Source organism: Molothrus aeneus, chromosome 1 (assembly GCF_037042795.1).
Source record: "Molothrus aeneus isolate 106 chromosome 1, BPBGC_Maene_1.0, whole genome shotgun sequence".
Taxonomy (NCBI): Eukaryota; Metazoa; Chordata; class Aves; order Passeriformes; family Icteridae; genus Molothrus; species Molothrus aeneus.
The window spans coordinates 54,475,706-55,052,421 of NC_089646.1; the positions used below are offsets into that span (position 1 = coordinate 54,475,706).

General features: G+C 38.1%; 2 protein-coding genes across 5 annotated transcripts; one reads left to right on the forward strand and one right to left on the reverse strand.

The window, feature by feature from the left end:
• Positions 1-389: 389 nt before the first annotated feature.
• Positions 390-312,239, reverse strand: POU6F2 (POU class 6 homeobox 2). Its single transcript, XM_066544767.1, has 10 exons — positions 312,135-312,239; positions 251,380-251,551; positions 177,863-177,954; positions 176,689-176,917; positions 97,095-97,399; positions 52,443-52,589; positions 24,619-24,825; positions 12,958-13,126; positions 4,445-4,613; positions 390-1,258 (listed from the first exon to the last, which is right to left on the reverse strand). Exons 1-10 carry the CDS (start codon positions 312,237-312,239, stop codon positions 754-756), a joined length of 2,100 nt encoding a protein of 699 aa, XP_066400864.1. The 3' UTR covers positions 390-753.
• Positions 312,240-358,493: 46,254 nt separating this feature from the next.
• VPS41 (VPS41 subunit of HOPS complex) lies at positions 358,494-472,301 on the forward strand. Of its 4 annotated transcripts, none has more exons than XM_066557338.1 (30): positions 358,494-358,543; positions 362,084-362,122; positions 380,896-380,940; positions 381,430-381,537; positions 384,601-384,678; positions 404,658-404,732; positions 410,304-410,366; positions 411,502-411,567; positions 420,663-420,782; positions 424,254-424,400; positions 425,607-425,673; positions 432,258-432,355; positions 434,729-434,858; positions 436,555-436,670; positions 438,080-438,136; positions 440,339-440,400; positions 441,286-441,367; positions 446,810-446,902; positions 447,408-447,535; positions 448,422-448,566; positions 449,849-449,890; positions 449,998-450,048; positions 451,209-451,346; positions 454,172-454,226; positions 455,253-455,393; positions 456,867-457,003; positions 463,431-463,530; positions 464,323-464,367; positions 465,814-465,893; positions 467,456-472,301. In XM_066557338.1, exons 1-30 carry the CDS (start codon positions 358,523-358,525, stop codon positions 467,534-467,536), a joined length of 2,610 nt encoding a protein of 869 aa, XP_066413435.1. In that variant the 5' UTR covers positions 358,494-358,522; the 3' UTR covers positions 467,537-472,301. The 4 variants fall into 4 exon arrangements, with proteins under 4 accessions (XP_066413435.1, XP_066413452.1, XP_066413443.1 ...); XM_066557346.1 differs by lacking the exon at positions 358,494-358,543 and adding an exon at positions 359,622-359,639; XM_066557355.1 differs by lacking the exon at positions 380,896-380,940.
• The last annotated feature ends 104,415 nt before the right edge of the window (positions 472,302-576,716 follow it).

Below are 576,716 nucleotides of genomic sequence, written 5' to 3' on the forward strand. Positions count from 1 at the left end.
ATAAAAAGTACTTATTTTTGGCACCCAAACATTAGGAGATTGCAAAACTGTTGACTAAAAGAAAAGAAAGTGAGGTGACTACTATGGAATGGCTTTGTACACACCTGCAGGGGGTACTAACAAGGATGAGAGAAATTAATCCTGTATTCCTCTTTGCAAAATACAAATGTAAAAATTTGTAACACAATTTTACGTTCATAAAAGAGTAGACTAACAATCTAGTTTGCAATGCCATGTTTCTGACTTTGGTTAATAGATTTCATAGTGAATTAGCACTTGATACCTGAAAGGTTACAATCACTCCTCCAGGTGGCAGGCTTGTATTCTCTTTTAAACAGATAATAGTTTTTTTTTTTTTTTTCTTTCCTTGTGTTTTTTTGGTTTTTTTTTGTTGCTGTTTGTTTTGTTTTTCCTTAAAATGTGTTAATATTTTCATAATATACAGAAAAAATTAAGTAGTTATTTGGTTTACTTTAAGTCCATTTAAAAAAACTGGCTTTTTCGGTTTTTTGGGGATCTAATTCTACCACATACACGCTAAGTGTTGTGTATTTTTTTTTTGTTTAAAGTTTTTTTTTTTAAATAGGAAAACCCACGGACATTTATAAACTGTTCTGTCCTTCTTGTAGTTTTCTCAGTCTTTTACTTACAAGGGTGATGAATAGGTATTTTCACAAAGTTGAAATGGACACATTTCACTTGGTGTGGTTTTTTTTTTTTTTTCTGTGTGATTTGGCTTTTTTTGTTTTGCTCTTAGGAGTTTTCTTCCAGAGAGTCTGTTAAAGGCTCCATAGGAACTGCTGTTGCAGGCTCGTGTTGTTTCAAACGTTTAATTGTGTTCTTCAGTGCTTGCCTCTTATTGCAGAACCAAACTCTAACTACTTCCCGGTCATAGTTCAGTTTCTCTGCAATCTCTGTCATTTCCTGCCCAGAGGGATGCGTGTTCTTCTCAAAGTGGGCATTCAAGATTTCAAGGGCTTGTGGCGTGAATGAGGTACGCCGCTTGCGCTTTTTGGATGGTTCGCTCCCAATAAACTCGGTAAGGTTCTGCATCCCTGCTCGATGGCGGGCCTCAGCCTCAGCCATCCACCGCTCAAGCACCGGCTTTATCTTCTGGGCACTTTTAGGGGTGATGTCCAGCTTTTCAAACCTGGCAGGATACAAAAGGCCAGGGTTCAGTTTGGCTGTCAGACTGCTAGCTATAGTGTTCTCTTGGGCTTCCTGTGGTAGGAAAAAGTGGCTTCTCAGGATGGTGTGTCTGAGGGAAAATTGAGAAAGAAGAGTCTTACACTGATGCTCTGCCAGGGTGGGACTTCCTGCCTGCCTGACTAATTGACTGGCAGAGGTAATTTACAGTAGATTATGAAAACTGTCAGATAGGTATATCTATACATAGATATAGATATATATATATATAGCTAGAGATTTAAGCTAACACAAAATGAGCACTACAACAAAATTCTAAGTACACTAAATAATACAGGTTAAGAATCACATTTTCATATTTCTGATAATCTTCAAAACCCTTGAGACTAAGTCTAATTACAGGAAATGATATCAAAGGCATTGCTTTTATCATCTTGTCTTTGTGCTTAATCCTTTTGTTATCTCTCCCATCCCACGTTATCCAAACACCACAGCTTTAATAAGAAAACCAATGGCAAATACTCATCTCTGAATATCAGGTTTCCTTTCCATTTTTCAGCAATTTTCACTGTTTGTAAGTTAATGCTATATCCCTTTTCTGGGTTGGAAAAAAAATTCCCATAGCCATGGTGGTGTTCAGCTGAAACAGCTGGACACTTTGCAATTATCTTGCTGTCCCCACAATGTGCAAAGACAGACTCATGTTTTCCAGATGAAATCCAGCATAACAGTCCACTAATATGCTGTGGCACCAAGCTGAGTTTATTGTGGGATTTCTGCAAACTGTACCAGAATGATATCATTTCCTGTAAAGGAGGTCTTCTATATATCATTTTGCCATCAAAAGTCTTTTGCCAAACCAGATTTTACAAGTATTATAAAACATCTGGAAAAGCAGCCACACAAAGCTTTAATCCTTCCAAAAACAAGCAGAAGAGCAGAGTTCATGTTTCAAGTCCTATAAGTATTTGTTTCTTTCATTTACGGAATTTATCCTCTTTTGCTATTAAAAAAGTCTTAACCCAATTTCTTTGGTGCCATCCATTTGTATTTTCCCACTTTGCTCTGTCCACTCTGCATGTTGAGGTATTTAATGCTGCAGAAAGGCAACAATTACTGGATGTCGCTGCTGTGCTCTCCAGCCCAGGTGCTTCAGCACCACCACCACCACTAACCACAGAGTGCTCTGGAGATTAGAGGAACTGAATCAATCCCTTTATGTCAAGAAATTTGATGGCTGGAGCTGGACATTTTTAGTGTCTCCATTCAGCACATGGAGGCAGCAAAAAATATTCCAGCATGAAACAAAGCACTTCTCACAAACAAAGAATAAGACAAAGAATAATTTCAGATAATGGTACTCCAAAGACTTTGTAACTGGTGCCTGACATCTTAATGTGATATTGACTGCAAGGTGTCATTCCTTGGTGTCTGGTGATATTTCAAGCTGAAGAATATATTTTAGAATGTATTGTCTTAAATTAAAGGAAATACTGCTATTTGCATGCAGAACATATCAAGGTGGTATATTGCTCTTATGACTTGCATAGGCCACCAGAAGATTCTACTTTTCTCTTCGAGCTGGTTATTCAAACTGGTTGCCTTATTGCCCCTTCCACTGACCTGGAGTTCATACTGAAACTCCTTTGTTACAACTGAAAAAAAATTGAAATCTACTATTTCTGAGGAATACATGGTGCTACTGAAGCAGGTTAACAAAAAATGCACAGTCATAGCATGTAATTACACCCCAAAATGGTGTCCATCTGAGGCGGGCAAAGGAAATTAAAAAATGTCTGTAACCTTGCAAGTATTTGGGACAAGCTCTTGCACCCAATCTCAAGTTCTGAGCAACTTGCTCCTCCAAGGAGCCCTCTGTAAAAGGTCTCACCATGCCCAGTGCTTTCTCAAAGTGTCGGATAGATGGAGAAAATGAGAAGACAGTAAACTAGGCAAAGGTAAAGGAAACAGCTATGTGTTCCTTCAAAGTATACCATGCTAAACAGCAACTTAAGACTACAAAAAAATTTCAATTGCTAAAAACTCCACCAATTTTAGGCATTCTTTACCAACTGACCAAAAAGAAATAAGAAACAAAACAAAACAAAATCAAAATTAATCCTTAGCAATAGGGAGCAATAGCATTCATATCACTGGCATTGTTTGTTAGCGTTGTTACTGCAGGACATGTTTGGTATAACGACATACAAGTCTTGAAACAAATTTCCCAGCAGTAGTATCCTTGTATAGACTGAATAAAGGTTATTTTCAACAGGGAGGTATCTTATAAGAAAAAACAGTAGGGGAGACCATAGAAGTGAGAGGATCCTATGGAGCTTTTTGTATTTAACAACAATCAATGGTTTTATGGAAAATCATTGAGCAAAATGTGAGCTGCAAGCACACTACCCCATACTGATGTCATTTATAACCTTAGTCTTTAACTGCAGGAAAAGTACACTTCCATTCTATGGGGAATACATTAAAAGTATAAAGAGCAGATAAAAAGACAGAGCATTTCATGGATCACCAAGAACAAAATCCACTTAAATGAGCTTAGAGTTGGTTTCTTGGCTTTCACTGATGGAGGACTATAAGGCATTGCCCAAGAGGAAAAAGCTGTTACCTAAGTGTGTTTGTTACCTCATGCATAAACATAGGATTACTGTAATAGACATACATGCATATAAGGTGTTTGCTTCTACTTTAACTCTGTCAAGACTGTATTATTATTTCTTATAATTAGGACAAATTTCTGCTTTGCATACATGGGTTTGTCTTAGTTTTTTTCGGTAAATATTTGGGTGGTAAAAGATGAATAGCTGCTGGTTTGCAAGATAGCAGGAAAGCTATTTTTTCCCCTTCTGTGTTGCCTCGGTAAATCATCATTAACATCCTCTATGTGAAGTGCTAACCACAGTAATACAGGTTTAACTTAGCAGGGATGCAGCCATGAAATATTTGTTCAGTAACCCTATCTGTAGAAAATGGCACAGTATGAAGAGGGTCAGCTGGTGCTTATTGAGCATCAGCAGGATCTCCAACTCATCTATGGAATTAAGTCTCTATTCCAGGAACATTGTTTCTCACTTGTTTAGAAAATGAGGGAAAAAAGTGACCAAAATCACTCTAAATAGACACAGTAAGAACAATTTATATGTCAGATAACAACATTTAAATATCAGGTTAAATAATACACTCTAACGTTATGAGACTCAAACACAAGCATGCTCCTCACAATAAGCTGGATCATTATTAAGGACAAAGAAAGAAGAGGAGCTATGATGTAACTTGTTACCTGCAGATGGCAGACTGGCTATAGGCTGGGCCTTCGGTGGCGCTCAGGGCTTGGCCAACTTGAGTCTGTGTCAGGCCAAGGGACAGGCGCCGGATTTTAAAAGCTTTGGCAAATTCTCGTATTTCTTCCAGATTTACCCCATCCACTTCTCCAGTGGCTGTCTGAGGATCTGTTGAGATATTTTTTAATCATGTCAGTTCTTTGCATCACATATCAGTGGGACAGGCTTACAGCCATTTTCATTGCCAAAACTTTCAAGTTCAATTTTTTTAATACTATCCCTTTCTCTTCCCCAAACAGAAGCAGACTTGCCTTGTCAGTGTGTTCAGATTGCTAAGATGCCGACTGGGCTGCAGTTGTCTGCAGGTGGAAGACTTCCAAAGATATGCCTTTGCTGAACTCCTGACAAAGGCCAGCTCACCTTTGAGGGAGAGTATGCCTGGATTCCTTGCTACCACTTATGCCTTGCAAAGTCTTCTCTGGACTGAGGAGTCATGTTCCCTGTTTTCCCTTTTTATCACATAGCTTGATGGCTGGTGTTAGTAAATTTAATTCCAGTCTGTGGGGAGGGCTATAAATACTATGAGCTTCTTGGATTTTTAACTTGAAATCAAGTCTTTGTAGTTTATCTAAAGTTAATGCCAAATAAGAAGATTCACAACTATTTCTTCCCTTTTACACAATACCCAACCTAAACCGCTGCATGAATGTCCAAAATAACCCAGCAAGTGAACAAGCCTAAAATAATTCTGCCTTGAAAACCTCCCTAATTTATTAATTGTCTTTTAAAATATGCCCTTCTAAGAAGCAGCCTTTCAAGCTTTTTTTTCTGCCTCCCATCAGGTTGATAATCAAGGTGCAGCAACACTGGTTTTGGATGGTAATGCTGCACAGTTTTTTCACTTTTACATTAGCCCCTCAGAAGATAATGCTTATGATGCTGTGAGAATAAATATGTCCTTCCTTTCTATAGCAGTTTACTGACACAGAAGCCTTTGTCCCTGAAAGGGCACATAATAAAGCATGTCTACCACAGAAAAGCTCCTTTGGAGCTGGATAACTCGGTCAATTTAGGACTTATCAAGGGAAATGACACAACAGCTGGAGAATGGAACTTCCACCCCCCACCCCCTCCCAAGCTACTGATCCCTGACTAAATGAAAGTGTTTGCCAAGTCAGAGACAGCATGGGACTGGGATGGTAGAAGATTTCAAAGTGTTGTGCAATCCTGCATGTAGTGAAGCCATTCTCCCAGTGAGACATCTCTATTGTTCTTCACCTCATTCCTCAGACTCCAAGGTGAAAAGTTTGCAGTACAATAACCCCTCAATTTCTGTAAATGCAAGCAGTTGTCCAAGGACAGTGCTAGACTACATTACCATTCTGAACCTTTTATGAGAATGGCTCCTGCTAGTATGGCTCTATCGAGGGCTTATCAGCATTGCAGTAGCAAAGCTTTTATTTTCAGGGGTTTATAAACCTGGTGTAAAATTTCCTAGTGATGGAAACATCCTATGAAAAAATCCTTTTGTCCAGTAATAGACAGAGGGAAAAGGGTTTTCTGGCATATAAATTTACTCTGTTGCTTGAGTGTAAGAAGCACAAATGGCAAAAATCTTTTTAAAATTCTATGCAACCAGGGACCACACGAACTATGCATACAGATAAACATGCACATAGGCCCAGCCTTGTTTCAACGATATTCCACACTCAGAATCATCTCTGCTCTTCTCACTGCTGTACTAGTGGTCACCTGCACACCCATGCACTCAGTCAGTACAAAGCTAGGGTGCATATTGTTTGATTTAGGAGTAAATGCTGTGACAGTGGCCACTGAAGTTTATAAAGTAATTGCATGGAATTTTTTTTATATATTATAAAGAAGCATGGAATTTTCCTGCTCACACCATATCGTCTACCTAGCATATCAGTTCTGAATTTCAGAGACACAGAATGGAGCTGCAAACTTATCTGACTTTAGGTCTCTATACTAAATATCATAAATGATACTGGCCTCAAAAACTACCCTGAGCAAAGTACACTAAAATGGTGACTTTCCTCACCTCTTTCCTTCTGTTAATTTAAGGCCTCTGACTAAGGCTGTTAGGAATGTAAAAAAGGACAATTCAGGTGTTGCCAGAGAACTTTCAAAGTAGCAAACTATGGCACCTGTAATCCTCCCCAACTCCTGCTAGAAATAAAAAGGGAAGTGAGAAAATGAATTGTAGCGAAATTATAGAGAAATTCTGCCAAGTTCTGCTGGATCTAGAATGATCTGGCATTGTTGCAACAGTGAGCATCATGGAAAGACTGTTCCTGCACTTGGATGAGGGTAATATTAGGCTGAGCTCTCCTTGAGATGAGAAAAAATCTGTGATGCCCTTCAGTAATATGGGAGTAGAATATAGTATACAGTGGAATATCTGTTGAGAAAAAGGCTTCATTCTTTCATAGCCTCTTTGGCAACAGGATAGTACTAACAGATGGACTGAAACACTGAAATGTTTTATCTTGAACTCTAGGGAAAATAGCATTTGTGTGAAATTGGAACCACTTCTACTTTGGGCGTGATTCAAAGCCCTTTGAAATCCATGGATCTTGTCTTCTGTCATCTCCCTAAAACACAAATAGTGCTAGGAAGATCATTTTATTGGCACCATCATTTGTCTGTTTTACACTATTGCATTTAACTGCCATCAATACAGTCTTAGACTGTGTGGTCTAAATATGCATATTCATAAACATATTCAAGGAGATTATGGACTTTGTTTTAACATGTTCTGAGCTTTCAAAACAGTTGAACATATAGCACCCTTCACATCTTAGGAAGAGTAGCTTATTGAAGAGAGTAAATAAACTGGCTCTTTTCCAATTATGTGGATATCCCAGGGAAGGCTGCCCAGTGACAACAGGTAAATAGAGAATGCCAAACCCATTGAGTGTTTGGGATCTACAGTAATGGATTTCAAGACTCCCATGTTTACATTATTGCCTGAGAAAACAGTGGCTGCCTATGAAACTACTGGGTGCTGGAGAAAGGTCACAGGGTTGTCTTGGACCATTTCAGAGGATATGGGTGCATATAACAAAAAGGAAGACAGCTAAAATTCCACCAGCCATCCTGGTGGATGGGGAAGACAGATGAGCAGTACAGAAGAAATTAAATTCACAGGCTCTCCTGCACAGAAATCTGTTTTTTCCTGCTGAAGGGAATACTTCTCCCACCTTTGAATTCTTTTGAAAATCCTGCATGAGTTTGTTCTTGAGTGAAAATATGCTGTGACTTTAATAGTTTGGGGAAAGAGCTGCTACAGAGAAATCAGTGCACCCTTAAGGAGAAACCAAATTTCTGTTGCACAGAGTTCTGCCATGGGAGGGATTACAGGGGGATGATTTCCCCAGTCAGAGAGGAGGAGAAATAGCTGGCTGAGGAGGTCCAATGGAAAGTAAATTGGATAAGAAAGGCAGGACAAAACATTGATAATGGAAAATGGAGTGGAGCTCAGGGGGAAAAAAAAGAATAATAATTTGTTTATGGGAGGCATTTTAATTTCACAGTAACAGATGACAGTAAAATGAATTTGGGAGGAAGAAAGGAACTTCATGGAAACACAAGTCTCAGACCACAAGGGGAAACCAGTGATTTCCACAAAGAGAACATATGGTGGAAAAGTTAAAGAAATGAGCAGAGGGATGCATTTCAGAAGAGGAAAATGAAATGGAAAAAAGGGAGGAATAAAGATGTAGAATTGAATGAAGAGAAAATAAAGAAGACAAAAGAGAATACAAATAGGATTAGACAACACAAAGAAATCATACAGAAGGGACAGAAAGAGTAGAGATGAATCTTGCAGTCCTTGCTTAGACAGAACTTATTTTAAAATATTTTTTTATTTGGAAATAACCGTTATGCTTTGTCTCCAAAATAATTATCACTTGTTGCCAGTTAAGGATGAAGGGGTGATGATGAGAGAAAAGGGAAAAGCTATGAAGAAGACAACAACATAAAGGGAAAAAAAGGGACAAGAAATAAAAAAAGAAAGAGAAATTAAAAACAAAAGGTAAGGACACTTCTTTGACATTAAGGAACCTTAAAGAAAAAAAAAAGCAAAATCATACAGAAAATATTACTAGAATGAAAAGTAAAAGTAATAAACCCAAGGAACATGGAACACTATAGTTAATAGAGTTCTTATGAATTTCTCCTTGTACTTCAATAATTTCTCTGATGTGAAGCAACATCTTGTGAAAGAGTTATTCTCTTTGCAGTCAGTGTGCAGAAGCTTGCTCCAAATAATTATTTGCTGAAGTTTGGATGCTCTATGCAATTTGATTCACTGAACAAGTGGCTAAATGTGACTAGTTTTACATGAACTTTGCTATATTTAGCAATTATTTCTGGAATACAGCAAATCTCTGCCAAGGTACTCAGCTCCAGGACCTCTGCCAGAGGTCTGGACTACAGTTTCGTAAGGAATTAGGAAAAGAGAGCAATATTCCTACCTCAGGAGGAATATAGAAATCAAAATCAGATTCAGGAGGCCACAAGTTGTTTCTTGCTGCCCTCATGAATAATGACTTCTCTCAGAAACACTGACCCATTGCCTGTCTCATCCCACTAAAAGACTTTAAATAGACTTTCAGACACTGCATTTCAATTGTAAGCCTTTCATACAAAGCTTTGCAGCCAGTGTGGGAGCTGGGAGTCTAAGAAGGCCACAGGCATGACAGAGAGGTGCTCCTGCCCTTCAGTAATCTGCATCTGGAAACTGAACAGATTCTGTAAAGAAGTGAAACAAGGATGACTTTCTATCTACATTCAGATGTACAGCCACAGTTTTATGTAAATGGCTTTTCAGTCACATGAAATAATTTTCAAACTCATGAAGGTCATTCAATACTATTTGTCCAAACAGTATCTATCACTGGTTTATCACTGCGAAAGAAAAGCTATAAAGGATCCCATCTGATTTTTCATGTTTCATTACACAGATGGTTTGATCTTTCCTTACTGAACTGACCATATTCTCCACTTTCTTGTAGGCTCTTTCCACATTATACTAGAAGAGAATAGGTAGCTCTCTTGTGCCCTGTAACACCATCCCTGATGTGGCAGCTCAAGCAGGCTTAGGCATGAAGTGCTAGCTCCAATTTGTGGTGGCTACATGCTCTCAGGAGTATGCTGAACAGCCTTTAGGGATAATTGAGATGACTGGTTTGCTTCTATCTGTGTAAGGTTACTATGTAAATGGCAGAAGTGAGTTGATCTGCCCCTTATGCTATTCATTCTTTTAGTCTTGAACAGCAGAGACTGAATGAAGCTGGAAGCAGAAACTCAAAACAGCTCCGCAAGTTTTTTATTTATGTTAATGTGGAATTTTTTTCAGGAGATCCCTATCAGTAACATTTTCTTTTGGAAAATTTGAGTTAACTTCCAAGTGCAACTCCTTCAACAATCAGTCTGATTGTATGAAAAGTTTCTTATGCCTGTAGCTCTTTTTGATAGACCACAGTAAAGACATAGAGACTGACTTGATGCTCTTCTTTGTGATCACTTTTCACTTTCTTCTGATGGCTGCTAGGGAGGGTGGAGTGGCATCAGCAGGATTTGGATGCAGAGGGGGAAAAAATTAACCTTTAGTCTAAAGAAAAAAATAAGGTAGAAGAAAAAAAATTGACTTGAAGATTATTGAAGAGCAGGGATTAGAATTTGGACTGGAGGGAGAAAGGGCCTGACTGTGCTGAGTACTACTCACTGTGATAGAGGAAAAGAGAAAAGGAAAAAGAGGTGGCACTAGTGATAAAACAATATAAAGGAGGACAGAAACCACCTAATAAAAAGGTTGGTAAAAGGGTACAGATACAGTCTGGAGACAGTGACTGAGTGGGAAATGAAAGGGAAGAGAAGTTGGGTAATGATGGACTGTGAGGAAAGGACTGCAGGGAGAAAACTAGAAGAACAATAGCATGGAGGCAAAGGGAGAGTAGGTTGTGTGGAGAACAGTGTAAAGAATTAATGAGACTAGAACAAGACAAGTAGTGGAAGGAATCAAGCCTGAGAGGATCAAGTAAAAGTTCTATGTTCATTAATGTATCTCCCAGTTGTGCCCAAATTGATATTCTTGTGCCTCATACTCTACTCTCAGCCAAATCCATAAGCACAGCATGCTTATTTCAGAGCTGAACCAACAAGATGATAACAGAACTATCAGCTTTTCCATTCATTCAACACATCTCCTATTTCCAACTATGAACATAAAGATTATGTCACCATATGACTGATTTATGTTACTATTCTGCTTTTGAAACAACCTTGAAATTTATCTATGCAAAAAATGAAGCTAAAAGAATATCCTTAGAGCTGCACAAATTAGCACTCAGAAGTTACAAAGTGCTGGAGTTACAGGAGCCCACAACACAATGTACCATAGTCTTTGAGCCCTGGATTATCAGTTCTTTTTCATGTGCCTCGTTCAGTGCACAGGATGAACTGTCCTTCATTACAGATGAACTGATTGATGTATTGCCTTTTTACTTGTTCAGTGTGTGGCCCCAGACCTCTATTAAAGCTCTTCACTAAAGACATCTCCTCTTGAGCTCTTCTGGTTTCTTTAAAATCTTAATTTATTTTCTTGTGTTTCTACAAGGTGAGGGTCTTCCCCTTCTCATTCACAGAGAAGTGGACAGATATTGAGAGAAGAAGCAGTTTTGGCTACCCAGACCAAGTCAAGTAGGAAATGATTTTTTAGACTGTCTGTAAATGGTTCTTGATACAGGATGAAAGTGCACTTAAAATTGCAACTATGAGTACCGAGTTCTTCTGTAAATTAAAGTCCGGAGTCTCAAGTTGGATATTGAGGGAGCACTTGTGAAAAATCTCTTTTAAGTGATTTTCCTGCCTTGCACTGGAATTACACAGCAGACAGAAGGCTTCAGCTCCTCAGTCCTCTATTGCCTCAGGCAAGACCATCCTTCACTCTTCTATAGCCTCCTACCTCAAATGTTATGCAAACTGAGGAACAGATTAGTGAATCAGGTAAACCCTGGGACAACAGCCCACCTGTTGTGTTAGTAATTCTGATACATCCCTAGGACAATTCCACTGGGAATGCACTGAAAGAAGGATGAGAAAAAAAAAAGATGGTTGCATGATTTTAATCACAACAATATATTGTTATAATTAAATACATATTCTAAGAGGAATTGCCTACAGTTGAACAAACAGCTGTTTTTCAAGTATTTTCTAACTTTGGATGGATTTATCCTGTAATCTTAAGAGGGCTTCTTCCATGTTGCATTTATTTTAAATAAGAATGTCCAAAAGAGGAGCTAGTCTAGACTAGCTATTGAAAAATAACTCTGCACCAGCTATTTTACTCAATTTGCCCACATGGACTAGAGGTAAATTCAATGTATTTGTAATGTAAAACCTCCTCTTTGTCTTCCTTCTACAAGCATGTCTATGTGAGAAAATTTACTAGTGACAATGCAATAGCATTATAATTATATCTGTATCTATATGCAGATATTTTCATTCCAGAACAAAAGTATTCCCACTGGGAGTTACATCAGCATAATTTTACCACTATAGCTCTACTAGTAATTTCCCCATGTAAATGATCTCTGAAATAATCCAACCATGCTTTTTTCACATCTTCCCTTGCATAACAGTTTCTCCAAGCCCTTCATAAGCTTGTGTCAGTCACATATTTTTCACTACCAATATGGCACAAGCTATAGTGTTTGATTACTTAGAATATGTACATGGAGTATCATAAAAAAAGGTCATACAATCAATTGGATTTTTGCAGAAACTGTTAGTGCTTCTTATGCATCCTGTCAACCTGTGGTTTTTGCTATGTAAAGACCAAGTTAATGCTGATAGGTAATAGCAAAGACTCTCAACAGTGCAATCTGGAAGAAAGTGCTGTTCAGGTCAGCTGTTCTAATTCTAACACTGGAACTCAGTTATTTCACTGCAGTGTGCTTCTCCCTTCTCCCCAGTGTGTTCCAGTTCATTCTTGTTTAAGTGTTGAGAGCTTTTTCTGGCAAGAAAATCTCTCACTCTGGATTTGTGCACTATTAGAGTTTGTAAAATGGTTTGCTGTATCAACCAAGCAAAGAAACAAGCAGCTTAACCAAAAGTAGGAGTACCTGTTTGCCAACCAAATTCTGAGAAATGTATTTCATTATATTGACTGATTCAAAAGCTTCTAACTTCCAAAAAATGTAAACTCTTTTCAGTTATAACAATTGTCCTCATGAGTCAATTAATGGCTACTACCATTTTTATGACCATTTTCAACACTGATTAAATTTCTCAAGGCATGTTTACCTTAAGCCCCATCCATGATAACACTTAGTAATTCTCACTGGTGAGAGTCGACTATTTTGCAATATACAATCTACTATATTAAAAAAAAACCAAAAGGAGGGAAAGCAGATTTGAAAACTCAGCAGTGAGGAGAACAAACAGAAGGGAGAATTCAGGAGAGCCAGGGAGCAATACTTACTGCTGACTAACTGGCCAACACTCAAAGCTGAAGAGGAGGAGGATGAGGAGGAAGAAGAGGAAGCCTGACGCACTGGGCTTTGAGACATAGATGCTTGACTGTGAGCCAAATGCAGGAGATTGGATTGTGAAGCTGCTTGTCCCACTTGCGTCTGGGAAGGCTGATGGAGCTACATGTTAAAATGTAAAAATAGGTATTTAGAAAGTGAAGCAATAATAGGAAACTTGCAATGCACCATCTCACCCATCTACTTCTGGGGAACAAATCACATAGGAGCATTAAACACCATGGGCTTTATTCATGTTGCAGGAGAAATCTGAGCTGCTTAGAATATTTTCTAATTAGAAGGTAAATAATTTTTTTGTAATGGGTGATAAGGGACCTATGACATTACATAAGGATTCTGATTTATTAAATACATATCCTTACCTGTTTTCTGACTCATGAAACCAAACTTTTATTCCCTACATGGATTCTTATAGAAATCAGGATTGTTTCACAGAGGTCCTTTCATATTGCAGGACCAGGGCCAAGAAGAATGGGAATGGGGAAGAGGATATAAACTGAGCAAAAATCCCTTTCCTACAGGAATCAGTGATTTGTTTTATGACATCATAGCTGCCAAACAAACAAAAATCATGGGAACAGATAAGTTGTCTTTGACTAAAACACACACAAAAATTTCTGAGCTCTATCCACATCAAGACTATATCCAGTATGACATATGTGAAAAGTCTAGTAAGTATGGTAGATGCAAATGATACATGAATTGACTTTCCAAATTTTTTAAACAAATATTACAAGACTGTAGTCTTTGTTTGTTTACTAGGGGAATACATCAATCCATTCTGCCTATAATATGTTTTCATGTGGCATTGAAATCTAGGAACATTCTCTGGTACTGATTTTCACATAAAACTCTCAGAAAATTTGAAGGGCAGTCTCTCTACAAAATAAAGGCACACAATGGACTTTACAGTTTTGAATTGAATTCTAGTAGTCCAGTACAATCTTTTCAGAGCATAAGAATACCGTAATACAGGTCTGATACACTCTAGTGACTGCTGCTTATTATACCTTTATTTTATGTTATTCTTGATATTGATCAAAAAAATCATAAAATTATTCTAAAAAGGCTTCACTTCACTGCAGCTGTTATCTGCATTTTCTACAAGGAAAAAGATAAAGGTCTATGTGGCCTTGCTTGAAGTCAGTAATTAAAATCTATTTCTTGAATGCTAAGGAGTATGAGGTTTTCTCTTTTGATATCTAACTGAAAAAATGACTTTAGAAAAGGAGTGACACTCACACATTAGTGACACTCAAATTATATGTATTATCCTCCCAGCACACATAGAAATGTCTGATGCTAAGTAGACAACAAATTGTATAAAACTGTAGATAAAGGTATCTGTTCACATTCAAGATGACACTTTCTGTGGAATATATATGAACTATTTTAATGACAATATTCCTGTTAGAGTCTGTTAAGAATGGAAAAACTTCAATCTCTTTTTCCACCTTCTACATGGAATAATATAACAGAAAATGAAGGAAGAAACTTTGATTTAACCTTTAATAAATATTAAAGTTATATAATTAGGTATAATTATTTTTTACTTATAATTTATATAATTAAGTCTAATTATTTATCTGGCCAGTTTTAGTGTATTCTGACTTCCTTGTGGATTAATAAAAAAGGCATTTTGTTATATGTAGGATTTTTTTTTTCTCAAGTACATTAACAAAATATAACTGGAACTTTAACAAGGGGATAACAGTTGAGAAGCTGATTAAAAGGCTTCCAGTTTTCAGACTCATGCAAGGAGTGAGCATCTTAAAAAAATTCTCTAACAGCTGGATTTTATCTACAGAGAACTCCCAACTCAGATAGTACTTTTATAATATCTTCTCTTAAGGAAACATACCACTCTAAGGGCTGGCCTCTTTTGAACACTGAAGAAGTGGACTGCCTGCCCATGCATTATATCCACATCATATCCTGACTGCAGCTCTTAGAAACAGGCAGGTGTTTGGTGTCTGGGTCTGTTGTCTGAGGGAATCTCTGTCAAAACCAAAGATTTCAGCGCAGGCAAGGGAAGATAAGTACTGTATTTAGATGAGTTAGATCCTTTACACTATGTGGAACAGTCTAAGAGATGTTAGTGCTTATCTGTGAGGATGCAAGAACAAATGCAGCAGCTACCTTTAAAGAGAAAGATCTGCAAAATTATAGGCCAGTCAACTAAATTTCAACCACAGTAAACTACTGAAGAAAATAATCAAACAATTTGTAAGCACTTGCAAGAAAACAAGGTAGCAACAGACAACTTGGATTGCAGAAACAAACTGTGTCAAACCAATCTGATCTCCCTCTAAGACAGGGTAATTGGCCTTGTGGACCAGGAAAAAGCAGTAGGTGGTTTGACTTTACAAGTGTCTTGATACTCCCTCATGTGACATTCTTTATAATCTAAGGAAGCATAGTTTAGGTGAAATTGCTGCAGAATGAATGCCAAAATATTTGGAAAGCAAAACTGAGGATGAAGTAAGTATCTGTGGAGAAAAAAATGGGCATGCATGGTGCTTCACAGAAGTCTGTCCTCATTCAACACTACTCAATATTTTCTTAATGACCTGGATGATGGAGCAGAGAACACCTTTACTAAATTTACATGTTGATGACATGCTGGGAGGAAATTTTGACAGGCTGGATTAAAGATTAGGAATCAAAATGTTTCTGTGCTTTGAACATACTGGCTGCAAACCTGTGGTGTTGCAAAAGTGAAGCAAAGGCAGCTCCCATACCAAGACATGTTAGTGGGAGTGATGTCTGCAGTGCATGTGAAATGCATCTTTTCTACTGAGCCCTGCAAAGACCTCTGCAGAGGAGGATGCCATGTCCACAGCTAGGTGCTAGACTGCATTAAAATCTAGACCAACTAGAGTTAAATAATTAGAATGGCTAAAGGCCTGGGAGTTAACTGAGGCTTATGAAGGCACCTGTAATGAACTGGTCATGTTTAATCTAAAGGAGGGAAGACCAAATGGGATATGATGCCTGTTTTGAATATAGGCATAGCTAATGAAAAGAGGACATAATTATTCTGTCTTTTATTCATTTTATAATGGGCCTAGTTATTTGGAAGGTTCAAATTAGATGTTGGGAAAAGCTATCTAACATGGTAGTGAAACACTGGCAGATTACTGGTGGAATCTGTGGGTTTCTATGAATGTAGTTAGGACCAAATTAACTAAAAACTGGAATAGTTACTCCAGGTTGGACTGGATAATCTCTTGAACCTTGATCTTCCACCCATAATTTTTTTTTATTCTACACCATTTCCCATCAGTATTTCTCAGGGAGAAAGCAAATCCAACAATTTCCAGCTATGTTACAACATAGTCACTGAACAGTTCAACTACTGAGCACTTCCACAGTGAATCTGAAGCTCTAGAATGAGAGGGCACTCTGCATTTTTCAGCTCTGCATGAAAGGCATGCACAAAGTCAGAGTCACTATGTAGTGTGTGCATAATATGATGGTTGAGTCTAGAAAGTGTTTAAGTCTCTGCACATGTTTTGTACTATGCATATATTTTTAAAGTAACTGGAATACTCAGAAGCTTGGCAACTTTCTTATTAAAGGTCCAGAAATATTTAAACAAATGTAAGAAATTCTCATAATTAGGTTGGGCATAAAGGAATATGGCTAGTGAAGTTTGGATTCATAGTTACCTTAAGTAAGGTAACAGCAATATATAAGGGATATTTAGAGGTTGGATTCTAACACACTGCTTGTGAGGGAGAAGTGAGCAATGGGGTCGAAGAGGCTGAAGAATCACCTTAAGACCTGACCAAAGACTGAGGGAGGATTCCATCTTTAACTCCCTACATTATTTCCAGCATACCCTCTGCTTTACAGTAGATTATGTTAAGCTGTAAATGTCCTGCTTAAAAAAGAGTGATTGTTATCTATGGCTTGAAATTGCATCAAAATACTCTCTATTTTCATCCAGTATAATTTCCACTCCAGAACTAGCCTTAAGAAGAGACAACGATTAGATTATGAATTAGATTCTAGATGACAGAATCAATTTGTACTTGCAATAGCTGACTTTTCTCAATTTTGGACACGTATGTATGATATGAATTATATTTATGACTGTTGTGCATTTTCCATCCAAAGACAGAAGGAGGCACAGAAATTACAGAAACACTTGCTGTAAGTGCCTTTCTTTGTAAGTGGATATAGGAGACTTGCCAGAATGATGACTGTATGGAACTGTGATCTGTATCTGGCAGGAATATGTGTAGGCACACTACACCTAGTGGGATGAAGTGAATATGAGAAGGGAAAAGTGCTTCATAATACTTTATAAGAATAAACTGAAAACTGCGAAGGGCCTTATTTGTATTTCTTTTATACAAGCTTTACATATTGCTTTCAACAGTGAAGTTAGTATTGACTGATAAATGCAGAGGTAAAGAATTAGTTAGGTCTGTAAGACTGAATTTTGTTCTTAAATTATCTAGGGTATCCCTATGCTTGGGATGGTTGACTGGAGTTCTGTGTTAAAGGGCTTATGAGATCAGGGATGTTGTTTTCTGCATCCAGAAAGCTGCATAAAAGTGATAGGGTAACAAGGTATTTAGCATAAAATAAGGAAAGATAAAGAAACTAAGTGGAAATCTAGAAAATTTTTGATGGAACATTGCCCTGTATCATAACAGAGTTGCTACTTGGTTTTATGGAGAGTCTGGACAAACAGCAAGGGTGAAATACGGACTTAATGGAAAGCAGAAGAAAATAATGAATTAAAATTTCAGTAAGGAAAGCTAGGGTCAGGCATCAAGAAGACATTTAGAGCACTAAGTAGAGGTGCCTAGATTGCCTAGGGAGCCTCCATCACTGAAGATTTTAAAGAACAAGCTAGACGAACATCTGTCAAGAATGATACAGGGACACCTGATCCTGCCTAGTGGGAGGAGACAAAGTACATGACCTCTTCAGGTCCTTTCCAGTGCTATTTTTCTATGATTCTTGAAAAGGGAATCTAAGAGATAAGGAAACACAACAAATTAGAGGAGACACAGGCGAAATAGACAACTATTAGAAGAAGGGCAGAAGAGATGAAACTAAAAGGAGTGGTACAAAGAGCAAGAAATGCATCTTAAGTAATCCCCTTTATGTTAATGATTTTCAATTTTTTCTGATGGGAAATATGGACATTAACTCTCAAAGACTAAAGTCCATGGAAGGTTTGAAAAATAAGTATCTTGATATAAAAAAGACATTCCAAAACACTTCAAAATTGCAGGATAATGCCTTATAGTAGTAGTAGTTTAAGTGTTTCGTGCTTCTATTTTCTTGTAAATGGAGTCCTCTGCCCTGTAAACATTTCCTAGAATACATTTGATTTTGAGAAAGAGTAATGGCATGCTGAGGACACTGCATGATTCAAGAGCACAATGGCAGATGAAGTCTGTTTTTAAACAGACTGCATGAGCAGGCATGGGCTTCAAAGATGTTTCCTTAAATCTTCTAGCAATTGGAAAGAACAAGTTAATACACATATCCCCATCCTTCATGCCAAATCCCTTTCACAGTCAGCTGTGCCAGAGTATGTTACAAATACTGTACCCCCTCATCCTAATTTAGGTTACTCAAATAAATTCAAGTAACTGCGTATATGAAACTGAATACGAAAGATACTTGATACCTAATAAGCATCCTCTCTCCCAGTATAGTACAATATAGTATAGTACATATAGCATAAAAGGTGTTTGTACATACTGCTTAGACTGACAAAATAGCTACATTTGGAAACTAATATAGAAAATATCCTTAGGTTCACACTGGCTGTGTACATACTCTGCCCAAAATGAAGACTGTTCTGGACATAACTGGGGGCAGGACTTTGACACCATCTGCTGAAGTTCTTTCAAAGCCTTTCTATTGAATCACAACTACTTTCAAAGCACACTGTAATTGAAAGTCTTTCAAATTGTTAAATGAGTTTGGGAATATAGCTGGACTTGTGTAAAAGATTTAATTTTATATGCAAATGAGGTGCATAAATAATTTTTTTACCCCTATCAGGAAGTAGATAATGTCAATATAACAACAATATTATTGACAATACACTAATCACTGATTATAAATTACTTATCACTTAATAATGTTAATTAATAATGTAAATATTACAATAGTATTATAATAACGGTTTTAAATGTGCAAGTGCATAATTCAAAGGTAACCCTCCTTTTCCTACAGTGAACAGCACTGCATGCTTTCTGTGCCTCAGTTGCTTAGAATGACAGCTAATGTAGTGACATCATACTATTCCCAATGGTTTGGTGCAGTTATATCAATGGTTTTTGAGATATCCTTCTCCTACAGGTGCTGATGCCACAAAGAAAACTGGTCAGGAAAAGATGGAAGCTACAAGTCAATGTCATGCTGTGGCATGGAAAGTCTGATGTAGTCCCTTGTAGTAGTAAGTAGTCTAGTAATCTTGACTTTCAAAATTCTAGCAATTTATCCATAGATGAAATAGAGTTATGCAATGATGATGGTAAAGGAAAAGAGAAAGAAGCGAGAAAAATTGTCACCCTCATCACTGAAAGTCATATAAGAAGCAAAAGAAAAACAAAATTGAATTGAGACAACACAGTTTAGTGACTATATTGAAACAGAGAAAAAAGAGTGCATTTCTCATAAAACAAGACAGCATCAAAGCTATAGGAGCATTGCAGAGAGGAAATGATTGAGAGCTGGTTAGATTTAAACAGGAGAGAATAACAAGGGATTGCATGGAGTTGTGATAACAGGATGATAGGGAGTTTGTGGCAGGTTGAGACTGCAGAAAGGGAACATCTAACGTGAAATTTGGCAAGCAGATGTACAAGAATCACCATAGACCCATCTGAGAGGCATCTATGTCTTTTCAACAGTTAATCTGGAGCATGATGGCCAATGACAACAAAGATGGGGAACTGAAAATGTAGGAAAATACTACCTACTAGCTCATTTTACTGTGTTAGAATTGGCAGAAGCCCAAAGCTGGTCGTGCTGTAAGACACGATGAAGTACGAAAAATTCTGTCAGGTATTGTGGATACAACAAGACTGAGGACAACTGGGACTACAGTCCTGATTTAATGAATCTAGTATGTAGAAAGAAAGAGTCAGGCAAAAGTGAGATGGGAACCCACTTTATGTGGTACACCAGAGAACAACAGAATGTCCAGAAGTTGCTTCTGTATGGGAAAGAAAATAGTTATGAAAACACCAATTATTAGGAAAGCTGTTTAGGAAATTCATAAACAAGAATGTGTTTGAACCCCAGTGATCATTAGCAGCTGGATTTTTCTCAGTCAATTTTCCTCACCGTAGAATTATTTGAAAATCTTCAAATAGCTACCCTAGCCCTCTCTCATGTCAATGGTAACAATGGATATCCTAAGATACCTATTAGAGATCCAACCTATCCAAAAACTTTTCTATTTTGGTATCTTGAGTTTTCCACTGGACATGCATATGTCTTCCTTGTCTATGTCTATGCAGGAAATCCAGTTAACTAGCTTACACCAGATACCTAACTCCTTATGGCTAAGTTAAGCAAGGTGCACACTTTCCTAAATTTTATAAGACGGCAGTTCATGGTTCAAGTTCAGCTGTGCTGGCGTAAAGGTTTTGTTGTTAGTGATATGAAAGAACACCTTGAAACAAATTTCTCAAATCTGATAACGAATGACAATGCAAACAAATTTTTACAACAAATTCATCTTTTCTCATAAACAATGCACCCTTAGCCATGCAACCTATATTTTGACAAAATTCCTCTTGAGGAGCATGGAGGACGTGCAGAAATTAAACTTATCAGATAGTCTTCTATTATGGGACATGAAAAGCTTATAAAGCAAGAAACATAAAATTAGAGAATTTTATTATTTCTTTTTCAAGAAAGAAGACTACAAGTAAAAAACAATGGATTTACACCAAATTTTTGAAATATTTTAGCAGCCAGCAAGGAAATATGGTGAATAATGGTAAAGTGGCATCTGCAGGAAGAACACATGAATTTCTTCAGTTAGTACAAAATACCATGAAAAACTTACAAATCCTGTTTGGAGCATGCCAGGAGAGCATTTTGACAGGTAGGGGATCAGTGCAAAGTGATTCACATCAAAAGGAACCATTTTAGTGATACACATGAAAATGATCAGGGAAGCAAAGATATATAATGATGGATACATCTGCTCATTAAGTAAAACTGTTCCATGAACAGAGATAGAAAAAAGCAGGAAGTTAGGCTGTACTGAGATAACGAAAGAAAATAATGCTGAAAATAATATCATGTTATGTAAAACAGGGATGCATCCTCCCTGTGACCATGGCATTCAGTTCTGATCAAAAAATCTTGAAGAGTGTGGAAATGGCTAAGCAAAAATTATTAAAGGCAAAAAAACCCTTGTTTATGAACAGAGATAAAAAGGATACTGAATAAAACAGGAGTGCAAACAACTTTAGAAAGCCTGCTTTAGAAAGCCATTGCAATTTCTAGGAGAATTCTTGGTGCTCCTTAGATTAGCAAAATGTTGGAAATAGTAAAATATCTGAAGTTTTACCTACTTGGTGTAATTTGAAGAGGAACGATACCTACTGTGGGTAGTTTAAAGAACATAAATCAAACCCATTTATTTATACTTAAATACAGGAAGAATAGGACTACATCAGACTTGCTAGTGTACATTGAAAAGCAACCTATTTACAGTGCAGAAAAAGAAGCACCACTTTACGCTGCATGTGAGTATTCTATGAACTCATTTCCATTAGGAGACATTCTGGTTTTAGTCTGTCAAGTCTGAAAAAGTTGTATGAATAAATAACACATATAGTCTACCTAAGTAAAGCTGACTAACAATATCTGAGGCATTTAAGTCTTCAGTCATCAGGGAAAAAGTAAGTACTAGCATGCATTACTTAGCAACTGGAACAGTTTACAAAGGCTCAATTATTGTGACTCAGCTAACAAGCTGCAGCTCAGTATCATTGCTCTTTTTCTCCTTCAGTATCTAAGATTCCAAGGAAGTGACAAGTTGAAAGCTAAACTAGGACTATCTGTAACTGGAACATTTTTACTACATTATTTATTTCCTGCATTTATTTCTTCAAGACATGCTAAAAACTTTCCCCAAACTTGTGTTGTAATCTTTCCCCCTGCTGAAGCTTCCTTCATCAAGTTAGAAGACACCAAATACTGTGTGACACCATTTTCAAAAATATTTTGAATTCCTGCTGAGCCCTCTGATTTGAAGCACTCACTGAGTTCTTTTGAAAATGTTATTTTAAACCTTATGACTTAATATGCTATCATTGGCCAAACACTACAGTTAATCTAAATCTCTGCACAGGCAAAAAAAAAACCCCAGGATCTCCTTAAACTTCGAGCAAATCAATTCACTTTCCAAATGATACAACAGTTTGTATAGTACCAGCTCAATTGTTTTTCGCTGTCCATCAGCATTATTTCTATGAGGAATCTAGCTCTCATGCACCTTTTGTGCTCCCATTGAAATTCATGACAAAATTTTCTCTGACTTCTTTCAGTAAAACCAGAAGAGCCAGTAGAGGGAGCACAAATACATTGAAATAATTTTCTGTAGTTCCTATAAAAACAATAACCTAAACCGATATATTTTTTCATATAGTATTTACACTACATTTTTTTCCCTCCCTGATCAAAAATACTGTCTTGATTAGACTTCAAGAAAAGCTGATTCAAGGTTAGGAGAATGTGTTGTTTGGTGGCCCTTCTTGCAACCCTGGCACCTCAGGACTCCATGTGAAAAAGAGGCAGGAGCTGAACCCTGTGAAAATAGTATTGGCAAAATGTTTTCTACCTCCATAGCACTGCTGGGCAGATCAGCTTAATGGGGATCATCTTTGGCTCTGGGACATAATCTGTTCTCTGCTGACTGATATTTTTGCCAGCTGATCCCTGCACATGAGCACACAGGTTGGGCAAACAAGTATAGTACAGTATGATGTGGCTAAACAGCGCTCTCTGCTTTGCACCCCTGCTCATTCAGGAAGCTTCAGCTTTCACAGTTCATTCCTTTATGTGAGCCCAGTCCCACGAGCTGTGCAGAAAATGTTACACCTCTGTATCCTCTCTGCCCACTGACACTACTGGCAGACATTGCCTGGAGAAAGTTGCTTTGCTGCAGAACTCAGAAGGCGAGTTGCCCTGCATGTGAAAATGTCTCAGGCAATAATACACGTCCTTTATCCTCCTATTTACACTTAAATTTCATAAGTTTCAAATGGGATCTCAGGATTGCTATGATTTTTGAGTGCTTCCCCCATAACAGAGGAAAAGATCTAATCCCTTCAGGGGACTGGCTCAAAAACACCCATCCCACGCATCTCCAGGAAACCAAATGTGAACTGCTGAGTTTCATATTTCATTGTCAGGCTTTCCTGTGGTGGAAAACATGGAGCCTGCCCTCAGATCCATTCAGCTTTGTTTGAAACCATGAATATGCAACCATTGCAAAAGCATTTGCCAGTAGTGCAAGTACACTCCCCTTAAAGAAAATAGAGTTATATAAATGATAAGTGCTTTGAAAAATGCCCATGCTACATACTACAGAGGATAGGATGGGGAAAAAGCAGGTAACCAATGGGATGTAAAATGTTTTCAGAACAAACAAAAAAGTGACGTTAGAGATCCATAGGTTCTCTACTTCTAAATTAAAAAAAAAAAAAAAAGAAAAGAATAAATCATCAGTTTGGAATTCAGGTGGCCTGGGATACTCAGCAGCATACAAGAAGCTGCTCCCTGTGCCTAGAGGTGTCAGCAGGAATGGCAAACAAGCACGACCAGCAGTAGGAATGCTAAACGGAATATTTAAGTGAGGGACATTTTTGTAAGTACCTCTTTGGTAATCACATTTGATGTGTTTTCTGTCCTCAATTTCCCCTCTTTCTGAGATAAAAGATAGGACTACAATTCCTTGCTCTACAGATGTAGGCAAAAAGAATGGATTTGACTCTAGAGTGCTATAAGAAGAGCTACAGAAGTGTTTTTGGACTTCAGTGTAGTCACTGGATCGATCCTTAAGTCTGCCAGCTACCTGCAACCTTACACTGAGTAATAATTTCTACAGAATACTTTCTGTCTATACAATTATACATAACTATATCTGATTTTCCAGTGAGGAAATCTAATAAGATTTTATATTTCCCCTTGTTTTCCCTGCATGTTCCAAATAACTTCAAGCCCCAATCTACTAGGTCACCACAAACTAAGGAGCTGAACTTTATAGGCCAGATGAGCCAGATGGATCTCCTCTGTCTCATATTCCTACTGCATTTTCATTGCAGAAAACATCTCAGTTGGTCCTATACTGACCTTGAAAAGAAAAAGAATAAATAGATAATTCTTGAATGTATAAATAAATTATATAATAGGACATTATTAATTACTACATATACAGTATGCAGTAATGCACTATGCAGGACAGAATTAATTTGTTTTATTAAAGATGTTAAAGAAGCGGGAGTTTTTAGAGAGGCCATGAGAGTGTCCATGAGGAGCAGAAAATTTCTGTGTGTCTGTTTTGATAATCATTCAGGCGACAGACAATTTACCTGCTGGCCTGGTTTGAGCGGCGATAGTGTTATTCCCTGGGTATTGATCACTGGGAGTATCTGGTTGCCGATGACAGTGGCGATGATCTGACCCTGGGCATTGGTCAATAACTGTGGAGTTATCGGTTGCACCTGAAGTCCCTGAGCTCCACCTGCCGCCTGGCTGGACGGGACTGGATTAGGCATCAGTGGGATTGTTCCAATAATCTGGAAGAAACAACACAGGGAGAATGTATGCATGCCACATGTACTTGCCACACGTAATTCCTTATATTCTTCATGTTGAATCAAACTTAGGTGATAAAAGCACAGAGACTAGTAAGACAGGCTGAGGGTGGGAAACAGTCATTCCTTCACTGGGGTGATGAAGACTTTCCAATTCATTTGTCACATCACATATCACCTATACATTTTACCACTGTCCACTGTCACCTGCAGCAAATAGGCTGTGGCTTAAGAGGGTATAAAACAAATTGTGGGCCACACTCTGGGCCTTGGATTATGGTTTCTTTCCACTATTAATTTTAACACAGAGTGAGATAAAAGTATCAGACTTTTTGTCTTGCTTTCTACGTCATCCATTTAATGGGTTACTAGTGGGGCTTATGTAATTCTACTTGACTTTCTAATACCTGGCACTCTAGATGACCACCTTTTACTCCCATGTGATCTCAGGAAGACACAAAGGGATACTGGTACCTTTCACGGCATGCCTTATTAAGATACGTTCATAAAAATGCAGCTGGTTTTGGATGACAGCTATGAAGTACAACACAACAGGAGGGCTGATGTTAGATAAAATATATTAGCTAACATTTCTGGGGCAAGTAGTTGCAGAAAGAGACACTTGTGACATCTCAGACTTGAGAATACAGTGATTTCCTAAAATGTGAATGTGCCTGTAAAACTAATATTAGGATGAGATGTCAAACAGATGTCGTAAGAAAGCTTGTCAGTCAATAAGCTGCTAGGCTGGAAAAAGTTATGCTGTTGCAAGATTCTTTTTACAGGTATTAGAGAATCTGAAATGAACTTCTGATGAAACTTGGGCCTAAACCCAAACTTTTTCTTTTTTTTCCAAACATCAACCTACGAAGCTGGAGTCATAGGATTGTTGCAACAGGAAAAATAAAAAAAAAGCATATCACATCTCTATTTCCTTCATCTTCTCCTCTCTCTTAATCATAGCCTTGCTGAAAACACCTACTCCATCCTAAGACTTCCAGTCTGCCCTTTACAGAAAACTGGCTTCTTCCTCTTTATCCTCAGCATTCACCACACTACATTGTCCATTTTGACTCCCACTAGTACAATTCCATTTTTTTCCTCAGTGGAGATAGAAATATTGTAGTTTTCCACAGTCTGTCTGCTGGTTCTCATTCCACTTGGGGGCTTAGTTATCTTTTTAGATCTCTTTGTTTCTGACAAATTTTATAGAAATTAATCAGCTGATTCACAAACCATTAAGTAGGTATGGAGAGCTGAATGGATGGAAAGAGAAAGAGATGTATACATAGCACTAGACACAGAGAAGCTTTCTCATGAAAATAGGCTGAAGTATTCCTAATGAAACTCAAAAGCAAGTTTATTCCCCAAACAAATATATAAAACAAAACATATAACATTCTTACTAATTTCAACAATTAATTTATATATTATATTAATGGAACCCATCCAATACAGTGTAAAATTAGGTCTAAAATAACTGTTTAGTGAAAACATCAGTTAGCTTTTTGGGCAGACCACTAAGTTGCTTTATGAGAGTGCAAAAGTAAACACCACTGAATCTCTTGCTGTGGATATAAAATGAATACAGGTGTAAAATGCCTGGTAAAGAGTAACAAAGATATGTGAAGACCTCTACCTACTGAAATCACCAGAGGTGACATACAACAACCCCAAAAAATCCATTCTTAAAAAAGCACCATGCAAAGATATCCAAGTAAGTCAGGCATAGCTGGAGGGACAGGTGGCTGTCATCACTCTCTCCCATTATTAGGCTAAGACATGACTCCACTGAGTGGAGTCATATCTTAGCCTAATGAGTGACTGTTCCTTCAGCAGTCACACCCAGTGATATGCCTCTAGGTAGGCTCAACCATGAAGTACCAGGTGACAACCTACACTGACACCTGGAGCAAGAAGAGTGCACTGTTGGCTATGGCAGCTCAGGAAACAAGCAGTAGTTGTTGTCAATTTACCAAACTTGCCCAGTTAGAAGGCCTTAGCATGGGAAGACCAGAAAACCATAAAGTAAAGCAGGGCAGCTCTCCTGTGGGAGAATCTGATAAAATGGCAAGCCCAGCTACTAAGCTGTATTGTAAGAGCTGCATATATCAAGACTGTTGAAAAGACTGTAAAGATACAATTTAAGTTCTTAATGCATTGCTAAAAGGTAGACAGATCAATAAAGATTATTACCCCCATTTTATGGAGCATGAAAGTGAAGCACGGTGAAGCATATTCAGAGTCAGCCTTCTAAGCTGAAATTTCCTGAGAGTTTCTCTTTTCAAATCACAATGCTTTTTTATTTTATTTTATTTTATTTTATTTTATTTTATTTTATTTTATTTTATTTTATTTTATTTTATTTTAATGTCCCTAGCTGAAAGGCAACTGCTTTCCTGTTCGTGTGAGAAGATGGTTATTTTCACTGAGGGGAGAGGCATTTATTTACATCATTATCAGATTTCAAATTGTTTTCTAAAATCAGACTTTCAGCATGAATGAAATACAGCTGCAGTGCAGTGCAACACATAAATATCTCCCCATTTTTGTGACCTAACATATTTATGAGTAACAAATATATTCTTTCACTTTTAATATAATCTCACCAAACACAAGAAATAATCCTTCTTAATTTTATCAGCAGAGACATATCAAAGGCCTTCCCTTCCTTTGCCATGTCTGTAAAGGACGCAACCTTGGACTGTCATTACTCCAATGTAACTTTAACTATCAAGGTCCTAATCCCAGCAAAGCAAAAAATGCTGTGTTGGTGTTATCAGTAATAGAAATGTTTGCATTCACATTTAAAATGCATTTCTTGGACTACAGTTGGACATTTCATAGAATGACAATGCTGAAGTGGACAGTTTGTAAGGTCAGAAGCAGAAGGCTATCTATATGTATTAATGTGTGTCACACACCATACTGTACATGGCGTGCTGTCCATGCACACAGACAGAAATGGAGCAGGAAAAACACAGATGGAAGAAGTGTTTCAGAAGGGCAAATGAGCAAATGTCCTCAGGGGTGTTACCATAGGACCCAAGGGTAAATCTTAATTGAAAACAGAAACTTACTGAGGTTTAAGAAGATTTTATTTCTTTTTTTACCAAAGTAAATTCTTGTCGGGTTAAGAAAAAGATATCCACTTGTCTCTACTTAAACAACAGGGCTACTCATTATTGCATGCAGCTTTGAGATGACTAAAACTGGATTCAGGTTTCCCCTTTCCAGTTTCCCCTTGTCCAAATACCCTCTCCTAAATATCCTAATTGCTCACTGATTCACACATAAGGAGTACTACAACTGTATCTCTTCCTTAAACCTTGTGTGACTGACGTGATGCTGAACCACATCCCTCTTCCCTCTAATTTTGGTATGAAATTTCACCCTGGGCCTTGCTAATCTGTCCTCTTAAATTATTGTACAAGTTGAAGACAATTTATGGTTTTGATACATTTGAATTTTGTCAAGAAATAAAGCAAGGCAATGCCACAGGCTTGAAGCACTGGCGTGCCACAGTACAGACTATTTAATTGCCAGTGATTTCCCTAGTCAGGAGGCATTGCTCCTTTCTAGGAAATGCTGCTACTTCAGATTATATTCAAAGATGGTTCAGGAATAACATGTGACAGGGACTGATCCCAAAAGATACTTACAGAGTCACACTGAATGGTTTGAGTTGGAAAGGGCCTCTTAAAGACCATCTAGTTTAATTCCCCAGCCATGGGCAGTGATGTATTTCACTAGACCACTTTGCTCTAAGCCCCATCCAACACTTCCACAGTGAGAACACATTCCACAATGCTATGTCTTCTCTGAGACAAAGCAGAATAGGCTTCTTATTCTGGCAATGCTTGGACTCAAATTCTTAAACAGTCCTGCTTGTCAAAGATGTTCTTGAAGAAAAAAAATCCCACATCCCTAAAAGTTCTCATGCTACAAAAGTATAATTTTATATGTTTTGAGAGTTTTTTTGCATGTCTTTTACAGTTCCTTTTATACATCATACAACTGAAAGCAAGCACTCTTCACAAAGGAGCTGCAAAACAGGTGTCATATGCAAAACAGCAATAAGACAGTTTTGAAAGCCCAAGGGTTAATTCAAGGGATCCCCTACCAATACTTCTCTAAGGGAGTTAGGCACAGTAATCTGCATAGCACTGCTAATTAAAATAAATTACACCAGGTTGTATCTTTATGAGGTACAGGTTCCTCATATAGGTACAAAATGCAGTGCAGGTACTGAGAAACTGTACTGAGATATTTAATGTGAATTCAGACTTCAACTTCTTTTATAGAGAAAGGGGCTTTGTTCTCCTTTACTAATCACAGAGACTGCAATTCTGGCCCTCTTCAAGCAACAGAGTGTTGCCAGAATCCTTGGTGGAGTCAGATTATCACTTCAAGTATTCAGTATGTTTCTTTCCTTTTTGTTCATGGATTAATAGATACATCAATTGTATCAAGCTGCTTAGACAAGAGTTTTTGTGGAAATTAATTTATTATTTTTCTGCTTCCCAATATTAGCTACACTTTAAAAGTCAGTTGTTTCTAATTTTAAAAGAAATCGGGGGTGATTTTTAACAGCATCTGAATATTTTCTACTGACTAATCTATTAGTGTGATTTTAGCACCCTAGGATTTCAAGAGATCTGACATTGGATCTCTCAGATCTTACAACTTACATTGTCAAGATGACTTCTGCAATAAAATTGTAGGTCTTGGCTTGCACATGAAATTAATTTGTCAGCCTGCACCTTCATACCAGGTGTGGGCCCGATGGTCTTTGCCTACATAGTCCGGCAAACAGCAATGAAAGAATAGCACACATTTAAAGTGAAGGTAAAATCCCAAGTAATGGAGCTGACCATGGAGGGGAAAAATCCCAAGTCCTCAGTATAGCAATAATTTCTCTGAATATCACCCCCCATGGCAGGGTAATGTCCTAACACTACTTAACTCAAGCCAACACAACCAAAGGAACACTACAAACTGTGGCCAAATGGTTCAATAACTGCCTTTGTTTCTGCTCTGAAGTGTAAGTAAAATCAAAGACCAACTTCACTAGTTTGTTTCTACTGTCAGCCAGGGCTTACATAAAGGAAATGGTGACATTTCACCTAAAAATGTCTTCAACTCTAAAAATGAAATATTAATTATTTTTAGTAGTATCATCAAAATAAACATCTCTTCAATTTGATCAATGTTACAACTCTTTAAATATTGAAAGTTAATGATTCAATTTTGAAAAACAGAAGAACAACATAAAAAGAAAACAGAAAAATGGGGAAAAGTGAAAGAAGCAACAGAAAAATTGTTCAGCAAAATGAGACAAACCACCATATACACATAGACACAAGGGTGTTGGTGGATGAGACTTGGCAATGTGTTCTTGCAGCCCTGAAGGCCAAGTGTATCCTGAGCTGTATTGGAAGATTTCAGGGTGAGTGTATGTCTCCCTCTACTCTGCCTTCACCAAGCCCACATGGAGTGCTGCCTCCAGCTCTGTAATCTTCAGCACAAGAAAGACAGGGACCTCACAGGTCCAGAGGAGGCCAAAAAGATGATCAGAGGGCTGGAGCATCTCTCCCATGAAGGCAGGCTGAAAGAGTTGGGGCTGTTCAGTCTGGAAAAGAGAATGCTCTGGGAAGAATTTACAGCAGCCTCCCAGTACATAAAGGGAGCCTAAACACTGGATAGGGACTGTTTTATAAGAGCATGTAGGACAAGAGATCCATGACCGGACAAGAAGTAATGGCTTCAAACTAGGGAGGGGAGGTTTAGATGAGATGTTAAGAAGAAATTTTGAGAGTGGTGAGAACAGGTCACCCAGGGGAGCTGTGGATGCCCCATCCCAGGAAGTGTTCAAGGCCAGGCTGGATGGGTCTCTGAGAAATCTGGTCTAGTGAGAGCAGTCTCTGCCATGGTAGGGGGTTGGAACTAGATGATCTTTAAGCTCTCCTCCAAGCTAGATCATTCTATGATTTTGTACAGTCTTGCAAACTTTATTCAGAAGCTGCATCTGTTCAGAGATATGTTGCATGGGCACTTTATTAGCATGAGTTATTTAAGGAGACAATCTAAGGAGAAAATGACTGAGGAAAAGATACACTGATGTGAATCTGCACAGGCTTCTTTAGCCTCTGTGCAGCTGCCCCTTTCTTAATCACATACATGTATATCTATATATATACAGTTTCCATATAAATTATAAACACATAGACACAGCTATTTAAAAAAATACATGTAACTTATTTTCTACCAATATCAATAACCCCAGCTATTTATATGCACTATACCACACACATGCAATCCACTTCCAGTATACACACTGAAAAACTGGAATCATGAATACAAGGAATACAATTTGCAGATTTCTTTTGAAAGTAATGCTAGTCTACCTCATTCTTTGGACTAATGACAATATGATTCTTGAACCTCATACTGGATGAAATTAAGGCTGCTTGTGTCTTTCAAATTAAAAGTAGTACTAATTAATGCAAAGCTTGCAAATTTTCTTTTCTGCATTGTATTTCCTAATGACAAGTCAAAAAGATGGCACAACAAATTGCTACTTTGGGAAAATGAATCAAATACTGATACTGGAAATAGGGACCTAGGAAACTGTACTCCCGTGTCACAATTTAAGGTAAGGAATTGTAATATGCAGGTTAAGTATTGTTCTTATATCATTCAACATATTGGATAGATTATTGCTTGTAAGCATCATAATGGAGCATTGAGTCCAACATTCTGCCTGATTTTCTCAGTGTTTGTTTTGTTTTAGAAAATAATGTTTGTATATTAACATCAATATACACAGGAATTTATTTGTTATCACTGTAGGAATTATGTGGTGAAATTTTTCTATTTTTCTCAAACAGATACAATTACATTCTTGTAGTAGGAGCGTATGTACTGTCATAAAAAAGAATGTCTATTTTATCAAACATTTTAAATAACACAACATTTTCTAATTAGAAAATTCTAAATATATGTAATTTCAATTTGAAGACTAAAAATTATGTTGAGTGTCTGCTGAATTGTTCCTCTTAAGCAATCTGTTTAGGATTTAACTTCCTTTTAAAAACAAGAATTAAATCAGGCATCACGAGCCTTAGAGGTCATAGTTCTCTGAGTTGAGCAAAGCAGCTGTTGATGTTAATTAGATTTGCAGGTCCTAAGTATTTCTGAAAACCAGCTAGTGAGATTCTTATGAAAATATTTATTATTTAAAATTATTTGATGGATGTCTAGTATAAAATATTTTAGAAATATTTTTGTTTGTTATGACAACAGATCCACGATATGTTATGACAGGACAGCCAATACTATCATATTTGTTATGGAAAAAACAAACAGAATTTCTAATAATATTTGATGATCACTAAAAGAATTTATAGCTAACTGTTTTTTAGCAATTTACTGCTTGCCTCCCAAGCTACAAACAGCTTTTCTGATTGCTGTGCAGATCCTTTTAGGGTGTTTACAAGCAAACACATTTCTGTATATGGGGTTTTGGGGTTTTTTTGGTAAATCCTTTTGATAATCAAAAGTAATAGTATTAATTTTCTCAGGAATTAAATATATAGCAACTGGGCCAGAAATGTGAATTTCTAGAATTAATTACAATGAAAACATTTTTGTAAATATTCATTCATCCCTACTTTCTTTTCATGCAAGCTGCAATTTTCATAGACGCCTACAAAATTATCACTGTTGTTTGGCTTCTCTGAAGACTTCAATATCAACTAAGTATCAAACATCTCAGAGACAAGAAATCCCTGCTCTGAAATAAAATTTCTCAACCTTTTCAAGCTTTATATTTGGGCTGCAGCTGCTAACCCAAACATCAATTTGTATCTTTAGACTACAAAGTGGATTTAGATTCCTTTGGAACAAAGATCGTCTCTTTTGAGCAATGACATTATTTCCTACTACGTCTCTCTCAGAGCATAAAGAGTGGACTTGCTTCCAGCCACATCAGAATCTAACAAACTGGACACACAGCACAAGAAAATGTAGGCATCCTTACACTTTGTACTATGTGCCATACTGAGCCATTCAAGGACAGCTCAGGAAACAAGTTCCCATTTCTCAGCATGCCTAACTAGGCCCAGCACAATGTGTGCCAATGTGATTAGCTTGCCTCCATGCTATGGTGACATTATCAGCTTGTTTGGAACTACCTTTGCTACCTGGTGCTGTGTTGCACTGTACTGGCCCACTACAGAGATGCTATCGAGAGGTGAGGAGCCAGAATGAGGCAGGGTTTAGTAATTGCTCTATGATCCTGTGGTTTTTAAATAAGAGCTACAATTGAGACACAGCCATGCACAGATATGAACAAGATAATATCTTCCACTGCTAAACAGTTCTCACTGAAATAGTGTGGGTTTAATTTTTCAAATTGTAATCTTACTCTCTTTTTTAAAGGGATGTGGCACACTACTGGCAATGCCTGTGGATGAGCAGGACTATTTCTGGTATTATACTTTTATTTCTTTCCCTTGATTGTTCCTTTAAACTTGTTTTTGCATAGACAATTAAGAAGATGGCACTGACTTCAGCAGGTGGTCACCACTGTCACCGGTTTATCTTGTGACACCATTCCCAAAAAGTTATTCCACTAGAAGTATTATGGTCTTGCAAATGCGTGCCAAATGTGGCTACCTCAAAGACTTTTTAATTTTCATTTATTTTTTTTCATTGTTTATGAATCTGTGATGAGAATGAAATTTTCTGAGGAAACAAAAGTAAATTTTGGGAACCTTACTTTGAAAACTTAATGGTATTTTATTCTGTCCTTGACTGTCTGTTTAGAATACCAATGGATGTTTTCGCAGGTACTCCATGAGAAACTGGATTGAAATCACTAACTATCAAATAATCTTCAGATGCAATCTTTAGGACCAGAGTTCTTTAATTAGACTATAGGTCAAAGAATTTCTAGGCCATCAATATATTCTCAAAGAAACATCTCATATCTTCTGACTATCAGATTACCTACACTATACAAAATATTTATCAGATCACAGATTTCTGCCTGTAATTCTTAAAGGTAAAATTAATTGTGCATGTTGATTCATTCAATCATCTCAGATTTAGCCAAAATTCCTTGCAAGAAGGTTAATATATATTGTAATCAATCAGTAGCAGTGATACTCAGCATTGTTGTTAGACAATCACATTTTTCCAAATACTACTACAAATCCTGAGCTTGCTGCACAGATGCCATGACTGTGGATGATATGGTAGCTGTCTCTCAATCCATAATTTCAACACAGCACCTGTACAAGATGACATCTGTCTAAATACAAAGTCATGCCCTACTTAGGTGATGTTTCTACAATTTTAGATCATCTAGACTTTAGCTAAATAAAATATAAACTGTTGGTCTTACTAATTAAGAGTTGTAACTTTTACTGTGATAGTGTATGAAAGCTCAGGGCAAGGCTGAGATGAGTAACTGTGAAGCAGTACACAAATGTATCACTGAAACACTTTCCAGTTTTGCAGGACATGCATTTCTTCCACAAGTGACTTTTCTGCCTACTGAGAGCAAGGCACAATGCTTAGCACAGCATGATTATGATGGAACAAAGCATCCTGGATTATCTCTCTACTATAGTGGATATCACTGTGGAAACCAATATTCCAACCTATGAAGTGGAATTTTGCGATAAAGTACCACAGTTTTGTGGGAGTTGAAGACAAGGAGAAAAAATTCATTTCACTGAAAGAAGGCTTAGATAGATTGCATGTAAATTCTTGAATGGAAAATGGTCATGACTCCAAGTTTCTAGATCTGAATGTCTAGGAATAAAAATCCTTCCCGAGATCAAATATAACTTCCTTTTGTCATGCATTCATCACAGAGTTGATTGCTCTTTTTAGTACCAATGAAAATTTGCCAACCAAATATAAGCCAGGCCTTAGTCCTTCTTACCTTGAAAAATTTGTTCCAGCCCCTGGTTCAGCACACTGCTCTGTCAATCAGTTTACCTTTGAAAAGTTTGTTAAATTCCAGGTCTCTGTTCATTCACGTGTAATATGTTAGTATAAATACTATTTACTTCCCTGCCAGTATTCCTACAAGTTTTAAGTAATTTTTGTAAGGCTACCTATGAGTTAGAAAGACAAGATATGAAAAAAGTAGGGTATTTTTATGTTGAAGATAAAAAGCCACTCATCTTGAAATGATTCTCAAAATTAGGGAAGACGTAGCAAGAGACTGTGTTTATGAATCTGTGAGGAGAACATGCAGCTTAATTACCAGTTTCATTCAAGCCTGGTCCATAGGTCTGCTTAAGGAAGAGTTAAATAACTATGATTTTCTTATTAAAAGAAGCAGTGGGCTGGAGGTAATCCCATCTTCAGCTCCTACACTGCTATTCTGTGGAAGCAACATGTTCCTGATACAGACAGACAAATTGAAATTTGTTTATGTATTTTTATATTAATTCAAACTACTTTGTATTTCCCTTCTGCCGTCAGCAGAGCCCATATTCCTGAGGCCTGTTCTGTGGAAGGCAGATCACAATTTTCTATTCTTGCACGTCCTCTCTGTTCTCTAAAAATATTTCCTTTTCAACCGTCATCTGCAGGGCACCAAAGGTGAGGGGCTTCTTTACTTTTTTGACTCTAGAGAAAGGGAATGGTAAGGATAGAAAATTAGTTATTTCCAGAATCCCTTCTCCATCTGTGTAGCTGTCACATGTCTTATATTTACATTTTCAGTTATTTTGGGCAGGCCATTGTTTCTTTTGGTATGTTAGAATAAGACTGTAGCACAGTGTTCCAGTATGATTATGTATTCCATTCATCATTATGGGGGTTCCGTAGACAAAAAAGTAACAACAATCCTATTTGTTGTCAAAGAATTAAATTGTTATATTACATAATAGTCTCACATTTCCTTAGTTAAGATGACTGAAGACTGTGATGCACTCTATCAAGACTTTCAAGTGGGATGCTACTGCTGTACTTTCTGATAATTTTTACTGGATTACAGGTTCCTGAGAGAAGAACAAAGGGGGTGCTACTTTAACTTCGTCAGTACTGAAATGCTCCCTTTACATAAGGAAAATACATTAATGCCATTTTAAACATGGTGTAAAATGTTGAAAATCATAGCCAAAAGCTGGGGAAAAATGCAGTGATAGTCTAGAACTGACTCTTATGTTTACAATTTATTTTAAATGTTTCCCTAGAGCTAGTGTTTCCCACATTACTCTTGCAGTTGTGGCTGCTGGGAAGTCAGTGGATCTCAATAACTTGCACTGAATAAAGAGATCCTTAGCAAGTTCAGAAGACATCATTCACAGTTACAGCTACAGCCCTACTGTAGGAACCAAAGCTGCTCCTCCATAGGATCATTCTGAGCAATTACTCAGCTTGGCTTTGACAATCAATGCTTAAAGTCACAGAATCATACTGGTTGGGAAAGACCTTTGAGATCATCAAATCCAGCCATAAACCTAACACTGCCAAGTCCGCCAGCCTAATTCAACCTCTCTCTTCTGGTATGTAATGCTTTAATGTGGAAAAGATTGAAATGAAACAAGAAGGTTCCTCATGGAGTGATGTACTATACTCAGTGCTTTAAAGAACCAGATAATCTAACCACTGATATGTTTAGCATATGAAAGTGTAAGGATCATCAGATGTTGCTTCCTTCATTCAGGCTTTACCTTAATTTAAGTAGTCTCCCTGTTAAAAATCCGAAGAGAAAGATATTAAATAGAATTAAAAGTGGTGGAATCTTCCAAGAGGAGAACAAAGTAGATGTGAACAAGAGAAAAAAGCAACAGCAAAATGAAACTTAGTTTTAAACATTGTCAAAATGCATACTGTAGTACATTTTTTAAAAAAAGCAACTCAGTTTCAGTAATGTGAAACCTCCAAAACAACTTCTTGTTTAATCTTGGAGCAATAGTGGAGAAGATTTCCTGACATATGGGAATTACAGCAGAAGAATGAAGAGATAAGTGAAGAGAAAATGCCATACTACAATTAATATATGGGATAGTTTAATTGCAGGTAATCACAGATTTTTAAATTTACAAGTCAAGAAATTGTGCTCATTTCTGAGACAGAATTGAGCATATTAACTGCCCTTGAAACAATATCAGCATTTGTGGGTCCCATCCAACTCAGCATATTCTCTGATTCCGTGATGATAGTTGAGTTGGTGCATCTACTAGCTTCCCTTATATCCCCCTCACTGCCATCACCTCACAAAAAATCCAATCCAATCCAATCCAATCCAAACCAAACCAAACCAAATCACAATAACAAAAAAATAAACAAAAAAACCCCAAAAAACCACCCCACACCAAAAAACCCAAACCCAACTAAACAAATCCCATCACCCCCCACCAAACAAAACAAAAAACCCAAACTCCAAATTCATTTCTCAGATTCAAAAGAAAGTTTATCCAGGCTGAATGTGCACACGATTTGTCAACCAGGCTGCTTCACTCAGAAATGAAAATGTAAAGATGTGTAAACAACAAATAACCTCAAAAAAGGAATTAGCATCTCAAAAAAAAAAGTTATCAAATATGCATTTGTTTATCACAGTCAAGTTTTATGATTCAAACCTCATTCATATATATTTTATGAAGAGAATATCCATTGTGGTGGCAAAATTAAATGCATTTTGAAACTTGTATGTGACATTTATCTATCTGCTCTATCAGAAAAAAGTTGTCATATTCATTCAGACATATATTACTTTTTCAATTTCCTGTCAGTAATGTTTTTTTAATGTTCTTTAGGGGTAGACCACAGGATTTCTTATTTCTCACAACAAAGACTTTAGCATTATGCTTTAGAATTATGTTGATGAGTTTATACCTAAAAAAGTTGCACCACCTTTTTTTTAAGAGATGAACAGTTCATTCTTATCCCTGATAACCATGGTTTTTGGGTTGTTTTTTGTTTGTTTTTTTTTGTTTTTTTGTTGTTTTTTTTTTTTGTTGTTGTTGTTGTTTGTTTGTTTTCAATTTTTTTTTTAAAGATATAGTCAGGTATCTTAAAAAAAAAGAGAGTGGTCTGGTCTTTTTTTCTTCTTTTAAAGAAGTTCATCATACAAAACACAAACTTACAGTGCAATTTTATGATGATTCAGGATTTACTGTGAGCCACAAGAGATAACAAAAAAAAAAAAAGCTCAAATATTGAAACTCCTTATCACATATCTTCCCTTCCAAGGAGATGATTTTGCTAGAAAGTTCATATAAACCCAGTGCTTTGAATAAAGTGTTCTGTAGCAGGCAAGACCTGGTCATAGAGAAGAAACAGAAACCAATTAAGAGGGTTAGTTGACAACATGCTACAGCTGTAATGCAAAACAGTGGCTGGAGAGGAGGACACTTCTTTCTCTGAGTTGCTAATAAAGTGGCACTGTAGCAAAAAACTTACATTGTATCCCATAGGCTCAGTGCAAGTCCTATGGAAGATGTTGAAGCGCAGTGGGTCAAGTCCTGAGTAGAAAGGACACTTGTTTCTTATGGGGTTTCTTTGGTAGTAAAGACCCCATCCATAATATAGAATAATGCATGCTCTTTGATAGTAACAAATCAGGAGAATTCCATGAAAACCATTTCAGTTGCATCTCTAAACAAATGGTACATTTGAATGCAAGTTAGAAGATATGCCCCCCTTCTAAGCACACATAATATCTAGGAGTAAAACCAAGTATTTTGGTAAAACTCGCAATAATTATGATGGTGTAGTTTAGATTACTTTAGGATAGAAATTCTTAGATGATAAGACTCTTTCACGGTATTTGTGATATCTAATGGCTGGAGCTGTGCTGGAAATACATTCATGATGATCTGTGGTCTGAAGATTTTGTGTATCCCTTTTCTGTACTAACCAAAACAGCAGGGTAAATGGCCAGAAAAATGTAAAAAGAAATCTGTCAAAAGGAGAGACATCTTCCCCGCTTCTAGAGATTCAAAGGGGTTTTTGTAAAAGTAGGAGAACCTCAGAGATGTAATGTCTTCATTTATGCACAACTGATTTTTAAAAAACATCATCCTGCACATGGAATACTTGATCTTACTTGAAAGAAAAGATACTCAACAGAAAGATCCTCCCCTTCACATTGCAAACCATCACTTAGTTGAAGTATCTGTAAAGTTAAGTATGCCTTAAATAATTCAGACATACCATTACCTTGGTCTCTATTTATCTGGGAAACACAAAGAAGCAGGCAAGCAAAACAGGAAAAAAAAAAAAAAGAATAATTCCCCCAGAGTAATTAAAAAAATAAGTTAGGTCAGCCAGTACTAAGTTCTGCATGTCCATCCTCAGCTGCTCCCAGGATCTGAGTTAAAACTACTGTGACTGCAATGGTGAGCTTAAAGATAACATTACCAAAAGGACTCAAGTATCATTAAAAGGAACTACTGTATGATATTGTAAGCATGGAATTGATATAATATTTGACACCTAGCATTAGAAATCTGGTTGTAGACTGTCATTCATGACTCTCTCTATTCAGTGTAGAGAGTGAAAAATCCCTGCAAAATAATTCATTGATGCTTAAAACACCTGCCTTAGATTGGTCCTATGTTTTATTTTTTGAGAGCATCTATTTGTTTCAATGATGACAGAAAACACTAAACAACTAGCTTAGATTGTTGACTAGCCTAAGTTGCCTTTCATGTGGTCAAAAATAGGGAAAAGGAATTCAAATCAGGAGTCTAAACAGAGTACTCTGCGAAGCATTCAATTCTAAAATTGACCTACAATCTCTAGGTTATTTGGAAAACAAGTTGTCTTTTTACAGATCCTCTCAATCTCAGCTGTAGATAAAAGGAGGGTAACATAATTTTTTAAAAATCCCTAAAATTAAAATGAAATCATTGACACTTTTTCTGGGAATAAGACTCAACTTTTCTTCATTTTTTTTCTTTGGTGAGCTACTATTAAAATAAAAGGCTTTAAGAAGACCTCACTGGTTGAAAAGATGTTCAACACATGCACAAAATGAAATCTGTTTGACCATCCTTGTCTATTACAAACATAAACACAGAGATAGAGATGATTCACTTAAATTCCTTCAACTTGACTGGTAATATCTTGATACATTTCACTGGGGAGGGTATAACTTATACCACTCTTAAAAAGTAAGTTTAAAAAAAAAGACACAGCAATGACTGTGGACTGAAGATTTATTAGAAAGATTCCCTAACCATCTCTTGGAAGTAAAATTTCCATTCTGTGCAAACTCAGTGAGAAATTGCTTTCTTGACATGGTACTCATTTATCTCCCCTCACTCTGTGTTCTTTGAGGTCTCCTTTTGCATCATTTGTTTGGTAGTATGAGGCCGATCTAAACATTTTTACATTTGTGCTCTTGCCAGAGACCACAGTGATTTACTGAATCAGGAACGCATCATTCATGTTTGTTCCCTCTTTTCACTGCATATGATTTTAAGGAGAAATAAAAGGCAAGGGTACAGCTTGCTGCATTAAGTGCTCCTTAGGAGTGGCCCTTATTGATGGATCAGGCTATGAGAATTTGAGCTTGACTTAGTACTATTTAACAGATACGTTTTTATTTGTATTCAGAAAAGAAGTCTTTTGTTGTAGCATATTTACTTGTGATATTTTTTTCTCATCATACAGGGTGTTTCTCATCATACATCATTGTTGGTTAAGGACTTCCATGTAAGCAGCGATCTAAGTGTCCATCATTGTATATACAGAAGCATGAACCTGTTTGAATACACAAACGCTTCTGTATATTACTAACAGTATTTTTAGGTCAGTAGTCTAATATTAATATTTTAAATAGTTACCCTGAGAAGTTGGCAAAAAGCTTGTCAAGATTTGTTTTATACTCATTTCCAAAACCTCCCTTATACTCTTACAAAAATGTAGTTTGTGATTGCAATTTCAGAACATATTCAATCAGCTCTTAGACTTCACAGATGAGCATCAGGGCTTCCTGTGTCTTTCTGTATCTGGTGAACTGAGAACTAGTAGGTCTCTTTGGACCCTTGTGAACAAAAAATTAAATTCAAAACTTATTCAAAATTATTTTTCTAAGCAATCATTAAATATTTAATCTTAGTCTCTAGGCAGATTTTTGTCTTGGCTGTTGTAGCAAAGATTCTCAGATGTGGTAGAGAAGAATGTGGTGCTTTTTTGCTAATATCAATTACATATTAATTTTATTCAAAGGTGATGACATTATGATTTATCTAACCTCTCTGTGCATTGGTTCTTAAACCTTCTGCTTTAGCTAAAGGAGTGTGTTTCAACAATGAACATAAACAACTACTGTTTTCAAATTCATGGATCTACTTGACATCAAAGATAGGTGACTGTCTCCTACAGGTGTCTGTACCTGAAAAATAGGTGCAACAGCTGGGACATTTTGGTGCATCAGAGAAATAAGACACATTCTCCTGGGTACAAACAGACCAACCAAGAGAGCAACATATAGATTTAAACATACGGAGTGCTGCACTGTAGTTGCTAATATCAATTTTAAGAGACTGTAAATACAAAACCCATACATCAGTATCTGAACAATTAAAATTAAGAGATATATAGTGCAGATCCCAGAAGGTGTAATTTAAATACCTAAAAATGGAAGCCACCTCCCAGCACTTTGGAGAGGTCTCTGGAGGCAATATTCATCAACATGATAAACGTCATGGAACATGCAGACCATGCCATCCTGTGGGGGTATGCTGGGAAATATTTTCCCTGCAATTCTATTAAAAAGCCTCCATTTTCTTGAACTCCTAATTCAGAGATCACTCTGATTTCTTGTGCAGAACTATCAATAGTACCTGTCTACATACTACCAGCCAGTAGTGAAAGGGTAGAATGTTAACATTCAGTATCTTTTAACTCTCACTTTGCAGTCATTCAAGAGTACTTACATTTTTTGTGGCAAATCAAACCCCTAGAAAAATACAGGCCTAGTTTTGCTCCTCATATATTAAAATGGGGGTTAAATTAATAGAATGCAAACAATTATGGCCTCTGTGTGTACAGTCATAATTACACACATCTAAAATTACACTTGAGACAGATCTCAGCTAAAAAAGAGCAGCACATTGTCTTCCATGCCAAGAGGAGAAGGTCTAGTTTATTTTCATTTGTCACCAGAATAAAGAGTCAAATGACTCCAAAGACAGAAGGATGTCTCAAGAGGTAATTAAAATATTTATAATCTCATTTCCCTATGGGAAATGTATCTTGTGTCTCTTCTGAGGAGATGAGCATAAATTTCCAGGTAAGCATACATATACGTGTTCACATAAGTGGGAAGCAATTCAGTTGAAAAGAATGTTGACATCTGCTCTATTTGAAATGTTTTAGGATTTTGTCAGAATATAGCAATAAGGCCGAGAAGAACATTTTTCTGGATCAGCCATGAGATACTTAGAGAAGTTTTGTGCTATGTCTGAAATGGGACTAAAGACCTATGTTTAACTAACTGAATCCCAGATAGTGAGACAACGAAATTGTCAGGAAAAGAAAATGGTAGAGGAAGTAGAACGTCACCAGACACCTGTTTACCTGTACTCTTTATGATTCCTTACGGTAGAAACCAGGAGAACAAAACCAGACAAATGAGAACAAATTAAGGCTAATAAGAAGAATTGAGAAGGAAATTTTAGCATGGCAAGTGGTGCTGCTTCCCCCTCAAAGCTAGTACACTGCATGAGTCCGATACTATGTTTTTTTTCTTTCAGTCTATTTGTGCTATCAAATAAGACATAGCTAAATGAACAGCCCTCAAAGAAGGGAGTGGATTAGGCCTCTGGAGATGATGACTAACAAGTTAAAATTAAACTTCTTTTCAGTTGGGCTGCAGTGACCTATTTATACAATTTCTTTCTTGCTAGCTAGCTAGCTTTTTTTAACATTGCAAGGTGTACCTGGCCTCTCTCATCTCTCTCTAAACTGTCTCCCTGATGTCCTGATCACTCTCTGATCTATCTCTCTATCTGCTGGGTGAATGCTAATATGACATATCCAACCTCTAAAACAAACCATTTATTTTGAAACTTGGCTATGTCAGAGCATTTGATGCGTCAAACATGAAAATGAATGTATATTTGGATATTGGGTACATCATGTCTTGATATTAAATTATCCCCTGAAAAGAGGATTGATTTTTAAACTGGCAGGATATATGTATTGCTTCCTTGAATCTCTAGCATGAAGCTAGATGTGGGGGGAGTCTAGCAAAGGTTCTCTATGAAGCAGAAAAAGAGTTGCTCAAGGGCTATGAGTGTTTTCTTTATATTAATAAATCCTTCTTTGCACTTAAGGAAAGAGATTCTGTCATTCTCGTCCATTATTATGTGACAATAATACATTAGTCTTCTATGAGAGATACTTATCCTAGAGATAATATTTAATTAATGTGCAAAGAAGGAAGTTTAAGTGAAAAATATACTTTTAAAGTCATATATATTTTAATACATTGGCATAGATATTTCAAAGTCTCTTTTTTTTTCCTTTTGATATCTGGGCCATTTGCATGTACACACACTGAAGCCTACCACTGTCAGCATCTGAAAAAAATGACAAACTGAGATATACTTTGGGAAAAATAGATCAATTTTTTTTCTGCTTGAACTTTCCCTGTAACTGTTCACAGATCAATCCATAGAAGATGGCATACACACAATTCTTTGCAATAATCTAGATGCAAATCAGGAGACAGAGAATACAGGACAATTCTTACAGGACAATTCCAGCTCATTGTGCTGTTTGGAAGCTTGTGGATCTGCATGCAGAAGTTTTGGGTCTCCATCTGGCTGATTATTACTATGAATGCTGCATGAATACATTTCAGTGGATGGACTCCTCATCCTTCCAGATTTCAAACAAATACTGATTGCGCAGCAAACATGGGAGTGCCAAATCTTTCCTCACCTCTATCTCTAAGACATACACATCCAACTGTCAAGACTGAAGCTCAATAAGAAAGACAATGGCCTTCATTTATGCATGAAGACTTGTAACTTTTAAGAAATTCCAAACCTCACCAAAAGAGCAGGAGTGCTCTATCAGTGAATCAAAGACCAAAAATGTTTAGCATTTTGCATTAATTGCACTTTTGACAGAGTGATCTGCCTTCTTCTTCCCTTTGCCCAAAAAAGCACTTTTGGTTTTGTTTATTCTGATTATCAGTGCCAATTCAGGAGATTGTAAAATTCTGACACAAGGATAAAGCATATACAATATACAGGATAAGTTAGATAAAATCTAAATAAGACTAAGCACCATGTTACACAAAGAACCATGATCTGAGTTTTTTCAGAAATAATGAGGCACATTTAGAAAGATAACTCAGACTCTCAGATTTGGTCCATTATTGCCTCTGCTCACCTACAGTCTCTCTATAATCCACCCTGCACAGCACTCCCTCATAAGAAGAAGTCTAGAATTAAGAATAGTCTTAGATTCCACTCTGATACAAGTCTCATACAGGAGGATTTCCATCATTGCTGTTCAGACAATGATGTGGCCTCAATTTTTTTTCTCAACTTTGTCAACTCCTGAGCTGATGCAATATTCCCAAGCACTTCCACTGTTTGGGAAACATCAGTAACATAGAAAGCCCTTTTCTTGGTACCACCTACATGAATCAGCTTTGTCCACTGCTTTGCTTACATCATGTTAAAGAGTTTTCAATATACTTAGCAAAACTCAAGTCTTTGCCTTGAAGTTCTTCTGTGGTCTGCTTCCCAGGAATCTAAATGGCTAGCTAAAGCTCGTGGATGAAATCCATAATTACCAAATTCAGTATTTCAGGATAACAAGAGTCAAACCTTCTCTGTGCACAGTAAAGTTTGCTCTAAGGGGAAGGTCAAAGACTTGGAATGGATTTCAACAGCAATTGAGAAATATTCCTGTGTTTATTGTCTTTGGCTTCACCACATTCTGCTTCAAAAGCTAATACATTTTTTGTTGTCTTCCTTGCTCTGATGCAAATATAAGCAATATGCATCTCTAAGAAATCCTTTCATAAAGATTTTAAAATCCAAACAAAACCAAAACTTTAAAAGTAAAACAAAAAAAAAATTCCTATCAAAGACAGACAAAGCCAAATGCCCTTACCAAACATGCAATGTGCTGTTCAACAAGTTTCTGCTGAGAGGAAGACCAATTTGTGACTATCACTAGTCATGTTTCTTAATGCTTTACTGGAAGGTGATAAGATATGATGATAAGGAGAGCGGTGTAAGAACCTCTGTAGAGCAGAAAGATTTCATTGACTGTGATGTATGTCACTGGTGATAAAAATAAAAATTTTTCATGCTTATAACCACCTCATGATGCTAAGATGAACAGATTATAGGAATGGTAGGTTCTTCTTTTTTATTGGTTTAGATTTCATGAAAATAGTATTAGGGTTGAACTAGTAGTAGGTTTGGTTTTCTCCTCCATGCAGAAGTAATTAAGAAGGCAATGACAAAAGGACAGTTATGTCCAGTACTTCTGACTTGAAATAATTAATGTAGAATAGTAACATTTTCAAAAGTGCCTAAATGCTACAGGCTTTTAAGGGTCTCTTCAAAGTGTATTTACTCCACATAATACAGTGTGTTAGCAAGACCCCAGAGCTAACAACTAATGAACTAGATCCTGTGTCACCTTGTTGAGAAGCAGAATTAATTAGTCCAGCCATAACAACATACTACTGAGACTTTTGGCTTCTTCAATCTGTGCTAGTACAGCACTGAGACATGCACATATAAATGAACTGTCTCTGGCAATTTGCTTGCAATGCTCTGTTACAGTGCATAGACATGCCTTCAAGCACTCAGTCTCATAACTCTGATTGAAGGAAACTCAGGCTTTTACAGGTATGAAAGTTGCTTTTGAAAATAAGACTTGGGCACCTCTGAAAAGATCTATGTCCAAGACACAGTACCTTAGGCAGAAATCCAGGCAAGAGGCTACAATCTCAAGCCTGAAATTAAGTAGCAAAAGTAAGATTTCTTGCAAGTTAGATAAAATAAATTTCAGTGGCTCTTCTGGATAGATGTGGATAATTTCCAAGCCTGATAGAAGTTTCATTAAACAATTATCCTTTCCATTTTTCAGTGATCACTGCCTAAAATAGATAAAAAAGGTTAGTCAGCTCTTGGTTGAAGTTAGACTCATTCTGCCTTAGTCTATTTCGGCTTCATGAAACTACCAATTTGCATGACCGGAGAGCTTGGTCCATGCATTTTTACATTTATGCCACTGTGGCTATAACTGATATTAGAGAAATAGTACAGCAAAATAAAGACACAGTCAGCAAAAATATATTAAAAGAATTATTTGTCTTTTGATTCATATTCACATGGGAGGTAATTAAACAAACACCCTCCTCCATGTCTAGCTGAGGGGAGGGAAACCAATGGAAAAAAAAATCTTCCCTTACAACTGACCTTTTCTCTTTTCACTTTTCTTCCTGCAAATGGCAAAACTTGCATGTATTCCTGCATGTATTCAGCACAGTGAAACTTTGAGGGGGAAAATTGAGTCAAACTCCACCCAGCAGAAATTCAATACATTAATACGAAGGTCTGTCAAAACAGATTCTCCTGGTAAAGGGTTTTCCAAAGAATGTTCTTAAATGCTAGTATTATCAGACTGTTACAATCCCTCCCTCTAGCATTGCCTTCAAAATATGTCTCTTTTAATGTCTCAGTCTTCTAATGAAATATCCTTAATATATGCCATTCTCAGATTTCTATAGGCCTTAGCCCTAGGAAGATATTGTTAGCAGTCACTACTTAAACAATTATTGTTAAGAATTTAGTGAACTTTCGGATGTTGTGAGGGCTAAAATATTAGTGGTTACCATGTATAAAGCTGCATAGCTGAAAAAGAAAGCGAGAACAAGAAAAAGAAAAGAAGGTTAACAGAAAAGGCTAATGGACATTGAACACCTGAAGAACAGTATGAATTGCACATGTTCAGGAAGACTCTAAAATTCTTACACATTACAGGACTTTGAGCCTCCTGAACTTCTGGAAGAATGAAAAAAACAGAAACAACAACAACAAAAAAACCCCAACAAACAATCAACATCCTCCTTTTAAGTATAGGAGGAGTTACAATTTGCTGTCCCAGTGGTGGTAGCTGCCAATTTTCTTGGCTAGTGTTGAAAAGAAAACTAGGTCACATAGCAGTCTCTACACATTTCTTGGAGATGACTGTTAATTGCTCTGAACTTTGAAATGTGGATATTGAAAAGTTCTTACACCTGTGGTTCTAGAGAACTGAAAGTCTTACAAGTGACTTTGTGTATACGTGTTCATTTGCTCATCATAGCATATTCTAACAGAAGGAAAACAGAGGAAAAATGGAGTTGAACAAGACCAACAGAACAAAAACTGCAAAAACCTCCCAAAAAAACCAAACAAAAAACCCCCCAACAGCAAGAAAAAACCCATCCAATGTATTAGATCCTTTGGTTTTATCTATGCACAAAATCATACTATTGTCACTTAATACATACTACAGGGATTCAACAGAAATTATTTAATTCCTTGTAAAGGTATACATTTCAGTATTGGAATATCTTATTGCTATTTAGATGAAACAAAATGTTAGTAAGTAAGTAAGTAAGTAAGTAACTAAGTAACTGACTGACTAACTAACTAACTAATTCCAGCTTTCCACTATTTTTTTCTCACATGTTTAACTAAACTGCATTAAAACTTGCATCAGATTTTAAAAGAGTATTTTCTCATGAAATGGGGATAGCCCCAACTGAACATCATCAGAATAGAAAGAAAATGCTACAAACACCTTTTTCCACAACATAATTTTATAATTACCTCACTCCCCAAAAGAAGGTAATGGCCTTGTCTATGGGAACAAAGAGGTTCTAGTACTGTGGCCTATTGAATATTTTCCAGATTGTGGCCTTGGCCACTTAAGCTAAGACAGGACAGCTGCTCTGCTTAGAATCATGAACTTAGTTTGCAAATAACTGTTATCACTTCAGAAAAAAAGTAGTTACAAAAAACAGTGAAAATAATAGTACCTACATGCAGACATGTAATAGTTGCGAAGACAGAAATTTCCTTTACCATAAAAGATACTTCAGCACTTTCCAAGCCAGTCCACAATGAGCACAGCGTTATTTTTTAAAATCTTATCCCTGTTGTTATTGCACATGACATATTACATTGTACTGTACAGTGTGTGGTGATGAGAAACTCCCTGCTTATTTAATTGTGATCCTTCAATGAATTTGAAAGGGAGCACTTTATTTCCATTTCTTTAATTTACTAGTTCTTTAGCTGATGATTTTATTAACTCTTGTATTTGAGAACTGATGCTTAACAAAAAAAGGGGAAGAAAAAAAGGCCCTTGGCAGTATTGTGAAGGCCTGGAACTGAATAATGCACTTTAATAATGAAGAATAGAGCTATGGCTTTTGCTGATGGCTGTGACCGGCTCTGTGACCTGATTATGTCGCAGAGTGTCAGCAGCTGAGACACTACAAAAGGGAGCGCATCCCATCAAATCTATCTCCATTGTAATCACTCGCACTGCTGAGAGCCTTGTTAGGAGCAGGGAATCCATCAGGCCTCATTAGCACCGTTTACCATCAAGAAGCTCAAAGAGCAAATGTGTACCCTCTCATCAGAATAATGAGAACCAAAGTACTCCTATTATCTAATTGGATCAACAATGCCTCTCTCTCTATTTATTTTCCTGAGCTACTTGTGGACTACAACACTCAAAAATTAGTTATTTTTTTTTTAAGTATGAGGGTGGACGTGTGCTAAAGATTTTTCTTATACAGAAGGTTTTCATATCTAAAGAGCAAGGCATGGCCCAATGAAGTGTGGGTTACTTCAGGGGCATTCTTAGATTATAATGAAACAATCCCAATTAATTCCCTGTTCAATTAAAGTGTGGACAATACAATTACAGCATATATACTTAGATTTTCCTTTTAATCTCCCAAGAAACAGACTATTGCCCTCTTTATCTACAAGGCAGTTCATCATGCCAACTCTCATCATGTTACTCTTTTATGGTAAAATGTTATCTTGCAACTGCTGAATTTAGTGGTATTTTTCTCCTGTTAGACAACTCCCATCTTTTCAAAAGAGAAACTAAACTTACTCAGTACCCACAGTTAAAAAGTATTTGATCCTACTGAAGTCAAGAGGCATATATGAATGCAACTGATGATAATTAAGAAACCATATTCATCAACATTGCTTTCATATTTCTGTGTCTCATTTCCTTACAAATATTATGACAACTGCCAAAGCACACATTTCACATACTTAATAAACATAGCAAAACCAACACAAAAGTCCCGATTTTTTATTTCATTTGCAAAACCAGCATAAAAAAGAGATATTTTGGGTTAAACCTCTGAAGAATCCAAGGGCAGCAATGGCACTTGGGTCCTACTGTAAGGCAGGCTGAAGCTGAATAGGTAGACAGTTTCTCTTTGAAATCTACTGACAGGGTGCAATCTGGCAAACCTGCTACCCTGGCCTTTAAATTTAAGATATGAAAACCCAGTGCTGCAAACTCTTCCTGGAAAGTGCTGAGGGCAAACAGAATGCAAGCAGTGTTACATGGGCCAATGGCTCTTCATAATATGCCTCTGAAAATGAAAATTTGATTTAGAGTCCTCTACATGTACTATATCAAATTAATCAGGTGATCTAATCATATTGTTTCAATGGATTAGATCTCTTGGTTTGGTCTTGGGAAACTCTGGTGTTACAGTTTATATTGCCATCCAAAGCAAAAGATGAAAAATAAATAAACATGCCATAACTTTGAATTCAATAATTAATTAAATAAAAATATTTAATATAAATTATTGTTAATATAAATGATTTTTTACTGTAATTGTAAGAACTACTAGACTATTGGGAATTAAGGCTATATGCCATTTAAAGGATCATTTCCCTTAAATTTGGCATAGGATCTTGGATTTGACCTAGAGCCTAATCTCTCCAGGGATTACTGATCACCATATATTTAGCTAGACAGATGGACATTTACAAGCCCTGAATTTCTGTAACAGAAACAGCGTGTAATTACAAAGATTGCACATATCAACATTCCAGTAACTCATTCAGCTTTTTATTTTCAGGAGTGAGTTTTCAGTATCATGCTTGTGATTCCTTGAAAGGGACAATTTTCAAAGGGCAGAATTCTTAAAGTGTGGTGCAAATCTGGTTCTTTAGTCACTCCAAGCAGATTATTCATCAGATTATTCAGAAATGGAGCGTTTCAAATTACTATTCCTTTATGCTCCCAATTTTGAAGAAACATCTTGTAGCCCTTGGTTAGGTGCTATAATTCTATTAATTTGAAGGGAATGTAATTTAATTTCTGGAATGTAGATTAATTATACTGAATAGTCCTGTTTTAAGGCAGCCTGAGAAGTGGTCTCTAAGTAATATGAGTTTATGCTGAATATTATAAAACTGCATGCTATATTACACACTTACTATCAATATTTATCTATATTGTGGGAAGGTCTGCAGTACTGATTATAAACTAAGGAACATTTGCAAAAACAAGTAATAAAGAGAAAACCTTTATTTAAAAGACCTAGGCAGATAGCTAGATGCTGCAATTTTATTCTGACAATTGGAAAGATTATTCCTTTCCTTTCTCTTTCTCTGCAACCTGTGGAATTATTGGACTTTACATTATGTCTGGAATAAACAGACTCAGCTTGAGTAAAACTTTCATTCAGTGATATCTTCTTAGTGTGGGGTTCTTTTAAGGATACAATGAATGGTCACACATAGATTATGTTTTCTGTGGAGAATGTGTAAAGGAAAAGCTATAAAGAAATTAGTCTACATTCATAACTTCAGCTCTTATGATGAACATCTTTGGTATCAAGTGCTTCATATGTAAGTGGTGACTGTGAACCATTTCTGGAGCACAGAGGAGATAGAAACAAGCAGGCTCTATGTTGGAGCTGATCTGACTATGAGTTATAGGTATTATAACCAACTTTTCTCCCAAACCAATACCCCATCCCTCCAGAAATCTTAATAGGCTTTTGAGAGCCTCCATTTAAAGCTGGCTGCATAAAATGATCCTTTGATGAAAAGGGATTGAAACAAGGGTTAAAGTAGACATTGAAAGGTTATTGTAGAGGGCACATTGTTCATACAATCCTCCTTTAATATGTGTGGTGTGCACCTGCGATAAGATGATTCATTAGATAAGGCCTCACTTTGACAAGCTCCATCGTTCAACCCTCGGGGTAGTGATGGAACAATTCTGCACCCACCCAGTAAATATAACAAGGTCAGCATTTTTTTTCCCTGGGACTTGGATGGTGCTAGTGAAGCTCAGGAAGCATCTTTGTTTATGTGTCCTGTTTAACAAAAAAACAGGGGAGGTCCTATAAAGTGTTGAATTTTATTTTTTGATGGGCCAAAATAAAAAACTCACTCTTGTTCCAATTAACTAGCAGAAAATTGCCAGGAGAAGAGCTGCCCTTTCTTTTTTATCCTCCTCACCAGTAAACAGTAAGAGTAGAAACTACATATTAGATTCACATATCATCCAAGCTGCATCATTTCAGTAAATGTTTTTCAGGGCCTAACATCCACAAAAACACTGTGGGTATCACTGTATGCCCAGTTTGTAGAATTTAGAATAATGACATTCAAATTACTCAGTTACCAGTTATATTGACAGATCCATTGCAGAGAAACAAGGCATTGTGTTAATTTTAGTCCTAATAAATGCAATAAAGAATGAAAGTGGTCGCAATCTGAAAGCCACTTAAATATGGTGTATCAAAGGAATTATTTTTATATATATGAATTCAGATGCATATGTTTCTCCATCATACTAAGAGTGAAACTGAAATAGTTTTAACAAATAAACAGCTCCATAACGTAGGTAATGCACAATCTCTCTCTTAGACACTCTTAAACAATATTCAAGTTCCTGTTTGGAAAATTTTCTTTAAACCAAAATAATCTCCCCTATTTGCATTTACAGGCTGGCATAGTAATTGCAAATTGCTTAACATAGTTAATAAATAAATGAGGAAGCCACGCAGATAACTCCATCCCTAATATTTCATTACAATTTATTTTCCTTTACTAGAAACAGTAAATGCCTTTTAAGAAATGACACCATACAAAAATGCCACAGAAATGCAAAAAAGTGAAGAACTGTACCACGTCAGTAAAGGTGTCTGTTATTAGGCATATGTAAGTGGAAGAAGGCAGATGGTATCTTTGTTAAAAATCACAGGGTTGCTGGACTTTTAAAATGGTGAAATAGTAGTGCATGGTATTGCACTACGATATTTTTAAAGGGATGATAAATAAAACAAACAAATAAAGGGCTGATAACTAAAACAAACCCTTAGCCTTTTCTAGCTTGAAAACACTCTTAAAGAGTTCCAAAATTCCCCCTATTTCTCAGACTTTCCATTTCTTACCTTGTCTCACAAATCAATATTTATTTATCTTCAACATGTGCACTTTTAAATTGCTGTCATACAGGCGGAACCGATTTTTGTCCCAAGATCAGCCTGCCATCAGAATTCACTGTTTGCTCCATCTTCTACTCACCTGTCCTTGTGCATTAGTGACGAGCTGGCCTGTGACCCCCTGAAGACTGGAGAGGGCGTTTCCAAAGGCCTGGGAGTTTGCTATTGAGCCCATGGCTGCTGCTGCTGCAGCTGCTGCTGCTTGACTTGCTAGTGGATTATTAACCAGCTGAAAAAAAAGAAATAAAACATATGATATTTTATTAAAATATAAAAATATTATAAAACCCATGATAAACATATAATACTAACTGGATAATATAAAAGTGATAGCACAATAACTTTTATGTTATTTTAATGTTTTTTACCCACTTAATTGTGTGCAAAAAATGTCTGCTTCAAGAGCTCAAGTTTGAGAGGTTCTTACTTCTGGGGCTTTGAAAATGAGTAGTTTTAAAAAAGGAAGAGGAAATTCCATGTTGATGTTGAAGAATAAAATTCCCTTTTTTAACCCTATATTCTCTCTCCTATTTTTTTAAATCAAGTTATGCTTGATGTGTGTCTTTAGGCTCAAGTTGCTAATGCCACAGGTGTAGCAGCTTAGTACTGCTGTAAAGAGCAATCAGTGAAAGACTAGCACTTGACTGGGAGTGGAATATTTACTTGGGGATATTCAGAACAGAAACTATTTTACTGATGTCCCTAAACCCAAGAAAAATCTGCAAATCCTTTTAAGTTTTATTATTAAATAATTGGTCTCAATATCTAGATAAATCACATTAGAAGACTCAACCTTGTAAGTGAGGTCAGTAGATATCAACTAAAAATTCAAAATTCATTTGCAAAATATGATACTAGAGCAACATGCTGCTTCTCAAATGTGAATGATTAGTTCCAGGACTCATACATTTTCAGGAAATAATTTGTATTGCCTGCTTTAGTCAATTCTACCTGAATGCACCATAGAAAGCATAGAGCATGGTCATGGCTTTCACCTTAAAGACTAGGGGAATCCCATGGAGGAGCAGTCCTATAAACTCCTGTGCTTATCAAGCATACAAAATATGTGCTCCTCTGTCAGAATCAAAAGTTGTCTTGGACATGGCTTTTCCACTGGATTATTGGGAAGTTTCTATTTTCTTATCCTTTTCTGAGAAAGGACAAACATTGAACGAAGCACACAGGGATGACAGTAAAAAAACCAAAAACATTGGGAATCATCATCACTTGGACAGCTGTCTTGAGAACAATCAAACTGAGTTTAAGAGGCTGAAAATACATTTTAGAGTGGCTTTGCCTCCTAAGAATCATTGCATTAAAGGAGAACTTGCAAAATATGCATTAGCAGGGTAGAGCAACCAGAAGTCTGAGGGACATAATAGTCTAGGGACATTTTTTCTTAGACTGAGATAAAAATGCTAGAGTTAACTCAGAAAAGCTTTATGTTTGAGCTGAAATTGGTAGGAGTTCTAAGTCCTAAGATGACCAGTAAATTATCTATCTTTTATAAATGGAGAGTCACAAGCAGTGGTAAGGGATATACTCCATAGACAGGCTCTGCTTCAAAATAGGTTATAAAAAATTAATCAGTGATTAGTAGATGTTTTAAGCATGTTACAGATATGAGTAGTGTGTATGTTATAGACGTTTAGAAGCCCATCAATAGAAAATGTCAGATATGGTTATAATCTATGCTTATAAGAAACCTACTTGTCTGTTGCACATTGCAAAATCTACAATTGATTGCTCATACATTAAAACATCTATTAATCATTCATTAGCCTCTCATGAAGTATTTATAAATGCAACCTTGATATAAAGTGTTGCTTAAAGGGGTGCCTTGGGCATATCCAATCCCTCTAGAAATTGTAAAGTAAATAACTAAATAAAGATTAGTAGCAATGCCAAACAGAAAAGATGACATTGTTTGGAGGAAATATTTTGATTTGGAAAAAATTGTTATATGAATCTCTAAAAGCAGTTCACAGCACCCCATGGCACGAAAATCAAGCAGGAATAAAGCACAAAAGGGGAAAACTGCAATGCGTGCTTGATTAGCAGTCCTGATGAGCTGAGCTGTGAAGAGAACTGGAACCAGTACAATGACCAAAGTGAAGCTCAGTCCCTGAATACAGACTGCAAGAAATTCCACTGACTGCACAAAGGTGTGAGTGCAAAGGTAGCTAATGCAGCCTTCAGTCATTTGGGTGGTGGTCCCTGAGCATGGCAGTGTAATGTCAGAGAACAATATAAGTAAACTGGTTGGTTCTCTGCTCAAAACAGTGCCATTTCTTTATTGTCCAAATCAGAAGTTAGCAAATGCTGCCTTTTTTTCACAGCACTGCGTTGGCAGTACTGGGACTTGAAGAAATTCTCTTATAGCTGTAAATACTTGGAGAAGAAAAGGGCAGCAGCAAGACCATAAGACTTTCAGAAAAGGCCTTCTACAATCTTATTAGCAACACACAAATTACTGAACCTCTGATCCTGGAGCATCTGACAGCAGGTATACATGATAACTTTTGACAGTTACTCAAAATCAGCTAATAAACTACATTAGCTGCTATATTCAGGGCTTCAGAGCATGTAAGAACAGCTGCTTGGGAAGCATGAATAAGCTTTGTGAATCTGGAAACTACAAAGGGTTAAAACCTTCTAAAAATCAGACTATCACCTGCTAGAATCTCTTTTCCATTTTTCTTGCGCCAGTTTTCAAAAAATGTACATTTTCAAATACAACAATAAAATTTAATTACAACAAACCCTGGAGACACTCAGGATTACTTTTAGTTGCATCACAGAGATAAGGTACTTATTAAAAATGATGGCAGAGGCTGTGATATGCATAGGTACCCTGAATAGTACCATGCTCCAGGAAAAAATACAGGGAACGGGCCAAATCGCAGGGTAAGAGACTTCAAAGTGCAGATGAAACCAGCCCTATCTATTCATAAGTCTGATTAAAAAGGAGGGGATGCATTTTTCTTTGAGTGTGTTGGGAAGCTGTTGACTTCAAGTTATGCTCTATTCAATTGACCCCTTTTATCTTGTGTGCAAACTGGGGATGAAGAAATACATCCTATTTCATTATGTCTGGACACCAAGATAACACATTGAATCTTTCTTTTATTCAAAAAATAAGATCTCTAACTTGAGAGGTTTATGCAATTTCTCAGTGAAGGCTGGATCCCTAAGAATGCATATTGGAAATACTGGAAATATATTGTGAAAAATCTCACAAAGGGCTCTTCCTATTTTGTTTCTGTATTTAAATAATGATTTAATTTGGAAGGCTGAGATATTTGGAGCTGTTGATTCCAGTGCCCAAATCTCTTCTCCAACTCAAACCACCAGCCACAACAGTAGATAATAGTAATCTTTGTTTAAAGTGACAGGCCAGCCCTCTTAATGACACTTCTGCTACTAACATGATTATATGAAGAAGCAAATTTTATAAGGAAGAATCTTCAATAATTGAGTCGATTTAGTACATTTTTCTGAATTTCCAAAGCTGAATTATTAAAGGTAAAGCACATGAAAATTCTCTACTTTAAGTCAGTAAATGCAGAAGACATTCCAGTGTGGCAAACAGAATTCACACAAATAAAACAAATCTGAGAAATTCTGGTGAATGAAAGAGGCACTAACAAGATCCTAAAACTGTGCCATGTAAAGTGAGTGTTTCTATGGTTAACACATAGTCTTCAAAAAAACCAATTTGAAGAAAAGTGTGTTAGAGTCAATGCTGCAAGCAGTTTTCTTGAGAGCCTCAAATACTTTTTTCTTTTGAAATAATACCATCTTCCTCTTTATTTTGAAAACTAACTTAGTATTTCATTGGAGTTGCTGTGAAAAACTGACCAAGCATTCATCTACTGTTGAATACAAAATCAGATTTGATAACCTACACAGTAGTTAGGCACTTTCCTTTGTAAAAGGCATGTCCCTCTGAACTTTCAGTCTCCTGGTCCGGGAATCAAAGAGCCAGTTTTAGTCATTACAATATAATTCAGTCAACAAATATAAAGAAAAAAGCAAAAAGTTTTACTAGTGAAAAGTCAAGACATTTCAGGATGCCAGAGCACCACATGAAAAAATGGGCAAGTAACCTGAAAGGTAAAGTCACTTTATGCCATGCCAGTATAAAGATCTTGTGTGTTTTCTAAAGCACTTGTGGAGGAGGCTGCTATCTGAATGCAGCAATGGAGAATTTGAAGGACATATTGCAGAGTAACTTCAGGCATAACTTCATTTTATAAAATAGTATTAGTGTTTTTCAGAAAGACTGTTAAAAATAACATTTCTGGATATCTCCTAGAGATGGAATTAGTGTAAAAAAGTATTATATTTGATTAGGGACCAACAGATCCTCAGTCTCTTATGTTCTCTGACAAACTCTTCTGTAGGGAGCATCACACTACTAGATTAGCTGCTGAGATTATTTGCTTAAACCAATGCTTTTCAAGGGAAAACAAATATAACAGTTGAGAAGAATTCAGCAATGGCTCTCAGTCAGAAACACATGACATTTTTCTTTTCTACCCATGAGTGAAAATTTTATTCACAGAAATGAATTTTTTTTATCAGCATAGCATGTGCTTTTGTAGGAATATTTAGACAAGAATCTATCTGAATTTTATTGTGTTTAGCTGATGAAAGAATTACAGGTTAAAATATAGTAGGATTTATTCCCATTTTTTCCTCAGTGGCTCATGAGACAAATCCAGGGCAGTAGCACTGGACCTTAAGGGAAAAGTCTAAGGAAAAGACTGTTTCATACTGAGCACAGGCTCCTGAGGATATTCTGATACCTTCTTTGTTACAGTGACTAGCATTATCATCTGTATTGGGTGTAGATGGAAAGGTTTTGGTAGTGGATCAGCTGCAGAGGAGGAGGAGGATAAAAAAACCAGAGTGAACAAAACAAAGGGAACAGCAAGGTCAGAGAAAGGAGAAAGAGCTGTCCCACAGCAGTGAAAGAGTCCCCACTGTAGCCCTTGGAGGACCCTGGAGTAGGCATATGGATATTTCCTGGGGAGAACTGTGATCCCTGGGGCACCCGTGAAGGAGCAGAGGGAAAATGTGAAGTGAAAGGAGCAAAAGAGGGGAACAATTAAGGACTGACTATAGCTCCCCATTGAGAGTGGGTAGAAAAGTCAGGAGTGAAAGAGTGGGGAGAAAAGTCGTTTTAATACTTGTCTTTGTTCCTCATTTAATTGGCACTATATTAAAGTTGATTATCCTCAAGTTGAATCTGTTTTGTCCTCAACACTGATTTGCAAGCAGTCCATCTTGACCCAGAAGCTTTCTCATCCTGCTTCCTCCCTCACTCCACTGAGGCAGTGAGTGAGTGGCTGGATGAGCATTGGTAACCCTCCACACCACTGCACAGCAGTAACTGGCAACCATATCTTGCAACAATACTCAAGTATTTTCAATACCTTGATGACATAGAAGCAGAGCATTTCAAGCTAGATACCCCTATGCTTGGTTTCTAAACACGAGTTAATTGAGACAGAAGTGCAATGAGCCCTGAAAGTCCCCATTAACTCTTTGGGCAAATTCTTTACCTAGTGTTAATGCATATATTCCTAATTGTTTTCAATATGTATATGTACCTGGTATCAGCTGATAACTCCCTGAACTTATATAAAATCTCATGGTCCTTGAAGGAATTTAAAAAAACACACTGGAAAGACTGCTTCAATTCAATCCTTGGAAAGCACCTAGATATGACAGCAATAGGTACAAAACAAATCGATCATAATAATCAACAAGATCATCACTTAGCATTTAAATAGAATTGTGGATGAGTGAGCTCTGTCAATTTAATTTATTTTTAGGATTTTAAGTAAAATTAAGTCAAATTTTGAAAAGTCTTGTGAACATGCAAATCCCAAGAAAGTCAAGAGAGAATACACAGGCAACATAAACCAAAAGATGTTAATTTCATCCAAACAGATGCCATGAGCAAACATTTTGGAAACTGTCTGGTTTTGTACTTATCAGTTGTATTTTTTTTTAATGTTGATCTTTCCCTCCCTCTGTCCCTCCCACCCTCCTTTTTTGTTTGCATAATAGGATAATTACAGCATTTAACTTTGGTAAATAAACATCAGGGTAAAATGTCTGATAAAATGGCTGTCATAGAGCCTAATCATGCATAACTATTTGAAAATACACCCAGCAGGCAAATCCCAAATTATGAAAAAAAAAATTAAATCTGTCAACATTTAGTTTTTGTACACTGTTGTGATATGATCAACCTCCAAAATGTACAATTTAGTTATACTACCCAGACCCATCCAACAATTTACTGCTTATTTCAAAACTGCAAAGATCTAAATTTGCAAATGGTTGTAGATAGTAAGAGTTCTAAATAGGCTGCTTAGCCAGACATTTTAGTATATGCACATGGATCAGAAATTTATGTACAGCATACAGTGTAGAGACAAGGATACTGAAACATCTGAAAGCACTGACTTGACAGAGACACTTAAAAATCTGGTTCTCACAGATACTTAGTCTGCTCATTATATGCATTTATTGTGGTTGAGCAATTTGCTGTCTAAATCTATGCTGAATTTTCTATCAGAAATAAGTACTGATAGTGGTATCGCTGATGTGACATGACTTGATTCAATGCAAAGCGACGCAACCTGAGGTGATTGGAAGTATGCAGTGCTCATGTGAGCCTTGATATGACATGGATAGAAGAGGATGAACAAGATTTCCTGAAATATCTTTGTAAAAAAGGTGCTGCTAGTCAAATTTGAACCAGTCTGAAAACTACAACAACAATTTGCAAAATTAAAAGGGTATATTTCTTATAGAGAAAGCAAATAAAGAGCAGACATCATTCCCAGGTCTCTCAGACCAAACTAATGGAGACATGAATAATGAAGAACACATCAGGCTAAGAGTGAGCAGACACCACCCTAGCCACTTTAGTTTCTTCTCTATTAGTCACAGATAAAAAAGAGAAGAGAGGAAACTAGAAGAAAGCAATCCTCATTGGGCCTAATCCTACAACATAAACTAAATTGAAGGTGTCAGCATGTCTGAGGCTGGGACTTATGGTTATAAAAAGAAAGAGTGAATATATTTAAATATATTCAATATCTTTCAATGCAAATAGCTACAAAATGCAGATGACTGACCGCTTTAACAGCAGGTCAGTACTTATGAACTGACCCTAGACTCCTGTCTTGTAGGTTCCTGACTGTCCACATTTATAACTTACAAGTTTGAAATGTTCCAGATCTATTTAAGATGGCACCCAGTGGACGAGACTTCAGTTAAACAAAGGCATCTTGGTTTTGTCTGATTTAATTGGTTTTACCTGATTTTTTCTGAGTTACTTTTGTGTTTACATAGTTTTTAAAATATCTGAAACTGTTTCTTTCATGCATGATGCATATGTACTCTAAACAAACAACATCTAAATTAAATTTGGCATCTCTAATAATCATAAACTGCATCTAATAATCATAAACTTTATTATAAAAGAGGAATGAGTACTGAAAAAGTTATCTGTATTCTCTAGTTTTCTGAAGTAGCTCCCATGTGTTGCAAGAATGAAAACAAAAAAGTACCCTCTAAACTTTTTGAAAGGGGCTGTAACATAGTTCATTTCACATTGATTAGTTTCTTGGTTCCTGTGTTTGTCTATTTTAGAATGATTTATCTGGCTTCTGAAAGATGCTTTCCCAACAAGAAAAATGGTTACTTCAGGGTTCCCTCACTGCTAAAAACCTGGACTCTTATCAAAAGGAAATTGCCATCTGTCTTTTCGGATAACAGCCCAGCACTTGGGTCTCCGTGATCTCTGTAGAAAGTGTGTCAACCGTGAGACACACCAAATTAATCTCCTTAATCTAAAGCATTTATTTGCCTTTAATTTGAATTTGTGAGTGGCATGTGCACATGTAAATATGACCATTTGCATATATAAATGTTAAAAATGCAATGTGAGGTCACACCATGTTAATATGACACTTCATGTTAAGTATTTGAGAAAATATTTCTGAAAGTCTTGCTCTACAATACAATATGCAGTCTTTGTATGTATGCCTGGAACTGTTTATTCAAATATTCATATTAAAAAACAAACTTCAAGGTACAGACCTTGTCTTTTGCCCTTTGAAGAATAAATCCTGCTTAATACTTAGGGACACATTGTTAACTGAGAATATATATACATAAAGCTTCTTTTAAAATTCTGCGTCAGCTGCTTTGTAAAGATCCTAATTTTTGAAGCTGGAAATACATCTGGATACTCTGGTTTATTTGTAATGTAATAGCATCACCAAACAGTTTTGTTTTCATATAAGCTAAGTGCTTACCTTGAATTTTTGTTGACTTGAATGTGAACAAGATCAGATCTAAAACTGTAACTATGTGGAATACTTTTCCTTTCACTACTTTCAGGTCCAAACTGGACCTTACTTGATGCACTGATATATATGATACAAAGTTGAAGGACAATACAAATGGCTCCTGAGTGCAGTAGGAAGATTGCTGTCAAAGATAAAAGTCAGTCCAAAATATGAATCTGGTTCTTAGTACAAGTATCTAGAAAGCTGGAAGGATTTAATTCTCTGTGTTTACAGCAGTTCACCCCAAAGTCAAAATGACATAAACACTGTAATTGATATAATGTGTTTGAGAAGTGCTCTCTCTGTTTTCCAGGTTTTGTGGAGAATATATGAGATACGCAATCTGTTGTGACTCTGATTTTTAATTAGACATTTGAGTTTTGCTGAAATTTCAGTATATAAAATGAGATTCGGAAATATGAATAAAGTTGAAGAAAATATTCAGTTTGAAAACCTTGATGTCAAACAACATTTCCAATTAAATAAGTATGAGATGTGAATGATAGCCACTGAAACAAGTAAGCTGAGTTAAAACCTACAAAAGGGAAGTAAGCATGCAGAAAAGGATGTTGAGGATCCCTCAGCAGAATACTGTTAGTATTTTCCCTGGGCACTCTTTTTTTACTTTAGTACAGTTCTGAATGCCCAGTGGTGGTGGACTGGACATGGACTGTTTGACTCTTTTCTGTTTGTCAATGGGAAGGTTACTGCTGCTACTCCTTTTCTAAAGATAGAGTAATAGACACCTCTGAGCCTCCTTGCATGAACACTATGTGAGCATATTGCATCTCAGATGGTAGCAACTGTCTGCCACATTCATATTTAGATAGCTTACTTTGAGGATAAACATAGTGGAAGACACTAGATAGCACAAGACTGACTACTGCAATTTAAAGCCCCTGTTTATAATACATATACTCAGTAATGTCTTTTTCACCAGCAGTCCTGCTCTGTAGATAAAGTTACATGAAAGTTGGTAATAGTTGTGTATTTAATTTGCCAAAAATTGTGCCCTCAATGCAGCTCCTATAGAAGGAGAAAGGCGGGAAGGGTTAATATGCAGCCACATATCTAACATATGTTACATTTGCAGCCATGTGTGTAACTTTTCAACAGAGAACATCCTCTCCTCCCAGGCCCTTCTGTCCGATTTGCTGTCATCAGGAAACCTGTGCCCAAAAATGAAATATAAGTCCTGCCCCAGAAGCAGCACATGCCTGCAGTGTGGGGCTCGGCTGTGCTCAGCATCAGCTGGGCAATTCCAAATTTAATTTTTTTAATGTTCTTATAAGAGATATAGAGAATATTTTAAATGTACCAACTGACTTTAAAGCTTTTTAAATTTGTTTGGTTGGCTTTTGGTTTTTGGTTTTTTTTCATTGTTTTCATAATCCATCCATGTCTCACCTTTCGTGTGACTCCTTCTGGGGTTTTTCCTTTTTGGAGAGGGTATACAATTTTTTTGCTGTGTTAGAACCCCTTTCTGCTTTCACCTATTTGACTCCTTTTCTCTGATCTCTTATCTCCAGTATCAGCTACTTTGCTCATGTCACTCTGAGTCTGGTCACAATAGTTTTTCCGCATGGGAGTTCACACTGAACCACAAAAAAAGCAGTAAATCTACTGTATCTGTAATGCTGCCATATTAATTCCTAATCAATTTCAAAGTCATATTTGAAACTCATATTTCACCTCAGCAAAATCAAAATAACTTCAAGTTGCCAACAGCAAATGAAACTTGAAAATAATTAAAAACATATGGGCTAGAAATGTATTTTTTCTGAGGTCTTTGCAATTGTCACAGTGCTAGGCACTATAATTTGATCGCAAGAGGGTACATGAAACTGAGATCCTCTTATAACAAAAGCATAGCTCCATATTGCTTGAGGTAACAGAAGAACTCAGATGAATGTGAGTGATGACTGCAAGTATAAACTGTATAATTTTTTTTCCTCCTAGGATCAGTTCCAAATTTCTTAAAATCTGCTGCTGAAAACGGCTTAGTTAGCCTGTATGTAATCCTAATGCAGTCCTGGGTAAAATTCGAGAGAGTTTGCGCTAGTGTCTTTTTGTGACTCATTTTTCTATTTCATAGATAAAGTTGTGGTGTGACCTTATACTCTATCTTATACATAAAATAACACACCAATAGTAATTTATGCCTATGGTGATATTGCTGTACTTTAAACAAAAGACATAAAAAAGTTTAGCTCCTATCATCCTCTCTTTTTTTTTTTTTGTTTTTTTTTGCATGGAGACAGAATGTCAAAAATAATGCCTATGTTATTACTCAATATCTGCTACTGGCTGGATTCATAGCCTGGAGAAAGTCTAATTACCATTTACAATAAATAATTTCCTCCATATTTTTTATCAATGGAAATCTACTCATAGGCGTTCAGCCAAAGAATTCTGCTATACAGGCAAAAATATGTACTATCTTTCAACAGCAGCTCAGCTTACAAGCTGAATGTCTGTAGCTTTTTCATTAAATTCATTATTGCCTTATTGTACCTAGACTCTTGTTCTTCCATAAGGCACTGTCAATAGATAGACAGATGAATTTCTTCATGTTCTAAGTATTTTCTACTTTTATCTGTTGACCAGATTCACAAAATATTTATGGGCCCTGTAGCAATTCTTGTGGTTTACAAAACAAGGGATTATTTTGGTGCTAAAAATAACATATGTTCTGAGTTATTGGTCTGATTCTGATTTCTCTCTGCCTGAATATAAATCTGATCTAAATTTAATGAGGTCAGCAGAGATGCAATTAGTTAAAACAGAAAAACTATTGTTGGAATCAGTCCCTTCAATATTTTATGGGATTCAAATCTGCAGTAAGGGGGAGGGGAAATGATTCTTTCACTTGAAATACTAGAGTTAGCTAATGACACTGATATGTTATTTAAATCAAATAGTCTCGCCAATGGTCTGGGTGGGGTTTTTTGTTTGTTTTTATTTTTGTGGTTTTTTGTTTGTTTGTTTGGGGGTTTTTATTGGTTTTTTTGGCGGGGGTTGTTTTGTTTTTTATTTTGCTTTGGTTTTTTTGTTTTTTGGATTTATGCCTCTATAATCTAGAGAAGCATTGAAGTCAGAAGTCAAAACATTGACACCTACAGCTGTGAAACTAATGGATTTTTCTGTTTGTGGACTGAAAAATTTCCCTGAAACACCCTATTCACTCCCTTAAAAAAAAACAAGCAAAAAACCCCAGTAACAAAACACAGTCCAGGCAGACCTGGAATGGGAAAAAATTGAAAATAAATAAATTTCAGGTCACTTGAAACATTCAGTTCAGACCAAAATGGTTTCTTGAAAGGAAATGTAAAATGGATCACCCTCACAGATGGGTGTTATATATAGAGAGTGGAAATATTTGACTTCAAAAAATCATTCTTATATGTCTTTTCTTGATCTCATTCATTTTGGGTTGGGAGGAAAATATACATCTACCTAACTATTTGCCAGAATATACCTTTGAAAATGGTGAAGTATGCAGACCTCTTTGCAGTCACTGGCAGTGGAGGGTACTATTGGCAATAGCGTCAGTAAAAGGGATAAGTCAAGGGTCAGAAATGTTTTTCCAGAAAACCTAGTCAGACAGTGCTGCTGTTCTAATGTACCTCCAACATGTCAGAAACTGTGATGAACTCAGCCTGAGTGTAATTAAGGCAGAACTCTTTCATTGTGCCTATCACATTCGTGGTACTTGTACAGGTAACAAAGCAAATTCTACCTCTAAGATATATGTGCTGTTTTCTTTCCAAACTTAAAGCTGAATACATTCCCTTGAAAAAGAAATCTCACAGAAGGCACTCACATATCAGAAACCATGTCAGGAGAAGAAAGATGGGGAGAAAAGGCTTGATCTAGTTTTAAGTATGTATTAACTGAAGAAAAAACAAGGGTGCAGTTATTCTGTGTTGAATTGTGTCCTCTTTCAACAATGGGAATTAGAAGGCAGGTAACAATCCTAGTTTCACCTCAGTGAGACAGACAAGGACTATGACCTGCAGAAGACCTGGTGATCATCAGCCAGCTGGAAGAGGCAAACAAGCTCAATAGTCTAAACTAAACCAGAAATTGCTACTTTTGCGTGGGTCAAGGAACCAGTTTTTCAGTTGTAGCAGCAAGAGAGCAACCTGAGTGTGCTAAAAGGGGGTTTCCTTTCTTTTTCCTGAAGACTACAAGACCGCTGAGCATTGCAGGTTGCTAAGACATCTGAATTAAGATCTTCACGGAGAGAGGGACAAAGGTCCATTTGCCATGTTCATCTATACTTAAGGTTTCCCTGGCATTTCCAGTTGTGAATCCCATACTAAGGAATATCAGAAGGCTAATTTTCCCCGCTGGTCTGACAAAGACCTTATTTAAAGCAGATTTACCTGATAGACAGCTAGCATACCAAAATATTTCCTTTGATTCCAAGAAAATGACATTCCTTATTTAAATCAATGCCCATGAAATCAGATCTCTCCCTCTCTCTTTGTTCCTAATATTCATCCAAAAATAACATTGCTCTTAAGAGCCATCAATGCAACAGGTGGAGTCCCACAGCAGTCAGTGTAATTGCACCAGTTTAGATAATGCACAATTTAGTGCATTGATGCTAGCATGTGAAAAATAAATCAGAAACTCTATGGATATTAAAAACAGTGTAAAAACAGGGTGTTTTATACAGTAATTATATGGTTATTTCTCAGTAATACAATCTACCAAGGGCAAAGATATCTTTTATTGCTGCCCCTAATGGTAATATTTCTCCCTGGCATTTGTAAAACCAACAATAGCTTTACATTGATTTTGCTTAAAAGGAAAGTTCAGGGTTAGAAAATAAGTATTTCATGTGGAAACAAGAAAAACTTTCCAAAGTATACGTGATGGAAATAGTAATAATTATATCTGAGAAGGAAGGAAGTCTTGTGATTAGGGTCACTGGGCAGAGATCTAAAAACCTCACCAGGGGTCCAATTCTTCCATATATTTCCATTCCTTTAATTTCCTGTCTGAAATATAAAATAAATAAAAAAATTCTCTTTCTTTCTCATTGTTTGCTTGTTTTCTCATTAGATAATACATCTGCAAGCCCATCAAGACTGAATTACATATGCACACACACCAAACAACAGCAAGATCAAAGATAAAACAGATTTTCTTATTTCAGGTTAAATCTGCATATGGAATAAATTTTTCTGTTTACTACACAGTATGCATTGCTTTCTGTATTTACCTGGTATTTTTAGCCACTACCATAATATATATCAAGGTAATATTAATGGAGGCCAAAAAAAAATTCCTCTGAGGTACAGAAATGGATGAACATCTAAGTCACTAGCAAAGCTGTCCAAAAAATGTAGGTTTTTAGCTAAGAATCAGGCAGGTGGTATAAATAACTACAAGAGGCTATTTCAAAATGAAGACTGACTTTACATAGGGAAATGATAAATGCAGGAGAGCATTCTACCTAAGTTTGAATTTGCTGCTCTTTATAAGTTAACTGGTTAAAGCTTGTTGTTTTACATTATCAGAGCATCCTGCATAAAATAAAGCCTTGTCTTAGCTCTGAAGTTGTGATCTGATGACATGTATTATTTAGAAAACTAATTTTATCATTAATGTTCTAGACACTTTTTGTAAGATAAACCAATTACACAGCTTAACACTGCAGTAGTGGGGAAATTCCCAATGCATCCTAGCATTCCTTCTGGTTTTCTATTGATTCACACTCTTGTAATAAATTTCACATATGATGCTTTGTTTTTATCCAGTCCTATTTTAAAATTAATGGCAATAACTCAAATAATGCTGACCTGAGCTCTAGACCTAACAGTCTATATCATTAAGCAGAAAAGATGACTCACTTGTATAAATTACCTTATCTGCAACTGTTAAACATAACAAAATCAGGGAAGAAAGCTGTATGTTGAACTATGAGAGCTGTACTACGGAGTGCTCCAGGCCCCCTGGTTATGATGAGCACTAACTGGCCCCAGTTGGTGGTTAGAGAGGAGGGGCCATGGATGCAAGGCCTCATCGACTCATCTGTTGCTGTTGTGACAAAGAAGGGATGATGATACGGTGGGCAGCACCATGGAGCTCTTGTCCTGCATCTCACCTGGGACACACATGGTTTTGCCTTCAGTAGGAGCTGCCTCCATGGCAGCCAGCTCCCTAAATCGCTGGCAGTGTTGTAGGGATGGTTCTTGCCCCAGGAGGGATGGCCCTAACTGGTCTAATTTGTTTCTTTGAGGTTTGGTTTTGGCAGGGTTTTCTGTGTGTCTTCTGAGCAGACACTACAATCTGCAATCCTACACCCCTTCAGGGTACTCTCCCTACCCAAGATCTAGTTTTGTTTCCTTGCCACAACTTGTTCTTTGCTCAGGAAAAGAAGCTAGAGAGTCAATAGAAACTATATACAACTGCATACTATCCCATAGTCTGAGCATCACAGAATGCCTTTGAATCTTCAAAATATATTGCTTAGTCAGGACCAAAACTGGAGGTGGTGCCTTACTCAGGAGAACTCAACAGATGGTACAAGGGCAATTCAAGTTAAGAATCTTCTCTCACAGCTGAGCTTAATGTCTACTGCTTACTATCTTACTATCTTACTGCTTAGTATGCTTTAAAAATGTCCTGCATTGGATGTGTAAAAACAAAGGTGGTGGGAAAAAAATGTGCATAATCAAATTATTCTTGGGCTACCCTTCACCTCAAAAAGGAGGTAAAAGTTTGGAAAAACCTGGCAGAGCTAGAGGCCTTGTCTTTGCTTACATCAATATAAGAAACATAAAAGTCAAACACTAATACTATAAATTTGGACCCTTAAAGTAAAAATAGATGGACAAATAATCACATTCCAGCATTACAGAACAAAAATGCAGTAATGAAAAGAAAGGAATGCCATGGCAATATAATACATTGAATGCCTGTATTTGCCAAATCTATATGAAAAACCTCCCTGAAGTCAAATTACAAAAGAAAACAGGCATAAAAGCAAATAATATAGAAGAAGAATATAAAAAAGAGACTGAAAAGCAATCACAGGTGAGTTGGTTGTCTTTACTATGCTTTTCAGAGACCTGGAAGTCTGTGACTCTGAGTGTTTGTATATGCTGTATACATAGAAATATATGCTGCATATGACAATTATGCAAGAGAAAATGCATGAAACACAAGATTGCTACATGAATTTTAATGAACAAATAGCATCCTACTACGGACTACCCACTAATTAAGGTGATAGGCTATATCAAAACCAAACCAGAAATATGCCATGTATATATTTTGGAATGTTCTCATTGCCCAAGCAGAACATTATTAAAAAATGTGTATAGAGGTTAATCTCTCCAAAGATAAAGAAAATTAAAGGTCTTTAATTTTATTTACGGAAGTAAAGCACTATTGAGGTAATAAAAGAAAAACCTAATCCTAATATATTAACACAAGATTTCTGAAACATAAAAATTGGAATCACAAGAATGACTATTGAAATAATTATATTAAATCAGACACATGACATAAAACTTATCATAAATCCACTAAATTCTAGATTAAGAATAGAAGAGAGAAGGCTATAGGTAAATCAAAACACTTATGTATTTCTGTCATCTTTTCTGCATCTCATGAAGCCTATACAGCAGTCCTGCTGTGCAGAAGATCTAGGAGAAGAGATGATAGGCATATATAAGTCACTGCATGAGAGATGAGACTTTAATCTGCTTGTGACGATCTTCAAAACATGCAGTCTTTTTGACTAGTGTTCTTTTTAGTTCACAAAGTAGTGTCACAACTACTGATACAACTTAGTTTAGGAGAATAAGACTTGCAGTAATGCTCCTCTCAAATATATTCTGACACAAAGCACTAAAAATAACCTGTGCCACAATACAGTTAGCCCATGCTGCAGCCACACTTTTGTCTTCCTGTCTGTTTGGGGAATACACAAATACCTACAATCTGACCCTGAAGTTACAAAGGCTTCATCATTTATACGGGAAATAGATGGTCTTGGGGGCAATCCAGATCTCACAAGAGAAGACCCTTTCCTGAGCTGTCTTCCAGTGAAGACTCTTTTTTCAGTGACCATGGGAGGCATCTAAACATACATCTAAGTGGCTTGGTTGGGTGGCACGTACCAAAGGCAGGTAACAAGGGCATGCAACTCGTATGAGGACACATTGCCAATGGAGTTCCTGCCAGACATCTGCTGGGAACTTAATACAGCAGTAAAGAGGCAGTCCAGGAAATTCTTAGAATGTATGGAGGACAACTTTTTGTCACAGCTGGTGGGTGAACCCACCAGGGGAGGGACTATGTTAGATCTGCTATTTGCAAATAGAGATGGGCTGGTGGGAGATGTGGTGGTTGGAGGTCGCTTGGGACAAAGTGATCACGAAATGATAGAGTTCTCAATATTTGGTGAAATCAGGAAGAGTACCAGTAAAACTCTTGCATTGGACTTCCGGAGGGCAGACTTTGGCCTGTTTAGGAGACTTATTCAGAGCGTCCCTTGGGAAGCAGTCCTAAAAAACAAAGGAGTTCAGGAAGGGTGGGCATACCTCAAAACAGAGATCTTGAGGGCACAGGAACAGACCATCCCTGTGTGCCGAAAGATCAGCCAACGGGGTAAACGTCCAGCCTGGTTGGGCAAGGAGGTTTTGGAGGAACTTAGGAATAAAAAGAGGATGTATCAGCATTGGAAGAAGGGACAGGTCTCTAAGGAAGTATTCAAGAAGGCTGCTAGAGCATGCAGAAAAAAAATTAGGAAGGCCAAAGCTCAGTTTGAACTTAGAATGGCAACTTCTGTAAAGGATAATAAAAAATGTTTTTACAAATACATTAATGGTAGAAGGAAAGGTATGACCAGCCCTTGTTCTTTATTGGACAAAGGAGGGAACTTAGTATCTGAAGATGAGGAAAAGGCAGAAGTGCTTAATGCCTATTTTGCCTCAGTTTTTAGTGGGAAGATGACTTGCCCTCAAGACACCTGCCCACCTGGGCTGGTTGATGGTGACAGGGAGCAGAATGGTCCCCCCTTTATCCAAGAGGGGGCAGTCATAGAACTACTGAAATGCTTGGATGTTCATAAATCTATGGGACCAGATGGGATCCACCCCAGGGTAATGAGAGAGCTGGCAAATGAGCTTGCAAAGCCACTCTCCATCATTTACCAGCAGTCCTGGCTCACTGGCGAGGTTCCGGATGACTGGAAGCTGGCCAATGTGATACCCATTCACAAAAAGGGTGCAAAGGAAGATCCTGGTAATTATAGGCCAGTCAGTCTGACCTCAGTACCTGGTAAAATAATGGAACAGTTTATATTAAGCGCCATCACGCAAAATTTACAGGATGGCCAGGGTATCAGACCCAGCCAGCATGGGTTTAGGAGGGGTAGGTCATGTTTAACCAACCTGGTCGCCTTTTATGACCTGGTAACCCGCCTAGTCGATGCAGGTAAGGCTGTAGATGTTGTTTACTTGGATTTCAGCAAGGCCTTTGACACTGTCTCCCACAGCATACTCCTAGACAAGCTGGCAGCCCATGGCTTGGACAGGAGCGCTCTGTGCTGGGTCAGGAACTGGCTGCATGGCTGGGCCCAGAGAGTGTTGGTGAATGGTGCTGCATCCAGCTGGCAGCCAGTCACCAGTGGTGTTCCTCAGGGTTCTGTGCTGGGGCCAGTTCTGTTTAATGTTTTTATTGATGACATGGATGAGGGTTTAGAGTCCTTTATTAGCAAATTTGCAGATGACACTAAGCTGGGAGCGTGTGTGGATCTGTTAGAGGGACGGAGGGCTTTGCAGAGGGACTTGGAACGGTTGGAGGGATGGGCAGAATCCAATGGGATGAAGTTCAATAAGTCCAAGTGCCGAGTCCTGCACTTTGGCCACAATAACCCCCTGCAACGATATAAGCTGGGGACAGTGTGGCTGGACAGTGCTCAGGAGGAAAGGGACCTGGGGGTGCTGGTTGACAGTCGGCTGAACATGAGCCAGCAGTGTGCCCAGGTGGCCAAGAAGGCCAATGGCATCCTGGCCAGTATCATGAACGGTGTGGCCAGCAGGAGCAGGGAGGTCATTCTTCCCCTGTACTCAGCACTGGTGAGGCCACACCTTGAGTATTGCGTCCAATTCTGGGCCCCTCACTTTAGGAGGGACGTTGAGATGCTTGAGCGTGTCCAAAGGAGAGCAACGAGGCTGGTGAGGGGCTTGGAACACAAGCCATATGAAGAGCGACTGAGGGAGCTGGGGTTGTTCAGCCTGGAGAAAAGGAGACTCAGGGGTGACCTTATCACCCTCTTCAACTTCCTGAAGGGTAGCTGTGGTGAGCTGGGGGTCGGTCTCTTTCTCCAGGCAACAACCGACAGAACAAGAGGACACAGTCTCAAGCTGCACCAAGGGAGATGCAAGCTAGAAATAAGGAGGAAGTATTTTACAGAAAGAGTAGTCAAATACTGGAATCATCTACCCAGGGAGGTCGTGGAGTCACCATCCCTCGAAGAGTTTAAAAAAAGACTGGATGTGGCACTTGGTGCCATGATCTAGTTGAGGTATTAGAACATGGGTTGGACTCGATGATCTTAAAGGTCTCTTCCAACCTAGAATTTCTGTGTGTGATTCTGTGTGTATGAGGACACATTGCCAATGGAGTTTTGCAGCTTTCCTAATTTTTGGACACTGCACATCAAATCCCACTGCCTGTCTTTGGGTATGTGTATGCATTACTTAGGAATTTAGATTTGAGTGGAGAGGTAAGAAACCTGCATTAAGGGCCTACCTCAGGATGCTAACTATATGGGACTGTACAGTCTAAGGCCCAAATGACACTTTTAAGTGAAGTGACATTAAGTCAAATGACAGCATAACTGTCTCTGCATCTAAAGGAAAATGATAGATTCAGGACCTTGCAGCTCTTATCTTTGGGAAACTGTGACAAGTCTCTGAGCATGTACACTGACTTCTTGTAATGAAAGCAAACTGCAAAGAGCCGCAATGTAGAAATGCTTGCCCCGCTACAAAAATGATTGCCTGTGCTAACATGGTATTCCCCTTCTCCCTAGTTTTAATTCACTCTAATTATCCTGAGTACAGCAATAAGGAACACAGACCTCTGCCCCAGCTTCAGTACTGCCACACAATTTTGTATCACACAGGGAAAGACCAAGAGCCAAGGTACAGAAAATGCGCTGTTCTGCTTAAATTATGCTTCCCTTTAACCACATGCTCACTTCTCATGAACAATAAAGGTGTTGTCCCAAAAGTAATACAATTTATAAGGAAAGTGTTAGTAATTTTAACAAAATTTTAACAGTTTTTAAAAAAAGAGTACACCAACCTCTAAAAAAATCATTAAAAATTGACCCTTAGGTTATTCCTTAGTCATTATTCTTCACTGAGCATCCCCAGTTGGTTGGGATCCTGTCTGTGAGTTTTGTCTGGGGTGAAGTTAATTTTCTTCACGCTAGATAGCGTGGGACTGTGTTTCGGATTTGTGCTGAAAACAGTGTTGATAACACAGGGATGTTTTAGTTTTTGCTGAGCAGTGCTTTCACATAGCCAAGGCATTTTGTGTGTCTCACACTGCCTCACCAGGGAGGAGACTGGGGGTGCATAAGAAGTTGGGGGCGCACGCAGCTGGGACTGCAGCTGACCAAAGGGATATCCCAGTGCCCTATGGCATCATGCTCAGCAATAAAAGTTGGAAGAAGGAGGAAGAGGGGATATTCAGAGTGATGACATTTGTCTTCCCAAGTCACTGTTACATGTGATGGACTCCTGCTTTCCAGGGGATGGCTGAGCACCTCCCTGTCCATGGGAAGCTGGAGAATAATTGTTTTTTCCTTTGCTTGTGCTTACAGCTTTTGCTTTACCTATTGAAGTGTCTTTATTTCAACCCACAAGCTTTTTCACCTGTACTCTTCATTCATTTCCCCCATTCCACTGCTGGGTTTGAGTGAAGGGTTGTGTGGGGCTGGGGTTAAATCACAACATCCTGTTTTCTGCAACTGTTTTACTTTGCAATAATACACTGCAAGGGAAGTCACAAAAAGTCTTGATGTGCACACCACCTAACTCACTTTGCTTTTGTGTTTAAGTTTTATGTATGAACAAAATAGTGAATATATATAACTATATATATATATAAACTTTTAAAGAAAGGTCAATAATCTGTGAGTTCATTAAATGCTCAAAAACAAACCAAAAATAATTCATATAAATCAGCTGATGGATATCAAATCACATTCTACTTCAGAGAGAATACAAAATAATCCTACAATCTTTTGAATGCTGCTTTAATGTGGACTGCTTTCAAGAACTTTAGAAACTACCATTTGAACCATAATAGCCTGTAGAACATTGTAAACAGCTTATTTTAGACAGAAATCACATCACCTCTAAAATAGGGTTCATGTACTACCCAGCAAACAAATAGGATGAACCAACTAAGTAACACAGTGGAAGTTTTTCCCTAAGGTTTCAGTTTTTCTTAGTGGATTAAGGCCAGAAACTCAATTTTTTCAACTAATATATTATCTATAAAGGGTGGTCTCTTGCTAGTTGGCTCATCATCGTGCCAAATCCTAGCACTTTAAAGTATATCTATTAGATAGCTAGAAATTATTGGCCAGAAAAGAAGAGAAAACAACAACCACCTGCAATTAATCAAAAAGGGGATTTTTTCCCCCATCATTACTTTCTTACCAAAAAAAAAAAAAAAATTCAAATACTCTATATTAGAAAAGGAATTTACTTTATTGTAGTGTTGTGAAAAATCCATTAATCAGACTGAAAGGTAAAGAAATTGCATTTTTACTTTTGTAGTGTTTTAATATCAGATTCTTCTATTAAGAAACATAGCTTAGGACACTATTTCTGAGAGATTGATCCTTCCTTAGGAAGTAAAAAAATCTTGGCCCTAGTTCTGTGCCTGTCAGGCTCTCTGAGTGACCCTGGACAAGCTAGTTAATCTCTTACTAACTCATTTCTCTATCTGTGAAGGGGAGATAATCGTAATTCCTTTGTCTTGCTTGTCTGCTAAGACAATGTGTTTGGGAATAGGAAATGTTACAGACTGTGCTCATACTTCATGCAGCCCAGTGGCCTTAGTCTGTCCTTCTAGATCCTTTCCTAACATGCACTCCTACTCTGCATGTTTTTATCAATTTCATCTTTGTTTTGCAGGAGCAGAGGGAGCTCTGAACTGCTCTAGAATGGTAAAAGTGAACGGCCAGTCTGACTGCTGACGACTGTGATTTGATTCTGAGACTCCAGTAAGGCACTGTGTCATGGAGGGTAGGCAAAATTACTGGGCTAAAATACAGACTAAGGTGTAAGAGAAGCCTGGATAAGGAAACATCCTTCACAAAGGTAGTTTTTAAAGCTGTGCTTTACTTAGTTTTTTTAAATCAGTATTACTTGAAAGCACAGTCAGCCAAGTTGGGGCAATAATTCATGCTTAATAGATTAATTTGGTATATTTTTATTTTCAGTGTTGTCTATTCTGGTAAAAAGGAACTATGCATATTTCAAAAAGATTAAATTAACAGCAGAATGGAAAAGGCAGCAAACAATAAAGCTCCCTTGACAGCTGGAAGAGGAATAAGTTCTGCTGGTTTCATTAGAGATTCAGAAATCTCCAAATGCCGCAACAAGTAGAGTGGGGGACTGAGAGTAAGTCTGGCTGTTGATGAACAGTGGCAAGTAATACTACCCCATGCTTTATACTTTACTCCTTTTCACCAAAGCTAAGGACCCTGTAAATCCCCATTTCAGCAGACCGGTATCCTGCTGTTTTCTGGAAAGACTTTCTCTCCTCTTGCTGCCCAGGCCCAGTGGCTTCATGGTCCTGGAAGGAATTCATGAAAAATTCCTGGAAGGAATTCATTAAGAGCTTCATGTCTCTCTGGAAGGAATTAATGAAGAAAAAGCAAAGAGAATTACTGGTATAGCAGCAGGGCCCAGTGTGAGAGTCCAGAGGGTGAAGGACTGGACCTCCATCCAGCTTGGGTGGATTTAAAGGAAATTGGGGTGGAGGAAAAGTACTAAGAATGGGGCACTCTTAACAAATAGGGGAGGGGTCGGGTTTAGCTCTATAAGGGCATTCTGCTTGCAAAAATATGGCAGGGGGAGGTGCAAGCTGGCACTTACATCTGTAGCACACAAGCCTGGGCACTTCTCTGTGGTACTTGCTTGTTCTGCTGCTGTGTCATTAATTCTGGGCAGCAGTAATAGGGAGAAAAAACCTTAAAAATTGTTATGAACATCATTTGCACTTATAAGATCACATGATAAAGGTTATGCTGAGGTTTGCTCTAGACATCTAGAGCAAAAGGAGCAAAGTCCTGGCTCTTCACAGTTAGTGGCAGCGCTCAAGAGCTTCCTGCAGGCTAGAACCAGGAATGAGCACTGTATTCAATATTTATATAATTATTTTATTTCTCCTATATTTAGATACTGGTTTTAGTGTCACTAACTGCTCCTGCAGCCAATTTCTAGAATTTGAATTAATTCCTAACAGCCACAGGGAGTGTGTGGACTCAGTCTGTGGGGCCCAGTGGGATGCAGGATACAATACTCCTCTTCATTTTGGCACCTGGTGAAATTCAGCTTCCACCACTTGCCAGTGGCAGACAGGACAACCACAGCCCCTTTTTGCCATTTATGCACTTGGGACCCCACATACACACTTCTCATTACAGCATCCCATCCATAAGTTTTTCCATTTGGAAGAAGATGGCCTCAAGTTGACTGTGACATTGATAATTAATGTACCCTAGTACTTGCAGGCAAATTCTCCACACATCTTAGATACTTTTTTCCCTTTCTTAGTAAGCCCACTGCCTTGAGACTGGCTGATCAGTTTTCACACATTTAGACTGTTACATACAGAAGTACCAATGCTCCTTCATAATACACAGGAGAGACATCAGGAGGTAGAAGAACTTTCATTCTTACTTGGGTGTGTTCACCCAGTGATTTGTCACTGCTACCTAGGAGAGAAAAACAAACACAAAACTGCCAAGTGTATAATCCAAGTCCCAAAGCGCTTGGTGTGGAGACAGTAATGCTGTTTTTAGAGTTGCAGTGTATCTTGTCTTGTGTGCCCAATTTAATACAAATATACACTTTCCTTCTCTGGTCAAATAAGAATTGTTTGAGGGAGTGCCTCTTTAAGTGAGGCCTGTCAGTGGCAGACACCTATTTACCAGTCATGGAAGCAGCTTTTGTATTTCCAGGGTCAAATCTTGCCTTAATCTTTGAAAGGCTTCTCAATGTCACCTAGCAGGGAAGGCTCTGAATATGATGCTGTGCCAAGAGCTCCACTGATGTTTCTCATGTGCAGAGTGTTTAAGGGAAACTCAAGGATGAAAACAAGTCGCAAAGTTCTAGTTGTGCTATGAAGACAAACTTCCCAAACTTCCCAGTCACTAAGATCAATCTCATTTATACCACTTCCATACTATGCATTGCACCTGACATTCTACTGAGTAGGACCTGATTTATCCCAGCACAATGTATTAGACTTAGTGCTTGATTCTGGACTAGACAAAAATGTCTAATGTTACCAGTAGAAAATGTAATGTTTGCAATCACTTTGAAATAAATACTGATGAGTACTGAACATATTTAATTAAAGTGCTGTCCTTTTCTCAGGCCTTTATAAAAGTTAGGTATAAATGGAAGTATGAATCAAATATCAGGACACTGCAAATAGTGAACAAAGCAGGGCATTGCTAATTATCACAAAAGGAAAGGAGTGTTTCAGACTATCAATCTATTTCCAGCAACTAATTTAAGCAAAGACATTATCTGAGCTCTGTTTTATCAAACACTGTTTGACACCTCTGGTTTTCTCTATCATAATACTCTATAACCTCATTGTTTATCTTATAGTGTTCTTAGGATATAAACTATTTGTCCAGTCTTATATGAAGTCTGAGAAAGAGGGTTTCCTGAAAAAAACTTAAATCCAAGTGTACAGACAGTCTTGACACTTTGCTCTTTCCTCCTCTGTGTTCTCCTTTCCTAGAAAGTAAGAGACAGCAGATCTGTCTTGATCCACTCTGATTTTGCTTTAGTTTATTTCTGTTCATTTTGGGAGCCACATGAATCCAATCTTTCTTATTCATGATAATCATGCACAGAGCCGAGGGGATACACAGAGAAAGCACCATGTGCTAAGAAATAGTCTGTTGAGACCTTAAAGAAATATCTGCCTTAAAAGATCAGAAGAGAAATGCAAGCATAAGTACCAAATAGTTTAATATAAAATTAGGAAAAAAAATCTAAATTAGGATTACTGCAATGCTCTGTATCAATACAAAGGAAATAGTCTTTGCAATTTCAAGGGTTTCCCTCCTTATTGATGTCATTCATAATCGATGAGCTGCAGATATATAGGTAGTTCTGAATGATGGAGCAGATCAGAAAAAAATCTCCTGTTAGCATGCCACTAATATTGATGGCTTAAAAAAATTCAACTGAAGGCTCTGCTGGCCCCAATAATTGCAGTCAATGAGATATTGCACTCATAGTGTTAGAACATGTTCATGGATGTGGGATCTCAGCACATTGTTCCCGATGTCCAGAGATGCCAGGAGAACCCTTGGGGGTCTCGGAAATCCTAGAATGGAGTGTTTGGTGGCTTGATTTTGATCCATCCACAGAAGTGACAGCAATTTGAGGACTTGAGAATCACTTTAGAGTGAAGGGTGTAAAAGGGACACATTTATAGGGTGAAATATAAACTTTAAGGTTTTTGGTACAGGGGGGTTATGGAGACAAGATGGAGGGATCAGGGCGTGTCTCGTCCTTCTTCTTTCTTCTTCTTGTCCTCCATCTCCTGTGGTGATGTTAGCACTTGGGGATTGGTTTATGGTGAAGGTGCACTTGCCAACATGGGTGAAAAGTATTGGAAAATAAAGGTAAATATCATGTACGTAGATTTTAGTATAAAAAGACATGACCGCCCCGTGGGTGGTCAGAGTGCCTGTGGCTGCCTTGCAGATCAGACCTCTGTTGGGCAGACAGAAAATTTTGTAGATAAGAAACAATAAACAATCTGAAGACCGAAAAGCTGAGGAGTCCAGACTCGTCCTTTGAAACGCGTGCCACCCAAGAACCACCCTACCCGTGTCAGGGCACAGACAGACAGCCGAACCCGACACATGGAATGTAATATTTCTTGACTTTGCTCCCCTTATTATGGGCTGTTAACAGGGAGTCAAAGCAATGTCCTAACATCATGGCCATAACACACAAATATTACCTAGGAACATGACACTCCAACCTAATGGAATATGTTTAACATTTCAGGCCTTTCAGATACAGTAAGTGTGGAAGAATACAGTCAAACTCTTGAAAGTTTACAGAGTATTATGCAATCTTATTCTTCTAGAAACACCGTGTAATCATTTATTCTTCCACAGTAAAAGGGGGTGAAAACCTGCCTCGTCCATGACATTTTGACATTTCCATAGCCTGTTGTAGCTATAATAAAGCCAGAATTAAGGTAAAACACTTGCAACTTATGAATTCCCTGAAACTACCACTCAGCTTTCATATGTGAATGATTTGCAGCCAGAGATTTGATTCAATTTGTCTTCTGCTTGAAATGCTCTCACTCTGCCCATTTCCAGGAATTCTAGATATTTTACTAGCATAGATACCAGTGGTGGAGAGGTCTACACTGTAATCAGGAGCAGGTGTAGTCCTATCCAAGCCCATCTAGTTCATGCCGATGCCACCATGAGGATACAGCATTATGGACTTCAATGTAAGCTGCGCCTGGGATCCTGCATGTTTACTTGAGTGGTTCATTTCTTTAAATGCCCTATCACAGTGCCTTCACTCTTCCTGCCTATGAATCTTGCTTCATGAATCTCTGCCTCGTTATATTGACACCTCTGCAGTTCTACTTCTGCATCTGCAGGGCAGACCTAGCCTGGACCACCATGCATTGCTAGAGGTCTCAGATTCTGCAGGGAAAAGAGGTTTATTCTGAAACACCTGGAGAGAACAAGGAAGCAACAAGCAACTCATATTTCTTGAAAATTGTGCTGCTGTTAAAAACTCTTCAGATATACTTACTTTGCACATAACTGCAGAATTTTCTTATCCCATACCCAAGAGATGATCAGCATTGTAGTGCTATAGTACCAGACTCACAATGAAAATACTCAGCAGATGTAGGTTCACTTTGAGAATTCCCTATCTACCTGGCTGGTAATGAACCTTAAATTTTCTTGAGATCATTGCTCATCACCTGAACAAGTAGTGAAGAGTAAATGAAAATAGCCATCCATTGAAAAAAGAAAATCATTTAATGTCTGAAACAAAATGCCATCACTGCTGTGATAACAGAAGGTTTAAAGTGCATTACTGTCACTTCTCTATACACTTGAGGGCTGGCTACTGGGTCAGATGGTGCAGCAGTCCATGTAATCTCCTGAATGGAAAAAAATTAGGCTCAAAGTGCCAAATAGATGCCCACAACATAATATCAGGTAAAACAAACACATACCTCCTATCCCCCCTCACCAAATGTTAGAGAAATAGAGAGAAATTCCAGTCATTTCTCATTACTGTGAAGGTCAGCCTAGCTGGGAAAATTGTTTCTGCTTTACAATTCCCCAAACTGTAGAAAGCAGTTAGAGTTCTGGACAAAAACTAATGTTGCATTCAAAGGGAAAAGAGGCTAATATGGCATTGCTGCAGTAATAAGAGAATTTTTTACTCTTTCCACTTCCCTGTGAACCTAATCAACTGTGACATGAGAAAATATACTGGGCTCACCCAGCCAGAATCTGACTGCCACCTGAAAATGTCCTCAATATTCCACTGTTTGGGAGTTTACAATGATCCTTCCGACATCAATTTTGTACATGTACATCAAAATGCCATTAGAAATGCTTACAAACACGTCCTGCTCACAGGCCTCCACTCAGACTCCAATCGAAGCCAGGCTGTAAAGACTCCCCAGTGGTTGAGTAAAGGTTTCTTTCGATTACCCATATGAAAGCATTTGGTTATGGAAAGGTATCTTTGGAGAGCCTTGGGGATCTAAAGATCTCTCCCTTGACCTCCCTTTTAAGCACACTTGAGTGTCATTAGAAGCAACATATATTAAAGGTAATTTAAAACCTGCCTTGAACATTTAATTAATATCTGTTGACTTACCATGTTTCCTCATTCTCCTTGAGGTTCAACAAATAAGCCACACCTTCCAAAGGTTGCAAGGATGTGGCAGGGAGTAGGAAGGTGTACTGAAAGGAGAGAGTGAGAACCCACGGTCTGTTTATACAGTCACACTCAGGGTATGGAAGTCACACATGGAAGGGTATGCTCCAGCCTTCATATACATGAAGTATTGCATGCAAACACCACATACATGATGCAGATGGAAATTAATATAGCTTTGATAAATGCTTGGCATATTAATGCATTATTTAGTGCCACTTTTATTATTTCTCACTGATGAAAAGGTGAATAAATCTAATGTAACTGAACAAAATATTATCACGGTCTTCTTTTGTTCTAATATTTACAGGAAATTTGACAAGTATTTGACATATAAATTGAGCATCTGACTGACTTTAATAACCATGTGATCAATAAGAAGTGATATTTTTACAGCCTAAGTTCAATTTTTAAAGGGCCAGGGGTCACAGAGCTTTATCCCAACAATAAGCTAAAACTTTATTTTCAGAACCTGTAATTCCTCTTATTTTAAGGTCTGTATTGACCCAATATCATTAAAAGTCAAATTTTGCTCATAAATTTTTAATCCTACTGGAGCTAACATTTTGTTATTTAGCGATTTATTTTAGCTGTACTTTCTGGAAGAACTTCAACATTTCCTTATATATGAATTAGTGTTGAGTGATAGAAAGTCACTTATTACTTGCATTGAAGATTATTTCTTTTGCTTGGGTGATACCATTTATTTTTCTAAAAATCTGATCAATCTGAATCATACATATGCTTCCTATGTACCTTATCTTTCTGAATCAATCATCTTTCCCCTTTAAAGTAGCTTAGGAAATATCTTTTCAGTTTTCATGATTATAGAATGAAAACCAGCCAGATACAGTCCAAACACCAGGCAGTCATCACAGGAAAAGTAGTGCTCATCTTATACTAAAGTGGCAACTCTCCCATCCAAAGAGCTGATAAAATATCCTGTAACCTATACAATCAGTCCCACTTCTCCCAATAGAGAACAAAGGCAAACCAGTCTTAGTTTTCATCTGGAGTATTTACACAGTTTCTAGAGCTTGCCTAGCACTTTGAGAAATTTTTCATTAAAATTTGCAGCAGACAATTCTCAACAGAAAAGATGTGCTTATACATAGTAAGTTACAGTCTTGTAACATTTCTCTGCCATTCATTAGAATTGTTTCCTTAGTAAAAGTTACCATGCACACTGGGACAAACAGGAGGATAAGTTCTCTTTCTGGCCTGATGAACAGTGAACTATTTATATTTCAAGATGGAAAAGTAAAAGCCCTCAAGCATGTATTTTTCTGCCAAATCAGGGCATTCAGAAGCATGTGGAGACCCTGGTTGAATCCTCATATCTGAATGAGGTGCGGTGAAAAGCTGGAACCTGAGGCTAAGATACTATTTTATGAGATGATTTAACTAGATGCCATGAATAGATTTGCTTTTCAGTGAATCTACAGTTCTGAACAAAAAATAATGAAAAGAGGTCTTGAGTTGTCCAGCTACTAAAAGAAGGCTAGGAATTTTGCAAAGGAACAAGTTATAGGAAAATTAGAGTGTTTATTTTCTTGATAATTATAAACCTCAGTTCTTTAGGTAAATTGCATTTCCTCAGTTCTGGACCATTTTTCTGGTATGACTGACTTTATTTCATAGTGAAAACCCATATCTGTCAGAAGTGGGAAGTGTACTGATCTTTTCTTTCTCCTCCTCAGGACACTATGCCATTTCTTGAAGTGCTGAAGCACCCCATGGAAATTTAAAAACAGCACCCTAATGGGAAGTTTATAATCTATACTTGCATTAATTTCCAATATTTTCTTACAAATGTTTTTTTTTTTTTTTCAAACAGGCTTTAAAATATGTGGTGGAAAAATTTATTGCACTATTATTCTTTCCATTGGAACTTTTCAGGTACTTTGATTGTGTTATTAACTGTCTCCTTCCATAAGTTCCCAAAGAAAGTGTTTTGGTAGGACTGAAATTTCCCAGTTTTAAGAGCTTCATTTTGAATCAAATTTCTCAAATCGCATGGGGTTCATGTGCATATGATAAAGTAAAATGAAAGTAAAATCTGTAAAAATCAGATTTAACAGTTTTATTTTATCCATGCAGTTTTCTCAGTTGCCCTGTTTTTATTGTTTTCTTTTTTCTGGTTTGAAGTCAAGTGTTTATAGATATGATGGAATATCCTTGGGTCTGATTTTTTGCCTAATCTTTGTAATAAGACTTACTCCTGTGACAAAATTGCAAAATCAAATTAAGCATGTCCAGAAAAACATCCAAAAATTTCAGTATCTGTTGCTCAGATGAGGAGTAGATTCTCTTTGAAAAGAAGGCAACTTTTTCGGACAGCCCTTGAAACCAGAGCAGCATCTGGTTGACCGTCAGACCTCCATGTGTGGCTATACCCTGGACTGTGATCTTACATTTTATGTCTTGGAGTAAAAGATATTGTTAGTCTACAGAATCAGATTAAGATTTTCAAAACCACACACTGAAGATGAGGCTTGCATGTCCTTATAGTTTCATGAAGGTAAGTGGAGATGATGTACACTAGTGTTGAGCATTTTTAAGCCCTGTTTAGGTTGATGGTTGTCAAGGAATATAAAACCAGAGAGCTGGGAGACATGCTACATTTCCCTAGGTGGTTTGAGGTTTCTTTGTAGGTTTTCCTTATATATGAATGCTATACGAGTCGTGGTTACAATGAAATAACTACTTAGTGCAAAATGGCAGTAATAACTTTTTCATAAGTAATAGCCACATCAAAGGCATTTCAAATATATATATGCTGACATTTCTAACCATTATCCTCATTTTTATTTTGTGAATTATTGCTCTTTCTGTATGGGACTGTTTTTTTTTTTCTGCTAACTTCATTCCCCTTTCAACCTGAAGAGCCCTCAGATAAATATCCCAGGAATATCCTCTCCATGTTCCAAGACACAAGGTAGTTTAATGATTTGTGAAAGTGTCTCTTTCAGCCTTCAAATAATTTACACCATTCTGTGTTTTCATCAGAAAACTGTGGTAAATGTCCCTTCTAGAAACAACAGGTAAACTGTTCTTGTAACTTACACTTTATACTATACTACATTTAAAAATAAACAAACAAAAAAGGAATTACCACCTGCTTGACAGGATCACTAATCTTTGGGAGACACAGATACCTCTGTAGAAGAAAAAAATCAGCCTCTTTTTGCTAACAGGCAAGCTAAAATTTACTACTATTGTTCAGTCATCTATGTATGAAAAACAAACAAACAAACAAATACCAAAAGGCAGATTTTTCACCTGCCCAGCTCTCTCAGGTATTTGGGCTGCTCTCATGACCCACAAGCAATGATACACACCAGGGTAAAGCAAACGTGCAATTGCCTTCAAAGTATTTTATTTTTCTTTTAGTTTGCTCACCTGGTATCTTGATGGAAACTTCCTATGGGTCAGACCTGGCTGCTAGACCATCAGTTGCGTAGCTTTGATCTAAATGTGCTTTACTGTCTCTGCTACTTTCCTCTTGTTGGACCACTGTTGACTGACTGTCTACACACAAAGTTTTGTACTTTTCCTACTATTTTCCTTAGTGTGGTTTTACCAACATAATCCTTTGTATCATTAAACTAATGTAAATATGAATTGCTTAGAGGGCTTACAAAGTACTTATTATAAAGTTCCTTAATGTCAATATATTAATATGCCTATCTGTGAAGTTATATATTTAAGAGATCAGTAATTCAGATAAACACAGGATATTGTATGAGCCAGGCTGGCTTGGGCTGATCTCAGTCTGAATTTTGGCATTTGCAAACTGTCAGTTTCCTGTGATAAAACCTATAGACACAAGCAAGGCCTTTCTAAGAAATGCAGAGGTTGAAATCTGTATCTTTTTTCTTTTGAAAGCTAAATAATAATTTCTACAGCTCATCTCAGTGGTAGTGACACAGCCCTTCTGAAAATTTGATCAATGCTTATTCAAGAGACTAGCATTAGACTTTTTCACAGTATTATTTAATTTTAACTTGTCTACACTCCTTTAGTCCAAAGGCAAATAGAATATAATTACACCAGGATACAAAAAATTAGATAAGGTTGTAGGCAGCCTTACATTCAAAAATCCCTTTTGTCACTTTCCCTCAATAACTCTGTCAGTGACATACTATTGTATGTCTCAGTCATAATTGAGATGAAGATAATTCCAAAAAGTAAATTCATGAGGAAACAACAGGAGGTACACATCAGTACAAAGGACGCAATGGCCCACAACGCATGTACTAAAGCAAAGGTATTCATTGGCTCGCTATCATAACCACTGGGTTTAGCCTCTTTTCACAGATTTCAAAGGATTTTTTAAATTAGCTTAAACTGTTGTATGATCAGACTTTATTAAGAGATGGTTTCTGCTGGAAATCAGCATGCTGAGTAGTGCCAACTTTGGGAACACTGTAATGAAAAGAAAATGAATGGAAATAGGAACACATTCGGTGTCCTAGCATTTCCTCATTCTTCTGAACCCCTGTTGTATCCAAACATTTTTATATCCACTTCTAAACAAGATTAAGGCTGCAAGGACATAACACAAAGGTGTATGATGAGCATATTTAACAAGTGCAATAGTTTACCACAAACTCAAAACACTGCCTCAAGATGATACAGATCTTTAATTAAATAAGTCCTCTACAACAAAATGGTGGTTATATTGGGTTAATTTATGTACATACAAAAGCCCTCCATAAATACTTTACTAAATATTTGTTTCAAGACATGGATTTAAGCTTCAGAAGCTTCCCTCTCTTTTTGAAAAATTAATGTGAACATTTTGGAAAAAAGAAAAAGAAAATAAAACACATCTAGACCACTCAAATTCTCACTATCCAGCCCCAAGAGCTGTCCTTACACATCTGTAGTTAACTGTGTAAGAACCTCTTAGCTGTTTTCCATTGCCTACACATTAGTGATGTTGCTACAGATTAAGACTGAGTTTTAAAGCTGTTTCTATCTCTAGTGAGTGCTTGTTATCAACATTTTAAAGAGAAGATGTGAACAAACCTTTGAAAAGTGACTGAATACTTCAATGTCAATATATTTTGCATGTAAAATATAAAAATCTCTGTGTGTTTCATTTGAAATCTGATAAATATTTATTATCAATGCTGTTTGCTTTTAATCTGTTCAGGATATCATTCCTCCAGCTCCTTAGTACTTAAACAAAATGGCATTTACATTACAATATTGCTTGCCAACAATCTCATTTTCTGGTTTAGTCAGCAGCCTTCATGCTTGATTAGTCTTTAATTATACAAATACCTACATATTAAAAAAGTTTTCTTTTTTCCATACTTTGAGCATGTAATTATTTTCTCTTGCATGCAATAACCTTTAATTTTAGGATTAAGCAACTGATTCTCTTTAGTATGGATGGATTTTTTCAAGTGTTAAAGCAAATTTGGGTATTGTATTACGAGTAGGAAAATTAACCTGAGGAAAACCTTTCATTAGTGCATTTGACAGCACACTGAGCAGCTGACAGAAACTTCAAAATATTCAATATACTTGAAAACAAAATGGATACCAATTCTATGTACTTTGAAGTGAACAGCAATGCTACTCTGAATTCACCACTCAGCAAGAGAGTGATGGGGGCTGTGCTATTCTTCCCTTGAATATGCCCTGCTTTTGCGGGATCAGTGTTCCAGCAGTACTTAGAAGCCCAATGCAAGATCAAGGCCTCATTGCATTATACCAAAAATTGTAAAGGCTTCCAGTATAAAGTGGTGATCAAACAATGGTGGGAGAATCAACAAAGGAACAAAAAAGCTAAGTGACATCCCAGACAGTGGCAGACCTGCGATTGCAGTTTCATGCCCCTGACTCCAACAACTATTTACTATATCACTTTGTTTCCTGATGCAAATTATTTGTCAAAAATTAATTCAGTAAGCAAAGGCATAATTTGATAATGAGATTAGAGCTAAATATGCAGATTTAATATGGCAGTAAAAGAATTCGCTCTTCTTTTCCTGCAGTTTTCACTCATGAGAGCATGGAATGCCATGTTTGGGTCTACAGGACTGACGTGTTATCTCTATACCTGCTTTTACATTTGAAGCGCCAGTGATTTCCCCCTAGACATAGTCTTTGAATGTCTATGGGGAAAACATCAAGGATTTTTAGAATGGCTTGGTTTTCTCAAGATCTGTTTATTTTTATATTTGTTTCACATGAACTGAAAATTCTGTCAAACACATTTTGATTGCATGGAGAACATGTTTCAGAGTCAGAAGACAGCTAAAAAAGCCCAAACAAGGCAGCTGCATTTCTATAGAGCTGGGGAGGGAGAAGAGTAGGAGACCTCCATAACAGCATGCTGAGCTTGCTCCTGTCTCATTTGAGTGCTGTGAGAAACCTTCTGCCTACTTCCCTCATAGCGGAGTTACGTCTTGTTATAAAGTAAAAAGTTGCAGACACAGAAGTAGGATGGAAAAAATGCACACAGCATCTTATTCCAGAATGGTGATCAGTGATAAAATTTCAGTCTTTTACAATACCAATACCAATGTTTTTTTTCCTCTCTCTTTCTCACTATAATAGGCCAGTAGGAATAAAGGCACTGTGAGTAACAAAGACTTTTTTTCCCTCCCTTCTCCTCCTCCCAGCATTTTCCTTTTCTTCCCTGATATCAGACCCAGTCCTTGAGGAATACACTGATGGAAACTGCACCTTCAGATGAATCCTGGGAATGAGACTGACTTCACCTTACTTGCCCCTTCATAGATAATGATCCCAGTACAGCCCTAGTCCTCATCATCTGCCCCATGGCCCATGGAGCACCCTCACAGGCAGCTCTACTTGTCACTCTGTGAGGTGTCCCCAAGTTCCTGGGAAAAGACCAAGAGGAGATCATCCCTCTACCATTTTCAGTCCTGTTCCAGCTGGAGCCACCAATCCACAAGGATACCCAAAGTGGGACAAGAGCATTAAGAGACAAAGACAGCACTCCAGCTGGATTTGGCTCTCTAGAAGGCTGAAAAGAGATTTATAGTGTTACTATGGTGAAAATCATGAGTGTATTAAAAACTAACAATTTTTATATCACTTACTATCACATTAATTCAGCTTCATCTTTTGATACCAATTTACTGGCCATCTCTAGTAAAGGGCACCCTTCTGTAATGTGACTATACCTATATTTTAGGGTTTTCTTTGTAGCATCAGTATTTTTGCTCAAAGACTAGGATCCTCCCAAATCTGAGTGCTTCCCCAATGCTTTTTACAATCAGTAAATATTTCTTAATAGTTATACAAAGACATTGCAGGGGTGATTGCTGCTTTAAAAAAATCTCAACTCCTTTAAGAACCAGAATGCACCATCGTGATTCCTTTAGTAAAAGGAGAATCCTAGCAATATATGAAGGGCTGTTTCCATATGTCAGTTTTTGTCTTCTGGAGCTGAGTTCAGCTTTGCCTTCCAGTCTCTTTCACAAACAAAACCTAACTTGGTTCTCCAACTGGAATCCCCACAGGATATTACGTCATGTCTAAGCTATCCAAAATAAGTCAAGTTCTGTCCTGTGGGAAATTATCTGAAATTATCCTAATTTATCATGCAATTTCTGATGCAAATGAAGAGGGAAAATTGAATATGGGAAAAAACCCTTGCATTTGAAAATGATTAAGTATTCTAGCAGATTTCAAATCATCACTATGAATTTAAATTATTTTCAACTTATTTTCCTAAGCCAATATTTTTTAGACTCTTCAGTATAATATTTTTTTATAAATCCATTAAGCTGATTTTAAACAATAGGTATACTTAGTTATTTCAAATTTACAAAGCCTAAAATAGAAAATTAAAAGGAAATTTTGGGCAAGGGAGAAACCAACTTTATAGAATTGCATCATTGTTGGAAAGAAAAAACACTTAAAATTTCATGAGTAGTCTAAGATATTACAGTATCATAACAAAAATGGTGTGTATTTCAGAGGTTAGACTTCTTTTTTTTCTTGAGACTCATAGTGCCCATCTATGCTTCCTTGCTCTCTTTCCTTTGCTTAATTTCCTTTCTCAGCTGGTGGCAAACTTCTTTATTTCTTGGCTTTGTCCCGGATCAGCAGCAAAAAAATACAGTGGTGCTACAAGAAAAGTTGTCCTAAAAATCTTTCAAACCTTGCTGGTGGAACAGCAGGAATTGTAGAAGGCATCTCTTCCATATGAAAATATTATGCTAGGGCCCCTTAAGACCCACAGCCCATCACCTATCAACATGGATTCAATTGGTAATTTGTATACGAAAAAGAAAAAATATAATACATAGTAGAATATGATTAGTACGAAGTTTAAAAATAAATTTTAGGATCATTGTATCTACAAATTATTAAGTCTCATTATTGATTTCCTACTTGCTAAGAAGGTGTGTTGGTTTTGCATGGCCCAGTTTTTGGTAGTGAGGGGCCATGGAGGTGGCTTCTGTGAGAAGATGCTGGAAGCTTCCACCATGTCCAGCAGAGCCAGTCCCTGGTGGCTCTGAGGATGGACATGCTGCTGGCCAAAGCTGGGCCAATGACAGATGATGGTAACGCCTCTGTGATAACACATTTAAAAAGAAAATCAAAACAAAGTGGGGGCAGATTTTTTCTAGCCAGAGAAGAGGAGGAGGTGAGGACGTGAGGGAAACAACATGGAGACACCAAGGTCAGTGGAGAAGGAGGGGCAGGAGGTGCTCCAAGCACCAGAGCTGAGATTCCTCTGCAGGCTGTGGTAAAGACCATGGTGAAGCAGCCGTGCCCCTGCAGCCCATGGGGGTCCATAGGGGGTGTAGAGATCCACCTGCACCCCATGGGGGAGGTGCTCACACTGGTGTGGATAGATGCCCTGAAGGAGGCTGTGATCCAGTGGGAGACCCAGTGGAGAGAGTTGGCCCCTGCATCCAGGCTGGAGCAGCCTGTCCTTGGAGGACTGCACCCCGTGGAAGAGTGACCCATACTGCACCAGTTTTGGGAGGACTGTTCCCTGTGGGAGGCACTCACGTTGCAGCAGTTTTGGAAGGACTGCTGCTCATGAGATTGGAACCACATTGGAGAAGAGAATGGAGAGCTGTCTCCTGTGGGAAGAGACCCCATGGCATAGCAGGGAAATTACGCCTTTCCGTGAGCAGCAGAACAAAACTTCAGGTGACAAACTAACCAAAACTATCACACCCTTGTCTCCCTGTGCTGTTGGTAGGAAGGAGGGAGAGGCTGTGGAAAAAGGTGTTTTTAAGGGCTTATTTTACTTTTCATTATCCATCTCTGACTTTGTTAGTAACAAATTCACTTTGTACTTCTAAGTTGAACCTGCTTTGCCCATGCAGTGTTTCCTCCCAGTCCTTATCTCATGAACCCTTTGTTGAACTTTTTTTTCTCTTCTGTCCATCTGTGGCAGGGTAGGGTGAATGAGTGGCTTTTGTGGGTGTCTGGAGTTTGGCCAGTGTCAAACCATGACAGAAGGACATGTACTGCTAAATGCCCATTTGTTTAAATTATCCTAATTTCCTCATGTCCTAACCCACAAGGATTTCTTAAAAAGACACATTTTCTGACTGTGGCTGAGGTGGTGACCTCTGACTTATTAGTTTTCCAGTTTTCACATAATTTTTAGTTACTTCAAACAAAAGTAGAAGGTTGGTGGAGAAGGGCAAAAAATGAAGGATTGGAAAGCTCATGTTTCCAGTCTAACCCCTTCGATAAAAGGATATTTTTTCTTTTGCCTAAATTGTTTCTAGTTGCACCTCTAAGGTCAGAATAAGCCAAGAGAATGAAAGGAACAAGCATCCTGATGGGCTGCCTGAAGCTGCCTGGTGTTATGGATCAGCATAAAACCAGCTCTCTTTCCTCTGCCTGGGCCGATGTAACTCACTGGAGTGGCAAATTACATCAGACCTACAGCTGTAACCCGACATTATGATTAATTTGATCAGTAATTTCTCCTGTTTTTCATTTTAATCGGTGTGACTATTCTGCTGTGGCAGGTCTTTCAGATCTAATTAAGATAAATTTCAGAGTAAAAGACTTGGCAGAATTTTCGAGTCAAATCCGAGCGTCAAGTGTGAAGACCTGCAGCACTAGTCAATCAATTTCCAGTAAAGACGGCAGACTGTAACTCAGCAATCAACCCATTAACACTTAAGCAAATTTCATAATCTCCAGGCTTGTGCTTAGTTACTCTCTCAAAACATTCTGGCTACCAATAAAAAGGGAAAAAGTATTACTCTTCTTAAACACCTGCAGCTGCTAAAACCACCAACAGTATCCAGAAGTGGACACTCGGATAGGTCTCAACAGTACTGCCAAAAAAAGGCTTAATATTAAAATTTAAAACACAGTCTAGAGTGGCTTTTTTTTCCTCCCTAGCAGTATGTAGGAGCTGAGCAACCTCTTTTAGGTGCTTTTTTGCACAATGAGCCTTAATAATATAACATCAGGGCTATACCACTTACAAAATATTACTCCTCAGATGCAGTAAGACCCAAGCCCACCAGGTTCTCAGTGTTCACTCAGTCCACTTGCTTCCAAGTAGAAAAATTACTTTCCTGCAAGACTAGAAACCTGTGATGACTTGCATTTTTTTAATACAAAGATGGGGATATGAAAAATAGGGGAAAATAAAGTAATGCTTTAGAACATTCTCTACTTTCTTTAAAAATTTTTGGAAATATGACTGAAAAAATAAAGAGAAATCAATGCTAACAGAACATATCAACTTGATTTATAAGAGTATCTGAGAGGCTGTGTCAACTTTTTCTGTCCTTAAGATCCCCAAGGGTCCTGCTCTCTACCTAGAAAGGCTTTGTAAATAGAAGACCTTATGGGATATGTATCCTTTCCCAAATTTGTTCTGTGAGGATGTTATTTATTTATTTTCCCATGTATTAAATACTTCAGTTGCTTTAGGGAGTTTATTAAATGCTCCCATTTCAGAAGCCAGAGCAAGTTGTTTGCTGGGCAAACAGCTCCACTCTCCTCTGCTTCAGAGAATTCTCTAGCAAATGGTTTCCATTATTAGCCTCAGCATCTGCCCTTTGGGTGCTAATAATGCCAGTTGTTTTGCTCAAAGATTAATTTCCTTGGCTTTGAATGTGAGTCAGACACCAGTCCTCCTTGTGTTTCTGAAATAGCAACAGCTGCAGAGTATATTTGGATGGACCAGCCAGCCAGTGCTCTATCTCAGAGAAAGTTTCCTCAGGAAATGAGAAGATGTGCTTATAAAGTCTGTTTGAGATTATTTAAACATCTCTGGTCTGTTTAAATGCAGTATTAAACAGCTTTACAGGGGGAACTCCCAATGCCTTAAAGACCCCAAAAAGCACTGAACTACTGGGAGAAGGAAGACTGTTGAGGAGAAAGAGATCTGGAATGAGTACAAGCCATCAAACAATCTAGCTATAGCAGGAAACCAGCTGGCATGTCTCTTTACTGTGCACTAGGTCCAGGGTAGAGCACAGTGCAGAGGCTCCTGAGTGTCCAGCCAGGATAAAGTGCCATGTTGTCATATCAGAGCAGCCCAGCTGGTGGAAGATGCAGAAAGGATGAGTATGGCCATGGAAGTACCACAAGAGGTAAGAGGAAAAGAAGGAAGGAGGCCCTGGTGGCACTGAAACTCAAGCCCAACAATTTCTCAAGAAAAGCTCAATTCCTTAACAGTAATGTTTGTGTGCACTGGCAAAAAGAGGAGCACCAAATCAAAAGGAGAGTGCCTGAATCACAGCAGCATTTGCAGGGGTAATAACTATGTGTGTGTGTGGTACCTGAGTACCATGACTTCCTCGCTAGTGGAAATTTTTACACAGATACTTGCTTGATCTGCCCATGAAATCACATTTATCAACCCACAAAAGTCTTTACAATACTATAGGATTACACAGAAATCCAAAACTGTCAGTAGAACAAAGTGTTCAAATCTTTCAGTTTGAAATGAACAGTGGATGAAATAAGCAAAGTATTTTCAACAGATCACCGAGCTTAACTCAATTTAGCTGAATGCAGGGGACTTTCCATGCCATCAGTTTAGAGCTGAGACCTAGGTCTTGTCAGTATCTCCTGGAGATCCACCCGTGATCAGCACTTCAACTGGCCCACTCTCATCAGATGATGGATTTGAACCTTCTCAAATAAATGTCTTCTTGTCTATGTCACATATCACCTTGTGATGTGGGTTATCTTACTCCCTATTGATACCAAAATTAGGGGATTTTGGGTGATGGATGTGAAGCACTGAATTTACTCACCATTTATAAAATACTTTTTTGTCAAATTGATTACTAAGCAACTTGGGAACAGATTCAATCAGTCATACATTGCACAGTATATTATGCAGAGGAAGTTTGACAATTTTAGCAAAACAAAGCAACCCACCAGACTCAGTGGGATTACTGGTGTCATAATCTCAATGAAATTTTCCTAATCTCAGGAGTCAAAAAATCTGAGAAAAATATAATAAGTCTTGGATGCAAACACAGTCATAAAGACAGACCATGAGCATAATCCTTGAAAAACTGGCCTTTATCAAGCTGACAGACTTGTTTGTGACTTCTGTATCTTAAAGATATGTATATATGTCAAAGTCTCGGAAAATATTGAGATTTCTTCAAAGCTGATTTTGCCTTAATGAGAAGCTAACCAGTGAATGAGGGTAGGTGGAAAGGGAAGGGGGAGTTTTTTTGTGTGACTATGGGAGCCTAAGACATCTGTGTATATATTCTCCCTCATTTGCAGCTGAGTATTTCAGCCTTTTGCTTTTCTTTGTTCCTTTGTTATAAAAGTGTTGAGTTTCCAAATACATTATTTAAGATTAGTATGAAAATTTAATCTGAAGGAGGTTCTGGTTTTGGGATCCTAAAGTTTGCTATTACTTGGAAGATTTTTGTGCTGTTGTCATCTCCTCACTTCCCTTCTTCCTTATTTTTATTGTTATTTTTTCTCACTCATCATCTTCCATCAGCTGCCGTTATTGTAGGTAGACTTCTGTGACAAAAGAGACTCTTCAGGAAAGAGTTCTGAAAATGGTCAGAATAATTTTACAGTAAGAAAATCTCTGGGGGATTTCCTGCTTGTCTGTTCCTATTCACACACAAACAGAACAGTAGAAATCATTGAGAATTCATCTATTCCTATAGTGCAGCACTCCCTTTGCAGGTCTGGCTATGTGTACATTCATCTTATCCATATCTCAAAAATATAGAGTGAGAGTCAGCACCAAAAGCTAACAATTTTTTTTGGAGCCACCTAAATATATTTTGCTGGTAGAAACTGCCTTATTCTGGTAGTCAGGCAGAATAATTAGTTACTTAGTACTAAGCTCATCTGATTTTATACTGCATATAATCAAGTTCTTATGACTCCAAAATTTTAATTGCATGGAAACTCTGTAAGATGTTCTGTCTTAACGTGATATCTATCCTTTGACGTTACAACATGCTGACCATCCAAGAACCCATATGTTTTTCATGTAATAACACTAAACATTCACAGGATAAGCATATTTGGAGAGGTATATTTTCCCAGAAGTAAAGGTTTTGAAGTCCTCAACTTACAATGTGAGATAGGTTGTCTTTTGCCTCTGGATTCTTTTGTCTCAATCAATTGACACAATGAAAATAAACATCAGACTGTAATTATCTTTATGAGGGATTTCACCATTTTTAGAAGGGAGGTATGAAAGTCTTATGTCAGCTGCCTAACCCACCACTTCCTGAAAGGGAGCTCAGCTTTTAAAAATTCTTCTCTGGTGGTTGTCTCTTGCAAATCAACAATCACCCTGGTTCTGCAGTGTTTGGCTTTTATCAGTGTAAATCTGGAGCATCTTCATAATTGTTAGCAAAAAATTAATATCCTGGAACCTAAAGGGAGATTTTACATCTTTCTACACAATCATTAAAAGACCCCATGAAAAGTAGTTTTGTAACTACAGTCCAGCCCACTGAATCCTTTAAAGAATAGTGATAAAATTATTACAGAATAATCTGACAAGAATAATTCTGAGACTTTTAGCTGGTATACACTGCGCTGGCATTATTAATTTCTGATCACCTAGCAAAGTACCTCACCCAAGTATACCTAAGCAAGTCACTTTCATTTAATTTACCTTCTGAAGGACATGACAGCATCTGTACATTTTGAGATGTAATTGCTGTTATCCTTCAGTTTTTTGAAACAAACACAATCATCCTGAATTACTGACTTTCCGTGACAATTTTTTGAGGTTGCATTTTTTTAAACTAATATCTTTCAGACAGGTCCTGAATAATGTAAGAGGATAAAGCCCACATGAAAAAAGTCAAGAATTCAGAAATGAAATTTTAGCTGTCAAACTTTAACTTAGTTGTTCTTTATTCCCTTAATATTCTTCAAACAAAATCCATCTCACTCTAGTTCATAAAGAACATTACCCTAGAGGACATACTACCTCTGACTTTTGTTTCAGGTTGATTTTTACATTGGAGCATTGAACATTAAAAAAATCCATATTTTAAGCAGTTATTATGTGGAACTGCTGCCAAATATGTGCTCCCTCCATTTGTTTGTTTTTTTTTAAACTGCCTATGTGAAGGAAAATAATTTCAGATCCAATCCTCAAGATGGATGTACAAAGGTAAGGCAGCCATTCTCTGCAGGATTTCGAATGGAAAGACAAATTTCATAGAGGAGATGTCACCACTGCTCTGATTTAGAAAAGTACCCAAACAACCATATACAAAGTAAAACATCAGTTCCTCTGGAAATATTTCTCAGGGTCACTTGTTTGCATATGAAAGCGTCTCAGAATGCCTGGTCATATGACAGAGCATGCTTCAAGTTTTAATTACTTCTAGGGAAGCTTAAGCTGTATTGAACTTGCTGTAGAAATGCTGTAGAGATGGCTAGAAAACCAAAGTAATGATCCTACACACATGGCTTAAGGTGAGGGCTAAAGTAGTGTGCTCAATTCTGGATTCTCTTGTGATTGTCAGTACACAACATATTTGTATCTGCAAACAAACTTTGGGATTTCATGGCTATTTAAATGGTGAGGATCAGAGAGGAAAGACCATTGGAACTACTTATCCAACAATTTATTAGCAAGTTTTTAATGCTGAGCCAGAACTAACACCTAATGACTTCTAATTCCTTCATTACTGTTCTGAAAGTGAACCAGACATGCAACTGGCTTGGCAGCACTGGCTGAGCTCACCCCAGGGGAAATGCCAGATCTCACACTGGTGTATTTAATTAAGTTTAATCCCAATTCATGAAACATTCAAGGGATAGTATTTGAACTAAAAACACCTCAGAGTACTTGGTTCCCTTCTTTCACTTCTGTTGTCTGCCACTTCCAAACTGCCCTCAGATATGTAGTTGTGAGCATGAGGATGCTAAAGAGAGAGATATGCCAAGGTATCTATGTGGAAGTATTGTCATTAGCATCTAACAGGAAAGCTTTTACTTACTTTTATTGTACTTCTGAAATTGAGAAGTGACCCAGGGAAGCTAACAGTTGAAAGCACCTGGAAGATCACAGATGGGACTGAAAATACTAACATTCATCTGAGATTTCCATTGAGATCAAAGGCTATATAAGCCTTAAGACCTCAGATTCAATACAGCCCTCTCGAGGTATGTTGTCTGAGATAATCCAGCTTCTTCCCAACTCTAATTTATGTGTGCGTTTGCTTTGTTTGTAGAACTTAATGACTTTTGAAACACAATATTTAGCAGGTAGTTTTAGCAAAATATCATGTGTACAGTTAGTGTGCATACATTACAGCTGTACCAAGGCAATAAAATGTAACAGAAGCTCCCCTGAAAATATCTGTGTCTCTGAATGTCAATAATCTGCATACAAAAAAGCCCCAAAGCACTCACTAACATGATAGATGGGGCATTAAGTGATGCATATGTAGTCCTTACGACAATACAGAGAAGAAGCTTTAGAAGCATTATTCTCTACTCTAAGAAAAAGTTCAGCAAGCAAGGACACATCTCTTGCAGACTTTTAAGTCTATTATCTAAACAATTTTAAAAAATCAGATTTGATGCAATTTAGTTCAAGCTCAGATTAATGCAGGTTTAACTGGCCACATGCAAGAAAAGCTTCTGGTAAACCACTTCCCTTAATTGTCTAAAAAAGGATTGCTTAATTATTAAGCTAATGCAATTTTATTTCTGCAGGAAATGGATCCAAATCCATCAGTGTGGATAAAATATTTTAAGTGGTTTCTCAAAATTTAAAGACTAAAGTTGATAGAGACTTATCTGGTTTCTAAGTGCAGTTTCACTGCCTAGTGAATAAGACTTCATTCACTTCACAGACTACCCTGGTGCTCAGAATCACACTACTTATGGGTACAGTCAAAGCTGCTCTTGCACAGTGTGAATGTAGCATGACACACGTAGTGCAAGAACACCCAGCTCTAAGAAAATGGGACCACTGGACCAGAGCTCTCCTGTTTCTGCCCAGAACTTCTAAGATGGGCAGAGCTGAGCATCAGTATGGATCAGTATGGATATGGTATCAGTATGGATATGGATATGGTAGGATCTGTTAAAAAATAACCATGTCATTGGAGTGAGTATCAATGAATGGCATTAACTGGCATCCTTAGCTTTGGAACCTATACTAAGAACCTAACAGAAGTATTTGATTATTAGCAGGATAAAAATTAGGACTGTGATTTCAAGAGGATGCATCCACCCCTTGCACTTGTCCATCTGCAGAAGCTGACACTCAGGATTATCTCTTAATGAACTGCTAATATTGTTACCCTCTTAAGCTATGCTAAAGGGTGACTGCTGGGCAAATGTCTTTTGTGAATGTCACATGATGAATCTGAGGAAAAAAATTAAAAAGTTTTCTATGGGTTTTTCGACAGGAGACTTTAAAAGCAAAAGACACTCTTCAGGAAGCAGCATCCTAGAACCATCATTAGGTATGTTTTTCTGGTTCATCAGGCATTTTAGCTGTTATAAGCTGAATGCCCATAAGGATTGAGTAATACAAAGTGGAATTTCTCAGCCTGTGTGGTCAGAAGGTGTAGCCTTTGCTTCATTTCCCTTTGCAGCGAGAGAGAATGCACATGCTGTTTTAAGACCTCTAGGGATTTGTATGTGGCATCCTACCTGCAATGGATTTGGTGAAGTAAGAGGAGATGGAAGGCCATGCCCTGGTGACTGGCTGGGTTTCTGAGGGGAGCTGGAGGACTGTGAGGCTGGAGGTGGCTGGCTCTGGCTCTGGGACTGTGTTTGGTTCTGCTGTGGTGGTGCTGATGGCTGTGGCTGTGATTGCTGGCTCTGCTGGGTTGGCTGTGGAGTCTGTGCCTGCTGAGCTTGCTGCTGCTGCTGGCTTTGCTGCTGCTGCTGCTGTTGATGCTGGAGCTGCTGAAGATGCTGAAGCTGTTGAAGCTGGGAGTTCAGGGATGAGGTAGCTGTGAATTGAAGAGAGGGAACGAAGTTATACAAGTTTCAGTAAATACCTACTGCTTTAAAATATTCTGGATAAAATTCTGGTTCTGTTACTTTGAGGGGCACATTGCTTAGAGGACAGCTGGCCCTAGACTTCAGGATGTGGGAAGAAATTATTCCCACCAATAATAATCTGTGGTTCTGCCTGTGTAATTCTGTGGTAAAGAGCCAGACTTCCCTGGGGGCAATGAAAGCAAACCTTTGAAAGAGATAGAGAACTGCCCACAGGATGGGCCTCAGAGCTGACCAAGAGAGGCTCAGATAAGCTTACCAGTGAAGCCAATGGGAATATTCTCTACCTATAGAAGAGAGGAACAGATTGTCACTGTACTTGTAAGTATAGCAAGAACTCATAACATGAACCAGTGCCGTTATGTAAAGGAGGAGAAAGCCATAGTCATAAAATAAAGGGTACTTTGCAAAGAACTTTGACATGTTATTATGCAGTAGGTATCAGGAAATAAAACATTCAGCTGCAAAATTTCTTGTGCGATGCCTAGGGAGCAAAAAATACATAATAAAATGTGTGTCTCTCTGAAATAAGAACTGTTTCTTATAATTCACATCTAAAAGCTATAAATTCCTTCTTGTAACTTGCACTGCTCACTTACTCCTGATAGTTAAGATCCGCTGTGTTTTGCTAGCATATGCTTCAAACGTGATGTTTGGAAGTGCATGGCTCACATCAACCTGCTAGCACAAAGGGCAAACTTTATTTCCCAGAGACACTTTCAAATTGACTAGGACATTCATTAAATTAAGGAAGACAGGAAGTGTGTCATAGGGATGTCACTAAGGAAGAACAGCTTTAAGCTGCAGCAAGAACATCACAGAAGACTGATGCTTTCTGGGATTATGCCCTGAATAAATCACCTCGGTCTCCAGACATAGAGATGTTAATCAACATCTTAAGGCATGAATTAGTTAGCTATAAGATCCCAAGAAAAACAGCTTGCAAGGTCATTATGATATTTTTTGCTCTGTATATTGCTTTGCCAGCACCACCCTGTATTCTAATTTCTATCCAGAGAAGCAAAAGTAAATTGGGAATGAATTAAATTTCTTATTTTTAAAATGGCCCTCAGATTTCACGGCCAGAAACTCTGTTGACCAAGTTATTTGTGGACTGGCAGATTAAGCCACACCATCTCCACTTTCTTTTCATGCCAAGATCCCTATTTCAGCTTTCTAGATGTCCATGGTCTGAGGCTGAACCTGAGGTCTTGGTGCAACTTATGAAATCAGTGAGCCATAAACTGGAATAAGAAAAAGAAAAAATAAAAAGGCAATGGAGAAGGATGAGGCAGAAAGGGTAAACCAGAAAAAGCTGTAAGAAGGAAAAGTATAAGACTAGATAGGAAGAGCTGTTGGCTCTCCACTCCCATACTCATAGCTGCTCTAAGTTTTCTTCATCCGATGCAGGAATCAAACTAGAAATATGCTTTAACAAGAATTATAGCCATGTGTATGTGACTTCAACAAAGAATTCTAATAATACAGAGGAGGACTGATAATACCAATATATTTCTATCAAGAAAATTATTCATAGAAGTTTTGTGTTTCAACACAAAGCAGAGTGACCATCAGATTGAAAACATGCATGTTATCTCATGCAAAAGAAATCACCCTGGAGAAGTAAGGGAATACTCCCATCAATTTCCCAATGAGAATTTGAACCTAAATGCCCCAAATCCAACAGGGTAGTGAGTGGAAATATAATCCAAGGTATGTGAGAACAAAGAAGGTGTGCATATAAGAAAGTAACTGTATAGATTATTTAATGATTCATAGCACGAATCATCTCAGATGGCAAGGAAAACCATTCACCAATTCTATCTGTAGAAGCAGAAAGACCCTTACCATTCCCACAAGGAAAAAAGTAATCTAGACCAGTTCTTTCTATTGTGCAGGCCATTCCTTCACCTATGATAGCTTAGTAGACTGGATGAACCACTGATAACCAGAACCAAGACTTCAAACTGACCCTTACGGCATCCACAGACTCCAACACAGAAATGAATTAAATGACATCCCACAGAAGCATAAATTCTAATCCACATGGCTCAGAAATGAGGGACTGTTTTATATTGTGTGTGCACAATTGGACAGGAGGAGACACAGCCTTCTCATCTTGGACTAGAAAATCTTTGCTTTCAGTAATGGTCAATACTTGAATATTGGTGAAAGCAGGAAGATCAGTATTCCACCATTCACTTTTGTACTGGAAATGGAAACATTCTTGCTGGGGTAGAAGATATTCCCTGAAGGATAATCTGATTAATTACTTCATGGAAAATTTTCCAAGTTTGTTGTCAGCAACTGCACAAAATTATTCAAACACGAAATTATTCAAATAACTTCTTGTGTTTTCATGTCATTCCTTTAAAAAGCCTCTCTGAAGTCCATCATCAAGCTGAGCTATAAATTGCATTGAAGTGGCTTAGAGAGGTATGATCATTCAATATGCTGTTGCTAAACCAACAAGGAATTGGAAGAAGGACTGTTAGATCAGAAAAGGTGTTCTGAAAGCCACACAGTAGATATACCATGAAGCTGGATTTAGGGCTCTGGATCATGCCTGTGTCTGGTGTTCATTCTGCCAGATTGCACTGCCTCTCACAATGTGTGTACTATCCACAGCTGGGGTTGTGTCATATTATTGTTTGCAATCAAATCCAATCCAACTCCCAGAGCTGGCTTGCATAGCTCATCCATTATAAATAGTATACCTGTCTAGCATTTGTCACTTTCTGCAGAGCTTGGAGCCTGATGGAATTTCAGGTGGTACAACAGTGCTATGTCTGCATGTATAAAAGATAACATGCACTGCCTACCTCACAGGAATCTTTTTTATGACTTACTGGCTAACAGCTGGGTAAAAATTTGACATATTTTAGTGAAAAGTGCTACTTTCACAATTGCATTCAAGAATTAAAAAGGCTCGCAAAGAATTGCAGAAAGTTCTTTTCACAGTTAAAAAGTTCAACATAAAGTACATCACTTTAAAAGAGACACACAACTAAAAATGTATGCAAGCAATAAAAAAACTATGAGGAAAATCCTCAAAAGCTGTGTGACATTTCAACTCTCCCTAAAAAAAATATGTGTTGGATATATACCAGGTATCCAAGATGATGGTAAATATAACTGATATCTATGAAGAAACAATGGAGCATGGGGTTTCAAAACGTCTGGTTCCACAAACTTCTTGCTTGCTGTGGTGTTGTGGCAGACTTTCCATGAGATCACCCCATAGTTTATGATCCTACTTTAAGCAGATTATACTTACTCATGGTATCAAAGCATTTGCATTAGAATAAGAGGCATGGAGTTAAGTGGTGGAAATCAATTTTCAAGAGGCAGTGAAACCAAACTTTCTGATCTCCTAGGTCATCTACTGCAATACTTGTCACAGATCTCAGGCTACTTTGTGAATTAGACAAAGTTACGACCTAAGGTATATACTCCTCCTTGACTTTCTTTGGGGATACCTCAGGCATAGTGTTGCCATGCATTTACAATATTTGCACAAAATGTGTCATTTCATATTCTATTCCTCTGCTGGTTACCTACACAGGAAACTAAAATGAAATGAAAATGCCCTTCTGCCAAATAGAGTGTTACAATGGGGAAAATTCACCTCTGAGGCAACCATGCTGAAAGAAGCAGTCTGATCCATGACAGGGGGATGAAGCTTTGTTGTAGTGGGCAAACTGAAGAGGCTCTGTCTTCATTTCCCAAGCCGGATTAATGGAAAATAGTAGCAATTGTCTCCTCTGGCTAACATATTGTGACATAAGTAGGGGAATATCCCTGGTTTTATTTTCGGCTAAAACATATATTTAAAGTTTAATCATGATTCTCCAAAAATCAAGGAACATAAGTGTGCTCATAAATGTTTATATAATGAAAACAATTTAAAATTAAGACTCTTTTTTACCTTTCCTCACAATATAAACTCAGATTCTTAAGACCTCTACAGCACTTGGCAGAAGATCAAATTAATATTCAGGGATTCGAATTATATCTAGAATCTGCTCTTGTGGATAACCTTCATATAAATTCTGATTTATTTTGTTAATGTTTTGTGCATGTTTGTTTCTGTGTAAGAGGAATGAGGGGTAGGAGGAATAAGAAACAATTTTAGCTTACAAACAGTTGTGCCACTCTAGCTTCTCTCCTCCTATTTATGTAATTCATAGTTGTTCTTCAGTGCCTTGATACAATGTACAATGGAGTAAAAAGAAGAAAATCATACATTAAACCTTTTCCTATTTGACTGAGCACAGAACTTGACTCCTGCCATTTCAAGGGCTTAATGCCTTTTTCCACTTCCCCTGTAATGGAGAATGGATTTGCATTGCCTTAAACTGAAAAGTGTAACTAACTTTAGCATCTGGACTTGCGTTTGAACTGACATGGCTCGCTTTTTTTTCCACCCTGTTGTTTCTCTTCTAATGAGGTTTATGCCTTTCTTTTCTTTGAAACAGATTTCTAAAGATTGAGTACACACAGTGAACAATCTAATGCAAGCCCGCATTTACATTCTCTCCCCCCTGGGTAATGAGGGGTAGGTTAGCCAAATACCCGTGTTTTTCAATATGCTTGGATTTTCTTTTTGAGAGTAAAATGTGAGTTCTTTTAAATATGTTAGCGTCCTCTTTGTGAAAAAAAAAAAAATCCCTGAAGGGTTGGACTTGTGGCTGAAGACATTAGTAATTGGATACAGAGCATATTCTTTCTAAATCATTGGCTCAAATTCAGCCTAGGTCAATATAGGGAGCAAAAGTCATCACGCTTTAATGGTGCTTTTGCATGTTTTCTAACATACAAAATGTTAGATGTATTCAATGTATAGAAGTCTTATTTATACACAGATATCCACAGAGAGCCTGCCTGCATTAGAAGAAATTTGTCACAGTCAAGGTAATAAATTGATGGTCTCACAACATCTAATGAGGAAGATCAAAAAGAGTTGAATGGCATCCATTGGCATCTCTATCTGCACTTTCAGCAGAGAATAGAAAGAGTACACGGATCAAGTCATCTCCTTGCTCCTAAAGGTGATCCCTCAAGGTTACAGCTGCAAAACACAGATGGGGTTATGGGAAGAAACTTGCCAGTAGTCCTCTGCACCAATTCTGCAGATAAACAGAGGACTTAACTTTCTAGTGTTGTTGTATCCAGCATTGTTCATGAGCACTAAATTCACTTTAAAGAATGTAGGCAATAAAAAGGAAGTATTAAGAACAAAACCATCATAATTTTTATGGTGCCTGTGGTATCTCTATGTTTTGATGAATGCTGGAGCTTCCCTGAAAAATGATCCACTGCATTAAATAAATCTGACTATTTTTTTCCTTACCAAACTTTAAAATGTACAATAATCCACTAAAATCTTGAGGGAAAAAAAAAAAAAGAAGAAGAAGAAAAATTTCTAAGGTGGAGAGCTTGACTAAGTATCAGGACAAGTATACTTGGAATAATTTCCATTTTAAGATAATCTAGGGGCCATTTTATGACAATATTCTGTGAGTAAAGTTCCCTGAGTGTATTGTAAAAATTGCATTAACCTATTTAAAATGCCCAAAGGCAAGAACAAGCTGGAGAAATTAGACTTTAATAAGCCATTTACTTTCTCAGTTCAAATGGGACCTTAGGTCTCATACTGTACAAACGGTTGAAATGTTAACTGGAGTTGGGGTATCATCAAGACACAGGAGATCAATCAGGATGGCTTATCTTGGGATCCTCATTCAAAGACAGGCAATTAAGCATAATATGACAACACTGTAATTGTTTGAATGCCAAAGTCTGTGTGTCAAACAAGTAATCTAGATATGCTAAATTCCTAAATTTTACCAGTCAATTTTTTTTTTTTTTGTGAAAACATGACTCACAGATCGGGGGTAGGATCTTCCAATTAAGTCCTTGTGCCAGATAAGAGCAGTTTTCTAATTACAGAGTGCAGGACCACTCCCAGACCGTCTAAGAACAGAATAGAAAAATCAATTAAAATGGCATGGTATTCCTACACAGTGGATTTCCAGACCATATTGAACCCATACCAATGTTTCTGTGGACCAGAATTTAAGATAACCCCCCAATTCATAGGAAAAAATCTTCAGGACTCCATAGCAAGAAACTAATTGACAGTGAAAAGATTATCATTTAAAGGCCAACGGAACCCAATGTAAGATTTCACAGCTGAATATGACAGGGAATGGATGAATGACACAAAGAAATTAACTCTGAAACAACAGACTGCTGACTCAGAGAACAATGACCATGATTTATAATGGACATAAGACAAAATCTGGGCATTCTCAGCATATACAAACTTTAGTGTGAGAAACTGCAGCTTTTTTTTTTCTCCTTTACTTTTCAGATGCTCTAACATTGATGGGAATCATAATTTCAATGGAACTTATGCAGACTAAGTGTTTGATGTACTCAAAGTAGCAATACTTGTAGAAAAAGCAGCGCAACAACATACAGCCTCAGAAGCCTTGGAAGAGGTTGTGCAGAATCCTGTCCTACAGTTCAGAGAGTCACAAGTCCCTACCCCACCAGGTATCCTGCCATTTCTCCTGACAGTGGGCCTATGTGAGGCTTTGGGGCAAAGTCTCATCAAGAGGAGCTTGTTGAACTCTTTGGTGGCTTCAGAGTGATTTTGCATTCTCTCAGGTAATAGATCTGCAATTGCATCCTCTATAATTGTTTATGGTAAATGGCTCTTTGGACAAAGAAATATTTCTCCAGTTGTAGCTTCAGCAATGGTTCTTTGAAGATCCGGAATTACAAGAAGTCTCCTCAAGGAGTCTTTGAAGTGAGTGATGTTTCCTTAAATAAAAATAACATTACTGTAAATGAAATGTACCAGGTATTTTGTACATGTGTGTGTTTGCAGGGGTTTTTTTAAATAATGTGATCAAATAACGAATCAAAATATTTGTGGTTTAAAAGGTTGGTCTGTATGCTGAGTTTGTGAAAGTGTCCTGGGAATGGCATAGGATAAATGTCACATTATCCCAGCCCCAACCTAGAGAAGCAATACAGGCTACAGTATACAGCAGGTGACTTGGTATGAGTGTTTGCTTTCACATCTCAGATGCTCATTGTAACCATGTTTCTAATTTTCACTTCCAGTCTTTTCTGAAAGAAAAAGGCTTGAAACTCTTTTCTTTTAAGAACTCTAAGAGCCAAGCACCTGTAAATTCTGTTTCTGTGTATGAATTCCAGCCAAAGGAGTTAGCTGAACAGCAGTGAGAAGAGGCTATGGAATGACTCAGAAAACAGCAACATATACACTATAAGGAGAAAGGGAAAAAATGCAGCACAACCCTCTTCTTTTCTTTACAATCAATAAAACCACAATAGCAAGTACAAGAACCAGGTGTAAAAATGGCAGTTCTACCTTGCTGCACACAAATTCTCTGCCAGAGCAGTGACTTGAGCTTCAACCTTTTTAACAGGCCCTGGTTTTCTCGATAAGGCCTTGAACATCTGCTTTTACCAAGACATGAAAAATTTAAAATAGCAGTAACAAGGTAAAAAAGGTGGGGGAGAACACAAAGCAAAAGAAAACACATGGCTGCAATGCTCCCTATCCCTGTGTAGGGACTGAACGCTACTCATCAACAGCTGGGACACAAATGCAGTACTATGTTGAATGTGGTATTCTTCACCAGGCATAGAAGAATAAAAATGGACTAAAAAGCTTTGTCTGTGTCACAAGGGGCATTGCTTTACTAGCTGTGGTCCAGAAACAATCTCAAGCAAAGTTGGTGAGGAGGTGTTGTGCTAGATGCTGTAAATCACTATGTGAGTAGCAGATAGAGGTGTTATTTGCTTATAAAAGGGATCCGTGTTTCTCTAGACTATGCAACTATTTCCACACCAGAAATTATGGAAGAGCTGGGAGGTGAACTTTAATTTGGTAATCTGTCATACCACAAGCTATTCTGGAATGTATGTACCACCAGCAAGGTACCTGATGTTTGCCTATTGTTGACTCTCAGTAGCTTTATTTTGCTGTCTTTAAGAATCGTCCATGATTTCCAGTATTCGCCATGCATAATTAAGAACATTGCATTTAGTTATGTATATTTCAAAACATATCATAGTATCTGTAGCTGTTTTCTTTTTGTGATATTTAAGCTGACTATAGGTCAATTTGAGGCAATCTGCTTATATCCCTTTTTCTAGTTTGTTTTACTTGCAGAGATATTCAAAAGAAAGATAAAGAATAGGGAAGCAATGGTTCTAGACTGTGCAGTATTTGTCACAGATGGACTGACTGCTCAGTTTTAGCTTGCAGTAAAATGAGAGTGGCTGCATATGAGATTTCTTTCCAGTCTCTACACTTATTCAGCCAATCATCTTGCTGCTTCAGATGCTACTCCTCGTTTGGCTGTGCTTGGCATCTATCACCTTTGTGCAGCAACAGTGAATTAGCTGCTCTTTGGGTGCTTATGTGCTCCCCGTCTACCGAATTTCCTGCTTACCGATGGAATAAACAACCTGGTTATTCACATACAGCTACATATTCTACTACTCATCAGTAAAGAATTTGGATGGGAGACTTGGGGAGAAGATTTCATAGTCAATCCTCATTCACAGGCCGTGAAGTCAGTCACACTTCTATTACGATGAGACCCATGCACAGCTGAAGAGAAGCACTGGGGAGTCCAGAAAAGCAGCTGCATTGCACTGCCCAGTCAACGCATTGTACACATCATGGCTTCCAAAAGCACATAGGAAACCCCATGCTGTTGAACACTGAAAAGTAGCAGTTAAGAGCAGTCCTTTAAACAAACTCCATCTAGATTTTACTTTGGCTCTTAAGTTGCTTCTTCAAAGTTAATTATTTTTAATTTGAAAGGAACATATAGACATTAATAAAAAGAACTTCCACTTAAATAACGTATTTATTTACATGGAATTGGAATCCCTAATTATAGAAGTAGAACAAAATCAAAAGGACATAAAGGAATCATTTTGGATTGGCAAAAAATATATTCAAAAATTATTCACTGTTTATGTGCATATATTCAGTCTGAACAGAATATTGGCACCCTTTTGATGCAGTAACTAATACTTTATCATCCTTATCAATGAAAATACTTGTTTTTCCAGACCAGCTAATGGAAGAAAAGCTGAATTTGGTTGCTAACCTGTGATTGTCTGAAAAAACTAACATGAAGCTAGTCTTTGCCTTCCTTAAGGCAACATTGTCCCAATTTTAGTATTCAGAATAATGAAATATTTAAACTAAGTGTTTGTGTCTCATCAGCTGTGTTAACTATATCAAATCTCAATGACACTACAAAACGTTACTAATGCATTAAGGCTGTTACACATATTAAATACACCTGCTATTAATAGCATCCTTTTAAGAATTATAGAAGAATCCTCCAGAATTTGCTCTAAAAATACAGAGAATTCATAAGAGAATGTATCCTAACAACCGTATTTTATTCACCCTATAAAAACATACTGACAGTGATGCATCTGGGTTGTGTGAAGTTTCCAAACAACTATAATTTTCTTTTAAAAATTCCTTCTGTTATATTTCACCTTTTCATAAAATAATGCAAAAACTACCTCAAACTGTAGATAATTAAGAAAATTTTTAGGATAATGAAAATACTGGTCATAATGTGATATTGATTGCTAATGTACAGCCATGATGTTTGGGGGTTGGAGGGCAAGAGGAGAAAATTTGCTGTTCACAAATTTCCTTTTTTTTGAAATTAGTGAATTCCTCATCCTCTTGCAAAAGCCCACTGACTAGTGTAGGTAGAAATACCACACTGTTAGTGTAGTAATTATCCCTGCTCTATTTACTGTACTAAAACACCACTCCAATGCCAATTAAATGGAGATGAGCTTTTTTCAAAAAAGTGTATTTTAATGAAAAGCCTGGACCATTCAACAGTACAAAACAAATAAATACATGTCAGTGCTGATACAAGATCTAGCTTTTTGCTTAAATTAACTTCTAATTTTAAAAGTTAGTGGAAAAAGCACTGAGCAAGTGGGATGAACTTTCTGTCATGGCAACCCTGTGAACAAAAGTTGGCACAGTTAGTGCACATGGAAATCTGAAAGCACTACTTTAGATTTGTTTTGCCAAGTTTTAACTAAGTAGATACAAAGACTGTTCCTTTCATTTTCAGTGCCAGGGATTTTGTCTTTACTCTGTTGACTTTAATAGCTCGCTCACAAGCTTGGAAATGAATGTTTCTTCCATCATCAATTTAAAACTTTTTCATTTGCCAACTATTAATGTTTATTCTACTGTGTGCTTTCAATGAAGATGAAATGAATATGGGTCTTTTTGATTTTCCACCCAGGTGCCAGGGAGCATGGGATAAACTATTTTTTCATCTCATACTTGAGGCAGAGCCAGGTCCAGCATAACATGACCACAACACTACCCATTTTTCTCCCCTCTCTCCCACAGTCTTCAAAAATATGGCCAGTTTTGGACTCATGTTTGTCTAGAATCTGCCTGGAAAGACCAGCTCTGCAGAGGTCCTCCAGCCTTCTATAGGCTATGGCAACTTCTATGGCCACCATCTCCAGTGGTTCCTCTCATGCAGAACCTTCTCTTTGTGCACATAAGGCCCCAACAGCTTCTCTTCTCTACCAGCTGTAGACACATTTACTTCTTTATAGCTTATGGAATTTTGATGGCACTCCAGCAATCCTCACCTTTGAACAGGAACTGAAGCAAATGCAAATCTGGCTAAACATTATTGTCAGAAAATAATATTATAAATGTGATTGTGATAAAAAGCTGTGCAAAAAATGTGCAAATTCCTGCCTTTATTTTTTCAGGAATGTATAGGCATGTTTTTTTGCCAATAGCAAAAAAATCAGTAAAACTTTTGAGAAATGAACCAGGAAATAGCTAAAAAGATAAGACCCATAAGTGAAGGCTAGTGTTCTCTAAGCAATCATCCAGTGCAAAAGATTTTATTAAGAGGTTTGCAGCATACACTGGTGACCGTTTTATGTATCTGGATTATGGATCACATGGATTTTCAACTCATAAAGAAGCTAATGCCAGGAAAGCATCTTGTGTTTTAAAGTTTTACACTGGAAAATTAAGAGTGGAAGCCAAGAACATAAGACCTCAGATATCTGTGAATCAACACTGGTCCACAGACCAGTACAGACAAAAGCAGAAGTAATTTCCTTTTTTTTTTAATGCAGCAGTATTCTTAAATGGATTAATTCTAGCACCTCTTAATCATATCTCACAGTGAAATGACATCTGACGTCGTGCAAAATAGCTTCAGCCAGGAACTTTGCTGGTTTAACTGATATCACAATGATTTTTGGACTTGATCACAATATATCTGCAAAATAGATAAGCTTTAGATGTCTGCATGATTCTGTCACTTTCTTCAGCTGCAACTGCGAGTGGCCTTTTTGCTGTGTACTGTCTAATGGGTGTCTTGCAGACCTGCATCTCACTTGACTGAGAGGACTCTGTGTTCCCCCTGTCAACAGCCCAGAGAAGACCACAGGGAAAATGTGCAAGGCACCACCTGCATCTTGTGCCAGCAGGGGTATGAATACAGAGCACATGCCACAGAGCAGATCTCTCCTGCTGAAATTCGGAAGAATGCCATTGGCTTATGTACGATCTGCAACTTTAATTTTCCCACAGAACACTTTAATCAGAAATCACTTTCATAATTTGTAAACACTGCCAAATGTTTGATTTCAGGCTGTTTAAGTGATCAAAACTTTGGGTAGAAAAATAAAATAAATAACAATCAAACCATCAAACAAAGAAAGCAGTTATAAATAATTAAATATGCTGTTCTGACACATACTATTCCCATCTGGATGTTGTGCTTCCATGATATAAAGCACAGCTTTCCTAATTAGGAAAAAAAAAATTAAAAAACATCCTGTATGACAGAACAAGTCAGATCAGAAACAGGGATTTAGGACTGACTGTCTTATACATAAAGATCAGCACCTGGGAATCCACTTCCTATTTCTGAACCTATCAGACCTGCACCACCTTGGGCACAGCAGTTAATCTCACTTCCTCACTTTCCTGTTCTATAAAAAAAGAGGGATAATAAACTTCACTGCCCTCACCACAGGAAGCTAAATTAGTGAAGTACAGCAATGTGCACCAAAATCCTCAAAAAGAAGGGGGTCAAGGATACACAAAATTTTATTTCCCTTGGAAAAGATTGTTGTAGAACTACTGCCTACATGGTGTTAATAAGAGAGAAATGATTTAAAAGCACCCATTATTTGTTCTTACTTTTTGGTAATGTCTGGGTAATGCTTTTACTTCCAGCAGCTCATAGAACTTTTTGAGATCTACAACAAACAGGATGTCTTTTAAGTTGAACTCTCAGCTTAGGCACATTTTAGGCACTTATCTCACACTGGATTGAAAGGATACCTCAGACTGAACACCACTCCCAGATTTTGTGGAATATTAATAGTTAAGATTTCATTACACACCTCTATGAGCACCTCTGTAATCAGAGACACACCAATGGAACTCTCTAAACTAAACTAGTTAAAGATAATGGCAAAAAAAATCCAAAAGAAATGTCACCAACAAGGCATCAAAAATAATAAAGTTATTCCTCCAGTGCAGAAAGCTAGGTCAGAAAAACAGGAGGATGACAAAAAGAAAAATAAAGAAAGGAAAACAAATTCAAGGGCAATAACTATAGGACCCCAGTGGGCTTGTTATATGAATAGTCTGCAGGCAAACACATCCTGCTGCTGTGATGCTTCATAAATTCTATCATCTTGTTAAGAAGCTGAAGACTACTGACCTCACTTCCTCTGCTAATAAGCCTGTGCTGCTTTGTGCCTAGACTTTTATGATGCTTATGAAATTTGAGCCATTGTGTGAGCCTCCTTCCTTCATACACCAATGATGCCTCCCAAATTACAGAAGGACAAATGGGAATTGGAGACTCCTCTCCCTCTTTTGTGCAACAGTCCCTTCTTTCCCTCTTCCTAAACACTTCTAACATATTTTTCAGGCTCTCAGGACCAGCAATGACTTGCTTGGTTTCCAAATGTAGTACAAGTAATCATAGTAATAAACTGAGAAATCTGAGTAGATTTTATGATGTTCACATATAGGTATGACATTTATACATGCCAGAAAGACCTTCATGCATTATAAAGCATGTGCAGGGAATATTCAGCCATTTTGTTTTAAGAGAACACATAGCAAGTGTCGAAAGGCCAAAGAGAGAGCAGCCACAAAGGTGTTTTGGAAATACTCTCTAAACACAAAGACTACATAGGCTATGTATGCAAAAGCTCTCCTTCTTGGAGCTCAAAATAGGAGAAAACAATTACTCTTCTTAGCGCTTACTTTTAAAGAGCAAAATATACAAAGGCAGCTGAGACAAAGTCCAGCCCGGCTGGCTACAGCCACGTGATCATGAAAAATCCAGTGAAAAGCAGGCCTGTGACTTGTCCTTTTCCATATTTTGCATACCTTTCTTCCCAGTCTAAAAAGGCACAAGACAAATCAAGGCAGTTCTTCTGTCTTTACACATGACAGGGCAAAAATGAATTCACACCATAAAAAAAAATTGGGATGCTTGTCTATCAGCTACCTAAAGCTTTGAGTATTCAGTAATGTAAGTATGTAACAAGGATGTGCCTTTAAAATTTTACAGTATGCAACTTAAAAAAAAAATTTAAAAAATCAATCATGATTTCCTTCTAGTATCTCCACAGAAATCACTGGCAGTGGGAAAAAACCCCAAACCCTCAGACGCCTTTGTTCCCACAGACATCCTCTTACCCTTAAAAGCTAAAAACCTCCAATGGTTACCTCTTGCAGCTGGTAGATTACATTAGAGATGTCCTTGCTGAGTAGCCTTACCTTTAGCATCTCAAAACAAAAATGCTGTAAATAAAAATATACAAATCAACACAGTTGATGAGAACAGCAAGACCAAACTCTTCTTCAGGTTTCACAGAGCAATGAGGACAGTGTAATAGAATTTGCATTTCTGAAACAATGAGGAAAATGCAGCCTTTACTTACACAGTTCTAAGAGCTCTATGTCTTTTGGATATGACTTTCTCTTTGCTTCAGTTGTGCCACTAATGCTGCTCTTTAACTTGCTTTGCAACCCTTAATAGATAACACAGCAGTCATCCACTGTCTAGACTTCCTGTCCTTTCCAATAAGGAAGGTATGCAAATTCTTAGTACAGTACACAGCAATAAAACTTCAAATAAAAGAGTCCAAACCAAATTAAACCAAAATAAAATACTGTAACAAGTCAAAAAATCCTAATTTCTTCCTGCTTTTTTCATAGCTCCTACATGGGATCAAATATCATCTTTACTGTGTCGTCACTCTTATTAAGCAAAACCAGCTTATATTTAACAATTTCATTATTTTCTTTTCCATAAGATGACATTAGGAGCCTGCTGAGTGCTCTCAGACAGACACAATCTGTTCTACATTGCACAGCTCAGTGACCAACTTGACTGATATTCCAGAATGGCCCTGTGGAGCATTAGGTACACTACCAGCTGTTCTTCATGTCTTTGTGCCAGGGACACTGCACAGAACACTTACAGGAGGAAGGTGCACAGGCCTGGAATATGGGAGGGAGGAAGGGAGGGAGGGAGGGAGGGAGGGAGGAAGGGAGGCAGGGAGGGAGGGAGGGAGGGAGGGAGGGAGGAAGGAAGGAAGGAAGGAAGGAAGGAAGGAAGGAAGGAAGGAAGGAAGGAAGGAAGGAAGGAAGGAAGGAAGGAAGGAAGGAAGGAAGGAAGGAAGGAAGGAAGGAAGGAAGGAAGGAAGGAAGGAAGGAAGGAAGGAAGGAAGGAAGGAAGGAAGGAAGGAAGGAAGGAAGGAAGGAAGGAAAGATCCAGAGTCAAATGTGAGTGGCACAGATATAATTCTTTATGAAGCAGCAGGTAAGATTGATTTGTCAAGGGTCAAAAGGCTAGGTCAAACTCTGCTCATTCGTCAGCTGAATGTCATTTTTGTTTTCCCTGTCACCAGATAGCTTTAAAAAAATTGCACCTCCTTCCTCATTATCTAGGACTTGGGTCCCTTCCTGCCATCCAGTATTAATGAAACAGTGCTTCAAACCTGGCCTTCATCTTTGAGGCTCTTCTTCATGTAATTCTTCCCTTTCTTAAGTACTACAGACTGAGGACAATTTTAAGAATTGCTTTCTCACACAGAGTAGTCGGAAAATTGCTGCTACAGTGAGAATGGTTTGAAAACATACATGCCGAATAAATGTCAGAATAAACGAAAGTGTAACTAAATCATAGCAGGTCCAAAGCCAACACAATGATGTAACTGAATCATGGTTAAATCTCTGCAACTCGTGGAATCCTTAAAAAACAAAATTATACAACATTTGAAAATAATTTATGAAACCCCCACCACCACAATTTTTGTTATAATTACTAGCTATACTCAACTGGAATAATGTTAATACTGAAATTATCCATCAATTTACTGTGAATATGATTTATATGTGCCTGATTCAGGTAAAAATATAGCAAATAATTCCCTAAAAATTAAACATCTAAATTAATTGAAGTTAAATTACACTTATGCTGTAAACTTTCAGCTGGCTTGAAATGGGATGCCACCCAAAGGATGCTTCATCAATAAAACCATTTTGTGTCAAAGGTAACTTTAGGTATCTTCTGAATTTAGATAAAGACAATACTCGTGTGTTTATTCAGTGCTTTTCACAAAGGGATCTCAGAGTCAATTACAAAAATAATTAAACCTCCTCCAAAGAAATATCTCTGTATTTATAGGAACAGAATCAAGAACCATTTGGTGACAGAATGAGAGGATTTACTAAATTAGTTTTCATTAAACACATTGCTGAGTAGATTGCTTTAAATATGTTAACTGATTGACACCTCCTTTATCTAGAAAAATGACCTTTTAAAACATTTATAATCACTCTTGAGCAAAAACATCCTGAAATTCTGTGCTAAATTGGCATAGAGCAACATTTCATACAAGCCTAATTTCCCTGCATAAGCAAATGAACGTCTATGAAACTATCTGCTCGAATGTCATCTCAGACAGGGAATTCAAAATGTTTCATGAAAAAGATCAGTTTTAACTGTGAAAAGCATTTAAAAATAAATGACAGTTCACAACAAAATAAAAGATTTCGAAATGCTTTGTGTACTCTCCATCTGCAACTTGAGAGAGCTTTTTCCAGGCCTGGCGGCTGAAAGAGCACACACTAATTTGCTTCCAGCCACAGACAGAGGATAATACCCATTTCAAGTGTACAGAATTCAACTTACAGAGTAGTGAATCACATAATTATTTAAAATAGCACAAGAGGTTTACAAGTTGAAAGTAATTAGTTAATCCAAACCCTGAGAGTGCCTGGCTCTCATGTGATAATCAAAAGCCAATGGTGATGTTTGAAACAGATCAATTTTAGGAACTTCTGGTATTTTTTACCCTGACTGGGTTTTCAGGGCATGCAAAATATGATGTGGTTTCAAAATGTAAGCCAAAATAACTCAGTTTTGATAAAACTAGAGGAAATTTCAACAAGATAAAAGACGGACAGTGAAGCAAAATAAAGAGAAAAAATATTCTTATACAAAACTAAGTTTTCCTTCAGGGTGTTTTTTCACTCCAAAGTTCCAGTAGCAACAGAATTTAACTTCTGAAGTTTGAGGTCAGATGAGAATGGCAATAATTAGAATTTGAACAGAAGGCTTGGCATTAAAATAATTTTGCTTAGAGCACCATGTTTGACGGTACATTGCTTGTCTAGCCATATTGCAACATGGACATTCTTCTGCATGCAAGCTGCAGTGTATCAGTTTAAAATATGGAGCACTCTACATCACTAATGTGGGAAGCAGAAGTAAAAGATTATTCCTAGTATGCAGATAAAAGTATTTGTAAAACAGAGTTGGGCTGTGTCTAGGAGAACCTGTGTTTATTATGCAAAGTGACTGATTATATTAAACCAGCTGGGTTTTGCATGGGTCCTTGTTCACTGAAATATTAATGGGTGACATTTAGCTAAACAGTACAACAGAACCCTGATAATGTGCTGAGAACTGTCACCATAAACACACTTTACTTCCTCCAATAAATACTAATTCATAGCAGGTTGTTACCAAACTGCCATGCTTTCAGCTGAGAAGTAACACACTTCTTTACTACCCACAGCTCTTAGAAATTACACAATTTCTTTTTTTTTTTATTTTTGGTACATCTAGCACAGAAACTAAGGAAGCAGTGAGTCTTTTATCTCTCAGGCAGGAGCAGAGAGCATGGTTAGATCCCTGTGGATATCACAGAGGCAGCTGCTCTCTTCAATAGTCTGGAAGAAATACAGATTGTCAAGCACCACTTCCAGGTGAGGTGAAACACAACGTTTCAGCTCCATCAGTGCATTGGTCCCCTCAATGAGCTGAGGAACATTTGTTAATTGCACAGAACACAATAACAAATGCTACATATTTTGTGAAGAAGACAAGATGCTATGTGAACCTTCACACCTACTGAAGTTCAGTTAGTTCACCTGTGGCACTCCCTTCTTTCTTCATACACTGAACCTGCTCCTTAGTTCCTTCCTTTCATTAAAAGTTACCTTTGTAATTTTTTTTTTCTTTTGTTTATGTCTTCCCTCCCTCTTTTTCCTTTTATTCTCTGGTTCCTCAGGGATCCCTGTGTGGATTTTCTGGCAACCATCAGTCAGCACCTTTACAACTGTGATTGCATGAAACTGAACTAAATGAAAAGCATCCTCTCAATTTTGGCAATGGCAGTTTGAAAGCTGTCCATTGAGTTGAATTTAAAATTAAAAAAACCCAAAACTATGCTCTTTTCTATGTTATTGAATGTTTCAGTTTCACAAGGAGACAAAGAACAAAATTTTATTCTCATCTGCTTGAGGACTCTTTCATGATTTTTGGTCTTTCAGTTGGTGTATAATTATATACTGAAGGAAAAAAGAGTAGTAAGCTGCTCTGTCCTTATATAGGATATTAGAAAAACTTTCTTCTCACTATTGCTTTAATCAGACACTAATGGCATTTCTACAACCTTCCTTGCCTGCCTGGTTCTTACATGTTATTTTTAATACTGATGCTCCTGTAACTGAAACCCATTTCTAAGCCAATTTTTCCTCACAGAAATTTGTCCTCTCACCTCCAATTTCTTTCTTTTGCTATTTTCTGCGGTATTATGACCATGATAATAGCTTTTCTATTGTGACATGAACAACACTTCTCTGACTGAATTAATTCTTCTGCTTAGCTCTGTGTCAATTCTACAGTTCGCAGACCCATGTAACACAAGATACCATCACTTCTCTCTGTCATCAGAGTCTTATGCCAAACCTGTTTCCTAAGTGGCTGGGTACCTTTCCCCCCCATCCCATGGCATATGCCATCCCACCACATCCCCAATCCTGCTTTATATTTCGCACATGATGTGGATTTCTGCTTTCATAATTTTTTGAGGTTTTGAACCTTAATATATTGACTGAACTGAACTGTATTCAATTGCTTAAGGTTGACATTTTCATAATGAAATTTACATTAACTTGCCAGTCCAGCAATCTTACAGCTCTCTCCAGTCATTACTTGGCCAAGATACTACCTGAATGTCCCCCTCTAATCTCCTATGATGAACTCCAGGTTTATGGCAAAACAGCATAAAATGACATATGTGTTCTGATCATGATGATTTATCTTTTTCAATACCTCCCTACCTTCCGTGGCTGTACTTTAGGAGTCCTCAAGACAATCCCAAAACTCTACACCATGAATTCTGCAAATAAATCCCAAAACTGGATTTTCTGAAGAATCAAGGAACCAAGAAGCATGGACTTTGCAAGACATAATGGAAGGGTCTAGAAGGCTATAATGAGAGCCATTAAAATAAACCTGTGCTGTGAGCAACAAGCAATATTGAGGTATTATTAGTTTGGCACCTATTCTGGTTTTGGGCAAATTTGGGAGGAAACCGCCAAAGGGATCCCTCTAGAAAGAAGATTCAAGTGGCCCCTCTTCCCTACTGGTTTGGGAAAAGATTTCCTTGAAGAAAAGTGGAAGAAAACCTGTTTATTTAACAAAGTATTTACAAGCATAAAGAATGAATAATATTAAATAATAAAACCTCTCACTGTTCTGAAGAGATGACAAATTCTGAAAGTCCTTGTCATGGGCTGTAGCTTGGCTTGCTCAGTCTCTTATCAGTCCCTCCTGCACTGGAAAATGCCATGTCCCAGGCCCCAGTGGGCCACAGGTGTGAGCTCCTGGTGTTTTTCTGGATTTTCAGTCCAGAGCAGGGAAGATCAATTCCAAGAAAAAAAAAAAAAAACTACAGTCCAGGGAACTTCTCTGCCTCAGCTAAAAATCCTAACTAAAAGCAATGGGGAGCTCTCTCCCGCTGTCTGTCCATGCTGCAGACAATGCAGCTCAGGAGCAGGATACAGGGGAGCAAGTGCAGTTTCTGATAACAAACTCTGTGCTTCTTCTCTCCCGCTTCGCTCTCAGAACAAGTCTTGAAGGTGCAGAACTAATTATCCAGCATAAATAGAACAGACAATTAGGGATACAAGCATCATAAACTCACCCTAGGATAGCATCAGAAGAGGTCAGAGCTAGGCAAACCCAATAAAATGAACCTTGATAGCAATATTGTCCCAGAAAATGAGGCTTTTAACAGATTAATTCTAAAATTTACTTCGGAAAAAACTCTGTACACATAACCAACAACTGATGAACTCAGACTTCTTCCACCTGCTTCAGAGCAAAACTCAGCCTATAATAATTAAAAGATCACAAGGGGTATTCCCACTACAACTTATTGCTACCTGTAAGATTTTTTTCTGTCATTACGCGACTCCTACTTATGTGTGAGAGAACAAGCAGAATGTGAGGAAGTGAACAACAGGGCAGAAGACTATGATTATTGCTTCATTGAATTCTAACATCATTTTTAGCACTGAATTGAAAGGTCTCTAAATACTCAAACCATGAGCCAGATGATGCAAATATCACTTGTGCGTAATTCTTATTCACTGTGGGAAATTTTCCTGAGTAAGGACTGTAAGAACTTATAAGGTTCCCCTGTTACAAGATTATTCTTTATGCCTCACAAGTATCATGAATAGTTGGGGCAGACAACTACATAAAAAAATCATTTAAAAAAAGATCATGGATAGATATGTTTTCTTAGAATTGGGATGTAGGGCTTTATAAGTACTTTAATCAGAAAGCTATGCATTGTACGAATTTGTTGCTTTCATTTTCACACTAAATGGAGAATTAATATGGCTACTTTCATTTGTCATAAATGCATATAAGCAGGGCTGAAAGACTAATATGCAGAGACCTGAAATAGATTTCTTCAACAGGAAACCTTTGCATTTTTGCAGTAGTAGCAATATTGCTATTTTAAGAAATGAGGATCAAATTAAATGTTTACTCCTGTGACAGTTTTGCCAAAAATGTCACTTAATTTATGATCAGTTCACAATTTTAACTGTCCTTTCGACAATGGGTGATATGTGCATTAAAGTAGTCATAATAACCTGTCAGTAAAAATATCCTTTAACCCATTCATAGGAAATAAATGCTTGCAAGTTCAGCAGCTCACTTATGTACTAGCAGAATAGTTTCTCCCATTAAGTGGTGTGGCCAACATCTCCAAAAAACAATTTCATTTTGACCTAATGCGCTAACTGAGATTTTTAAGAATTTTTTTTTTAATTTACAGAATTCCTTTTTGGAATTCACCAAATACCATTCTTAACATACAGTCATTGATTAGAAAATTGCTTGCTGTTGCCCTTAGATCTCTCTCCTAGAGAAAAAAGCAACTATTCATCTTTGACATAGGACTTACTATGAATTACCTAAACTCAGTAGTGCGCAGAAAGTGAGAGGCTTTCCAAATACTTTTGGGGACAGGATTCAACAACCTAAAGCCTGCCAGTCAGTGGATTGCCACTGTAGCTAAACTTCCTCAGGATTTGTACACCGTCATGTTCTCTTTCCCCCTTCAGATCTGCTCTCCCCCCTGCTGCAGTAAGCTACTGTTTGTAGGATCAGGCCCACCACACTGCTCTTGCTGTTTAATCTCAGCAAGCAGAATGGTTTTCAGGCCTGAGTCCTCTCGTGATGTCACCTAACAGAGTACTGAAATCTCAAATATTTTCCATCAGTCAGTCATTCCTACTGCTACTTGTCCCTCCTGGCAGGGTCACAGCACCAGCAAGGTCAGCAACAATCTTAAGTACAATGTTCACTCACTAAAACAGAGCCTTGCCCTCTTACTGGCTTAAGAAATACAGCAAGTGAGAGTGAAAGCATTCAGCTTTGAACACTTTGAACATTCTGCAGTGAGATGTCACTTGCTAAGACATTAGAAAAGAATACTTTTCTCACCAGATAATTAATGAGATTTTTGTTTACCTTTGAGAGGAAGAATTGCCTCAGTTTACCAAGACCATTACACAAAGTGGATTAAAACAATCACACAGCAGGTCTGCTGATGCCTTCTTTCAAAAGCAGTATTCATGGTCAAGGCAAGCCCAAAAAGGCGACCCCAGTATCCCTGCCTAACAAGCATCCTCTCTCATACTAGCAAATTAAAGATTACTTGCTTCCAATACAACAAAAATGAGGTGAACTTAATTTTGCCTAGGCACTGCCTCTGCAACAGTCAACAAGTATTTACACTGAGCATTTGGACGTTTATGGCTGAGCGCTTTCCTTTGTAAATGCCTTGTTTTAAAAATCCCAAACAAATCCATCTTGAAACTGATGGAGACCCATTGAAGACAGTTAGAAAACCAGCTAAATGTGCATGGACAGTTACATAAAGCCAAGGTCAGGTGAGGATATTTCTCTCTAACTTCAGATGGAAGTTTGTAATGTTGGGGAGAAAAAAGACTGTTCTTGATTCCAGCCCCATATTTAATGCTTCCAGAATTAAGACCTGTGTTTTCTCAGGACACTAGTTATTCAATCCACATTTCCAAGTACAAAGTTGGCTACTCTGTCTCTAATTTACTAAGATTATTGGTAAAGTTATTAAGCACATGTCCTGGATGTGAGAACATACAAACCCCCCACATCTCCACTGAGTTTAAATAGACTACTTCTAAATTATGGATGTTAGGCAACATTCTGGATGGATCCCTAAAGACTTCAATTATGAAGAAAAAAAATGCCCTTTCTACTGTAGCCAAACTTCATTCTCAACATGTTATATAAAAAGTCCTTTTCCTTTGGTTAAATGAACCTTCTTTTATTCCTACTCTTTTCCTGTACTGTGCTTTAGGTACATATTATTTAATTTACCTGGGGTGTTTTCTAAACATTTTCATGTTACATTTAATTTAGAATGCTTTATCCTTTGTAGATAGTTTAGGTTTTATATCTTATTATCTTGTATTTTACTACAACAAATTTTATCCTCTGGTGAAGTGCTCAGTTATAAGGTTCTGGGCAGGGATGGGGCAAGGAATAAGAAAAATAATCTCTTGCAACAATTACTTGCTTTGAGAGTACTCTGAATGCAAACCTCTGAAATATACCTGCTATTATAATTTTCACAATGATGTAAATATAAACTCATTAGCATATTCAGTAAGAATAAAGACACTTGATTAAACATTAGCAAAAAATAGCAAGTTTTAATGCAGCAGTTTACAAAAGTCTTAATATTGTTTAGGTTTGGTTTTTTCTTTTCAGAACTGACCTTATTCAATATAATACTTTTAATTAAGGGTGTTCTCCAACTAGATATTGTTGGTGGCACACAGATTTCTGTACAGTATGTACCTGTTGACCAGAATGATATCTATATATGCAAGACAGCTATCAGAACAATAATAGACAGGCCACAGCAAGAGACAGTGAAATAAAATGTTTTCATAATTAAAAAGAAGAATGATCAATGGTTTGTCTATGATCAGGACAAAGTGGAGTGTTAATTATTCTGGGAGGCTACAGAATACTTGGTTTTGATCAGTTTTCTAGCCTTCTAATGTTATAGTTTTCACTGTATTGTGTATCTCCTGTTATCCAAACCCTGAACTCATTTAGCCTGCTACTGCTACTCTAGACTGAATGGCAGGGATCAAACATTCATAAAACAATTGCTTTGTCTTGCTTTTTACTATTTTGTTCTTCTTGGTACAGCCACTGCTTTAAATGGAAAGCTGACTTATCTAAACTCAATGAAAAGAACTGCCCACTCCTGTGGCAGCTGGGGAGAGGCTTACAGCCTACAAAACAATTTAAAAAGATGTTGCAAATTATTGCAATGCAATTGATGCTTCTACTTAAACAGTAGCCTGGGGGCCATCTGCAGGATCTGATATTGCTCTCTGCATATTGGAGCAACAGACTTGTGTATCTCAGATGTTTGTTTTTGTCTTGCTTATGCTCTTTCTGATTACAGCACTTCCTGGTTAGTGTGATTTTTCCTTCCTCGTCTCTTCTCTACACCCTCAACTGTGCATCTGGCTTTGCTGTGAAACCTGTTCCTGACTCTGCCTCTGCAGCATTCCTCTGTTATTGAATGTTCTGGGTGGTTGTTGTACGTCAGAAACACAAAGAATTCACTAATAAAGATACATCTTGAAGTAAAGCCTGTCCACTTATGACGACAAGACATCCTTGAGCAACTCCACTATTTTTCTCCATTACATCAATTTACACAGCTTCATCCATTCGTACATTCTGTGTTTAGGGCCTTATCCGGCAGCCAGTTCTTGCATGAAAAATTTATCACTGAGATTACTGTCAGACATCATTTTCTGAAAGAGGTCAATGCTGGGGACTGGACATTACAGTAGATGGATTCCTGAACCAATGCAATATGGCAAGTTCTGTATCCTTACATTCAAAAAATTATTTGCTTTTCAGCTGGAATGGTGCTCTACTGCCATAGCAGTCTGCCCAACTGAACTGAACTTATGGAAGTTGCCTTTTTGCATGTGACTGAAATTACTTTAGTATACCACTTTACTTTACAACTTATATTACTTTAGTATACCTAACATTCTTTGGTGTGTTCTTAATGAGAATTATGGTAGGCCTGGTCCCTGCCTCATCAGTTCTTGGTTGCTGATATAAAAAGGGCAGCAAGGAAGCTGTCCCAGATGGGCATCTGTGACTTCTCCCTCTTTTGTCCCAAAATATACCCTTATGGTTCTGACAATTCAAACAATAGGAATTAGAATGATAATATGCAGGCATAGATATGGTACATTGACTTGGTCAGGTACAGGGCCATTAAAAGGCTTTATCACTCCTGTCTCTGGTACAGAACAACTTCAGGTTAAGGAGCAATCAGTTTAGTTACCCTTTTCCAGCTTAAAAGTAACAACAGTACATTTCTAGCATATTGGAGGATAGTTATATTCCAAGAAAAGCCCAGTAACCTGCAGTAGATACCTTCCTTCCAGTATTAACTGAAAATTATCCCATGGGAAAATTATTCCCCATGTGAATACTTCCCAGTGCAGTATTGTTCTCACTGAGAACACAGATATTATATTGAGGAATGGTTCTCAGCAAGAAAAGAGTTCAGTGATCATGCAACTGTGATAATTCAGTCACATATGGAGCTGCCCCTGTAGTATTCACTTTGCTGGCAGAATATTAAGAACTGTCGCTTTTCATATAATTTCATGGCTATGAAATAATTCCCTGTATATAGGAAAATATTCATGGCACCAGCTGAACACAAAGCAAATGATCCTAGCTCTTCAGTCCAGGTGGGTGCATTCCCTCTGACCTGTCTGTGCAGACTAACACAAATGATCCATCACACTGGGACACATTAGGTGCTTGGCAGGTTGAAGATGGCATGTTGTTTTGCATAGCACATTGGAATTGACCCTTCAAAGTCTGAAATGATTTGGTCTTTTGGTTACAACCCAACCTAGTAATGAAGTAATGACTTGCAGTAGCACTTGCTACATCAATCATATTTTTGTGTGGTAACAGATGCTGGATGCCTGATGGCTGCTATATTGTGGCTCAGACTTGTATTAAAGTAAAAAATCAGAGATCTTGATCTACTACACCGACTTGATATAGCTGCTAATTTTCTCTTTTTCCATGCAACCTTCTTTGTCTTTCCATCACTTTCTGTTTCCCTCCTAGCTCCCTCCTAGGCAGAAGTCAGAGATGTGGTTGGAGACCTATGTTAATTGTCCACTATGAGAATACTGCATTCTTGAATTTGTGGCACAGAAATATCACCTTAATCACTTGCTGCTTTCCATACATTCTTATTGTTTTTCTTTCTTCTCCTAATGGTTTTTTGGGCTTGTTTTATTTTTTGGGTTGTTTTTTTGTTTTGGTTTTGGTTTTGGTTTTTTGTTGTTGTTTGTTTGTTGTTGTTCTTGGGTTTTTTTCTCACCAAGCCCTGTCAGGTTATTTGCACTTGCTGTTATACCTTCAGCTATAGTCCCAAAGATCTTCCTACCCCACTGTCCCATTCAATCTGTTTCATCTTCCCTCCCATTTGGACTATATTTGCAACTAAAGGCTTACTGTCCACAGAACATGATTGATTCAGAGTCATAAACATGCATGATGTTTTGCAGAAAAATAAAATAGACAGATTTCTGCCATGAGGAATTTACTTTGTAAAAATTACTTCATTCTCTTTCCTAATTCTCCTCTTTTTCTGTCAAGAATGACAATATCACCTTAATCCCCTCCTCCTCAGGCCTCCAAGGTAATCTCTGATTGATATTTTGCTTGGCCAAGAAGACTTCGTTTATTATTAACCTTCATAATTTCCTTTTTTCCTCACTAGGTAAACCACCTTTCTCATCTCTGCCTTTCCAACTATTCATAGCTATTTGTAGCACTACTTTAGCCTCTTTCTTTTCCCTACATTGAAGAAGGATGCTGTAAAATCAGCAATTTTTACCCTCCCCTTGCATAAATAGTCTCACTTCACCTGTCTACTTCTACACCAAGCATGTCTCTCATTATTTTCCAAATCTCATTGTTCTTTGCTATAATATTAAAATTAATTTTCTCAAATATCCTCTATTCAACTCTTGCCATCTAAAAGTCTCTTTTTTTAGCCCTTTTCCCATCCTAGTTCTGGCTTCTCACCTTCTCGTAACCTACCCTGGCATTGGATCAGTTACCCAGTCATGTCCACTAAGCTTCCTGCTCTCAATCTGGAACTCCTAAATACTCCTCACTCAGATGGTCCATATCTCACTCAGGATCCTTTCTTTAATTCTCTGCAAAGTTCAACCACTTATTACAGCTGCCATATGAATTGTACTGTAGGCATTTGTGGGGTTTTTTCTGAGGCTGCTAAAGTTGCTATGGTTTCAAAACTGTTAGGATCCTTCTTGCTTTCAGTTTATGGAATCTCAATCCCTGCTCTTTGGTGCAGTGTAAAGGTTGCAGAGTGTTTTACATAACAATGCAGTGTAACAAAACTAACAATGACAAGCAAAAGGTAAGCAATGTACTTCGACTTGGGAAAAATTCACTGTGGAAGCTTAATATGTAAACAGCAGTAGTCTTCATTACAGCTGTGCTGTTATTAAAGAAACGCATAATTAAATCCATTGTCAAGGGATACTGGAACCTAAACCCCAGTCAGATATCAGGAAGGTCTGAATTACATCAGAGGATGCAACATAAATGGTAAAATGCTTCAGAAAGTTGTCCATTTCAGTGACAATTTCCTTGTACTTTTAATTTCTGTAAAATGTGGGTTATTTGCTCATTATAAAAGCCTTGGTAGGAGTCTATTAAAAACTAACCAGTCAGGGAAGAATGCTTTTGTCAGATGTATTTGCATTTAATATATGAAGTGGGGAAGGGGACAGATAAGAGAGGTGACAAATTATGAGATAAATTTTTATAGTTAGGTAATGAAAAAAAACCCAAACAACCCACAACAAAACAATCACAATCAATCAATCAGAGCTTCTAAACATTACTACAGTTCCTTAAAATTAAAAATATATTGTATATAAAAAGCAGTAACCCTAATTTGGACCTCCTAATAACTGGTGAAGATGAATTAACAACTGAACATCATGCTGGCAAGTGATGAGGAACCAGATATCATGACCAGATTAGGTTCACCAGGTTCCTGATGCTGTAAAAAGGGCTGAATTCTTACTAATATCTACATCTGAGAATTCAAAAGAGAAATTACAAAAGCTGAAATAAGAATAAACTCTGAATCTAGGAGAGAAAAATATGAGGAAAAAATATAAGGAGAACCATAATTTGTTAGCAAAAAGGTGTAATTAAGAATTTTTCTGTAAATAAGATGCTAAACAGACTTCAATCCCAGTAAAAGTAATGAAAAATATGGCAATGGATTATCTTAATTAAGAAACAGGAAAATAAATAGCACCAATCAATGTGGCTTTATGAAAAGGAGGCTTAAATGAACAAGTCTGACTACAGTCTTCAAGTCTGACTACAGTCTTCAAGAGAGCTACCAGTTTCTTGTACAAAGAAAATGTGATGACGTGAACTGCTCAGATTTCTTTTTAGAAAATCAGGCATATACCATAACAATATAGTATATGTCAAATGGCTTAAGAACTAGCTAACTGACAGTTTGACACTTGGCCATAATTCTCTGAAAGGAGTATTTTTAACAGTCTCTGCATGGATCAAAATAGACACAGAAGAATACGACCACTGCAATGCCCATTTTCTCTCATAATTCGTATTACTATCTAACAAGAAAATATATAAGCACACCACCATAATGGCAAATATTGGGCAGTAATAAAAGGTGGCCTGACCCACCAAATAAGCTGGCACAAAATGTACATTGATATACCAATGAACAAGCGACCTTATCTCCAAAAGAACAATTGCCTCTTGCAGGCCAAACCTGCTTATTTTGCTGCATCACAGAGCCTCCATAGTGTTCCTGATAGGTACAACTTTACAAAATGAAGGCCTTGTTATCCTTGTAAAATCATGACTCACTTCTGTTACTTTGGCTAAGTAAGTAGAAAAGGACTCTGGGAATGACTCTGCTGATTTAGAGGTAGGAAAACCAAGTTACATAATCATCGCATGTTCACATTGTGTTGTATGGTGGTTGGTTGAGTTATGTTTGTTGTATTTTAAAAGTATGAAACTGATGAAAGCCTAACTGCTTTAAAAGGCCTGGTTTTTGCAATAAAGGAGGTCTCTTTTGTGCCTGTCTGCAGAGTCTGCATTGCTCTGCTTCATAACCCCAGAGCACAGCTGTTTCTCAAAGTACTGCTGGAAGCAGAAACATCGTGCACAAGAGAAGAGTAACATTATTGTTGTATTGAAGTCACTGATGAGACAGGTACTAGAGCACTGTATTAAGTTCCAGTGACCAAAAAAAAGAAGTTTGTAAAAAGTCCTTGAAAATTTGAAGAAATGTGAGAAAGAACTTTTAAAATTGTTAGAGAAAGCACACTTTGACTTTAATTGAAACAAAACCAAGCAAACAGAGAGTGAGGTCATTGTACCTCACTAAAAAATTCCTTGAAGTAGGCATGAGAAGACAAATTCTATGAATATACAGACAGGAAATAAAGAAGATTGTAAGTAATAAAGGCCACTGCAACATCCCCCAAAATATCGCTGAAAAACAGTGGTTCAAGTGCATGATTTTACACCTGTCTGGAAGAAATACACCACCTTAACTCCAGAGTCCACTAGATAAGAAATATATTGGACAAAATGATACTTTGGACCAAAAAAAAAAGGCTCTACAGTTCAAGACAGCTGAAATTATAAAACAAACCAGAGCGTAAATATATTTTCTGGATAAGAAAGTATATGTTATACACACACAATGACAATGCATTACAAGCAACACTTTAGAGTAGAAAAAACTATCCCCAAACCCTAATGTTAGGGATTTTTCTCTTTGCTGCATAGGTTTTGTGGAAGAAGTTGAATACAAAGGGAAGAGTATTTATGTCAGTCTGTGAAAATCAGGGTGTTGAGGCTGTTTTGCAGTTCTCGTTGCTGAATCACTGTACTCATTTCATAGGAAAGAGGTTTTCCCAGTGATTTCAGACTAAGCATCATGATATCATATGCCTAATTTGCCATGCTTATAAAGTGCTTTGAAAATTGCTGAAACCTAGCACATCACTTCTTTCTCTCTGAACTCCTTCTGGAGTTTCAGTTATTGGATAGAGGCATTTATTGGATAGAGGAAGAAAGGACTGCTTGCATTGCTTATTCCTACTCTAAATGTTTCTTAACAGTTCAGGAGCTAGTTAGCACTTTCCCTTCTTAGTGAAGATATCTTTCTCTCTGTAGGCTCATGATAATTGTGCGTTCTTTAGTCTTCCTTGCTCTCCTGCTTGACAGCACCCCCATTACCCTCCTAATGTACTGTAAAGGTGAAAGCATTGCAGGATTTTATTGTTGGAGTTTTGTGGGGAAAAAACCCAAGAACAGAATAGTCACATTGTAGCAGTGTGGGTTTAGATGGTGGATGCTGCTACCTATAGCTAATCCCCAATAAGCATCTGCTGTGGAAAAGCTGCTTGGATAAACATTCAGACAAAGCAGTCAAGCCCACACACCACACTCACCACGGCTAGCTCAGTGAAGAGGGGCAGAAGGCCTTTTGTATGATTCTCTTCCAGCAAAGGTTTATCCTGGCATGCCAAAGGGAAATCGGGGACAAGGGATGAGACCATGTGGTCGGCACAAGGTTAAGGATGGGATGGCATGGGGGAGGTACAAAGGGCAGGGCAAAGGCCATTGGCCTACAGGGAAGACGGGGCTGGCTACCAGGGATACCACAACCAATGAGGAAACCAGGAAACGAGAAACCACTAGAATTTGGAAGATATGGAGAAGGGAACAGGAGTGGTTCATGGTGTTGTGTAAGTCTGGGGATGTCTTCTCCTTCAGCCTAGGTGGGGAAAACTCTATGGTAAATCTTTCCAAGGCAATGTCCTGGGGTTTTCCTTGAGGGGGAAGGATTCAGAGGATTCCACATCACAGACTATAAAAACAAGGAGCATGCTCTTTAAAGCTCTTTAAAAGAGAGAGAATAAATTTAATTCTATAGCAGGCAGTTACCTTTACTGTCTGCTTATGTGGTTCATAGGCTGGAGGCATGTCTCTATGCTGTCTGGTACAAATATGTGTGTATTTCTAAAAAAAAAGTGTCTTTCCAGTTGTACTTGTCTACTCAGCCTCTGCAGACAAACCTAAAAGAAATGTGCCTTGGGGCACATTCAGCAGAGGACAAGTTAGATGTCTGGGGGACTGGAGCATCTCTCTTACAAGGACAGGCTGAAGGAGCTGAACCTGCTCAGTCTTGAAAAGAGTCAGCTGAGAGGAGACCACATCAATGTCTATAAATATCTGAAAGGAGGGTGCCAAGAGGATGTTTCCAGACTCTTAGTGGTGCCAAGCAGCGGGACAAGAGGCAATAAGCAGAGAATGATGTACAGGGAGTTCCACCTGTACATCATTCAATACGAGGAAGAAGTTCTTCACTGTACAGGTGACTGAGTGCTAGACCAGATTGCCCAGAGAGTGTATGCAGTCTCCCTCACTGCAGATACTCAAGAACTGTCTGGATGCAATTCTGTGGAATATGCTCTGGGATGACCCTGCTTGAGCAGGCAGGCTGGACCAGATGACCAACTGTGGTGCTTTCCAAACTCACTCATTCTGTGATTCTGTGATTCCAGTGTCCTGACCAACCCTGGTGGCACTTTGGATTGGTCTGCCCCTCACAAAGAATGCTGTCTTTACAGTTCTACAAAGTTAAATGTTTGTTGTACCAGGTGTGGGGATAAAAAGTGAAAGGAGTCTGTCTCTGAGAAGATAGAAGTTTAGATCAATGCCCATACACAATTTTTCAGTTATGACTTGCATTTTTTTTGCAACTTCAGTACAGTGGGCCTTCCTGGCCTCATAACTGTATCAGGATAGCCTCGCATTAAACCAGTAGGTTTATTCTTATTTTGCTTATTACTTAATTCAGTAATCACACCTTCTTTGACACTATAAGATCAAATAAAATTGTGTTGAGAATAATAGTCATAGTAGTAGTAGTAGTAGTAACAGTAAGTGCAAAAAATCAGAGGCAACTTAGTGACATAGTCTTGGATGTTTATCCAAAATGCGAACCTATCATCCCAATGGTTTCTACATTAACATGCAGAGAAAAAGCTATGTAATAACTTTGATATCATCTTAGCTTGATATTAGCATTCATCTTATATTAAAAGAGCCTCAATTAAACAGAGACTTAAAAAAATAAAATTGGAATTTGCAGGAAAATTCAGCACTGTCACTTCTTACAGTAGTTGCATGCCACCTGAGAAATGCCAAGCTGACTCACTCCATTGTCTTGCTAGCAATTACTTAAAAATAACGTGTAGAAAATCTTTATTTGGTTCCTGAAGAGTTAATCAAACCTTAGCTGATGTGAGGGACTTCTTCCCTGCATGTCCTCAGAGACAGTTGTAATTAATTTGATCTTCTCCAGTCATTAACTCAGATTCATAGTGAGCTCTCCACACACTACTCTATTAATTCACTGGAGATCAGTTCTCAGGATTCATTTAGTTAAGCAGCACTGCTGGATTACATTTTAAAACCCTTTAAACTGGTTGTAATTGATGTCTGTTTATAGAAGCTTACTTTAATGGAGTCAACGTGAGATGAAAATCTACCATACTAGCCTAAGATAGTGCCTTGCTGTTTAAAGCACGTCTCCAGAGGCATCCAGTTAAATAAGAAACATTGCAAAATAAAATAAGTTCCTCATTAATCACCAAACCTAGTCTTGGCATTTTAAAAATAGTTTTTGGTCCTCCTGACTGCTGGTGCCCTGGAAACAAATCTAAAGTAGATTTCAATATGCAGTAACATACATATTTTTTAGGTATTAGGACTTGATCCTGAATTCAGTCAACAAAGCAGCTGTTGGCTTCAATATAAACTCAACAAGGGTGAATGTAAAGAGCAGTGTTTCTTCATTAAAATCTCAATGCAGACAGCACACTGGCTGTACTTCTCATAGTCAAGTTCAACATAGCTGCAAGAAGCTATTCCTAAAATACTGGAGCAGCTTGACATGGACTGCATTCTTCAACTGCTGTTCAGCAATTAAAGCATCAGTAAGATAATGGTGTTACTGATGCTTAAATAGCATGACTTTAATGTCTGTCTCCTGCATACAAACAGTTATAATAATGACATTTAAAACAAAATACAGAGTTTGGTCAAAAATATACAGCCTGGAGTCACCTTTGAAGCCATGTAAGAGGAAAGAGTGTCATTTATTATATTTCCAGCAAAGACTGGAAATTCAACCAATCCTCTGCAGGCCATTAACTTTATGCATTCTGCTTCCACACTTGGACTAGCTCATACCTGGTCATTTTGAAGCAAAGACAGAGGAGCTTGAGTCTATCCTATCTATGTGGCTGGACACAAACTGTGCAACATAAGACAAATCACCTCAGGTAATGTTTTCTGAAGTAGCTCATTGACCACAGAGTCCCTGTTTATGGGAAAATAATTTGAGTCTATACAGACTTGACTTTCTCTCTAAGCACTTGGAATTTTAGCTGAAATGAGGAGCAATTTTAGATGTTCACTTTCTCTGAACATGAAACCCAAGGTCTCTTAGTTTTCCATTCAAAAACCACAAGCATCACAAACTAATATTCATACAGAACATAAAATAGGGCTTTGTGTTGGTCTCTGTGACCACAGAAGAAAGATAAACCTATTATTAAGTTATCCACTATTACATCTAGTGTTATCTACTGTTCATTTGTAACTTCTTTACAGGCTGTTGTGAGGCTAAATTAATAGCTTTAAAAACTTGCAAGATCTTGGGTGAAAGATGTTATTTAAATGATAAATCAAACCACTGCATGCAACGGGAAAGAGATTCTTATCTTGCAGCACCTTTTTCTAGAATAATGTGTTTCAGACCTCCCTGTGTTGTGCACAAAGCACAAAGAAAAATGAGTTGTACTAGTTTACTTTAGAAACGGCAGTCTTAATATTTACAAGGCCAGATTCTCTTTTGTTTTATGGGCAGCAGTTGCTCTGCAGGTAAACAGTACAGGAAACAGCTCTCAAGATGATAAAATTTTCCAGGCTATTTTATCTGCTAAATATTGTGAGTATAGGGAAAAGATCGTGTATACCTTTTATACACAAATAGTAAAGGAGTGGAAAATACTGGATACAACTTTTTTTTTTTCCCTCAAGCCCCAATTGCAGCAACATATTTACTCAGCATTCCTTAGGTCCACTCAATCACTCATACTTAAAGTATGGCTTGAATGCATAGGGACAGCATGTACTTTCACCAGATGAGACAAATTGCAACAATCTTCTTTAATGTGATCTCATACTGCATGAGCTGAACAATACTAGAGGAAGCCAATGACAAACTCGACTGTTTGCTGCCAAATAAAAGTGAGGTGGAAATGGAGGTCGGTGATTTTCTTGGTGATGGTGTTCTTGTCAGGAGTGAAAAGGAACTGGGGTGCTGCTCACAGCAAATGCAGTGTGTAATTTTGTTAAGTATATGTTATTCACTGCAGCTTATCATGCACAAAAAAACCCTCCCAGAAAGCTGTTTGATTCTCCAAGACAGGAAAGAATCTACAAGAAAGACACAAGTTGCAAAATATAAGAAGGATGTCACTTGCACTTTCTTTATTTAACTTTTTTATTTTTGTAAGATATGCCACCATATCTAACATTTATATCAGGAATTTGATCACAATCAATATTTTTACATACTGACATGAAATGGAAATTCCTCAAAAGGTCAAAGAGGTGTCTGAGCAGTTAATTAACAATTATCATTAACAATTAATGATATTTTTTTCTGCATGTTGAATTTGGTGTATTTACTCACGGTGCTCTACTGGCAACACTGGAGATTACACAACTTCTGTCTTGTCCATTTGGGGCCTTACTACAACCAACAGGCTTCTCTTCCACTGGTGTGGAATTATTTTAAGGATGCAAGCATATTTTGAATATCAAAACTAATTTGCCTTCCAAAAAGACAGTTTTAGTGGCCCCAATTTCCATTAGGTCAGATGGTTGGTGCAGTTTCCCCATACTTGTTCCCTGTGCTCAGTTCCACTGTACTGTGAACAATATCTATGAGGTTCCCACTCTGCTCTACCATGGGACCAGGACAAGAAAAATCCAAGCCTCTGTGAGGAAAATCCAAGCCTCTGTGAGGAAAGAGCTTTCAAGGGCAGCAGATGGCACATGGACCTTAGACCATCTTGCAGGACCACTGGGGAAGCACTGATATCTTCTGTTTATTAAGCACTCCAAGAGCTCCACATTGACCTGGTAACTGGTTAGCTCCCAGGGTCACAAACATTTGCTGTCAGGCCACACCAAAGAACACTCTGAAACTGAAGTTCTTCAAGACCTCTCAGACCCTCAGTAAACAATATATTGCTGTTACTGTGCACATGCTCCCCTCAAAGGGCTCTTAATGGAAGCATTCCAGGTACACACATCCATGTTCAGGATCAAAAGTCTATTTCTCCACATAGAACAGTGCTACCCAAATGTGTACAGTTTGCACTGATACTGGAAATGTGTTCCTAACTTCCGAGAGCCTTGAATGTCTGGTCTGGCAGCATTAACACATTAGCTAAGTGAAATCCCTGCTTGTCATCCTCAGGACATTTGTAAGAATATAGATAAGCTTCTAACTTCAGTTCAGCTGAATTCATCTGTATTTATTTAGGGAGTCTTTTGGGATTAAATCCTATTGTATCACACTCCTGCTCTATTTCTGTTCCTATATTTGTGCTGAATATGCTAGTTTATTTCCAAATTTACTCACAGAGCTTATGTTCATGTGAAATAAGGTGACATTTTTGCATGATAGTGAATGCCACTGATTCCTAATAGAAAATGTACTGCTTCTTCACAATGTGACAGGTTTGTGATACAATGCAAGCTCCAGTTATAACTACAGAGAGGCCATCACATCACTGAAATAAGTGCAAAATATCTTTATTTTTATTTCAGAGAACAAGAGGAGTTATGGACTACGAGAAAGTTTCCCATTTCAGAAGATGTAGCACAGTGTTATACTGAAGTGAATATATCTCTTATTTTTCAAATGTGAAAAGCAGTGGCATTTACTACCCACAAGCCAGTGAGTAATAGCAAACAGCTCTGTCTTCATCAATCCATACTCTTCTCAACAATCCTGCTCAAAGCTGCTTGTGGGTGATCATCAGAGTTTGATAAAGTGATTACTAGATAATGGTATCAAGTGACTATGATGATTAAAAAAGTTACATGAGTCTTGAAGCACTTTATGCAAGGAATGAGTTTCTCCTTCAACACTATGAAAATATATAAAACAAATTGGGATTTGAACAGCATGTCAAGAAGAAATTAGGTCAAGAAGAAATAAGTTTGTATTTTCTGAATAGCTACAAATACTACATACTACTTTCCTGTCAATAATGATATTACTTTAAGTAGCAGAACTGTTTTTCAGTCCCTTTCTTTGGTATGTTGTTTCATGATGTGTGTGAAATCCATAGCAAGGTTGTTACACCTGTCACTGTGGCTTTTTGCACACCTGGGCTATTTTATGACAATAAAGATTTCTTTTTCTCTACCCAAAGTACAGACACACAAATAATTTAAAAAACAATTTAAAGCTATTCATGACTTTTACATCCAAAACGTCAAAAGCTGTTAAACATAATTTGAGCTCAGGGCCTCCTTGTAATCCTAAAGTTGAGATGAAACAATTAACAATCAGTCACAGTGCAGCTGATTCAGATTATGTGGGAATTCAGGGTGGCCTACAATACAAAAATACTTTCAGTGGCTGAAAGGACCACTAAATAAACTGATGGTGGTGTTTATTAAGTACAATTCATAAATGGAAGGGAAAATATTTACTATAGTACTAACATGATTTTCCTGAAGAGAAGAAGTACTTGGAACAGTCAGACAACAGACATCCTAGGTCATCAAGGAAATCATAAATATAATTATTTGATAGCTAGTCCCTCTTCAACTATCTCTTGATGCCATTCATGTGTAGGCTATTTAAGATCAAAGATTGGAAATCTTCTACCAGAAGACACTTGTTCTTGCCTTTTCCTCTCTGCTGAATTTAACAATTTGTGATTCTCTCATGCTTGCTTCAACTCCTTCACTTTCAGGTTCTGTATAACTGTGTCCTTGAGGCAATTCACGTCTTAATTCTTGTCACTCTGTGACACTTTATCTCCCTTTAATCTTCTGACTTCTGCTCCCTAACTTTCTACATCCTGTCCCCAACACGTCATCTGTTGTTCAAGCCTCAGTTACCTCATCTTCATCCCAGCCCATTCCTCAGATCCATGCTCTTGGACTCAAGCATCAACCTATTCCTGAAACAATAATGCATTATTTCTGAACAACAGTCAGTACCAACACCCAAGCTATTGCTCGTCTCTGCCTTCCACACAGTAAGTCCTACAGGGCATGGACTCCCTTTATATTTATGTCTTGTACAGCCCCAAGCACACTGTAAGCATTTAATGCATAAAATAAATAACAAGAGACATGCAGCTCTGCTGGAGACAGGAGGGAGCACTGAAGAAGCTAATCAAACTTGTACTGTGTGAGGTGGGGCTTCAACTTACAAAACACTCACAAAAAATAACTGGGGCAGGGAGGAGGAAATATACAGCTCTTAATATTGACCCAGCAAATATTCTGGCATGTCTTTAGTTGAAAGGCCTTAAATAACCCTTGTGAGCACAAAGACACTACCCATACCTACACAACAGGCATTCTGTTACTCATCTAACAACCCAATTTCCAGATGCATGAGATAACCCTTTAGATGTCAAAGTATTTTTTAAAGACTTCAGAGAAGTTTACCATTCAATGGTTATTGATCATTCAATGGTTAATTTCCATGGCCTTTAACTAAATGCATCTTTTCACCATGTAACCTCAGCTATGTGTCATTCAAAGCTATAGATGTGTCTGTTCGACTGATTTACTGTAAGCACAAAAGTTCTCCTCATTAGGCAATTGTAGGCTGTGGTAAATTTTCCCTTTTTAAAGCTAGGAACTATCAGACTTTTAAAGTTTCCAGATGTAAAACTAATTTTTTAGCTGTCCAACTATTTTTCAAGCACTTTCCTACATCTTTGCCAATGAAATAATTTCTGATGATATCTATCAGAAGTGTGAAACTGTTTTTGTCACGAACCTAGTAGTGCTACAAACAGTGATACAAATTCCTTTCTTCTGTCTGCACATAGAAATAATTCCACTCATCAATTTTAAGGCAGTAAAAATGGTTTACATTAATTTAGCAGTTCCAAATAAGCTTTTATACTTCATGTTTCACCATTCAGTATGACACATGCTTAGCCTTGATCTTGGGCAGTGTTAATCATTTAAACAATAATGTTGCACAATGCAAATTTAAATGCTACAACACAAATATAAACTGTAGTTTTGTTCTTAGGTGTTTTGTTGTGAGTTTTTTTTGGGGCGGGGGAAGGGATGTTGTTTGTTTGTGTGTTTGTTTTACTGATAGAGCACTAATATGCATTAGCAACTCCATTTTTGTGCAGACAGGGGAAGACAGTCTTTATTGTGCTGACCACAAGTCAACCAAGTACTGCCCAGCCATGTATGACCTGACTCAAGGAGGTGATGTAACACACAGAGTCTGCTCTCCACTAGGACATTACAGAGAATCAGTCACTGCATCTTTGTCATCTTACTAATGAAAATACACCTTTTCCAGCAAGACATCCAAACCACACCTATCCCATTGACATATTCTTTCTGCTGACTGAAGTTCATCAAAGTACCAGAGATTTATCTTCCACTAAAAAACTGCCGGTTCAAAAAAAAAATTAGTTCTCATGCTTCAGTTGTTTACAGTATTGATTTTCTATTATTTTATCCATGATAACATCTGATGGATAAATAGGACAATTTAGTCCTACAGTAAGAAGCCTCAGGCTCTGAAGTTTTCCCAAACACATCAATTATTGTGTCTTAAAATCAAAACAAATTTTAAAATTAAAAAAAAAAAAAAAAAAAAAACCCACTAAAAAAAAAACAACAAAAAAACCAAAGCAAAACCAAGCCCCAAGAAAATATTTCTGTTTATTCAGGTATGCATCTTTTTTCCACAAAGTTACCAGGAATGCAAGTAAGAGATGTGCTTTATTAATCAAAAAGTCCTTTCTTAGATCCATTTAGACACCTTTCCCATTTGAATGATGTGGTTCAACATTTTTTATTATTTATACATCATCACAGGTGAACCTGGTGGTTTACAGAGACCTAGAATGACAAGACCCTGCCCTGAGGTGCTTGGAGTCTAAATTAGATGTACACATATTTACATCACTATTGCTGATACAAAATTCCCTCTCTAAGCTGTGCACTGAACCTGGGCCCCTCTGGATGTTCATGTAAGGAATAAACCGTGTGTGGATGGGAGTCAGGAAAAAGGAGTTAGAGTCTTTATTTGATAAGAGCCTAAGTTTAATTGGATGGCATCAGACCTATTTAACATGCCATACAGTCTCCAACCATGGCTCTTGCCAGACTTTTGCAATGTTTAAGGGCACTGTTAGAGTGATCTTTCCCTCAGTGCATCATCCCAGGATTCAGAAATCAGCAGTCAAGGGACTTCCTCAGCCTGAGGTCACATGTAAACCATTGAATTTAACTATCATGAAATAACACTAAGCCAATCTTTAGATTAATTTATCTAGTCCTGTTTTGAACTAATTCATACTTTTTGCTTCCAAGCTCTATGAATTACGCACTATGAGAAAAAGTATCTTCTTTTCCTTGTTTTGAACGTATTCTCTAACAATTTCAAGGGGTAGTCCATGTCACTTGTTTTGTTGCTCTGTGCAATTCATGACTTACAAACTTCTACATCCTACTCTTTATTCTTTTAAAAGCAAAAGAGATTTATCTGTTATATTTACCCTTTTCTAAAGCCTGACATTCACTTGTAAACATTTTGGGCACACTTCCCTGGGTATTCCTAGTTCTATTACATCCTATGTCTGCATTAGTAACCAAAACTGGTGAAACTCAGCATGTGAGCAAAGCAGTATGTGAAAAGTAGCAACATGATGCTTTTTGCTTTTGTTCTCTCTATTTCTTTCTAATAATTGATATCATTTTAATGGCCAGCCCTAACAAACTGATTCTGATGTCCCATCTCACTGCAAAACACATCTTGGCCATAACAAATCTTCTCTTCTGCTTATTTAACTTTTCCATACCCTGGGATGTGGTGAGATGAAGGACTACTTGAGCAATTGAGGTAATTTTGGGTGTCTTTGCTACTACCTTAAAAGGCATCTCCAGAAATGTTATCCAAACATGACTATTCGTCAGTACAAATTGCTGTCTTAATCTGATGAACCGGATCTTTATTTTCACACACAAAAATTGGGGAATTCAGTAAATTTCTTCAAAGCTTACCTTTAATATATTAAGTTTTGTCATGCTTACTAAAGGTACCTTTTTTTTATCCTGAAAATACTTCACTGATAGCAATTAATTTGGAAAGTAAGAATTTTTCAAGATGGATAGCTATGCAAAAAACTTGGAGTCTTTAAGTTAAAAAGTATATCTATTTTACAATTACATCACTCTTCCTGAGAATATTCTCAATTTTCAAACTTGAATTGAAAAGAATAAAACACCTACCTTTTTGAGAACAAAGTTGTAAGAAATGTTTAGCCCACACACAGGCATTCAATTATTTTAATCTTCAGTCATAAGTCAATACTTGCAGCACTTAATCATTTTTGATTCCCTTCCTTGAACTGCCTTCAATTTATCAATGCCTTTTTAAATACAGATTTTGTAGGATGTAGCGGAGTAATTTTTTATGAAGAAATGAGTGGTCATTAGCAATGTGCTCAAGTGAAAATAAATGTTAATGATTAAACATAATTTTGGATAAAGAGTAACTGTTATTTCATGTTGATGAAAATTATCTTTTCCCCCTTCCTGAAAGAAAACCAAAAAAATCTTTCATTAAAATTGCGTTCACTGGAGTTCTTGAGGCACTAATATGCATGTGAGATTGGGCTTTTTTCCATGTATGTGACTGGATATTTTTTAATCAGATGACCATACCTCAGTTATGTTACAACTCTGCTGAAGAGTCAAAATCCCCAGTGTCAATAGGCTCTTGGATTGTGTACAATTTTCTTCGTTATTTACAGGCTGGCTGGTGATCAAATTAGGTACAAGAAATTAAAAGATTGGAAGCAAGAAAATTATTGTTGTGCATACTGGTCTATGCACATTAAGGCAGTCCTGTTCCATCCGTTCTCTGCTTAGGGATATCTTGTTATTTCAGTGTGAGAAGCCGTGACATTTTTCCTCTCCAAGAAGGCACATTGAACAAAGCTAACTCATGGAAACTGCTGTGAAGCAGCAGGTGGCTGGGGTAAGCAGAAGAAGCAGGAGATAAAAATCAGTATCAGCAATAAGTACAGACGTCTCTACACAGTTGCCCAGAGTGACACTGATGAAAACCAAGACTTAGTTAAGATGTGTGAAGGCAGCTCACTACCTTTGTCAAGGAGACATAAACTCATGGTGGCACAGAACCCTATACAACAACATCTAATTCCTTGAAAATCAGGATCCAGTGGTGAAATTAACCAAATCACATTACTGCTCATGGGGTGGTTATTCTTTTGGGCTTCTAGGCACTCAGAATCCTATATATGTAAATATATACATATTTTACTTGTATAGCTCTCCCTGCTGCTTAATTAAAATAGAAAAATAACCCATTAAAAGAAGTACCAGTGGTCCAGATTAGAGCATGGATTTTGGACCTGAAATCATACTTTCAAGGGGAGTATATGACCACATCTATGACCACAGATATTTTAGATGAACTTGCAAATTGAGGCATATCACAGACTGGTCACCTAAACTTGACACATTTGGAACCAGTGGCTTTCACTTCAGCATCTTTGTTTTCCTATATGCAAAGACCTCTGAGAGTTTTGGGAGGAAAATCTTTTGCATTAAAGGAGTGGGTATCTTTGTACTCTGTAAAAATATTTCTAAAATATATGTTGATACTTGAGGCCACATTCACCTATCTAAATCTCTGCACCTCAATTCATTTTAGACACCATTGGTAGGCAGTTGGAAATGACAGACATTTAATACAAATTACTGACATCTCAGTCAGCTTATGGCCTTGCTGTGGGTTCCTCTCCTTGTGTACTAACTCCAAATGGCACTGGCACTTAGATGAATTGTTCCCAAAGTACATGTCTCAGGTAAGTTAATTGGGAAGAACTGAGGTGTTTGTATCTTGTAAACTCACTTGGAAATTCCACCTCTCATTCAACAGACAATTCAAGGTTGTTACTCTTTTCAACCCAGGAACTGGCTGCAGTGATGCCAGCTTTGGGGTTATGAGCCTTTCTAGAAGAGCTGTCTCCAGGTTATCCTGAACCAAGGTTTTACTAGAGACTAAATGTGATCACCTCCAGGTTTAGGTCTGGCATTTCCCTGTCCTGAGAACTCCTAACAAATGAAAAAAGCACCTCAAGAATTCACTCTTGCACCTCAGTCAGGTATTCCCTCTCATGTGAGGTGAGAATATGAATTTTAAACCTGGCACAAGGGAAAGAGGTTCTGTCTGAGCATATAACTACTCACCCAGATATTGCTAAAGCCACTCATGCTTCTTGGAAAAGACTTATTTCTTTGAAGGTAGACTATGCTGATCTGAAATTGGACGTGTCTATATTGCTTCCTACAAAACTGCATATCCTTTCTGAGGGGCATAAATTTCTTTTTTATGACTGTGACGATGCAAAGCAATTTTAAATGCCCAGAGGAGAGGACTTGAAAAGACGAATGAAAAGAAATGGAATGATTCATTAGTTAGAAGAAGATTTGATGAGGAATTCTTTAATTCCATACTTTTAATTTAATTGCATCTCTCTCTATTACCTTTCATCCTTCTTTGCTTTCATGGAGCTTCATAAAAAATATAATTCCAAAGAGGTCCTTATCTTACAGCACCTAGTAATATAACACTGTTTATTCTGTTTGGACAGTACATTTGAGTTTTAAGGTTGGTGATTTATTAGACTTCTCAGGTACTAGCTATACCTGTATACCTGGAATGTCCTGATTCCTGTTTCAGTAAAATTATGCCTTTGACATAAATTCCTGACTATTTGTGAACTTTATAACATTTTCTGTGGCTAGGAGATGAGCGCTACGACCTCTCTGCTTATTTGCTCAGGTATTGGCTAAAATCTCTTCTCACTCACATTGCTCCAAGGCACAAGAGTGCTGCTGAAATCAATGGAGCTGTTGAGGATTTACACTCTTGAGCACAATCTTGCCTATATCTGTATATAGGTATTCTTGAGGATATCATTATGGTTTGGATCAAACTATGAAATTAATCATATATAAATTAATCTATAGATTTTTCTTTATACTAAATATCTGCATATGAGGCTTTCAGTTGTTACAAAGAACCAATTTATATGAGATGAGGTCCTACCCTCCAAATTACAAATCTGATTTAATTTCTCTTTGATTCAATAGGCTTTGATTAGGTCTTACTGCATTCCTCTAGCCTACGTTTTCTGAAACCTGTTCCCTCTACTTTTATTTCAAAAATTTGGTTGATTTCTGTGTTTGCCACCATTCTAAGGATCACCTTTAAACTAGCTACTCAAACAGAAGCAGCCAAATGCTAAAAGAAAATTTCTTAGCATTGGACAAAATAAATTAATGAATTAGGTATCCTAATTTCATGTTTAGAAACTGCAAACTATTGAGCAGAAGTAGAAGTTATTCACATGTTCAAACATTGCATAAATTATCCCAAAGTACTGTGCCATGTCTGCCACCACTTCTGGGAACAAGATAGGAAAGATCTTTCTTCTGAGAAATGCAGAGCAGAATAAAGGTATATAGGTGCATTTCGACCTGAACCACATTCTTAAAAGTGATTTTTTGCTGCTCCATGCTGTGTTTCTAAAACACATAACAGTCATGTCTTCTTTTCATTGCCACCCCTATACATTTTTCCTTCATTTCCTAAGGAGCTTTTCATCATACTCATACAGAGTATTTTCCTGACAAAATTTGTTATTGAAAATAATTTGATTTTTTTTTTCACACATCCTATCACTTTTATTTTCATAGAACCCATGCCACTTGCTGTTACTCCTCAGCAGGACAATTTCACACAGTATTTTTTTTTTCATTTTACAAGTTGTAAAGATTTAATTTCAAAGAATCATCTCCTTTTGAGGGCTGCAGTTTACTTCCACTACAAAATGAAAAGTTTATAAAAATTAATAATGCACAAAAACACATGGCATATATAAAGTTCCTGTCAATTAATTAGTAATTCATTTCATATCAGGTGGGAGAAAAAAAGAAACAGAGTTACAATACTTCAGCAATGACCCTTTGTTTCTGCAACAGTTCAACAATAGGCTTTGGTTTTTTTGACTATTCTAATGTCAATCACTGACATGTAATTCTCCATCCCTCATTACTATTTAACTGTATTTAGGTAATTCAGAAAACCATTGACTCGACAATTTTATCTTAGACCCTACAAATAGGTTTTCTCAGTATGACTCAATAGAAATGTCTGTCCTTAATATTAGGTAGTTATTGAAGTGTATGCATCATTAAGAGTGTATGAGGACAGAGAGACATAACTCTCTAAGTACAGGTATAGAAATAGATATAGCTATAAATATTTTTAAATCATGCAAATATTTTTATGAAATGAACCTAGCTCTTATATTTACCTACTTTAGCTAGTGATTAATGTTACAAATTTAAAAATGTATATGCGGTTGTTCACTATTTTACAATAGATGAATTATTACAAATGTCTGTAGTGAAGCCCATGTATGCAAGTGTCATGCTCATTGCCATTCTAGAAAAAATACCTCGTTTCAAAGAAAAAAAAATTGCTGGGATACTGTAATTCCTTTGATTAAAAAACAAACTAACTAAAAAAAACAAGAATCCAAACCAAAACACAACCCAGGACCAAAGTGTATCCCTCCCTCTTAAGATATGCGCAAATTGAAATAAAATTTCACAATTTGAGGGAAAGGTAGCACTTACACAGTCACTGTATTCAGATCAATACATTATTATACCCTCAAGAGAGGAGACAGGCAAATTTGGGTGAGGAAGAAGAAAACAAATCTAAAATACTCCCTTGACCAGGGAGGTCAGAGCTCTTTTATTCCCAGCAGAGCGTTTTTAAATGAAAAAATGTGAGTCTCTTCTCTTAATGCACTGAACACTAATCTGCCTGTACAACGGTGTAGCTCCTTCTATATAAACGTTCAACTTTTATTTGTGCCCTGCATAAATAGAAGCAGAAGCAGTGCTTCTAACATCTGTCATTGCTGGAATAATCATGCTGCTGTGCAATTATTATGTTGGGATCCTTTTACAAAATGAAAACCGCATTCATTCCCAATTATTCATTACAGTAAGGTCTGCCCTCCTCCTGTGATTGTTATTTAAGACAAAACAGCTCTCTTGTTGTCACTGACTAAAACTGGCTTATGAGTGAGCTTTTTGCTTACAGATATCTTTTCCACTGGGTCAGTCCAACTTAATTTTAAGCAGCTGCATTACATTATATTATAAATTAATCACATTAACTGCCTGCAGTTTAATGCACTTTAAGGAACAGTTAATGCACTGCTGCAGGTCTTAGTGACAAATTACTCCTTGTGCTATTTCAGACTCACACGGGTTAGGATTACTCCTCTCTCTCCTCCCATTGACATGATCCCATAACAGGATAAATGCATTTTACACTAAACATTTAAACAATAAATGGAGAGAGGGGGAGAGAGAGGGAGAGAAAGAGAAAGAGAAAGAGAAAGAGAAAGAGAAAGAGAAAGAGAAAGAGAAAGAGAAAGAGAAAGAGAAAGAGAAAGAGAAAGAGAAAGAGGGTCGGAATATTAATGAGAAGAGGAACTTCACAAGGACTGCAATGAGATGAAACAACATTGCTATTAAGGAATATTTTCACTCCTGCCTGTCTATCACTAGGCCAAATCTTTAGATAAGGCTTTTTCAGCATGATACAAGATGTTATCAAATGCTGTTGTACAATATTTAGTCTCAAGGGCTGACTTAAGAGAAATGGCATCAACTATAAAACAAAACAACACACCGCCACCAAAGAAAAGTGGAAAGCAAGTGCAGCAAAGGGTTCAAGTTTGATGCACAGTTATTATCACAGCTCTGCTTTCCCACAGAGCTGATTTTTATCTGTACTGGATATCACTGATAAGTATACTTTATGTCTATACATGTTTGTGAGAGCGTGTGCATTTCCTCCCTAAAAGAGGACCATGAAAGTGTAGGGGGGGTGAGAAAGGGGGAGAGAGGGTATAAAATTGAATGCAGGCTGCCAGGATGGAAATGATATTTGTTTTCTATCACACCAGAGATGCACCATTCCAGCTTTTGTCCTTCAAAGCTGTGAGAGACCACGCTTTAATGCCTGCAGGTTGACCGTGCATTGTTATTATACAGTCTTCATGTTCACATCATGTGTCATCTGACCAAAGGAGAGTCTACAAAGTGAAAGCCTCATGCAAAATTTATGCTTATATGGCTGTTTCAGTCAGTGGAAAAATCAATACTGCAGGCTTGATGCACAGAAATGACTGAGTGCTCTCTGACTGACACTAAAAGCACTGGGAGATTGAGGGGCTACATTTGCCGTTCAAGGAATTGAGTGTATAGAGCTCTTATAATAGTCTGCTCACCTTATATTAGCCTTTCCTTGGGATTATTTTTTGATAACAATTATGATTGGGGGGTTTAAGGCAATTACACTATTACAAAGAAAAAGCTGCTTTTTATGTCCTGTAAAGCTGTCATATATTTCACACAACAACTGCCTTCCAATTATTTTGTTACAATGCACTTTGGAAGCAAAATGTCCTAACTGATATATATTAGTCCTTTATGTTTTATAAATAAAAATCAAACTGTAATGTAATCCTTCAAAAGAAGCTTCACAGTTTCCCTGATGTTATTTTAAAAAGAGTAAAATGCAATGTGTGTTGTAAGTCTTAAAAAAGACATACACAGGAGCTGTTTTTTATATGGAAGCACAACAGGGATATTGCACAGATTGTGCAGACTGTTGTAGCTCAAAATGCTAATACTGCCTATTAAACATGGATGGATATGGCCTACAAAGATGGAGTATAACAAAAGAAAAGAAACAAAATCTATCCACTCAGATGTTTTTTAGAAAAGCATTTTCAAGATGTAGTTTAATGTTAGAGTGAACATCCTGCCATAATGACTCAAGGAATTAGACATAGAAGTGGATATCAGAAAATGAACAAAATTAATGTTTGAAATAAAAAAACCCCTCTGGTTATCTACTTAAATTACATATATTCTCTCTACCAAAATTACCTCTGGTCAGAGCAGGAATGTACAACAATTTTGTCTCTGTAAACACAAAGAAATATTTTATGAGATGGCATTACAAGCTGGTCAGCAATGTCTTCTAGTTTCATTATAAGTCATAAATAATGAGCAAAATTATTAATACAGACTATAAGACAGGATTAAGAAATACATTGCTAGTAGGTTTAGAAATCCCTGAATTCCATAGCAATAGTCATGATATTATTACAAAATGCACTTCTCTCCCATATTTAGCTTTTTGATATCTATTCACAGAATTGGGTAAAAAATATAGCCCTTTCTAACAATAAACAAATGAAAAATTAATGATAATAAAACACACCAGTTCTCTTGCAATGCACTAGTGTTTTTATGCTATAGACATACAGTTTATACTAACTAGATGAATTCTTGCAATTTAAAAATTACTACCTCTGCAGCTCCTGAAGCAGAGCTAATGCCACCTGCAAGCAGCTAAGTACAGACTATTTTCACCCCAAAAAATTTCACAAAGTTATGTCTAATAGCTAACTAGCACCATGTAACTGAGTATCCTGATTATCCCTCTCCTAAAGTAAAAATATCTGTTACTAGGGCTTGTGAATTTAAAATAAAATTTGTCATCAAATTTCTGTATTTTTGTACATGTATGTATTGCTGTTGCATCACCCTTTTGAATTCAGAAACCCTAAGAAATATTTGACATCCACAGAAGCTGGACTGGCACAGCTATAAACAGCTCTGAAACCCCATTCAGTATGTGTCATCCAGGCACCACTTCCTAGACATGAGAGCATCTGCTTTCAGTGACTTCATTAAAAATGCTGAAGTGACCAACTTCCACCTGATCAAGGTCCCCCACTCTGTTTTTTGTTCACATTAATCCTCAACCTGAAATGAGTAGAAAGTTTGTCTGTGGAATGACTGCACTGATTTGGGCCCTCCTGGAGCACAGAAGGGAAAGGCTAATCATGTAACTGCAACAAACCTACATGGGCAGTGGAAAGGAGAGTCAGTGAGCACATTTTGGTGAGATGATGAATTTTCCTCGTCTTGCTGTGAGAAGATGGAAGGAAGAAGGAAGGCTGATTCCAGGAGCAGATAGCTGACTGACACCTGGTAGGAATTAGTCAGTGTAGAGTCACATTGTTGCTCTATGGGAGACTGTCAAGCCTACAGCATCTCTGAACAAATGCTGAAACCAACTTCTTCCTGCTTATTTGAAAAAAACCCTACAGAGAGCAGACACTGACAATACGCCTTAGAGTATGGATGCTGTCATATAAGTCCCTAGCTTGCCCATTTTTTCTACCACCATGAGGAGAGGTTATGCACGCATCTAGCAGGACAGAGAAATATGTGGGGCAATGGATTTCTTCTACCTACAGAAGTTGTAACCAACAGCACAGAATAAGGCCTCAGAGTTTGAGGATATGAGGATATCTTCTGGTAAACTTAGGTTTCTCTGGTTTTGTGGTTTTTTGGTCTTATTTTTTTTTCCCTGGAATGAAACACCTTTCTGGGCAGATGATTTAAAAGAAGAAACAAAAAGAAGAGGAAAGATCACAGATAAAATGATAAAATATACTGTTTCTTTTGATGTCTCTTTTCACTTAGCCTAAATGATTAACAGTGTGGATAGGTAATCTTGTCTAGAAAGAAAACAGCACGACAACTATGAAAACAGCCATTTTAGTTCTGAGTGGAGGAAGGAGAGGACTGAGAAAGAAGGCTCACAGATGACTGTTGCTGGAAGGAATCAACACCCTCCTATTTACAAATTATTATATTCACCTTTATTAGTTTTCACGCCTCATCAGGCATGCAAAATTAAGGAACAAAATCTGTGTACAGAATATTCTCATAAGGTGAAGGTGTCCCACCATCAGACAGATGCTGAGATGAAAACCAACAGCTCTGTTTTCACCCTCTTTCCTACAGAAACTACTCCTCTGGCTGCAGTTTCTTCACTTGAAGATTCCTTATCAACTTACAAGATATGACTCAAGGAAGATGACAAAACCAAACTAGCAAAAAGTCCCCTTGAAGGGAGTCCAGACTTCTTGGTCCAACGTAACTGAGGAGAAGACATGGCTGGCTGTTTTTACAGTGTGGTTATTTCTTAATTTGTTCTGTATTGAAACCCATTCACTATCCCCAATAAAGAAATAGCTATGATTATCTCTGCTAAAACCCAGAAGTTCTCTCTCCTAGACTTTCTCTCCCCAAAACAAATGATCTTACAAAAATGCCACATTAAAAACATATTACAAGAAATGTTTTAGCATTTGAATACTGAAAAGTAACAGAAACTAGGTAAAGGCTACTTTTTAAGTACTAATGTGTTCAATGCATCACAAGATGCACAGATTTTTCTCCAAGCATCTTACAGTTTACTGAGAAAGTATCTCCTCATCCATAGACATGGAAAAAGTGCATATTAGTATCCACAAACATATTCCATTGTCCCCACATTTGTAATGTTTTACCAGCAAACTTTGGCCATGTAGATGGTAAACTGAGAACTTGGCTTATTACAAGTTGCTTTTCTTCCATTGTGAGCTACTCTCAGCTAGAACTGGGAGCTGCCTACGACAAGAACAATTGTTTTAATGCCCATTTGTGAAGGTTGCAGTGTGTGAGGTCTTTGATCAGAGCCCCCAAGTGCTATTGAGGTACAAATAAACCCTAGTGCTACCAGATCTACTCAAACAGCTAAACATTGCCTAATGTGAAAGGTACTATAAAAATGCAAAGAAAAAAACAAAACATATAAACTGTGAAAGTGCAGAACTGTAGCAGGAAGAGAACATATAGAAAGAAAACAATAAATTACATACATGGTGTATTTCATGTTAAATGAAAAACCTGAAAATTTTGGAAAATATTCAAATATATGCATACACATACACGGAATTTTAAGATAGCTGAGGCTAATATGCATATCTGCCACTATCAATAATCATTGCTAATATGTTCCTAGAATAGATATAAGTGAGTGACCTGAGAGTGAAGGCAAGAATAGTACATCCATGCATAAATGACTGCTAATTCAGAAGATGCTCTATAATTTTACAGAGGTATTTTCATTCTATATGAAAAAATTAACAAAAAGAAGGGTGAAGATATGAGAAAACTTATAGGGAATGAGCAGACCATTAATGACATGGAACAGAAACATTTGCAAAATATTGGTAGCAGTGCAAGCCTTCTCAGGAGACTGGACTGAGAAGTATATATCCTAGCAACTGAGCTCAGAAAGGACATGGAGCTTTACCAGGGTGTCTTAGGAAAGGGAGAAGGAAAATGACCAAAATAAGGAAGATGATGCAAAAGACTTTTACTAATGATAGAGAGCAACTATGGCAAGTTTTGGGTAAAGCTTGTATGTACAAGGGAAGAAATAGGGAAGTCAAAGAGAGGTTAAATAACAGACTAATGAAGGGGATGTTGTCAGAAGTGACAGACAGTAGTGAAAGCTGAGGCATCTCTGTGAAAAAAAAATGTCAGAAAGACAATCCAAAACAGATTTGGGTAAGTCAGGGGAGGATGGATAGACCCATAAGTCACCACTGTAGAGACTCTAAGTGAAACTATGTGTCCTAGGGTGAATTTTTGATGCTTCCATCCCCAGTCATCTGTTCTGTTCATGCTGGATAATAGGTTCTGCACCTTTAAGACTGGTTCCAAGAGTGAAGGGGGGGAGAAGAAGCTCAGAGTTTGTTATCAGAAGCTGCACTTGCTCTCCCACATTCCTTCCCATGGACTGTGCTATCTGCACACGGACAGCAGGAGAGCGTTCTCCTTTGCTTTTAGTTAGTTAGTTTTTTGGTTTTTTTTTTAGTTAACTGAGGTTCAGGTATTGTTCAGTCCAGGAACACCAGGATTATCATCCAGGGGCCCCCTTCACTGCACTGCAGTCATGACACTGGGCCCGAGCCCCAGAGAGACTAAGAGAAAGCCAAGGACACACTGACAGAAAAGTCTCTCTCTCTGATCCCCACAAGAACTTTCCGAATTTGCCGTCTCTTCAGAACAATAAGAGGTTTCATTATTTAATACTATTCATTTTTCATGTTTGTGAGTACTTTGCTTGTTAAATAAACAGTTTTTTTCCACTTGTCTCAAAGGAGATTTTTCTCCCAAACGGGCTGGGGGGGAGGCAACTTGAATTTGCTTTCTAGTGGAGACCACTTCAGAAGTTTCCTCCCAAAATTTGCCCTAAACCAGGACACTATGTCCAAGATATGTTGAAATCAGCATAGCTTTCAAATAAAAATAAACAAACAAACAAATAAATAAATTTAATAATTAGGGAGAATTTTGTGTCATCTGTATAAGAACAACAGTTTCATTACCTCAAAGAAGCACAGTTCTTGCATTGATATTTTCCCCAGAAAAAAAATGTAGTATATTTATTGTTTATAACATCAGGTTTGAAGGAAATTCAATGAGAAACATTTGAACAGGCTACGTCACTATAAGTACAAATATCTTTTGTACAGTTAAAAAGGGATGTGTGTGTGTGGGACTAATCATAGTTGTGAAAGAGGGCTCCTTTTGACTTTCTCACCTATTTAGCTGTTCCCTATGCTATAATTCTGTTTCTACTGAGTCAATGCAACCACCTTATTATTCTGCATGAGGTTAACCATGGGTTTACTTTGTCTTGCTCTCCTGCTTAGGAATTTAATTGAAAAAAAAGTTTACTTGATAATAGCTGCTGACAAAGTACTCAGCTAGAAAACATATCTTCCAACATGGTTCCCTCATGTAAATTTCTTGTGTGGAGTCCTATTAGACTCCCAGCCTTAATTATGCTGAGCAGTACCACACAAATATCAGGGGGATCATAATATACATTAATAAAACATTATACAATAAAAGTCCACATAGTAAACACAACGTATTCTAGAGCAGGAATACTCAACAGGTAATAGAGGCATAAAAAAGCCTCTCTCACCTCAATACCTGTGAACTAATATAATATAATACATTACAAGATTAACTGAAAAATGAGAAAAAACATACTGTTATAAAAACAAGGATCTTGCAGCTGGAGGACAATTTGAACTCCCCCCCTAATTTAAGGGCATCACCTTCTGAATGATGCACCCATGCATCTGAAATAATTGTTGAATATTCACAAAACCAATGGCATTTTTTTCTGTTAAATACATTATTCTGAAGCATAATACACATATTTACAGGGATGTATGTTTGTTGATCTAATCGATTGAGCATGAACAAGTGGAAACAAGTTTGAATGGCTGTACAATAAAATGCACTGATAATTACTGGAATCAAGAATTTAAAGAAGTCAACAGATGTGGAAAGTCATTATCCGTGTAACTTTCACTTCTTTTGTAGTTGGAAAAAGACAGTGACAGCCGAGATGAGTGACTGTGACACTACTGAAAAGCCATTTGCTTTTGAAAATCAATATAACTCAACAAATTTGAAAGTGTTTTCTCCCAGAGATAAGCTACAAATAAGAGGGCTAAAAACCCAAAGCTATAGGGCATTTTTTTTTCAGATTTGCATTCAGCGGTACAGTAATTTCTTAATTTAATCCTGAGCATTTCTTCAGAAGCATAATTCTAAGTACTACATTTCAGAGAGAAAATTACAGTGATTATTTTCTTTGCCTTCGCCTTTTCAACACTTTCTGGAGTATATAGGGCATTTCTGAGGTGATCAGAAGGATTTATGATTTGTTGGCAGTTGAGTACCACTGTGCTACTGCCCCTTTGAAAACCCTCCCATGTGGAAGGCTCTCCTATCCCATAATTGTCTAACCCAAATATGCTTGTGAGCAGAACAGGGGGATACTTCAAATCACTGCACCATTTTTAGCTCGTGCTTTTCATTTCAACAGTTCTGAATCTTAGTCTTCTCTCCCTTCTACTGTATTGTTGATGTACCACACTATCCCAAATACTTCTTTATGAGGAAGACCCCAGCTTCCTCTTCATATTCCACTTTCTTGACTCCTCTTTACACATAGTATTGCTGTGATGCACTCCAAGAGGAAGCTGACAAAATAGAACGGAGTTACAGCTTTTTCTCTTTCCGACCATCAGTTTCTTAATTGTTGCACCACTTGTCCCATTAACTAGATCCTCTCTGCCCACTGGAGATATCTTCATTGCCATTTGTTCATCACCTTTCATGTTCTGATAGCTCTTCTTTTAAAAACACTAATTTGCTTTATTTTTAGAAAAATAAAAATAAACATATTAGCCTTAACTTAATCTTCATCCTCACATGGCCCTATAACTACTGCTCCAGCTGTCTTCTTCAATTAATTAATGATTAAAAATGTACTCACAGCCTAAAATTGTTTACTAATTTCACCATATACCTTTACAACCCATCATTTGCACTCAACAGAACTTGTTCAGATTCAGTGCTCCATCCCACAGCACTTCACGTCTCAGTTTTCTAAACATGCTTCATTGACACGTCTTGCAGAAGATCCTTCTAATTCCTCTTCCAGCTTTCTGTAACAGTTTCTTCAGATCCCATTCCTGGCTCTCATAATATTTTATCTGATTAATCTCAAAGACATCAATTCTGTCTATATGCTGACAGCAAAAAAATCTGCATGTCAGTCAGTTTCTTTACCGAAACTCTTGTGCAAACTCTTATGCCAAGATCCTTTTTTTTTTTTTTTTTGTCACAAGAAAAGAACCTGCTCTCCTTTTACTCTTTTAGAGTTGTTGCTGATTCTCCAGGGCTATTTGAGATGTCTCTTCATGTCATTAAATCACTTATCCTCTTTTCATCACATCAAATAGAAGCTACTTTTTTCATTTTCAAGGATTTGTATTGCTCGCCTCTGCCCTTCTTCTTCTTCCATTATTTCTCATTTACTCTTCAAGGACAGACAGCACATATTAAGGCTACACTGACCACTACTGCTTTACTGATTTTTATATTCCATATCTGACCACATTAATCTGTGGTCTTCTACATTACAAGCAGCTTTGGGAGGACTTCTAGTTCTGTATTTTTTGTGGACAAATGGGATGGGCTGCCAAGAATGATGGGATTTCAGTTTGTTCATTAGGCACCTATAAAACAAATTATAAATGACCAAACAAATAAAAAGAAACATTTTTTTTGCAGAGACACTCCTATATAGGAAGTCTACCTTGACCAGAACAAGTTGAGGGCAGGCTCTGCCCCACTGCTTTGTGAAAACAGAATAATAGACAGATGTTGAAAACTCTTTAATGGCTTGATAATCTTAATAGCTACGTTTTAAGGCAGCTATTTAACAAGTAAATTTACCTTTTAAGTTTAATAGCTGCTTTCAAAAGTCAAAGTGAAACCTTTACCCTGAACCAAAACCTTAAGCAAAATTGCTATAAAGTCTGTTGAGCCATGTAAAGTTAATACTGTTGGTGCTTCATGTTTCTCTTTTTTTGTGTCCTCAGCTTCACAGAAAAGCACAAGCAAACACAACTGCCTGTAACCAAGGGTGGTTCTCCCCTCTGAATACTTCTGCTGGGACTGAAACCTATTGCTCTTCTTTTGCCAAGGAGCTCTGTGGTAAGAGTACAAAAGAGTTCTTTCTGTCTTCCTCCTCGTTCAGAACTGTCTCTGAACTTGAAGTACTTCAAATCTAGAGCACCAACACAAAATATTTGTTTCCAGAAACATAAATCAAGGATAGAGCAACAAAAATTAAGGTGGTGCTAAGGAATACATGACACAGAATGAGAGGTCCGTGTCTTCTTTAATGGATGTCTATTTTTTTTAAGAAACAACTGTTGACCCTGTGATCCCCATTCTTTCTCAGGATGTTTCATTTCTGTGAGTGTTTTTATACTCCTAGTGTGAAAGGGAGGAAAATATTGTGTGGAAAGGAAGGGGATCACTTCAGAGGAAAATGTTTGGGGGTAGACCTTGGGTTCCCTTGCTCCCTGACTTCTCAGCATCTTAATTTTCTCAGAAATGAAATACATATAACATTACGTAATAGTGATACTATTGATGTTAGTGCTTATTTAGATGGCAAGATACAAATCATAGCCACTATTTCTACACATTAAAGCCATGGTTGCCTGGTTTTTTTTTACTTTTTTTCTTCTTAATGTAGCTATGCACAGATTTTCTTCAACGACAATATTTAAATCTACAAACCTACCACAATAAAATCAACTGTTCTATTAACTAGGTTTGGCTATCTTGTGGGACAACAAATGAGAACATCACTGACTAAAGGATCTCACCAGTCTTTCCCCCATAAAACATATGAGTTTCTTCCTGTCTTCTATACTCATATTAAATACAATATGTTTTATCAGCAGCTTGAAAAAAGCAAAGTGAATGAGCATCTTTTACCACTTTAACAGCATATGAAAAAAGTTGGCAAGGTGAAGAAAGTGAGGTATGTTCAACATGAAAAGAAATTATTTCTATTCACTGTTGATCCATCACTGTGCCCAACTCATCTGTTTGGTATTGGAAAAGTCATGGCTGTTTCCATTTCAAATAATTCTAAAGCAGTACATATGTCCTTCACTGTAATTGGTTCCAGCATAACCTGAACATTTTTTATTAATCACTTTGCTTCCTGAAAACTAAATGTAGCAAATATTTGTCTTCTTACATTGACCTGAAGTACCTGGTCATGAAGAAACCCAAGGGAAATTTTTTAATTGTAAAGCTACCTGTTCTTGTGCAAAGCTCTTGTATAAAATGGATTCCATCTCCAAATTCCATAATTAAAACACTAGAGATGTACATCATAAAACTCTAGAGACGTACAACCAATATATAATGACCCCTTTATCCAGCATTTTTTTTCATCCATGAGCTGAAAGAACAAAATGTAATCATAGACAACAGCTAACATAATATATGCAACCTGCTTATAAAGATAAACATAAACTACTTTAAAAGTGTTGATTTCAACATTCCATTGAAGCTCAGCAAATCATCCAGTTCCCTACCAGAAACTTCAGGGTGTCTGCCCCTGCAGTATCCTGGCAACTGTAAATGGATCTACATTTACGATTCTAGAGAGCAATTTTCAAGTCCTAACTCTGAGTTTCAATCTCTTTATAACTGAGTTTTAAATGGAAAAAAATAGTGGTATGTTTTTAAATAAACTTTGCAAACTTCTTATAAACCAATCACAGCTATTAGTTTCAAATGTAGAGCTGGTGGGTTGTAGTGGAATTGTGACCTATTTGATCCTATGAAGAGATATAGATGTGAATGATAGTAAAAACCATCTTGACATGAAGTTTTATACCAGCTACATCATTTGTGTAGCACCAGTTCTACTCCCTTCCTTTTCCATCCATTGTTTACAGTATGTGCTGACTACAAGAGGAAATTACTTGATTTCAGATGTTTTAATTCTCTTCAACTAGGTGAATTATGACTGCAACACAACCACAGCTTTCCTATTCAGATCACTTACATATCAATATTTTGTATTTCATACACCATGACAATGAGTTCAAATGGGGACTCTGGTGGAAAACCTCTCAGCTGAAGGAAACCTGTTTTGGAGATTCCATTCTATCACCATACCTGGTGTATTTTCTAAAGATGATGTTCTCAAAAAGTACAAAAATCCCTAATCCTCTATGCAGATTTCTTCTCTATCCCCAATGAGATGGGATGACATCTAGTTTTCTTTTGCTTTTTCATTCTTCTCCACCTCCCTCCTCTGTTCTCCCCAGACAGATCTCTATCAGCTCTGATAACCCAGTCAAATTACAGATTATGTAGTTAAACTCTATTTAACTAATTCTTCTTCAGTTGTAGTTCAAAGCTAGAGCACAATGCCACTGTGAGCCATTAAACACTCCAACCCCTCCCCAGAAATGGATATACATGAGAAGTGGTTGAAGTAACTCTTCAAGGTATAGTTGTTAAAAGATGCAGGATAAAAGGTTCTATATCAATGTAAGGCATACTTTTTTGTACTCCAGTATTTTAGGGAAAGGTTGTAGTTAGTTTAAGCATGGCTTAACATAAAAAAGAGCTTTGAATTCAACATTTTACGTTCAACATCTTGACAAGATATAGATTATTTTATGTTGAAATAAAAAGCTGCTTGTAGTGAAATATTGTGATGATGGTCTGAAGAAGCTTTGAAATCAATAGATGACACATTACTGAAATTAGGGAGGCTTGACCTGCTCTTCTAGGAACAGCTAGTACATCAGATAGACTTAGTTTTATTTAACCTTAAATTTCTTTTAATTGTTTTCTTTCTGTTGATTTCTAAATTCCTTAAATGTTAGAGGATTTTATTGGTGTTGCTGTTCTGGCTGTTTTTTAAATCCAATTTTGTTTTATACAAGATATGATGAAAATCTAAACCAAAGAGAAATGTTAGAAGAGCAGAAGGTTCTTAGCATTGCTGGATCTTTCAAGCCTGTAATTTATTTACAATGTAATTCAATTATTAAAAATAGACATTAATTTTATATCTTTTAATTCTGCTGTACACAAAATCACAAAAGCCAGATATTTTCTATTAGCGTTTGATAGCATGTGGTTACTGAGGCCATAAAAAAAATAAAGGGCACTTACAGTCTTAGTATAAACTATGTTTAATTTTTATTAGGATGATACATTTATATATTATAAACTGATTATTTATTTGTAGATTTTTTTTCCTGCAAGTTTAGTAGTTTCCCTTGGTGCAGAATGCAGAATTGTATATGAGATATTTGAGTGTCTAAAACGATGTATGATAAATGAAGTAGCATGCTACTTATACGCTTATCATGTTCCTTGACTAGCAACAGGTTCAGCAAAGGGCACAGCCAGTAAATGAAATTTTCCACCAGGACAATATATCATCACAAGAAATATATGCGCTGGAAACTTACAAGCTTGCTCGAGATGCGGACAAGGTGTGAAATGGCAAAAAATGAAAAGCAGAAACAGCATATAGTAAATTTCAAATTCAGCTGTATTTCCATATGGGCTGAACATGGTGCTTTAACTGTTTGAAGTCATGTATTTTAGAAAATAAAAAACATACACATAAATTTAGCTCAGTTTTAATGTTAGGATAAATTTCCTTCATTAGATATCCTATACCTTCTTTTGAGAAAAGAAACTATGAAGAGAGGAATCTACTGAGAGTAGCTTTTTAATCCCCTTCAGAGTCAAAATATAAAACATCTTTAAATGCATATTTCTTCCTCAGAGTAACAGGCTGAAAATCTGCTCCAGGAAACATTTATCATAACCTTCAACACTCTGTGGAGAGCACTAATTAAAAATAATAATAACAAACCCAGGAAATAAAAGCAACAGTGTCTGTATATTTCCCAGTGGAATTTAGTTTGTTTACAAAAACATTTCATAAGAATTTCTGACATATAACCATTGAATCCCAAAAAACTATAAATACTCCTGTCTTCTTGCAAAAAGGTACACCAAATACAAAGGAGAAACTTCTTGGCACTCTGGTAGTAGGTGGAAACATAGCTAAAAATATATTGAAAGTGTCTGTTTTTATGGTTACCAGCTGTACAACCACACTGAGGAGAGATGAGCCTTGGAAAATGTGGTCAGGTTCTGCAATTCTATCTTAAAGAGGCTTCTGAAATGTCTTGAAATTTAGTTGCTGCACTTCAAGAAATCTAGCATAATGACATTGCTTGTGTCTATGTATTATGGTAGCGGCTGTATTTATATGCTGAAAAGATTTTGTAGACTGAGTTGCAGATCCCGCTCTTTATGCCCTTACCAGATAAAGTACACCTCTGGAGAGATTTGGCTGATTTAGGTTCACTCTGCACCATAATTTTAAAACCAGCAGAATATAGTTTGGGCCATAATGTCTTTCCATCGCACTTTTTTTTTATCCAGAAAAGTCTCTCTTATACCTTTCTCCATCTTGCTCCCAATTAGCAACCTTTCTCCAACACCCCACTGAAAACAATAGTAAAATACATTTATAGTTACACTCAAATATTTATTTCATAAATGTTGAATTCCTTGCCAGTGTATTTTGGGATGGATGTCTTGTTTTCATGAGCTGAACTATCACCATACTATTCCAAAGATGTTGGTGACTAAAAGTCACAATGAGAAACACAAAAAGGAGCGTTATTTCTTTAATAAACAAGAACCATCCCCTCTTCTGGACATAAATTAGCTGTGTTCACTCTCTCCGCTATACAGCCTTTCCTAGCAGCAGACTGATGCAATTTAACCAAGGATTTTAACTGGAGAACAAAACAGACTCTATGATACACCATGCCTCCAGAGACAATATGTCTCACATTCCCAGACTGGCTTCATTTTTCACTGCCTGTCTATGGCCTTCTGTTTTATCACTACAGTGGCAAAATTTTGACCAGACTGGTATCAAAGGAAATTCTATTCCATCCAATAGGCCCAGGACAGGTCTTCACATAATTTTTGCTTAATTCCAGCTTTTAATCATTTATGTTCTTTGGCTTTATGATTAATATTTTTGTGCCTCACTGCCTATCGTGCCTCACACCCTACTGGATTTAATGCTTCTCTGCTCATCTCAAATCAAGATTTATTTTTCCTTTTGTGATGTTCTCTAACCTTTTGTCTTTAGAATACTAACTCAGAATCAAGATTTTCCTGCTTAGACAGACTGCTGCTTTTTGAAGCACAGTGAATCAGTCTAAAAACACACGTAAAAAAGGCCATGAGAGCTATTTGTGGTTTAAATAGAATTCAATGAAGTATATGCTCTTTCTAGTACACAAGACTAGACTCTGTCTAGCCATAGACCTCTGGAAATTTAGCACCAAATTGCCAGTTTCAGCAACAGGAGTCTAAGGACTAACTCTCACAGTAAAATTAATTAGTTTTGCAACTCAGAGGAAAATGAGACCCTGCAAATGAGACTCGCTGCAAGGTTCCAGTTTGTATCCTTTGCTCTCTCTTACAGGTCTCATGATCTTTGCAATATCTGGAACAAAACACCTAATATGCATGGTTGATGTCAAATGGCAAGGGTTTATGCACTCTCTGGTTAACTTTGTCTCTAGGCATTGACTGTTGTCTTCCAGGGCCAGGCTCACTGTCATCACTGACATAAGGAGACCCCATGGGCTCTGTGACCATTTTCAGAGTGCTGATATTTCCTGCGCCAGCTGGTTTTGCCACTGTCCAAGCTCAAAAATTGAGGCACTGTAGTGCCTGAAAGCCACTCTACAGTCCTGAAAGCCAGGCCCTTGCATTTATTCAAAGAGTAGTTTCTTTACCATTATTTCTCTATTCATATCTTGCTGTATATAATATCTGCCTTTTTGGACAACTGGCATATTTTCAGTGCCATTTGTTTCTCCTTGCCTTGTTGGATGGATTTCAGCTTCTGTGAACATTATCTTCCATGCAGTTTCTTTTCCTTCCTCTTTTTCTCGTGATTGTTTTCTTGTTCCATAACATTCTGTTATTCTTTTGTTTAACTTACAAAATTAACATTAACATCCTTGAAATATTCTATATAAATATAGGAAAAAATAGATCTCATTCATTTTCTTTTGTTTTAAAGAGCATATGCAGACCAGCAGTTAGCCTAATATCATCTTTCTACTTGCTACCCTTGTCTGATGCTATTGCAAAATGCAACATGAACTGCTTAAAAAATTTCAATTTTTTTTTAACATAATGTGAGGTATCAAACCTTTTGGAAGAACTATAAGGACTGTTGAGGATAGTTGACAAACTTTATTTTATACCATTTGCTCTGCTACTTCAATACCTTTCTAACAAATTGGTCCTTCTGAAGCAAATAATATGCTTATCGCTATAAAACATAGTGTTCCATAAATTGTCATGTAGAGAAATAAAGGATCTTCATTAAGGGAGATAGAAACAATTTAACTTCTATATCTGGTTTCAAAAGCTTGGGGACACTTCCCTCTTAGTCTACTGTGGTCTCTACAGGAGCCACTTAGTACATATGTGGCTCCTAAAATTCATACTGCTTTCTTCCTTAAAAATGTCACCATTCTTACCTTACTTTGGCACTATGTACACTTGTTTTATGGGCATAATTGGTAAAAAGACCAAGCAAATAAAAAATGCCACATGCCTATGAGAAATAAGTGCTGAAAAAAAAGTTTACAAAACAATTTTCTGTTGCAGATTGTAGAAATTAATAAACTGCCCGTACAACTGCCATATTTAATCCTGCTTCTAAATGCTGTACAGATAGTAGGTTTGTATTCCAGGTTCTATGTTCAAAGCAACACTGAAGTGCCAACATTTCCAATTTTTTGAAACTTTCATAGATTTCTCTATAAGCAGTTCTCCTTTCTACAGAACAAAAGATGGGTAGGATCTTTGTCAACTAACAGCTTTATTACTCAGGATAGGACAACTCACACTGACCTTAAGGAGCTTTCTTGTCTGTGTGGAGAGCCATGGGAAAACTTCAGAAGCAGCAAATGCAGTTAAGAAAAGATCTATTTTTATGATGTCTTCTAACTCCCTGAAGATATTATGATGAATCATCAACTAATAGTGTACTACTGTAAGTAACCTGGACTTATGATATTGTAGTATTACATAGTTGTTTCTTTGTTTAAACCAAAATAGGCTCTAACATGGGGCAGCACTCAATCTCTTTTATCATTCCATCTGGTCAAAGACCATGGACTAATTTCCAAAAGTATATTAATAACCCTTTCATTCACAGACTGCAAGACCAAGAGAAATACAGCTCTCCTTACATTTCCCCTTGTGCTTGATGAACATAATCTTGATTTTACTGGAATTCTTCTCTTGCCATTGTGACATCAGTCAACTATTGATTTTAACAATACAAAATTATTCCTAAAATTCATCCTTAGAAGACAGCTAGATTATATGTTCCAAATTTATGGATATTATAGGACTCATATAGTTGGGGGGTAGGAGGGATGAAGAGAGAGAGAAAGAGGACAAAATAGTAAAAGGATTTAGACCCATTTGCCTTTGTAAAATAAGCTTCCCAGTCTTTAAAAGCCTGCAGAAATTAAATTTTGCAAAATAAAGATTTGGTATCATTTTGAATTAGTTTCAGGAGAAATAGAGTTCACATAACTAGGGTCAAGAGGAAAGACAACAGAAAAAATTGGGGTTTGTGGATCATTTAAACACAGCCTCAAAAGTAAAACCTTCCGATGGCAAGTGCTATGGATCTGAGGTTACATGAACTTAATACTAACTTTATAAATCAGGAACTTTATAATGAAATGGATCTCTTCATTAGACAATCTCCAACTACTTTGTGGTCTGTGGAGATGCTATCTGATCATTCAGAGATGTACTTGTGGTTTGTAAAAATGGGGACCCTAAAGACCATCAGAGTCAGTTTCTCCCTTGGGGCCTTTTTAATCTGCTGACACTGAGTGAAAATCTACCAGCAATAGAGTCCCAAAAGCAGCAATCATTAACTCATTCAAAGTCACAGTCATAAGGATCTGGGGTTAGCAACTATTAATTAGTGTAATTATTCCCAGGATGACAATTACCAGCTGCAGAATCCATTTAACATCTATTTCTCAGAACTTGTCATTTTGCAATGCTAATGTTTCTAATAGGTTCATTTGCCACCATTAACTGATTACATTCACTATGGTATATTGTTTCAGATGGACAGGATGGAAAGCCAATACCTAATATTGACCTCTACAGTATCATGTGATTAGAAAGGCTGTTCCTACCATGATTAGCCACATCATTCTCTTGAAAATCATATACACTATTTGTGAAGGATTTGTGATATTTCTCCTCTTTCGAACATGCTTATAAAATAAATTCCCTAGAGAAAGAACATGGTATGTTTCAAACTATACTCTTCCATAATGCACTTGTTCGAGCTACAACCCTGCATATATTAGTTGTACAATCTGATTTTAATTCTATTTCAGCTAACAGTAATATGGATTTGGTATAATTTCAAACCTGATTCTCCAATTGTGATTAGAAAAAATAACAATGAGAAGAGGGACAAGTTTACAGCCTGTGTTTGCTCAAGAGTCTCCAAACTCTACATGATGCTGAGCCATATTGAAAACCTGTGCAGCACAAAGAAACTAGAACACTTAGCATGCATTCAAATGACCTATGTTCCTTTCTTAAAGGAACGGAGAGAAAGAAGTGGCATAAAAATATATGAAAAGGAAGATTATATGTCCTCAACAGACAAGACTTTGATAGGATGAATTAAACAAATTATTTGGTTTAATAACAGAATGAATTAAGCCTTTGATGGGAAGAATTTTCTCTAGATTTTAAAAATTTGAGAATTTTGACAAAGACATTAATAAATCTTACTAATTCCAAAGAATATTAATCTTCTGCCAAGTTAGAGTCCTGTATTTCAAACTGTGATAAACTAGATGTTGCCATACGTGGAGTCTACAGAAGAAAGAAGATTATCAGGTAGAAGGTAGTATAAGAGTTCCTATTTCCATTACCAGTGAAGTCTGGATTGTTGAAATATGAGAAAGATTTTCTAGTACAAAAGCAGGAGAAGAATGCAGCAAATATGGCATCGTGTTATTCTGACATGTCTCTCTGTCTTCATACTCCAAGAAACTGACAGCAAGAGCAATCAAGGATGTCATACAGTGAATATCCGAGTTCAAAATGAACAGGGAACAGAAGTAGGGCAATATGTTTTCTGGAAAAGCTTTAATTCCTTACTCTTGCTATGCTGATGAGTCATAGATTGAAAGAGAATGTATTTTTAAATCTGTGTTAATAGCCTGTGTTTAAGAATGATAAAGTGCAATTTTAGCATATGTTTTAAAGGGTCTCCTGGATAGTGCCTCAACTATGCAGGAGTAAGTGGACGCAGCCGTGTTGATTTTTAATGTGCTGCTAGATTGTTTTTGTGCGCATTTGATGTTCTTCTTTAATAGCCTCAAGTAAAAGGCTGAATGAATTCAACAACAGTAGCTGGAAAAAGTGCAATGAGTCATATTACAGGAAAATGGAGAAAAGGATACAGGACTCTCCACTGAACACAATCCTATATTGTAGGCAATCTGTGATAACACCCTTTTCATTTCAGTTCAGTCCCATAAAATTACCACTAACATTACAACTCATGCAGAACACAGATAAATGTAAAAATGTCACAGAATTCTTCCAGATGGGACTTTTAGTTCCACTAGATCACCATCTACTTTTTTTACTTGTCTAATATTTCATTACAACCTTCCATAAGTTAATTTTCTTTCCACTGACCATGTAAATCACAAATCAATTTTCATTTAAAATGCCTGACTACAGATTGCTCCTGAAAGCTCAACGTATATGCTTCAGTGATCTCTCCAACATTCTTAATGCACATTAGAAAAATGTTGTGGTTTTTTAAAAATCTTTTAAAAGGAATTAATTTTACATTAAAGTCTGGCATGAAACTCAGGTAGTGGTATTCCTCCCTTCCCTCTCCTCCCCTTCACCTCTAAAATGCAGGTATATTTTTGAAATTTACCTGTATGTAGAGAAAAAAGTCTTTCATGACAATGACATTTGATCTTAAAACAAAAACTCAGACAAAACCATAAACTGCTCTAGTTTTGCAGAAAGCTGAGATGATTACTTAATCTCAAACCATTACTGTGATTGTGTACTTCTCCAGGGGAAAGAAGAGAGAAAAGGAAGAAACCATTCACAGTTCAGACATTGGCTGTGTTTTATTTCAACCATTCTTTTTTCTCTTTTTTTTTCTCCTTGTTTGAGTTAAAATATGCAAATGAATATTGTTAATTTTACTTATGGAAGCAGCCACCCTAAAGCCAGTGGGATATACCTGTGAGACAACCAGGATTCAGCCTTTAAAACAATCTATAAGAAATGTTTTATTGGAACACCCAGAAAATATCCTATAACAGTATTCTCTTTAAATACTCTTTTCTTAGACTAATTTAAAATTACGGATTTATAAATATACATTTGCAGGACTTTGGAAATATGCATTTTACTGGACTTTGGAAGCGTGGTTTCTGTGGCTAGTTTCGCTATTGTTCTGCTGACAAACATAGGACAGTCCACTTCATTACTCTGTGCCTTAGTTCCTCCATTTGCAAACAGAGGATCAGAGGATCATTAAAATTACTTTTTTTTTCATATTAAACAGGACCACTTCAATGAGCTGGCCCATTCATTGAATTTGCTTACTATTAAGAAACAGGAGTGATCTAGTAACCACTTAACCCTTTTTTACAGATAGACTATATTTCCTCTCTAGGAACAAAGCATGAATATTTCCACACTGTTTAATCTCAGGTTGTTTACACTTGTTCTTGGTACTTGATCAACCTGCTGTGGTGGGAGAAGGAAGCTCTTGGAACACAAAGGAATTATAACCCTTTCTAATGGCATGACCCCAGAAGTTTAATGAATTGAGTAAGAGCAAGAGAACAGAGAAATGTGGGTCCTCCAAGTTTCTTTCCCAATCTGAACCCACAGGCAAGCCTTCCATTCACTCTAGTTTCTTCTGCTTGCCTAGAAGATCCATATTTACCACATCTCTCTTCACCTTTGGGATTGTCCTTCCATTTCAGAAGTTCACTTCTTTGCCATTTTGAACCACTCTATCACAGCTCTTTGCCAGACAGTGTGGCTTTGAATACGAAGTTCTTGAAGCACTCTGACACTGGGATTCTAGCTTGGGGGTGATGGAAAGGGTGTCAGTTTAAATAAAGCTGAGTGCTCATGACAATTGAAAGTTCTGTGTTAAGTGGGGCTTTCTCATAATGGAGTATGTCAGTGCTGACCACTCAGATGGGGGAAGGGAAAGGCTCTTGAGCAGTCTCTGTAAATAGGGTCCTGTCAAACCATTTGCGGGTTATAGTCAGCCAAACCTTGAGGGTTTGCACATAGGGTTTTTTAAAACCTAAACCCCCAAATGTCAACAGGGCCTGAAGCATCACATCTAAAATGAATCTGCCTCACTAAAACTGAGAGTTGAAGGCTCCTGGATTTGGCTCTGTGCTGGGATATCGCAATTACCACTTAGAGCTGACCACTTACTTGTAATAATGATGTGGAATCACTTCAGAAGAAGAGATGTGTGGAAAAATGTTTACTTCCTGGTTAGCAAAACCCCATCATCTAAGAAGGAAACTATTCACAATGCTGAAGTCTGCAAAATCCTATTTATTAAACGTCACTGGAATCTTTAAGGAGTAGGGATTACTATGAAGACAATCTGTCTGGTCTTAACTTTCAAAGCTAACTACTTATCTTCAACTAAATAAATAAGCAATTGTTTGGGTTATCTGACCAATCAGTAAAAGGTCCACAAAAACATGTGGGAAATGCTTGCATGTTGTTCAAGTGGCCATCTTACTTTTTTTTTTCTCTTTTCCATTTGCCTGTCTAGGTAAGGACCAGAAGGCTGTGCTTTTTGGGTTTTTACTCAGTTGTGTCTTTTTTTGTAATTTTCACTCCTATTTCTTTCAGTGGCATTTTGTTCTATCAACAATAAATTGACAAATGCTTCTAATAGTCAAGATGTGAACAGCCAAAGAGGAATCCCAATTACGGTGGCCAGGAAACATGCAGGCACTTGAGCATCTTTCTGTACAGAAAGATGTAGTAGAGGTAGATCTTCTACCTCTATACACTATGCTGTGAAATTCTTCTCAGGAAGAATTTGTACTCCCCAGCCTACTGGACAGAGGTTCCTGGACGAAGGAGCTAGTTGGAGCCTAAAAGGAATGGTAGAAGTATAAATATGTAGTACAGCTCATTGGTACAAGCTGGGACAATGAAAAAAAAGGGAAGTTCCGGGAAGGGGAAGGGGAGGGGGAAGGGGAGGGGGAAGGGAAGGGAAGGGAAGGGAAGGGAAGGGAAGGGAAGGGAAGGGAAGGGAAGGGAAGGGAAGGGAAGGGAAGGGAAGGGAAGGGAAGGGAAGGGAAGGGAAGGGAAGGGAAGGGAAGGGAAGGGAAGGGAAGGGAAGGGAAGGGAAGGGAAGGGAAGGGAAGGGAAGGGAAGGGACTTTTCATGAATATTATGCACTCTCCCAACAGTCTTTTTGCCCATCCATGTCTTTTTGTAGTCATGTAGTACTTCTGGATGAGGAGACTAACATCTGTACAGAAAACATGACACTTGGAAAGCCTATGCTTTCATTGTTCCCATTTCAATGCCTATCAATAGATTTATGCACACACAAACATGCAGGCATTCCACATTCAGCATTCTGTCTTCAATTACTGAAGAGAACAGTATAGCTGCTGCTGGCTAAAATCAGACCTACCAAGCTAATCTTAACTGCAGGTTCTGATGGCAGAGATCTAGTCATTACATAAGCCACACAGCCCTGCAACTTGGGCACTCAGTGCTCTAAGAGAAGCCTCTACCTAAATTATATTGCTCTGAATCATAAGCAATGAGGTTTTGTTTTCATTGCATGTACAATTGTCACAAATTGCTTCTTCCCGAAGCATGAACGTTAGCAAGTAATTTCCTGCAGTATGAGAAGATGACTAGATGGAAGCTAGTGGCTGTGAGTCCCTCTCACTCTCTCTACTTGCAATTCAGGATTTCTTCTTTGGACAGTATTTACTCTGCTTTGCACTGAATGCATGGGTCTTGAAGCTGTCCAAAGGGCCACTTGTTGGTTTGGTCCTTTGTATCTCCACTTGGTTCTGAAAATGTAGTAGGTATGCACTTGTAGTGGAATTCTGAGTTTAGTTTTCTCCAGAAGAAATCTTGTCTGCACAGGTCAAACAGGTGGAAAATGGTGAAAACACAAGGATTATTTTCGAGTCTGCTGTACCTGTTTTAAACAAAATACTTCAGTAGATACAGCTCTACAGTAAGACATATTTTATGAACAGTGGTTTACTTCCTGACTTCCTAAACCACTTCAATGAAAACTTTTCCTTTATTAATAACAGTAGGTCTAGGTTTTTTAGCCTCGGTTTCCAATCTCCACCATGCCATTTATGAAATTACTAGATCAGGAGACAAAAAGAATGCAAGTAGCATGGGACTGTGTATAAATTGATCTGTATTGGAAATCTCATCCCATTCTGTTATTTACTTTTTCCAAGTAAAATAATTATATTTGTATAGGTATAGGTATAGATATAGATTAGATGCTAGATTACAAAGCCACAAGGGTTCCTGATCTTGTTAACATGATGGTTGTCATAGTTTGTTTTGTTTTGCATGAGCAAGAGCTCATTACTGAGAACCCTTGTCATTCACATCAGATTGTGTCTTAGTAGAGCATTTCTGAAATGAAAGGCAGGACATATAAATTTCAATTCAAACTGTACCTTGGAGGCTGGCTCCCTCTAAAATCAATCACTCTTCAGGACAAAGAAAGCTTTACAGCTTGGGTTTTTACAAGCATGCTGTAGTCACTTGTTCAATGTACTTTTAAGAAAGCCCAAAAGTGATTTTCACTTTCAAAAGTGATTCTCCACTTGGTTCTGGAATGTAGTATGTATGCACTTGTAGAGGAATTTTGAGGTTTTTTTCATGTTACATGTTCAGGTATTATTCCATCTGGTCTACTTGGCTACCTTCTGTAATAGGTTACTTGTACACTTGCAGTCTCCTGGACTCAAAATACGCTATAGTTCTTTGTAATCCTTGCAGTGCAGTTGGATGCCATGATGCAAACATACAAGCCATACCCTTTCTCAGCCAGAAAGTGTATAGTTATATAGTTTGCTGTGCAAAAGAGGTGAACTAAAACTAAGTTTCACTGCTGGGGAGGGTAATTGCCGTACTGTTTTTGCAGCGATCCCCTGCCAAGCAATCCATAGACTGGTTGCTCTGGAGGGAATCACTTACCCTCCAAGCTAGAGCTAAGATGCCAGATAAGCAGTAGCCTGCAAAAAGTGTTTAAAATTAGAAAGAAAACTAATGGGAAAGATTAAGATAATTTATCCTCGTATATTGTATCCATCATAAATCCCATTGTCAGTATCTATTGCTCAACTACCTGACAAACTTTTGTTTCTATCCTTTCCATAAAAGCCTCCATCATACGTAAAGTTGCATATCTTTCATGGTTTTATAATAAACTGGAAGTGAGTAACAGTGTGATATCAAAGGAAATAAAACTCCAGTTGCTATTGCTGCTGGGGTTGCCTTCTGAATGTGGCTTACACAATATTTCATCTGTGCTGACACCTTTCACTCTCAATTATTTGGCTGCTGTCAAAACAAATCAATCATATTATGGCACTGTGTCTTATGTTACCATTCCACTGAAAGTTAGCTGCATTAGCTTTGAAATATATGGGAGTATAAAATTTATGGGTATTATTTATTTAATACAACTTTCTCCCTTGTGAGTTATCTTACAAACACAGGAAACTCAAATTATCTGATGTTGAACATTGAATATACATAGATATCACTAAAAAAATTTAAAATAATAGCACTCATGGGAACATAAATGCATAAAGATACACTTAATAAGTCTTACACTTAGAACCAATTATATTATTTTGAGAAATGTAGAATATAGTATATGTTTTTAATTTTGTTTACAAACCGGCAAAGGTGCTCATGTTAGATAAATGTAACATGAACAACCACACTTGCTAAAGCAGAGTAAAACAAATATGCAAAGAAGTGATTTGGTTACCAGTAAAATGAAAAGTGTGCAGTTGGGCAACGGAATATTTTTTCAAGATGCTGCAGTGCTGGGAAAGGGGGAGTGGGGGGAACCAGATTCTTCTTTTACAATTCACAAGCACTGACTTGGGAAAAGAAAAGCCAGAATCTTGAACAGAGATGCTGAAAATGATTATTCTGTTCAGATGTTAAACTTTACAGTTTTCAGAAAACAGGTTCAAAATTTGTTCTTGAGAGATTTTTATCCTTTTAAAAATAACAAAGATAAAAGAAACAACTTTCAGGGTGTCAATAAGTGAATTTCCTCAAAATGTTCTACTATTATTTCTTGGCTTTTTAGATAGGATTCATGTCCTGTTACTACCGCATCTTCTAAAATAAAGGGGCCCAGTATAACAGTAAAATTACAACAGTTTTAGCACCTCTTCTTCAGTTATTACTGCTGATGCAATAGGAAATCAGCTACACAGCACAGAACATATTCAGGAATAACTGGGTTGTGAATAGCTTAAGAAAACAAGCTGAAACATAAAAGATGGACAGAGCCAGGTCTGAATGAGGAAAGGCACAAGAGACTGAAATGGGATCTGAGAAACAGAAAGGAAAAGACACTGTAAATCTGAAGCATCACCATTTACTTGAATAGAATAAATACTTGGAAATTATTTATTCTATTCTTTATGATGAAGATTTATTTTTAACATTGCATAATTTATCATATTAAAACACAAATAAGTGAAAAAAAATCTCTATGATATGTCAAGTCTACAGATGATTAAGTTTAAAAGCAATATTTATGCTAAAAGCAAACAAACAAACAAAAAATTATAGCAGGCAATCATCTAAGAGCCTGTGTGGTGCTGGAACTTATTGACCTGGGTTGAAAACTCCAGTACTTCTATCAGCTGAAAAAAATTACTTTAGGTCCAAAAATAAGGAAAATTCACCTTATTTTTACAAGTACTGAAAAAAGAGCCTAGAGTCGTTTATGTCTATGGACCAGAATAAGATTTAGGAGTTAAGGACATTTAGATCTAGCTAAGTGTGAGGAACTCCAGGCATCTAACAGTAATGATTTAAGCCACTCTGTAGGAAAAGCATAACTGCTAACTGTCTATACATTTGTTTACAGGTGGGAAGACTTCCAAAAAATGTGCTTGGCTTGTCCTCCATCATATGGAACACCTGGGCCAAAGTGCAGCGCAAGAATACAGGTCTCAGGTCTGTGCTCTCTGCTACATCTATAGGAGTAACAAGCTTGCAAAGATGGAACATTCAAGGAATAAAGGCAGCTTCAGGAAAATGAAATTGAGGCCTGAAGATTTCCATGAGTACAACTTTCTACCCAAAGGACATAAGATTCCACAGAGGTTTGGGGACAAGAAAATAGGAGGAAGTTACACTTTTATAATTTCTGATGTTACTAGGTAGATTCTGTTCCCATTTATGAGGAAATCTCAGTGGCAGACAGATTTTTTTCTCAAATTACCAAAAAAAAAAGTTTTAAAGATGCATAAACTTTAAGATTTTAATGAGAAAATCATAAGATACCTTCAGAACTTTCCATGACAAAAAAGAATAGGAGGTATGGTTCTGTGGTACAGAACCACATAGACATTAAAGGAATTTCATTTTAAAAAATTGGTTCTCAGGCATTTAATTTGTATGTTCCATGCATTCAAAATCACATTACCCTGTTGGTGAGTAAAGACTTTGTTGTTTTTATGAGTCCCTAAATGTAAATGTCCTTGATTACAATCTCACTGGTGAATCAGGAACACAAGTCTGTGTCCAGGGAGTTTTTAAAACATGAATCATAGTGATTTTATTAATACAAATACCACAGAAAAACAAAGGAAATTAAATCACAAATACTATAAATGTCTGACTTAAATCCACCAATGCAAGGAAATTGTGTGAAGGTTGCAAATCCATCATGGTAATCTTTGTACATCTCTCTCTATTAAGTAGAGAGTCTTGGACCAGCATAAGAATCCTATGTGCATATAGATGTGTCCATCTATTTTTATGTGATCTAGACTATCTGCATGTGATTCATTACTGCATGTAGCACATGTGCGAAAATGCAGAGGTGAAGAACATAGTGACAAACACTAGCTAGGTTTTTCACTAGCTTTTGAAATTTCTTGACTTTTGTAGGATTACAGTAAGTTGAGTGCTTCACATTATTGGAATAAGCTTTCTCTATATTAATTTAAATTGTCACGGTCTAAATTCAAGAGAAGATTAAAGACTTCTCAAAACAGGTGCAAAGATATACTTTAAACGCAGCATTAAAATGCACCCATGTTCTGGTTGATGGAAATTTCATTTATAATCCTGCACACAGAATATTCTTGCCAGGAGTAATATCAGTCTGAGTCAGGGCTCAATAAAGGTGTACATTCCCCAAAACGACCAGGCCTTGCATACCAATCATGCCACAACTCCTAGCTGAATGGTCATGCCTGCCAAAGAATAATTAACCAATGGGGTTTTGGTGAAAACTTCGGGGAGGGTGAGGAAGTGCAGCCTACTTCCATCTTTCCCATCTGCTTCTTGGCATAAAAGTCTGGAAATTTGGACTTTGCCAGTACTTGGCCTGCAATGTTTAAGTAGGTGCAAACACTTTGATTTCAGAATTTGATCTACATCACATCATTACTTCTCACCGATGTTCCATAACCATCAGTAGCCAAAAAAAAAAAAAAAAAAAAAAGGCACATCTGTGATCTGTTTTGGGTGGAGATCAACAGAGCGTTAAGACTACTGCATTTTAATGCCTCTAGTGGTAGGCTTTTAACTTATGGGGCAGAGAAACCAGACAACAAATAGCTAACACTCTGGGACTGATCAATAAACAGCTAGTAACTAATAAAGACTTGAACCTTTCACGTTTGCTCTCTGAAGGCAGCAATTTGCCACTGAATAAGATGAGCAATTAACATGGGACCAATGCATTCACACAGGAGAAGCCTTGTGTTATGGGGAAAAAACCCAAACAAATAAACAACCCAGTAAGATTCTTGCTAATACTACTGTCAGAAAAGCAGATTTTGTCCTTTCTTCCAAAAGCAAATGTTAGGCCTTCTTAAAAAGTATATTTCCTGGGAGACCCAGCAGAGACAGCTCATCCCATCTTCAGGGATCTCTGCATATTAGTTCAGTTATCCTACAACAGTTTGGATGGGATACAGCTGATAGCCTGAGGAAACCTGCTGTAGCAGCTGCTAATCCATAGACACTCTGTGCATGCCACGGTGTGCTTACGGATGCTCACATTTGTTTTATTTCTTTCCATGTACTGTGCTAGGGAGGTTTGTCTTGAGGGTTGGCTATCCCCTTCTTTGTGCAAGTGAGCCCTTCACAGTGACTGCATTTTGTGCAGCATTTATACAGTGAGAGGGGAGATATATTTGGTTTGAGGGCTTCACAGAAATTGCTATGAGTGCAGCACTTCTTCTTGGTTCTTGTCATTCTTGTTCTGGTTATGTTAGTACACTGCAAAAGTACCTGGAAATAAAGTATTCCTCTAAGTGAAACATCATTTTGATTATTACTGACATTGGTGCTCATTAAAATACATAAGTGAAACACTGCCTTTCTGTAGACTCTGAAAGCTATTTCATGTTACTTGAAGGGGAATACAAATGAATAGGGACGGCATCACTTTAGTTAAAAGGGAAAAATGTTCTAAGAAACTGGAATTTGGACTCTAGATCAGTAAGAAATTGAAGCTTGTAGTTTACTTCTTTTCTGTCTCTTTTTTGTTTTTCATCTCTCTCTGATTTCTGATTTTTAAGGTGTGTGTACATGGAGGAATGGAGACAGAGCATATTTACTTTATCTGTCATACAATTAATAATACAAATCTCTGTTCAGAGGAAACAAGACCTAATAAATGTAAACAATAGTTTTTTATTTTTTTACTATTGTCTTTACCTAACATTCTTTTTGACTGATCTCCACATTAAAAAAAGCCTTCTTATTTTTTTTTACCATTATCTATGTCAACTGTAACCCATATCAGTGCATTTTAATGGCTGCCTCTTATCTTTCAGGGTGTTTAATACATTTCCCCTTCCATTGTATTGCTGCTAAAATATGACCTGCTGCTGTTTAAATAATGTAATTTAATGATTTCACATTTTCAGCTATGCAAGACTTCCTTTCAGCACTGAAGCCTTTCACTAGTGATTTAGAGAGATAGTTTGTTCTCATTTCTTTCATGACTCAAGACTGAGAAAGTTTGACTTGTAAATAAATTATTGACATCCACTCATGGAGCAGTACAATGGGTAGTGGAAATAAAATACACAAAGTTTCAGTGCCATGAGGCTACAGTCTCCAGCTTGTTGATTTCTTTCAAGCTTCCAGTGTCATCCTCTCTCTGTATTGGCGCATATATCTAAAACACTGGTGTGCCATTGCTGTGTGATAAAATATATTTGGACCAGCCCTTTGCAGAGAGACTCCCAGATTGTTATCCATGGTGAGTGAGCACCCAGCAGTGAGCTCACAAAAAACCACTGCCTATGGTGGGTTTAGTGTTGGTCAATCACTAGTGTACTCATTAGAATATACTTATTCATTTCTCCTTGTGAGATAGGATTAGGAGAAAGGCAAAGCACTTTCTTTCATCTTTAACATGTGTTTTTCTCAGAAGTGTGTACAACTTTCCAGTGGTTCAACAGCTTGTCAGTTCCCAAAGTCAACCACAGATTGGTTTCCAATCCGACACGGAGGAAACTACCAACAGCTTCTCCCAAAACATCACTTCTGTGATGCAAAACCAACACATTGTCCTTCTCTAATTTCAATCACATATGCTATACTAAAAGAATAGCTAAAATATGTTAACCTTTTAGCTAAAACTGCTTTGGTTGTCATGGAAAAGAGACTAAAAAGAGAGGACAGAGGTTAACAACTCCCCAGGACTGGAATGCCTTCCCATTTTTCAGTTATGTCAACAGGAAATTCACAGGGTTAAAATAACATAAAGAAAAAAGTCAGAACAAACTCAGCTCCCGAAACCAAAAGGTTTCTTGTTCAGCTATACAAAAATATTACACTGAGACATAAAAATCAGATGGGCTTAAGGAGAGAATATCTTTTCATGAATATCAGCTCCCAGGCATTACTGAATACTCTGAGATTAAGCAACTACTAGTCCCTTGGAGAGATTCTTGAGAATGATAACTAAATTTTTAAAAAAAGAACATAGTCCTCCCAAAAATGAAAGAAATCTGACCTGGCAAAAGAGACACAAAAACTGAAACTGTTCAGCCCATAGAAAAGTTTCCTGAAGACAGGAAGGTGAGTACTTACAATCACCAGTTTGGATGATTAAGAGGGAAGCTGTCAGACTACTTTCTGCATTAAGTCAATAAAGGCAGGCCAAGAACCAATGAACTAAGAGCAGAAGAGAGGAAACACACTGTCTTGTGGAGCACCTGCCTCACTTTTCCCTTCTCACGTCACAATTGTTATTGTGACACCTGCAAAATTTTAGGAAAGCATGGCTATATTCCACCTATATTCCATTTCTAGGAAATGATGAGTGGAAAACAGGTGTGTAAGTTTCTTGGGATGACATATTTTATGGATAGTTTTTAAACTTTTATCTTCAGTGCTTTTAGTGGATTACACTAAAAAGTTATTGTTGCTGATTTTACTGTTTTCTTCAAAGATCTGTAGATGGAAACTCAAAATTCCACAGGTGTTATGTTGAGGGATTTCTGTTTCCCCTAAGGTAGATACTTTTATTCTGCCACCCTCTTCCATCTCAGTGAATTGTATTATTTGCATATTAGTTGTGAATATGAAATTTGCTTACTTGAAGCCAGGGAAAACATATTTTCCTAAGTTTCACAGCAAGAATTTACACATTCACCTCTGTTCCTTCTGTTCACCTACACTGGATGTATTTGATGCAGTACAGCGGTGTATACGGCAAATGCCAGGCTGTAATGAACAGAAAGATAATAATCAAGTATGTAGAGGAAGAAAAAAAGACATTTTGGAAGAGGTTTGGTCTAAACCTCTTTTCACTTACAGCAATGAAATTCCTATCAACTTATTTGTGGATCAGGACCATATAGCAACCGAACAAGTTAACACAAACACATTTGGGAGAAAAATATTTTTATAGGTAACTGGTGAGTGAAGTATAAGCAATATCACTAAGTTATACTGTGTGAGCAATCATTAATTGCTCCATTTTGAAATAAACTCTTGATTTCTCATTTTATGTACTTAATATATCTCCTCTGTGATTCCTATCACTGAGTACTCTTTTCTCTTTTCACAAACAAGAATTTTCATTGTTTTATTTAGACACTCGGAGATTTCACACTTATCACCCTGAACCAGACCTGAAAGTTCCTCAGAAGAAAATCATTTAAACATGTACGTGGCACACAAAATATATAGTAGAATTACTCCCTTGATCAACATTCAGTATGAATTCAAGTACTCTGTCAGATCAGACCTTTTCTGAATTCATACATTATTCAAAAAGTTTTAAGGGTATCTTTTGAGTTACCTAGCTGGGGTAGTTTGCCATGAAGAGTTTCAGAAGTTTACTTACTGAAGAGTTTTAGAAGTTTACTTACAAGAGAAGAAAGACAGTAGAAGACCCAGCTCACAGGAGCTGTGAGCAACTATGCTTGTCCTCATTGAAAATTCAGGAACAGTAGATGTGACAACAGGATTACTAAGACAGGTTGGAAAACAGCATGAAAACATGTCATCCCATTATCTAAGTTGGCCATGCTACAGTGAGGTTAAGAGATGGAAACTGGTGATTAGTGTCTGATTTCACCAAAAGAGCAAGAATTACCAAACTGTGTTCAAACATGGTCTTTTATGAGTATACCTATAAAAATGTCTACAAAAGAGAACGCACATTCTATGCTCATTTTCAACCAACCACAACCAACAACAACAACAAACAAACAAAAACCAACCAACCAAACAAAAAACAAACACCAAAAAACCCCAAGGAAAACCCCCCAAAGAAACAGGGACCAGAAGTCAGTCAGGTTCAGTGGAACTGATGATACCACACAACACTCTCACCTGATTCCTATCTTCATTCATGCATGCATTAGACAGTGGGTTACAGGGCAAGCAATGGCAGTTTTCAGCTATGACTCAGGATAGTAGGAGCTATCTTGACCAGGTTACTTTGCTGCCTTGTGTATCAGTTTCACTTCCAAAAACTGAGGGCAGGCAGTAGCACTTGCTTGGAAGATCAGGAAGGAAAGGTAGGGAAGACAACAAACAGTGACACAACTAAATAAATTCATGAGATTTACTCCTTTCAGATACATTATGGAAGGTGTGATTGTGTTCATAGACAGGGAACTGAACCTGCTGCTCCTGCAAATCCCTATTTGATCCCAGGTTTCTATCTACCTGTAAAGATTATAAAGGAAACCTTTTCATCTCCTAAGGTCATTGCTTGCAAAATTTATTTGGCAGCAAAGTTACATCTTTTAGCTAGCAATTAGACATCCATGGCTAAACTAAAGAGCAAAGGTTGCTGGCTTAATCCCTACTCTCCAGCTTTGCAACTTGCAGTGAATAAATGACGTAAGAACTGCACAAGCTTATGTTTATTTATAATACTACATACCCAGCAACTCTAACCTGGAGCACTCCAGAGTGGAAGGATACATTTTTATAATGCCCGTTTCTTCATTAAGATTTCATCATCCACCTACACTAAAAAGCTACTTCCCCTTCACTTTGTTATATCTGCTTTTACCCGCTCCTGTTCTTGCATTATTTTTTTAATCTCCCATTCCTACTTTACATGCACTCTCAAATTTTAAACAAGCAAAATTTGTGCATTAGTGTGTCCTTTTCATCTATCATTTATGAATGACAGGTTCTTTGGTGCAGCTTAATGGTATGAGAGAGACATTATTTTAAACATTAAAGTGAAAACCATTTACAACTATGATAAGAGAGGTCTGTTGACATTAAACTTTAAAACATGCACAAGGTAAAGGCAAGTAGTTGCTCCCAACAGGTGAGAGTACTATGCATGTGCTTTGTAAGGGAGTTTGTTCAACACAAGAGCTGTCTCTTTGTTTTCTCTGCTTGTCAACCTGTAGGATCTGGTGCTTCAAATAATGCATCTGGTAATCAGCAACCACCAGAGTTTAATGACTAAAAGGTATTTAGGGCACAGTGCAGAGGATTACTTTTCTAAAATTTCCATTTTGTTTGAGGAAAATATTTCGTACCATTTACATTGGAAAGAAATAACAATAAATAAATAAATAAATAAATCTAACAAGTTACAGCTTTCTTTTTATACTTCTTGCTCACACCTTCATCACTTTCACACTGGACTATCACTTCCTTTACTGTCCTCGTCCATCAAAACTATACAATTCTGTTGTAAGATATTGGCTAACACTTAATCTTGCTATATTTTGTTCCATTCTATTCAGAAGCAACTGCATTCTGAGAAGTATCAACATAGTTAGGAATAGTAAATAAATACATCTGTATTTTATATCATATGTACTTGGACTGAGTACCATTCCTAACAGTGTCAGACACACTGATTGAACAGGGGGAAAAAGGGATCTTATAGAACTGCTTTCAGTCTGATTTTAGACCACAGGGAAAATGTAACCAATCCCTCAGGGTAGAACCATTGCAAGCATGGTACAGCTCAGACAATAGAGAGGATACATACAGAGATTAACTTTTTCCTAGTTACTTTGGAGTCATGCAACTCTCTCAACAACTTGAAAGAGGATGGCAGAACCTTATCGATAAAGCAGAACTCCCACAGCAAGAACAAAAACATATATCTAGGGCATGGATGACAGATGGGAAAACTCTGATTTTATTGTAAATTTTATAAAAAGTTATTTTCATGCAATACTGTATTTTTAGTTGCCTCTAATCATACAGCTGCTTTAATCAAAAGTGGTGAAACAAGTTGTGTGTTGCAGTCAACTTGCTTGGAGGGAAGGAAGAATGGCATTAAGAGGGACCTTGACAGGTTTGAGATGTAGGCTAAAGCAAACCTTACGAAGTTCAACAAAGCAAAGTGCAAGGTCCTACACCTGGGTCACTGCAACCCCAGACACACCAATGGGTTGGGCAGAGAAGTGATTGAGAGCAACCCTGGTAAGAAAGACTTGGGAGTTACAGGTGATGAAAAATTCCACACAAGCCAGCTGTGTGTCCTCACAGCTCAGAAAGCCAATCAAGTGCTGGGCTGCATCACAAGGAGCGTAGCCAGGAGGTCAAAGGAGGTTATTCTCCCCCCTCTGCTCACATGTCATCCCACCTGGAGTATGCACAGTTGTGGTGTCCCCAAGATAAGAAACATGTGAAACTGTTGGAGCAAGTCCAGGGGAGGACCATGAAGTTTTTAAGAGGACTGGAGCACCTCCCTTATGAACACAGGCTGAGAAAGTAGGGGCTGTTCGGCCTGGAGAAGATCACATGGAGACCCTATGGCAAATTTCCAGTATCTGAAGGGGTTCTACAAGAAAGTTGGAGAGGGACTGCTCACCAGGATCTGTAGTGGAAGGACAAGGAATAATAGGTACAAATTGAAAAAGGGAAGATTTAGATTAGATATTAGGAAAAAAATTTTCACTGGGAGGGTGATAAGACAGTGGAACATGTTGCCAAAGGAGGTTGTGGATGTCCCAACTGTGACAAGTTGGGTAAGACATTGAGCAACCTGGTCTAGGGGGAGGTGTCTCTGCCCATGGCAGGTGGGGTTGGGACTAGATGATCTTAAAGTCCATTCCAAACCCTTGATATTCTATGACTCTGTTATTCTATAGTTTGAAATATCCAAGTGATCTGTGAGTAGAAAACATTGATCATTGATGACAGGAAAACCTAATGAGTCATTCAAGTGGTTTGCATTACTGACTCACAAAATGTGAGACCCAAATTCCAATATGTTTCTACAAAAAGGCAAATAGCCCTTAAGTGTCTCTCAAGCATTCAAAAACAATCCAGGTATTACTTTTCAATATTCATGGAGAGCAACATTTAATTTGAAAAAGATATCACTCAGTTTAAAGAAAGAGAGGGCATAAAACATGGTGAAAGAGCCTGTAAGAAAAATTATGAACATTACTTACCTTGTAGATTTTGCAATGGCAAAGTCATGATGCCTCCTGCTGCAGCTGCTGCTACCAGTCCTTGGATGTTGGTGAGATTTGCTGTAGGTAGAGTTAGGACAAGTCCTTGTTGGCCCCCCAGCTGCCCAGCCATGTTGAAAGGAATAAGGATTGGCTGATTCAGGGCTGGAGTGCCTCCTGGCATCACCCCTGCTACAGCTGAGGCTAACTGTTGGGCTGTCAGTAGTGGCTGCAAGAAACCACAGATACAAACTTATTTCAGTGTGTATGACTCAGTATTACACACTTTCAACCTTCTTGCTTGAGATCCTTTTGTGTTCCATTACAGACATGCACTACTTCCAGTATCTAAAAGCATACATTTTCACCAACACAGAAAAGTTTGACAACTGTGACAGTCTGAAACTGTAAGCCTTAGTCAAATAGCATAGTAGCAACCCCAGCTGAAACTAGACTGGAAAATTCATTACACATACACCAAAAGTAATTTAGTGAAATTGAGTGAAAGAAGACATAACTTAGTCTACAAGTACCTAAACGCCAACATTTCCCAAAAATTCCTGGTTGTATACTGATTGATAATAGCAGAAAACACTAGTGACAACTACCAGAAGCTTTGTGGACCAAGACTGAACTGGGAAGTGGAATATTGAGTATCTTCTTAGAGTATAGCTGAATTTGGATAAAATCATGACGTGGGATAGGAAATATTTTAAAGTCTTATAAAATGCAATACTACTTTGTCTACACTTTGCTCTAAAGAAAATAAATACCTGGCATAAAAGATAATGAAATACCTTGGCTGATACAGGAGTTCTGTGTGACAGACAACTGTCAGAGACAATAATTCTGCATTAAAATTGCACAAGATTTTCAATATTAAATTATTATATTAATTTCACAAGTAATTTACATAAGAAATTAAAATATTTTAACTTCCTAAATATGTAAAACTTAGGTTTTATTTTAGAAAAGCAAACAAAATCTAATCCTGCCAAACTTGACTTTCAAAATGTTACATTTTCTTTTTTACCACTGATACATATTCTTTTTTACCACTGAATGCAGCCAAAGAGATTCACATTTTCTACATTATACACAGCAATGATCAGTCACAGTTATTTATTGTTCATCAAATTGCACATCTCAATTAGTTAAAAGGAAAGATACTGACCTGAGGCCCAACAGGGAATGCAGGATGGGACTGACTGGGTTGGTGCTGGTCTGCTGGGCTTGTATCAGGCAACACTGTGTTTCCTCTGGCCTCTGAAATTCAGAGAACAGATTGACTTTAATATCAAGCCTGGGGACTGCCACATTACCTTCTACTCTGATGTCACATAACATGAAGCTGAAAATGATATGTTAAAGTGCTTTATCAATAACTCAAGCACTCAAATTGCTTATCAGCTGCATAAATTATGCTAACGTTCATTCAGACTAGCCAGCTCATTCAAAGAGTTATAGAAATCTGACAGCAGTGAAACTGAAGCTATCATCAACCCAGCTAATGTGGGTTGCATTATACATCAGTTTACATACAGCACATGAGCACTCCGTGTGTGTAGGAACTGCATTTTTTACGCTTAGGTGAGCATCAGCCATTGCAATTTCTGAAAGCAAAAATTATGTGAAAAATAATCAAGTCACATCTACTTTCTATCTTAATAAAGTGTTTTCTTTTGTCAGTTACTGAGGAAGCAAAGGCTGTACTATGCACAATAAAAAGGTACTATGAAAAGTAGTTAGCTTCCATATGATGGCTTGTTTTTTAAATTGCATGTGGAGGATTAGCAAAATTCTGCAAAACCAAGGATTTCCAGCATTTATTGAGATGATCAATATCCAACAATTGAACTATATGCTGGGTGCTAATGACTTGCTAAGCATAGAACACAGTCCAGCCCTGCTAAATTTTGCTGAAATCTGCAATACAGATTTGAAAGGGAGGAAGAAAAATAAAAACATCCTATCAGTTGCAAGAAAATATTGGTACTTTCAGAACTAGATCCCAATCCTCCATTTCCTCTGGGCGAAGGGCTCAACTGATTTCCAACTTTTCAATGATGATCAGGCCCACATTGATTTTTGAGGTTGTAAGAATGACAGCAAGTATCACATGTGGCTGCAAGAGTACTGTGGTCTCTTATAAAAAAATCCCTGGCAAAGGCATCAGGTTTCCTGATTGGTATGATATCTTCTGTTTTGTTTCTGTTGTTTTTTTTTTCCTGATGAGTGGTTCAAATTCCATTCTGAGTAAACCTTAACAAGATGCTCTTTTCTAATGTTTGTCCTATGAATAGCAAGATAATTCAGAAACAGTTTCTTGGCACACCCTTGTGCTGTAAGGAAAAAGGATACGATTCTGTCATAAATTTTAAAGAGGGTATTATCAGCTCATTTAAAACAAATTCTTTTATATATTCTCCTAGGGGAACAACTTATAAATAATGGAAATGTGGAAAAAAACCCACCTTCACCACATTAAGGTTCAAATAAAATTGACTGCTACATATTATTCAATTGACTTCCATCTCTACAGCAAGCTGTCAATCATAACAGCATTTTAGAATTGGATTAAACAATAAATGTGCAGACTTATTATGCAGAAATCTGAAAATCTGATTAATTTGTAATATCTTAGTGTGGTCTTAAAAATTCAGAAATGGACATTGCTCCAGGAATACTTACAAATGGTCTATTGAAATATCTGATTTGGAACTAATAAAAACATACAAACTTGCTGACATTTTATAAAGGGAATTCTACAGAAATATGTTTGCCATTTTAATGACCATTGTCATTTAATAATGAGAATAAGCTGACGTACTATAATCAGTGAGGATTCAAAAAATTCCCTAATAACATGCAAAAAGAGACGCAGTCACTAAATTTTTTTTCTGCAATTTATTCATTCAAGTTAAATGAAAAGAGAAAAACGTAACGAGATATGCCCAATTCAGTGAAAACTGTTTCTTTCAAATGCATAGCAATTCTAGTGCTGATGCCACTCCTAAGACCAAAAATAGGGTTTCCCCAGTATTATGTCCTCCTATACAAAATAAAGTGCTATGTTCCTAAACATAACTTTTCCTTTGGTAATTTCCACATACTGTTATGGTCTTTCTTTTTTAATCTTCACAGCTGTATTTATAAAGTGACGTTAGATCCAAGGCTCAATACCAATGAAGATATCACTCCCCATTAAGATCAAATCTTATAAGTCAATTTTTTTTATGTAATTTTAAGGGCTGTGAGTTTTGTCTATGTGTGTGATTTAATCAATATTAAAACAAGCTCCTGATAATCTGTCATATCATTAAATAATCTAATGAAATCTTGGGGAAAAGAAGAAAACCAAAGCCGTTAGAATTAGATTTTATTGCAATTTTTATACCTTGAGTTCTCAGAAAATATGTAAGAAGTTCTGAAGTAATATGCCTGTCTTACAGCATTCTTTTCTCCATGGTGCCCATCCAAAGAACCACTGATTTCTGTTATCTGTACCATAATGATTTTTCAATATTTGATCACTAAATCTTTACATAACACAAGTTGGTTATATTGGACCATCAAGCCAAAATTAATTACACTGCTTTCCTTTTTCCTTGTACTAATTGAAATCACATAGGATTACATTCCTGTCACACCACAGATGATTGTTTTGGGTTTTTTTATTTCAGTGCTCAAATGCTCTGCCTGCTGCTCCTAATTCAGTTCCCATAGGATGCAGTCATCTCAAGAAAACAGCACACACTTTCATGTGGTCTTATATGACATCCTATATGAAATTATCAATCCTGTATTCTCTGACTGAAATTCTCAGATCTCTCCTGCCCCTTCTAATCTACCTGCTATAACAGACACTTAAGAGTCAAGAAAATGTACAAGAAAATCTGCCTGCTGGGCTGGCACTAAATACAGGGAAGCAAGCATTTCAGGGTAATGTCTGTTGCATCACACAATGACAGCATTTTTTCCTTGCTGTATGCTGCATTCACTGACACACATAGGTCAACACTGAAGAAGGCAAGGCAGAGCACAAAACATTGCTAGAAGGCTACTTTTTCTTTTCTGCCTTATATTTCTGACTGGGGGGATTCCCCTGATTTCAGGGGAGTCAGGGAGCTCTGTCTATTTCTGATTTCTCTACTATTTCTGCTTCAGAGATTCATTGCTATGAAGAATTGCTATGGAAGAATGCCTTCATTTAGAACAACTGCCCTAAACTGGCAGCACACAATCCCCTACACTGTTTCTTGCCAATGTTTTACTGAGTTTATTTGGGAATTGGTTAATTCCACATGCTGGAACGACCTCTGCAGGTAAATTATCCCTTTGTCCAAATTCCAGTCCTCACTAATGAAAATGGACTGTCAAAATCTAGCCTAGATTTTCCACTTGTCTGATCCAGGCCTACTGTTACCTCCTGTTAGGTTAAACTCCAACTCTGCTCAGCCTTCTGTTAGTGAGGGGTCTGCCAGCAAGGGACCAGGACTTATAACAGCCTCTTTGGAGCTGGGGAACTACCAGCAGTAGTTCCTTCTCTGGAACTACCTTCTCTGTTTGCAACTGTGTTTTGCAGAAATTCTACCCTCATTACAACCCCAACTCCTGGTGCAAAAGGGGCAGGGGGAAGGCAGTAGCAGGGATGCTACTCTGAAAAGAGAGCCAATTCTCCTTAACATTGTTTGCCTAGGCAGGGCTCTTATAATGACTGAGTCCTGACAACACCGCCTAAGTCAATGAGCTTGCTCAATTGTACCATATGAACAGACAGGCGTGCCATTGCCATAGTACTGCCACGACTGTAGACAAGGCTTTAATATTTAATAAGGAGTATTCATCATATGTGATTCATCATAAATTAATTATAAATTATATAATACATACCTCTCATCTCACCAAGGGACTGGAAGGGCATGACACAATAAAAAAAAATTGAAGTGCACTGTAAACACTCTAAAATAGCCTTCTTAAAATAAAATATTTTTTAAAATAAAGCTAAGTAAAAGAAAGGCAACCTTCTTCTCCCCTTATCAAAATAAGAAAAAAATTCCACAAACCAAGTGAAAAATCAAGTTGCACAATATCTGGTTTAGAAAACAGAAAACAACAAGAGAAACATCAGAAGGAAAAAAAAATCCACATCTCAAGGCCACCAAGCTTCATACAAAATTACAGCTGTAAATGTGCTGGTTATAAAAGGCTTTCCATTGTTTGCTTCCATTTTGTTTCTTACACATTTTCAGCAATGCAACAGGTAACTCAGTTCTTAGTGTCTCCCTGTGCCCTGAGAAGGTGAGAATGCTCCAATGCCCCCCCACTTTACAATTAATTGGGAAAAGAGACTCCAATATGGACTCTCAAATAAGCACAATTTAGCTGATCTCCTCAGTTCTAGATCCACTGTTCAGGAAGGCATGGGTCAAAACACAAAACTGCTCTGCAACTCCTTGGTTGCTCCAGGGCTACAGCAGTTCTGACAAGGTGAACCTGCACATGCTCCCCAGCATCCTCACTTGGATGCAATACCTGTCCCAGCTGCCCTTGTCTCACCTGGTCTCTGATGCTTGCAAGGAACCTGCAGCTGACTGAGAAATGGTACAGAACAGCATCACAGCATTGAGGGCATTAAACTGGTACATCCAGCTCTACCCTGATGCTTCTGCACATGTGTGCTTGTGCCTGCTCAAAGGCATGATGCACCCTGGCATCTCTTCTCAAACTCTGCACCAAAGCTCACTCAAAGCCAATGCTCATACCAAAGCATAGCACTAATCTCAGCAGATGACCTGGATATGAGCAACTTCCTCATGGTCTTCATGAATGAATTCAATATGTCTCACAATTGTATCAAATTCAGGGATATGCTGGACCACGTCGCCTTAGCACTCAATGCTTTGAAAAAGGACCTAGATCAAATTCAATAATACTAGATTTTCAGTGATCAAAAGAATACATAAATCCTTCTGGGATATAAGAAAATATTTCAAATGCATTAACATTAATAAAAGAACATATTTCAAGCAACAGTTGATATTAAATCTTTAGCTAGTTCCACAATGCGACATTAAATTACTTGTATTTATCTCTCAGTAAGCATAACAATAAGAAATCAAAAGCAGACTTTTTTCTTACTCACTGAGACAACTCACATTCACGATACAGCTTTAAGAATTAAATCATTAAAGTAAAAATACTGCCTGTGAGAAAAGTCTTACTTTTTTAAAACTAAAAAAATTTACTATTTTTAAAACTAAAAAAATAGTAAACTAAACAATCTGAGCAAAGCATCGCTGCATTTAGATCATAATCAAGAGAAAAAACCCAACTTTTTAAGGAAATTAAATATAGTAACTAGTATGATTCAAATTTTCAGGTATGGTGTGGGAAAGTCCATCATCTCTGATCAAAGCAACTCAGCTCTTCACTAAATGAAACCTTAACTCTCAGCAATTATACTAAGAGCAATCTTGCTGAACAAAATTTAATAGCTGAAAGAAAAAGATTCAACTCATAACGAAAAAGAAATATAACATTCCCTCTTCATTCTGCCACAAACCACCACATTTTGGCTCTTAGTTTCATTTTCCTGTTGCATAAGAGTTTGGACATGTCAGGAGGAAGCATTTTACATTGTAAAACCTTAGTAATCAGTTTGTTACACAAAATTTCACAAACACACCTAAATTTTACAATACTTGCAGGAGACAAAATTGAGATTTTATGCTGATACCATTTTACATTGTTATTTTCCTATGGTTTTCAGAGGAGATATTCCTGCTATCTCAGCAAAGAAAATCAATCTCATAAATTATATTAGAATAATGATTCTCCCACTGAAAGATATGAATGTAAGCTTAGACCTTCCATATTTAGTTTGTTAGACAGTTGTCTCTTTCCAGTCCATGACCAAGATGTGGCACAAAATTCACTCCTTTGGATTGTATAAAATTTCCCTAAGTATCAGGTTATCACACAGATGATTCAGCAATTAATCTTTTTCTGCTGACCTGTACTTCAGATTTTAATTTTTTATTTTTAGGTAGTAATTTCACCCTCAGAAAGAGACAAAAACAAATGTGTAGAATTCTGGATGTTGCAGAATTACTACTAGCACTTGTTAAGTCTGAAACCTAATAAAATTGCAATGTTGACGTTATGATTTTACTGTACAATCATTTCAGCACAACATACAACTGCTGTGCACATCTTCTACAATGTCAGATTGTGTCAACGTACATAGCTCTCATTCTTAATTTTCTCCTTCCTATGTACAAAGCCCTTCTAGTTTACCTTTGAAAATGTTTGTGGTGTGATAAGGGAATGGTATATTGATTTACCATATTGACATATATGTCAATGCAATATCCTATACAGAAGAGCTAAAAATCCTGCATTGAAAATGCATTGAATTAGACAGCAGTATGAATAGGGCAGATTTGCTTTACTCAGTGTATCATTCAGTACTTAAGTAAGTAAAACACCACAGTTTTATACTTATCTGAAATTGCCCTGCAGTTGCTATTGCAAAGCTACTAAAATCATTTGGAGAGCTCAAAGTCAATCTGCCAGCAGAGTATAGAATACTGTCTTTGCCTGGTCCCTGGAGATATTTCCTCCTAAAGGATCTTCTCCCACAAGGCACATGCAGTAGCTGAAATCACTGTCCTCATTACCCCTGTGCACAGAGCTTGGTTTGTACTTATGCACCTGCATCCTTCTGGATTAGGACTGATAACATTAAAACTCCATGACTCTTTATAATGAAAATCAGACTATTAAAGTGATTCGTGTTACAGAGGACTTCTTCTGGGCAACCACATGTTATAATTACCATCCAAAAAAAAAAAATCAACCATACCGAGGGACAAAATCACAAATAACTCAAAATCTCAGTTCTCCCAAGGGCCTTAAATTTTCTTCTTTCCCATCTTTATTTTTGCTCCTCTTTCATTGTCTTATCTTTTCCTCTTTCTCTTTACCATATGTGAAATTTTTTTCTTATTGGTGCCTATATGAATATTCTTCCACTTCAAATACTTCATGTGAGAAAAGAAGTGTTGCTACTGCAGAAAAGATGAAGGGATATAATTGCAAAAGTATGTTCTTTATTCAAAATAGACTCATTCTACTTTTCTTCACCCACAAAGTACAGTGCATAAAAATCCCTTGTTAGTGGTACATACATTTTTTATGAGTTGGACCCTTCATATTGAGAGTTCTAGTTCCTTTTATACTGTATGCATTAGCACAAATATTAAGGCCACAAAGACCCTATTAGTCTTTGAATTCATACAACATTTCATACTCACTGTTTGTTGTTAGTGTTGGTGAATGCAGGGATGATAAAGGTGAGTTACCAGAAGATGGACAGTTGAATGCATTGTTATTTCATGTTGGGCAGCTGATCCCTAGCTAAGAAGGCCAGGAGGCTTCTCTAAATTAAACTTTCCTTTCTTTCCACCCCTGGAAGTTTACTGAATGCCAAAGAGTGAGCACATTAAAGAATATCTATTTTGGAACAACTGTTACAGTTTGCCGTCTTTATAGCTATCTTAGATATTTTTAGGATTTTTTTACAGTGCTTACCTATGCATATTGGTTTCATTCCTAATAGGGAAGAGGGCAAGCTTTCCATCGAAAGCCCAACTTGCCAACACTCACCCTCCCCGCCTGACTTCTGTACCCTTCCCCCAAATAAGCCAGATTATGAAGATATCTTATAATGCTGTTTGTCTGAGGAATCCTGCACAGTTACTTAGTATGTGTTTGGCTGCTGGCACTACAGCCTATTGAAAGCCAGGCAATACATGTGGATGATCTCTAGTGCACAGTAATTCAGGCTTCTGGGTGGAAGAAAAGCACAGTGTGTCTGACATATTTTGCTTTTTACAAGCTGCATTGATAGACTAATTTCCACCGAGGGCACAGGTAGGCAGCCAGTGACAGTAATTCAACTCACAACTTTGACAAGGGACTGGAAAGAAAAAGCTGTAAGGTGGGAAGCATATGAACCTAGTATTTTATCAGTCTGACGAGAACCTGTTTAAAAATTCAAATCACCCAGTTTGGTGAGAGGAGAACATCCTGTTAAGGAAGGAAGTATTCAATTATACCTAGTAAAAGCACCTCACAGGAGAGTCACTGTTCAGCAGAGTGCACCCTACAATATATGTTAACTTCTACTGGAGCAATCTGACCCACAAGTATGGTAAAACAACAGTAGTTTATCACCATTGCTACTGAGTTCACTGGTTTCATCCCTGCAGCGTCTTTAACAATTTTACACTCTCTGCTGTGGTCTTTACACAGCCCTGTGGGGCAGCTCCATCAAGTGCCTCATTACAGGTTGTTCAGCTGTTCAGACTTTACTGAGACTCTTGAAAGAGCCATCCCACAGAGTGACATCGTGTCGAAGTCCAGATGAGATTCAGAAGGAAACCTTAACAGTGGTAGCAACTCTGTATGCAGGAGATCTCACACACCTAGATCCAACTACATCACAAAACTAGTAGGTCTTCATTATAACTCTATTTAGCTGCACAGGTATCTTCAGAAGGTCCCAGCTACAAAAATGCATCAGCCTTGCAAAAACAACTGGTACCATTTGGTATCTGCAGCAAGTTCTCATGATGTGGCTTAGCAGGGTGAGACATTATTTCAAATGAAAATGTTAGCTAGAAGCTGAAGAAACTTATGGCATGCACACATCCAGATCTCATAAATCCTGAACTGAATTGACTTCCTTCTCTTTATTATTGTCTGAAATCAGTTGTAGTGGCTATTTACAATTTTGCCAGGAGCTTTTGCCACTTTATATCTGTTTTTAAAGAGCATTCAGTCTTACAACCAGGTCTTGCAAAGTATGTCAAGCCTTACCATCACTAAACCAAGTTTACATCATGCACCAAGAGCTCTTGGTTTGTACCCCTCCCCACCCCTTCAGTACTTACCTCCTCCATAGATCAAAAGTTGAAAATACAAAAGGTAGAAAAAGACTAGTAGCCAACATCATCATAGTGTCTGGTTTTGAGGAGCTATTTGCCAATCAGTGATAATAAACCACTCTGCAGCAGCCACTAAAATAGTCTTTTCTACACTGAAAATACTCCAAAATAGATTTCCATAGAAATAACAAAGTGGCTGAGAAAGATTTGGACACTGTTCCTGTAACATGTTTATCTTGCCTTTATGTGAGTCAAAATCCCACTGGATTATAAATGTGCTGGATTAGTTTCCTAGGAAAAGTTTGAGAATATAGCACAGGGTAAAAAAGCTTTACATGTAAGATGCATACATCCCAGGACAGCTGAATTTCATTAAAAGATCTCTTGGTTAGAAATATCTTGTCATGACAAGACCTCTTTGTAACAACATGCCGTGAAGAAACAAAAAAAGCAAAAAGAAGCCATGCAACTTAGCTTTGCCAAAATAGCAAGTGGCAGGCAACTTGCTTCAAATAGGGCGCTGCAGCACATCCTAACAGGATTAAATTTTATGGAATAAAATGTTTCTAATCCATGCAAATACTTGTCTTCGCATATATTCATATGCCTCTTTAAATATAGATACATGATTTAAACAAATCAGTTTCCTAAATCACTTTCATTTTTTAAATTATTTTTCTGTTTATTTTTTCAGCATTACAGTAACTGAAAAACAACTACTGGTAAAATATGCTATTAATTTAAGTGCATTCATAGCATGTTATGTTACTAATAGACTTGGGTAACACTATTTCTTTATCCTTTTTGCAAAGCATTATTTTATTTATCCTAATTTCCATTATTTTACTTCCACTTAAAGTCAAGTGAAGGCTTTGCAGAATTCTATTATATTATTGTCCTGTCATTATTCTAACTCCATTACACAACAACACAAAACCAGCATCAGCTTCCATTTGTCATATTACTTACTTTGAGGATTATGTCAGACCTCAGACTACGTGCACATGCCTACTAAACATAATTTGGAGTTGGGCAAAAAGTAATCACTGATTCCTTCTAAAAATGCTTTTTAAGGAAAGATTATTTCTGAAAAGATTCTTTTAAAGAAAAAACTCTGAAATAGTTTCAGAACTATTACAGAGTTCTGTAAGAACTCTTACAGAGTTCTGTAATAATTCTGGCATCTGACTCAGACCCATCCAGCCCTTTAGAAGAACCTAGCTATATTTACAAAATATAAAGATAACATTTAAAGGTATATATAGGCAAACAGATTTTAACTTCTTTGTCCATACTCCCAAATGAACAAACAGAAGCCAGTCTTGGTGTGGAAGACACACAGTTATGCTAACATGGTGCTCTACAAGCGCAAGCTGTGTGTCTTTTTAACACAGCTGTGTTGCTTCTCTGCCCAGAGAAGCTGTCTTATGAAGATAGCCTGGACTGGTTTGAAATAGCAAACACACCACTGTCTATTCCTTACAGTTGTCATAAAGGAAAAAAATCAGGTGTTAATCTGGCAAAAGGAAGGCTTAGGCTCCTGCCCAACCACTTCCTGTGGGACCTTCACCACCTCTTCTTATCCCACGTCCAGAGTGTTGTTGGGCTGTCAGAGCATAGAGAAATCCTGGACCAAAGGGGCATGTCAATTGCAGTGGCAAGTATTGCCAGCGTGCTTCTTCCTCCAGTCATAGAAAGCAGGATGCAATGATTTGTATTTCAGTCATTGTGAAGAACACAGCTTGTATGTCCTAATGTATACCTTGGACATGTATAGTTACAATAGCAGGGGTTTTACTTAACGTTATTCTAATGACTTTCCTCCAAAGAGCATTTGTGGATACCACAACTCCCTAAGTGGTAACAATGGATAAACATCAGCTTGAAAAATGCAGGTCTATATTATTTATGAAACTGCAATTCTCCTGTAAATAACCCAGTTGTTTAAATAATATGTATCTATGTAATTGAGTCTTCTGTATACAAATAAATAAGGCTTTATTGCAATGTCAGAAGTTAACAAACCAATCAATAAAATCAATAACTCACTTTTTCTTGCTTATATATCTAACTTTTCTCCACATTTCCTATGTTCTCGGTTTGTTCTGGTTACATATTAACACTCCAAAGGATATAGCTGTTGTGATACTGTTCAGTAAATAGAGATCGGAAGACTGAAAAAACATCACCTTAGTGATTTGATACTCATCCTATTTATTGTGTACTGTAACATATATTTCACTGATATGAATCAGGGAGAAAGAAACTGTCCTGATCTATACATCAGAGTACTATAGATTTTGAATGTGAATGATTGTATTAATGTCTAACTAAATTAGGTTCATATTGATACATTTAGCTAAATATTCTCCAGGCCTGAATTACATTATCATATAACCATTTTCAAAACAGCACTGCCACATTATACCACTGAGCTGCTTATGCCTATTGTGTCAGCATTTCCATTATGCTTCGCGTTTTTCAAACATTTATAACTTGGCCGTAAAATTTGCTCTGGCCTGAAACTTGATGAACCAGAAGTAAAATTCTACAAATCTTTACTCAAGAAAGTTGTCCATTCTATTTCAGTCAGTGTTTCTGTTAGCTGGGTTCTACCAGATTACAAGCCAAGGTCAAGGTTTATGAGTCTGGTAATTTTATTTTCTTAATGAAAAGTAGATCGGGTTTCTTTCTTTGAAGAAAAAAAAAATATATGAAAGGACTGGGAAACAAGGCTTGATTTTGTATTGTGATTAGGTCCCCAGCTCAAAAATCCCTTGTTTTTAGTACTTTGAAGAAGGAAAATTAACAGCAAAACTGCTGCAATGTAAAAAGTAGCCGTGAGGCAAATGCACTAAATTTTGTTCCACTAATTACATTTTCTTGTGGGTTTTCATCTGGGATCTAGCATACCTCCTAAACAGTGTAACATTGGGAAGGCTCCAAATGAGCCATTCTCATCTATCAGGAATACAAACATGCTCACAAAAGCTTTCTTATTATGTATGCTCCATACAGAATCCTTATTCAAAAATATTTTAACAGATGTCATGCTGGATAAATATAATGGCTCATCTGAGGCTTAGAAACACTTTACGCACAGTAGAAACAAATTTGGGCAGAATTTTTCAAATTGAGTTAAGTCCTTAATGCATACCCACAGGCTTACTTAGACTTATAGATACAATATCTTTTTCTTTCATTCTCCTTAGCTAGCTGAGCATATGCTCTGTTATCAACAAAAATTTTCCTGGTCTGATGCTGCTGTCTTAGTTCACTGCTGAAATATATCCTAACTCTTCTTTTGGCTTCTGGATGAGATTTCTGTGAAGCACTGGATGCTGGACAAATGCAAACCCTTTCTCCATGGCTCCAGCAGCCTATAGATTACCTGCAGAGAAACACAGGTGGTGCATGTTTTACAACAGCATCCTCTGAATCCTTTCTTTTTGAAAAATGACCACAGACAAGGTTTGCCCAAAACAGCAGAGAGTAGCAATACATTCCTACTCTTTGTTAACTTACACTTGTGAGCAGTCTACTGAAATAAACTTGAGCATGAAGCACTAATGACACTTCTTTATGCTTCTGGGTAAGACACCCCTGTGGATAGTAGTGTGGTACTACTCAGAGAGGTTGCAAGACTTTACAGGGCTTTTCAAGGCTCCATAAGAATTTAAATATTTTCTTTTAGTTTACGAACATTGTTTGGTGTTGAAAAAGCTGGCTTGGCAGCCACACAGCTGCAAATAGATAGTTAATATCAAGTGATATCTATTGTGAACAGCATGAAAATTCCTTTCATGGCATTTACTTTCTTCTCCTTAAGTTTAATTTGATGTCATATAACAACACTGAGACAAATTGTGGCAGTAAGATACAGGCCTTCTGTTTTGTATTAAAGGAGGTTTCCCTAAAGTATTCTGACTTTTACAAAGTTTGAGATCTTAAGCACTGGGTTATATGACAGTGCATGTGTCCTGATCTTTCAGAACGGCATAATGGTTATGTTGTATCATATGTTGGGGCTGGAGGTTATCACAGTTGTCTGCAAGCAAGAGTGCTGTGTGTTCTCAGGGGAGCCTGCTCTGCAGCTGGGGTCTCAAAGAACAGTCCTTACCTATACTTCCATGCTGGGACACTTTAGCAACAGCTCTGGCAGTTTGGCTGTTCTGAAATACAAGTAGGCTAAGCAGGAGAGTTCTGCAGTGCTGCTCTGCAGCTGCAAAGTGCCAGGCAAGGGATCAAGCAGCACAAATATCAGTTCTCCTAAGCCACAAGCAGCAGACTTAAAAGTCAGGTGGAGAATGACATGGTGAATGTGAGTTCATCTAGCAGCATGCCAGCCAGTGCTTGCTGATTTTAGTAGGCATTGATATTTCTGCATCAGGCTTCTGAGGGATAGCTCCCCAAAATATTAGGCCACCATCAAGTAAAACAGAGTCACAGCTGACTTGTTTGAGCATGCTATACACTGTATCCCCAGGAGCAGGGCCCAGCCTTCAGAGAGTGAAGGCATGGTACTGGCAACCTATGACATCGGGCAGCATGAGGAGTGTGCCCCTCTTCTTAAGCTCCAGGCATTAAAATAATTTAATATCAGAACTTCAGAAAGACCCACTATGGCAGACACAACTCAGGGAGAAGAAAAAAGGAGTGGTTTAGTCACTGCAAAGAATATTGACATTTACGTCTCATATCTAGGTAAAGGGTGTGCTGTTTTAACTTTTATTCATTTCCTTTTGAAGTACAGAGCTCTGAAGGGTTGGCTTCTCTTTCCTGCTCTGTTTCCCCCTTTTCTGTGCTGTTTCCTCCTCTTTGGGAGGATCCTTGGACAGAAACCTTGAAAGAGGGGCTTCAAGAATATTAAAAATATATGGGTTAATTGCTTATGTTTTTAAATGCAGGGTGGCTCTTAGGAAAAAAAAATCTCAAATGTAGAATATAAGGCAATTTTAAACACAATTTTTTTCTCTGATAATTACTTTGTATTTGGAATAAAAAGATATTTTGCATTAAAATGGGGACAGTGGAGGAAGTCAGAATAGATGGTGACACATCCTGCTAATAACACAAGGGGTTAAAACACATCAGGGTATCTTGCAGGCTGAAGGCCCTATACAATTCACCCTCTCATGCTGGAACAGCAAGTAGAATTTCCCCATTAGGAGCAGCTCATCTTCCATGAGTACTTTCTTACCCTGCAAAGCCAAATGTTTTCAAACCCAACATCATATTCACACTTTACTCTTCTACTAACCAATGATATAAATACCTAAGTATTTCAGAACTATAATATAATGCAATAAGATTCAGCATAATAACATCCATCAGAAAGGACAACTTAAAAGAAAAGCATTGCATTTGCTGTATGAAACAATGTATAATGATCATTGCTGAGAAATGGATCAATCTTGCTCCAGTGGAGCAACTGCATAAGCATTCAAAACAACAATAACTACAAGCTCTGGTGAGGTACTTTTCTTCCCAGTGTCATCTCATTTTATTGCCTCTGAGCAAGGCTGAAAGTCATGCTGAAAAAAAATCCAGAGACAGCTTTCTCTCTCTGCACCCATCCCTGAAAATCTTGATTTTACTACTAATTCTCTATTGACTGGCAAATTTCAGTTGTAACACATTGAGTTCAATTACAACCACCACAAATACTGAGTTTTACGGGTTTACAGTATTTGGGGATTAAGAGCAAACCCTGGGACAAAACAACGTGAACATAATTTGCATTTGAAAATAAAATCTTTTTGTTTCAAAATCCTTTTGCCATTTTAATTTTATACAATTGATGGGAATAATGCAGGTAATTAAATGTGTTGTCATTATTCTCCTGTTTTAATATAGTTTTATATTTTTAAGATTTAATTTTATTTTTAAGATTTAATTTATACAGAGAAAAAGAGAAGAGAAGAGAAGAGAAGAGAAGAGAAGAGAAGAGAAGAGAAGAGAAGAGAAGAGAAGAGAAGAGAAGAGAAGAGAAGAGAAGAGAAGAGAAGAGAAGCCAAAACTGAGTGTTTTTATTGGAAGCCAGATCTCACTGAATTGCTCTCCGCCAAAAACCAAATAGAGTTTTCCACCATATTTCTACCCCACAGTTTGACAACTTGATTCCAAACCAATACCTGAATTCAAACAACTCTCTGTTTCTTTAATATGTGCCAGTTTGAAGTTATTTTCAAGGGGATATGCTTGAAAGTGCCAAAATATCAGGACAGCAGTGCCATAAACCAAGACATATATCAGAGCATGCTTAATCAGCTCTCAGTCCTCATGTACTAGAGGCTTTTGGTTTCTGAATCCCCAGACTTTTCTGGATCAGATGTGGATTCATTTATACAATCTCAGGCTAAGCATAATAACTTGCTTTTCACGGGTTCTCAGACTCATGAACTGGAGAATAACACCCCCTCCCTACCTCCTTTAGAAAATTTACAGGTTCTGGGTCCAGTAATTTTCCTGAACTTATTTGATAGATTTTACTGATGATGGAACACAAAAATACAGGGCATTGCTACTGTAATACCAACAAACTTAAGGAAATTATCACTCTCTTTTAATAAATGTCAAGAAATACTAATGATGGGGTAATAGCAGCATTATTAGCATGAGATTTTTTTCTTCTCTAGTATCTTAAGGAACAATTTCCCAGAGATAATGAAGGCCAAGAGTGAATTCACATCCCAAACTAAGTAGTCAAACACAACCTACATTCAGGATTTTTGAAAAGGACTCATTTATCTGACAGACCTGTACAGTGTTCTCCTTCCCATGTGCTACTGTAAACACCTGAGAACACAGCAGTAATGACAGCTGTCATCTTTCCAACTAACAAGGACTGTTTTAAACAGGCTAGCTCCACAGTCAGTTTTGTATCAAACTCCTATCCTCTCCAGATTAGACTAGAGCAGTGAATACTGAACAAGGGTTGGACCAAAGCAGCCCTTCTGGCAAGGATTTTCCACAGTCCACGCCCTCATCTGGCAGGACTGTAGCAATGCTCCAAGGTGATAGAGGGGATTTTTTAGATTTTATTGTCATCATAGTAAGTACACTTCAATAGCGCAAAATGCTTAAGCATCACTACAGTCCCTTTGGCTCAAAAGGCATCTAAAAAACTACTTTGCATGGCCTTTTCCCTAAATTAATTTCTTTGGCATTCACTACCATTTATACAGACTCACAACTGTTTGAGCCAATCCCGGTGTCACCAGGCAACTATCTACTTTCACTCAAAAGTTCATCACTCTGTCAAGATGTAAGGCCCCATTTACACAGCAGACACAAGACTGTTGGGTCTGGATGCCTTTAGAGTCATAGATTTGAATTATTTTCTGCCCAATAAATCATGAATAAAAATTACAAACCCCAACATTTATTAGAAAAAATATGATTAGCAAAATATGATTATACCTGTTAGTCATTTCAGCAGCAATGAGAGTGCTCAGCAAAGACTTTCCAGTTTTTTACTTACTATGATCTAAATTCTTTGAGAACTTGATGTAGCTGTTTCACCTGTAAACAGTACATAATTATTACGTGCCTATATTAGTCTGTATTACAGAATAGGCAAAACCCCCCTACAACTAGTTTTCTCTCATTGAAGTTCTCAGTAAATATTTGAGGTTTTCTAAAGTTTTTCTTTTTTAAAGGCCAAGTCCAGGGGTAGGAGATTTCTTCCCAAATTTACATCACTCAGCCAGATTCTGCCCTCTGACATTCATACAGTTCAGCTGAATACAGAAGATTTCCAGTGGATCACTCAAAAGGATAAATCCTGTGAAGATCTAACTGTCCTCCAGGTCTGCTGGGAGTTTATAGATGTCATTTTGACATGCATTATATTAGGCAGGCATGAATCAACATCTTTTAGTGATCAGTTTTAAGTGTGCACATTTCTGTTTAATTTCAGTATAACCAGCCACACTGCCAACATGTACAGGAACAGGGATTAAACTAAACAAAATCCCTTCTGCATGCTTTTGTGCTCAAATGTCATGTCCTCTGCAAAGAACAGGAAGATACAACAGTATTTATTTCTGCATGCGTTTATGCATCTACTACATCATGATGTGCTGGCATCCCTTTCATTGCACCTGTCCAGTGCCTCAGATGGGGTGAGGGACAGCTGGTAGGGAGAACACAAGTAAAATATTCTTATCAGCAGGATGGGCTCCCTAATCTGGGTCACCATATGAGTTCAGTGCAGATGGCAAAAAAAGGTCAGTGCAGAGAGAGGGGAGCTTAAACAGCTCAACTTCAGCTTAAACTGAAAGTATTAATGGCTGCTTCAGAAAGCATTCATCTTTGGGCGTCTACTCCTGTGAACGGTTCAAAGATATAAAGTGACTCATAATATATTGGACCGGTCATTCCTACGATCCTGACCCCAAAACTCAATTCTGTGAAACTGTGCCCTGTTAGAAAGAACTGGGGAAAATGTCAAGCAGCAAACCATATCAAAGACCTTTTTTTCGAATTTTTGGACAGGCACCATACAATACAGTTGAAACAACATTGTCCAACACCTTTGGTTTCTCATATATCCATTCTAGAAAGTAGGACATCTTGACTAAGTGTCAAAAACTCCTCTTCTCGTGGACTATTGCTTGCTTCCAAATCGCACAGCAATTTGTACAGAGGGATTGTCTGATTTCTCACATAGAGGAGAGCATGCCTTGCACCAACAGCAAGCAGAGCTGGTATAATCAGACACAGAAAAACATGGATTACTCAGGCTGGCAGCATGAAATATTGAGCTTGGAAATTAACCTGGCAGCAGGCCAGGAGATAAGATCCACGGTAGCACTTTGTACACTAAACCATGTCTGAATTGATGCTCAAAATAACAGACTCCCTGCAGTCCTTCCTGGCCTTCTGTTTGTTGTCATGTTGCTCAACTCCATGTTGGCCAACACATTCACTGCTCTCAGTGTGGATTCCCAGGGAAGTTTTCCTTGTTCTGAGTGCTTAATAATTTTTAGACATTTCAAACTCACTTCTGCTGATTAAAAATGAATGAATTATTTAATGAACAAATTAATTAATTGTTACAAAAGGATCTAGATGATTGAATACATGCCTGTTTGGTCAAATTGCAGTTTTGATCCTGAATTAGGTGCATCTACTCTGTAAAGGGAAATTGTCCTCTCTAGAGATTTGCTCCATCCTGGTAGCCGGGGATGCTCTATATGGCCAGTGAACTTACTTTCACATGATGTGACACAAACTTGGATTCCAATAAAAAGAAATCAATTGATTTCTGTAGGTTTGATACTGCATGTCAACATCATGACACCTTCTAATAAAGACGAGGAGGAGCATTGGAAAACTGCTGTTTGCCAAGGTCCCAGAAAATGCTGAAACACTTCCTTTGTCTTCCCCAGGAGAGATCTGAGTCCCACATCTGACTTAAATATTTCTTTAGGCATGGTCTCATCATCCTTGGAACCCAGCAAATCCCTCTTATCATAAATTTATCATGCATTTAAAAGTGTCTTGTTTGTCAGATCTGTACCAGGCGCTAGCAGACAATTCAAATGAGAGAAAACACCACTGTTTACATGCAATCAAGAAAACATGAAGAAGATAATGAATATACATTTCTCCTCCACCATTAGCAACAGTGAGAATAACTCAACAAAGTAACTCAAGTGATTGTCATTATCAAACTGTACAGATCCCTCTTACCATGCTGGTATATGTACAACACCAGTCTGTGACATTCTATTTGGAAAATTTCTTGTGATTTCTGTTGCAGGCCTGAGCTGGTGGGAATTGGTACTCATGTCTTCTGAAGGCAAAAATCCATGGCTGTCTTTTCCTCCCTCTGCCTTCTCCCTCTAACAATAAATGCCTCCTCCCTTGATAACAGGAGGAGGCATTTATTGTTTGTGAAGTTTTCAAGGACATTTAATCTTGCAAATCTAGTTAATCACTGAAAAACCACTTCTTGAATGCTGAAAGTCCTCCTGTTAGATAGTAAAATGACCCATCCAGCTATGATCAGGGAAAGAAAAGGACACAAAACCTTATTTTTCTTTGTCTATATAAGAACTGTGGAAATTCCTCATAGATCTCTGGTGGCCCTCATGTTTAGACTCATCCATTTGTCTTATTTCCAAGAGAAGCCTGGCAAAGTTTGAACAGAAGAAAGGCAAGAAAATATAGCAGAACTGTTTCCTCTCTTTTATCTTGCATATATATGTTTCTCCCACCCTGTAATCTACATTAAAAAAGAAGGGAAAAAAGAAAGAAAAAAAGGGGGTTCATAAACATTTTGGAAATCTAGAAGTCAAAGTAAGATACAGTTCATATCCAACTTATTTTCCAAATACTTAGTTCTAGCAACCTGAAACAACAGAAAAGTTTCTCTCCCTGCAAGTAATTGTTTAAGACCAGCAAAAAGGAGAAGAAAAGATGTCCCCCATAAACTTCAATGATGGAGAAACTCCGGCACAGGTAGTAGATTGACTGTGATCTTGCCCAAAATTGACCTGACCAAGAGGATACTACAAATCCATGCCAGAATTGGAACGGACCTTTCCTCTGGATCTGTTTTGTGCCCAGACCTGGGCTCAGATGAAAGGAAAAATCAACCACAAAACAACAATAAAGGTTTTTCACATCTGGAAAGTTAGAAAACTGTGGGGACAAAAAGTTGCACATGAGATAAATGCAAGCATTTTTCCCAAGAACCTAAAGAATTTCAAGCTGCAATAACTCAAAAATTCCACACCAAATGATGATAAACTACCAACAAGATATTTTTAGGCTTTTTAAAAGAGGTGATATTTAAAGTGTATTACAAAAAGGCTAAACGTAACCTGTATTAAAGGACAGCAATCTTTATAAGTTTTTTAATTCTCCCTGTGTTGCCCTTGTTTCTCCCCTCAGAAGATGTGAGATGCCTCTTTTCTTTAGCCAAACAACATTTATTGGATTCATATTCTTTTCACGTTATCCTTTCTCTGCATCATCCAGTGAAGTACATGAAGCACTCTGATCAGTAGACAAGACCATTCTGTCATCCAAGGTATTTGTTAGGATTCTGTATTTAAATATCCATTGTTTGCAACAAAGGAATAAAGCAATGAGAGATTACTAGAAAATAAATGCAGCTATAAATTAATTTCTGTAATTACTATTCATTAATATTTAATATATTTATATAAAGGATAAATCTTCTTGATTCCCAAGGCATCCTGCATTTAATAATGTGGAAACAGCTTATCTCCTTCCTCTTGTAGAGACTGGAGTTGTAATAACTAGTAATGTTAAATGTATTTTTTTAGATCAATAACAAATAAATACATAAACACTTCCCTTCAGAATGCTCCTGATGTTATTCACAAAATTAAAAAAAAAAATAACTACAGAATGCCAAGGGACTTCATAACCATTTCATTACTACCATCCTAATTGCATGTGGTGGAACTGCATAATCAGTTTATTGAAATTGAAGTCTTTGGAACTGATTCTCCCTACAGACACTAACAATAAGCATCCTGTGCAATAACACAGTACTTAATGCAATATAAACATTACATGCACCAAGCTTTAAACATCCCTTGGCTTCACCTGCTGGAATTGGACATTTTTAACACTCTTGTGTTCTGCCATTGTATTGAATCAAATATCTAATTTACAGACTGCAAAATACAATATTCCCATATTACAATAAAGAAACGAAGATACATTCAGAAAACAGACACACACACACAATTGGTATAAGGATAAGCAAGACTACATTTAATAAAGTGGAAATAAAGCAGACCCTTCTAGAAATCTGAATGGATTTTCATGCAGAATATAAAAGAAATTGCTTCTGCTTCCACTGTGTCCCTGTGCCTCTGCAAATAACTAGGCTGATACCACAAACCTCATGCAACCTACTCCTACTTTACAAGGGGACTTTACTCTTGTGAATAGGTCCATTCATACAAACAAAAGTATTTTTCATCCAGTGCATACCCATATCAATAGGATTTCTCTCTAAAAAAGAGGGTTTTATTTTGGTTTGCAGGATTAACATGGTAGCAATTAATGATATGGGTAATAAACATTCACCTGCACATTTTCAAGTCAATGTTCCATCAACCCAAAGAAATCAAAACCAAGAAAAATGTATACCTTTATTTGTTCTCATTTTCAACAGCAAATCTAAAAAATGCTATGGTATTATTATTATTACAATAAATTGTTAATAATAGTATTTAAATTTTTTTGTCCTTTTTAAAAATCAACAAAAGTTTGGAATGACAGAAGAGGGGGAACCCTGTTTGATGGGTTTTGAAAAGATGTTTGTTCAGGTTCTTCAAACAGCATATTTGGAAAAGTCTTTACCAAACACAAGTTCAGTATCTCAGTTAAAGAGGACTTGAAATAATTTCTAGTTTCAAAAAAGGAATTGAGAAAGTTGCTTCTTCTTCTCTGTAGTTCTATCACCATGTGCCAACAATGGCATGCCCATGTTAAAATGCAGCTCTCAGTCACCTCTTCTTCATAAAGTTTTATAAGACACCGAAAACAAAAATTAAGATTAGGGCTGTTAGATATTGGGATTTTTCAGTTCCCTTGTAGCCTTCCCCTACATTAAGCACTGATGGCGCATAACACTGTGGTGTCAAAACCAGTACAGGACTTCCCAACCAAAGCCAGTCATCAGAAGTACCAGCTCTGCTTCAGGACAGGGGACTCCAGCAGAGAGCACAGATCTTTGCAACATTACTTTAAAATTTAAAGAACATAACAGCTTTACCAAGCTGTGTAAGGCATCAAAGAGATCATTTGGAGCCAGCTTCATCCTTGAACAAAGCCTCACAATAACTTGCTTTACCTAGTGGACATCACATCACAGGCCAAGATGTCTGGTTAGTGTCCTAAGAAATGCAATGACAGAATAAATTGAAGATAATTTTAAACATAGGAAGCCCAGTCCTACATCACTCAGTATTTTCTGGTATCAGCACAACCTATGAGATATAGCATGATCATTTTGGGAAGAACAGGAGGAAACAGACGTGACAAGAGCGGCTGCAGAGGGCATTAGATGGCACAATGTCTTGCCCTTGGTGTGCTTCTTAGATTGCCTAAACCTCAGTCTGGCAAAGCATTTGAAAAACATAAACAGACATAAACCCCCCATGACAGAAGAGCTTGGCATAGCGAGCAGGAAGACTCTCATTCATTTGAAAGACGATTGCTGGACAAGGATCTTTTGGCTATGAAATGTGAAATACTGATTCATAACAAAAAGATTCACCTGCCACCTGCAAAACATTAGCATGCTAAAATAATCAGAAATTGAAAAATAAGGGGAAAATGCAGTCAGCCATATTTAACTACACTTTCTCCTCAAAAGGTCCATACACAGCTAAAACATGAACAGTGGGGAAGCACTGCACATTTGCACCAGCTGAAAACCCTCTCAAAGCAATCAGAGAAAGAAGCAAACTAAAATGGATGTGACAATCGAAAAATCAGAAGAAAACAACACATTAATGCAATCGTAATGCAAAAGGAATTTTGCAATTTTGTTGCTCAATACAAACCACTGGAAGAAGTTGGGTGCTTTTAACAAGTCTTATTCAATAAACCTTTCATTATTCAATATTTTTAAAAATAATTTATTGTACTACATATGTGTGGAAACATTTACCCCTTTTTCTTTTTGCGTAGAACTGTCCTCAGATCACCTTACATAAATACAAGCAGGCTGATGTCTACACAAGCAGAATACAATTTCCCTCCTTCTTCCTTTAGTATTAGTTTATTTTTCAGCATTGTTCTGAATGATGAAGAATTACAAAATAAATATTCCTCTGAAAGTCAGTCCCCCTCCACTGTCTCATCTCTAAGCAAAATTTTCTATCTGAAATTTGCAAGAGTAAAGGTAAGTTGAAGAACTTAAAACACATAAATAATTTGTTTTAAATACCTATTTACATTATTTTTACATTCATCTACATCAGTCACCTCAAGAACATGAAACATTTGCAGGATCAAAACAGTTCCAAGAAATAAATTGATGATGGAGTTGCAGTTATATTACTTGAATGACTTTTTCTACCATATGATAAATATAGAAAAAGGCTGAGTAGCAGCTCTGTCTCCTTTTATTTTGGTGTATCCATCATTTTCCACCCCATCTTTTAAAATCTAATGCTAAAATACATCCATATCTGGGGTGGGAAGAGAAAAGATTTTCAGAATTTCACCACAAATCAATGCATTTTCAATATACATGTTCTGGATGGATGAGATGCAGAGAAAGAATATTTAGCATAAGGAGAATCACATCTATCACTAATATAAAGTGGTGAAATGCACGTGGGTTGATTTTGCCATGGTATGGAAAGCCTATAAAAAAATGAAATTCTTATCAAATAGCACTGCACTCTCTGTTGTCATTGAAAAATTAGCATTTAATATTACATGCACCTTTCAGGAAAGAATCTGGAACATTTTTCTGCATATACACCCTGCTAGCATGTATGGATTCAGAGCTTGGAGAAGGGGTCAGCAAGCAGCACATAGCCCTGGTTTAGGGGCATGAGGAATTGTGTATTCAGCTGCAGACTGAAAGTACACAAACCTGAGCCTGGAAAAGAAAGTCTTTGACCTATTTGCTATGAAACAAACAGTCAATTGGCTCCTGTTGAGGAACACCAGCTTGTCATGGAGGCAGCCACAGAAGGAAGTCACCCCCAAAAGAGTATCTGTTAGGCTGATGGGAGCAAATCAAATCAGAACCCAATACAAAAAGGCAAAAGAACTTCTTCTCTTCAGCTCCTCTTTTCCCAGGAGCACAATGAGGCAAGTAGTAATGCTTTCTGACTCACCACAGATTCAGTAAATGCAACTCCCAAGGGAAGCTTGAACTAGATTGGGTTTGGAGCTTGGCAGCAGAGTTGCTAAATAGAACCAACAGCATGCTTTAAATAAAAGCAGTGGTGTGTTAAAAATCCCTGTGCAAAGCCTGTTTACCTGTCTGATTTCTTCATATTTCCTTCTCTCTCACTTCCTCCCACCCCCAAACAAAAAAAGGATATTTGAAGGTGGAAGGCAAACTGAGACTATCAGACTTCAGGATCTCATAAAACATGTAAGAGTTCTATGGCTACTTCTTTGGCTTGCAATAGCGTAACTTTCAATCAAGGCTTGGTCAAGCCCCATGCTAGCACACACCTGGGTCTTTAGTGATGGATTTGTACCCAAAAATGGTAATTAGCAGGGCAAGCAGGTTATTCATAATACCATAAGAAGATTTTAAGTGAGAATACAAAAGCTAACAGGTCCTTCCCATTCCTACCATGCTTGAACTAATTTCCAATCAGGCCAGGTAGAGAAGCTCTGACAAATGTCTCTAGGAACAGTATCAAACTCCACATGTTACAAACTCAAAAGCGTACTTTACTGGAGAAGCACTTTCTTGAGACTAATGTAGTCCAGACATGATAAGGAAAACTATAGCTTTTCAGAGCTGTAAAGCAAAGCTGGTTCACAAAAATACCTTCCTCTGGAAGCCTCTAATCTAAATTTCTTGAAGTATGGTACACTCCATACTTTCTTTTTACAGGCTCAGTTCTCCTTTGTATCCTTCTTAGTAAGCGTGCCCAAATTGTCAAGAGAGAGTGCCAGCACTAAGGCAGGAAAGGCCACCAAAACTTCTTACTTACATATTTCATGATGTGTGCAGCTACAAGACTTGTTTTTCCTATTCACTCTCCTACAAAAAACCCAAAGAAGGAGAGAGGAAACTTGGATCAGGACTTGATGCATGGGAAACTCCATTTTCCTAAGGAATTGATTCCTTTTATTACTAATTCCACAATAGTCTTCAATAAGATACAGCACCAGAAGTGTCTCTCAGATCTCTGAGATGCAGAGACACACAGCAAGCTCTGAATGAGAGGGCACATTATTTGGCAAGGAGGAAGAGGACACAAGCTGCCTCTGTCAGGAGGAGACATAAGGCATCTGGGGATGGGAAAGGAGCCACCTGCAAGCAGTGGCACCCAGGCCCAATGTGCAGAGCAGACACCATCAGCACTGTCACATGTGACACGCTTATGCAGTGTCTGAAACAGCATTCAGCTTTGGCCTCCAGCTACCACAATGGTACAAATACTACAAAGCAAAAAAATACAAGGGTCTGAAAGGGATACTCATGGACCAGAATAACCAGAACAGCAGGTTTTCTGCACATACAAAATTTTAAAACCACTCAAATTGTGCAGTAGGTACATGACATCAGATCTGTAATACAGGTAAAGTACAAAATATCTGGTTACAGTGTCAGGCAGGCAAAGCAAGAAAAGAAAGTCAGGAGTGCTTTATCTCTCTCTTGAATTGGGATTTCTCGACTACCAGTCTCTATGCTCCAATCACTAATCCTTGCACCAAATAGCTAAGGAAGCTCCATGCATGTAACACTAATCTTATTTTGATGTTAGAAGAAAAACAGATCAATACAGTACTTATAAACTGATGTATGGCTAAAATATTGATACAATATTTCTCATGTGTATCAATGCCTTGCTATTTCTATTTTGTTTGTTTTTCTGTGTATGCAAAATACACACTGTGTTTCTTGCTGTTGTACACTCTGCTCCTCTCCTTTCTATAAGAATAAATAAAATGAAGTAAAGGCCTCAACAACACTTCTGCTCATCCTTCTCAGGTTTGTTTCAGCATTATAGGGTTCTATCCCACCAGACACTGAGCTATATTGTAGTTTATGAAAATTGAGAACATTTTGGCTCATCTTGGAATTAGGGTCTTGTAGAAACAGTGTCTAAAATTTTTTACCTTTTATTTCCACTATTTAATTTAATATTCTCAGTATCCTTATACTTTCTCTATTTCCCAAAACTTCTGTAATTTCTAGGTATAGCTCTATCCTTTTGTCCTGTATTTATAATGCCATGAAATCCCTTGAACAAAACAAGGAATTATGAAGAAATAATACAACAATCATCATTCCAATTGGACCAAAAAGAGTAAACTAGCAATATGTAATTGTTATTCTATTTTAAAAAAAGTCATCCTCTTATGTTATTTAATTCCCAATACTGTATAAATAATTAAAGTTCAATTTACAAACTTATTTATTTTTTTAAGACATCAGAATTTTGATTATTTAATTTTCCCTGCTTGGCAACAGGGACTGCTGAAAAGCCTATGTTTCAAGATGGGAATAATTTTACCTGTAGACCCTGACAGAAAATTTCTGATTCTATGCTATTTTATTTTTATTAGAAAATGTCAAAATAGCTAAAATCAGTCAATTGAACTTCACCAAAACTCCATTTTCAGAAGAGGAAGAGTACGCCTAATTTATAGCAGAAAACTCATTTCTAACATGCAGTTTCAGACTGCAACCAGAACTGGAGGTGGAAAGAAAGGGACCAGGCTTCCTAAGAACAGACAGCACCCCAGTGCTTTCCATACTTGATCAAGTCTGGGGGCACTAAGATCTGATTCAGGACACAAAACTGAGTCTCTCCCAAGTTAACACCCCACAGCACTGCACCCTTCTGTTCTCTAAGACACATGTTTCTCTTAATCTTCTTTTAGTGAAATAGCTCCATTGCTTTTCTACGACTGGAAGAAAGACAGGGAACAAACATTTTTTGTTTTAGTACAGCAGGATTCATATCTGGGTCAGCCAGTAGCCTTCAGCCCTCCCAGAGCCTAGCACCAGCCCATACGGGCTTGATCTATCTATGTTTCAGCATCTTGAACACAGTGTCAGTGCACAAGGCACATACTTGCAGAACTCAGAAATTCAGACCCAATTTTCAGCTGCAGTAGAAAAGAGCTGCTTGCTAGGTCTCATGTGAGGCTAGATGTGGTTCACATGTAGACAAAACAGGACAAAGATGAACCAGGATCACCATCCCACATTGATTCTATTTTAAAAAACCCACCCAAGCAATCAAAACATAGCATCTAATTGTGAAAATTAATTTGCATTAGTTTTACTCAGAAAATGCAGGAAATTGAGAAATATGTAAGTTTTCAATGCTGTTAATACTGTCAAGCATCTACATGGTAGTTCTTCAAAAACTATTGATTTTACAACATGCATTAAAAAATTGAGTAGATGTATAACTATTTTAGAGAATTATTATTTTTACATATTTTTTCATCATCAGTTATTTAGTTCTGTAAAATGTTTATTTCAAGAAAGGGATCTTTCCCACATCTTCAGCAGAAGTAAACCTAATTTTTTGTCCACTGCCTCCCAAGCTCTGAGAGGGCAGCACAGAGTTGCTGCAGGGATGACTGATCATGTGGCCTCTAGGACTGATCAAGTGCATCATGCCTGCTCTTAAAACTGGACATAAGTGCCTTGCAGGTACAAAGCCAGGGAACACACTATTGTGTGGGTTCTGAATATCTTTCTGGAGGAACAGTACACTGTGGTTACCTATTTGCTTAAACCTTGGAACCTGGGTACAGTTCCTCTGTTAACAAAATTAACAGTTTGACGCTGAAGGTTGCCTTCCCCTCCAAAGAGATTTCAATCAAAAGGGAAGAATAGCACTAATATTAATCACTGAGCAGACTAACTCCTGGACATACACCAAAATATATTTAGGAATACTAGATATTTTATAATTCAGAAAAATAGATATAATATATTTAGAATTCAGGACATGAATTCTCTATTTAATGCTGCATGTGCAGACATAGTTGCTGACACTCCTATACGAAGTTACACGTCCCATGGATAGACCATGCAATACACAACATATCATCTGCCAACAGACATTTCCCTAAGTTTGCTTTCATTACTCTTTCCTTGGATTTATTACAGTCATCATGATACATATTTTCTTCACTCTTCTCACCAGCTTTCCAGTGCTTATGAACACACTGTAAAACAATAAGCAATCCTTCTTGGGTTTTTTTAGAAAACATTGCATTACAAATAATATAGAACTACAAAATCTAGGTGGATACTTTATCCATATGATATTGCAAAGCATGACATGCATCTGTCATTCAAAACTTGCTGTGTCACATAAAAATATCTCATTAATGCATCTCACATGGATTTTTTTTTAACCTTTAATCCCCCGATTAGCTGACTGACTCAATGGGTAATTATTTGATTCCAGTCTCCCAGCTCCAGCAACATGTTCTCTTTTATCACTCTGCAAAAACATGAAGCTTCAATCAAAAGTTAAATTAGCTGAGGATATAGAATGAGTATCTTGATTTAATGGTAGGCTTAAGGTGAAAACCTTTCACCACACTCTTATATAAAAAATTACAGAATATTATTCTAAAAGGGAAAGTCTTGGCTTCCCAAAGCAGCACATTTTCTACTTTAGAATGTCTCCATTGAAAACACTTCAATGACATTACAATTTTATGTAGTGGCTTTCTTATTTTTTCCAGAAGATTTTATGTATCCCTCTAATCCTTGTTCAGTTCAGCTTGATCCAAATACACCTGAGAATCAAAAAAACAATTGCAGCAAAACAAATACTGAGCAGCCACCAGTTCTAATTCTGAAGGTACATTTGCATGTACTCTTTTATCCTGGAACTGATACAGTGGATGGGGGCATTGCACAGTGCTAAGGAGGCACCAGGCCCAACTAGGGATTGTTCACAACTTACATGATGCAAGTGCCAGGAAAACCTCACTTCCCATTCCTGCTCTGTCCCTGCACTTCCATGAACCAGGGCAGGGGATCTCTCCATCAGTGAAATCACATCAGTAAGGTTATGGACACACAGAAATATTTATCAAACCAAGAAGCCATGGCAGAAACATGCACATTCACTGCACAAACACTGTGGCACACAGATAATTAAAACTTCACCAGTCCAAATGGCCCATCCCAATTTTACAATGTCACTAGATTTAAAGACCCACTGGACAAAGAACAATATGAGTGAGAAATACAGCTGAGATGATTAAGCACAATATTTCTAAACTAGTCTTGGCAGATCATCATAGCTTTATCTTATACAGTCTGTCATGCCAAGCTCCTCAGACTTCCACTTGAAGGATTAAGACTTTTCCCTGAGACATGTCAAGCTAGGCACCCATGAATTCCAATTGTGTGCTAGGGTCTTCATGGGATTTGGCTTAATTTATTATGAAACTGATAATTTATTACAGATATCTCAATCCCACTTAAAGAGCTGTCCTTGACCAGCCAATTGTCTAAGTTAAGGGAAAAAAATTCAATCCTATGTTGCATAAGTAAGCTGTTATAAGAACTGAACACTTCATGGACACAAAGAGATAAAGACAGCACAGAAATCTCACGCAGCTGGCTGCACTGTTTAAAATGTCTCCAGTGACCACAAAACATCACTGCAATTCCATTGAGGATATTTAGTTTTGATGCTCTGTTAGTTTGAACAATAATGAAAGTGATGAAATAATCTTAATGCGAAAGTTACGTGTAGTTATCTAACGAGCTCCTCATTTAAAATTAAGTACTATGTTCTAGTGAATAGAAATATATTCAGGGTATAGTTTGCCATTATTTCTGCATCCTATGAAGCCTAAAAGAAGTTAATTGACACAAATTTTGAGCAGCTGTTAGAGAGAATTTCTATTTGCTGATGATTAAAATTTCAAAGTGAAGCATGGCAAATACAGACTTGCAGTTCTAAGGACTAGACTTGGAGATTTCAACAAAAATCTCTGCTCCTTTGGAATTTAGAAGATTAAAGTTTATTTTCTAAAAATATTAAACTTTATCTTCTAAATGCAAAGGAGTGTCAAATAAACATGAAGAGATTCATTTTTTTTATCCACTTTATTTTTATTGAATCATGAAATAACATTATCATTTCTGAGTTTTCTCTAATAAAGCAGTATGAAAATTATATTGAAATAAATACATGTACTCTACTCACCTTAAATAGTTTTAAATTTCTTTTTGTTAAAAATCATATTAGAGGTAAGGCTTTTCTAAAAAAAATGCAACTCAATGTCTGATAAAAAACCCTCAAATTCCCTACTTCAAGTAAGTGCAGTCTCTCTAAAATTACAGGCATTATTCAGATATGGATCCACTCTGAAATGATGGAAATTAATTTCACATAATTTATTCTTCTTTCAAGAGATTTTGAAGGTTCTATAAGCATCTAAACCAACCATGCACAATTGCTGAAGAACTTTCATAAAAGTTACTCAAACCACTGCCTAGAAAGATGAGAGGAAGAAAGTCCTTGTGTGTGCACTCTCTTTATGTTGCCATCATAGTGCGGTATGATGTTTGACATTGACACATTCTTTACATCCTTCATCAGGGCGTTTCATGAAACTATCACCGAGCTGTAGGTCTTTTAGATCACTTTAAGAAAAGGGAAGGGGTACAACTGAGAGAGAAGGATGAAGACAGCATTTATATGAAGGAAGGCCACATCACATTACTGCCTTCTTGGAAGTGTGATCTTTCTTGATAGAGTTCAAAGATCTAGCCACAGCTATTTCTTTCAGGCTACGGGAGCTGTGTCCTATTCTTTTCCCAAGACATACAGGTTACCACTTCTGTAGTGCAATTATGTCTCCCTCCTGACATCCCATCTGTCAGTAGGGTTCTTTAACCCCTGGAATGAGCTTTTAGTCTTCACACTGAGACTTCAAATGTGTGAGTCTAACAGGAATGGTCATGATAAGCAATTAGCTTTCGACTTTAGTACAGGGTAATATTTTCCAAGCATTTCACATTTCCAGTTTAGATGTGTATACTACTGATATATGCACTAGTGCTTCATGATTAGGATTTGGGGAAGGTTGGTTTGCACCACCACCATGTTTCACAGAGCTTCAGACTGCAAGAACACAAATCCTGTGCACAGGACTCATTGCACCTTTTCTGCTGGGGGAATATCTTTCTGCTAATAATCTTGGGGAAAAATCGTATTCCACTCAGAAGAAACCTGTCTGCTTCTGTAATGCTGCAAGAAGTGCAAGTAAGCAGCCCAAGTATTCTCTGACTGTCTTCCCCCTGTGACTGTGTTACTGTGTACATTAAAGTTTTTTCCCCTTCCCTTACTCACTACATCTTTGTAAGGCTTGTGAATTAAAGGAAGGAGCCATGGAGGTGTGATAACCTGCCTCAGAGTCCCTAGGCTGCATACAGCACAGCAAATCTTGCCATCACGGCTGCCACAGGCAACAACAATCCACCAGCAATATCTACACCGAACTTGGCTGGAAAGCTTTATTATACAATTGTAACATCAGGGAAAAAAAGTGAACAAAAGCCCCGCAAACACAGCTACTTCTTTGTCTCCCCCAGAATTGAGATGTGAGGCAGCCTTTTGCTGCTGGTCACCCTGGGGTGCTCGGGCTGTCCAGGAACACTGCACGCCATGACGGCATGTGCAGGAGCACAGCCTGCCAGCGTGCAGCCTTGCAGCACCATTGCCTGCAAAGCCTGGGCTCCACAGCTGGCAGATAAACAAAGAAGCAATACCCACTATCAAAGTGTCAAGTATCTATAACCTCTAGCACAGCACAAAGATTACAGTAAACAAAGGAGATGTCTAAGAGGCAAGGAGCCATAGGAGAGGAGGAGAGAGGTGATTGTGAGAATGGATCAGGTGAGAATGCCTATCCTGACACTGCGAATGATGCAGAAACGCAGGGCTGATGTGTGGTGACTACGAGTTACCATTAAGACACGTTTTTACAAACCCAGGCTCCTTTCTCTTGAGGTACTTTAGAAAATATTATCAGGTTTGCAATCAGCCTAAAAGCAAAGCATGACTGAAGGTCAGATCAGACAACTCAGGAGCATTATAGGAACATGGTTCCCCTGCAAATACTCTGGAGCAATTTGCTCAGATCTTTCAGGTGCTCATTAGAAATTTGTTTCCAGTGTGTATGGCAATTATTCCAGCTAGCTGAAGATTTCATAATGCAAAATCTTTTGGTTTCTAACACACGAAGAAGAGGCCAACAGCTAAACTACAGTTGCAAAGCTTGAGCTCAATAAAACTGATTCCTGAAATGCAGACTAGTTTCAAGTGGTATTAGCAAAGAACCTCTTAATTTCTGTCTTTAGTGGTATTTTTACCATCTGAACCTGAATATAGGCTATACCCTGCACAATCCAGAGACGTTGTGCACCAGAAGAGATGGACCTGATTCTGCTTTCCAGAAACATACCCTGTTTTAAAAGCATTAATGGTCTGTATTCCACCATTTGTGTCTGCCTGCTGACAACACTGCCTGCAGCTGACCCAGATGACCTTGTCCCCGACCTGTGGGAGCTTCCCAGTTCTTGGAGTAACTTTTTCAAACATTCCCCTGTGTATGGATTTGGAAAAGAGACTCAGTGGCCTGATCCAAGAGAGAATATGCACAGTGGGTGGGCCTGTGTGTGTGTCCATGTGTCAGGTTTCTGACAACGAAGAGGATAAAGTTCTGCAAGTGTTTTCTAGAGTGAAGAGTATTGTGGGCAAAAATAATAAAAAAAAAAAGTCAGAAGCAGATGGAGCAAAAAATTTCCAAACCTTAGCTATGTAAACACACTCAAAAGGCTTCAGGCGACTTTTACCCTGGACTCTGTTTTTGTCAGATCAATGACAAGTCACGTTAACAGCGGTGTTTAATTCTATCAATATGTGACCAATTGTGTTAGATTGTTTGGCCATTGATTGCACTCAGTGCTACATTTGAGCTCTGAAAGGAACTGCTTTCCCCTGCATTACCACACATGGTGACAAATGCCCAGCGCTGACTTTCCGTATGGCATGCACAGAAGCTCTTACCACTTAAATGCTGGGGGAATACAGCAGGATAGTCATAGAAGTGTTATTCTTAGTTTATTTTCCAAATTGTCAGGCCATGCTATGCAATTCTATTTAAGTTTGAAAGAGGTTGTTTACAGAAACAGCTGAGTAGACAATAAGACAGATGACAATTTGTCCACATGAAAATGATAAAGCAGACCTGGAAAGCTGCATAGTGAAGGAAAACAAAACTGAAAAGACTAATTCCTTTCATATTTACTATGACTGGGCCACACCCTGAAATGCCTGCCTCAGTATCCAGAAACATTTGCTAAGGCAAATGCACATTGTGCATGAGAGTTTTAAACAGCAATGATCTACCAACACTGGTCTTCAGCGTATCATGTTTGCAATGAAAACCTTCTGCACCAAATTTCAAGCAAGGATTTATACAGTGTTCATACATCCACCTCAACAGATGCAGCTGTCAGACTGCAGTTTAAAGAATAAATTCAAGATTGGCTATCCTTTCTCCTGACAATGAATAAGTTATTTATAAAATACTTATTAAACTAAGTTTATTTGCAAAAAATAATAAGAGCACTAAAAATCATAAAACTCCCATAGTTTGAAGTGTTATTCTTCCTCTTGAAATTCTCTGAAACTACAGAAATTTCAAATGACAATCCAGAAATCCTTAGGTTCTCACTAGCAATGGGGTAAAAACCACTACATGTAAGGTAAGACAATTCTTAAGCTATTTTTATAAACCCCTATTATTTAAAGCAAATTACATAATAGAAAAATATTAGTCTGAATGGTTAAGACCTATGTTTCTTAAAGAAATATTGCTCCTTTCAAGAAAAAATGTTGTTGCCTTTAGGTACCCAGCTTATAATTTCATGGCAGCCTACCCAAACCTGCTCCCATGATCAGCACACTTGTAAGAGGGAGCTGTGTAAGAGAAAGGCTTGCACTTCATAGGAACATAGTGACAATGCCTAATTTTAAATAATCCCATCTGCTTCTCTCTCCTGAGTCATGTTAGTGATTAATAAAACTGCTTTGAACGCTTAAACCCTAATACCTATGTTTTTATTTAACTATTTTTCTTTCTCCATGTAGAGATAAAATAAATGGCTTTTGTAACTTCCACATGCCGGTTCACCATCTTTAGAGGTATTCCTGGTAGCCAAGTGATGGGACAAGCTGAGGCTTCATGAGGAGTTCACAGAGCTTTACACAGAGATTTCAGCCAGGCAAGGTGCTGGGCTGAAGGTTGCTCTGTAACTTCTAACTGTGTCTTGATGGTATTCTGCTTAGGGAATGCCACCAAGTATGTGATATACAAATCAGTTAATTGTTCTCTTGATTTACAGCTTCACGTGTGCATGGCACATCTTAGAGCTGCCACCAAGACTGTCAAAACAGATGTTCCCAAAGACCAGGATTTAGGCTGGAAATCTTGCAGAGATAACAAATTACACAGTTTATATGAAAATACTAAATGATTAATTATTTTATTTTTTCAGGTAATTTAGTCACTGTTTTCTGTCATGTCTCCCCAGAAAAAGAAACATGCTGTAATATTCCTTATGATTTTTTTTTTCTGAATCTAAGGAATGCAGCTACATAGTAAAAACAAAATGAAAGCAAACCCCAGTTAAGATCTGCAATAATGTGACTCTTATTTAACTCAAAGTACTGTATTTTGCTCTGTCTAAAACTATGCTACAGAACACCTATATGACATTTACTTGCCATCTTGAGGAAGAAATATTTGCCTGGATAACAGTAACTGTGCCAGAAAAATCAACAAAACAGAAATTCATTGGGGTTTTGGGTTTTGGTTTGTGTATTTTTGTTTTGTGCAGAACAAACCAAAAATATTTATTCCAATCACCTATTATTTGCTGCAGTCCTGCTCCAAGTAAGATTATGCCAAACACTCTAAAAACTGAAGCTGAAGAAAGAGTAGATTTTTAAACCACAGAATTCACATAGAGAGGTTTTTCACTTATCTCAGAAATCCAGGATCAATCCCAAAGAACAAGATGCACTTAAAACACAGTACAGCTGCCTTAATTGAAAACAAAATACAAATACATATGATTCCGAAGAGGACTCTGCTCTGTTACTGACCTGCATGCCATTGTTTGTGTCAACAGCTCTCCCAACTTACTCTCCAACGAGGTGACAGGGAAAGTTTTCATTGATTTCAACCCTATTTAACAAGTTTCTGATCTAAGGGTGTCTGTTTCTAAATCTAGAAGGGAGGAAAAGCGCACTTATTCACATCCATCGCACCACTGCCATGAGAGAGATATAGTGGACAATTTAATTTGAGTGTGTTTCCCATCCTCTCTCTCCTCCTTAACCACACTGTTAAAGGAGGCTGGAGGACAGCACCTACCGTCCACTCTTAATTAAGATGGTCAAGAGGTGTGTGCATATTAAAATAGTGCAGTGAGTGGTCTGTTTTGAGCAGCTTCCTAAAGCCTTTAGCCCTAGTGCGCCTTTACAGCATCCAACTTATCAATTTACTTGCAAATGGCTCCCTGAAGTATTAACCCGGGTTAATTATTCGTCAAATATGATTATGCAGTGGTAATGTAAAAAATCGGAAATGCAGGATGGAATTTTTCACTCCAGCGGTTTGGCAATTGTGGCAGCTGGTGGAGAAGCTGGAGTAATTACCAGCCCATTCCAGCTGGTGGATCAGCACTCTGGTTCAGGGCGGGTGGGGGGAAGAAAAAAGCTATAAAGAACCAGAGGAGCGGGAATATGAGCCGTGCCAATTGACGTGGGGAAAATTTCACAGCTGCTGCTGGTGATAAATGAGAGACTGTGGCCCTACTTCTAATCAATACATGTAAATGCTACTCATTACAGCTTTTATACACACTTCTCAATTAGCCTTTCCTCCCACTGGTAACAAGGAATGTCATGCTTTCTGGACTGTGAAAGTGGTTCGGCAGTAAGTTCACCTGCATCGGTGAGACGCAGGAACAACGCTCACAGCTCAGCCTGGCAGCAGGTGGTGGCAGTGGAAGTCTAAATTCCTCCTGTAATGTGAATTAAATGAAATCCCAAGTGCTGCCATTTAATTAAATGGGTTTTTAAAATACCATTTCCTCTTTCTCGCAGCTAGAATAACCTGTTCCCAGACACATACACTCCTTTGCCTACACCCAAGTCCTTCAAATGTGGGGTGGGGAGACACCAGCTAAGATAAAGATTTAGATTTGTAAAACCAACCAAGTTCGCTCTCTGAAAAACAGACAAATAAAATGAGTCAAACCTGCACCTTAATAAAGAAATTAGCCTTTTATTCAGAGTTGAAAGGTTTTCTGTTTCATTTTCTCTCTGTCAAAAAGGTTTTTTACCCCCATTCCCCTGTACTGTTTGTAAAAGGAAACCAAGTGGGATGATCCCATGCAGCAACATCCCCTTTCTTTGCAGGGTTAAAAATTGTCACTGCCCACTATTTTCTGGGGGTTCAGCCCTGCTGAAGCACACTCATTCCACATGCTCACCACAGCCATCCTTCTGCAGTTCCTGGTGCCAAGCTAAATAGCCCCCAAAGCTTGCCTTGTATTTGTCTTCTGACACAGAACAGTAAAGAGCTCAACTTAAAATGGAAATACATCACTATGTCCATCCCAGGATACACCTTTCATCACAAGCCTTACACTTATTGAGGACTCACAAATTTGCTTCTTAATAATTCTAGAAGTTATACCCCCAATAACAAAAAAGGAACAAACATATCTGATATTTATTTTTTTACAAGGTCCTCTGTTTAGTGATCACATGTAGCCATAACAGTCACTTTGCTTGACTGAGATTTTAGGTATTTAATGCTTTTCTAAAGGTCTAGTTGTGACATTTAAGTGAATACAGATTGGTTTTCTCTCTTTCCCAACTTCATCCACACCAAACAAAAAGAAAAAAAAAAATCATCTTTTGATGGTTTTCAAGAATAGCAACATGAATACAAGGACCGTGAAGCCTCAAAACCCAATAAATACACCAAGAAGTGGGAAAGTACTGTTTAAAAAAATCAAAACCTTATGATTTTTATATTCATTATTTTGGGAGTTGATGTTCTCAGTGATTAAACTGTAAACACCGTGCTCATGAGAACAAATACAGTTATTTTGGAATGTTTTCTTAAGGGTGCACAGTCATTATGTATTTCTGAAAACATGGCCACACATATTCTAGTTCAACTTAAGGAGCAAAATACCCCAATTTCACCACCTAAGGTCTGATTCATTTATCATCATCAACTGGATTCTTCATGCACATCCAAGAGCAGTATCTGATCCTGCAATTTAACTCATACATGTAACCTTTCCACCTGAAAAACTACCATTACGTTTTGGGGGAACAATGTACACAAAAGGCTACAGGACAGGATTTTTGGTAGATGCTTAGTAGACAGTTAATTTTTCAACTTTACAGCCAAGTTGGAGGTGAAAATAAAATTTTATAAGCATCACTAAATAATATTAATCTATATTTCTAATTAATTTTGGGACATCTGATTTGTAGATTTTTTTCTGAGGGTCACAGACAGCATAATGTGGTGTTTAGAGCTTAAGTACTCCGGCTGCCTATGCATTCAATCAGAGATGCAAGGCACGTGGCTGAGTGCTTTCTTGCCTTACCCCTGAGCACAACATACTGTATAAACACCATGCAACTGTGTAAAACTGAGTTTTTCCAACCAAACTGTGGAAAATTATGATTAGAGGTATATCACAAAACACTGTGCTGGTGTGCTTCTCCTACTACTAGAGATGTGCCTGATTGAACCAACATGTGATGGGTGGGGAGTATATGTGATACTAGCTGCATTTTAAAATGCGTACAAATGCACTCTGCATACATATGTAATTCTAACTTATTTAATCATAACTGACTTAACTGGTTTATTTAAATTTAGTTTAAATTTTTCTCTATTGCTAATGGGTGAATATGGCCAAATAATGCTGAATAACCCCCACCCAAAGGGTTAATTTGGCCATTTGCACTAGTTCAGCTACAGAGACTTTTCAAAGCTCTCCTAGAAGTGGGACATGCATAATCCCACACTCAGGCAAGCCCTGAAGCAACTTGCTATTAGGAGGCAGCAACTCCCTGGCAAGAGGTCAGTGACTGCAATAAGGACTCTCTCAAAGCAGGGAGCTCCGATTAGCCATTGGTGTCACGTTGTTATCTAGAGAAGACACTGGCTACTCTGGAGCTCTGTGAAATAGCTGCCTCAGCTAATGCTGAGCCCTTCTCCTACTCCACCCACTGTTGCTTTCAGACAGATCATTATGTTTAGTGTGACAATTTTACAAGGTGAAAAACACTAATTCTTTGTGGCAAAGCTTAATCCAAGTCTATGTACTCACACTAGAAGCTTGCTCCCTTTAGAAACACATACTTTTACTAAGATACAGCCTTTCAAAGTGATTGGATTGATGAGGATCCACCATATCTTCTGTGCATGGAATGTGTCAACCTACTCATATTCCATCTTAACACAACGTATTTCTCATACAGACACATTTAATGAAATTATATACACATTTGATGCAAAATTCTTTTTAAAACACACTGTTACTGATACTTTGGTTTATATATAGTCAATCATATTTTCCCCATGTGATCATATTGATAATTTTATATAATCCTATCTGTTTCCCTAAGCGTATTATCATGAACCTATATCCACTTTTGTTCTATAAACAATGCTTCCATTATTTATTAAATGTACAGATGTGCATTCTTTTTACATGTTGACATGTTCTGTAATGACAAAAAAATGAGTAAAGAGCTATAGGTGTCAAGGGAGAACTGCAAATAGAAACAACGAGATGTTTTGCATAATGTTTTACATGTTTCTAAATACAGTTTTCTTCTAAAATATATTGTTATACTGACAATGTATTGGCTCTTTTTACTGAATACTAAACTATATATTTGCTATGTGAATAGCAGAACCCACACACACTTCAATACTTCCTCAGTGATCCCATTCTGTACTGCCTTAAACCCACAAGACCCTGGGTTTGTCTCTCTGCCTGCTAGACACTACTACTTGTCACTACAAGTCACCCAGCTCTATGCTGCTAAGCTGCCAGTGACATTGTTTCAATTCATCTACTTTAAAGGCCCAAGATTTGCACTTGTCTCAACTTCCACATTAAAAAGAGAAAAAAAAAATTGAAAAAGTTCATCAAAATGAAAGCTTGCATCTTAAAATAACTGTGCTAAATCTTACAGTTTTTCATTAATTCATGCACTTAGACTGTAAACTCTAAAAATACATGTATCACAGTTTTTCTCATTGTGTTACCCATATCTGATGCTATTTCCCTCATGCACTAATAAAAACTTCCCAATTGCACTCCAATGAGTCTTACAAATAGTCAGAAGCAAAACTAGGGAAAGAACTTAAATGACAACTACTTGCAACTTCGCTGCCTTTATTGAGAAAGACACACTTAACACCCTGTCTCTGAGATTTTGTTTCTTTCAGAACCAGGACTTTATACTGAAGGGTGATCTGTTTCCCATTGGACTTTCCCAACTTTTCTGCCTTCAGCAAATACCTACACGATATTATATACTCTCAGTTCCAAGAAAGCCTCTTCTTTATAACCACTGAAGGTGTTGAATACTTTCAGCTTCACTGAGCTGAAGAAGGGTGGATAAAACAGCCTTACAAATTACTTAGAGATGGCCTCTTAGTCTATGTAATGGTATACTTTCATTAGTCTTTGAACCTACCCTCATATGCCCAGATCCAAGATGGAAGATATAGAAGAGATGGAAGCACCACAAAATCATCACAACACAGATATCAACATTGCTTCTGGTTTGGGACATCCTTTCAGGTTCATTAGGTTCATCAACTATGTTAGAATTACTAGACCACATTTAAACAGTTCTAGCTCATTCTCTTCTCAAAAGTTTGAGTCATGAGAAACACCAGTATGCTCTGCACCTATTCTACTGTTCTCCAATTCAATACAAATGCTCCATCTGGAAATGGAAAATCCAAGCTTTTGTGTTTTTTTCAGTGGATTTGTTTTTCTAACAAAAATTATTAAAAAAAAAAAGCTTGGCTTTCAGGACAGCTAACCCATGCTGGAAAAATAAATACACCTGTACAAGTTAAAGCAGGACTGAATACAAGGACCATGAAATCCACTGATTTTGGAGATATCACAGCTGCTTAGTAGTGCTTACAAAACTACACATACACAAACCCAACCTAACACAACTAAAGTTAATTCTAGTTTTGTTGCTTGTGTTTGACAGACATAACTTCTTGTTGTTCCACATCTCAAGGAATTTGATACCTTTCCCTTAATTTTCCAATTATTTTTTTAACTTTTCACCCTTCTGTTCCCCTGTTAGAAATCCTGATATTTCCTAAATTTCCTGGGAAAATTTCCTTGTTATGTGCTTCCTGCTCTTGAATAAATTATTGCTGGGCTTTCACGAAGCTAACAAATCCTTGCGTTTTCTCAAGTTATTCTGAAATATAGGCATGAATCATTCTGCCCCAAGGTAAGTTTAAATATACTGTCTGTTTTCCCCAGGCATCTAAGACACTGCATTTATTATGCCTGCAACTATTTTATTTTAGAACTTCTCCAAAGGCTGAATTCTAGCCTGCATGAACGCAGATCATGGCAATATAGCAGACGTGAAGACGTGGTGCATGCTGGCTTTTGCACAAGCTGTTAATGAGCTGTACCAAAATGGTAGCTGTCACTTTGCATTGGATCAGGGCAATCTGTACAATGTAAGGAAATTAAAAGCTCCCAGTGGCAATGGATCCTGTTTCAGTCATTAGCTACTAGGGAGTGACAGAGACCATTCAGAGGACCAGCCCCCTGTGAGATTCTTTGGTCCTCAGGGGATTCTCTGCTAATGATGTTTTATGCCCCACTTCTTTGTGATGCAGAGTGAGCACAAATGAATTACTATTTAATTTATTTATTTAGGTGCAGCTAACATTGCAGGAGCAACAAAAAAACATCCAGGGGAGGAAAAGCCCACAAAACATGGATCTAACAATCAAGATGGCCACACAAATGATTTGGTGGAGGCCTATAGAGTACCTATGTAGATGCGTGTGCAGTAGATACATTATCATACAATGAATACCAAATATGTATTTCCCAATCCTTTACTATTTTCCTTTGAAGTAGGTCCACTGAGACTGAATTAGAAAAGCAAAACCTCCATTAAATCTTATTTCAGTATAAGACATATGAGAGAAATATGTATCCAGCTATCTATCTATATTTTAACGGAGTCTGAGAATATTTGCTTCAATCTTTGGGTTTCAAAAGAGAATGAATCAGGCAGAAGGACAGAAGGTTACAGATTAGTCCTGGTCATTGCTCAAAGAGTGTGGGTTATAAATAATAAAGGAGAAAAGGGTGAAGGACACTAAAATATAACTTGAGACCCACAATGGAATAATCAAAACAATGAATCTAATTTCAGCTTAAAAATACCAAGCAACTTCAGATTGAATGTCTCTGCACTGTTCTCTTCTGAAATACAGGAACTGATGCACTAACACACATTTTTTACCAGTTCCATCAGGAGAACAAACTAAAATTTCTTGCTTTTTAATGCACCATAGATAAGGCGAACGTTTGCATGCATGCATCTCTATGTATGTATACATGTATGCATGTATACTTTCAGTCTATATGCATTCCTTGAAAGTTTCATGCTAAGCAGAAAACAGTAAATTGTACTGCTAATGTAAAATAGATGACAGTAAGCCTATACATACCTGGTTTGTGTGTATTTATGTATATATGCATATATTACATATATGCACATTACATACATGTGTATATATGCAAATATATGTGTATAGATATAAGTATTACATATATACAAACCTACACTTACATGCACAAATTGTTGTCATTGCTAGAGAACTGGTTTTTAAGTGTAAAAGTTGGGGCTAATCCTGCAGACATGCTTCATGACAGCGTTAGTGACATACTTGCAAGATGAGGCATATCAGGTGAAATGCAGCAAGATGCTGAGAAGCAAATATCTTCAATAAACAATCCTTTTCTCTGGTGGTGAGACCACTCTGCCCTGGTAAAGAAGCAGATATCCTCTGGCAGGACCAGCATTGGAAGGGTCTTTTCCAAGACTGGTTTTTAGCCAGATAATGCCAAAATGAGGCAAGAAAGAAGTGAATCACTCAGTAAACACCTTTAAAATTATGAAAAGGTCCAAAAGACAAAATTTTCCAGCCTCTTAGTTCAGATGTTTCTAGGCCTGTCCCTTGTATGTGTCTCAGTAATGGAAAACCTCAATATTCCCTCAGGAGCAGGATCAGGCCATCTGTTTATCCAAAGTATACACTTTCCCAAAAACAACCATTGATTGCAGGAGATGAAATTTACAGACAACTCTGTGGCTAAGGTGATTTTCCTACTTCAGATATCTCATGAAAATATGTTTAGTGTTTCATGTGCTCAAACAATGTGAAGAGCCACAATCTCACTCAGTTCCCTAGGTCAAAAGAAAAATGAGCTTGTAGTCAAGCATATGGAAATAAGGACTTACTAACATTAAGTTTTTCTCAGTCTTAGGGGTGTTGTCTCATAACCTTGAAGTGATCAAAGCTGGAATTTTAATGTCCTAACGCAATAAAACAACTAAAATAGACTAATGTCTAATAGATTGGGACTTCATACACATGCAGGTCAAGTGAGAAGGCAGCAGGGATTGTCTGAGCAGCCAGTCACTACTATGTGGGTAAGATATATTTTTCTAGTGGATTTTGAAATTAATTCGGCAGAGTAGTTCCTGAACTGAAGGAAGAAGTAATTTTCTTCAGTGGTGTCCTGGGAGCAGGGAAAGGGCAGAGAGAAGGGGCAGAACTTAGAGCTTTGTGGACAGGGCTAGGCTGCTACTCCATAGCACTGATGGCTTCAGCAGCAAGAGAAGGTGAGTGCATACCAGAAGTGTGCCAGTTTGTTTCTATCTCTTCCACGGAGAGGCTGCTGGGGCCAGCTGCATGGACCATGCCTTCTCTTGTCACTGCCTATCCCTTCTCATCCATTGGGAGAGTGTGGCTCTGGGCAGAGAACACAGCTCAGCCCAGTGGAGAGGAGTGGACTGGTCAAAACTGGTGATGCTGTATGGAACCAAGTCCCAGTGGAGTGGAGTGGTCAACAGTGGTGGCACCAGTGCAGGAAGCAGACATGGGGAACCAAGTGGCAGCATGGCACAACATTGACAATCTAGCTTTTGGAAGTTTGTCCATCAGTCCATCAGTTTTTTCCATTGTCTCAGGCTTGGGGACAGGGAGAGCACTGCAGGGAGTGCCTGCTATCTTGTCTTTGTCCCAGTGGCCACACAGAACTAAGTTGAGGTGGAGAACACATTTTTGTGTGTAAAGAGCCTTCTCTTTTTATATACTCATGTTATTAATGTTGCTGCTCCTACTGTGCATTTCTTTTTCTCTTGCTTTTGGCTCAGTAACTTGTTGTCTCCAGCCATATCCCTCTCCAAACTTGCTCTTTAGACACAGCACTTTTTTGCAGAAGTCTAGATCCAGAATCGTGGGTGAGCAGTGGCAATTGTCCTGTTCAGTTTTGGTACATCTGAGATGAGTCTCACGAGCAGTTACAAGCTGGACTCCTCCAGTAATTTGGCTCCCAGGGATTAACAACGCTGAGTGTGAAAAAGGTGATTTCTTAATAATGACAGAAGAACCAAATTTGGAGGCTTTGAGAGAACTGCTAAATTTTGTTACAGTATATGCGACATAAAGCACAAATAAACTAACAATGCTGGGCAATAAGTATTTCCCTACTGTTACTTCAGGTTGAGTCATCTCTGTTGCAGGCAAAACTTACCCTCAGAAATCATATAACGCAAAAAAAAAAATTGTTTGAAGTTTAAAAACTTAAGACTGGAGCTTAATAAAATCATACATTTCTGTAAAGACACTGGAAAATATGAGGCAAGCCTAGCTATATGTTTCTTCCAGTTCTTATGACAAAAAATGTTTCATGACATATCTTATCTAAATTTTCTACTCAGATCAAACACAAGGGTACCTCTACATCTATTACTATAATAAGAATTCTGTACCCATTCTGCAAATTCTAATTGCATGCCATAGTAGTTAATGGGAGGCTAATTTCATGCATGCACTCACATTCACAATTTAAAACAAAGTCTGAAAGAGAAAATTGTCAGATTTCGGTCTTTGACAAATGTGAAATTGTACAAATGTCAGTACATGTAACTGTAAATAAAATAGAGACAAAAAAAGCTCAAAATAAAGGTCAGTGAGAGCTGAAAGTCTCCCTCCTAGACATAATACAGTATATAAAGTTATTACCAGGCCTTCCAGGCCTTGCTCAACTTTGCCCCCTTCTACATCTCATCTCTAGTTGCTCCTGACCTCTGCTTTGCCAATTCAACTTACCTTTTCACTATCTAAGATGTTTATATAACCTCCATTACTATGGTACTGGAAAAAGATCTTGCAATCTTTTAATGTTTTTATCACTGTGAGACAGGGCTAAGCTATTATCCCTACTTATACAGAGGGAACCTGGATGAAGCAAAGGTAAGGCACAGTTTTTAGGTGCGCAGAGTCTAGCATTAAGTTAAAATTCTTGGAAACTCTTAGGAGGAAGTCCCTATAAACACATCAAACTCCCTTAATTTACGTCCCTTCTCTTTTATTTGATCCTCCTGAGCTATTTTGAGAGTCCCTTGATCTATAGCCATTTTCAAAAGTGACTCCCAAAAACAGTGCCTATAAGACTGGAAATTAAGACAAGCTAAACTTTAAAATTCCATAAATTCCATTAATCAGATTTTTAAAGATGTTTAAATACCTAGCTCTCAGGTTATTCACTTGAATAACTTAGACCCAAGACACTCCCAGAAATATCACCTGAGATCTTACCATGCCTAAAAGGCATGTTTTCATACCTGTAAAATTTGGGCTGTACCCAGTGTTATCATAGGAAGTATGAAAAGTAAGGAGAAGCTGCAGCTTGAACCATCCATTCTTGAATTTTCAGAAAGACCTTCTTTGAGCCACCATCATTTTTCTGTTATCTGACACAAATTAATTCTCTTCACCAAAGCAACTCCCAAAATCTTGGAGTTCACACATTCATTCCTCTGCCAAAACCACTCTATGTACTTATTTCTGGTTAGCTGATTGCTACTGTCTCTGGAACTCTGCATTCAAGTAAAATCATGATTTTTCCTATATTAAAAATTGGACGATGTATGCTAATTACTAACTTATATCTTGTCTATGTAAAGAAATTGATGTTTTACCTTAGGTAATATACCTTTCTCCCTAGTTGAGTCTGCTTGGTCCAAGTTCCGAAGCAGGAGTCTCAATTCTGCCGTAATCCCAAGGAAGTGCCAAAATTCCCCAAAAATATGCTTGCTGGTTCTGTTATAATTTCAGTATCATCATCAAGATTCAAAGATTATCTAAAAGTGAGCCAATTCCACATCCTCTATTTGAGGCTATGAAGATTCACAGACCTGAGGTAGGCATCAGTGCATTGCTTTATTCTCTGTTTAGATTAAAATTTTGCTTTATGTCTTGAAGAGGTTAAGGTCTTTCATTTCTTGATATTTTATAGAAGCTCAGACCCCATTCACTGAGAAAAATACTAATAGGAGGCCAAACGCTCCTAAAAACATGGCAGTTTTAGTAGTAAGTATTAAAAGTCAAGAAAAAAACCCCAAGCCCTTCCTCAGTGCTTATCACAATATTTTCAAATGTAGAAGCATAGAATTTTACATGTAGATTTTCCATTAGTTTCTTAACATAGAGAAGAAACAATGCTTTTCTTTCTAATTTTAGAGCAAGAAAATGTGATAAGAAAAGTTGCCCTCATATTTACACTGTCAACTAAAATCCCTTTCCACTTTTAACTAAATATGATGTTTTTCAGTCCCTGTCCTGAGCTACTTTCTAAAATTGTAAGCTACTGAGCACAGTGAGTGTTGCAGATGTAGATCAGGCAAGAAAAATGTGCAATATACATGAAAATGTATAATGACTGTACTTCATGGTGAAAAATTCAATGTCTGTAAAATATGACTGACATTGAAAATAAGAAACACTAAATTAAGATCTCACTTTATGCTTGCATGGCTTGCAAATTTTAAGGTGAAACTTTCTGCACACAATTTATAAATTAATGAAATTTAGATTAAATGAGCAGGCAGCAATAAAAGGAATATAACAAGGTTGCTTTTAAGATGGTCCTAGAACACTGTCTCAAAACAATAATCAAAGTGCCTTCTGGTTAGCCTGTTAAGGATATCTAGTTCCCCAAAAAGGATTTAAACGAAATATTGCCATTAATCTATTCTGTCTGAAAGTCCACATCAGCCCCAACATATGGGGATGTTATGTCTGAAATACAGTTGATTAGGAAGTTGATTAGGAATGTAGCCTGCTGCTTGGTTTATTTTTTTAAAAAAGAAGCATGAAATACTAATACAGTATATTGAATGTAGAGAGGCTTTATTAGAATAATCTTTCCCTAAAGATGCTTTAAGACTAACCCATCCACTGACCCATGAAGGGTAAATGCTAAATTCTTACAGTCAAATATATTCATTGTAACTGTTAGAAAAAGACAGATGAGCTGTGACTCCCCTTTAAATTACTGTGAGATGGATAAGTACTTACTATCACCTGGAAGGTGATCACCATCACTGGAAGCATCACCTCCTAGCTGTTAAAGATGACTGAATTCTTACAAAGGTGGTTTGTTTACATAGCCATAAAACTGCTATAGTATTTCACTCTCTCTCTGTGTCTCCCTGTACATTTTTATAACACTGCTCTCATAAAAAGGTAAATTTCAGATATTGCAGAGGCAACTGGAAAGTAGACTTTTATTAAACAGTCTCATTTTTTAAGAAGCAACATAATCTAATAATTTACAAACCCCTAATCTTAAATCAGAAAAGAATTTATTAAAGCAGCAACTGTGCACACTTTGCAGCATGAGGCTTTTTGAAGACCCACTAAAGGCTAAACAATGAGTTTCCTTAAGCTCAGCCAGTGACAGTTCTGTAGCTCATGGTATCTGGACTTGCCCCCAGCAGCACATGGCTAATATCTGTAGGTATCACAGAAGACTGGTGAGAATTTTGATCTCAGGATCTAGTCCAGGGACTTGAACTCCACAAACTGAGAGTCCTCACAACATTTGGAGCTTCATTTGAACCTGAAGGAGCTCAGAGACTAATCCTTAGTGCATTGTAACTTTGCCATAGGGGTTATCAGGGTATAGGATACAGAACCCACCAGGACAAAGGAAACCACACAGTCCAGTTCTCCTGCATTTATGCTCAGAGGGAAACTGGGAGCCAAAGGCTACTACCTCTCAGAAGCACAAGATCCAGGCAAAATTGCATGTTAGCCTCTGGCTCCATCTGCCAGCTGTCTACAAAAAAGGTCAGATGCTGACATTATATTTGGCTGGAATCAAGAACCATGTATCAGCATGATCCATCCCACCTGAAAAAAATTAAAATAGATCACTTTCCTACCACCACCATTGCCTAATAAGAAGCTCAGAATAGTGCAGAATAGAGTCACTTGGTGAATATTTATCAAGCTTGTGGGTTTACATGAGCTGTACTGTTCTGGCCCAACACTGCATTCAGTATTCGAGGCTCAGAGCTCAGGCACATGCTTCCTGGACCAATGAAAACCTTAGGTACAAAGGATGTTCCTCAGATATGGGAGAAGTATCCCACACAAAGCTTATCTAAACAAATGTACTCTTGCTCCAGAAGCCATCATTTCCTAGTCTATCATTTCAGTATGATTGGTACTGTGGACTGCACTAGTCATAGGACTGTCCCTCTCTTGCTGCCTTGAGCACTTGGCATCTTTCAGTGGTTAACAACCCCAAATTTCGAACTCCTGGGACCACTGCTTCAACAGGCTGCCCTGACATCAAGGATCACATTTTTCTAGTGAGGTAGCCTGCATTTTGAAAAACTGGAAAACAATGCTGGTATGGATTGGAGAGGGGTGTGGGGGATTTTTGTGTGTTTGAGTCTATTTGTTTGCTTGTTTGTTTGTTTCTTTGTTTGCTGTGGTTTTGTTTGGTTGAATTTTTAAGGTTTTGAGACAGATTTAAACCATGCAACTACAGTTCTTAAGCCTCAGTAATAAAAGCTGATACCCTATTAGAAATACAGGCTATATCATGTTTCTGCTGTGGTACACCAAAAAATTATCAAGTACATTAATGATAGAGAGTTGCCTTTAATTGATGAGCACATGAACACAAGAACCAGAATAAGAACCACAGTTGTTTGATAAATCTATGTCTGCTCCTGGTACATATTTCAAAAGCACAATTTTCATTAACAGCATAAAGAAGTAACTAACTACAACCTAAAGAGTCAGAGCAGACAGCTCCCAGACACATCATTTTTCAAGTCCTGCTTGCTCTCTGCAATGCTTGAGATATCTCCCAAAGTCACCAAAAGGGTTTAAATCTAATTTAATTCCCTCATGTAATACTAGGGGAATTGTTTGTGAAGTGTGATAAAAATAATCAGAGTAATTAAATTTTATACTCAAGCAACAGTGGTATGAGCATACTCAGGCCACATGTGAAAACTTTTTACTAATTTTCTTCATCTTCAAGGCCCATCTCTCTAACTATGTAAAGTAAAATGATACTCAATGATGTTCTGAAGCTTCTTTTTTAAAAAGAACTTCAAAATTTAGAATGTACTACAAATGAGAAAATGTTCACATTTTTTAAATCTAAAATACTGGTGCAAGTCTAGAGTGATTCAGAATGAGTACAATATCAAGTAAATTCAAATAAAATTTAAGAATAAAAAATTACCTGTTTTAAAATTGAAAATGCTTGTTCATAGCCTATTCCCCACATCACAGCACCCTCAACTAAGAGAAAAAGAAGGATAGCAGTCACTGGTGACTCCATTTTAGAAGGAATGGAGGGCCTACTGGACCTGCAGGGAGATGTGTTGCCTCCTTGTGACATGGGTCAGGGACATTACCAATAAACATCCCAGCACTGCCCACTGATTATTATCCACTACTGGTTTTGCAAGTGGATACTGATGAAGTCCCAACAAGAAGGCTGTGGATGACCAAGAAGGACCTCCAGACCTAGGGACAACTGATCAAGGTATTTGGAACACAAGTTGTTTTCTGTTCTGTCCTGCCAGTTGCAGGGAATGTTGGGGCAAGAAACACGAAAATCATGCAGATGAACACTTGGCTTTGAGACTGGTGTTATCGGCAGAATTTTAGGGGTTTTGGTCATTAATCAGTTTACATGACAGAGAGCCCACTGGCAACAAACAGGGTCCACCTGTCTCAAAGTGGGAAAATAATCTTAGCTCAGGACTCAGCAGGGCTTTTTGAGGGGGTTTTAAACTAGAGTTGAAGAGGGATATGGATGTTGCCAGGGTAGACAAAGACAAAGTGTGGTATAGGGAGGACTATTGCAACCCCCAAATAGCAAAAGAAGGCTCAAAAAGGGATATCTCCAGCAAGAACAAATATCCAAAGAAATAACCACAAGACAAGACTATGGGGCAGTCTTTCTCACCCCCACTTGGATATTGACTCAATCATAAAATGCCTGCAGATCAACACATGCAGTATGGGGAAAAAACAGGAGGAACTAGAAGTTTGTGTGTGCTCACAGGGCTTTGATCTCATTGCAGTTAAAGATATGGTAGGATAGTTCACATGACTGGCATCATAGAATTATAGAATATCCTGAGTTGGAAGGGACACACGAAGGTCATTGCAGTCATGACTGAGTGTGGATATTGATGTCTACAGGCTGTTCAGAAGAGAGAGGGGAGAAAGGAGAGGTGGAGGCATCTACCACAAGAGGTAGATTGAGTGTGAAGAGCTGTCTTTGAAGAACAGCCACAAGCAGGTTGAAAAGTAAGAATCAGAAACAGAGCAAACAAAGGGAAGCTTGTGCTTGTTTTCTACTGCAGCCATCCTGATCAAGAGGATCCTATTGATGGAGCCCTCTTGCTCCAGCTACTGAGGGCACTCGCAGGCTCTTACCCTTCTGGAAGACTTCAACCACCCTGATATCTGCTGGAAAAGTAGCACAGCAACTGTTGGCAATCCAGGAGACTCCTGGAATGCATGGAGTATAACTTCTTGACCCAGATAATAGGAAGTCCTACAAGGAGAAATGTGTTACTGGATTCGTTGGTCACCAACACAAGTGAGCTTATTGGGGATGTCAAAATTTGAAGAAGCCTGGGCTGCAGTGATCTTGCAGTGATCTTGCACTGGTGGAGTTCACAGTCCTGAGAAATATGGGTTCAGGTAAGGAGTAGGATTAGGCTTCTGAACGTTAGGAAAGCAGACTTCCAGCCTTCCAGGGACATAGTGGGATCCTGTGGAAAACTGCCCACAAGGGACAAAGGGGTGGAACAGAGCTGGCAGATCTTTAAGGAAGCCTTCCATAGAAGGCAAGAGCTAGTAATCCCCAGGAACAAGAAATCAGGCAGAGAAGGCAAGAGACTGCTGGTCAAACTGAAGGGAAAGAAGCAAATGAATGGACAGTTGAGGCTATGACAGGTGACCCAGGGAGAGTATAGAGACAAAGTATGGTTGTGTAGTGACAGGAGGAAAAAGGCCAAGGTGAAGATGGAACTGAACCTGGCAAGGGATGCAAAGAATAACAGAAAGGGCTTTTATGGGTATACTAACTGGAAAAGGAAGGTCAAAGAGGGTGTACACCCTCTGATAAACAGTGCTGGAAAACTGGTAACAAAGGATGAGAACATTGAGGTACTCAGCTACTTTTTTGCCTCATTCTTTAATGACAGCCTCTCTTTCCACACCTCTCAAGAGGATGGAGAGCAGGATGGAGACTGGGGAAGTGAAGTTCCTCTTAAAGCAAGGACCAAGGAAAGATGTGATTGCTCAGTCCAAGTATAATTTTTTCCCCTGATAATTGGGGATGATACTGAAATAAAAACAGATGGGTACAAACCGGACATGAATTATTCTAGCTGATAAATAGAAGGTTTCCTAACTACTGCAGTAGGTTTAGAATGAGGTTTCCAGTAGGATTAGCAGGTCAACCAATATGCATATATATGTGTGACAGCAAATGAGTTTAAAAAAACCCATTTTGCCTCAAGATGAGATAGTTCTGAAGGGCTACATAGTGTAGGAAAGACAGACCAGGAAAGTGCCGTGGTAGAGTTCATCTGGAATGTATTAGGCTCTCTCTTGGGCTGGAGGACAAGCAAGTCAAGTGCTTTTGAGTTAGGATAAAACAGCAGACTAGTAAGGGTGCCATTGTTGTGGGTGTTTGCTACAGGTAGCCTGAGCAGGAGGAGTAAGTGGATGATGCCCACAGGCAGCCTGAAGCAGTGTCCAAGTCATTTCCTGTGGGGGCCTTTAACTACCCTGATATCTGCTGGAGAAACAACACATTGAAGTACAAACAGCCCAGAAGGTTCCTGGAGAGCAGTGATGGCAGCTTCCTGACACAAGTAGTGAGAACCCCAGAAGGAATGATGTGCTTCCTGACCTCATACTAACAAACAGGGAAGGCCTTGCTGGAGATGTGAAGGTTGGGAGCAGCCTTGGCTCTAGTGACTATAAGACTGTGGAGTTCAGTTTCAAGGAAGGAGGCAGGGCAGCAAATAAGATTGTAACCATGGACTTCAGGAGAGCTAATTTTAGCCTCTTTAGGGATTTTCTTGGAAGAATCCAATGGGAACAGGTCCTGAGGGAAAAGAAATCTAAGACCTGGTTGATATTCAAGGATCACATCCTCCAGGCTTAAGAACAGTGCATCCCAATGAGCAAGAAATTGGGCAAAGAGATTAAAGAGAGATCTTCATGTGTGAATAAAGAACTCCTGTCAATACTCAAGCAGAAGCAGAAAATACACAGGAGATGGAAACAGGGTTAGGTCACGTGGGCTGAATATAGAAAGGTTGTCAGTATAAGTAGAAATGAGACAAGGAAGGTCAAAACCCACCTAGAATTAAATCTGGCCAAGAATGTCAAGGACAACAAGAAGGGTTTCTTCAAATATATTAATAACAAAAGGAAAACAAAGGAAAATATGGGCCCATTACTAGATGGAGGGGGAAACCTGTTAAAAAAAAGGATGCAGAGAAGGCAGAGTAACTGAATGATTTCTTTGTTTTCACTGACATGGTCAGATCTTGGGAATCTTTGATCCAGGGGACCAGGGTCAAGGAACATTGGCTAGAAAACTTTCCCCCTCTCAAGGAGGATTCCGTTAGAGAACACTTAGGCAGTTTTAATGCATGGTCCATGGGTCCAGATGGGATGCGCCCACAAGTGCTGAGAGAGCTGGTGGATGTCGCAGCAGGGCCTTTAATGGTCATCTTTGAAATGTTGCAGAGATCAGGATAGGTACCCAAGTACTGGAAGAGAGTAAATGTCCCCTCAGTTTTCAAAAGGGGCAAGGAGGACCCAGGGAAATACCCGCAGTCAGCCTAACTCAATCACTGGAAAGGTGATGGAGTGCCTCACTCTGAAGGCCATTTCTATCCACATAGATGACAAGAAGGGGATCAGTAATAGTTAGCATGGATTCAGTAAAAGTAAATTGTGTTTCACCAACCTGCTGACCTTCCATGATGGGAAAACAACCTGGCTGCATGAAGGGAGAGCAGTGTGTATTGTCTACCTCAACTTCATCAAGGCTTCTGACTCTGCCTCTCACAATGTCCTCATAGGTAAACTCAAGAATGTGGACTGGATAGGTGGATAGCAAGGTGGATTGGGAGCTGGCTGAATGGAACATGACAGAGGGATGAAATCAACAGAAGAGGCTCTAGCTGGAGGCTTGTCACTGGTGGTGTCTCCCAGGGGTCAATATTGGGTCCATTATTGTTTAACTTGTTAATCAATGACTTGGGGAAAGGGGAAGATGCCTCCTCAGCAAGTTCACTGATGACACAAAACTGGGAGGAGTGGCAGATACCACAGAAGGCTGTGCAGCCCTTCAGAAGGACCTCAGCAGGTTGGAGAGACAAGCAGAAAGAACTGTCTGAAGTCCAACCAAGGCAATTACAGAATCCTGTGCCTGGGGAAGAATAACCCCCTGCACCAGTACAGGCTGGAGGCCAAACCACTGCAAAGCATCTCTGTGGAGAAGGACCTGTGGGTCCTGTTGAACGAGCTGCCCATGAGCCTGCAGTGAGCCCCTGTGGCCAAGGCAGCCAATGGTCTCCTGGGGTGCATTAGGAAGAGCATTGCCAGCAGGTTGGTGGAGGTGATCCTGACCCTCTACTCAACCCAGCTGAGGCCACATCTGGAGTGCTGTGTCCAGTTCTGGGCTCCTCAACACAAGAGCAACACGGAGCTCTTGGAGTGGGTTCAGCAAGGGGCAACAAAGATGATTGAGGGACTGGAGTATCTCTTAAAAGCAAAGAGAGAGATGGGTCTGTTCAGCCTTGAGAAGAGGCAACTGAGAGGTGACCTCATTAATGTGTATAAATATCTAAAAGGGGGTGCCAAGAGGATGGGGCCAGGCTCTTCTCAGTGATGCCAAGCAATACAAGAGGCAACAGGCAGAGATTGATGCAAGAAAGTTCCACCTGAATATAAGAAAGAACTTCTTTACTGTGAGCATGATGGAGCATTGGAGAAGTTACAGTCTCCCTCACTGGAGATAATCAAGAACCATCTGGGCACAATCCTGTGTCATGTGCTCTAGGATGACGCTGTGCAGAGAGGTTGAAGCAGATAACCCTCTGTGATAACTTCAGCTAGTATGTTTACAGCTGCACTTTCAACCACAATCTGTTTTCTCTGTTTTTCTCTTCTGAGTACTACCTTGATTTGACCTCCATGCTGTGTGACACTTCCTGTTTTTCTTTGTTTAAATATAGAAAATCTAGAGTACATTTACTGCTTTACCCTTACCATCTCATTTTGTTCTCTCTTCCACATGACCCATAAGTGTATATGTTATAATAACTCTGTTTCAACTTCTATTACCCTTAGGTTAGCTGTGGGAATCTAGCAGTCAACACCTGTGATATCAATACCTACTGCATTCTTAATCAGAAGGAAGAAGCCCAAGGAGATAAATACATGAGGAGACTAGTATACTTTACTATCTCCATCTTAATAAATAAAGGCAACTTTTCTCTCTCCTCACAAAGTGAGAGGAGCCATGTAAAGACATGCACAAGGAAAACAGTGCACTCTTCTTTAAAACCTAAGCATTTGAGTCAGAAGCTGTCTTTTAGGCATGTCTTCAGAGATCAAATTTACTTTTGCCCCTGGAAAATGCAATTATTTCCCTTATTCTTCTGTAAATGTTGTACCCTAGTTACAGTTTAATAAACTTCATTCATCAGTTTATACCACTGATCTTATTCATTCACAATTTATTAAAGTAGGAGGTTTTTCACAAGCAGCAAAAGAGATGCAACTCCTAAAGATACATCACTGCTTTAGTTTACATTTCCCACAGCATGGCTCACTAGGTCTATAATGTATTTTTCACTCTCTGGTGTTTGCTCAAAGACTCTCAAACACAATATAAATTCCTCTGTTAAACCACACAATTATTTTTACTAATCCATTGAGAATGGCAAAGCTGAAGTGTTTAAACTGAGGCAGCCTGGTACAATAATCTAACAGTTAATTCAAGCAGGTGCAAGAAGTATTATGCAAATTTCAACTAACTTCTTTTTTATGCATGAGCACCTCACATTAATATTCCTCAGGCATAAAATTCATTCCTTTGACAGTCACCACTAACTTGCTGTAGTCAGTTATCACCAGGGTGGTATCAACCTGTATATGCTACAAATGGAACATGTTTTCCTAACTACCTTAGTTTAAAGGACATAAGCTGTACGAGACGACCTGAGTTAAATGCACAGAAGCAATCAAAAGTAGCAGAGTGGTGTCCCACAGCCACCACCAGCAGAGATTCTAGAAGAGTTGGGCCTGCATTTGAAAGCTGTATATTGAAAATTTTCTTTTAAGATAAGCTTGAGTGGCCTTCCCGAAAAACTCCATGAAGAACTCATAGATTACGAAGATCATCATTAAATTCTGTGAGGGAAAGTGTACTTCCTGTTTGCAGTTCATTCTTATTTCATTGAAAATACACATTAGAAAGTTTTGTCAGCATAAAACCCTGCTAATTACAGATGCTAAGAATCCTTCATTTAAATCTATAAGACCTGATTTTTTGACCTTTTTGGACATTTTTGAAAAGGCTTCAGCACATATAATGCAATCAGTCTTCACAGGTTTGTGAAGCTGAGGAAGCAGGATCTGACAAGGTGGCTTTCCCCACTGGTTAAGGTTGTGGGGAGAAAAAACCCTCCCACTCATCAAACTTCATAGAATCAACTAATATGGAGTTCACAGAGCATCTTCCCTTAAATCTTGGTCACACAAATTGTGAAAATAACATCACCCCTGGCTGGAATAAACTTTATATATACTAACTACTAAGAATCACTGGTCAGAGTAGACCAATAGAACCTGCCACACTGGTGGCACCACATACATTTAATTACGGGGCTCCTGTTAATGTGCTTTTTGTTGGGTTCCAAATACACTTCAGAATTCAACTCCAGCTGCCAACGAGAATTCAGTGCTGTATAGAGGCATGAGTGCACCAACAAGTATTAGCATCCTGAATCTGATGATCTGGGGCTTTCTCCTACAGGCTCTGCCCATGGCACTGGGAGTCCTTAGCATTCAAACCTCACTGAACTTACATTTCATCAGCCTCCATTCCTTGTCTCTTGCCCTGCCTCCTGGATGTGCTTGGATTTACACTGTAGATAGCTTGCTTTCTGAGCCAAACTCTTGTATGAATGTTATAGGCCTGTCTCTAGTCCTGTCTTTGACATCATTTCCAGGTATTCCCATTTGAGATCCCTGGGTAGGAATTGGATCTGGTTTCAGACCCCTCTGTACCCCCTTTCCATCACTGGATGTCATCTTCCACTTCTGGCTCATCTCCTCTTAGGAAACAGCAAGCCTCACAGCTCCCTGACAGGAAGACAGACACTGAATAATCCTGTGACAGATCTCTTGTCCTCACAAATTCTTCTTTCTACCCTGTCTGCAATAGAAGACTCCAGAAGGAAGCCTAAAACTTATCTCAATACTGAATAACAACTGTATCACACTGTTGTTCTCCATCCGACCATCCCACCATCACAGACATCGCATACCATTACTCCAAACACGAGACCATTCACCCACAGCAGAGGCTTTTCTCATCCAACAGATAGCCAACAAAGTGGTGGACAGAACCTTTCACTGATGTGCATTGGCCTGAACATCACCAGCAGAGTCATGCCCATGTCTGGGCTAACAAAGTCTTATAATGCTTACCAAGTCTAATATACACCTTCTGAATTGCCTACTTACACTCCAGAGACAACAAACAAGTAGGACGATGGTATCTACTGCACTCTACTTCCCCAAGCAGCCCCCTCTGTCCTAAACTCCAATACAGCTCCTAGAGACCAAGCTCCTAGAGACCGACATATGCTTTTTACCTCTTGGTTATGCATTTGATACTTCTTGAAGCATATAAATTAAATCCAAACTCAGAGATACATTCTGTAAGAGGTGACTTGAAAGATGAATCAGAGGAAATTTTCTGTGCTGAGTAGCATGTGAAATGAATGTATATTTGTGAACAAATATCAACATGCTTATTATTAAGACATTTGAAACAATTTTTAATTTACTAAACCATAGTTTTTATTGCAGTGAGTGTAATGAACTTTATTAAACTCAACTGTAGCAAGAGCAAAGGTTTATTAGCTAGTTTACAAAATCTCACAAAACAGGTCAATTGAGAGTAAAGATTGTCAGCTGAAACTGTGACTTACAGCAATATATCATTATAAAAAATAAATGGGTTTATGGGTTTTATATTTCTGTGTTGCATTTGAGATAAAAATATAATCCAAAAGTAGAAAAATCTTTCCTGCCGTGCACCATGGGTAGGTCTGTCTTAAATAGGCATAACACATTCCCATTCTGCCAACATAGCATTTTACATGTACTGAGTTTGGGTGTAAATGACCTTAATTAGGTTAGGTAGTAATCAGGTCTTGTGTAATAGGAATACAGGTTGTACATACATGGTCTTTATTAAATTAATAAAATAAATATTCCTTCTGGAAATAGGAACTAATTCTATCAATCATGAGTAAATGATTTAACAGCAGAGAGGAATCACTCCCCAGGTTTACTTTGGAATCTTCTCCGTCCCAGTCCTCCCCAAGGAGAGAAGGATCAAATCCCAAAGAAATGAATGTCTTTAAAAGTTGTAAATACTTCTTCTGCTGCACAGTCACTGTGTTTTACTAGACACGCAGTCTCCAGATATGCAAACCCTTGTGTGGGTTTCATTCAGCTCTGTCATCCCAGCGTATCTGAAGGGGCTGCTTGGTATCCAGAACAAGGCCTGAAAGGATTATCACAACACTTCTCCTGAAGACATTACATATTACTACAGTCCTAGGCAAGCCTCCCTTAATTTCCCTTGACAGTTCATCATATCCTAACAGCAAAAATTCCTCTCTATCAACTTGCAGGCTTTTTGTCCTCCTCATCCTACAGCCTGGACTAGAAGTTTCCATGGTTGAAATGCAAGTGTTGTAGCATTTCACATTACTTAGGTTTGATTTTATTGCTTGAGATTCTATTTAAGATTTTTATGTAATGCAGCATGGCATTGGTATGATGATTAAGTTGATGTATTTTGATGGTGTTTTTTGCTCTTTGCTTTGTCTAAAAGGAATGAACATTACTTCAATTAAAATTACATTATAGAAAAATAAAGCATAGTAAACAAGCATGGTTCATGCAAACCAGCATGCTTCTTGTGGTCAAAATATGCAACATTGGCAGCAGCTAAGATACGTCTCAGAAGTCTCCTCTTTGTACAGTAGCATCCCAGTAAAAAATTACAAAAATTATTAGTAAATGACCATTGATTGTTTTAGAGTATTACATTTATAATTTCAATTAGAATCCACTGTCATTTGTCACTTCTCATTAAACAAGCAGATTTGGCTCTTATCTCAATTTACATGACATTTATCTCTAAGAAAAGGCAGGACTGACTGAAAAAATTCAAAAATTATTAGAGAACCAATATCACAGCATGTGAATAAGAAAGACTACTGCACATGTTTCCAGGTGTTGCAACAGATTTCCGCATATATTCTGTGTGTTTTATGACATACCAAGTAGTTCAACCAATTTGTCTTTCTGGACAATTGACAAATAGCCAGTGTTGGCTGTTTCTGCCTTTACCCACAATTAGTTTTGCAATTAAAGGAGTAAAACAGACCAATACTAAAATCTCCTCCTCCCTACATCTGACTTGAGAAATACCTACATTAAAAGAGCCACAAATTCCATTATCCCATTATTTTATACCAGGACCTGAGCTTCACTGCAGATGAAAGACAGCAAGTCTCTAGGCTATCATGTTTCCCTCTAATTCATGTTGTAACAAAAAAGAGTATTCAAAAACAGTTAGAGAAACAGTTATAACCATGTTAAATAACTTTGTTTTGTCTGACCAATTCCAGCCTCATAAGCCTTTACTTCCTATAGACTGACTTTTTTTAAGTTCTACCTGGTGTCCCTTGTTTTTATTGGATTTTAATTGACTTTGTTTTAACATATTCTGAAACATTTAAGGGGGTAGGATGCTCTCTGAAGTCACTTCTGTATTAGATTACACACTTCAAATCCGTAGGCTCTATCATATTGAACCTACTCAGCATAGACTGGTCCCCACCAAAAAAGCGCTTCTCCAGTCTTCTAGAAATTGTGATATTACTTCCTTCAAGAGTTTAGCAAAAATGCAATATTATTAAGTAAATGCAATATTATTAATTCCAGCATTAATTGAAATTATTCACAATTTGCATTTGCCTAATGACTAATATCAGCATTTTTTCTACATTCAGAGGTGTTAAGCTTCCTCAGGGAAATGGACCAGTTCAGTGCCTGTGTTTTTCAGGATTTTAGGGCTTAAATTCTGGTGTCGGAGCCTGGCTTTTAACAAGCAAAGGATGCAATGGCACAAGGATTTGCAAAAATAACTCCCGTTGCCTTTTTAGCTTACTGCTGTGTGTTACTGCCTCTGAGAGAAGAGCTGATGAAAATCTTTTTGGGGGAGAGCGAGATACACTTACATATGGTAATGCTTTTTAAAACTGAAAAAAAAATTATTTCACAGCTATAGGTTTTATTATTTATTTAGTATCTCATCCAATAATTATCCTAGCCCTGAACAACAGCTCCACTTTAAAAGAAAACCCACAAAAGCATTCAGAAAACCAGTAAGTGCAACATTTTGTGCATGTGCTTGTCAGGGACTGATATCTTGTTTTATCCAGTGTTTGTTTAACAGAATCTTATCAATGATTTAATGAGTTGTTTGTTAGGTAGGAATTTTCTAAGAGGGAATGCCACAGTCAAAGACACAATTAAAAAGAAAAACTGTTGAATGGTAACACAAAAAGGTTGAATAATATCTTCAGAAACACAATTATACATGCTTGTTCACTTCCACTTACCCATGAAACAATGCACAGCTAATTCATGTGAGAGTTAACCCCAAAGCATACAGAATTGCTCAGTGACATTGTGCAAAAGCCCAAATAGACACTTATGCTTTACATAAGTTATGCTTTATATAAGTGCATGCTCCTCCCAGCCTCTTTGCATGTTAGTGCAAGCTTTGGGGAAGACCTTTCATGCACATTTTCAATGTACAACTGATGTCAAATTGCCACTCCAAGTTTTTCAGTTTGTCTTTGAAATTAACAAACCTTCCGTTTGTAATACTTGTGCTTTAGAAACAGCATAGGCATGCACAGCAACTGCAGTCCTGCTTTTCACAACTTTACAGGTAAACTTTTTATCACAATGACACTTTCTCTAGAGCACCAGGCAATTCTTGCCAGAACTTAGCTCTTGCCAGAGCTTAAATAGTGGTACAGAAAGCAGTCAGGTGCACAGCACAGAGAAAATCAATACATTAACTTTAGCAGAAGCTACTACCTATCCTGGTTACTTACAGGAGGATAAGTAGAAAGATAAAACACATCCATAATGCCTTAAATATAGTGGCTCTTCTATCTTCATTGATGGGTATTCATTTTCATTTCCTGGATCCTACTGTGAATGCTTCCAGTAGGCTGCACAATAGCTACAGTTTAAATATTTCTTAAACAGAGTTTTTGCTCTGTGTGGGGACACTTGGCTTATTTTCTGGCACTGAGCACCTGCATTAGCTTCCCTGAATGTATCCCTACACCTTCCTCAGTTTTGGATCTAAGAGCGGATGGAAAACAATTTACAGACCTTTAACATCACTTGTTATTAGTGTCTCTCTTCTGCACACTCATGCTTGAGAAGTGGACTGCCAGGGGACCATCCCCAGGCACAGGGAAGAAAGTCTCCTAGAGCACCTAGGAAGGGACTGAGTAAGAAAGATAGACAAGCAAGCTAGGACAGATTCAAGCATAGCTGAATTTCTATTTGCAGTCGCTCTTTTCTCTCCTCCTCATGTACTACAGCTTTTCAGGATTTGACCTTCAGTGAATATAAATACTGGAGAACAACTTCACTAAGATAGTGATGCACACACATAGCAACCACAGTTGACATAAGCCCATATGCTACTGTGGAAAAAGATGATAATGAAAGAGCTCTGAGCGGGTCCACAGACATGATAAAAACTTACCAAATAAATTTTGTCCTATTAGAAACCAAATTCTATTCAGAATACAAGAGTGACCACTTGCTCTCTCTGGTGGAACTATGGATCTTGCACAACTACATTCATGCTGGCTTTTGGTCATATTTGCCCTTCAGTCTTAGTCACTCTTTAATATTTTGAGAATTAATCTCCTTGTCTGCCTGCACAGTTTCAGAGGATGTTGGTTTTCCACTGGAAAGTGTGGAGCAGACCAAAATGTGGATACGCAGAGGATCACACTGATGTGGAACCAGCCAGAAGTTCTCCTCCAGAATAATTCAGCAGAAAGAATACAAACTTCTGAATATAGATAGGCCTTATGAATAAAGCAGGAATGTATTTCAGTGAGAGTAAGAAATGTTTTTTATTCTGGGCATAACAGTCAGTTTAAACATCCACAGCTGTTTAAATGCACCTTATAATTTCCCTAGAAATACTGCACACTACATTGATATATACATGAAGGCATTTACATGTGTAGAAGAGCAAACTCCTTTGAGAAGTCACTCTCCATTGCAGCATAAAAACCATACCACTGAGTTGGAAGTTGTTAGTGTTTCTTACCAGTAGGTCAGTCAGCAATTCCATCTGTCTTTTTGACAATTTGTTCACAGCTTCCTAATTCCCTTGAGGTTTCTTGTCCAGTGAAAACCCCTTAGAATGCACCGTGAGTGCAGGTTTACTTTTTTTTTCTGTGTTGTGCAAAGGCAAGCTACAGAGCAGAGTTGTTTTTTGTTTTTTTTTTTTTTTCCACAAGGCCAAATGCACATTCCTTCACAGTTCCTTCCTAGCACAGCTGATAAATTCCTGATTCAAGACTGAGAGCAGCTCCAGCCAAGTCCCTCAGCTGTGGCTCCATTTTAAAAGGGGTTAAACTGTCTTATATCCTATTGGTTTCAATGGGAGACAGAGAGGGCTGGCTCCTCTATGTTACATGGTCCATGGATGGTTTGTATATTGGAGCCAGTTTCATGTACAAGATACACTGACAGCACTATCCGATCTTTTCATTTTCAGTGCCTAAATCAAAGAATTCAGAATTGAGGAAAACCGTTTTACTCCACCCTCCATTTCTGTACCTGGCCAGATCCTTCCATTCTTTGTTAGCAAAAAGAAGTTTGTAACACCAAGAGGAAAAGTGCTGAGATCCAGGTGTTAAAATTATTCCCTTTATATTGATATGCTGAATTCAGCATCCTCAATCTTTATCCAAATAAAAATTCCAAGAATTAAATGACCAGTGAGTGAAATCTTGATGAGTATGAGTGGGCCAATGTTTTACCCCCAGAGCTCCTGAACATTCTACTCTCAAAGAGGAAAGGGGAGGTGAATGCATTTGAAGGTATATTAAAATAATGCCATTTAGAATAGATCCATCTTGAAAATATTTGCTTAATAATAAAGTGTGTGTTGTTTTAAGCAAACCTACTTTTTTGCTTTAAAAAATATTTTTAATACTTCAACAGCATCTTACTAAATAAACTGACAAAACATCTCAGAACCTAACATAAACGTGCAATTTTAATGCCTTCTAATCACACAAATCAGCACAAGATTTTTGTACTTGTGCATGACCTTCTTCAAATTATCCCTCCATTTTGGCTGAATGAGAATGAGCATGGGCTATTTGATAAAAAACACTAAGTGTGTGAAATGAGGGGCCCTCATCGTTTCTGCCAGACTCCTCTTGACAGAATGATGATAGAAGCATCACATCCCTGGGAGAGTAAATGCAAACTGACAGGAGATGAGCCTTTAGATGTTGAATATAATCTTGAATTGTGCTTGAAGTGTCTTATTATCTTGTCTTTTGATGTCTGAAGGGGTGGCTCATTGTTAGAAAAAGGAAAGCCCTTGCACATCTTTGCCATCTTTAAAAATTGTTTGGCCTTTAACAACTGCTTTTCCAACTAATGTCCATTTCTCCTGACAATAAATATGGCAGGTCGTCAGTAAGTGACAAACAATTTACTTTACATGCCAAGCTTTTATGTCTTTTGAGAGCTCATGTGGAAGCATATTTTAAAAAGCCAGGAAATTAGCACCATTACAAATGTTAAAATGGCTGCATGTGCATAGCGTGCTGCATGGTTATTCATTACTGCTATGTTTCTGTTTTAAAGTCCTGTCTTTCCTGTAATCAGACTGCTGTTAAAGTTCTTTATTTATCATTGACTAAAAATAGTCAATGAAAAATAAAGAGCAAGAGGCAATTTTCTTCTGCTCTAAAACAAGAAGTATTATAGATAAAGTACATGGGTAATGCATAAAATCATATTTATTAATCATAACAAATCAATATTAGTAGCAGTATGGCACAGTTTACCTGTATTGGAGATCCTCACAATCACATCACTGTTTTTCCACCTTCAAGCAGCTTGACTTTTTTCCTTTTTTTTTTCCAACTTAAAAGTTTAATGACGAATCAGATCAATATGATTCCTTAGCAACTAAATCACAGGCACACTAGTTTTTCCTGTCACAGCACCAGTTTTGTAAAAGCAGTCAAGTTCTTTTTTCAGGCCTCCGTCACTCTGAGAATCCATAAGAATTCTCAAATGGATCATAAACTGTTACAGGGTTCAGGTTATTGTATCATTATAAAAATGTATTGATATAGTACAGATGACGAGACATGTAGCTCTTGTGCTAGTCTATTACAACCATCTGAATACCATAAGAAATATCAGATATAAACAAAATAAAACAGTTAGCAGTACACTGTCTTTTAGGGAACCCTTTTTTTTTTTTAACTGTTTTAAGCTGGTTTGAAATACCACAGTTATATGAACACACAGAAAAGAATACAAAATCAGAAGGATGTATTATTAAAAATAAATAACCAAAAACAAGATCAGACCCTAGAAATACATTTTATTTTTGCAAGAAGGGGCCTGATTTTTCTCCTTATAATGAATGTTTCACACCTGAGTTTTCAGGTAGAGTATAAAGTAAAACCTCCTTCATCTCCCTTCCAGTAGAGCCCCAGACAGCCCAACTACCACAGCTGGGAGAATGCACCCTGTATTCTAGCACATCAGCCTTTATACCAGTCAGGGTCTGCTGACACAAGCAAGCCTGAAATTTTTTAAGTGCTATTCAAAATACACCAGCATCATTTTACAAAAATGAGACAATGGCAATAGGAGAAAGGCTTGACCCCCAAACTCAATCCCTTTGAAGTCCACAGTCACAAGCCAGAGTCTTGCAAATCCAAAGTTGCTCACTGACTAGCACATCTCATCTGAGCAAACCTTTGCATCATCTGGTCCCTCTTTTATTCATTGCTTCATAAAAGCAAAGTGATGTGGGGGTTGGGGAGAGTGGGAGCAAGCTGGACCAGCTGATTGAAAAATTTTTTTTTCTTGTCAGCAACTGTTATGAGAAGGTTCACTGTGCTATATCCACACAGTTAAAATGAGAAGACTCTGCAAACAATGCATCAAATCCCAGCAAGACAGCCACACAAGAGTTTTCCCTCACACTCTTCATACCAGGAAGAAAAAATCACATCAACTCAAACAACTTACGCAGATGCTTTTCTTGCCAGATATTGTTACTAAGTTTATTGTGCTCATGACAGTAAAGTATATTCAATTAGTAGCAAAATTTTTTAATATGTTTTCATTTCCTTTTTTCTTTTAGCTATAAATTCCATTTTTCCTTCATCAATATTTGTGACTCGCAGTCCAAATATTTATGACTTCAGGCAAGGAAGTACAAGAAAGGAGGAGAAATATAAATCACAGTTGAGCCCAAATATATCTACCTAATTTCCTTCCCCTCCCTTTAATTTCTCCTGATTTCTCTAGTTGTTTTTGTTTTAGAAATAATTACCATTTATGTTCCTTTTTTTTTTTTTTATTTATGATAACCCTTTCTACTTAACAACTTTCCCACTTTAATGGAAGCTTTACATACATTCCACCACTGACCTTCCCATGACAGCAGAGGTGGAGTTGCAGAGCCTTAGCAATACTCATGGATACACCTGCACAGCAAAGCAGAAACCTAAAGTAACTCCAGGACTGGTTCCATAATTCATCATTTGTTAAATATGAATGCAGCATGATTATAGAGTGGTTGCTCCTTCCTGTCAGTATGTTTCCTTGGCTGATTTTAGCTCCACAACATAAGAAACCGCTGTAGAGGAGTGATTGAAACAAGTGGAGCGCCCAAACTGGCTTGCAGGCATTGATAGGATGAATATCCTGTTGAAATCTATGGTCTTCTGTGATGGACAGTCACCCAAGCCCTGTCAGAATCTGTCCTCATGTTTGTTCAAATCACTGAGGAAACAGAACGTCTCTACACCATGTGAATAAATCCTAACTGTATGCAAAAGAAAATAAAAAAGCTACTCCATATAGTATTTGCTCAAGAGATTAGACCGAATTCAAATGATTTTTCTTCCTCTCCATTTAACACTGCTCTATCTCAAGAAATAATTACATATGCTTAATAGTACAATAAATTAAAGTATGCCTTAAGGTATGTTAACTGAAAAGCTTAATTCTGGCTTCTTGATTAAACAGAGGTTTTTGATCATCCTCTTCAAGGAACAAACTCCTCCAAACAGTAAGCTTCAAACAAATCACGGAAGCCTAAAGATCTTGACAGATGGAAGCAAAATGCGTTTTGCAACTGCCCATGACACAGCTGGATGTGTTTCCAGCTGTGCACACACACCAAGGGGCAGAAGAGAGGGGAGCAGCTCCAAGCCTGGCTGTAAGGATGAAGGGAAGACATGAAAGATGGCACTTTTGTTTTTACCAATGTTCTGCTTTACAAGCCTTGGTGTTTGTGGTGAGAATAACAAGCTAGACTGCGTGTCCAATGTACTCTGGGAGAGGACTTCCTTCAAAGTCTTCTGGAAAGCAACTGACTGCTAGTAATTCTATATTCAACAACTTAAACCCAAGATTTTTAAATGTAGGACTATGTCAGATAGGAGACTGAGCTAGAAAATGAAAATTATTTAATAGAATCTCTAATTGTCACCAAACCATACCACCACTATCTGAACTGAAAAGCACAAAGATGTTCCTAAAAGCCAATATTTTAAAAGTCAGTGTTACTGCCATCCTGTAAACTCCATGCTAGTCTTGAAAGAAGGAATCTAATGATAGACAGCTGTAGAAAATGCTGTTCCTAATGCAAAAATCTTTATTACTTATTTCTGTGACATTCAAATATTCAGTGTAACGTGAAATTGTTTTAGGACGCTGAGATTTTTATTGCATTAAAATAATGAATGTCATATTTCAGTCACACTAGCTGTTAATCTATATATATTACATTTGTAATATATATATATATATATATATATATATTACAAATATATATTTAACTTTTGTAATCCATTTCAAGTAGGGTGATTACTCTGTTTTGTGAAATGTAACATTTCCGTAAGAAAACATCAAACTGTCCAGAAACTAAAATGATGATTTACCTTTCTGAAAAAAAGACATCTGAGAAGAAAAACAAAACTCCCACTTTCCTAATCTTGTATATTTATATATTTCTTTATATATTTCTTTCCTAATATTGTATATTCTTCTTTTTTGTAAATTCTAAAATAAAACCAGAAATCCAAATTTCTTTTAGGCATAGACAAGTAGTAGTTTAGTGTTTAAAAAACTTGCTTTAGAATACAGGGGTGTGCATTGTTCATTGGTTTGGTAGATATAGATATCCCTGAAATCTAGAGAACAAACCCAATTTTAATCTCTCTGAAAACAGCACGCTCTACCTAGCCAGACAGGATGAGGTACTATTCTTCTTCAGATTACATCTGCTTTCAAAATAAAAGGGCTTCTGAGAGCATCAAAGCAGTATCACAACATAAAGCAGGACATGTCACAATACAAATCTTTCTTTGTTTCATACTGATATTGATTTTGATTTTTAGATGGTGGAAAAAGAGAAAAGCAAGACTTTGTGGTTTAAAAATACCAAGCTATTTACATGAAAAAATAATATTCCTGATGAAACCTGCAAATTATGACACATTTAATTTTATACTGGTTTTGTCCCTGTTTAGCATTAATTTTCTCATTTCATCATTCAAATGTAGCTGCTACCTCTGAGTTTGTCAGAAATATTTTTGTAACTCACAAAATAATGTTATTTTGTAAGTACTAATGGTAGTACTAGTGGTAGTCATGTGAAAAGTCAGAAAACAAACCATTTGTGGAAGAAACCTTAATATAATGAATATGTGATTAAATCAAAGTATAAAAGTCCAAAAAGCTGATGTTCCCATCCTTTGACCATCTCTCTCCCCAAAAAGGGACCATAGATGCTGGATCCAGCAGAAGAAACAGTTTCACAAGGAAAAAGAATTAAAACAAAGAAAAACCTACAAATGACAAGAAAAAAAAAAACCTAGGAAGACAACACAAGGAAAACCAAGTGCTACACAGGATATTAAAGAGAAAAATGATCCACAGGAGAATGGCAACTGTTACTATGAGCTTCCTACAGCTACCTCTGCCTTTAGATATTTTTAAAAAATTTATTAACCTGACAGCAGGAAACTTTATACAGATTGCCCTGACAGGGTGCCAGTTTGGTATAAGCACTTGCTGCCTCTTTGTTTAGCATAAGGAAATCCAGAGAGGTGTTAAGTGGAGCCATGTGTACATTTGGGCAAATCTAACTTTGCTGCCATCTGCCTCACCTGCACATTCCTATGGAGAACTTGATTAATCGTGTGAAGTCCAATCGAAACATACCATTATCCTTCCTTTTTACATTTGCTTCCTTTTTAAATGTGCAAGTGTCTGATCTATTATTAATCTCAAAACACAAACTGGCAAGGATCTCAATCAAAGAATCTAACAGTTCTTTCACAAATTACCTGTTTATTGTCTAGTAGCCAGCACGTCCCCTTTGAAACAGCCAGCCATTTATGTTGCTTTTAAACAAGTTTGTTGCTATTTTTATAACTTCAGAGAGAAGAAAGATTAATTAAAAATTAACCTTTTGTCATTCAGTCATACCAATTACATAATAGGATTTAATTGGTTTTTCCTTCCCTCTCTAATATTAGTTGTTCTATGTATAAATACAGAAAATGAGACTTCAAGACTCATTTAAAAACACATAGTGTACACTTTAAAAAAAACCACTATTAAACTTACTTGAGTATAAGTTTTTTATTTGTTTTTTATTAAAATGGTCTGTCTTTGTCACAATTCAGGGGCAGCTACAAGACTCCTCTTTATTTCCATACAAGCAGGATGATTTATTAGTGGGGCTGCAATACCTGTCCTTCATCAGCCCAATATTGCTTTCATCAAAGGCTAAGTGACTAAAACTCTGGTCTCCTCAGAGCTGGAACATATGTGCTAGCACCAGTACCACCACAGCCTGAGCTACCTGCAATACCTAAGCACAGCAGGAAAGCTAAGCTGAGGATGGATTTTCTACCTTACCATTCCATCATGCTTTGTGTTTAAATAGTCATAACATCTGTTTTGGTTTTAATGGGCTTTTATTCCTTATTCACAAGTACATGTCCCACTGACAGAGTAAGAATTCTGCCAAGAAATCAGACAAAAGCATTATTCAGAGTAATTCAAGTCCCTGTTTGCAAATATTTATTTAAAAATGCTCATGTAAAATATATCCTTCAGAAATAACAATCAATCACATAGCCAAATCTCTGGGTTCTTTAAAAACTTACTCACTGTTTAAGCAAGACATCAATAAATTTTACAAAATGAATTTATAAGACTGTATGATGACTCAGTCCTGTAAACATGCCACCCATTAATGTTTCTCATTGACACAGTCTTTGTAATTAAATAGGGTTCCTAATCCACAGATTATTTGCTTTAAGGAAAGTATCACACATTCAAGCACTAACAGGATCAGTTCTATGGCATGGATAACTGATAGTGTCTTAGAACAAAGCACCCACAATGTGGAAATTAAGGAATAAAATTATGTGAAGAGACAAGAATCTTTACATGCAGACCAAACATATTTCAGGTGTCATGTCCGAGGCCTCTAAAAGAAGGAAGGAAGATAGGAAGAACCTTCCTATCAGAACAGCAATATTCACTAGCACTTTAAAATGCATCAAGAGCAACAAATACACATTGCCTTCTTCCACTGAAATTACCAAACCTTAGCAAAGTGTTCCTGATGGGCAGAGATCTTATAGGCCTTTGAAATTTGAGGATATAACCAAATCACTGAGAATCATCCTTAAATAGACTGATGAAAGGAAAGCTCATAGTCTGAAGGCCCCCACAGGCTAGATATACTGTTAAGGATGATAATGTCAGCTTCCTCACAGCAACCTGGCAATGACCTCTGCTCTGACCTGCAGAGACCACTGTCTCAAGAGGTAAAAGACAGTTCTTTATCCTTTGTAACTGAAATTATTCCAGTCCCATAAATTCTAATCAAGTCAACTCCAATTAAAAAAAAAATATATATATAACATATGTTTCTTTAAAGACTAGTACAAGGGAACTACTAGCAAAACATAGTCAGCCAGAAACAATTTCTACCTTGTTTCTATGCAGCATATACATGTATGGTTATATAGAAGGATGCACACAGTTCTAAAACACAGGTAACAATGTGGGAAAGGAAAATAAAATACCAAAGCCAATGCAGAGGTTTGAAAATAAAAACTTGTTTATTTAAATGCATGCAGATTCATTTAACTCCCATATCCCCACTCCATATTTCAAGCATACACAGCATTATGAAAAGATCAAAAGCCCACTAATGAACCAAAGAAAACCACAGTCATCAGATCCAGCACAAGAAACTTAAGATTTCATTTCACTGGAACAAAACCTTGCCAGCAAAGAAAAAAAAAATATTAGCAGTCAATTTTTTTTTTCTGTTCTGCAATAATTAAATAGGAAACACTTCTGCTCCAAAATTAGGGGCTTGGTATTGCCCTCACTATATACTTACAGCTTTATTTATATTTTGATTCATAGAACTACAGACTGAATCTCAAAGAATAACTTTTTATCCTACAGTAAAATTACCTTAATATGCAAGTCAAGTGCATGCACTCCCAGCTTTCCCCCCCCCCCCCATCATCTAATTATGTCACAAATTGCCTTCAATTAAGCATTAATTAAGGACTAGATCTAACTCCAGGCAAGTCAGCCTCAGTCCACAGGGGGTTTTGATGCTTGGATCAGCCACTTCATTCTTGGGATTTTTTTTACCCTACTGAGAATTTTATATACAACATACCCTTGGTGTCTATACCAACTTTTGAATCTCAACAATTTATCACACAGCTAAATGTGATGGGTGCTTTTTTTCCTTCTAAGATTTATTTTTCAGAGCAATACTTCATAATTTATACTAGAATTGTTTGAAAATACAGTAAAAAATGACAAGTAGGAATAGTTAAGTTAGGATCAAATACCAATATGTTTATTCAAGTGAAACTGCTACTTAACATTAAGAAAAGCTTTCTCTAGGAAGACTGGTGGCATTTGGCCTGGGCTAGTATTTTGAAGGATACTGCAGAGTAAGACAAGTTGATCTGAAAATGACACTGCCAGAAAAGTCAAGAGCCATACTCAGTTTCTATGTTACTTAATTAGATTCTATGGTTAAAATAGGAGCTATTACTTCACAAATATTTTTAAAATAAATAGCTCACCACAATATCTCTTACAAAGCAACTTCACCTCATAGTGGGATTTCTGTAACCAAAACAGTGTAACTGTGCTAACCCACATTTCAAAACTGTATTTTTGAAGTAATGAGTTTCAGGACTAATTCCTTTACCAACATTTTGCACCTAATTTTTGATGACTTTCTCTACTTTTTTCTGGTTTCAGTATCAAAAGTCTTTGGCATGAAGTATGCAAATTCAAAAGAGTCCACTGATATAAAAGCACAAGTAGAGGAATACAGACTCCTGGACTATGGGACAGCATTTTCTTTCAAAGAGAAACAAATTCTAAAAATGAAAAAAAAAAAAAAATCACCACCACCAGGAGAAAACAAGCCAGCAAACAACAGCAACCCCTCTAATCACAGCAACTCCTGTCCTCACCCACAGGGAACAGCTGCAACACAGTGACAAAGTGCATCTACCCAGACACCTGTACACCAATTTCAGGTGGAAGCTATTTCAAGTCGTCAGGAACTTCTGCTTAATGCTGGTATTTCTGAGACTTAAAATGCTGCAGCATTCATCCACTTTATTACTGATAGCAAAGCACCCATAAGAGAAACAAAAGTTTAGTGCCTCTCTTAAAAAATAAATACAATTAGTTGTGCTCCTGCCCTTTCCTCACTGGCTGCAGGGACTGTTACTGAAAAGGTACCATTTTGACTGGTAACAAATACCCACTGTTTTTAACAAATGCAGTGAAATACCAGAACAAGAAAATTTGAGAATAAGCAGGTAAATTTTAGGAAAAGGTAAAGGTGAGAAAGGCAGGCCTTTGCAGAAATAAACTTATCCATCAAAAGAAGCTAAGCAGAATGTGTCTGGTAAAAGAAAAGAATGCTCTTCGCAGCTCATCGTTCAAGTCTGTTCATCTATATGAAAATAAGACTCATGAAATATTGCTAACATCAACAAAACACACAAATGCTGGTCATTCATTCCAACTAAACCACTACATGATTTTCACAAATCCTTAAAAAAAAATGAAAAGCAGCAGTGTAGAAAAACTTTGTTCTCTAGGGACCTGTCTCCTCTTGACTTTCTAAAATGCTCCTCCCTCACCTGCTTAAGAGATTTGGGGAAAATTTTCACACAACATGTATTAATTGTTATATTTTAAAAAGATATTTATTATCTCTCATTACATGAAAGAAGGTTGAAGGAGAAAGTTGTCATTCTCTATGCCAACAGCTGTCAATATGTTTATAATAATTTAACTTCAGACACTGCAAAGAAAAGTACGAAGTATGCATTCCTAACATGCTATTCATAACATTAAACAAAGAAAAAACTATAGGGTGGTGATGTTCCATGTTTATGTATCAGAGCTTTAACACAATTGCACTTGATAATTTTTAATGTTTACTGCAAATCTATCTTAAGGGATGCACTGTGATATAACATCTAATCATCTTTATTTTACATTGTCTCAATTTGATCCTCAAAGTTATCAAAATTCCCCCACTATCATTTTTTTTTTGTTATAAAAGTTACTAAAATTAATTGACAAAGACTGTTGCTAATAGATCTGTAGTATCTGTCATAATTCTAACAAAACCTCAATAAATGGTACATAAGTTCATATCGAAGCAGCTGGACTATTTCACCTACTTTTGTTTACTTGGGAACATCTTTTTAGCAGTATAAGGATCAGACTAGCAAACATCTTACACTCACCAATAGAAAAAGCACAATATACGAATTTTTAGCTTTTTCACTTGTGCTTTTAGTGAGATAAATTATATTTTCAGCCCAGAAAGGAGAAAGATATGGTTACACATCATTTCTATATCACACACGACAACTCTAATGAAAGTGTCTGTGTATATTTCACTACCACTGTAGAACATCCAAATGACAAGGGCTCAAAAAATATCCTGCCTTTTATTAGAATACTTGCCTGATCGAAAAACAAACAGACATTTCACTATCCTGAAATTAAAAGCTCATTTTTTGCTTTCTACATGCCTGGCTGTATTTATTAGAGGGAGCCTAAACATTTGAGCAAATAAAACATATAAACACAGCTGAAGATATTTATATTACTCTAGATAGCCTTTTGAATTTTAGACATTATAATTCTTTACTGGATAAAATGGGCTAAAATAATTATTATATGCTTTTTGAACATTCAAACTGCTAATGGAAATTATGTTTTCCATGGAAACAAAGATTACTAAGAGGGTGCTTAAAAATGGATAGGATATTCAGTAACAGTCATTACTGCAATCCAGAAATTAAATTTTAGGGGGTGTTTAATTATTATTTTTCCTGCATCTGTAGTGAAGTTATTTATTAAAACATTCTGTGCTGTATGTTTCAGTAATGTGTAAAGAATATTACAATATACAATTGCACGTGTTCTTTTGTTTTTAAAAAATATTGCAGCTCTTATTCTAGGGAAAATACTGAAATCTGAACACTGCTACAGATTTCCTTACAGATTATGAAATCAAAAGTTGAATCTTAGAAAATGGGCTCTCAGCCCCTCTCCCTTAGAGCTGCATTCCCTTTAAACAAGACCTTTTTCCCTTTGACTTCCACCGATAGAATAATAAAAAATGAGTAAGTGCTCCATTTTATTAAGGTTTGTCTCAGGTCACAAATAGAAATAATTAAAAGGGACTTCTTCAGGAGTGTAGTCCTTCTAAACCCCAAATGTCACAATGTACCATACAGTGCTGCTACAGCTCAGACACCTATCAACATCTATCACTCAAGCACGCGCCTCAACAGCTCTGCTCCCTTTTCTGATTAGAGATCAGAGTTGCTTGAGTTGGCTTACAGGGTGTCATCCGTTTGAATGACAGATGTCTGTGTTGGAGTGCCACTCTTTCTGCTTTTGTTTTGATTGTGAAATGTTACACTTATCTGGCACAATTTAGACTATTCCAAAATGAATAAAAAATCAAAAGGTAATCTCTCTTTCCACAGGCTTGAGGAGGAATATTTAATTTCTAATTTAAATTCAAAAAACATTAGCTCCACGTGCAATACCCTTGCTAGGCTTTGTTAACTCAATATGAAGTGTTTTCTACAAGAATCTTTCAGTTCTCTTCAGTCAGATTTATTTTTACTGTTAAAAAATTTTAACTTTTCAGTTTAATCAAGCCTCGGAAAAAGCTGGTAGCATGTGCAACACACCAGCACCTACCACAATAATTGTTAAAGTACTCCAAGAAAATTATACACACACACAGACACAATTTTATGTTAGAGTCCATGTTTCAAAATATTCATAAAACATCTGCCACTTGCACTAAATACGTCCATTGTTAACAAAAGTTTTCAGGACTGATGCTGTCATTCTGGTAACCAGTGGCAATAGGAGCAGAGGACTCTGTGCCTGCATGCTCCAAGCTACTCTTTCCTACTTACAAGAAAATTGAGCAAAAAAAAAAAAAAAAAAAAAGAACAGGGGAAGATTGCTCTTCCGGACAACATGGTAGCAGTGAAATGAAATACCTAGGCAGACTTACCGAAGAGCTTGCTGGGAGTGTCCTCGCTGTCATTTGATTCCACAGGCACAAGCAAGGGCTCATTCAGCTCGTTGTCTGAAGTAGCTGCCTTGTCCTCACCTCTCAACTCTGCATTCATTTCACTCCGCAATGACAGCAAGGGCTTACTGACTTGTCCAGCTATCATTGGATCCTAGGATGGGGGAAAAAAAGAGTGAGGGGGAAAAAAAAGTGGCAGCTTTGGTGTGCGTATACTCTCTCTTCCACTCCCTCTCTCTCTCTCACACACACACATACACACACACACACTCTCTCTCTCTCTCTTATCTCTGGCTGCTCCTGCTGTTATTGCTGGCTGCAGTCAAGTGAAGAGCTATTACAGATCCAATGAGTTTTCCATTACTCCCCACCCTATTAAAGCTCAACTAGCATGTGAGAGATTCAGGATGCTTTGGAGAAAAACTTCTATGAAAGCAACATAACCAACACAGCTTTAATTGTGGGATGTGCTTTTTTTTGTGTGTATGTTTTTACACCTCACCCTGTCCTTAGCATAGTAAGAGAAGAAATTCCTCTATGCTCCGATACCACAGAAGAGGAGCCCCCTGTGAGTGCTCCATAGTGATTTAAAGAGGCATCCTCAGCTGTATAACATTAACAAAATCAAATGCACAGTTTCTAGCATTACAGCATTTCTATGAAAATACACAGCATCAAATAGCCATTTCATTACACACTTTTAAGAGATACAATTTTCTTCTAACTCTTCCTGTCATTGGGATACTATGCTCCAAAAGTCCATAAAGACACAAACACTGATGTTTCTTTTGAAAATAAAAACCACAGAAAACATTTTCTAGAAGATAAAATTAGGGAAGATACTTACACATACAGTTTGCAATTATTCTTGTGTTTGCACCATTATATGCCCCATACAACATTACACATATGTACACATCTAAATTTTTTCTTGATGATCAGAATCTGTTTTATCTTCTGCTCATTGAGGATATTTGGGTGTCAGGCATTATTTCCAAGCACACTCAGTTATTCCGTTTGCAAAATAATAAGCATAATATCATGACAGCACAGAAACCAGAGTAAAAAAAAATAAGAAAAAGAGCAAGTGACCTTGTTGATCTCTCTAGCAGATATTTATTGCAAAGTTCATGCCTAAATGGTTCTTATGCAGGGAACAGGTGACCAGTGAGCAAGTAGGTTGGCTAGCATGTTCCCTCTGTCCCGTCCTCACATTGGTCGATGTTCGCCTGTGGGTTTTTTAATGTATTCATGTCTGAAAAGTGAATTTGATATGACACATGATAATCTATGAAAATGTTAATCAATACAAATAGTTTAAGCTGTCATCAAATGCTCTTCTTTAGTCAATACTCATACTGCCGAAAACAATGTCACTGTCACCAGGGCTCAATTTGCACAGCACTTAAATATTGGACTCTGTGCATCAATGCACTCCTCTTCAAATACTGTAGGTAAACACATTTTCTCCCTATTTAAGGCTGAAGCACTCAGCACGCATTTAGTTGAGCCGAATCCTCCCTTTTGAATACCTTGATAGGTCCACTGGAGGGCAAAATTAATACTTAATTGAATCTCACAGTCATCAAAATAATCAATACTTTTTTATTATTTATTCTTTACAGTCTGTTGACTGTTTCAAACCTCTGAGGGAATGGTGGAAAGGATTCATGGCTTTGAAACACTGTCATTTAACAAGGTAATTTTCAGTGGGGCATTAGGGGTTGTGAAACATATAATAAAACAAAAATGGAGGCTTATAATAGGAAGAAAGAAAAGAATTATATTTCTGCCATCTAACAAAACAGGATAAATAAAAAAGCAAGTGCAAGCAGGAGAGGGAGAAAGGAGGGGGAGAGGGAAAGAAAGACTGGCTTTTGAAGGGTTTTATCATATCAAGAGCAGAGCTGAGCTTTCATAATGCTGACATTTCTCATTCTGACAATCCTAAACAAGTGGAAAGGATGAGATCGCAGATATCATCTTTCATCACATTCCCCAGCTTAAGAACCAACATGACAGCTTCTCTTCCCTTTACACTGTTAATTACTAAATAAAATACCGCTCTCTGTCAGCATTAGATTATTGCAGATAGCAACCACAAACATTACTCCATTGTTTTGGTTTTGCCTTTTTTTATACCAGTGATACCTACCTTGAACTCTTCAGAAAATAAATTAGGCTTGTGTCTACATATTGTAAATACATGAAACATAATCAATTTAATCAATTTGGTCAATCCATGTTATTGTCAGGCTAAATTGCTGGCAATCTATTAACATTTCATTTACTGTATTAGGCAGGAACAACCTGAACATTTCTTAGATGTTTCTGGAGAGGAAACAAAAACCAACAGATTCCTTTTGCAGACACTGTAAAAAACAGAGTTGTTTTGCCTCATACTCATAGTGCACTATGGACAGTCATTTACTGAGGCAAAAAATTTGTTTGCTTTCATATACTAAATAATGTATTTTAGCGGGTTTTGCAGCTAAAGGTCATTGTGAACACAAACAGCATTGTTTCAGTCTGTGCAGCTTCTCTCAGTTTCAGCTACTCAAAACTAACATCAAGATTAGTTACTAACATCCCTAACAAATGTGAATCATGACAAAGTTTGGGGAGGGAACTAATCATGTCCACAGGGAAAAACTCCTCATCTGAGGACTAACAGCAATTTAATGGATTTAACGGAATCTGTGGAATTCTAGATTAAGTCTAAGTTGCCAGATTCTGAAACTGAATGTATGAAAAATGGGAGGAAGAATAATGTGGGAAGTGTGACAGTGCTAGGAGAAACTTCAGCCCTTCGATGACAGTGAATTCACAGCAACTTCAACAGAGCCAGGATTTTATTTGTTATGTATATCAATAATTCGGCCTCATCTGGAGTACTTTGTTCATTTCTGGTTAGCCCATCTAAGAAATATACATCAGAAAAAGGTGCAGTAAAAATGATAAAGTGATCGAAAGGACTGGAAGTGCTTACAGAAAAGTGTGACTAAAAATGAGCATGATCAAAGGATACAAGAAAATAAACAGCAAAGAGAAAATGTAGATCAGAAACTATTCACCCTAACTCATCTGAGGAGAAAAGGTGAATCCACTGAAATGGGAAAAAGTCATAAATCTAATAATAATAAATTATATTTTTCCAAACAGTGGGTGGTGGAAAATCTGTTGAACTCATTGCTGCAAGGTATCACTGAGACCTGCACAGCAGTAAACATCAACATAGTCACTCACATGGCTGGGCATACTCTTAGCAGTGAATTTAAAACAGCTTTTCAAACACATAGGCAAGGACTATAAAAAGTGAATTAACATAAACTGCTGCCCCCTCCCTTGGGCAGCACAAGACCTGTAGTTAGCCCCCAGCGTAGCTCTCTCTGTCAGGTGGTAAATGAATGACAACTTTCTCTATAAGCAGACAGATTAGATGGTCTCCAAATTTCTAGTCTACAAGAAGACTAAATAAATCATTTAAATGATGACTTAAGGAAAGGTATGTTTCCTTGAAAAACATATTAGAAATTGGACATTTTTAAACTTCAGGTTATGTTCAGGCCTTCAATTGCTTTCTGTGCCTAAAAACATTCTGTTCTGCAGTGAATTATGCATGATTAAAGACTATTGTTTTTGCAAAACACATAATAAATTGTAATTCTAGTGCACAGCAAGTGGCCTTGTCCGCAAAATCCCTTGGTGATCAAAGGGCTTTTTCCTATATTTCCTAATGGCCTCCCTAAAAAAAAATCTGGAGTAGTTGCTATGACAGCTGCAGGCCCATAAACCCTCTCCTCTCCTTTTGCTCGCCAACAAGTCCATCCCAGAGAGGACCCACAACACTGGAGAGGATGAATTGAGGCAAGGAATTGTGTATATATCTTTAGTAGCTAATACTGTCAGAGTCTGTTCTTCTGCACTGGATGTCTGTGGGCTTGACACTCAGCATTTGCTTTTTGGAAGGTGCTACAGGTCAGATTACACTTTGCACTGTAACAAAGGCTCTTCTGTTCACTGACAGCCACACAAAAGTTTCAGCTTTTCATATGCAAAACTGAAAAGTCTAAGAATGCTTAAAACCAGCAAGATGAATTTTGTCAAAAGCGTTTATATGCTTTAAGTAAGAGGCAAAGGCACATAATGCTTCAGAATTTCAGGGTTCAAATTTTGAGAGAACTAAGGAATCACAATCCTCTTATTCAAAAGATAACTGTATACACCACACATGTAGTGACAAATTATACACACATCTCTTGCAGATATTCATATAACTTGTCATCTATTTCTTGCCCAACCAGCACTAGTACTTCCAGACTTGCCTGTTTCCTATGAGATCTCCCTGACAGCTTTGTGCTGCAAGTGGTCCTCCCTGCTGTGTGTCTCCCTTAAGGGGTGGCTTATACCTGCTGTAATTTAGTTACAATATCTGCTACACCACTTTTCAGCTCTACCACTCCCTGATGGCTTAAACTGGCTGTTGGGCTTAATTTAATAGTAAAAATCCTGTGAATTTGCAAATGCAAATTACTGCTCTGGTAACACACCCTCTTCTAAAAGCTAAAACATTTACTTTTTTCTTATCTAAAGGACTGTACGAAGTACAGGACAACATTTTATCACTGTGTAAAAGCTTTGCCTTTGCACTTTAAGGGTAAAGGTGCAGTTTCCAAGCAAAACTATTTAATAATCAAAGACAGCTTTTAAAAGAAACTGTATAGAGTTTGTGTCAAACATGCCCTAGGCAGAAGTCTAAAAATGAATTACTTTCTTCCTTAATGTAGGACTTGGGTGATAATAGAGCTTCATAAAGGCTTCATGTACTGATTTAGCCAGTGGTCTAAATTTTGTACTTACTGCACCATAAACATTGTTGCTCTGAATGTAATTACTTTCTAAATTCTAGTTCAGAGAAAAAGTAAGATCCTCTGTTTTCCTTTTTATTTTGGCCTTATTTTGAAGTTAATTTGCCGACTTATTTCCGTCCTATCGTAGAAGTATTAGAAATCAATTTTCTGCTTTTCTTCAAAACATGAAATAAATCCTGCCCAAACCCCCACCCCCAATCATGATATTGCACAGACTTCAGTTTGGGACATACACAATGAGTTTTTTTGAGAGCAAACACAAAAATTCTACTAATAAACATAAAATTTATGCTTTATAATTACTTATTATTCCAATGACTGCTCTAAAAATTTATTCAAATTGTAGCTTTTAAAATTTTTTAATCAAGATAGAGCACAATTACAAACTTGGATAAAGCTGTTCTAAGATGTACCTTAGCTTAGTTTTTGTGTGAGGAATACATTAACAAGACTTTACTGGAAAAGGATTGGATTTCTTTTTTTTTGGTAAATGCCAGTGAAATTTAGGATTACCTCCTCCCTTGGTCTTCTTAGGAAGAAGTTTTTTTCCTTCATCTTATTGCTTCTAGAGCTATTAATTTTTTTTCCATAAATAAAGGTCTCATACAGACAACCTTCTTTGATTCTTTCTTCTTTTAACATTGTTTTATCTGCTGTCACTAATGTGCTGATATTTCCATCCCAATCTATCCACAGACTGGTTTATGCAAACTACTTTGAATCAACCTTTTGTCCCCTGCTAGCCTCTGACCATTTCTACCTGCTGGCTCTTATTTCCCTGGAAAAGTTTCAGGGAAAAAACTCATTTTCTTCACAGCCACCTCTACCACCACCTTTAGATGGATGTTTATAAGCAAAACAAACAAGCTGATACATGATCATTGATCTCTCATCACTACTTTGATCTTGAACCTCTATCTACATATGTATGTTTCTTACCTATATTATTCATATTCAGCTTACTAAAATCTTCTGTGTTACCTCTCCTTTCTCTTAGAGCAAAAAAACTGATATGTCATCAGCTCATCTCACTCAATATGAATATTGTCCCCCAAAACAGTCTCTGGATTTTTTTTTCAGCTAGAATTTTATTTATTCCCCTCATTAAATTCTCTGTAGCAGAAAAAAGAAAGTTCTTCTTTTCTCCCTTTTCTCAATACTAGTGTGGCTTTGGATATTTTGTTTTTCCGATGATATTCATTTTCACATGTTCATAGTATAACTAATTAACAAGTCAGTACTTAGTTATACACATTTTACTAATAAAACTGAACTATAAAAATTTAATTTGGAAAGTCAGAAAAACTATCACTGCCCATGCTGCTTTCTTTCACAGAAATATTCTTCTCAAGTTAAGCAGAAATTTTAAGACTGTCTCCTTCATTTATTTACTTAATTTTAAGTTCTTAGGATATTGAAATCATTCCTGCTAATTAGAATAACACAGATCTGACTGAAAGAACAAGATTTACAGAAACTTACAAAGCTTTTAATTGTGTCTGCATGAATCTTAAAATAGAATTATTCTAATTTCTTTTTTAAATTAAATTTTAAATGGCAATGTCCCTTGATTTGCTGTGCCTTGAGATTGAGGTAATACAATGTGTTTTCAAATCATACCAAAAAAATCCCTCACCAAACTTTTTTCCCCCTATTTCACTATTTTCCCTAATGATACTATTGCACATATTCTTACACCTATTAAGATCAAGATGAAAGGTTCACAAGAGAATTTCAATTTGCTAATCAGGCTGCTAATCAGCTAGAGGCTGCAGGGAATAGGCACACAGAAGCTGCCTCATAGTAAATAGCTAGATGAACACTTATATTACAATCAGTTTGGTTTGTTCCTCTAAATGTACCCCAGCAATCATGCTGCAATCTCCAAAAAAGGAAAGAAAGGCAAAGAATGTTGGTTTCACCATAGAAAAAGTAAGGAAAATAATTCATTGTAGGAGACATCTGCACCTCTGGTCCAGAAAAGCCATTTCTTGATCCTGCTGGCAAAGAAATGTGCACTAATGAATCCATACCTTGTGTTTTTCCTGACACACATGACACTTAGGGATCACTAATGCCAGAGTACACACAGCACAGAAGCTTTACTCTAAATGTTGCTTTAAAGCCTTAAAAGTGGACCTTCATGCTTCTGATACAATTATTAGTCTGATTTAAGGATCATAGTGCTCTTCTTGTTACGAGAACTCTTGTTTAAATTTTTTTACCAATGTGAAGCTATTAAAAACTTTCCTCTATTAATTAGATAACAAGAGTTTTAATTTTGGCCTTGGTCTAATTATAATGATTCCACATTTAAATTACATACTGCCTTACTGGAAAAGAGCTTGTCTATCTGTGGGCATGTAGGAAAAGTTTGTATGCATATACAGGTCAAGAGACAAGAGAAACTACTATTCTGGGAAGCTACCACACTCCTCAAAACACGTGATAGACAATAGCACACAGTCACTAGTAGAAATAACAAGTCCTGAGAGTAGTGAGAGAAATCAGCCTTCTTCTAGTTAAAGATTCTTGGAGTTACACAAAACCTGACCCATTTTTTTGAAAGCAGACAATCAGGTCCTAGAGATCAGGATAGAGCAAAGGCAAAACAGGCAATTTTGACCGGGAACAACATGGTGGGATAAGCCTTCAATAGATTTTTCCTACTCATTTCATAGAATCGTTTAGGTTGGAAAGGACCTTTAAAATCATCAAACTAAGAGATTTTTTACTCTTCTTTCATCTGGTTTCCTGAAAGAACGAGATGCTGTAGGAGAACAATTAAATCTCAAATTAGAAGATGGTCCTATCAGGAGTAAGACTTAGGCTCTTTCTTCATGTGAGTAATGGAGAATTCCCAATGCTCTGTCAATTCTATTCTGAAGGAGCCATGTCAAGCATAAGAAAACATCCAGAAAATTTCAAGCCTGAAAGAATAACTAAAATTTTTGTACTGTGGGGCCATCTTACCAGAAGACTTGGAAAAAATTTAGTATGAAGAGGAAAGCATTGTCTTCTATAAAAAAAAAAGGCAAAACAAAAGAAAAAAATTCTATAAAGGTATTCATTCATTACTCTTACGGAAAAAATGCCATTCTACCCTAATGTAATACATTAGGTGTCTAATTGATCCCTGCTATACAAAAAAACCCAGCCTTCTTGTTCACCCTGAAAATTATTTAATGTGGTGGTGTTTTAGTCTCCACACTGACCACATGAGAAGACATGAACCTGTATATCAAATTACAAGTGCTCTTTCATAAGCCTGCCAGTTTTATAACTTGTCTTTTTTCTTGTTTAATATTTGCTCAGTTTCTATTTTGAATAACCCTTAAAAACAAGGCCTCTCTTTCCAGATGATAATGCTACATGTGTTAAAAGATCCTTCTAGAACCTACAGTATGCTCTTATCATCATAATCCTTCTGCTCTCCATGAGAAGAGGCCATGACCTCTTTGAAATTAAGAAACACAATAAAATACACCATGGCATAGTTGAGTTAGTCTTCCCAAGGTGTAAAATTTCTTACTAGGATTTCTACCAAAAGCAGTCAAATGATAATAGGTTGGCCTAACCAGAAATTTAGATATGGTATTATATGCAGTTTGTCTATATTTTCATTTTTCAGGCTTTGTCAACCATGCACATGCTAAAAATTACTTTGAGTGAAAAAAATCAAAGCCAAAATTCAGCTAAAATTGCTTTCTTTTAAAAATCAGCCCATCCAGAATCACACCAAAACCAAACTTACAATAGGTTTTGAATGTTGTTTGGTTATGAAAGAGAAACTTGTCCAGGCTGCATAGAAGGGTCTCAGAGTGATTGAAAGAAGCTCTCCTCTTAGTTAAACAAAAATTTAATTTTACATAACATGTCAGGATTTTCATGATGTAAAACAAAGAAACCATTAACTTGAATTTTTGATGATCAGAGCACAGGTTAAACAGTAACCCAGCTCAGTGGTTAATTCAATTATTTGCATTTGGTCTAGGAAGACACAAATCAAGATTCATCTACAGTCAGTCCTGGACTTGGCTACATGAGGAAAGTGACTTCCTATTTCAATATGGATCTCTTCCTTAGCTCTCACCAGAAATCCTATCAAACACCCACAATGTAACACCTTCAAAAGAAACTTTGTTGAAATGGGTACAAATCCCTTATAGTGCAATGAAGCAACATTTTCTAGTGAGAACTTTTTCCTGAAGATTTTTAAAGTAATATTACTTTAGCTCCAGTTGCATCCAGGTTTTTAATTGAATTCTACTTTTAAAATTGTTATAATTTATAATACAATACATGGTAATGACCTAGACCAGTTTGTAAGTTCAGTATCTATTTTTTGCAAATCTTTTAAAATCCTTTACAAATACAGTTAAAACACTGAAACAAATCATATGAAGCAAATCACCAGAATATCACAATCAAAAATTGATGAAAATTCTTCAATCCAAAATTGTTAATTTTTATCTTGAAGCAAGTCTGTTTTAACTTCTACTTGCTAAACAAGAGCAACATCTTCCCAAATTTGAATCCAAACTTAGCATAGCTCAACCTCAATTATATATATTATGTGTTAGTAAGTTAGTCTGCTCTTCATGGAGTATTTCATAATACAGCACATTTGAATTTCAGTGACAAGTATGGGAAATTATTTCTTTTCTGGCATTTCTACTCATATCATACTTTCTAGAGGTGGAGCTGCAGATTTTCTTTTATCTACTCTAAGCATAGAATAGAAAAGCAATGATGCCCATCTTTTGAAGAAACAGAAAGCCTCTCCTGATCTGAGGGTAACAGACTAAAATGTTATTTTCTCGTTTCCAGATACTGCAGTATTAGAAAATTAGTATTAGAAAATGCACTGCAGCTTCCAGGTTAGGAGGAAGAATCCCAAATAGTTTTCCTATCATTCTTCTATGTTGAAATAATATGACAACAAAACCTGCTGCTACAGCTGCTAAACATACTTAATGATGCCACAAATACTGCAGATCAATAATGCAATGCTTTTTATATTTCCCAAGCCTTTCTCATTGATGAATGAGTGCAATTGTTTTTTTAATCATTAAAAAGATCTTCAGGGTTGCTTTTGTTCATACCAGGTCTTCATCAACACCTGGGTACCATATATTTCTTTTCATATTGTAGACGACAACATATCAATTTCTAATTAAATGTATTACTAATTTAACATGCCTTCAACTATCACACAGCTTCATATTTCTAATGTAATTTGCATAAGGACTTAAAGAACTTGAAGCCCAAAGGGGGCTTCACCTTTTTATAACTGGTCTTAATATGCTGGAAGTTGCAGGTATACTTATAAACCCCCCAAGGTAGGGAGTGTCACCTAAGGTAGGTAGGATGTGTCACACACCACACACAGCAACAGTATTATGTGTTGGACATATGGGAGGACCTCTCCAATACAAAGCAGTTTTTCTGTTTAATGCTTTACGACAGGAAAACAGTAGAATATTTACCAATCATTTTAGCTGCAACTACAGTAACTGGATTATCAATAAACAATGAATGAAGCATTTCCCAAATCTGCTGATATTTTCTTACATGAACAGTCCTGTTCTTTATTAGATACTGTCTGGCTGGGGGAATTTTTGGCAGGTTTGTTGCTCTTTTAACAAAAAAATTTGCCATACAATAATTTGCCATTGGCTCCCTATCGTTTCGTGAGGAAACTCCTTTGAAACAAACAATATTTTAAGGAAGGAAAAATCAGATCAGAGAGTAAATTGAAACATGCAACTATAGCAACACATTGCTGCTAACACCTGGTTTTTGCAAACTGGCCAACATCACTGGGATGCTAAGTTTCACTCTAAAAGAGTAACTATCACTGCTCTGCTCAGAGAACAGTCACAAGTGCTGTTGATTTCCTTCTGTTTTAACAGGAGAAAAATATTTCCAAAGATCCTATTATTGTTTATGACATGTATGTCTAATGTATCAATACATATGCATGTAAGTATTTCATATATTAAACAGTTTTTAACAGGCCTGATTCCTTCCCAATTAAGTCTTTTGAATTGCTGCCACCTGCTTCAACAGGGACAAAAACATACTCAATTCTCCTAGTGAAAAATCACTGAGATCTATTTAAGGGCACTGATTTTCTCGTCATTGAAATCCATAACAAGATATCAATAGGTATCCCTAAATGTAGTTTAGTTATTAAAAAAAAAATTAGGACAACATAATCTCATAATACTATTTGTCTCAAATTACTTTTTAACCTATAACAAACTTTATGTTTTTTTAAAAACAACCAATAAATATCATTTTTGAAAATAAAAGTTTCCTTAAATTATTATTTAAAAACATGGCATAATTTGCACTTTTTTTCCCCTTTTGTTTATATGCTCAACCCATGCACAAATACGCAGATCATTACTATAACTGCTTTGGTAACATTAGCATCCCAAAGATTAATAGTAATAAGCCATTAATAACTTCAGAGTGATTAAAAATAAAAAAATAGAGCAATAAAATGCAGAATATGAGTTTTGATCACAATCTCACAATTTTTGTTCATTATAAATTATTTTCATGTGTCAGTCCAAATGGAAATTGATACTGTGTGTTTGGAATTTATATTTGAAGAAAGTATCCTTGCTTTGTACTCAAAGGAAAAGTTAATTCCTATGTCCATATTTATCATTAGTTTTCTGAACCTAGAAACTACATGTATTTATAGTTTGCAATACGCAAAACCAAAGAGCCACTTGGGATTCCTGCAGCAAGCCTGAGTATACTAGCACAGCTGCAAGATCATTCAGTCTTCAAACCACCTTTGACTTTTCTGTTAGTCCTCTTATAACAAAAAAATAGTCTTTCCTTTGTGGAAGAGGAAGTTTGCCATGGGATGCTTGTAATAGGAGGGCTGGCCTCTTGGAGGCTCAGTTTTGCCACTGAAGCATTGCCAGGGAAGTCACCTAATCCCTATAGATTTTTTTAACCAATTTGCAAAGGAGAGAGCAGGGCAAGGGGGTCTATTTGGACTTTAAAGCCTTTCTGTAAAAATTTGCATAAATAATCTACCCTATCCCCACAGAGTCTTTACTGAATTCTTTCTTGCTCAATGCTTTTCTGAGGTTTAATAATATCTATCTTAGAGTTTCATGAAAACTAACTTTCCTCAAACTACACTCACAAACTTTTAATTATATTTACTGCTACGACAATTTTCAGTATATTTAAGTGGACCATTAATAATTTCATCAATTTATTCCTTTTGTTAACCTACTCCTTTAGTGATTTACCTGCTTTCAATACCTACAGATATCCATTTTCTCCTATTTTGAACAAATAATCTAGCAATGCAAACTTAACCAATTTATTCCTTACATCAAGAAAAATCCATCTCTCATTTCTTAACCTGATGGCACTTCTGATACATTTCACAGAGCTGTTGCAGCTCTTGATTGTACCTGTCAAACTCAACTGGTACAACTTCAAAGGGTCTTCTAGGAGTAAAAGATCTTGCTCTCTTGGTACTCAGACTGCTACATTGCACGCTCTCCATTCTCCCAGCTTAAGGAGCTCAAGAAAAATTAGGAAAGCAGATCTTCATTGCAGAGAAGGAAGGCAAGAAAATAACACAGGAGTTCATGTCTGCTGTGATCAGACCCTACCCTGTTACATTACTTTTTCTTTTCTTCCTACCACTGCGCTTTCCTCAGGAATATTCCCTTTCCCAGCAGTTATCAATATGACTACCCTTAAAGTCACAGTAGGTGGTTCTTATTTTTTAAACCTATTGAAATGTTCTTCCAACAAATTTATTTCTGCTTGTGCTTACAGCAGCTGTTCCCTCTTGAAGACTTGCAATGTTTTGGTGAGCTGTTACATCTAGGAGCCAAGCACCCATACAACTACTCACTCACTCCCTCCCCTCTCCCATAGGATGAGGAGAAAACAAACAGAGGGAGATATTGCTTGTGGATCAATATAAAGACAGTTTGATACGGGAAACATAAGATGCATATGCAAGCAAACCAAAATAAGGAAGTTTTAGCATTACTTCCCATTGACAAGCCAATTCCAGGCAGTGAAGCCTCACTGTGCATAACAGCTACCTGAAAAGATAAACACCATAGACAACAAATAACCCCAATTCCTCCTTCTTTCTCCCTGCTTTTAATGCTGAACACTACATCATATGTATGGAATATCCCTTTGGTCAGTTGGGGTCAGATATCCCAACAGTATCATAGAATTGAACAATTTGGGTTTGAAGAGACACTAAGATCATCGAGATCAGTTTGCCCAGAGCTCCAGCTAACCTGGCCCTAAACATTTCCAGACATGGGGTATCCACAACTTCTCTGTGCAACCTGTTCCGATGCCTCACCACTCCCATGGTATAGAATTTTTTCCTACTATCTGATCTAAGCCTATTCTCTTTCAGTTTGAAGCCATTTCCCCTTCTCCTATCACTACAAACTCTTGTAAATTATCTTTCTCCAGGGAGGTTTTACAGAGAGACTGTCCTTTCCCAGCTTCTTGCCTGTCTCTAACACAGACACTGTGCAAGCACTGTTCTGTGATAGCCAAAACACTGGGGTGTCATCAGTACTGTTTTAGTCACAAATCCAAACACAGCATCATATGTGCTGCTACAAAGCAATATGCCTCCAGCCAGCCAGCCCCAGTACTATGATTTAGATCTACAACTTAGGAAAATGCGTGGAGGACCCACACAGCTGTGATATTGCTTGAGCTCCCTTTTCACGTAGACAGATAGCTCTGCTCAACCCACAGGCCTGACAGTCCCAGGTCATGTATCCTTGTTGTCATCTGACTCCAACCTAAAACACTACTCTGAAGATTGCCGAAGAGAAATCTTGGCAAAATAAAGGCCTAAGCAAGGAGACTTAGGCAAGCACCAACTAAATATAAGTGGCTACATGTGGGGTAAGAAAAATTAAACCATCCCCCTTTTTTGCCCTTTTCTCTTTTGGTTTTAGACCAAATTCTTATTCACAGATTAAAATAAGCTTTCATATTTACTTTTACCCACATTTACTTCATTAATTTATTTTTTTGGTTATTTAAGTATTTCACAGCACTACAGTATCGGAATGCTTAATCATACACTTTGATCTCTGTGTTTTCATGCAAGCTAGAGTGTCCTCAGAATTCATGTGGATATTAAAATGTTCTCTTTTGCCATAAAACCAAGTTGGTAGGTGATTACTTCAATGTGACATCTTATATAAGCTTACCATCATGCCTTCACTTTAAACATTGTAAGTCAATGAAATTATATTGCAGACATTGACAACACATACAATTTTGCCTGTTTGATATCCCATTACTGCAATAGCAGTAGCAATGGTTTTGGAAAAAGCTTTTTTTCCCCAATAAGCATGTGCTACCAATTTTGCGCTCACAAGTAGGGCATCTTCCTAGGGAGCACAATAAGGCCACTTAAGTGACTATCACAAAGTATTTGCTTGTTTCCAGGAGAATGTAAAGTAGTACACCCATAGGCCTACATAGAGGATTACTAGTAAAAGATAACCAGCAACTCCTACATGGAATCAAAATCCTTCTACACAAAATTGATTCACTTGTGCAGTCAAAATAGCAAAAACATTAAATGTTCTCAGACTTGATTCTTAGCTAGGATATGAGATCAGTTTTGTAGCAGCAAGATATGTGCACAAATATTACCTATGTAACTCACCAAAGTACAGCAGAAAAGACAAACTGTAGTCTTCGTGTAAGTAACACTGTTGGGCTCAAAACTACCTCTTCATGTGGGAAGCCTAGAAATTCATAAGCTTTGAACTCAAAGGGAATACTCTGGGGGGCAAGGGGAAAGGGGAAATTCCCAATTTTAGAGGACTGTGAGTATCAAGCATTGAATACCAATCTCATACTATTTCAATTCCATGTGTTTTATGGAACAGAAGTTAATAAAGGAAGGAAAAACCTGAAGCCACAATAAAATAAAATAAAACAATGCAAAACAAAACAAAACAAAAAACTAAACAAAAAAACACACATGGACTCCTTTTCGGTTTTCTAAGGTCATATACTCAGTGTGAAGAAACATTGAATTCTGTTCCATGTATCAGTTAAAGAAAAGCTACTGAGACACTATGCTATAACCCACTCAGATTAATCAGCAACTCACCAGGAACCGGGGTGCATTAACATGAATTGCATGCTTAAGCAGCAATTCCCTGGACTTCATCATATCAAAATCTGCCCTATCTAGTAGTTTAAAGCGTTTATCATTTAGAAGTCTCACACAGCCAGATGTACAAAGTTTCAATCAGGAAACTGTTCCCAACTCTATGTCATTTCCCAAGCTGATTCCAGCAGAGCGACTGAGTAATAGAAGGAGGACAATCTAACCATAAAAACAGTTGAACAAATTGTTCAACTGGCTGGTTTTCTGAAGAAAAGTTCTAGCTGCAGACTTCCACTATTTTTTTATTATGCTATTACAAACAAGAAGAGAAAACAAAAAGTGAATGTGCACTTATGAAGAGAATGTGCTCTTATGAAGAGAAATTGTTAAATGAAAATGCATTAGATTCCACCTCTCTCTCACAACTACTATCACAAGTAAGGTAAAGCTTTGGAAAGACACACATTTCCTTTAATATCAAGGGGATCTGGAAGACCACAAACAAAGAAGAGTTATCACATGGACAAGTGACAACACAAGTGAACACCTCTGCTGGGCTTCCAACCCCAATGTTTAGTGATCACTGCATGTGACTTGTGTCACTCCATCTATACAGTTTCTTTCTTCTAAATGAACTAGTGTCTGTATACATCCCTAGCAGTCTTTTAAGAAAAGATGACAACATACTGAAAAGCACTAAGAGAAGCCAGAGCAACTGTGTGCCAGAGCAACTGAAGTGCTGTGATGAACACAAAGCCATATTTATACTGTGGTTAAATTATGGCTTTAAGATATTGTAGTCATTTATCTATATCTGAAAGGTATAAACCAGTCCTTCAGGCATGTAACCCTGGACTAATCATACATAGTGAAATCACGATAAGTACAAAAAGCACTTCTGTTTGTGACATTTAAAGATCTACTGGACAGAGAAACATGTAACACAAGAATGCACAGTTGTGCACAGTTATGGTGTCTTCTAATCTATATCACCAAAAGTCTTTCACCTCAAACTTGTTCTGTATTATTATCAGATAATAATAATTTATCTGAGTCAGATAAATACTTTTTGCACTATAATCTAGTGAAAAATTCTAAAACACTGCACTGACAATGAATGTAAAAGTTAAAGAACATATTGGTCTGTGTTTATTTTCCTCTCCAAAAGTAATTAAAAAATTTGCTGGGTTTCCCTCTAAATGTCTCTCCAGACTTAACCTAGGATCTCACTATCAAAGGGGGTTCTCTTCTGCCTTGTATATGATATTAACATCATTAGCAAGTTATGACCTCAGTAACACCTATTTTAAACCTTTTGCCTTCACTAGGATTCTTCAAGTGTAATTCAGCACTTCATTTAAGGCAATGAGATTGAAAAGGTAGACTAGAAAGTGGAACACAGTTTGTAACATTGTTGATGGCAATGCACAGCTGCATCCCTTTTAGTATCCCAGTTGGAGTCATGGATACAATAGTAAAATCTGACTTTGTGTAGTATGCATGCTCTGCACAGTTTTACACTAGTACCACATTTTAACAAAGGACAATAATGTGCATAGATATTTACCTAGAAAACAATTTCAAATTGGAGAACAAAAATCATAATTTCACAGCAAAGTCACATTTTTATCTTCCTGTACTGCTTCAAATCCCATTGCTTTGTCTTGCACCATTTATTTGCAAGGAAAAAAATGAACAAACCAGACACATTCTAAATACCAAAGAGGAAAACTTACACTAAACTTTGGGAAAATGGTCAGGCAACTCCTGTTTGCAACTCAAAAGGGCAGGGGTAAAAACTCATTACTAATATGCCTTCAGTTTCCTTGTAGCTCAAGAATATTTATTACCAACACTGAATATCCTTGTATAATGTGAAAATATTTAACATGCTAGAACTTAAGTCTACCAAAAGAAATAAACTGTGAGCAAATAATATTATAACTAAATATAGCTAGTCTAAGAGAAGTTCCTACTCTACATTCTCAACAACTTCTGAAGAGCATTCAGATCAGGTACTGTAACAAAACCCAATTAAAAAGGAGAAGATTCTCAAAGTGCTGAACAACTATAATGGATCACTGTCTTGGAAGAAAGGACTGAAAACCTTAAAAACAATAGACTTTAGCCTAGAGACTTTACTTCTTATGTCAAATTTTGAAAGCTGGAGGTAAAGGCAAACACCAACAGCGTGAGTGAAGACTAAAGAAATTTGCCAGATATGTACTTCCCAAGAGAAAACTGGAGGAACTCTGACCTGTTCACAGTGACCGTGCTGCCATCCAGGGAAGTTGTCTTGAATTGGCATGAAGCACAGACCTCCCTTTAGTCAACATTGCAGAGTCCAGTTCTCAGTGAGCCATACAAATGATGTGGCAGTTGAATTCTGCAAGGTCCTGAGGTTTATCCACTGTTCCAAGCATGCATTTTTGGCAGACTAGCTTCCAAGCATGTTTTTTAGTTTAGATTTTCAGAAAAAAGAATTAACTCCATACCAGCAGTCTCATTCTTCAGGATGGTTAAAAGCATGCACACAAAGCTTTGTGGGGGAGAATTATTGTTGGTCTACAAAAACACCAAACCAATTAATAGCATGAAAAGAAGTGAGGAAATGGCTTTTATTAAAGTGTTCAAGACAGTCTGAGTTTTTTTTTTTTGGATGGTAACCTGAGAGACATGGGATACTTACTGAATCTAACCAAGAGATCTAGTTAATGGAGAATTTCAGGAAATAAGATTGGCATTCATAGCTTTCCTTTTTGGGCTTCTGTGGTGAATATTTCAGTTTATAAAGGGAAGACAAAAGATGGAGGACTACATCCCTTACTTTTTATCTCATTCAGCAAGTAGAAGGAACTTAGAGATAAAATGGCAGAGATTATTTAGACCATAGGAGGAGGTAGAAATTAACATAGGAAAGTGAGCTGTGGTCCTAAACCTGACCTGTACAGTACATGTGATGTTTGCATCTGGCAGCAGTGATTAAGGGGTGGATATATAGCTTATATTAAAAATTGTACATTGAAAAACAATAAATGCAAAGTAATCAATAATTTTACTAAATTCTTAATATAGATTCGTATGAATGGAATTCTTAAAACTGAAACATTTAATTTAAAAGGTAATAGGGGATGAATATTTTACTGATGAAACAAACAACACAAGTTACAGAAGACATTCCTACTCCATGCAGTGCATTAGTTTCAATCATCTCATTCTGTAGAATGGAGGATTGACATGCAGAGATATCTATACTACTACTAATAGTTTACAGACTCTCAGCAGAAGTGTATTAAGTTGGTCAGATGGAAAAATCAAAGGGCATTGAATAATTATTTGGAGTTCAAACATGATAATACATGTATACAATTACATCTTTTCCTCAAAAAGAAATCTTTTGTCTGCTTGTTGTCCACAGCCAATGCCACTGAAGACTCTAGAGAGATGGAGAAGGAATTCACTCTGAATGAGGACAATCAATCAAAATCTTCTCTGAAACTAGATATACCTTTAGAACAGATCAATAAATGCTACATGTTGATCTAAATCAGTAGAATCATGAAGACAGCATCAAAATGATACATATATACACATTAACTACTGCACATGTGTATTTATTCAAATAGCAATTCTAAATAAAATTTTGAGTTTTGTTTTTATTGATGCGTGCCCATACATAGGCTGACATTGACCAAGACCCACTTACTGCTCTATCAACCTGAAATTCTGCAAGAGAAAGAAACAGAGAAGTGAAATATTAATGGAAAGTGGGATTTTCCTTGCAATAGCCTCAATAAATATGTCGGTCAGGAGAAAAAAATAGGTCAAAAATAGAAAGCTTGTATGTCCAATATCAAAGAAAAGAATGTTTGTGTCAAATCTATTGGAGAAATTGCCATGAATGGTTTATCTGTGTGAAAATATGGTCCTTGTAATGCTGCTAAGATCAGCGAGACCTAGGATGATATGTTGAATAAGCAGGTTGCAGAAGTTAAAAATATCCATGGGAAGCTTAAATTTACATGTCTGCTTTCCAGTATTTTAAAATGGGTAGGAGAAAAAGCAAAAAAATTTGCTTTTTAGGATCATTCATTAGTTAGTATAAAAAAGAAAGTATATTAAATGTGAATATTACGGTGAAGTCCTTATAAATTACATTCAATATTTTCCCAGTGTGCAAAATTTTTCATTTGAATTAATCTGTTTCCTCAGTTTTGGATCATTAGTATTTCTTTTCCTTGTGGTCCATATGCTCCTGCTGTTCTATGTGCAGTTCATCTTCCAACCTTCCTCACTCAGAAAGATAAAGCAAAATGAAATATACAGTACATTTAAACCAGAGAATTGAAAAACCATCTTTTTATTAGCCTCATATGTAAGGCCTTATCAGGGAAGCATGCCTTAATTCACCACCTAATTCTGCAAAAATCTTTGCATAGAAATCCAGTTGCCTCTGCTCCTTCTTTTGCAAGCAGGAATTTTACTATAAACCTCAAAAACATTTTCATGAGTGAACACTTGAGAACTTAACCCTGTTGGGGGTGGCTGTAAAAATCAGCTGATGTCTCTGAGGAGGTCAAAAGAGGCTGCATAGGCTTAACTCAAAGAAAGTACTTTAAAGGGCAGCAGTCATTGGGTCTACTGCAAAACACATAATTTAACTCTCAGTGACTCATCAGTGAGAATCATGCCAGACCTCTTGTCCAAAAAAGGTACACACCTCAATAGTGGCTAAATAAAGGTAGTTGTTCTACAAATTAACAATTGAATTTTTATGTGCCATGGTTTTTCACCTTCCAATATTTGCAGCCAAAGCAAAGAGAGAAATACTTTACTCAAGTGTGTCCACAGAAAAATTTTACAGATGTTGTGGTACTTTCTTTCTACCCCTTTTCCGTATGACTTTCCAATTTATCACAGATTGTGCTATTGTTTGAGTTTTATATAAGCTACCTGCAATTGCTTACTCTTTCCATTAACTGCTAGAGACCTGTTTTCCAGTGCAATGTGCTTACTGCACTGGGCTTTTTTTGTCAATATTTTCTTTTAGAAATTCAACTAATTAATTAACTTCTATATTTTATCAAAGAGACTTAACTAGAAAATGTTTAACACATCCTAGAATGCAACACTAAGGACCATTAAGAGAAGAAGCTGAGGTGGAGGATGCTTATCTTTTCATTTTAATGAGAATAGTAGAAGCTGAAGTGTCCTTACTGAAGGCATACATGAAAATACAAAAAAAAATTCAGGTAAACATAAATTCTGCTTGAATTGTAAATGACCGTTCTAGCAGAAATCAAATTAAGGCAGAAGCTTAAGTTATCTTCTGTACATCTACTCTTCTTTGCAGCATTTTTCAGAATCCAGCAAACAAATTCAGACCTGAACTGTAAAAAAACTACCATTTCTAATGACCTTCTCACAAAACTGCAATTACATTGTATTTAACATATTTATGTGAAAAGGTCTGTCAAAGTCTTGGTTTGTTTCTGTGGTTTGAGATTGTTTCGGGATTGTGTTGGTGGACTACACTTAATTTATTAACTGCCATTAAAAGGACATTTTTAATAATAGATTGAAAAATACAGTGGGTTGGGTTTGCTGCTTCCCCCTTTTGTCCCTCATAGACACTGGAGGGCATTTACTTATGCAGCAATGTGGGATAAACAGTCTTTAATTTCTGAACACTTCAATTTGTGAAATAGAATCTCAGAAAACACAGGCTATTTTATTTCTCTGAAATCTACTGAAAGAGAACAGCTGTGGGAGTGGGGCAGAAGAGTATTTAGCTGTTTTAGCTTTTAAAACCATAAAATCAGATTGTTTAAATCCCAGATTCAAGTGGCTTTCTCATTTACAAAACGCAGTCCGATAGCTGACTTGCTTTGAAATTGAAAACAGTGTCAGGACATGGATCTGTTAGAGCAGTGTAAATTTGGAACAACTCCATCAACTTCAAAGTAGTTAAAATCATTTACATTGGTGATTAGAAATTGGCCTATAATTTGCTTTAATTCCTTAACTATTTCAAGACGGAGATAAACCTCCTTCATATCAGTCAGTTATTTACTGTCACTAATGTTACAGCTATGTCAGACGTACTGATCACATTCTTCCTGATTGCTTCCCTCTTCCTACAATAAAGGCAAAACAATGTATGGTCTTTCACCTGCCTGGAAACTTTAAGGATAAAATTATCAAAGTAATCCTGTACCAACTATCCATTTACTACTCAGAAGAATGAAGCTTTTACACCAAAGGCAGGTAAGAATTTGTTTTAATCTGTGGAAATGTGAACAATTTCTAAAGAAATTGAGGAATTGGCTATAATGAGTATAGAGGACTAGGAAATTAATAGCAGAAAGTATTTTTTTTATAGAACAGATAAATCCCACATGATTTCGAACCAAATGATTAAGCAGCTCTCTAATCATATTTTAAGCATTATCTAAATGCCAGGCAATTACAACTCAACAGAAACAGAATAAAAACTCAGTGTAATTAACATTCAAAGTAGCTGCTAATTTGTCCATTTATTCGCAGCTCATGCAACTTCATAATAGAGTTCGTCAGACTAAACTGTTTAGATATGCAGTATTTGTGCCAGTAGTTATTAAAACAAACAACACATTCACAGTACATCTTTCTCTCATTCTGCTCAAGCTGAGCAAAAGCACATTTGAAGCTCCGAGACTCACACACAGTGTCCACTTTAAATAGAAAAATCTCATTGATTGCATGAAACTCGGGTCTCATTTTTGTCCATCGATCCCCTTGGTGACCTTCTACAGCATCAAAGCCCAGAGCGAACCCAATCTGACCCCGACTTTATGTGCATTATTATATTGAGAGACAGGAGCTACTTACAGTCCATGCCATTGCCTCCGTAGATATGTAAAATATGTATTCTAGAACTGCTCCTGCAGAGAACACTTCATGCACTCGGCATTTCCTTTCCTCTGTCTCTGTCTCTCTCTCTCTCCCCTCCAATCTTAAAATTCTTCTCTTTGCTGTGCTGAATGTTTTTTGGGTTTTTTTCCACATCCAGTGGACAGCTCAAATGAGCAACTTCAGACTTTGACTAATACTCACATAACTCTCAGTAAACAACATCCTTCACACAGATCTATAACTAATAATAATGCTCTTTATTAAGCTCTCCTGTGAAACAATATGTCTAATAAAAGCTGCTCTCCATGCTGTTTTAATTATAATAAATCACCTTCATTATGATGCATACTTCAATATAACATGCCTAATGCTTAGCTACCTGGGATACTACAATAATGAGGACAGAGTGTAGACATCTTGAAGAAAGTTATTTACACACACTGAAAAATTCTACAGTACCATACTGCTTTACTACATGAATTTCAACAACTTTTATCTTACCTTACTGTTCATAACATCAGAGATGAGAAGAACCAACCCCCCTGAAAAATGCTGTTTACACAAATAACAGGACCTTGAATACATCCACTAGCATGGAAAAATAAGTCCTTGCAGTGCAATCATTTCTCTATAAATGTATAAAAGTATTTTACCACCCTGTGCAACAAATCAGTGATGAGACTATAGGCAGTTGTGTGCCGGTACCTAGGGATTTCATGTCAAAGTCAACTTCCTTGGCAATCCCTAGAGAACTGTGCTCTGCACATTCTCGTGAAAGGTGTGAAAATCTGATTTTCTAAAATGGATCAGTAATTCTCTATGAAGGGGAAAAGGATCAATAAATCTTTGCTAAGTAGATTGTAAAGGAAAAATTATTCTTTCAGTGACAGTACATTAGGATCCTCCAAACAATCTCAATAAACTAAAGACATAGCATTTCTCCAGCAGCTACTTTTGACTTCTGATATATTTTCGTAATCTCTGATCATTCTGCAATGCACATACATTTATATTTGCTAAGCAATGTTCCATGTTGATGTTGATTTATGAGTGTATGCCATTATGCTCGGCTGTGAGTAGAAGAAAATTATTAGCTGCTTGTAACCTGATAGATGTGATACAAGGAAATGTCATTACAACCATGCACACATACAGTTTGTTACTGTATCTCTCTGTACCTACACAAATATTCTGTACTCTGTATGTATATATCTACACATACACACTAATATGTAGTACATTGTGTATATCTATATGGTTTTTTGTACATGTGCAAATGTATACATGCAACATATATAGATATATTTTCAGGCACTGAGCGTTAATTATAACATATATAGCAACTGAAACTCTACTAGGTGCTTCACAGACCTGAAAGGTGTCCATCCAGTTACTGCAGTAGCACATGCCATCTGGCATTTACACTATCAAATCGTATAGTCATGTTGCACCTAAATATGTGATTTTTACATAGAAGCAAAGTAACATTCACCTGAAGACAGCATGATAGTACAGTTTACAGAGAGCAGTCAAAATATATTGCCAAGTCAGAAGTGGGCTATGCACGCAAGCAGAGGAATTTATTTGTCCTTTTTACACAATCTCTTTTTCCTGCTGCAGAGAGTAAGAGGATCCTGCCAGAAGTGTCTGTAGTGTTGTTTTTGCAGCAGTGGTAATATGCACAGTGTGGGCACTTAAATGTCCATTCCAATTCTAAATGCCAGTGCCGGTATGAAACTTAACATGCTGGGTTGCATTTCTATTCCTGGTGCTCCCAGCACACAAGTATTCTGGGTGGTAATCTTTGAGGGGATGCATGCTGAGGAGAGGAAAAAAGAGCTTTGTCCCTCTCCCTAATGCTGTGAAACCTGAAAGGAGAGTAGGCAGCCTTTGCTGCCCAGAAAAATGGTCTGGAGATCAGGGTCTCTCTTGCAAGTAGGCTTTGGTACAAACACAGAAGATCAAGTCTAAAAAAACAGAATAACATGAGAAACTAAATATGATAGGAAGGCACAGGCAGGAAAAATTTTGAGTTCATCACTCAAACTGCCTCATGCTTGACAGAGCACCCACAAAGGACAGGGCGTTTCAAGCCTATTTGTAGTTCTGAATGTTTTAAGATGCAGAACTAACAAAGCTAATTACATCCTGAAAATCAAGGCACCTGAAAAAGCTTCTCTGGCCTTTTTCAGATCATGGAATGAGGGCACAAGCCATCAATTTTATAGCCAGAAGATCCAATGCTTTGTATACCTCCACCACTCAAGGAACCTGCACACAATTTCCTAAATCATTTAAGCTTGGTTTTTTGGTTTTTGTGGGGTTGTTTTGTTTTTATAAGCAGGGCAACATAAATAAGAGTACTTGAGATGAGGTCCTTGGTCCTGAGGTTCTCACTGAGTAGAAGCTGATCAGAGCACACTTAAACAGGCTCAGCAATGGCACTGTTTCATGGGAGAACATGAAACATGGGAGAACAGTTAAAAGTTGTGACTTTTCCCCCCCATTATCTCTACTATCCTTGAGTCCACCAGAACTAATGAGACTGAAGTAAGCAGACTTATAGTGACAAAAAGACATAAAGGAGAGCAACAAATGTGGTATGATCAATTCCCAATAAAGTCACCTTATATCATTGCCATGAGGGACGAAAGGATAAAATTAAGTAGTCTTGGACTGGCAAATCTCATTTTTACCCTTGGACACCATAGTAAAGTATCACCAGGAGTTTGCTGCAGCTTCTCCTCAAACCTGTGTATTTTCGACAGTTTTGGAGGAGTGTCTAAAAGTACTTGGCAAGTTGAGATGATGAACCCATAATCACAACACCTCCTCACTGCATTTCAAAGAAAAGAAATAAGGGCCATACGTGTGCATGTACATGTGTGCACACACTGGGGTATCACAGCGAGGCAGCATCAACATTTTAAAGCTGGGTGCCTTATCTGCACTAGTCTGAACATTTGACCTAGGTGAAAAGAGATTAGTCAGATTAGTTCTTCCCTCTTACTGGGAACTCACAGAAACACTAGAAAGTCAGAAAGACATAGCTACTCAGTGGCAGCCCATGACCAGTATCCATCAAAGGGGAACTCTGACCCATATAGATACAATAATATACACAAACAATACCATACATGCTCTCTTCTAGCACAGAATCCCCAAACAATTTTGGGTATCTCAGAGAAATATGCAGTTGTCTTCTTTTACCATAGATTTTGGAAAAGGCTATCTTAATTGAAACAAAAGAATGGGATATTCAATATCTCTCCAGCATCATTAGTAAGAAACAAAAAATGCCAATGGCCTAATACTACTTGCAAAGAAACATGCTTTTGCCCCATCCATAAAAGAAGAACATGTCTTGCTAAGGTCAGAGCTCATGATCTGCCCCACCAGGTTTTACATGATACTGAATAAATCTCATTCTCTTTTATACCATTATGTATCTTGCAACTTCTGGGGATAGCCCCTCCTGATGTCATAGTTCATACTTGTGTGCAACAATCAACTAAGCCAGAGTAGCACAAATTATCTGGTTTACTATGTAAGCATTTATTCAGACCCTTCTCTAGCTTGCACATCCAGCACCTCTAGGTGTTCGGCTTCCTCTGTTATTTACATAAAGGTTGCTTTCTTGTGTTTTGTTCAGGGACATGATTTTCCTGGACTGCAGATAATATCATTTGCTTAGGAAAAATAAAACCAAAAACTAATCAACCAAACTGAAAAAAATCCAACCAAACCCACTTTTTATTTCTGAATGTTTCTAATATCACAGATTAGGAGAACATTGAATTTAGGATTAAATGCTATATCTGAAATTTGATAACAGTTTCCTCAAAAGGGAACAACACATAAAGTTCACTGTCTGCCTACTCAAACTGGATTTGTTGTTGCTGGACAAGAGCTATTTGGGCCAGGAAAGTGTTTAATAAATTTTTGGTAGGTTGGTTGGTCTGATATGCTTGGTTTTTCATGTCCTTTATTTTTCTCGTATTCAGACATGAACACAACATCCCCGTGTCTGCTCCTGGAATGGACGCTGCCCACAATTTCTCTGCATGTTTACATGATTACAACCAAGACAAATCACGTGTATCTATACTCACCCATTTGAGACTACCTATCTATTTCTGATCTGCACTAAGAAAAACAGATGTTAAATAGTTTGGACCTCTGTTTAGAGATATTGGCTGAAGTGCCTAGACACCAAAGGACATACACATCTTCAAAGACCAATGTTTGTAATTTACACAAAGGGCCAAATCCTGCATGTACTAAACTATAAAATTCTCAGTGTTTTCAAAGAGGGGAGACCCCATCCAGGAAATCCAGATGGGCTTTCATCAAGGAGAAGCCCATGGGAACATTGCATCTGAGAGTCAGGCTTGTTTTATATGATCAAATGCCCAGACCAAATTACACCAGTGATGCAACACAATAAAACTAATCTCACCCTATGTGCTTTAAGATGTGCTTTTTAGAATACAGAAAAGCTCCTTCCAACTACATTTTGAAGTAGCATTTTTGACTCATTGTCCCAAACAAATTATTTTAAAGAGACTCATTAATTGAATTATACTTTCTGAACCCTTATATGAATGTTATATGCACACATATCTGCAAAATGTGCAGCAAGTGCAAAATTCCAGAATATAATTCTATAACATACTCTTAGAAAATTTCTAAAAGGAGCTTTTCTATGTCGCAAGCTAAAATTTGCATTTCTATTCAAAGGCACATTACTCTCATACAACTAGACAGGGTGAATTTTCAAATTAAATTATGGAGTGACCCTGTAGAAAAGGCTGAAACTAACTTCTCCTCTTACTACCAAAAAATTTCACCTGATTTCGCAAAGAAACACAGCTCATCACAGAGTAAAGCTTTTTCTGAGAAGATTAAAAAAATATAATAAAAATAGTTTTGAAAATGAACCTATTCTAACCAGTTTTTTCTGCCCTGTAGGAAAAACAGTTACCTTGAAAGGATGGAGAGATGAGCTGATTGAAGTTCATGGACTTGATGAAGTTCAACAAGGAGAAGTGCAAAGTCTGCACCTGAGAAGTAACAGTCCTGTGAATGACTATTTGCTGCTCAACAGTCATCTGGAAAGTAAATTGGCAGAAAAGGACTGGGAGTTCTGATGTACACCAAGTTGAATGTGAGCAAGCAATGTGACCTTGCAGCAAAGAAGGCAGAGCCAGGCTCTTTTTAGTAGATTTCAGTGACTGGGCAAGGACTATGCAGTGAAATACAGGAGGTTTTGTCTGAACATCAGGAAATATTTTTTCAATGACCAAACACTGGTATAGATTGCCCAAAAAAGTTCTGCAACCTCTTTCCTTGGAGATATTCAGTAGCCATGTAGACATGGTCCTAGGCAACCATATCTAGGTGGTCCTCCTTGAGCAGGAGGTATGACCCATATGACCTCCAGCAGCCCCTTCCAGCCTCAGCCCCTCCGATTTTGTGAATTTTTAATATTTTTCTTCCCCATTGGACAGTAGCAAGGGAAGAAAAGGACAGTAGAAAGAAATACCTTTACCTACCTAAAGACTAGTAAAGAAAATTTAGCTTGTTTTGTTGGGCTTCAAGTTTCCTGTTTCTTATCTAATAGAAGAGAAAACTAAAAACACTGCATGGGGGAACAAAAAAGGGCAATAGATAAGGAAAATAAGCCTCATGCAGCTAAAATTTGTTTAGGAGGGCACAGAAGGAAGAACAGAGGAAAAGAGAGGACCTGTCTTGGAGACAACTAATTTCAGCTGCGAGCACAGTGAAGCAGAGTAAGAATAATGTTACTTCCAGGTTCTTTCATTATATTTTGCAAATGGACATCTTGAAATCTGGAGGACAAAGTCTTCTTTGGATGACTTAGTAAACCTTAAATTCTTTTATTCATAATAAAGAAAAAATTAAAATTATCAAAGTTTCCACTGCAGTGTTACTATCACCCTGAAACACTACAGTAATTTCTGTAAAAGTGAAGAACAGTTTTAAGGTGAAGAGTCTGGGAAGGAGACTTAGGTTTCCATCAGTTTCTTGGCAATTCCATGCTGCCAGAAACTGATGGAAATGCTAATGCTGCTGTGACTTGTTTATATCATCTGTCTTCTGTGGCCACCCTCAGGGTTGGTTAACTAACCATTAACATAGTAAACCAGTAAACATACCAAGAAAATGTCATAATAATGAAGCCTATATATGCTTTCAGAACCATATACCACTTTTAAGTGGATGCACTGCACCCTTCTCTCAGTTGCTTACACAGATGATCTGGTTTAGAAATATCAGAAATGTCAAAATTTAAGAAATAGCACAGGAGGCAAGTCCTCTGGAAAAACGCCTTTAAAAATCCCTTGGAACTGTAGATACCAATGCATTTTTGCAAAGCCACAGCGCTATAAAGCACAAAATAAATTCATGTTAATTTCAGTAGATTTTTGCATAAACATGCTCAGATCTTGCGTGGACTGCATGTGAACATCTAGGTCATGATCCACATCACTGACACAAGTAGGAGCAATTTTACTGTACCCTGTATGGAGATTTGAACATCATCCTTAATATTTTCTCACAAGAAGTAATATTCTTATGTTAGTAAAAATAGTGTCGGAGCTTCCACAATACTTCACAATAAGCAAACTTGCTAGCCACCTTTTTGAAAGTCTAATATGATGGCAAATTAATATCACTTATATTCATAAGCATTTTATATTGGAAGTCACCATCTTCATCTTGTTCAGTCAATTATCCAAATTATCTTCAAAACACAGAAGGAGTTACCCAGTCCCTTCTTTCCCTATCTCCCTTCATTTCTTTCTTAGTCTTCTAAAATTATAACCAAAATCTTCAGAAAGTGTTTGTAATTATGTCACCAGCTCTACTCTCCCTGCCAAAAAGCCACCAAAAACCTCTGTGGGCACAAGCAGTCATTCCCAGGTAAATACGAAGAATTTCAAGAGCCATGACTGAGGAAGAACAAGAGGTTGGTAAGAGAAAGCCTTTATGGGAAGACAAAGAAATCACCTTTGCAGCTGTCTCTCTAAGCAGAAAGCTTTAACCTACCAAGGCCATCTGTAACAATCTGGTGGCCTGACTGAGCTGCAGTCCAAGTTCTAACAAAATGAGCATTTGAAATAGGAATGAGACTGGTGGTGAACTCTTTTTGGTAACATAAATAATTTAACTTTCCTTAGCTACCTTGCATACCACCACTGCATTAGAGCAAGTTACTCAAGAACAAACAGAGAATGAAAGATTAGGTATTTTTACATATACTAAAAAGAATATATAGGTACCTGAAATGGCTTCTCTGTTAAGATTTCCTTTCTTCCTCTTCCTTCATAGCGTAACAGCATGGCAAAATCAGGCAACAAGAGTGTTTGTGAACCATACTGAAAGACATCAAGTATATTTTGTTGACCAAGCAAAGCAGACAGATCATATCTAAAGGGAACTGCCTGTTTTAAAATATTTTTAGAAAGGGAAAAAGTTATGTAAAGTTGATGCTATCAGCCCTCCTGTTCATGCAAGTGTCTTCAAAAGTCAGGGAATGTGTAAGGAGAACGGCCTTTGTGGAGCAAAGAAGCATCACAACACACCTCCTGATTACTTCATGCACATCGTTGACAAGTCTTTTAAATATTAAGAGCTGTGTTCTACTCTAGTTCTACACATGGGACTTCCATTAATGTCAGTGGGTGTTTCACACAAAGTACAAGAACAGAAACAGCCCTTGGCATCTTTTAGTGTTAAAGAAAAAAGATTTCAATAAGTTTACTTAATCCATCAAACTGGCAGTCTCTAGCATTAGCTTCTGTGATAGCACTGTCAATGCTTGGTCAAGCCTAAAAAACCTTCAAGCTTAAGCAAGTCTTGACACAGCAGAGGAGCAGAAGCTCAAGATGGCCAACTGTAGGAAGCAAATAAACTTTTAAAAGCAAAGAGAATAAAGGATTAAAGGATAAAGAAAATTATTTTCTCCCTTTATATCTATTTTTTCCGAAGAAATATGTGTTTCAGAAAAAGAAACCTGCAGCTTGGCAGGCTGGGTGGCAAAAGAAAAGCAGAGACAAGTTGGGGGTTGGAAGGAGAGGGAAGTAGAGTGTAGCTGCTAATCCTGCTAAGGCAGTTTTGCAGTATTGACTCTAGCATATTGGGGGCATACAAACGTGTTGACCATGCACTAACTAGTTTGCTTGATAACCTGGAGTCACTGGAGTTAAAGGTCTCAGTATATATCTTAAGTCCTTGGGAAGAATGGATTATTTCCCAAGAGAGTATTTCATTTCACTGTCAGACACCCAAGTCAGAGCTTATCAATTGGTGTCTGCATGTGTGGCAAGTATAAAGCAACTCTACTAATGCCTTCCTTTCCATTTCTCTACTACTCCCACATCCACAATTGGAACAGCCTCTTAACCACAGGTCCCTGTCACATTTTTAATTTTTTATTTAGAGATCACAGAAGCCCCATGCACTTGTTAGCCTAGAGTTTTGAAGGACTGGTAGCTACCATTTTGGGTGCAGTGTCCTTGACTGGGGTATTAGCCCTCATGATAGTTGCAAGTAACCTATTTAAATCTGAAAGTTAGTGGAGCCAAATCTAAAATATAGGTTTCTCTTCTCATTTAGTATCCATCTGGTTCAATTATCACTTAGGGCTGCACTGTGGAATTTCTGTGATGGAGAAACTGACTTAGGTACATGGTCTGGCTGACAATGTAGCTAGACAACCCTGTTGAAACAATTTAAGATTTGTGGGATACCTGTCATTAGTATTTTGACCTTGGTACATAAAAGATTTGAAGAAATTTAAACTGTATTACCTTCACACAAAGTAGACTATTTGAAGAAAAAAAAGAGGGTAGAAGTACAGGTAGTTGCTGGACAGTGATATGCAAGTTTTTTGCCTCCCCAAGAAAAATTGATGTACTATTTTTATAGTAGTAAAAGCATCTGAGCACAAACAGCATTTGAAGACAAAGTTATAAGTATTACAGTAAGATGAGCCCTACAGCTAAATGTATCTAACAGGTCTAGTTCTCCGTTTGCCTCTTTCTTCTAATGCAGCATACAGCTGACTTACTTGAACCTATCAGTTCAGCACATGAGCAGCAACAAAGCATAGCAATTCTCATGTTCCACTCCCTCTTTGTTCAGTTGCTCTTTGAGATGAGCTCCCTCTTACTCAACACTGTCTGTCTTGTGTAGTTACATCAATCTCTTGGACTGTTACTGAGGAAAAGCAATTGTCCAGAAACAGAAGTCTACAATGTAGCTCTGGATAGGACAGTTTCCCAATGGTCGTTATAATCAGTGGAGTCTCTTTCATTGACTTCTTTAAGAGTCCAATAAAAACAAGACCTTTTCTTTTAGGTCCTTGTGAATAAATTTCACCAGAAAATGACAGAATGCTTCCTGCCAGGAAATCTACAGAGAATTCAGGCAGAACTCTGTTTTCAGTTTCACAATAAACTTAGATTAAGTCAATTGCTTTCTGTAGTTTTCCATTGTCAATTCCAATTATGGCTAATATTGCGTAAAACTCTAGGCTTAAAAATTTACATCAAGAAAAGTAGGGTGAAGGTTAGAATGCATATGGGAAGCACTATGATTTTGGGTTGAGTTCCTTTAGGGGTAGAGATTCTGAATGCTATTTTTGTTTACAGTTGAGGGAGGGTGAAAAAATTACACTGAAAGTGGTTTGAAAAAGTGTTTGTAAGAGGCAGATGAACAGTAGAATATATAAAATAATTTTTAAATCACCCTTAACTACTTCCTCACTAATCCACCAAGGAGTGCACCCAAGCACAAGTCAATTCATGTTCTCTGAAGTCTGTGGAGGAATTGAGCATTTCAGCAGAATGGCCTCTGCTTTAACAGACCTTATATTTACAAACTGACACTGTAATGAATTCCTAACCAGTTCCAATGTTACAGGAATCACTGCAACTAAAAAGTATAAATCCATGCCAATAGAAGGCAACTTATTTGAACCATTGAGGACTCATTATTCAAACAACCTTCCTCCCTGCTTTCACATATATGGTCCAATGCAACAAGTCCCAAAAGGAGAGTCTATTATTGGAAAGAAACTTTTCATCATTGCTCAGCAGCCATGGTAGATTACAGCAGAAGGGTCTGATCTAACTACATTTCTGTCAGTTAAAAGCACCTTAAACCAAATTGAAGTTTATCTTTCTCTAGATTCTACCCATTCTTCTGAAGAAAACAAAATCAATTATCTAATTAAACCACCACCTTGCATAAATTAAGTGTATATACCTTTTATAAACAGGATTCCTAGCAGTACATTTAAATCATAACTTGCACTTCTGCAACACCCCATGGATAATTTTAAAAATGAATGAATGAAAGAATGCCACTAAGACTACAGGATTTCTCACACACACCTCTACGCTGGCTTATTTAGTTTTAATGTCTAGGACTTACACAGTTGCAAGCTAGAGCTGCTCAAATGACAACTATTTTTCCCTGCACGATATTTGGTGAAAGAAATGCTGAAGTATGAAATCCATTAGTGCCATGTATACTATACACTGCATTTGCAAAGGCTCAGTTCAGGGGGAATGGAAATTCCTCTCCACAGATAAATACAGCTTTCAAAGGTTTTTATTATTATTATTATTGTTATTATTATTTTCTTCCAACATTTTTTTAACATCTCTATCTGCCAGTATTCTGAAACTCAATGAAATACCTCAAGGCAAGTACTTGCTCACTATTTCCTGTTGAAGCAGCACAAAAATGTTCTTTGTGATATTTGAAGTAAGCAGCAAAGATGGCAATAGTACAGAGGTGGCTTCACTTCCTTCAGGGAAGAGAAATTCCAAGATATATTTAATACATATTTATATGCTGTAAAAAGGTATCCCAGAGATCAACAGGCACTGATAAGTACTTGTTATTGAAAAGGGCACATAAAAAAAGAGGAGTATGCTTGAAAGTGCAGTTGAGCAGAATCAGAGGTGAGGTCCTACTGATGGGCTCCCACACAAAACCACTGAGCAGCCAGCTCCAATCTAGGACTGTAGTCCTGTGGTTTTTGTTCAGTTTAGTTTCCTATAGACCCTAGTGGCTGCAGACCATGTACAAACCAAACCAAACCAAACCAAACCAAACCAAACATTTAGACAGTCTACAGCAAATTCTGGTTTCCTGTGTTCTTTTCCAATAAGTTAGGAAACCAATTGTGCCACTATCTGCCATAGAAAAATGTTGTCCTGGATTCACACTACTCCTGGAAACTGAATGAATGCTAATTTGGATGAGAATAGTTTCCTTTCGCAATGTTTCATTTCCTGTGATCCCAAACCAAAAGAGAATCAAGCCAGTTATATTGAAGGCAAACACATTACAAAGAACCATAATGTGCTTTAAAGAAAATAAAATATTCTGCATTTATTTATTAATTAACTATCCTGCCTTTGAAGGAAAATTCAAGTACAGGGGGGGAAAAAGAGGTTTAAATAAAGCTATACTCTCATTTGCAAAATGATTACCTGATTACCTCTTTTTCCTTTCCTGAAATAAACTGGTACTCCTCGGAAGTCAATTTGCAGGAGCCTCAGCTTATAAAAAAACCCAACCAACCTCCACCTCCCATAAAATCATTCAAATAAAGGCCCAGTTTCCCTACTGCTTTATGCTAGGGTGGAAGAAAACCTGTTGTCTGCTACATTAGTGAGAAATAACAACTTCAGAGAGTCAGACACATCCTGAAATGTTCCAGTTGAAATCAAACTCTGAGAAATTTTTTAAATGTTTTCAACACATCAGCATGAAGCATCGACCTAGTTGGAATCACTTAGATCTAAAGCAAATGCACTGATTGTTTTCACAGCATGCTTTTCTTCTTCAAGCTGCAACAGGCAGACTGGCAACTGCTGTTTGGAAAGGTTTTCAGCCCCCTGCCTCGGACTACTGTAGCCTATGACACAATCAATAGCAGGGTTAGTAGGCAGAGGGAGCTAAGGAAAGATTATGAAGATGAGGTGAGTGACAGAATTGCCTTACAGGATTTGTTCTTTCACTCACCTTGAGTCTTTTCTGCAAACAAAATGGGCAAACATTCCAATTCTTTCTCTGAAAGGGGACAGAAATGATGGAGAGACTGTGTGGCATGAGCACAGACAGCGTTCTGCACTTTGGAGCATTCTGCTCAAAATATAAAACAAGAAAGAAGATCTTGCCAACAGATATCTTTTTTGTTGTCTGAGTGAAACAGAGATACCACTAAAGAAAACTTTTCTCTTGAGTATAATTAGCATGCATGGTGAGAAAAAGTTTGTGGTGAAATAAAATTCACACATTCTCCTTTAATCATTTCACCTCAGCCCTGCCTTTGCTATCTGCAGGCATCCCTGCTCAAGCTCTCCTGATAGCAGCCATCATCTTTAGAACAAGCCCTGCTCCCTTTGAACTGGTGCATAATGGGAGAGCACTTCAGACACCAGTCCTGATTAACATGCCACTGCACAGGACACTTTTGCTGCCATGTTATAAAGACCTTAATGGCTTTCAGTTGTTCGGGTATCATATTATTAAATAATTTTTATAGTAACCCTAACAATCTTAATACAGTGCAGCTCTTGTTAGAGACTTCATGATAGAAAATTATTTAAAGTCCTCTAATATAGTTACCATGCTGTTCTCCTAATCTATTCCACCACCAGTTTATGAAGATACTTCGCTCAAGCTTACTGCAGTCATGTGAGAAAAGATGGAAAGAAGCAGCTCAAAGGGAATGAGAGAAGGGCTAGTTAATGCCACTGTCTGATCTTTCCACTTATGCACAGAAGAATCCCAGGAGAAAAACATATTTGGATATTGATAACATGCAGCAGATAGAATATTGCTGGGATACAGTCAATCCACATTTATATTTTATTATGATAAAAAGATAGGAAATGGACATGAACTTCATACAGTTCTTTAAGAGCTCTACAGTAAAAGTAAACTATTAACTGTAGGTTACATAGGCTCAAGGTCAGTGCAACACTCCAACTTGGATAGGGATCCCTAGACCCATGGCATGGGCTGATGTAAACAGCACTATATAGCAATAATGGCATTAACCCCATTGCAGATCTTTTGTTTACAAATGGTTATAGCACCATTATTTGTGCTGTGCCTACAAGTATGGCTTTCTATAATTTTTCATGCCTAAAAACTTTCCCAGTTCAGATGCAGAAGAAAACACAAGTTACCAGCCAATAAAAGATGATTCCTCCAGTAACCATCATCATGTTTTAGCCTGGTTTCATCATCTCAAACATGATATTAGCAGGAGCTAAAACATTCGGACCCTTTGCCCTCCTAGAGAGCAGCCTAGTGGAAGCAAACAGAAGAATGAATAGAAAAGAGCTTTTATTTTTTGTTTAAAACCTTTTAATAAAGTGATGATAGGAGAGATGGCACAGGGAGCTCTAAGGGGCTGCATCAAGGAACCCCCCAGTATGGGAAGGCAGAGCTCGAGGGTGATCACAGCAAGCAACCTGATGGTCCCAGAGATGGCTGGCCCAAGCACCAAGGGCACGACATGTGGCACTACACGGGCAAACACAGGGTGTCTTGTAGCAGCCACACAACTACAGCATGGGCTGGAAGATCTCCCCATCTTGTAGCACTGACTTTTATCCCTTCTTTTCTTCTGTAACCCAGCAAACAGCATTTCATGTTTCCCAACAGTACCTCTTAGATCCACTTCCCAATAGCTTTGCTTAGTAAAATGCACTCAGTGTCCCTCTTCCCAGACCTGAACACTTTCTGCTCCCACACTGTGCAGCCCCAACTGGCCCAGCCTATGTGCTATGCAGGTAGCCAGTTCACAAAATCAGTTACGGGAAAACACTCAGAAAGTTTGCTTTGGTTTTTTTCTAAATATGAGACTTTAGGCAACATTTGGCTGTACGAGGCCATCAAGATCCCCACAGGAGACAAAAATAATGAAAGTATTCATACCCGTATTTAGGGCTTTTCTTTTGGCAAGGGAACTCTCTTCAGATGAGTTTGTCACTTGACAGTATCCTTCCTAATCAGACAGTGTGTTTGCTATTTGTGTCGTACTGACAAGCAAGGTTTTAATTAATCCCACCTCAGGTCAAGACAGAAGTTCCTTACTTGAACTCAATTGCTCGGGCTTTGGACAGAAGGGTCTGTCTGTTCTTTTGTGTTCATCTCCGCAGCAACCATCTTTTAAATATACAATGTAACATGTAGGCAACAGACTTGATCTGCACCTCTTGGTTAGATGGATTTTTGTTTGACTTTGAAGAACTTTGGGAACCAATATATAGTGTCAGTGCTGTAAAAATCACTGAGAACTGGTAATTACTATCAGTTGATAACTAAAGAGGTGTGCATTTACTTCAGTTTTATTCTGCTAAGCACCAGACTCAAACACACGTCTTACAAAAAGGCAAGGAATTTAACTCATATGAAGAATGATTACAGAGTCTGCATGGACTGTGTATTCCACGTAACCCTGCAAAAGTGACATAAGGAGGCACTTAATCAGAGAGAAGACTTTTCTGCACAGCAATTCATTTCAGCTTCATAAACTAAACCCACCAATTTTCAGTTAAATATGGCTACTTCACAGTAGATGCAAGTAGGACCCTAACTTTTGCTTATAGCTAGACCATTAGAAATAACATAGCAAAATAGCAGCTCTCTAACAGCTGCATTTTTGTCATTTGTGAAAACCCCCATTAAGTAGCAAGAAGATTGACGCTAGAGATGTACCCCAGAAAGTAACACCAGTGTGAGTAGCACTGGGGTGAGTGAATGAAGGGGAGAAGACAGCCAAGCACCTTTCTCCACACAGCAGAAACATCACCTCCTCCTGTGGAACCTGGGTTGGAGACATGCTTCCAACATGAAATCACTTACACAGGCACAACTTTCATATGTATCTCAAGGCAATTGATATTGGAACTACTGCTCAGAGTCCCAGCTGGGTACACACTTGTTTTCCTATGAGCTTCCATCTCCAACTCTTCTAGCATAGCACTGATGCTACATTGAAGCTTTGAAGCTCGCAGCTTCTCCAGCTATTACTTAATGCGTGGCACTGGACAGCCAGTGGAGAATAAAGACGGAAGCCGTAAGTGATCTGTCGCAGCATATGCCACAGCACACACCACAGTCCAGACAGCCATGATATACAGAGTATCACCATACAGTTTCAGAAGGCTTCAAGAACCTGCCCATACAGAGTAACATCATGTAATATGTGAAGTCTTCAAGCACCTGCCCATACAGAGCAAGGTCACTTCAGAAGGCTGCAAGCAGCTGCCCTTCTTGGTCTTCAACACAACCTTTTATACGCCTCTTCTTACATGCATTGACTGCACCTGTGTCCCTTTGGTGATTGATCAGTGCACCTGGGCACTCTGTGTCTCATTACCTTCAATGCTGTTCACCTGTCCTGCACAGCTGTAGCCCACTAGGGATGAGGCTCGACTGCAGCCCCACTCCCAATTACCACAAACTGTGTGCCTACAATAGCTACGTACAAACGTATCAGCACATCCAGGCCCTCTCCATGCTGGTAAATTTTCCATGGACAATATCTGGAAAGGTAAAGAACAACAAATAAAGAATTTAAACTTTTTACTGTGAAGTTTATCAAACCAAGTACTGTCTATAAAAAAAACTGCTTAGGGTTCATAATTTTTAATTTGAAGAATTTTTATCTTTTGTTCCTCTCTGGCTTCTGGAGGGGGTTGCTTCAGATGGGTTTCCACATGGCAACAGTAACAACCTGAGAAGTTGCATTTCACAGTTCAAAAGTTCCAGAGTGAATTTTGCAACACCTGTCCACAGTGTCAGAGCCAACCATGGTTGGGCCACCATTCTTAAGTGCTCAGGAGTCTGTCTTTCTTCCTCACCCTCATTATAAAAGGGACCTGAGACAGCAGCACTGACACCAATGGCTTGGTTGGTACAGAGCTGACACTATCTGGAACCAGCCAGATGAGGTTTAGCAAATTCTTCAGTTCGCAAGTTCCAGCTGCTGGAATGTGTCAGCTGCCTTTATTGACAGACCTACCACTCAGGAAGATTGAGGGGGCATTTGAGTTCGGACTCCAAGTTTTCTTTTTGTTTTGTCCTTGTTTCCTGCTGGTTGCTGTATGGGGAAGAGGGAGTTTTTGTGATCAAGGAGTTTCACTTTCTGTGTTGTTTTTCTCTTTCTTCTCTCCCTCCACATATAGCCAAGAGAGGTGGAAAATCTGCTGCCATCTTTCCCCTTGTCTGCCCAAACACAGTTGTCTGTGGAGGGTGCTATCTCAGGGGTGGGGGTTCTCTGCAATTTTAGTTTTCTCTTTGTTCATGGGGACTAAGAGATTCAGCAGTTTTGCAGTTACTAATAATTAACTGTTATTTTTTTACTTGTTGCTGTTTCATGTTTTAGCAAACTGCTATTTTTTCACTTCAATCTACTAATATCTGTGTCTTCTTATTGGTGGAAAGGCATTGGTTAAAACTAATGGGAAGTAACACATTTTAAAATGTCTGCCTCTAAATTATATTAAACCAAGACAGCTGTGATCATATATTACTATGAAGTAATATTTGAGGGCAAAAGCTATATAAAAATGGAAGGTTATTTGCATTGCAAGATGCTTGTTTCTTCCCAGCTGTCATCCAACTCACATAAGAATTACATGAGTATCAGTATTTGTTCTAATTTAATAGTATTTTTAAAAGCTTTTTTGAGGAAAGTATATATCCTCACATACCAGATGATTTGGGGGAAAAAAATCAAGATAATATTTCCTATGAAGAAGAAACCTCTTTGACTATTTTATAGAAATGAGCTGTGCTATTACACATCCTCCTCCTCTTCCTCTGTTGGAGGACAGCCGGAGCATTTCCAACTCTCAGCCTTGGGACATTGCTTAGAATACCTTTTAGCAAGCCAAAATTGCAGGTTTTTCATTTGCAATTTAGAGTTCATTTTCCAGAGTTAACCTCCAGCAAGAATTTTTAAAAGCTTTTTAAAGAAAATATTTGCTTTTATTTGCTGTATAATTAAATGCATGATTCCTATTTCCTTACTTAAGAATTATTTGCATGAGTTTAGTAAGGCTTTCCACTGTAGCTCACAGTACTTGCCTTCTTCTATTGCACTTAGAGAGAATACAGGCTTTAGATTGGCTGCCTCAGACTTTGACATATAATTTTTAAGTGCCTAAAAGTGAGTATATGCCAAATGAGAAATCAAGCATCAGAAGAGACACATACAAATTTTAAAAGTTTAACCAGGAGGAAGAAACCCACAGACTGACAATTACGGCATTCATACAACATTCAAGTACATCTGAAAATTCTTTAAAAGTTGCCTAAATTATGTGGATGGAGGTGTGCCAGGCAATTCTTCCATTAAAATATATAATTGTACAAGGTACAAGATCCCTCCAGTTACCAAACTCTGTTTTGCATTGCTCTCCAAATCCAAGGATCTAGAAGTTAATTAAGTTTCTCATTATCTTGGTTTCAAAGACAGGTATCTGCCAAGGAAGGCAGAAACCTCCCTTGAATGGAAAATATGACCTCCTTCCCTCCAAATTATTGTAACTTTGAAATTACGGGGCTTTCAGGCAAAGATATGGGAAAAGGAAAAACAGTTCTTTACTAGTGTATGTATAACAAGGCAAGCAAACACCAATGGTAGCAAAACCAAACAAGAACAGAAAACCCAACAGAGTCTCTTCCTGCTCCTTGAGTGCTTTCCCCTTTGGTGCAGTTACGGTCACAGCCGGCAGGGGCGCTGGTGGCTCCTGGCCGGGCAGGGAGGCTGCGATGACTGCCCCGCGGCTGCAGGGGGCGCTCTGGTGCAAGCTTGGAGACCACGCGGCTAATGGTGGCTTAGCTGAAACGGGAAGTCACGGGCGGCAGCTGGTCGTGATTGTCGAGCTACCACACAGAAGTGGCCCATATGGGGACACACACACCCCCCTGCCCCCCCCCCCCCCCAAACATCTGGGAAACAAAAAAAAGTGATTAAACAGATTTGCAGTGCATGAAAATCACAGCAGACCGAGATCTTGGAGTCCAACACACAGGAGCGGCCATGGCAACATGCTACGGGTAGAGGGTTTGGCAGGAGCTGACTCCGATGTTCTGGCACCACATGCACTGGTTCTGAGCTCCGAGCAGTCAGGTGGCAGGGAAGACAGCAAACAGCTCCTTCCTCTCCCAAACCTAGAAACCCGACCAACCAAAAACCCAGCCCCAAACCTCTGGAGTAACCATCTCACATTTTCTCTCCCATTATCCCTTGCAACCTGGTCCCATTCAGGGCCATTTCAATGGAATGTTGTGACACCCAGCTGCATCTTTTGTTTTCTTAAGTATCGGTAGTTATTGTTTCCTAGCAACATATGGGACAAAATTCCTTGAGGGAAAGAAACAAAAGGAAAAATCCTAACCCCCAACACTCATTTATGAGACACTTGTAACAATTTAAATTTAGGAAATACTTGTAACAATTTAAAATCCTTTCAGGTAACATTAATTCTAATACCTAAAAAAATGGAATAAGTGATAATTCCCATTTGTACAGCAACAATATTTTATCAGATGAAAATGGCTAATTTCTGAGGAGAAAAAAAAAGCCAAAATGCGTTAAATCTATCTCTTCAGAGGAACTGAATCAACATATTAATGTCCAATTATATTATACTTAAGCAAGGATTGTGAGCATCCTGAAATCCATGTGTCTGACTGGAGACTTATAAAGCTAATATATTAGCTTTATTTATTTATTATTATATTAGCTGTTAAAGCTTATCAGATGACATTTGGATGACTCAACACTAACCACAAAGGTATATTCGAGTTGATAAGGACAATTGCATACCCACAGCCTAAGGAGCAGGAAGAGAAGACTTCTGTGGAATAATCCCACACTGACCTCATTTACCCATTCAGAGTTTAGGCCATGCTCCAGCAAAGGATTGCACTGAACTTTAAGGGCATAATTGACTTCAGCAGGGCTTTTCCCATACAAGAAAGGCTTAAAACTATTGTGACTAGAACATTGTTGAAGCAGATTCATTTGATCCTGACATAATTTGAAGATTGCTGCCATAGTGATTTTAAAGCATTGGAGGGCTCTAATGTACACATTTCAAGGAACTGTATGTAGTGATACTAAAGTATTACATAAAGCATAAAAATGTTGTACAGAATATTGTCATGAATATTTAATTAGCAAGTATCTTGTTTTGAAAGTTCTTGTTGCTCCTGAAGCAGTGAATGGTTACATCAAAATGTAGGTATTACCAGAAAGCAATATAAAGATGTTCATCCTTGAAAATGGGGTTCTTTCAGCCACTGAGAATGAGTATGTAGGTTTTGGAGCTGTTGGCATTTTTTAACTTCCTTCATGGAACACTGGGTATTAGTCAATACATGGCTTTTGGAAGTTAGAATTTTTTCCTTAATCTTTGTTTGTCACAATCATTCAGAGCAGATTTGGAATTGTTCTGTCTCCAGCACAGACTTTCTGTACCTATAACTACCATAAACTCTCTAAGCAATATCAGTTAATGAAAATATCCCTGCTGACTTCAGTAAAGCCAGGATTTTCATCCTTTTTCCACAGACATTTGTAAAAAAGTGTAACAGATTTGTAGCTTGACAATATAGTATAGCTGGATAATTACCCTGTGTTTTATTTGAAGAAATAAGTTTCTGTTATGGCATTCCTTACGCAGCAAGATAGGGTTTTCTGCTTCTACCTCTCTGCAGTGCATTCATACTTGTTATGTAAACATTATTTATACCAAGCTAAAAACAGGGGAGCTTTGGAACATGGGAGGATTCAGGTAAACAAAAACAGTCTCTCATTAGCAAAGAAATTTTCTCAACTGTAGAGGCAGAACCCTGCTAAAATAGTGATTGTTTCTTTACCTTGGGACATGTTCAAAGCACACTGAATCTTGCCACAAACTTCAATAGATTTTTGGATTAGTCTTTAATTAGTATTTACAGTTGGTTTGACTGTCTCATGATAAAGGTTCGTTTAGCAATATTGATTATGGCATGTTTAGAAACAAATTCTGAACCATGTCCATGCATACAACCCACGTTTTGAACAAGGTTCTGTATTAGTTGATGGGACTATGGTGTTCTACATTCTAGGTCTTGTCTCCCTTGGTACAGACTGAAGTATCCTTCAGCATAACTCTAGAAAAGCGGGCAGCTCAGAGCTTGGACAGGTGCACTCTTTGCTGGGTTAAAAACTGGCTGAATGGCCGGGCCCAGAGAGTGGTGGTGAATGGTGTTGGATCCAGTTGGTGGCCCGTCACTAGCGGTGTCCCCCAGGGATCTGTGTATGGGCCCAGTCCTGTTTAAGATCTTTACTGATGATCTGGATGAGGGGATTGAGCCTACTATTAGCAGATTTGCAGATGACACCAATTTGGGTGTGAATCTCAATCTGCTGGAGGGTAGGAGAGCTCTGCAGAGCAACCTGAACTGGCTGGATTGATGGGACAAATCCAACAATGTGAGGTTTAACAAGACAAGTGTCAGGTCCTGCACTTTGGCCACAACAACTCCCTGCAGCACTACAGGCTGGGGACAGAGAGACTGACAGTGCCCAGGTGGAAAAGGACCTGGGGATACTGGTTTACAGCTGACTGAACATGAGCCAGTGGTGTGCCCACTATGGCCAAGAAGGCCAATGGCATCCTGCCCTGTACCAGGAATAGTATGGCCAGCAGGACTGGGGAAGTGATTCTCTGTACTCAGGACTGGTAAGGTCATACCTTGAGTACTGTGTCCAGTTCTGGGCCCCTCAGTTTAGGAAGGATCTTGAGATGCTGGAGCATGTCCAGAGAAGGGTGACAAGGCTGGAGAAGGGTCTGGAACAGAAGGCCTGTAGGAATGACTGAGGGAGCTGGGGTTGTTTAGCCTGGAGAAAAGGAGGCTTAGAGGAGACATCACTGTCTACAACTACCTGAAAGGAGGTTGTAGCCAGTTTGGGGTTAGCATCTTATTCCCAGGCAACCAGTGACAGGACAAGAAGACACAGTCTTAAACTGTGGCAGGGGAAGTTTAGGCTGGACATTAGGAGGAATTTTTTCTCAGAAGGAGTGATTGGGCTTTGGAATGGGTGAGGTGATGGTGTTACCATCTCTGGAGGAGTTTAAGAAAAGACTGAATGTGGCACTTAGTGCCATGGCCTAGTTTACAAAGTGGTGTTGGGTCATGGACTTGATGATCTCAAAGGTCTTTTCTAACCTAGCTGATTCTGTGATTTCATGATTCTGTGAAGTGGCCTATTTTACTGAGCTTTGCTGGAAAACAGTAAATACATAATGAATGAATGCCCTGAACTCCATCTCCTGATACAGTTACCCCTGCAAAGGGGTAATACTTGAAAAACAACGGAAAGAGCACAATCTTCTAGACTGGAAATAGCACCTGGCAGAAACACAAAAATGCAGAAGAGATTAGGGGTATCAGAAGCTATGTTTGCAAGCACACATTAGCATCTGTGATCTATTCTCTAAATGAGAAACACAGTGAAAAAGCAGTCTGCACACTTGCATCTATAGAACTACATTTTTTTCACCTTTTGGGCTATCAGAGGACAATGGAAGTCTCCAAGCACTTCTGATATCCTGCCCAAGCTCCACACTGGAATTGATGCAATCCTTTAAACTCCACTGGCAACACGTTCTTTACTTCCATATACACACTGCCACTTAAAATTGCTAGGCTCAACTCCATATTTTTCCATTTCATCTTACAGGTAACTGAAGGGCTCAGAAGCAGAGGAATGTTGCATTTGTAAAACACTTCAGGACATATAAGTACACTGCAGAGAAATTCATAAAAACAGGTGATTTGTAAGGATCAGGATCATGATGACCCATCAGGATCATCAAGTCCATCTCCTGGCCCTGTACTGAACAGCACCAAGAGTCACACCATGTGCCTGAAAGTGTTGTACAAATGCCTCTTGAGATGTGTCTTGGTGCTGTGACCTCTTCCCTGGGGAGCCTGTTCCAGTGTCCAACTGGGTGAAGAATCCTTTCCTGATATCTAACCTAAATCCCCTCTTGCTCAGCTTGAGGCAATTTCCTCAAGTCCTCTCACTGTTCATGAGAGTGAAGAGATCAGTTCCCGCCCCTCTGCTTCCCCCTGTGAGGATGTTGAAGAGTGCAATGAGGTCTCCCCTCATTCTCCTCCAGGCTGAACAGACCAAGTGACCTCAGGCACTCCTCATATGGCTTCCCCTCAAGGCCCTTCACCATTTTCATGGCCCTCTGTGGTGGGTTGATGATGGCTGGATGCCAGGCACCCACCAAAGCCACTCTCTCACTCCCCTCTGCAGCTGGACAGAGTAGAGAAAATATAATGAAAGGTTCATGAGTTGAGACAAGGACTGGGAGAGACCTGTCACTAAATACCACCATGGGCAAAACAGGCTAGAATTAAAGATAAAAGATGAATTTATTTTTAAGAAGATCAGAGCAGAACAATTGGAAATAAAATAAAACCTTAGAAGCACCTTTGCCCCACCCCTCCCTCCTTCCCAGCTCTTCTACCTCCTTCCCCAGTGGCATAGAAACAGGGAATGGGGGTTATGGTCAGTTCCATTGTTTTTTCTGCTGCTAAGGAGAGGAGTCTTCCCTCTGCTCCAGCATGGGGTTCCTCTCATGCGAAATAATTCTCCATTAACTTCTCCAACATAAATCTATCTCCTGGGCAGCAGCTCCCTGTGAACTGCTGTAATGTGAGCCCATCCCACAGTCCTCCTCAAACTGCTGCAGCATGGGTCACTCTTCCACAGGGTGTAGTTCTTGAAGGACAGGCTATTCCAGAGTGGGCTTCTCTCTCTCATGGGCCTCCCACAGGGTCACAGTCTCCTCTCTGGCATCCACCTGCTCTGGCATGGGCTCCTCCATGGCTTGCATGTGGATCTCTGCATCCCCTTGGTCCTCCATGGGCTGCAGGGGCATGGCTGTTTCACCATGGTCTGCACCACAGGCAGCAGGGGAATCCTAGCTCCAGTGCCTGGAGCACCATCTCCTTCTCCTTCTCCACTGACCTTGGTGTCTGCAAATTTGTCCTCCTCACATATTCTCACTCCAGTCTTCCGTGGCTGCAATTACTTCTGCACAGTAACTCTTTTTTTTTTTCTTTCCTTTTAAATCTGTAATCACAGAGGTGTCCTGTGTTTCCATCATCTCTAATTATCCCAGCCTTAACTAGTGGCACATCCATCTTTGGAGATACCAGGGACTGGCTCTGCCAGACATGGAAGAATCTTCTAGCAGCTCCTCACAGAAGCCACCCCTGTAGCCTCCCCACAACCAAAGCTTGGCCATGTAAACCCAATATACCCTCCTCTGGATGCTTTCTAATAGCTTCATGTCTTTTTTATATTGTGGTCATCTAAACTGCACACACAACTCAAGGTTGAGGCAGCACTGGTGCAGATTCTTTAAGACATACACACTGACATAATACTATTCAAGCATAAGCCTCTTCAATACAGAAGTCTTCTACAAGTAGAGAGTATCGTAGTAAGACCAATACACATTCTGTTGAGAAGAAAGCTTGTTAGCAATACTGTAATGCAATACTTGATTAACCACAGCAAAGGATAGACTCTCAAATTCATCCAGTTTTTGCCTGTGATTTATTTAGCCTTAAAGGAATCTCATAGTATGAAGCTGTAGTATGAAAGCTGAGGTTTGAGAATGCATATAGCTTTCTCATATTTGCAGCTTAAATGTCAAAACCTTCATCAGGCTGTTGAGAAAAATAACCCAATACGAAAAATATTACACTCATACCTACATGAATAATGGCAGAATAATTATTTCTTTGTTCCCTCTTTTAGAAAAAGCTTTCAAAGCTCTCAAATAATGTCCTACTTTTTCACCTGTTATCTGTCTTTCCTCTTTGAAGAAAAGTTTTCCACCTATCAAAAACCAGTTGGTTTGTTGCAGGGGGATTGCTGTGGTTGTGGTTCAGCCTTTAAACCATAATCCATGAGAAAGACTCTACCAAAACTAAGACAAATGAATCACACACTTTTTTCCAAGCTTGAACTACACAGAGAACCACAGAATTACAGAATGTTTACGTTTGGAAGGAACCTCTGTAGATCATCTTGTGCAGCACTCTGCCAAGACAGCTTACACAGGAATGCATTGAGGTGGGAGAGAGACTCCACAATCTCCCTGGGCAGCTTGTTCCAGTGCTCTGCCACCCTCAATATAAAGAAATTCTTCTTCATGTTGAGGTGGAAATTTTTGTGGTTTAGTTTATGGCCATCACTCCTTGTCCTGCCACTGAACACCATGGAAGAGTCTGGCACCATCCTCTTGGCAAGTTCCTTTGAGATATTTCTATGCATCAGGCCCAGCTTCCACAGTGTCTCCTCATAAGAGAGATGTTCCAGACCTCTAATTATCTTTGTGGCTCTCTGCTGAACCCTCTTCTTGTCTTTCTTGTACTGGGGAGCCCAGAACTGGATACAGCAGTCCAGATGTGGCTTTACTAGGGACTGTAGAGTGGAAAGATCACCTCCCTTGACCTGCTGGCCACAGTCTTCCCACACTCTTACATGCTGGAGAAGAGGACGTCTCTTTTTCATGGATCTTTGATCTGTATTTCATTACACTGATTTGGGAATCAATTCAGAAAGAAATAACAATCTTTTAACAATGGTTACCCAAATATTTTCTGACATGAGACTGCAACATAAAGTGACTCAGTTATACACCTACACACCTCAGATACTGATGTGAGCTTCCCAACAAATCCTATTCTTATCAGATCATTTGTGAGGGGAAAAAGTATTATTTTAGTAAAAATTAATAAAATTATAATTATTCTTTTCTTTCTTTAGCCTGAAGGGAAGAGATGAAATAATGAAAGGAGGGGATAAAATATATACTTTATCCTCCTATGCTTTATCCTTCTATGCTCATACTGGAGACACCTGCAGATACAGTGAGTGTCCAAGGTGGCATTAACCAAACTGAAGCCGATTCAAAGCAGAAAGATACTGATCAAGAAATAAACTGTCTTTTAGAAAAGCAACTTCAAAAAAATAATTGAATCACATTGAGGGAGGCATTGATACCATGGCCAGCAACATCTCTGCTAACAGAACAGGTTTGGATGTAAGTCACATCTAGAGACAGCCTCATAGGCTTGTTCTTGGTTTTGTAAACTTTATCTGAAACACTCTGGGCCCAGATTTGGCACCAGACAATATCTGTGCCAGTCTACCTTCAGTTAAGGAATAAAAATGGAATTTTTAATTAACATTAATTTTGCAACAGCTAAAAGCTTTGTAATGTACTGATACAGAACAGGAACGTGATGGAATTGAGCCCCGGTTTTACGCTTTTCTCAGTTCTTGCTGCACCACTACCACAAGCCTGGTTTGCTGATGCCTTGTAAGATGGGCCCCTGAACTTGTATCTGAGCAGATGCTAAATGGATGAAGGTGAAGAGAAAGAATATAACATGGATGTAGTTTTATTATCCACAGTTTTCTTGTACACAACTGTTTCACACAGCTCTCGGCCACCATGTAATCCTGGCTGCTAGTCCTAATCTTTTGACCTTTCTGAGTCATTATTACAATTAGTTCAATATATAAAACCATAAAAAACTTATTAGAAAAATAACTCAATTTTTAAACCTTACCAAAACACCTATTCTCTAACTGCCATGACCTCCTTCCACACTGCGTCTCCGGCTTTCTTCTAGCCCCACCTTTTTCACACCCCCATGTTGGCAGTTACTATTTCCCCTTTGCACATCACCCTTGTGTGTATCAGATACCTATTCCCAGTTCTCCTTCAGCATGGTGACATTCTCTTACTAAATCATGAGATTATAGTCACAATTGTAAATAATGCTCAAGAGAAGCTAAATAAGTTTCAGAAAATTATCCCTCCTGTCAGAGATAAAATTGGTGTAGTATAGGAATTAAAGTGACTTCAAGTTGCTGATAGTAGCAATTATATCTGTTCAAATCCAATGTTATTTCTCCATAGGAACCTAGAGCTTTTACTTTGCAGTAAAGGGACTGTATTTAACACTTAGAGTGGAAACAAGCCCTTTGTTTTGCAATGCTTCCATTTTTAACATTGCAAATAAGTAGTTGAGTCAGTGGAGAATCAAGAGCCAAGTATCACCTATTATGGGGGCTTAATGTGTCTACTTTGTGCAAACACCAGTGTCTATATATATTCAAAAATCTAGACGTCAGTCACTATTCTAGAAAAAACTACTGGGTAAATTGATAGATTTTGTCTGTTGGAAATAGTTATGGCAAGATCTGTGGGAAATTTTTCATTCAAAATGAAAATTCAGCTGTGTTAGAACTTTTAATCCTACCATTCATATGAAAGAGGAATAGAAGCCCATACCTTCCAGTTTGACATTTTATAAGCAGGACAGTTTTAGTGCTTTAGTCAAAGTTACTTTTCATTTAAAAATTATCTTCTTTAATCTTTTAAAATCATGCAAAGACAACAACTCTCCCTTTAAAATAGAATAAGACTTTTTTAGTCATATTTGGCCCAGAATAAATATATACATGGGTATGTATGTGTATGTATATTCACATACATACATACATACATAAACTTCCCACAATTTCTAGGGAGCAAAATAACAGTATATATCAACTATAATATTAAGAAAGAAGTCATGCTAAAAGAACCTAATCTGTGAAGGTGTTACATAAACGATATAGTTGTTTATGTAATTAAAGGGTCATTATTATGTATATTTACAAGCAAAACAAATTATTTGAATTATCTTGCTTTACAGTAGAAATACTGTTTTCCACACTTTGTATGTGTAGATTTATATGTTTTAAAGAACTGAGAAATTTTGCCAGTGAGATTTGCCAGCAGAAATTTCTGAGAAGCAAGGGACACGCCCCATGGGTTTTCTATTTCTGTCTTTATCCCTAACCAGGTCCAGTCCTCTTTCAGTTGTTCCTTTCATCTAAGTTTGCCCACACACAGGCAAGTCCTCTTCCCTACTGTCCCTCATAGTTCCAAACCTCTCTTGGATCCACTCTTCAGGCTCCTACTTCCCCATGCCTTGTCACTCTCTAGTCCTACTAGAGGTTGACTACTTCTGCATTTATTTTTTCACTCCATATCTTTCATCTTCCCTGGCTCTTGTCCTGTCTTCATTTGAGTCACACATTCTCTTTTTTCCATTCCCCATGAATATGGTCATTGAGTACACAGAAAAGTAAAGGGTCCCTGGTGTCACCTCTGCCATTTCCCACAACAGGTATAGTGGGATGCTAGTATTTCAAGGGGGGCAGAAATAATCTGATGCTCCTAAAAGAGGTGAGAAGATATGGGCTTTACTTGGTGCAATCAATAGGACAAAGATACTAATAAATTGGTGCTCATGGAGTTTGGAATTGGATGGAGCTTTTCAGGAAGCACTTATACAAATACCTGTCAGATGTGACTCGGATAAGCTGATCCTGTCCATATGCAGGTGATTTTTGGAGGCTCCTTCCTGAGGTTCCCTTTTCTGTGAATTTTTAGGGGATGTAGCTATTTAGAGTTCCAAAGTAAACATCTGCCAACTACATTTCTCAAAGGCTTGGAATATAACCAAGCATGGCTTGTCACAGGATACCTGAAGAGACATGTCAAGCCCAATTTTCCTGCTCCTCACCACATTATCTTAATTTTGCTCTTAATTATGACATATTTTTAAAATGAGAAAAAATACACAATATTTCTATATCTTCCTTGGGAACCACTGAAGTATTTTAGCAGAAATTTCCTTTAAAAGTACTTAGGAAGAGTTAGCCAACCAGGTGGAAATACTAAGAACAGCAGCAAAGGTCCTAAAATAGGAAATACTGGGCTACTTCAATTATAGAAGGTTCTACAAGTTCTGCCAATATTTTTCCCTTAGGCTCTCACAAAATGGGGAAGCAAAGAGAGAAATATCTCACAACTTCACAGAATCCCTTAAGTCTCCTATGTTCCCATTTAAAAGGGATTATGAAATAAAATGGAGTAGGAAGCTCCTCAAAATTTCAAAGGAAACTCTTGTTTCAATGCCAAAATTGCTATTTTAATATTTTTTCCCATATCTGACTAATTTTAAGGTATTCCTCATTAGCATAACTGTCATTCTGGGCTTTGCTTTTTTCTCTTTGCTGTTTTTATTTATCAATTGAAGTATGCAACTTACAATAGAAAGTATAGAAAGAGGGAATTTAATTGACATTAATTCCTATGAATTTAACTTGTTTTCCTTTTCCCTAATCCAAATAAACTAACTGAATAATGCTCTGGAAAGACAGATCTTTGTCAAAAGTCACAGCAAGCAACACTGCAGCCCACAGGGTAAAAAAAAAAAAAGAAAAAAAAAAAGAAAAAAGGGAGAACTAGATTAAGCCTTTTGTTTTAAGCATACTCATTTTAAAACCAAATTGATTGAGAAAGCAGCTCTGACTATTATGGTTTGAGTAGTGCTCTCTTCCCTCCCTTTCATATTTTCATCACTGCCAGCAAAGATATAGATGGAGACCAATAAAACAGGACTTGGACCTTTCACCTTGTCTGTTAATGGATATCTGTTTCTAACTAAATAAGGCTTTCTCCTTCCTCTTTTCCCCAGTCTGATTTCCACCTATCCCTTTTTCATTTCCATCCGAAAAAAATGGAAATTCTAATCTATTTGTTTGGACTCTATCCCTACTTACCTCAAGATGGGTTTCTACCATTCATGGAAATAAAAAAGAACTTTAAAGTACACATAAATAAATTACTCTTACAACCCACTTTACAGCTGTTTTGTACTTCCAGATGGTATAAAGAGATCCCAGTATAAAGTAGAATTAGGCTACTATCTCCAGTGCTTGAACTTCTCAAAAAAAGATAAATAACCAAACACAAGCATTATAAAAACAAAAAAATAATCACCATTTTTTTAGTGAAATTTTTATTTTCAGATGCCAATTCCAGTCTTGTTTTTCCAAAATTAAGGGAAAACACATAAAAAATTTTACCATTTGCCTTGCAGCACTGATTGGGAAAAAAATAAAAAGATCACTTTGGAGAGAGTATAATTAATATCAGTCAGGATGGGGCACACTGGGTTTAATTTTAGTGTTCTTCTCTTTTTCTTTCTGTGCCTTCTTTCTAGTTATCTTAGGAATCACTAATTGTTCAAACATTGTAGACTACACTCCTAAATTTGCTCATGTAAAGGCTTCTGAATTTGACAGAAGAAACTTAGAGGCTGCTGGTGATCCTGTTTGTCCAAATGTAACTGTTTAGCTCCACAGATTTACTTCTGATGAATCCTGGTAAATATCAGATAGAAAAGAAACCCCCAAGAACCCATCCTGAACATGCTCATGTTAAACGTCTGTTTGAAATTTAGTGTGCTTTTATTTATATTCTTAGGGAAATATGAGGCTACTTTGCAGCTTTTTTTTAATTAAAAGAGTAACTGAAATTCACCTATATACCTTAATGTTTGTTGTATCAGAAATTATTGACATCATGATATCTTGGAGATAAAAAAATTCTCAGCACACTGACCAGGTTAAAAGCACAGATCTTTGTGCAGTTCTTAATTCAATAAAATGCTGTGGTACTTCATGATCAGAAGGAAATACGCCCTCAGAAGCATCTGTTTCTTCTGTGTCCTTCATGAGAGTCAAAGGGTACTTTACAATCCAATCCAATGCTAGATATAACCTTTTAAATAAATAAACCGTGGTTTAAGGATTTAAAAAGCACTAGATCAAAGAATGTAATCTTTGAGATCTAATAACTACAGTGATGGGTCTAGCATAAGGACATGAGCAGAGTAGAACAAAGGTTTGCTGAATATCCACAGTGCCTCTTGGGTTAAAATTCATTACAGAGTCACTCTAAATGCCTAGTCAAGGGGCAACCCTAAATTTCTCTTCTTGCTAAAATCCAGCATGAACTTCAAAAATAAACTGAAAGCAATATATTTATGGGAAGAAACTCCAATCTTCAGCTTATTTTGTGTTGTTGCTTAACTATTCAAAATTCAGCTCTTATTTTCCAAACCTGCCAATTTCAGTTTCAGCCTCCAGGTTTTTGGCTACACACCCTAACGCACACACACACAGAGATTTCTACTCCCCAGGATTTACTGAGTGGAGATGGAGAACTGGCATTTTTTTTCCAGCAGTGCATGTCTATATCCTCTTGCAACCAGAAGAGATCCAAGCCTTTAGCATTACACTGTCTAATGCACAATGTGCTTCTCATGTGAGCTTTCCCAATAAATTGTGGGGATACTTATGGATGTGCTCAAATGGTTCCATGATTACCCTTTAAATAAGCAATATCACCAAAACAAACAAACAAACAAACAAACAGCTGTGTTCAGAGTTATTGTAAACCCTTCACATGCTGTTTTAGAGCACTCTAAATTTGTCATCTGTCAGGCTTTGAAATTGCAAGTGTTGCTCACCAACTTGCACACAAAAAGTTTTCTTGCCTACTTTGGTGACAAGCTGGAGCAGGTGGTGAATACTGCACACAGACTTTTGGAAAAATCTTGTTTTCTTTCTTTATTTCCCACCATGGGCATTACAACACACAAACCATCACTTCTGCCTGCTGCTTGACCAGCATCTTGTCAAATCTGGCTGCAAGATTAAGCTTCCCCAATTCTGAATTCAATATTGCAACCCTAAGGACATAAGAATCAAACTGGAACATTCTGGGTTTTGGAGTTGTTTTTTTTTCCCTTTTAATGGACAAAATTGTTTCTACTCCAAGACCATAGTTTGCCCTGACTATAATGATAAATCATCATGACTGACACTAAGCAAAATGAGTTTGATATTTTCTGCTTTATCCTTCCACATTAGAAACCACTTTTACATTTGCCACAACTTTTAACCTTTCTTCCAAAATATTAGAATTATACAAATGAGGTAATATTTCTGCTTTGTATAATCCATTTGAAATACGTGAAGCACATTTTGTACACAGAAGGGAATGGGCACAGTGAAGAGAAGGTAAGATTTAATAGCCAGCAATCTTGCAATAACTGTTGGTTTCCTATAGCAGCATAATTCTTCTTTATTCCAGATTATTTTATTTCATTGGAACAGTGTCCTGCTAACAAAGCCAGGGGGAGGTCCAGGACTCCAGACAAATTCAGCACTTGGCAGCATCTGGTTCTAGTAGCAAAAGTTATTGACCCAATGACAGTGTCTTGGAAATACCAGACTTAACCATTATCAGAATTATTTGCATCTTTAGCTCTTTTTATTTTTTTAAAGGCATATTCAGTAATGATTAGGCACATTTCTCCATTGTTATAATTAAAAAACCCCAAAACAATGACAGCCTTTAATGTGATATACTAAGAAAAATGAAAGTGGATGCTACTTTGCCACTGATGGGAGACAATGTGATTTTAATTCATAAGTTTGAAGCAAGGATATGAAACATTCTGGTCATTGATATTGTTGTTTAAGTCTTAGTCTGTGTTGCAAATCTATGTTTAGCTATTTATTTCCCCCCCAAAAAGAGGATGTCTTGTAGGAGTGGGCTAAAGCCATCTGTTTTTTATTCCAGTAAAACTTCATTGCACTTGAAACAAAAGAAAGGCTCAAGTAAAAACTGCATTAGAGCTCCATAAGTTGGATTTATAAGTGAAAAAGCAGTTAGACATGTAAACAGTTTAGTGAAAAGTGCAACATTCTGATACAGAAGCATTACTTACAATATGTCTAACAGCAGTTGTATAATACTATTAACATGACTTTCACTAGTTTGCTTGCAAAAAACTCATGTTCTGTTATTTTCTGTTTCTTGAAACTTGTTTCCATAGCAGGGGGTAGTTAAAAAACACTTTCATCCTTTACTTGTCCCTGTAATAGTTCCTTTTTGGAAGTGCTGTTCCATAGCTGGATTGTGTCATCCAAACACGCATGAGTCCAAGTTCCCTGAAAATGCTATCAACTTACAAAATAAAAGCTACTCCATGGAATCAACTACTGAAATAGCACTAAGTTTCATTTTAACTTTTTTTTTCTTTTGCTTTAGGTCCTATTTCCCTTCACAATGCCTTTCCCCATTTGTGGATTCAGAACCCCACCCTGGAATGAGCCACCTTTGGGAATAGGTCATATTTAGCAAGCACTTAAGATACCACTCACTAGATATATCACAGGGTCAAAATTACTCTCTCAATTGTGATTTTGTAACACTGCTTGTCAAATTATTTGATTTCTTGTAGAGGAAGGTGGCACAGAAAAGCCCACTAAGACAAGACCTACGTGTTTTGACAAGAACAGCTATCAGAGTTCTGCCCTGTAAATCCTCATTCGCATGTGCAAAGGACATGAGACAGCTGTACATCTACAGCAGAGAGCAAGATGAATTTATGAGGCCCTCATCTCTGAAAATAATTTATCCAACTTTGAGTCACTAAACAGTATCAATTACTATTACTCATGTGAGTAAAAGTTTGTTGGAGATAGTTTTGTTATATGTATGGCATATACAAATATAGATACAAAAATAGAAAAAACAGGCTTATCAGTAACTACAAAAACTATTCTAAACAACTTAAGAAAATTTAATTTATATAGTTCACCATATAAAGATTGCTTGAAATAAAGATTTTTGCATCCCTTCTTTCTTCCCCAACCTTTTCTTTACGAAGCTTTCTCCCACTACCTCTTTTAATAATGGCTAGAAATTTTGAACAGTCCCTTGATCTTCAAAATTTTCTTTTGATCTAACAGTTAGATAAAGCACTACTATAGAACAGCACTACCAGTCAACAGAGAATCATCAGTGGCAAACATCAACTAATATTTCTCTTTTGAAGAGAAAGTACTACACATCACAGAGGTTTTGAAGCCCACATTGAAACAAAACCCCTGAAGTGACAGTCTGTTTACCTGTAGCCCTGATACCCTCAAAAAGTAAGTGTTCAAGACCCTTGGGTTACTGTCTTTATTCCTAATAGCCAGTTCTAATTGTAAAACAGTTTGCATAACAATTATTTAGTTAGCATTTAAGCCAGACTTTGTTATATTTATTAGCAGTAACACAATAGGCTTGTCGGACAAGATCCTGCCAATTGCTATATATATGAGGAGCCCCATTGAATTCAGTATCATTCTCTGCACTTGAAGCTTTAGCAATTGCAGACTTCTTATGGGCTTAAGTGATTTGCTGACCAACTTATAAGTACATGCTTAAGTCTAGTTAAGTTTAATGAGAGATAAACATGCACATATTCAAAATTGCCTGATCTGAGGTTCTTCCATCTTTTGAATTTCAGAATGAAAACCTACATTATTAATGTTGCTGAATGATGTAAATCACAGGAAAAAATAATATTTTGCCATATCTTCATCTAATGTTGAAAGTGCTGTATACAGTTTCTCTTTGATTGTCCTTTTATTTTCTTCCATTTGAGTTGCAGTTAAGATCAGAGAAGAAAAATAAAAGTCTTGTTACAGCTACAGGTCACTGTAAGATAAGAGGCTCAGCAGTCACTTCTATGCACTGTACACACAAAAGTGGGCCAGACTGATATTTAGTTTATCAGTCTGGAATCTAGGAAACATAACAGAGGTACTTGAATGTAAATGCATTGTCAAAAGATAATAATCTACATCACTGAAGGAGTGTCACTTGTCCAGTAATTTAAAGGTCATCTGACATACTTCATTTTTCTCTTACAATTAGAATATAGTGAATATACACAGAGTACAAATCACAGCTTTTTAAGATTTGACCTCTTAATTGGCTGCCCTGACCCACAGATGAAACCACACAGTAGTACAGAACAGAAAAAAGAAAATCAGAGAAAATTACTAAATATGTTTTAGAAAGCTGATTTCAATTAAAATCCAATTTTGGTGTGAAAAGAAGAAAAATCTTTTAAAGTATGAATCAAAATGATAAAAATTCATATTTTCTGCTGTAAAAACAAAAGTCAACAGAAAAATGCATTCTTTTGCTGGAATCCAGGCCTAGGACCAAAGAATTTACATATATTAAATTAACAAGATTCAAAGTCCTCTACAACAAATACTGTAAAATATTACAGCCACATTCCTGCATCTCCTTACAATAATAATTCTTAAGGACACAATATTCTAGAGAGTGTATACAATAGTGGGTTTCTCCAAAGATGGAATGCTTCATTATTAGAGTACCAGTGTGTTCATAAATATTAAAAAGTATGACTTTTTCAAACATATTTCTTACTGTTTACATTGTCTCTCTACTACTGAAAAAAAAAAACAGTCAATGGGTACCTGTCCATAAGTCTCTCTCTCACAGTCCTGAGCTGCAGAAAACCACTGCTGGTGACAGTAAAGGACCACAGTTTTTGTTCTGGATACACAATGAGCTGCCAAGGGGACATGTAGTCTGGCCTTACTTATGCAAGTAGTTATTCTTACAGTGATGGGTCTAATTCTAACTTGAAAGAACAGGATTTGTCCCAAACTGCAGACAAAATGGCACAATTCCTTGCTGTCTTACAAAAGTGGGTCCTAGTTTTACATAAGGTTATTTTCTGTTTGTTTATGTTATAGGCAATTCTTTATATTAGATTAGAGCTGGAAACCGATATTCCAAGAGAAAAAGAACTTCTCTACTGCTATAAGAAAAATCATGTAGAGATTGCTCAAGACAAAATAACATTATAGATCTGATCTTCATTTTGTAAAAATTAAACTCCTGGATACATATTAGTCTGCATTATAAAATCAACACTGACAACAGATTAAACTTCTGAAAGGTGACCAAAAGTTGCAAAAAGAATGGTTTCTCTGAAACATGTTGTATTGTGGTTAATCATGAGGAAGAACACAAAAAAAAATTTAAAAAGGCAACAAAATGAAACAGAACAGAAAGACCCACACTGGCTGCAGCAATGTATCAGATTCATAAACTGGGTTTTAGAGAGCTCTCTGTGGGAAAAGACCATGTTTATCCTTGCATAAATAGCATTTACTACATGGTGAGATCATATGGAGGATACCACTTAAATACATGCTAAACCTGTAGAAATACATGCTAAACCTGTAGAAAGAGAACTCAAACATAGCAGTAATAACTGCAAACACAGGCTTATTTGAAGAAGAATGTTACCTAATTTACTTCCTCTCAATATACAGAGATCTAATTTAAGCTGCTCCCCTCCCCTTTCCCACTTTAGTATAGAACCAGTGAACACAGAAATGTGCAGCCAGCCTGGGCCCTCAGGCCGGTGGATCAAGATGGCAGGCTGGCCTGGGCTCCCCTGGGGACAGCAGAGCCAGAAGGGTGATTGGACACAGTGACCTGTCTGCATGAGATGAGACAAAAACAGGAGGGCTGTAATGCTGATGAACTAACCTGTCACTCACAAGCTCAGGTCTGAGGAGAAAAAAAAAAGATGGAGAGAAAAAAGAATAAGAAAAAGGTATAGTAGAGGTTTTAGAAAGCATGCAAGGCAGAAAAATTACAATGTTATTGGAATAATTAGATGACATTTAATTATCTGTTCATTCAGATGGGCTCAGGATATACAGCTAATATGGCATGAAAATCCAGCTAATAGTTTCTATGAGAGCAAAACACAATTGAAGAAATAATGGATATTGTGGTTTGGCATGCAAGAAAGGATGCTACACACTATTGCTGGCAGGGATCAGGGTTTCATGCCAAACACTCCAGTTATGAATCAAAATCACAATGAGCAATGAGCTTCTAGATCTTGACACACAAGGCAAGGAGGTTGTTCTTCAGAGTACTTGGGTGTTTTATTGCTTGCTTGGGGGAGGAAAAATCCAGAGGGAAGGCTCACAAGCAATTCTGCACCCTGGACCCAGTACACCCAGGTGCTGGGTAGCAGTCAGAGTTGTAGCACTCTGCACACCATTGCCATCACCAGTGGGAATTACTGTGGACTGGTGGTTAAAGACAGTTGAAATCTAGATTTTTTTTTAAAAAAGGTAAAAAATGCATTTAATGATGAACAAGTACTTGGTGTTGAAAATGCCTTTAAATTGGTATGCTCCTCCTATTCCATTTGTGTCATACACAGACTAATGCTTGAACTACAAAAATCTGCTACTGTGTCTGATCTCCATTGCATCAGCTATACGTGTATAGTTTGGATTTTTAATTAGGCGAGTTCACATTCCATTAGCAGTAAACAAGATTGAAATTAGAGCTACATCTGCAGGATTAGTAAAAAAAAAAATTGTCATGGCAGAAAAAAAATACAGTGCTGATATAAAAAGGCCAAATTATATATATTTATCCAATTTTTTGGGTTTAGGGGTTTGAAAGTTAACAAAGACTTTCAATAACTTTTTCTAATACTGTCAGGAAATAAATGCCTCTTCTAAAACTATGCAACTACTAAATATGCAAACCTTAACTATCAATACAAAATAGAGACTTACAATACGGAAAGATTTTCTGCCACAGGGCTTGCCTTTTGATAGTTATTTTTTCTTAAAGTACTTACAGAAAGTCCGTGTCTATTTTCAGCAAAGTATGTTAATTATACTGATTGCCCTGAGATTCCCACATTTTAACTAACTCCTTTATTATACAACCAGAAAATGCATAATTTATCAGAAAAAAAAATTAAACTTTTTTTCCTATCTTAGCACATAGCTAATAACAACCAAACATTGGACAATTAATCAAAACAAAAACATACTTGAAAATTTTGTGGATTTATGAACCTATTTTGATGTGCACACTTATATATATGAAATGTAAATATGCACACATGCTGATCTGAAAAAAATGTTTGCAGCACCTAAGACAGTAAGTTTCAGAAAAATAACATCTATAAAGTCTAGCACAGAAAACCCACAGCAGTTCATCACCTAAAATGCATAAATTTATTTTTCTTTTAAGTACATGCTCTTGCTATTAATTTTAGGAAATGAAATACACAAACACATGATATAAACATTTTTCCAGACATTCACTGAACTTTTTTCATTCATGAAATATGGAATGTTACACACATAAAAAAAAATCCTTCTACCATTTCCAGCCTCAAAACCACTTTTTGAGAGTTGGCAAGCCTTAAACATAAAATAGCTAACTTACACTTTCTTAAATTTGAAAACAAAATTTACATTAAAAAGATATTACAAGCTTTTAGATTTATAAAGATTTCAGGGTAGATTTTCTGTCAAGAGCACTTGCTCAAAACCTTGCCATTGTATCTCCCTTAGAATCATTAAATATATTTCTGTAAGACTGAACAAGTTAACCAAAAAGGTAACTAACACAGTCTAAAATACTTATTTTTCCACAATGTAGTACTGGCAAGCATGCCCCACTTTTTAGGTATAAGCCAGCCTAATAGAAAGCTGTGAATGTTTGGAGGATTTTTAATAAAAAATGTATCTTCTATTTTTAAAATATTTAAAGCAATAAAAGTCTGTGGTAAACATGGCATTACATATTTGACATTTTCCACCCAAAAATGCATTACTATGTACGATGGTATTAATAAACCATGTGCTTTGAGGGACTTCAGTGCTTTGCCGTAATTTAGATGAAAACAATGTATAGAATGAGAATTTTTCTACCATTACATCAACATATAGAAAACAAATACTATGTCATCATTTCAGCAGCATGCGTTCACTGTACTGGAAACATATGCAAAAAAACACAAACTTTTGAGAGTTCAAAAAATACCCTTTACCAGAGAATGATTTACAAGTCAGTGGTTAATGAGAAATTGTTGAGCACTTAAAATTTTGTTAGAAGAAGAAAAACAGGCACCCTCATCTGACTCTGACTGCTTTCACAGGAAAACAGCCCTCCCTGCTCATCAGAACAAAATAATTTCTTTCCCCACTTCAGGTTATTATTTGAAGCAAATGAAAAGACAATGATTTTTCTCTCTTCTGGCTAAAGCTCAAAACAGCATGGTTAAATCACACATATAAAAACTACAGACTTATCAGAAATCACAAAACAGAAAGAGAAGGACTCACTGACCCATTTGGAAGACAAAGACGACAAAACGGAAAAGCTCTAAAAATCAGCTTGTGAGGCCTTTGAGAGATATTCTTCTGGCATTTCATCACAGCAGCCCCAGTTCACTTCCCTGGATACAGGGAGGGAGAACTAAATAGAGCTGTTTATTAAAGCTGTTGTGCTGGATTGCATTAGGAAGCACGAGCAGACCACCTGGACCTTTCAGATTGTGGCAGTGTTTAATTTGCAGGCTGCCCCTCTGCAGCAGCAAAGACTACTACATTTACCAGGCTCAATCACACATTATCTGGATTAGGAGTATAAGAGGAAAAAATAAAAATAAAAAATAAAAGCCACAGCATCTAGCACAGGAATACAGTCAATATAAAAATAAGGAACAGCATTACAAATAGAAAGCAACTCCCCAGCAAACATAACACTTTCACTCCTCGGTTCTTCTACTTCAGCATATTTAAACAAAATAAAACAGCAAATTAATAAATACATTGATTTGATAAAGCTCAGGCTGAAATGGGGTTTATTAGAAGAAAAGGATGGTAATTTAGTTTTTTCTAGTGATTTCCTGGCCAGATTATTGTGTTTCTTTTGCCTTTCTCACTTTCAGTACTACACTCGCTGGTAGCTGAAGATACAGATAGAAAGATGGTACTGTAAATATGAATTATGTGAATCATATGGTTAGACCCTTGTGAAAAAAAAAAAAATAAAAGGGGAGTTGAGAAATGGCTGACTCCATACCTGACCAATTACAGCTTGCATGGTCCCTGTGTCCTGCTGAGCTGAAAGATCGCAATCCATCATATGTAGTCTTTGAAAAGGAGAATGGGGGTTTCTGGCATGCATCTGTCAATCAACTTCTGCACTCACAACCATCACCAAAAGCAAGGGAAAAAAGTCAAGCTGCTCCACCAAATAGGATGAAATAGTCATGTGACCTTCAGCACTCTCACACACATACATACTTCCATAGAACGTATGAATTTTCTGCAGATATGAAATGACATTGACAAATACCCAATACCAAGTAAATAAAGTGAGACAAACAGCTACTCACCAAAGAGAAAACACTTGCTGTAATCTTCAGCCTAAAGATTTAATATACCTAAAAGGTATTTTAAACTGAGTGTTTTCTTTAGAGCCTAAACTTTTCAGATAAGGTGATATGATTTTATATATGCAGACAGTGGTCAGAACTTTAACCCCTTGCGTCCTCTTGCAGCCTCTAATTTTGTTCCCCCACCTTTATCCTTCTACTTCATATCTTTTTGAGTTCTTGATTTTTTTTTTCTTTAAGTTTCTTTTGTGTCAAAGTGAAGTGGCTTGTGTTGCCATCTTTGGATTTGCAGAGATTATGAGAACTCGATGGAAAAAAATTTCTAACAGGAAAAAAAGAAGCAGGAGCTGAGAAACCTGTGTCTGTACTCACAAGTCAAAGCATCTCACTGCTTTACTCCACCAGAAGTCAAATGTTTTCTTTACTGGAAATATATATTTAAGTATTAGTTTATGTGAGCTGTGATGAGCACTCCAAATATTAAATATTCAGACTATGTAAATCCTACTTACAGAATCCTTTCCATTTTAAAGGTTAGCAGAATTTTGGTTCATTCACTGCTCCACTGAACTGACATAAAATGTTGTTACTTAGGAAGGCAAACATTACCATTTTTTTGAATGGAAGCAGTTTGTTTCATGTATCTCCCCCTCTGAGTTAAGATTTGCAAGAATTTCCAAGCCTATTTTTTATTCTTGTCAAAATATATCACCCACTTGTCTCCAAAAACTGAGTGTCCTGCACGACATGCTGTAGCATTGATTGCTGATACCTTATTGGCCAGTGATTGCTGAAGGGTGACATTAATGTAACCTCGTAGCACTTTAACCCTTTGAAGATCAATACAGTCCTCCGGCAATATAGTAGAATAACAGCCCATATACTTTTTGCTGTATTACAGCTTCATATAAATATTAGTGCATCTTTCTATCCTCCTCAAATTGCATTTCAGTTAGTAGTGCAAACAACACACTTTCTAAAGGACGTCAGAAGCAAAAATGCAGAAAAAACCCCAGTCTAGTCTCTATGCTTAACCTAATACACCCTTTTCATTTCAGTAAGTTCCTGGCAATATTTTGACATTATTATTTCATTTTTAAAGGCATTGAAAATATTGATCTTAGCTTTTATGGTCAATGAAATGTGCGAATATCAACCATATTCTAATTGTAGGCACTTGCCAGTCTCCTACTACAGAATTTCAAGATTCAACATCCAGAAGTGTTTGGAATGTGATGAAGTGCATGTATATGAGCATATATGTGTGTATGCATATATATGTGTGTATGTATGTGCATACGCATGTAAGTATAGAACAAATGAAATGTGTGTTGAGGGAGTGAGATAGGCAGGGAATATCCAGTTTTTGAGTTTTTATAATACAATTATTTTTTTAAATGTTAAGAAAAAACTTAGGAAATTTTGATACATATTTTAAAAATTAGAAATAAGAACAATTCACATGAGGAAATTTTGATACATATTTTAAAAATTAGAAATAAGAACAATTCACATGTAGATGCATGGGGACCCAGAAGTGTTCCTAGGACAACAAAATATTTTAGCATAACAAAGTTTTCAAATCAAGCATTTTTAGAAAGATATACAATATTAACAATGAAATATTGCCTCTGGAAGGAGGAGGAAGGAGTACCTGAAATGTTGTTTCCAACATTTGCTATGCATTTCATTTATAAATATAAATAAAATGCACCATTTGAGCTGAAATCTTATCTGCTTCTTACTCATGAAAGAAAATACACTGAACTATTACCTTGGGCTGCCTTCTGGTCAGCTGAGAATTTGCTGCGTCTCTTCATCCAGGACAATTCTATGGAAAAACCAGGCAGTATTGTGAAGGCCATAATCAACATCCATATCATCACAAGCAATTCAAAGTACAACTGGTAAGTGGGTGAGTGAGTAGAGGAGATTGCCTCAGCTGTCTCCAGGAAAACAGACACGCTAAAATCAAATACTACACATGAATTTGAAAGAAATGTTAAGGATGTCCATTTTACAGTTTTTCTTCAGGAGAAGCCTTTCTGCAGTGGGTATGCACAAACACCTTTCAAATTCCTTTAACTCATTTAACTAAACCTGGTAATTAGCACTGCGAGGTTTTTATTAGTGGAGACACTGACAGAGACATTTGTTACAGAACAGAAATAAGCACAGTGTTGTATGCACACAAGTCTGCTGCACCCTTACATACCATTAAGCAACCAGTGGCTTGCACACAACACCAGCAGAGCTGAAAGAGCTCCCTCCTCCCAGAGTGAGATATATGCTACCTCTCTTTTTACTATAATTAACCTACACTTCCAGGAAATGCCAATCTACTATCTAAAATGTAAAACAAAATCCCTGCAGTTAATGCCTCTGCATAATTTACAGCACCATTGTTAATCTGAACAGCTGCAAGAGCCTCCTGTGCTGCTGCTGGAGCTGCCCTTACCTCTGAGGAGCTGGAGACCTTTTCCCTCAGCCAAATCTACCTGATCATGTCTGTAGGGGCAGCACAGCTGATCCCTGAGCACTGTTTCATCTTTGCTTCTCATCCTTCAGGCCTTCCACTGGCCATCTCCTGAAAGGTGTGGGTCCCACTTTGTCTTTTTACTTACTCTGAGGAATTATCTCCCTAACATCTCCCACTCTCCCTACTCACTCCCTCGCCTGAAAACACACACTTCCTTTGCTGCTGGAAAGGTGATTTAGCTCTCCTGTCAGCAGTCAAAAAGGTGAGAGAGCAAGATAGTGCCTAATTTGCCACAGGGCAGACTCAGATGGAGAGCAGGGTGCAAAGGGGAACTTGAGTTGCCAGGTTTGCTCTAGCACAAGCATCTTGTGGAAAATTACTGAAAGACAGAATGACAAATACTGCTTACCAACCAGCTGTGCTGCATCTCCAACAGAGACCTTCTGTTCTCCTTTGAAACTTTTTATCCATGGCTCTACTTCAGCATACCTGAGAGGAAAATAGTTACGGAGTCACAGCTATCTATGGCAGCTATGCCTTCCTACATGCATTCCCCTTCAGCACCTGCCACAAAGGTTTGCATTACTGTACCTAAAATCATTGAGAGAGGGCTTACACAGGGAGGAGGCTGATTTATCACTTAATTCAATGTGCAAATTCAAAGTGGTAAAATGCCTGTGTTTTGAGTTGCACACTGGATTTCTGGCAGCCAGGGAAAGTGTAAAACTGAGTACCTTTAACCGCAGTAGACTTTCCCTGTTTAATTGAAACAATAATTTAAAAAAGGTACTTTTTAATAGAATAATGTGCTTGATTTTACCTCACAGATACACAGCTAAGAACTTGTGAAAAAAGTATTACTGTATAAAATAATTTCTTTCCTGTTTTCCAGGAGAATATAAGTTTCCTGGGTGGCAAAACCTAGTATTTAGAATTATACAGCAATGCAAAACCCAATTACTTCATAGCTAAAATGTGTTAAAACACATGGTCATTTTAAAATGCTCATTATTTATGATTGTCTATTGTTTTTTTTCCATCCTGAACTAGAAGCCTTGTGATCAACAGAGCCCCGGGCTTTACTAAAATACCTTTAGGCACTTGATTACATGCCATAGCAGAACTTGCAGCAGATTTAGTGAATTGAGCAAGACACTCCTGCTTACAGCATTGGTACACTAGGGGGACTCTTTTTCCTCTTTTCTCGAGTGACAGATGCAGGGCACTGTCAGAACAAGCTGTCGTACCTCACACTACAGGCCCTTTACTCACCCCTTAAACACACAAGTCCCAGTCTAGCCCTCTTCGAAAATGAACAAATCAAATTCTAAATTGTCAATGACTTCCTTCCTCTCTCACTCTCTCTAGCCATCTTTGCCAAACTGACAGTATGTGGCATTTTGCATCTTAATTTTCATGGATATGTGAGTGGGGTTTCTGTATGAGCAAACTTCTGCTGAATTTTGCTAATTCCAAAATAATTGTTTTGTATTAAGAGACAGCAATGGATTACAGATCCTGCCTCTGCAAGCCCATTTTGGCTAATCACTTTTATATTTCAGAGGGAATTCTGCTATTAAGAAAACCTCTGACACTTCTAATTTCTCCTCATCCAGATTTCATTAATGTATAATTTCTGGGTTTCCTCCCACTGCCCCAGAGCTCCATTTTTCAAAAACCAAGCTACTGGCACATACTCACTTCAAGAATGACACTTCCTTCTCTTCCTGTATCATGTAAAGGAAATTCAGGAAAAGATGTTTCTGTGCCTAAATTGCTAGAACAAGGCATAATCTACATTATACTCCTTTCTGTACAGCCAGTGGAATGGTTTTCCCTCAGTGTGTATCCTTCACTCTCTAAAGAAAACATCTGCAAAAAACTTTCTTTTTCTTGTTATTTTAGAGAAAAGGGACTTGCTCTAACACTTTGTATCTTTGGAAATGTAGAAATAAATTCTCCCTCTTTCCCTCTAGCTCTAAGAAGCTGGTTTGATTGAAAACCTATTTTTGTGTTTTAGGGAGGAAAAATGTTCAACAGATCTTTCAGTTTTCTGATTCAACTGGAATTTATATAAAATTAAAATCTAGGAAATGGGAAAGGGATTCTTTTTCCATAGTAAACTACATAGTGAAGAGACAGCACCTTCCTCCTCTACTCCTATGCTAAGTGATGAGAGGTGATTACACCAAGGATGATAGAATCTAGCTAATCAGAGGACTCACACCTCTCAGGTGAAATTGAATTGTGGAGGAAAAACATGTTGAGAGGGAGGAGGGATTAGCAAGAAAGGGTAATATTGACTGGGTAAGGTTTAAGAATATACTTCCCAGGTATATTCCCAACTCCAGCATTCTAATAAAATCACATTCTTCATGTCTCATGGTGTTTTCTGCAGTATCTGGTGCAATGGGTTTTTTAAGACCTCTCACTTATTGGATATACCATGGATAATAATGGAGATTATCACCATGTGGGTATAGCATATCCAATAATGGAGATTTACACCATGTGAAGAACAGACCATATTTGGGTGAACTAAAAAATATGATCCTTACTGTGAACGGAATAATCTTTTTCCAAAACTTTTCCAAAATCTTTGGCAGGATATAGAACATGTCAAGGACATTAGTAACATAAAAAATAAGGCATATTTTTCTGTTAATTGAGTAATAGAATGTATTAATGAGTCATATCAGTAACTATATAACTCTTCAGAGTTAATGTTCTTACCATGCTGTCATTGTTATAGAGCAAAGGGGTGGAGCTTCTAGCAGCATTTAATTCCATACCACCCACATCATGGCAGAGGCATGGTTTCAGCAGGAGGAAGCCAAGGCCAGAAATGGAAGGATTATCATCTTTCACCTAGCTTAGGGGAGAGGATGTGCAGGTTTCAGGGCCAGCCTGGCAGAACTGGCCCCTTTCTGCCGCCAGCAGTCTCTTTCCTGTTCCTCTGAGTGGTGAGTTTTCTGGTTTAGTGCTGAAAGACAGAACCAGCAAGCCTGAGATGCCGCTGCAAGAAAAAGAAAAGGGAGAGAGCAGTGGTGGCACAGAGCGGAGTCCAGCTGAGTACCTTCTTTTATCAATATTGTTGTGGTTATTGTGATTATTCAGTAAATTGTGATTTCTCAGTAAATTGTGATTTCATCCTAAAACGTCTCCTAGTGTTTTCTCCACTTTTGAAATAGGATGGGGAAAAGGGGGCAGCTTGAGTGGGTTTAATTTTCTTGCTGGGTTTTAAACCAGCATGTGACGGTGTTCACAGGGGTCTCAGGTTGAGGGAAGAGACGAGGATCTGACTCCATGTTTCAGAAGGCTTGATTTATTATTTTATGATATATATTACATTAAAACTATACTAAAATAATAGAAGAAAGGATTTCATCAGAAGGCTAGCTAAGAATAGAATAGGAAAGAATGATAACAAAGGTTTGTGGCTTGGGCTCTCTGTCCAAGCCAGCTGGGCTGTGATTGGCCATTAATTAGAAACAACCAACATGGGCTAATCAAAGATCCACCTGTTGCATTCCACAGAAGCAGATAATCAACGTTTACATTTTGTTCCTGAGGCCTCTCAGCTTCTCAGGAGGAAAAATCCTAAGGAAATGATTTTTCATAAAAAATGTCTGCGACACCAGCACACACACCAACAGGGAAAACCAGATGGTTTCACAGTGTGTGTGATGATGATTAACTTCTTGTTCACTGGTATATTTGCTTTTATTTACTTGAGCTGTAAATTGCTCATCTTGCATAGGTGCTACTTCCACTTCAACACAACACAATAAAGTGACAGCATCACAAGAGACAAGAAAATGAGTGGAGGTGGATGTGACAGAAGGGGAGTGTAGTGACAGTGAAAGCACACATTTCCTATACACTACATATGCCTCAGATTCCCAGCTCCTAAGTAGATGCCTCTCTTCCATGGAAAAAAAATTAAAAAGCCCAAATAAAATTATGTACCGATATACCTCTGCTTCTCTTGCTCCAAGCACTGTAGATGATGTTTGAATATTTCCTGTATCAAATAAAGGTATACTACATACAGAGATGTACTTCCTGGCATTACATTAGGACGCGTCTCAGTGAGAAATATTTGATCTTCTGATTGTCAGTTCATGAAATTTGGTTACAGACTTTATATCCTGCTGTATATTACACAGAATCAGGAGAGAAAATGTGATAGGTTTGAGCCACTGAAAGGGGTGTTATGTACTAATTGTTCCTGAGTTTGTTTCATTTATCAGTAAATTGTGCTATTTGCTTATTCATGGGGAAAGTCAATGAGTGATGACATTTATTATAAATGCGGTTAATAGAAAAACCTATATTTAAGTTTTGCTCGCAATTTTTCCTTTAAGATGTTTATGACTCTTTGCCAGACTTTTATGCTCAGACACCTGCTGAGGATCAGTTTGTGGTCTACAGTTTGGCCATGTGTCAACCAGAAGCTTACATGGTGAGGCAGGATAAGTTCATGGAGGGCAATCAGCTGATGGGTTGATGAATAGTTTGACACCCTTTGGCTTAGGAAATACCTTAATTGCAAAATGTTTCAGGATGAAGTTATGCAAGGAGACTGCCAGGGAGCAGCAAGTGCCTGCTGCTCACTGAAGGCAGGCAAGTCAGGAGCTACTGCTGACTTTGGCACAGGTGGGGAGCTGTGCTGACCAGGGCCCATGCCCCCATCAACAGGGCACCATCCCGTAGGCTCTGGTCCAGACAGGCAGAGCCAGCAGCTAGTAATCTGTTCTAAAAAGACCCTCTGATAGAGGGAATGAGCCAGATCCAGGGGCTCGCCAGGGAGACTAGCAAGAGATACAGCTGGAAACAGACCTGGAGACAGGGCTGTATCATGGGTCCCAGGTCCATCCAGGAGTCAGGGCTGGAGACAAGCTAAGACTTAGGCTGAGTGGTCCATCCAGGATGGCAGCTCTCTGCAGCTATATTTAAAGATTCTTCAGGTGAACAGATATGTTCTGGCAACTTTATGCACTCATCGCACCAGTTTTGCAAACTCATAACCATGTGTATACTAGAAGACTGTTTTTTATATTTTCATCCAATAATTAAAAAAGAAAATAAGTTTCTTTGTGTCTGAATGATATCATTAGTCATTTCACCACACTGACAATCACGATGGTTTCAAGTGGGCATATAAAAAGCAAACTCTTCAATCCTTCTTGACATCTCTCCTCCAGGCATGTACAGCCTCTAAAGAGAGGCAACTGCCTTTTGGTGTTGGATGCCCACCTATCCAGCCACCTCCTTATCCATGTCAGCAACAACCTTCCTTTTCATTACACAGCTGCAGAATTCATTTTAAAGTTCATCAGCAAGCTTTATTTATGCTCCAGGAGAGTAAAGTGTATCCCCAAAGACAGCAGGAACATGAAATGCATCTCACTGACCCACCAAGATTTGGTCTGTTGTAGTGCCTGGACTGAGCACTTTCTCCCATGAAACTTCCCAATGGAAACTCAGTTAATGCCAGCCATGAATATTTCCTCTTTTAAGAGGCAGACACCAGTTCTGAAAGGAGCTGGACTGACACCACCAGCCCTGTGTTCAGAGCCCACACACACGCCTTGTCCATGGCTCAGCTGGCCGGCGGAGGCTGGATCTGGTTGTGACTGTGTGGAGCTGGACTCCAGCAGGTTACTCATGGGTGGAGCCTGAGAGATGCATTAAGGGGGCTCCAGCCTTCATGCTTTGCTGTCATCAAGTATAGGAAACAGGGAAGTTCATGGTCAGGCCTTTTGAATTCAGATTGCAAAAACCATTGTTCAAGAATTTAGGTTTCCTTGTCCACCTCATATTCTGGATTTCATGGCACCCATGAGGAAGAAAAGTTTTATCTTATGGTGTAGTTCTACAGCCTCCATCCTCCCCACCAGCTGAAGCTCTGACAGAAAAGACATTCCCTACATCAATAAACACTCCTGCATGAGGAACTGCACGGTAGAAATAGGTACCACCATATCAGGTGGAGTGACACAAGTTTCTGGTCCAGTCTGAAGACATCGGAGGAGGCAAATGCTCTGGAAGGCATGAGTAGATCACGGGGTGACTATAAGTCATGAATGGGATACAGGAAAAAGCATTCCTTTGTGTCAGATGAGAAAAGCAACTATTGTGTAAAGCCCTGGTGAGAGCTCACCTGTACCACTATGGATATTTCACATTCCTCATGTTCTAAAGAGACAAATTCCATCTGTAATGAATGCAGACAAAGATTAAGATGGTTATTTCTGGGCATGGAGTGCCTAAAGAAGAAAAATGATGACTGGGAGGAGCAATACAAAGACAGATAGGATTATGACCATCTCCAAGAAAGGGATCAAGAATGAAGACTAAAGGGTGAAAAGAGTTATTGAAGTGCAAGGAAAAATGTCGTATAGAACACAAAAACATTTGTGACCTTTTTCTAAAAAACAACTTCCATAAACAGTGCCCTAGCAAGTGTCCCTTGATGCATTGGTGAGGAATGGTGGTGAAACCACACATGCTCTTTACATCCCTGCAAAGTTCATGCAGAGGGAACAAAAACTCTCTCATCTCTGGCATCACCACAACCAAAAGACTGTCTTTGGTATAAATGCCCTTATTCACACAGTCTGAAGGTACACACCAATTTTGGCACCAAAAAAAGGACAATACAAAATTACAATAATCGTACCTCACTTAATCTTTTAGTAGTCCAACTACTAAATCTTAAAGAAAAAGGAGACTTGACAGGGCTTTAGGTAAGAACATCTTCCCACATATAGACGTAGGCAAATATCTCTCAGAAAGGTTAAAGTGAGTGTTGCCTAGAATCAAAAAATAAAAACTTTCCAAACAATATTAAGAGCAGAAAGATAAAAAGCAATTCTTTAATGAAAGGTTTCAGGTGCACAAATATGGCTACACACACGTGATACAGGATTTTTACAATTTTTATAAGATTAAATAATTAGTATATCTAGCAGGTACATCCTGCTAGATCAGTTGCCTCAGTAACGCACCCTTGGCTCTGCCCCTTGGAGTTGGTCCAGGGCGTTCTTTGCGCTATATCTTGTTGCTTTTCTCAAATTCTGGTGAAAAACAAGATGCCTGTGCCAGAAATTCTCTTCTTAAGAATAGGAATAAACAGAATTTCAACGTGTTAAAAATGATTAGCTTATTGTTCTGAAATGTGAGAGAGGGCAGGAAAAATAACAGAAAGTATACAACTATATATAAAAAAAATCTATAAAGCAACAAACATATGAAAAAAGCTACAAATCTTTAGGCATCATGAGAAAAGTGCTCTAAAAGTTTTACGCCATTACGGAAGTGTGCTTTGTATCCCATATAAACCCAGCCAATGGATATGTTGGTATTGATCAAATAGGAAGTTTCAGACAAGCCCTGTCTTAGCCCCAGATTTTTGGAAGCAGCTTAAATTTAGGTGGCCCACACCTAAAATTGCCTCAGCCCACACGTTCTAAGGATGGCAGGCCTGGTCTATTATAAAATGAGTTATTTATTGAATAAATGGGAGATAGGAGACAAAAGGCTTTAAACATAGTTACTTACTACACATTATAAAACAAAATAGCTACTAGCAGATTACATAAAACTGCATGACATTAAGGCACCCATATTAAAGCTAGCAAAGAAATAGTATTGATTAGGACTCAATGTAACTTACCACCAAATCAACAAGAGTGTACACAGAATCCTTTCACTGAACCCTCAAGGGAGTAATCACAAAGTGGACATCCCAACTTTGGGGAGAAAGCCCCACACAATTCCAGGGAATGTGCAGAAGACCTGCTTTGTGAAAGTTTGATGTAGTTTTTATAATTTCTAAAATGAAATGTCTGTCAGTCAAAAATTCCAGCTTATCTCTCCACATCTCACTTCCACAGCAAGATGAGATGAAAGCATTACTCCCATGGTGCCAAAAAAGCTCATTATAAGACAAGCTCTCCTGATTGAGTTATTTCACCAATTAGCAAGCTCATGTGAGGGGCAAGATGCCCTAAGTTATTTCACCATCTAACAAGCAACAGATAAGCTCTTGGGGGGGATGGAGGGGAAGGGGGGGGCGCAGAGCACAGGGAGGGGGGGTTGAGATGCCCTGCTACAGTGTTTAACAGAGGAGTTGCACATTTTATTTTCAGTGAGACAAGCAGATTTGACTACAATAGCACAAATGAGCCATTCTCACAGTTTGGAAGTCATGTTTGCCTGACTGTGCTTTGGGCAGAGATCAAAATGTTCGAGGTCTAAAAATGACCAACCTTTTCATCACACCAGTCACCTCTGTTCACTTGTTTTTCAAAGTGTCTGTTTCCCTGGTGGTCTTATGGCACTGGTCCATCTCAGCCTATGGCTCTGGCTACACTTTGGCTTTTCCCTGGCCTGCAGCTGCTGAAATCAGCCCACCCATGCCTCTGGAAAAGAGTTTGTAACCAGACAGATCAAGTCCCTGGTCTTCCTTACTGTGGGACTTCAAAGACATTAGCTCTGGCACAGAAGGGATTGGCTGATAGGGGTGGTCTCTGGGCTGCAGGGCTGAATTCTCCCATGGCCTGAGAGAGGAGTAACAGCACAAGATTAGTCCTTAGAAGCCAAGCAGAGGAGGACATGTCTTGAGTACCTGGAAGCTGTGTCTAGTATATAGCCACCAAGGGCAAGGGCCGACTCATGGACACAGGGACAACCTCAGGGCCAGCACTCTAAAGGCCTTCCTCTGAGGGCCTAATACTGTGTTCAGTTTTGGGCCTCTCACTAAAAGATATTGAGGCACTGGAGCAAGTCCAGAGAAGGTCAACAAAGCTGGTGAAGGGTTTGGAACACAAGTCTTATGAGAGCAGCTGAGGGAGCTGGGGTTGCTTAGCCTGGAGTAAGGAAGTTTAGGGGGACTTTATCCCTCTCTACAACTACCTGAAAGGAGGTTATAGACAGGTGAGGGTCAATCTCTTCTCCCAATTAACAAGTAACAGGATGAGAGAAAATCACCTCAAGTTGCACCAGGTTTAGATTAGATATTAGGAAACTTTTTTGCACTGAAAGGGTTTTAAAACATTGGAACATTGGAACAGGTTGTCCAATAGAGTGGAGATGACACCATCCCTGGAAGTGCTCAACAACCATGTGGATATGACACATGAGGGCATGGTTTAATGGGGGACATGGTGGTGGCGCTGGGTTGATGGCCAGACTTGAGGATCTTAAAAGTCTTTCCCAAACTTAACTATTCTATGGTTCAATGTTTCTATGAAGAACACTGGACAGAGGTGTGGTGGGCAGGGCTGCAGTGAGTGGGGTTGCACATGGAGACTCCTGTGTCCCACTCACAGAGCTGGCACAGGGTTAGCTTGAAGACATCCAAGAGAAAGTCCTTAAGGAGCTACTGTAATTACTTGTTGGGGCTGAAGGAGGCTGGATGATGTTGCTGAAGATTATCTGCTGCAAGGCCAGCTCCTAGTAGGGCCATGCTCAAAGCCCATTGGATAGATGGATATCCTGCTTCAGACTTCAGGGAACAGACCTCAGCTTCTCAGAAGATGAGAAGGAGCACCAAGCCAAGTTGTAAGACCAAGGAAATGCCTTCTGGAAGAACACTTGAGGAGCACTGCAGAGCACTCTTTCTTCATCCCCTCTGAATCCAGGGGCAGCAGCCATAAGAAATGAGATGCTAAGATGTTGACAGGATCCCAATGCTTTGGAATACCCACTGGTGCCCTGCCAGGCACACAAAGATTTGTGCCCCTGGAGTTGATCAGACTGGTGGCATGTGGCCAGACTCAGAAGATGACTCCAGGCAGGGCAGAACAGGGCTTGGGCATCTTCTGGAAGGCAGGGCCAGCCTGTGGGAGGAGTAGACAGGTCTTTCTCACATTCTCTGAGAAAAGTTGATGGCCAGTTCTGGGGTCAGGGAGGAATTTTCCTCCGAGGCAGTTCTGTATGCCTCTGAAGCATTGAGCATGACCACTGCTGAGGGCTCATGTGATCCCCTTCTTGTACATTTTTGGTCCCTTTGGCAGTCTCTGCTGCTTATGCTACATGAAGATAGCCTGTCATGCCCTACATCTGGGGGAAGGAAGCCTTTTTTTTACCCTTCAGTGGGCTGCAAGTGTCCCTGGGGTTTCTTTGCTTTCCTCTGCCACACTGAGCACAACCAGGATGGTTTGGGCCATTTTGGCCAGGTGCCAGGTGTTCTTGCTCCTTGAAGGTGTTCCTCATGATCCTTATCTGAGGAAAGGAAGCCTTCCAAACTCCTGGGGTAGGCCCCAAGGGTGGCCTGGGGGTTACTTCTTGTCCTCCTGTCTGTAGCACTGGGCACAGCCCCCCTGTCAGGGCTCCTCTGGGCCCCTGTGAGTCCATTCTTGCCTGCTGCCCTCACACCTCCAAGGCACCACTTGTGCCCCGGCTCTCTCTGGCTCTCTTGCCCCTTGCAAGCTTGGAGTGAAGCTGAGCACTGCTCTTCCCTTGGCTCCATTTTCCATGGAGTTCTTGCATCCATCCAGAGCTGCCATTTTTCAGTTCTCCTGCCTGCAACACAAGCACAGGCCATGCATCCCTGGCCAGGAAGTACAGCAACAAAGGAAGTCTTGGAAGGCAAAAATTGTGCTTGTCATCAATATGTGTTATAATTTTTGAAATACCCCACAGTACCACATATGCTTTCTTTTTTATGTGAGATTGGTACAGATCCTCAGTCTTTGTGTTCTCACCCTTCAGGAAACAAGAGCTGCTGGGCCTGTATTCCTGCTGCTGTATTCTGTAGCTCTGTCATTTGCTTTTTCCAGATTACAAAGGATGGGTTTTAAAGCTAAACTGAAGAATATATCAGCCTGATCCTGGCTACACATGCACATTGTGGTAATGGTTGTGAGCATCAGTTCCAAAACAGATGGACAAAAATAAAAATTAAAATAATATCCCATTTTCAGTTATAACCTGTGTGTTATGTGTCCTTGAATGTGTCTTTGGAGATGAAAAGGCCCTGACATTTCTGGAAAATAATGATCATTGTTACTTGACTGATGATGAGCACAGGAAACAGAACAGAGCAGTTATGTCATGTTAAACCTAGAGTTTTGCATTAACAAGCTACAACCCAGGTCTGAGGGCTCCACCCCCGAGAGCAGCTCTGCAGTGCAGGTCCCAGGCCCAGCCAGGAGACAGGGGCAGAGATGGGCACACACACAGCAGGGCTCAGCCAGGGACTGAAGGTCCCAGGCAGAGCTGGGACACGTCCCTGGGCCCTTGGCAGGAGATGGAGGAAGTGCAGAGAGGCAAGTAGTCCCATCCACTGAGGCCTGTGAGCACACTGGGACTCTGCCAGGACTTGTTAATTGGAGTAGTGTTTGTTAGCTACCAGTCACTGGGGTCCTGCCCAGACTCCCAGTGTTGTTGGGCAGAGTTGTTGGCTGTGATTGGCTCTGTACAAGGTAGTGTAGGTTGTGGTGTGCCTGTTGGAAACTCCAAATAGAAATCATTAACCTTTAAGAAATAGATGGTTACTTTAGGGAAAATTTCTTTCCCTCCCAGTCATGCTCCCTCTGGTATTACGAAGGAACTCTGGGGGAAGCGATTGGTGGAGGGAGGCCATGGAAAGGGGGGAAAGGAGGCAAGAATTTGTGGGAACATAAAAAAGGGGTAGTAGGACAATGGAAAGGAAAAGTGGAAAGTGAGACAGGGGAGGGAGGTCACAGGAATTGCGGGAGGGAGGTCACAGGAATTGGGGAAGGGTATTAGAAGAAGTGGGACTTATCCAACTGAAAGGTTCAGTCATTATGGAGGTGGACTTTTGGGTGCAGGACAGCTCATTGGTGTTCTGTGCCCTCTTGGTTTTTAGGCTGTTACTGGGGCTTGATAGTTGTCAGATTTGTGTTATATTCCCTCGGTAGGTGTGTGGACTTCTGTGACATGGATAATATTTTGCAGGTTTGCAGTTTGGTGCATGTTTACAACCTTGCACTGGAACTCCACCAGGTCCTGTTACATTGGCTGCTTGGGGGCCTTTTATTCCTTGTATTATATTAAATTCCACAATTTCTCCTAAGCTGTGAAAGTATTTTCTGGGGTCATTCTTTTTTATAGCAGTCTGATGAACAAACACATCATCTTTGTTATCGTTCTGAGTGATCAAACCGTATCTGTGTTTTACATTGAAACATTTCACTGTCCCCAAAACATTCATGGCAAGGACTTTTTTACCTTTGCCAGTGGATTTGTGTTTGTGGTGCTGGACATGTTGCTGGTACTGGTGCTGGTGTTCAGACACTGCTGTGCATAGTTCATCCCACTCCCGGTGTTGGCGGCCATATTGGAGCTCAGCCCTCTCCCGGGGGTCTCTCTTGGCTGGCACCTGTGGGCGCTGCCAGCACGGGGCTTCTATTGCAGCACCAGTGGCCAAGGGACGACGGTTTCACTGCCAGGACTGCATCTTTGAGCCGTCCCTGGCAGGGCTGTCTGTCTGCCCAGCGACAGTGGTGCCCCGGGGCTGCCAGCCTCGCTGCCCACCCTCGGCTCGCATGCAGCAGGCTGCCGTGGGTCATGCTGGGCAGTGAGTATCGGCCGCCTCGCCCTGGCCATGCAGAGAAGTGGCAGGGCAGCTGTGGGCTTTCCATGGGGGCAGCAGTTTGGTGTGAGGGGAAACAGGTCTCGCCACCTGTGCCACATCTTGTGGTGCTATAACAACCGAGGTAAATGCGTCTGTGGGAGGAGGCGTGAGGACCAGAGGGCAGAAGGGGAGACCCCGTGGCCCCAGCCAGGTGGTCTCCGCCATCTTGAGCACGTAAATGTGACCATGTGGCCGTGGCCATGCGGTGAGAGCCAACTTGGGCAGCAGGAGTAAAGACGGGAGAACTTGAAGGAGTCTTTCCTTGCAACAGGGGAGAGGGTGCAGGGGCACGAAGAGGGGAAAACGGAGGCAGGGTTTTCAGCTGGGGTTCACCGTCCCCAAGATTCAGAACACATTTCATCATCATATTAAAAAAAGGATAGAATTCTTTATGGAATTCTTTACTAGTTGTTAATTTTTCCCAAGCTACTTTCAACAATTCATAGGCTAGAACCTATTTCTGAGAAATATAAGGAAAATGCTTAAATAACCAGTACAAAACACTTCAATACCCCCTCTGAAAAACAAAAATTTTCTTGAATAAAAGACTTTTTTTGGTGGAGGTAAACTTCTTGTTCTGCATGGGTGAATGTTGCTTCCATCTTAACCCAGTCTTCCAAAATCTCAAGAGTAAAAGGAGGATGTAATCAAAATTTCAACCTGTAATATATGTTATAAAATAATTCACACTTAAGGAGAGAGTGCATACAATATAAATTGTAAAATCCAGTGAGCCTCTGACCACGAGCAGCCTGCAGACAGATAACTACACTGGAATTTCAAAACTCCTGAAGGCAGCAGGAGAACAACGCTTCGTTTACTAATAAAAGAACATGGCTGGTGCGGAGATGGGCCTCCTCTGGAGCCATCAGGGAACACCCAAGGACAATCAGCACTTGATACATACCATCAATCAAGATAACCGAAGTCGTGGAAAAACATACATCTGAATACATGACTTGATCCCCTGACATGATCAGCACCCGCCACTACCCAGGAAACAGCAATTGTCCAGCCCTGCACAGTGAAAGAAAACTTCATACATACTCAGGGTTACAAAAGAAATTGGGACACCTCTGCCTCAGGCATAAAAAACTGTATAAAACAGCCCCACAGGAAATGGCATTCATGAACAGAGGGAGATGTGGTGCAATAGAGGTCAGATCTAGGTTCACCCAGCGCCGATCCCAGGCTCGACGCTGCCTCTTTGACTGTGGGTTTTTAAGGACTGTATTTTGGTCATGAAAATAAAATCTTTCACATTTATTGATTTGTATTTCTGGCTGATCATTTATAACAAACCTCACCACACTGGGGTAAAAAACCTCAAATTCTCAGGGTGGTCTAGTGCAGATATCTTCCAGGAGAAGAGGTCTGTGTTAGATGCATCACTTGTTGCAGCCTGAACTGCTGCTAGTAAAGTCTAGGGTAAAGAAGCACAAAGGGCCTTTGCATGGTATCCATAGATGTTTAATTCAGTCTCTCGGTAAGATCTTCAGGTCCAAGGCACACACACATTGAGGGTCTCAGTTTCTCTCTCCCGAGGGGCCAGGGTGTCACCCTGGTCTCGGGGCAGTGCAAAGATAAGGGGCAATCAGGGAATAGGAAGAGAGTGGCTCAGGGACACAGCAATAGACATAGAAACAGGGGAAGGAAGCAATGGGGTCTTATTGGCTTTTTGAGGGAAGCTTCTTGTATCTCCCCAGCTCAGGAGATGCCCCCACTATCTCCACAGAGGCCTGATCCTGAACTGTTACAAACCTGAGAAGAGATAGGTGAATGAAGGACAGGAGTCCTACAAAGGAGAGTCCTTAACAGTCTTTGTCCAAAGGAAGCTATTCCCAGTTTCAAAATTCCAAAACTGTTATCTGAAATGAAAACTATTTTTAATTGATTATGACATGCTCAAACCATATTAAATAGCATGTAATAGGATGTGAATCATCAGGACAGCTGCTTTGGTGACACAAAATGCACAGAAACCATTTTGATCCTATTTTACAGAATGTGTTCTATATCACTTACATGGCATGATCACAGCTACCCAGGCTGCTTTCTTGGGATATCTTTGGGGTTTAATTACCCTGTCAATTAGAGTTAGAGGTATTAATGTGGCAGTGAAATGATAAAGATTGCTCATGTCTTCTATTCTCTACTTGTTTGTATTCATCAGTATTGAAAGAGGAGGACTTTTCACATTGTCTTGACATGGATGCTAATAAGCCTATAAAGAGAGATTCACTGCATCAAATAAAATAGGTGCCAGCAGCCATGAAGAGAACAAGTTAAGATAATGGTACAATGCAGTCCAGTAATGAAGAGGTGGAGAGCATAGTCCTCTGGATAGGGAGAACACTGCTAATTTTCAAGGATGAATGGATTTAACCAGTGAATGTGTAAAAGCTTTAAGAAGAGGGAAAGGATGACAAAAACCAGCCACTTCTGAAAAAAATGGACTAGGATGAAACTACATTGTATCAACACATGAAGCTATAGAAAGCATTTAAAATTGAATATTGAGTAAATGGAAGTGATTTTCAACAAAATTCTGAGCTAGCATGAATCAAGAAAGCATTCCCAAAGTATACAAAGCTATATTGACTTCCATCTCCTGAGACTACAAAGAAACAGACTAAGTCCCATGTTCATGGGACATGTGCATGCGCAAAGCATTTTGGATTCAAAATGTTTCAAATTGTCTGCATTAAATTGGACAGAGTGTAAAAATAAGAAATATTATTAATACTGTATGCCACATGCTATATCAACGTATCAAATGTAAATGGTTTTGTGCAGGTCAGTACTTGTTTAGTACTTTCAGCATCTTTAGTGGAGCAAATGCCTATAGTGTCCCTGGGTGCTTAAACTACATTGGTTTTCAAGATAAAGTAAAACATGTATAAATTCCATACACTTCTAGATTATTTATTTGTGTGACTCATATATGTCATATCATGCTGTGATTTTAATGAGTTCTATCTTCACATGCTCCTGCTCCTGGAAGACCTTTATGTCCTTGCTCTGTAACTTAATTCCCTCAAGCTGCTTTATACACAAAATAGAATTATTTCTGAAAAAATGGGGTTCTAAGAACTCAATAGGTGTATTTGGGTGGAAACAAAGGAGTATAAGCAGTTGATGCTGCTAGCCATAGCATAGTAAAATTGGAAGAATCCAAAAAATCAGAGTAGTTCTCTTTTTTTGCTTCCAATTCATGGAATTGGAAGCAATTCATAGTCCAATTCATGGACTATGATTTTTAAGATACACTACTCTTATTTTCAATAAGTTTTTTGTGCCAATCTTAATGTACAATTCTTCAGTACTTGAGATGAAAATACTAAAAGAAGAATGATAAGAATTTATACCATAGAATTACCATTACATAAAATCATTAGGGTTTATAAGAATATAAAATATGTGTGATATTAAAAAAATGCATTAATTCCCTTTCCAAACATTCAGAACCTAAACTACCTCTCAGCAGTCTTACAGGAATTGCAATTTTTCCAATGGGCCTTAATATCAGTACAGCTTCCCTCACATATCAAGGGCAGCAGATCACTTAAAGAGCGTAGATTCCCTGAGCTAGCATTAACAGTCCTCTGTGTTTATTTCAGGAAGATTTTACAATCATTAGAGATGCTTCTCTGAACCATGGTGAAAAGCATTATAAGCCTTCAAAGGGACATTTGGGACAATTTCAGATGCTGACTGAATACTTAAACTAGTATTTATTCCATATGCAACAACTTGAGACTAAGACCAGATTTTACACCCTTGCAATTAAAAACGTACAAAATTATTTACTTAAATTCCTTGTAGGTGGTTTCTTGGATGTCTTTTCCCCATTCCCCTTCCACTCCTCACACAGAAAATATCTGGCATAACAGTTTCTCTAGGTTCTGGTGGAGAACCAGTTGTTGAGCTGAAAAGAGATGCCACAAGCTCCACCCTCTAGGAATCTTAGTAGATGGGATAAAGCATTCTGCTCCCAGGTTTCACAGAGCCATCTTCTGTGCCACACTTTTTCACAGAGGGGCTGCCTTCTCACTCATTTGCAGAGCTGTTCCCTTAGCAGTATCACATGCTAAGGATTCAGATCAGCTTGTGCCTTTATTTCTGTTTTGGCCCAATCCAATAAGCACCTATTATCGAGACATCAAAGAAAACAATAGCAATAACCCTCACATTTGATGCTACAAAACTAAAATTAAATATCTGAAGCAGGATAAAGCCACAAGATAAATGTCTTCAAAGTCAGAAAAAAAAGAATGTTATGTCTTTAACCTGTTTACATGAAAGTATTTTCTCTGGTCTGATAAGCAAAGTTTCAAAGATCTTGTCCTATATAATATCAAATCCTATTACTATTCAGCAGGGGAAAAGCTATTCCCTTAAAATCAAGGTACTCTTCAAGAGTTTCCAGCATGAAAAGCTTGTATCGTGTGCACAAGCACACACAGAAAGCATCTCAAAGGGAAATGTTAGCCTCAAATTAATTTCCATCAGATTTGATTGAAAAACTCACACATATCTGTCCATTGGAGGTTTGCGACCTGACTGTGCCTGACTGGAATTTGGTAATCAAATAGAGACTCCTACAATACATATATCAGTTTTGCTGTAGTCAAGAAATATAGCTGTAAAATGTGCATCATATCAGCAAAATTAGAACAAGCTGATTTTTTGTATGCAGCTTCATTTGTTCATTAACTAAATAAGTGCCCATAATTAGAAAAAATAGCAAAGTACAAATAAAAAATAACTTCTAAATGTTATGCTAATAATACTGTACCATGTCTGAACCAGTTTGTATACTTGAACAGATTTTTCTTACAAAGATTTCTTGTGCACTTGTTTCTGGCCACTATTGCAGCCACTCTAGTAATAGGCAAGACCTTGACCCTTTCTCATGTGGCAAGATCTGAAAAACTGCATTTATCCTTCATTCAATTTCTCAAATAACTGCTCAACTTTCTTTCATTTTCTCTCAAATTCTAGAACTTTAACATCTAAAAAAAAGAAACATCTAGAAAAAAGAAATAATAAAACAAGTAAAATAAAGAGAGAAAATGTTCCATTTTTCAACCACATCTAATAAAAATAAGGTACCCAAATGTAAAGGCAGGAGTGTAACTGCACTGCTCCATGGTTGACATTACCCTGGATTCAGCCAGACCTCTAGTTGTGCTGGAAGCCTCATGCAGAACTGCAAAAGCATAGCCTGTTTGACATAATAATCCCATACAGAATCTATGTCAGCTGTCAGTCATTGAAAACAAGAATCTTGAATTTTATCATTTAGATCAGCACTGCACACAATTTTGAACTTTGACCTCCTTACATCACTGATTTCAGACTCAAATTCTGAGATTGAACTTCAGATCCAGATTGATCATGATTTAACTAAATCTTGGGAAAAAGAAAATACATTAATCCAAATTAAATGGAGAAAGCTGTGAGAATATCCTATTTGTTGCGTCTACATACATTTTATTTAGTTTATAACATATTTCATTTAAACTTTCTTTAAAGCCTCTTTCAATGAAAGAGTTTCAGAAGAAAGGCAAGTGGGGAATAGAAACTGAGGGGAGGGAGAAGAAAAAAATATAAACTTTGGCAGAATGGGATGAAAAAGCAAGAAAGCAAAGAAATAGGAGATGGACAGCTGAAAAATTGAAGGAATGTTTAACAGAACAGTTTAACAGGAAGAAAAGGGACAACAGCCATCATTGGCAATAAAAGACAAAAGCTTAGAGACCAAGAGAAAATGTCCAATTTTCAGAGCTAACAGATGATCATCTCAAGAAAATTCCTTGGTTTCTTTCAGAACTTCTGTGTAGTGAGTAATGAGCCTGCTGGATCTTATGTCTGTTTAGGTCCAGCTCGGACAAGAGGACCAGCAAGTAACACAAAGGCCTTACTCTTGAAAACTGAATGGTAGATATTTGGGACAGGAATGGATGTTATTTCCCTTACATTATTTCCTCAAAATAATACTACCAGCTTTGGGGACCTGATAAGGAGAAAACAGAGTCATTCACACTCTGGAGACCCTGACTAATGTAACAGTAACATCATCTCCATGCTACCTCTGTCTCCATCATGTAGCTCTCCCTTAAAATGTCAGGTTCAAAACAAGCAAAAATAACTTCTCTTTTCCCCTATTTTTACATATATTTTCCAGTCTAATAAAAAAAGATATGAATGAGAGGAAGAACACCATCAGAAGTTCACTTGTAAGCTGAATGAAAACAGGAAAAAAAAATTGGAAGAACTGTAACACCAGCACTGCAGTCAAGCATTCAAGTCTCTAACTGCCAAGCACTTGATGAAAATTTTCAGTTTCATCCCTTATTGCCTCAGTTCATGTGTATTCTTGGAGGCATTTTGATTTCTGTAATATTTTCCATCGTACCTTCCTTTTTTATCTTCTTTATCTACCAACCAGATGACACTGTATTTTTACCAAGCATCTCCATTAGGGTATCAACTAAGTGGCTCCCAAGTCCTCTGTCACAAGTCACTGAGACAAGGAGATAGGTAAAGTAGTTATTGATGTTTTCTACTGCCTTGGTAGCTGACACTATTTCCAACTATTTTTGGAGGACAAGGAAAAGAGGGAGTATAAAAATAACAGAATAGGGTCACTTCAGAATCTATGTGCAGGCAACTGCAACCACTTTCTAGTGAAATATTCACAAGTGATCACATTCTTTACAAGGGATTGAATTTGCAACACCTGTGCTTTTGGGGTGGGTGATTTTTGAGGAATTATGCTGGATACAACAGACTACCAATAACCATTAATGCTTTCACAGAGTAAGGGAGTCTTAAGGATCAGATTCCAGAGGTATGAGTTAAAGCAGAAGGTATGAGTTAGGCCTGTCAAAACTAAGAAGGGAAGACCAAAACCATGCATAATGGGGACAACTTGAACACAGAGTGCATGGGGGGATGCAGAGACCCACTCACAGCCCATGAGAAAAGGTGCTTACTCTGGAGTGGGTGCATACTGAAAAGGTGCAATCTAGTGGGAAACAGAGAGAGAAGACCCTTGCTTCCAGAGATAGAGGGCCCTTGCTTCCAAACTAGAGCAGCTTATCCTTAAAAAAGACACCCATGAACTAAAATGATCCACACCGTGCAGTTTTGGGAAGACTGTTTTGCCCATGGGAGGGACTCCTGCTACAGCAGGTCAGGCAGGACTGCTACTCATGAAAAATTAAAACCCCACTGGGGAAGTTCACAGAAAACTGTCTCCCGTGGGAAAGACCCCATGGCAAAGCAGAAGAGACTACTCTCCCTAAGCAAACTGAAGAAAGATTTCAAATGAAAAACTGACCAAAACTCCCACACCCTGTCTCCCTGCCCTTCCCTGTCGGTGGGAAGGAGGGAGGGGCTGGAGGGGGGGAAATGGGGTTCTAAAGGTTTATTTTAGTTCTCATTATCCTCTTTAATTCTGTTAATATTTTTTTTCTTTATACCCTTTAAGTTTAAGCCTGTTTTGCCTTTAGTGTTTTTTCCTGATCCTTATATCAACTCATGAGCCCTTCAGTTTTTCTTTCCCCCTCCTCTGCTCAACTATAGCTGAGGAGAATTAGTGAATAGTTTTTTTCATGGGTGCCTGGGTTTTAGCCAGTGTCAAACCATGACAGAAGTCAAGAGTATCACTTTACATTTACCTTATTTCATTTTACTTTGCTAAACACCCAGGAGCAACCACTTCTGAAAACACCTGTGGTGTGAAGTAATACAGCATTTATTATATTCTTCAGGAAGGCAGAATGGCCTCCAGAGAAAGGTAATTGTGAAGCCTTGCAGTCATTGCTTTCCTTTCATAATTTCAGTTCCATGATACTTTATTGCATCGAAAAACTAAAATTTCCTCTTAAAACATAAACTTCAAATATGGGTATGTGAAGAGAAAGCTAGAAACTATGACCTTACTCTTCTGCATGGTCTGAAAAAATGAGAGAAAATAATTATATGGACATACCATTTTTTAATTTAAGCCAGTCTTATAGTCCTGACTCATGACTTTGAACATTGTTAGGAATTGCAGTTTTGTTTGTGCTTCAGACTTACCAGTACAATAAATATATTGTTAAGCAGAACATCATCATCATAAAAACCAAAAAACATATTTCTAGAAATTGGTTACATAAAATATTGCACCTTTCCTTTCAGATCTTCAAGTAAGTGAAGTTGAATTCACTGAATGCTTGCAAATTCTACAAAACTCTGGTCTAGGATCTCTTCATGAAGAGCCTTGTGTATAACCATTCTCATGTTACTGTGTACCTCGAATACCAACAATCTCATAGCAGGCCAAGAAACACACAGGTATTCAGGGTTTGCACAAAAGCACAGAACTCTTCATTTAGAACTTGTAATGGTCTGGTAAACTCACGGGTCTTTTAAACTCCTGGCCAAGGGGCAGGGAGAGTGATCTCTTTCATTTACAGGTTCTGTAACCTGTGTTGGCAGCACTGCTAATATTAGTCCTCTGAAAGACAGGCTGCTAATGACAGATTTTCAAACACTTCAGCTTCTCCTGGAGTAGAAATGAACTGCTCTGGCTTAGAAAAATTGTTGACTGGGGTAAGCTGCATGGTTTTTTGTTTGCAATATTAAATGCTTTGACATTTAAAGACAAAGAAGAAAGCATTGACATCACTTAAGCAACAAGAAGCTGTGGCCCACCTTCAAACAATTATAGTGATACAAAAAAAAATCCCAACCTTCGATAATGTAGTAAATAAAGGAGATGATCTTGTCATTGGATGATACATAGATGATCTTGTCTAAATTTTCTGTTCCAGTACTGTCATCACCAAAGGGTTAAAAGAAATGGCGGCTATGCAGTCCAAGACACCTGGACTTAATGGTGGTATTTGTGATCACAATCAGTGTTGAACCAATTAAACGCTTTGAACCTATTCATGTCAGTTGTTTGGAGAAGATTTTGCTAATGATTTTGCTAATACAAAAACACAACAGAACAAGGACAGTAAAATAATGTCTTTTGAATTTGTATCACTTTCTTGTCTACAATACTTAAGCATTAGCAAAAAGTCAGCTAAAGTAACAATAAAAAAGCCAAAAGCAGTAATGAAATTAAAATCACTAAAGTCTTGAAGTGAAAGCATTAGAATTTCTGTTTTCTAATTCTTAATATCATTAGTGAAATATATTAATCTTCAATTGCAAGATTTTAACTTAACTGAGTGTAAAATCTATTTTAATGCACTTATTTGTGGTACATTTTTTTCTTTTAATTGAATTTTTTTTACACTCTAGTAAAACCTTCTGTGTTTCCAAGACAATTGTTTTTATCAAGAAAAAGGGGCAAATGAAAAATTGAAACATTCACTTTTTCCAGGCACAACAACTATGTCATATAATTGCTTCTTATCTCTGTAATAGTTTAACAGCAACTTTCAACCTTATTTTAGTTTTTTACACATTCTAGAATCAGGTTAGAAGTTGCAGAAATCACCATTATCAGCACTGCTCCAGTTCTGCAATTAGTATTGAGTATTCCAAGGTGAAAAAAGGATTATAAAATGGATGCCTGAAATCAAATTGCCAATGGTTCAATATTTACTATTGCCACTTCAGAAAATGAATCTTTTCCATTGTATGAACAATAACCATGTTTTAATTCTAAAAATGTCTTTGTTTTAGTGGCTATCAAGGTTTCTTCACAACATAATAGTGAATTTGATTTAATCACTTCTCAATTTCAAAATCAAAAATTTGGCTTTACTCTTTTTTTCCACTCATATGTGATTTCCTTGTTCCTATGTTTCATGAAGCTTGCTGAGAAATTCTTGCAGGGAACGAATATGGATTTCCCACTCTTCTGAAGAGAAAGCATTTCTCTGGCTTATGGGAACAATATTTCACAGAATCCTTCTGCTTCCTGAGCAATGTGGTAAGGGCTTATGTTTCAGCAAAGCATACTTTATTCAACATATGATGCCATCACCTCACCGGCTGACAAAAGCCAACAGAGCTGGCTTGATGTAGAGCACAACAGATGGAGCACAGACTGCTGCCTACAGTTGCCAGGACTGTGGTCTGGTTTTGTTGTGACTGAACAGCAAAATAGAGTTCTCAGTTTAAGAATCTGTCTATAAATTGCTAAGATCTATGAGTAAAGAGTTCTGTAGAAATGCCTCTAGATTTATAATAGTGCTATTTTAATTCGATTGCCACTAGATACCATCTCTTTACATAATTCATCTACACCACAATGCTGCTCTAGTGAGACACTCTGATAGTCAGTATTGCTGCAGAGCTGCTCCTTCTGTCCAATTTAAAATATCAAAAGACCAAAGTGACAAAGCACCAGAAAAAAATTTATTATAAATAAACTAATGAGGCATACATCTAAAAAATGTCTTTCTGTAAACTGTAGTACTACTTCTATGCATGAAAGTTTAAATTGCATTTTGTAATGGTGGAGAAAATGGTGATGGAAAGAGACAGGAAGACTGACTCTGTGATCAGAATCTGATTTTATTGTGAGATACAAACACTTATGTACTATTTTAGGGAGACTAGTAATGTGTACTACAATGATTAGGTTAAAATCACATACACAAACATATGCATTTAACAACATCTCTTGCTTGCAGTGCTTAATGGGATTTTCTTTTTCCAGTAAACCTGTCTGATTGAATCTTCTTGCAATCTAGGTCTAATTTTCAAAGTTCCGTTTGCTTTTGCCAAGGCATCCTGTTATCAAATCTCTTATGTTAACCAGGTCCAATATCCATCATCTGCCTTGTGTCCCCCAACATTCTGACAAGAAAAGAATGCAATTCTAAAATTTAATTCTCATTATTTACCTCATCCCACTGCATCTGGAATTTTTGAGTAGAAGAGCAGAAGGGAGTCACGCAAACACAGAAAATTAATTATAATTTAATTGTTTTCAGAGTTTGTTTTACTTAGGTCAAAAACCCAATGAGGTAAAACATTAGTCAGAGTGAAACTAGATAGAAATTCTTTCTACTGACTTCATTGGACTTTAAATGAGACACAAAGAAAAGACCCATCTTGCCAGTCCTACATGACTAAGAAAAAAGAATATTACAGCATGATACAAGAAACATGGTGGAAATTCTGGTCCTTGATCAGCAAAAGCACAAACCCTCCCAGTCTTTTGCATCTGACTTTCTCTGTTCTCCAGGATATACATGTGGTGCATTTCACTCTGGAGCCTAGTCCTTCCTGCACTTAGTTAGAAGTGGGTGGAGGAAAGGGGTCTGAAGTGTCAGAAGAGAAAAAGGCAGACTCAGGTGAGAAAAAGGCAGACTCAGGTGAGAAAAAGGCAGACTGAGGGCTCCAGACAACCAGTAGATGGAGGAGCTTTCTGCCTTCAGCTCTGAGCAAGGCAAAGAGAAACACATCTGGCAGCTCTACTCACATGTGGAATTGTCTATATTCTAATAGTCTTATATCCTAATAGTCTTAGGATTTTTAAACCAGAACATAAATACTGAAGAATATTTGGTTATAGCACAAAGATTTTCTTGGGCTAGAAAGCTTCCTCATGCTCTTTCCTCAACCTCCTCTGCACATACAATTTTGTTCTGGGGGCAAAAGAATATTGGTATAGAGCTTTTCAGAATAGCTACTCTGTAACATCTATTTCAGAAAATACCTAAATTTAGAAAAACCATAAGGACATCTCCCTATGAGGCCTGACTTTTTGAGGTGGCAATGTTCCTTAACTGCTCAGCATGTCAAAAGGAGGCTCTTCATATGCGTCTGCATTGCTCAGTCTCCGGTTAATGTACCACCAAGACACAGTAACAGCCTGTAATTCCTGAGAAGCTGAAAGAACAGAAGCTTCCTGTGGTCCTGTATTAATGCTTCAGAGAAAAAGCTGCAGGTGGATGTTCACTCATTGCAGATTCTCATTCTTCAGTATGTGCCTGTATCAGTTATCCTACATACCTCTGTTATCTGGAGATTTTCCTGCTATTAAACTTGACCTTGGAAGGTACTTTGTACATTGTTTTGCTTGGAAGAAAGGTCTTAGAAGAAAACAGATGCTAATCTCAGTAAGCTTGTATCTTAGGTATTTATTCACTAGCAGACATTACTTTGTGCTTTTAATAAAACTTTCAAAAGATCATACTGGTGTTTATTAAGCATTTCTGTGATCAGTTAGATACTAGAAATAGCAGCAAGAAGGATGCAGCAGAAAAACAGGGGGAAAAAAGCAATCTTTATGTTATCTGTTCATCATCATGACTGTAGCTACAATGGAACCAGTGCCCACCTGACTAACATAACCATGTGTATTCAGCAGATGCAGTTCAAGTGGAAGAGTGTGTCACAACTAATTAAAAGCCAGGACTTGCTGGGGTAGTGCCGCACAGTGCCCTGGGATCCTTAAATCTTCCTAATGCTAAGGGCTTTCCATTGCATTACCCAACTCATATTTATTACAAGATCAGAAACCTAATTTTTGAGCTATTACTCATGATGTGCATAGTATGTGTTGTCATTATTGCAGAGAAGTGAATCTGGCACGACATGCAAAGCATGGTAAGAAGGATTCTGAAATTATCACTGCTTTGTAAACTATAAGAGGATAAGGTTCACTAAGATATCTGTTGATATCACATGAAATGTTTTGTCATCCATTTACCTGCCTAGACATTTAATTCTATATTTAGGAAAGAAGATCTGTCATTACCAGTTTTCTTCTGTTCAATCCAATGATATGTTCAACACACCATGAACAAGAATGATACTGCACATTTAGCTAACAAAGTTGTTCTGCCCCTGACATTAACACTAGAGATATTTTCTTCCTCCCAGATTATTTATTCAAGCTCTAAAACATTAAGTAAATTTAAGGACCTGTAGAAAAATTAATCCACTGAATATTTTATTCTATTTTGTTCTGATGTAACATTAGTTGAAATTGATAGGAATATGTCTAGTACTTTTAACAGCATTGGATAGTGTTCATAAACATAGGAAAAAGTGCCAAAATCTTACAGAAGAACCATTTTGAAACAAGTATTTGAACTAGAGAGGGTTAGTCTTTAATCTGAAGAGCCTCAACTTGTTCAGGAATTTAGACATAAAGTTGGAATGACACATTCTTCCCTGCAGTGCCAGTGACTTCCCCCATCAACTCAGATCTCACCAAAAATAATGTGTCATTTAGGCATATATTTTAAAGCAAGATTGTTCAGTTTGGATAAGTTCCCAAATTCTTTTTTTTTTTTTTTTTTAAGAAAACTAAACAGGAGAAAAACAGTAGGTATGCTAGGAAAGGACACCTAAGATCAAATCCAGTCTCATAATACTTCATATTACTATATCATGTATTCCTACTTATTTATCTTTATTGTACTACAATCAGTTTTCTGGGTTTATCTTGATCACTAATTATAAATTGGTCCAGTGCATTTAAGAACATGACTCCTATTTAAATTTACGAATGAAATGGGGACTGGGCTTCTACTTTTACATAAGTGGTACATTTTGTGATATAGGCTCAGTTAAAATTGTGTACCCAAACTCATGTGGGATAGAGTGCACTATGTAAGAGGACTGAAAGGCAGAGTTCATAAAGAACTTCTGATAATGTGGAAGCAGGATGAGAGAGAACACTGACACTTTACAGGCATACTGGAATTGAGTCCAATAATTAGACAACAGTTGTCCAAGTTTCTCCAAATAAGATGGGTGACAGACATAGAAAAGGAAGCAATCATGATCTGCCATTTATTATAAAATCTTGCTTTCAGCTTGGTAATCAAGGAAAAAAGATAGCAACAGATATTTTATTGTAGGGTTTTTCAATAGCATCAGCAGTTTCAAACACAGTGTTCATCATCCTGCTCTGGCCAAAGCTCAAAAAAAAAAAATCTAAGGTTCTATTTTGATGTATGGACTGCATCTGGTTTGAAGGCATACATTCAAACCTGTTGACTCGTATTAGATCAGGGCTCCAAAATAAATAGCATTGAGTTAATTCCAACAGATATCCAACAGTCAACGTCCTGATGGAGACAAACCAGTTTTGGACTCCTGAGAATTTAAGCTGTTTTGTGATACAAAATAATGATCTGGGCAGAGAAAAGCCTTCTGGAGAATTACTAGCTGGCATAAGCGTTTTTAGAAATAAATCACTTTTTATAGTATTTGCATATTTTCTATTCTAAAAATGAAGAAAAACAAAAACTTGAAAAGTAAAATATTTTACATTACCTGCAGTTTAATAAAAATAAATATTGATGTTTCTAGCAATCACCAGTCTTCTGAAATGGTCAAGAAAGATAGATAAATGCCCCTATGGTATTAACCTCATTTATCAGCTATCTGAACTGAAGTTTAAAGAAGTTAAGTGGCATATAGAAGATATAAAATATATAGCATAGCAAGAACAGAATGTGTGTTTCCTGGGTCTTTAACCAGGTTGTGGATATTCATGCTTTGCCAACAGCTAGTTCTTTTTAATCCGAATTATGAGTACATACACACAGACATACATCCTAAGAACCTGATACATCACAAAAAAATTGTACTGAAGACAAGTAATGCCCTATCACAGGTAATAACCTCTGAAAGTTTTAATGTGAACAATAGCATGTGTCTATTCTGCAGATTTTTCATTAAAGTACACAGACCGATCTTGAAGAAAAAAATATATTTGAGGAAGTAATAACCCAGAGGTTAAAAAAATATTGATTAGGAAAAAAATGTTTTCTTCATAAAGGCAAAGTTTCTATTTTAACAAAAAGAAGCTATTTAGTCTCCAGGAAAAAAAAAAGAAAACAAAGTATGTTCTTACAGCACACATTTTATTTGTTGTGAGCTTTGTTGAATAATGAGCATTCATCTTACAACCTTCTCTCACATTACCTATCACACTAAAAGATTTAAAATTCTTCTGGAATGTCTGTGCCATTTCCTTTATTACATGGAAAAAAATTAAACATAAATTTTTTTTTTCAATGTAACTACCTGCCCTTTGGTATCTAATACCTTCTTAGAAGATAAGTCCTGGTAAATTTAGTATGGATTACCACAGACTTATTCACTTCTAATGAGACATAGTTTCTCCTGATCTTTTTCATCTACCTTCAGAAAAGAAAGATAAAAAAACCCCAGAGCTTGTTTCTGTCAGAGTTCTTTCTTTGGTGTCAGGGAAACATGCTGGGGCTTTTCCTCCTCGGTCTTCTAAGTTTTCACCTTGATCTTGTAAAATATTACAAATAATCCAAATGCATATATCATTCTGCTGTTTTCTAAATTCAAAGTGAATAGTCAAATAGTCAAAGAAAATGATAATGATTACTTGAGAATATATTTTTCCATCTTTGAGAAATGCATTCAGTGGTACATTTCCAAATTTCAGGAGTGTGGTGGGGGACTTGTAGACTAAGCCAAATGCAAATTAAGATAGCTGAATCAAGGGCCTTCTGAGGACTTCAAAGGGCTTTGGAACAAGCCTCAGATTTTTAGGACATTTCATCATAGATATCAAAATACCTCACAACAATCAGCACATTTCACAACTTCTATTTCATTGATGGGGAAGTGATGTATAAACAGAGAAACAAATCTTTTCCTATTTAGTGACTCTTTGGCATATCCCAGGATAACAGCCAGCTCCCATTACTTTCCCATTCTGCAATCTCAATCAAATTTTCTCACAGAGATGGCCTTAGAAAATAATACTTAGGCTTAATACTCCAGTAATTCTGCTCCCCAAATGACTAAAGTCTGAATTAACATGTTATGTATCACTTGACAGAGGAGATCTGTATTCTGATTCTTCGGAAGTAGAGCTAGATGTAATAGCAAACCTCCAAAATCCCAGTGTGCTGTACCTGCCACCACCAACTCTCATTGTTGCAGTTCACTTCCATCTTTTCTTATCACCCTTTGATCCTCCCCATCTCTTACAAATACCAGCTACTTCAAGGGTTAGACAGAATTCAAATAAGATCTTGTGTTGATTTAGAAGTGTGCTTTTTCAGCTAGAAATTGTATCTTCTCAACTATGTTCAAAAATAAGTAGTATGCTGTTGTCATCACTATAATATAAATGACTAATTATAATAAGGAGCTGGATGCCTATAAAATAAATAACAAGAGTTATGAGTTCTCCTGTCCTGTTTCTTCTAAATCATAAAATGCATTAAATGTTGGGAGCAGGACTACCTGCATGATATTAAATAGTTAAGGGGAAAGCCTGATACTTTGTCATGGAAAAGCATTGTGAATAGGTGCTGCTTAACACATATCATGAGAAAAGACACTTGTGATTGCCCATTAGATGAGCAATAGCAAGTAATTAATAAATTCTATTCCCAAGTGATTCACAAACAATGAAGCAACCAAAAAGAGCAAGGTTAATTTCCAGTCTGCTTGTGAACAGAAGAAAATCAGTATTTGCTTAATGAAAAAAGGATATACTTGAAGCAGGACATTGAACGTGGAAAAGCTGTCCTATAGCGAAAACATAATGCTGGGAACCAGGGACAGGTTGTCATGGTCTGGCAGCTGCAACCTCAGAACTGGACCAGCCAGAAGTAGTGTGATAAAAGAAATATAGATGGGTCAACTGGGTTGCCTGAAAACAAAAGAACTTTAATGGATAAAATAATAACTAACAGAAGGCGCACACAGTATGGGGTTAGCTCTAAAGGACCTGAAAATGGGGGAAACACAACAATATATAGGGAATGATTAGAGGGCAGGGGACCAGCTATGAACAAGAGCTAAGAACACTACCTTATATGCAACATACTAACAACCAGCCAGGAAGGGGAACTAAAAACATAAACATATAAGGTGTAACCTTATTAACATAACAATTCCCAGAATTCCATTCTTCTCACCCAAACAAAAAAGATTTCTCCCATGACTTTAAGTTAATGACTGTCTCAGGTTGGCCGACTTTCTAGTCAGCCAACCCTTTCTAGTCTATTTCCCCCTTTCTAGTCTATTAAAAATAATGAACGTAAAGACTTCCTAAAAACGTTCAACAAATAGCTTATTAAACATGGTAACAACATTAACACAATAACAACACTACAATAACTAACATTACAACTTCAACTACAGGCAACAACTAGCCTGATAAACCCCAGCTTTTAAGTAGTCAATTTAACTAGTCATTATTGTCTTTGACTTGTAGTTTCTTGACTCTTTCTTTTAATATTTGGATGCTTTTGTGAATTAACTTGCTGTGGTCTTTCGGATTTATGCAGTACATAAAGTGTGCCATCGAAGTCCTCGCAGCTGTGTCCTTGAGCTAGCAGCAGGAAACCTATGGTGGCCTTATTTTGCAGGGTGGCATGCTTGATGCTATCAATATTAGTTAGTAGCTCATTTAATGCTTTGGAGGTAGTGTGGGTATGCTTATTCAGCTAACACCTAAGAGTGTCTAACATTTTAAAGCTCTTGCTGCAGCACTCCAAGGACTAATGCCAATGCTGCTATTCTTTGTCTTAAGACCTAAAAGTTAATTTTGTCTTTGTAATCTGCTTTAAATTGCTGAACAATTTTTTTTTGCCTAATCTTTTTGTTACGAATCATTGTGAGGTTGGGTGTCAGTAGAGTAAGCTTCCCTAAGCTACATGGTCTGCTCTTGATGTGTGATGGAATGGCGGGCTATGCTCTGCCTCCACAGATGAAAAATGTTTCAGATGGTAATTGTAATGGGGAATCACTGGATCAAGAGAGGATGGATGAGGTGTAATTAAACTACATGCTTTCATTTTGTAGATAGGATAATGGGGGAAATATCCCACCATATTTTTTTGCTCATTTCTTATTTGTTGGGTGTCAGTACCACTCTGTATTTTCTGTATTGCTTCTGTCTTATACACATAATGAAATTTAACGCAAAAATCTATTTTAACAGAATGCAAAATTTCTAAATTTTGGGGTTCTAGTAGTGCATGCGGTAGGTCCTAGGCTTAGTAACCCCAATTATTAACGGTGCATTGAGGAGATGCTATTTGCAGATGGCATCCTTAGCTAACAGCTGCTCATCCGCCAGCAACTTTACTAACCAAGTGGAAAAGGGGTTGTCTGGAATACTTATTGATATGCATAAGGCTTTTTGCTGCATGACATTGGTTAGCGTTATTGAAATGTTTTGCTTTGGCTGTGGGACTTCCTAGGTTTTAGTGAGGAACATGGCATTGACTAGGATGGATATAGCGAGTAGGAGTCTTTTGCAGGTCATGTCTGAAATTTGGTAATACTAAGAATTTTAGTAATAGTAGATCATTAGGGACTAAGGGTTACTATTTGTAGGTTGTTGGGGTTTTGTTTTTCTTTCTGTAATCTCTGGGGATCTTTTTGCTTGTTGACTTGGTGTTCTTGCCGTGGCTGTAGGTACAGTTTGATGCTTTTAGTCCGAATCTACTGAGGACTTTTATCTGTGGAAACACAAGTATATCTCTTCTTCCAAGTAATCATTGGAAATCATCTCAAAATTTGGCTTGTTTCTAGGTCTTTGATTAAAATTGCAGTTTTTTTCTTTTAATTGCGCTTGTATTGTGTTGGAAAAATGTCTGATAATTGGTGCATTTGGTTTTATAAAAGAGTTTTTTACAAAGTTAAACATATATATACCTTTAGTAAGCTTCTCTATAATGGATAATGTCTCTCTTTCCTCTTTCTGTTGTTCAGTAGGCACTTGAGAGACTTATGGGCTTTTTTGGTAATTAATTGGCCTGTGGGGGAGTGTGGAATGGCTGTAGTGTGTTTGATTCTCTACAGCTTAAAAAATTTTGTGTTTTCTGAGAAACATAGGCAGGTCTGTTATGTGTTTTAATTTCTTGTGGGATTCCTAAAGTTGAAAAGGCCCATAAAAAGTGTTTGATGGTATCTTTGGCTGTTTCTCCAACATGAACAGAGGTAAAAATTGCTCCTGGGAAGGTGTCAGTTGAAATATGTAAATATTTAAAATGGCCAAAATATGTGCAGTGTGTAACATCACTCTGCTAAATTTGGAGACTGTGTAGCTCTTGAGGATTTACTCCTGCCCTGACAGATGGTAGGGAATACTTTTGACAATTGGGGCATATGGTGATAATTGCTTTGGCTTGATCTTTGGTGATGTTAAACATGGGTGTTAGTGTAGGAGCATTTTGATGGAAGAATGAGTGACTGAGTTGTGCCTGTTTAAAGATGTTTGGAAGTGTGGTTAGTATAGTCATTGTAAAGGTGTCAGCTTGTCTGTTTCTTCCTGCTGGGAATCTTGGTAATGAGGTGTGTGAACGCATGTGCATGACAAAATAAGGATGCTGTCTCTTGGAAAGAATGAGAATTAAATTTTTAAGTAAAGAATATCATTACTAACTAAGTTCAGAAATGAATTTTTAGCTCTTTTGACGATTTCTGAAATATAAGAAGAATCAGTAATTAAATTAAAAGGATCTATGAATTTAGACAAGGCTCTGACAACAACTGCGAGTTCAACTATTTGTGGTGACCCCTCCACGGTCTCAATATCTGACTCCTAATTATATGTTACCAGATCTTGTCATACTATAACTGATTTATGAGACTGTCTAGGTCCCTCTGTGAAGAGGCAATCGCATTAAGAGGTATATCATTTTTTAGCGGTTTGGGAATGACGTTAAATGAGGAATGCAAAAATTTGTGTTTAGGATAGTGAGTTGAAATTTCTCTGGTGAAATTTTCGAGTGTGATTTGTAAATGTTCTGATTGCTGTCATAACTATTCCAAATATAGAGCAGTTTTTGGTAAAAATATAATGGAAAAACTTTTTCTTGAAAGGGAATTTAAGCATGACCTAGCTCTTATGACAAGCTGAGACATCATTTCTGGTTTTGTCATTATAGTTTTCCCTGGCTGATGGGGTAGGAAAACCCATTCTAAAATTAACAAAGGAACAGGTGATTTAGAATCTCACTGAAAAATTGAGCATGAAGTGGAGGTTCTTTCCCCAGAATAGCTAACAAAAATGGTAAATTAGGATTCATTTGATGTTCTTGCTGAGTTTGAATGGCTTGAGACACTTTGCCTAAGGCATTTTTTGCCTCATCAGTTAGATGTCTGGGTGAATTCAGTGCTGGATCTCCTTTCAGTAGGACAAACAATGGAGCCAAATCTTCATTAGTAATCATAAGCAGGGATCTCACTCAATTGATGGTTCCAAGTAGTTTTTGTAAGTCATGGAGTGTCTGTGGATTTTCATTCAGTTGTAGTGGTTGTAGTTGCATAATCTGGGAAAGAATTTGAAATCTCAAGTAATTCTAAGGTGTCATTTGCTGTATTTTTTCCTCAGCGATGGTGAGCCCCGCCCATTGGACAGCTGTGGTGGTAGCTCTTGGTGCAATCTCTAGGGCTGAACTGGTTTTTGTAGTAATGAGGACGTCATCTATATAATGGTAGATGATGGTCTGTGGGTGTTTCTTGCAGAATGGATCTAACACCTTGGTGACAAAACACTGGGAGATGATTGGAGAATTCTTCATACTTTGTGGTAGCATGGTCTAGTGGAATTGCTGGAGTCCAGCTTCATGAGAGTCCACTCCAGGGACCACTTGGATCGTGAGATGACTGTCATGTCCGCACTGGTGTTTACTAGCCTTGTTAATATAATTTTCTTGTTGTTAAATTCTAAAGTGCAAGTTAATTGAGGTCCGCCACAGCCTATTACTTGAGTCCCCATTACTAGGGATTTTGGTGTGCTGTCGATGTTTTGTTTAGGGAGTAAGATTGCTTGTGCAATTAGTAGTCCTTGGGGAATAAAACAAGGTGGATTAGGATTCACAGCTAATACTGCAATCTCCTGTTGCGATATTACTGATAGTACCAATGGTAAAACAAAAAAAATATCTCAGTCTTTGACCTGTAGTTCCCCACATTAACAGTTCCTGTGGCTGATCTTTAGGCTCAAGCTGTCCAGTGGAGATGCAACATTACTGGCTTTACGCTTTCCAAACCCAGTATAGCACCTATAGGCAAGGCTACTGGACCTAAAATGGTGCACTGAAGCTTTGGGCTACTTGCCCTTCTCTAATGGCAGGCATTGATGGCTGAGTTATTTGTGTCCTCGTGCAGGGCCATCCTGCACTCCACTGAAGTTTCCTGGTGGCGGCCTGCTACAACTTCCCTGTTTTGTGCGGAATTGGTTAGTGCTTTGATAATTTTTTTGTGTCTACGGGTCCTAGGAGTGAGTTTCACTCCTCGCTGGGGGTAGTCTTTTATGAAATATCCCTTTTTGCTGCATCAAAACCAAAGCTTTGGGTTCTGTTGCTGTTGCCTTTGAGGGATGACTTGCATTGTGGCTAAAGCTTCTGCAATTCCTGGTCCTACCACATGTGCCTGAAAAGTGACTGTTTTGGTCTGAGGCAATTGCAAGTCTGTATCATTTGTGTCAAAGTAGGTCTGGCTCAGGTGGTAAAGAAGGTGGAACCCTTTTGCACTCTGGGTTGGCATTGGAGACAGCTAGCTTTCTGAGTAGCTTTCTGAGTACCTTTCTAGCAAAATTTGTCTTTCAACTGCGACTTTGAGTCTATCAATAAATTTCATGTAGGGTTCATTAGGCCTTTGTCTAATGTCCACAAAGTCCAGGTTAGGGGTACTGTTATTGAGCACCTGCATAAGGGCCTTTCTAGCCACATCCTTGATATAATTTAGGACAGGTCTAGGGAGGCACTCAGCTTGGTCATTGGGTTGGGTGTGTGCCCCTTCTCCTGTGAGGTGATCTAATGTTAAATTTGCCTATGCTTGGTCCCTAGCATAGTCTACTTTCCTTCCCAAAAGGTGTATTCAGTAGGGGATAACAGCATGGTCATTATGCACCACATATCATGGGGCATTATGTCATCTGTGGTGAAAGTAGCCCAAATTAAGGTGTTGAAGTAAGGTGATCCCTTCCCATACTCTCTAGCAACCTTACACAGTTCTTTCACCTCCCCATAGGCCAATGGCTCCTATATTGGGTTCACGTTTGCCCTCCTTTAATAGCATACCAGAGCAATAATAAATTTGGAGACTATATCCTAATCCCCCTCCTTTACCGCAGTCTTCTCAATCCTTTCCCATGGATCCTCAGTGTCACCGGATCCAGAAGGGCTGAGATTTTCTTCAGAGGAGGAAGAATAACCAAACATGAACACAACATTTTTATTATTGAAGTAGTGGTGCTTGGCCTCTGGTACGGGCCTTGGCGCAGACTACATGGGCACCACCATGGTGGATGTGGTTGCGGTTCCCCCAGAAGGGATGTGGCCCGAGGTGGAAGGGGTGTGGTCTGGATAGGAAGGGGTGGAGTCGAGGAGAGGACTGACAACTTGATTAGGTGGCGTGGCAAGATGGCAGTTAGTGGACGGTGTTACACAAAGGCGGTCGATGTTAAAATGGCAGTTAGTTGGTACAGCAGAGAAGGAGGGACAAGGAAAAAGTGCAGGAACAGGTAGGATGGAGTGGGAAGGGTCCAAGATGGCATGGCCACCACTATCTTGAGCCCCGAGTGAAGGAGGCGGAGGGGGAAACAGGGTAGCAGAGTAACTGGAATTACTGAAGCTTCATCCACGCGTGGCGGTGTTTTCTACTGCACATCCTACTCCAGGGCAGTCCGAGGGGTGAGAAGAAGGAGGACATCGAAATGGCAGGAGTTGTAGTCTGCACGGGCTCCCGTGTCTGTGACAGGCTCTGATTTTGCGTCCCACTCCCAGGGTTAGATGGTTTGGAAACAGCCTCAGGTTCAGAGGTGGTGTTAGAGCTGGAGTCATGACACTTTTTTTCTGTTTTCAACATTTTTAAAATCATGCAGAAGGTGGGGAGCATGCACAGTGCCACGGAATCTCACACGATATATGGGAAACTATTTGAGGGCAGGGGACCAATCATGAACAAGAGCCAAGAACATTACCTTATATGCAGTATAGTAACAACTAACCAAGAACGGGAACTAGAAACACAACCATATATTGAGTAACCTTATTAACATAACAATTCCTATAATCCCGTTCTTCTTACCTGAACTAAAAAGGTTTCTCCCATGGCTTTAAGTCAATGGTTGTCTCAGGTTAGCCAACTCCCACAACAGATATTTTCTTTTAAAATTGCTTAAGTTATTTCAGTTTTTTCACTTGAAAAATGGGAATTGGTCCTCATGGATGCTCCATGAACAAAACAGATAACAGTTTTCAAGCGCTATGGGCATTTCCTAGCTTGTCAGTGAACACTGAGGAGAACGCTGTTGCTGGTGACCTGTCACTATCACTACTGATAGCAATCCAGACAAAGATGAAACTGAGGATACTTCTTATCACTATGCTATAAAAATCTACTTAAATAGAGTGGAAAGGTGAGGAATGGCATTCTGCTGCTGCAATGCACACTTAGTGTGTGATGGGTAGAGAGCCCTTCGATACCCAACCCAACACCACATAAAAGTGTTATTACCCACAAAATACTTCCTTGGGAGCTGAAGTATTAGAAGAATAGAAAAAAAAACTTATTTCAAATTCAAACATAATGGCTTTCTGGAAGGATATCCTATTATTGCCATGTGGCAGCTGTACTTACACGCATTGTTGAGAGTGATTATCTTATTAACATTTTTATACTATAACCACATGGTGTAGGAATACTGTAGAGGAACACTTAAAAGCTATGTGGCCTATTTTTTTTAATGAAATAATCTTTTAAAACTTCTGGTCTTCCACAGAAGACCAGAAGGGACTTTAGCAGGACTGTTAAAATTCATTAGTTTTGTTTCCATATCAGAGGTTGGTGGATTGTACAGCATTTTTTAAATCCACAGCCTTTGGATAACATAATTCAATAACCTGACATCTGAATTTGCTCAAATATGCCAATACATTATCAGACACAGGTCTCTGCTGCTACCCCAGAAGGCTTTGTGCCTTTACATGCTTCTTTGTGTCTCCTCCCTGGACAAGAAAAATCTCTGCATAGTGCAAAACACACACCTGACAGACAGAACAACTATCTTCACATAATTCCAGGTACTTAGAACTGTAAATTCAGAAGAAGGTAATGCCTCAAGACAGTCTGAAGCAACTACCTTGGGAATGGAGATTCTCTTGCTGGTGCAACCTGTAACAAGAATATTGATGGAAATGTTTTGATAATTCACAAGGACTCCATGGCAGTTGGTCTTAAGGACCATGACAAACAGTTCTATTAATGTCCCATCATAAGACAGATAATGTATAATTACCTAAACCTAGATTGAAGTTCTAGAAGCTAGGATACTGGATTTTCAATTTCAAATTGCAGAAATGTTGATAAAACTATAAAATCCTAGAGTCAAGATTTGGGGTCCTACCTAATATCTCTTTTCTTTTAAGAACCGGTCTCACTTATAGACAGCAGTTCTCAATACACAGAAGGAAATAAAATTGCTAAAAACCAACACATCTTAATATGAACATGGAGATTAAATTTAAGATTGCCCTTCAAACTCTTGACCAAACAATATCCTAGGACAGCTCTAATTATTATGTGTCAGTTTTAAACTAGATCCAATCTGAGTGCTTTCTTTGATGAGAATGCTAATTACTCAAATTACATTTATGTTTGACAATGGAATGTGACTCTAACTGAAAAAAATGCTAATGCCACTTTAAAAGGGTGAAACTAACAAATACCAGCTGGGAGGAGCATATAAATGGGAAGTGGGAACTCCTAAAAGAATAATAAGGACTCTACAACAAGACAACAAAACAAAAAATATCCTTCAGGAAAACATGCAACCATCCATTTTAGGTTTATATATACCTGTGGACTTTCATCTTTATATTTTGTTTCAAAGAGAAAAAAAAAAACAGTGGCAGTAACTTAAATGAACCATAAGAAAAAATAGAGGGAGCACCAAAAAAAGAAAAAAAAAAATAAAAGGAAAAAAAAAGAGCTCAGTGTGAGAAGAATTAAAGACAAGGAGTATTTTAATTATCAGGAAGGAGAAAGAAATTTTTACGTGGAATGTGACTGTGGTCACAAGGGTTTTCAGGATGAAGAAGAGACGAGAATGTTGACTCCATGATCAGAAGGCTTGATTTATTATTTTATGATATATGTTACATTAAGACTATACTAAAAAGCAATAGAAAGGAAAAGTTTCTTCAGCAGCTAGCTAAGCTAAGAATAGAAAAGAATGAATAACAAGGATCTGTGTCTCAGACAGAGCAAGAGCCAGCTCTGCCATGAGTGGTCAAGAAATCCAAACACCCACAGGAGACCAATCACCTGTTGCATTCCACAGCAGCAGATAACCATTGTTTACTTTGGTTGCTGAACTGCAGCTTGTCACAAGGAAAAATCCTAAGAAAGGATTTTTCATGAAAGATGTCTGCGACAGTGGAATGCCAGCTGAAAATGGTAGAGTTGTTCACAATAATAACATAAATATAAAAGGGGTGAGAATGTTTCACTAGTTTAAACTAATAGGGCCACGTCCCACCAAGCACAAATTAACAGAGATGGTAACAAATTTATGGTATAGCAAACAACAGTCACAAAAAACTATTTGTAGGATGTAAAACATCTTTTGTGAAACAATCAATGCACCTTTCTATTTAACTTAACAAATACTAAGACACTATTTCATGTTAGACTAGAAGTAGTTACATAGGGAACAGAAATCTTTGAATACAGAACTTTCAGAACTTGGTGACAGATGATTCCATGGTGGACATAATGGAGGTTCAAAGCTGAGGTAAAAAAAATTTAAATTTGCCATAGGGATAAGAAAAACATAGTATGTTCCAAGTCCTGCATTATTAGACTGAAAGCATGCTTATCAAAACTGGTAGAGAACCATAGCAGAACAGCTTAAAACAGAGAAAAAAATAACTTCTTTAAGCGGAAGGCAGACAGCTTTTGGGTTTCCTTGTCACAAAAGATTTTGGAGGTACATAGTGTTAGCAAGTCAAAAAGAGATAAATTCATCAGCAGCAGGTTTGTTAACAGATATGAAAAGGAGCAGTCAGGGATGTGTCTTCTAACACCTCTAATTCCATGCCAGTAGATGCTAGGATAAGACAAGGGAGTGAAGTTCAGAAGTATATGCTCTCCCCAGACTGCATCCTATCACCAGTGTGGAAGACCAAGATAGATGCACCACTGCTTTATTTCTTTTGTAGTCTCGATTTTTCTAGCAGTGAGCATAATTGCTCTTGAAATGACTTACCAGGATTGCAGGGACTTTTATGTAGTTGGAAATGTTATGTCAAGGTATGTTTTCTGTTTTAAAAAATGGTACAAAGAAGAATTAATTCAGGTAAATCTCATGGCCAATGTTAGGGAGGAGCTCAGATTAAACCACAGCACTATTCCCATCTGGCTTCATAATCTACAGATCTATGACATTTTCTCACAGCACAATAAATTTTCAATTTCAGACTTGATCCTTCTCTACAAGATCCTTTTTATATACAACTATAAGTTTTTTAGTAGGATCCCTTACTACCTACCTATCCCTTTATAATAGCCCTTGTTTATCTTTAATAAATGGCTTTATGTTGTTTACTGTGCTTCACATTTTTTCATCTTCTTTGTGTGTTCTACACAGCACAAGTAGGTATCTTTCAATAAAGACTGCCTGAGAGCAAAGACAAGGAAAGTGAGCAAAAGAAAGACAGATGGGGAGGGAGGGTCTGAGGAAGAAAGAAAAGACTGAAGGATTTGAAAACAATTTACTGTAATTCGAGAAAATCTTTAAATGTCAGGGAATAAAGTTCAACTATTTTAAAGAATTTGTAATAATCTTTCTGATTTTGTTACCACTCTCATTTTAATAAAAATAGCTGATAATTTAAAATTAATTTTAACACACTGCAATGGTGGAACATAGTGGTTATGCACACTTCCATTTCTTACCTTGCCTTCTTGATGATATTGTAAATTACACTGGAGTTATCTTTAGCATCAGTTGAAGAAGGCAGTTACTATGAAGGCAGATACTACGATGGCAGTTACTATCATGTTACCATGAGTTACATGTTAACTACATGTTACTACTATGTTTTAAATTTGTAACTGATTTTTTTGAATAGTCATTGTTATGATATTTATTTCAGGAATAAATGTCGTAAATAAATTTTAGATACGGATTAAGAAGAAAAAAGTAAGTAACTGCACAACAATATGATGCTAGCAAGTCAAACAGGATTGGTATTAAAGTACAAAGTTCCTGAACATATTCAACATTATAATTATGTAAGCTATAGTATAAATTGAAAGTGTCTAACAGAAATAATTATTTCAGTGCAAGGATAAAAAAAAAGAAAAGCCTTGCAAGTTTATTTCTACAAACAAAACAACAGAAAGAGGAAAATCTTTGAACTTCCATTGTATTGACGACATTATCTATGTTTTATACAGCATAGTGTTTTTAAACACTGTTCACTTACAGTCAACACCACCTTTTTTTCTTTTAACTGAAGAAGTGGGGATGAGAGGGGTGAGAGATAATCCAGCCGAACATTTTGTTGGATGAATTAGTTTTACTTGAATGCAACTGAGAGCTCTTGGAGACTGAAATAAGTAATACACCAAAGGATACTTGCTACTTGTTATGTTTCACAGTAGACTCTCACTTTCACAGAGAAAAAAGCGTGGTAAAGCAAGACAGAAAAATTTTAATACTATTTGAACTCTGAATGTTGGTCAAGGTCCAAGTTTCAATGCTAATTCTGATTTCTGTGGCAAAAAAATAAATCAGAAACTCCTGACAGACTTAAATTTTTAAAATTCAAACTGGCTGGTATGTCATCATCCTGTTAGAAATGTCCTGCAGAATTCCCATCCACTGGAAGCTGTGCATTAAAATAGGCACTAAGAAGATTAAAGGCATTATGGTATGACTAAAATATTTATTTAGATACTTATGAAGAGTGGTATTTTTGGTGAACCAAGTTAAAACTAAGCGATAAAGTACAGCCACCTATCACAAGACGAATCTGAGCCAAAATGCTCTACCTCAAAGCATTTATAATCTCACCAGACATTGCAAATCTCCACCTCTAGTACAACTAATTTAACCCAGACTTCAGTTCTATGCTGGCAGACAGAGTGCAAGTAGGTTTTAAGGTTAGGATAGAACATTTACTTCCCTTAGGCAGTGCTATTTTTCCCAGTTATGCTGAACTATGCTTAAGCTTTTTATCTCCAAAGGTTGACTGTTCTCAGGCCCAAATCTGAAGGATGCTGAATACTTTGTGGGAGGGGCTGAAAGATTTTAAAACTTATTGATGGCATTGCTTGTAGATGACTTTCAGCTCTTCTGGAGGGCTGTGATGGTGTTCACAGGGGTTCTTGGATGAGGGAAGAGACGAGGATCTGACTCCATGTTTCAGAAGGCTCGATTTATTATTTTATGATATATATTATATTAAAACTATACTAAAAGAATAGAAGAAAAGATTTCATCAGAAGGCTAGCTAAGAATAAAATAGCAAAGAATGATAACAAAGGTTTGTGGCTCAGACTCTCTGTCCGAGACAGCTGGGCTGTGATTGGCCATTAATTAGAAATAACCAACATGGGCCAATCACAGATCAACCTGTTGCATTCCACAGCAGCAGATAACCATTGTTTACATTTTGTTCCTGAGACCTCTCAGCTTCTCAGGAGGAAAAATCCTAAGGAAAGGCTTTTTCATAAAAGATGTCTGCAACAGAGGGCAGATGTGGAAGGGGTGGCAGAATCAGATGCAAACATGTTAAATTTTCCTGACATAATAAAAACCTATTATCATTGCAGATTGAATTCATACCATAAGTCTAAACAACAAAAGAATTGCTTTTGTACTATTCTGCCAGAAATAAGCAGCACACTATAAGTAAATCACATTGTTTATATTACTTATTCTGTGTGCAATGAAAACAAGAACAGCTGTTCCTTGATGGCTCAGTTTGTGAAAAATGAGCAAATGTACACCGCTAGGTGTTGTAATAGCAAAGTTTACAAGATCTGCCATGCTTTCCCTTACATTCTGTTTTTCTTGGCACTTACAAAGTCAGTTACTAATGTTCTTTCCAGTTAAAAAAGTGCCACAAAATACCTGTTGATGTAGAAAAAAAGTGGGGGTGGCGGGGAGGGGTTTTGAGGGGTTTTGGTCAACCTATTGAGGGGTTTTGGTTTTTCCCCTGAAAGTAGGGAAAAATCTCACTGGCAAAATTTCCTTTTACAAGATACACACAGTGTCAAGTAACAGAAAATATAGCTTGTGCATTACATATTAAAGGACAAATCCTGGCTCCATTGACAGCAATAGAGCCTTGATCTGAACAGGACTAAGATTCAAGAAGAACTGAATGGGCCTATAATGGGCAGCATTCTGGGTAAGCAAACACCCATTCTGGGTGTCAGCAAACACCTCTTACAATCTCTTATTTAAGTTTATTAAGTTTCATCTTGAAATCAATTAAATTTCTTGTCAGCAAGATTCTTCTGAGGACCATGCATGTCTGACACATGGGAATCTATTTCTCATTTCCAGCCTAAATGTACTGAAAATATCTGATACTGATTTGATCTCATACCTTTTACTTTAATAGTTCTTCCTCTTCAGATCTCTTTTATTGCTAGACTGAAGTTGCTAAGCCTTTCTTTTTTATCAGTCTTCTCCAACACATCAGACCCTAAAAGTGGTCCTTTGGTCCCTTCCAGTTTCAATCTTTTTTTTTGTAACAAAGGTGACTCCAAATTTACAATTATATCCAGGTGTGGTCTCAACAATATTTTGTACAATGCCAAGCAAGCATCTCTTTATCTGTAGATATCCTATGGTTTATATTGCCTGGATGACCTTTATACACTTCTTTGCCATGGCACTTTGACAGTCCATAACAAACCATAAAAAAGATAGTTTCTTTTATCATTTTCAAATTAAATTTATTCAGGATAGCTATTTTCATATGTTCTTGCACTGAAACTGTAACTTTGATAACTCTCTCTCAACCCTGTGTACCACCTTCAGTGTGACTTTAAAGAACAGTTCTAGCTCTTCTCAGCCAAAATTCTGGCAATTAGTTTCTAAAGGTATAGCAATGATATACATTATTTTCATCGCCAAGGTAATAGTCTCTTGCAATTAACTGTATGGCCTTAAGGTTTTGCAGTGTGCTGTGTGCACTGCACAATTTTAAATTCATGGCTTCGAACCCAAGGACGCATAACACTGTAGCTCCACCTTAGATTTTAAAGAGCTCCAAAGGCAAAACCCAAACTGTAAAAAGTTCTGCCTATTGCTTTTTAGCTTTGATTATGTTTTTAACACCTAAAGAAAGCCGCTCGTACAACAAAGACATTGAAGTCTTATTTTATGCTTTTAAAAATCAAGATGCAGCAGCTTCTAGAATTGTAGAAGACATTTAGGCTTCTGAAATCCTTCTCCTGACATTAGTGTGGGCCATTTCAATACTCGTGATTAAGTAAAAAGTACAAAGAGGACCAAAGCTGCTACACATAGGCTCTAATGGAAACCGGAGAATATAATGGCAACCGGAGCTGTGCTCGACCAGGTGCTACTGAGATGGATGACAATTAAAGGGCCCGGTCCGGGAGCACTGGCAGTGCTGTACACAACAGTGGCAGCAGGCAGGCTGTCAATGGCTCTTGGCTTCAGCTACACCCGAACCCTCGCTCATCAGGCGCCAGCTCATCAAGCACCGCAGTGGCTACCGTCAGTCTCATCACAGCTGGGAGATCATGCTGGTCTCCCTCAGAGAATCGATGGATTTCAACTTAAAAAAGCGTCTCGCAGCTAAGGAGGGTGGAGAAGAAAGTTAGCGGGGGTGTGCCCTCCGTTTTGTACGGCATGGGCACCACACCTCAGCTGGGCTGAGGAAGGAAATAAAGCGGGGGGGAGGGAAGGAAACGCTTGCTTCCCGCTGAAACTACATTTCCCAGAGTGCCTCCGCCTCGCCGGCTTCCTGCCTCTCACATGACAGCTGCCTGGCTGCGCCATGGCGGAAGCCGGGGAGAAGGTAGAGACTGTCAATGCACTGTGGCCGCAGCGCCGAGGAGCGGGGCTCAGAGCGGGACGGCGGAAGCGCGGGACTGGGGCGGGGGGCATCTGGGAGCGGAGGGGCAGAGGGACAGTGGGACAGTGCCTGTGCCAGGGGGCAGAGGCCGGCAGCCAGCCCTGCGGTGTGCGAGGCCGTCGGGGACAGCCTCGCTGCACCGGGGCAGAGGAGGGAAGATGGAGGCAGCGGAGCCGGGGTTTGCCCGGGAGGGTGGGTTTAGAAGTGCGTCCGACGCCGCTGTGGAGCCAAGAGCTGTCTCTCTACCGAGGGACATAGGGACATGACCAAGTTCATTTCAACAAGGGAATTTTTTTCTGAGAAAAAACTTGAGGATTTTGGTGCTGTTTCCTTAATCGGGTGTTCTCCTAAAGCTCCCCGTCCCTAGGTTGCTCTTTACCAAGAAAAAATTGAAATAAAGGAAAAAGTGAAGTTCCTGGCCCTTTCAGGTACTTTCTAAATGTTTCTTTGCTGAGCCAGTATTTGAACAGACAGCTGAGCTTTGCAATATTTGTCAGTCATAGATGCCTAAAAGTGAGAGAGTCTTGGGAATACCTCAAGGTAACCGGCCATGAGAAAGTTAGAGCATCTGGTTTCCACCTTCCCTGCTGACAGAGTTTTGTTGAGAGGGCTTGGCTTCCTTGGGGGAGAATTTTTTCCCCCGAGATTGATGAGTTTTTAACTATGGCAGCCTTTGGAAGGATGAAACAAACTTGGACAAGTCTTCTCTAACAATACAGTAGATTAAACTAGCCTATGTTATGCTCTGTTTGGACTGTGATAGGAGAGTTACTTTATTCATTTTGGTTTGTTTCCTGTGGGTAGCATGCACACCTCTACTGAAAGGGCTGTGTGTGTGTTGTGCATGTGTTTCTGTAAAACTCAACTTTTGTATCTTTCAACTTCTGTCAGGTTTACATTTGGGCCTAAACACAAAGTGGATTACATATGGTGTTTGTAAAACCAGGGAAAGGGAAAACCCTATACCATCATACTGGAGAGCCCACTTAAGAATATTTTGAGAAGTTATGTTGGATCTTTTAAGTGAGAGATTATAATGGTGAGAGATTACTTCATATTTCTATGGTTTCCTGATCTATGTTCCCTTACTTCATTCTTGGGCTACTTAAGCAACAGTGTTTGTCAGCTGGCTGAAGCGTACTGCTGATTTTCCCCTAGAGTCTGAGATTGCTAAAGACTGCTTTTCCTACATGATTTTGGATTCTGGTTGTCTACAAATCCCTTTTTAGGGATTTCCTTTCCACAGTTACAAGGCTACTAAAAAGTGGAAGTGGAGGATAATGCTTTCAGTTCATGCATTGGGAGGGAAGGCAAAGGAACATAAGAAAGCCCCAGGGCAACCAAATGCCATGAAGCATTTACCTGTATTCATATGCTATTTATGAAATGTAGTATCTGAGATTGCAGTGCCTTGTGAATACAGTAGGGATACCAGGGTAGATGTCCTAAATAAAAATAGATAGATATTTTCTTAGTTCACATGGATTGTTATTGGAATCAAATTCTTGCATGCCCTAATTTTATATGTCAGTATCCTCTAGGGATGCCTTTGCACATAACTTGTGGCTCAGGTGGGTGTGAGGACCAGCTGCTGTCTCAGTAAGTGAGCTGTTAACTCCATCCTGCACGTGTGTTGGTCTGACAGCGTGGTGTTAGATAGTGAACTCATCCTGAAAGTAAGTTTCTGTTCCTAGACAACCAAAACAATTGGAACCATGAGGGGCAGATGTAGTTGGTGTAGCTGCACTAGCAGAAATGTCACTTGCTGTAATTACTTTGTTTGGGAGAGATTTTTTTTTTTCCCCACACTGTGTGAATTATACCAAAATACCACAACAGTAGTGCTATTAATTTTGATTTATTAAGCATTTGAGTAGGTAGCTCTTGGTATTCAGAAGGGAAAATAATTGTTTTTTATTAGGAATCTGATGATACTTTGTGTTGGACTTTGTGTGTTGTTCTAGCTCATCCAGTCAGCTGGCAATATTACACCACACTGTTTTAGTTCAGTTCTCACTTGGTTATTGTTAAGATGCACAAAGATTGTATGTAACAAAATTGTAATTTCCTGAAAAGTTACAGCAGCTTGTGATTAGAGACTGGGAGATCAACAGACAAACAGTTGGGCTTGCAAAGTTGAACCTAAACTTCAAAGGATGCCAGGATTTTACTCCATCTTCCCTTGATTCCCATGTACTTTTTACTTGCAATTTCCCAATTCATGACACAAGTGTAGACTACACTGATAACCCTTCTATGGGATGTGTATTTTAGAGGTGAGTCTGTCTGTAGTATGTAAAATGGAGGAAATGGATGTCAGTAATTGTGGTAACACCTTGCATGAAGCTTCCAGTAGCTGGTAGTAGTGCTGCTTTGTTTCTGTCCCATCTGCTGTGATGGTCATTATGGTCACATTATGGGCATCAATGTGAGCCTCCAGGAATGAAAAGTAAGCCTTTGCTTTTGGTATACGGGTCACAATCAGTGCATTATATAAACATAGAAAAGAAATAAATATGAGAAACAAAAATTTACACTGGTTGTCAGTGCATTAAATTTTCTCCCTTTTCCATTTTTCTCTAAGCTGTTGGTAAGGGTGTAATTTTTTTTTTTTTTGTCTTGTCTGGTGGAATTCTGTACCTATTAATCTTACTCTTCAAAGACTCCCTTCATAAGATTTGAAATGCTGCTTTCTCTCTTACTTGTTCTTTGTTTATATCATATTTTATTGTTAAAATGCTTACATTCACTGCTGGTGTATTAGTTGTAATCCTTTATTGCTATTGATAAAGATAAATACGTTAAGTAAATCTTCGTTTTGCTGACTTCTTCGAGGAGGCATTGCATCAGCAGATTTTCTCAGTGAGCAGATGAGAGATGAGCAGGAGTTGACTTAAAAAAATCTTTTCCCAGGGTAGAAAGAATCATCTTGCTAGAGAGATGTTTTAAAGGTACAGTTGTTTTGAAGGCAGGAGAAAGCCACATCTTGCATTAACATCAGATGGGAAGGAGCAAATCATTGAATGCTGGATTTCTATGGAAATGGTTTGAAATTATTTAAGTTTAAAATAAGCCTATTAACAGCTAAATAGTTGAATAGCAGAGGGGGCTTGTGGATAACTTGAGAATGCTGTTCTGCCATGAAAGTCAAGATATGGGCAGTTTCTTTGCAAAATTTACTATTGCTTCTGGAAGAGGGGAAGATAATCACAGGGACAGATTCTCAGATCACCCAGTCACTCTCCCTTTTTGGGTAACTGACAACAGAATCCCTGCTGCTCCTGACTCTCACTGTGACACTCAAATGCGAGTGCAAGCACAAATCGAGTGTGAATGGCAAGGATGGAAACTCTGAACTTTGAGTTGATCCTGCTTTGTCTTTAATTTCTTAGTAAGGGTTTAAAAGTACTTCTTAAAGGGAAATACTGCTCATTTATGTATATACATAGCTATTTACCCCTTTATTTTTTGTGTCCTTTTCAGGAAACCAGGTCTTATGAGGAATCAACAGATGAATCTGAGGTAACCCTTCTTAAAATGTTTCATACTCAGATTTGTGTCAGTGTGGTCAGTGCTTTTTGTAAATATGGAGTGAAAAATACTGTTTCACTGGTTGTTTTTAGAAATTTGGCCAGTATTATGTACCAAGGATTGTTACTCTGATCTTAAATTATTAAAAAGAAGCTGTGAATTGCTATTAGAAGCTTCTTTATATTAAAAAAAAACACATTCACCCTATTATTGTAAAATTATGTTGAGAGATGAATTGAAGTGCATTTGCTTCTGTTTTGATAAAATGAAAATTTGTAAGTATAATTATATATGCAGTAATACTACATTCAGGTAATTACATTGCTGTTTTAATAGCTTCACAATCTCAACTTAATCATGTCCTGTAGACTCTATTCTTGAGATGATGTTTTGTCAACAATTGTCTCATTTTCTGGAGAGGTCTGCCTACACTGCTGTAGGTGATGGGAAAAGGGGGCTGGGGGTGAAGAGAGGAAGGAAGCTGGAGAGAGTTAAGAGCTTGTCTCTGAGCAGTAATGTTATAAATAAAGCTCTTAGGAAGATTTTGTTTTTACCAAGGGACAAATCTCCATGCTGGGTTTAAGCACTAAGTAGACAGAAATCCTCATTTCTATGACAGTGGACAGTGCAGAGACTGTAGTGGTGGATTCTGAAAAAATCTTTTTGTAGTGGAAGGTGGCTTTGTTTCTTGTGAGATTTTTTTTTTTCTTTCTGCCATTGAGTGGTTGTCTTCAGTGGCACTGAATGGCAATACTGGTGAGAAGCAGAGGTTTTTGGCCCTTTAACATTGCTCTGTGGAACAGCTGCCCAGGCCAGACTTTTTTTGTCCAGTGTGAAATGCCTTCATTCTGAATAGTGCTTTGTGATGTGGAGATAAACAATCACTGGGCAATGTGTCAGTAGAATAGTAATCCTCTCAAGGCTAGACATTCACAGGATAGTGAACACAGATACCTGCTGAGGTGCTTTTTTTAATCTTAAAGCTTATTGCAATGAAAAAAATGGCACTTTTACTGGCCTTTCAAGATTTCAGCTTTAGCAAATCATTTTTTACAGCAGAATTAATCATAAATGGGTTGCCAGGTTGGTGGAGTTTTACTAATTTTTCCCTTAAGAAAAATAGGCATGCATCTTTACAAAATTTAAAGTCCTAAAATTTCAACTAGACCTATGTTAAAGTTGACATCTATTCTTAATGTTAATTTCACATGCAGAGAGAAGTAAAAAGGAAATTTATATATTGAGAATGTAGATATTGGATCTAAAGAACAATTGTCATTCTAATGTCTATGAAAATGCTTTGGATTAGCCATCTTTAAGTCTAGTCTTTAGTATCTTGATCATCAGTATGAGAAATGACTTCTCACTTTTGAAAATTTCAAAGGTTTATTAAAAGCTTAACAAAATACAACAAATGAGTGAATAAGGAAAGAAGGACAGCATGCTTGGAGTAGGTGACCCACCAGCCACAAGCTGGTCTACAAAATGGCTGCTCTGTGTTTTACACCCCGGGGGTTGCAGTGGACAACCCTGTCCTCTCTTAAAGTCTATCAGTCAACTCTTCTTTGCCGTTTATTGGTGGAGATCACTTTCTTACAACTTGATTGGAGGTCAGGTGTTGTCATGCTGTGTCCTAGTAACAAGCCTTCCCCCTTCCCATATGCCCATTCGAGGGGCGCAGGTACCTGCCCTCCTTCCGCATGTCCTGATTACCAAGGCCGTCCCTTGGCAACAGTACCGGGAGAGGAAGGGGACTAGGGGGAGAACAGAGGACATCTAACCAACAAATCACAATAACATAACTATACATGAATAAAACTTCTCTTAACATGCACATAATAGTAATCTCTTTATTGTGAGAGCCAACCATCACATTACACGTCTATAATAATCAGAAAATAGCTAATGGAATGAAACTGATTAGACTATTTCTAAAGATTGTTCAGATAAAAGCAAAATGGAAAAAGCACAAAGTGTAAAAATGTTCTTAGTGCTTGCTTATATTGCTTGAAGTATGGTCAGAGCTTAGATCAAACTGATGGCTTCATGCCTAGCTCTTGTGATCATAAAATTGTAATTATTTCTTTTGAATGGCCTGTAGTTTGAATAATCAGGGATGTATTTTATGGTGGTGGTTCTAGAATCAGAGACTCTGATTCTTACAGCCTGTGTTGTTTTAGCCACTAAAAATATATTTATGGCATGGACTTCATAGACATCTTACCATAGTACTAAAAATTTTTACATATATAGTTACTCTTGCAATAAAATTAATTTAAATTCTTTGTATAAAGTTGAATATTGTTACTAATTATTCCAGAGGGCACATGACACATATCCAACTTACATTATAGATGTGCTTTCTGTTATGGAGAAATGCAATATTAAAATTCCAATTTTGAGTAAATTATACCCCTGTCTGAATTGGATGTGTAAACAAAGTATGGATTTTTTTTTTCTGATGTTTTTACGCTTCTGTGCCATTATTTTAGCAAAGAATCAAATATACATTAATTCTATCTCATGCAGCAACTCTTACTATCATTCCTTTAGCATCTTCTACCAAATAAGATTCTAGTGCTTTTTTGCTACCTGCTTGGTTTATTTTGAAGGACAGGCTCTTTAATAATTGCCAGGATGCCCATTTGCACAGACTTGGTGGTAGAGCTTAATAGTAAGCCTCAAATGTGGAAGTCTACAAAAACTATCTTCAATGTATGTCATCTGAAAACTCATCAATGTAAGTTTGGTTCCAGCAATGGCTGCACAGGAAATTGAGTTCCTAAGGCTGCCCTGGTGTAAAATGCTTCTCAGCTATTTAAGTCAGAGTGTGTAAAATGCAAAGTATCAATGAGCAGAGATGGTGCATTTGTTCAGATCTTAAGTAGACCTTTCTTTCAATATAGAGATAGCTGAAATTACTAGTAAAATTTGTAGAACTGGTAGCACTTGTAGAAGTGTTATTACATTTCTTTCCTGGTAACTACAGTACAGTTGGCACTTTCCTATCATGTTCTTATATCTGATTTGGGGTATTACATGCTTTTTCTTTTCCTGTAGTCAGACTACAATATATTATGCCAGGCTAGGATGAGGAAGCTGTATATCTAATAGTCCTTTAATTCTTAGGGGAAAACCTCCTTCTTTTGTGAAGTAATTTTACTCAGTCTTGAAACACAGGTATTTTCTTTTTGGCTTGGTATGTTTGGCTTTAGACATTTGGTTTTGGTGGTTTTTGATGGGTTTTTGGGTTTTTTTGGGTTTTAAATTTTTTTTTTAAGTATATTTGCATTACTTATCCCAACCTTGTCTAATCATCACATATGCAGCCAGATTTGAGGGTGGATCTGAGCAGGTTTGTTTGGCTGAAAAATCCTAGTTTCAATGTGGTTTCATTGGCTTACCTAATTTTATTTTATAGCACCTGAAGCTATATGTTTGGACTGTCACATTTGATGAGATCTAAAAAGTAGATAGCAAAGTAATCAGGCTTTTGGCTATTTGGAAACTGTGGAGGGAAAAAAATCTCCTTAAATTATGTACAGCCTGAATCTGAATTTATTTTCAAATTTTTCTTCCTTGCAATGCATCTGTTGCTGTAAAATCCTTTCTCAGTTGAGCTGTTTTCTGTCAGACAGATAGTTTTGTTTTGCCAACTAATTAGCAAAGAATAAAAGACTTAAAATTTTCTCCTCCATTCTTATTTACTATGGGATTATTAGCAGATTGTGCTGATCCAGTATGTGACTTTTTTACAGGAAGCACCCTTTCAAGAACAAATGTCCCTGGAATTATAAATGCATGCTATGTCCCAAGAAAAGATCCTTGATTATGTAAGGCAGAAGTCACTGTTTGTGGTTTTGTTTCTTTTTTTGACGCTGCACTACAGCATAATTTTTTTTTTTTTGTGATTGTTTGCTTGTTAAACTACAAAAAAAAAAAGCCACGTGGGTGCAGATGTTCTGCAAAGAGGTATTAGAATAGTATTTTTTAAAGAAGGTACACTGATACCTGTATTCTTGCTTTTTTGTTAGATACATCAATGTGTTAGTCATCAGTATTGCATATATTTTCATTCTAGCACTTCTATTTTTATATGTCCCCTTAACATTTTTTTGCTATTTTGATCACTGTTACCCTGGGAAAGGGACATGTTTGTTCAATTAGTTTCTTGATTAGTTATTTAAACACCATATTAATAAATTCTGTGAGAGTTTGTAGAGAGAAAGGTATTGTAGAAATTCTTGTTAATCCAGTGCTCAAACTATTTCTGGTGGTTTAGAAATATCCCTCTCTGATACACTTTTACCACTGAGACTAGTGGTGGTTTGTTGTTTAGGGTTTCGAAAAGAGATCGGAGCAGGAACACAGCTAGGAAAAAATGTAAGCCTTAAAAAAAGTCAACTAAAAAGCCTTGATATTTTCTTTCTCTTTTCAGTGCACTCCAAGTTTTAGTCTTGTAGGTTGGGTCTGGATTAGGTCAAAGCAATTAAATCATTTCAAGTAAGTAAAGCATCTGGTGAAAAAGGCTCCTTGTCATATTGTGTTTCCATCAAAGCATTCTCTTAACATGGGGTGTGGAGCACTGGGCTGGAAGAGGTAAGCTGTTCTGTGGATAGTAGCATTTGAAGGAGCATCACCATTGCAAGAAAAATTGATGGTTGAAAAGTAGATATGGCCACTGTACTTCAGTCTGAGTTGCCTTTTTTTGTCTACAGTCTGACCTTTTCCAAAGTAATTATTTTAATTGTGCCACTTTTCCTTTTTACTGAATAGTTGTACACTAGATTATTTTTTAAAATGTAAAATGGGAGAAAAATGCTCAAAAAATATATTCTGTTTCATATATTGGACATCTGAAGAGAGATTGCTTTTCTCTGTATGGCTTTAAATTAAATTGGCCTTTTGGGGAGAATGGAAGGAAAAGTTACATAAATTCCAAGTACTAAGTTCTCCTTATTGATGAGGAAATGTATCACGCAAATAATTTATCAATTTGAGTCAGTAGGGTGAGCATAGTAAAATATTTATTGAAGTTTAAATGGAATCTTTTCCTGCATTAATTTGAAAAACAAGTTTGCAGTGACTAGTAACTAATATTATAATAAACATTATTAGAGGATTGACTCGCAGGAAAGAAATTGATTATTGCAGTATTCTTTTAAGATGTTCTGGTTTTGAGTGAAAATTAAATACTTCATTTAATGAGCTATTAATATTAACCAGAAGTGCCTGTTCTATTTGTGTGTTGTGGCATACATAAAAAGTAAAAATGCTGCTGTGCTTCCTACATAAATTAAAAGCAATTGCAAAGCTACTGTGTTAGCAGAGGATGTAGACGTGGCTTTCCCAAAACATTAAATGTACTTCGCTGTATGGAATAACACTCCTGGCTGCAAAAAGAAAGTAATGGTGAAATTCAGCTCTTCCCCAGTGGTGGGTAGGTGAGCTTCAAAAACTGCTGTTCTCAAAACTGCACTGTCAGCTTTTCATATGCAGTAGATCACAAGGTGGCAACTGTGTTGCTTGAATAGTGTTCACAGGGGAAACAAATGTTTGCCCAAGTTCCTTACTCAGCAAGAGGACAATAAAAGTAGAAATCCATAGCTTCATTGATATTTGGACTGAGTTTGGATTTTTCTGTGCTGGAATTGGATTTGGACATGGAAGATGAAACAGCCTATCCTGTGCTGCCTCTGTATAGTGCATTTGGTATGGATGGATGTATCCTATGTTTTTGAGCACTGAAGTGGATTTGGAAGTTTCAGGTGTTCTTTGCCATGCACAAAACCATCAGCAAAATAAACTGAGGTAGTTGAAATGAAACCAAATTATATTATATTGACTTTCTACTACTATTTTTTTTAAACACACCATTTATGAGGATTGGTCATGTGCAAGTATCTCTGTGTTACTTATGCTTCGAAACTTGGCTGATGCCCAGCTCTTTCAAATCTGTAGGAGTAAATCTTCAATTGATGTTGTGCAAAAATAGTCTAATATTCTGTATGTCACAACAGTTTTGTGAAGAAATAAAATGCTCTCTGTTTTGTCTTTCATCTGTGTCATTTCATACTGTAAATGCAGCCCATTTTGAGACATTCACAGGCAGCCATATCATCTTAATTCCATGCTCCTGGTGTGTATCTGCATTTTCCCAGAGTACTAAATAAATCCCTATGGAAAATGTGTGGGGAGAACAGAAAGCTGCTGTGTGAAATTTTACCATCCTAATCCATATTTACCAATTTTACAGCTAGGTACTGGAAAAGCGTTGGTGATGTGCCTTATGAACAGTTGTAAAGGAATGAGATCAGAGGTTATTCATGTTTTTCACAGAACTACCACTACTGTATTTTCACCATAGAATTAGGGGAAAATATTTTTAGCAGCATAAATCACAAACATGCTGTCATAGTTTAGAAATTTCAGTCTTCGTGCCTTTTTTGTGTACCAATAGTTGCAGATTTCTTGTACAAGTTGAAAACTGTAATGGCTTTCTAGCTTTTATTCACTATTGCTCTACCTGCTTTTGAACCAGTGACTTCAGGATGAAATGCTCTTTGCTATTCTCATTCTTAAACCAGTTTTTTTTTTTCTGCTTTGTTAAAATTTTCCTTTAGGAACAATTTTTTTTTAATGAAAGTAATGGAGGAAAAGAGGTTTGTGTTCTCTCAGTGAGCTTCCAGAAGGTCTGGTAAAGTGCTCAGGATTTAAATTCAGCACAGTAAATAAAACAACAACTTGCAATAAAACGGTATCCCAGTTTTGGTATTATCAAGCAGCTGGGTTAAAGGCCTTGGTCTGAGTTTTTCTTGGTATTCTGTTAATGTTAGAGATTTCATTGCATTGACAGAAATTGAGTTAGGATCCTAATTCTGAAAATTGCAGAGATAGTCCCTTTATCACTGAGGTAGGAGCTGAAGTCTGAAAACCAACCTAGGGATGGAGAAACGGTAATGATGAAGCTGCACTTCATAATAGTTACACAACCTGTTACAATAATTGTCCTTGTTTGTTCTGTGGCACTTGATTCTTCAGCAGAGGTGGATATATCATCCAAAATAGTGGGGGATGGAGTGCTTTCTTCTGCTTGGTTCTGGATTTTTTTTCTTCTGAAGGAAGGCCAGGTAAGACCTAGAAATGGCTAATCAGGGAAGCTGTGTTTGCATCACCTTAGAACACAGAACATTTATTTTTTCTTTTTAAAAAACAAATATGGGGACGTCTACTTGAGGAGCTTTAATAAATGAGTTTGAGGTGTGTGGTAGGTTGATGCTGGTCAAACGCCAGTGCACCTATGAAAATCATTCATTCATTTTCTTCTGCTATAGTTAAGCAGAGGAAGGGAAAAGAAAACTCAAGGGGTGAGATAAGGATTAGGAGAAAACACTTTAAGGGCAAAACAGGCTCAAAACTCTAAAAGGTATAAAGGAAGAAAAATTCATTAACAGAATTAAAAGAGGATAATGAGAACTAAAATAAACTTTTAGAACACCTTTCCCCCCATGCACTTCATGAATTACAGGGAAACTTGTATTACAGTCCTCACCACAGCTTTCAGAAGAATCTTAGCTCTTGACACTTGGAGCTCCTCCTCTCCCTCCCTCTTTTTCACCTACCTTAGCGTTCTCATGCTGTTCTCATCTGTCTTCACTTTTTCCTTTTCTCTGACTCAGGAGAGAATTGGTGTTTGTCGGTGTGGTGGGTTTTAGTGCTGGTTAAATGCCAGTGCACTCACTAGAATATACTTACTTATTTCTTGTTCTGAGGTAGGATTAGAAGGAAGGCAAAGTAGGCTCAAAACTTGGAAAGGGTATAAAGAAAAGTTAATTAATAGTAATGAAAAGAAAGAATAATAAGAATCAGAATAAAAGTTTTAGAACACTTCTCCTCCCCCCTACAACCTTTTCTTTCTCACTAACAACATACAGAAACGATTTAGTTACTTTATCACTTCTAGAATAGTCTTTCTTCATGTCACTTAGGGAGAGAAGTCCCTCTTGTTAATTTATGGAGACTTTTCTACAAGAAAGCAGTTCTCTCGTGGCTTTTAATTTCCACAAATAGCCATCTGGAAATCTGCAATCATGAAGTCCCTCCCATTTTTCACAGCTTTCCCGACAGCTACGTTTATGGGCCATGTCAACTTATGAGGTACTATTTTAAGGATGAGCTGTTCAAGAGCAAAGGTTCTCTTTATCTGTCTTTGAGATCATCTTCATCTCTGAGAACAGAAATCTTCTTTCCCTGGGGCAGAGAGTCTTCATCACTTTTTTTGTCTCTCTCTGTTCAAACTTCTTGTGGGATCACAGCTACTTCAACATTTGCTTACTTTAGCATAGAGGCTTTTGCTCATATCTACAATTTGAACACTTAATCTCCCCATACTTGTGATGAGTTACAGGGAAAAAGAGTCTGATATATCAATTACTTTCTTCTCTGTAGCTTTGCAAGAGGATTTCAGCCTCAAGAGCAAGGCATTTTTTCATCCCTCCCATCTGGGACTTGACTCTTCCTTCACTGACCTTGGTGTTTTCATGTTGTTCTTCTATGTGTTCTCACTCTGTCCTTTTTTCTCACGTGAGGAAGGATTGAAGGTCTGCAAGTCTTATCTGTGCACTGAAAGAGCTGGTATCTTGCCTGGGGCCTGCACATGGTCACGTGAGCCCAGCCAGGCTCGGTAGCTTGCGGCCAGAGCCATGGCTGGGCTAGGATGGGCTGGGGGAGCAGCTAGGATCTCCGCAGCCAGGCCAAGGCTCAGCTGCAGCACGCCAGGGGCCGATGGCCTCCCCTGCCCTCGCCCTGCCCAGCAGCTGATGGGGCCTGGTCCTGTGGCAGAGCCCACCCAGCCTGGCCCAGCTGAGATACAGGCCGGGCTGGCCTTGTTACCTGCTCAGGCCAGAAGCAAAAGAGAACTTCTTGGGATTTTTTTGTCTTTAACATGTGTATTCACAGAGGTGCATTTAGCTTACTCAGTGGTTTAACAGATTGTCAATTCTTAAAACTAATTACTGATTTTTTTTTTGTCAGACACGGCGGAAACTGCTAGCAGCTTTTCTTAGGAAACTGTTGAGGCACTTCTGCGGATGCCTCCAATGCAAAACCAGCACAGCAGGTTCATTTGTTCTCAAGTTCTACCAATTGAAACAGTTTTTGTAGAATTCTGCAAAATTGTGAAAGGTTAATCTTGTCCAGGTTCTGCAGTCAGGGAATTGGTCACTGTGCCTCTGTCTCAGTTGGTCACATGGGGTCTGCCAGCATTGTGCAAGCCGTGGCAACTGCCAGCTCCACTCTGCGCCTTTTCTTCATTTGGGACACCAAAAAAAGAAAGGCTGTTCCACTGCTTTTGTCTTTCTGTCTGCAGCATGGCTGGTTAAAAGTGTCCAAGTAAATAAAGTCCATTACAAGCCATGTTGAGAGAGCTGCAGCCATGCCAGGGTCCAGCAGCCCCCTCTGGGAAAGGGGCCCTGTGACGGTGTTCACAGGGGTCTTAGGATGAGGGAAGAGACGAGGATCTGACTCCATGTTTCAGAAGGCTTGATTTATTATTTTATGATATATATTATATTAAAACTATACTAAAAGAATAGAAGAAAGGATTTCATCAGAAGCCTAGCTAAGAATAGAAAAAGAAAGAATGAAAGAATGATAACAAAGGCTTGTGGCTCAGACTCTCTGTCTGAGCCAGCTCACTGTGATTGGCCATTAATTAGAAACAACCAACATGGGCTAATCAAAGATCCACCTGTTGCATTCCACAGCAGTAGATAACCATTGTTTACATTTTGTTCCTGAGGCCTCTCAGCTTCTCAGGAGGAAAAATCCTAAGGAAAGGATTTTTCATAAAAGATGTCTGTGACAGGGCCCCAGCTGGCCCGCTACTCAACTGTACAGAGCAGAGGGCAAGAGAGCTTACTGCGTTTTCTTCATTCTTAAATGTGTTATCCTAGAGGCATTTCCAGTTGGCTTAGCAGAGTGCCAGTTTCCCAAGGTAGCCAGTGATTGGTTTTGCCAGGCATGGAGGAAGCCACTAGCAGCTCCTCACAGAGAATCACTTCCACAGCTGACTTTTTCCATCTTCACCAAAAATCAATTATTGCAAAATCAGCACAAGATGCTATCTCTTTAAGGACTAAATTAGATTCTAAATTATACTTCATGTGTTTCTTGATTGTAAAGAGTAACAATCTTCTAGAGGTTTTGCAACAATGAAAATAAAAAATTTTAAATCTTTGTTGTGAATTTCCAGCTATTTTTTCAGAATTAATGATTATTTAAATTATTTCTACACTATAACATGGGTTCCAGTTGGTGTGAGAAGAAGCAGGATTTGGGCGAGGGTTTTTTCCTGACTTCCACGTCAGAATAGCAGGCAATAGATTGTCTTGTGTGCAGTTTCTTTCAAAAGTGGCAGCATCAGAGGCAAACACCAAAGAAGCCTGACATTACAATGGAAGAACTTTGAGTAAATAGCTGCCTCCTTTACAATGATAGTGTTACATCCTCATTGCCCACCTGAGTAATTTGCATCTTTTGACAATTTTGACTTCTAAAACTTTCCAAAGAAAAACCTTTATCCTACCCCTATTCTGACCAGAATTGGTCATCATCTTCAAATAGATTTTTCCCAGTGACGCTGATGTAAAATAAGACTACTGGTATGCGCACGTGATGCAGTTAATAGTGGGTCAGATTACCTGAAGTTGAACATGTTTGCTTTAAGGGTAGAAGGAAGTGGACAAATGTCCAGAAATATTCCTGGGTTCTTTCTGATAATATACCAATTTAATGTGTAGAGTTCAAAACTTCTACCCCTCATCTTTAAAGTACAAGTTATATTCTGATGCCTGCAGTCATAAGGCAATAGCAGGATTTATAAAGACCGACTGTTTTGTAACTGTGAAGTAGGAATATAACAAGGAAGAGGGGGAGAAAGCAAATTTACCTCATCACAGGTGTAACCCAGTTGTTATTGTACTTAACGTTGTGAGCAGGGTAAGCATTTAGGTAAAGATTAGGAGTTTTTCTTCATCTCCATGTTCTTAAAAAACAAACAAAATAATGTATTAATTGGTTTTACCAGATAGTGCAGGGACTTTGACATGGTCAGGGGTGGAAGTCAAAGGGATCTCCCAACTGTGTTGTGACATGATGATGTCACTTCCTTAAATTCATCAACAGATGTTAGCAATGTGTTACAGCTTGCTGCTTAATATTTTCTACTTTTATTAGCCCTCCTGCATGTGTTAAGTCATGTGCTGCTCCCATGTGGTATTTTCACTTGCAGCAGATTTTTTTGCTAGATATTCTTATTCATTTGCTATATTCCCTTGTATTGCAAATGAGCAGTGTGTTCATTTGCATATGTCAACCTCGAATTAGTAAATAAAATTCCTTTTTTCCTTCCATGTATTATAAGAACATCTGTGTTTTTAATATATGGAAAGAGGTCGTTGAAATACAGGATGGTAATTGTCTGCATTGCCAAATCCATTTACTCAGTGGTCAGTCTTGATCTCTGTCCTCTGAATGTCTCTGAGCTCTGTGAGTCTGCTGCTGAGATGGGAGCTGTGGCCTGCCTTTTGCAAGAACCACCTATAGTATATTTGGTGAGCTGTTCATGCTGGATTCTGGTGTCCTGTGAACAGCTGTTTCATGTCAAGCTATAAGCAGTCATTAAAAACCCTGTATTGGGAAGCTGTGTCATGAGGGTTGCCTGGCTGGAAGTGAGCTTCTGACTGAGGACATGGTAGTTTTGGAGAGGAAGAAGATGGGGTTCCTGGCAGGCACACTGAAAAGTGTTGAAATTGGACTTGTAGTCTAGGCTGAGAGGGCTTGATAAAGTGTTTGAGGGAAGTTAGGGTATCAGCAAAGATCCATCTGAGGATTACAAGGGGATGGAGCAGAGGAGATTGGTAAGAGGGGTGCTTGGGGAAGACTTGTGAGCCTTCAAGACTCTGCAGTCTTAAAAGTGGAGGTTAAGTGTTGGAGTGGGAGCCAGGCCCTTTATGTGTTTTGTATAATTGGATTATAGGGGGGTTGGATTGACTGGTACTGTGAAGGCAGTACTTCAATCCTTTAACCTTCATAATATTGTGGTGGGGCAGAGTCACTGTTGTCCTTTTCCATTTGTGTCCCAAAACTGAGAGTAACCCTGTCAGCAGACCTAGTCCTACAGAGCTGTAGTGGAGAGTTGCTCTGTCTGCATCTTGCCTTGTTGTCCAAATCAGCAAAGTTGAAGAATTTGCTCATTGTCCTAGCTGACCAAGGGTGTCTAAACTGAAGCATTATTTCCAGAGTGAAGAAACTGTATGGTTTGTCAATTACTGTCATTAGATACAAGAAAAGTATGGCAAGTCTTAGTTTTTTAGCATACAGTTACTAGAAAATGTTTTGGTGTGAAATATGATAAAGAAGGAAGTGAGAAATTATGCACATGGATATTTGCAGGGGTGATATTGAGAATATAGAGGCTTCTGTCTGATTATCTGGATTACCAGATGGTCTGAGCCACATTTAGCCTGAATACAATGTGGGTAGAGAAAACTAGAGGTGACAGATAAGTGAACCTGCTTGTCTGAGGGACTTAGTGTTAGATATTTTCCCTGTAGATTTTGGGGAGTGGGGTTCAGCAAATGTAAAATCAGATTCATCTGTAAATCTGTATCTCTTTACCTTGAATGAATGGAGATTAGTTGGGTCCTAACAAAGGTCTGAGGTTGAAAATAGTCACAATTTCTTTATTGGGCCAAAGGAGACATTATGACCCATTTGGTGCAGCTCCCACATATAGAAATGCTGTGAAGGTTTAAATAAAAAGCTTTATCTGTATCTTTTGTTGGGTAGTACTTGTCTTGTCATGGAAATCTTGTGGCAGTTAACCTTACGTTTGTAAGGTTCTTGTTGGGCTCCCTTGTCCAAAGTAAGGTTTGCACAGCCATCCTGGGTGCAATCCTGCCCTTCCAAGCCATTCTGGTGATGAAAAAGGGTTTGCAGAGAGCCAGGGGGTCAGATGTTGGTGTAAAACCTCACTGGTGATGTTCCTTTCATAGTAGTCTGGCTAGAAGTCATCCATTCTGCTTCTCAGCCACACACCAGACACTTGGCTAAGTACTCTTTGCTCCCATGTCAAATAGGGCATTTATAGATGAAAGATCATTTCCATCCAATCTCACAGGCCCTCAAAACTAAAGCTGAGACAATCAGTCAATGCCCTGATTAAGATATTATTTCTATTAAAAAAATTAGGATTTGGAGATGGTTATACCTTGGATGAAGTCAAGATGTCAAAATCAAGGAAAGTAATAAATGATCTTGGCAACTGTGTTCTGCTGGGTATTTTGCTGCGCTTTGAGCTTCTGCACATATACAAGAGAAATAAGGAACTATCCCTGGAGACTTCATTTTGGGGCTTGAGGTCTTTTTATGTTGGTTTCTTTTTCTTTTTATATATGTCATTGAATTTCTGTAAGAAGTGGAGATGCCCTCAGTGGAGCACTAAGGAGGTGTTTATTCATTTTTGCATAACTTAAAATGTTCTATGAGGTTTTATTTTAATTCAAAAATAATTTGAGTTGGTTTCTTTGGTTCTACTGGAGATTTTCATATAGTGTGTAAACTAGTAATTCTGGAGCTCTAATTAGTTGGTTTAATTTTTTTCTTCTGTGTGATAGTGATGACTATTTAAATAAATAAAATGCTGATAGGGTTTCTCAAGGTCTGACCTGTATTAAATGTCAAGAAAAGTTACTCCCACAAATTGCCAATCACCTTTTTGCAGTAGTATTGGGGTTGCATTTTCTGCAGCAGAATGAGGTTTTTTGGTTTGGGTTAGGTTTTTTTTTAATAAGATTTTATAATGTGTCCTAAACATTAAGTGTTCAGACACACAGAGGCAGAGCATTTGAATGATCCAGTAAGCTAGAGGGTGTTGCAATTTAGGAATAGTACTCCTTGCTTTAGTGCTCTCACTGAGACTACAAACCACATGCTTCTTGCTTGCTCCCCTCTTCCCCTTCACTTGGGGTGGGCTGGAGAGTAGGAGACACAAAAGGGAAAGATGATGGGTTGAGATAAGAACAATTTACTGGAAACAACAATGAGATAAGAAAATGAACAGTAACAGCACAGTACTAATAACTAAAGTGTATAAAAGAGAGAGAGAGATTCACATGCGAAAATACTCACCCGTACTCACCTGCTACTCTGGGTTGGAACCAGCATTACCCAACCCATCCTCTGATCAACAAGAAGGAACCCTTTCTCCTCAGAGAAGGGGCTCCTTCTCCTCAGTGTGGGTCCTCCCCATACTTGGCAATGGCATAAGTGGTGTAGGATAGCCTCTCTGTCCTAGCCATGCCTCCCCTGGTTACTGCAAAAATTAACCCTGACCTGGCCAGGAGGAAATGAAGTAACTCACCCTTTTTCTTATAATCTCTGAAATCAATGTAAACTTGATAGAAAGCATGTAAAAAAAGAAAATTAACTGTAGGGTTTTTGTTTATTTTGTCTTTTTTTTTCCTTTTTCACACATAGCCTTTTAAGAAGGCCTATGACACTAGGGCCTTGTTGGAGTAGGGTGTGTGTCCTTTTTGAAATTGCTTCAGTGATGGACTTCAGCTATCTTTGTATTGGAGTTTAAATGCTTTGCAGGATCAAAACTTGCAGGCATAAACAAGGCTGGAATGGACATTTAGAGTAATTGCAATTTTATCTGGGACCGGAGAGAAGATGTGCAGCAAAGGGGAAGGACACTTGCCTTATAGTGTATGCAATGTTTATTTCCGTAAAGGCTTTGAAAAACTTTGAGGGCAAATTGTGTGGTAAGGATGACACTTTTGCTATCAGTACTTGTAACATAATTTGAATATCTGTAATCAATAGAACAATGTTCATGTGACAGTCTGTCCTATAGGCAGATCCTCTGCTCCAGGAGCAAATGTGGGCTAATGAAATAACTCTGGGAACTGCCCACAGGTTCCTTCTGAAAATTTTCTTCACAAGGACTGATTTCAGATTTTTTTTCTTTTTTCCTACTCATGGTTCCAGCACAGCAGTTCCTGTAGGCAAAGCTAGGAAATATGGGGCAGAATATCTGAAGAAGGTTGTGAACCTGAGTTCAGAGAGGCTGGCGAGAATCCCTTGCAGTGGTACTGGCCTGTTGAGAGAGCTTGTTGAACATGTGTAGCTTTTGTTAGTTTTGTAAACCCGTTCCAGAAGAAGAGTTGGTATTCCATAGCTACTGGGTGAATGAGAAGGAATTTGTTTTCAGTTCAGGAGTGTTCAGCAATGACAACTGGAAGAGCTCTCAGTATGAAGGAGTTTGTATTAGTCTTAGGGGCTAATCAGAGTATTTCATTCAGTCGGAAATGTGCTTTCAGTGGGAAATGTTTATGGGTGCCTCTTCTTTACAGCATATTTTAGCGATTTGCCTGCTAGCTTTAGCTTTAAAAAGCAAGTGAAAAATCAAATGGAGTATGAGTTTCAAGTTAGCATTCCTGTTGTTGAAAAACGGTCATTTATTTTATCACATCACAAAGGTACCTTCCTGACAGCTCTGTGGGCCTCCTTGCCTTTCAGAATTTAAGGCTGCCATGTGTGCTTTACAAAATGTGCTTTACACATTTTGTGAAGTAAATATATATTTTTCTTTTAAAACATTTGTCAAGAATATCAAAATTTAGTATTGTTATTTTGGATAATTTTAGGCATTAAATATTGAAGTAGTACTAAGTGTTGGTATAAAAAGCAGTCTTACAAAATTTATTTTCAAATTTTTAGAATCCTCTAGGAGGGTTTAATTAAAAGTGTCATACAGTTAGTAAAAATACGTGTAAATTCAGCAATTGGTTTTTTTATTATTTTTTCCCTTAAAAAAGGAAAGCTGTGAGTTCTCTTGTATGGGGTAAATTTCACTCGGTTTGTATCTTAGCTTTGCTGCAAGTCAGGACTTGTACTATTCCTCTAGGTTGTCATAGAAACACAGCTAACTGACATCTCAACTCAGGCTGCTCATGGTTTAATTTGTGGGTTTTCAAGATTATTAAAATTTAACAAAAATTATTGATTTGCTTTTATTAACACTGGCTTGTGTTTACTTTAGAAGTTCAAACTGCATAAAAGCTTTTCCTAGTAGAAAAATACCTTTAAAATTATTAAACCCTGATACTCTAAATAAGAGATCATCAAATTCATTTAATATATCAGAGTCTGAAGCAGTAATCTTGAATTTTTGAAAATCACCTTTTTATTTCATTTTGTTTACAGTAAAGTGCTCCAACCTCATTTCAATTCACCTTTTAGCTTGACTTTTATTTAACATACAAGATACCTGTCAAGAAAGCGTGAAATAGGTACATCATCATGCCTAATATTTGGGAGTTTTCATTTTATTTACTTACTTACTTTGAAGCCATGGCAGAATGCTGGCAGAATGCTTTGGTGCACTGACTTTTGAAAGTATATATTTTTTGTATATGCATGTGCAGAAAAAATGACTTAGTTTTCACTCATAAATAAGACAGGTAAAACTTATTTACAGTAACTTTATTTAATGGTCCATGGATGAATGATTTTATGCAAACTACTCCAGAGACTAGAATTAACTTTTCATGTTGGTTGCACATTGGATGTCCTGGCCCCAGCAACATGTGGGATCTTATAAAAACTAGATGACTGGCGTTCAATTTTTACTTTTATGAATTTATTCAATGATTGCCCATGCATTTCAAGTATAATCTTCGTAAGCAATGTATAAAATGCAGTAATGTGTTAATTGTTATAATGGACACATACTTCCTTACACTCTCCTTCCATCAAATGTACGCTTTTTACTTTGACTTTACCTCCTCCCTCTACCTTGTAGCCATTTATTAACGATCTGTAGGCATGAGGAATTTGACTGATTTATATACAGACCTGTAATTTGACATTGTCATTCTGTCTAGTAACAACTTTGTTCAGTGTTAGATTTACTGAATAAAATTGTTTCTTAGTGGACATTTTGACATCCCACTTCATACTCCTACGTCATGCACTGCTGACATCCCTGTATTAATCTCATTTGTATTCTGTCTTAATACTCTCACGTAACATTTTAAAACACTCTTTTGCAGCATATTTCTATAAGCAAGGGACTAGGTATTGGGTGTCTCCCTAGGTGTATATGGCTTTTTTGTGTTTTGTATGAGGTTATGTAAGTGTTACCAAATATGATGGTAGCGCACATAGTAAATGGCCGTACTATTTAACTTGGAAAAGCCTGGCTTTAGTACTGCAAAAGCAATTTAAACAAAATGCATTTTTTTAATCTGTTAACACGTCTCTCTTCCAAATTTATTTTTTGCATCGTGTCTACAAGAAAGTGCTGCACAAATACAGTTCTGCTGTTGGCTGATACTCTGCATTTTTAGGAATTGGAAGGCAGTAGTTGGTGGGAAGTCAAGGCACTCCTTTAACTAGAGCACTGCACTGGTATATTCTGGTTGCTTAAGAATGAAAGATGTTTTATATGGAAAACATACTTGTTGGGGAAGATGAAACAGGAAAACCTTATAAATATGATTGCCTGGCAAAAGATTTTGAGAATATGGAAACTATAAGCGAGATTGAAATGAAAGCAAGCTTTGAGATACCTTAGTTACTGAACAACTGGAAAACAATGGTATGGCCAGACTGGAGGTAATCTTCTTTTGATGAAACAAGACCCTCTGCTTGCAGACACGTCCAAGGCTCAGAGCAGACCCTACTAGCTTGGCAGAAGGGGTCCAAAGAGTAGATTTAGGGTTTAAAATGTAACACAGTATGTTAATGTAATGATTCTTATAGGCTATATATAAATGCTATAGGATTTGTATCTTGAATTAGATTGGTTAGTGTGAATTAGAATATTCAACACAGAAGAAGATTTATTGTATGGTAACGGGAACCTCGCTCTTTACCTTCTCCCTCTCTCAAGGCCTGCTTCGAGCTGTGGCTGGCAGCTCCTAGCAGCGCCCCTGCACCCATGCCCTTTGCAGTAAACAGCAAGTTCCACAACCTGGCTTCAAGGATCTCTCTTCTCTGTCTGTCCCAACCGTCCTGCCCCCCATTGCTCCTACACATACTCAGTGTTGATATATTCATTATAGTCAATAGCAAGTGTAGGAGAATATTATTGCAGGTATACTGTTTCCCAGTGAGGACCAAGGGATATGTAAGGGTTTGTGTATGTCTGTGCATGTATAAGATTAATTGAGACTTACTGAAGCCTGTGGAATCTCTCTGGCATTGTACCTCTGTACACCAGCTGTTACAGATAGATGCCTATGACCAAAGAGCTATTTTGCAACTATGATTTTCTTTTCCTAAGAGATAAGCATGTTGGGTCTTCTTTGAGCAATAAATTTGCTGCTTGGGTTTTTTTGTTTGGTTGGGGTTTTTTTTGTTTTGTTTTGGTTTTTTGTGTGGTGTTTGTTTGTTTGTTTGTTTGTTTGTTTTTAGCTTGGGTTCCTTTCTTTTCACTCTTTCCCCCATGGTCCTTCCTTGCATTTAAGTAGTGATGGGTGATAATACCTAACATGCATGAAAAGAGCAGAACGCTTCAGTATTTACCAGAAAAAGATCCTAACATGCAGAAGATAAAGGTGATTCATAGGAGTATAATGTGTCCAGATCCTCTTCCCAGAAAACATATTTATAGTATTTTTTTTTACCATAAGCCCATTGGTGGATTTTATACAATTAACTTATTCCTAGTGGATTCTTCTTATTTTTGTTCACAGCATTTTGCCTCTATCCTTCCTACAGAGGTGCAGCATCTTGTAAAGGTCGTGAAGTTTCTTGTAACGTGCATGCTTCAGCTTTCAGTTCATGGTGGCTACAGTGGCACACTTTATTTTATCATCCTTCATTATCATATTCATCCTTCTTGTATTTTACTTCTAAATTGCAAATTACTAACTTTATGTAACAAAGTATACATGCACATTTTTTCCTGCTTTTTAGATATCAAGTAAGTGCCTCCTACAGCTAAATTGACATGCTGCTATACAGACTTTGCACTCAGAACTTTGGAGTAAAAAGAAAAACCAGTAACAAAAAAGCACAGTCCAAACCCCTTCAGATGATTAAACTGTGAAAGTTTGGCTTTTGATTGTAATGGCTGTTGTGAAGAGATCGCAGTGATCCATCTTCGCCTGTTGCTGTGTGATAGTTTTGGGGTATCTTTTAATTAATTTTTTATCTAAAATAAACTTATAAGTATTTTTGTTGTTTTTTCTCTCTTGCTCCCTTTTCTTACACTCCTAAAAATTTAGGAAGATGAGAGTGAAGAAGAACCTAAGCTCAAGTATGAACGGCTTTCTAATGGAGTGACTGAAATTCTCCAGAAGGATGCAGCCAGCTGCATGACAGTGCATGAAAAGGTATTATGTGACTTTGTGGCTGAGATAGCACTTCTGCTCGGTTTTATATATTTATCTGTGTTTATAGTGCATCAGTGTATTTCTGTGTAGAAGTGATGCCAAATCTAGAGTTGCACTGCAAGGCATCAGTGACATAAACAAAATTTACCATTAACCTGTATTGAGAAATCCACATTTTCTCAGTGATAAAACAAGTAGTTCACATGGTTCAATTAACAGCAGATCTCTCAGAATCAATTTCCTTCTTGTTTGTATCAAGCATTTTTCAGTGGTAAACACATTTTCTCAATGAGGAAATGAGGTGAGAATTCAAGATGCAGTGATTTGTTAGATGAGATGTTTACATAAGCTACTAGAAGAATGCTCACTCAGATTTAATAATGAAAAGTATTAAGAACTGCAATCAAAATACAATCCTAACTTTTCTTTATTCAGAAAGGAAGTTGGCATATACTGTGGTTATTTGTACAGCCGTGCCAGCAAAGATCAACTTGATCATGTCAGGAACTTAGCATATATTTGGCTGTGGAAGACATGTTAATGCAGTGTAGAAGAAAGTAAATATTGTATTTTTTGTTTGCTTAGGCTTTACTTTTGGGGGGTGTCATACTAACACTGGCCTGTCCCCCTTCCCTGATTCAGTGTGTTAAAAAGAGAGGAACTGCACATGCTAAGAGATTTTGATGTACCAGAGGGATGATAAGGATAAAGACATGTTTTAATAGGATGATACGGATAAAGACATATCCTAATAGACAATGCAAACTAAAGAAATTTTTAAAATAATTTATATTTTGTTCTTAAATAAGCTTCATATGATTCTTTAGTGATTTAAACAATTGCTTTTGTGTTTTATGAGTTTTCTTCTCTTTTATACGTACTGTAAAACATGTTAGAATATTGAGGCATTCTGAAGTGCAGCTGAAAATGTGAGTTAATGATTTGTCAACTACTAGTATGTAAAACATAGTAGCTATTTTCTGAATATATAATTTTTCACAGCCTGTAATATCTCCTTAACAGTTATTGTTGAGGGATCTATCTTTATTATTTGGCTATATTTTTAGATTGACTTGTGCTGTGTTTCTTTTCCTCAGAGGACTGTTGCTATGGCTCAAGAGGCACTTAAGATGAAGCTTGTATTTTAACAGTGTGAATGAAAACAATAAGTCTTTTTAAAATGTTTTTGACAACTTAGAATTACACAGATATTTGGAAAATTGGCAAGCATTTCCTTTTTGTCTGTAGCCTGTTTCTGTTACCTTTTTTTCCTGCATCTCAGGTAGATTTTGAAAGCCAGGAGTTTAACAGGATTTTTCTATAAGGATGTGCACAGATACAGCTTTTGCTATAGTGTCACAAAGCGTGACAGTACAGGAAAACTGCCGAAGTATCCCAGTACTTTCAGTTTTCCAGCAAACTAGATACACTACTTATGAGAAGAATCAATATTGTTAGAAGCCAAGTACTGCAGTCTTTTAGGAATAGGTCTCTTGCAACAGAGAACTTAAAAATGAAGCTGGGTTATAGGTTTTGCAAGGGTATTTCTGTTTCATTCTTGCTGGTTTTTTTGGGATTTTTTTCCTGAACGAACAGGAAAAGCCTTGCTAAATGCTCTCATTAGAAAATTTATGCAGTAATATGTAAAATATGACTCTGATTAAAACACTAACTTTGCTGGGAATCCTGAGATCTGGCTTCTGCATTCAGACTAATTTCCCCCCAGAATTTTTTTTTTTCATTTTTGCTGCTAAAGCATCATATTTTCACCAGGCTTGCTGTCTGCACTGGATGACTAATCGTCATGGCATCTGGTGCATTCAAGCAGGCCTGTGCAGTGGAATAGTCATACCTAGTTATGTCTGCACACCTGATGTTTTATTAACCAGTATTGATTTTTTTACCCGGGGGACTTTTTTCTTCCTGAAAAAAGGCAACCTTGCAGGAGTGAAAGGCATTGCAGGGAATGAATTTCTAATGAGCCCCTTCTTTCCCTTTCTTACCTCCTTTTAATGTAGCTTCATATTTTAAGTGCCTGAACAGAAATTTCATTTTAAGCAATTCCATTTTGATAAATCCTTTTAAACCTTGACTTTCTGTAAGGTTATTTTTTAAAGATTGTGCTGCCTGACTGACACGCTTAGCAGTGCCTGTAAATTTGAGCATTTCATTATAGGTTGCAATGAAGCATGCTCACATGTGAAATACAGAGAATTGAGTAGCCTAGACTATTTCAGTAATGCTGAAAGTGGGAGGATGGGGGAGGGGGCAAATAAAAGAAACCTCTGTCATAAATCAAGTAGTACTGAAATTCTATCTTTTCTGTTTAGGTGTAGTTCACATGGTTCAACTAACAACAGATCTCTCAGAATCAATTTCTTCTTGTTTGTATCAAAATAAGTTTGTGATAGTCTGGATTTATGTCAAGATTTCTTTATTTTGCTACTATTTTTTAGAATGCAACTCCTGAGATTTCCAAGGAAGTGTATTTGTCTTGGGAGTATTCTATTTAGGAATGCTACTATGTGAAGGAAAGCAATCCCCGGAGTTATCTGTGTACTTAAATGCACTGTCATAGACCTTCCATAATTCAACTGTATTTTACCAGGGGCTTAAAGTTGGAGTTTTGCTGTGTTTGAACACTTTTTTTTATTTTAATAATGAAGAATTAAAAATAAAGCTCAAAGGAAACATTAGGATTGAAACAAAGCTGCAGAAAGGATCTAGGAACTATTGCAGATCTCTGTTGGTTCTTGCTCTCACGCTGCATTTTTAATTTGCTGCCACAGTCCATCAGCTGGTGTATACAGACTGCAGACCCACCATTAGTTGTCAGTGGATGAGGGTCCTCATGACTCATTCTGACAGCTAACTTGCACTATTACAGAAATATGGGCTTGAAGCCCTGTTTTATTCTTTGGGTACAGTTAAAATAACCTTTCTCTATAGAACATGGTGGGCTTTTTTCTTTTCCCCAGTGTTGCTAATCCGGGAGTTTATTTAGCATTGTAGTATTTCTTGTGATGTCTTTGTGTTTATGTAATCAATCTCTTTCTTTCACAGTTTTTGGCACTGGGAACACATTATGGCAAAGTTTATTTACTTGATGTCCAGGGGAACATCACACAGAAGTTTGATGTTGTAAGTATGATATTATTCAGAAGCCATTTACAGGCATATAAAACTGCTGCAATGTACCAGTTAACACTCATGCTACAGTAAGTCAGTTACATGTGCAACTACACTAACGCATTCCATTACATAAAAAACAGTGTATGGTCCTTGCAAAAAGAAGTTATGCTGGATGTCTTTGTGGTGAGCACATCTCGGTTTATATATAGGAAACTTCTTCATGTAGCAGAAGAGGAAATACATATTTATGATTGCAAGTGGCTAATAAAAATGGAACCCGGAAACTCATTACTTCCATAAGGCGTGAACCTGTTCATTAGCTGACTACTGTCAGTTATTAGTTAGTGCACTGTCACCTTATCTAGTTGCCACAAGTAATTGAAAAGTGATGACCTTGCTGGCTCAGTTTATCAATTACAAATATATAATGCTAATATTTTATGTAAATGTTTTGAAGTTTGAATTATTAAGGGATTTTATTGATTGAAGGAAAAGAAGAAGCCTTTTTCCTTATTGTGCTTTGTAGTATCAGATGAATAAGATGCTAAATTTAAAGCTCTGTTCTAGAGTATTAAATGTTCCTTTTTATTGTGGATATTAGTTCATTAGTTTCAAATTCCCTGTCTGTCTTGGGGAGTGGAAGGAAAAGAATTAGAATTTTTTTTTCTTCTCAGGTCTTCAAAAATGTTAGTAGCCAGGCACTGTTTTTTCAAAGCAGTATAAGGACTAGCCATAGAAACCATCACAAGATGTGGACATGTTTGCAAAGAGAATTTACTTTCTAAAGCTGACACAGCTGCATGGAAGGGGTCAAGCATTTGTTTATATTTTTGAAAAATCTGATTATGAATTGTGCAAGGGAGTAGAGCATAAACTTAAGTATAAACTTAAGGTGCAGCTCTTGAAGGAATTTTTAGATTTAATTTTATTCACATTGACAATGACCTTACTGGCGATTCATTAAAGTCAAACTAATTATGAGCATCTATTTATTTTAATTTTGTATGTTCATCAGCCCTGCAGCTGAGAATGCTGACTGCATTTCAGAAGAGGAAAAGCATTTGGTGTCTCCCTTGCAGTTCTTACTAGTTTACGTGCATGCATCTTGATAGAGTTTCTCTGGGAAGTAGGAGAAACTTCTCTATTTGAGGCAGGTCAGATTAAATATACCTGAATTATTCTCTTCCATTGCTGCAGTAGAAAACAGAGTCAGAGACTCACTTAAATGAAGAGGAGATTTTGTATTGAGTCTGGCATTAACTGTCCTAAACTTGTGTTTGTTCCATTCAGTATAAGGTGCTTGGAAAATTTTAGTTGTAGAACAATCTTCTTCTGTCCACCACCAATACATGTTCTCTCACACTGGTTCCAAGAGACGAAATCGTCCTTCTGTGAAGACTTAGGGAACTGCCTAGGTGTAGAGCAAGGAGCAAGGGGACCTGTTACCTGGTAAAGTCTATAAAACAAAATCCCTGCATTCTCTTTATACGCACCCTCCCAAAGTTGCTGTTATTTTCATTGTTTTTCTTTACTGAAAAGTCCTACCAGCGCCTGCTGGGAGGGTGGTTTCTTATGAAGTTAGTGTTGGACTATAAAGTTACTTTCTGCTCGAAGATGTTACTTTTCCAAACTTAGCCTGCTTCAGCATGATTTTTGTGCTGTGTCTCTTGTAAAGATGACAATGATTTCGTTTGAAATGATTGTTAGAGTGCAAACTGCTTTTTGAGCTGGAGAATAGGAAAAAGAAATGTTTCTTGGATTCTACTCTTAATGTTTATATCTCTTTTTGTAATGTACATGTCTCCGCTGCAATAGATTATATCATGGATTAGTTGGAAATGGTGCTTCTTTTTTCTTTTTTTTCCTCTATTTTCTAGTTTGAAGAAGAATGATTTTCCTCTAGCACCACTTGTCTTTAAAAGAAAAGTTTCTCGAGGAACTACTAACTGTTGTAGAACAGAACAGGCTGCCTATGTGAGAAGAAAGCAGCTCTGTGATGTACCTGGCTGCTTAAGCTGAAAAGTTTTCTGAATTAATAATTCACAAAATAATTCAGTCAGCTGCTGAACTCATAGACAGTTTATTCTGAACTGGCTGCTGTATGCCAAAATATTTTCCTTCTTACCTGAACTTCTCAAGATGTTGAATTTCAGACTAGAGACATCACTACAAAACATTCACTGGGGGTCTTAGTTCAGTTCTCTCCTTCTAATGCCTCTTTATTGTCTCCCCTGGGGAATTTGCATTAAAGTATTGCCATGTTATAAATCCCAAATAAAACCTAACCCTTTCTGGAGGAAAAAGGGAATTACTTCCCGAAGTAGGGAAGTAATTTGTCACGCAGGGACAAAGCATTTCTTGTAAAGGTGCTGGTGAAGACTGTTTTCACTAGTGGTGTTTTTTCTGGTTCTTTTTCTCTGATCCAAAAAGAACAAATTCTTTCTCAGAACCTTTTTCATTGGTGAAATGGCATATACAGCTCTATCTTGAAGTTGTTAATAGGGGAAGTACCTGTTGTTACTGATTATAGGAAATTAATATTGTGTATAATTTTTTCTGAATAAAATAGCAGTATTACAACTGAAATATTTTAATTGTTTACAGTAAACAGTGTACCTGGGGAGGGTCTTTTATGTATTTTTCTTTTTGAAAGGATCTTTTTAGGAGATGTTTTCTGTCTTGTGACATTGCAGAAAATAATAGTAAGGATAGCAATGTGATGCCCTTTGTGCAAAAGAAAACAGTTGCATAAGGAACTGTACTTCATCTGAGTCTTTATCTCCATTTTTCGGGGGGTTATTTTGGTTTTGGGGTTTTTTTAAAGAAAAGCTGGGATGTGAAAAAAATAATTTTTTTTTATACATCTGTTAAATGTGTAATTAGCAAAAAAAAGCCATACATGGGAAACTTAAAAAGCTACTAGATCCAAACACTGTTAGTATGTAAAATAAACCAGAATTATGCAAGAGGTTTTTTTTAAGCATTTTTTAAAAATTCATTTCAATGCCAAGTGCATATTAAATATTCTTAGAAAATACCATTACTGCTCTCTTAGTCCTCTTGATTTCTGTTTTTCTTTCCTAATTTCAGGAAGCCATGTTAAAAAAAAAAATGGTCTTGGAAATCGAAGAAATAAGAATTTTTGCTTTTATAATAAATCCTATTTTTTCCATAATGCATCTGCATTTGAGCCAAATTGTAAAAAGTAAAAAGGTACTCATATCAGAGGATTTGCAGCAAAATGAGGGAGAAAATTCACCAGTGTGTTGCATTATCTCCAGAATAGCCAAGTTTTGAATGGCAGCACTCCTTTTCAAGACTGAATGCATTTATCATTTTAATTTGAGCTAAAAACAGCTGTAAGAAACATTAAAATATAAAGCTTGGCTTCCCTAGAAGTTCTGGGAATTGTAGCACACTTTTTTTTTATTGTTTAAAAAACCTATTAGGACTGCACTTCTTGATGTCCATAGCAGCAAATCAATGTGGTTATCCTGGATTACAAATACTATAGTGTCTACTCTACTTTGACCAATAAATATTCAAAGAGACTTCTGTGAAACTTATGTAAAAAACTAGAAATTATTTTTAGAATAAAGTCTTACTCTCATCCAGCTCTTCAAGTATCTGATGCAGAATCCTGTACCAAGTAGACGACTAGTCTTTTCAGGCTTGCAACTCCTCTTGTCAATAGCAGTGGAAATGTGTGCTTTGAATCTGTTGTAAGATATTTGTGTTTTGGGGGGAATTGAGACAGGAATTGGGAGGCTTTGGTCTTTTGTGTTGCTTGGTATCTCAGCAGTTGCGCTTGTGCACTTGTTGTACCTCTCTCCTCTTTGCCTAGCACTTCTGTGGCTCTTGCCAGGGTGGCTTGTCTTTGACAATGTCAGTTGCCTAAGATTAACTGGTATGCATCCTCAATAATGTATGTTTGACAAACTGGTATTCTCTTGTATTAGGGTTCAGTGCATTGAGTGAGATGAAATGTGTCAAATACACTGAAAATTATTGCTAAAAGGCAACAAGAAGAGGGAAGAAAAGCCTGCTAATTCCACTGACAAAGGATGATGCAGGACTGATTCACAGCACGTTAATTCCAAATGTCTCTCCATCTTTCTTTCCTTCTTAGACTGTCTACAATTTATTCATATAATTATTGCCTGAACTGTCATCCTGTGGGTTAAGGATTTGTAGATGTGAAGAAAGCTGTACAAACATGTTTAGTTACGTAACAAATCAAAAAGCTTTCAAAGGGCAAGAAAACCTGTCCCCGTTCTGGTCTTCTCATAAACATCAAGCTTAAAGCAAAAGTGGTAAGAAGTCTTGGATGGTGCCAGTGATAGTCTGTTAGAAGGGGGAAGATGGCCTATTTTATAAGTAATGCAGATTTAAAAGTTTAATGCATTGAAGGTGTTTCAGTAGTGATGCATGAGTCTAGAAAATGATGTAAATAGTGGTTTAAAGCTTCTCTTAATACAAAGAAATTGAAGTCTTCTAGCATGCAACAGCTATTGTGAGTTATTCAAGACTGCTAGAGTTCCAGAAAGAAACCTCCTCACAGCATATCTTTTTACAATGTATTTCTTTCCTTGCCTTGTGGTTATCTTTGTGATTGTCTCACATTGTGTAGCACTAGCTATTTAATTATTGGTTTTTTATTGGAGCGATAGTAATGCAAAAACACTGCGTCATCTCTGCTGCCGTGAAGGCTTGAAAGGGAGTTCCTTCCGTGGTGGTATTATTGCCCTTGGGTGTATTGAAGCACTCACCAATCTCTGGAGCAAGACCGTGGTTGAAGGTCAGTGTGTGGCCTATTGTTTTGCTGATAACTCAGCAGGTTGCAAAGAAAACCAGAGTTTTCAGTTGACTTGTTGCCTCTTGGCAAGAGTTTAATTGTTAACAACAAAAAAATATTTCTAACAAAGAAACAGCTGTTCTTAAGCACTAAGTGCTGCTGCTAGCAATGATACAAAACCTGCTAACTGCTGTAGGAGATTAAGCAACATCTTTCAATGGGGAAGGTAACTTACCTTTTCATTGTATAATGACAGTTGCTTTGGATGGAACTTTGCATGAGAGTTTGAGACTAAGATGATGTAACTATCACTTTGACAAGCTACTTAAAAGTCCCTGTTTTTTATCTTTAACGACATCATTTTAGTTGTTAGTGGGAGACTATGTAGGAAAACTTAGGAAGTGAAGCAGCAGAATTTAAAGATCTGGGTAGCTCTCTGTCAGGATTTGCATGGTGCTACTGTGCCTGTTAAATTTGAAGCTGAAATCCTGTTTTGTTTATAAAACCAAGTAGTCTATTTTAAGTGAGAGTTCCAAAAACCAAAATAAAAATTATGGTTTTGATAGAAGCAAGTGTCTATTGCAAAGGACAGGTTTCCTTCTCAACCCTGGGACCTCCCAACCAAATGGGTGTTGCATTTTTGTGTCTTAAATGCTTTATGCCAACTGCTAGCTCTTTCAAATGGAAAAAAATTGACACAAATGTCATCTTTTGGGATTTTTGTCTAAAGTCTTGAGTGTCTACACCCAATTTAATATCACTTCTGCTTCTCTCTGTCTGTCTTTTCATTTTAACTGCAAAGGATTTGGAAATCCAAAGGTTTTTACAGTAGTTGTGGGAATAATTCAATGGCTTTTGAGTCTGTTTTTTTTTTGTATAAAGGCTTAAAATGTATGTTTTATATGTTTATTCTGGTACTGTGTTTATTAGGTTGCTTGTGACATGAACTGTTTCCAATGGGAACTGTGGAGCTATTGAAGATTCAGAACCATCTTTGGCAGGAATCATGGTGTACCTGTGGTATCTTGCACAGACTGGCAGAAATTTTGGCGTCATGACCATTATTCCATAGATCTAGAAAAGTTTCTTGTCTGACAAAACTGAAATAAGAAAAAAACAACCTCTTGTACATGTTTTGTACATCATCTTTGTACTATTGTATCTGACTTTCCTTTGAAAGGAGTATTAATGAAATTTTTAGTTAACCAAAAAGATCAAAGGGATGTGGAAGGTAATTGATACTAATAGAAATGTTGTTTGGAATATCGATGAAATGTGGGAGTTCTAAACAATTCTAGAATCACTTATAAATAATTTTTGTAGCTCAAAATTTAGGAAGTGTTACCATTTCATTCAATTATTCTTTCAGGATTGTAGTTTCAATAACCGTAGCTTAGTGCAAAATAATGTAAAAATTTTAGCTGGAGGTATGAGTTCAGCTACAGAATGTCTTGTATGGTACAGTCATTTATTTCTTGAATGTTGTTAACTCATACAAGTCAGATGTGTGCTTGTACTGCAGCAACCAGTAATATGTATGGTGTCGATCTAATTAATTTCAGTTGAAGTATAAAGCCCATGTACTTTAGCAGCTGATTTTGGAATAGCAATTGTTTCTGCCTTCTCTTTTGAACTCTTGACTAGCAACTAGGTTGCCCATGTCCCTTTTTTGAGAAGGATTACAGCCCCATCTTTAGACCAAATGGTCCTTCTACAACTTCATTACCCTTCAAATGCATATTGTTTTCTTTTTTTTTTAACATAGAAGCATTGGAAGAAGTCTCCTTTTTTGTTCTCTAGTATCAATCACTTTACCTCAGTCTGGGTATCTTGTTGTTTGTCAGCTGCATTTCATGACCAGCTCTAAATGTATTACATTTAAGGTACCTTAGCAGCCCTCTTTAGTGTCACTGACTTCAGTAGAAATCTTTAATGTCACCTTTTAATGAGGTAAAGGACTGTGTTTACATACTGTTCTGTCACAAACATCTAGACATAGGAAATAGTTCACTTTCTCTTGACTTGGTAGGATGCTGTTGTATTCTGCATGTTTTTTTCAGAAAAAAGCATTGAATAATCTAGGGTGAAGACATTTGAATAGGGGAGAATGCAAAACATAAAGGACATTAAGGACATTACTGCTGTAGTATTTAATACAGCATTGTTGATCAATGAAAGGGCAAAGCTTCCAATTTGTTTTCTTTTTTTCACCAAACCTTGTTGCCTCTTATTTCAGTGGAGGATCAAACAGAGGACCTTACTGTAATTCTGCAAAGTAAATTTACATGTGTCACTTTCAGACAGTTTTGAGCAAAATTATTTGTGATATTATTAAGATACATCAAAATCATCAAAACAGTTTTGTTTTTTTTTTCCTTTTAACTCTTTTACCATCCAGGTGTAGTAATATTTGCTGTTTGAATGTGTATCACATATCAGGACTATTTAGAAAGTGGACCACTGTGCCAAATTGCTCTGGAGTTTTATTGGCACCAATGAAACAGCGAGTTTCAGGTAGCACTAATTAAGTGTTTTCATAGAAGACTGGTAACTCAGATGTGCATTTTCTAAAATCTAATAACACTTAAAAGCATAGGGAGGATTTGGAGAGGTTTGATTGTAAGAAGCTAGTGTATTGCTGATTCCTAGGGCTGTTTTCCTTTCAAATGGGGTATTATACCTGGATGGTATTTTTGTCCATAGGGAATGCAGGCACTTATGTGCATATATAGAATAATAGTAGTTTGCCTGTCAGAATTATTAAGAGTTCAGGCATTAATAAAATATTATTTACATTAGAAAATGTTTCCCTGGTTAGAAAGACTGAATTCTGTAGGACAATGTTTTTTATACAAGTTGACATTAATGATAGGGCTACAACCCTTTGTTTCCATTAACAATAAAAATACAGCACTGTTAAAAATAGATAATGACATAACAGGGGCATAATACGATGAGCAAAACATGAAGGCAAAATCAAGTAGTTTTTTCTATAGGGAAGACATAACTGATAATGAACTTAAAAATTCTAATAAAGGTTCCTTTCTGGAGGATGAGACTTATTTGTTTTAAAATACATGCCAGTGTGTATAGTACTTTATTGCACTTGTGATGGAATATTAAACATGTACAGTCCAGATTTGACCAGTGTCTGGTGTTAATACCCTCAGAATGGCTGCTGATAAAAGTATCTACTGTCAAGTGACCATCTCCACTGTGATGGTCTTCACTGTTGAAGTCAGTTTCACTCAGTGTCTTCTGACACAGAGAAATAAAGATATAAGAAATGTCAGAAATTGGTATTTTGGTGTTGGAAGGTTCACCACTGTAATCCTAAACTGGCTGCTAATTGAAGTCTAGTTGTTGAAGGTCTTGGCAGTTTTATGGATAGGAGCTTTGAAATGTCAGCAATGTAAAGATGGAGTGAATGAATGTGTTTGCTTTTTTTATCTACTTTAAATAAAGTTTATGATACGCAATCAAATGTACACTTCACTGGTATTGAAATAGAGCCTCTTTGTATGTAAATGCATTGAGGAACTTGTACAGGATCAATTAATCTTCATATTTAGCCTTCCCTATCGTACTGTCACAATGAGGATATGGCATACGATATACTGCTTACAGTAAATTACAGCGCACTTCATAATACACAGTTTCTACCAGTGTGAGAACTCTCTATCTCCCTCCATCTTTTTGGTTTGCATATGTTTTTAGGATCCTGACAAGACATCCAATATTGACTGAGTATCTCTGGTGGACTTGTAAGACTTTACCAGATGTTTATAATTGCAAATAAAGAAAGTTCCAGAGTTGGTGTCCAAAGAGAATACAAGTCTTTCAGTAATCAGAAAATGTGTTTATTATTGTATGTGGCTCTGACTTATGCTAGTCTGTATCAGTGTTGATAACTGAAAATTTACATGGAAAATGGCACTCTAGGTGTTGGCTGAGCTTGAGCATTGATAACCCAGTGTAATATTTAACTATGCCAGGAGTATAACTACTTATGTTGTTTTCAGTCAGGAAAGGGAATTCATTTCCTTATAATATTTCTGCATCTGTCTGATTCCATCAGTGGAGATATTTTCACTGATTTCACTAGCCACTGGGTTTGGATCATTTTTTGTAGCAGAGTAGTTGACAAGCCAAAATAATTGGGAAAAGTACTTACTGAAATTTTCCATTGTAGGACCTTACAGAAAGAAAAAAAGGAAAAAAAAGAGAACTATGAAGAAAATAATGGCCCTGTGTGGAATGTGTGGAGAAACAGTGTTTCCAGGCTCCATGGGATGATGTTTTCTATCTTGTGTTAGGTCAGAGATTGGGATGAGCATCATGGCTGTTCAGAAAACCTTCCTGGAAATGATGTTGGCACAACAGTGCATGAGCCCTAAGCAGAATAGTCAACAGCCCCTTTGCTTCTTCAAAAGTTGTTTGATGGATGCACCAATAAATTAATCTCTAAAAAGAAAACCTCTTCTGACCAGAGCTTTCACTGTATGTCCTGCTTGGCCTTTTTCATTAGTCACATTTCTGAAATGTGGCTTATCAAGAAATGGAGTAAAATCTCATACTTTCCACTTCAAGGATGGAATTCTACAAAATTCTGTTAAATACATTAATGACGGTAGTAGTATTCCGTTAGAAACAGGCAGTGAAGTGCCCCTTAAGTTACATCGTCAGAGTTTTAGGTATGTTTTGTGGACTGTTCTTCAAAGCCCATTTGAATAATTCAGTAGCCTCTCTTGAAAGTTTATATTTAAAGATGAATCTCACAAGTTCATTGTGTTTGGCAAACTATTCTGAAAAGAAAGCAGTAACAGAAATTGGTGAGGTGAACCTCTACATTGCCTGGGATAGTCTTTCTCCCCAGGGGGTGTTGGGTTTTCCAAGGAAGATGTATCTATCACCAGCAGACTTTCCTCAGCCCTCCCCCCGTACTTCAGCCTTCTCCATGGCTGTATGATTGGGAATATTGCTTCATATTCTCTGATGGTTTAATACACAGATAGCAACAAAGAAGTAGGGAAAGGCTTAGGACATAAAATTGTTGAAGAGCCCTACAGTTATACAGAGGATGGCAAAGGGGATCTGGGGGGAGAAGGAAATGGGAGTAGTTTGCTTACTTTGGCACAGAGTTCCCAGGAGGATATCTCCTTACACAGCAGTGTTTTAATAGAAAAGAGATTTTTCTTTGGATCTGTCAGGAATTAGGTAACAGTTCGATTCTGCTAGGAAGTAGTCTAGGCTTTCAGTATAGATTTGGTTTTGGTAATAGTTCCATCAATCGTAAACAAGCATTCTGATTATCTAGTATCTACGAAAGATTTAGGGAGATCCCTTGTTAATATTTTTTTCCCCTTGGATGTTTTGGTTTTTTTTTTCTTAGTCCCTGCAGTTGACAAACAAGGGACTCACTGATGTGGAAAATACTGAAATCACTGTAGGTTTTTTGTTCTTTCTCACTGTCTTAGACTATATTTGAGGGACTTCTTGTCCTCATATTCCCTTAGTTTTAGACAAGCTTTTGAGATCTTTGGTTTTTGTAGATAAGGTCTGCCTTCCTGCAGACAAGATAAAAGTTAATGTTGTTATTGTTCTGTGTCCCAGACCTTGTCACTCCCTTGAGCCCTTCCCCCTCCCTTTTCTTCTAACCAACATAATCTCCCATTTTTCATTTGGAGAATGACAGATTCAAGAGTGTTTTAGGAAATGCAATGGAGCAATAGTTCCCACCAAAATTTCGTTGCTAATATTGTTGAACTACACCTCTTTGGTGTGGATATTAGTAAGTTTTCAGGAAATGAAACTTTAGATGTTGTAAATATAGAGTATGCTTCTTCATTGCAGGCAGTGGCGAACATATTTTTCTTTAACTCCTACAGCTGCATTTTCAATTTAGACTTCTCTGTTATTGTGCTTTATTCCTCAGCTATGTGTAGATAAGTAAGATATGTGTGTACTTCTGTCTTTTTATGGGTAAATCATGGTACAGCATTAGAATTTGGGTTTCAAGATGCTTTTGCCTGTGTTGTATCGATGAAATTTTGCAAATATGCGAAATACTTGTGAGTCAGTGCAACACTGCAGTATTTGGGGCGAGAAAAGTGCATGAGTTCAGTTTCTTTTTAAAGACAGTTCCTCAGTACAAGAGATCTCTGGGTATGAGTGTTTTGAAGTCAAAAGAGATGGGACACAGCATATAATAGAGTTGTGCTTAACTGTTGCTGAGGATTTGGGGTCCTTTTCAAAGCCAGTTCCTCATCCTACATAGAGCAAGGTTTGTGTTTTGTGAGGATCTTAGCTTAGTTATGACAATAACTTAGGTGGTTTCTGTTTGCAAATCAGTATTTTACACTTGGATACCTCCGCCATGGTGGAAATTATACAAACATAATAATGGTAGTCCATACTCCAGTAAGCTAACCATGTATACAACCAAGTATACAACCATGGGTTGGTTGATCATATTGCTGTACTTTGGAGCTTTACATGTTTGTTTATGTGAATGGCATGCAGATGAAACATGAATAAATGAAAAGTAGGCACATTTAGGAGACAGTTTTTTTTTATTACAATGCAACTTTGTACATGCAATTTGCCTTAGTATGGAGAACAGCTACATAATCATTGTACAGATCCAGACTGATAGTCATGTAGCAGAAAAGACCCTTAGGTGTTTTTCTTCTTTCAGTATATATATATATGTATGCATATGCATGGTATTGCGTCCTCTGAGGGAAACTGCAAGGAGTTATTTTAGAAATGGACGGTCAGGAACTAAATTAAGCCAAACACGGCAAACGTTGTATCTGAAAACTGTTTATTGTTAATGAAAAAAAAAACAAACAAAAAAAAAAAAACCAAAAAGAGAAAGGAGTTGCCCAAATGAAGGAGGGCTGGAAAAGGCAGAAAAGAAGGAAGGAAAATTGAAAAGGAGGGGAGAAGGGCAGGGAGAGAGAGGGGAGAGGAGACAGAGAGGAAAAGAGGGCGTTGCCACCTGCGAGTCCGGGGAAGTGCCGCCGGTGTCCAGGCGGCTGGCGGTGTGCGCGCTGCCTGCCTGTGCAGGGCTGGCTCCTAACGAGCCGACGCGACTCTCGGAGAGGCCCGGCTCCCGCAGCGACGGCACCAGGCACGCGGGGTAGGCGCTCCGACCGGAGGTGCAGGACCCTGGACAGGGTCGGGGCGAGCATCACAGTACGGGGCTCGATCGGAGCAGCCGGGTTGAACGCAAGTAGCTCAGGCAAGGATGCGCAGGCGAAGCGGCGGGGTGATGGTCAGGGACACGGGGAGGCAGGACAGGCGCGAAGGCGAGCAAGAGCCAGCGAAGGCAGAAGAGCCAAAAGGCAGGCTCGTGTCAGGGCAAAGGAGGGAGCAAGCAAGCCAGCAAGGGCACAGCAGTGAGCAGTGGCGAGCCCCTCAGCAGGTTGTAGACAAAGCTAAAAAGTAAGTCTCAAAAGCCCCCAGCCACAAGACAAGTCCCCAGAAAGACACAAAAAGCATAAAACTGAAAAGCCCCTCAAAGCAAAAAGCATAGTCTCCAAAGCCCCCCACTGCTCGTGGTGAAATTACTTTTTATGCTCTCTGGCTCTTCCCTAAGCCTGCCTGTTGGCTGGAGACCATTGGCCCAGTCTAACCTTCCATGGCAGTCCATTGGTGGTGATCTTTCATCATCTGATTGGAGAAGCCTCTCTGGGGAGTTCAGTGTCTCCTACTGACGGTCCCTTGGGAGGAGGTTAAGTCCCATGTTGCCAGATGAAGTCCTCCCAGAGACAAGGCTTGCCTCCTGCATGTGGCGGATATGCAACCCCTTCCCCATGTGCCCTGGCAATCAGTGTTGAGATAAAGCTAAATTGGTTCCTCACACACAGATAAATAATTATGTTTAAATTAATTTAGGAAAAGCTTATGAAAAGTCTTTAAAATGAGTGGATGAAAACACTGATTAAGGGGGTTGTAGAAGTGATGGGAACCTCTTGAAGTAAAATGAGCTTTGCTGTAAGTATGATTGAACACTTGCTTTGTTTTTCACACTCCTAACGTGCATGTGGTTTGCCTGCAAACCATGGCTAAAAGGCATGAAGTCACAGACAACTATTAAAATGTTTAGATTCCTAGCTTGTAAATATTGCATTTCTCACAGAATTGGAGTGAAATCCAGTCTTATGTTTCATGTTCTTCCGCTTCAAATCCATTGGGATGCAGCATTTGTGAAAGAATCAATTATCCATTTGTTAGTCGGGGGAGCTTTACAAATTATACATTAGCAGATTGATTTCTCAGGTTCACCATTGGGGGACTGATTGTATAAGGTGGGTTGATGATGAGTGTCAGGGGAGAAGGAGTTGCCACAAAGAACACAATTAAAAGAAGCTTTCTGAGTGGCCATGAATTTACTCCTAATTGAAGAGCTGACTTAATCCATAGTAAGAGCATTTATTTCAAACATTTTACATTAGGTAATTGATTATCACATGAGGTACATTTGCTGCTAGATATTTGATTTTCCTTTCCTTTAAATTTAGGATTTTGCAAAAGTCTGCATTTAGATCTTTATGTGCAAGGTGTCTACTAGCTTTCTCTCCTGCTACCTAAACTTCTCTTTCGTCCATTAAGGTAATGGTTTTTTTTGTTCTATAGTGTCAGCTTGACATTATTGATTTTGAACAGTCAAACTTACTTATGTTGTCCAGAATTCCAAACATGTCTCCATCAGAAAGAAAACTGAAGCTAATGGAAATTCAGCTGAAGGTATTTCTTCCTTTGCTAGTACTTCAAAAGTGTATGAAATTCTGAAGCTATTCCCAGGTAAATAATTTCCATTCCTAACCAACAGGATCCAACTTATTGCCGAACTTGAATTATGATGCTTGAGAAATTCAATGTGTATTATTATCATCTCTTATACAGCACTGGAAGTAATCATTGTGATCACAAAGTTGTTGTGTATTTTTACTTGATTGGCCTAATGGTAGGGGTCCTGATTAGGTACAAAAAAGATTATCCAATGTAGTGCTAATAAAATAATAAATAGTACTTTTTCAACATTTTATATACAGGTGCCTCTCGTTTTATGACATGAGGCTTAAGATTAGATCATCTCTATTACGTGTTCTAAATTTTAGATTCTTTTACATGTTACAGGTTTTTTCCAACACACGTTTAAAATACCTTTACAACAGTCAAGTGACCAAATTCCAGTGTGTATCATGGTTCCAACTGTGTTAAATAATCAGTCCTTCAAATTATGATGAGTTAGTGACTCCTTTTGTCTTCTCTAACCTTGAGATATTCTTCATCTTTTGTAGACATGTAAAGGTAGATCGTGCAGGAGGGGCATTTATACCTTTACTGTAAAATCCAAAGCCTGCTTTCTTTTGTCAGACAAATAAATTCATCAGTGTGTTAGCTGGACAAAGCTTTAAAAAAAAACGCAAGGGAAAGGCGGTTGTAACTTTATGCCTGAGTTTCTAACATTTATTAAAAAAAAGAAAAATAAAAGCAAGGTGGGAGGGGGTGACCCACAATATTATTTGTGTTCCTCCTTTCTAAAATATCAAAATTATCCACAGGGTATTGGATGCAATTGATCGCAATTAATTTTGATTTAAAATTGATTAATTTAATGCCATTAAATTTGAAATAGTAAGTAGCTTTGCTGACTGGCACAGAAGTATATTTAAACAAATGATGGTTATGAAAAGAAGAATTGGAACTGATTCTGGAAGAAACACTTTAGTTTAGATAATATATGTACCAATTTTATCTGTGGTCTTTTCTTTCTTATTTCCTGAATAGGTTGAGATCTTGATTCTCAAACAGCTTTCCAGTGGAACATAATTCCGGAAATCGTAGGCTTGACTGTTATTTAACTCTGAACAAGAAGAGTCTGGTATTAGAGTTCTTCCTGAAACTTTATTTTTAAAATGCATGTAATATTCAGCCTGGACTATCATCACTCTCTGAACTCCACAGAAAGTTCTGACTTGTAATGTCAGCAGACAGGCTAATAGTCAATGTGCTAGTTTGACTTGAGTACAGAAAAAAATTTACTCTGTGTTTGCTTTGCCTTGTGTATGTCATTTCCTGTCAAAACTTATCTGGAGGGTTGTGTAAATGAGCAGGTCTCTTTTAGTTGAGTTTAGTTGTTTTCCCTGATTGTCATCTGTGTATGGTGGAGACAAAGAGGAAAAAATAATAGGAGAAAGAAAAAGTTAATAGCAACTGATGAAGGTGTTAGGCATGCAGAAGGCTTGTACCAAATTGTTACTTAAAATATAAATGCTGTTGTATCATTGAATTTCTGTTTAGAAATGGAACAAGTCTGGAAGTATTGTGCGCTATTTTGAATGTGGGAAAAATGCAAACACTCTAGAATCACCCTTTTATTCCACTGACAACATTCTAGAATCTTAGAATCACAGAATGTTAAGTGCTTAGAATGTAAAGATTACATAGTCCTAATCTTCCCTGCCATGGGCAGGAACACCTCCCCCTAGATGAAGTTGCTCAAGGCCTTATTCAGCCTAGCTTTGAACAGTATCAGGGTTGGGATATCCACAACCTCTCTGGGCAACCTGTTCAGTGTCTCACCACACTCACAGTATATAATTTCTTCCTAATATGTAATCTAAATTTTCCCTTTTTCATTTGTACTCATTACTCCTTGTCTTATCATTGCAGTTCCTGATGAAGAGTCCCTCTCCAAACTTTCTTGTAGGTCCCTTTCAGGTACTGGAAGTTGGCCGTGAGGTCTCCATGCAACCTTCTTTTCTCCAAGCTGTACAGCCTCAGCTTTCTCAGCCTGTCTTCATAAAAGCGGTACTTCAGTCCTCTTACAAACTTCATGACCCTCCTCTGGACTTGCTCCAACAGTTTCATGTCCTCCTGGTGTTGGAGACACCAGAACAGAATGCAGCGCTCCAGTTAGGATCTCACATGAGCAGAGTAGAGGGGCAGAATCACCTCCTTTGACCTGCTGGCATTCCTTGTGATGCAGCCCAGGATTCAATTGTCTTTCTGATCTATGAGCACACACAGCTGGCTTGTGTGAAGTTTTTCATCACCTAGCAGCCCCAAGTCTTTCTTACCAGGGTTGCTCTCAACCACTTCTCTGCCCAAGCCATTGGTGTGTCTGGGATTGCAGTGACGCAGGTGTAGTGTCAGCAATGAAGAGAGATGGAGACTCCATGAAATGGTTGAAGAATACAAATTTCTTGTGAAGTACAACTGCTTATATACTTTTTCTAGGAAGACTAGTAATGTTTTACTACCAGGATTGGGTTAATCATCACATAAACAAACATACGCATTTTACAACATCTCTTGCATTTTACATCTCCTGCTTGAAGAGTTTGATGTAATTTTCTTTTTCTGGTAAGTCTGTCTGATTTAATCTTCTTGCAATCTTGATTTAATCCTCAAAGTTCTGTTTGCTATTACCAAGGCATCCTGTTATCAAATCTCTTATGCTAACCAGGTCCAAAGTCCATAATCTGTCTTGTGTGTCCCAGTAGTGTAGGACCTTGCACTTTACTTTGTTGAACTTCATGACGTTTGCTTCAGCCCACATCTGTCAAGGTCCCTCTGGATGCCATTATCCCTTCCCTTCATTGTGTCAACTGCACCACACAGACTGGTGTCATCAGTGAACTTGCTGAACTTGGTCCCGCTGTCCATGTCACCAACAAAGATGTTGAGCAGTATCGGGCCCAGTATGGACCCTGAGGGACACCAGTCACTGGTTCTCCATGTGGCAATGAGCTGTTGACCAAAACTCTGTGCATTTGGCCATCCAGCCAGTTCTGTATCCACCGAGTGGTTCATCCATCAAATCCCTGTTTCTCCAATCTGGAGACAAGGATGTCCTGCAGGAGTTTGAAACACTTAGCATTTAGTCCAGGTAGACAATGTCAGTTGCTCTACCCCTGTCTACCAATGCTGTAGCCCTGTCATAGAAGGTCACCAAATTTGTTAGGCATGATCTTCTCCTTGTAAAACCATTTTAGCTGTTACCAGTCACCTCTTTGTTGGCCGGGTACCGGGTACCTTAGCATACTTTCCCATAGAATCTGCTGTGTGACCTTGCTTGGCACAGAGCTGAAACTGACTGGACAATAGTTCCTTCTATCTTCCACTTTTCCCTGTTTAAAAATGAGGATTATATTTCCCTTTTTCCAGTTATCAAGGACTTCACCTGACACAATTTTTCAAAAACAATGGATGGTGGCTCAGCAACTTCATCTGCCAGCTCCCTTGGGACCTACATATAAATCTTCTTGGGTCCCATGGACTTGTGCACATTCAGGTTCCTTAGGTGGTCTCCAACCTGATCCTCTCCTACAGGGGGCTCAGGATCTTCATCGTCACAGTCCCTGCATCTGCCTTTCTTGACTTGGGTGGCATGGCTGGAGCACTTGGCAGTGAAGACAGAGGGACAGAAGTCATTGAGAACCCCAGCCTCCTCTTCGTCCATGGTAGCCTGGTCTCCTATTTTCTTCCCATATCTTTTCTATCCCTAGTCTCTCTTTTGCTTGCAACATACCTGTAGAAGCCCTTCCTGTTATCCTTAGTATCCCGCAGGAGATATTTTGCCTTACTGAGCACTGTTAATTACCTGAATACAATCATACATTTAATCTCTGAAGTATTGCCATATGGCTTTCACATTACAAAAGATAAATTCCATCCTCCTGATACTCATCTTCAATGTTTATGTGGAGATAGCTTTTGTAGTCCACTTTACCTATTTTCTACGCTTCATTTTTTCAGAATCAAACTTTATCAAAGCCATTTGACTGGAAAATAGGAATAGTGTGGACTGTAGGATTGAGCCGTCAGCTCCTCTGGTGTGTCCTGGTTTGTGTCATTTTGTCTTAGGTTTTGTTGCAGCAGTGTCTCCAACAAGGCCCATCACACTGAACTGCTGCCAGATCAGCTGTTGCTATGATGTCAGTCTGATGGTGGATGTAGGTGCTGGAGTAATGAGAAGGACATGACTAGTTGGACACTGTGTACCTTAGTGTATGACCCTGTGCCAAGACTGTACTACTGAAGACAGACGTTTTGTCTTTGCAGTTGCAAAATAACAAATGAAGAGAGGAAACTTAGTGGGAAAGTTGTGGCAATGGCAACTTAGATGCAGCCCAGAACAAAAAAACCCGTATCACTTCCCTGATAAACTCAGTTAAACTTTCTATGCTTCTCCTCTCAGAATGCCAGAGATGTTCCTGGTAGTAGAGGAAATGCTAGCTTTTTCCCTATGGCCACCCCTAGACAGAGGCAAAGTCTTCTCTTGCACCTTGATGAGCAAAACAGAAATTTAGAAAGGCATTTTTCAAGGCAAGGCAGGAATGAAAGTACATGCTGTTTATGAAGATTCTAGGAAGTCAGACTGACAACTGATACAGGATGCCTTACTCAGCATCCTCCAGGCTTGGAATTAGCCAATTCTGTGTGTAATATCTGAGAATAGAGCTTTTACAAGGATGCCACACAATCAGGTTGATGGGCTTGAGCTGTACTCCTCTGCTGATACCCCCTGAATGTGACAGAAGGAACACAGCTGTGGAATGTGCACCAGCTGCCTGCCCTGCTAGTCATGCACTGGTGTCTAACCTTGAAATGTAGCAACTCAGCATAACCAGTCTGTGGCAAACAAAAATACTTCGGGAGCACATAAGTCAAGGAAAATTGGTTTAAATTCCCAGTGAACTTCTTTGCAAACAACACTCTGTAGAAAGACCACTTTGTGATAAGCAGTAATTTCAATATTTCCAGGTGCCATTTTGTGGTGAGACCAGGAATTATGTTTTGTACACAAGACAGCAGGAAAGCAAAAGGGCAGTGTAACTTTCCCAACTCATCAGACAACTATGGCAGTGCAGTGTTCAGTTGTTCAATCAACCTTGATTTTAAAAAAGCTTCTAGAAAATATGATTTGGGCATAAGCTGTTTTCAGAGTGGATGGGAGGAAAGCTTCCCTTTCTCTGAGTTGGAATTTGTTGTGTGTGTGAAAGATTATGGGGGGAAAAACTTTCCAGAGGGTGTGAAAACACCTCAGTTCATCTGCTGTAGAATAGCCCATGTGGACAGTGTGTTTTTATATACTTATTATATACTTCTAATGCAATTCCAACTGCCATAGCATATATAAGGACCTGTGATACTTCAGACACAGTTGTGTAGCATCTAATGTGATCCCACAACTCCAGTGCTCTTCCAGTGACACTTTGTTTTTACACAAACATATGATGGATTTCTTTTATCATGCTCAGAACCACAGGAGTGGTCTAAGTTGTGGTTCAATCCATTCTAGTTTTTATGAGAATAAGAAAACTGGTTCTTAAAAGTGTGAGAGACTTAGCTCTGGGAAGATCCTTCAGTGATTCTTGAAATGATGAGCTATTTGTTACAGAGGGTGAAATCAGGATCATGGTACATAAGAAGTTTCTGGTACCTGAATATAATTGACTTGGTTTTTGTATGCAAGAGGATATTCATCAGGTTACCCAAATGATGTTATGAGTTAGCCCTCCATACCTCAGGTGTGAGTAGCTGTTTAAGCTAAGTAAACAGTAGCAGATACTGTCTAACCCTGTAGGTTAGAACCAAAAGTATATTTGGATAGGGAAGGGAAGATTTATTAAATTGGGATGGTTTTCAGGCTTTTCTCCATATTTGTCTAAGGACAAGTAAACCTATGTCGCACTTCAATTCCTTCTAATACTTCTGAGAACAGTATTAGAGCCAAAAATGAATGTAAGAGAAGGAATTTGAAAAAACAAATAATTACAGGCCTAGCCATCAGACCAAAATAGAAAGTCTCCAGTTGCCCTGATGCCCCTGTGGTCACTGTATTTTATCCAAAGTTTTGATAGCAAGAACTAATAGCCAGTGGTGCACAGGCACAGATGCTTAAGGTCTGGGAGCCTGGCACTTCATGGGAGTTCCAGAGCTCTGAGGCAGGTAACTGCAAAAGGAAAGTCAAAATTTTGGAGTGGGGCAGAAGGCTGGAAAGAAGTCTTTTGGCTTTGTCATAGAAATACCTGTTCTGTGAGGATTTTTTGATTCATGCAACTAAACATTACTCAGTCGTTAACACGTAAATCTTTCAAAGTGCAAGGAATGTTAAAGCATGTTCTTGGTGATTTAACTTTAAAAGTATTTTTTCCTTGTTTTCTTTCTCTAGAGCCCAGTGAAGATAAATCAGATCAGCCTGGATGAAAGTGGAGAGCACATGGGTGTTTGCTCAGAAGATGGGAAGGTACAACAAATCTCTATATATTTGTTGAAGTAGCAGGTAGTCCTAGTATTATACTAGGATAATTGTGATAACCTGTGGAGTTGATTCCTGCATTGAGCACCACTACTTTGACCATACATTTTGAGAACTGAACTCACCTTTGAATACTCAAAATTAAAATCAAATATATTTTGCACAAATATGCTGTAGGAAAAGTAATTACAAGAATGTCAATAATGTAACTGCTATTAAGCTGATTAACAGCTGTGACAGGAGGTCATGTCAACTTAATCATTACTGCTGTGCCAGTTATACTTCAGTGACTACTCTGCTGTTCCTGCAACACAGTAGTTTAATGCCTTTCTGCTATAAATCCACAAAATTGGATTTTGTGGACATGATTTCTGTGGGCTGGTGGTTTTCATTTTCACACACTTTATGAATGTTTCTCTTGAATTACAGAATCTTTTGATAAACAATCATAGTTTATCAGAAGAACAAAGTGTCTTACAACAGCCACATTAAATAAATGTAAAATCAATATATGTACAGTTTCCTAAAAAACCTGCTTCCTTGACTGAGGACATATATCATTTGTGTAGTGTATAAGTAGCAATTATCAGTGCTTCTCTGGAATGTTGAGCTGTGACATTTAGTGGTTTTGGTGATTGATTTTCCAGTTATAAGAATGTCTTTTCATTTTTTCAGTGGATGACAGTATTTTCTAATGTTGGTTTGCAATGACAAAATTCTAATGCACATTGTGTATTTAAGGCTATTTTTAATATAGTGCCCATATACAAATGCAGTGCATTTAAAGTAATTTAAATAATTTTTCAATATCCAACTTACTTCTCAGGAGAACATTTCTTACACAGTAGACTTGGGGGAGAAGGAGTGTTGGTAATCCTAATGTTGCATTCAGTTGAAGTTCTTTAAATTAAAATACAGCTGGAATTTGCAATGGGGAAAAAACCACTTTAGACTGGTGTGCATTTGGGTTTTTTCATTCCAAATGGAGTTTTTTGTCCCTCAATAGGCAGGCAGCCAGTTTGTGTATCCAGGCCTTTTCTTTCTGAGAGATATCTTAATGTCAGTATCTTGGCACAGTAATTAGGATACTAGTACCTATCAAAGTCGTTATAGAATTTTACATCCTGTGTGAAACCCCACAAGAGTATCCTATTTGTCTAAGCAAGATAAGGCAAGGGTCAGTAATTGAGCAAGCTAATAAAAAAGTTGAGCTAGCATTGTTGGTTTAGGTTTTCCTATGGTGTTGGGGAGCAAGCACTTACTGTAAGGGCTCCTCAGATATGACTGTGGATGACTGTCAGAAATCCACTATGCTGCAGTGAGACTGCAAGCCATACACATTTTTTTGTATACTAAGCTAATACTAAATATAGTTATTTCATTTCAGATATATTGAAAAACCCATAATCACTACTCTGGTGTGGTTCTATTTGAAAAGACTTCAATACTTTAAATGGTGACTCTGTCTTAATTTAGTGAAATAGCAGTTGTGGATCCTGTGTATGACATTACACACTATACAAGGCAGTCTAAAATACAGTCCCACAGCCACAGGAATGTAGTATCACAGGTACAATATTCAGCATATTTGCATTCATAGAGTCCAGGGACATTGATGCTTTACCATATTCTACACTTGTGAAAAACTCATCTGGAGATTTGAACGATCTGGATATTTTAGAAGTTAGATTTTCCACATGATCCAGAAAGGCTCGTGTCTGTGAAATAATCCACCCCTAAAATTGATTAAAATAAATTGTTTTATGTTGTACTACTGTATAAGAAAATGGCAGATTCCCAGCCAGATAATGTAGCACTTACAGATTCTGGTCATAACAAAAGGGTAACTTTCATTCCTTATAGCACTTACCTTGCTACAGTGGGAGTGTTGATATTGTGAGCAGTTAAAATACTTGTACAAGTAGTTACAAAGTCTTTATTAACTTGATTAAATATTTAAAAGTGGTGAAATCCTTTTTTTAAAAAAAACAAGGGGGGAAAAACAGTAAAGCAGTACAGTAAAACAGTTTCGTTTTCTTAAATCAGTTTTAAACAAAAAAGCAGATGTAAAGAAGAGGCTGGGAATTTTGAGTCAGCTACAAGTATATTCTACCAGTTAATGAAGATATGTTCTCTTTTGCTATAAGCAGAGTGCATTTTCACATATCAAAGTGGATCCAATATGATAGAGATGGAAGCCATTTACTTTCTTGCAGGAAGGCCTTATGATGAGAACCTCCTCCTCATGTCTGTTCTGCTGCTTGATATATTTTATTTTACTACTTTTTTTTTCTGGCTCTCAAACTAGATTTGATCTAGCTGTATAGACTGGGGGGAGAGCACAGAAGAACAGTACAATTTTCTAACCCTCTTCTTGACAGTCAACATCCAGACCCAATGTCAAAACCTGTTGCATGTATATCATACATGTCCAACAAATGCTTTGAGAGCCACTTGCAGCTTTTCTGTACTACACATTTGTTCTTTGAAAACCTTCCTTTCTAATGAAGTCAGCTGCAGCTGATCACCACTGGCATGGAAAGGAGCAGAAATCATAACCAACACCATCCTTCTAGTCTAGCTGCTGGGTATTGAAATGTTAGGGCATAAGAGAATTTTGGTGCTCAAATAAATAGAGCAGGAAGCAGGCTGGCATCCTCAGAATTGTGGAGATTTTTAGATTGGTTTTTTTTGTGTTAGTTTTGTATGTAGTTAATTGTATACTATCTTGAAAAACCTGGATATGACTCCCGATTTTGCTAAAGCTTCCATGTCTTTACATAAGAAGAGTGTAATTGCACTCTTATTCTGGCTTTTAACTTTTTTTATATGAAGAAATAGAAATTATATTGAAAACTCATGTGCTTACGTGTTTTAGTGTCATCTCTAGTGCCTGTAACAACATTGATGTTAAGAATATCCATGAATTACATTGATAATTTTTCAAGAAACGTGACTTGATTTCCTGCCTTTTGGTCACGGAAGGTTGCTTACTTTTTCCACATGTGGAAGCAAAGAAGCAGCTAAGTCTGGATGCAATGGAGTGGTGGGTTCTGGACATTTAAAATCAGACAGGACTGGCAAAATGTAGGGGAATCATAAAATCCTTTTTCCAGCTGCCTAAGAGCATCGTGAACAGAGTGGGCATGGAAAGTAGAGGTAGATAAATCCAATATAGGTTTGTAATAGCAAAAGAATCACTTTCTTTCTGAAGAATATGAGACATTAAGAAGTAATAAACTGTTAGATGATGTCCCTAGAGTAAACATGATAGCATGTATTTTTTGTGGAATTGTTTTTTCCTCTTAGCTCACTCCATGTTGTTGTAATACTCCAAAAGAAATATCATATTGCCATATTCAGTGATATATTAGGAAAACGTTGAAGGCACTGTTGCTAATTTGGATTAATTACTTTTAATTTGAGAGGGGTGTTTTGTAATTTTTGAGGATTCTGCTTTCACAGAATTTGTAGTGTTATGTTTTAACTGTGTGTTTTCTTTTTTTTTTCTCCTTTCTTTTTTCTATCTTATTTTCTCTTTCCTCTGTTTCTTACTTTGTGTAGGCTATTGTACTGAATATACATCTGTTTTCATCAGATGTGCCAACTGATGAAAACAAAAACCCAGAAAGCAAAATCCTCTAGACATCAGCCCAAAGGTTTTCTAGGCTTACAGCCAGGTCCAATTCAAATACAACCCTTTGGCTGGCTTACATAATCACAGATTTGTGATACATCTCACAGTCTCCAAATATTGATTTTTCTAATCCATTGGAGCAGTAGCTCAGCCCTACACAGTGCATGCAGAAGTATTTTTAAAGTGTGTTGTTAGAGGCAGTATATTCACTAATGAGTAATGGTCTGAGCTGATAATGCTTAGGAGTTGTATCCAGGAGACAAGCTTGAAAGTAAAATGAGGTGGTTGGAGATGTTTTTAACTTCACGACACTGCTGAACTTTGAGTCGCTCTAAGGATGTCCTAGTTCCTTGAAGATGGCTTAGTTCCTCTTGTAGTTTCCCTGAAGTTTAATATATTTACTTTGTCTTCTTGACCGTCTGCAGGAATTTTGGGTGTTCTTGGGCTCTGAATTGATCTTTTCAGAGCAATTAAGCCTCACATTTTGTGGTCCATTACTGATATTTACTGACTTTATTCTTCAGGTCTCTCTCTAAAGGGATTTATATTTTCTCATTACTATTATTTTTTTCTTTTTCCCCCTGAAAGAATCATGATGGGAAGAAAGAAATAAGGTTAAAAGATCTTTTAAAACTTTTGAGTCCAATGCTGAACATGCAGAGCAGAGTTACTGAAGGGATTACCTTTTCCAGAAAATTTTCCAGACAATAATGAGAGCCTATCTGAGAGCATTCTCAAATAGATTTGCTGTCAGATACATTTCCTCACTGATCACTCCATGGGACACTCTTTTTTCTCCCTTCCTCCACTGGTGTTCATCCCTCCTTGGATGAGTTTGTTTCAACAATTTCTGACAGTGGGTGGAAACGTCTTAAAAACATAATGAAAAAGCAAACCATTTATTATTCTTCCTGGAAAACATAGTTAGTAAATCAGTTACTAATTCCTGGCCATAAGTCATCAGCCCCATTTTATTCCTAAATTATGCAGGAACTAGGCGGTAAACTGTCTCATCTGAGAGTAAGGAAAGGGAATATTGTTTATTGAATGAGGAGACATGAATCCAAAAGAGGGCTGTACTTAAAATAATCTGGAGGTATCTTATTCTGTAGTCATATAATCTAATAGTATTTCATTAACACTTGATATCTCTCTAGTTGTTCTGAATTAAAGGCAAGGAAACATATTAAAAATCTGTTCATTCTCTTGACAGTAGAAACTTTTTTTTTAATTCAGTGTTGATGCTTCTTCAGATGGATTGATTCTGATAAATATGATTGCCTATGGTTGCAACTCCTTTGCTGACTCTTAAATGTACTGATACCTCGATATAAGTGAGAAGGGAGGAATCTTCAGAGAAAGAAATTTCCAGTGATCATGGAATAAAACAAAATAGCACTGTATGCACTTGGGAGGAGGGGAGGATGCCTAGAAATATATGGAACTTGGATTTCAGGCTGGTTTTGCTTTATTGTCACAAGTTTCTTTTCTTATGTAAACCCTGTATTGCTTGGAGGGAAAAAAATCCTACCATTCTTTCTCAGAAAGGAAGAATTTTTAATTTATTTTCTCCTGAATGTTATTCTGTTGCTCTTACCATAGTTAGGTTGCTATCTGTTAAACCGATTGGATCAGCCTAAAGCAAAAGGAAGTTATTGTTTTTACTGTGATTGTAACAAAAAAAAAAAAGGAAAAATATTCATAAAAGTATTTCTGTACTGCTGCAAATATTAGAGATATGTCACTGTAGAAGACCAAGCCATATCAATTAGCTTTGAATTGTTAATTGTGTCTTCCTTTAGGAAAAAAGATGTCATGTTAGCATTCAAATTAATCTTCTAGGTGTTAGGTTTTTACTTTCAGTGTTAATTGTTCAGTGTAAATCAGGTAAATAATTTTCATTTTTCAATATACTTTTTCAGGTACAAGTGTTTGGATTATATTCAGCAGAAGAGTTTCATGAAACATTTGACTGTCCTATTAAAGTAAGTGCTTGTTTTAATCTATAGTAATTGTGGTGGTGTTGTCTTTAGTAAAAGAAAGGTCACATGCAATGAATGAAAGAGAGGAATACCACTTCCTTACAATGTTATTCAAGTAACTAGGAAATAGTTTTCTATCTCAATATTTGATCTGGTTTTGATCTGGTTAGGTAGGAAGAAAGCCAATCTTGGTTTTGTAAGAAGTATTATTGAGTTTTTCAAATACAAAAAGAAAGTGAAAGAGAAATTGTCCTGTTTCAGGTGTTACCCATCTCACCATATTTCTTTGTAGATTTGTGATACAAATTCTGAGGGTTCTGCTAAATGGGAGGTCAATACTTTGCAACCAGTTCATATCCATTAATCCTGCCTCAAAATAAGGCAATGGGCCGTGATACTGATGTGCCCTATCTGAAGGAGAGACTTGAGTTTAACTCTGCCTTAGAAAAGTGTGTCTGTCCGGCTGGTGAAAAAAGGACGTCTACTGGGCATATGGGAAAATCCAGTACTTTTTAACAAGAAACATTTCCTGCAGGAGGAGCGGCGATGTGGGCAAATGTTTGCATTTTGCTGCTTGGGGTCTTCCATGTTGCAGCTGCTCTTTGTGGTGTGGGGGAAAGGAATGAGATCATTAAGTTTTCACACATGCCAGATGTGACATGCCAGACTTGCCTCCTAGGGCCTTTACTGCTCATACAGCTGGATCTCCACTCTTGACATTGTAACACATAAAGCAAAGAGACTATGTAAGATGCTACACAATGTTGTCCTCTGGCAGGGCTGAGGTATGTGTACCCTTCAGGCAGGTTCCAGACCAGATTTAACTGGGGTAACTTGCTCACAGCAGTCCTGTTCTGATTGGTCCTAATTCTGCAGCCTTCTCTACAAAAAAGTAGCTATTCAGTGCAAGATGATGCTCAGTGTCACCCTTGTCCTACAGCATATAATATGAAGAATTATCTTCTAAGAAAAACAACCAAGTGTCTGAAGCAACTAGACTTTACTTTAGAGAAAGAACTCAGCTGTAATACTTGATAATTGACAAAGGGTTATCTAGTTTAAAAAGTGATGTGGTGCTTCATGTAAACTGTTATTTAAGCCACAGTCATCTCTTCCCATTTTCCCCCACCCTCCCCAGATTGTTGCTGTTCATCCTCAGTTTGTAAGATCCCACTTCAAGCAATTTGTAACAGGAGGAAAAAAGGTAAGCATTCATAATGAACTTTGGCTACCTTTAAATAGCCCTTGATATAGCTCAGAAGGCTATGTATGTGACTTATAACACCTAGAACAAAGACTTCTGCTTTTTCCTTCTATTTATGCATTGTATTCTAAAACATTGCTAATTAAAAGTGACTTCAGGGGGAAAGAAAGTGCAATTTTTACGTTAAAAACATGTCACAACAAGTTGAGATTCAGAGTAGAAATACCATTCTGTGTAGATAGCCTGAAAAAAAGTAATTTATATGTCCTGGGCCAGATTTTCTCCATTTTAATTTGTTGAAGTGGGAGCAGAAGTTAGACCTTAAAACTGATCAGGTTACCTGTGGGTGATTTCTTGGGATGGGGTTTTGTTTCGTTGTTTGGGGTTTTATTTTAAGGAAATAAACCCAAGTATCTTCATCAGCTCTTGGCCATGGTGAGGGATTTTGTTGGTTTTTTTAAAATGAACTAAGGGGAGTTCTTGGTATAGTAGAGCTCACCCCATTCCAAGGACTTACATTTCTAGGTAGTCTTCTATTTGGATTCAGTCGGTGTTTTAAATGTACATTGTCTTATTAGTGTAGGATACAATTCTGACTTCCAGATTGCAGGTGTTTCCATGTCCTACAGGTATCTTATATCACATTGCATATTTTCAGTCAAAATATGAAAAGTTTTATTTGGAACAATTTCTTGAATTCATGGAATTTTATTTGCCTTCTGTTAAGAATTAAGGATGAACACTCCTCACAGATGCATGAAACCAAATGCCATTGCGTTGCTCTTACCAGCACGCAAAAACTACAGGCTTCTAGTGCTGAATGCATCTTAAATTCCATTAACAGTTCAGTAATATGTTTCAAAGCATAGCCGTGCTTTAGTTATTTAAGTGGTGTGTGTGCTTGACAGATTTTTCTGGCTGGTAGAAGTTGGTGTTGTACTTAAAATAATGCACAGTCAGTGTGTGTCTTTGTCAGCCACCAGTTTGTGAAGCTTTTTAGTGCTGATAAAAGGGGCATGGAAGGAGAGGAGCAAGGAATTAATAGAACAGACTCCGTCAGGTGGTAAAAGATCTTGCATTCACCTGATGCTGAACAGAAAAAAACATCAGGGAGTTAACACATTCTCTTTGGTTATCTTTGATTACTTGACAGGTTGTTTTATATTCTGTCCTCTGGGAAATGGTATACTCATTCTTAATACATTCATGCTTTGCTGAGGAACTTTACTCCTCAGAAAAACTTTAATTGACATCTTCACATAAGGTATTTAGCATTGAAGCAAATGTCACTTGACACCTGAAATTTGATTTTATTGGTACAGAAAACCAACAAATAAAGCTTTTAGCCATGCAGTAGAAGCCTTTCCCCTTCTCTCCTTTCCTCCAAAAGGAGCATATGTACTTCTGTAAAAGCAACCACAAAATGCTTTTTGAAAATTCGGGAAGCTAAATTCCACCTACTAAGAAAGCTACTTTCTTGTTTTTTCTGAACATTTACACCTCTCCTTAACTATAAAGCCAAAGTGTAGTATGGAGGCAGCAGGCAACAGGCAGCTGAAGAGTGAGGAGAAGCAGGCGGAAGCATACAGCCTCAGGCTGTGGACCTCACCACTCTCTCCCTGTGTCTGGGGGATTGTGCCTACTTAAGCAATGTTAAGCAACCAAGGTGAGCTCCTTCAGGGAGGGGGACAGGTCCTCCTGTGGTTCCTGAGGTCTGTGCACTTTTAGCCTTCACATGTATACACTAACTTCATCCATGATAGCTGGCAGTGGTGGGAAGCATGTTGCCTGTTGTCCTCATCCACACCAAGGCAAGAGTAACAATAAGAGTATCTTCATTTTGGAGCAAATGTAAAAGAAAAGCTTTGCTTAAAGCTCTAATGGTATGCTCTTTGCCTGAGCTGCATTAAAAAACATGGTATATATCATGTGAACTCTTAATCCAAAGGCTTGCTGGATCCATTTTTGTTTTTACTTTCTGAGAATGGTAACATAATGTATGTAAGCATTTTTAAAGTGGAGTGGGTTTTTTTGTTTGCTTTGCCTTCATTTTTTTAGAAAAATATTCTTCATAACAATATAAAATGTGTATAAAATACATTTTTCAGTTCAAAGATGCACTCAGGGCATCCTGGAAATATTCAAGAGATGGAAGTGGGAAAAAGACCCTAGCAACATGCTTCAGGCATGCACAGTGCAGGTCCTCAGTTCCCTGCACAGGTGGATGTCTGGAACTTGGGTGAATTGCTGTGTAATGCTGGGATTTGCTACATCTTAGAAGCTCAGCCTGACCTAAAGCTGACTTAAGAGCAGTGCTCCCTGGGGTAACTGGGATAATCATTGTGAGTTGTAAGCTTAACTCTACTGTGCGTTTGTTTTTATGGTTGCTTAACTTTGCTTAAGTAGGCATATAGAAAAGCTTTTCTCTAAAATGTATTATGAACTAATTAAATTGTTTGCATATTAAAGCATTAGTTTTGAAAAGAAAAGAACTTCTGTTAAACTTGAAATAATATTTTGGGTTGGGAAAGCTTATTTCACCCATTTTCCTAAATCAATTTATATTATCTGTGCCTAGAAATAAGGCAGGTGCTGTGGAAATTGACACTGTTGCAGTGAGAAGCAATAGGTGCCATACTAAAAGGAGGTGCTTCCCTCTTCCCCTCCTCATCTCTGCAATTAACCACAGCACTGTTGTGCTTATTTGGCAGATGATGGTAACCCTGAAATAATAATACTATATATTGTAAATAAAAGGGGATTTCTGTCCAGAGCAGACAATAGAGCTTCAAAGCAAGGGAAAAGACAAATACTGTGTTACTCCAGGCCATAACCTTCTACCTTTAAAAAAAAGGCTCTAATCTCAAAAAATAACAGGGTAAAAGCCAACTAAATGAGGGTGGTAGAGCTGAAAACAAGGTTTTCTTGATTTAACTCTTAGAGTGCTGGTCTTTGCCAATACATCAACTAAATAAATGTTTTTGTGAAGTCCAAGTATCCGTTATGTCATGAGGGTTAAACAGAACTAATAAAGAAAGAAGACTGAAGATTATTTTAGATGCAAAGTCAAAGTATCAGCTACTGTGACTTATGTAAAGATAACTTAAGGAGAGCAGGACAAATTGAGATTCCTCTCTTGGCAGAGACATCATCTCTATTAACATCAATAACTAGATACAAATGTTTTTGTAGTGAAACACTTAGGAGAGTGAGTCCTCTGGAGTGATTGAGTCGCTCTGCTGAATGTGTGCTAATGAAGGGGTTTTGTGAGTCTTCTCAACCTAGCATGGTAGTGGGGACCCAGCACAAATTAAGCAAATGTATTCTGAAGTATAGGAGTAGAATATTCTGTATCATAAAGGACTGGGTCTCCTCATTTGCCTAGGACATATATTTTATATAATAAATATTGATTTGCATGTCCAGTCTGAAACATTTTAAGGGCTAGAGAACCAAAATAAAACTGATTTGCCCTGTGACTGTCAACAGCGTCATCTCTCTATATCTATCTGTGTCTATAGCTACACAATATATTAATGGGTTTTTATATATATATTTGTTGGAATAATGTCTGTGTTTCTTTTGCTGCAGAAGATACACTATAAGAACTGGTCTTCAAATACAGATGTGTCTGATCGTGTTTGTCCCATTTATCCACCTAGAATTAACATTTAAACATATCAATGCTTGTGTTTAAATATTAGACTCTTTTTTCTTTTATAAAAGCAGAGAGAACTTACTGTTATCTGGGGGAAATTTCTTATTAAAGAAAAAACAAATAAAAAAAACAACCAAACAAAAAAAACCTATTTCAATGTCAGAATTTTGGACCCATGGTAACTCTTGCCTGAAATGCAAAACAAGGCAATCTAAATTCCTTTCCACTCCAGGTGGAGCAACAACATATACAGAGAAAGCATGGTGATTCCAAAAAGTGCACAAGTGGAAAGAGAAAAGCATTGTTGAGGATCTGTGACTGCTGTTAGGGGTAGTGGAATTTCTTTGTTAAAGTCAAGGAATGTCTCAGATATTTTTTTAAATTGTTGCTTTTTAGTGTCAGCAGATGCACTTCGTGTGGTGAGTAAGTAGATGACCTTACCTCTGAACCCTATGATATGTACTTCATAATAACTGAAGTACTTTGACAAATTATTAAATTGTTAGGATGCTGTTTGCAGCACAGTCCATTTTTAGAAAGCAGATAGCCAGCTGTTTGGCATTATGTTGGGTAGAAGAGTATCAGACAAGAAAGGCAGATTGCTTTGTAAGCTATAAAATGTCACTCAGTAAATACTCAAAGGTCTGATTTAAATTAAGAAAGAGTAAATACTGTGGCAATTTCTGTCCATGCATTGGATAATTTACCATAAGTAGGAAACAAACTGTAGCAAGTAAACCACAATACTACTGGTCTGTTATTTCCTTGCTGCAATGCATAATGCCCAGATGTATCCCATATTATTAAACAGATGAGAGTTGGATATATAGTGTGTCCTGTTTGCTTAATAAGCTTTTTCTTTTTTTCTTACGTTTCTTCTTTATGGGTATTTGGATAAGTGTTTCTTCATCACTAAAACAAAAACTCTCCTTGTGCAGCAATAAATTTGGTTTGTGTAAAGGAAATGGATCGTAGTCCTATGTGCATGCAATCTGTAGTTTTGTGTTTTACAAATGTCTCTGTAGAACCCTTTTTTACATTGCCTGAGGTGGCAACTGAAGAGGATCTAAGTGTATGAAATGTGTCTCTCTGCCTGCAAGACAGTAGGATTTGCTTTTCAAGGTGTTAATTCTGTAGCTTTTTTTGAATAAGCAACAGCTGGAATGTGGCAGTTGAGTTATTAAAAGTGAAGCCTAATAAAAGTCCTGTGGCGTTTGTTTGTATTAAACATCTCAAAATTTCTAGCTCCTCTGTCCATGAAGTACCAACAGTAGCTCCTGTTTCATCACTCACTGTTGCCATCACATACCTCCTGATACTGCTGTGTGCCTCTGCCTCCTTGCTTGATTTCCCTTGACTGCACTTGCTGCCCTCCTCTCTGTTCATATCCCAGCTCCCTACACAACATTTTGTGATGAAATCTTGAAAGCTCATCTTCAGCCACAAGCTTGAGGCTTACATTATTCTCTGTCTTGTTTGAGCTCATTCCAGTCCCATCGTCTGTTTCAAATACAAAGTATAATTTTTTATTGTTGCTGTATGTTTTCCTAGGGATGAACTATTAAACATAAGTCTTCATGAGGCATGCTGTTCTATGTTACTCTCTGGTATCTGTTAATCTTGACTGTGCCTGTAAATATTTGTTATATGCTGAAAACAATAAATAGCTGTAGCGATCACTTGTAACCATGGAAATAGCATTTTAGATTTTTGTAGTCTTGCCTGGCTGAGGTGAAAGTGGTGACAGAGGCACCAAAACACAGGACAAATGCCAAAGGTAGGCTCATCCTCACACTTAGACAAAGAACAGAACAAGGAAATTACAGAGACTTTTTTCCTAATTTTGATTTTGGGAGTTAAAAACTGATCCAAGAGTTCTGCAGTAGGGAATGGAAAAATGGCTCTTCAGTTACAAATTGAAGACTTAAGCCTTTTTTTCTTCACTTTTTCTTCACTAAATCTTCAAATCTTTACACAGAAGTCACTGTGTTGAAACGAAGTAGTGATGCTAGGCATCATTAAAAGTGTGTTTCCTTTGAAATTTCTGTGAGAACAGACATATTTCAGTATATTGAAGCTAGTAAGTGGTAGTGAGAATAAATTAAATTTAATTACTTTACCATGTTGATACTTCCAAAGTTGCAATCATTCACCTTTTTGCTCAGAGGATTGGGAATTCCTGTACATAGTTTAAGACCAGGATTACATGTAGTTAGTGTTAATGCTAATTGCATGACAGGCTCCATTAAGTCCAAGCGCTCATCTATTCTCTTTCCTGAATGCACTCTAAAATAGAGTGTTGAGCTCTTTTTCGTGTAGATTAATCTCCTGTTAATAAAATATATGGAGAGATGTATTCACTAATCCAAAATGTGTATTCATGTATTCACTAATCCAAGTTTTTTTAAAAACCAAAAAGTGTCCTGCTCCACCTCTTGTCTCATACATTTCAGTGTCTCATTTTTCTTAATGATCTGGTGGGCATTTATAAGCAGTTAAGACTCGCAAAATAATTAGTGAGCTAACAGAAGATTGCAATGCGCTGTGAAACAGTGTGGGTGGGGACCTTGATGCTAAAGGTTATTTTATTTTAGCTGTATTATCAAATTGCGGTGCATGCAAGAAACACTGGAAGAGTGTTCTAAGCACAACTGTATTGTATGTAACAAAAGACTAGAAAGTTTTATGAGAGCAAAGGAAAAACAGGGAAAACAAACTATTGCAGAGAAGCCAAGAAAGTGGGATTTTGGCTGCTCTTGAAATATAAGTACTGTGAATGCTGACTACCATAATTTAGGATTTATGGCAAATAAAGTCTTAAAATATTTTACTCCAACGAAAAAGAGAGGGAGGTGGTAGGAAGAGTCCCTCTAGAAACCATGGATTTCTTCTTACAAGTCTTTTGAAGTTTTAAATTACCTTCTGGTATGATCAACATTACAATGTGGAGACAGAAAGGAAGGCCAAGAAAGATATTAGGCTGTTCATTTTGAGAGAGATGCTTTCAGTAGACAGCAGTTCCAAAATACATAGGAAAGTTCTGGGTTCACAAATTCAATTTCCACGTGCCATTGCTCTAAGAAATAATAAATAAATCGCAGTATGTATATCAACAGCACACAGATAATTGCACTGAAGATAATTTAGTTAAGCATGTTTTGAGATTGCATTTTTTTTTAAAGCCACAGTGTGAAGTGCCCTTTGGCCTCAGTGTTTGACCTATTTCAGTTGCTGATCTGAAGATGGGAATGATAGGGTGTTTCAGTGATTCAATTTCCATCCTTATTATAGCTGATACCAGCCTGTTGTCTTATACTGCCTTGATCTAAAAGCTTGTGCTCTTAGGGTTGAGCATAGATGGAAGCAGGATTTTTCAAATTATCTTCTCTCTTGAGAAGAACTTTCTCAGATCACTTACTTTTCCTTGCAGTTTGTTATTCAGAGTCACGAAAAAGCATGTTCACAAACCATGAATAACAAAAGAGATGCAAAGTGTCATATGAAGTTTGCTCTGGATTTTGAGTATAATAAATTAATTAAAATCACAATTCAGTCACAAGCAGAAAAAATTCCAAGTACAATAATATAATTGACATCAGCTAGGTTTCACATCATCCACATCAGCTTTTGGATCTTTGTCCGATAAGTCTCAATGCAAATACCACGTATTTTGCTGCTGTCTTTATTGCATGGTATAACCATCCAAGCAGCAGTTCTTCTTCTTCTCCTCAGGAAAAAAGTAATTTTCAAGTCTGGATCAGCACAGCACTTTTTTTTTATGGCATCTTTAGCATCTGAGTGGAGATCATTCATTTGGGCTGAGGGCTGCTCCTATGCTTAACATCTTCCTACCAGTCTTCTAATGGAAATCCCTCCATATAGCACTGAATTGTGGGTGTAGAAGTTACACTGCTTTCAGTGGCTTGCCCTGGTAGCTGTAAAATAACATGTTCTGTGAGAGTTACTCAGTAATCTTTTCATATGTGGGAAAAAAACCTATACTGTCTAAAAGTTGGGCGTTCATGTGACCTATGTGAAGGATGCAAAATCACTTTGCTTGAATTAAAAGTTTGATGTCTGCAGTGTAATTCACACAATCCCTACCTAATGCTTGCTTTAAACTCTTGGAGAAAATACTGGTCTTCTGGTGCCATCTGGTGGCTTTAGGAGACAGGCAGTCTGATAATTGCCGTTAAAATCTTGTATTTTGTTTAAAGATCTTATTTTAAACAACTAATGTCTTAACACTTTATGTATTTATCCAAATACAAGTGGCGGGAAACCATATAAAAACAGTGCATACAGCTGGATCTTAGATAGGAAATATTAGCAAGCAGAGTACTCCATTTGGGTTTTAGCATTGTAGAAATCCTTGCAGACAGCTATTTCACACCTTCCAGTGTGAGGTGTGAACTTGGGAGCTTGGGTTCAGGTTGTGCATGTATTTGTATGTGTGTGTACTCATGCAAAAGTTAGCAGGACTATGGTCTCGGTAGATGCTTCAGCTTCATACTTAGGTATCCCTCCAAGTGCTGCACTTTGCTTCTCTCAGAGTGATTCCTTGTAATCCTATTAAATAACTTAATGAGACATACAAAATCAGAATGTTCTGATTTGGAAGGGATCCACAAGGATCATCGAGTTCAGCTCTTAAGTGAATGCCCCATAACTGGATCGAACCTGCAACCTTCGCATTATTAGCACCATGCTTCAACTAACCGATATGGGCTGTCTTTCTGTGCAGGCTTTCTGTGTGGAGTTGGGTTTTTCTTTGCTGCTGAAAAGTATCCCATAGCATCTCTTATGCTTTTAGATATTCTAAAATACCTTCCTTAGAACCTGAGATTGCTAGTCACACAAGTTTTACAATCAGCAGCACTTGTGGTATAGTGCAGTTTGCACATGTGGGAATAAACCACAGTATCTCTATACCCCTGTGGAACGCTGTGTAGTTTCACATGGAGGCAAGCAAAAGGTCACAGGCTTGGGGATCTTTTAATTTTCTTTGACTGCTTATTTTTTTTGGAGGGAAGGAGTCTATAACGAGATTGATGAATGTCGAGATCAGTGAGGTGACCTGGTTTCTTTAACAATTTTCTGAACTGTTGTCACTAGCGCTGCAGACTTAGGTTTGGAAATACCCTAATTTTTTTATCTTTAAAAGGTAAATAATTATACTTACTGTTCTTTGGAGAAACTTGATGAAAGGCCTTCTTATTAATATTTTTAAAATTTAACAGGAATTCTGTAATATACAAGATGTTTGATGTAAATATAGTATAGCAAAATGTTTGATGTTTTTTGCTTTTGTTTTGTGATAGATGTGTATTTTTCATTGCTCTTAAATCCAAACAGAGTAAGGGATAATGAAGAAAAAATAACTTCAATGTCTGCATACAGTACTGTGTCAAATATTTATTGTTTCACTTCTTCATAGTTGCTGTTATATGAAAGAGGTTGGATGAATAGATGGAAGCCTTCAGTTTTACATGAAGGGGAAGGAAATATAAGAAATATAAAATGGAGAGGGCACTTAATTGCTTGGGCTAATAATATGGTAAGTATTTTTCACCTCCATTACATGTACAAAAAAATCTCTGTGTTACACTGATTATTGACATTTTCCAATGCTAATTGCCAGAATATTCAGGTGAAAAGCTATGAATTTGTAGAATTGGGTATAAAAGGCATTGAAGGATAGTGGTTTATATGTTATTTCTTTCTGGAAATTTCATCTGTTGTTTTCTGCTCATTAGTCAGGGTTCTCCAATATGATTGCCACTTCTGAAGAAATTAGGAAAGTAGCTCTACATACCACTGTGATGGTCACTAATGTACACTGTTATTAATTAGAATTTTGATTAGTGCAATTTATTGAAGCAAACTGAGGAAGGAATGCCTATGTAATTCTTCTCTATATAAATAATAGAACATCTCCACTCTCTTCCACCCACCCCAAAAAAAATAAACTGTCTGGATTTTGTCATTTGTACTGAAATGACATTGTCATATGCACTTTCAATATTGCAGATTATAAAAAAAATACAGTAATAATTCCTCATTTTGTTAGGCCACTAGAAGAAAGTTAGACTTAGAAAAAATAGGTCCCTTTTGTTCTAAGTGTAATTTTAAAGGAAACCATTGCATTCATTCTGAGTGTTATACTTCACCTATCACTGTATATTTAATTGATGGGTCAAGCTCTATGTTTTGCAGCTCAGCAGTGAGGGATAGGTTTTTAATGTGTATCATGTCTAAATTCCAAAGTATTTTTTTAAAATTTGTTGAAAGTACTTCTGAAACACTAGCTTTTTTTTTTTTTCTATTGTTTTTCCATCCTAAACGGAGGCATTTATTAAAATATTTTAAACCATTTTTCTTTTTTATATTTCAAAACCAGTTTGATATGAAATTGTTAAAGGTGGACCTTTGTCTATTTGCTTCCCTTTAATAACTCTGTTAGAATGGAAACTTCACTGAGGGTTTGACTGACATAATATTAGGTTATTTGAAGGTTTTGTTCTTTTCAGATCCATATAATTAAAATACATATTCTAGGTATCTGCTGGAATGGATAGGACAAGAGCTATCCCTAGAGATGGTGTGCCACAACAGAACACAGAGTACTAATAAAACATTGAGAGCCATCTGTCAGAGACAAAAAGCCATGATCAGGGCCTATATTTCAAAGAAAAATGAAATGACATTTGCCCTCCAAAAGATTAATAGATTTGGTTATTGCCTTTTCTCTTCCCCTTTAATTTTTTTAACTCCATTCTCTAGCAAGGTTTTGTGTTACACTTATTTTTTCCCAAACCAGAGAAAATGTTTATAGCCTTACTTCTTACTGTGTGTGCATGGCTACCTAGTTTTCATATTTAGGTACGGTCTAATTCTGCTTTTCCGATGCATGGGTAACCTATGTTTTCTGCTTTTCCTTCCCTCTTCTCCTTCCTCCATGGCTAATAGTGCAAGTTTTACAAACTGAGACATCTAAGGGATAAATCCTTAGAGGCATTTGGCTGCTGGACTCCCATTTGGACAGGTTTTAGCTCATTCATGATGGGAAGTTGACTCTGGAAGGCCTTTCAATTCATGATGCAAATGGCATACCTGTTAGAGAAGAAGCCTCTGCTCAGGCATTCTCACACCATTCAAGGAGTCACATACACACTATCCCACACTTTAACTTCAAGGACTGGAGTCCTTTTTCAGTGGGCAGCTCCAAAGAGCCAACAGGGGCCCTTTTGATTCCTTGCTCACTTCTTGTGCACCTGCTCGCAGGCAGAGCATGGGAAATTACATAGCAACAACTAAAATATCAGTGAGCCATCAACATAATTCTTACAGCAAATCCATGACTCAACACTGTACCAGCTACTATAAAGAAAATTAATTAATAATTAATTAGCAGCCAAAAACAACAGGTGTAAGTTCAGAGCTTACCACCCAAGACTTCAAAAAAATCCAGCTGCTTATGCTAAGCAAGTAAATCTAAGCAAGCAACATACTATATCACACAATATTATAACTCTAAATAGCTTACTCTTATGTAAAACTTATTATGTAAAACAACTGTCTCTCAACACTTATAACCGAAGAAGATCCTACACTGTTAGTTTGAAAGCTACTTCAAACAGGAGCTGGTCTATCCCATGTAAGATTTGCTGCCATGGAGAAAAACAGAAGGTGTGGTATGGGTTACTAAAAATCATCCTTGGAGACAAAGTAGTAAGATTTATAAAAAGTAACTTTATTAAAATGCAATTGAAGCAAGATTAAAAAGTTTATCAGATGAGCTCAGAAAACACAAAGGATAATATTGTTTATGTTACTTAGAGATCTGGGTTCTGTACATTGCAGATGTTTTGGTAAGTTGTTGTTTGTTTCTGTTTGTTTGTTTATTTGTTTTTGAAACCTTGATGTCTGCTAGCTGATGAGATGCTAGTGGAAGTGTGTTCCATGCTCACGGTTATTCAGTGACAAAGATCACTGAAAAAAAATCCCTACACCCACCCTCATACCACTTACCTTGTGGTTAAAAAAAGAGACAAAACCTGGCTTAGACCATGACCCCCCATGACTTTTAACCAGTTGTATCTGTGTATTTGTACAGCTGAGGACATAGAAACTCACAATGGGGGGGACAGAAATAGGCAGGGAATCTTTTAAATCAGTTTTGCCACTAGGAAAATCCTTACATGGCAGGGCATCATGGTTGCTGACCTTTCAAGGTCTTTTCCATCCCCCTTTTCTGTGATTTGAAGACTCACTCTCTAAGACCTACTAAAATATTTTATTTTAGAGGCTTATGTTTTAAATTATCAAGAACAAGTCATTACTTAATATGAAATTCACCTCCATTTTGCTGTTGGAAAGGTTATAGCTTACCCTGTCTAAGTAATGCAGAAAAATCTAATTATTGGTTCTTTTTTTCCTCTGTCTCTTGAATGACTTTAATCTTCCTGGGTTTTAACTTCTTGTTCTATTAGTGTAAGAGATTTCCTGAGGAGGGAGTAAAAATATCACAAAAAGTAAAAAAAATTTAAAAACCAAGCATTGTTTAAATATGCTCACTTTCCTGTTTTAATAAGAGTTGAAATGCATATCTTGAGACTGAATTAGTTTATATTAATGAGCTGTTGCTTTTCTTTTTCCAAGGTGGAAATTTCTGTGTCTCTGCAGGGACTATTGTGAAAAAGCTGGGATTCTTTTTATTTCTCCAGGAGTAGCACCCGCCTAATAAACCAAATTGGTTCATGACTAGAATTGCTAGTCTGTCACTCATTCACTTATTATGTCTTTTTATTTGACATGTGAATTTAAAACATCTAAATTACTCTGATCCCTTTACTCCTTTTGTCACTTCCTGGGTTAGATGGGGTTTTGTATCAACAGTTTTTTCTGGTGGCACACTTAGCCCTGCTCTGAAATTTATGCCGTAAACTGCTCTGACTGCCTTAGCGTACAAAATGGTGAGTAGGAGTTTGTCATACTGAATAAAGTTCTCTTGGTTTTAAACTTTCAGGGCGTGAAGATACTTGACATGATCTCCAAGCAAAGAATTACCAATGTGCCTCGAGATGACATAAGCCTTCGCCCAGATATGTATCCCTGCAGCCTTTGCTGGAAGGATAATTTAACGCTGATTATTGGCTGGGGAAATTCAGTAAAGGTGCAATTACCTGTCTTTGTAATAAATGCTTGCTGTTATAACAGACAAACAGAGGATTGTTTCTGAAAAGTAAAGACAATCGAAAAAAATAGAATTTGGTTTGACCAGTGTTCAGAACTCTTGCTGCCTCAGAAATGTCATTGGACTGACCGTCATGAGGAGGAGGAATGATAGGCACCCAGCGGTGAGACAGATCTCAGTGTGAGAGCATGCAGTGAATGTAATCCTCAGGGACATTTCACTCCTTAGAGAGATGTTGTCTTTGGAAAGCTTTAAGTGTGCTGTTGAATTCATTTCTTTGGACTAGCATTAAGGAAGAACAACTTACCGTGAGGTATTTTTTTGAGGGCATTGGTTTGGGGGCTGAGGAGGTTGCAGCTGTTTAAACAGGCACATGATTTTGGTCAACCATGGGGGAGAAAAAAGGGTGGGTGGAAGGACAGGCTGCTTAGGGTTTTGTTATCTTTCAACAGGAGACTGGCATTTCAAACTTGTGTGGTGCAAACTGATTATCATTTGCTCAGACCAGCATATGGCATGAGTTTGTTACAAGCCTGTTAGCTGTTTTCTAATAACACACTGCTGCATCACTGCACAGTGGGAAATTAAAAGTGCCTGATAGGAATAGATGGAAAGGGAGGGTGGAGTGAGGAAGGTGACATATTAAAAGCTTTGGGAGTGTTAAGCTTAGAGTTTTATAAATGAGGAGGTTTGTCCTAAGTTTGGCATCTGTCTTCCCCCTTCTATTTGCCTGTGCTTCACAACATTTGGTTATTTGCATTTCTTTGTATATACATACTCCCCTCTTGTAACTGGGAGGAGCAATAGCAAACTTAGTGAATAGGAATCAGGTACCTGGAAAGGTAATGAGACACAAAGTGTGAGAAGACACCAAAACCAAACTCATAAATAAATGCCTCTGTGAAGAAACCACAGTGGGCATGTATTTTCACATTTCTTTTATGTGGTCCTATGTGGTCCTCTTCTCTCCCAGCATATTTATAAGGCTGTGAACTACAGCCACTGCTTTTCTGTGTGGTTTTCTTTACTGATGCATCATTACTGTTTCACAACTTGAGTTTTTCAAAATAAAGAAATCCATATTGGAGAATTCCCAGAAATTGCTTTTATTATTGAGGCAAAGTTAGTGTCATTTTAGGAATTACAGCTTCCTTATTGTAACAATTCAAATCTCTTGTTTCCTAGATTTGCTCAGTAAAAGAACGGCATGCCAGTGAAATGCGTGACCTACCAAACCGCTACGTGGAAATAGGTATGGTTGTATGAATTCACTCCTTTTCAAAAAGCTTTAAAAGTCTTCTACATGCTAGCCAGAACAAAACTGTTACGCTTTGGAGGCACGATGTAGTTGTAACGTAAATGTCTCCTCATTCTTAGTTCCTGAGGTTGTCATAATGCCCTCTTGCCTAGGTGTGAGGGTTTTTTTCTAGAGAACCTTAAGTTCTGTGACCATGTAGTATCAAAGATACTTGTGTGAACAGTGGATACCTTAACTTTCTTTCATACAGATTCCTTTAGAGAATTTGAGTTTTCATCTTGCCTAAATGATTGATGGTCAGTGTAGCAGTAAAGAGAAAATAGATACTACTTTATTTGATTATATGTTGTTTGACTACACTATTCATAACATTTTTCTCTTTTTTCCCCCCATAAAAATCTCTGGTGTAGTGTTAGGAAATTGATTTTAATTTATTTTTGTTTCCTTTCTTGGCTTCTGAATTTCATATTTTCATTTACTTTCTTATTTTTCTAGCTAATCTGATGTAAATAAATTTTTATTATTACTGATTATTGGAAAAGTTCTTGACAGAGTGGAATTCAAAGAAAATTTGGAAGGGAAGTGGGGATGTAAACAAAAAGACACAACTGTCCCCGGAAGTGTCAGCTGGGGAAAAGATGTTTCTAGGAACAGATAGTGCTGGCCTTCTGAAGATAAGCAGGCCCTCTGACTCTGCAGACCAGAGTGGGCAACAGTTTGGAGGCTTTGATGCTCCCTTGACTGTAGTAACATGAGATTGTAAATAGGGTGTTCAAGCAAGATCCTGAATCATGTCAGTTTGGAATGGTGTATGGCATATGTGTGCGTATGCTCTGTTTTCTGATTTCAGGAAGGGACTGTTCTAAAATAGCTTCTGAAAATCATCTAGGAGACTTGTTAAGCTCTGCAGGGAGTCTGAATGCTGAGAGATTGGTGGTGTGCCTGAGAATTAACTGAGACCTGAAAGCTATTTGATGTTTAGGATTACATAGTGCAAACAGACTATTTAACTGCAGAATTCTAGGATATTCACAATAATTTTATCAAGGAAAAGTTTGCTCATGACTTTTAGCCTGAGATCTTGTATATAATACTTTCTGTATCTGTAAGTAGCTTTTAGAAAATAACTAAATGGGTTTGGTCACATACTGACAAGTGAACAGAGATAACTTCTATTTCATCTGTAATGTGCTTATATAGATGGTGCTAGTTTTAGGTGACTGTCTATTGGAACTTGATTAAAAAGCATAAAAAGTTGTCATTGGGCTATTTAGGTGCAGACATGAAGGATAAAGATTTATGTGGAAGTAACTCTTTCATCTTAAAATTTCTGGCCTGCAGTTTTCTCTGTAGTTTAGAGGACTGGTATTTTATCTCACTTAACCTGTTAATGATGTGCTTGAGATTTTATTTTCTGGTTTCAAGTCAAAGCACTGAAATTGCTTTGCTAAATGCCATCCACGTCACTCTAGAACCTGGGAGGATTGGGACGGAAAAGAGAGAGACATTGTTTGTTCAAGTCTCAGTATAAATTATTGGTCTTTCATAGAGACACATTAAAAGTCTTCTTGACTGCAGTATGTCATGCCATAACATCTATTTCAATTTTACTTCATCATTACTTTTCAAAGGTATAGCCAGAAAATCTGATCTTATATCAGACCTGCAAACAGTAGTTTTTCTTGCAAGACCACTAATATCCAAAGTGAATGTATAAATTTATATGCTTGCATAAAGTAAAGAATTTATACAAGACAAAAATATAATCCTTCAATGCAAGGACAATTGAGTATCCTTCAGATATTTTGACTCATAAGATCTTGTCAACAGACTTACAAAAAGCGAAACCCTTAACGCAGTATTACTTTTGTCATGTTTAGTGGTGTGGTGTTTTTTAATTTTTTTTCTCTCTGCTTTTACAATTTTTCATCTGGAAAGAAAACCAGAAGTGGAACAGGAAACTTCATCGTTGCTTCTTTGGTCATCAGGGTAATACATATGGAGTCTATGATAAAACAGTGTCCTGTCACATGTCAACAGTTTCAGGTTTATGCTGTTTTAAAGCCATTCTGAGGGCCCCTGAGTTCCATAGTGGTATCATAGAAAACTGTGATGGCATTAGTAGATAATAAATAGTAGATAATAAATGTTCCTTCAGTACTTTGCAGCCCAGTGAATAAGGAAACAGTATTTCCTGCATTGCAATTTAGGTGCATAGGATCCTGTTTAACAAAGTACCTCCTCATCTTCTGTTTCTATCTCAAGAATTAGCTATTCTTACTCTAAGGCGGGAAATAATTTCACTATCTGCTGTGATGCCAAACCCCACAATGTGTGAAAGTTACACCTTTGAACTGTTCTGCATGTTTTATCTTAAAGAAGATAATGTTGTGATTATCTGTGAGAGAAAATAGATGAATTTTACAGGTCTCATGCACTGAGATTCATGTGGCATTGCTAATTCAATTTACATCTTTCAGTATATTAGTGGTGCTTTTCTTCAGTAATCTTGCTATTGTTTTTGCTACAGTTCATTACCTCTGAGAGTCTTCATTCAGTGTCAAAGATAAACTCCAAGTGAGTGTTTCTATTTAGGTTTAAACATATGTTAGCTGAGCAGATCCTATCAGTTTAGCTCTGTCAGCAACTGCTGTGAAGTAGTGTATTGATTAGAAGGTATTGGTATTGAATTACAGGCTTAACGTAGACTAAATGCCATTGTGATCCTTCTTAAAGAGTGCTTGACCTCTGTGCTCACTCCTGAAGCGTGTACAAAAGCTGTAATGCTGCACAGCTTCTGCTCTGAACAGGGAACCCTTCCTCAACTGGAACCCAAGAGAAGGCTCGTTGCTAAATAACTAATTAGACTTCCCAGTTAATATAATACCTTTTCAAAGGAAAATAGGAAATCTAGTCTTCCTATTTTTTCCTAAAAGCCTTTTCTTCCTAAAAGCCTTGCCAGGATTTTATATACCATTATGGAGAAGTACTTTATCTCTGCCTCAGTTACTCAGGTTGTTAATGATAGCAGAAAATAGAGATTAACACCAGAAGTATGTAAAAGACTTCAAGTTGATTAGAGAATTTCTAATCAATTTACTTTTGTCCAGATTTTGTCTGAGGAATCTCAGCTTAATTGCAGGTACAAGCCAGGCAGCAATGTCTCTTGAATACTTGTCTCCCTTTGCATTCTACCAAATTTCCCACAAAGCAGTTTTCTCGTTTAAAAATTACATGTTTCAAGGCTATGCTTGTAACAACACACCTGTATGTTTTACAAGGGAGCAGCTTCACACCTGCATGGCAAGTTAGCATCATGCATTGAGATTGCACATTTCAATCTGAATACATGGGAATATTTATTTTCTTGTTTGTAAAGCAAGATTAATGGGATCTAATGTGCCAACATATTTCTCTTTATGTAGACGGAACATAAGGCTTAATTGATGAACGTGATGATCAGGAGATTTACTTCATAAGGTGATTTATGCAAACATTTCATTTAAGCAAGTCTGCTATACTCTGAGAAGCCAAAAAAAAGAAGAAAAAATCTAAACCTAGTTATATAGTTGATTCTACTTAGACTTTTGTTCATCTGTTTTGCCACAAGCCAAACTTATAATTTATAAATTGCTTCATAAAATGAGTCAAAATTCTTCAAGATTTTGACTTCTTTGTAATCAAACCTCAGAATTTCTAAGCCCCAGAATTCTTCAAGACTGAATATTTTTCCTGTTGGTTAACAAAATGTTCTTGGTTCAATGGAAAAAAAGAGTTTTTCAGAAAATCAGCTTTGTAGCTTAAGTGATATTTATACGGGGCCTTTTCTTGTCCTCTAGTTGGAACTGAACTCACATCCTGTTGGGAAAAAAAAAAGTTATATTTTACGTCAAGCGCAACTCCATGCACAAGATAATAGCTAATCAAATCATGCCATTTTGTATTCTGTTTTGGTTTGCATAAATTACCTAGCTCACTAAAAACATCTGCAAAATTTGTATTCATTGTTATAGGTCACAATGCACCATACCCTTAAGAGTTCTCAAGATGATATCTCCACCACCAGTGCTTTTAGGTGGAATCAGAGGTAAAACGCTCTGACTATAACCAAAGTTTTACTCTTCAAAATCTGCTGTGGTAAAGCAGGGCCTGCTTTTAGAGGTTTGACTAAACAATATTGGCTCCTTTTAGTTTCAGCGTTGCATACGCATGGATCTTTAAGTCCCAGAGAAAGTGGGAGTTTAGGTAAATATTGTACCATATATAGTTTCATTTCTGTATTTTAGTGTATTTCATACATTTCATTTAATGAAAAAAAATTTACAGGTTTCTTCATTTTACTTCCAGGTAATTTATTTGACATCTGTACATAGATGCTGAACGTGGAGTAGATCCACTGTCAGCCTGTCTTCTGTCTTCTCTTATGACAGGCATAAACATGTATGACGCATGGCCATATCTCAGTCATTTCTATTTACTTCAATACTACATTTGTTTTAATTATTTTGGATCCTTTTCAAATTAACAGCATTTCTGCATTGCCTTTATGTTGGATTTCTTTTCCTCCTTGATCACAACACAGTGTCCAGAGAGTAAGTCAATTTAACTTATTATTGTTCTGTGCAGCTGTTACTTCCATCTTCTTTTTTCAGTAAGACTTTTTTGATTAGCAGCATCAAAGGTTTTTATCAGGTCAAGAAGCACTGTCTATGCCAGTTATTCTTTGTTCAAGGCTGTAGCTGCAGAGCTAGAGCATTGTGTTTCAACAACGCCTCTTGAGAAAGATGAGCTAAGAGAAAGCTGATAGTGAAACCAAGGAAACTATATTCTGTTCAAAAACAAAACTCGAAGTGGTGATTTTTATTTGTTTGTTTATTTATGTTTCACATATCAGTACTTCTTTTGATCTTAAATGCACCATTACATTGGGCATTACAAGCATTTTCACTGGCAAAAGGGACCTAAATTCTAGTATAAGACAAAGAAATACACATGGATTTTAAAGCTGTGTCTATAATAATTATAATTCACCTTGCTGTTTTCCTCTTCAAATACAAACCACAGTATTTTACATGCCTTTGAGACCGTTCTCCTAGCCCTTCTATAAAGCTGAATTTAAAGTTCCTTTGATAGTATTCTGGATTTCACTTTGTTTTTTCTTTTCCATGTTTTTCCTCCTGCCTTCCATATTCTTTTAAAATGCTAAATACTAAATTTTCAACTAAGAATAAGGTATGTAGTTGGTTTTGAACTGATTTGTTTTAAATCATCACTGAGAGCAACATGTGACATAGTCAAAGTAATCTCATCAGTCTTGTAGGCTAGAACAAGATAATTATGTACATGGTTACACATGTGAACCTCTTCTCTGTGAATGGATTGAGTGCTCTATGCTTGTGCTATAGTGTGGTCCTTCAGTGATGCCAAAGTGTCAGCAGTCATTAAAAGAAAAACAGTGCTTGGTTATTCCTAGAGAGACAGGTGTCAAATATATACTCTGTTTCATTGTATTTTTTCTCCTTTTGTGGGAGGACAATTATTTCTCCTGTTCCTTCTTATTATCTTAGCTAAAGAAAATCAGCTTTATTTTTAATGTCATTATGCTCTATTTTCTGTTTGCCCTGCTAGAAAATTTTAGTAAAAAAAAATATATATATATATATATATATATATTAGTAGTTTAATATGCTAAACAGTAAGGAAGGAAACTTTTTGTTTCTTACTTATGCTTAGATTCTCCTAAAACCGTGTTTTGGGAGAAATTAATGAAGTATCTGATTTTTTTTTAAAAGCTTATAGTTACAAGGCTTGCTAATATAAGCACTTGGATGATTCTTGTTTTTGTCCCCATGAGAGAGGAGTTCACAAAAAGTGGTGCATCATAAATCCAGCAGAATAAAAACAAAGAGATGTTTGTGGCAGAGGTCTCATTTATTAAGTCTTTTTGTAAATACAGTTCAGCACTCTCTTTATCTTTCTTGAAATAATCTCATGTAACTATCTCTATTTCAAGACCAATTTCAGAAAATTATGTTTTCAGTTTTATGAACAAGAAAAGGTACTATGAACTGTTGTTTTCTTTGTAATGATTGTATCTGTAAGTTATTCTGTGATGTTTAAAGTGATGATAAATAAATAACGATCTTTGTGTTTTCCTGTATACTAATAGATGTAGCAGGTGAAATTCTCTTTTGGCCACCTGAACATGCTGTGGATATGCAAACCAATGAAGTTGTACTACTTACTGCTTATTTTATTGAGTTTGATTTTTGTTTTGCTTCCTTTTTCAATGTTATTACTGAAAATCAGACTGCACCTTCATTTCAGATGTTTCATCTCTAACAACCTGGAGCACAAACATTTCCTTTTGCAAACTTTAATGTAATTTAATCTGTTCAATGTAGATCTTCATCTGATCCAACTGGGAAATCTCTGGGTTTGTTACATGTGTTGAGTCTTCAGTTCTCTAAAGTGGTGCTGTATGCTGTTGATTGTCTCTGAATATCAGCGAGTTTTTCTTAGGTAGTAGTTCATACACTTTCATGGTTTTGAGTCTGTTTTTCTTTCCTGTATTTCAGTTTTCCAATTTGACACCGAATTCTACGTCAGTGGACTTGCACCTCTCTGTGACCAGCTTGTTATACTTTCATATGTAAAGGAGATCTCCGAAAAAACGGTAGTTTTTTTTATCTCAGAGTTTCTTCACAACATTAATTTGGCCTGTGAGTTGGGCCTTAAACTTGTCATACAAATATGATTATCTGAGGAAAAAATTGTAGTCTGCTGGTAGTGAACAGTGAAACATCTCTGATCCATAAAACAAGGTCAGTGGAGGTAATGTTGAAGACTAATGTGCTTACCTCTCAGAAATCATGTTTAGTTCCTTTTTTTCTTGCAGAATGCAGAGAAGGTCTCTAGCTAGTCCTTCTTGCTCTTTTTTTCCTTCCTTTGTTCCCTCCCCACTCCTTTTTCTCTCCATTTCTCTCTTCCTGATGTTTCTGCACCAGAAGAAATAATCAGTCTTGTTTGGCCATAAGAGGAACTTGCTGACACTGTATCTCAAAAGAAATGAGAGTAGGGAAGTTGATCAACTCAAGCATATGAGTGACTGTGGAGTGGAATGAATGATTGTGAGTGAGTGGCATCTTTGTCTCCCGTTCTTCTAAGATCTTTAGTTGTGTACACCCAGATCCATGTGTGGAGAGGTAGAATTTAGAATTCTTGTCAGCCATTTTGACTGTGCATGGACAAGTGGCATGTCTTTCTCCGACACTGATTTCATATTGCCAAATAAAAGGCAAGGCAGTGGAGGAAGTCCTTGAAGCTGCAGTGTGAGAATGGCAGATGCTCTTGATCATCTCTTTGATAAGCATGTCTGCGTTAGACAACCATCACCATAGTAACCTTAAGAAACTGGGTGCACAAGTTGCTAGGCAATGAAATGCTGTAGGTTCAAACAAATGCACAAGCCTTCTGAAATCAGTGGGGTTAGCTTCTAGTTCTACTTCAGGATGTCAGATTATTATTTCTTTATTTATATTAAGGAGAAAAATAATGTCACAGCAATGTTTCCCAAAAGAGACAGCACAGTATGGGAGAGTGAGTGAATGACAAGAAAGCAGACAAATGGGATAAGGAGAGGGAGGAAGAGGTGGTTGAAATGCTAGGGAGCAAGGAAATTGGGACACCACTGTTAATGAAAAAGTAGTACAGGAAAGGAGCTAGTGTAAACAAGGTAGTGGCTGCTGAAGGTTAAAGTCATTTTAATTGCTTTAGGAAAGAAAGATGAAAAGGGAATTTCAGGTGATATAATGGTAATTTAACATAGAAAAAAGTTTTTCTCCTCTATTTGCTTTTAATTAGCCCTTTAAACAAACTCCAAATGCTGGACTTCACTAACTTCTCCATTCTCTGTGTAGCTGTAGGAGGAACAGAAGTACAATTGTCCCTGATGGTGCATCTGTGTCCTGTTGTGATGGGAACTCCTTTGTTAGTGTCTTGGTTCACTTGTCTTGTTAGTGTGGAGCCCAAACTGCCTGAGCTTGCAGCAGAATTGCTACTCAGTACAAAAGTGTCCTTTAGTTGCAAGGAACACTTGTCTTCCTACACTTGATTTCACAGCTTGCAAATGACAGCTTCTTACTTATTACAAATTAGATCACAATTGAACTTGCTTTGAAAGTTTTTTTGGTTTGGGTATTTTTTTTCCTGGAACAGTTAAATTGAGAAAAGACCCAAGTGGTGCTACTTCCAAATGAGTAAGTTAGAGCTGTTAATATCTGCTTTCTATATGTTCTTGGTCTTTTATTCTATATTTTGCTATAATTAACAGCCTGAAGTAGAAAATATAGGATTGTCTTGGACCTTGACTTAATTAAAAATGCAGCTAGTTGAAGACAGCAGTTTCACTTGAACAGAAGGTGAAAATCCATTATGTTATCTTACCATAACCTCCTACATTGCACTTGAAAGTTCATTTTACTCTAAGTTCATCAGAACAGCAAAGTTTTTGTATTATTCTCAGATTAATTTCTCCCTGCTGCTGCTGGATGCCTAAAATCAAATACCAGCTTAAAAAAAAAAATAATACCAGAATACCAGGCTCATAGGGCTCTGTCCTTCACGGCATGAGCCCAGCTGGGTATGTCCTCTAAATTGTTCTGTTGCTTGTTGAATGAAGCAGTTAATAGTCATCTGTGATAGCCCAGAAAACTTCTGTGTCCAAGAGCAGAGAAATAGTGAGAAAACTCGGGGTAGGATTGGACCTATGTCTATCTATACCTCCTCCTCCAGACTGATCTCCTTCAAGGAAAGCAATCAAAGAGTAACTTGGGTAACTTGGAGTAACTTTCCTCTGAGTTCCAGATGCAATTACTCTGTGGAGCACAACTTTGCAACTTATATCATTTGCAGCTGAGTAGCCAGTGCAAAGTACTGCACGTCTGTGAATGTTTGCAGCTGTTCAATTTCAGCCTTGTTTCTAGATGACCACCAGTTGGTATTGCTAAGGTAAATCATGTAGGAAATGACTAAGGTGTCATTTTTCTAGGAAGTGGAGTGTTGTGCAAGGCCTAGACTTGATATTGTACAACCCCTGCCTGAGTCCTGTGAAGAGATCTCTTCTGATGCACTAACAGTACGAGGATTTCAGGAAAATGAATGTCGTGATTATCATTTAGGTAGGTATTCTCAATATTGTTTTGTTTTGTTTTCAGATCTGCTTAAAAAAAGATTTGGGTGTACTTAGCCTCCTTTTTTATTTTTATGTCATTTTTTTGTCATCTACTTGAACAGCTGTAACGCTTATGACACTGAAGTGTAGAGTGGAAATCCACAAGAACCAGTCATATAAAAGAAAATAAATGTGTGTATTTAAACATCATGATTTTAATGCCATCTATTAGGTCAGACATACTGGAGAAGGCAGAAGTATATACCTCATGTAATGTCCAGTATTGTCGAAGGCAGTATCTTTGAAGGAGATTTATTCAACATATGATCCATAGGAGCTCTTTTTACACAAAGGGCTTCAGGAATAATAAAATGAGTGGCACAATGTCTGGAAAAGCTGCTCTAGAGGGAAAGATTGAATAAGTATCGTTTCAACAGTAAGATGTACATGGGTCAACTTAAAGGGGGCCCACTGATATTTAGCTTCTCTGTACTGACAAAGCTGCCAGTTGTATTACAGACCTCAAATGGTAAAATGGAATTAATAGGAACTGGATTTTGGCGAGCTCCACCTACAAGACAGGTTTCATTATGTAACAGGAAGGGACATTAAGCCCTGGCACAATATATGCTGTCTTTTAAAGATGGGGTAGTTTTCTGATCTATATGTTGTAGCTCAGAAAAATGCATGGCAAAGCTGATGCAGAATTCCTTGGTGAAGATTATGTGGCCTGTCTTATAGAGAAGCGTTTCTTCTGGCTTTTAAAATCCATTAATCTGAATTTTAAGTATCTCCTCTGCCAGCATGCTTCAAATCATAGGCTTGGCAAACCTCTTTGTGTACATCTATGCCCTTAAGCCACTAGAAATATACTATATCTCCTCCTGACCTCAAAAACATCAATGCTGCTATCAGTAGAATTGGGGGTTTTTTATACATCTTCCAAAGCAGAACATTGATGTCCACAGCTGTACTTTTATGCTTTACGAATATTCTTGTTTACCTGAAAAGTCTAAATGTTATGTATGTTTTAAGACAAGTATCATTTTGTGAATTGCTTATCACTTCAGGATTGTATTTGGATGTGTTTATAGAAACTGATCTGGACAGTGAGTGGTTTTCTATTCTGTACCTACAAAGTATTCATGTTTCTTCATGGCTCTGTCCAAATGATAACTATTTAGAACAGTCATCTTTTGCATTTGATTTGACCTTTTAGTACTTTTTCTTTCTGCTTACTCAAAAATTAAGGCTTATGGTGTAAGAAAATGCATTATACATAGAGCCTTAACTTGCAGCATTGTAAATGCATTGCTGTAATGATGTACTGTGTCCCCAGGGGTTATGGCATCTATCATTTATGCTTTTGATGGCCTTGACCTTGATGGGAAGGATAAGTTTATTGCAGGCTGTGTAGTGTAATAGTCCTCTAAGAGTATAATAATGGGTTCTAAACCATCATAAAGTTTGCACATAGTGGATGAATCAGAATTTGCAATAGGTTTTAGTGGTTTTTTAAAATATATTTAGCCATTTAAACCAGTTTTAATTTATTGGAGAATACAGCATCCAAACTAGTGTGTCCTGCAGAAGTAGCCTTGCTGTCTTCCTCTTTGTAAATTCCTCTCAAGGGTATGCTAAAAAGCAGAACTTTACTTAAAGAAAATATAGTAAAAATATTAATACTGTGTATGCATTTGCAGAGTATTCAGAAGGTGAATCGCTTTTTTATATCATCAGCCCAAGAGATGTGGTTGTGGCCAAAGAGCGGGACCAAGATGATCACATTGACTGGCTTCTTGAAAAGAAGAAATACGAAGTAATTTTTACATCATTCTTTCTTTCAGACTTTCCTTGTTTGGAAATTGGAGTAGGATGATGGAATTTGCTAGGTCATTTGGATTGGACATTTCTGTTCCCTACAGCCATTGAGTAAATGCTTGTAAAGGATGGGACTTAACTATTCATTACTCCATCTCTTACAGAGTTAGTCTCACTACTGAAACAACTAATCAAAATTTCACTCAAGTGAGGTGGTTGAATTAGATGCTGAAAATACTGCTCTCATCATCAGTTATGAAATGTATTAGCTGACACTGAAAACTATTAAAGCTGGGTTTTGGCTTTAGAATAGCAGAAGAGTTAACTAATGAGCTGTGCTTTTAAAAGTAAAATATTATGGTCTTAAACTGTACCTGCACTTGCTGAAAGTAGTGTTGCTCACAACAAAGCTCATCCAATATTAAAAGACAAGGGTATACAGCTCTCGCAGAAAAAAAACAGCTCACCATTTGGTTGCGTAAATACTGATGTTTGAGTATGCATATCTAAACACCTAAAACAATAAGTTCTTTCAAACCGTATGAACATGCACACAGTGGTCTGAATTCTAATATCCTGTATTTATTGACTTAGAACATTTGTTATGATGCATAAAGTTAACTTACAAATTCTAATTTATGTTTGTTGTGTGCCCATTAGAAGAAAAAAAAAGTGGAAAAGCCATTCAGCATGTATTGCTTTTGCTAATATAATCATGATATTTCTCATGCAGATTTGTTTCATCCTTGTGGATGCTTTTGCATTGGAATAGCAAACTTGTATGATGAGTTTAGTTTTGCAATATATGTAAATCACAGCATTTGGTCCCAGAAGACTCCAGTAATTTGCAAGTGACAGCTGTGTATGTGCCTTTATGAAAGCCATTCAAGTTAGACAGGCCTGTTATGATATATCTTAAAGGTTTCATTTTTATTTGTAAAAGTGCCAGACTTTTTTCTACATGTTTGAAAAAAAAAGGAGTAGGAGAACAGCAAATGACACTTAAATATAAATCATTCTGACTGAAGAAGACATTTGGGCTGGGGAACTGGCAGGTAGCTTTCCCCATTCACCCCTTTTCCTGTTGATTTTTTTCACAGGTTTTGGTAGTGAAGTGGTCTCTTTTGAAAATGATCAAATGTGATTGCATTGTGTGTTTTGTTGTGATTTGATCTTAACATAATAATGTGGAGTGAACCCAGATGGAAACAAAAGTAGTTTGCTCTTTGCTTGACTGCTTTTGTTTGAGTATGAATTCAAAGCTGTTCATCCAACCATGGCATTAAAAATTCTAGTGCTTCCAGCACCCTACTCTGAAAAAGAGTTGATTTATACAGTTCTAGAGCTTTCTGTATTGAAAGTTTGTGAATGTGACTGGTATCTCTGTTTTCTCCTTTTTGAATATAGGAAGCTTTGATGGCAGCTGAGATCAGTCAAAAAACCATAAAAAAGCACAAGATTTTGGTAAGTCTCAAAACTTATATTCAAAATATAATATCTTCTTTATTTTAGAATGCCATAAGATGCAACAAGTATATTCCCTGTTTTTTATAACACCAGGAAATAACTGTTAGGCATACTCCAACTGGCATCCAATTTTTTGGTTTCAGCTGCACAACAGGAGCATTAGTTCATGAAACATGAAAGAATCTGCATTATATGAAGGTGCTATTGGCATTGAAAGGAAGAGAATTCCATTTCTCTGATTGCTGATGGGGATTTTAGTTTGCTTTTACTTTTGTATTAAATTTACTGTTGTTTGAAGTAACACGCAGTATTTCACTCTTAGAGACTGCAGGCAGGAGTGACAAATTTCTCCTTAACTTATACCTCGTAAATGTGACAGGATTTTGTAAAAAGTTTAAGAGATGCTCCTTTTCTCACATAATTTCCTATGTTTATAGTCCCTTTCACAGAGCAACAAAGGGTATCAATGTTTAAAACAAAAGGGGAAATGGTGTAATAGACACAAAAGTGTCACTAATTTTATCTTTTGTTTGTTTGCTTTTGTTTCAATTCACTAATACTGATGCTGCTTTAAATTGAAATCTGTACAAAGTGTTCAAGATGTGCTTAATTTTTTGGCCAGATTACTGGTGTTATCAGTAATATATATCAGTATATCTTTAAAAGTTTTACTCTTGTGTAGTCCAGAAGTTGAATCAAGATTTAAATGGCATGCCATTACCTATCACAGAGTTTGCATTTAACAAAACTACTCTGTGGCCCTTGCAAAAGATGTAGAGTTAAAGGGGATCCTGGCAATGCATTAGGAGGAAAAAAAGAAAGCCAAACAGGCAAACACCAAACTAAAAAAAGAAATCCCACAGCTTTTCTTTTGCTTTGCAGAAATTTGCTCTGCAATAAATGATTAAATTCAGTGAAATACAAGCAGTTTTTGAGATTTTGGTCTTTAAAGCAAAAGCCAACAGAATGTGTTGAGGAAACAAAATGTTGACATCAAGCCCTAAGTGAAGGATTAGTGGTACACTGATTTTAAACAACTCATGCTCTCACTGCCTAGTGACACCACATTCAGAATACCTGACAAGTCTGGTAGCCTTGGGGATTTTTTAGATGGAAGTAATTATCACTGCTTCTCTGCACCTCTTGAGCAGAGCACAGAGATCGTAAAACAACCAGATCTACATCTCTTTCCTTAACCATCTTCGCTGTTCACTGAGAAGCTGGTCCACAGAATGACAATTTCTGTCTGTCTCTTTCTTGAGAATGGTGAAGTTGAAAATACGAAGGTGGTTCCTATAGCATAATGAAATCCTAAAATCTTGTGTATGTGCATTTTTTTCTAACTTTGTAGCAGATTGACCAGTTGAAGTTGTTGCATACCCCTATTCATATTCTGCTATGGTCAATTCTTTCCTTGATATGGATCAAAGAAATTTCGTGTCTCAGAAGATGCAAATGTTTAATTTTTTTAAGAAACAATAACTTTTTTTTTCATTGTACAGCTTTGTTTTTTTCTTTTCTCCTCTTTTTTTTTTCTTTCTAGAAACAATGTGCTTTTTTTAGTGATGTGATTCTTAAGTTATGCAATGAGTACACTGGGTTATGTCAAAATGGATATGAGTGTTGAGATTACATTAGGAGGCTCATGCCAAAATTTTAATATATATTAAATGCATATCAAAAACATTTTACAACTGACCTGTGTGATGAACTTTGAGAAAGAAAATTTGGTATGTAATAACTAGTAATCTTGTTAAGTTCTCAGTAATTCCTGCACTTTATTGAGCAGCATTAGGATTTATATTCTCAACCAACGTTTTGCTCTCCTCTGCAAATTGTTTTGGCAAAGAGCATGTCTTATACAATGACTGGTGGTTTTCTTTTAGAATTAATTCAAGCACAGCAAGATCAGCTATGTGTTTCAAACAATCCTTAATAATTAGAGGTGGTAGTCTTCTCAGCATCAGTGAGGTTATGAGAATTATTTAAAAGAGCACCTTTAGTTGAAACTGTGAGCAGTCTATGCAAGTATTTTGTATTGACTGTTCTGTGGGCCCTACTTGTAAAGGAGAATCAAGGGATGCACTTAGAGCCTTGAATTTCCAGTTGTATGCACTACTGTTACAGTAGTTCTGTACAGTAGTCAGATAGTTCACTTCCAAACTTTTATAGCTAATTCTCTGTTTTCATTCACTCTAGGATATTGGCTTAGCCTATATAAATCACCTGATGGAGAAAGGAGAGTACGACCTGGCTGCTCGGTAACTTAGTATTAAAGATCTTCTTTGCTGGCTGAAGTGTATCTATGTAGGGAAAAGCAAAAACAAATTTTTGATTCTGAAGTATTTGTGGATGTTGATTTTCTGTGTGTTCTGGAATTTCTGACGTTTCAAAACACAGAGGTGTATTGCAGTGCCATATATTTTTTTGCTTGTAGTTACCTAAAAGTTGCTGTAAATTTTAACTGGAATTGAGGCATATATTTTTGAAAGAAAGCCGTGATTTTTCAATGTCACACTAGATTTTCAAAACTAAGGTTTTCTTTGGATTTTGATAAACTCAGTTTATTAGTGTGTCATTGCACATAAGAGCATCAGAAAATAATTTGATTTTGTGTAGGTATAAACAAAAATGTCAAACATGGGAATCTAAAGTAAGGATCAGAAATTACCCAAGGGTTTTGTTTTCATGTACATGTAAGCATAAGCATATCTTTTTAAGTGTTCAGTTTTTCTCAGGTGAGATTTAAAGATTTTCTTTTTAAATTTAATTTAATTTAATTTAAAGAGATTAAAGACTCATAAAGCTGACCAAGACGGTGGCATGTCTGTGTATGGTGCGTGGATTTCCACTAGATGATGTTTAAGCTCCCTTCCAATCCAAACCATGCCATGATTCCATGAAAGCTAATATGGCCGTCGTGGGTGAATGCATAATAAGCCGTTAATCCTCTTGGATGCAACAAAATTTTAAGGTTTGAAAGGAGGAGAGCCTGGCATACTGTACTTATAGTGGTGGTTGCCAAAATAAGTCGCTTTAACAAGTGTCATGATAGGGAGAAGAAAGGAATCCTTGTAGTAATGCTGTCACATTTGTATTACTTTCTGTACCTACTTTTGTTCTCATCTCTTTCATTTTTCTTGCAGAAAGTGCCAGAAAATCCTTGGCAAAAACACAGAACTCTGGGAATTTGAAGTTTACAAGTTTAAAGAAATAGGTCAGCTTAAAGTAAGTTAATTTCTATGTCTGCACTCAAGTAATTCATATGTTGTACTTACTGTTTGTATTGACCAAGTATCTAAAGCATCACATTTAATGGCCCTATTCTGGTATTGCTGCCCCAGATCTCTGTTTGTTTCTAGACAGCTGTCTTTCCGATTGATGTGTAAATTACTAAAACAAGATTGGAGACATAGTGCTATGTATTTTACTTGTTGGCAGTCTCCAACGTGAAAGACCCACCCCCAAAGCTTTTACTTGCTAAGATGCTCACAGTTAAATACTGTGAATCTTTCCCATTTACCTTTCATTCATTTCCAGTATGTCATAAAAATACTACCCCAGGTATTAAGGAAAATAGACTCTGTGGGTGCCAGTCATTCTGGCAAATCCAGGTCCGTTGCAACAGTTACACAGCTTTAAGTTTTAAAGAATTGCAAAGGAGCAGTGAAGACCTATGCTGTGTGCTAGAAATGGTGGTGAGAAAGAGGAGCAGTCTGCGCTGCCTGGTGTTTTCCCTAGTCACAAGCCAGCTACTACAACAGTACACATTTAATGTGAGAGTCTCAGTTAATAAATTGCACAGGACATAAAACCTAGTACTGTCACTGCTAAACCAATTGAAAACTTTATGCACACTCCCTTTGGTAACATGTGTACATTTACTTCTGAATTTTATGTCTTCCTATTCAAACTCAATGAGCCAAAAAGGACATACTATTAAGATCTCACAGCATGCAGTCCCTTGCTGGTTTTGAGCTATTTAATTCTGTTCAAAAACCAAAAGTGTTTCAGCATTACAAATTTCAGAAATGTCTAACTTCAGTTTCAGGGCCACTCCAGTGCAAAAACAGCCTTGCCTTTAGTATGACTTCTTTGTGGTTTGGTGCACTCTTTACTACTTGGAAGATGAAATCCTATGTTTCTGTTCCTTTACTTCAGTCCAGTAAAGGACTTGAATGCAGGTACAGGTGAATTTTTGATACACTGCTTCTTCTTTTGGGTTCATTTTGGTTTTTAGCTGCAAATGTCTGGAAAGGATGTTTGTCTTGTCTCCACTTACATCATCCAGCAGACTGTAAAACAGAAAAATATTTGCAGGTTTGTTGCAAAAACATCTCACCTCAATTACTGCCTTTCTAAACAACTGGCTGTTTTCAGCCTTTAGAATTTCTCTTATCTTCTTAGAGCCTAGGCCCAGGATCTCTCAGAAATACACGAGATGCAGTCCATCACATTATTCAGCTTCAAGTTGCAGTTCTACAAAATGCCTGCCTTATTTCACTATTTCAGTTGCATATAACTTGTCCTAGATTTCTAAAGATGTCTGAGTATCATAAAGGATGCACTAAATTAGGCCGAATCTGAATGAAGGCGTCCTTGTAATGCTTGGGATCACTGGTGTGGAATTTTTTACCTACATAACTAGCAGATATTAAACACCATATTGTAACTGGCCTATAATGGCTTTCAGCCCTGATGAGGAGACTATTGAGATGTGGAAAGAGAGTTTATTTCAAAACAGAATTGTCTTGGAAGAATTTGCACTGCTTATAAGTTGTTGCCTGAAATCTGATGTTTCAAATCTAGCATGATTTGCCAATAACTAAGGTGACAGTAAACTAAAGGCTTGAAATTTCCTTCCTGTGCAGAGGAATCAGTGATACCCCAGTGTCAAATTCCATGGGGTGAGTGTTGTTGTTTGTGTGTGATTTTAGGGGGTTTTTGAATGTTCTGTATTAAGCAGTCCTGTTTGGTTGCATTTTGATATCTTGGTATCTCTCATCTTCAATGAATGTCCTCTATGAAACCTAGTTGTGTCAGTTTCAAGATTCTAGAGCCTTGCAGTGATCTGTTCCTCTACTGCTCCAACAGTGGTGGCTTGAGGGAGTTACGTGCTTTGCCTTTTGCTCAACCTGGAAATGAAACTCGACGTAATTTTACTAAGGAGGTAATATAAAAGAGAATCTTTATTTGAAGGCCTTCAGGAGCAGTTGTGGAAAGGTGTCCACAAAAGCCCACCCCTACAGGGATGAGTACACATTTGAAGGTTTTAGGAAATTAGCATAATTGATAAAAAGCACCAGTTAGGAGTGGTGAGTGATGCAATTCCCCCCCAGGTCAAGCCTCTTCTCTGGAGCCCCCCCTTCAGCACTGTGCTGTGCTCTGCTCAAAGAGTTGTTCTCAGCCTTAGTTCCCAGGAAGAACCAAGAGGGCCTTGTACCTCCTGGGGCTTGGAGCTCTGGAATTTATTTTGTCTTTTTGCTTAAGGAAAGGCCATGGAAAAGTACTGGGAAAACTAGTCACTAATACAATAGGTGACAGAGTTACAAATATACATGTGAAGAATACAGAGAACATATAAAAGATAAAAAGGCAAAACTCAAATGGCATCACTTGTGCTCAAGTCACTTCAGTATAAAAATCTAATGTCTCGGCTCAAGCAGCTGAGGAAGGTGGATGGATTCAAAGGAAGATTTCAAACTCTGTGTCTGTTGTGGACTGAGGGATACCCTCCATTCTGTTTGCTGTGACAGCAGTGACTTTCAGCAGTGGTCCAGGATGATCAGCTAGCAGCAGCAGTGCTTTAACCAAAACACTGGATGGAAGACATTTGAAAGACTTCACCAGACTGTAGTGGGCATAGCAGAGAGAAGCACTATCCTAACAGGCTCTTTCATCTCTTAGATAGCCTTTGAGGAATAAATAATTGATGTTCTGGCTTATTGGTGAGATGGTTTAGACTATCTCATGTACAACCTTAAATGGGTTTTCTTGTACCTCATCCTTACATTTATTGATGAAAAGTCTGAAAGCAGATCTTGAAAAGAAACAAGGGAAGAAAATACTTCTCTGTATAGTATCCCTTTTTTATTTAAAGTCACTTTACCACATAGTTCAAGAATTGGTACAAAGGCAGTCTGATTCAGAAGCTTTTTTTTCTGACCATGCTCCCTAAGTGCAGCTTAAAAATAAAATAGGAAGAGTTTGTAACCTCCATCATGGGTCACCTTTGTGTCAAGGCTTAAAAATAACTTGTATGCTTCTTACATGCTTCTTGTATGCTTTCCTGAGCATGGTGGTCAAACTGCAGGAGGTGGCTGTGTTTTTTCTTTAAAGCAATGGGACACAGGGCAGGAGACATTTCCTTCACGAAGCAGCCTGGCTCACACACAAGGAAACTACACCTCTTCAGGGCTTGCTGTATGGCCAAACTACAGCCAAGAGTTGCAACAGTCTGTTGGGGGAGGTTGTTCATTCAGGAGGTAGCAGGAAGGTAGAAAGTGGGAGTGAAAACAGCCATTGGAGATTGTCTTCTGCCTTTGAGTATGTCTAGCTTGCTTTCTCTATGGTCAAAAGAGACTTTTTATGAAGGGGTCAGGAATATACCCCAGAGCGGCCATCAAGACTGTACCCTGAGTTAACTGATAAATCCTGTGACAGCTGGTGGGAGCTGAGGTTGGCAGCACTACATTTCAAAAACTGGCCATGTCCAGACAGCACAGGGAGAGGAGAGGTCTAAAATGTAGTAAGATGTTTTTTCTCCTGCTTTGTTCAAACAACTTCAGTAACAAAATGCTATTGTACCATGTGCCAATAGCGGGCAACAGGCAACATCTCTGAGTGTTTGGAGGAATTTCACTGGTGTTGGTCCCTCAGCTACAAACCCTAAGTCCCCAGACAGCTAGTAGCAGTGTGATTTATTTTGGCAGATGGAAATAATCTTGGCCTCTAGTTGCATGGAACAGTAGTGCTAATTAGATGCTGTGCTGAAATTCCAGGGTATGAGCTAATTTATTCTGGCAGCTTCTCATCTCTTGCTTGCTGGAATGCAATTCCTTAACACCTTCTATACAGTAACAGATCACATGCCTTCATCCTTTTCATGGAGAGATATATTTTCAAATTAATTTTCAATTGGGTATGTAAAAATAGCCCTTCATAGAATGTGGTGACCCCAACACAAGTCATAATTCAAAATTACACATATATTGTGCTTGCGTGATCAGGTTCTGGTAGTGGGAGTGCTACAGTAGTGGCTTCTGTGAGAAGCTGGCAGAAGCTTCCCCCATGTCCATCAGAGCCAATGCCAGCCAGCTCCAGGATGGACCTACTGCTGGCCGAGATCAAGCCCATCAGGAATGATAGGAACACCTCTGGGATAACAGATATAAAAACAAAGAAAAAAAGTTATTGCACAGTTGTAACTGTGACCAGAGAAGAACTGAGTTGGTAATATGAGATACAAATACAACTTTGCACAGTTGTAAATACAATATTGCACAGTTGTAACTGTGACCAGAGAAGAACTGAGTTGGTAATATGAGATACAAATACAATTTTGCAGACACTAAGGTCAGGGAAGAAGGAGGACGAGGTGGTGATCCAGGCACCAGAGCTGAGATTCCTCTGCAGGCCATGGTGAAGACCATGAAGCAGCTGTGTCCCTGCAGCCCATGGAGGACAAAGGGGATGCAGAGATCCACCTGCAGCCTGTGTAGGAGCCCATGCTGCAGCGGACTGCGCCTGAAGGACTGCATCCAATGGAAGAGTGGCCCAGATTGCAGCAGTTCATGGGGAACTGTTGCCCATGGGATGGATTCATGTTAAAGAAGTTTGTGGAGAGCTGTCTCCTGTGGGAGGGACCCCACACTGGAGAAAGGGAGACTCCTCTACCTGAGCAGCAAGAGGAGCAATGTGTGATGAGCTGACAATCATTCTCTGTCAATCAATACCCATTCACTGTCTCGCTGTGTTTCTGGAGTGAAGGAGGTAGAGCCTAGGAAGGAGGAATGGATGAGGGAAGGTGTTTTTGAGATTATTTCGCTTCTTATTATCCTGCTCTGGTTTGGTTATTAAAAAATTCAATTACTGTCCAAAATGTGAGTCTGTTTTGCTATGATGGTATTTGGTGAGGGATCCCTGGATCTTATCTTAACCCATGAACCCTTCGTTATATTTTTTCTCTGTCAAGTTGTGGAGGGAAGTGAGAAAGTGGCTTTGTTGGGTGCCTGGTGTCTAGTCAGGGTCAATCCAATCCAACACATTTTTCAGCTAATGAATCCTTATACCTTTTTACAAGGCTAAGACTTAACAAAATGGATTTTTAAAACATTCTTGTTTTGAGGGGTCTTTTATGGGTTTTGTTTTCTAATTGACTACTGGTCTCTTAAGGACAATGGCTGATTCTCCTATTCTAATTAGTATCTTGCCACCTGTCTCTCAAATGATAGTTCTTTCAAGTCAGTTATAAAATTCCAGTGTGTATAATCCTAAAGTAAATAACTTCTGAGTGCTGCTTACAAGTATGAGTTTATAAGGTTTCCAGTGATTACCAGGGGCCATGTTTTGTGTATAGCCTTGTTCTTTTGTTTCACAACATTTTTTTCAGTGTACCAGGATGTTACATGTCATTCACCATCTGACACTTTGTTCTCTTTGTTCCTATAGGCAATTAGTCGTTACTTGCCAAGACGAGATCCAGTTTTGAAGCCTCTGATCTATGAAATGGTCCTGCATGAATTTTTGGAAAGTGACTATGAGGTACTGCAGCCTGATGTGTTCCACATCAATGTGTCCCATAGTTATTGCCAGCCAAATACCCTTAGCATTGAAGAATTCTGACAGCAAATTCTCTGATGTATTCAAACAGATTATCAGTGCACAGTTCCACAATAATGACAATATTTAAATGTTGAATTTTAATTTTAAGAGAATAAATAGACTGTTCTTCAAAGCATGTGAATACTGTAAGATTGATTATTTATTAGACTGTTATTTTTAGGTTTTTTAATGTAGCATAAGTGGTTGAGGTGATGCACAAAGCCTACAGCACCTGAAAGAGACTCAGCTTCATGAATCATAATAACATTGTCCTAAGAAGGAAAAAATCTGTGTTCTGTACTGTACATGTCTGTGGGCACATGAAACTTCCTTAAAGGTTAAGGGACAGCAGGTGTCATCTCAGAGGCTTAGCTGAAGCTTTGATGTTTTGAAATGCTCCTTAGGCCATTCTTTGTATTTCTGTTACAATCTCTTATACGTTTAGGGGTTTGCAACGCTAATAAAAGAATGGCCTGGAGATCTGTACAACAACACAATCATAGTTCAAGCTGTAGTGGATCACCTGAAGAAAGATCCACAGAACAGGACTTTGCTACGAACACTTGCAGAATTGTGAGTACAGTTTTAAACTCCTGTTACAAAAAGTACACTTAAAATAGTGTACTGCAGTTTATTCGTATTTGTTTAGCTCTCTTCTTTGCTGCGTCTACAGAGTGTTGGCTTTCTCTCCTCTCCACTCTGCTGATTGCACAGCTTAGCAATTCTTTACCCTTCCTTGTAATGTTCACATCGAGTATAGAAGCAAATAGTTAAGCATGAGATTGGATTTCCAGTTCCTCTTTCTAAAGTAAATAACTAACATTCCTCTACATGCTGTCAGAGGAAACCTCTTCTCTGAAGTGCACATTTCAGAATTACCCATGTAAAAATAAAATGGTGGGGGATTTTGCCCACTATTTAAGAAGTAGTGTATTTAGGATTACTGCATGGATGGAAATATGTGACTGGAAAATGTGCCAAAACTGATCTGATTCTTAGTCACTTCGTACAGGGATAAAGCTCTTTGAGTTTCTCAGCCTGATCACTGTGTTATTTTCTCACTGCATCTTTGAAGAAAGAAGAATTACTGTCTATTGCTATGTTACAATCTGTCCAAAAGTTCTAAGAGAACAATGTTTTTTAAGCTCTGAAGAGTGTTCCAGTTGGTTTCCAAGAATTGAAACGCTAGCATTTTGTGTGTCTTCCCCTGTGAGTTGAAAATGGAGAATGAAAATGCAGAAAACTGCAGGTCCAAACACAAATGAAGGCAAATATAAATAGAGGTGAAATTAATGTTGCCTGATGTTTATTTCCCCTTACAAAAATGAATCACAGGTCTGTTTGGATATTTATAAATTCAAGTTTTACATACTAGAGTATGTTTATATTTTCTCTCGTAAATGATTTTCCTACTTTTAAGTATGTAATATTACATGTTTTATAATCCTGTTTCTATCAGGTACACTTACGATCAGCGCTATGGCAGAGCCCTAGAAATCTACCTAACTCTAAGGCATAAAGATGTCTTCCAGTTAATCCACAAGCACAATCTCTTCAGTTCTATCAGAGACAAAATTGTTCTGCTCATGGATTTCGATTCAGAGGTATAATGATCCTAATGATTTTATATTCACTTTCCTCTAAATACAATTTAACAGATTAAAAGTAAATTATCTATAGATGATGTTGAGGCAGAGAGTGTGTTTACTACATCTGGATACGTTCTGAGATAAGGAAGATTGTTTGCCTAGATCGCAAAATAATTGACCCAAGGATTATTTTTTTCCTTCATATTTCTATTTCTGTTTCCTTTCTATTTCCATTTGTCACTCTCAGTGAGAAAAGTGAGTGTCCGCATTATTTGAGAACATTGTTGTGGTTCAAGTCACAACATTGAATATCATTTCACACAGAGTATCATTTCACCATGTTATTCTTTCTGTATTTTGAATCAAATAATGGTATTAATAAGCCAAAGAAAGGAGATAGTGAATTTATTTAAGCATATATTAAATGAACTTGCCATTTCCTTTCACCACAGAAAATTAATCTGTTTCTGAAATTTCACAAGGTTATCAACCTTAATTCCAAAAATCAGGAAGTGTTTATTCCATGCTGAATTCTACCTTCTTTCTTTCCAGCTGGCTTTAAAATCCGAGCAAATTAATTTTGGTGTGATCACTGGGAAGATAACCAAGTAGATCTCTTTTTCAGTGCAATAGTTGTTTAAGCGCTGTAGCTAAAATATGGATCTCTACTGTTGGTGATCATCTTTAGTATGCCCATGTTTCTCCATTCATGGAGGAAAAAAAGTATAATTTTTGTTTAATTCAATAGAATAAGTAGTATCAGGAACCTGTGGTTTGGGATTTTGTGAAAGTGAAGCAAAAGTTTGCTCTTGAAAGAGGAAGCGGAACCTGAATCCTGGTGGCCACTTGGCTTACATGGTCTTGTCTGCTGGATTAATGGTATTGGTCTCCAGGTAGTTTGGAGGAATCCAATTGTGAGGCAGGTTGAATTGTGTGTTTCTTACATAGTCATCACCCTGCAATTCTCTTTTGAGATGGAACAAATGGTATGTCTACATCGTTTGGCAATAGCTTTTTGTGACTGATGGTGATTCAGTGGGCATACTTCACCTGCAGTGTAGGTGCACAGCATTTACTGCTATTAATGAGGGAACTTAGGAGAAGTATTCTGGAAGAATACTGCGATGCTGTGCTGTCAGGATATGCTGGTGTTATGTAAATTGCCCTCTGAATTTCTGTTGCTGAAAAGAGTAGGTCTGTCCATCTGACACCTGTCCATGAATAAGCATAATACTGTATAGAGGGTAAGAAAATATGTGTGCCTGTTACCTACTTGAGTTCTCTTTCTCTGTTGTAGAAAGCAGTAGACATGTTTTTGGATAATGAAGATAAAATTTCTGTGAGTATAACAAGTTCATGGCATGGCAGTCCAATGCTAGCTTTTATGACCTGTCCTTTTTCCAGTCTTGTAAATGTGATGTTTATCACAGGTTTGTTTTGTTTCAGATTGACAGAGTTGTTGAAGAGTTAGAAAACAGGCCTGAGTTACAGCATGTGGTAAGTATTCCTGTATTCTGTTGATTTGAAGTTGAGCTGAGTAAACTCTTGGCTGGACATACCTTTTACATGTGTGTTTATCTTGTCAAAGTGAACCTGACACTGAAATGTCTTGAATCATCAAAGTGGCTACTTCTGCCAATTTCCTCTTTAGCATAGCCATAACTTCTTCACAGTTAGATGTGTACCTGTGAGAATTTGATAACATAATGCAGGCTTATTAACATCTCCTTATAGCATTGTAGGCACTTTTCTTTCCTGGTCAATTACTTCTTGTTTTTATTCCTCCTTTTTCCCTACCCAAAAATGAGATTGGTTGGTGGGTGCAGCTCTAAAATACATTTTGCTGATCCATAGAGAAAGTGAATTGCTTGTTTTTCTGGAGCTGTAACTTCATACACTGTTGAATTGTTTTTGTTTGTACAGAATAACAGTACCACTGTAATCACGTAATATGTGACTGTGGGCTTGGGCTGTATTAGAGAGGGAAGTTTAACTTGCTGCTGATTACAGATAGGGCTCAGGTGTTCATCTGGTGACGAGATGATTTATGGGTTAGAGATCTGATTATGGGAAGCAGATCTATGAAAAGTGCAGTCCACAGCCTAAGAGCTTTGCAAAGGCAACTGACAGGACTGTCAGTTTACAGAAGGGATGCATACAGAGGAAGGCAACAAAGATGGTGAATGGTCTAGAGGAGAAGCCACACAAAGAGCAGCTGAGGTCGCTTGGTTTTGTTCTGCCTGGAGAAGAGGAGAGTGAGGGGAATCCTTGTAGCATTTACACTTTCTTCACAAGGGAAGCATCAGCAGGCATAATCTCTTCTCCATTGACCTGTGACAGGACCTAAGGGCAGCATGAAGCTGTGTCAGGGGAGGTTTAGGTTAGATATTAGGAAAAGCTTTGCCCACTACAGTGACTGCGCACTGGAATAGTCTTCAACTCTGGGGAAGTGGTCACAGCATCAAACCTATCTGAGTTCAAGAAGCATTTGGACAATGCTCTCAGGAACATGGTGTGGTTCCTGGGGCTGTGCTGTGCAGGGCCAGGAGTTGGAATTTGTTTATCTATGTGGGTCCCTTCCAACTCAGGAGTTTCTATTATTCCATTAATAATATTGAACAAGTGAGTTTGAATTCTGATTCTTTTTTGATTCCTAGTATTTACACAAGCTTTTCAAAAGAGACCACCATAAAGGCCAACGATATCATGAGAAACAGATCAGTCTTTATGCTGAATATGATCGACCAAACTTACTTCCATTTCTCAGAGACAGCACACACTGCCCACTGGAGAAGGTAAGCCCCAAAAATCTAAGCATAAGTCCTTGATTTTTATTAAGGTCCTGGTCTGTAGCTTGTAGTCTTGTGAATTTCAAGCCGTGTCTGGTACTGCCCTCTACTGCCAATATGAGGGATCCTTTAAGTTTGTGACCATCACCTGCAGTTTGGTTTGCAGAGCTGATGACACCTGAGACTTCCCTCTCTCAGCTCACAGGGCAGGAATTGATGGGTATTTTTAATGCAGAAGTTCTGACTACAGTTCTAGCTACAACATATCTACTCATCAGTGCTTAGCCTGACTGAACAGTAGGTTATGGGTTCAAGAAATTGACAATCATTTTGCCAAATCTAGGAGCTGTCAGTGTTAGATCTTGAAAAACCAGTAGCTGTAACTGTAGTTATTCTATCTTTTTATTGTAAGGCCATAAGTTCCTGTTGAATAATATACACAATATACATCACTGAACTAACAGGGCTAAAAGTATTTTGTCTTTGTAATTTGGCTAATACACTTGAGGTTTTACAGAGTACCAGGTTTCCATCTTCCTTCCTTGCTCTTTCTTGCCAAATTACAAAATGCATAAATGTAAGGCCAATCTTGAGTTGTTTGCCCTGCCTGAATTAATGTGAAACAAATGGAAATTCTAAGTTTTCCGGTTTAGATGGGTCAGTATTTTATTATTTGTATTTGTTGCTGTTAATGGCTGAGCAGAGCAGACCTTGCCTATCCATATGCAGCTATAATGATGACACAGTAGAGTAGTTTTCAAGTGTAATATTGAATGTTGTATTACATGGTTAACATTCCAAAGAAAACTAGTACTGTTCCTGGTATGTCTCTTGTTTTGCATGCTTTTGTCTACTGGAAAATACGTTCTTTTATTATTATACATTCTTAGATTGGAGAATTGGGATTTGTAGAAACCATTATCTGAAACTCGATTGACTAGTTTAGGCAGTGAGCCTGAGAGGTTTCCAGCCAGAAACTTTGGTCTACAATATTGGCTTACTTGTTTTAATTTTATGATTCTTAGTTTCTGCCTTATGTGTTATTCATGTGATCATGGTTTTATGTATAAAACCTTACCTGCATTTTTGTTTAATTTTGAGGCAAATTAATTTTAGTTATTGCACGTCCAGCCTCCTATCTTTAGTGGCAGGTGGTGCAGAAAAGTGCTGTGTGAAAGTGATGCTCATTGCTGGCATTGCTTTGCTGAAGATACAGGCTTTGAGCAAGAATAGGTCAGAGACCCATCAGCTTCTGGAACGTGTGGTGCAGTAATCACCAAAGGCAAGAGAGAATGTCAGAAAAAATGTGTAATTCTAACTTTAATGTTAAAATGTTAACATCTTTCAGTAAGAAGCTAAGGAAGAGACAAAAAGATACTATTAATTCTGTAATTATACTTCTTACCATGCATGCTGTATAGTAACACTTCTTGTGACATACAGATCTTTGCTCTAAGAAATTGAAAAGAGGACTAAGAATTTCCCAGTTTCTGCTATTTTCACTTCCTGTTAAGCAAGTTCCAACACAGTGTGTAAATTGCAAAAAGCAATTTCTGTTAGAAAAAAAAATCTGCTCTTTTTATTGTTCTAATGAAATTATAAACTCATCAAGAAGAAATAATTTGTGCTCTCTAGAAGTAAGCCACTTTTAGTCAAGTGCAGTTTAGCAAACGTTTTAAAAATGAGCTGGAAGAGAAGTAGGAATGTTCCCTGTTTTCCTCTAGAGGGAGCATGACAGTCAGGAAATGGCAGTATCTAGAATTCCTGAATACCTGGTGCTTTGTAGTTTACTTTTTAAGTGGAGAGGAAAAAGAGGGCTGTCAGCTGTGTATATAACTTAATGTTATTCATACCTTCCTTCACCTGGAGTATCTAGTTGGTAATTTGCTTACCCCTAGCCCAAAATTTGTTGTCCATACCTCTAATCTTCATAGTAACCCTTCTGAAATAATGAGATTGGAAGGAAAAGTAAATTCCTACCTCATCTTTGATTGTAGCTATACTTTATGTATTTTAAACTTTGATTTCTAAGTGTGAAGGTTGGTGAACAGTTGTCTTTACAGGAGCACTATGAATCTTGAGTTTGCTTTCTGTTTCCAAATTGGAAACAGACATGGCATTGTTTATGGCATACCAGCCCTGCTGATTTCCTGTTACTACAAACTTGTTGGTAATCAGTTTGTTATTTTTTATAATTGTGCTGGTTTCCAACTACACACAGATTTCTGTAGCTGCTGAAGATACTTAGCCCTCAGGTCTTTAAACCTAATTTACAAGAAATGCTTTTTCCATATTCTTTCACATTTGTTATTTCGCATTGTCTTCTTGGTACAAATTTTGGAGGGCACTCTCTCTCCTGAAACCATTCTGGTTACCCTGAAGAGATTTTCAGCCTTGTGTTATTAATGAATGTCACGCACACTTCCATCACTAGAGACTACGTAAGTCTGCCCACAGGAAGCAAGTCTTGGTAGTAGATAACCTTAATGTTTTGTGTTAACCAACTTTTGGAGGGAGAATAAGGAAGTTGCCAGTAGAATTAAAGGCAGAGATTGACATAGTCCAGACTGAAGTACCTGTTCTGTCCCCAGATTTATTCAGTCTCAGAGAATTATTTTAAAGAGAGTCATGGAAGTGACAGAGTTTCTCTTCTTAATTAAGGCCAGAGGACTTGGCAGTGCTTATTAAGGGAGCTGCGTTCCTGTCAAAATGAATAATGTAACTACATAGAAAAATCACTTCAAGCTTCTTGCAGCATTTGTGATCAATAAAATTTCATGTTGCATGGTTTCCGTATATTCTCTTCTCTCTTCTCTTCCCTTACATTCAAGGCTCTTGAGATCTGCCAGCAGAGGAACTTTGTAGAGGAGACAGTCTATCTTCTGAGTAAGTAACTCAGAATAAATAACTGTGATCAATTACAACACTTTTAGATTTGTAATAAAGTTTATGGTATGAAGATATATTGTCTAATATCTAAACCAAATAACATGACTTAGAAAATAAAACAAAGCACTGGATGGATATGATGTCTTAACTTCATATATTGTGTTACTTTGTTTTTTACTTGGTGTTCTTCTGGGGTTCTGGAAGCATTGCAGAGGCTATGGGGAGCAAGTTGGGTGGGGAGTTTTTTCTGATACATTCTCCAAGAGAAGAGTAATACTGATGGTTTTGAAAAGAGAGAATAAATTAAACAATTGTTTTATTCTAAATACATCTTAGAAGCTTGGTATTATTTTTTTGCTGAGATGAAAGATTTGCTTATGTTGCTTTCTATCATTTTTTCCATTAAGTTAGTTGTAAATTAACTCCTTCAGCTGGCCAAGAAATCTACCTCTGAATGAGAGGCATTGGAAGACTTATATGTATGTTTATGTATTAGTCATGAACAAAATAGTAAATATTTTTAAACAATGTCTGGTTCAGTAAGAAGAATATTTTGTGGACCATTTCAGTCCAGTGGAGAGTAAGATTTACTAATAAATTTATTTTGGAAATAGTTCATACTTTCTGCTACTTCTTCCTGTTTCCTCTTATTTTTCATGGGTGTAAGTTGTGCTATATTTACTGCAAATTAAGAGGGCTCATGTGGGCCCTTGAAGCTGGTATTTCACATTATAGTTTACATCTCTACACATACACACACTCCCCCTCATGTTAGATGTTGCTTCAGTTCAGAACCCCAAAAAAGACCCAACACATCCTTGAGAAAGCCTCCAGGCCCCAGTCCAGCAAACTGCTCCAAGCACTTATTCATATTATACTGATTTGCATTCCTACATCTGAATAGACTAGATTGGGTCTTAGTTGAATTAGTCTGAGTCAACTTCAGGCTTAGAAAATTCTTATTGGAAGAGCACTGAACATGATGAGCAATTAGCATTTATAGTCTCTTATTTTTCCTTCCAGGCAGAATGGGTAATAGCCGCAGTGCCTTGAAGATGATAATGGAAGAATTGCAAGATGTAGATAAAGCTATTGAATTTGCCAAGGAACAAGATGATGGAGAACTTTGGGAAGATCTCATTTTATATTCTATTGACAAACCACGTAAGTGGGATAGTTTCTGGGAAGCTTGCATGTGTGTAATGCTTTTGCAAATAAAGGATTGAATTATTCACATGTATGTTAGAGAACGTGTTTTTGTATGGTCAGGGAAGTTTTCTAGTTTGTGAAGGACAACACAGCTGTCCTACTGTGCATAAAAACTTGCAATAAGGCAGTGTGAGGGTATGCTACACAATGAATAATTAGAGGCTTAACATTGAATAAGCTCTGCATAATTATGTCCTTAATGATAAATCAAGGGGACAGTAGTGCTTTTAGTTTAGTGGAATGAGACTTCATTTTTAGACAGCCTCAAAACACAGTCTGCAGGTTTGATGAGGATTTTGCATACTATTTTATTACAACTGCTTCCCTTCGAGATTCTGAAAATGAAAAGCCTACACCTTTCTTCCCTCAGTAAAACAACTAATTTATTTTTTTCTGTGTTACAAAGGTAAGATTGGTAATAGTGAGTGCATTTTGCCTTTCATTCATTATATGAATAGCTACTCCAAGTTAAAAGGTTAGATGGACTCAGAAACAGAAGCATCACTGTTGTCAAGGAGGCAGATTCAAAGTTCAAATGACTAAGAAAACAGAGAATTTTCTTAACTATCTACTCCACGGGTTTTTGCAAGCTCTTCTGGGGCTTTAAATCAAGACTGTAAAGTCTCTTTTGGGACCTCTTTTCTAGGGAATTGAGAGTCTTGTAGAATTAGTGTCAGAATATGTATCTTTTCATCCCTTGGTTGCTAATTTTGAAAGGAAGAAGTGACCAGAATCTTTTAAACCTCAAGAAGAATGGCATTCTCAAATTTCCCATACTTGAATGCATCACTAAAGTCAGTGACACCTTTAGAGCAAAAGGGACTCAAAGCATACAAAATTCTCTCAGTAACTCTATGTAACAGTTTCTGCCTGTGTGCAGAGCAGCTCTACTGATATTCCTCAGTTGTGGGGGTTGAAGGAAAAACACAGCCTTGAGTCATCATTCTGGTTTTTTTTTACCCAGATGCTCTTCAAAGAGCAAAAGACTTCTATCATGTCGCTCTCACCAATGATTAGAAACACATTGAAATCAGGTTAGGTGCTTGAAAGTTTGTTCTTATACCCTGGAACTGGGAATGGAATTACCACATAAAGTAGTTATTAGTTAGTAGTTAAACACTATTTGTTTGAGTGCTCTTTTTATTGAATCAAAATGCATTATTTACTTGTGAGTTTGTGCTGGAGACTCAGTTACAACTGTGCTGAATACGCTGAAAGTTCTGTAAGTTGCCAGACTCTATCTTCCTCACTTTTCCAAAGGCTTCTATTCAGGTAAATACAGCTGCAAGAAACATACAAAGACTGTAAAAGAGACTTAGTGCTTTCACTTATTAGAGAACTGTCAAGTAGCTTGTCACCATAGTATCCTTTAATCAGGTATTGTGCTGGATTGTTTTTCTTAATTTCTTTGCCTCTTATTTTTCACAGCTTTTATTACTGGTTTGTTGAACAATATTGGAACCCATGTTGATCCTATTCTTTTGATCCACCGCATTAAGGAAGGCATGGAGATTCCTAATTTGAGAGACTCACTAGTGAAAATTCTTCAGGACTACAACTTGCAGGTAGATGTTGCATTCTTCATGGGATACTAATTTTCAGAGAGACAGCAAACTGTCTTTGTCATTGAACAGCACAAGAAATTGCTATCGTGATTTGTTCAGTCATTGGTCATGGACATTGTGGGCCCACACAAAACTGACAGAAATAGCGGAAATTTGATAAGATTTCTTGATGGCATCTAGCCCTTCTAAATGTCTTCCACACTGTAGAAGCCTGGTGGGTAAGTAGAACTGGAAGCATCTTGAGTGATTCAGCCTATTTTACACTGCCCAACTGGCTAGTATTGGAAAGTTTCATGACCAGTACTTCTCGTTCTGTTTCACGTGAATGCAGAAGCAGAATGGAGGCAGAATGCAACATGCCCTCACTGAAACATTCATCAGGTGTTAGAGTCATATGTTAAGTGTCATACTAACTGAAGGAAGATGAGTTTCTAAAATCAAATTCATGTCAGTGGTGCAGAATCAGTTGGTTAGAGCATGATTCTAATAATGCCGAGGTTGTAGGTTCAATTCCTGTATTATGGACTATTCACTTTAGAGCTGGACTCAGTGCTGCTTCCAACTCAGAATATTCTGTGCCTATGTTGCTGTTAATGCATTTTTTTTAAATGGACTGTTCACTGGATTATGGAAGTTCTTACCCCAGCATAATTATACAGATATGTGCAGTCCCCTGCATGATTGGTTCTGAGATATGTTTGTAAGAGCTTACAAGAAGTATATCTTTCAGTGTTCCCTGTAAGTAGCCAGCAGATTGTGTTGCACTGCATATTTTAAATCTCTCTCCTACAAAAGGAGTCACAAACTTGAATTCTCTGTTATGCTGTTCTCCATTGTTCTACTGAAAAATACAGATGCCTCCAGTGTGACTATGCAGAGTCCAAGAAAATGTAGCTCAGTAGGCAGCTGAAACTCTGATTTTCTGAGCCTCAAACATTTGTTCCCCATCTGCTATTAGTCTTTCAACATTTCAAGCAAACAGATGGACTCAATGGTTACATTACGGTCATGGCTGGTATCTTGCTAGGCCATATCTCCCTTCAGGGCAGGGTTTAAGCCTTTCTAAGGCTTTTCGATTATTTTATTTTTATGTGAACTTCAGATTATGACTTTGGCTATTTCAAAGAAACATTTTACATTTCTTCATCTCTCAACACTTGTAAATAGATACATGTTTGCATATAATGCATGTTTTAACATTACTTCAGGTTTTGACTTCATTGGGTGAAGTCCAAAGCTAGTATCCTTCCAAAATGAGGGATCACTAAATACCATGCTGCATTTCAACAGTTGCATGTTAATCTTGCTGCTGTCAGTACCACCATTGATCCTCCTGTTCCTGGATTCTCATTAAATCAAAATTTGTTGTGTTTTCAGGCAAACTGAGAAAGTGCTGTAAGCATAGCTACAGCTTTACACATATACAGAGTACATTGCATGGCTTCAGACAAAGCTGATGACATCAGTATGGTCATATTTTGGGGATGGAAATACAATTTCCATCCCCAAAATATGACAACAATTTTTTCTTCAAATACCTTTTAATAGAATTACTTTTGGAATAAAAGCATGTATTTAATCTTGAGAATGATATCTAAAATAATTTACTGTTAGCATTGAAATGATTCATGGATTTCAAATTAATTGATTTTGAAGTAGAGTTGGATAGCTCTAGGGCTAAAATTTAGATTTCATAGGGATAATAGAAATTAGCGAAGCTTAATGTAATTTGTGCTTGGGCTTTCTTGTATGATAGAAAAACATATAGCCCAAAAAAAGGCAATATTTCATTAGAGAAGTGTAAGTTATAGTTTAAAATAAGTCTGTTCCTTAAGTGTTACTGGCAACATGAAATGCACTGTTCATGAACAGATGGTATAGCTGCATTGAAATTTAGAGATCTTGTTGCTGGTCTTGCACACTCACCAAAGTAGCCAATTTTATAGAGGGACTCAAATTTTCTAGAGGGACTATTTTTGTTATTGCTGCCTCATTAGCTGTTTTAAAGCTAGTTCAAGTGTGTTTGTGTGATGTCTGGTCATACCTCTGCACATGTTGTGTAGGTTCATGCTGAGAAGTCACTGGCCTTTATTCTGGCTGGCAGAACTCTTGCTTTTGGTAGAAACCTCTTGATGTGTAGCATGGAGCATAAACCAGACATTTTGAACTCACTCAGAAATACAAATTTCATTGGCTAGGATTTTCTATATCTTCATATTTTTGGATCTCAAGCTCTGTATGCATATGTTTTATTGTTCTAATTTTCAAAGGCAAAAAGAATCTTGTGTTAGGATCCACGAAGGAGGAGTGCAGGTGGAAGGAGAACCTGTCTGCCTTTGACAGACTTTGTCCTTTTGAGAACAGTCCTTTTCATCCCAGCAAAACCAAGTAAATCAAACTGAGTGGCTACCAACGTATGTGTGACTCACAGTATGCATTAGAGAATCCAGCAAGAAAGTCTACTAATGCAAATTTTGTTGTAATTTTTTTTAATATGGACTCTTCCTTGAATAATTTTTTAATAATGTTGGCAGATTGCAGACTGATGGCTTCACTTAAAAAAACTGCTATCCACTAGATGAAATGCTGCCACTGCTCTATATGCTACTCTAAGCTCACATCAGCTGTGTGGTTAACCTTTGAAATCTGATCACTACCAACCAACCAAGCACAGCACTAAAGCAGAATTAGATATTGTTTTGGGCAAAAATAAAACATAGATCATGTGCAACTTTTTTCTGCAATTCTGCCATGAGGTTAAAACTGTGCACACTTCTAACTATTCCCCTAAGCAGAGAAATATTTAAGTGGTTTTTTGAATTGGAATTAAACCTTGAAGTGATTTTTTTGTTGTTTTTTTTTACCCATGAAGATAATTAATTTTGATGTTTTGTCTTTGACATTGTTTGAGTTAATGTATTAAAACCATAGTACATAATCAAATGACCCTGACTGTAATGTTGAAAGTTTATTTACTGCTGAAATAATGCTGATTTTAGTATTTATATGCAGTAACATTCACAAACAACAAAGTTATAGTTCTTTGAATTTTAGTAGGATAATATTTTATCAAATAAAGTGCAGTCTGAAGCTTTTTTACTGCTTCTGAAATCTACTTTGTTGCTGTCATAAATTTATAGATAAATTAGACAGGTTGTCTTAAAAAGAACCCTGCTTACTTATTAGAAATTACACATTCCTAGTGCATTTTTTAAGTGCAAATGAATCACCATTCTCCAGGTTTCTAAAGCATTGTATCACATATCTCCCAGAGAAGGCTGATAGTAAAATTTCCTTATTTGTAGAACTGTGAGTTAATTATAAGCCTGTTATGCTTTCCAAATCTATAAAATAGGTGTCTTTCAGCTTTGGTTTGTATCTGAATGAAATGTAGGAACTGCTTGTGGTATTGGAAGAGTCTTGTTTTAGAAAGAAATGCTTCATTTTTCACCCTTTCTATGTCATTTGTTAAAATAAATCTTTGAAAGGTGTTGGTTTTCTAAGACTCCTTTTCCCCTAGCTTTAAAGACAGAAGCAATTCGTTTAGATGTAGTACTTTGAGATTTTGTGCATTAGCCATTTTACTCAAACATTGACTTACTAGTTTGCACTTTGAACCTGCAGGAACTCTGATGGGTAACAGACATTAATCCATTCACAGAATTCACATCTATCCACTCATAATAGAATTTATGAACTAGAAGAACCTAATGACAATACAATGAATGCTGCTTGAAACAGCACCTGAAAAAATTGTTAGGTTATGAACTTGAACATAACAAAAAATGCTGTTCAGACACCTTGGAGGCACTAGAGGGCAAGAGGCAGCTTGCGCAGGGGGACATGTGCCTTTTGGCTGTAAAGACTAAAAATAATGTGTTTTTAATGTGGCAGTGATGCTATTTGAAAGAATTTAGTTAACTGGCCTTGAGAAACTTGGACTTCTTTGTGGGTTAGGCTGAATCAAGGCCTGAATTAATTCCCATAGTTTTGAGTATACCCTTTCAAAATAACTCCATACTGCAGTGCTTTTTTTTGTTTTCTTTAAAGATAATGTTAGGCTTGATTTACAAATGAAAATCAAGACTGTTACAATCAACTAGAATGGTTGGTGCCTAATATCTTCCCTAATATAGCCAGAAAACAAACTTTTTTCACAATAACAGTTTTGGTTTTAGCAATTTTCATTAATTTAATGAAAGGCATTATTTCTGACTAAAACTTCTTTCTGTAGGTGCATGATACTGTCATGCTTGTGCTCACAATTACATGCTTTTAAAGGATAAATAAAATTCAGTTTCATCCTCAATTCTGTTTCTTCTTGGAAAGTGGTTCCATCACAGATTGATGCCCAATGTCAGTTTTAACTAGTTCAACTTAACCTTAGGGTGCAGTTACCTATTTCTCTCCCCTTTAAAGCTCCCTCTCTCTGGACTCAAATTCCCTTTCCTTTACTTTCTGTAACTCTCAAATTACCCATTTTTGAGGTCTTCAAATAAATTTGTACAGAAGTGTTGAGAATTTATTACCCTGAGAATAGAAATTTTAAATTCTGCATTGCAATTTTTCCTTTTATATAATAATGGCTGCCTACTGTATTCCATTTCTAGCAAAATAAGGTCTGTCAGTCATTAAATGTGGTATGGAAAGATCTTAGTGCTGTTTAAATAATGGGAGAAAGTGCATATTTCTTAAAATATATGTTTGATCAGATATTTCTGTTACTCTTGGGTTTTAAGGCATCAAACAGTATTGAGGTTTTCCAGTGAGCTAGTGATGTCTGTTTTTTCCCTCTTCATTGTTCTTTCTTTTCAATGAATTTTTTCTATTAGCACACTGTATTTAATTAAGAAATGCTAGGACACACTTCCATCTTCCATTCTATCTTTGTTCTGCTTCTTTCATTTAACATGGTCACAGCACCAAGATTGTCAGAGTTCAAGAAACATTTCGACAATGTTCAGAGGCACTTGGTGTGATTCTTGGTGCTGTCCTCTGCAGGGCCAGGAGTTGGACTTGACACAGTCTCATTTAGTTGTCCTTGCTAAAAGTTTCTTGTATTTTTTTCAAACCTAGCAACATTTTTCTTTATTTAGAACAAAATTTTACCTTCTTTGTTGCCTTTGGATAAAGTTGGCAAGGGAAAGACATAGCCAGAATGTTCCTGAGATTATCAACAGATAAAAATTATTCATTTTCTAAGCGTTTGCCTTGTAGATCTGCATTTACTTGCTGGTGCTCTGAAATGTTTTATAACTCAATGTCTCCAATACTGGAAAAGTCTCATTCACCCACTGATATGCCCAATTTGAAATGCTCACAGTGTTACTCAGTGTTACTTTTTTTAATGTACTTCAGATTTGCAGTTTTATCTGCGTATCATTCTTAGCAATGTGTCCTTATTACTTCAGAATGTGTATGTGAAAAGGTACAGTTTTTGACAGTGTCCACCTGGCTGTAAAATCTATTATTGTATTTCTTCTTAGGTATTTGCATTAGCTGTATTTTGTACTGTCTTAGAATGCTCAGTATCTCCAGTAATACGAATGAGCAGAAGAAAGGAATGAACATTGCTTCTTTATACCTCTCTTTTAGTAGGGTTGATCACATTATAATTGACTGTGAGTATCTTTGGGAAGCAGTTTTCAAAGAAATTGTTGTCTTGGAAAACAAATTTCCAAACATCAGTTTGGGAGGAGGAAGAAAAAAGTCCAAAATACTTACTCGGGTTTGTTGTTTTTCCATACTTGCTCCATTAAGTATTGTGCAATAAGGTTCTGGATAATTGTTATGCCCTTGCTTCTTCTGTGTTTCAAAACCATTTCAGGCAATGACAGGTCAGTCTAATGAAAAATACCAAATAAGTCAAAAGGGAGCTGAGACTTTTGCTGAAGAGGAATGAACTAGGGACCTTTGGTTAGTTGCATAGACATTTAATGCTGCTTATTAAATGACTCTTCAGCAGGATATATGTTTGAACAAATGTATTTTGAATTGCAGTGTTTATGAAGATCTTATGATTATCAAATATCTTTTCTGAAGAAGACAGGAAAGATACAGGAAGAAGAATTTTGAAATGGTTTGGAAATTAATTCTATGGGGCACTGTAAAAATTCCTCTCTGTTGTTATTTTGTCAACACCATCTCATAGAAAGATGTTCATAATTATAATAATAGTATCTTTGTAAAGAATTCTATTTTTTGATGTTCGTTTTTGTTTTGTAGGGTTTTCGGGTTTTTTTGTGGGCTTTTCATTTAGGTAGAGGTGATAGCAACAAAAGGTTCCTCCTTTGCCTCCTTTATAATACCTTGAAAAGTTTTAAACATTCCTTGCACTCACTTTGGCAGCAGAGTGGTTAATTGTCAAGATGGTTGATATACCCATCTGTTCAACAACCACTGTCTTTTATGTTCTTTGCACCAACAGATCTTGCTGCGGGAAGGATGCAAAAAGATACTTGTTGCTGATTCTCTTTCTTTATTGAAGAAAATGCATCGAACTCAGATGAAGGGTGTTCTAGTGGATGGTGGGTACAGAGGAAACATGATGACTTTCAATATTTTAAAGACTATTTTACATAGACTGTTTATATACCTCCTAACTGTCTGCTTTGGAAGCTGCCGAAAAGCCTGCATTTTTTACCTTATCTGTAGAGTGTAGGAGGATACTAGGTGCTTTTCCCCTTTGCAGAGGAATTACTTGTATGTCAAAAACTACAAGACCCAGCATGCAGCTGTTTCTCTTGATCAGTCTCTGCATAGCTAGTAATGTATTGTGTCCTGCATTTCCTCTATAAAGGTGAAAATGCTGTTTAGTACCAACATGGACAATCAGATGGTAATAATCTGCAACCAAAGCAAAAGATACAAGAAGATTGCCAGAAACAGTTGAAAATATTTTGCAAGGTGCTAATGATGCATGTGAACAGCACTGTAATTCACACCAGCTGAGTGTTAATAGCCAGAGACAAAAGCTGACAGGACGGAGTACCAGGGCTTCTGCTCCAAAGTGCTGCAGAGTTAACAGCCACCTATCCCATGCTCCTTGTTTCAGTTTGCTTTTCATCTCTTCAGCACTGATCCTAAACAGCCTCAATCCTGCAGTTCTACCATCATCAAATCTAAATATTTATCATGTTGTTATTAGAAATGTTACTTCAATATTGCTCTTCAATTTTTAATAGATTGTTAGGCATCTTAAGTAAATGCTTTAGGGCCAAGCTCCATTTCTGTAATAGCAGTATGTTCATGCCTGCTTTATAAAAAGTAAACATGGAATTTGTTTACAAAACCTAATTTCCTTTTGTTCTGTTTTTCAGAGGAGAATATCTGTGAATCATGTCTGTCTCCAATACTACCTTCAGGTAGGATGCTTTTCTTGGGAAAAAAAAAAAAAAAAAGGAGGTTGTAAAATTTTTTTTTGTAAATTTTTTTAGTAGTATTTTAAGAGAAATTATTCATAAAAATGTGTAATCTCCTTTGGTGATCACTGTATAAATTTCAATCTCCTAGGCAAAACTTGCTTTTGAATTCTGACATGGGAGTGGAGTCTAATTGAACATTTTTTATTGTAGTAAACCCAGATATTCTTTCTTATTCAACTTTGTCTTCCTTATTTTCTGTTTTGATTACATGGAATTCAAGGCGACTTTTAATTCCATCACCATACATATTCTCAAAGATTATTAGAACCACAAACCTAAGGCACCAAATCTTGTCCACATCTGTTGGATTATTCACACTGAACTTGTAGACTAAAATTTTTTTGCACGTATTTTTTGTCTGAATGGTGGTGAGTTCTTGGCTTCAGTCATGGGTGCCACATTTCCAACATCTTAAAACCAACTAGCTTTAGACCAAAGTTGGTTTAGCTTAAAACCAACTACCTTCTAAAGTTAGTTGTGAAAATAGAAATTCAGGATGTTATTTCAGAGATTTTCATTCTTCAAAGCAACAATAGTCCAGAAATATCAATATAGTTGTTGGGTGTCTTAAAAAGAAGTAGTTTTACCAAGAGAATATCTGTTGTGGCCTGTTAAAGCAAGAATATATAACACAAAACATATGTACAGACATTTATTTGTTTTCTAGGGGTTAACAGCCTGATAGAATCACTTACAGTTAATCTGGTTTCTACCATTTTTCACTTAAATAAATAAATAAAAACAACTATACTGGGATCATGTGTAGCAATATACAGACAAGGAGAATCTGGCAGAATTGAATGTGCTAGCACTTTGAAGTATGTGTGTTGAGGTGAAAAGAGCCAAAGTAGAATGCAAATGATGCTTGTGAGTGAGATGGTTATTCTTTAGATATGTGGATGTTGTATTAAGGGTTCTAATTTGGCTAAATATTCATTTGAGAATGAAAGCTCACATCATGCACTTAGGCAGCTTGTTGCCAAATTTCAGGATCATGGCGGGCAGTGCAGGCTCTAGAACTGCTCCGTGTTCTGGTTCTCTTCACACTAGTGCAAGAATTTTTCTGCTATCTTTTCTTCAAAGCAGCTGCATTATTTGGTGGTAGTTTACTCTTCTCCCTGCCCAAATTTAGCATGTAGCATATATTGAGATGAAAAATTCCTGATAGGGAGGTATACAGTATCTAAGCCACAGAAAAAATTTATTTGTAACTCCATCACTGGCACACGTTTCCTGAAACAATCACTCTTAGTGGTTTCTATGAATGAGTCAGAATAATTTTGAAATTATTTTGAGAGATGTTACTTGAAGTTTCTCTGTGTATGACAGAATGTGCTAAATCATTTGTTTCATAGTCCTGTTGAAATTTGTTTTTCTGTTTCCCAGATGCATCCAAGTCCTTCAGTGTGGTAGTGTTCCACTGCAGACACATGTTTCACAGAGAGTGCCTACCTGTATCTAACACAGTAAGGAATTAGCTTAATATGTCTGACACCTTTGCCAAAGATAAAGTGACACATTTTCTTTTGTCAGCTGTGGAGAAGGGCATGGGTCTATGAGGAATTGTATGATTATAGGCATAACTTCTGATGATGCCACATAGTTGTATGTGACCAAGAAAAGGGAGTTTAAAGATACCTCAACTAAAGTTCATCCAATGTAAAAAGAAATCACTACTGTTTGAACAGTATTTTATCACTTTCTGCAATCAGAATATATAATGCAAATCTGAGACATACAGGGAATACAGTCTCTCTAATTTTTAAATTATTTTCCATTCCAGCTTTTACTTTAACTAAACATACTCAAAGATGAGAATAAAGGTATTTTCTCAAGTGAACCATATTAAATGATATCTTCTGACCTGGAAGACAAAAATCAGTCATTTCAGAGTGAATATTTAAATATCTTTGTAATCATCCTTATGGTCAAAACATTGTTTTCTTTGTAAGTTATTTGGGGGTTTGGTTTGTTTGTTCAATTAACACAAAGCAAAAGATAACTTCTAGATATAACAGGTTTTAAATATAGGAATGAAAGCATTCAAATGGTAACAAAATCACATAGAAAATTAAATGTAAGTCTTTAAGATTCTGTATCTATCTCTGAACATTAACATGTAGTGAAAAAATAGCTTTAGTGAATCACTTCATCTGTAAGTAAACAAAGTGCTTATAACCATATGGTACAGCATGGATATTTAAATATGTTAGGAAAAGCTGAATGTATTAGATCATTTGTACAAGAAAGTCCAACAACTAGTAGATATTTCTTCAATATTTACCACAAATTTTATTGTGAGAAATAATCTAAAATTTATCTAGCATTCTCAATTTTCTGGGGGAGGTGACTGATTAGGTGGGATTTTTAAATGTTATGTAGATATTATATGATATCTATTCATAGACAGTATGTATGAATAGAAGGGTGTATGCATGTAAGAGAACCAAATTTCCCCTGTTAGATTGTAGTATGTGGCCTTAGGTGATCCGTCATGTTACTGATGTTTGATTATCGGTGACATACTGAAATGTAAATAGTGCATGCACAAAATGGACACAGAGCTAAACACAGAGTAACAGTAAACATATCTTTGATGTCAAATGACAGTATTTGGGCCCTGATCTCAGTTGTTGGAAATCTGTGGAGCACTACCCAAAGACAGAGCTGTGACTAAGGCATCCAGTGGTTATTGGAGCTCACCAAGTGACTTTACTCTCATCCTTATATATGAAGATAATCAGTGTTACTTTTCATTTTTGGTGTGGAGAAAGTTTGACATTACTCTTCTGGCAGGTGGTAGTAGTGGAGTGAGTGGTGAGTTGTGCTGCTCTCTGACTCCAGAACAGCCAGTCTTACTATGTTTTTCTATATTGTCTTCCCTCACCTATCCATGAGTATGTTGACTGGGAACAGTCTGACTGTGAGCAGTAATGTTGAGAAGGGCATTAGCACTTTTCATTCATCTTCACATATTCTGATGTGGCTACATTTCTCTGAGAGACTCATGTTTTCTTTTTTGATTTAGGTATCTTCTGTCCAGTTCTGCAATATATGCAGTGCCAAACACAGGGGGCCAGGAAGTGCAGTCCTGGAGATGAAGAAATAGCAGTGGCCTAGTTCTCAGTGTCAGTCAGTGACACCAAATCTGTTAGGACCATAAGAGCCACTGTAATTTTCCATTTCTGTATATAATTTTGATTGTGATTCAAAAGTGGTTCCTGTAGTTTATCCTGTTTATTGAATATTTTGGGTAATGAGAAAATGTGAAAATCTTTGTCTGGTAAGTCTTTGTTATGCAATTCATATGTCATGGTTCCTTTGCTCAGCTTGTTACTTCATTCTGGAACAGAAAAAAAAAAATAAAATGGGAAGGAAAAAACCCATGCGATTTAGAGATTTGTGTTTGCTATCAGTTAATGTGCATTCAGTTTGGAACCACATCAGGCTTATGGTTGGATTGTAAAGAAAAATGTAATGCCATGAATTCAGCTCACCAGACTACTTCAATCCTGTTTTAGTCTATTTACCTTGAGACCCACAGGAGTCTGACTCCTTTCAGTGAAATTGCTTTAGAACTTGAAGTTGTGTGCCAACTCATATCTTCAGTTAACAAATTTGTTAACTGTGAATTCCATACATTGGCAATTTGCCCTTGTTACACATTCATAGTTCATTAGAAACTGGTTAATTTCTCAATTAATCTTCACAATGTAGTAGTTTAAAGTGAGTTTTTCTCATGTTCAACTCATCCAGAAACTTTATTTTTAAACTCAGCAGTAGGTCTCTGTGCTTATTTTATGTGTGGTTGAAGTGCATGCATGGTTTCATTTAAGTGCAAGGGAAAAAATGTATCTGACTTTTCAAAGGTAAGATCTCTAGAAGTTTCTTCTGGCTTTAGCAATTTAACAGCTAAGTTAAATAAGTCAATTGGATGTTAACAAAAACGATATTGTTCATTTGAGCTGCATTCTGTTTTGTTGATCCAAAGGAAGTGATCTTTGAGAATGTCCTCACAGTAATGTAATCTGTTTATAATATATGCTGACTAAATTCAAAATAAGCATCTTTTCCTTAAAAAAGTAATCAGAACTCCCAAGTTATTTTTCTGGTTTTTAATAACTTGAGTTTGAAAGTAAAAATATATTTTTTTTGCCATCAAATTAACTGTTAACTGCTTGAACAAGTTAGCATGGTAACATACTAAGTCCTAAATAAATGGTATATACTGCAGTCTATCTGTAAAACTGGAAAATATGGTACCTCTAATACAACACCTTCTTCTATACCTTATTCCCATGTAAGTACACCTTAAAATAATTTCTGTGTAATTATTAATAATTACTAATAATTACTAATAATAATTACTAATAGTAATATTAGTAATTATTACTAATATTAGTAATATTACTAATACTGATATTACTAAATAATTAGTAATTATTAGTAATATTAGTAATATTACTAATACTAATGTTACTAAATAATTACTAATAATAAAAACTGTGGAAATTTGGATTTCTAGTTTATGTATATTCATAATAATCTTTTAAAATCCTCTGGGCAATTGGTATAGAAATCTGAAGAATGATTTTGTCTTGTCCACTGTGCAGATCTGTATAATACTGGAATAAAAATTTATGTGTTTAGAAATGCTAGGATTTACTCTGCATGATTACATAGGCAAAACAATCATTGAAAGAATAGATCTTCTCAAAAGCATACTAATCTTTTGTGTTAACACAGACAGTTGAGGAAAAAATTTAAAAAATTGCAAATTATTAATGAACATAGATTGAGTGGAATAACAGAAGGGTAGGAGGTTTGTAGTGCAGGGTATAGTCTGCATACATCAAGCTTCACCCATAAGAATTTGTGCCTGGCTTTGCAGCTGTTCATTTTCAGCAGCTAGTACGTATTCTCAGGTATATTGTTCCTTTATCCATTCTTCACTACACTGATCAGGAAAGCTGCTTTTAGTCCTAGTAAATGAAATGTTCCAGTGACCTCAAGGGTTGTTTTCACCATGATGCTTGAGTTAATGCATGCCATGCATGTAAAAGTTAAAAAACTTTTTTAAACCCCTCTTCTTCAGTAGCTTTAAACAGTTTTTCTATGTTCTATCCTAAGAATGCAATAAGCTGTCAGCTTACAGGAGGAAAAAGTCAACCTACTTCCATAGCTGTATATGGAAAAGTGTCCTGTAGATTAGAGTTACATGATAATTTCAAGAGAGTATATTTTTTTTACTTCAGCTTGGCCTTAAATTCACTAAAGCATTTGATCATTCTGTGACTCAGTTTGCTAGACTCTGCCATCATCAGCAATTATACTGCATTATAGCCTGGCATATTCTTTGCATTATGCAAGTAAATCACTGTATGAAAATCTAATCAAAATCTTCTCTAAATCCAAAGCTTCTTTCATTTGGGCTTCAGGGACTACCCTTTTCATGTTCCTGAAGTCTAAATTTGCTCATTAAGATTCAGCAGGATATGTGCAGACTTGACTTTGATACACTCTTCTTCCTAAGAAGCCTTTACATCATAGAAAACATCTGATATTAGAGTCTAAAATATTCAGCTATCCAAGAGCTTTTCTTCTGAAGAAGAACTTGCATAAGAATTAACTGTAAAGTTGCAGAACGTATCAGAAAAGTACAGAGTAGCACTGGATCAGTTTCAACTGCACTTTCTTCAGATGCCAAAGCTCTTGTCCTTCTAAGGTAAACTTCAAATAAACTTAAAAGCTTTTTTTTCTCTGATACATCCAGTTCTGTGTGAGTTCTTGACCAATAAAGGTAACTAAAATGATTTGTGGTGGATCAAGTAAGTATAAATTGGTTTATCATATCAAAAGAGAGAAAACTATTACCTGCTTGTAAGCAGGACATCTCACCCTCCCCCATAAGAAATTATGTTGTTAACCAGTCAGATAACTTAAACAGGACAAGCTGTCTTGTAGAGAGTTATTTTTATGCCTTGGGGTTTATACTGGTCTCCCAACCAGCAAAAACCATCTTGCTGTTGAAGTGAGATCTAGCAAAATAGGTTGGATTTCTGACTGACAGACACTCACTTTACAAACAATAAAAGCCACGCTAAACTTTCACAGAGCAGAAATCTTCTATACATTTTCCTGGAAATGTATGGAGCTTTCCCCATGAGTAGGAATGCCTGCTTTGCAGTTACTTTCCAGGGGTTAAGTGAAGGAATCTGTGTACATTACTCTCATTTCAGCGGTAAGTTACATTTGACTCCTAATCAATAGTATTTCTTTTGGTAGCTTTACTATAGGTACCTTGATATAGTGCAGCATTATATGTTATGCTGTAATCTACTAGTAGTTCTTAACTTTTATACTTTGCAGTAAGTAATTCTGATCAAGATTTTTATGTGTTATTTCATGTCTGTTTAATAAATAGTTCATTTTATAAATAGACCTTGATCTGCCATCCTTAGAACTTGCCAAAGTGATTAATTTAAACTGTTGTCAAAATCCGAGCCTAAGGCAGGGCTTCTTTAAAGCTCCCGCTCATCCTGTGACAGGCTAAAGTGAGTTTTCAGATGATTTTTCTCATCTGTCCTTGTTTTATTATTTTAAACCCCCAATGCTGTGTGATAGGCTTGGTGAAAATGTTGGGCTACACTGAAGATTTTGGGGGGCCCAAGAGAGTGGGGAGCTAGAGGTGCCTACTCAGAATGAGGCTATTTAGTCCTGCTGAGAACACAGTTAAAGTGGACAGCATCATGATAAAGGTTGACTTCTGCAAAAGGAGGAGGTAATTATTCTACTGGATCACCGATGTATTGAATCAACTGTGTATGGCAATTGTGCAAGCGTCTGCTGTCCACCATGACATGATTCAGTGGGTCAGTTAATACTTCAAGAAGTTGTTCTATAGACAAAGGTATGTTTTCTAAAGCTGCTCTACAGGAAACCTTGAATACATTGGGTATTGTGTGTTGGAACATCAGTTCAGTTCCTGACACTGATCTTGTGCTACAGAGCAAGAGCAAATACAAAATCAGTTGCTTCCCCATTTTTGGATGCATGTCATATTCCATGTGGTATCATATTCCATACATTTTGGCTGATAATTGGGTGGAGGTTGTCAGTATTCTGTATAGAATGCACAGGTTGGTCCAGCAAATTTTCGTCATAGGAAATTTAATCACTTTCCATCTTAGGCTTAATGTTTATTCAGTCGGAGTCTTTTAAGCAGGCACTGTTCTTTTTTTTGCTATTGTGTAGACTACCACAGTGGTTTTCTGCTTGTGATGTAAAGTTCCTGACTGTAATTCAAGGGAGCTGGAATTGCAAATAATCTCTTGAATAAAAATGTCACAGTGGATTTCCTGCTTCTGAAATGATGTGATTTAGCATTCAAATACTGTATGTCTTCAGTCACCTTGGAAAAACAGTGCCATCTCTGCAGGTTGGTTGCACTGGTCCTTGCCTATGCCTTGGAAAACTACTTGCAGAAAAATTCTTATCTAATGCTGAACAAGGGAGATTATCTGAATGAAGAAAAATCTCTCTGAGAAGCTAGTTTCCCGTCTCCTGTTGTACAGTTTTACCCTCTTATTCAGGCAGCATAACTTTTACCCCTGTTTGTAAATGCTAGGCATAACATCGGGGTTCCTTCCTCTCTGGAAAGCTTCCCTCTCAAAGACTGTATCTTTGCTAAATACTTGCTGTAAATCAACTGCTGTACTTTCAAAATAACTTAAACAAGATTAGTAAGAAAATAAGTACCTTATGTAGAGAATGATGCTTTAATTATATACTTTTGGAACTGTCTATTCTACTGTTTATTCTACTGTGCCATGAAAGATTAATTTGCCTTTGGAATTAAAAATATCCATAGATTATGTTTTTTCTGTTCTTCAAGACAATGTGTGCTTTCTTTTACTGTAATCAAATATTAAATTATGCAGAAAACAGGACATCTGAAGTGTCTGAGGCATCAAATGTAGAAGAGAATAGAGTGTGTGAGAAGTTCTAAGAGAAGTTAATGAGTCATAGGGGAATGACCTAAATTTAGCCTTTAAAGCCTTCCATAAATGGGGATCATAATAAGTTTTTGCAGTAGAGCAGGTCTTAGGCATTCTGGTAAGTTCTGACTGCGACATTGACCCAGGAGTCTGTAATGTGAATGGACAAGGCTGCCAGTGCCATCTGCTCCTGGATTGTGCTTAAGACCAATCACGGTGCAGGAGTCAGAAATGTGCTGAGTGGAGGCTGATACCCCTCCAGCCTGAAGGAGCTGCCAGAGGTGGAGGTGTAGTAGTATAGTTAAGGGCTAGGAAGTGGCAGGAGCTGCAGAGGGCACTTGAATTGTTGGTAGGATTTTCCTGCCCTTGCTTTTAGTCAGATCCCAGTAGATTTTAAATCCAGTTAGATTGATAAAGTAGTGATACCTTGGTGTCTGATAGCCGTGAAATCACATTTAGCAAGATGTCCACTGGATGACGTTCCAAATAGTGTTCATATAGGACACAGATGTATCTGTTTCTGGTGAGAATGATGAATGGGAGCCACAATAAATAAGTTGAGAATTTTTTAAAAATCAGTTTAATTGAAATGTTCTTAAAAATGAGTAATTGTCTCACATTTTATTGTGCTGTGCTTGCAATAAAGTAGTAGCATGGGGTGGTGCAGAGGACAACAGTGTTTTTGTTGTGTAAGGACCCATTCAGTAGCAGCCATTTTTGCATGTGCTGGCACAAGAAATACTGAACCACTTTTCAGTGTATCCAACTCTAGTGTGTCTCTATTGAGTCTTCATCTGGAATTTTTTCAAAATCATGAAGATCTTTAGTTAAGCAAAGCCAAAGCTGGGAAGCATTTTCCCTGTGTTTCCTTGAACATTTCAACCAAAATTATATTTCTGGCATAACTTAATTCTATGCTGTGCAGACTTTCATCCTCTTTGCAGTATCAAAAGACTTTCCAGTGATGGGTTAAGAGAAGTATGTTCCATTTACAATATTTCATAATTATTCTTTCTCTCTTTTCTCCTTCTCTTCACCGCTAACCACTCCTCTCTGAATATATGCACTGGAGTGGGTGCCTATTTTTGAATTGTGTAGTGATTTTCAGTCATTATCTGCAAACATGCTGTGCTGTGTGTTAAAGTATGTCCTTTGTATATCCTGTGGAAGCTACCCTGTTCATCCTTAGTTCCTGGGGAGTTCATTATCTGGTGTCAAGCTGAGGAAAACATTTTCCTTCAGAGGCAAACTTTCCAGGACAACATTTTCAGTGGTGCAAAGAGAATCACTGAGATAGGAAGGGACCTTTCAGATCATCTAATCCAATTCCCCTGCTCCAGCACTGGTTGCTCCATCACCTTCCCAGGTGAGTCGAACAAGCCTGTGGTTATTCCGATCCTACTTCTTGCTCTCTAAAGTTAATTATATGGTTAAAATGAGAACTAGAACTTTGAAGAGCAAGATTTACTTTTTTTCAGCCTTCAAAAACCTCTTCTGATTGACATGGTCTTTCAAAGATAATCAAAAACATCTTTTTTATGCTGTAGGCTTTGTGCCTCGGTATTTCATAGTGTTGCAGTCAGACCAGAAATGAAGCTTGGGCAGAAGTGTTGTTCACAGAAGCACCACTGAATTCCTTAGCAGTGGTAAAAATGCAGTGGCCACTGCCATCTTGGTCCAAGAGCGGCCACATGGCCGGGACCACGCGGCCGAGATTGGGGCGGCGGGGCAGCAACACGCGGCTGCAGCTATTTCAGCATGGCTTGCATTGATCTTTTTTTCCTTAGCCACTTTTAGCGAGCCATACTGTGAACAGAAGGGTAAATGTGGCAGCAGCAACTTTTCCATTTTGGCACTCCACATGAAGAGGTGCCGAGTGGAGCCAGTGGCCAGCACAGCCCGCTTGGTACCAGCAGGGACCACATGACCAGCAGTGAGAGGGATGGCAAGCAATTCCCTGGACAGGATCAATCTTTCAGTGTTGCAGAACTCTATAACATCTTTTCAATTAATAGAACTTGAGAACAAATGAACCTATGTACATCAGTTGTCTCCCGAGTCAGAGAAAAACTGAAGACACTTGAGGAGAACTAGATGGCAACACTAAGGTCAGTGCAAAAGGAGGGAAGGGGACAAGGAAGTGCTCTGAGTGTCAGAGCTGAGATTCTTATTGCAATAGATGAATAATGCGATGATTGACTCTCAAAATTACCAGACAAATAGCATGTGTATAGGTTAAGAAAAGTTTCATAGATTCATAGTTATGTTTTACCCCTTTGTGTTGTTACCAAGAGACAGCTGAGGTTGGGACATGTGGGAGGGCCAGCTTGTCACTATGGCAACACCTGACCTCCAACCAGGATTTGAGGAAGAGATCTCCACCACTGGACAGTGAAGAAGGAGTCGATGGACAGAACTTTGGAAAGGGTTAAAGGGTTAAAAGGTGAAAGCTCCATTATGTGGGTGAGCACATGATGGGGAAAATCCTTTGCTCCCACACCATAACATTTTCTCTATTCCGTCTTCTGTTATATTTCGGATAAGGTTTAATAAATCTTTCTAAAATTATGAAAAGTGAGTAGCCATTTCTCACAATTTTGGGGTGCTCATCCTGGATAAACATCTCGCCCCAGTGGTGCTAGGAGTTTTCGAAAAGAGGTGCACCCATGCCACAAAAGTTTGGCGGGCTCTATTGGACAATCCCAGGACCACCGGTGGTCGCAGGCTGAAGCCCAGAGACAATAGGAGGCTGGATAAAGAGATGAAGAGGGGTGAGTACTATTTGGCCAGACAATTACTCCGTACTTCCAGTATATGAAAGCGAACTCCACGCCAGTTATATATCTATACTAGACCTATCCCGGTCCATTGGAGTTTTAGGATATTGGGTGGTTGGAGGAAAGGGCAGGATATGTGGTGAGGAGAAAAGTGGGGATTTTCCCCCATGGCCAGCAGGATATGTGACGTATAAGGGTTTGTGAAGGGTTTTGTAGCACTGAGCCAGCGGTGGTTTTGGGGGTGGCGTGGGCAGCGCCACCGGGCTGGCTGAGTGGCAGTAGCCAGCGGCGGTTTTGGGGGAAGCACCGGTGGGCCAGGCACCAGTGGCGCCAGCGGTGGCTGAGCTCAGGTGGGGACAGCTTTTGGGCACAACCAGCTCCATGGTTCCCGGAGCCAGCCAAGATCGGGCTAGAAACAGGACAACCGCTGAGAGGTTTGCTGCAGTGGTTACCCCATATTAGGTGTAGCACTTCACATGCTGCAGCAAGCTGGGACAGAGTGAGCCAAGCTGGAGTGGGGCGGGGATGGAAGCCCCTGGACTATAGGGGTTTTTTTCGGAGTAGTTTTTTTCTAGCTTTTTCTCTCTCTTCCCCTTTTTTTCTCCCTTTATCCTCTCTCTCTCTCTCTCTCTCTCTCTCTCTCTTCCCTTTCTTTCCTCCTTTCCTGGTTTCTTTTCTTCCCCTTTCCCTCACACCTTCATGGGGAGGTGGGCCTTGCTGAGAGAGTGTGTAGTTGGGATGACTGGGGAGGCGAGCTCTGCCAGAAGGGCCTGTGGTTGCAAAGGTGGGCTCTGTCGGAGGAAGACCTGGTCAAGATGGGATCATGGGTGAGTAGCGAATCCCCAAAGGAAGAAGCAGAGATTGAAGAGGAACCAATGGGCATACCCCCAGATAGTCCACTGGGAAGGAAGCTAGGCCAGTGGAAATATGACCCCAACACCAGAGATAAGGATGAGAGCAAAATGGTTTAGTACTGCGTGTTGGAAAGGACCAGAAAGGAAATTAGGAATGTTCATGTATACTGGCTGAGATATGGGTCAGAAGAGGAATGGATATGCCAAGCATTAAACATGTATGGAAGAGCTAAGAAAACATTCAGTCAGGAAGAGTGACTATGCTGCTTGCTGAGAAGGTGAGCGTGTTTAAGGTAGCAGAACATACAGAGTGGGACCTGTTAGACCACTTACCCCTGCCACATCCAGTAGCTCCAACTGCACCTCTGCTGCCCCCTCATAGGCCTAGCCAGGAGCAGGGTAGCACAAAGAGAGGAAAGCAGATCAAAGGATGGGAGCCAAGCATTGAGACTGTACCCCCTGAGGAAAGTACCCCTGTAACTGTACCTCTTAGTTCCTCTGATGTGAGAATGTTTAAAAAGGAATTAAAGGACTATTAGAAGGACTATTAGAAGACCCCATTGGATTAGCGGAGCAGTGAGACCAGTTTCTGGGGCCCAATATTTACACATGGGAGGAAATGCAATCAATAATAACCATGTTGTTCACACCAGAGGAAAGACGGATGATCCGGGCAGCTGGGATATGGATATGGGAAAGGGAGCATGTGCAAGGACCTCCTGGGGATCTGAAAATGCCCACAGTGTGCCCCATCTGGGACCGCAACAGCACTGGGGGGAGGCAAGACATAGAGGAATATAGAACATGGATTATAAGAGGTATCAAAGAGGCAGCTCCATGTAATCAAAATGCCTGTAAGGCTTTCAATGAGCAGCAAAAGAGGGAAGAAACCCCAACAGAGTGGTTAGAAAGGTTGAGGAAAAATATGAGGCAGTATTCAGGAGTTGACCCTGACACAGTGACCAGACAGACCTTACTAAAGATAAATTTTGTCACACACACCTGGCCAGATATATGGAGAAAGTTAGAAGAGTTAGATGGTTGGCAAGAAAGGAGGTTAGAGGGTCTTTTAAGGGAAGCACAGAAGGTGTATGTAAAGAGAGACGAAGAGAAGGCCAAGGCAAAAGCCAAGTAATGGTAACTGCCATTAGGGAAGGAAACCAGCATGACAAGAACTACCCAGGTAAGGGAGGGAGATTCCGAGTATGGGAAGATAGATGGAGGGGGGATGCAGCTCCTTGGGACTGGGCACAAGAAGGAAAGTTTGGGAAACAGGGGAATGAATGACCAGTTTGCTTTACTGTAAAAGAATGGACGTATTAGAAAGAATTGCCCCCAGAAAGAAAAGGACCTGAGGTCTATGAGACTGAGCAAAAAAGGAGAAGCAGAAGATGAGGGGTGTCAGGGGCTCTACCTCCTGGGCGCCCAGAATATCATCAGGAGCCCTTGATAACTTTAAAAATAGGCCCCCAGGAGGAAGAATTTGAATTCCTAGTAGACACGGGGGCTGAAAGAACTTGTGTTGTAGAATCCCAAACAGGTACAAAAAGGGTCAAGATACCATACAAGTAGTAGGTGCAAAAGGGTAAGGGCTCAAGTTCTCAGTTATAAAGGAAGTAAAGTTTGAAGGGGCAAATCAAGTAGGAATTGGGGATGTTCTATTAGTTCCAGAAGCAAGGTGCAATCTATTAGGTATTTACAGGTGAAGTTAGACATTGGAGTACTTCCAGAGGAAGAAAAAGTAGCAGTTAAGCTTCTCTAATTAAGAGAAGAGGAATGAGAGCAAAAATTATGAGATAGTGTGGGCAAAACTGAAAAATCTAGGTAAATTGAACATGAAACCTATACTAATAAAATAGTTGATGACAGCAATCCAGTCCAGGTACAACAATATCCACTCTCCCTGGAGGGGAAACAAGGACTATGGCCAGTGATCCAGCACCTACTCAAAGAGAGGACCTTAGAATCATGTATGACCCCCCCATAATACACCCATATTACCAGTAAAGAAGTCAGATGGGACTGACAGGCTTGTCCAAGATTTGAGAGAAGTGAACAAAAGTACAGTGAATCGGTACCCAGTAGTGCCAAACCCCTATACACCACTGAGTTATATCCCCCCATCCCACCAGTGGTTCAGTGTGATAGACCTAAAAGATGCTTTTTGGGCATTCCACTGGCAAAGCAAGGATATATTTGCCTTTGAATGGGAGGACCCCGATTCCAGGAGGAAGCAACAGCTTCAGTGGACTCAGTTACCCCAAGGGTTTTCTGAATCCCCAAACTTATTAAGTCAAGCCTTGGGAGAAGTACTACAGCCCTTCTCCATCAAACCTGAGATAAAGCTCATCCAATATGTACATGATTTGCTTCTCTCAGGATGGGAAGAAAACGAAGTTCAGGAATCTACCATAGCATTGTTAAATTTTCTGGGGAACCAAGGACTTTGAGTATCAAAAGGGAATCTCCAATTTGTAGAGAGGGAAGTAAAATACCTAGGACATGATTCCTCAAGGGAGCGGGTGGCTGAACCCTGAGAGAATAGCAGGGATAGCCTCTCTCCCACGGCCAAAAACTAAGAGGGAAGTTAGACTATGGATTGAGGGATACATGCAGGCCATCAAGTTCTTGTATGAAAAGCTAGTAGAAGAGATTAGGTGGGAATAATTAGTCAGTGCACCAGCACTGAGTCTTCCTGCGTTAGACAAACCTTTTTATCTGTTTATAGATGCACAAAGAGGCATAGCTCATGGGGTACTAGCCCAGGACTGGGGAGGATCCATGAAACCAGTGGTCTATTTACCTAAACTACTAGACCCTGTCAGCCAGGGATGGCCGACCTGCATTCAGGCAGTGGCAGCAACTGCTGTACTTGTAAAGGAAAGCAAAAAATTAACCTTTGGGGGAAAATTGAAAGTATATACTCCTCACTCAGAAGTATCCAAAGGCTGAGAAATGACTCACTGATTCCCAAGTGCTAAAATATGAAGCCATCTTAATAAATAGTGATTTAGAGCTGATTGTGAGTAACCAACTCACTGCCCGGTTTTTATATGGAGAACAAGATGAGGAATTAATACATAATTGCCTAGAAGTTATAAACTATCAAACTAGAGTAAGAGAAGACCTAACAGATCAACCACTTCAAGGAGGGAAACAATTGTACATCGATGGATCTTCAAGGGTAATCCAGGGGCACCAGGTATTGGGGTACACTATAGTGGATGATGGGTTAGTAGCCACAGTAAAGGGAAAGTTCCCTTCCAACTGGTCAGCCCAAGCATGTGAGTTATATGCCCTAAAACAAGCTCTGGAAATATTAGCACAGAAAAGGGGAGCAATATATACAGACTCAAAATATGCTTTTGGCATTGTGCTTACCTTTTGAAAAATTTGGGAAGAGAGTGGACTATTAAATTCAAAGGGAAAGGGACTGATTCAAAAAGAAGTTATTTTAGAAGTGTTAGAAACCTTACATTTACCAGAGGAAGTAGCAGTGGTATATGTTAAAGGGCATCAAAAAGGGGCGACTCAAGAGGTGCAAGGCAACAATTTAGTGGATTTCAAAGCTAAAAATGCAGCTGAATCAGGGACAGAAAAACTAATGATGGTGTTAGCTCCCATGGGAGAAATACAAGAAGTCTTGGTGTTTAGTGGGGCAGAAGAGGATGAACTCCTCAAAATAGGAGCCAAGAAAGATAAATAAGGGAAGTGGAGATTAGCAGATGCGAGGTAAATGTAATAAACCCCTTGCCAAGAAAATGCTGTAAGGCATGGATGGAAGAACACATTGGGGTACACAAGTGCCAAGTGATCAATTTCTAAGGGACTGGGGCTGCATAGGAATCTTTGGGATAGCTAAGCAGGTGATTGAACGGTGTGTGGTATGTCAACAAGTGAATAAGAGCATCATGAGGAAAACACCCAGGGAAGGGCAAGAACAAGGCTTAAGACCCTTTCAAAACATCCAAGTAGACTTTACCAAGCTTCCCCAGGTACAATGGTGGAAGGTTTTGCTAGTGACAGTAGATCATTGGGTAGAGGCAGTACCCACCCACTGTGAAAGCCAATGTCAATTTTGTGAGTAAAACACTCCTAGAATCAATCATTCCCTGATATGGGATGATAAACAGGATGTATTCATGCTGGGCAATTCATTCCACATCGAAGATATTGCAATAAGTGGTTCAAGCCCTGGGAATGAAATAGGAGTTACACACTCCATGGCATCCATAGAGTTCCGGTCAGGTGGAGAGAATGAATCCATCTCTTAAAAGAGCTCTAGTTAACCTAATGATTGAAACCCAAATGTCCTGGATAAAATGTCTCCCTTTGGCCTTATTAAGAATTAGAACCCAACCCTGGTCAGATTTGGGGGTGTCACCCCATGAGATGTTGTTTGGGTTACCCTTCTTGACCTCACCCCAGAAGGTTGCCACCTATGAGGAAGGGGAAGCCAGTGCCAAGAAATATGTCTATAGCATGAACCTTAGAAGGGCTAAGACATAAAGGGACAATTCCTCAAACTACCACCCTGGATTTCAGAATCTATAATATTAATTGTGGGAATTGGGTGATGATTAAGTCATGGAGAGATCAACCTCTAACTCCTGAGTGGGAAGGTCCCTTTCAGGTACTGCTCACCACCAAATCAGCCGTGTGAACTGCAGAGCAGGGATGGACTCATGCCAATAGAGTTCAAGGCCCAGTAGAAGAACCTAAAGAATGGACTATAACATCCAGGCTGGGTGAAACGAGATTGACTCTCAAGCAGTGACCAAAAGAAAACCAGGAAAAGACCAAGACACCCAAAAAGTAGAATCAAGCTTTCACCAACCAGCCCAAGACCTGTTGTTTTTTTGTTTGTTTGTTTGTTTGTTTGTTTTCATGTTTTAATGAGGAAGAATTACGAGCATCTGTTGAGGGGAAGTACACAAGGGACCATAAAAAGTAATGGGGCAGCTTCCTTAAGAAAATAAGACAAAGGAAGGAGGGCAAGACCAGGTTGGCCTCTTTGTTTGCTACCAAGAAGACTCCATAGCCCTGCTGCCGGTAGCAACCCCGTAGGCATGGTAAGGTAGGGACAAAAAGCCATGCCAGACCTCTGTAATTCCCCAAATATCTTTGAATTACAAAAGGGACTGGACGGCAAGGCTGAGTTGGCCTCTGTACTGACCTCTAAGACACCTCTTATGGGTAGCAACCCCATAGGCAAGGTAGATGGGGGTGAAAGCCGTATTGGACCTCTGTAATGTCCTTCTGTTCATTCTGGATAAGGGTGTCTAGGGAAATTTTGTTTCTTTTTCCTTTGGTTCCCTCTGTCCTTGCCCACATCAACAGATGCTAGTATGACTCATTGAGATAAATTGTTCAAGCCAAATAATCTGTAGAAAAGGAAAAGGGGAAATTGTGATAGATGAGTAATGTGATGATTAACTCTCCCAATTAACAGACAAATATCATGTATATAGGTTAAGAAAAGTTTTATAGATGTATAGTTACGTTTTACCCCCTCGCATTGTTATCAAGGGACAGCCGGGGTTGGGACATCTGGGAGGGTTGGCTTGTCAGTATGACAACATCTGACCTCCAATCAGGATTTGAGGAAGAGATCACCACTGGACAGCGAAGAAGGGGTCGATGGACAGAACTTTGGGAGGGTTAAAGGGTTAAAAGGCAAAGCCTCTATTGTGTGGGCAAGCACATGATGGGGAAAATCCTCCCAGGGCCGTAACATTTTCTCTATTCAGTCTTCTGTTGTATTTTGGATAAGGTTTAATAAACCATTCAAAAATTATGAAAAGTGAGTAGCCATTTCTCACATTCTGCAAGCCATAGTGAGGATATAATACAAAAAACTGTTTCCCTGTAATCCATGAAGTGCATGAAGGGATGCAGCATTTCCCCACAGCCCATGAAAAAAGGCAAAGCTGTGATCAGGTGGGAGGCTTGAACAGAGAGAGAAGCATTCCTTGCTTCTAGAGAAAGAAGACCCTTGCTTTTATACTAGAACAGCTCATCCTTATAAACAAAACCCCATTGTGAGAAACACGCCTTTCTATTTAAAATTTTTATGAAAGTTTATTAAGGCATAAAAGGGATAAAATCCAGCGCTGGGGTGCTTGGCTATTTGCCAAAAGCACCCTGTTAACTTAAACCATATTCCTACATACTGTTACATTACAGGGGGCACATGCATGCATATTCATAAGAGTTTATACATATTCAACTATTCTTTTGAATTTAGATGTTATTTTGCTTTGTTTTAACCTTTCACTTGTCTTCATGCCATCTTGTAGATTAAATTAATATATTTTATTTCTTCTTGTGGTTCCATCCTGTTGTATTTTCACTCCCTGATAATGAGGGTTAATAATTTTTTCTTTTTGGTGCTCTGGTTTCTGTTATCTTGTCTTTCAGATAAGATACTCCCCGAATGTGGGAAATCACCTAATTATTTTACACCATTTTATGAGTTAGTTACACAAAAAAGCATTTCAGCATTTCACAGTGTCTATTATGCTATGGTCTAAAATTGTATATATTACACTAATATTTATAAAAGCTATATGGTGCATACATAAACTGACAGATTATACTATATCAAAAGCAGTAATTACAAATTGTACTATATCAGAATTTTTGTAATCAATAATCACTTGCACAACAAAAGTTAATACATAAATGCAAAAGCCAATAACTATATTTGTTATTTATAACACCATGAACTAAATGGCCCACAAAAAAAAGCAGTTGTGGGAAGACTGCTTTGCCCGTGGGAGAGACTTCACATTGCAGTAGATTTGGGCAGGACTTCTACTTGTGAAAATTAGAACGGTGTTGGAAAAGTTCACAGAGAGCTGTCTCCCCTGGGAAGTACCTCATGGCATAGCAAAAGAGACTCTTCTCCCTAAGTGAACTAAAGAAGAACTTCTAGAAATAACAAACTGACTAAAAACCCCATGTTTTTGTCTCCCAGCGCTGTTGGTGGGAAAGAAAGAAGGGCTGGGGGTGGGGGAAGGAAACGAAAATTAAAAGTTTGAGTTCTCATCCTCTTTTAATTCTGTTTATAATTTTTTCTGTATGCCTTTTAAAGTTTTGAGCTTGTTTTGCCCCTAAAATGTTTTTCTCCTAATCCTTATCTCACCCCATGAACTTTTTAATTGTTCTTTTGCCTCCTCTGCTCAACTATAGCACTGACATTTGGCCAGCGTCAACCCCCAACAGGGATGAATCCCAGCAAATGAAATCCAAAACTGGTCACTAATTTCTGGTGTGATTCATTCTTATAATTTGATTCTGGTGTACTGCAAAATTCTGTATATCTTGGGCAGGGGGGGAAAGAAAAGCAAATCTAAAACAAAAAAAAATTCTATTTCCCTTTTTATCTATTGTGATGATGGCATTATTATCTCAAGAGTATTCACAGTAACTTGCCAGGACATGATCAAATGAGAAATAACCTAAAAGGAGTTTGAAATATTGAACACTTAGGTCTAACATTTTTGAATATTCCCAGTAGATGCAGCATGAAAATTAGAAAGGCAAAGTCCCAAAAGATTCTCGAGAAAACAGTGTGGCAAAAAGGGATTCTGTGATTATAAGGAGGTGTTTTCCACCTAAGCTGGTATGGAATTAAGTTTCAGTCACTGAAATAATGTAAAGGTGTTTTAAACCAAAAACTAGCAAGGAACTTTGTTATTCTTTACCCAGAAGATTCGAAGAGTGAAGCTGCAAAATCTCCATAAAGCAAAAAGACAAATTTTGATAAATTTCACACAGGGAATATTAAAAAACAAACAAAAACTAAAATCTGTAATTTGGTAACATAAGATACAGAGTAAAATGTAATGTGTTCATAGAAGTGCTGTATGGAAGAGATTTCTGAATATCATCTAGTTCAGGCTTGAGGCTTCGCTGAGAAGGAGGTATCACTAAGACACCATGGGACCAACATTAAAATTATGTGGAAATATCAGAGAAAACCTTGTGAGCAAAAGGCAAGTGCTGTTTAGGGAAAATTAAAATCAAAGGAGATAAATAAATGAATGCTATCACAAGGTAATAGAGAATCAATAATGACCTCAATGTTATACGTGAGTATGAAGCATAATAATAGTAGGGATATACTTTGAAATACTTGACCAATATGGTAGCACAGAGTGCAAGGAGTCAGGGACAGAAAATGCAGTAACACTGTCAGCCTTCAGCCATGCCTGTGTAATCAAAGTGGAGCATCATAAGAAAACCCCATTTTCAGTGCTACAAAACACTCTCTCTCAAAGCACCTCATCAAGGAGCACAAAAGGAGGCAGAGTACTTGACTTTTGCCCAGGGATCTGCACAGAACCAGAATGCTACAACTGAAGGGCACTTAGTAAGACAATCTTTTATGTGATCAAATTCAATGTCCTTGTAGGATGTAGAATTGTCCTGGCTAAGCCAAAATATAATTGTATTCCATATCCATCTGTGCCAAAAATGATTACGGCCTCTTTGAGGCCCAGCAGTGCAGCTGGAACCAGAATTGCAGGGCAGTCAGGAGATGCTGGTCTCTTCAAAAGGTCAGGGTACCAGAGCTGACTCCCTCTTGTGCCCACCAGAATTTCTAGATGAATCAACAGAAGTTCTACTTTTAAAAAAGAACACATAGATACATCTATTTTATATCTTGCATTGGGGAAAAGTGAGCGTGGATAATGAAGTTATGACTCCCATTAATCTAAGTTTCTCTAAGGACTTGATGAACCTGTCAGGAACTAATTCAGATGATATATTTTTTTTACACTTGAAAAAATCTAAAAGCTCATGCTAAAATCCTTCAACAAGATTTTAAAAAATCAAGGACCTGAAGGCAAGACATGATGCATTGTAAGTAACTTCGGTGATGATACCAAACTGGAAAGTGCTGCTGACTCTCCCATGGGACAAGAGGCTTTCCCTTGCAGAGGGATCTGGATTGATTGGAGCATTGGGCACCCACCAACAGCATGAAACTGAACAAGACCAACCAAATGCTGGATTCTGCACCTGGATGGAGTAATTCCAGACACAAGTGTGAAGTGGGAGAGGAATAGCTGGAGAGCAGCCCTGCAGAAGGGGGTTTGGGGGTGCTGGTTGGCAGGAAGATCAATGGCATCAGCAGTGTGTGTGTCCTGGCAGCCAAGGGGGCAAACCTCATCTGGGGGTGCATCAAACACAGCATCACCAGCCAGCCAAGAGAGGTGATTATCCCACTGAATTCAGCACCGGTGTAGCCTCACCTCGAGTACTGTGTGCAGTGCTGGGCCCCACTATTTTAAAGGGATGTGAAGGTCCTTGAGCATGTCCTGAGAAGGGCACCAAAGCAGGGGAAAGGGCTGGCAGGAATGTGCTCTGGGGAGGCACATTCCTGAGGGCACTGGGCTTGTCTGGTTTGGAGAGGAGGAGGCTGAGGGGTGACCTCACTGCTCCCTACAGCTTCCTGAGGAGGAGAAGTAGAGAGGGAGATAGTGAGCTCTTCTCCCTGGTACATAGCACCAGAACATGCAGGAATAATTCAAACTGTCTCTCGTGTGAAGTTTGGACTTGACATAAGGAAACACTTCTTTTCCCAGAGGGTGGCCAAAGCATGGAGGCTTACTGGAGAGGTGGTCAAGGTCTCCCCCAGCCATGTCTGTCAGTGTTGAAGAGGCATTTGGACAGAGCCTTTAAAGCCATGCTTTAACTTTGGTCAGCCCTGAAATGGTCAGGCAGTCAGACTAGATGGTCATTATATCTGAACTATTCTATTCTATTCTATTCTATTCTATTCTATTCTATTCTATTCTATTCTATTCTATTCTATTCTATTCTATCCTATCCTATCCATGTGCTTAGCATGAGTTGAATAATGATGAGACTGTTATAGATGGCAGAGGTTTTCAGCTCCAAAATGACTTGAAATAACATAATATGGGCTAGCATGTTGACTAGAAGTCCAGAATCGTCTTTTAGGTATTTCCAAGCTGCATCCTACAGGTCCCTTGAAGGTCTACATATAAGGTCCAATAGATCACATTATTAAAACTTACACTGAGCATGTGAATGTCTTTCATCTTTTTTGCCTCTCATATGATACAGAGGTTTGTTCCAGAAAAGGTTGAGCTGTGCAGCTGAAATTGCTGTGGGCCCAAGACAGCTACAGTATTTAGTTCCTCAAACTATAGCCTTTTTTTTTTTCTTTGCTTGCATTTATCTCCACTACTACTTCACACAAATAATGTGCAGCTAAACTTCATAACCAAAAGAGCAATTAGTCTGGGATTATAATGGCTCCATTCAAAGTTGCATTCATGACTCTTCTCTTCTGATACACGTTCATCAGGGACATCCACTTTTCCCATGGTCCCTGTAATGAAAGACTGTTTGGGGTTAATGAATCAGAGGAAACATTTTTCCATTCAAATTTGTTCTAAGGTAGCAGATCTATTTTGATGTTGATTTGAAGTCAGTTAAAATGCTTTGAAGAAGCAGGAAGGTGATCTGAAATAACTCCTCAGTGGAACCTTAGTGATTTCTACATGGGGGTGAGTGTCCTGTCCTCAGGCATGAAGTCCACAAGGACTCTGGTAGTGACTGGTGTCAGGCTGGTGTGTCAGCAGAAAACCAGCATGTGTCTCTGACATGCTCTGCATGAGCTCATGGCAGCAGGCTCCCCTTCCCTCCCCATGATGTCAGATTCTGCCCCATTTACTGCAATGACAGCTCACTTAAGAGACACATGCCAGCCCTGCCTGCGCACAAGGTCCCCTACCTTAAGCTGTTTGATCTGCTTCATTTGGTACCAGTTGTGCCAGGATTCTAAACTCTCACCAATGAAGGAGCCGGTAAAAGCAAGTTAGCGTTCCTGCTCTAGGCATAAAGGAGATGTGGAGCACAATCCTTGTTTTATTTACTCAGTGTAGAAAACTTGGATCCTTATTTCTCTCATGCCAAGATTTGTCCCTGGGTTTGTTTCTTTTCTATCCTCCCACTGCATCTCACTGTAGCCGGCATCTGGCTGGCTGCTACTTGGTTTTACACATGGATGGTGGAGGTGATGCACTAGAAGGGAGCATTGCAGTCCTGCTGAGACAGCCATCATTGCTCCACTGTATTTAATCTTTCATTGGCATGAGAAATGTCATTGAATTGGGAGGAAATAGAATTAATGATTTCGTTCAGCCAAAATTTCTCATTGAGAATGTTGCTGCAACACTTTCATCCCCTCAGACTACTGGGTGGTACAACAGAAGCCCGTACGCTAATATAGTTGCAATCCTGAGAAGTGAACTGTTCAATTCCTGCTTCACTTCAAATGGCCAATAAAACTCACTAAATGATAGATGGTTAGGTTTCAGAAGGATGGTGAAAGGAAAATTAGCTGATGCTAATTCTGAGAACCCTGGACACCAAAACAGCTTTGATGCCTTAGAGACCTAGAAATGAAACAACAAACTTTTGAGATAATATTAATATATGAGGTAACATAAAGGCTAGTTTTTATTGGAGGCCTCCAGGGGCAAATACAGAAAATGTCCACCCCCCACATGGAGTGAAAATAGTTTTAAAAGCTTAGCAAATTTGCATTATTGACAAAAATCCCGAATTAGAGACATAAATGGTGAGGTAATTCCCACACGGTTCAACCCTTTTCTAAATTCTCCCTTCTTAAAGAGGAACTAAACTTAGTTTATGAAAATGTATCTCAAAGAGCTGGTTTCAACCTTGGGTCCCAGTAAGAACCAAGATAGGGTAGGGGCCATGGAATCCCTGGCTTTGGAGCCTCTAAAATGTATTTTGTCTTCCTGCCTATGAGGGTAGGGAAAAGTAGTGGGGCTAGCTACGACTACAATAATAGGCTACAGAGCTACAATTTTATGTGTAAAGAATATAGAGAATATATAAAAGCAAAAAAGGCAAAAATCAATTTGGCATCAGCTTGATACACACATAAGGCCAAGGTGACCGCATAAATTATGGCTTGCTGTTAGGATTAAAATAAATGCATGAAAAGTGTAGAGGATACACTTTTCATAGGCATTAGGTCCTCTTCATGTGCTTTTTTCAAAGAAGTGAATATAACTCTTTGCAACCTTGTTTATGTGTTCAGTTTCTTTCTATCATGTGACTGAACTGTAAATCTAAAATCAAGAATCAACTAAAAATAACAATAATTTTTTAAAATTTTGTAAAAATGCAGGTAAAAATACGTAACACAGAACACTACTGGGGTGAAAGCAAAATCTCTGTCTTGCACTCTGACCTGGGAGCAACCATACCAGAGTGAGGTGGCAGAAATCCATATTGTGGAGTGATTTCCTATTACTGAAAAACAGAGAACAGCTGGGCTGGCATCAGAGAGCAGCATAGTGTGAATGGAGCAAAGCAAGTAGAACTAACAATTCAGTGTCTACTTTACAGATGCTGTCTTACCTGTCTTGCTTTAGAATCAGTCTAGTTTGGTCATTTGGGCTGTGCACCAGCAGTCAATTGGAGCAAAATAAAGTCAACTCTGGAAGCACATTTTCTGATTTAGTCACATACAAAAGGAATCCAGTTTGCATGTTGTGACTGCTGGAGGCATGAACTGAAGCACTGTGAATGGGCATGATTGAAGAATAACCTGAGCTACAAGACTAACACAGATGAGTGACAAGCTATGGTTGAATTCTCCACCTATGAGGACAAGATAACAAAACTCAGCCAGAACTGTGTGGAAACTTGGTTTGGTTGATTTATAATGTTTTTTAGGGAAAAATAGTAAGGGTAGATTCATACCTTGTATGGTAACATAGTTAATTCTGTTTTTATAGATGTGATCCATCAGATGTATTCAGTTTTACATCTGCAATTTGTTGTTTTTCTGGACTCCATTTGGACGGAGTGTGTAAAGCAAGAATTATGAAAGCAGAACCTCAATAAAGCAACAGTTAAATTCACTGCAGTAATTTTCATATTCAAGCTTTCATCCTTATTTTCAATACAATATTTAAGCCTAATTTAACTGTGAAAAGCAACAGAAAAAAAACCTATACTGTCTTACTCAAAATATATTTGATTGCTTTTCTCAGTATGTATTTTAAGAAGCAAAAGGGGGGTGCATAACCAACTATAGCACCTCCTCTTAATGTTAATCTGTTTATAAGATTGTCTCCTTGTGTCTGCAAAGCACTTACACCCCAAGCTGCCAGTGAGTATTCTGCCGGAGTGCAGAATTAGCCCTGATTTGCAAATTAAATCAGTTTCACTTGAATATCTTAGAGAGCACCTTTGAGAAAATATATATAAAAATGTGTAAAAATATTCTCGTGATGCATCTTTCATATGGTACATTTTTATTCACACATAAATCCATTTTTCATTTGGTTATCTTTTAGCTTCTCAATTAAAGCAGAAATGGGCAGGGGAAAAGCATTGTATAGGCATTGCCATTGTTTCCAGGATTTTAGCTTTATCTTACATTTCTCAATGCTCAGTACAGTTCAGGTTGAAACCAAATGATCAGATCTGGAGATCCTCCCTCAAGTGATACTTCTGCAGTTTCAGCTACTAGCATTAATGAATGCATAACGTGCTCTTTTCAGAGCAAAGGGTGTGTTCCGAAGTGAACTTGTTTTCTCTAGTTTATCCCGTCATTCGAATCCTCTCCTCTGTTACCTGCTGACCACTGCTACAATGCACTAAATATGTTGACATCAGTAGTTCTTATAAGCACATGCCTTGTGCTCTCATCTGCACAATACTCAAAAAAATCACTGGATTATTGACAAGGTAGTTCCAAGAATCTCACTGCCAGTAAACCTCAGTCAGTAAACCTAAGATCAAATTCACACAATTTTAGATAACTAATAAAATCTTTCTGATAATTCAACTTTTCAATTTCTCCATTGGCAGATGAATTACCAAAGACTGGTAAGAAGATTTTCCTAACGAAGTTAATTACGCACTTTAGAAGGATCTCTGTAGGGGTAGGAAAAATAATACTGGTAATCAGCTTGCTGCCTTTTGTTGTCTTGCTTATTCTGACATCATACTAGTTCTCAGTCAGCTGCCTTTCCTTTTTCTATGGTAAGTCATGCACAGCATCTCTCAGGATTCATCACAGCTGTTCCAAGAATATTCCTCTCATTTCTGATGTTCCAGTATAGTCATAATCTGATTTATATATAGTTATGACCTGATTTATTAAGATATTACAGTTATATATTGGGACTGCTTCTATGACTACCTTACAAGGGATGCACAAAGTATCTGGAATTTATAAAGGCAGTGGTGTAACACATGTGATGGTTCACCAATGTAAAAACCATGGCATCAAAACTATGTTGGAGATCCTGGGACAATGAAAAATATTTTAAAAATGTAAAACTTCTGAACTGCTGGTCTTCTACAAAATTTGTATGGTTTCATGTTGACATCAGCTTTACTTCTGCTTCCATTACAGTTCACCTGCTACATGTCTTTAAATATTCATTGTGGCCATCACCCTGAACTGTGCTGACTGAACTAGATAACTAGATACCATAGCCTCATCTGATATGCATCCCAACCTCTCCTCTTTCTTTCCTTTCATCCTCTGGTCTCTCGGGCACTAAGCAGCATCAACCTGCCTTTTAGTTTGAATTGGTGACTTTTCTTGGTGATGACTTTCACTCACCATTTAAAAATGTTAGCTTTAAAGTTCACAGCACATATGCCATAGGCAATTGATGTCATTTGCTTTAGGAGTGTCCACCCATCCACTTGTCTAAACAGAACCTAATTTCTATTCAGAGGGCTGCAGGGAGGGGAGATGAGACCCACCATGAACAATTTGTGTAAAGGCTTACAAAAGGAATTTGATTTTCTCAATAATCTTAAACCCTGGCCTGATGCTTTGATTTTGTTCCCTCTAGGATGTGATACAATTAGAGGGATTAGATTTGTACTTCTTCCATTTCAAACAGAGTATGTTTCACTTTTACTTAGTGACACTGTTTTACTCCTTTACTAATCTTTACTAAGATTAAAGTTTACTACTTTAAACTCACATTAAAGACAAATTAAAAGCTGCAGAGAAACTTCAAAGCAAAACTGTTCATCATATTTGCAAAGGCAACAGCATTAATGTTGGGTAGTACCAAAGCCTATGTTAAAATAAAGTGGAGTTGTGTTGCACAGAGCCAAAACACATGGAGGTGGCAGCAGCTCTCTGGCTACAGACAGCAACAGACGACTTTCCCAGGCATTTTCCTGGGGAAGTCTGTAAGAAGATCAGAGAAAAGAATTAGAAAAAATTCTTATCTCCACTTGCTGCACCTGTTGTTGTGCACATGTGGAATGTGTTATGGGGGTCTGTTTACCAAAAGGTGATTTCTTAACTGGACACTGCCAGTGATGTTTTGATTGATTGACCAACTGGATCCGGCTGTAAGGGTGATGAGTTTATTAATAAGTAGAGTATGATATAGCATAATAAAGCAATGGATCAGCCTTCTGCAATCATAGAGTCAATGCTAATTATTACCCAGCGGCGACACATAGATAGATACATCCTCTGCCTCAGAAAATGAGATCCTAAACCAAAGCATATTCAAGATTAACATAAGTTTTAATTTACTTTGACAGCAACTGGGACAGGCCTCGAAGCCCCAGAACTTCAAGGAAGTTTGGTAGCTCCCTATGACTGAAATTAAAAAAACCATGAAAAGTGTAAGCAATTCCACCTGGTCCTCTACCAAGGGCTGCCTCTTGATCATTTCAGATTACAAAAGAGACCAGCATTAATAGGGCATTGATTTGGTTTTGAGAATCAGGCAGTAGGTTTGACACTCTTAATGCTATTCATGTGATCCAGTAATTTTTTACTCCCTGGGAAAGCTTTTGGGAAAGTTATTTTCCTCTCATTTTCTCATTTTAATTTTTTTCTAAAACAATATTCATACTATGCCAAAGCTGTGTATCTTATTTAGAAAAATTATAATCAATACAGAAAGCAGATTATGTTCAATCGCATTGTGATATGCTTCAATAATAGCATAGACAACTTCTCCCTCTCTCTGGATGAGTGCTGTTAACCTTCTCCAAACTCTTTACGTGGGGGAGATTTTCCAAAGGTAATGATGTTGCAAAAGATTATGTCAGCAGAGAGGTTTTGTTGGTTTGTGCTTAATGATAAATGATACCATCTTACTGCCCTTCTGACAGGCTAAATTTAGAGCCCTGGAATTGGTAGCATTTTTGGATCAAGGTTTGAGTTATATCTCAAAGCATGTGGAAATGTGTCATGTAAATTCTACAAGTTGAGCAATATATTGATGAGTCATATAATATAAAGCATAACTTAAAATATCTTTTCAAATCTACATTACACCAAACTGGTTCAGTTTAGGTCTGCTCATCTTTATCATGTTCCATTTCTCCCTGAAAAATCCTGCATCTCCATATGTTGCCCTCACCTTTCATTAGGCCCAGATGCAAATAAAACCTCAGCAGCTCAGTCCTGCAAATCCTACACTGCATTGCAAAGTTGGGTCTAGAGGGACTAAGACAGTTTTTGAAATTTCCTGAGCCCTGATGTGTAGAAAAGGAAGAAAAGACCCAATAACTATGCAGCCTAGACTCACTCACTTTCTTCAGGCAGCTCTAACCATAAGCAGATGGAAACTAAAAACAGGGTTTACACAGAATATCCCACACACAGAGGACAAATAGTAAAACAGTTCACTGCTGTCTAATTGACTGGGGAGTTGCTGAGCCACCACCCCAGTAAAACACTGGATGAATCTTAGCAGGCCAAGAACAGGCCTCCATTCCACCTTTTGAGGGGCTGAACCTTTACTTTGCTTTTCTGAGTACTTGTTTTTCCCTTTCATTTAATATCTTTCCAGGTGACACTTTTTGCAGTGAAATTTCTTTATTTGCTGCTCACCCTAGGCTCAATGAAATTGTCTTTGCCTGATGTTTTCTTTTGCATATCTCTAGCCAATGTGCTTTCTCACGATGTCTCTTCACGTCTTAAGAGCCTGAGCCCAGATTGGGCAGCTGGACTTCATCATATTCAGCCTTCAGGTAATGCAAGGCCCCAGCCTGGGAATACAGATTGAAAACAGGCTCCTCAGAGAATCTCTGACTGTGGACGCATTTCTGCCAGTTGCTAAGAAATTCTGAAGACTGGGATGTTTTTCTCATGTGAACATGGGCGTAGGTAGGCATCTTTGTGAAACCAGGACTCAGCACCTGATGCCTTAAATCATGATTTTTCTTCTCTGGGTAGGAAGAGCAGGAGGTGAAATTGCTACCACCCATTTGTCTAGTAATAGTCTAGCATTTGGAGCATCTACCCTGCAAAGGGCAGTATGAGGTTTGGGACTTGCTTAAAACCTTGTCTCTCAGGTCCCATGAGAGTGCTGTAAGTGGCAGTCTGGAGGAAAGTTATTCTGCAGTCTGTGGCAACAGCTGTTCCTGGATTTTCAGTGGGTGCCTGCGCACATAGGGCAGCCTTGACAGAGCTCATAAACAGCTGTGAAACAACCCATGTCCCAGTATGGCTCTCTACAGGGCTATGATGAAGACTATGAGGGAGTCTCCTGGCATTAGGTAGATCTTACTTCCCCACCATCCCAAGGAAATCCTACAAATAGACCAAAAATATGCAATCAGGCTGGAATTTCTTGAGTTTTACAGTTTAAGTTTTACATACTCAGAAATCTGGGTATGTTGGCCTTCCAAGTCTATTTGACAAAGGTTGGAGGGATCATTTGGGGAGAAATTCAGTATGAATGGCTAACAGCTTTAGTCCTCATGAAGAAAATTGGTATCCCTAACCTTCCCATGAATTCTTAAGACATTCTTAAAATATTTCCTCCATGTTTTTAATCCTTTTTCTGCCCCAGGGTTTAAACTGAAAGGACAGAAGTGCCTGGTCATACTATGGATTTCTTCCCATGAGCACATCAACATGGGTCTCAGGGCAGGTTCAGGCGCTTGACTTCTACCTGCAAAATGGAGCTCCAGACAGTTCAGTTCAGTTCTCTCTGCTGCCAGCAAGGTGGAGTAACAGAAAGTCAACTTTGCACCAAGTCTGAGGGGATGTAATAAGAAAAGAGATTTCCCAAGAAGACTTCTTCCTTTTCAAAAATACCCTTAACTTTTAAGCTTGCTTTTGGATTTTATTTTAGCAGATACTAGCTAACAGGAGGAAAGGGTTTTTGGCAGACATGTAGAGAAAAATCAGAAGAAACTTGTTTTTTCCTTGATATACAGAACAGGTGCAGGCTTCAAAGACTTTTTCATGGGTAGAATACAAAGTATACTGCAACAGTTAGCTTTGTGTGTATCATGGCTTTGACCCATGCCTCTGCACCATTACTCAGCAGTCCTTTTGTTCTCCTTGTTAAGGTGCATGTCAACTGGTGCATGTCAGCTCTGATGTATTGACTACTGACAGTCTACTAACACTCTTAAATTTATTTATTGCTCATCTACTATTCCACTAACCTTGATCAAAATTTCTTCCCTTGACATTGAAAATTCTTCCCTTGACATTGAATTCTTCCCTTGACATTGAATTCTTCCCTTGACATGATTAAATCTTTTGCTTCAAAAGAAAAGTAGGATGGTACTTGAAAATACTGGGTTTGAACAAAGCTACACTGAAGGGAAGAGAAACCTGGGCACAGTGAAAAATATTCCAGCAGGTTCTGCTCATGTATTTTCTGCAAATCCTTACCTCATCTACAGAAAACCCTTATTCTAGAACAGCACCAAGAAGACCTGCCTGAACCTTCAGTCTGCTTTCTAACCTCAATCCTCCTTTTCCTTGGTATGACAGATTTTATTTTAGTTTCCCTGTTTTACAGGTGTTCAGGGACTACAGAGTAGTATACGAAGTCCATGACCTCTCTCTACACAGCAATGCATTCATTATTGATTATACAAGATGCATTCATCTAAAGGCATTGCAGTTTAAAAAAAAATAATGGATATGTCAAAGTTATTAATTCTTTGGTAGTTAAGATTTACCAAAGGCTTTCCTTCTGAAAGCACATTTTTGAAACCTACAGTCAGGAGATATTATTGTGTAGTTAGCTCTCCCATCTTCTGCATGTCATTTCTGAGATACAACAGAGAGAAGAGTAGCAATGTGTGAACATTTCTCAACACTGTTTTGAAGAGGGGAAAAGGAAGAGAGAAGGTGTTGAAATTCAATTTTCATTTTTACCAAGGCTGCCTCTGATAAAAGCTGCAAGAAGCTGCAAAAAGATGCCTCTAAAATAAGACTAGCATAAGATTATTAGCTAAAGACTTCTTTTCCCCACAGTGTGAGAAAAATCAGTCTTGCATGCCAAGGACTAGGAAGAGCTTGGTTCCTATAGTGACTGTTATAGCAACTGTTAGCATCCAAAGTGTCTTTTCATCTAACGATAGAAATAGTTCAAATTTCTTTCTGGAGACAGTCACTGGATGAGTGGAGTGTTTATTATGCATACATTTACAATAAGGTGAAACAGATCAGAAATGGAGACTGGGGGAGGACCAAAGAAAGTTCTGCTGTAATCATGATGCAAAGACTATTTTGCCTCCAATCCCTGTTGTTTGTAGCTCTTCTAAATGCTGCAGAAATCTTTCTGGGGAAAAAGAACAAAACAAAACAAACAATTTAAAAATAAAACAAAACAAAAAACCCCACCAGAACAAGAGAGACGTGGAACACAGCTTTTCATATATGCTGAGGGATACACTAGCCACAGCTAAATAAGAATCTCTTAAATAAGTCAGGCCACTTACAGGTAAGACTATTTTTCTGATTCCAGGGACTACTTCTCACAACATCTGTCTAGGACAGACTGGAATGAATAATAATAATAATATATATGGAGCCACTGAAAATGAAAGATTTTCTTTATGTAAAGAGAAATGTATGTTGCAACTTTTCAGTGTGCTGCTCTCCCTAATTTTGATAAGGGAAGTGCTGGCATTCTCAAAGTCCTGATGGAGAACAGGCATCAGATTCAGTTTGGGATTCCTTCAAAAAATTTATGGATTGTTGTAAGGGAAGTCAGGACAAATCTAACTCAATTAGAAGCAAATAATGTACTGAGAAGGAAGAGTGGGGATAGTTGAATAAGGATCCTTGATAATCAACAGCTGGGATCATCTTTGGAAAATGCATAGATTTAAAACCTGACTTTTGACTACATGATTTAAAGCAGCAGAACCTATAACTTGACAGAGTCTCCAGACAGGTACTCCAGGGGTGCCTTTCTGAAGTTTGGATTAACTCTTTGCTATGTTATATGGTATTCATTATGAAAGTGCCTCTCCTGTAGCCAGAAGTCACATTATTCCTTGCAGATCATGGCTTTTTGGGACATGCTTGATGCATCTAGGACTAGTAGCAAGAGTTGGGCAGTGCTGCTTTTGCAAGCCATCTTCTGTACCCATGCAAGCATGTCCCTGGTTGCTCTAAATAGTTATTGCTTCCTTGAAAGCAGTGAGTGTCAAGGCAAGAAGAACTGCTGCAGGAGGGGAGGTCTCCAACCTCCACAGTCTAGCTTCAAGTGACTAGGAAGAAAAATTTCCTGATATTTAGAAAATGACGTCAGACACTAAACCAGCACAATCAACTCACAGTGGTTTACATGCATCTATCTTCTTGAAGAAAAAAAATAAATTGTATGACCCTCATGATTACATAAATGTATTCATTATTTTGCATGTATATATTATCTTTTCATGGCCTTTCTAAATTAGGGACACACACAGAATAGATACAGCTAGTCACTTTTCTCCAAATTTTAAAAATTTCAATATTAGGACTGCATGTCTTTTTGCTACATCCCTCCTTCTAGCCCATATAAGTGGTGGAAGCAATGGCACTGTGTAAATGTGTATTAGCACTAGGAATAAGAGCATAGAGGCTAGATTATGCTATGTGATGTGTGCATGATGCCATTAGCAGCCAATTCATGAGCAAAGAGTAGCTTAGGGAATCATATTGGTGCCATGCATGCCAAGACCCCTTCTCAAGTGCCTAACCTGAGAGAGAAACTCACCACTGGTGAGGCATTCCCCACAAAAGGCAAGACTGTGCTGGAATGGCTTTAAAGAAAAATGAAAAAAAGAGAGAGACTAACTGTTACAATGTTTATTTTTATTGTTATGAAAACCAAAAGGTGTGCATTTCTAGATAATACTGTAAATACTAGGAATTTTGTAAATATACTTGATGGGAAAGAGAAAAAGTGGGGTATGGAAAATTGCACGTGGACAAAAAAACTTTTTAACTGAGACTGACTTTTCTTTCAGGGAAGATCCAAAGGATGCTCTCCAGAAACTCTGTCCCTTTTACCTGACAGTTAAAAAGGAAGATATTTCTGGTTCTGGCCTGTGTTCTTCTGACTGAGAAGATAAAATGTGCCAAGCACATTTAAGTTCCAATTTTTCAAAAGCAATTTTCAATGATCTTTTGATGCTGACCTCAGATAGACTAAGGAAGCCTGAGTTTTGGCTAAAAGTGATTGGTACTTATTGTGTGGTGGGTGTCTTTCCTATTTAGGTGGAACAGCTCATGTTATCAGTATAATTCTCCAAAATTCATCTTCTATGTAGCTCACTGTACTTTTAATCACAAAGAGCATCGGGAGGCGGCCAACCAGAGCACAAGTATCTTGATCAGCATTCATTCCTAATGCTGGAATCACTACTGTATGCACAGCCTATCAAGGCACTGTTGTCATCTAAATGATGAATAGAAAACGAATTTCTTGGCACAGGCCCCTTTGCAACAGGTCCAAGTTGCCAGTTATCCTCGGTGAGGGAGGGAGGGAACTGTGGATCCTTGAAGCTCTCTCCATGCTGAAACTCATTCTTGGATCTCAAGAAATCTTGTCCTTTTATCACCCTAGACTTTTCCTTAAGTTTGTATTTTATTGATGTCACACCAACTGTGTAAAAAGTAAAATAGGCTGGCATTAACTAAGTGATATTTAGTTATTCACTCCTCCTTACCCCACCTGCCAATCCTAAAGGATTTTTGATTTCTTGTCATGTCTTCTTATCTACTTGCACTGCCTCATACCTGAAAAGATTCACCTGAAGGCAGCAGTAATTCCAGGAATTCTCTCTCCAGAAGTTTTTCTTCTATTTGAAGTTAATTTATCTACTTCCTGTGATTTCAGGGAAGAGGACTTGGAGGAGGGAAGGAACATAACCTCCTCCCCCAGAAGTCCAGCATGTACATCCATGTCATGGAATTAATTTCTTACGGAAACATCACTGGTGCCCGTTCTGTGAGTGAGCTCTGCAGCCCTTCATTAGTCATACTTTCCCATGTAAAGCTCATTTTATGTAGTTTCGGAGCCTGGGGTGTCAACCCAGAAATTTGGTGATTGAAGTCAGCAGGACAGACTTTCCGGAGTAACAAAGTGAGACCAATGCTGAACACCACCTAGCTGCATGTAGCTATATGAAGCCAGATACAGATTCAAATCATGAAAATTTCAGATTCAAATAATGAAGTTGAAAGCAAAGGGTACCTTTCAGGTAAAATGCTTCCCCGTGATGTAAGTGGTGTTCTGTGTCGGAATGTAAGTACCAGTTCAACATATGTTAGCACTTTAATGGATGAGAGGTGTTGATCTGAAGGTATGGTAATGAAGGAAAATATAAAAAAAAAAATTAAAATCTGTATTTGTCTTCAATAAGAAGAATTTCAATTTAAAAGAAGGGTCTAAATATTAAAATATAGAACATGTATGGGTTTTAATTTGGGATGTTTATTAAAATTTTCCTAGATTTTTACAGGATTTAGAACTACATTTATTTTATGAAAACATTTTTCTTTTGATGCATGTTTTCCACTGGGTTCCTTACTTTCCTTTTCCGTGAAACAGACAGCTCTGCCCTCTCTGACTCACATCCAAAAGTCAGCAAGACTTACAGAAACTGTCCAGATAATTTAGACAGTCATTTGCTGCCCATTACATGCTGACCTAAACCACAAGTATAGTACCAAGTTGTCACATGTAAAAAAGATTTAAAATTCAAGTCCTGTACACCTGAAACCTTTCATTTTCTCATATTGTTTTCCCATGTTTGCTATTCTATTAGTCCCATCTCATCTTGTATTTTTGTCCATACATTCTGCCTCCCCAAATCCACACTACAGTGTGACTTCAACTCCCAGGCTGCCCTGCAGTATCATTTCCCACTCCAATTTTCCACTTCACTGAATATTAAAGTGGTGTGCTTATAATGGGGATGTCTTTTATGTGCCATGTCTGTAGTGTGAATTGTGAGTGTCCATATGCTATTATTTGTAAAGATGCAAGTCTCTTGTTACTCTGCAGCAATTGATATCTGTATTTTAATTATTATTGCAATGGAGACGGCTGCAAGACACCTGCCAATTTTTTTCTATCATCAGTATTATAAAATTTACTCCTATGGACCAGTATCTTTTAATTTTGCTGCTTTACACAAATGAAGAGTGATCAGAATAGCAGAAATGTTGCAGGAGAATGAATTGCAAGTAACTTTGCCCCTGATGAGTTGCAGCTGTTCTAATTACCAAAGAGGAGGAGCGGCCTTGCCCTTAAAGGGTCACAGCTATGTCCAGTATGGATGGGTGTTATAGAAGAGTGGGTCAGCCAGTTGGGAGGAGCGTTTGTTGTGAGGACAGTCAGGGTCTGCTGGTGAGAGCTTGTTGGCTGTGCTGTGAGGAAGGGTCAGCTGGTTGTAGAAGGAACAGGAAGGATTAGGCTTGCTGCTTGAAGAAACAAACGTCCCATCTCATTTCTACTTCCAATGTGAGGTCTATAGGGACAAAATGTGTGATGAGAAACCATGTTGTTGATGAGCCAGAAATTATCCAGATTTCTTCTTTTTCTGACTAGCATTTTGGTTGAACAGGAATCAACAGCTGGAAAAAGTGGTGACATAGCAGTTGTACTTACATTTACTTTCTTCCCTTCCCTTTTAAAGATTTTATGTTGAAAAATCACCATTCCCTTAGGAGCATTTTTTTATGAATGACTGCTATTCAGAAGGGAAACTGAAGTAAAATTTCATTTTAAAATAGCACCAAATAAACAATTACAAGAAAATAGAGAGAAAAATGGGTAAATTGTAGTAAAGGATTATTCATTTTTAAATATCATCTATTTCAGATTAAAGCATGAACAATGCACAGAGAAAAATTTGCTTTGAAAGACATCTTAATGGAGAAATTTTCTCTGCAGTATTAATTACAATAAATGTTATATACAACAGACAGAGAGTATGGAGAGAACATTCTGATCATTTGCTGATTATTTTTTTCCAGAATCTAGTTGATGGAGAGCAACACACACACTGATAAACTAGCCGGTGAAAAAGCATTGGCTGTTGTCAAAGGCCATTAAATGGGGCAAAGCCAGTGCAGGTCAACTGACTGAGGAGGAAGAGACTGGCTGTCTGACTAAGTACACATCTTCATTTTCCTCACCCACTGGCATGAAAAAGCATTTTTGGGCTTGGTGATGAGGGTTGTACTACTATATCAGACAAAAGGGATCTAAAAAGCACAAGAGAGTTTCCTCCCTCCCCCTCCTAACCCAAAGGAAACCAAATGCACTCTGTTCTGCTAATACTTCCTACCTTTGTTACCCTTTGGTGAAGAAAATGCATGAGTAATCAGTTAAGAGCACTTCTTTTCATGATTTTTTAAAATCACTCTTAAAGTGGTGGAATCAGAAGCCAAACTGCCCAGAAAGAGATACTCTGAAGATGTGAAAAAATACTTCAAAGAATTTGGGAGCCCTATGCACACTGAAATTTTGTTTTTTATCTTTCACCAGTTTAACAGCATTGTAAGACACTATCATAATCTTTTAGACAAAATAATTTCCTTGATTGCTGGGATATGTTTTCTTTGGTTTTCTGCATTAGTTTTGGGTTTGGGGATTTTGGTGTGATTACTTTTTTCTTTCTAAATAGTATTAACATGAGAATTAAGTAAGTACCTATTCTTACTAAACATTATTACTGCTGCAGTTGGCATGTTAAATCAACTTCTTAATAGTACAGGAAAATGCGTCAGGCACATGTGGGACTGAGCACATGTCAGAAATACATAGTCTCAGGAAGCACAGCTGGACTTACTAAATGTATGAGACATTTTCTTTTGGCAGTAGAAGACCTGATCTGTGTTTTGAAAAATCAATGAAAAGTATTATGAAAACAGGACAGTTCCCTATAGAAGGATACAGGCTCAGGGTAAGAGAGTTGAGTTCCAGTGTTTTGCTTTGTCTTGTTTTGCTATGTTTGCTGCTGGATTTCTACTCTATCAGGGAACTCCAGACTTGGGCAAACAACAGAAATAAATATCAGGAGTGAATTTGGGGCTTGGTATCTAGGAAGGATGACTTTGCCAACCTTGAGTGACTGGTGCTGCACGATCCCTAGAAGATTTTGGGGTTCTTTAGTGTCAGGGGAGGACAGAGATTTTTTTTATGACTGCCCTTCAGTTTTGCCTTGAAGTTGTAATTTCAGAAATAAGATCAAAAACACAAAAGCAGTCTGGAACCAGTTTACTGCTGTTGGTTGCTATGCTGAGGTAGGAGTGAGGAATGGATGGGAGGAGGATGTCGAGAGCAGAAGAATGGCAAGTCAAGTGTAGCACATTCAGCAGCACGGGCATGGTAGCCGCAGAACAGCTGATGGCTGTGCCAGGAAGCCCAGTCCAGGCCGAGCTGGGGGGTGCAGGTCCCTCAACCGCAGCACCCATTTACTGCACGTGATGCTGCAGCCCCCAAACCAGTGAAAAGTGTTAAAGGAGCTTGGACCTGAGAATGACTCTGACTTTGTGGAAACTTCTAAGGGAGTAAGTAGGTGCCTAAGGTTCTCCGGCTGTAGAAGGAGGCTTGTGCCAGTAGTGGACGCAGCCATCAGCTGCGCTTCTAGAAATCGTCATCCCCATTATCCCTCTGGATATTATCTAGAGGAACTGCCTCATCCCCAGAAGACAACGCTAGCCGCCCTGCGGAGTCCCGACAGCCGACTCCCCGGGGGCCGGGGACGGACGAAGGCGGGGGACCCGCGCCTCACCTGAGGCGGCGGCGGTGGCCACGCCTCTCCCTGCTGTGTCTCTAAAGCCCTCCTCCTCCTCTTCCTCTTCCTCCTCTCCATCCCTCCATTCCTGCCTCGCCGCTGCCGCTCGTAGCTGCCGGGCTCTGCCTCGCCCGCCTTCTCTCCCCACCCTCCTAATCCCCACCACCAGCCATGGCCGACATGAAGACAGGCATCTTCGCCAAAAACGTCCAGAAACGCCTCAATCGCGCCCAGGAGAAGGTGCGCTCCGGGGCGGGGGAACTGCTGGGAAGGGGCGGAGGGGGATGAAGAGCGCGGCGGCGGTGCCCGGGGTCCGCGAGAGGATGCGGCTCCTCTCGCCCCCAGCGCCCGCCGCTGCAGCTTCCCCTGTCGGTGCCCACGGGGCGCCGGGCGGGGGCCGGGGCCGCCGGCCTGATTACGTAACTGACCCATTTCACCCCAGCGCTGCCCCGGCCCCCGCCGGCCGCTGCTCCCCGAGCGCGGGGCTGCGGCGCTACGGGCGCTGCCGGCGGCACCTGCCGCAGGCCCCAGGCGGCCGCTGCTCCCTCGCCCTTGAGGCGGCGCGGGGCTGCCCGCGGGGGAGGCACCGCTCCGCACCCGGCGTGGCCGCGATGCTGCCCCGGCCCGCGCGGGGAACGCGGGTTCGGTTCGCCTCGCCTCCCCTCACCGCCCGCCGCCCGCCCTCCTAAGAGGATTGCCTTTCCTTTAATATCCGCGCCGACTCATCCCCGGCTGCGGCGATTGCTGCAGCCGCGGCGTGACAGACACCGCTGCGTGTGATGACAGGAGCCCGCGGGGGCCGGGGTGCTGGCGCAGCCCGCGCTTTCTTCAGCGGCTGCTGCGGATTTGGGGAGCTTCTCGGGATGTCATGAGGCTGGTCGAAATGTTCTGCAGCTGACAGCTTGTGCTGCTTAGGAAAGTCGGTACCGATTCTAGCGCTATTGTAGCCTGGAAATGACCAACGGGGGAAGTCAGGGAGAATTTGCAGGAGTTCCTGACCAAAGACGAGGGCCTTACGGACCACTTTCTGTTTTGCTCATCTTCCTTAATGAAAGCTGATAGGTATAAATGTTCCGCACAAATAGCTCCTGTGTAGCTGTTGGGTGTCTCAAAACATAACCATAGATAGAGATATTAGGCCCAATAGAAAAGCATTTCTGTATGACTATGTGTAGCAGCTGTGTCTGCTGTTAGTACAGTTTGAATAAAGCTATTGCCAGCATGAATTTTGCAGACATAGTTGTCAGTACGTGTTGCAAGTCATCTCTTTTGAGGGTTAATAAAACCTTTATACCCCTCTATCATATATCCTGTATTGTTATGCAGCTTAGGGAATAGGGCTCTTGTGAATTAAGAAAGATTATTTTGTGAGCATATTTCTTACACTTCACTGCCCGTAAATCTGCACTTTCTTTTTGGCCACACATTGAATTCTGTGGAGCTCCAGCGGCAGAAAAAACCGCAACAATTAATATGTCTTATTCATAATTGCGTTATTATTTAAGAATTTAATAGTTGAGGCTGTCATAGACTAGTGATTAATTTTCCCTTTCAAATACTCCTGTCTAGCTCACTTATAAAGTACTAGACTTTTCAACACCAAAGTCATGATGCGTTTCCATTCTTGCAGGTTTGGACTGTAACTGTTTTCAGGTAAAACACGTAAATCCTCTGTAATAGTTCAAAGAGATCTGATCACTTTATGGTGTGAGTTGAATTGACTTGAGTTCGTTGTTGGAGTCGAGGCCTAAAAATACAGTTTGTTTGTCTTTATCAGTATGGTTATGATTAACCATCTGGAAAAGCACTGGTGCAAGTTGTAATCACACGTACTGCTTCAAGCTGTGTCTGTTCCAGTGTGGGGAGTCCTGCTCACAGAAATATGTGGGCATACTAGAGAGAACATATTAATGTGAATATCTGAGATACCCCGTACTTCTCAAAGATTGTTCATGCACCAGCCCCAGGACAGGTGCCTTGAGTCTGATGGGTGCCTTGGGTGCAAATCAAAGATGCTGTTGGGCTCTGACAGATGGTCTGCTCCACCTCCACTTTGGTGATCAATCATGCTAACAAGGGGGAAATTTGTCTGGTTTGATTTTCATGTATCAGTCAGGCATCTGGCAATTTTGGCTTCCTTATAGTATCTGTGGTGTTAATTTCTTATGTCAGTGGTCTACAAGTTGCTTATTTACAGTGTTATTTACAAGATATTAGTGGCCTTACACAGTCATAGTACCAGTGGTCTGACACAGAGTAGGTCACAGTACCATGTAGCTCTGTATACTTGCCTCCTCCTTCTTGGCCCATGTGTTGTGCACAGCATGAGCTGCGCATGTATACTCTTTCATGTCTATGTTTCTGGTTAGCTTTGAGTTCATGTATGTCTATACAACATAAAATCCTTCATTATTTTTGCTGAAACTTCACCCAAAAAAAAAAAAACCCCAAAAAAAAAACAGCCCCCAAATGGGAATGATTGAGTTTTGTTTATTTGTTTTGGGTACTTGATGACAACAAGTAAATTTTGTCTAGGAGTTGAAAATGTATGATTTGTCTGATTCTTGATGGTATGAATAGGATGGCATTGTGACAGGTGTGTAATATCACACTGGCTTAAAGAGATTTTAAATACATTTAGTTGTTTTTATCTTGATGCTTATATTGCATTTGTGCACCTTCAGTTTACTGAATGTATTCTTATATATCAATGCTTTTATAAAGCATTTTTGCATTGCTTTCTATTATTTATTGATGCAACAGATGTATTAAAAATATGGCGTGGCTCTTAAACATAGACCTTCATTTTGGATTTCAGTAAAGCTTTTGATACTGTCTCTCACAGGATCCTGCTGGATAAAATGTCTGGCCCACAGCTGGATAAACACATTGTGCAGTGGGTAAGCAACTGTCCCACAGGTTGCTATCAAAGGGTTACAGTCAATGGGGTGACAGACTGGTGAGCTGTCACTAGTGGGGTTCCTCATGGCTTCATCCTCAGCCCGGTGCTCTTCAACATCTTCACAAATGACTTGGACGTAGGACTATAAGGGATTCTAAGTAAGTTTGCAGATGCTAGAAAACTGGGAGGAGTTGTTGACTCCTGTGAAGGCAGAGAGGCCCTGAAGAGAGAATTTGACAAATGAGAAGGCTGGGCAATCACCAACCATATGAAGTTCAGAAAGTACCAGATTCTGCACCTGGGACAGGACAACCCCGGATATGTGGACAGACTGGGGAACAACAAGCTGAAAAGCAGCCCAGAAGAAAAGGGACCTGGGAGTCCTGGTTGACAGGAAGTTGAATGTGAGTCAGCAGTGCCCTGGCAGCCAGGAGGGCCAAACGTGTCCTGGGTACATCTGGCACAGCATCACCAGCTGGGCAAGGGAGGGGATTGTCCCCTTTGCTCTGCACTGCTGTGGCCTCACCTTGAGTCCTGTGGGCAGTTTTGGGTGCCACAATATAAGAAATATATTAAGCTATTAGAGAACACCCTAAAGGAGAATTAACAAAGGTCATGAAGGGCCTTGAGGGGAAGCTTCAAGTATGAGGACTGGATGAGGTCACTTGGTCTCTTCAGCCTGGAGAAGAGGAGACTGAGGGGAGATGTTATAGTAGTCTGCAACTTATTCATGAGGGGGAGAAGGGCAGACACTGATCTTTTCTCTTGTGGTGACCAGTGACAGGACTTGACAGAATGGTCTGAGGTTGCGTCAGGGGAGGTGTAGTTGGATATTAGAAAAAGGTTCTTTCCCAGAGGGTGGTGGTTGGGCATTGGAGCAGGCTCCCCAGGGAAACAGTCACAGCACCAAGCCTAAAAGAGTTCAAGAAGTGTTTGGACAATGCTCTTGGGCACATGGTGTGACTCTTGGGGATGGTCCTGTGCAGACTTGTGAGTTGGACTCAATCCTTGTGGATCTCTTTGAATTCAGTTTATTCTGCAATCCCTGATTCATTTATGTAAACTACTTTTCTAGTAATGCCACCATTATCTTCAGTTTCTTGCTGTCTAGGAGAAATTTTAGTTGTACACTGTAGGTAGTGTGTGTGTCTAGTCACTATTTATATGACGAAAGCTAAATAACTGCAAAATCTCATATTGGGCAGATCTTGGTCTTGCATTAGAAGTGTTAATGTAAGAGTTATTTGGCCACTCTATTTTTCACATCATCCAGGTGATGGTGCTTTATGTGGTAGTATATGTGTTTGAATCAATGAGTGTGCCATCTATTAAAATCCTCTGGTCATCACATTTCTTCAATTACTTTTGCCTCAAAATGCAGGAAGTGTGGACATGCTGAGCTTTTAGCATCTGTTAAAATCTGCCAAAAGTCAGCTGAACAAACTGGATTAAAGTTTTAAAAGGACCAGATTGATTTAGGAGACTACATCCCAGCCATAAAAATTAATGAAATGCCAATGTGTTTAAAATGAAACCAGAATAGATGTTTTGGTAACCAAGGTTGACTGAGTCAATTCTAAGGAGACAGTTACTTGAATGAAAAGGCTGAATTTGTATCTCCAGGTTTCTCTGGAAAATTCCATTTAAGCTGATAACTCAGTGTATAACACTAGTTATCTCCTTGTCCTCTCTTCTATAACCCTGTACTGGTTTGAAAGCAAACCAGCAGGGGATCCCAAGTCAGAACTACAATTTAATAGGAAAATTAAAAGAAAATGCAGTAGTACAAAAACAATAATAGAGTCAGTATACAACCTGACTGGGTTGGTCAGGGTGTTGGTAGCAGTCCAATTAAATGGTGGCTGCAGTCCTCCTGGAGTGACAGATGTGGTTCTGTGGAAGCAGTGATCCTATCAAAGGGTGTAGTTTTCCTCTGAAGGTCCAGGGTGGTGTAGATGGATCTGGTCTTCCTCTGGGAATCCAGTGAGAGAAAGCAGATTGTGGTGTTCCAAATCTCAGATTTTATCTAGGTAGGATTGCTCCTCCCCCTGGGTGGAGCATCTCGCAATGGGATGATGTAATTTTACCATTTCTGCAGTGAGGTACAATGGCCCATTAAGAGAAGATATCCCCCTGGAGGGAGGATGGGTCATGGAAGACTTAAAGAACTCTGCCCCACTTGCTTTTAACAGATGGTAATAGAATACATACTTTTGGTTACATCTTGCATTGCAACCTTAGACAAGCCCAGCCACTCTAATTGAATAGCATAGAACAGCTGGAAGAGACCTAGAGTGATCATCTAGTCCCAGTGCCTGACCATTTCAGGGCTGATCAAAATTAAAGCATGGCTTTAAGGGTACTGTCCAAATGCCTCTTCAACAGTGACAGGCATGGCTGGGGGAGACATCAGCTACCTCACTAGGAAGCCTACTCCATGTTTTGGCCACCCTCAGAGCGATGAAATGTTTCCTCATGTCAAGTCTGAACCTCCCCCGATGGCCACAGCTTGGAGCCATTCCCCATGTGTCCTGGCACTGGGAGAGAAAGAAGAGCTCAGCACCTCCCATTCCGCTTCCCTCCTCAGGAAGCTGTAGGGAGCAGTGAGGTCACCCCTCAGCCTCCTCCTCTCCAAACCAGACAAGCCCAGTGCCCTCAGTGCTCCCCAGAGCACATTCCTGCCAGCCCCTTCCCCTGCTTTGGTGCCCTTCTCAGGACATGCTCAAGGACCTTCACATCCCTTTAAAATAGTGGGGCCCAGCACTGCACACAGTACTCGAGGTGAGGCTGCACCGGTGCTGAATTCAGTGGGATAATCACCTCTCTTGGCTGGCTGGTGATGCTGTGTTTGATGCACCCCCAGATGAGGTTTGCCCCCTTGGCTGCCAGGACACACACACTGCTGATGCCATTGATCTTCCTGCCAACCAGCACCCCCAAACCCCTTTCTGCAGGGCTGCTCTCCAGCTATTCCTCTCCCACTTCACACTTGTGTCTGGAATTATTCCATCCAGGTGCAGAATCCAGCATTTGGTTGGTCTTGCTCAGCTTCATGTCACTGGTGACTGCTCAATGCTCCAATCAATCCAGATCCCTCTGCAATGCAAAGCCTCTTACCCCATGGGAGAGTCAGCAGCACTTTCCAGTTTGGTATCATCACCTAACTATCTGCACATTCAACTGCAGCCTCCAGATCACTGATGAAGAGACTGAACAGAGCTGCCTCTAGACCTGAGCCCTGAGGAACACCACTGGTAACAGGTCAGCAGCCAGATGTCCTGTTTGCTGCAATAATTTGAGCCCTGCTCTTCAACCAGTTCTTCACCCAGTGCACTGCATACCTGCTCATCCCACTGTTGGAAAACTTGCTGGAAGGAGGCTTTGAGGGACAGGATCAAAAGCCTTTCTAAACCCCATTAAAATTGGGGGTTTAAATCTCATGTCTTCACTTCATCCAGGCAGATGTGAAAAACGCCAATCACTTGTTTTTAAAACTTTAAAAGTTTAATAGTAATAAAATGGTTATAAAAATAGTAATACACTTAGAGTAATAATAATTTGGACGATTTGAATTAGGACAATATGAGACAATAGAGACAAAGAGTTATGGAAGTCCGGGTACCTCTTTCTGGGCAGCATGTGCCTGAAACAGGACACCCATTAACAAAGGATTAATTCTTAAAAGCAATAGCCAGTTGCATATTCATATACTTCATAAATGATGCATAAATTTCATTCAAATACAGGATTCTGCCTGGTCATTGTCAACTTCTTCCTCTGAATCCTAACAGCGCCTTCGAGGTGGGAAGAAGTTTGTTTCTTCTGATAAGAGGGCAATCAATTATTTTTCTCTGAAAGATTTAGTGTCCTGTGGCTGCTATCTCGCTGCAAGTCCTTTCTTTAAAAAAAGTATCCTACATAGCATAGTTTTTATTTTAACATTTTTTATAACCTAAAACTATATTTAACACACTACTTAAGAGAATTAATACAGCATTACTTTCTAACACAACACATATAATACTCATTTTAATATTTGCAAAAAGCCAATCATAAAATACGTGCATTTTTCACACAGATGACCTTATTGTAGGTGGTTATTAAATTAAACAAGACTTTCCCTTCTTGAACCCATGTTGTCTGTGTCTGATGATTGCATTGCTTTTCAAATGTCTTTTAATAAAACCCAGTGTGATTTTCTCCATAATTTTTTCCAAGTACTGAGGTTAGACTGACACGTCTGTAGTTTTCTTGGTCTTCTCTCTTGCCTTTTTTGGAAACTGGTGTAACCTGGGCTAAATTTTAGTTGGTGGGGCCTCTTAAGACCTTTTGTAGATGATTGAGAGTGGTTGTGTTGTAATGTCTGCTACAGTACTCTGGGGTGAATCCCATCAAGCCCTATGGACTTATTATTATTCAGCTGATAATAATTGGTCCCTTTCAATTTCAATGTCCATAAATGGAAAGGTGGTGTTCCTGCACTCATTGTCCTCTGAGAATTGGACAACCCAAGGTAGCAACATGGACATTAGTTCCATCACAGACAGCTCTTATGGGTGGCCTTTGTCCAAAGAATGTTGGGTGGAGGGGTGATGGCTGGTCCATGACAGGTAAGGCATAAACCATAAGACATAAGGGACACCCTCATGTCATAGTGTCATCACCCTGTAGTGCAGCAGTGCCTTGGAGGGGCAAGATAAAAGGGAGCATCCTCCCATGTTCCACTGTCAAAGCTGGCCTGGAGCCAGCCCACAGACATCCAAAAGGAAGTCCTTGAGGAGACAGTGGAACTACTTGGAGGAGGCTAGGGGCAGAAAACTGGAGACAAGGCCAGCTGCCAGTGGGACTCAGCCTTTGGGGAACAGATGCAAGCCCTTCAGAGGAGAAGAACCACCAAGCCCTGTAGGTGCCTGAAGCTGTCTGGCCTTTTCAGCTGCATAGCACTAGTAAGTTCAAGTGAACACCTTCTTCAGGAGCACTGCACAGCTCTGTCCTCAGCCCCTTGTGGAGCCAGGGGCAGCTGCTGTAAGAAATGGGATGCAGAGAGGTTGTTAGGGGTCCTAGGGCTTTTTACATCCACTGGTGCCCTGCCAGGATTCTTGACCTTCAAGCTGATCAGGCTGAGGACATTTGGCCACTCTTGGAAGCCCCAAGATGGCTCCAGGTTGAGAGAGAATAGGGTTTAGGCATATCCTGGAAGGCATGACCAGATTGTGCAATGAGGAGTGAGGCCTTGGTCACATGCTTAGGGAATAGCTGATTACCAGCAATCGCTGGTGTCAGTGATGTGGTGGTTTGCCATGCTGTGAAAACCTATCTCAGTTGAACACTGATGAGTTTAAAAAAAAGGCATGACATTTGCCTTTTGCAAAATTGTGCAGATGGTCCCTTTATCTTGAGATGATCCACAGCCCTGACCCCTCTCAGAAGATACACACCTCCTTCCCACAAGGTGACAGAGCCAGTGCCTAGGCTGGGAGATGGTTATGGGTATTCAGTCCCTTCTGCTAGTGCAGGGCTGGAAAGAATTGTCTTCAGAGATTTCCCCAGTGTGTACTAGTAGGGAAAGGAGCAGGTAGGAGAAGACAGATTTGAGTAGAATAAAATAGTTCAATTTAAACAGACCTACAACAATCATCCAGTCCCACTACCTGACCACTTCAGGGCTGACCAAAAGTGAAAGCATGGCCTTAAGGGCACTGTCCAAATGCCTTTTCAACACTCATAGACATGGGTTCATTGACCACCTCTCCAAGAGGTTTCTTCCAGGGTTTGACATTGTCTCATAATAAACCCAGCTGGTGCTGTCACAACATTTCCAAAACTCAGTTTCAGTAAGGTTTGTTCCTGGGCATTTCTTGAGTAGCTTCTGAAAATCAAGCTAATGTGTTTTTGATGTTTAACTTCTAAGTCAGTAATATATGTAGTTTCATCTGAAACTTAAACCAGTACATACTCCAGTTTATGGGAACTTTGGAGGCATTACAAGGGTAGTAAAGGAGGAGATTCTATGAAGGAAACAGTAAACTTCCATTTGGAAGGAAATTTTGTGGTTCTGTACAAGTTCTGTTCTGTAACTAATAACATCTGCTCTGAGGCAGGAGACAAGTATGTGGAAGAATATTATTGTGAAAGGCATGCTACATCTATTATAGCTGTGCTGACCTGCTTGCAACGTAATGACATGGTTCTAGCAGCCACAGGTTCCTACTGTCTAATGATTTAAAATGTTGGCTGCACAGATATTGTAAAATGTTTTGTACTGAAGTCATTATAGTATTATGACAGGCCTTGATATTTGGGGCCCTGCTGGCACAAGCACACACAAGGATGAGGAAACTCCACCTCTGAAGAGCAAATTCTTAATCTCTGTGTTTATAAACAAAACCAATAACAAGTCAATCATTTCTCATATGGATAGTATGGCCTAAACTATGCAGACGATATTTTTCTGTCTTCAGGTTCAAGTATAATGAAAACTTAAATTTCCTTTTTAAAAGTTCTCTTTTTTTAAAATAGAAATTATAGAAAAAATGGAGTGCAGGTGGTCATCTGGCCATCCTACTAAACGAATGTGGAATCAACTGTACTTAAAATTATTCCTCAGGAATTACTTTCTTGCCAGCCTTTTAAAGTTTGTAATGGTGGAGATTTTGCAGATTCCCTAAATTGTTCTGTACTTTTGCTTAGGCACCTCCAGTCAGAAAGTTCTCTTCTCATAGAATGTAAATGTCTTTTTTTGCAGTTCAAGTTTCCTTGTTGTAGAGGAATGTGTTCTTTCTTCTTGCCTCAAAATTTAGAAGTGTTTTTCATCTTTTGTCAGCATTCCCTCTGATCTAACTGGAGTTATCACATGACTCTTTCAATCAGGTGAAACAGTAGCTCTTAATAAAATATTGACTGCTTTCACTTACTTTAGTTTCTAATGTACAGGTTAAAAGGTAGAGGTAGATTTTGGTTTTCTGGGTGCAAAGCATGAAAGAAAGGAGAGAGAAAATCCCCAAGGCTCCTTCCTGTTAGGTTCTCATATGATATTTTCCCTGCTTTGTAATCTTTGTAAAGGAAATCTGTTTCTTCTTTCCCAGTTTTTCCCATATATGTAGTATTAACCGTGATCCTGTAAGTTATTACATAATACACTCTTTCTCACTGTCACTCAGTTTCCACAAGACAAGGAAGTGCTGATTCTTAAGTGTCAAGGGGGTCCATAGCTCTGTGTTCATTGGCTGAAGCATTATTAGTATCAAGGTGGCCTCAGCCTCTGTTCTTGCTTGACAATTTCATCTTTTCTCTCTTATTCTTTCCTACTTCCTTTTTAGTTTTTTAGCATGGGTCCCTTCCGCTACTGTTCTCTCTACACTTCATTTAAATCCTATCTTAAAAATAAAGTAATTTTTTAAAAAATCTGCTAAATTGTTTGGTTTGGTTCTGGACTGCCTTCTTCACTGCATCTTGTCCATCTAGCAGATCGTCTGTTTGGCATTGCTATATTATCTAAGACCTAATGTTTCTGACAAGGACTGCCTCATGGTAGCTGTCAGTGGTCTGCAGACACTGCACAGTGCATGCCATCTTCCTGTTTTGATACTATTAAAAGTGAGACTTTATGGGCACATAGAGGAGAAATGCTGAGATGGTGATAACCTGTGTATCTGGAAATTGCTGGAATTTCTGGCCTGGATTGATCACCAGTGCCTGCCTTTTAGGATGTGCTCTGAACCCTGGTGCAACCAGTTGTTGTAGATAGCAAAGGGTGAGATAGCAGTAGATGAGGGCAGGAAAGGAGAATACAAGTTACTTTTCACCTCAGTGGACCAAATTTTATGCACTGGCTAGGAGGAATAGTGAAGAAAACTGGCCAGATCTGTCATAGCAGGATCTTTCAGTGGAGATAAATGGCAGAGAAAAGCAAGCTACGTATAAGGTGTGGGTGAGCATGGAGAGGAGACCAGCACGCCTGTGCTTGCCTTTCCTGCAACACACCTGTCCAGGCTGTGGGGAGCCTCTCTTAATGGCTTGTCAAGCCAGTGTGGGATTATGGACAGTATACTGACCTTGGGAGAAAACAAAAATAAAGAGTGAAAAATGCCCTTTAACACAATTTTTGCAGCTGCCTATATGAATAGGATTGTAGCTCCCTGAACATGCCTGAAGATGGCAGGGGGGTTTTTCACTTGCCTAAAATATACACAGGGGGATTCGCCCCCACCTGAAGCCTGATCAGGCAGCAGTTACTGCCTGCTATGCCAGTACCCTCACTCACCTCAGGGATTGCAGTGTGCAGGGAGAAGGAGTACAAGAAGGTGGCTGTGCTGCTTCAATACAGAGGGCATCTTCTCTAGAGAGCAGTGGTTTAGTTCATTGGGCTCCGCTGCAAACTCAGCTGCTAGGAGTTTCCAATCCAGAGGTTTCGAGTGCTGGGTCACTCTTCCTAAATGTTCTGTGGCGTCAGCATCAATGCTGTGCGACACTGAATCTTTGCTGTTCTCGAACACTAAATCATTTATTCCAGACTTAATGAGTAGCTAGTTAGTCAGTCATTGTCAGAATGATAAACCAAAGACCAACTCTGGAAAGCAATTGTTTCATGTTTGGTCATGTTGGATCTCTACTAATTGGAGTTTATTAATCTGTCTAAGAGGGCACGGTAAAACTTAGGCTGCCATGAAGACACATAGAACACATTTCTGCTTGTGCTATGAGAAAGCTAAGCAGGAAATACCCTGTTCCTCTTCCTGCTGGCTCTACCTTTCTTTCTGTTGTCTCAATAATTATTCTTCATTATCTGTAGGACATTAGGCACATGTGAGATTCTGCAGAATTGGGGACAAAACCAATTACAAGTGTGGACAAGCACTTAGTTGGTCAAATACTGTATAGGCAGTTTCTCAGAATGTTGGATAGTAGGAATGCTCAGAGGCCTTTCAGTGGGCAGGGTCACAAAAAAGTCAGGGATCGTACCACACTTCAAGGCTCTGGGCTCAAACTCCTAGTGCCCTGCTACTACTCTTTATTGTTGTGCCTTCTTTTTCTTACTACTTCTTTTCTGACAAAAAGCTCCTGCTTACCCCCAGATAAGATCCTCTGCTTTGTTCTCCCTGTTTCTGTAGTAGATTAATTCCTTTGATGCTCCCTTGAAGTCTCAGCTTTCTCACTTTCTAACCCCACTTCTTTGTACCCACAATATTGCTAAATCTCCGATTTGTACAGATCCAGAGGCCAGTGCTACAGTCAATGAACTGCAGTCTATCCTCTTTATCTATGATATGAAAGTGGAGAATATGTACACATGAGCCTGCACATGCTTGAAAGACACTGACTATCCTGTTTTTCCCAGGATAAATTGAAAAACATGCTAGGAGTTAGGTTTTATTTTTAATGTTTTTAAAACATTAAATTAATACATTAAATTTAAAGCATTAATTTAATTTAAAACATTAAAAATTAATACATTAAAACAGTGTTTTGATGTATTTTTAATGAAGCAGAGGTTTGAGAAAATAAAAGTTGCTAAAGAACACAGATAATCTGAATTTTCTTTCTAGATTGTGATAATTGGTAAGCATTTAGTTGTGTCTTCACAGAAGTATAGGGGGTTAGCAGTATGTATCAGAGGTAAGTGGTGGTCTGTAATGCCATGAGAAAGTTATTTATACTGATGATTCATGCTTTATGGCTCACCAAAGCTCAGTTAAAGGACCTACATGTACAAGGGTTAATACATATTTAGCATTAAGGAAGGAGATGAAACACTGCATACAGAGAAGATTAAATGTAGGCAGTCTATTTCCTGTGGAGAATACTCAGTCTTTGAGAGCTGAAAAATGACCCTGATTTTTCACATAAAATGCATGCATTAGTTTTTAGATCCAGGAAAAGGTTTAAAGACTTATTTGCATGTAGGACATGCAGAGGAATAAATTAAAATATTATATTCCTTTTAAACCTGTACAGATCTGTGTGTGGATGCTGTTGCTTATATTTAAACTAGGCTTCCTGTTGTTCAACTTGCTATTGTAACTGTGAAAAACACCAATCACTTGTTTTTAAAATTTTAAAAGTTTAATAATAATAAAATGGTTACAAAAATAGTAATACAATTAGAGTAATAATAATTTGGACAACTTGAATTAGGACAATATGAGACAATAGAGACAAAGAATTATGGACTTCCGGACAAAAAATTATGGACGTCCGGGTACCTCTTTCAAGGCAGCACGAGCCCAAAAAAGGACACCTGTTAACAAAGGATTAACCTTTAAAAACAATAGCCTGTTGCATATTTATACACTTCATACATGATGCATAAATTTCATTCAAATACAGGATTCTGCCTGGTCATTGTCAACTTCTTCCTCTGAATCCTAACAGCGCCTTCGAGGTGGGAAGAAGTTTGTTTCTTCTGATAAGAGGGCAATCAATTATTTTTCTCTGAAAGATTTAGTGTCCTGTGGCTGCTATCTCGCTGCAAGTCCTTTCTTTAAAAAAAGTATCCTACATAGCATAGTTTTTATTTTAACATTTTTTATAACCTAAAACTATATTTAACACACTACTTAAGAGAATTAATACAGCATTACTTTCTAACACAACACATATAATATTAATTTTAATATTTGCAAAAAGCTAATCATAAAATATGCATTTTTCGCAGTAACCTAAATCCTTGTTAGTTTTTCTGGGTGTTATCTTTTCATACTGATAAAGCCACCCTCTGCAGTTTAAATGAAACTTTTTAAGTACAGAGAAGACCAACTTCACTCATATTTTGCAGAGCTGAACAGGGTTTTATTCTTAACACCACCCTGGCATTATGTTTTCCTGTACTATCAATCCAAGAACATAGCTGTTGTAAACATAGTGCCACCATCGCTTATGCAAAGTTTCATATAAGGGTAAAAATAAACAGTAATTCAAAAGCTGGCTGAGAATCTACATTGATTTGACAGCCAAGCTGAGAAGCAAATCAGGAAGAAATTCAGGCAACCCTTAGATGGCAAACACACACATGCCATTTGAATGGCATCTTAACTCCTAAACAAGTCACTCCTCCAAAATTCATGACTTAGCACTCTCTGAAGGAAGATGGAGAGGAACAAGCTCCATCAAATATGGTTCAAATATGGACTAAAAATATTTTGGATCAAGAACACATGTTTGCAGACTGCAGGACAAATGCAAACTTGAGTACAGTGTGTTTTTCTCAGCATTTCAACTTGGATCATACTGATTTCTATAGTAAGAGCTTTTTTCAGTAGGCTGTGTTTATCTGGAAAAGATATTAAAAAAGTATACCCCATGAAAAATGATACTTTAAAAGAGGCACTGTGCAGAATTGAGATTGCTAAGTCACTTCTCTGAAGGCCATGTTTTTGTGAGCAATAAATAATTTTTTCCCTCTAGTATCCCATTTCCAGTTTGTCTCAAAGTACTTACACCAATGTTGTTTTGCTAATGCCCATCAGTAGCCCATCCTACCAAAGCCTTACCATGAAGTATGTGATTAATACTGGTGTTGGATTGCTCAGTAGCATCTGTTATCAGAAGTGTTAGTGGGATTCAAAGTAGTCATATCAACCCGACTCAGACTTTTCCCTTCTCTGACTTAAAGAAGGATATTTTTTGCACTCTTTTATACAGAAAGTTTCCTTGCTTGCATATAAGCAGTCACCAATCAAGCAAATTTTATTACATATTAATGCATCTTGGAATCTTTTGCACATTGAATGGATCTAAAAAAGAAGGCAGTGAGAAGTCAGTCTCAAATGCCAAGCACTTGCTATTCCTCCTCTCTCACTCTGAAGCACAGGGTATTTTCAGTTCTTCAGAGGGGTTGTTATCATTACATGTTGAACAAAAAAAATCAAGATCACCTCTGATGGATTGCGATGGATCTCTGTCTTTTTTTGTTAAATCTTGTGAAAAAAAGTGAAAATAGCAAAGGATTGTAGAAAGGCTTTCTGAAAGTGTCACAAACCCATTTCCACCCTAAGATATGTATACCATCACATACCAACAGGTTATGTCTACATCTAAGCCAGCTTTAGCTATACCAGGAGTGAACAGGATGTCTCCAATCACACTTTTACTTGCTGTACTAATAGAATTGTTAAAAATACAGTAAGTTTCATCCAAGGTTTTTAGCTCTAGGACTTTTGACAGAGCTCAGTTCTCACTGCCTTTCTCATTTAATTTCAAGTTGTTGGTGAGAACATGCCTTTCTATGCTGCTAGCACCTATTCAATTGTGATTTGGAGAGTTTCCACAGTATACCCTTCACTTATCTAGAAATCATGACTCTGGGTAGACACAAAGAGTACGGGTTTAGGTTCCTCAGGAAAAGCATGCTCTGTTTTCTGCATCTTATCTCCATCCAGTGTCTCCCCTAGTGAAGCAAGTTCTCCAAACCTTCATTTGGTGGAAGGTCCCATGAAGGATGGAAAGTGCCATGCCTGAGCAGGTGTCTATCTCTGTGCACTGCAGGAGAGTGAGTTAACACTTGTGTTCACCCATATCTGCGCCCTGAACACAGTTTATCTGGTCCTTATGGTATTAGGAAAGTAATTTAATATTTAATTTAAAATAATCCTTATGGTAATTAGGAAAGTATTAGGAAAGTTGTTGAGAGCACATAATTTTCCTATCCATAACGTAATGCTTTTGTGCACAAAGACTTTAGGGCCAGTCTAGTTTGATGCACAACAATAACATTGTTAACAGTTACAAATCAGGGACATGTAAAAGTCAAACACTTGATACTGACACAGGGTCAGACTGTGCATCCATTGAAGTGAAAGAGAGTAGTCACTGGAATCATTGGGAAACTAACTGGACACTGCTCTGCCAAGGGATATTGGTTGCAATGGGAAGCTGTTAGAGAAGCAATATATGGTTAAGATAAAAAACCATTAGGTAAGTTCCCTACTTTTACCACATTTTCTTGAGGTTCCTTCTGTCCTGGATGGGACACACATAAACTTTTCTTTGTAGGTCATCCCACAACAAAATACAACTCCTATCTAAAGTTTTAGTAAAACATTTCACATCCTCTACAATGACCTTTTCCATATTATTTAGGTACTATGATTAAAAAAAAAGTCTTTCACATAATTTTATGCCAATATGGAGAGTAAGCACAATCATATTTAATATAAATTGAACCCAAACAGATGGCTGGATAGCTGTGTTTGATGCTATGAGAATTAAAGAACTCAGCCTTAAAGCACTTATAATTTATTATACAGTTAAGAACCTGTGTATGATACCCACAAGATACTACTGATACAGGACTAAAGTGACAGAATAGTTAACAAGGGCCAGTGCCTCCATATGAGAATTTTATTTTTAGTGGGGCTACGTGTTTAAAATTAAAGGGAAAGTGTCTTAGTGTCTTTCCACAATCTAAAAAGTAAGGAAGAGAGGACTGATGGTTCAAATATGTATAAAAATCAACACTGATGTGTTTGACATAAAATATTTTATAGCTGTATTAGAAAAAAAAGACAAAATTGTTAAGATTTACAATTAGTGTGTCATATTTTTCAGAAGAGTATGTCTGTTATAGAATATCAAACCCAGTTACTCTTTATGTTATGTAAACCTGAGTGATACTAAAGAGCATAATAATTTCAAAACCTTTTTTTTTTTCTAAATCTAGATATATGAGTGTGTATTGTTGCTTGGTCCATAATATCTGCAGTAGCTAACTTTATCAGAGACATGAGAAAATGCCTGTACTCTCATCTGGGAATCTGACTGGTCTTTTGGTCTCTGACAAACATAGGAGTGATAGAGCTCTTCCTTCCTCACCCCTCAAAAGAAAAGGCAGTGGTTAATTTGTATTTCATAAATCTGGGGGATGATCCTTCATTGATTTGTATGCTTGTGATTCATACTTATACTAAGAGGTATTTTACTCTATCAGTGATCTTATGGAGATATACGGAATTATGTGGATTATTCCCATCTACACATAGCAGGAAGAAATGTGCCAAAACCAGTGTCAACCAGCTTTCCACTAAGGCTCCATTTATTCCATTTGCCTTTTTTGATGTTTCAAGTTGTTTCAATACAAAACCTTTTTATTTTTAAAGAATTCAAATCAGAGCCATGTATTAAGAAATGTCAGTTACATCCATCATAATATTTTAGGATTTATGCCTAATCCAAATTGTGATGAACTTGATATCAAATTGCTATAGTAGTAACATAGGGCTTTTAAAGATCTGATTCTTCTCATGCCAGTTTTATTTGTAGCAGGGTGAGGCTCTGCAGGTTAAATATAATCCAGTTCACTGTGCTAACACAAGATTTAATACTACATATACGCTCTGTACTGGCTCTGCATGGGCCTGGATTTAAATTGTAGCTTATTGTATAGCTTTCTGAAAATCACACTTGTGAAAATCACACTTACAGGTGTAGTAGTGTATATACATATATTCTGAGGCAAGAGAAATTTTTACTTTGAGGATGTAAGAAGACGTTGTAGCATCTGGTGCAGTTATAAGCTGGGTTTTCTCATTGCTTTGAGAGAGTTTGCCTTGCTATGGCAGCAGCAAATCTATTCTGGGATCATAAATTTCTTGGTTGACCTTCTCTGTTTCACCTACCTATGGCCTGCATAAATCAATACTTTCAATTTGCTGATACTTTGAATTTTGTAGCTAATTATAACTCCTTCAGCAAATTTGAGTAAAGCTGCAAACTACTGCATCCACTTAAGGGGAGATGCCTGACACTGACTTGTGCCAATGTTTTGCAGGGGTTCACTTGTTCAAGCCTTTTTCTTGCTCCCCTTATAACAACCACCTTTGCACAAATACAGAAGGCTTAATAGATCAGTCTGGGGCTGTCTGTCACTGGTTTTAATCTCACTAACTTTCCTTGCCTGTTTGTACCATGCAGTTTGATTGCTCCCTTTCCTGCTAGCGCACATCAGCACCTTATTTTATCTGTTTGACTTCCCTTGAGTCGTGGCTGAATGTGTGCAATATGTAAGCTAGACCCAAACAATTACCAGCCTAAAAGACTGGTAAAAGTCTTTCTTCCCCTCCTTTGCTTTTTTTTCAGAATAAATGTAAACTGTTTATGTTGATTTGTTCAATTAAAAGCAATAGAAAACCCACAGAACCTCCCAGCATTGTCACAAGATTCAATAAAGGACAGTGTACCAGGTTGTTTTATTCACATTTGAGGGGAAAAAAAAAAGTAATGTTGGAATTTTTAATATTACAAAATAAAATGACCTTACATGGGCTTTTTAAAAATGAGAGCAATTCGTTTCTTCTCCTTTCTCCTTGTTGAGCATTTCTCAGTGCATTCATCAATCACTGTACAGTCCCCATTCCAATTCCTGCCTCTTCCTCTTATTTTAATTAAGACAAGCAAGTGATCTTTTATTTCAAAACAGAATAGTATGTAGAATAAAGTATGTTGGATGAGATCAGTGGATGGTGACTCATCCACCTCAACTCAGAGCAGGGACAATCTCAAAGCATGGGTAGGTTGCTAACAGCTGTGTCCAGTTGTGTCTTCACTATCTCCAAGGTTGGAGGTTGCCCAGCCTCTCCGAGGAGTCTGTTGCAACATTTCACCATCTCATGGTGATTTGTTTTATCCCCTCATATCTGCTCAAAATTTCCTTTGTTGCAGCTTATGACTGTTGCTCTATCCCCTTCTCTTGTGAGCCTCTGAGTAGGGCTTGGGTCGTTCTTTGTAATGGGTAGTAGATATCTGAAAACAGAAACCAGGTTTCCTTCCCTTATCTTTGTCTTTTCATGGCTGAAGAAGTCCCGTTCCCTTCCCATGCCCAATGCTCTGCTCCAGCCTACTGAGCATTTCAGTGGTCTTCTGCTGGCTTCCTTCTAGTTTTCCCATGTCTTTCTTTCACTGCGTAACCCAGAAGTGGAAGCAACAGTACTCTAGTTCCAGCTCATTAACTCCAAACAGCGAAGGGAAACTGTTGCCATTGACCCATGTCTACACTGTAGTTCTCAGTTTCACCCTTGCAAGGGAGCACATAATTCTCAGGGCACGATCCTCAGCAGTGGAGAACTGCAGCAGTTTTCCTTGGTTAGAAGAACTTAGAGTAAGGAGAGACAAATATGGAGGAGGGAAAAAGTTACTGGGTACCTCAGTATCTCATTTTCATTCATTGTTTTTGGGTTGACTTACTGAGAAAGATCCCTGAAATGCCTACATGAAATCCAGGGTCTGTGCTGCCCCTTTGCCAGCTTTTGGCTCAGGTATGCCAGTTCTCTGGAATAATTTTGAGACAACAGAAATTAATTCAGCTGTCACACTTTGTGGGTTTGTCTATTTTTTTGTTGTTGTTCTTTTATTTTCTGTTGGGTTTTTGTTGGGCTGTTTGTTTGCTTGTTTTTTTAACACATCCATTCATCTCAACAGCACCTTTTGCTTAATCAGGGGCTGAGTTGTTCCTTCTTTATTAATGGTTTTATGAACAGTTCTATTGAGAGGCAAGGCAATAGCAATGCCTCTGTGGAGAAGATCAGGATTCAGACACAAATCCCCTTATTAGTCAGCCTGCAGGGCAAATTAGTGGAGGGACCATATGGGGTGGGTCAGTAAATACTGGGACCCCGCTTTGCACACTGACTAAGTGTCCTGGTTTAGGGCAAATTTGTGAGAAAATGGTGATACGAGCATCACAAAGTCACTCCAGGACATTAAGAAAGCTTAGGAATTACTTCAAGGTATTTGCAGCACCTACCAATTTTGCAATGTCTGTGGTCTCATAAGGTTTCTGGAGAGTCCAATAACAAGAAGTAACATCCTTGCACAAATGATATACCAGGTGGAAATGTTATTGTTTCCCACGGCAGGGAGAAAAGGCTCTCCCTACATACACTTCTTTTCCACAAAGACATACTTTATATGGAGAGCTAGAGATATTTTACATTTTATTTGAAATTTCCTGGAAGCATTTACTGTGTGGGAGTAATTTTAGGCTAGATTTTTTTTCTATGTGTACTGTATGGCTGATTGGTAAGTGTAAGCTGTATTGATGTATTCAACTCAGGAGCACATACTTTCCTTCCTGGGAACTCTGGACCCAGAAAGATTGTTTCTTTAGATCTTGCCCTTACCTGCTGTGATGCTAGATTTCTGTTATGGAAATGTTTCCTGTGTATGTTATATATCAAAACTAATAATTTGAAGGTAACATGGTGCAACCCGAAGTGGAAATATAGGAATATATTCCCAGATGCTGAAAGCTCATGTCAGCCTGGTGGCTTCATTGGCTTTATGCTGGTTATCTTACACAGGTGAAAACCTGTCTGACTGCTGGTGATTTTATCTACATTAAGTGTAATGTTCTTGCTGCAGCAGCTTCTGTACCCTGGGAGAGTCCCACAGACATGTAGAGCCTTGTTGAAAATTTATTTAAGCATCACAGAGGTAAACACAGCATTTATCATTATACATATGACCTGCCTACCTGATTTCTAAGAATCATGCTTTATTCAGAGATAGACTAAGATGTTCAGTTATCTGGGGCAAGCACTGTTTCTGATTCCAAAAGCATCAGGTGAAAAAAAGGGAAATGCAAAAAGCATCCAAACAAAAAATTTAATTGTTTCAGAGTAATTCACAAAGTCAAATCTGAGTAAAGACTTTGGAAACATGTTTATCCATCTTTCATGTGTGGCTACCACTACTTGCATTATTTTCATCTTACCCATGTGGGCTCTGGGCCATCTCTTCACTGGCTTCTTTGTTGACAAGGCATTTACAATATTTAATGCAGTTGCCATGGTACTTGATACATGACTGATTATATTTTACAATATAGCAGTGGACTGCATGTAACTTCAGCTGTCTAAGGAGGGAATGTTACTTAAAATTGTCATACAGAGCTGCTACTGACATACCTGTAGTCTCTTATAGAGAAGGGGCATTCTCAGGAAGGGCTCCAGTCCTTGATCAAGGATGAATCTGAGGCAGCAAAAATTCATATTGGTCTGCTTTCTTATATGGATCCCAAGCATAGCCTTAACAAGATATGCTTTTCTTCAAATTACAAATAATAAATCAAAATACTAAAAAAACCCAAAACTATCTATGCTCACGTCCAATGAATTTAAAGCTAAGTGCAAACCAAAGAGTTTGGCTGAACCAAGACTTTATGGCTCACAATACCTGTGTCTTTAAGAGGATCTTGATGCCAGAGCAAACACATGCCAAAGGCATTATAAGTCTTGTACTTCCCCTTTCATTTTTCCCTTTTGACAGAGAGTATGACTTCATGTTTAACTATTTACATGTCTAGATTTTTAATATATTCATGCTTTTGCAATGTATTTTTCTCTCAGTTCTATTTGACTTTTATTTTATTTTGGTTTACTTCATTTTCGTGACTAAACAGATACTCTAAAGCACATGACAGACCCCCATATGTTCTTTACCTAATATTTTTTTACTGAATTTTCAAGCAGCATGCACTTTGCAATTTCTGTTCATTTTTGTGTTTAATATGCAGTTAGCATATTGAATGCCAAAATGGAGACCAACTGTAAAGCTACTGGTAAAGCTCTCTTCTGCTGCAGCATAGAGGTCTGGAGATCTGCATTTAAGTAGTTTGTGGCATCCTTTCACCTTCAAGATGTTAGCAAATGAAATGGCTATACATTATTTTTGAAACAGTTTCAAAGATTTGTTAAAACTAATATTTTGAAATATTAAGAGCATGCAATATATGTTTTTGTCCCTTTGATCAAAGCATAAAAGAGTACATAGCATATAACTGTTTTTCCTTGGGTATGTCATATTTATCTTACGTTTTTTCTCCACCCTCAAAATACATGGATGGGAAAGAGTGGGCACGAGACCCTTGAGGCTAGGGCACCTCAAAAAACAATGTTTTTTTATTCCTCTCTTGAGTAACACTGTCAGTCCTTCAGTGAAGTTTCATATGAAAAGCTCAGGTTGATTCCAGTGACAATCAAAAAATGCCTTTGATATTGTGCGCTTGCATAAGCTAGTGTCAGCAATTTGCCCTTACAGGGCAGACATGTCAGGAAATCTTTAGATGTCACCAACTTTAAAAAGACTTCATCTTTGTTCCACTTCCCCGTAACTCCCCCCCCCCCCAATTCCAAGCCCTATTTTTCTGGGGTTCTGCAGGTCATCTTTTGAGATGTGCAAAAAATTTTTTGTTTTTAATTGCAATTTCAAGTCACAGCACAGTGACAAAGTAAATTAAATATTCTACAAGTAGTTCTTGTGGTATTTGTTGTGAGGAGTACAAAATTATTATGGGTGGTACACCTTTTCCCACTGAAACTCTTTTCTAAGTTGAAAGCAATCTGTGTTTTAAACTGAAAAGGTCCCCTTAATGCATAAGGCATTGAGAATATTTTTTCACTTAATTTCATCCTGTCCTGAAATTATATTCATTATACTATTAATTCACAGCAAAATCAACAAACAAATTTTACTTCTCACTGTTCTGTGAGCCTGAGCCTAACCCTAACCCTTATTTAAAAAGTCTGAGTCTCCAGCATAAAGTTAGGTATTTAATTTTTCTAACTTTAATTAACCATTTCTACTGGAAGTTAATCTTCCATTTAACTTCTATGCATTAAACAAAATACTTCAGCAGTATAATTTATTTAAGTCCAGAATAACATCTATTTTCAAAACTAACAAAAATATTATTTTCCCCTTTTAAATCAGAAAGTTTCAGGTAAAAAAAACCTCTTATCTTTTCAAGTAAGAGATACTGTTAGGTAAGCAGTAAAAGCTCAACAAAGGCCTACTTCAAAATACAGGTAGCTCTCCTTTCTTTGCTGTCTTATGTAATTTTGTGAAACAAGGTCTGCCATTCTGCCCTTATTGATTATTTGTCTTACATTTTAAAAAAATAATTTCTATGTTTACTTTGCAATTTGGTTTGCTCCTCTGTCTTTACTCTTGTCTGACACTTCCAATGAAACTTCAGAGTGCTTGGCTTAGGAAAGGGTTCTGAGTAGTGTTCAGGCAGGAGGCTTTCCCATCACAGCTGCCCTATAGAGGAATCCAGGTGCAACTTTGAGGGAAGTTAATAAAAAAATGTAGATATGAATAGGGAGTTTCAAGTTTTTTCAAGGGAAAAAAAAAAAGATTAACAAAATGCTGAGTTGCAACACTATGAATCAAACAAAGGTTTTAATGTATGCTGGACTGGATGGCATATAGCTTAGATATGGCATATAGTATCTTGGGCAAATACACATGCTTCTTCTAGAGCACTTTTGGCATGAATACTCAGAAATTTAAATTGCCTCAAGTTATGAGTTACAAGGGATAGGTGGGGTGGTATAGGAGAACAGAGTTTCAATATCGCTTCAGTATCTTTGAAAGCCACCTATGTATAGAAGTTATTGAACATACCTCAGAACAACTGACCAAAAATTTGTGTTTGTTGTGAATACAAAAGCTCAATGAAAGAAACAATATTTACATCCTGTACCTGTGAAATGGAGGCCTAAAAGAATGAGTGTTGGTTACTGAACTGTAAAGAAAACATCAGCTGCATTACAGGGAGGAGGGTAAACTCAGGGATATCAGAAAACCATTGTTTTAAGGAGGGGAGAGTGAGCAGAATCAAAGAGGACATCTGTGTAAAGAAATGCTTGGTGCAAACATGCAGATAGATCTGTCTCTGGCTAACATCTGGCTGATATCTCCAACATCATGCCAGCTTGGCCCTGCAGCTATCAGTCCTTGATGGAATAAGCAATCTGTTTGACTGACTTCACACTGCTGCAGGTTTCCCAAGGAGAATAGAGGATGGGATGAGAATCCAAAGTAATCTTGCAAACAGAACCAACAAAGTCAAATTCAGTAAAAATGAACTAAAGCCAACAACAGTACAAGGTGATACCAAGGAAGAATTTCACTTTGTCATGTCCAAGAGCTAGTGGAGAAATGTTTGTGAAAATATAGGAGATAAATTACTCAAGCCAGAGATATTGACATCTCAGCTGTTGTCCTTTGTATAGCTTTTGGCAACAATTCTTTGAAAATGCACTGAAGATGTACACAAAAGTTCAGAGAAAAATGATACCTAGTAAAGGGTTGAGGATATTGAGTTGTCTTAGAACGGCAAATACCAAGTGCAGATATGGTAAGTCTCAAGTGTGAAAATCCTTGCTTTTGCTTGCTTTTACAGATGGTGGTGATCAACTGTCTTCATCTGGCTGTAGGACAAGGTGTAAACAGCTTACTGTGAAGAAAGATTTGGGATGCTTATTAGAAAAAAATGTTGCCTTTAATGATAAAAAGCACTGAAATGGGCTACTGAGTCATGAAATATTTAGATTGTGTTTTATTTACTTGTGTTTTATAGAACAAGCCTGGCCAAGGTGTCAGAGTTGGTATGGATATGTGTTTCCTGTTTCAGTACAGAAGTATGGAAAAAAATTATGTCTTGAGGTCTATAATTTCATATGATTTTGAGGTACAAATTAATCTTTAACTGAAGGAAAAACTCAGAGAGCAATAAGGGTAATTTAAACATAAATATTTTCACAGCTTTATACTATTTAATTTAGAAGACCAAACCTTTTTTACAGTCTGTCAGGATGGATCAAGCCCCCATATAGGAAGGTAGATCAGAACGTCTACCAAAGTGAGTCTCTCTAAATGCTGTAACCTACTACATAATATAAAGTATAAAAAGTGTATTAGCAGCAAAAATCAGATTCTTCATATTTGCCAGTGGCAAGAAAATCAGGCTAGTGGACATATATGAGGGATGGCAGATACCACTGGACTCTGCCTCAGTTCAGGACAAGATTTGGGTAGTGGGTCAAAATCTTTGAATTCTCTGTGATTGTATGAATGTTTTATTTAAGAAATAATTTTTTTACTTATTTCATTACTTTTCTTGAAATATCAGTATTGTTCTCTGTTGGAAAAGGTGTTGTGAGGCAAAGTTGTAGGTAAGATAAATGTGCTCTGGCAGCCTGCTATTTTATTTTCTTCAAAGCAACATACGTGCAAACTCTAAGCCACCTGGATGACACGAAACAAAAGTGAGCTATGCACTACCAGATACAATGTCTGAAAATTTCATTTAAATATAAGTAGTTTTCCCTGGGAAGGGGAAATTGCCTGAAAATACAGCTTTTGACCAAGCAGGTAAAAAGCAAAATGGTATCAGTAGGACAAAACAAACCGTATAGTTCAGGCACAGAAGTGCATTCTGTCATAGTGCCACAGATGGCAGCCTTGCACCAGTGGCTCCCCAGTTCTGCACATACCTCAGATGTTTATATACACATATATACATAAACATACACACACACACACACACATATATTCATATGTATATTTATACTTACATATAGCCAAAGGAGAAAAATCAAATTTTGTATTAATTATTGCTTAGTGGTGAGTGATGTGGTAATAGCAAAGCCTGAAGAAATGCATCCTCATGTAGGTAGGATCTAAGCTGCATCGTAGCTTTTAATGCATGCAAAAATATTTTATTGGTGAAGTTATTGGACCTCTGGGGTCTTACAGTCACCAGAAATACTGAAGCTTCCTTTCCAGTGGGCTTGTGTCTCTTGTTCCAATTCATTTGTCTGTGTTGTGATGGATTCTGCAAGAAAACCTTCATTTGCACCACCCAGGAGTCCAGTGGGTCCACTTGTACAAAAGACCTTGACTGAAAAAGGAATTGCTCTATTTGTCATAGCAGAGTTGGCTTGTATCTGGACAGATAAATCTGACCCTAAACAGAAATCCAATTTGGCTCACCTAGTTCAGAAGTAAACAAGTCCCTGGGTGAGCAATGATAGGATAGATTGAACTCAAACAGGGAACCTCAGCCAATCCCATTCAATCCTGAATGCAGGTGTATCACTGGCCAGAGAGCTGGGCAGTGCTGAGACCCCAACCAATCAGTTGTCCATGCATGGGAATTTAGAGCCCCCTATAAAAGAGGTTTGAAACAATATACCAGGCTATTTGTCAGTGACTACAGGTGAGTCCTGCCTGTCTCCAACCTAATGTAATATCTATTAATGGAAGCAATGGGGATATTGGTAAGGGAGTTTCTCTATGTTGAGTGTTGATTCTTTGCTGTTTCTAAGAGGCACAGTTGCACATGCTCTTTACTCCCTTAGGAGCACTGTAAAATTTGTGTCTCCTGTCACAATGACATTCAGACTATTTTCATTTAATAAAGAGTATTTCTGGTTATGGTGTTTTCTCAGAAGTCTTCTGGTTTTCTTACAGAAGCAATTTTGAAACCAGAATAAAAATGACAGACATATCCTCCCCAAAGTTTAACACCATGATTGTACACTTTATACAAGCTAATGAGTCTGTCAGAAAACAGCTCAGTATCTATTCAACCCATGGGAACTCTATACATAAAATTTAATCTTCACAGAAAGTTGAAATTTTGGTCCATAAGTTGTGGCATAAGGATTGTATTCATTGCGCTGATTTTAATGGGAAGGAATTAAATCTCATCAGTTTGAGACTGAAATAAAATTGGAGTTCATTCGTAGCATGAACCATTTTGTATGTTTGATGGATTTAATATAGAAAATAGAGAAAATGCCATAATAATGAAAAGTGGATTTCTCTATCTTCTTAAACTTCAGATTTTTCATTCTCTAAACCACTGTTGTGGTTTGCTAATGAAGGTCTGTTTTACAATATTGCAAGTTTCAAAAGCCAGTTTATAAATATTTATCTTGCACAATCTTGAATCTGAATACTGGCATGAATTCATTTATGAACAAAATTAAATTTTTGTTACTTTTAGGCAAAATGTGAGCCACTGGAATTGCTAATGCCTGAAGGGAACATTTTTTAATATTTTTCAAGTTCTTTGACTTCTGCTGAACTTTTTTGTTCCTTGGATGCAATGCTCATTCTTGCTAGACTGGATTTTTGGGCATCCACAAGGAGGCTATATCTTCCCTTGCTCCTGTAGAGGGAAGAGGGATAAAACAATAGTATAACATACCCTGTCATTTATGATACTTTTGTCATTTAGAGACAGACTGTAACACTTATCAAATAACACTATATTAAATAATACTTATTTCTCCCTAAATTTTGCTCAATTGGGCAATATTAGTATCTCTCACTACTTGTCACATACAAAGCTAGAGAACTTGTAACACACCTTGATCTGTTGTGACATGGCATAATAATGTTGTCAAGGTTTATTCAAGGGTGAAAGTAGGAGGATCCAAATGGAAATTTCCAACCTTAAGATTGGAAATCCTAAGTAATTTTCTAGAAGTGCTATCTTCAGTTACAACCAGCCTCAGTAGTTTGCAGGTGGCATACACTTGGTTTCTTATTCACAGAACAGTGTAACACTTCTAATGGCTGTTTGTTTGCAGTGTCTGGACTGTGAGTTAGATTTTAGCTTTCACACCAATAATGAGGAGAAAAGGACTTTTTCGAGCCTGGTATCAGCAGCTTGCCCTACTCGGACAGTCCTTGGAGGCTGCAGAAGGTGCCAGGCTTGGTGGTGTATCTGTGAGCTACTCCAAGGATAGGACTCTGTCTCAAAGCACAATATAGCCCTTAATTATTTATTTTGAGCATGAATTATTTATTGAATTGAGCACTATTGTCTTCTGCCAAGTCTGGAATGATTTTATGTGTTGATTGCTCACAGCTTTGCTCTCAGTCTTTGATTATGATGTCGGAATCCAGGGAACATATTTTCATTTCAGTGAATGTGTAATTCCCAGAGAGAAGTGTGTGGGCATCAGTGACAGGATGAACCTAAATGCCTAAGCTATAGACACAGCCAGAGGAGTGAGGTATTTATTGAATAAATACTGTCTTTGTTGTAAAGACTACAGAATAAAGACCATGGAATAAGCTGAGGAAAAGCGTGTGATGGAATACTAAATACATGCCCGTAATGAGTCTCATGTTGCTCTGATGTATCTATGCTGCTTCACTAAAGCACACTAGTGTGATGTGGTTGTGGGGGACCACCATATCCAGCTGATAACCCCATGTTGAAAGCTGTTAAATGGTCTTAAGTAGAAAACATGCTCCAGACATTAAACTAACATGTTTTCTCAGTACCAGCTTACTTAAGGACTAGGTGTGCTTGCTTGCTGACCCCAGTATGGTCTTGCTAAGTCAGGCCCTTACAAATGAGGTTTATTTCACAGCTCCTTGTTACTTATATTTTTCCAGCATTCCTGTAACCCTGTTGACCTCCTCCTGAATGGGAAAAGGAGTTGAATAAAAGTGCCATGACAGAAGTCAGGTGGAAATAGTAAACATAACTGGGACAACTATGCCTTGAGCAGTGGTTTGTATAAAAACACTGCGTCTTATGTTACTGTATATGTATTTTCTGAAGTGAAATATAATTGAAAGTGTTAATTTTCACTGTAGTTTACAGTACTTACCACTTTCTCCCCCTTCTTGCAAATGTCAAAGGGAAGTGAGTCAAATTGAAAGAGTTCGTATGAATAAAATCTTGTAATCTTGAAACAACTATCTGTAACGATATTTGTTATTTCATTTTCCACTAGTTTGAAGAATTTTGTATGCCTCTCTTCAGATGCCCAGGTCTTTATTGATTTGATTCATGTGGATTTTCTTTATGTTTTTAAACAAAATTATTCAGAGTCCAATAGAAAATAAGGAGGAATAACAATTCATTGGTGGGATGCATTTAATGTACAGATACGCACTCTTGAATCAGCACTGAGCCTCCAGTGAACACTGACTGAGTAGTATGGCTCTGTGTGGAGCACTGTGGTTCTCCTGTGCCTGAAATCAGAGATGTAAAACACAAAGACTAAAGCTGGTGGAGTTAAACAGAAGAAGAAAGTATCACCTCCTACAATCTATCTCCTCATTTTCCGTGTTCTTTCCACCTGGCATCCCAAAGTTGAATTATCTGGCACCTTGTCTTCAGTTTTTTTCCAGAAGCTTAAAAACATCCTGTATGTTTCATGGGTTCTGTATGTGTCAAAACATTTCTAGTAGGCTGGAAATACAATTTGTAAAATTGTATTCAAATGACTTCATGGCAGTCTTTCTTCAATATCTTCATATATCCAAAGTGGTCCTTGCTGGTATGTGTCTACCAAACACTGGAGTCCAAGCCTGCTATTTCAGAAATGTGTTCCTAATACCTGTTTGGGATTGCATTTCAGTTTGATTGTTTTTCCTAAGGCTCTTAACACATTGTTCAGTGAGTTTTAAGATAAAGCAGTGATTTTATCTCTAGGTTCCTTTGGAGGTAGCATGTGCACTGCAAGAGCATGTTAACTAGGCCATTTGGGGATATCTGCTGTGTGCTCTGCAGCATTGCATGGTGGTATCCAGCTCTCTTTACCAGTGTCTGGGAACTCGCTGTGCTATGGTGATGAGACCCCATGCTACTGAGTCTCTAGGTTTGCTGAAGTAGATCAGAGTGGAGTTACACAGCTGCTCGTGTATTCTGCTCAGTGTAATCCTCCACTGATGAGAAAAGGCTTACATTTTTAGAGTGTTGGCTCACATCATTCACAAATTCCTAGAAAGCAAAACTATTATCTGAAAGTATATAAATTTGAGTCACAAGTCTGTCTTCCGTATCCTCTCTTCTATGCTGCCTCAAATCTTTGGATTCTGATGTTATCTTGGTTTAAGAGAGTCCAAGGGGAACAAACACTCTTCAATGAGTTCTTCCTCAGTTTTTTAAACCAATCTCTTTCCACCAATAAGGGGAAACAAAATCCCAGTAGATAGAAGTGAAAAGAGTAACACTTTAAGCAGCAGAAACAGCAGCAGGCAAAAAAAATTACAGTAAATAATTGCTGGATTCAAAACTGCTAAATTTAAATCTCCCAAACACTGCGGGAACGAAAAGAAACTTAAAATGCTGGAATATCCCTCCCTTCCAAGATTGCAACCTTTGCAGGGGACCATCAGCAGCAGCAATTCCATCAGCAAGTGTGACTGGCACTTTCTAGTGCCTGGAGCTCAGCTTTGGGGCTGGGGGCTAGGATGGCTAGGACTTGGCATTCCTGTCGGCAGCCAAAGAGAAGCAGCCGGCTGGGGTGCCCCAGGCTTGGCACAAGATGGGCCGTGTGCTCCTCGGGGCCGCTGCAGGCAGAAGTAAGAAGAAACCAGAGGCGACCCGAGAGATTCTGCCTGGGTGCCTCCACTTTTAGAGAGCGTGGAACACACACACACACCTCCCCTCCCCCCATTTTCATTTTTCAGCAACAGATATCAAAAAGACAGTAATGATTTTTGGGCACAGATAGATATGGAATAAAACATTTTGGGTTACCTATGACAGATGGGCATTGGCCTGCACATCTCCTCTCACCATGCTGTGTTCCTGTTGGGTTTGTTGTTAAATTTTAGCTTTCATGAAGGAAGAAAACTTGCCAGGAAATCATACCTGCATTTCTCAGAAAAGACTGCTCACTTGCACCCTAGATGTAATTACATGAAAAATATTTATAAAAATATAGTATCTATATTATAAAAATATAGACAAACCTTACTAACAAATAGCAGTATTTTTCAATTCTGTTTTAAATAGGTTTAAATATTCCTCTGTGTTTACTTGGGTTTGAGGTTGTATTTGAAGGAATAAATGCTTTTTGAGAAGCAACTTAGGCTATGTTGCAGTGAGATAGTAAAATGTTGAGAGAAGCCAGGAAAACTGAGATGTTAAATGAAACATTTTAAAAATTTATTATTATTTACTTTTTCTAAACTCCTCCTGACTGATTTATACACTGCCAATAAACATCTCATGTGATTAATTAGCAATTAGTGCTTCATAACTTGTTAATGAGGAATAGAAGCTGTATATTGCTACCAAGGATTTGAAAGCCTTGTGCCTTGGTCATTCTGAGACCTGATAAGTTCAGATAAAGAGTCTGAAGCTCTGATTCTTGTATTCATAGTCTCTACTTCAAAGGTGGGGGGGGGAAAAAGGAATGGTGCAGGAAATGAAAAATAATGCTAAGACATTCTTGGATAAAGTTTTCACCACAGTTTGTAATGCAATTCCCAGATCAGGCAGTTATTATTTGATTCTATTAAATGAAGATTATTAAACAGAAGCTAAAAACAATAGCTAAAAGAATTTTTCTGGATAGAGAAGCTAGACATATTTCCTGAAATAGCTATAGTTTTATCCAAATGAGAAAAAGTCAAGACACAGTAAGATTTCCTGGATTAAATTTTGTGGTGTGATGTAAAATGCAGAGGAGTCACCAAGCACTGGGGTGATTTTGCTGCCATTTGGAAAAACCCTACCTGGCTGCAAAAATTCAGGAAAAGTGCAAATCCTGCATCCAGTGAGGAATTACCCACGTAGCAGTACCAGCTGGGGCCAGCTGCCTGTCTTTTGATCACTTGGAGAAAGATGAGAGAGGAAGGACTGCCTCAAGAAGGCTCAGAACTATCTTATCAATGTGTAGAAGATCTTCACAAGAGGGAGTAAAGAAGACAGAACCAGATCCTTCTCTGTAGCCAGTGAAGGGAAACGAGACAATGGACACACTTTGAAATACAAGAAGTTCTTTTCTGACACATACAAGGCTAGGTGTCAGAAAAAAACATCTATTGAAACAGAGAGGCTGTGGAGTCTCCATTCTTGAAGAAATCCAAAAACCAACTGTCACTAACAACCTGCTTACTGAGCAACTTGCTGTATTTGGCTCTGCTTTGAAAAGGGAATTGGAGAGGGCAATTTTCAAAGGTCCCTTTCAAACTCAACTAGTCTGTGATTCTGTGCAAAGCACAAGGCAGGCCAAAATGAGTCTGGTAAGCTATATGTAAAAGGCAAAAAAGTAATAAAATTTTATTCAAACACATCAGGAGCAGGAGGCTGGGTCAATAGTTAATAAAGTTACAAAAAGAGTGATCAGAGAATTTGAAGTCTATAATAGAAAAACATAAGGTTTTCTTCCATTCATGACCCTGGAAGAGCTAAAATTCCTGCAGTAAAATATTCTTAGGAAACTCAGCAGTGAATATGACTAAAACAGAAGTCTTTGTATGAAAAGGGTTGGAAACAGAGTAAGTGAATGACAGGACATCACAACCAAAAAGTATTTGCCCTTGGGTTCTGTAAGATTCAATAGTGAAATAGCTGAAGCGTGTACAATATCAGACAAATGTGAGCATAGTTTCTATGAAGACATTTCTCAGAAATCAACTGATTTCCTCTAAAGGAACCAATGAGAACTTATATTAAAAAAAAAAAAAGAATGACAAAAGAAACATGGAAAGCTTCATTGTGAGGAATGGACGAGAATATTTAAGCCTTAATAAAACAAAAGTCTTAAGCCTTCATACCTTAATATTTAAGGTACAAAAAGTGAGGCAGACACAATGTGTTGGAAAACTCTAAAAATGGTAAGAAACAGCTGTTTACTCTGTTATCCAGTCAATTAACCACCAAATGAGAGCTGCAGTCAGCATGTTCAGAAGGGCAAGAAAAAGGTGCACGTCCTTCACAAAACATGTCATTAAGTTAGCTAAGGAATTATGCAGCAGGAATCAGAGGGTGGTAAAATCTCATGTGTTAAAAAAATCCCAAACAACAAAGCAAGAAATTCAAGGATGAATAACTCAGCTGAGTTCCACTAACCACATATAGTCTTGGCACAAGCATTTCCTGAGATAAAAATTGGTGCAGAGTAAGAGTGTTCCAGGAAGTGTCATATGTATTTTCCCAATCTTGTATTACACTCTTCCCAAGATCTTGGGATCTCTTACCAAGATCTGGTTGCTGATTGTTATCAAATATACCAGATCTTTTATCTGCCACTGTGCCATCATTCTCATGGATGAGTGCACATTGTTCTGTAGGAGCCTTGGAAATTGCCAATTATGAAAGCTATTCATCAAATCCAGACCCCACCCTTTAAAAGAGTAATATTAAACCAGAGTTTTAAAGTAGATAAGTCAAATAAATTTACCCTTATTGGAAGATGAGAAGGTGCCAGAGCCTCTTGTGCCTCAGAACTGTCATGTTCTTGAATGCTGCCATTGCCACTGCTGTCCCCTGAAGCCTGTGCAAAACCAAATTATTGGGAAGAAGTTCATAAAAGTCAGGGAAAAAAGCATGATCTCCGAGGAATTGGCTATTTAAATGCAGAAAAATGCTCCTTTTTTTGGCTCGTGAAGCCTCAGTGTCATCATGATGTTAACTTATTTCAGTACTTACGGCATTCCATGAAAATGATCTTTCAGAAAAATAAAAGCCAAAGTTCATTTCTTGAAAGCTCTTTTAGACAAAACAAAATGATACTTTTTGAAAAAAATATGTTTGGGGGTTGTACAGTAAACAAAATCCACCCCACAGATTTAAGTATGATACAATGTTTCCAAGAAAAAAAATCCACATTTAGTGTTATGAAAGATGTCAAATGGAAATTTACTTTGAAGTCTCTGAGGCACTGAAGTAGTGCTTATAAGGATACTTACATAATGGTTATCATCTTCACAATGATCTTCAGTAGCCCTTGGGTCAGATTTGATTGTCAGATGTTGAATTGAGCCCTACATGGAACACCAAAACATTTCAAGGAAGTAATATTTTAAGTAGCATTTATGAAGGGGAGTGAGGGTGGAGGGGTGGGAATTAAATGAAGCAACAAAATTTGCCAAATTGCTTGGAAAATGGTCTAAAGTATAAAATTTCATGATAGTAATCCAAATTTAAGATATAAATGTGTTCACATATTTTTCTTTTGCAAAATGTAGAGCAAACGGAAGCTGCCAGAATATAACGACTGTTATGTCCCAATGACACTGTGATCACCACACTACATTGTTAGTGCCCCAGCTGAAGAATCTAATCCTGGATTATGTCACACACGCTCTAAAAAATTCTGGTTTTTAGGTAAGAAGTGCACTGCAGTTCCAGAAGTGGCATGTGAAAACCCTAAAAATTGAGACAAAGGATGGGAAAGGAATACCAATAAGTGACAAAGTGAGTCAGGAAGAAACCAGTTAAAAACTTTCCAGAATGGAAATAAAGGAGATGGATTTTCTGATAAGAAATGTTTCTTTTTTCAGAGTCACAAACTGTACTTCTCAGTCTGACCTGCTGAAGGAGCAGTAACAATTTCATTTAAAACATTTAACTATTTTTTCTGCAAAGTCTCAAGTGCTTTAAGAAATGTGGGGGATGTTTCCTTATTACAAGATCTCACATGATGCACAATAGGGCACAAAGATAGATATTCAAGTCAAGAACATGTTTCTATATAACACACAACCTAGAATATTTTAGAAAATAATAAAATTTTTGATTCTATCTTTAAAAATCCTCTAATTTATCTGCCTTTGAATGTGGAAGGGGCTAACAGCGGGCCTGTTAGCTAAAGGAGCGAGAAGAAGCTGAGAAGTAAGAAGAAACTGATAAGGAGCTCTCTCCAAGGCTGTAGCCAAGGAGACCGAGGGAAGAAAGATAGAAGAACTTTGCAGCTGGATGAAACATTTTTAGAAAGTTAATTAAGTCACCATAACTTCTCACCAATAGTATTATGTTGATTTATTGTGGCCAATAGTAAAGATAGAAGAAGGATAAACAATTGGAAAGTGTATAAAAAGCAGCCATATTCAATAATAAAGTGTTGCCAACTGAGACTGCTTGTGGTCTCTGCTTTATGTCGTGACCGCCTCGACAGCGACATTTGGTGATCCCCGACGTGATAGGAAGTCGGTGGGGGCCCATACAAGGTCCTAGCAACTGGCAACCGTGACCCACTGGGACGTAGTGGGGGAGGCGGCGTTGGTGCAGCTGAGAGTGGCAGGTGGAAGCCACAGGGAGGTCCGGACCTGATTTTCTCCTATCAAGACACCTGGAAGAAGGTGAGCCACCAACTAGTAATAATGGGACGTAATTTAACTAAAGAGGAAGAAAATGTTCTGGCTACATGGAAAGTTTTGTTAAGAAATAAGGGAATTAATACGTCAGACTATGCCCTTCGAAATATACTGCTGTGGGCTAAATCTCAGAATTTTGGCACTGATCCCCACACAGCTTTTAGTGTTAAGGCATGGAAAAAAGTCGGGGACAGACTGTGGGAAGTCATCCGAAAGGGAGATAAAATGGTTGTCGATCTAGTAGTTACTTGGGAATCGCTCTTTGAGGCATTAAAGGAATGGAAAACAGAGTGAGAACAAGCAGAGCGGGATGCGGACGAAGAGTTGGGGCTGATAACAGAACCTGATGGGGGGGATGAGGCAGAGGGGGCCTCTGATGGGGAACTTGAAGAAAGTCCGGGTGCCATGCAAGTTACCTGGCAAGCTGCCAAAGCTTCCGGGAAAGCTGCCAGAGCTTCTGGGCAAGCTGCCAAAGCTTCCAGGAAGGCTGCCAAAACTTCTGGGCAACCTGCAGTAGCATCCTCTTATCAGACCCCTAAACCTCTCTATCTCACACCCGCACAGCAGCTCGCAATGGTGCCTGTATATACTACACCGCTACGCCAGTTAGCTGAAATGTCTTTAGCAGAGAGACAAACCCAGCCATCTGCCCCCCCACTTCCCTCCGCTCTAGTCCAGCCGTCCGCCCCCCCGCTCCTGTCTGAGCAGTTTGAACAACCTGCAAGGCCGTATCCTCCGTTACCTGACAGTGACAGCAGCAGCGAAGCAAGTGATGAGTCGCGTGCAGTAACATCTGAGTTGGGGCAAGGAGCTCTGGTCTCTTTACCTCCAAAGAGCTCTAGCCTTGCTGCCCCATGGACTTTGCCTCCATGTCAAGTAACTGTGGTTCCTCGACACCCTCAGGAGTTTTGGGAATTTGTTAGGAGGAAAGCAGTTGAAGAAAAGAATTGGGACACCATAGAAAGGTTAGGTGCTCCAAGAGTACCTCAGGAGAACAGTCCCAATGCAAATGTTGCTTGTGATAACCCTATGGCTTTTCCAGTCTTTAAAGCAGCTCCTGGAGCAGGGCAGGGTGACAGTCATCACATCTTTGCCTGGAGGGTTGTGCAAGACCTCCAATCGAAAGTGGCTCAGTACGGTATTAATTCCTCAGAGGTAATGCAATTAATACGTGTGATTAATGCAGATTTGCTTTCACCTTACGACATTGCGCATCTTGCTACAATTCTATTCCAGCCAGTACAATACGGTGTATTTCAAGAAACTTGGAGGCGCGCAGCTGAACGCACCGCTTTAACAAATATGCAGTTGCCTCAACACGACCCCCGTCATGGTGTGGGTGTTGATGCCCTACTGGGCACTGGGCCTTTTGCCAATCCAGATTTACAGGCAAGGTGGGATCCTTCGATTTTGGCACAAGCTCAACAAATTGGCATGAGTGCCTTAACTAAAACAATGGAAATGGCAGCTCCAAAACAGAAATATGTCACTATACAGCAAGGGACGAGAGAACCATTTTTGCAATTTGCAGAAAAACTTGCTGCAGCTATTGAGAAACAGGTAGAAGATGAAACTTTGCGAGACAAATTGTGCATACAATTGGCTAAAGAAAATGCAAACCCAGATTGCAGAAAGATTATTGATACTTTACCTGGGGAACCCACCTTGTCTGAAATGGTTACTGCTTGCTCAAAAGTTGGTTCAGTCGAGCATAAAATGGCAGCTCTTGCTGCAGTGCTAAGACCTTCAGCAAAATGTTATAATTGTGGACAACAAGGGCATGTAAGATCACAGTGTACCACAGTGTCAAATGTTGTCCGGAAAACAACATTTAAGCCAAGTGCAAGCAGCGATGTTGTGTGCAATCGCTGTGCTAAACTTGGGCACTATGCTAAACAGTGCAGGAGTAAATATCATGCAAATGGTCAGCTATTGCCGGGAAACCCAAAGAGGAGCGCGAAGGGGCGCGTGGGGAAACAAATACCCCAACAACAACAACTACCATAACAGCAAATGCGGGCCTTCCCAGCACTGCAAAGCTACCCATTTGCGAGCAATACTCAGGGGCAACAAGCGGGTCCTCAGGGATTGATATACCCACCGCTGACACAGTAACCATTCTGACAAAAGAAATATGTAAAGTGCCCCTTGATGCCTATGGTCCGATAGGACGGGGATTGAGTGCATTTTTAATAGGGAGGTCGAGTACTACACTTAGAGGTATTCATGTGCATCTAGGGCTTATTGATGCCGATTATTTAGGACAGATTCATGCCATGGTATCCATCGATGACCCTCCTGTCACTATTCAGAAAGGAACTTGCATTGCTCAAATTGTACCTTTTGTGAGTTTTGTTCCAAATACAGTGGACCGAAGTCGCGGCGCAGGAAGTTTTGGATCAACAGGAGTACCTCGAGTGTTCTGGACTGAGAAAGTAACGGAGAGCCGTCCAGAAAAGACATGCATCCTCACTGCCAGTGGATGTCATCCAGGAACTATATCAGTAACAGGTTTGATTGACACTGGAGCAGATGTCACAATACTCTCGCGACTTTGCTGGCCTCAATCGTGGCCTCTCACTCATGCAAGTTTTGGACTCCTGGGGTTGGGTGGTGCTACAACAGGTGGCCTGTCAGACATTGTAATTAATGTGAAACATCCTGATGGCCAACAAGCTAACATCAGACCCTATGTTGCCGATGCTCCTCAGAGTTTGTGGGGACGAGATTGCTTATCTCAATGGGGTGTCAAAATTACTACGGATTTTTAATGAGGGCCACTGTGATGCAGAGCAACGAACGTCCAGTTGTAGCCCTGACATGGTTGACAGATAAGCCTGTCTGGGTTCGCCAGTGGCCCCTTACTACTGAAAAGCTTACTGCCCTGCAAGAATTAGTCACAGAACAATTGCAAGCAGGACATATCGAGGAATCATTCAGTCCCTGGAATACCCCTGTTTTTGTAATAAAAAAGAAATCGGGAAAATGGAGACTTTTACATGATTTACGGCAGATAAATGCTGTAATAGCAACAATGGGAGCTTTACAACCAGGCCTTCCTACACCCACAATGATTCCACAGGAATGGCAAATAGTTGTCATTGATCTGAAAGATTGTTTCTTCACTATTCCATTGGCTGAGCAGGACAAAGAAAAATTCGCTTTCACTGTGCCTTCTATAAATCATGCGGAACCCAATAGAAGATATCAATGGAAGGTACTTCCCCAAGGCATGAAAAATTCGCCAACTATTTGTCAATGGTTTGTGGCACAGGCCTTGTCAAAAGTGCGGAAGCAATTTAAAAATTGCTACTGTTATCACTACATGGATGATATCTTGTTGGCATCTGACAACAAACAACAGTTATCAGCTCTTAAACAATGTACTGTGACAAATTTGAAGGCTTTTGGCCTGATCATTGCTCCAGAGAAAGTGCAGGAACACATGCCTTGGAAATATCTAGGTATGTTGGTGACCAACACTCAAGTTATGCCTCAACCTGTAAAGTTAAACATTGATGTTAAAACTGCTACTGATGTACAGAAATTGGTTGGTTTGATAGGTTGGATTCGATAATATTTAAGTATAACTAATCATCAGAGTGCTCAAGCTTTACAGCAGCAATTCAAATTGTCTTCTGGTGAAGCAAAATCAATCCTTTCTTCTTGTCCTGACTGTCACATGACTCATGTCACTCAGTATTATGGTACCAACCCTAGGGGCCTTTCTGCGTTAGAAGAATGGCAAGCTGATGTTACTAAAATACCAGAATTTGGTCGCTTTAAGTATGTTCATGTTACAGTTGATACTTTTTCTCATGCAATAGTTGCTTCAGCATTCACAGGAGAAAAAACTCGTGATACTATTCGTCATTTTTATCATGCCTTTTCTATTCTAGGTGTTCCGTGTCACGTAAAAACAGATAACGGCCCAGCATATGCTTCACAGAAAATGCAAGCATTCTTTCGTGCTTGGGGCATTGAGCATTCTACAGGCATTCCACATGTCCCCATGGGCCAAGCAATTATTGAAAGAGCTCACGGACTTCTTAAACGTCAGGTTCAAAAACAAAAAGGGGGAATGCAACAGGAGTCACCTCAAGTGAGATTAGATAAAGCTGTTTATGTGTTAAACTTTTTGCGTCCCCTACCTGATTCACAGTTATCTCCAATCTTTTACCATTTTTCTTCTTTGAATTCTAAGCAACCAGATTTCCGTAGAAATGTTAAGGTATGGGTTAATGATTTGATTACTGGTATATGGTCTGGCCCAGTGGAACTGATAACCTGGGGGAGGGGTTATGCTTGTGTTTTGACAGATAATGGTCCTCGATGGGTTCCTGCTCGCTGTCTTAAACCTTACCTAGAACGTGCAGGAAAGGACAGGATGGATGGTTCCGCAGTTGAAGCAGAACGTGCGGATGACACCGGCTAAGACCATATATCAGTACTCAAAGATGGATGAAGGACAGGAATGATTGTATTAAGAGTGGGAATTTTGTTGATGGTTGTGATTGTGAGTTTTGTGTGTCCCCTCTCTGCTGGGATTTTTGCAAAGGGCCCTGCAAAAATCCATAGCAGCTGTATTTACAGTCCAAAAACAAAAAGGGGGAATTGTGGAAGGGGCTAACAGCGGGCCTGTTAGCTAAAGGAGCGAGAAGAAGCTGAGAAGTAAGAAGAAACTGATAAGGAGCTCTCTCCAAGGCTGTAGCCAAGGAGACCGAGGGAAGAAAGATAGAAGAACTTTGCAGCTGGATGAAACATTTTTAGAAAGTTAATTAAGTCACCATAACTTCTCACCAATAGTATTATGTTGATTTATTGTGGCCAATAGTAAAGATAGAAGAAGGATAAACAATTGGAAAGTGTATAAAAAGCAGCCATATTCAATAATAAAGTGTTGCCAACTGAGACTGCTTGTGGTCTCTGCTTTATGTCGTGACCGCCTCGACAGCGACATTTGAAGATTATGAAATTCATGTGCTTGGTGCCTCCTCAGTTTGCTGGACTTCTACAGAAATAGCTCTGTAATCTCAACATCCCATTTCTCTCAAAACTTGATGGGCAACTCAGATATTGAATGATGTCAGACTGACTGAACAGTTCACTGAAAAATCATACATGAAAGGAGGCACAACCAATTAAGCAGTCTCCTGGAAGTGATCTTTTTTTTTTCACAGTACATGTGAATCACATTTGGAGAACACATTTTTCTCCTCTTGCTTTAATCTGTGGCCCTGGATGATAAAGAAAGTAAAATGGAGAGCTCTAATGTTTCCCAAGTGTTACTGCTAGCCGATTCCTCCAACTAGGAAAATCATGGACCAGTCTGCATGAGAAGGGTGGTAGGTATGTGATATTTACTCCCTCTCTGGGTCTTATAGCTGCTGCTGCCTTCCCTGCGAAAACCAGTTTGCAGCATCTGGCATCATCACTGATTCAGCTATACTTGGCTGTTGTCTGGTTTCTACTTTTCTTTACAAGCATCAGGGCTAGATTTTCCTTTGGTTTCAATAAAACTGATGATAGTTATGTCCTTTTGTGTCTGACAACCAGAGACTTAGACACATGAATTCCCATTAGCCAGAGCAAACCAACATCTGACATCTATTCATTTGCACAATCTGCTATGATTTGTTTCTGTTTCGGGCAATTAATGTAAACAGTTCATGGCATAGAAACTGAGAGTTTGAATGAGGTTCAAGCATTCAGTTTTTCTACTCAAAAGCAATTGTGACATATGATGCAAGAAAAAATAAAGGCACGGGAACCTAGACAAGTCACAATTAGTGCTAATGAAGCACTCAGAGCATTGGCTGAAATTTATGTACTCAATATAGCATACAGAACAGGCTGTTTCCGTGGAAATGCATTACAGTGTCATCCACCATGCATTTCTGTCATCGTATTTACAGATTTATTAGTGATCATCTCAGCAAGTGATCACCACGTGTGTTTTCCAGGTGGGATAATGTCCTGGGTTGCAAGATGTGGGTGGGGGTGTATATTCTATTGCCATCTGTTAGAGGTGGGGCAGTTATCTTCTGTTAATTGGGCAGTTTTTCTTTATCTCTTCCACAAAACAATCCTCCCTCTGGGGAGATACCTTCTGTAAATGGGCCATTGAGTCTCACTGCATGATTGATAAAATTACATCATCTTATTGTGACATGCTCCACCCAGGGGGAGGAGCCAAGCACTCCTACCGGCGTATAATCTGAGATTTGAAACAACAGAGTCAGCTCCCCTGGATTCCCAGAGGAGCAGCTTTCTTCTCCTCTGCGTTCCCAGAGGAAGACCAGGCCCATCTACACCAACACTGGATCTTCAGAGGAAGACTACACCCTTCTACAGGATCCCTGCTCCAACAGAACCACATCTGTCACTCCAGGACGACTGCAGCCACCATTTCAATTGGACTGCTACCAATACCCTGACCAACAGGGTGTCAGGTCATATTCTGACTCTGTCAGTGTTGTTTTGTATTACTGGCTTGTTTATTTTATTTTTTATTTTCTTCCCTAATAAAGAATTTATTCCTGCTCCCATATCTTTGCGTGAGAGCCCCTTAATTTCAAAACTATAACAATTCAGAGGGAGGGGCTTTACATTTTTCATTTCAGGGGAAGTTTCTGCCTTCCTTAGCAGACACCTGTCTTTTTCAAACCAAGACAGATACCAAAGTGGTTTCCTTTTCTTGAATGTTTCTCAATCCTACTTAGTGGTCAAGCATTCACAATACTCCAGTCCTCCTATTTGCCTCAGAAAGGTAGCACCAACATGCAGTTTTCCTACATGTCACTTTCCACCCTTTATTTCCTGATAATCCATGTAGTTCTGTGATTCTAGATGCTTAGACTAGTCAGACAAATGATAAAAGTACATTAAACTTGCTGCTTACCAAGTGGAGTTCCCAAAGCCTGAATTTTGGAAAGAACATCTTTACTCCCTAAAGAAAAGGATCCGCTCTGTTTTGTGCTGCTGCTTGACAAATTTAGAGGAGATATTAATCTCACAAAACACATTACAAGTTCTGAAGTACAGGAAATACAAAAATAAGACAGACAAAGTGTGACATTTTCCTTTCCATTTGACAGAATTGATCTCAGACATAGTGTCTGCTCTCAGTGGCTGAGAATTTCAGTGAGGATGCAGCAGAAAGGATGCTTGCACTCAATCTAAGAAGGCTTGGAAGCCTTGTAGTAGAGGTTTTGGTACATTCTATTTCCTAAAGCACCTGATAAGCTTCAAACAACAAATAAATTTTTAAAATACACCCTTATCTTCCAACTATCTTTAGGTTTGATGACATTGTTCTCCTTCTGATGTTGAATATGAATACCTAACTAATAAGAATTTCAATAATTGGCTTAATAGTAAAGTATTCTCAAAAATTAGGACAATTAATTCTCTAAAATCTTCCCTTCTTAGAAAGGCTATAAAAAATTATGTCACATATTTACCTTGAAATTTCTAATATTCAAACTGAAGATTTGGCTTAATATCTGGACTATTAATAAAATTCTGAGGCTCTCAGAACATTTGTATATTAAATCAGAGGTTATATAACTTCATTGTCCAAACCCTAGCTAGGTATGAAAAATACAAGCTGTATGATTTGACCCATACTTGGGATATAACCACATCAAGCAGGACTTCTTGGGTAGGGAGTACATGAATTAAACACCGAGGCATGTGGATTTATCAGACAGCACTTACTGTGAACTTTTCCAGTCCTGTGGCTCCTGCATTACCAACAAATATGCCAGAGCCAGATTCAAATTGCAAGGTTCGAGCAGGCCTTTGAAACTGAAGCCTCTGATACTCTTCACAGTCCATGAACAAAGCAATATCATTTCCCTCAACAGTCACTGTAAATTTATTCCACCTGTTAGTCATCATTGGCACTTTAAAGGAGGCAGCCTCTCGGGAGATATGGGATCCAGGCTCTGTGTAGTGCATGATTATTCTCTGGGTGCTGTCATCAACTGGAGAAATCCTCAGTCCTAGGTAGATTGTCTTCTGGAAGGCATCTGTTATTGCAAAGAGCACTCCTCCACGATCACTGTTTGGTTTCACAGTAGCCATGATAGAGAAGTCTCTGTAGAAGGGCGATGGTATGATAGCACTGGTCAGCTGGCCAATGTTGGAATCGGGACCAAAGCTGTAAGCTGGGAACCCTCCATAGCCCGTGACAAAGTAGACAGAAGGAGGAAGAGGGACTCCTATTAACTCTGTGAGGTCAAGATGTCCTTTTGAGCCTCGTTCTGTACACGAGAAAAAAAGCGTTATTTGTCCTTGAGGTACACAGCCCATTTGATTCACATGATTTAAGAAAGGCCTGAAAAACTAAAATGCAGTGTTGTTCTACCAGAGACATACTTCTGATACTCCAGGCCACAGTCCAGGTAGTGCTTAAACACATCTAGTGTATGTACACACATCATTATTTGTCCTTTTACTGACAGAGATTACTCGTATGCTAAAGGAAGGCACATGTAAACATTTGGTGAAATTGAATGGCAAAAATTATTTCCTGCAACATATATTTACTTCAGCTGTCCATAAACTGCAAAAAATGCTGAATGTGCTTGCATAGTGAATTCAGTGGAAAACGAGCAGCATTTGATTTCTTAAATATATCGAGATACTTTTTTCTCAAAAAAACAGTAATATTTCTCTACAAACAGCATGGCACAGTTTCACAAAACACGATAAAATTTACAGTGGGTTTGCTTTATCCCTTGCAGTTACCTATTTCTACAACAGAGGTTAGATTTTATTTATGCACTATTTTCACATTTACCTCCTAAATTGCACTGCCTATATAACAAATCCTGTTCAGCAACCAAAACTCAGTTTTGAAAGGAGAGTATTTACGCTTTGGCAAAAAGGCAGAATTATGTATCTCTGCCAAACATGCCCAGAGAGACAACTCCTACCAGGTAATGAAGAAGCAATGACAATATCTAAATATCTGCACCCAATTTTAACTAGAAATTTGGGGAGGCACACTCTAGCAACATCAGAAACACAACTACCAATTTTCTTCTTCTAAGAAGTAAAAGTAAGCAAGAAAAGAAAACATTTTTAATCATAATGACCAATTCAGATCTGAATCTATACAGACATCCTCTTTCAATTTTTAAATTTACTGTTACCTGTGATTATAACAGCTATATAGGCTGAATTAATCCAAATGGATCATTACTGGAAAAGGTGTGACAGTCCATCTGAACACCACAAGCAAAATGAACTGGAAAACTGCTTAAAATACCTGATTAAAATCAGGTAAAATAAAAGAATCTTACTCTTTGCTCTGCGAACTGGCAAGCTGGTTCTAATGAAAAGCTAGAGAGTTTATTGAGCTGCAATGTACTTCTGTTATTCATTGCTCATATGCAGTACCAGCCTGGAATATGCATGGCAAAGTGTCTTCCATTGTACTAGTGTCTTTGCAAAGAAATTGTAAAGTGTTCTTCCTCTGCCAAAGATGCTATAGCACAGTTGAAGTAAATCATAATTTATTTTATTCTCTGTAGTTTATAATCATAGAATCAAAAAATTTGGAAAAGACCTCCCAGATCATTGAGTCCAAATGTTAACCCAACCCCACCATGTTCACCACTAAACCATGTCCACAACTGCCACATCCACACCCCTTTTTAACACTTCCAAGGGGAGCTCATTAACTGAAAAAAAGGCTGATGTGCTTCATACAGAAACAATTGCCCTGAAATATTTTTGAAAATATAGACATTTTGTTTAGAAAAACTAGCTCCTCATCCAGAAACCAAATCCCTTTGGCACTTTTAAATGCTTTGCCAGATAGATTTTTCCCCCCCTTCCCAACAGCTTAAAAAGTGGATATACTTATTTTCTGGCCAAACATAGCTAACAATATTTTGATTGTGAGTCTAATATTGGGTCATGTTTCCTATTCACACAAACAAACACATAAAGAAACCTGCACTACAAACAAAATACATAAGCCATTACACAAGGGTAAGAAGGTAAGGAAAACAGTGATCTTGAGGGATAATATAGGAACTATACACTGATACCAAAGCTACATCCAAAGAGTCACGGTAAAGGGACCAAGAAAGGAGATGGGCAATATCTAAGATGTTCAGCAATCAGGCTTGGACAGTAGGATGCATCCTCAGAGAGAAATCAATAAATACAACTGCAGTTTTCACATTTCCCATTCTCAAGGGAAGTTCTAGTGATTGGAAAGGAACCATTCATTCTCCCCACACAATGCGCAGAGCTGCAGTTTCATTGCAGTTTCCCAGTCACTCACCCAACCGTAACAGACAGAGCCCCAAACACGAGCTCTTGCAGCCTCTGAGACAAACAAAACGTGTTTGCAAAAAGTGGCAGCAAAGACAGCAAAGAGTCAGGATTTTCATTTGACTAAAATAAGTCAGAAGGCCCAGGAAGAGTCTGCACTTCAGTTGAGGTTGGGGTAGAAGCTTGTACCTATCCACTGCAGAAAATCAAAATGGAACAAGAAGTGTCCAGCCAAATTCCATACTTACAGCTCATACCCAGCTCTTAATAGATTTATGAGGACCTAGAGACACAGTTAAAAGCAGAATTCAGACCTACAGCCACAGGTTTTCAATTATGCATGACAAAATAATGTGTCCCTAATGCTCCATTTATTAATGTTAGAATAAATATACTCTCTTATTCCCTTGCATAAATAGGTAAATGCCATGCTATTTTAAGTACCTGTAAGCCAGCAGAGAACTATGTTGCATCAGAATAGTTTTGTTTCAAACACTACTAAGGCACTGGATATTGGGGAGCATCCAGAATTCATCTAATTTATATCCATGTTTCCTAGACCTTGGGGACTGGAAGCTGTAGTACAGAAGCAGCTTTAACATTAGCTATATTTTAGCTCAACAAGCATAACCCTGTAAATTGGGATACTTTTATAATTTAGAGCTATGAGCTGTACTTTTAATTTGTTACTATTTGTTAGTGTATGTCATAGTTGGAATTGTTATGGAATTTGCTGATAGCTAGCCATTCCCACTGAGTAGCTTCAGGGACTGTTTGAGAAGCACCAATGTGTAGTAAAAATCATCTGGTAAGTCAGTATATGGAGTGTTTCAAGACTGCAGACTACAATAGTAGGGGTTTTTTTTTCTTTTATTCCAATTTTTGGATGTAATTACTTAGGGGGGAATTTCAAATCTGTGGGATCTAAAATGCTTTTTCAGTGCTTACATGGGATTAAGTAGAGGAAAGAAAAAACCCCACCTGCCTAGACCCTATTACATTTGTTTTTGATGTTGAGGCACAAACACAATATTTATATATTATAAAAAGGAATGGAGGCAGAGAAAGGTCCACACTCATATAATTTAATTGTTACACTGTGACTTTTTGATTAGGAGCCTCCCTTCAGATGCAGTTTCTGGCACCCACAGCACCTGCCTCTGGACTGTGCATATGTGTTATATCATCCTGGTTGCCTCCTCCTCATGTTTTCCCTCATGGAGCAGGGTAGCCCCAGTGCTAGGCCTGATGCAAAACCCTTGGATGATCAAGCTGCATAACGGAATCATAGAATTCTTTGGGTTGGAAAGGACCTTCAAAATCAAGTATTTCCAGCCCCTCTGCCATGGGCACGGACACCTGGACCAGGATGTTCAGAGCCCCATCCAACCTGACCTTGAACACTTCCAGGGATGAGGCATCCAAGGCTTCTCTGGGCAACCTGTGCCACTGCATCACCACCCTTCTAAGTAGGGAATATCTTCCTAACATCTAATCTAAACCTACCCTTCAGTTTATGTGTCTGACCACTACATGCCCTTGGGAAAAGTCCCTCTCCAGCTCTCTTGTAGGCCCCTTTAGGTACTGGAACTTCCTATAATGTCTCCTGAAAGCTTTCTCTTCTCCAGAGAAGATGCTATCAGGATGCTACATTAAAAGCTACTCTAGGAATCCAGCTACTAGAATCAAGAATTTTCTTACAAATAGTAATTTAAAACACGAGATTATTCACTGAGAGTAGGGTATTTGTATATCTTGTCTTCAAGAGCTCATATAAAACTTGGAATACACAGTCCCTGTTTCTAGCTGGTACACCACACTTCAACACAACTTAACTTCAAAGGTGGTATAAAACATACTGTCACACAGACTTTGGGAAACTACTACAACAGAGTCAAAGGCTACAGGGTTACAGATAAGGACACTGTTTGTCAGCCTACTTTTATCCACGGTTTCACCACTAGAAAATGGAAGCAGAGTTCAAAGGCAAGGCCCTCACCTCTGACACAGACAGAATTACCCATCTCAGCCTAATTTTAAAATATGCAACTCCCATGTTCCAAGTCTGAAGAAAAGGGAGTATTGACAAGTCCTTTGAGCAAAACAACATGATTGGCAGTGGTATGGTCAGATCAACCCAAATCACACGGCTGCAAGACAAACACACTGCTGTTGTCTTCCTCGCTGTGAGAAGATGCTCGAGCTGGACTATCTCAACTATATGAATACAAAGACTGAAATTACAGATGTTTGTTGTATTTGGCCCCAACCACTTACACTTTAGCAGTAATATTCATTCAGCTGATATTTTAAGGACTGTCCCATTTAGGTTTTCTATTATGTTATTAGCTAGAAATGCCTGTTAAAAATTATTCAGGTATATCAGCTGGCACATTTAGCCCAATTCTGCTCCAGGTTAATGAACCATGATGGGTACATAAGGGTCAGAATAACATGCTCTAGTGTGTTGCTATTTGCTAAATATAAAAAAGTCAACCACCCTCTGCTAAGACTATGACAGCTGAGGACTCACTCAAGGGAGGCTTGGGTGGCTCCACACAGATGGGAGTGGGATGGGTGCTGGCTTTTGAATGAAATTATTATTATTTTCCCTTTGTTTCTAGCTTAACTTCACCTTGTTCTTCCTCCTGTTCCTCTTTGGACACTTTTATTTGAGCTGCCCTTGGCCCATACCTGTACAACTCCATTCACTCCATGGTCGTTGACTCTCATCCTGTGTAAGAACAGCTCATTCCACTGCTGTCCACTGCTGCATGAGCCTTGCTGCAGCTCCTCTCCATGTTCATTTAAGGACATGAGATAAAAGTAGTATTCTACTGAGGCTTTCATAACCAAACCAGGCTCAGAGCAGCCAAGATCAGGCACTTCTCTTGTCTGTGAGCCAAGGTGACCTTGCCTCCCTGTCCTCTTCCCATCCAAATAATCATAACTCCAGGCTGTAAGCTCCCTTTCCAGCAGCATAAAGAAACCATCTCTGTCTCAGTGGTGCAGTGCCTCTGCTATCCCTACTCTGCATTCAAAGAGATGCTGTAACTTTACAGAACATTATTTTATACAGAATGCAGTTACTATGTGCAGTAAGAGAATTACTTCTTCCCTGTGGCCAAAGTGCTCTTATTTTGAACTAACAAGAAATATTCATAGTAATACCATTAAGCAGAGAAGGATTTCCACATCTACCAAATAAATAAAATTTAATCAATTATTGCAGAGATAAAAAGAAGGGGAATATTGTAACACAGTCCCAGATGTGCTGCAGGAAATGGAAATGGCCAGCATCATTGCTGCTACCAGGAAAACCAGCATTAACTCTGCTTGAACACATTTTTAGCTGCCATTAATACACCGTTGAAAAACATGGATAGAATATGTTGGTAATAAAGGCTGCAGCATTTCCTTCCAGATGCCTCAGGAAACCTCAGAAGCGCTTTCTGGTGGTGTTGCACACCTGGAAGTCAGGTTGGAGCCAGCAGGGGTTGGGGTATTCGCTGACACGCCAGGACAGGGCGGGAGCTCCTTTGAGAAAACCGCTTTCCAACTCTTTCCGCCGGCTCCTGCTTTAACGTCATTGTCATTCTGCCCTCTACTGGGCTAAAGAGCTTAAATATAGACAATTAAATAAACATCTATTTTGCACAAAATACTGTTTGGGGGCTCCCCCCAATCCCCGTTTTATCTTGTTTGAGAAACTATATTTCATTTCAATGCTTTCAAACTAACCACCACCACCACCAACATAGTGTCTTCCATACAATCAGTTTTTCTGGTTTTCTTTTTTTTCCCTCCAATCTAATACTGCACAATTTTCTTATTGTTTTGTCAGTTGTTCTACTAGGAGACCTTCTACATATTTTTGGGAACCTTCTGGTTTCCTTGAGCCACAGTAGTAGATAATAAAAAATACAGCATATACACTAAATATTCATTGTCCTTCTTTCCTTACAAACAGACAAGAGGAAAAAGTGGGAAATATTTAGCCATTCAACTCCAGTAGTGAGGCAAAGCTAACTGAGCTGTTAACCAGGTCAAGAGACTGAAAGCACTATCTGGAAACTCAGAGTCCTTTTTCTCTTTCTGAGTTTGCAGCCCCTTGACATGTGTGTGGATTTGCTCTACTCTTACCATTCAAGGTTCACACTCTACCTATGAGGCCTTTAGAGCCATTTAATTACCTGTGAAAGAGATCCTTTTTTGCATGCTAATCCCTTGGGGATGTACCAGGACCATCAATTTCAAGACATTATTCTTTACAGCTGCACATATTCCATATATTCCATATTTTCCATATGCATTACTGGAAAAAGCAAAGGCAAATAGCATAGAAGCCCTTCATGGAAAAGGGCTTGCTAGGACATGCAGACTCCTAAAGATAGCTCAACAAAACTAACCTGTGTAAGAATTACAGAGTCTGCATCAAATATTGCAGCTGTTCAATAGCAGGCACCTGTGACCAGGTTGGACACCGACTTTATGAAATAAAGTCTGTGGTGATGCACGTGTGTAGCTGTGAGTGAGCAGTCGGATTGCCAGCTAGAGAGACAAGTAGCCCTTAATGACTGCAGGAGAGCAGGAGCTTTTGCATTTCACCACTAGGAAGCAACACAGCACTTCATAAATCAGATGGGAACTTTGGCTGTGGAGAACATTGCTTATGAATCCCCAGTGTCAGTGTCTGCTGTGCAAGCTCTTTTACAGCATCCAAGCTAGGATGTTTTAATTTGCATTATGTGTCTAACAAAGCAGATGTGAATTATCACGCTACCCTTCTTCTTTCACAATGACCTTGAAAATCAGACAAAGTACATTGTCTTCTCTGTATTTTCTTGGGGGGGTTGGGGGGGATATATTGCTGTTCTTGTTTTCGCTTTCCCTCTCTCTTTTTTATCTTGAATTTTAAGCGAGAAAATGATCAATACCCTCATTGCAAAAAAAAAAAAAAAAAAAAATATTTCTAAGATGATGAAGACAGTTCACTTTCAAAATTCTGGCAGAGGGAGCTGATGCTCTTAGACTTAACAGTTGTACATGCCAGCAGAGAGTCTCTGCCCAAATGTGGAAAAACAGACACTGGCATAGTCTGGCATACTGACCTGAATATAAATTCTCATCCCATATAAAGAGGTTGAATGGGAAGCAAGGATAGGGAACACCTAATCAGCAGCTCCTGCAGTTGCCCCTGCTGTCTTTGCCAGACCCTGTCTCCTCTACAAGGGTCTGTCATAGAACAAGGGCATAAGAAGGATATGGACAGGTGGGATTTGTGAGTTACAATTTGCTCAATGGAAATTAGAAACCTTCAGCCAGAAATGCTCCTTTGCTCTGTATGACCTGAACACTGTATGACCTGAACACTGCCTTCTCCCTGTGTTTCCCATGAGTATCATGCCTTCCTGCTTCTCCTCTGACACTGAATGACCCAGAAAGCTCTCTCTCATAGGGAAATCCTGCTCCTGGCAATCATGTACACAGTCAGTGCCTGTGTAAGAAGACAGATGCCATGCTCCCTGCCCACACCACTGTCAGGACACCTGTTTTATCACAGCAGTAAAAGTCTGTAAGTTCAGTGAGCCTTCAGGCCAACTTTGTATGCTGTGTGCAGTTTGATCTTGCAAGCAGACCCTACCCAAGAGCACCCAAGGACAAGCATTTTCTCCAATATGGCTGGAAAGGGTGCCGGCAGGAGGGAGTTTTTGAGTGGAACATGAAAGAAACAAAGTGCTGATAGATATTTTTGTAGCTTCTACGGTCTATCATGCTCTCTGTGTGATAGAGGCTGATACATTTATAACACAACATCAGAGCTTTAGGCACAGCATTATAAAACCTTGCACACACAGCTGAGCTGAGAGTAGAAAATCACTTCATTCCAGTTCAGAAAAGGTGAGAACAGGAAAAGATAAATATTGCTGCAATAATTGAGGTTATGTTTTGGACTTCTTGTTTTGGTCTTTGTTGTTTTGGGGTTTTGTTATTGTTATTTTTTATTTTTAAAAATTAAGGGCTATAAACCCAGTAAGGTAATGAAAAATAGAGGATTTTTTTATGCATCCTTGACTTTTCCACAGCACTTTGAGACCTGGTGGACAGTGTGTCTCTCTCAGATGACTAAGCTATCCATTCTTTTAAGCTAAGCAACAGAAGTTGATATTCTGTTACTAATGTTTCATTTTCAAGTCCTTAGGAGGACTTATATTGTCTTCCAGGAGCATCCCTTTCATAAATGTTCTTAAATTTATGCACCTGATATTTATAATTTCTTTTTATCCTTCTAAATGCATTCTCATGTATTCTTTACACTATTGGATTTAGTAGCTAACAGATTTGATTTATAAAAAGCCAAGATTCAGAAGTTAAAAAAGATTGTGAGATAGATGATATGGAACAGTAAATTCTAGAAGTGTCTTGTGTTGAACACTAACATTTCTGACAGCTAAATGCTTTTATAGCATGAATGCACCAGTAAAAACGTAGAAATAAAATCTAGCCAACATAGTCCTTCTTTTTCCATCTTCCTATTTCCCAAGAATTTCATTTCCCAAGAGCTGTGTTACAGTACTTTTATATCTTAGTATAAATCACATATGCTTTTATTATGCTCCTAGTTTTTTGCTTTTCCCCAGTGAACACACTGAATTTTTAAAAAAAGTTGATTGATTTTAAACAAGATATCATAAAAATGTCATCTCTAGTCAAAAAGCTCTAGGCTGAAATCCTGGCTAAAGTCCTAAGTGAAAGACCTTCTGGTTTTACAATGATTACTTGATATAAATTCCTAGAATTTTGTGTTATGATTGGATTCTGTGGCTAGAAAAGGGTAAGCACTCACTAAAGCTTTTCCAGCATTTAAGGCCTCATGCAAATATGTTGTTTTTTCAAACAGTTCCTCTCTAAGTGGAGGCACAAGTATGTTCCCCACCCTTACTCTGTTCCTGATCCATGAGGTTTGTAAGAAATTAAAGGCCATCAGGCATTTGTGTCTTTGTCAAATTTGGGCATAGAAGTTCAGGCTCAAAGCAGACTCAGAAGTCATTGCACAGACATGTGCTTCAATAATATGCGCATTATTTCCTAGTGAAACCAAGTTAAAACATCACTGTAATACCTGCCTACAGATATCCTCTTAAATGCAAATATAATGGGTTCTTTCTGTCAGCTCAGTGCAGTAACTGCTTTACTCCTTACAAACCACAGATTTCCCACTAGGGACCTCACACATGGTCCCATGCAACAGTAAACTAAGCAAATCTGGTTTCAGCTACCTGACTTCATAAAAAAATATTTTGTCAAGTATCTTTTAGAGTAATTGCTATCTTTATTAAGAAGAATATAGAAGTTTCCTTTAGAAGACAAATGAAGTAAAAAATTAGATGCTGGATATAGGTATTTTACCCCCTTCATATGCATGAAGAATGCAGTGCAGTGACTTTACTTTCACAGGGCTTCAAATGTGCACAGTCTCATACATTACATTATCCATGTTTTTGGGGCTTTTTCACAACCAGAAACTCTGGAAGTTCAGATAAAATCCTCAGATAAAGACCTACGCACTGCTGTATTTTCAAATACTTCAAAAAGTGTCAATCAGTTCTACAAACAAGATTAATAATTTTTTTTTATTTTCACTGGCATACTACCATGGAACACCAATAAACTGCTGACTTTTTTCCAAAAAGGCATAATGAAGAAAGTGACCATGCTATGAAATGTGCTATTCTATGTAGATGATGACCAGGAGTCTTTCCTTATGGTGTAGCTGGATTTTCAGGCATGTATTCCCCCTTTTCACTCCATCCTTGTCTACCTATCATCACAAGACCCAAAATTCTGTCTCAACCAGTGGCTTGAGAAACTTGAGAGAGATGAAACAACCTTTCACCCTGATTCAAAGCTGCATTTCTCTTGTGTATTTCCACGGAAATATGGCAGGAACCATGTGGCAACATTGGAACAGCCCCATGGATAAGACCTTTTAGCAATGCAGTTCACTGTTTTAATCAGGATCGAGTATTTAAATAAGACATTTTATGCACACATGTGCGCATCAAATCTTGAGTTATCTAGCTGTGACATCACTGATCACTGCCTGATGACTAAATCAGAGACCAGATTGCCAGATCACAATTTACCATAAGGACACTGATTCAAAGGGAAGTAGAAGATAATACATTTTCCAGCTTGGTAACATTAATTTTAACAGGTCTACTATCATGCAGAATTGTTGAACTAATTCTGATGTTACTAATTACTGAACTTATTCCGTACGCAGGTTATTGCCTTCGTGAGCAGTTCTCCACTGCTTGTATACAATGTGAATTAATCAATATCTTCTGTCTAGAATAACTGTAACATCTGTTATATTTTATTCAGGATTTAAAGCTGTATGAACAAAGGGGGGAAATGAACGTTTTTTTTAAATCACACAGAGAATATATTATGTTTTACATATGCATGGCCAAAAATAATTTCATTTCCTCCAGAGTATTTAGAGAATAGATGAGGTCTTAGTCTTGGTAAATACTACATTTTTAGTTCACTCAAATGTTATTTGAGACAAGAACTAAAAATAGAGAAAGAGATAAAAGTAGCATACACCAGTAATTCTTAGTTCTTGATACTTGATATACAGTTGAAAGTCTTTCCCAGAGAAGTCTCAACTGCATGCTGTTCCTAACTTGGAAAATATAGCTGATTTACATCCGATCCAATATTTATAAATCCATTTAAAATGTGTTGGCATATTAGCCTTCTGCTTTTAAAAAGTTGGTTGACACAAAATGTTATTCTTTTGGCTTAAATTTCAAAGGTTACTTTCTCAAGGCCATTAGTGTTGTGATAAGAATAAGTGATGTTCTCAGAGTTATTGTGTTTTTCTTAATGCTCGTTTGAACCAAAGATTCAGAAAGTCAAAAAAAAATAAACTCACATAATAAACAACAAAGCACAATGCTATTGGCATTTTTTTGCCTTTGAATATATGCTTTGCTCTATACTTTCACTATCTGAGCCCTCATTTGTATTTTAAGATCTGGTTTCACCAATTTCACTCATGATAGGCACAGCTGTGTGTTAGTAATAGGACAACTATGTTGCGTAAAATTTTAATTAGGTCTGAATTAAAGCATGCCTTTTGATGGGTCAGACTCCAACAGAAGTCTCCAGGTACTGGAAATTACAGCATCATGCAGCCTAAAGGCTGTGCTTTCCATGTTCTGAGCAGTAAGTTCTCCAGACCTTTCAATTGTCTGCTCTCACCTCCTTTTTCTTCCACCATCAGCTGGAATCGCCTTCCTCCTCCAGCATTCCCTACATAGTCAAATACCACTTCATCTTTGTTCTTTGTTTAGCAGCTTCTTGGCAAAACCACTGGACAAAGATATGCCATCCCAACGAGCTGAGCTGCAGTTTCAGGAGGCATTTTTCCAACTGCAAGCTTTATGACAAATCTTAGAGGCAGTGCTTTCGCCCTTTTCCCTGAGAGCGTACCACAGCTTAATCTTGTTCTCTGGCAAATGCAGCACATACTGCCAGAACTGTGAGCAGCAATGAGCTTGTACGAGCCAACAGGCACCAAAGTCTTCAGTCTCTTCTGAGTCTGTCAACATTCTTGTCAACAAAAAAGTCACAGTAACCCTCCAAACCTCCCCTCCCTGTGTCCCATTCCCTACTTATATTTGCAGACCTATCAAGAAAATTTAGGGTGAACAGGATCTAACTATCCTCCCCCTTATCAGTCTTTGAAAAGAATATTAATCTTATATGGTTTAATTTTTTTGTTTTTCGCAAACGAGTCTCGTCATTGAATAGTAATACCAACGTACACTTTTCTAGGTACGTGGCAATTAACATGACTGCTCTGGAATCATAGAGATAACCTGTCCACAGGTCACAAATGCTGCCAACAAAAACCTCAGTATGTTCAGGTTCATTCCCTGGAAGCTGAACATTAGGGCTTCAGTTTACATTTAGTGAGCTTTGACCCTCTCTGTACATGCTACTCTGTGCACAAAATTCAGCAGGAATAAAAAGTATTCAAAGACCAGCAGAATCATGCTGTAGTAGGTTACACCTGAAACAGTTATGAAAATTGAGGAAAAGACATTGCTGTTAAATAGCTTTTTTGATTCTCAGGAGCTCTGTACATACAGTCAAAAAAGAAGTGTAAGTAATTTTCACATGGGATGAATCATGGTAGTTCTGCTGCTTTTAGTACAGCAATTATAATTTTTACATAATACAGCAGCCACTCTCAATACCCAAATTGAGACTGCAAGTGTGGAAACACATGGTTGATGGCAAACCCAAACTTGTAGGCATCAGTTATGTCATCACTTTCTTATTTAATCATCACCCTCATGTTAAAATGCTAAGTATGTTCCATAGAAACATAAATTACAATTTGGCATGATCACAGCATCTGAATGCAGGGGGTATAAACAGAACATTGAAATTTGCAATGTAGAGATTGAAAGATCCATCCTCAAGAAATTTTCCATATGGATTAGCTTCCTTGTGAGCCAGGTCAGTTCCCAGTGGTCTGTCTGGCAGCTGCATTGCTTGCTTTGGAGCAACACCAAGGAACTAGCTGATACAGCCTGTGAGGTCATATGCAGGGGCTTTTCTGTTATTTTGAAGTAAGGAAAAGAATCACAAAATTATTTTGGCTTATAGAATGCAAATACAGGACTTCAGACTCAACGGGGCAAGAGGTTTATCTTGGATCTGGCAGGATGTCTCTTTCTGCAGCTGAAATTTTGTGGTTCTGTTACATGACCACATAGCCAAAGTCACACAGATATTAATGTATTTGGCTACACTCTCATATCTGGAATCTGAACATCTGCAGTGACCTGAAGCAACCTAGTGAATTCTGGTAGGCCAGAAAATAAAGACAGGTTTTAAAAACCCCTTAGTAGATATCTAGAAATGTGTCCCAGCAGAGGTTCTGTGTCAGACTGAAAGGGAACAAACAGAAAGATACACATTTTGATCAGCAGGAAAAACAGTGTTCAAAAGAAATACCAGAAATACTGCAAGTATCTTTATTACATGCATCTTACTTGGCAATTTTTGCTGGTTAATAGTAACTGCTATTAATTACAAAAAGTAATATCTACTTAGAAACACAGTTAATGGCAGATCTGCTAGTAACAAACAATCTACTTATGAAGTCGTGCTGTATTTGAATGACAACATAATACATGTAGATATAAAAGAATTGATGTTTTCACCATTGTCCTTCCTTTTATGACTTTTCCTTTTCTTCATAAACACTTTTGGAGATAGTGGTATCCGCATCCACTGGTTTGATCACAGTGTCAAAGACTTCAGGATGTAGCAAAGAACTCCTTGTAATCAAAGGAGAAATGATCTGTAAAGAACCTGACAGAGCTTCTTTATACATATTCATATTTTTACACACACTCACACATATGTTTTCCAGAGGAAATGTGGCTGGAGAAAAGAGAGCTTGGATCCTTTGAAGTCTCTTATATTTGTAGCTGTTAGAGGCAACTTTCTTAAAAAAGTGCCAATGATCTGACACACAGATCTGACTTATTATTATAATCTTACTAATTTATATAAAAACATGAAGTGAGGATGGAAAGAGGATGGAGCCAAACTCTTTTCAGTGGTGCTCATGGATTGGAAAAGAGGTGATGGGCACAAACTGAAATGCGGAAAACCCTCTGACATGAGGGAGCCCCTTCTCACCCTGAGGATGACTAAGCACTGACACAGGTCATGCAGGAAGTTTGTGGAATCTCCTTCCTTGAAGATATTAAAAAAATGCTCTGGACATGACCCTGGGCAACAGGTGAGCAGGGAGACTAGACCAGATGACTTCCAGAGGTCCCCTTCAACCTATAAATGGACTACATTTATTTTCCCCAATTTTTTTGTCCTTTATTTTCAATGTTTTTCATAGTGAAAAGACCCACTGATTGACTTCCCACTTGGAAGCATCACTTCATTAACATAATTATTATGTTATTTAACATAATGTGCCACTAAGGAGAAATTGTCTAAAAACCAAAGACTGAATAAATCTTGCTGTGCAGCCAGACTGCCCAGGCAGTTAACCATGATAGCAGGTGATGCACCAAAAGCCTACAAGCCTGAACTCTCCTGTTGATCAAAGCTGCTGAGGTACATGTGTGTATAGACACATTTCTACATAAAAATACACTTTTATAAAAAATTAACTTATCTAGATGTCACTATATAATGATAAAAAATTTCTTTCTGAGGCTACATGAAACAAAATATGGAAGTGTGACAAATTAATTCGAATTATGCAACCACTCTGGAATTCCCATAAACATTAAAATAGTATGTGGTAGCAGATTTTTTTTTTTTTTAATAAGAGCTGCTCAGTCTAGTTTTGAAGCAGTTGGTGAAGTGTTTGCTAACAGCAGGGCCTTATGCTGCTTGACCCAGTTTTGCCTATGTAGCAGCTATAGATATTCCATACTAAAAATCAGATATTTATTGCTCATTCATTTCCACTGAGACAAGTCTGAAATGGTCCTTGTATTCGTATTTAGTCCAGTAGTAGAAGAGAATAAAAACAAAAGCCTAATTCTGTGGCATGCTTCCTGTACCCAAATGCAACAAACATGAAGATGTGGAGCTCTTCAAGTAGGAATGGTTGTGGTTTTCTCTCCTGAAAAAAAACCCAACCCAACCACAAATAGTGGACACAAGGCAGAGAGATAATATGCTGAAAAGTGAAAAACAAAGCACATACCCTCCACAGACAACTGGGAAAACCCATGCTTCCTTTGAAAATTTATTTTACTGTTGGGTCATTAACAGCTAACAGGACTGAAGCATTTGCTTACTGTAATCATGAATAAAATTACCTGACTGTGCCATTTTTGAGTAAAAAAGAAGACTTTGTTGAGGCCAAAGAAAATCCCTCAAGAGAGATTGGAAATACTTTGTGGACTGTGATTATTTTGATGCACCCATTTTGCATTTGCTTTACAACTTTTTTAATTAGCCTTTTTTAATTGATGAAGTCAGTGCAACACAATTCTTATTATACAGAAATAATTATTTTAATGGATGCACTGATATAAATTATCTCATTGTAAAATAATACATGAAGCCATGCCAAATGTCTTTGGATTGTAATTCTGGCATGATTTAACAATACAATAAATTTAGATTCTAAGGTTTCTGCAATTGTATAAAAATATCCTCGTCACCTAATGTTAAGGCAGAAATTTCCAGTTTAGCTTTGTAGAGTCTGCCTTTACAGTTTGCCAGGAATTGTTTGTCTCCTTGCTGGTACCATAAAGCCAATAAGATGGGATTGAGTCTTGAGTTCAGTTAATGAGCCTAATGTTCAAATGTGTTTCAAATTAATGTTTAAATTTGGATATTCCTGGGTTGCCCAATTCTGCAACCTACTTCTAGGTGAAATTATAACTCCTTCAGCTCTTTCAGAGGATTGGATCTTCACTACTGAAATTATTCTACTTGGCTAACAGATCTTCAGTCTTTTCTTTCAATTTCTTTTCTTTTGGGAACTGTGAAATATAACCAAATCCACAGGAGATTTTTACAGTGCATATATTACTCCATTATTATACTTTGCAGAGTTAATTCTCTTCAGTGAACTAAACATTCTCCACTACAGAAAAGAAACAGTGCTTTACAGAACACATTTAGTTTCAACTTTTAATAATTTAGAGCCAGGGAAAGGTAAATTGAAATGACTATTGAATATTTGTCAGATTTTTCTATTTAGTTTCCAAGAGGATCCCAAGCTGGAAGAAGAAGCAAGTTAACTGGACACCAAAACATAATCCTGCTTCACTTTTTTATTCATGTCTTTATCATGTCATCATACATATTTATGGTAGCCATGCTCCTGACAACCAGTTTTAAAATTAATTTCTCAGTTTTCAGTTTGATGGTAAAAATGGATGGAAATTTATTCTTTAGCTTGTGAATCAGATTCACTTATGACAAAATGTATTTTAGCTCAAAAAATGAAGCCCAGCAAAGTATCATCTGGTAAACAAATCATCTAAATGTTAAATGCGTCAATCTACATCAGATCCAAATCATGATTGCAAGAAAATGAGATTTTTTTTCAAAGCACACACTGCTTGACTGTTTTCTTTCTACAAAGTGCTCCAGTAACTACCTTTCTCTTTCTAGAGTTTCCTACATTCCATAGGAATTTCTTCCATTCCTTACATTGATCAATGGAGTTACTGTTTGATTTACAGCAGTCTGGCTTCACAGTTTGTGAAAGATGTTTTTCTAGGTGCAGATCTGTTAAAAAAAGGAGCCACTGCCATGTTTTAAATATTTTTTTGTGAAGAGACAATTTATTTGTCCCCAGCATGCTAAGGGTGATAAGAGGTTATGAGGAGCAAAACTGTTTATTTTAGAATCACATTTAATAGCTCAGATTCTTAAGCAAAGATTTTGCAAATTGTATTTAGAAGCAGTCAGAATTTTGGGCTTATTTAATATACTCTCCATGCACACATTTCACAACAAATTGCCAGTGAAATAAGTAGATAATGTAGAAATATTTGATTACAGAATAAAAGTAACTTCTCTTGAAATAATTACATCATTTATATATCTAAAATGTAAGTTCATTTTTCATTCCCGTTTCTTAAATGCTGACACTGGAACTGCTTAAGTTAATAAAACCAGATACTTCTTCCTTGGCCTTGGAGTACAAACCCTTCTTACACAGACTGGAATCCAGTGTTATATCAAGGTGGAATGGAGCAACAGTGTACACAGACAGGATGACATTGCCAGTGCTGCTTTGCAGGATCACCTACCCAAGAAACATGATGTCTTGCTTTCAATTGCCAGGCTATAGGGAGTGCCAAGTATATTAAGCCATTAGAAGGGTTAAAATACTGGTCTCCAAGTAGGCCCCTCACATTTAGGAAGTTCAAGGCTAACCAGGCTAAGCCAAAGCTGATTTGATCTAGTAATAATAATCATAATTTGAATGGAAAGTTGGAATGGATGATCTTCAGAGTTCCTTTCCTTCCAACCTACATTTCCATTTTGTTTTACAGGTAGAAAATAATCTTTTGTAGCTGCCATTACCCACTGATAGGTCACTGTGAATATTACTGGGATTTTTTCCACTATGAGAATGCTGAGACCATATTTCACAAACTTTAATGCACACACTTGAGCCTGCTCTACCAATTTGCTAAGGAAGTAACAAGACTTTAGAAAAATCTTGGTGGAGCAGAAAAGTTGTAGACAGAATTTCTTTTGAAGAAACTTTTACAAAACTGTTATAGAGATGCATGTGGAGATGAGAAGGAGATGCAAGCAACAAATGCTAGGAAATGGGGTGAATAGGGATTGCAGTAAAGGATACCTGGAAGATGTTGCAGTCTCCTGGAGTGCTGTGAAAATCCAGGCATGGTAAATGCCAAGGCTACTAGCACCAAAGCATTCATATGGGTCTGCTTGCCAGGTATTTTCCCTCCTAATAATTAATATGAACACAATCCTGGAACATATAGAAGAGCAGCTTGCCAAGTTCTACTTCTATCAGTTTCAGAAGATACTGGATATTTTCAAGCCTCATCTGAAGGCATCAGTAGGCTGCAGGATGGTGTTTTTTAGACTGGTTCAGAATGGTACTTAGGGACGTACCTTTTAGGACATTACCCCACAGATGTGAGTACTTATGTTTCTAAGAGCAGAGACATATTCAAATACTCTCCTGAGCTGTGGCTGTGCCTGTCTTCTTATTCATGATCATCTCATTATTAGAAAAGTAATGTGAAATTTCCAAAACAAGTCTTGGACAATCAAAACTTGTTGTATATTTAAAAGGCTGAGCATCTTTGTGCTTTTAAAAAGATGTAATACTTCTCCTCTGTTGTCTGGTGATATCCTCACTGTTCCTGACAACACAGTTTTGTATTTTCTGGTTAAATTTATGTTAAGTTCACATCTCACGAAGCTTCTCATAGCTACAGCAAAATAATCCTATCCAATAGCATAACTGTGAAAAGTTAACAGACATCCTACTGATAGGCAGCAGGAACTCCCTCAAAAGTAAAGTTAAGGACTAAAAGATTTTTTATTTTAAATGGAAAGAAAAAGCACCTTTGTGTGAAGAGTTACTGAAATAGTTACCTGTCTTAGACAGGTTGTCCAGCTCTGTAATACTGGCTAATAGTGAATCTAGTTGTTACTCTGCTTCTTAAAGAGAACTGATTTATCCTTGTGTAATTTTTTAATCTGACTGCAACCAGTAGGAAATCAGACTTTTATTTCATCACTCATCTTATGCACTGTGGAATGGATCATATAATGGAAAATATTTTCCATGCAGCAGGGAGGGTTTTTTTATAATTAACATGCTCAATATGGCTGTATATACTAACAGCACTCTAAGTGATATAGTCCAGAACATTTTGCAGAAGCAAATCATAACAGACTTTAATAGCATTCGTGTTAGCTTTCCTTTCACAAATATTATTATTTTAGAAGGACTGTGGAGTAAAATTTTTCTGTTATCTTGTTAACAGTTTATCAAGCAACTCGTCAATATTAGATTTACTACATGATATGGGATTTTTGCTAGTATACAAGAGATAGACTTGGAGAAGTATGATCTCAAAAGCCTCAGAATAGCTACACCTCTGTCACCTGTAACAGATAAAATAAAGATGAGCAGATGACCAAGCAAATACTTTTTAAGAAAACTATAAATGTTTTAATCCTTGAAACAGCATTAAAGAAAGCACATGGAGAATGTGGAGGAAGAAAATTATACAAATGAGGCAAACCTTCCAGAAATAAATACATGTCCTTAAACTAGTAACTTCCAGAAATCCTTCAGAATCTTACTGAAAACATTGCAAAATATTTTTCCAAACAAGTCTTGATGTTACAATACTCTGACTACTTTTTGCACTTTAGGCATATGTTGTCATTTTTGAAAAGCCAGCAGTGAGCCTAGCAAATGTATAGCAAAACTACTAGGCAAGAATTTACCTTCTTGAGATAAACCAAAATGCATGTCAGCACCCATCCCTGAACTACTAGGATTTACTACGGAACTGAGCATATGGCAAGGGAGAGACAGGGGTTCTGTGAGATGTCTCAGTGTCTGACTGTTGTATGATTTTTTTAAAATTTATTTTTATACAGTTCAGAGGCAGAATATCCCAGAATCATGGAATGGTTTTGTGTGGAAGGAACCTTAAAGATCATCTAGTTCCAAACCTCCTGCCGTGGAGAGGGGCACCTTCCACTGGACCAGGCTGCTCAAAGCCCCATCCAACCTGGCCTTGAACACTTCCAGGGATGGGGCATCCAAGGCTTCTCTGGGCAACCTGTGCCAGTGCTTTACCACCCACAGAGAGCAGAATTTCCTCCTGATATATAATCTAAAACTACCCTCTTTTAGCTTAAAGCCATTCACCATGTCCCAACACTAAGTGCATTTGTAAAAAGTCACGCTTCAGCTCTCTTTTAAGCCTCCTCAAGATAGTGGAAGGTGCCATAAAAGCTTCTCTGTTCCCCAGAACAGCCCCAATTCTCCATCAGTCCTCATAGGAGAAGTGTTCCATCCCTCTGATCACCTTCATGGCCCTCTTCAGGGCACACTCAAGAAGTTCTATGTCTTTCTCATACTCAGTTTTTTACTTTTGAGTATTCTGATTGATTGTAGACTGTGATGAAATGGTTGAAACACTGACAGTGTTATGCCTTTGGTCTGTGTATTTTTTGTCTACTTCTTAGTCATCATAGGAATGTTTTGCCTTTTATTATCTGCTTTATTAATAACTTCTTTTAACAAAGACAGCAATAGCAACATCCAAACATCCTGTCCGGGCTTTCTGAATCAAGCTATATGGCCATTATATTATTAAAGAAAAAAAGATATGTAATTTGCAGTACATTACACATTTATCTCATTTGAATGCAATTAAAATTGTTTGTACAACTTCTTACATAATGTAGAAAGACAAATCAGCTCTTAATTTTTCCAGTTATTTCACACTTCCCATGTAAGTCAGCTAAGGGAGACAGACAATGACATCTTACAGACTTTTCATTATCTTTATGCTTTTTATTAATAAAACACAAAGAATCACTACTTGGCAAATTTCATGAGATCATTTTACATTGCAGATTATAGAAATAGAAAAATTCAAGACTGGCCAAATGAAATTCCTCTCTAATATTTATAAAATTTTTCATTTAGGACAATTTTTTCTACTTTCTTCCTCAAGGTTCGAACTTTTATCAGAATTTCTGAAAACAAAATTTAGCAAAAAATTCACAATCTCTCCACATAGTTGAAAATGTTTTCTCTGATTTATATCTTTTATGAAAATCCTTTTGATCTTAACAGTATCCATAAGGTTCCCAGCCATTAAAAAAAATGTGGCCTCTGTTCAAAAATTTGTATGTGTTTGATATAGCAGGGAATCCATATTCACCCATGGAATTAATAGCAATTTTTATATAGCACTCATAATTATGTTGGACAACACTAATTGTGCAAGGAAGCCATCTTCCAAAGTGTCTTGACACAAATTTTGTCGACACCATTCCAGTGTCTACTGAACTTTTTCAGCTCAAACACAGAATGACTGAACCCCTCATCAGTCATAAACTGCAACAGTTTGATCATATCACAGTTACTAACTGGCAAAGCTGGAAAGAAAATTGGCAGCATTCAGTAAATCCCATCTGCCCTTACTCTTTTCTCTGGCAGTTTCTGTTTTCAAGGCAGTGCTGGGACTCCATGATGATACTTTGGCTTTATCACACTGTGTGCTGGTTTAGGATCCAAGCTTGCAGAAAGCAGCAGAGATTTCAACTCCTCTGGCTCCAGTTTTCCACTGCTTTTGTATTCATTTCAGCATCAGCTGGCCTGAATTTTCATCTCTCACAGTAAATACACATACACTACTCCTGTTATTCAAGTCCATAGCTCTGATTTCTTTTTCCTAATTGTTCTGAGGAGGATTTTCATAATGAAGCAAGTTTTTTTAAAAGCCTACTGATTAAAGATTTTAGAAAACATCCAAGTGCCAATGAACTGCCAAAACACAGTCATCCTTCATTAGATGGGTCTGGCCTGCTATCTAAAATCAAGCACAAAATTGTAACTGATTTTTTCAACTCACGTGGATCTCTCAAGTTCAAGGCTTCAGGACAGTTCCATAATACAGAAATCTCCATTTTGTGGCTGACACAGAGGTAGGAGTTGGACTCTCTGGAACCACAAATGAACTGGGAGATGATGGAACACATTTCCAAGGGTTAGTAAAATTTCATATCTTACAGAATAAGTGGGGGAAAATTGTTGAGAAAATGTCAATGTTTCACTTTACATTAAAAAGAAACACAAATTATTATTGCTATTGTCATTTTTAAGAGTGCAGAAATGCCTAAGAAAAGCAAATGTAGAATTTATCTAGAGCTAAATCTATAGAAAGAAGATTCTGCAGCTTAGTCTCACTTCTGCAGCCTTTCTGTAGTGAAACCCATAAGTGGGGAAAGCATAAAGGAAGGCAAAGGTACAAGTTAAAACCCCTTATTATGTTTAATCATAGCAAGTTTCCCTTGGCTTTGGCACAGTTTCAAATGTAGGATATATCCAGCAGCAATTGGACCAAATTTGGACTACAGTGGAAGTAAAAGATGTAAATAAAATCCTTAGCACAGCCTCAGCAGGTGCCAGCTGTTTTTCTGCACAATGTGAGCCATACTCTGTCAGCAACAAAGAAGGCACCCTCTTGCTACCTCACAAGACATCTGTTTACTTCAGTCTTCAGTGGTGGCTGGTGCCCAAGGCAGAGCACAAGAAAATAAGTAATTATGGAATAGACTGTCCACTGGGAAAATTAATCCTTTAAATCTTGCAGAATCCTTACATCTTTTTACTGGTCAACTTGTTCCTGGAGGAACAAGAGCTGTATTCTTTCCATGTTTTAAATGAAGTCCTTGTTTTAAAAAAGAAAAGGCCTTAAAAAAATTCATGCTGTTGCATGGACTTTAGCATCTAGTTTATCCAAAATAATGTTCATTTCCTTTAGTAGTAACCCAAGACCATCTGCTGCAATGAAAAATTTCTAGAAGTTGACAGATATCCAAAGGCAGTTTTCCCTCGTTAATCTCTGTAGATCAATAGCTGCCCTCTGTGTCAGACTTGTGTATCTTCACTCTGGATACATGGAGCACCTCCCCTCACAAATCTGCTGGTTTATGGCCAGGGGTAAGAGGCGTTACAGAAATGCTTAAGAAAATAAAACTACTTTCTCCATACAACACATTGCAATCAACTTTTCTGGAGAAGAGCTACATTCAACTACTGCCTTCACTTGGTGGAAATTCAAATCAATCAGGGGAAAAAGAAGCCAGTAACAATACTGAGTTCAGAAAGCAGAGGACAGTGTGTTTTGAAATGATCCAGACTTCAAAGTGTCAGTGTTCTACATACACAGAACTATATGTTTGAACAGTTGGCTGTAGCATGAAATGCTTTAATATAGAGAAAGAGCAAGCTGGAAGCAGTTACAAACAGCAATTTCTCTCTGAACAATGTGGCCATTCCCATATGCTATTCTTAATATACAGTTTAATAAATTACAGTTACAATGGATTTGGTCAGTCCCCTTGGCATGAGAAAAAGACAGTATGAACACAGACAAAACTGATCTCTGAAATATGTCAGGTTTTGCAGTTGCCACAAGGCCACTGGGTTTTGTCAGAGTAAAGAGAATTTGAAACCACCTTTATTTTTCTTGTCTGCCTAGAAAGGAGGTTCTCAAGGAACACTTGCCATTGCATCTCTCAAATTTCTACTGTTGACCATATTAAAACAACAGATGCAAGGCAGCAAAACTAAAACCAAAATATTGTTAATAAGAAGGCAACATGGTTTTCTCTGGACAAAATATCATGCATCTAAGGGTAAGCTATGGTACCCCAAAGTCATTATGAGCTGCACACAGGTCTCTCTAGGTTTTCTTGTTGGAAGTTATCATATTAGTTACCACATTAATTATTAATTTTAATCATTGAAATGGCATTGCAAATTCAGAAAATATCTAGTTCTCTGCTTTGGCAAATAGGCATATTTTTTTCTCTGAGTGTAAGCATGAATAGTCCTGTAAAAGTATGATGGAGCGGGGAATCCCAGGACCCAGAAAGATTTCATATCATCATCATCATCATCATCACCAGTGACAGAATAACTTCTGACTGTGTAAAAGAGGGCATTTTGTATAGTGACTTCTCTAAGCTTCTCAATCTCCAAATCATAAACTGCCTGTGCTACTGTGGGGCTTTGCCCTGCACCACAAACCCTCTCAAACCTTCCTCCATACCCAGGTGAGACAAAGTTCACGCAGTACAAAGTTCAAAATGCTTCAGGAATATCTTATAGGACTATCTGTTAGGGCTTATATTCAACACTTCTGACATTTCCATCTGACAAGAATTGCTGCTGGCATCATTGCTTCTCTGCAACAAAGGCACACGATAGGCACAGATTAATAATAAGGCAACATCCTGAAGTGAAAGTCTGGATCAGAAGATCCTGCAGTGTAAGTACTGTTCTCTCTGAGACAATTTTAGACACCATCCAGTAAGTAATCACTTCAGCTGTAGCAAAAGCCAGGAGGACCATTTTTATTCTGTGTCCAGACAGGAAACCAAGATGGTGCTCTCCACTATAATGTTAAAATCTGAAGATGAGTCAGTAACAAAGAGTTTCACCTCCAGAGCAGGTACAGAAACTTCATTGCTCTGTGACAGTGTAGGTTTCATGCATTTAACATTCCCTGTAAAAACAGTTTGAAGAAGCCACAGCAGGGCTTTCCCTCACTCCTTTTGGCAGTTGCCTTTAAACTGAGGATCTTGCCTTTGGTCTGTGCCTGTGTTATGTTGCAGCTGGCTTGTCCATGTCCAGCCAGCCATGAGTCCTGTTGACTTAGACCCAGGGCTTTACCAAAAAACTTGTATTTCTGGCTTGACTTTCTGGCCTCCTCAACACTGTGGACTTGTGCAATGATAAAGACTCTTGGCTGAACTTGGCTGCCATCAACAAACTACTCTGATAATTTTGCTTTCTTTCTGTGGAACTGTGTCCTTGCTGGTGAGGTCACTCGTTCAGAGGTTTGGCTTCCTGCTGCCTGACCACTGCAGAGCAGCCTGCCTTTGGTGCTCTCTGACAGTCTACACCTGCTATCAAGAAAATGAAAACTACAGTAACATCTTCCCAAGTATATATTTAGAGCATACATATATTCATGACATGGCTTCAAAATGAAGAAAAACTATGAATGAAAAAATATATTCATGTAGCAGAGCATCAAAACTTTCTTGTATCTAGAGAAACACGTAAGGTGTAATCAGATTAATAAGAAGACACAAAGAATTTTTCAATTGCAGTAATTAGGAGTCTTCAAAGACAAAATTCAGCCAACTAATTCTTTGTAAGGTGGCATGTCTGTAGAACTTTATATAATGAGAAATACACATAAGAATTGATTAGTGATTTATATCACAATTTATCCAGACCCAATCTCTTCCAGCAGAATGACTTCCAGTTAAAGAACAGATGTATTTGTTTCTGAGTTAAAATGAGGAGAAAGAAGTATAGACAATGACAGTACAACTGAGAGGTTTTACTGCATTTTATGAATTTTGGCCTCTAAGGGAAGAAATATGTGTTTGCTTTCTTGATCTTGCAGCATACTCTTTTTTGTTTATTCAAGCCTTGACCTACAGGGCTGAGATTAGCTTTTAAGAGCTAAATAAAGCACCAGTTTAAGCAAGGACTCATTGTTGGTTTTAAGTTTAAAATATCCATTAATATTGCAGGTAGAAACCCTTCATAATATTCAGTGATTACCTGAAACTAGAATGCTACTTTCTGTGACATGAATATAGCAAGAATAACACAGAATAAGAATAATAAATCCCAGCTTAGCTCACAGAGTCACTGATATATTAGGACTCTGGCTCATTTAGGACAGTCTTCTGGGTCTGACATTTTTTTAAAATTTTAGGTAAGCCTATCAGATAGAATAGGATAGTTTAAAATTACTAACTCCAGGTAACAAATTAGGTCCTTGAGTTAGACAGAGGGGAAATTCTCCTCCATACTCTTCTGTATTGCAAAAATCAAAATATATGTAAACAGGACATCAAAAAAATGCAATTGGTCCTATGTACTATATTGGTCTTGCTAGTCATATAGTTAATATAACAGCTTTTCATTTTCTGTCCTGAGACACGTGTCCATGCTCAGATCTGTTTCGGTTTGAGAAGTATTTCTTGAAATCAGACACTTTTTATACTGAGAGTTTATCTAGTGCATTAGTAGAAGGACAATAACTCAGGAGCAAATGGCATCACAGTCACCACAATAACAGGTTTGCTTGAGTTAATGCAGAGGTACAGTCTGCCTCTGTCCCAAAGAGCTGAAGTTTGTGACTAAAGTCACTGTGACGGGATCCTTCTGATACTGAGTGCAAACAGCTGCAAAGAAGGATGGACTACAGAGTTTGTGGTCAGTGTAGCCTGCCTTCCCATGAGTCCCTGAAAGGTCAGAGAGCAAGAAGGCACATAAATTTCAAAAATCTTTCATTTCTACTCTCTTGGGAAGGGAGGACAAGAGCATTGTTTAAAGAGCCTCATGATCAGCAGAACCATGAGGAAAGATGAGAAATCATAAGGTTACAGTAACATATTCCTGTGTTCTGCTCCAAGATTATTTTCCCAAAAGCATTCTACAGAATTTCAAAACAAAACAAAATGAGAAACAGAAGTGGAAATTAAAAGGGAGGAGAAAGAGGCAAATGGAGAAATAAAAACAGAGAAAGGGAAAAAGGAAAGGGAAAAGAGAAAAGGGGAAAAGGGAAAAAGGAAAAGGCAAAAAATGGATAATGAAAAGGGTATATCATTTGACCTATCTTTAGACAAGCATATCAGGTGGAAAATTTGATTCCATATGGTTGTTGGGTATAAGTATTAACAGCCTATCAGGTCTCTGATTATTCTAACAAGGCTCACAAACAGCAAGGGATTAAGACAGCCAAGCACACACCAGGTCTTTTAGTACTAACTATACTCACTTTCTTCATATTTGATTGCCCTTTTCTGTGATCACATCACTGAGAATGGGGCTCAGAAATAAATTAATTATGGAAAACCCAATTTTAAGTTCCCTTTTCAAAAATCCCAGGTAAAAATAGTTTGCAAGAGCCCTGCAAAAGTCATCTAATCCAATGTGCTGCTTAATGTAGGGCTATCCTGAAGAATAATGTTGTCAAGAGCTCTGTCTAGTCAAGTTTAGAATGCTTGTAAGAATGGAGATTCCACAAACCCTCTCACCAACTTCTTCCAGGACTTAACTGCTGCCATGGTGAAGATTTTTTCCCTACTTGCTCAATCAGAATTTCCTTTGTTGCATCTTTTGGCTTCTACTTATTCTTTTGCTCTGTTTTATTCTCTAAAAAGAGTTTGTCTCTGTTGTTTCTACCACCATTCAAACAGAGATGATGAGGACCATGTCATCACCTTGCCCAAGAGTGGAAACTTCTTGAGGTACAGGGTAGCTGAAGTTGTTAAGAAAGACACCTAGGATCTACAAGTCAACAGCAATAGAATATTGAATAGGAGCAGCTGACAAAATGGTGATATACCAATGAAGTGAGAGAGAGAGAGCCTGTCAGAAAAAAGTCCTGTACACTGCAGGCTATTCTAGCTGCTTAAAAAAAAGCTTCATCTTCAGATGAATAATGCCTTACGTTTCTAAACTGCAGCAAGACAGGCTCTGTTTGGGAAACCCACAGATAATGTGAATATGACCCTCAATCTTTAGGCTTTCCCTACACCTTATGAGATGTATTTTAAGTAAACTGGCAGTTGAGAACTCTTTGTTTCATGTCCATTACAGAGGTAGAGAACCATCTGAAGCCTGTCAAACTGATCCACTTCCACTTCAGGACAGATAAAGGTGTTATGACCAAGTTCCTCTCTGATCCTTGTGATCCTTGTGCAGATGCAAGAGGATGAGGACAGAAGTGTTGAGTGTCTCCCTGCCTCTTCTGATTTCAAAATGCCAAGTTTGCTCCTTCTACATACTGTGAATCAAAAATGGAAAGGCTGAAAGAAGTTGGAGGCACACAGTTGTCACAGCCTCCTCAGTGAGGAAATTAACACCACCTGTCAACCACTTTGATGATGGTGTTTTTCTAACAGACTGTTCCACATGAATTTTCCTTCATGATTTCAGTCTGCATTGCTTGTGTTATACTGATGTAGGTTTAGAAATTCATCCATGAAGAAAACAGCAGAGCTAAGTATTCAGACACAGGAAAACCTTTTGTTCATATCAGATAAACATATCACACACAGATAACAGTGATAGTTAATATTTCCAAAATACTTCAATGTATGGCTACGGTACTGTAATTACACACAGAACAGAGGATAAGACAAGGTATACATGTAGATAGTCTTGCTTTCCCCATAGTTGTTTCAGGCATTTGTACCAGATCACGTATTTATTATTGTTTGGCTGACTGTATAGGAGCTAAATGAGACAGTAGCTTCTTTTGAATGCTCTTAATGGAAATTCTGCAACGTGTCTGGAAACAATATGCCTTGGAATAGGACACTTAAAATATGAGTAGCTTCAGTGTATCAGAGGGCTTGTAAGCAAGTATTCATTTAACACTCATACTATAAATACTTGGGAGTCTGTGTTAACTCCTAGTTGGCGCAGCAGTTTTAACCCCACTTCCTTTTTTTAATAAAAACTTCTTTGTTGAACAAATCAAAGCTCATGTGGGCAAAGCAGTAACCGAGTTGCCACAATTCCATCCTGTCTTTTGGAATTCTGTAAGAGAAGTATAAAAAAGGAGCTACAATACTCAGGTCACCAGTTTGGTTTGTTTATTTTTCCACTGAGAAAGAATTCTTGAAATTTTATTAATGTTTGCACTTGCACTAAACACCACCCCCACTCCCCAACTCATCATATCTCTGGACTAGGATGTTGCCACGTGGTACTTATTTCTCAGATTTGCATCTCGTTGTCGGGTTCGGCTGTCTGTCTCTGCCCCGACACGAGTAGTGTGGTTCTTGGGTGGCACGCGTTTTAAAGGATGAGTCTGGACTCTTCAGCTTTTCGGTCTTCAGGTTGTTTATTATTTCTTATCTACAAAATTTTCTGTCTGCTCAACAGAGGTCTGATCTGCAAGCAGTCACAGGCACTCTCTGACCACCCACGGGGCGGTCATGTCTTTTTATACTAATATCTACGTACATAATATTTACCTTTATTTCCCAATGCTTTTCACCCATGTTGGCAAGTGCACCTTCACCATAAACCAATCCCCAAATGCCAACATCACCACAGGAGATGGAGGACAAGAAGAAGGAAGAAGAAGGACAAGACACGCCCTGATCCCTCCATCTTGTCTCCATAACCCCCCTGTACCCAAAAAACCTTAAAATCTATATTTCACTTTCTAAACGTGTCCCTTTTACATCTTTTACTCTAAAGTGATTCTCTTGTCCTCAAACTCTTGTTATTTCTGTGGATGGATCAAAATCAAGCCACCAGACACTCTTGGCAACATTCTAGGATTTTCGAGACCCCCAAGGGTTCTCCTGGCATCTCTGAACATCAGGAATGATGTGCTGAGATCCCACATCTCCCCCTTCTGTTTGCACCAAGAAGACTTTTTTGGCAACTTGACTCATGACACGTCTCACACACAAAAAGATGCATGGGACGATGAGCATGAGGACTAAGAGAATTATTAAAATATAAAATCCCATTTTTAGAAACCCTCTCCATAAGGGAGAAAGATCAAAAAATCCCGCCAAATCATCAATCCATGATCCAGTGACTTCGCCTAGTTTCTTTATACTGTCTTTTATGTTTTGAATACTTTCATGAATTGATCTCGAATGATCTGAGAGATTCATGCAGCACATTCCTTCAAACTCTTCACATCCATGTCCATGAGCAAGCAATAGATAATCGATTGCTGCTCTATTTTGCAGAGTTGCCTCTCTCACACTGCTTACGTCTTTTAACATATCACTCAAAGCGAGAGAGATTGATTGAGCATGCTTGCTCAACCAACAACCCATGTGGTCCAGTTGAGTCAAGGCCACCCCCGACGCTGTCTGAGGTGAGAAAATTGCTGCTGCAATTCTCCTTGCCTTGTCCCAAGTGTACACTTCATCATCACAGTTTACACTGTAATGTTGCAAGGACCTTTTTTCTTTGTGTTTTTGCTCTCTTAACACTTTCAAATCTGGTGACAACATTGAAATTCTCCCAATGCTGCATGGACCTCCCTTGGCATTTGCAGGAATGCCGTGCCAAATTCTGTCCCCACAAATTAAAAACAACCCACGTGGCAATTGCACTGGAACCTGGATTGATCCTTTGGCTGTCGTCACTGTGTGATTGCACCAGGCTGATGCGTTTCTATAATATTCGTGATTTGGTGTGACATCAACACTTTTGTTTGCCCTTGACACATTCGAAATTTCGAATTTCATGCATAGCTCCATTGTTGTGGACCCAAAAATTTCCAGTTCCTGCGGTTTGGTAGAAGCCACAGGTAAAAGATGTGTCCAAGCACACCATTCATTCACAGGATCTTTAATGACCTGCGAAATCTCCATTGGAGAATGTCCTGGAATTGGCCATTCGCCCACTGGCAACCCAACCATGCATGCTGTGAATGGTTTCCCTGGTTTCGAATGTGTCAGGCAGATACTTTCTAAATTTGCTGCCTGGGCTAACGCTTCCCAAACATTTTGTTTTGGCTGACTGACAGGTAGATTTGCTCTATTGCTTAAAGCAACAGATAAAAGCATGAGCATCATGAAGCTCATGACTTCACCCTTATAAAATTTCATTGTCATGCTCCCACTCAAAGCCACAAAGGAAAAAAACCCCCCAAAGTTTTTATTCTTTTCGTTTTTCTTCCGAGTCGCTGTTCACAACTTGAGTTTCTTCCTCCGTCTGCGTACTCGTTTCTCTGCCTCTGGGATCTGTGCTCTCCTGCTCTGCAGACTGCAGCGCTTGCAGCCGTGTTTGAGACCGAGTTTGCATGGCTGTTAACTGAGCTGACATTGAGGGCTGAATACTTGAATGCTTTTGAGTGGAAGGGGTTTGAACCATAGGATTTGAAACTAAAGGCATCGGTCTCGGAGAGGGGGTGGAGCCCCGGGATGTCGAACCCCGAACGTGGCCCCTCCTTTTCGCCCCAGACGTCACAGAGGATCGGACCCGCCCCCGACCTCGCTCCGCCGGCACTTCCCGCGCATGCGTGCCTTCGGGGACGCCCCCTGCCTCCCCTGTACTGACGTCACTGTCTCCGTCCCGCTCCACCTCCGAAGTCTCCTCCCTATTGTCTGTTCCTGCCCCTTTCTCCTCCTCCTCTGACGCTGTATCCACACCCCCCGCCGAAGCGCGCAGCCCCCCCCCCGCGGGTGCCCCCCTTCGCGCTGTGATTCGAGCCGATCTCCGGGTCCAGATTTCCGGGTCTGACGTCACCACCGCGCGTCTCCTGCGTCCCTCCGTGGCAGCTCGCTGGAGCTCTGCAGCTGCTCCGCTCTTGCTGCCCGTGTCTGATGCCGCCGCGCTGGTTTGAAAGTCCTCCCCGGTCATCCTTTGAGTCTTGCTCGACCCGCGCATTTTTGACACCGCGCTAAATGGAGCCGCCGCTGCTTTCGGCGTTGTGCTCGCAAAAGCCGCATCAGAACCCGTGTCTCCCATCGCCTCCACGCCCCCCCCGCCGGCCGCCGCCGCTTCCGCGCCGCCGTGCATGCCGCGAGAGAGCGCATCCCCCCTCCCCGCTTGTTCCCTTTGAACCCCCCTCCCCGACTCCGCCACTTTTTCCACCTCCTCTCCCTCTGATTCCTCGATATCGCTAGGAGAAAACTTTATTTCATCAGGGAGTAGAATGGCATCATCTGTGTCTGAGTCAGAGTCTGAAACCCTTGCACTCTCTGGAGTTTCGGGGCGCTTTCGGGTTCCCTTGGGTTTTCGGGATGGTGGGACTGAAGGCAATGACATTTTTCCCGGTCCCCTTTTCTCGGGCACCTTTCCCCCCGGGCTAATTGAGATCAGAGCCAATCTCTGCTTGGAGCCTTGCTCTGGTCCCTCCGCCCTTTTGGGACCCGCAACAAGTTGTTGCCTGGCTGACCCTCTCAACTGAGTCGAGGTCGCCTCTAACATAATTCTTGCTGAAGACAGCAATTTCAAGGCTGTCTTATCATCATTGGTGGCTAGAAAATATAGGTGTCTGTTAACTTCTTGCCAAAAGCCTACTTCAAATAACAACCGTGTTTCTGAGTACGGGTAATTACACCGCACCCACAGCAATAATTCTCTAAGCTTTTTCTTTGGGATCCCCCTTGTGTGTGTGTCTGCCACGCCCTGTAGGTCGGACAGAATTTCTATTTGTTCCTGGGAAAGTGTACCCCCCATGTTCTT

What these genes read in the sequence shown, in the direction of transcription:
- POU6F2 (XM_066544767.1), bottom strand. Translation starts at nt 312,239, where the DNA reads ATGCATGCCAGAAACCCCCATTCTCCTTTTCAAAGACTACATATGATG. An exon ending in TGCAAGCTGTAATTGGTCAG is followed by an intron (nt 251,552 to 312,134) that starts GTATGGAGTCAG and finishes CCCCCATCCTAG; the next exon opens with GATCCAATGATAGCTGGACA. An exon ending in GCCATTGCAAAATCTACAAG is followed by an intron (nt 97,400 to 176,688) that starts GTAAGTAATGTT and finishes TTCAATTCACAG; the next exon opens with CTACCTCATCCCTGAACTCC.
- VPS41 (XM_066557338.1), top strand. Translation starts at nt 358,523, where the DNA reads ATGGCGGAAGCCGGGGAGAAG. An exon ending in AGGTGCAGCATCTTGTAAAG is followed by an intron (nt 380,941 to 381,429) that starts GTCGTGAAGTTT and finishes CTAAAAATTTAG; the next exon opens with GAAGATGAGAGTGAAGAAGA. An exon ending in CACACTGCCCACTGGAGAAG is followed by an intron (nt 451,347 to 454,171) that starts GTAAGCCCCAAA and finishes CTTACATTCAAG; the next exon opens with GCTCTTGAGATCTGCCAGCA.